The 532,082-nt window shown below is 43.1% G+C and overlaps 3 protein-coding genes and 1 long non-coding RNA gene across 7 annotated transcripts; 2 read left to right on the top strand and 2 right to left on the bottom strand.

The window, feature by feature from the left end:
• Positions 1 to 97,880: 97,880 nt before the first annotated feature.
• STAT4 (signal transducer and activator of transcription 4) lies at positions 97,881 to 244,758 on the top strand. 2 transcript variants are annotated; one of them, XM_062189370.1, is made up of 24 exons: positions 97,881 to 97,974; positions 119,527 to 119,655; positions 121,163 to 121,307; positions 197,235 to 197,333; positions 198,322 to 198,414; positions 202,003 to 202,081; positions 205,880 to 205,965; positions 208,256 to 208,407; positions 211,048 to 211,206; positions 211,940 to 212,032; positions 215,113 to 215,172; positions 215,465 to 215,482; positions 215,572 to 215,665; positions 218,750 to 218,794; positions 231,324 to 231,407; positions 232,805 to 232,903; positions 237,211 to 237,346; positions 238,888 to 238,937; positions 239,157 to 239,251; positions 239,872 to 240,008; positions 240,325 to 240,516; positions 242,544 to 242,610; positions 243,360 to 243,468; positions 244,479 to 244,758. In XM_062189370.1, the coding sequence occupies exons 2-24, from the start codon at positions 119,528 to 119,530 to the stop codon at positions 244,503 to 244,505; spliced, it is 2,247 nt and encodes a 748-aa protein (XP_062045354.1). In that variant the 5' UTR covers positions 97,881 to 97,974; position 119,527; the 3' UTR covers positions 244,506 to 244,758. The 2 variants fall into 2 exon arrangements, with proteins under 2 accessions (XP_062045354.1, XP_062045359.1); XM_062189375.1 differs by lacking the exon at positions 97,881 to 97,974 and adding an exon at positions 117,108 to 117,178.
• Positions 241,262 to 259,719, bottom strand: LOC133758163 (uncharacterized). 2 transcript variants are annotated; one of them, XR_009865774.1, is made up of 5 exons: positions 259,601 to 259,719; positions 259,200 to 259,270; positions 257,795 to 257,870; positions 243,341 to 243,555; positions 241,262 to 241,402 (listed from the first exon to the last, which is right to left on the bottom strand). It is a non-coding gene; the product is annotated as an uncharacterized LOC133758163 (long non-coding RNA). The 2 variants fall into 2 exon arrangements; XR_009865773.1 differs by lacking the exon at positions 257,795 to 257,870 and adding an exon at positions 246,626 to 246,727.
• Positions 259,720 to 261,132: 1,413 nt separating this feature from the next.
• On the top strand, positions 261,133 to 309,085 carry STAT1 (signal transducer and activator of transcription 1). Its single transcript, XM_062189361.1, has 25 exons — positions 261,133 to 261,266; positions 261,506 to 261,685; positions 270,893 to 271,021; positions 272,591 to 272,735; positions 276,545 to 276,643; positions 279,821 to 279,910; positions 282,857 to 282,935; positions 283,915 to 284,006; positions 284,420 to 284,571; positions 288,730 to 288,888; positions 290,152 to 290,244; positions 291,930 to 291,989; positions 292,439 to 292,468; positions 292,563 to 292,656; positions 293,415 to 293,456; positions 294,908 to 294,991; positions 295,590 to 295,688; positions 296,669 to 296,804; positions 298,629 to 298,678; positions 299,329 to 299,423; positions 300,634 to 300,779; positions 302,237 to 302,422; positions 303,423 to 303,498; positions 304,377 to 304,479; positions 307,720 to 309,085. The coding sequence occupies exons 3-25, from the start codon at positions 270,894 to 270,896 to the stop codon at positions 307,732 to 307,734; spliced, it is 2,253 nt and encodes a 750-aa protein (XP_062045345.1). The 5' UTR covers positions 261,133 to 261,266; positions 261,506 to 261,685; position 270,893; the 3' UTR covers positions 307,735 to 309,085.
• A 3,697-nt stretch (positions 309,086 to 312,782) lies between these two features.
• GLS (glutaminase) lies at positions 312,783 to 408,146 on the bottom strand. Of its 2 annotated transcripts, XM_062189339.1 has the most exons (18): positions 407,543 to 408,146; positions 391,352 to 391,448; positions 390,874 to 390,995; positions 384,650 to 384,779; positions 382,815 to 382,894; positions 378,610 to 378,773; positions 372,715 to 372,773; positions 365,136 to 365,168; positions 364,989 to 365,047; positions 356,555 to 356,621; positions 355,922 to 355,972; positions 349,557 to 349,733; positions 348,639 to 348,770; positions 346,517 to 346,609; positions 319,434 to 319,495; positions 318,167 to 318,243; positions 318,006 to 318,069; positions 312,783 to 315,466 (listed from the first exon to the last, which is right to left on the bottom strand). In XM_062189339.1, the coding sequence occupies exons 1-18, from the start codon at positions 407,914 to 407,916 to the stop codon at positions 315,310 to 315,312; spliced, it is 1,998 nt and encodes a 665-aa protein (XP_062045323.1). In that variant the 5' UTR covers positions 407,917 to 408,146; the 3' UTR covers positions 312,783 to 315,309. The 2 variants fall into 2 exon arrangements, with proteins under 2 accessions (XP_062045323.1, XP_062045332.1); XM_062189348.1 differs by lacking the exons at positions 312,783 to 315,466; positions 318,006 to 318,069; positions 318,167 to 318,243; positions 319,434 to 319,495 and adding an exon at positions 345,182 to 345,541 and having other exon boundaries at positions 407,543 to 408,144.
• Between the last annotated feature and the right edge of the window lie 123,936 nt (positions 408,147 to 532,082).

Genomic DNA, 532,082 nt, shown 5'->3' with positions numbered 1-532,082 from the left:
GAGATGCATCTACTGCACACTAGCCATTCGCAGGCTAGTTGGGGAAAGAAAATACTTTAAAGCAGTATAATGCATACAACAGGTGCTCAGGTAGGGCATCTAATTCTGTAAGGAACACAGAGGATAACACTGACATGTGGAGGTGGAGCTATTATCCCAGCCCTGGTGGACCAGAGAAGGATGGCCAAGGAGGTGAAAGCTGACCCTGACCTTGAAAGATGATTAGGTTGTGACTAAGTAGAAAAGGACTTTAAAGCAAGAGGTACAAAATATATTCAGAAGTCAGTGGTGGTAGGGTGGCAAGCAGAGGACCTGGGATCCGGCCCCAGCAGGCCACGAGCTGTAAGCTGAAGCCAGAGTGGGAGAGGGATCTAGGGAGCTCACCAAGAATCCGTGGGAGAGGAGTAGGCATGATTACCCAGCCCAACTCCCAGGTCCATGACTGACAGGCAGGATTACTCAGCCCATCTCCCAGGTCCATGACTGACGCCAGGGCATCAAGACAGCAAACAAGCGAGCCAGTCCCCGGCCAGAGTCTCATGCAACATAAAATTGAAGACAGCAGATGGACAGATGACAGGGAGTCACCAAAAATGTTTGGGCAGGGACAGAAACTAGGAAACCAATAAAGGAGGCTTAAAATGGGAGACACAGTGTGACTTCTCTGGGAGAGTAGCTGACTGCAAACAGAAGGGCTGCTCTGTGCAATTGCTCAATCTGTGCACTGCACACAAGTGGCCAAAGGGGAAAACAGGGACTGAATCCAGTTGAGCTCTTGTGGGATTGCGTTTGCCCCAGAAGGTACCTTTTCTTAATTAAACAAAGGCAGCATACAAGGTAGCAGCAAAGGATTCAGCTGGAGCAAAAATCTAATAGTTCAGGAATATGAATTAAGGTAGAGCTGATGGAAATGAAACCAAAGGAGAAATGCAAGAGAAATCAGACGAATCTATTATAAAAAGGTGGGAAACTAATTTGATGGCAGGTGTAAGAATGATAGGACGATTTAAGACTAAAACAGAGGCCCTCTCACCCAAATGCAGAAGGACTGACGGTTGATTTTTTTTATTTTATTTCAGTTAAATCTGTAAGTCATTAATACCTAAATTTTAAATTATGCCCATAAGCATATTTACTTGCCAACTTTTTTGCTGTGATGCCAAAGCTTTTTCTCAGTATAATTCACTGACTGCAGTACTCCGTGGTCTTTCATTTAAAAGCATCCCCAAGCCATCATCCCCCAGGTCCAATCGCTCTAAAGAAAGCTGAGGCTACTCAGGCACTGTTAGTAGGACTGCACTCCTCTTCACCAACGCCTAATACTCTCTCTGCAGTCCGACGGCACACCCCCTCCGTGCCGAGTTCAGACAGGCAGCAGATAAGTCCGTTGCAGCCGGCTTTCCCTCTGCCATGGGGAATATCCATGTCCTAGAAAGCACTGCGCCATCAGTGTCCTGGAGTAAGGATAAGGACAACGGGGGACACAGCTACCGCCTGACCCCCGATGGACAAAGTGTGCGCGTGGCTGACTGCTGTGAGCCACTCAGGCTTCCCATCATCACGAGGTAACCCACCAACCCTGAACGAGGGCCGGTAGCAGCCAGAACACTTCTGTGCTACGATGTCCGAGAGTTTCACCGTTATCTACAGCCACGCCTAAGTCGGCTGCAATCATTTTTAGAAACTCGCTCTTATTAGGCGGTTTCCAAAGCATTCAAATGAAACTTCACAGCCACAATAATCCATTTCCCCACACACATTAAAAATCTATTAAACTACAGTAAGAAGCATAGCTGGCACTTACAGATTGAATATAATCACAGCGGAGTCTAGATGAACATCTGTCTCAACTGGTAGGAACAGAAGCTCGAGAGCACACTCCAGGGTAGCTTTGAGCATCTGTGTGGTTCGGGCATCAGCAGATAGATTTTATGGAGGAAAACAGGACACCAACTATTCCAGCAAGTCTTGGGGTTCAATAAGAGTTTTTGGTGTTTTCTAAAGCCGTGAGTCTCGATCATTCTAAGAATGAATAGTGGAATCCCATTACCAAGTTTAAGATCTGACTGGCTTTTGAAAACTATATCCAATTGCCGTATTTGCTCTGTCCCACATGTACAGTCTGAAGTGCTAAAGTGATTTCATAAAGCACAAAAAATAACACTTCAAACCCACAGCCAGACATGGAGTCAAGAGTACAAGGTCACATGTCATTCTATAACCTGGCTCTCAAGGAGAGGAAGAACAAACATGTAGGTTTCTATTGAAAACTAAATTGGAGTTTCATACTCTAAAACTGGTTTTCTTTAAAAACTGTTGAAGGTAAGTGTTCCTCTCAAAGGGAACTTCACACTCATTAAAAGAGCAAAAGTTCCCAGAAAAATCTGGGTACTCTGATTCTAAGCAAATAGTAAATCCATTCACAATGCATGTACTTTTCAAAGTCTGACAGTCTTTTCAGTAAAAAAATGATCCTTTATGCAGAAATGATATTGACCAATTTCAATATACTATTGAGAGACACCCCATGCAAGCATATTGCTAAGGTTTGAACATGGCTTCTCTTCATTCCAACTCAGAGAGAGGACTTCTCCGACAGTCAAGGGTTGAGAAGTGCTGGACCTCTGCAGGGTGAGGAGGACCCTAGCAGCGGCTGGGTCAGTCCTCCGGGAATGGATCCGCTCTCCTGAGAGTGCACCGCTATGAACCAGTAGCTCCTCTGCCCCCTCTTGCTGTGCATGCACTCACCTGCCACCCACTTCCTGCCAGGTGGCCCTTACCAGAAGCTGAGCAGACGTCAGCACCACACTCTTGAACTTTCAGAACCAGGAGCCAAAATAAGCCTTTTTTTTGGTATCGTGTTATACTGACAAGAAACAGACTAAGACACATCTATATGCCAGAAACCAATCGATATTATACAAACATATTCACTCAAATCCAACATGATAAAATATTTTAAATAGCACATACACACGAGTCAACTCCTTCACCAACACCAGGCACATAAGCATTCCTTGCTGAGCATCCAATAAGATCTTAACCTCTATACACCTTAAACTGCAAAAAAAAAAAAAAAAAAAAAAAAAAAAAGCACATATTGAGAAAAAACACAATGATATCATATCTGCCCCCAGCATCTACTGGGATAGCTGCCCACTCAGTCTAATTTTAACCAAAGCAGGGTCTTAAAAGGAAAGGAAGTCAAAACCAAACTGAGGAGAAAAAACTTTTAAACATTTTTTTACTGAACCTTGTCCTAAACCAATGTTCCCACTATGTTTATTTTTGTTTTTTTCAACTGTCAACTGATGGACACAACGAGCACAACCATGGGGACAGGAAGACACAATGGTTTGTCTCATCCTCAAATAAAATTACTAGAGATCACCCAACGCAAATGCCCCTGGCAGGGCCAACACTTCGCTCTAGGAGATTTGAGTTCTGGTTGAGAAGAAGTTGAACATGGACAGATAACCTTTTACTCCCAAGAGACAAGAGGCCCATTTTTTGCCTGTCTACTTACCCTCCCTGGCCACTCCTAATTCTCTCTAGAGGCTTCCTCCTCTACTCATCCTAAAATATGTTCCCCAGAGTTCAATCATCCAGCTTCCCCTTCTCTCGTGCCACGTTCTAAGTGATCCTACAATATTCAGTTTCAACCACACCTAAAGTATCCAGGATACCTCCACCTGAACCCCCAGTCCTGGCCTTTCCCCGGGTTCCACACCTTGAATTTCAGCCAGCTCCCTCCCCTTAACTTCCTGGGTGCCATCCCACACTGAACCCCTCACTTGTAGCCCTGTCTATGCCAACCATCCCCGACATCACACAAGCCAGAAACGTGGGTGCTATCCCAGACTCCAATGTTCCCAGACCCTTTAATCCAGTCAAAACACACAGCTCATGGTTACATAGGGATCTATCAAAGTAATCACAACCGCTGACCCAAACAACTCGTTCTCTATATCTACTGTCAGAAAATCACCTAAAATATGGAAAAGGTTCTGTGTACAAAAATCTCCATCACAGTATCATTTTCACAGCAAATTAGTAGACACAGCCCAAATGCCCCCAGAATAAAGGGATGTTGCAGAAAATAACAGTTCTCAATGAAGTTATATACAACCATCAGATGTATTTCAGAAACTATGCAGCAATACAGAAAATATATGTCCTCTAGGATTACAATCTTTTAAAACATACTGATAATTGGCCGGCACCGTGGCTCAACAAGCTAATCCTCCACCTAGCGGTGCCGGCACACCGGGTTCTAGTCCCAGATGCCCCTCTTCCAGGCCAGCTCTCTGCTATGGCCCAGGAGTGCAGTGGAGGATGGCCCAAGTGCTTGGGCCCCTGCACCCGCATGGGAGACCAGGAGGAGGCACCTGGCTCCTGGCTTCGGATCAGCGCGGTGCGCCAGCCGCGGCAGCCATTGGAGGGTGAACCAACGGCAAAGGAAGACCTTTCTCTCTCTTTCTCACTGTCCACTCTGTCAAAAATAGAAAAAAATAAAAAAAAATTTAAAAAAACATACTGATAAAAAGCTTGGAAAGAAATATTCAGAAATGACTACAGGTGATGTTAGGGTAGTAGGCTCATAAGGGTAGTAGGCTCATAAGTGTATTTTTTATCACCGTTTTTCAAACTTTGTGTAATAATCTTAGAGTGATTCTCTAAATTATCTAAGAGTTCCAGTAATCTTGAACTTCCCGAATAGCTTCCCTCTGGGACAAGGGGGAAGCCTGCTACAGAACTCCTGTGTTCCCTTAGCCGTCATTCCCCCTCCCGGCTACATCTGTTGCAACACCAGTGCAACTCCCGTATAATAAAGTTTCTCCCTAAATCCTATTATACACTTGTAGCCCTCAGCATGAGGTCCTCAAAATTGATTAATTCTTTCAAGAAATCCAATTGGACATATTCACAGCTGCAGAACTGGGCTCTCGACCTCTGCCGTGGTTATTAACTGTCCTAGTGAGAAAAGATCACAACTCGCAAGGAGGCCAAATCCGAAGGTGAAGTAGACTACATAGAGGCCGGCCAGCTCCGGGACTGCAGGTGAGGAAGGGCGTTCTCTCCACCCAGACAACGGCGAAGCAGCTGGGAGTTACAGCCTGGGGCCCACATCAGGCAAAACAGTCATCTCTAAGGGGAGTAGAGAGTAGAAGTTTCTTTGAGCATTTTACCTAAACTTTTGCGTGTGTGTGTGTGTGTGTGTTTAAACAGCAACAAATGCCAAGTGTTAAGGCTGAGCTGACAAGTGTTATGCCATTATTTGCTCAACACTCAATGCCTATCTTTTATGCGTGAGCTAAACCAACTCTGTCATCCCCCTCGTGGCACTAGTGTGTATAAAATGAGAATATTGGGGGCTGGTGCTGTGGCACAGTGGGTTAAAGCCCCGCCTGGGGCCCACACTGTGGTGAAGTGGGTAAGGCCACCGCCTGCAGTGCCAGCATCCCATATGGGCGCTGGTTCAAGTCCCGGTAGCTCCATTTCCGACCCAGCTCTCTGCTATGACCTGGGGAAGCAGTAGACGATGGTCCAAGTCTTTGGGCCCTTGCACCCAGCATGGGAAACTGGGAAGAAGCTCCTGGTTCCTGGCTTTGGATCGGAGCAGCTCCAGCCGTTGCGGCCAATTGGGGAGTGAACCAGTGGATGATGGAAGACCTCACTCCCTCTCTCTGCCTTTCCTTCTCTCTGTAACTCTTTCAAATAAATAAATAAATCTTAAAAAAAAAAAAAAAAAAAAAAAAGCCCAGCCTGCATTGCTGGGTGCCGGTTCAAGTCAGGGCTGCTCCACTTCCAATCCAGCTCTCTGCTATGGCCTGGGAAAGCAGAAGACGGCCCAAGTCTTTGGGCCCTTGCACTCACATGGGAGATCCGGAAGAAGCTCCTGGCTTTGAATCAGCCCAGCTCTGGCAATTCACTCTCCCATTTGAGGAGTGAATCAGCGGATGGAAGATCTCAATTTCTCTCCTGTTTGTAACTTTGTCTTTCAAATAAATTAAAAAAAAAAAAAAACTTTAAAAAAAAGAGAATATTGGTACAAGGCCACGCCAGTTGTCTGCACAGCTCTGGAATAAAACCTAATGAGAAGCACTGATAGTCTTTCTTCCCAAAATGGCTTCCCTACTCAAAGAGAGGTATCTATGGCTTCTAGCTTAAAGAATTCCTATGATGAATTCTTTCAAAAAATACTAAATCCTACTTATACTCATTTTATCAATCCAGATTTTACTGCACTTCTACCAGACTTCCTTAAAGCAGAGAACAAATTATAAATATTTGTTACATTCAAACTAGGCATTTGTAACTGGAAATTTTAAAAAATTCACAAATTGTGGTATAAGACACCAACTTACCTCCATTAATGTAAATACGTTCAAGTGGATTTTACATTCAACTGTGTGATCTCATTAAAATCAGCAGTATTCCCCCAAGTAAACAGCTCGTCTTGCAGTAACCCACCTCTTCGTGGAAATCTGTGCCCAGAGCATTTTGAGCTATTCACAGGAAGCCACTGCTTCAAAATAAGTTACTAGAGATAAATTTTGCAGGAAAGCCCATTTTTCCACTCCTAATTCCACAAGAAGAGCATGGGAGGCAGGCTGGAAAGCTCATTGAACTTTTCACAAAACTGATTAAAATCAATGGGCTCTTGAGGAAATTGTCAGAGTTGGCATGGTTTCTCTGTACAAAAAAAAAAAAAATCCCTTTTGGTAATTTTCCAGAATTCTGTTCTTCCAGTTTGGAAAAGTTTAAAAATTCTGACACATACCAAAATGGTAGCAACACAGAAACTCTAAGGCAAAATAGGCAAAGAGGGAAAAGTTAACGGCAGCATTACCCCCAGCCTCCCTTCCTCCCAGCTTCTCAGCCTCCCAAGCTCCCAGGCGCTTTGGAGAGCCAGACACTCAGAGGTACTCAATTTATTCTCAGGTTAACCAATCAATGATTTCCAGGTGTGCGTAAAAGGTAACATTTTAATTTCTGAAGGTGCAAACTTACATTTATCGATTTGTCCATTAAAAATGAATAAAATTTACTCTTTCTTTTGAGCTGAGGAAATGTGTGCATCATTCCTGCAGGATGGCAAGAAAATAGATAGATTGGGGGGGGGGGGGGTCAAAGGAGCAATTTCCAAGGAAGTATTGTAGTAAGAGAGGTAATCAAAAGAGAGAAATATGGCCAGAGGCCCACTGAGAAGGCCCTGGGAGAGAGAAAAAAGAAACACTCAAAGAAAGAGGGGTTTCACAAGGAACAACATCCCCACGTCTAACTCCTGGGGTACAGTTCTCACTGCATTTCTACAAGGACAACATAAACAACAAACACACTCCACCTGTGAGTGCCAATGAGCAGGCCACCCCAGCTTTCCCACCTGCCGCTGCACTCCTCAGCGAACCACCTGGGCAACACCCAGCCGGCCCTTTCTTTTCTCACATGATTTTAATATATTATATTATTAGTTCAGGGGTAACATCCCTAATTACAGATCTTTTAGAAAAACAAGAGACATAAAAGCAAAAGTCATCTCCATCTGCTACCCTAACACAACCACTGTAATATGTTCAGTTTTTCTTTGCCATCTTCCTCTATAGTTTGCAAAAGAAATGGCTGAAGTCCCATATCAAATCATAATTCGGATGCCCTGCTTAGTTTCAAACAGATCTGAGTATGGCATAGAGAGTGGAGCACGGAGAAGCCCAGGAACCCACTTCAGGAAAGACGGAGCAGCAACAGCCAACATCCTGCGCCACGTAGGGACCACCGGACCCTAAACTCATGGAATCCTTACTGCAACCCAAACAAAGGGGCTCCAACACTGCCCACATTTTGCAGATGAGAAGACCAAAGCAGGCACAGATTAAGTGAGAAACCTGGGGGCCCGGGCTACTAATGCTAAGCAGAAGAGTGAAACTTAAAAACCAACACCTTCTCCAGAACCATCCACAAACCACTGCACCACACTGAAGAGAGGGCTCCCTTCCACAGTTTGACACCCTTGACCCAGGTGCAAAGCCTTGATGGACCCAAAGGGTAGATTCCAGGACTAAGATGCATTATTACCCAGGCTGGACCCCAGCAGGTCCTCCCTCTCCCCACAGTCAAGCCCTAGCCTTAGGTTGCATTTGGAGAGAGCGGGGAGGGCTGAGCTCCTGGGAGCGCCACAGGTGCACCCACTCAAGATCTTCCCAGGAAGAACGCAGCAGTCCCCACACTCCTTGACCTAAGTCAAGGCACCCAACCGGGCAAACATCCTAACTTAGCCACACAGCACACTGGAGATTAGGGACTGCATCCCCTGGTGATCCTGTGGCCCACGGGAGCTGGCACACTCACTGCCACAGCCCAGCCTCAGGACTGTACCATGGATCACCAAGGAAAGATGAAAACTCAAGGACAGTTTCTACTGAGTGGGCATCACTTTCACACCATCGTGAAGTGGAAAAGTTGTCCAACTATGGGGGGGGGGGGGTTCTTTACGCAAAATGGTAGAGGAGGGGTGGGCACTGACCCCATCTGCACCTCATCAGGGAGGCAGCTCTGAGGCAGTTTCATGTGGGGTGGGGGGAGGGTAGGAGGACACAGCGGCCCAAACCAGCTTCACGCTGTCCTGATTCACACACCACCAAATACCACTGTGGTGATGAGGACAAGGCACACCTGGACGCAATTCCGCCCTCTACCACGCAGAGCAGAGTCCCATCCCAGGTTGCCTGGGCCTTTCCCTTTCTAGAAAGTTCTTCCACCCTCTTGTCCCTAGAACACCAATTCATCTTCGCTCCAGGGGGCTGTAGGAGGCTCCCCTCCGCACGCCCCTCCCTCCCGTCTCCTCCCCTCTCCCCACCTGTCTTTCCTCACAGCCCCCAGTGCTTTCCCCTCCCTGCATCTGTCCACTCAGAAATGCTTATCTGCCTTCCTCTGCAGCGTGTCTGGCCCCTCTGCCTCCCTGAGAGCAGGATCCGCGTCCGCTCTGTTCACCATCAACGAAGGCACAGAAATAACCAAAAGTCAGCCCTTCCTTCTAAAAGTATGTACTACACACAAGACTTTAAACTTTAAAGCGAATTGTCAAGTTATTTTGTGCTCTATTAGCAACGACATCTGACATCTCCCCAGCACACACAGATTTAGACTTGATCAAGAAAAACCATTTAAGGGGCTGGTGCTGTGGCGTAGCGGGTAAAGCCACACTGTCTGCAGTGCCAGCATCCTATGTGGGCGCCGATTGCTCCACTTCCAATCCAGCTCTCTGCTATGGCCTGGAAAAGCAGAAGAAGATGGCCCAAGTCCTTGGGCCCCTGCACCTGCATGGGAAGACCCAGGGAAAGCTCCTGACTCCTGGCTTTGGAACGGCGCAGCTGATTGTGGCCATTGCGGCCAATTGGGGAGTGAACCAGAGGATGGAAGACTCTCTCTCTCTCTCTCTCTCTCTGCCTCTCTGCCTCTCCTTCTCTCTCTGTGTAACTCGGACTTTCAAGTATACATAAATTTTTTTTTTTTAAAAAAAGAACCATTTACAAATATAAAAACAATCTCTTTCTGGTTCATGAGCAACTTCGATAAGAAACATCCTAAACGGGGCCGGCGCCGCGGCTCACTAGGCTGATCCTCCGCCTTGCGGCGCCAGCACACCGGGTTCTAGTCCCAGTCGGGGCACCGATCCTGTCCTGGTTGCCCCTCTTCCAGGCCAGCTCTCTGCTGTGGCCAGGGAGTGCAGTGGAGGATGGCCCAAGTGCTTGGGCCCTGCACCCAATGGGAGACCAGGAGAAGCACCTGGCTCCTGCCATCAGATCAGCGCGGTGCGCTGACCACAGCGCGCCGTCTGCAGCGGCCATTGGAGGGTGAACCAACGGCAAAAAGGAAGACCTTTCTCTCTATCTCTCTCTCTCACTGTCCACTCTGCCTGTCAAAAATAAAGAAAGAAAGAAACATCCTAAACGATCCCAAGCATGATGACCACAAAAACTGTAAAGCACCTTGCCACAAATCTAACAAAACACGTGAGAGTTCTATACATAAAATTACATATACAACTTCCTTGAAGGACATAAAAAACCTAAATAAATGGAGAAGTTTACCAGGCTTGTGGATGGGAAGCCATGAAGCCATAAAGATGCCACTGCTCCCTGCATTTCCATTTCAATGTAACACAATCCCAACAACACAAAGTGAAAAACCAATGCACGGGCGATAAGCTTGGAAAAATCTATACAAGCTGAGCAGGATGGAGGGAGGAAGAGTGGGATGTGCGTGCACTGCATCACTCAACGCAACTATGGAGCAGGGCACAATAGTCCGACTAAGGGGTACACAATGTTGTTTTCAGTATTTTATAAATCCCAGGTATTTTCCCCTTTCTTCAGTTGTGAAACGGTAAGAACAAGAACATCATGAATCAGGGAAGTTACGGAGAAGATGGGAACAGAGCTGTGCATAGAGAGATGTGTCCATGTGAGAGGTGGAAGGAGCTCCGGGGGAAAAGGGAAGATCCCGTAGAACAGCCCAGTAAAGCACAAGACATGGCTGAGAGTGGACAGAGTGTGGCCCTCATGGACAGCCGCATAGCAATGGATCTAAAAATGGTACAACAAAGTGATGACAACAGCACTATCACAAAATGATCCCCCAGGGGCTGATGCTGTGGCAAAACAGGCTAAGCCTCTACCTGCAGTACCAGCATCCCATATGGGTGCTGGTTCACGTCCTGGCTGCTCCTCTTCCAATCTAGCTCTCTGCTGATGGCCTAGGAAAGTGGAAGATGGCCCAAGTGCTTGGGCTCCTGCATCCATGTGAGAGACACAGAAGAAGCTCCTGGCTCTTGACTTTGGACTGGCTAAGCCCTGGCTGTTGCAGCTACTTGGGAAGTGAACCAGCAGATGGGAGACCCCTCTCTCTCTGTAACTCTGCCTCAAAAAAATGCATGTATCTTTAAAAAAAAATAAGATTCCCCACAGAGCAGTAGAAAGCTAGTACTTTGGAACACGTGAACTCTCTATCTCCCTGTTGGAAATTCACATCCTACAATTCCAAATAAAGGCCACAAGAAGTCCTTCTGCAAAGCAATTTACTTAAAATGCTTTAACCCAGCAATTCTAACATGTATTGGCCAGGGAACCCTTTTTTTTCCACAAACATCTAGTAATCCCATGGAGCTTTTTCTTTCCCAATCTACTAACTTTTTCAGGGAACAACCTACTTTGGGTATGACCGCACTCTGGTCACCAGGCTTTGAAAGGTCTGAATCAGAATGGAGGCCTAAGGACTTGCAGAGAAAAGGCCAACATAACAGAAAACAATGACCCACACGTAGCAACTGACCGAATGGGTGTAAAGGTCCCAGAAAAGGGAGGGGGTGGGCAACGATCCTGAAATCTACAGTCAAAATAATGATGAGAGGCTGTTGGCAAAAGCAGTGAAGTCACAAGGCGGTCACTTATTAGGTTATGAGCCGGAATTTAGACCTGTCTGGGGAGACAGTGGATATTTCCCTAGAAAGAAAACTGAGTGAGGAGTTTAAGAGACTTGGGATCGACTGCCCAGGTCTATCTCCTGTTAACTTCATGAACCCGAGCAGGTCTCAAGTACAATGAAGGGTTAAAGGGGTGACCTTTAAGGCCCCTTTCAACCTTTCTACCCCTCCAAAAGTTGGGGATTTGAAACCAAACCACTAATGATCAAATTCTGTCTTCAGAGAAGGTGTGAAGTGTGTAGAACATAATGCAAAAATAAATAATTCAAGAAGAACTTAAATATCTGGATGAGGTTTTTTTCAGAGATAATACAAGTATGTGTGTCCAAGAGATACGCCTAGAAAGCTGACTCAAGAGTGTAACTCCACTCCCCTCCCCCAGTGTCATAGACACTTAAAGAATACTAAAAGAAGCCCTGGTTCTGACCCAGTGTGACAGGTCACATATTTCTATGAAGACCTTTCAATGCAAGGGAGGACTTTGTCCTAGAGACCTCACTCGATTGGGGGTAGATCAAAACTACGGTCTACCTATTACAACTGGGAAGCAGATTGCATGAGGCCCGCAAACATAACTAGCCAAGCAGATTGGCATAAACCCAATGTTTATGAAAATTAAGCTTTTCTCAAAAGCACTTAGGCTGTGGCTCTACAATGAATGAAACAGTGGCAAGGGAAGAACTGATCAGCTTAGGAACCATGTCTATTTGCAATCTAAACACTGCAAATGGCACTTCGGGGCCCAGTAATATGGAATTTAAAAGCAAGCAGCACTGAGAGAGGAAAGAAAAGGTGCACACTGGAGAATGGAACTGGGACCAGCAGGAATCTTGCAATCATGGTTCTCGGGGGGGTGTGTGCGCGCGCGCATGTGTGTGTGTGTGTGCAGTGTATGAAAATGCTTTCATAAAACCGGTGAAAATGAACAAGCAGAAGATGTATAGGTACACCATAGCAAAACCAACAACTAACTACCTTTCCCAAGGTCTCTTATTTTGGTTTTCTAAAAATTATTTCAGGATGTTGATTTTTCTCTCCTTAATAAGTTTAGAACCTGTAATGTACAATTCTGAACTGTATTTTCATTCTAACACAGCACAACGAAGCCACCTGTGCAATCTCAGAGCCCCTCAGTACGCGCACAGCGATGCACCACAAGTCCCCAGGAGGCAGATTGGTTTCCTCTTAGGCCTCTCTGGGCTATCAAGGGAAGACAGGCCACCTGGTATTTTCAGATGCTCAGTGTTGTTGCTTGTCTAACAAGAAAAGAAAAATGTCAACGTTCATTTCCCTGCAGACCTCGATGTTTGAAACTGCCTGTCTTGGAAGACTATAAATGCCACACCGACTCCCCTCCACCCCTCGCTCAAAGCCTCGTCCCCCAAGCCCCAGTTCTGCAATGGCCCGGGGAACCATTTCATTCATTCGTCAGACCCTGAGCTGCGACTCACAGACAGACTCAAGATCAGAGATCAAAAGAAATCCCTGAAGACTCCCAGATGGCAGAGAAGGACAAGTGGGGGCAGAGGCGAGAGCCGGCTGAGCTCTGGCTCCTCAGTCTCTCCCTGGCAGGCTGCACCATGGTTCACAGAGTTTTCCTCATTTGGGGGAACAGAATGATGCAGAACTGGGGGCTGAGAACAAGACCCAAAACAGAAGGAGAAAGGGAGAAGGAGCTCTCCCGCTCTGAAGCAGCCCAGGACACCTGCAGGAGCCCAGACTCCAGGTGACCAAAGACAGAGGACAGCTGGCAGGTGGCCGGTCCCTCTAATTCCTTAAAACGAACTCGTTAAACTGGAGTGAGTACACTCCACTTGGGGTGTAGAAAGCACATGGTGTTCAAGGCTTGCTTCCTGGGCGAGTGACTTAATTCCCCCATCTACAGATCCTCCTAAGAAAACAGAGCAATGAGGGTTAAACAGGACAACGTAGAGTTGGCATCCACCATGAGGACAGCCAGCCCCTAGGACTTCCATCAGCAGCAGCATTCTTTGGGTATGGGCACTGCTTGTCCAGGAGAGCCTTGGGAAGTGTACATAGGCCTGAGGTCCACTGACAGCCTGAGCGGGGGTGAACTGACAGCCACATGGCCCACCACATGAGAAAGGGACACTGTGGGTGCTGAAGGAAGAGTGGCAGGGGACCAGGACCTGCCAGGCACCGGGGCCGACCCTGCCGTCCAAACCTGCGCCTACAGAATGGCTCCTCAGGGTCCCAGGCCTTTTCGCATCATAGATTACAGAAAAAGAAACTTGGGGCAGGGAAGAGGCTGGCCTCTATGTGCAGCTGCCTCCCACTCTCTAGCCTTGTCACTTACAGCTATTATGGTGGCAGCATGTGTTACCCTGGCACTGGCTGCACAGCTGTCACAGTCAGTTTCCTCCTTTCTCCAGCATCTACTCTCTGGGCACACACAGCAGGTGCCCTGCTGTGCCACCCTTGGAGGCACAGTGGATCTCCTGCATTGTTTTCTAAAGGTGTCTAATGCGGCATGTGTCTTGGATCTACTGCGTGTCTAATTTAACAGGAAATGAAAGAGAAGGTGCTGCGAGCTGAGGAGACCTATCCAGGTGTAGGGGTGTGCTGCTGCCGACCAAACCCTTCTTCCCCCGTTAGAACCATGGGTCTGCTTCCCCCCAGGCAACCCACCTCCCAGGTGGCGCAGCAGGTTAAGCCACCGCCATCTGTGATGCCAGCTTCAAGTCCCAGCCGTTCTGCTTCCAGCCCAGCTCCCTGGGAAAGCAGAGGAAGATGGCCCAAATGCCTGGCCCCCTGTCACCCACACGGCACACCTGATGGCTGTCACCGCAGCCATTTGGGGAGTGAACCAGTGCATGGAAGATCCTCTCTGTAACGCTGCCTTTCAAATAAATGAGTCTTTATTTTAAAAAAAGAAATGAACCTCCCAAATAGCCACGGGAGGAGACTATAAAGGCAGCGACAAAAGATCCTGGCACTCTTGCCTTAGACCTTGAACCACTCAAATAGTGTCCTAGCTTGAAAGAATTAAACAAGTAAAGGCAGGACGTGCAGTCTTTGAATTCTTATCTTAGAAAAAAAAAAAAAAAGACAAAATAAACAAAAACCCAATATTGACTTTTCCATTTGCCCAGGAGCATTCTGAGAAATCCATAAACAATTCACGATGCCAAGTGTTAAACTCCACTCTGCTCCTGCACAAGGCCGTCACCCCCAGGCCAAGGGCTGGCGCCTCTGCCCACACCACTCTGCATATGGATCCCACTTCTCTTGATTCCTAAACCAATCCGCTTGCCCTGTGGGGAAGGGATGCGCACAGAAGGCCGTGGCATGTGCGTTCCCACAGAGCTCAGGAATCGGATGACCTCAGAGGAGACTGTAAAGAGGGAGACCCTTGACACTTCCCTAAGGAAGAATGTCTTCTGTGCAGGGCCACTGCCAGCACAGAGAGCATGTGCTGGGAACATCTCGCCTGCTGCTGCGTGTGTTTCCGATTCTGATGTCCACTTCCTCTTCATAACCACATTCCTCCCCGCCCCAGCTCTCCTCTGTCTAAAGACACTGTGGCACTGGGCCTCCGCGGAGAATCAAAGTAGGGTGTTCGATGAGAGGGTGCAAGATCAAAAGGGCTGAAATGGATTTTAAGAAATATAAAATGCTTGAATATTAGCATCTACTCCATTCGACCACTCTTAGATGTTTGGAGGAGGGGTCGGAGCTGTGGCATAGCAGTGCTGGCATCCCATATGGGCGCAGGATGGAGATACAGCTGCTCCACTTCCGATCCAGCTCTCTGCTATGGCCTGGGAAAACAGCAGAAGATGGCCCCAAGTCCTTGGGCCCCTGCACCTGCCTGGGAGACCCAGAAGAAGCTCCTGGGATCTTTGGATCAACACAGCTCCAGCCATTGTGACCATCTGGGGAGTGAACCAGCAGATGGAAAATACTCTCTCTTTCTCTCTCTCTCTCTCTGCCTCTGCTTCTCTGTAACTCTGCCTTTCAAATAATAAATAAATAAATCTTTAAAAAAAAATCTTAGGGGGAAAAGAACTTCACTTTTAAATGTTGGAAGTCTAACTTTTGAAAAAGAAGTTCCATTTACTTAAAGTGTACTCATACAGGCCATAACATACAGCTTTTATATAGTTTTAAGAGTTGTGGGGCTGGCGCTGTGGCACAGCGGGTTAATACCCTGGCCTGAAGTGCCAGCATCCCACATGGACGCCGGTTCGAGACCCAGCTGCTCCACTTCTGATCCAGCTCTCTACTATGGCCTGGGAAAGCAGCAGATGATGGCCCAAGTCTTTGGGCCCCTGCACCTGCATGGGAGACTGGAGGAAGCTCCTGGTTTCAGATCAGCACAGCTCTGGCCATTGCAGCCAACTGGGGAGTGAACCAGTGGATGAAAGACCTCTTTCTCTCTCTCTCTCTCTCTCTCTCTCTCTCTCTCTCTCTCTCTCCTTCTCCTTCTCCTTCTCCTTCTCCTTCTCCTTCTCTCTGTGTAACTCTGACTTTCAAATAAATAAATCTTAAAAAAAAAAGAGTTGTTATGTCACACATCTGGCCTTGCAAACCTATCTCACATCGGCTTTTAAGAAGATGAATCACAGTAATACACATGACTTGAAATCTGCAAAGAGCTAATCGACCAGATAATCCAGCTGCTGTGAATCCCATTACTAAAAGATATCATACCACAGAGTGTATACTTCAAGACAGGGACTTTGAAATCCAGAGTTCAAATCTCACTTCCACCACTTCCTAGTTACCAAGCACAAGTACAGTTTAAGAGACAAATTACTAGGGCAGGCACTGTGGCGTGGCCGGTAGAGCCCCCACCTGCCACCGGTTTGAATCCCAGCTGCTCCACTTCCATTCCAGCTTCCAATCCCTGCTAATGGGGATCCCTGTACCCATATGGGAGACCTGGAAGAAGCTCTTGGTTCCTGGCTCCTGGCTTTGGCCTGGCCTAGCCCCGGCTGTTGTGGCCATGAACAAAGAAATAAATGTTCAAAAATAAGAAGCAAATTACTTAATTCCTTCATGCCTCAGTTTCAACTACAAAACGGAGCTAATACTTGAAGATTAATATAATAACGTGTATATGTAAAACTCGATGTGTGTAATGAATACTTTCTAAATGATAGGTTTTCATGATTGGCCTGCTAGTCAATTAAAATCCCAACATCCAGCTACTGAAAACAGCTAAAGGGACCGACAGGGACTGGGTTACAGCCAGACAGAAGAAAGAGTCCTGAGGTTCCACTGCACAGAAGGGAGATAGACAATGCTCATGGACTGCCCATTTCTCATTAAAAAATAGGGTTTTGGATGCTTCACTACAAAGAAATGTTAAATGCTTGAAAATACAAGCATAGTTACCTTCACTGGATGTTACATAATGTATACATGTAATGAAATGTCTCGTAGCACCCCAAAAATGCACAATTTTTATGTTTACTGGGCATTTACAAAATAATCTTTTACATTTCTGAAATTGCAAAAATAAAAAGGAAAATCCTTAAATGGGTACACTGATAAAAGAAGATAAGTTGCCCAGATAACAAAGTGCTTTGAAAATCCATTGGCCATAGTACTGTATTCCATGAATATGCAAAGTGTGTCGATTGTTTAAAATGTAATCTACCAAAGAAGGAAAGAAAACAGCAGAATGTAAGTGGAAGAGGAGACTCACCCAAAAATTCTAGAAACACAGATTGTACACATTGAAGGTCCCTTCCTAACAGACTCTGGCCTCACCTCCTACACCTAGACCCTCCTCACCGCTTCCCATAGCCGTGCAGCCATCAGGGAAAATCAGTCCTTAACTGCAAGCTTAACTAAGGGATGACTCATCCCAAGTGGGGGGTGCAGCCTGTGGCCAGCCTTATCACACAGTCTGGTGTCCCGGGAATGGCCAGAGGCCAGAGGCCAGCTACTTAAAGGCTCCCCATCTGTGCCTCCGGTAGCAGCAATGGCTTCGGGTTTTCCACTTTGTTGGCACACAAACCAACAAACAATACAAAGAAGAGTCCCACTTCGCTGTCCAAATGGCAAGACAACAATCACAAAAAGTCTCCCTCTTCAAGCCGCCAGGGGCACAATGTTCGGCCAGGCAGTGCCTTGGGACATCCCACAGCCTGGCAGTCAGGCAACGTCCCGCCTGAACTGCACATCGCAATGGCTCCTGAGGACAAGTCCCACTGCCTTCCAGCCTGGCCTCAAGCTCTGACCACATCCCCGGGGAAAAGGCCAAACCGTCAGCAGTAGCTTGTGCAGCTTCTTTCCATGGCCACTTAGTGGGATGGCAACATTGTTCTCCCCCAGAGTAGGCTCCCAACTCGCCTTCCAGGGCTAAGCGGCTCTCACCCTCGCTTCATCTGAAAGGGAACGGCTGGAAAGGGTGGGCAGTTCAATGGTGGAGCCTCGGGCTTCTGCGAGAGGCAGCACTGGAGCCCGTCCCAGCCCCATCTGCAGCCCAGCTACTGTAACGCAATGTCTCTGTCTCCTACATTATCACCGCCGTCATTCTAACCTCCACTCAGGGCTTGGGACCCTTCCACCCGTGTCCCATAGGCCCAGCCCATGAATGCCTGGAAATGTCAGCCACCTCCTCCAACAGTGTTGCCTGGAATCCGCCATTCAAAAGCACACACATCATTCAATCCCCGGGGTGGCTCCCTCCCAAGGTCAGCCAGTCCTTTTGGGATTCTTGATTCCAATCTAGGAAAGGGTCACTTAACAAATGCCTGCCATATTACACAGAATTCTACCCTCTCCCTTTAAAAGCAAACCCCATTCACCACAGTGGGAAGTGTTCTCTTTGGCTCCGAAGATGATGCACAGGGAGGGAGAAAGCACGGGACACTTGAAAGCCAGGGCCCTCAGCTCAACACCGCACAGCCCGTTTTCTGGGACAGGCTGTCAAGGGGTTTGTCAGTGCAGTGTTACATAATCCCATCCATTTATTTAGCAACGGCTAACTTTCTGGTGGTTCCCTCCCCCACCAACAGTCTTCAAAAATTATTATCCTACAACGTACTCTATTACAGTAGAGATTATGTCAAAATTGATTCCATAAAATGTATCTCCCACCCATTCAGACCAATATCCACCAATCACAGACCTCTACAGGTAGACATATACCACTGCAACATTATTAAATTAAAACACACACACACACACACACAAAGCTTTCTTCCATTGTAATGAACAAGAGCTGCTTCCAGCCAACTAACATTGGGAGCGCCCGAAACTCCAGCAGGCACACACAACTTGTTGCAGCACCATCGGCCGCAGCCTGAACAAAGCAGCACAAGTATCAGCTCCAGAAACCCACAGGGCCCGGGGACAAGATGCTGTGTGTTTGTAATTAACTCCCCAGCGCACTCGCATCACCCCCGCCCCAACCCTCTTCCCGGCCCCAGCACCCTCCGGGGCTGCCGTTCCCAATCTGGTTTCCATTCCAGCCCCGCCCCCTTCCCTTTCCCCTTCCCTCTCTGGGACCGTGAATCAATCCCATCCCGGGCAGGAAACCAGACCCGGGGCAGCCCCCTCCGCTGCGGCGGAACAAAGGAGGAGAGCGCAGCTGCGGGCGCGGGGAACCCCGTGGGGTTCTGGGCCCCCTCTCCCCGGCCGCCGCTGGGGCACCCCGCACCTGAACCCCACTCCCCGGGGCGCCCATTGTTCTCCCTCTGCTTCCTTCCCGGGGGAAGCCACGCCGTGTCCACGCACAGCCGTGGGCCACAGGGGGTGTGGGCGTACACGAGGAACACCGGGAGTCCACTTTACCCAGCGGTGCGAGGGGGACTGGGCAAAGAGCGAGCAACTTAAGTTTCCAAGCCCTGCGTCTCTCCCGCCACCCCCGAAGCCACTGCGGAGCCGCGATCACCCCCCTCCCCGCGACCTCCCGAGCGCGCGGGGCTCTCGCCGCAGCGCCGGCTCTCCGAGGGGAGACGGCCGCGGACCCCGAGGACCCCGCGGCCCCGCGCTGGAGGGCTGCGGCGGGCACAAAGGAGCGGGGGCCGGACGCAGCAGGAAGGGCAGGGCAGAGAGGGGCAGAGCCGCGCTACCTCGCCGGTCGTCCTCGCTCTCCGGCGGCGCTCGGGGACGCTGCGGGGCTCCCGCCGCGGCTGCTGGCCGTGTGCGCACCGTGCGCTCCGGCACCGCCTCCACGCGCCGCGGCCGGGGCTCCCGTGCGCGCTCGGCTGCAGAGTGCTCGGCGGCGGCGGGAGGCGGCGGGCCACTCCCCTCGCCCGCAGGCGGAGGGGCCGGCCGAGGGGCGGGGGCGGCGACCTCGAAGCCTGGGATTCGCCCCTCGGAGCGCCTGCAGCACCGGGAGCCGCCGCCCCCCGAGCCGGCTCACCTCGGGCCGCCCGGGGCCGGCTGCACAGCGCCCCCCGGTGAGCTCGAGCCGCAGTCTCGGCGCCTCGGGCCCCCGCGTCGAGACTCCCCGCACCCCGGGGCGAGCCTAGCTGGGACAAGTAGAAAGAACCGCGAGGGAAGGCCGGGCGTGCGGCCCAGCCCGCGCGAGGGGCGCGGTCCTCTCCCCCTTTGCTGCACGCACGCACGCACCTTCCAGGAGAAATAAAAGTTTGACAACTGGAAGCCAGCCTGGGGCCCCGGCCGGCGGGAGACTGAGTTCTCCTGCTTCGTCCTCCACTAGCGAAAATAGCGTGGATGCCTGAGCATATTGGAGCTTAGTAATCGGGCCGCAAGGGAAGAAAGCGGACTGCGTGGCGCACAGCGGCTTCACTTAGAGCCTTCCAGTAGGTTCCCCTGGCTGATTCCCGGCTGCAGATCAGTGACAGGTAGCTCTCAAGAAATGTCTGACCCTCATCCACTCTTGGATAAAAGGCTGGGTCCTGAGGAATGATGGGCTCTCTTAGCAAGGCACCTCCCGCCCGCCGCTCACCCCAGCGGCCCGGCTGCCACACTTAGAATTCAGAACCAGCCCCTGGAGCCAGGTCCTGCTTGCCTCATCACACGGGAGGGGAGGGTGCTCCTCCAAACTTACTCACTGGGTGAGGTGAGGATTGCTTGGCTGAGGCGTTCAAAGCGCCATAGACACAGTAATTATTACTCATGAGTCTAAGTACTTTATCCTGTAATGAAATAAATTGCCATAAATGGGGCCAGGTTTAAATGGACTGACCTATATCTGGAAACTGCCACTAAAATGAGGTGAACCAAGGAATTCAGACCATATATAGTCACTGTTGCCACAGGCCTGAGAAGCCAGGCACTGGGATATGTCAAATGCCGCCAGAGGTGTGGAAACGTGGGACCACTGTGCACTGGACCTGCCTGGAGCTGGCCCGTCACTGGTGTCCCCATCAGGTAGGCAGGAGCCACGATGAGGATGATGGTCTAATCTGGCGTATTTTGAATGCCAGGTGCAGTACTTTGCTCAGTCCTCTGAAGCCCTCGCAGCAGTTTTGTTTTACAAACCAGGAAGGAGTCAAGGACCGGGAGGTCTTCAGCTATGAAGCCACTGCGGTGATTTACAGACATGTCCACGAATTCTTGGACACTCCCATGAAGGTGTGGCGTCTCCTCGCCCTCCTCCCGAATAGGAGCCAGACTTCAGGACCTCACTGGAACCAACAGAAGCCAGCTTATGAGGACAATTGCCCTTGAAGCCCAGCTACCATGCTGGGAGGAAGCTCAGGCCACCCAGAAGGCCATGCGGAGGTGTTAGGACGGAAGTGGCAGCTGAGGACGCAGGGTAAACCAGTGTCAGCTGCCACCATGAGTGCATGAGTCTGTGAGCTGTGCTCAAGCCCAGGTCACTGACCACCTCGCTGAGCCAAGTCACTCCCAGCAACAGGAGAGAGAACAAGCATCATAAAAGAGGAAGAGCGGACATTCGGAACAGCAGCGAAGCTAGGATTCAAATCTAAGCCACCTGGCGCGACAGTCACCCACCACCACGCAAGCTGGCACCATGATAACCTTCACAGCCAACAACCCGAGGCCCTGCTGCCTGGCAACACGTTTTAGACTGACCTCTCCTGGTGCCCATCGGATTGTGCTATCCACAGTGGCTGCTTCTAGCTCTGCTGTCCAGTTCAACTTTTCAAAAACAGCAGAAATGCAGCTGGCAGGTGCACAAATACAAAATGTAAGTGCATAATTTAAAAGAGAGGGGGAAACCTGTATCCTCTGGATCTGGGAAGGCGGTGAGGCTTTGCAGAAAAGATTTCGTGCTGCCCAGGACTGTCGATGGAGCTGCGAAGAGAAGGGTTTGGAACTCCTGGCCTCAGGAAAGGGGTGTAAATGAAGTTACTAGAAGACTTGTGCCTGTAGATGGGCCTAGCAGAGTAGGGACAACTGAGAATTCCTCCCTGAGTTTCAGAGAGATCAAAAGAAACATACGATAAAGTGTTGAATGTACACTAATAAACACCAAGATACTGAACAGAGAAGCTATTAGAAAGTGTTTCTAGAGCAAAGCCTTGCTTCTTTTTTTAAAAATACCATCAACCTAGTTTTCACCCATCTCAAAATCTAAACTTCTGAAGTCATGAGGCTTTTTTTTTTTTTTAATGTGAAAGTCAGTTGCAGAGAGAAGGCGACAGATCTTACAATTTCTGGTTCACTTCCCAAATGGTCACAACGGCCAGGGCTGAACCAGGCCAGAGCCAGGAGCTTCTTCTTGGTCTCCCACTTGGGTGGCAGGGTCCCAAGCACTTGGGCCATCTTCCTCAGCTTCTCCCAGGTGCATTAGCAGGAGCTGGATCGGAAGTGGAGCAGCTGAGACTTGGACTGGCACCCATATGGGATGCTGGCTCGCTTTGGCCATGACACCAGCCCCCATGCCACCAGGTTTCAAAAAAACCTTTCTTGGCTATTGTTTTCAAAAATCAATCAACACAATCAGCATCATTTGTATGTAAGTAAAGCACGTTAAAGTGATCCTAATGATTGTCAAGAACAGAGAAATCGCAACTGCAGAGGCAGCGTTTACCTTCTCTTCAGTCTGCAAAAAATAGGCTGTGTGATTATGCAGAAAGGCTACTATGAAGACTCCAGGGTGAAAAACATAAATTGTCAAATTACAGCAATAAAAGAACATAAAAAGCGTTCTCCATCTCCATGCAAACATGCAAGGATTTATAGGAAAGCGAATGAAATCTTACAATCCTTCGGGGAAGTGCAACAGTAAAAGTGTCATAGCAAGAGAAGCACCACCAAGCGTGCAGGATTTCTGTTTCCTTTGTTGTTCTTACTTGAGCCCTTTGGAAAACATAGAGTTCAACACTGGGGAAAATCACTGACAAAGGGACCACGTGACCTCTCTCTGCCTCATTGAGATGTCGTGAGTGCAATAGTGAGCCAGCAGTCATAACTTGGGATTTTCTCGGGGCTCCTATCTGCAGCCAGCTTTGCAAGTCTAGCCAGGAGGCTCCCGCTCTCTCCTTAGCTGGTTGACCTCATGTTGAATGTGTCAAAGGCCCTCTAGTTCTGAAATTCTTAAAGTTGGTTTTTGCCAAATTTCCTTTCCTGCTGCATACACTTTGGCCATCTGAGAGCAAACCTGCGGCTCCCCTCTGCCTGCCCCCCATCTCCCACTGCAGCCTGCTTGCCTTACCATGGTAACTTCTTGATGCCCCAGCTTCTCAGGACCTGCTGGCTGGCTCCAGGTTATGAAATCTTTCCACTTATTCTCTTGCAAATATTGGGCCTCCCCCACTAGAAAGTAGTAGGCCTCTCAGTGAAACCAGGCAGCCAGTTCTAGATAACACCTAGCCCAGGGCAATAAGAACAAGCTGAGAGCGCTCATTCTGCTCCTAAAAAGTATTCTAAATGGCTGTGAGTGTGTGTGTGTTAACTTGTTTAACTCTTGCAACAGCCCAGGAGGTAGAGTATCATTATTATCCTGAAACCATAAAATGCAGACAGAATAGTGAAGTTCCTTGCCTGAAGTTGCAGAGTGAGAAATACCAGCCGACCTAATCCAGCCTCAAGGCTACCCGGTATCTTTCCTCTCTATCAGGGAGCATTTCTACTTCTGTCTCCTAAAACAAGAATGTCTTGGAGTGGCTGTAGTGCTGATAAAGACCACAGTCTTAGGCATCCACATTCAATATGGGGCGTGGTTAGAGTCCCAGCTGTTCCGCTTCCAATCCAGCTCCCTGCTCATGGCCTGAGAAAAGCAGCTGAATATGGCTCAAGGATTTGGGCCCCTGTACTCCTGTGGGAGACCTAAGATACTCCTGGCTCCTGGCTTTGGCCTGGCCCAGCCTGGTTGTTGCAGCCATCTGGGGAGTGAAACAACAGGTGGAAGATCTCTCTCCTGCTCCCTCCCTCCTTCCTTCTCTGTAACTCTGCCTTTCAAATAAATAAAAATAAACCTTAAAAAAAAAAGTTTGAAGAATGTCTTATTTGTTGAGTACCTACCTTAAAGTAGTGCTCCAAATGTAATAAGCATTGAATTTATATTTTTGAATACAGTTTCACAGAGAAGACAGTCCTTTTATATATGTAAAGAGTGCTTTGAGGGCCGGCTCCGTGGTGCACTAGGCTAACCCTCCGCCTATGGTGTGTGTGGTGGAATGAGGCGAAAAGTTCATGCCAAGATGGTCGCTGACGACAGAAACTGCCTGGCAACAGGCTGTGATTGGATGGCTTCAGAAACCACATGACAACAGAGGAAACCACATGACAACAGAGCCTGACTGACGGCAGGCCGTGATTGGATGGTTTCAGGAACTGCCTGGCAACAAGAGCCTGACTGGCAACAGGCTGTGATTGGATGGCTTTGGAAACTGCCTGGCAACAGGCTGTGATTGGTTGGGGCATAGACCACCCCTTGACCGGACTGGCTGGTCTTGACTATATAAGCTGTTGTACTAACTCAAATAAACGAGTCTGCGGGCTGCTCGCCTCAGGCCTGCTTTCACCTGACTCCCGACTCCCAGGGTCTGTGTGGTGACTCCGTGCCTCTTGCCCCCACCATGCTCCTCCTCTCAGAAACGAATCCACTGCAACATCGTTGAGAAATCAACTGCAACATGCCAGCATCCCATATGGGTGCCAGGTTCTAGTCCCCATTGCTCCTCTTCCAATCCAGCTCTCTACTGTGGCCCAGGAAGGCAGTGGAGGATGGCCCAAGTGCTTGGGCCCCTGCACCTGCATGGGAGACCAGGAGGAAGCACCTGGCTCCTGGCTTCGGATTGGCGGCCATTTGGGGGTGTGAACCAATGGAAGGAAGACCTTTCTCTCTGTCTCTCTCTCTCTCTCACTAACTCTATCTGTCAAATAAAAAATTATTTAAAAAAAGAGTGCTTTGAAAATAAGTATTTAATGTTTAAAGAAGTATTCCCATTTGTTCTTTGAAATTCATAATGGGTATTACATATCATTGTCAGTCTCCAGGACTGAGCAGTAAAAGAACAACTCTTAGTCTAATTATTTTTCTTAAATATTTATTTAGTTGAAAGGCAGAGATAGAGAAGGAGAGATGTAGGGGAGGGATATCTTCCATCCTGTGGTTCACTCCCAAATGGCCACAATGCCTGGGGCTAAACCAGGCCAAAACCAGGAGCTTGGAATTCCATCCAGGTCCTCCAACTGGGTGGCAGAGGCCCAAGCACTTGGGCCATCTTTGGCTATTTTCCCAGGCATATTAGCAAGGAGCTGGATCAGAAGTGGGGCAGCTGGGACACAAACAAGTGCTCATGTGGGATGTTGGTATTGCAGGCCTTGACTTAACCTGCTGTGATACAATGCCAGCCCCTCTTAATCTAGGTACTTTAAAGGTTGTGGATAAGGGTGGGCATTTGGTGCATCGGTTAAGTCTACTTGGAATGCATGCATCTTGTATCCGTGTGCCTAACTCAAGTCCCGGTTATTCTCCTTCCAATCCAGCTTTCTATTGATGTACACTCTGGGATGCAGCAATGATGACTCAAGTACCGGCGTCCTTGTCCCCCACGTGAGAGACCCAGATGGAGATCCTGGCTCCTGGCTTCAGCCAGGCCAGCCCTGGCTGTTGAGAAATCAAAGGATGGAAGATATCTCCCTCTCTCTATCTCATTCTCTATCTATATCTCTCTCCCCCTTTCAAATAAAATGAAAATGTGTAAATAAAAAATTAAAAAACAAAAATAGAAATCCAAAAAGCTGCAAATAAATTAACATCAGGATTCTTGGAGGGAAAAAGACTGATGAAATTTTTCCCAGGCAGAAAAATTCCCTAAAGCACTTTGAAGGTAAAAAGAGATGGATTTCCGAGCTCCCAAATAAGCTTCCTAGCAAGCACTAGATGGTCTGAGACGCAATAACAACTGTTCTTGGGTCAGGCATTTGGCCCAGGCGTTAAGACAGCACTTGGGATGCCCACAGCCCTGTAGAGTACCTGGGTTTGGGTCCTGGCCCTGCTGACTCCAGCTTCCTGCTAAGGTGCGCCCTGGGAGGCAGCAGGTGATCGCTCATACCACTCACGGAGAAGACCTGGACTGAGTTCCCAATTCCTGGTTGTGGCCTGGCCCAGCCCTGGCCGCTGCTGGCATTTGAGGAGTAGACCAGTGGATGGGAGTTCTCGCTTTCTCTCTCTCTCTCTCTCTCTCTCTCTCTTGCTCACTTCTTCTGGTCTCAAATAAATAAATACAAATTTTAAAACAACTATTGTTTCTAAAAGGACAACGACATAATTGAGCAGTAACATTGGGCCAGCGAGACTCAAAATGTGATTTCTCTGCAAAATGTGTTTTTTAATCGCAGGGTACTCTGAGCCACAAAAATTATAGACCCAAGGCCAGGAAATTTAAAGTGCCTGAATGTTTTCCCCTAACATGTTATAATTTGGTGTGGTATCATTTCAACTAATAAAAAGAGGTGCTTTTTTATTTCCGCTACGGCGGTAGGAAGTCAGTACTGTCAGAGTAAAACCTTGCTGAGAAACAGCAAATCAAGCGCAGAAATGGCTGGACTTCTTTCCAATCACCTGAAAACTCATTTATATTTGTCTACTGATAAAACAAAAATGCTTATTGTCTTGCTGCTGAAGAGACCCAAAGAAGACTGTAAGGAAAAGTAAATATTATGGCAAAGGGAAAAAACATTGGCTGCCTATACCAAATAAAGACCAACTCAACCAATGTGTGAAGTAATATTCTCTTTCTGCTTCAGTGGCTAAAGCCAAATGTCCACACGGAGTCCAGTGTGGGCCATACACTCATCACAGGTGTTAGCTCACAATCGTGTAACTCAAAATTACCTTAATTAATAACAGCTCAGATGGCATTGTTCCATCTGAATCAAAATAAACCAACATTTACCTTGGAACTCTAAGACAAGAGTTAGTACCAAGTTTGCTCATGGTGCCAGCTGCCTTCTTGGGCTTGACACCCGTCCAAGATGAGGCGCTCTATGAGGACAGGTTACTCACCTATGTAATTCATCTGTGTCCCCAGAGCGCAAGAACATGCAAACTGCTCAACAAATATTCTTGAATCCATGGACTGACTTCATAAATGATTATTATTTTAGGTACATTTATTGCCTGTCATGTTGGTCTAGATTTGTAGATGGATCTCAGAGAAATTTTAAAAACTTTCTAGAAAATAAGGTAGAGCAAAAGCAGATCTGACATATCCACGGTAGTGTTCTTTTTTTTTTTTAAATTTTTTGACAGGCAGAGTGGACAGTGAGAGAGAGAGACAGAGAGAAAGGTCTTCCTTTGCTGTTGGTTCACCCTCCAATGGCCGCCGCAGCTGGCACGCTGCGGCCGGCACACCGCGCTGATCCGATGGCAGGAGCCAGGTGCTTCTCCTGGTCTCCCATGGGGTGCAGGGCCCAAGCACTTGGGCCATCCTCCACTGCACTCCCTGGCCACAGCAGAGAGCAGGCCTGGAAGACGGGCAACCTGGACAGAATCCGGCGCCCCAACCGGGACTAGAACCCGGTGTGCCGGCACCGCAAGGCGGAGGATTAGCCCAGTGAGCAGCGGCGCCGGTCCACGGTAGTGTTCTTAAACTTTGAATAAAACTGGAAGAAAAAAAAAAACTTTAAAGAGAATAACAGAAAAACACAGCCCCCTCATGGCAGGAGGGATTGGACCACACAACCCAGGGCTCTGATGAGAAAAAGATGGTGAGAGATCTTCCATCTGCTAGCTTTTTCCCTAAATGCCACAGAAGTTGGCACTGCTCTAGGCAGAATTTAGGAGCCCAGAACTCAGTGTGGGTCTCCCATATGTTTAGCAGGAATTCAACACCTTGAGCCATCACCTGTTACCTTCCACAGTGGGCATTCGCAGGAAGATGGAATTGGAAGTGGAGCTGGGACTCAAACCCAAGCACTCCACATGAGACTCAGGTGTCCTGAGCCGCGCCGTAACTGTTGCCTCAAACGGCTGTCCTGGTTGCCATACCATGAAGGCCGTTCTAGGGCCTCGCGGTCATTGGGGTCCTCTGATGCGCGACAGCGTACCAACTTCTCACATCTCTGCCTTGTTGGCTTCTGCTTGCCACCCCCTTATTTTCCTCTTACCATGCTCACTGAGTTTTCGCAGTATTATCTACCATATCTTTGTGTCTTCTCTCGCAGGTCCTGTTCTCCACCCTCCCTTCTCTCTACTTCAGCCAAATCCAAAGCTTTAATTACTGGTGACTCCAAACTTGTATCTCTTAGGTTCAAGTTCCCAGTAGTCAGGTGTCTCCTGAATATTTGCCTCAAACTCAAGCTGTTTAGAACAGAAACTCTCAGTGCCTTAGACACAACACGAAAAGAGAACTCATCGTCTCCGTGCAATCACAACCTCTATTCCTAATGACCGCAAATGGCACCACTGTCGGCCGAGTCCTTCATGCTGGAAACAGATGTCCTTCTAGCTCCATCTGTCACCTTCAGAATCCATGTCTATGGGAGTTCTGTCATCCTACCCCCTAGTTGTCTCAAAGATCCATGCTCTTTCCTCTATGCCCACTGTGCCTACCCTCTTATCCCAAAGCACTGGATCCCAGGATCATTCACATCAAGCCTGGTGTGTGTGTGTGTAACCTTTGTTCCCTCTCCAGCTCATTTCCCCTCTACTGCCGTATCATGGCTTCAGCGCCAAGTCAGTGCCGCTCCCTGACCTCTCAGGACCCTCTCCCTTTGCCTCTGCAAATGCTACCTCTGCTGCCTGGATTGCCCCTGCCTTCCTTTTCCCTGGCTAACACTTTTTCCTTCTGGAAAATATTACCTCCCAGAAAAGTTCTTCTGCTACCTCCAAATGAACAACAAATAAACCAACCCAGCGCTTCTGCGGTGCTCCAGTAATTCTGCCCATCATAGAGTATACCACACCGTGATCAAATGACCTGTTCAAGTATTGGTCTCTTTCACAATACTAAGATGATCCTGAGTATGAAAATCATGTCTATCCATTTCTTAGTTCTCGTGTGTAATGTGCTTCCTGTTCTAAATCAGTTGCAATTACTCAAACATTGATTGAATGAATGTTAATTGTCTCCAGGTTCTTTTTTTCACCGCTCCTACACATCTCAATTGAAAGATTACCCCCATTTCCTACACCAAGCTCCAAGCATGTTTGTGTGATATCCTCTACTAAAAGGCTGAAATACTGCAAATAGCTACAATGTGTAAAATAAGGCCAGCGCTTCATTTCTAGACAACGTTTGAGTTGACATCTCCTATAATTCTGCCGTGCACTCCCATGCTTTGATGTAAAAGAATTCCCATTCCATAGACACCGCTGCACTTGGCTCACCCCGCTCAGCTGATCACTAATGTTCCGTAATGCCTGTTCTCTCTCTACTTCAGAGACAATACACGTTTTCCCTTGTCTTCTTGGCCAATTCAATGCATGAATATTTTTAATCTATGAACTTCTAAGCTCCAAAAGAAGATTGATTGGGCCACTTTAAATACATTTTTCTTGCTTACTACATGAGATTGGAAAACCACAATGGCTCAGGAACAATGGCATTTCATCTTATGAGTGCTTATTTCACAACCCAACTGAGCACTTCACAGAACTGCATGCGAGTTCAGTCTTTGACAAGCCACAGCACAGGCCAAAAGAATGAGCAAAATTATCCACCCTAAAATTCACATGGACTCACAGGGGCTGAGCAGGCAGCGTCTGCCATGACTCATTATGGCATGGATGTCGCAGGCAGCCCTAAATCAATCCCGAAACGGAAGTCCTGGGTCACGGGTCTGTCCCCACAGGAAAGCAACGTACACGTACCTTTGACAATAATGCCCCATAAATCTCTGTCCCAGCCTCAGAACTTTATCTCATGTGCTAACAAGAAAGGGAGTATCTCAAAGGAAATTACTGTTTCGTGTGCAGAAACTTTTAACATTGCGATAGAGAAAAATCTTTCCATACAAGTAAACATGGGAATATCTGCCTTAGCATGAGCCCAAAGTGACGATGATTGTCAGATGGATTTTATATCTTGAGTTAAACTCATTGCTTAATGCGGGGCCAGTGCTGTGGCATAGTAGGTTAAGTCTCTGTCTGTGGCACCAGCGTCCCGTATGGGTGCCAGTTCAAGCCCCAGTTGCTCCTCTTCTGATCCAGCTCTCTGCTAATGTGCCTGGGAAAGCAGTGGAAGATGGCCCAAGTGCTTGGGCCACTGCACCCACGTGGGAGACTAGAAGAAGCTCCTGGCTCCTGGCTTCGGATCAGCTCAGCTTCTCAAATAAATAAAATCTTTCTTTCTTTTTTTTTTTTTAAAGGAGGTGAATGAGAAGAACATAAATTATGTGTAAAAATACTGTTACATATAGAGTTACCACTTGGGTCAGCCTGGACATGGATGCTAGAAATTGCATGTGACCAAGGAGCATATATGGTGAGTGTGGAGTTCCTTTTTAAAAAAATTTTTTTAAAGATTTATTTAGGGGCCAGCACTGTGGCATATCAGGTAAAGCTGCCGCCTGCAGTGTCAGCATCCTGTGTGGGTGCCGGTTTGTATCTCGACTGCTCCACTTCCGATCCAGCTCTCTGCTATGGCCTGGGAAAGCCGTGGAGGATGACTCAAGTGCTTAGGCTCCTGCACCCGCATGGGAGACCCAGAAGAAGCTCCTGGCTCCTGGCTTTGGATCGGCACAGCTCCAGCCATTGCAGGCAATTGGGAAGTGAACCAGCATATGGAAGACCTCTCTCTTTCTCTGTGCCTCTCTTCTCTCTGTGTGTAACTCTGACTCTCAAATAAACAAATAAATTTTTTTTTTAAAGAGAGACAGAGAGGGGGACACAGAGAGAGGTCTTCCATCGCGGGTTCACTCCCCAAATGGCTGCAATGGCCAGAGCCGAGCTGATCCGAAGCCAGGAGCCAGGAGTTTCTTCTGTGTCTCCTTGTGGGTAAAGGGGTCCAAGTACTCAGACCATCCTCCACTGCCTTCCCAGGCCACAAGCAGGGGGCTGGATCAGAATAGGAGCAGCCAGGACTTGAACTAGTGTCCATATGGGATGCTGGCTCCAAAGGCAGATGCTTAACCTACTATGCCACAGCGCTGACTCCTTTTATATTATTTTATTTTATTTAAAAGGCACAGAAACAGAAGGACAGAGACTTCCCATCTGCTGTTTCACTCCTCAAATGCCTGCAACAGCCAGCACTGGACCAAGCTGAAACCAGGATCCTGGAACTCCCACTTGGGTGGCAGGGACCCAAGTACTTGAACCATCGTGTGCGGCCTCCCAGGGGTGCACATTAGCAGGTTGCTGGGCCGGAAGCACAGTAGCCAAGGCATGAACCAAGCACTCTGAGATGGAATGTAGGTGTCCCAAGAGATGACTTCACCTACTGTGCCACGGTGCCTGCCTCTCTGGGTGGGGTTCCTAACCTGCGATTGACAGATCTGAGATTTATGTCAAAGGGTGTGCATGTACGCAGTCCACTCACAGTTAGGGCACATAGGCCTATTTCTCCAAGGAGAAGAGTCCGCCCAGTCCCCAGTTTGTCAGGTAGATAATTAGACATGAGTGGGGAGGGGCCACGAGACCCTCCTGCAGGGGTGTAACCCTTCTCTCTGCAGGGACCCACCCAAGACTGCCCACCTTGCAGTTTCACCGTGGTTAAAGTATCCTGATAAAACGGGATCTCCACCAAGCCAGGGAAGTCTACTTTACTGCCGTCTTCTCTGCCACAGGTGCACGCGATTCCCAGCTATCCATCACAGATGCCAATCACAAGCACCAGGGGCACGTCCTCAGTCAGTGCCCTGAGACTCTGGGTATATAGGCCCCACACTGGGAAGAAAGGGTGCCACATGCTCTCTCCACTGCCCGTTCATCCTGGGCAACGTACTGCATAGACTTCGCTTTATGATCTCTACTTTGAGCTCTCTCAAAAAAAGAATCGAGGCAAGACGGCCACCACCAGTGACACTTCCGGAAGCCCTTTGACCCACAATACCTTACAATCACTGCCCCACCCAGCTTTTTAATAACGATGTGCTGGCTGGCACCGCAGCTCACCAGGCTAATCCTCCGCCTGGGGTGCCGGATTCTGTCCCAGTTGCTACTCTTCCAGTCCAGCTCTCTGCTGTGGCCTGGGAGGGTAGTGGAGGATGGCCCAAGTCCTTGGGCCCCTACACCCACATGGGAGACCAGGAGGAAGCACCTGGCTCCTGGCTTCGGATCGGCACAGCACACCAGCCACAGCGCACCGGCCACAACACGCTGGCAGTAGCAGCCACTTGGGGGGTGAACCAACAGAAAAAGGAAGACATTTCTCTCTGTCTCTCTCTCTAACTCTGCCTGTCAAAACAAAAACAAAAAACAAACAAACAAAAAAACTATTGTGGGCTATGTGATGATCAGGACCACGTCACCGGAGCATGGAGGCTGTGGTGCAGAGCAGAGGGACTGAACAGGAATGGACAGACGGGAGCAGGGAGCAGACAGGAATGACAGGCAAGTCACAGATCTCACATGCAAAACCCACATCCGTGAGGCCGGGGCAGAAAGTCCCTCTGCCCGTGTTGGGAGGAGGGCAAGAACCATGGCGACCCAAGTGCATGGAAGAACAGAGGCGTCCTCTGTTTCCTGGGCTCTGCCTCCTCACACCACCCCAAGCTTACCATGGACATGGTTTCAGTGAGGTTCACCACGTGTGGAAAACCCAGGAGAGCAGAAGTGAAGGCATGGCAGCTTCCCACTGTCGGAGACCTACCTGTCCTCTGTCGTAATCTTGAGCGCCCTACGTCAGATAGGGCCCAGTGAGGACAACAGAAATCACTGTGGGTGTCTCACTTGGAGGGAACTTACTACAGGAAGTCATGACATGTGTGGTGGGAGAACCGGAAGCAAGGAGTGGGGCGGGAATGGTGGGAGTAACCCAACGCTTAACAGCAGTCAGTGTTGCCAGCTCGCCCAGGACTGCAGGGGCTCAGAGAGAAGGCGAACTCACCAGAGCCTGGGTTATGGGATGCTGCAGGGATTCCTGGCAGCTATTGACTCTACCAAGGGCGGGCTGTGGGCAGCAGCTTCAATCCTAGGGAGTCGGCAGCCTCTGGCCGAGAAACCGCTCAGATCAGAAAGAGAAGCCGTAAAACCCCCTGCCTTCTCCCTTCCTCCCAGCCTCCACTCGTCTGGGTCTGCCTCCCATGGGCGCAGCCTGTGGGGAAGCCAGAGGGCAGGGAAGCTGGAAGATGCCATCCCCTGGGACAGACACCAGGGCAGGGGAAAGGCCAGAGCAGCCAGGCGAATAGCAGCACATTCCCTTTTACCAAGAGGATGTTGAGATGCGTTGGAAGAAGAAAACCAAATGGCTCTGGAATCCTTTGTTGATCTGGGGTGGGAAATGAAAATAGGCAGAGAAGGAAGTGGGGTCTCGAAGATCGGAAGTCAAGGAGAAAAAGAAGAGGAGGCGGAGGCGGGGGTGGGTGTCTCCCCAAGTCTGCTGGAACAGCTGCTCACATTACGGGCCCCATGGATGCTCGCCGTCCAGTGGCCAAGGAAAATCACAGAGCTTACAGTGGCCTCAGAATCCAGGCGAGCCCTGCAATCTGCACTTTGATGTTTGTTTAGGTTTAATACATAATTGAATGGAATTAATGGGAATTTAATTCTCTCTTGTCAAAACGGAATTTAAATATCTTTCAAGAAAGATTTCAGAAAGCCAAACCGCCGCGTGCAGGCTCTGGTGTGGCGCACAAAGGGAAAAACAAAGCCGCAGAAAAAATGCATGCGGGGGCGGGGGGGGGGGTGGGGTGTGGGAGAAGATTACCCAAGGGACTGCTTTAGTCATGTTTGTTTATGGCTGTTTCAAATTAAGGAACTAATTTTGGAATGGGGAATAAATAAAGAAGTTCCTTAAGAAGCAGAAGACCATTGCGGAGAACACAACGCCGCCTAGAGTTAAGGGGAGAAAAAAAGTCACGCGCCTAGCTGGCTCCTGCACTCTGTGGCATGAATGTGTTTGGGAAGAGAATCCAGCTCTTGCTGTTCTTCTTCATGCTTGCTCGCTGAGTGCTCAGCCAGATAAATAAGCAGCACCTCTGGCGACTTCCCTGATCAAGCCCTCAATGAGACCGTCTTTTCAGAAGAGGCGAGGCAGCACCCCCCGCAACATGCAGTAGCTCGCTCTGCACCAGTCAGTAGGAATTCAGAGCCTGGTGCTACACTCCTGGATTCTGCAGGCTCTACTGCGTGGGCAAGCATGCATGATTCTGTCCGATGAGCAAAGGTGTCTTGGCTCAACGACTTGAAGCTTAGTGAAGAGCTTAGGGGAAGAAGGTCTCCGTGGAAACAGTTGACAGGCTTGTGCAGGCCAGGTGTTTGGAGTAAACTGGAACTTCCATAGTCAGGCACCTGGGGCACCAGCCAGGACACACCTGAGCTCTGGCCCAGAGGTTTGCATCCACTCCACTGAGTCGTTCTTGGCGACACAGGCCATGCACAGCGGCAGGAGAGAGGAAGCAGAAAACCTGCTGTCTCGAGCTCTAAGGGTTCTGTAAAATCCTTTTGCCAGTATGAACTATCCAGGAATAATTCTAGCTTGTATTTTTTTGAGCCACCCAAGAATATTGCTATGGGAAAGTTCCCACTTAATATTCAGTCTCATCAACAGAGTTATTAATAGAGAGTAGTTCATGGCAACCATTGCCAAGGTGCTGCTAAATGCCTAGTGTTAGAACAGCTAATGAAACACTGATCTTCTTATATGAACTTTCTTAAAACAGTAGCTTTGGTCTTACCTTTTCAAATGCAGAAAACATGCTGTTTCTGAAACACATCTTAGCCATTTTTGTTGTGGTCCACCCATGAACATAAAAGTCTGTGGTAGGGAAAAGAGATGCTGATACCGAAGGAGCACGAGGTGCTATTCCCACTTAAGGTGTGCATGATCACCAGCTAAACAACCCATCTGAGGTATCAGCTCAGCCTTTCTTTCCCTCATCCCTAAAGCACCTTAAAAAGATAATGATTAGAGTGTCTTTAAGTTCTAGAGCGCTTGCAAACAGGCATAGTACTGACTTCACTTAATGCTCCCAAAAAGTTTAAGTGACAAGTAAATGAATCAGACCAATTTGAGAGAAATGGAAGTTGAGGACCAGAGAACTTACATAGTTTTCCCAAGAGATACACAAGTTAATTATAAACACTAGGGCTGGCAGCAAACTCTTGATATCAAAACCCTTGCTCTTAACCACTATACCTAGGACTGGCTTCGTGTGTGTGGGACCTGGGTAGGAGCATGGGGCTCCCTGCCTTAAAGGGACCACGCTTTGCTGCTACAGTCCTAGAAAGTCTTAATAACTTTTATTTATTTATTTATTTTGACAGGCAGAGTTAGATAGTGAGAGAGAGAAACAGAAAGAAAGGTCTTCCTTCTGTTGGTTCAGCCCCTAAATGGCTGCCACTGCTGGTGTGCTGCGCCGATCCGAAGCCAGGAGCCACACACTTCCTCCTAGTCTCCCATGCAGGTGCAGGGCCCAAGGACCTGGGCCATCCTCCACTGCCTTCCTGGGCCACTGAAGAGAGCTGGACTGGAAGAGGAGCAACCAGGACAGAATCCAGAGTGCCAGTGCCGCAGGCGGAGAATTAGCCTAGTGAGCCGTGGCACCGGCCTCTTAATAGCTTTTTAAACAGGAGTACTGCATTTTTTATTTTGTACTGAGTCCCACAAATCTTGTGACTAGTCCAGAATATACCACATTTCCTGACATCTTAGGTGAACACCACATGTGGGGGTTTTAGCCTATTCCACAAATTCTCCAACAGTTCATCCAAAAGACAGCACTTCCTCACCTGAATCTAGAATAGACTCACTGACGGATAGACTAGGGCGGGAGCAGTGTGTGTGTCTCCATGAGGTCCCCTAGGAGAGGCCAGAGGCCGGGCTGAGAGAACACTCAAGCAGCCCTTGGAGAAGGCCACGCAGTGAGGAGCAGGGGCCTCCTGCCAGCAGCCATGGAAGCATCTGAAGCTCAGATGCCTGCAACCCTGAGAGACCCTGAAGCAGAACCATCCAGGTAAGCCACTCCTCAACTCCTCTTCCTCCAAATTTGTGTGAGGCAAGCTTGTTTCAAGCTGAGATAATTTTTACACACACACACACACACACATAGGTACATGCACACATACATATACACATACGCACACCCATATATACACATGTACATGCATATATACATATGTACATGTACACACAGAGACACACATGTATATATGGAATTTAAGAAATGAAACATTGGGTTAAAAGGTGAATACATTCACCACTATTTGGCACGATATTAAGGTTAATTTTGTGCGGTCTCTTCAGAGCACATAGGTATTTTACTCACTCCTCAGTGAGTGTCAAAGGGCTCCCTCCACACGTCCATCACATGAAGGCCTCCATTTAATTTGGGCCCCAGCTTTTGATGGTAACAGCTGATGCTGCCTGATCATGAATTCATATTCCACCACACAATTCATCCACAAGAGCCACCTCCCTCTAATGAAGAAGTCTGCTGCGCTTGGTGTCCCGAGCCGTGCCACACCTATGCACATGGACCGGAGCTGTACTCCAAGGTGGTCCAACAACATTTCTTCCACCTGCCTGCCAGGGAACTGGGTCACTTGGGATCACTCCCCTGTAGCTGCCTAGTTTTCTTGCTGTCATTCAACTCCACAAAGACCTGCCCAGAAGAGTCGCAAGAGTGAGTGCTTCCCTAATTGCTGTCAAGTTGGCTTCATCCCATGTCCTCCTTCTTCACGTTCTGCCCATGCCCATGGATAAGAAAGGCAAGACTGGTTCATAACCATCAACAATGCATCTGCATCTAACACCTGATCACTAAGAACATCCAAGCATGAGAGTCATCCGTGTGGATTCTAATTCAGCAGCCCAAACTTTTAAAATCTGGTAACTTGAAGTTCAACAATTGCTTGGTCAGACACTTGCCTGCATGTGTAGGTGCTCAAAGGGCAGGCCTGAACTAGAGCCAGAGGCAAGAAATGAAACCAATCCTCAGCTTCTTCCCTTTGCATTGCAGATAAATCACATTCATCAAAAGCAAATTATTATGACTCGAACAGAAAGTTAAGAGAATATAGCCTTATTTTTATGAGCCCCATCAAAGTAGAAATTACTTTGAATCAGAGGTTATGGTGGCCCAACCTTATTGAAAATGTAGACTCCCAGGGCTGGTGTTGTGGCACAGTGGGTTAAGCCACCACCTGCAAGGTTGGCATCCCATATGGGTACCAGTCCAAGCCCTGGCTGTTTCACTTCCAATCTAGCTCCCTGCTAATGCACCTGGGAAAGCAGAGGAAGTCGGTCCAAGTCCTTGGGCCCCTACTACCTATTTGGGAGATCCGAAAGGAGTTCCAGGCTCCTAGATTCAGTCTCCCAGCCCTGGTCATTGTGGCCATTTGGGGAGTGAACTAGTGAATGGAAGGGCTCTCTTTCTCTCTCTGTAGTTCTGCCTTCAAGGACATGTAGACTCCAAACCCTGGTTTTTTTTACTCAATTATAGTTAAACCAAGAGGAGAGGGTATTGATGAATCAGGTGGTAGGGAGGGTGGGGAGGATAGTGAGGAAATACAGAAGAGCCATATCACCACTGCAGTTCTACATTGCCAATCAGAAGGCCATTGTTCTCAAGGAAATCTGTTCACTTCAGATGGTCTGATTATTTTGAGAGCGGCCACAGGCAAGTCCAACTAAAGTCTAATACGCCTAAGTGAGCAATTTTCAACAGAAGGGATCAGAATTCGTTCAGTATCCTAACAGGGTTTTTCCCAGTGCAGTAGCCCCTCTTCTGATTCCTGTACTGTCACTGAGAGCTGAGGAGGGTAAGCCAGGCAGCACCCAGAGATGGGGGATGGGACAGAGCTCCCAAGAAAACCTCTTCGTTGCCTCTCACACCAGGCATGGCCCACCCTAGAGCAGACAGGACTGGAGCCAGGATGACTTGAGCCACCTGGTGTTAGCAACTGCTCTGTGCTTGGTTTGGTTTTGCTTCACTTCTCTCCATCTTTTGAATATCAGCTCCATAAGTTCCAATGTCCATGATGTTCACAGGTGCATCCCCAGACACAAGGACAGATCCTGACGCACAGTAAGCATCAATACATGGTTACTGAATCGATGAAAAAAGAAGAAACAAATTCACACCCAATGAAAACAAATGAGACTTTCTGCTTCTGCAGTGACACAAATGGCTCCAGACACACCCTAGTGCTCCCAAACAGCTAGTAGCATTCTCCAACATTTATTCATCCAGCACTTAATGAGTCCCTACTGTGTACCTGCCACTCTGAGAACACCTTGTGTATCATTTCATCCATTCAGAACACCATCTCATCCTCAAGTCCAGCACAGAGTTCCGCAGTGTTAGTATTGTCCAAGTATTTTCCCAGGAGAGAATGCCTGTTTTACTCTAGAATGTACTCCTGGGCAGGCACCAACTACCCTTACGATGAAAGTGGTTTAGAATTCCACTCTGTGGGTGACATGTGAATTCGTATTCGTACATCCAAAGAGCATTTCACCAGATGGACGCTTCAGTTCCTTGTTATTACGAGAATGTTAGCGACAAGAAGGCAAATGCCATCTTTCAAGGGCCTGCCCCCTCCCTACTGCCTGGCTTATGCATCTCAGGTTAATGTAGGGGATTCTGCGCTTGGTGCGCCTCCTTCCAGAAGCAACCTCAAGAAAATGCTTGTTAAGGACTAAGTATGCTAGGTCCCATGGAGATGTTCTCTTAAAGGTGACTTTCTTCCGTGTCTTCTGTGATGCAATGAAGAAAAATAATGTAAAGTCCCCTGGACCCGTGTTTCATGGAGCACACACCAGTGCTGGCTACGGGTGAAAGAAATATGCAGACTGTGGAGAAACTTCTCCCGAGCCCTCCCCTTGGTGTTCCTGAGCTGGCCCCCTCAGCACACACAGTTCAGCTCACAGAGTGTTCCTGTGGGACTCGGAAAATGTTTCCCATCCTAATCCAGGTCTTTGCAGGACATCGAAAAAAGGAGGAAGGCAATAAAAATATTTTCCCAAGTCAGAAGACTTCTGGTCAATCAGAGCAAATGTGGGATCTGGAAGGATTCCAATCAGCTTACTCAGAGTAAAGTAACTCCAAGATTTTTTCTTATTTTTAAAACACATCTTCCACTCGCGTGGGCAACATGAACACATGATGGATGGATGTCATTAACGCAGCTGGATGGATCACGTGGGGTGAAATACTCTCTTTGAGAGAAAGTTGGGGTCTTTTCGATTCTTACTGCCCTCCACTTAAAATTTTACTTTGCATACTGATAGTTGTATGGCTTCACAGGTGAGTTAATTATTTTTATGCTCATAGATGGGATTTGAATTATTTGCTTTAAAAAAATGCATTGAAAGTCTATTTCAATGCATCTCAATGCAAATAATTTCTGCTTGGAGTGGTTGCACTCTAGCTGGATGGAAGAGTAACGTTCCTCCTTTGCTTCCTACCTCTGCAGGGGAGCCATCCTACCCTGGACCTCACTGGGAATCCTCAGCAGTGATAAAATCATGCGGGAAGCTAGCCTTGTCTTCCCCCATTTTTTATTTTCAAGCATTTCTTTTGTTCATTTTTCCAGAATAGAAAAGAGAGATGGCTTTTTTTTTTTTTAATGTTCTACTAGAGACAGAGAAAAATGTGCAGTTGCTTCTCTTTCTCACCTCTCGTCTCAGTGCTGAATTGGAAACACAGAGCCAGGATTTGAGTCAGGGACCCTACCATCTCAGGAGCCATGGAGTTCACAACACCCTCTCTAGATCTCACTTTGCTGTTAAGGAACATAGCATATCAACTTCACAAAGTAGCTTAAATAAAATATAAAGTATTAGAACAAAACCCAGCGCATAGTAAGTGCTCATTAAGTGTTAGCTTGGGTTCAAACTGGAAATGACCCTATATAATATTGATTGTAAGAGTTATTGATTGGGGCCAGTGCTGTAGCACAGTGGGTTAAAGCCCTGGCCTGTGGCATCGGCATCCCATATGGGCGCCGGTTTGAGTCCCATCTGCTCCACTTCTGATCCAGCTCTCTGCTATGGCCTGGGAAAGCAGTGGAAGATGGCCTAAGTCATTGGACCCCTTCAACCACATGGGAGACCCAGAAGAAGCTCCTGGCTCCTGGCTCCTGGCTTCAGATCAGTTCAGCTCTGGCTGTTGCAGCCATTTGGGGAGTGAACCAGCAGATGGAAGACTTTTCTCTCTCTCTGTCTCTCCCTCTCTCTGTGTAACTCTGTTTTCAAAATAATAATAATAAAAAAAGTTATTGATTTGTAGTTAGAGTTCATTTTAGATACCTCAGTAATTATATGGGACTTTTGCAGGAAAAGCATTTGGTCTGGCACTTTCCATAGCTATTGAATCTTTCAGCAAATACATCTTGGTGGATTGCTTACTGTTTTTAAGCTCGCTGTTAGAAAGGAGAAAGTTCAGGGCTGGTACTGTGGCATACTTAGTTAAGCCTCCAACTCTGGTGCCAGCATCCCACATGGGTACCAGTTCAAGACCCAGCTACTCCATTTCCCATCCAGCTCTCTGCTAATGGCCTGGGAAAAAAGTAGAAGATGGCCCAAGTGCTTGGGCCCCTGCACCCGCATGGGAGACCTGGAAGAAGCTTCTGGCTCCTTACTTTGGATTGGCATAGCTCTGGCCATTGTGGCCATTTGGGGAGTGAACCAGAGGATGGAAGACCTCTCTGTCTTTCCTTCTTTCTGTAGTTCTGCCTCTCAAATAAGTAAATCCTAAAAGAAAAAATAAAAGAAAGGAGAGAGGTACCACAGAGGTCATGACCCAAGACCTGGTGCCTGTCTAGGTGTTCATAGTCTGAAAAGGAAGGTGTTCCTCTATCAGCAATTGCAATGTAGTAGGGCAAATTTTGTAACAATAATAATGATACCTATTATTTATTGACTCTGCGTCTTGGGATGAGTCAGCACTTTGCCAATACTGTCCTACTGGCTCTTACAGCAATTCTGTGAAATAGATGATAATATTGCCTTTTTACAAATGAGGACACAGCTTCAGAGAGGCTAAATAACTTATGCAAGGTCACAAAGCTAGCAAATGGTAGGGCTGGAATTTCAGCTTGGGTGTGGGTTAAAATGCTTAAATCCAGAGTCTATGTTCTTAGCCAAATGCTATACTGTCTCCTTAAAATATAATTTATATTATTTGTATTAAAATGTTTGTTAAAATAATGAATATATGAATTTTGTTAAAATAATGAATACATTATTGCATATAGATAGTAAAAATATTTGTCTATGATACAATTATTTTCACAAATATGTCATGGATTAAATTCATTGTATCTGTGAACTATATTGAATCTGTTCTCTTTGTATTAGTAACACGTTAATATAAAGTATCTGATGGTAAAAATAAATGAGCATATATTTATTAGTATTTTTTTTTATTTGAAAGGCAGAGAGACAGCACATATACCTTTAGAGGAATTCTTCATTTGCTGGTTCACTTCCCAAGTGCCCACAACAGCCAGGGCTAGCTCAAGCTCTACTCAGCTACCAAGAACTGGAATTTAATTTTTTTTCTAATCTGCAACACATTTTCAAATTTATTGCACCAGTTACTACATTTAGCTACTCAATACATTTGGTCCCTGAAACTCACAAATAATACCAACTCCTCCTTTTAAAGTAAAAGCAAAAATCACACACACACACATACACACACCTGAGGTATATCAGGGATTCCCTTAAGTGACAAATTCTAATAGATTATGATACACTTTTGCAAGGTATAAATGTATTATACACCAAAATATTAACACTGGCTACTAATCATACAGGGAGAACCTATAAAAGGTAAGAAGGGCTTATGGGTACAATTTGTTGTCCTCCATGCTTTGTAAGTTTTCTCATCTAAACATTTGTCACTTTTGTAATCATATGATACAACTATTTAAAATAAGAGGCAACAGGGACCGGCGCTGTGGTACACTAGGTTAATCCTCCGCCTACGGTGCCAGCATTCCATATGGGTGCTGGTTCTAGTCCCGGCTGCTCCTCTTCCAGTCCAGCTCTCTGCTGTGGCCCAGGAGGGCAGTGGAGGATGGCCCAAGTGCTTGGGCCCCTGCACCCGCATGGGAGACCTGAAAGAAGCTCCTGGCTCCTGGCTTCAGATTGGCCCAGCTCCAGCCATTGCAGCCATTTGGAGAGTGAACCAACCGAAGGAAGACCTTTCTCTCTGTCTCTCTCTCTCACTGTCTGTAACTCTGTCAAGTGAATAAATAAAATCTTTTAAAAATAAAAAAATGTAAAATAAAATAAGAGGCAACAAACCCTTAAAGGAGTTGAGCCAAAGTCAATGCATGCTCAGCCCCTCAGGCATGACTGTCTACATCTCCAATAGCAAGCTCCTGGGGGACATGGACCACAGCTTCAGGAAGACCTGAAGTAAGGCCTTGCACAAGGAAGGTGTTGGAGAGATACTTGCTGTCACAACATGGAGAATGAATAGCTTGGGTTTCAACTACAGTGTCACCATGGAGACCAGACATTGATGCAGGAAAAGATTACCATTAAGACATGTGTTGAGTATGAATCTCTGTGTGGACATTCCCATGTGGAAAAATGGTCAGTGTTTATCATAAAATGGCACATTTCTGTAATAGAGAAGCCAGTGAACATCCACAATTAATACCAGGTTTAGAGTCTCCTGAGTGGCAACAACGTAATCCTAGGCAATCCAAAGACTCCCTCTCTCCATTTTTCAGCTCTAAGTTTGAAGGGAAAAAGGTGACAGAGGGGACCCAGAGGGGAATAGTGGGGTGCCCAAGTGGGCATCTACTGAGATTTGTTGTTTCCTGTGCCCCAAACATCCAGTGACTCTCCTCGCTATCAAAGCTTCTCCTGAGGCCCCTTATGTCACTGAGCCTGGGGCGGGCACGGGGCGCGGACCCAAGACCTTCTGCAATTCTGTGCTCTTCATGAGTGTAGAGGAATCACTGCCCAGAGCTGTGCCAGATTGGGCTGGGGGCACCGTGTGAGGCAGCCTCAGGCCCGTGCATCTACACAAACTCCACGGCCCTTTCTCTTCTGACATCTGAAGCCTGCTCGGGGCAGCTCCTCCCTCTGACCTAGCATGTCTGTCATCTCCCACCCAAAAGCAACCAGAAGCTCTGTACTTTATTTCCCATCTGATACTCAAGGAAACATACCACACTCGACCCATCAAATGATCCTTTGTGGTAGAAAATCTCATTCGCACGTCACTGTGTATTCTCTCAAAACCGTTAACTTTGCCTGAGAACATCTTATTCCCTGTAGATTTCTACATTTGAACTCAAGTCAAAGAAACTGCATTTTCTCTGAGTCAGTGCATGGCCTTTGGTCCAGCTGTTAAATGGAAGACACACATCCGGTTATAAGAAAATACACAAAGTCCCCAGGTGCTAGGTGAGGCATCTTGCAACCCATTGTTTAGGTGCCTGTTCATGATACTCATGGAAAGGGCTGGCATTGTGACACAGCAGGTTAAGTCACCGCTTGCAACACTGGCATCCTATGTCCGAGTGCCGTTCACATCCTATCTGCTCCGCTTCTGATCCAACTTCCTGTTAGGGTGTTTGGGAAGGCAGAAGAGGATGACAGTGCAAGTGCTTGGGGCCCTGCCATTCATGTGGGAGAGCAGGATAGAGCTCCTGACTCCTGGCTTTGGTCTAGTCCAGCCCTGGCTGTTGCAGTCAGTTTGAGAATGAACTAGCAACTGTAAGATCTCTCTCTCCTCTCTCTCTCTCTGCATTTCAAATAAATACATAAAAATTTATAAAAGATTTATTTATTTGAAAGTCTTGAAAGTCAGAGTTAAAGAGAGAGAGAGGGGGAGAGAGAAAGAGAGAGAGAGAGAGAGAATCTTCCATTCGCTGCTTCACTCCCCAGTTGGCCACAACTGAGCAGGGCCCTGGAGGCCTGATTAAGGATTTTTTAAAAATATTTTTTCCTGAACCGGCGCCGTGGCTCAGTAGGTTAATTCTCCACCTGCGGTGCCGGCAGCCCATATGGGTGCTGGTTCTAGTCCCGGCTGCTCCTCTTCCCATCCGGCTCTCTGCTGTGGCCCGGGAAGGCAGTGGAGGATGGCCCAAGTGCTTGGGCCAAAGAATGTGTGTTTTTTTTGTTTGTTTGTTTTTGAAGATTTATTTATTTGAAAGGCAGAGTTACAGGGAGAAAGAGAGGTGCAGAGAGAGAGAGAGAGAGAGAGGTCTTTCATCTGTTGGTTCACTCCCCAAATGGCTGCAACTGCCAGAGCTGCACTGATCTGAAGCCAGGAGCCAGGAGCTTCTTCTGGGTCTCCCATGCGGGTACAGGGTCCCAAGGACTATGGACCATCCTCCACTGCTTTCCCAGGCCACAGCAGAGAGCTGGACTGGAAGTGGAGCAGCTGTGACTAGAACCAGTGCCCATATTGGATGCTTAACCTGCTATGCCACAGCACCAGCCCTAGTACTCTCTTAACAGTTTCTGTTGCATAATTTCTTTGATCTTAAACTCATCTTGAAACAAACACCTGAACTTATCTCCATAACTGCTACTTCTCCAGTGTTTTCTGTTTTGGGAAAGAGCACGGCTATCATCAATCCTCTTGTTTAAGTCAGAAACCTGAGTCCTCCCTCACATATCTGATCCATACATCCTGTCAGGTCCACAGACCCAAGTGTCTCAGAGTCACTCACGTCCACCACACTGGTTCAGGCTGCCATCATCACCTGGCTAAAATCACACAAAATCTCTGCACTGGTCTCTCCCAATCTGGTCTCTCTCTCTCTCTTTTTTTTTTTAGGATTTATTTTATTTCAGCCCGGTGCTGTGGCGAAGCGGGTAAAGCCACAGCCTGCACTGCCGGCATCCCATGTGGGCACCAGTTCGAGTCCCGGCTGCTCCACCTCCATTTCAGCTCTCTGCTATGGCCTGGGAAAGCAGTGGAAGATGGCCCAAGTCCTTGGGCCCCTGTGCCCACGTGGGAAGACCCGGAGGAAGCTCCTGGCGCCTGGCTTCAGATCGGTACAGCTCCAGCCGTTATTGCCAATTGGGGAGTAAACCAGCAGATGGAAGACCTCTCTCTCTCTGCCTCTACTTCTCTCTTTGTATAACTCTGACTTTCAAATAAATAAAAATAAACCTTAAAAAGATTTATTTATATTTATTTGAAAGGCAGAGTTACAGAGAGAGAGAGGGAGAGACAGAGAGAGATCTTCTATCTGCTAGTTCACTCCCCAAATGGCCTCAACAGCTGGGGTTGGGCCAGGCTGGAGCCAGGAGGCAGGAGAGCTCCATCCAGGTCTCCCACGTGGGTGTCAGGGGCCCACGCACTTGGGCCATCTTTCACTGCCTTCCCAGGCACATTAACAGGGAGCTGGATCAGAAGTAGAACAGTCGGACACCAGCTGGCTCCCATATGGGATGCCAGCATTGCAGGCGGTGGTTTTACTTATTACACTACAACACCAACCCCTCAATCCAGTCTTATTCTTTCCATCTTGCCTTTTCGTCTCAGACATAATGGCTTTGAAGAATGCAGTTCGTAGAGCCCCATCATCTGATGGTAGTGCCTTTGTGAAAACCCCTTCACAGGTGTTACCGTTCGCTAAGAATATCTCCAGCTTCCAGCTTCTTGGTCCAACTCTTTCTGTGCCTTGGCTGCACTGAACTTCTCAGCTGTTTGAATTAGCAGGCTCCTTCCCTGTGCAAATGCCTGGCACACTCACCCACCTTCTACTTGCCTGACTTCCTCTTGGAAGTCTTCCCTGAACTTCAGACAAGGTTAGATGGACCTGTTCTACATTCCTCTGCATATTTGTCATTGTTTATTTTTTTGTCATCATGTCTTTAACATTTATTTCCCTGCTAGATTATAAGCTTCATGAAGGTGGGGCCTTGCTCATCTTTGCGGCAGCAGCTCCGGGAGAAGTGGCTGACTAGCTCACTGCAGATGCTAACCCCCGATTTCTCCTTCTTACATCAGGAAATAGTCATGGCTTTACATCGCCATTTAAAAGTGGAGCTCAAGTTCATGTCTTTGATGGGATAGTTTAAGTCACATAAAGCCCTGATCACCCCACTACTGATGAGCCGCCTGATGAATTCCATCTCCTAGAATATGTATTGGGGCCCTCTGTGATCAGTGCACTATCACAACAGGTGACACAGAATGAAACAAGTGCGATGCATGTCCTTGTTTCATGGGCGAGAACCCTGGACCACTGACAGGTTGAGTGACCTGTCCAAGGTCATACAACCAGTAACCAGTAGGATTGGAACTTAAAGAAACATGCGTTTGAATTTGGATTTGAAACACAGTCCTGCACCCATGTACTGTACCATACTGACTGTGCCTGGGAACTCTCTTCCCCCAAATAGCAAAATAGAGTGCACTCATGGGTGTCTGGCAGCCCCTCAGCTCACCCTGGGCAAAAGGCTGTGGGCCTAGGAAACCAATGATGAGGTCAGCACAATACTTGAACCTTGTTGCTAAACAACAGTTGGGAGTGCTCCCACCCATGCCCCTCACTGAGAGCAGTGAGTGCCATCTGGTGGACATACTTGCCCTGTGGTCTTGAATCTCCATTCCACAATGTTTATATCCAACAGCCCAGGTCCATGCAGATATTAGGACTTGATTAGATTGTTATACAGGTAGGTACTTAGGACTGTGCTATACTCCTGAGGGATGGGTGCCTCTTTTTCTTTTTCTTTTTGTGTTTACTTTTGAGTGGATAATAGTTTGATTAGAAACAAATAAACTGTAAATTTCTTGTTAGAGATGCCCCCTGCCTTTACCTGGCCAGCTCTCCTCCCAGGCCAGCCAAGTAATGAAAGTCAACAGAGTGCCTTCCCCTAGGAGGTTCACACCTCCCTTAGGATGTACCCCATGTGAAGAGATAGATAGGTCTGGGCCTCTTAACTTACAAGGCCTAAAGCCCAACAGATTATTATCAAGCCCCTTCTATCAGGTTCTATTTGCCTCTCAGTCAGAAAACTTAATTGTAGCTTAGACAGCACCTTTCTTAGCTCCTCTAATAATGGCTCTGTCCTTTGTTCTAGACCCTGTCTAGCGCACTTTTTTGGGCCTCATTCCTTTGTAATCATAACCTCTACCACCAATGGCTCTACTCCCAACCTGTGTCTACTGATGGTCCTCTTCCCCACTTAATGCTGTATAATTGTTCAAACCTGGTAAATGCCACTCTTAGGATCATTGGTTACTATCCTCACTCTGTCTTTTATGACCTTGTCTAAATATGATCAGAGTCGGCAAACTTGGAAGGCTTCCATAGCCTTGGCAACTCATGACGACAGCCTAGGGTGGTTACTGGCGCCATAAACTAGAGTGTCAATTTGTTGGGTCAACAACAGGAGCCACTGTGCAGTTGCTCCTCATGTGGGATCTCTGTCCTTAATGTGCTGTACATTGTGATTTAATGCTATAACTAGTACTCAAACAGTATGTTTCACTTTGTGTTTCTATGTGGGGCAAACTGTTGAAATCTTTATACTAAATTGATCTTCTGTATATAAAGAGAATTGAAAATGAATCTTGATGCCAATGGAAGGGGAGAGGGAGCGGGAGAGGGGAGGGTTGAGGGTGGGAGGGAAGTTATGGGAGAGGGAAGCCATTGTAATCTATAAGCTGTACACTGGAAATTTATATTCATTAAATAAAATTTTAAAAAAAAAACCTTTTTTATCATTGTCATTTAGCACATTTCTCCATTTTAATAGTAAGAAGGGGAAATTTTATATTTTAAAGGTTTATTTATTTATTTCAAATGCTGAACGACAGAGAGAAAGGGAGAGGTAAGGGGGAGGGAGAGGGAGACGGAGATCCTGCATAGGCCGGTTCACTCCCCAAATGGCCTACAGCCAGGGCTAGACCATGGGAAAAAGAGCCAAGACCTCCAGCCTGGTCCCCCACATGGTGGCAGGGGCCCAAGTACTTGGGCCACCATCCCCTTCCTTTCCAGCTACATTAGCAGGCAGATGAGTCCCTGGCACTCTGGTATGGGATGCCAGTGTCACAAGAGGCAGCTTTACCTGCTGCACCTCAACACTGACCTCAACAAAGGGAAATTTTACAAGCAGACTTGAATTCCATGGTTTGGTTTCCTTATCTGTTAAATAATAATAATAACACTAATGATAGCAGCATTTTTCTCACAGGGTTAGAGTGAGAATTAAATTAGTTTGTAAGAAGAGATAGCGTATTGCAAACATTAATATGTTATCCACCTGCTATTATTATTTCACAGAGGAACTGGATACCTGTCTTTTTTAGAGCCTTTAGACAAAGATAAATATCTCAATTTCTAGAATACTCTGGAGTCATTCCTTTTGAAAAGAAAGATGACACAACTAAGTGGCTTAGATATTGCAAATAGAAATAAACTGAGGATTAGAATTTTCATTCATTCTATAAATATTCCCAATTCTCAACCATATGTTAAGATGGCCTGGAAAGCGATGGGGAGGGACAAGAGCTCATGTCCCCAAAGAACTCTGAGTGTAGAAGGACATGATTTATTAGTAGACCTGCTTCCTGCAGCGTCATGGGGGAATGCTGGTGAGTGATGAGGTCAGCTGGAGTCAAAAGATGAATTTGGTCTCTAGTAGCCCCAGTTGATGCTGCTGCTCCAACTAGAAGCATCCTTCTCTCCCAGGCAGCTTCCTTTACCACCTTGAACTCCTCTCCTTTTCATATAATTGCCAACTAATCCACCCCAAGATACTGACCATTGTGTTTTCAGCTGTTACCTAGTAACAACACTTCCAAAGAGTACTTGGATTTTAAAGGAGGATTCTAGAAGCCTTCCTACAAATCAAGTCCCAAGCCACATCACCAAATGTGTTTTTTGACCTAAAGAGTCTTGTTTTCAAATTTTATTTTATTTAAATTTTACTTGAAAGGTAGAGAGAAATAGAGGGAGAGAGAGATCTTCCATCCCCTGGCTCTGTCCCCAAATGCCTACAATAGGCAGGGCTGAATCAGGAGCTTGGAGCTGAATCCAAGTCTCCCATGTGAGTGGCAGGAACCCAAGTACTGGAGTCATCATCTGTTGCCTCTCAGGGGGTGCGCTGGCAGGAAGACTTGGACTGGAAGGGGAATGGCAGGGACCTGAGGCAGTCTGACATGGGATGCAGGTGTCCCAAGTAGCGACTTAATTGCTGCACCAAACGCCCACCCTCTAAAGATTCTTAGCTGGAAATTTAGTTCAACAACCTAGCCTATGGATTAGTGGCCAAATGATAATTAGAAAAACAATGAACAAAGCATTTTAGTAAGTGGCACAATGTTAGGCTTTGGAAAAGGGGGAGAGTGATATAACACACCATCCCGCCACTCTGTGTACTCACGTTTCCAATGTCCAATCAGGGACGGTTTCTGGCTCCCTGGGCCCCTGTCATACAAATGAACTCCATAAATCAGGGTTGCTTTCATGAGACAAATACTAGCTGGGTTTCTCAAAAGATCTCTCTGAACAAAGCATGTGGTTAAAAGATTTTAATTAGACCTGTGTGATTCCCCAGTACCAAGCAACAGATCATATTTTAAATTGGCTTTCTGTTTTGATTTAAACATTAAAATGGATTTGTCATCTTCCTGTCATGTCCTTCCCCTCTCCCCACCCTCAATCCTCAAGAGGTTAAAAAAATTTTTTAAATGCAAATAAAAATAGATTTCTCCTACTTCAGAGAGGAAAACTCCAGAGAACAAGTAGTATAAGTGTATATTCAAATAAGTCTAAAGGCAAGCAGAAGAAATGAGTGCCAATCCATCTAAATAGCCACTGAATCGTGAATGCATCATGTCCTGTTAGAATGAAAAACACAGACCCAGCTGGTGCCACGGCTCAATAGGCTAATCCTCCACCTGTGGCACTGGCACACCGGGTTCTAGTCCCGGTCGGGGCACCGGATTCTATCCTGGTTACCCCTCTTCCAGGCCAGCTCTCTGCTGTGGCCCCGGAGCGCAGTGGAGGATGGCCCAAGTCCTTGGGCCCTGCACCCCATGGGAGACCAGGAGAAGCACCTGGCTCCTGGCTTCGGATCAGTGTGGTGCGCCGGCCGCAGTGGCCATTGGAGGGTGAACCAACGGCAAAGAAAGACCTTTCTCTCTGTCTCTCTCTCTCACTGTCCACTCAGCCTGTCAAAAAAAAAAAAAAAGCAGAGCACAGACCCTCAGCTGGCATCAAACAGTAGATTCTGCATCCTCACCTCCTAAAATCTCCAAACCAGCAAATCGTTCTCGGCACTAGACCCCTTGCCCCAGCTTTGTGGAAATTTCCACTGGGGAGGATGAGAGCCACTACAACCCTCGAATTCCTCCTTTCCGGTGACCCACCCCCTTCCTCCTTTCCCCAGTCAGCTCAACTTTTTAGGAGACAGTGTCTTCTCCTCACAATGAGCTAGAGGATTTTGGTATAAAATGCGATCTTTCCTAGCTACTCAGTCCCTTGGGAACATATTCTGGCATTAGCAGGGTGTCCAGCACAGGACTTGTACATATTAAGCACCAAATCAATGTTGTTGAATTAAATTGTCCAAAAGGCTCACAGCCAAGCAGTGGCAGGCAGAACACTGGGGCCAGTTGGAATCTACCACTAATGCTAATGTACCTGAGGCATTTTACTGCCCAATGGCTGGGCTTTCTAGCTTGTCAGACCCATGGTAGAACAACCAGCCTGGTTCAAACTAAGGAAATCGCACAATTAAAGGACTATCTACGGAGGTGGGAAGGATGTGGACTCTCAAAAGACGATTTAGGTTAACCTGGCAATTACTGTATTCCACCTGCACTTTCACAAGCGATCCGTTTCTATTTTTTACACACCTACTTTGTGGCTGCTTTCTGATCCAACGGGTTGAACCAGTTTCCAGGTCTAATTAGTGTAGCATGAGTGGTCCCCTGGTTGGAGAGGCTTCTTCCAAGTCCTTCTGCTTTGCCCAAGCCAGGTTGGTGTCAGGACTTGGGGAGCACCCAGACCCCCTTCCAGGGAGTGACTTTTTGGAGCCAACCACAAATTACAAGTTAATTGGCCTAGGCTCGGTAACACTGATGAAATCAAACTCTTATTTTGAAGTGAAAAGTCTCCCTTAATGTAGAAAGCCTTAAATTAACTACCATGTGCGGATATTGTCCAAATTGTTGGGGCTTTCCAACATTACCCTGAAAACAACAGTGATATTGTTGAGACTAATTACAGAAAGATGGTGAGATTTATTTAAAAACAAAAACAGGCAAAGGCTGGGTGTGGTGAATGTTTAAAAAGCAAAGCACTTTACAGATGCTTATTTGAAACTGGATGGACTTCCGCAGGAAAAAAAAAGGATTCTAATTGAACCCCGAAATCATGACAGATTGGGAATTAGGTGTGACCATGTCTTCTCAAAGTGAATTTTAAGGTTTTCTCAACAAAATTTGTTTTTCCCCTTCAGGCTAATGCATGTGTTGGAAAATTTAGACAAGTGGATTGGCTATATAGCATAGCAATGGCGTTTAGAAATGCATTTATCTGCATCGGTATCCCTCCCAGCTGATAAAATCTCAGAAAATGTTAATGAATTAAAATTGCATTTGGGACAGGCATTATGGCCCAGCAGGTTAATTCACCAATATTGGTGCCAGTTTGTGTCCCAGCTGCTCCATTTCTAATTCAGCTCCTTGCTAATGGCCTAAGAAAAGCAGTGGAAGATGGCCCAAGTGTTTGGTACCCTGTCACCTACATAGGAGACCCAGAAGAAGCTACTGGCTCCTGGCTTTGGCCTGGCCCCTTACAGGTTGTTATGGCCATCTGGGGAGTGAACCAGTAGATCAAAGATTTTCTCTCTCTCTCTCTCTCTCTCTCTCTCCTTTCCTCTACTCTCTCCTCTGTGTAACTCCAACTTTCAAATGAATACATAAATTAAAAAATAAAAAGGCTTAGTCCTTGCTGTAATGATCTCATATACTACTCTGGGGAAATTTTGATATGTATACAAATAACTAAAAAGCAAATGAGAATGTGATAAATCTTCTATGTGAAGTATAAACAAAAAATGTGGAAATACAGAGGAGATAAGGCTAAGTCATTTTTTTAAAAGATTTATTTATTTATTTGAAAGGGAGAGCGAGAGAGAGTGAGAGAGGGATCTTCCATTTGTTGGTTCACTCCCCAAATGGTGACAACAGGAGCTTCGAACTCCATCCAGGTCTCCCACATGGGTGTCAGAGGCCCAAATACCTAGGCCACTACCTTTCCAGGTGGAATAGCAGGGCGCTAGATCAGAACTGGAGCAACCAGAACTCAAAATGGCTCTAATATGGGATGCCAGCATGGAAGGTGGCAGCTTAACCCTTTCACCACAATGCTGGCCCAGCTAGATCTTGTTTTAAATACATTGACAGGAAAGAACCGATGAAGGAGGTAATAGTCCTCTGAATACTGAAGATCTCATGGACTTATGGAAGGCAGGGAGAGGGATGAGATGTGCATGGAGGAGGAGTAATGTGAGCACTGAGTAAATGCTGAGTACCTGGTACACAGCCACTCTTTTCACTCGGAGAGAATTAGTCCAAAAATATATAAGCTTGTCCCAAATAACAAATACTTCTGTGTGTACAATACCTCATTTAAAAAGTTTATTTATTTGAGAAGTAGAGCTACAAACAGAGAGATCTTCCATCTGCTGGTTCACTCCCCAAATGGCTGCAGCAGCCGGAGCTGGGCCAATCAGAAGCCAGGATCCAGGAGCTTCCTCTGGGTCTCCCACATGGGTCCAGGGGCCCAAGCACTTGGGCCATTCTCCACTGCCCTCCCAGGCCACATCAGAAAGTTGGATCAGAAGTGGAGCAGCCAGGATTGGAACTGTCATCCACTCTACCTGGCGTGGCAGGCAGAGGCCCAGCCTATCACACCACAGTGCCCCCATAATACCTCTTTAAAATGCATATGGGTAGGGCTTGATCTAAGATAGCTGATCAGTAAGAAGCTGCATTGACCTCAGCCATAGAAAGATATCAGAAGGAAGGACTACATCCCCGGGGGACTGACTTAGAGACTAGGACATGGAGAACAGTCAGAACAGAGCAGAGTTCTGTAGAGCAGAAAAGAGAGAGGGTAGACATGCCGCCACCTGTTAATCCCGCAGCTACACTGCCAGCTCCCAGCTGGGAAGGCCATCTGCCCAGGGCAGGTACCCTGTGACCATGGGAGATCTGGGTATAGGCCACAGAACCGAGAGGGTCATGGGTTATGTTGGTTCTTGAGCACCAGCCCAGTCTGACTGGAGAGACTCAGAACTTCCTGTATGTTGGGGATGGTTCTCATGAGAGGCAGGGGGACACACAGTGAAATGGGTCAGCACTCTGAATAGTGTGTGTGCCTGGGTGGGCAGGGTGCACTGGCACTGTGAACTCAATCTAAGCAGTGAATGAGCTGGTTCACCCTGGGACAGTGAAGAGCTGGGACTGTGAACACACTAGCCAGCTCCAACATCCCCTTACTCCTCTGACTACGCCCAGAGGTGTTCTGCCTGCCCAACTCGGGTATCTCTCTGGACTCTGACCCCACACACAAATAGTGGCCAGAGCTTCCCGGCTCCACCCAGCACACATCCCTGGAACTCAAGTGGAAGCCTTAGGCACTCCACCAAACTGAAGAGGCACATTTGCAGGGAAAATAACCTTCAATTAAAAAAATTTTTTTAAATCTTCTGGAGTTGATAATAATAAGAGTTACCCCAGATGCACAAAGTCAATGTGGAGACATAAAAACATAACAAACCAGGCCTTATGCCCTCTCAAAAGGACATAATAATTCAATGGACTGTGATGAAGGGAATGTTGACAAAATGCCCAAAAAAAGAATTAAAAAAAAGGTTGTAATGTTACTCAAAAGCACAGAGAAACAGTTTAATGAAATAAGGAAACCAGTATATGGCATGGGTGAGAAGAGATATTTTTTAAAAAACAGAAGTATTAGAAATTAAGTATTCAATAAGTAAAATAAACAATACAGTAGAAAGCCTTAACAGCAGATTAGGCGAGGCAGAAGAAAGAATATCTGATCTAGAAGACAGGTCTTTGGAAATACCTGTCAGACCAAAAAAATTTAAAAAAGAAAAAGTTAGGAGAAGAAATTAGAAAGACTGAAAACAGTGTTCAAGGTCTATGGTATACCATCAAAGGACAAAATATACAAATCTTGGGATTCCTGAAGGTGTATGGGGGGGGGGGTGAGAAGAATGTATCAGAAAACATATTCAGTTGAATAATGTCAGAAAATTTCCCCAATTTGGAGAAAGATATGGACATCCAAATACAGGAAGCACATAAAACCCCAAATAGGCATGATCAGAAAAGATCCTTACCATGAAACCTTATAGTGAAGCTTTCAAAAGTAAAATATAAAGAGAATAGCCTAAAATTTTGACAAGACAAATGCCAGACCACCTTTAAAGGCTCTACCATCAGATTATAGTAGATTTCTCAACAGAAACCCTTTAGGCCAGGAGAGAATGCAAAGCTTTAGTCTAAGTCCTAAAAGAAAAAAACTGCCAATCCAGAATACATTACTCAGTGAAGCTTTTATTCATTATTGAAGGTAAAATAAAGACCTTCCAAGATAAGCATAAATTAAAAGAATTTGTCACCATCCAGCCAGCCTTACAAACGATACTGAAGGATGTGCTTCACACGGAAGCAAAAAGATAATCAGCATTATGCAAGAATATGAAGGCAGAAAATCTCCTAGTAAAAGACCAAAGGAGATTCAAAACAGACAATAGGAATATTTAGGGGAAAATGGCAGTGCCAAGTCATTGTTGATCAGCAATAACCCTGAATATAAATGGATTAAATTCTCCAGTTAAAAGATACAGACTAATTGAAAGGATAAACAAGACCCATATATATGCTGTTTACCAGAAATATACATCACCAATAATGATACATACAGAATGAAAGTGAAAGGGTGGAAAAAGACAGTCTATGCATAGAGAAATTTAAAAAAAAAATGAGACACTGGGTGGGTAAAGTCTCTGGCTGCATATGTACTGGGTGCCGGTTCAAGACCCTGCTGCTCCACTTCTGATCTAGCTCTCTGCCATGGCCTGGGAGAGTAGCAGAAGATGGCACAAGTGCTTGGGCCCTTCACCCACATGGGAGACCTAGAAGAAGCTCCTGGCTCCTGGTTCCCAATCAGCCCAGCTCCAGCTGTTGCGGCCATCTGGAGAGTGAACCAGTGGATGGAAGATCTCTCTCTCTCTTTCTGTCTCTGCCTCTCTGTCACTCTGCCTTTCAAATAAATAAATAAATCTTTAAAAAAATTTAAAAAGAAATAAAAAAATGGGTGGGAGTAACTATCCTCATATCAGAGAATACACACTTCAAGACAAAAACTGCTAGACAAAGAAGGTCATTATGTAATTAAAAGATCAAATCAACAAGATGTGACTATAGTAAGTACATATGCACCCAATTTATAAAATAAATGTTAATGGATCCAAAGGGAAATATAAGCTCCAAATACAATAGTAATGGGAGACTTCAACACCTCACTTCCATCAATGGACAGATCAACCAGGAAAAAAAAAATCAATATAGAAATAACAAGTAATCTACGGTTTAGAACAAATGGACCTAATAGTTATCTGCAGAACATTTCATACCACAGCTATAGAATACAAATTTTTTTCATCAGTGCATGGAACTTCCTCTAGATTAAACCATATAATAGGCCATAAAACAATTATTTTTTTTTTACAGGCAGAGTGGACAGTGAGAGAGAGAGACAGGGAGAAAGGTCTTCCTTTACCATTGGTTCACCCTCCAATGGCTGTGGCTGGCGCACCACGCTGATCTGAAGCCAGGAGCCAGGTGCTTCTCCTGGTCTCCCATATGGGTGGGTGCAGGGCCCAAGGACCTGGGCCATCCTCCACTGCCCTCCCTGGCCACAGCAGAGAGCTGGCCTGGAAGAGGGGCAACCGGGACAGAATCCGTCACCCCGACCGGAACTAGAACCCGGTGTGCCAGCGCCGCAGGCGGAGGATTAGCCTATTGAGCCACGGCACCGGCCTGCCATGAAACAATTATCAACAGATCTTTTTAAAACATTGAAATTATATCATGTATCTTTTCTGACCACACTAGAATGAAGCTAGAATTTAACAACAAAAGAAACTCTAAAAAGTATAAAAATACATGAACACTAAACAACATACTCCTTAATGAACAGTGGATCATACAAAAAACCAAAAGGGGAATAAAAAATTCCTTGAAATGAATGAAAATGAAAACAAAACACATCAAAACATATGGGATACAACAAAAGCAGTGTTAAGAAAAAAGTTTATAGCATTAAGTGTCTAAATAAAATTGGAAATATACAAAATAAATGATTTAACAGTGCATTTCAAGGACCTAAAAAACCAACAGCAAATCAAACTCAAAATTAGTAGGAGGGAGGAAATTTTTAAAAATAGAGAAGAAATAAAATCTACACAAAAGATCAGTGAAATGAAGAGCTGTGTTGTGGAAAAAATAAACAAAATTGATAAACCATTGATTGGCCCAACTAACCAGAAAAAAAGGGAGAAGATCCAAATTAATAAAATTAGAGATGAGAGATGTTTTCAACTAGCACCACAGAAATACAAAAAATAATTGGGATTTAATACAAACAGCTATATTCCAACAATTTGGAAAATCTAGAATAAATGGTTATATTTCTGGATACAAGTAATTTACAAAAATTGAGGCATGAAGACAGAGAAAATCTGAATAGACCAATAATCAAGGCTGAGATTGAATCGATAATAAGGAGCCTCTCAGGAAAGAAAAGCCCAAGATCGGATGGCTTCATTGCTGAATTCTGTTAAGCTTGTAAAGAATAATCCTAATGCTTCCTAAAGTATTCAGAACAATTAACAGGGAGGGAACTCTTCCAAACCTATCCTATGAAGCTAAAATTCCAAACCAGAGAAAGATGCAACAAAGAAAGAGAACTATAGACCAATTCTCTGATGAATATAGATGCAAAAATAGTTGAAAACAGCAGCAAATCAAATCCAATTACGCATCAAAAATGTCATCCACCCAGACCATGTGGGATTTAGCCTAAGGATGCAGGAATAGTTCAACATTCACAAAAAAACGTGATACATCACATCAACAAAATAAAGGATAAAAACCATATGGTTATCTCAATAAGCACAGAGAAAGCATTTGATAAAATACAACATCCTTTGATAATAAAAACTTTTTAAAAATTGGATATAGAAGGAACACACCTCAACACAATCAAGGCAATATATGACAAACTGACAGCCAGCATCATGCTGACTGGAGAAAAATTAAAGCCATTTCCACTAAAATCCCAAACCAGACAAGATGGGCACTCTCACCAGAATTATTTAGTAGAGTTCTAGAAGTTTTAGCTAGAATTATTAGGCAAGAAGAAGACATCAAAGGCATACAAATCAGAAAGGAGGAGGTCAGATTAGCCTTGTTTGCAGATGGCACGATCTCACTGATATTAGAGAATTTGGCAAAGTTGCAGGATATAAAATCAGCAGACAAAAATCAACGGCATTCTTATATACCAACTCCAAAAACAGAAAACAAATTTGAATGTTATTTAAAGGCTAAGATTTTTATTTATTTATTTGAAAGGCAGAGTTTCAGGGAAAGAGGGGGAAACAGAGAAAGAACGATCTTCTGTGGAGTTCAGTTATAATTCATTCATTCAAACCCTAAATTAGCTTAGATTAAGTACATTTGAAATTAAGACTTAATAATGTATAGTATATTAAGATTAAGTGATATGAAGTATGGGGCAACATATTAAAGTCAAGCTAAATTTTGGTCTTAGGAGCTTTTAGGACCTGTTGTGAGAACCGCCGTTCCTCCTTGACAGGCCTTATTTTAAGCCAGAAAAAACAGGCCTAAGGGTACAGGAGTGAAACTATTTCTGGAATTTAGATTGTTCCGCCTACCTGTGTGACACCTAGCCCCTAGGCTGAAATGCACCAACAAAGTGCATAAATTTAGGTAATTGCCATATAAGGAATAAGGAACTCGCCTATGTGTGTAATGACCTATGTACTTGTCTACTCTAGTGCATAAAAATGCTGGGAGGAGAGGGATGGGGCTTCTTGCCTCACCACTGTGTTACATCATATGTGCCGGTTAGAGCCCCAGCTAGCTGGTAATAAAATCCTCTTGCTGTTGCATCCAGCCTGCCTTTTGTGAGTTGTTTTGGGGAGGGTCTCATACACTTCTACCTACTGGTTCACTCCCCAAATGCCCACAACAGCCGGGGCTGGACAGGCTGAAGCCAGGAGCCTGGAACTCCTTCCAGGTCTCCCATGTGGGTGGCAGAATCTCAAGTACCTGGGCCATCATCTGCTGTCCTGCCAGACGTATTAGCAGGAAGCTGAATCAGAAGCAGAGTAGCCGGGATTCCCAGTGGCATGCCAACATGGGATAGCAATGTGATAAGCAGAAGTTTAACTCACTGTGCCATAATGACTGCCCCATTTTGCTTTTATTATTTGCCTTTCAGTTTGATAGTATTTTTTAAAATAATGTAACTAAATTTCTGCTTCTGGCAAAAGTGACTTGGTAATTGGCACAGGCCCTATGCCTTGAGTGTCAGCAATCAAAAAACTAATTAGAGTTAGAAAACCAACAGTTTTCAGATATCAAATAAGCAGAGCCAGTCAGTGATTCTTGTGGAAAAAGAATCAAATAAAATGGAAATGGCCCTACAATCACTCCGGTTTCAACCTAGAGATACTTTCAGGATCAACCTGCAGGCAGCAGAATCCAGATAGAGTACACACGTTTCACCAACTTGAGGAGACAGAAATCAGAAAGACAACAAAACCCAGACACACAACAACACATATAAAATGTCCAGCATCAATTAAGAATAGAATAGCAATAGAAGAAGCAGGAAAGCGTGACCTTTGCCCAGGGAGAAAAATTAGTCACTGGAAACAGAAATAACAGGTCGTCACTCAACAAAAACATAAGGCAGAAGATACCATCTCTGGCATGCTGCAAACCAAACCATGATCTAACACGCTGAAAGCAAAATTCTGTCAACTCAGAGGTCCACGTTCCACACAAATGGTTTTCTAAATGAACGTCACGGCCATGGTCATGCCACAGGGATTGATTGGGTTTACCCTTCTGCATTAAACAAGCCAATGGATTTTAGACAGTGGCCAACAGTTAAGGCAGAACAATGGCGTTGATGAAGACTAAACAAACTAGGTAAGCCCCGCAGTGTCTCCAGAGTGAGACTCCACGCCACAGCACAGGAAGAAACCCGAAGAGAGACGCAGTTTGAACATTAAAATGATGAGGAAAGAGTTGGATATTTTACAGACCAAAATTACACTTCCAAGGGTTAAAAAACTATATAATATGTGCAATGAAAACTCCTGGTTATTAGCAAATCAGATACTTTAGGAGAAAAAGTTTGAAGAAATAGAACTACCTATAATGAACCATAAGGAGAAAGAAGGAAGAAAAAACAGAGCACTAAGGATCTGTGGCACAATACTAAGTCATCGCAAATAGGTACAAATTGTACAATTGGAATTCCAGAAGATGAGACAAGGTGGGGGGGGGCAGAAAAAAGTTTTGAAGAAACATTTTAAAGGATGCTGAAAACCATAAACACCTATACGCAAGAATTGCAGCAAATGCAGGGTAAACTTTTTACAAACTACACAAAAGTACATCATAAACAAAATTCTGAAAATCACCAAAAAATCTTAAAGGTAATTGTGGTAGGAAAAAAGACACAGAATAACTGGGAAAAAAGACAGCCAATTGATTGTCAAAAACCATATAAGGGGAGGCCGGCGCAGTGGCAAAGCTGCTGCTTGCAGTGCTGGCATCCCATATGGGCGCCGGTTCAAGTCTCAGCTGCCCCACTTCTGATCCAGCTCTCTGCTATGGCCTGGGAAAGCAGTAGAGGATGGCCCAAGTCCTTGGGTCCCTGCACTCACATGGGAGACCTGGAGGAAGCTCCTGGCTCTTGGCTTCGGATCAGTACAGCTCTGCCGTTGCAGCCAATTGGAGAGTGAACCAGTGGATGTAAAACCTCTCTCTCTCTCTCTCTCGCTCTGCCTTTCAAATAAATAAATAAATCTTTAAAAAAAAAAAGAACACACACACACACACAAAAAAAAATATAAGACCAAAGCAATTATTCAACATCACTGGTGGAGAACTCTACATTCAGACAAACAAAACCAACAGAGTTCATCACCAGCAGATGTTCCCTATCAGAACCAGGATTTTTTTAGGTACAAAGAGAAAGGAAACTAAAAACAGATGTGACAAACAAAACACAAAGAGAAATAAATGAAGATTGTTTTTAAATGTTATTATCAAAACAAATTAAATCGCATTTCAACTATATTTTATGAGGACAATATACAATAAAAAGTGGAGTTTATATCAGGAATGTATGGTGTAATATTCAGAAGTCAACAAATGCACTTCATCGTGTAAACATATTAAAAATCATAAGCCATATGATCATTTCCACAGGTACAAAAAAATTGAAAAAATCCATTCCCCACCACCATGATAAATATAATCAGAAAACTAGGAATAGATGGGAACTTTTTCAAACTGATAAGTGTCATCTGCATAAAACCTAAAGATAACATCATACATCATACTTGCTTCATGGCAAAAAAAAAAAAAAACCAACCAACCACACCTGAGTTCTTTCCCCTTAAGACTAGGAACAAGGCAAGACCGTCCATCCTTCTCGTTTTTAGTTACTATCATATTGGCAAGCCTCACCTATGTAATAAGGGAAGAAAAGGGAACTAAAAGGCTACAGAATTAAAAAGGAAGATGATAAACACACAAGCAGTGATTGCCTATGTAGAAAATCTTAAGGTGTTTAAAAAATAGTACAAGAACTAATAAGTATGTTCAGCAAGGTTACAGGTAAAAAGTCAATACTAAAGCATCAATTTCATTTCTGTATACTATCACAATTGGAAATTGAAATAACAACATCTTTATAATAGTATCACAGAAAGCAAACACTTCTACAGATAAATCTAGCCAAAGCTATGCAAGTCCTGCCCACTGAAAACTAAAAAACTATAAAATGTTGCTGCAAGAAATTACAGATAGGTGAAGTGGTTCTGATTAGCCCGATGTCATTCTCATCATAAAGTTATAATCTTAAGATCATTGTGTATTTGTGGCAAATTCATCAGCAGAATAAATAGCCCGGAAATGTCTGTCCACGTGAATGACATGTGGTCACCACAGAAGCTGCTTTCGAGTCAGCAGGGAAAGAAAGAGGAAAGTGATATTGGATTTTTTTTTTTTTTTTTTTTTTTTTTACAGGCAGAGTTAGACAGTGAGAGAGAGACAGAGAAAGGTCTTCCTTTTTGTTGGTTCACCCCCACAAATGGCTGCTGTGGCCAGCGCGCTGTGTCGATCTGATGCCAGGAGCCAGGTGCTTCCTCCTGGTCTCTCATGCGGGTGCAGGGCCCGAGCACTTGGGCCACAGCAGAGAGCTGGACTGGAAGAGGAGCAACTGGGACAGAATCCGGCGCCCCAACCAGGACTAGAACCCAGGGTTCTGGTGCCACAGGTGGAGGATTAGCCTAGTGAGCCACGGTGCCGGCCAGTGATTTTGGATCTTTACCTTTTCCAAAAATCAACCCAAGATAGATTAAGAATTTAAATATGTACAAAGCTTTAAAACCCATAACAGAAAATTGATTTAGAACTTTAGATGGGGAGAGGTATCCTAGATAAGATAAAAAAAAAAAAAGTATCTGCAATAAATGATGAATTATTTTAAAATGGTGTATTTTATGCTGAAAGAAAATGAAAAGAAAAGTCAAATTGGCTGGCACCGTGGCTCAATAGGCTAATCCTCCACCTGCAGCGCTGGCACACTGGGTTCTAGTCCCAGTCGGGGCACCGGATTCTGTCCCGGTTGCCCTCTTCCAGGCCAGCTCTCTGCTGTGGCCCGGGAAGGCAGTGGAGGATGGCCCAAGTGCTTGGGCCCTGCACCCCATGGGAGACCAGGAGAAGCACCTGGCTCCTGCCATCAGATCAGCGCGGTGCGCCGGCCGCAGCACGCCAACCGCGGCGGCCATTGGAGGGTGAACCAACGGCAAAGGAAGACCTTTCTCTCTGTCTCTCTCTCACTGTCCACTCTGCCTGTCAAAAAAATAAATAAATAAAAAGAAAAGTCAAATTGACAGATGATATTTGGAAAACACACATGGATAGTATCAAGGTAATTAGTATTGAGAAAACATGGTGTCTACCAATAAGTATGAAAAACTGCTTAAAAGCAGAAAAAGAAATTAAAAGGCATTTCTCAAAGAGAAAACAAATATAGCTAATAAACATATGAAGAAATATTTAGTACCGGGAACAATCAGAGAAATAACAGGGGTCTTCAAAAAGTTCAGGATGAATGGATATCATGAAAAAAACTAGCCATGAATTGCAAATATTTTTGCCCCAAAATAAACTTATCTTTTAATTCCCTTTTTCCAGAAACTTTCTAAATGTGACTCAAGACCCCAATATATTTTCCACCTATTTGACAAAAACACGAAAGGCATGTAAGTTTTCAAGCAGTAAAAGTCAGTTCGGCTGTGCATGTGAGATGACAATCATAAAGCCTGGAGGCTGACCTGTGGAAGGCATTCACGTCTAGTCTCGGTAGCTTACTTCCATGAACCGGAGGTTGTAAGTGAACCTCTGGCTGCTCAGATTGTGCAGTTGCAAGGAGAAAGCTCTTTCCCCAGGGTCCTGAGCTACAACTCAGCTTTTCCACACAGTTTTCTCTGCCCTCTTCATAAACATTGGCCACATGTTTTATGTGACAGAATATAAACCATAAAAGAACATTTCCTATTCTTGTACAATTTTATATTTTGGCATGCAGTTTTCAATATTTTCACCCAAAGCAATCAAATAGATGGGGATTTTGGTAAGTGGGAGAAATTCACAATTTTTGTTTCAATAAAACAGACAGCTTTGTTGATTGAGTGAAATTTTTGACTGCTCTTTCAAATGCCTGGGAAGCCCCAAAGGAAATAATGGATTAGATTTCATCATTCAGATTAAAAAATGTGTTTAAGAACTGAAATTACAGAAAAAATAGCTGTGATTAAACAACATCCCATATGAATAACAATGGCATCTTACATTGCAAATACATATACTTTCTCAAAAGGTGTCATACAGCTTTTCATATTCAAACAATCTGCAAGGTGGGGTAAATATTATTATACTCAGGTAGATGAATGAGAAGTTGAGAGACAAAGATTCAATAAATTGGCCTACACTGCGTGGTTTCTAAGTGATTAAGCTGAGACTGGGAGTCAGCTGTCCTCACTCAGAGCTGTGCCCCCTTTTCCCTGTTCTTTCTCCTTCCCTCCTTTCTTAATATTAATTTTAATAGATTTTCAAATACATATTGATTGTTGAGAATTTAAAGTTTTTTTTTTTTTTTAAATATTTGAAAGGCAGAGTTACAAAGAGAGGGAGAGACAGAGAGGGATCTTCCAACCTCTGGTTCACTCCCTAAATGGCCGCAACGGCTGGGACTGGGCCAGGCAGAAGCCAGGAGCCAGGAGCTTCTTGTAGGTCTCCCACATGAGTGCAGGGGTCCAAGTATTTGGGCTATCCTTGGCTGTCTTCCCAGAAACATTAACAGGGAACTGTGTTGGAAGTAGAGCAGCCATAACTCAAACTGGCGCCCATATGGGATGCTGGTGTTGCAGGTGGTGGCTTAACATGCTACACTCAACACCAGCCCTGGTTGTTGAGAATTTAGAAAAGCATAAAAATGAAATTAAAATCATTCACAGTCTTATCACTAAGATGACTACTCTTAGAAATGTTCACGTATAGGTTTTAGTCTTTTTCATTGTGTATGCATATTTTTAAAATAGAGACCAAACTTAGATACAAATCCTATTACCTGCTGTAATGATATAATGTATCTATTTTCCAAGATTATTAAATCTTCTTCAATATTAATTTCATTGGTTGTAGAGCATTGCAGTATATGGATATATACCAAATATACCTAAGCAACAACCTGCTCTCCTTTTGTAAATTGTTTTCAACACTTTACCATTAAGAACAACCCTGTGTGTACACATACATGTATATATATGTAAATGTATATATATGTAAATGTATACATTTGTAAATCTCTGATTCTTTTGTAATGATAAATTCTTAGAAGTAGAATTTCTACAGACTTTTTTTGTACTCTAAAACATATTGCCACGTTGCCATTCAGGAATACTTTATCATCAGCTACATGTGTGGGGAGTGGCCATTTCTGTCAATCTGTGCCAATGCTGTTCTGTCATAAAAAAATGCTGGCTACATTGGTGGAAGTAACATTGATTTACTGATTCTTCAAACATACTTAGCGAGACAGTACTATGTGCCAGGCTCAGGGTTAGGTTCTAGTGACAGTTAAAGTCAAGTAAATTAGGTGCCACTCCTCCACACTCACACCATATGGTAGGAACACAAAGTTAAAATGCTCACATAGAAATATGCCTCAGTTGAGACTTTGTGGGTGAGGAGGCAGGAGAGGAGAAAATATGGGGGAAGGATTCTGGGGTGGAGCAACAGCACCGACAGATGCAGGAGTGAACATGGCACGTGAGCTCAGACACCTTCAATTATAGCAGACCCAGCTCGCTGGTCCCTTCCCTTACCGCACAAGAAGATCTACAGCATCCGGGTCTCAGGCTCGGTGCCCATTCGCCGTGTTCTCCCCTCTGTGTTCCGCCCGGTCCTTGGCCTCACTGTCTTCTCCATGTGACTCCTCCGGAGTAGAGAATCTCTCTGCCAACACTGAGCCGATGGCTTCCCCTCCTGTCCTACTCATCAGGATCCGGTCGTGTTCCCTTTCCCAATCACATTGCCCATCAGGGGAGTGAGGTGGCCATGTTTGTTTCAGATCAGTGACTTGGGGAGTTGGAAATCAATATCACACCCCCCATAGAAGACTACAGTGTTAAAAAAAAAAAAAGTGGCCTCGCGCTGGCACCATGGCTCACTTGGTTAATCCTCCACCTGCAGCGCCGGCATCCCATATGGGCACTGGGTTCTAGTCCCGGTTGCTCCTCTTCCAGTTCAGCTCTCTGCTGTGGCCCGGGAAGGCAGTGGAGGATGGCCCAAGTGCTTGGGCTCTGCACCCGCATGGGAGACCAGAAGGAAGCACCTGGCTCCTGGCATCGGGTTGGCAAAGCACTGGCCGTAGTGGCCATTGGGGGGTGAACCAACGGAAGGAAGACCTTTCTCTCTCTCTCACCGTCTATATCTCTACCTGTCAAAAATAAAATGGCCTTGGCGCCAACAGAATGAGAAGAGGAAAGAGAATTTCATGAAGAGGGTGGTAAAAACTGTCAAATGCTACAGAGAGGTCAAGCGAAAAGAAGCTGGCAAAGTGCCCATTGTAATTATTGTCAGGAGATCACCAGGGGCCAGAGAGCAGTTCTCGGACACAATCATTGGAGTCAGATTTTAGGGGTTTGGAGACTAAATCAGAAGTGAGAATGGAAAAACAGCAGGTGTAGATCTTCCCACAAGAAGTCAGGCAGTCAACAGGCAGAGAGGCAAGAGGGAACAACAAAGGGCAGAGTGGGCTCAGGTGAGTCGTTTTAGTTGAGACAGGCTGGAATCTGCTTACACGCCAAGGAAAAAGAGACCCAAGAGAGGAGCGTGGAGGACGAAGAGAGAAAAGCAGTGTTTTCATTTCCCAGAGGAAGGTGGAAGGGCTGGCCTGAGCTCGAGTGGGCAGTCTTGAAAGAGCTTCCCGGGCAGGGACGCTACCTTCGTGAAGCAGCAGGCAAAGCTGCTGCCTGCAACTCTCACATCCCATGTGGGCACTGGCTTGAGTTCCGGTTGTTCCACTTCCAGTCCAGCTCCCTGTTAATGAGCCAGGGAAAGCGGCAGAGGGTGGCCTAAGTGCTTGGGCCCCTGCACCCATGTGGGAGACCCTGAAGAAGCTCCTGGCTCATAGCTTCTGGCTTCAGCCTGGCCCAGTCCCCAGCCGTTGTAGGGGAGTGAAACAGCGGATGAAAGATCTCGTTCTGTGTCAGTCTTTCCCTCTCTCGTTAACTCTGACTTCCAAATAAATAAATCCTAAGAAGAAGAAAAAAGAAAACAAAAAGAAGAAGACCTTCTGGGCAGGGAGCGCTGAGATTGGGGGTGGGGCAGCATGGGCGTCCAGCTGAAAGGATTCTTCTCTAAGAGCTCGGAGAAGCCAGGTGTTCCTTGGCTTAGGCGTGGCAGGTGGTTGGGCTGAGCCAGGGTGAGGGGAGGGTTTTACCATCACCACAAAAAACAGACTGAAGGCAACCCATAGAGCTAGTCAGACAGGAAGGAGAGGCAGGGCCAAGTGCTGGGGAAAAGTGTCAGAAGTAATGGCAGTGGCTGGATGAAAGTCATGGACAGGGGCCAGCGCTGTGGTGTATTTGGTAATGTTGCTGCCTTCAGTGCCGGCATCCCATATGGGCACTGGTTCTAGTCCCAGCTGCTCCTCTTCCGATCCAGCTCTCTGCTGTGGCCTGAGATACCAGTGGAAGATGGCCAAGTCCTTGGGCCCCTGCATTCATGTGGGAGACCCAGAAGAAGCTGCTGGCTCCTGGCTTCAACCTGGTCCAGTCCTGGCTGTTGCAGCCATTTGGGGAGTGAACCAGTGGATGGAACATCTTTGTGTGTGTGTGTCTGTGTGTGTGTCTCGCCCTCTCTCTCTGTAACTGCCTTTCAGATAAATAAACACATTTTTTAAAAAAACAAAGACAGGGCAGCTCCATATGTACTGATGTAGGCAATATTCCAAATACAACCTAAGTTTAAAAAAGGCAAGATATAATAAAATGCATTGTAAAATTCTGTTGCTTGTGTGAAAAGAAGATGGGAGAGAGAATGTTACAAATGGATTCATGTGTGCTATACCTACAATAACTCTGTAGGTTTACATAAGTTGTTTATAGTAACTGCCTGCAGAGAGTGACCTGGAAGACCAACTTCTCACTGTCTATCCCCTCCTGTTGTTGAAGGGTTTGATTTTGCCTTTAACCACATATGAGAAGCTCCCTTGTGGGTCTCTCAGGTCTCCCCACTTTGCCTGCAGGATGGGCCCTGGATTTGGGGAAGACAAGTTCCAAGAGGGAGAAATGCTGAAATAGCGCTCCTCATGCTGGCCTCTCTGCTGGCAATAGGCGTGGGAAGAGCACTGTTCTTGCCATCTCAGGGCTGGTCTGAGGAGCCAGGGAAGCTGAGGAATGCTTTGTGATTGTCATCGTAAAACGTGAGCTGTTTATTCAGCAAACTCTCACTGGGTTTACGTGGTAATTGTTTTTAGTATCTTATTAATAATTCCTTTTTTTCCGGTTAGGAATGTGTGTTGATCATGGTTGATTGCTGTGGTTTCTTGCTAAGGATCAGTTTACTCACCTGTCTGTGTCCCTTGCCCACCCTGAGACCCCCACCCCTACCTGTCTTGCTTACATTCCAGTCACTGGATCAGAGGTCGTCAGAGACCTGATTCAGTCTCTAGATTGTTTTAATTGCCCAGAGAGTGTTTGGATATTTTTGAGACAGTGGACAACACTTTAAAAAGTCAGGAGCTTTCAGAGTCCAGATTTTGGATTTTTCTAGAAAACTCGGAAGAGCTGGCAACAATGTTCCTCAGGGCCGCAGACAGCCGGAGCCAGGCAGGCCGTGGGGCTGTGTGCATTCTCTCTTTTGACTGTCCTGTCTTTCCCCATTTACCTTCCCACCTGGCCCTGTGGCCAGCAGGCTTTTCCACACCTTCTGGAACCATGCCTGGGAGGTGCTTGGTGATGACTGTTCACGTCGTTCTTGGCTCACGAGTGTGGAAACGGAGGGGGCTTTCCTTCCTGTCAGCACAGGCAGGTCCTAACTCATGGACCAGGTCCAGGGCTGAGAGCCACAGCTGAAGGAGAAGCAGGGAACTTGGCCAGGGCACACAAAGGAGACACTGATTAAAGGCTTGGACAACCGAACATGTGAGGCAAGCTCTAAGGAACTGGATTTTTTCCTGGAAAAAAAAGAGGATAGGGGATGACTCAGTTGTCATCTTCCAGTGTGCAAGGGGTAATTATGGAGGGAGTGCTACCCAGCCACTCTCCGTTCCCAAACCCACCAAGGAAAAGTGCTTATCCTGTGGTAGGAGGAGCCCCACTGGGCAGTGAAGCTCTTTATTAAGGACATGGGTCCAGAGAACTTTCGTTTGCCTCAGGCCATCAGGAGGGGAAGGCCCGATTTTCTGTCTGAAGCTCCTTGGATTTGTCCCTCAACTTTAATTCTTAATGTCTTTCTCCACCATATGCTCTTTTATTTCTGCAGGTTTATCAGGGGGAAAAAAAAAGCTGTAAAAGTTTTTCCTGCATAAGAAAACATGGCAGGAATCACTTAAAATTCTCTTTAGCAGCATCTGTCCTTGATGTTACAACAGTAAAGATGCATGCACGGGGTACCCTGGCGAAATATATTATTGGAGCACAACGGGGCAAGTATTGAAGACTCACAAGTTAATTCTGTACTGGTCAGATGGCGATGGCTATAGGCTATGTGTTCTTTGTTGTTGTAACTTGGTTTTCAAGATCGTGGTAAGTTGTCATGTCTCTGCCCGATGCAAATCCTGTGTGTCAAAGCAGAGGAGCTGGAGGACTTTCTTAGCACATCAAAACCCCTGGATGGCGTCCAGCAAACATGGACGTGATCTTCAAAAAGCTCTTGGGAAAATGTGTCTTATGAAAATTATGCATGAATTTCCAAAAAAAAATCGCACCAAAATAAACTTACATTTTAATTCCATTTTCCATGAACTTTTTGAAGTGCCCTCAGAGTAGAACACAGGGTCAGGTTGATACATAGCTGGAGGACATGTAACTCTTCAACCTAACATCAGCCACACTTGGCTGTGAGTCACGTGAGTGCCAAGTGCCGTCCATGCTCATTTCCATAACGACCCTGTGAGGTGAGTATCAATACCTTATTGCCAGATGGGAATACAGACAGATGAGTAACTCACCCAAGTGAGCTCATCAGCAAGTGGTGATGTCTAGATTCAAACCCAAGTCTGCCTGACTACAAAAATCTGTGTTGTTGATATGCTACAGGCCTGCTCCTGGTGTGTAAATTCACTTCATTAGGATGTATTCACCCAGGACAGGACCATAAAATTAGAGGGATTATTTGGGTCAGTCTCCTGTATCATTTTTTAATTCACTTAAGAGATCTGATCACCTCCCACAATAAATAAAATAAGGAGTGATGGGGACACCAGAACGAAACAGCCTCACTGTCTTTCTGCACCTGCCGTCCTGTTTCCCAATATCCTGCTTCTCCATGCGATCATCTCTCAAACTCCTTTGACCTGCAACTTGAATCTGCAGAACCACGGCTTCTCAGTTCCCAACAGGAAGCACACACCTTCTTCAAGATCCTTATTTTTGTGTGCAAATCAATTATTTAATTGAGGGGAGAGAGAGAAAAAGAGTGCTCGATCTGCTGGTTCACTCCCTGAATACTTACCATGGCTGGGAGCGCAATCCAGGTTTCCCATGTGAGTGGCAGGAACCTAATTACTTGAGCCATCATTACTACCTCCCAGGGTCAGCACTGGCAGGAAACTGGAGTAAGGAGTGAAAGCTGGGACTGAAACCCAGGTTCTGCAACGTGGGAGACGGGCATCCTAACCAGCACCTTAACTGCTAGGCCAAATCCCTGACCTTCCTCAGAATTCATTAAGAAATCCTGGGGCTGGCACTGTGGCGTAGTGGGTGAAGTGCTGTCTGCAGTGCCAGCATCCCATGTGGGCATTGGTTTGAATCTCAGCTGCTCTACTTCCAATCCAGCTCCCTGCTGATGTGCCTCGGACAGCAGCAAAGGATGGCCCAAATCCCTGGGCCCCTGCACCCATGGGGGAGACCTGGATGGAGCTTCTGGCTCCTGGTTTTGACCTGGCCTCAGCCCCGACCATTGTGGCCATTTGGGGAGTCAAACAGCAGATGCAGGATGATCTTAGCAGCTTCTTTCATGGAACCTGGACTTAGCAAACATTTCAACAAAGGCCCCGAGGTCAAAATCCATTCCACTGTTTTGCCTTGACCACATCTACTTCCGCTTCCAGCTGCAGGTTCTAGATGAGCCACTAGGGGAGGGGGTGAGAACAAGAAATTCCCACAGGATCTGTTCACACGCATGAAGAGAGACATGAGAGATGGAGTTGGGGGAGATGTCGCTGGGAACAGCCATGAGGGTCTTTGGGAGGGAGGCAGTTGAGAAAGCCTTGGGCATCGGGGCCAGAATCTGCAGCCGGGAGCCTCAGGACCTTCTTTGAGGCAGAGAGGAAGGTTAGATCTTGCTCCTCAGTCCTTGTTCCTTGCTCCTTGTTCCTGCCCTCTCTACCTGCACACAGTCCTCCATTCCTTCTGCTGCCTTCTGCCCACCCTCTAGAGCAACCGTGGACTACCTGTGGTCTGGAGAAATTCCAATTTTAGTTATTGCTACCTGAGTTCAGAGGTCTGTCCTGTTTTGGCTCTGGAAATGAAGTCATTCTTAAATGAGCTCTGGGGACCAACAGGGCATCTCCACTCCAACTCTTCCTTCAGGCGGCTGTTCCTTCTGGATCCAGCATGACTGTCATTCATCCCTGCCAATGGAAGCAGCTCGAGCCAAGGAGACAGAGAAGCCATGCCAGTGGGAATAACGGAAGCCAGCTCACTGGATTTTATGAAAGCCTTCAAGACCGTGAGAATAAAGTGCGAGAGACCCACTGCTCCTTCCAGGATATAGTTTGTGTGATCCAAAATTCATAGGTAATTAAGGGTAAATGCAGTCATAAGGATGGCAATGCTGATCTGCTAGGATTACTGTCCCCAAAGGAGAGACATCCGCAGGGTCTCTTCCTCTGAAAGCATAGTGATGGCAGATACTTGCAGAAGGTGTGGAAGGCTAAGGGCCAGGCCATTCTTGCTATTTCACCTTTTCCTTTTATTTTTTTAAAGAATCTTTACTTATTTATTTGAAAGGGAGAGAGAGAGAGAGAGAGAGAGAAACAGCAAGTGAGAGAGTTCTTCTATCCACTGTTCCACTTCACAAATGGTTGCAACAGCCAGGGCTAGGCCAGGCTGAATCCAGGAGCAAGTAACTCCATTCAGGTCTCCCACTTGGGTGGCAGGGGTCCAAGTACTTGGGCTTTCTTCTGATGCCTTCCCAGGTGCACCAATAGGAAACTGAGGCAGAAGCACAGAACCAGTCTAGGAAAGAAAAGTTGGGGCAGGGCAGCCACAGAGGCCAGAACCTGAAACATGGGACCTGGTACACTCCAGTGCCTGGGGTCAGGTCCCTTCCTCCAAAGAGTTTGCAGGGACCCAGCTGGGTTCATTCGGCCCAAAGCCTGGAAGGGGTAGAGGCAGCAGCCCCAGCTCATCAATGGCACCTGCTCATCAGGGGCAGAGGAGAGGGGCAGGTCCAAGGGCAGGGGCAGCTTTGCGCCTGTGGGTAGGAGACGAAGCAGAAAGGCTACAAGCGTGGCCCAGGGAGCCCTCTGTTCACCACCACACTTAGCTGCTGAATCTCCCCACTTTGTAAACTTCCTGCAGCCCTCACTGTCCTGGCCATAGCACAGTGCCTCTAGCACATGGCAGGTGGCTGGTCCATCCTGACAGGGCAGTCAGACCAGGCCACTCATTAGCTGGGCAAGTCACTAAGCTCGCAGTCTCAGCGGCTTCGTCTGTTGGATGCGGGTGGAAAGATCTGAGTGCTGTCCCCACTTCCTCTGCTGGGGAACAGCTTGAGAGGTGGCTCTGGCCTGGAGACTTTCTCCTCAGGAGGCTGGAAACCTTGCATTGGTGAGTCCCTGACATCTGACTAGGACGATCTTATGATCCATCCAGTCCCTTACAAGGAGATACTCGAACTATCCAGCGCCGGGCAGGGCAGTTGTACACAGCCAGTGCAGCTGATTCGCACGCGAGCACAGCAGCTGCTCACCAGCTCTGGAGTGGGCTACACGTCGCTTCTACTTTCCCCACTGGCTTCACTGACAAAAGCCTCATTTACGGGCACAGCTAGATCAGGGCAGTTAAAATCCAGCCTGTGCGGTTCATCAGACTATGTGTGCAGCCAGAGGAGTTACCCAGAGAATTAAGTCACTCGAGGGGCTGCAGGCACCAGTCCCAGCTCTCAATCAGAAGGGGCTCATCTACTGCCAATGTCGCCTTTTATTTTAAACCAAATACCAGGTTCCTGAGGAAATAATGCCCAGAGTGATCCTCGCTGTGTGCAAAGGTAGGAAGCAAACACACAAACTGGCATCTTATTTTCCTGTGTACCTTCTTCATTCCAAGCCTTCAAACATGGCAAGGAGTAGATTTAGAGATATTTAGGGAACACTGCAACTAGAGGATTGTGTTTATACTATGGGAACTATGTAATGTAAAGTGACAAAAGTATTTCTGGAAGGCCTGGCACCGATTCGCTATGCTGAGATACAGTGATAAAGGGAGCGTATTTAACTGAATGGAAGGCTCCAATCCAGATTGTCCAGGCTGTGTATAATTCTTGCACATGCTTGAAGTACATACTTTGAGGGGAAACTCATGCAACTGGAATGCATCTATCTGATATAGCAAACTAGAATTTCTTGAACTCTGTCTACCAAAGGATTTTGCACGTAAGTATCCACTTCAGCCACAATAACACCTCAGTTATTCAAATGCCATTTAGTAGCAAATTTATTCAGAGCCCAGAGGATAATTTGGAAAAATTTTTCAAAGGACTTGTACTGAATAAAATATGAATAATTTAAGTCCACGCCTTAAATGCCATTCATTTTACTTCCTGGAAGAAATGCACATTACTCTAAATCTCCCCACGATTTTTTTTTCAAGGATTTATTTTATTTATTTGAAAGGCAGAGTTACAGAGAGGCAGGGTGGGGGGAGAGAGAGAGAGAGAGGGAGGAAAGGTCTTGTAACTACTGGTTCACTCCCCAAATGGCCTCCATGGCCGGAACTGGGCCAATCTGAAGCCAGGAGCCCATGCAGGTGCAGAGCCTCAAGGATTTGGGCCATCTTCTGCTTTCCCAGGCCATAGCAGAGAGCTGGATTGGAAGTGGAGCAGCTGTCACTCAAACCGGTGCCTATTTGGGATCCTGGCACTGCAGGTGGCGGCTTTACCTGCTACAACAGCACCAGCTCCCCCACGGTTTTTTAATAGGTATGATTATTTGGTGTTGGAAGACAGCAGAGGTTGCTTGTGGCTCATCCCAGCATCTCTTCTTCCAGTTCTACCTAGTAACAGAGACTTGATTTTCCTCAAGGCGATTATCCACACGGATTAAAAATTGCCTATCCCGGTCGTGTTGCAACTTAAAGTGTGACAAGCTTTTGATCAATGAGGTAAATGAGACAGGTTGCACAGGAGGTGTAGGAAGCGCCCAGTCCGTCTGCATGCCTGCCTTCTAACCCACTGCGGAGCTCTAGTATGCTGGCTCTGGGGTCTTGGTCTGTGACCCTAGAGTTACGCCCTATGGAGACTGCAGCAAAAGCCAGAGGGAGCCTGAGTGCCTGTGGAATTGAAGATGTGACCCACTAGTCACAGCCTGCCTGTCTCCGAAATCACTTTGCACAAGACAGGAATAGCTTCTATCTTGTTTTAGTCACTGCTAGTTTTGTTCTGAATGTTTATCTGTGAGTCCAAGTGTACTCTAAAAAGTTTATCTTTATGCTTGACATAAACCTGAACTAGTAAATTGTTAGCTTTGTGGTTACAAGAAAATAGATGGACGATGACCGGGAGAGAGGACACCTGATGTCCTTAACAATGAGGGGGTCACACACACATACACACAGTGAAAATGAAAGCAATCAAATATATAAATATACTTTATGGAAATATTTGAAAAACATAGCATTCTAGTTACTCCTATTAAGGTAAATCGTCCCGTATGCCATCAGCAGGTGCCAAGGGCGTCAATATTGAACAGAACATTAGATCACCTGAATTAGTAACCGCAGCTTGGCACCATCAAAAAAAAAAAAAACAGCAAATTATATTTGACTTAAGAAATACCATAGGAATATTTTAATTGAAAAATATTGTTCTTTTGAAAAATTTCTTCCCAAAAGAGCAAGTGAAAGGAGTAACTTTTCAGGAAATTCTGTAATATGAAATAGCACTCTTTTTCTAGGTTGCAAAATAAATGATTTTTTGCTTTATATGATTTTCTTGGCTTGAAAACTGTGCTGATTTTGTGTAAGAATTATTTTCTTAAAATACTTTTACACTGAAGTATTATAATAATTTTATTTTAGTGTGCATTCCAACTAGATACACATTGTTCCCATAAAGGAAAAAATTAAAATCACAAAATGAGAAACAAAATAAAGATCTCAAATAGTAGGCTTGAGCCTTGGAAATCACATCGTAAAGAAAAAAGCTATGCCTTTCCTACTCCCTTTATTTCCTGGAAAGCCTCAGTTCTTTCATTCACACCATGTGAAATTCTCACCTGAGCAAGGCTTTTCACAGACCGGTGGAGAGTGAGCCAGCTCTTTCTGGTAAGAATCAGAAGTAGGCCCAAAGGCAATTTGATCTTGAAGCTACCCAGGTAAATGGGAAATCTTGCAAATACGAAATCTACTATGAGAGCTGGCGGGCTGTGGCATAGCAGGTAAAGCCATCGCCTGCAGTGCCAGCATCCCATATGGGCGCCAGTTTGAGTCCCGGCTGCTCCACTTCTGATCCAGCTCTCTGCTGTAGCCTGGGAAAGCAGTAGAAGATGGCCCAAGTCCTTGGGCTCCTGCGCCTGCTTGAGACACCGGGGAAGAAGCTCCTGGCTCCCCGCTCCTGGCTTCATATTGGCGCAACTCCGGCCATTGCGGCCAACTGAGGAGTGGACCAGCAGATGGAAGACCTCTCTCTTTCTCTGCTTCTCCTTTTCTCTCTGTGTAACTCTGACTTTCAAATAAATAGACAGATCTTAAAAAAAGAGAGAGAGAGAGAGATCTACTAAGAACTTGCCATTTGCCACTATCCAAACAGAGGTAAGATGGCAACAGCAAAAGCAAGGGAAGCAAAATGTTAATGAAAACATGCGAAGCAAACCCCTCCTTCCTGCTAAGTAATCCCTCTGCCCTCTAAAGCTTTATCTTCCAGGAAGTAGATGCTCCAGCCAGGTGCTACCCCGCAATCTTCCAAATTCCGGTTTTCTCCAGGTCTCTTACCACTTACCATCATTTTATTCCCTACAAAAGGGGTCAGCCCCATGAGGATGAGAACTGTGTCTCTATTCAGTTATGTCTCCCTTTCCTGCCTAGCACAGGGCTCGGCAAATAGTATGCACTCAGAAGATCCTGGACAGATGAATGGATGAATGAAAGAATGAATGGATGGATGGATGGATGGATGAGAGAATAACATTTAGGGGAAGGTATAATTGGGCACATAACAAGCAAGGGAAATTTAATCAAACATATCCTTAATTCCTACTCCCTCCAGTCTAACTTCTACTCCCTTAAAAAAAAAATGATGATCCATGGAGGGGGGAGGGGAACGAAAATAGAGAGAAATGAAGGAAAAGAAACAGTAATGAGAAATAAGTGAAACTATTTAGCAGGTTGACCAAATTGGCTTTCTGCCTGTTATACTCATCCTCACACACACACATACAGACATAGACACACACACACACGCATGCACTCACACTTCTAAGATATATTGCCTGGGGGTCAGCACTGTGGTGTAGGGGGTCAAGCCACCACCTGCAATGCCAGCATCCCATATGGGCACTGGTTTGAGTCCCAGCTGCTCCACTTCCAACCCAGCTCTCTGCTATGGCCTGAGAAGGCAGCAGAAGATGACCCAAGTGCTTGGGACCCTGCACCTGCTTGGGAGACCAGGAAGAAGCTCCTGGCTCTTGGCTCCTGGCTTCAGATTGGCTCAGCTCTGGTCACTGCGGCCAGCTGGGGAGTGAACCAGCAGATGGAAGACCTCTCTCTCTCTCTGCTTCTCCTTCTCTATGTGACTCTTTCAGATAAATAAATAAATCTTTTTAAAAAATAAAATATATTGCCTTCTGACATGGGCCCAACATTGTCTCCTAAGAATGGTTATTCTGAATAAATTATGTAAATTAGATAATAATAATATGCAAATGTATGAAATTCCAAGCCTGACTATGGGTCCTCACAAATGACTTTGTTCTGTGGTGGGGTAAGGCTCAGGGACCACATTTGAGGTGAATGAACTTGCATTTTGTACTTCACTTCTCCTCTAGCTCTTTTTGTTTGTTTTGTTTTTTAAAGATTGATTTATTTATTTGAAAGAGTTACACACAGAGAGAAGGAAAGGCAGAAAGAGAGAGAGAGGTCCTCCATCAGCTGGTTCACTCCCCAGTTGGCTGCAGCAGCCGGAGCTGCGCAGATCTGAAGCCAGGAGCCAGGGGCCTCCTCTGGGCCTTCCCATACGGGGCCCCAAAGACTTGGGCCATCTTCCACCGCTTTCCCAGGCCACAGCAGAGAGCTGGTTTGGAAGTGGAGCAGCTGGGACTCGAACCGGCGCCCACATGGGATGCTGGCACTGCAGGCGGCGGCCCTACGCACTACACCTCAGCGTCGGCCGCCCCTCCAGCTCTTAGAGTTCTGGCTGATGAGTAATAATAAGCCTATAGCCTAGACAAGAAAAGCAGGAAAAGAGGCCCAATTTATTCAGAAACTGAGTAACACACACAGTAATAAGAACATGAAGTAAACCACAGCGTTGTAACTCATTTTCCTAACGAGAAACACAAAACTCAGCAAAAACATAGCTACAATAGGAGATGTGCAAAAGAAGGTTGCAACACGGGGCAGACACTGCTGCTACGTCTCAGGGCTTCTTGTTCTCTTCTTCTTGGCTCACAGGACTGCTTCTCCACCTCCACCCCTGGAAGGTAAATGCAGCCATTTGATTGTCTATGTTAATAACATGGAGTGGCTGTGACATGGATGAAATTGAAAGCAACATGAGATATCGCGGTTCAGAATGACTGGATGAAAAAGAGTGACCACACACAATGCTGGGGAGAATATGGAGAAGGTGGATCACTCTGTCCTCTTGGGAATGTACAATGCTGCAGCCACTTTGGAACACACTCTGGCAGTCCTTAGGGCACTAGATATGCCACTAGCATATGACCCAGCAGCAGTTGTACTACTTGGGTGATTATCCCAGGAAGATGAAAATGAGTGGTCATGTAAAGACCTAAACACAATGTTCATAGCTGTCTTACTTATACCATCCCAACACAGGAATGAGCCAAGGCATCCTTCAACAAGAGAATGGTTACCCTGTTGAAGCTGAGCCCCTTACCCTCAATGCCTTTTTTTTTTTTTTTACTTTGTCTAGCCCAGTGTTTTTTCCTTAGCTTGCCTTAATTCATAAGGTTAAGAAAGTAACACAAGGGAAGGAGAACCCAAATTATAAAGACTCCAATTGCCCCTATAGTTAACACGGTGAACGTCTCAGTGCCAGCCTCTATTCTGAGAGCTTTGCAGGAATGCCAGCACTGATCAAACAAAGTAACACCACATCCACCCTTAGACCCACACAGACTGTAACCCACTTTTGTCATTCCAAAGGAAACACTGGCCCCATCACTGACCAATCAAAGGAAGAACAACCACGCTGCAGACCAGCCAGAGGTCCACACATGAACTGATCATGCACAGAACCGTCGGACTGACTACCGTTACTCCCTCAAAGAGTCTAGGGATTCAGCGTTAGCTGCCTGACTCCTTGCTCCGTGCTTTCCGGTAAACACCTGCTTTTTCTACCACTCTGGAGATTGGCTTGCTGTGCATCAGACTAGTGGACCCAGTTTTGGGGTTCTGGACTTTCCAGCAACCCTGCCAATCAATTTTCTTGAGGGCCTTCAACAACACAGTGATGCATATGTAACACAGAATGCAACCCAGCAACACAAAGGAGTCAACCATTACAATATCCACAACAACTCGGTTATGATGGTATTCTATTGTTCAGAGGAAACAAGGTGAAGCGTACAAATGCTATGGTGTAACCCAGCAGTAGCTAAAGTGTAGCTGAGCCAGAAATTCTTGTATCCCTGCAGAGTAAAGCTATCTCTTTAACTGTTGGTTGGATACACCCACCTTCCCAGGATGCAACTGTCACATCCGGGCCCGGGGCACATGCTCAGATCTTACCCCGGATGTATATCTGATTGGGATACCACCCCCTTCCTTATAAAAAGTGGTGGTAGGTGGGAGAGATCTATTTCCACCGCAGGCCCTAGGTAGAGGTACTGCTCTCGTTTTTTCTGTGCACCATGGATGGATCTAGAACCAACCTCTCTGGCTCTCACTTAGTGTATCATTTTGGGTTTTTTTTCTTCTCATTTATGGGCGACCCTTTGGCCCACTCATGATGGGTATTTTCCTGTGTAGGGCAGCTCACCCTCATGCATGGATGTGTGTACATTCTCTCACTGCTAACTAAATTCTGTTCCTATTTCCACACAATACTGATCTCTGCTTAGTGTTTTCACCTCTGTAGGAGATAAGAACCTGCACTGGAAATTAATATAGTCACTGGCCACATCACAAGGGATCTCTCTGCCTTGCTTCTTATGACTACATTTGTAGCTCTATCTCAACTTAAGAGAGATCTTTATCTATACCCTATCTATTTAGATATATGTATGGCTTGATGAGTTACAGCTTGATGGAGTAACAAGCAAACCAATAACACACGGCAGCAAACTAACCCAACCCCTTTTAAAGGTAACTCTGATCATTCAAGACATTTATGTTTCTTCTTAGTCTCTGTGTCCATGGTATACCCAAAGGAATCTTTCCTTTTTAAAAAATATTTATATTTTTACCATAAGGATAATATTGAATTGGAGAAGAACTGAAAAATATAGAGATTAAAAATAAGGAACATAAAATAAAAATGGCTTCTAATCCTGTTGCGGGCCTAGGTGTCTTAATCTTTATTCCAGGTTCTTGCTCCCACCCCCAGAGATGAGAATCCGAAGCAGAGGCCTGCGTGCAGTGCACACGTGAGCAGAGCTTATTTTAAAATGAGTGAAGACTTTCACATGTGAGTGTGAGCAACCCCACACGGAGAGACACCCGTCGTGACTGGGCCAAAGGGCTCCCCATAAGGAGAGAGAGAGGAAGTAGGAGGCCTGAGAAGGATCCCCAAGCCTGGTCAAGGGCAAAAAAAAAAAAAAGTTCCTTCCTACATTATCAGCCTCTTTTATGAGGTATTGGATGGTGCCTTAATCAAATATACAAGCAGGGCAGAGTTTAGCAAGCATAAGGCTTTTTAGGATTTTCCTGGTGCTTCCATGTGGAGTTGAACTTCGACGTGGCTATCATGGCATCTCCTCCTTCCTGGTCCTGGATGAGAAACAGTTGCATCACGGGAAGGTGGATATATCAAACAGGTAAGAGGATAAAGTTATAATTCAGGGCTGGAAGAAATTTCTGCTCATCTTCACTTATCTATTTCTCTGGTTTCACATTTCAGTCTCTCACTCAATAATAATTTGAATAGTACACTTTTAAGAGATGTATTATTGGCTGGCGCCGTGGCTCACTAGGCTAATCCTCCGCCTGCGGCGCCGGCACACCAGGTTCTAGTCCTGGTCGGGGCGCCGGATTCTGTCCAGGTCGCTCCTCTTCCTGTCCAGCTCTCTGCTGTGGCCCGGGAGTGCGGTGGAGGATGGCCCAAGTCCTTGGGCCCTGCACCCCATGGGAGACCAGGAGAAGCACCTGGTTCCTGGCTTCAGATCGGCGCGGTGCGCCAGCCGTAGCAGCCATTGGAGGGGTGAACCAACAGAAAAGGAAGACCTTTCTCTCTGTCTCTCTCTCTCTCTCACTGTCCACTCTGCCTGTCAAAAAAAATTTTTTTTTAAAAAAGAGATGTACTATAGGGGCCGGCCCTGTGGCGTAGTGGGCTAAGCCTGCGGCACAGGCATCCCAAATGGGCCATGGTTTGTGTCCTGGCTGCTCCTCTTCCAATCAGCTCCCTGCTGATACACCTGGGCCTCTCTCTGCATGTGCATAGGAGACCTGGGGGAAGCTCCTGGCTCCTGGCCTTGGATCTGCCCTGCTCTGGCCATTGCAGCCATTTGGGCAGTGAACCAGCGGAGGGAAGACATCTGTAACTCTGCCTCTCAAATAAACAAAGTCTTAAAAAAAGAAAGAAAGCAGAGACCTGAGGGGCTGAGACTCTTTAAAAAAAAGGAGAGAACTGCTATAATTTATTTTATTTTTGCCAGTCTTGTATTATAATTAAGGCACTCATGTATGTACTTTCATACACATTTGAGATTCTGTTTCTTAGAATTTGTTATTTTTAAGCATTCTATATTTTATTAATGACACCACTCTGATCCATGTAAGTAAGATCAGTACACTGTGTCAATTTCAATATCCTGGTTATGACATAACACTAAGTTTTGCATTTATGCAGATGTGCACATAACATGGTACCTCCACTACAATATGTCATGCTAAAAGATATCCCAGGTCCAATTTTGGTGATAATTTTGCCCCCATATTCATGTAGGGGGTCAGGACCTTCATTGTGCATTGAGAGATGATATCTGTTATAATCTCAGACACACCAGAATATTGCCTTGTGTTGTTATTCAAATTATTCTGCTAAGGGTGTTTATTGAAGGAGAGGTAGAAAGCCCTTCTTTCCTATTCAAGACTCAGTGATCTTCCCACACCAAAATTCTGTGGGCCTTCTTGTCTGAGAAGCGTGTGCATTCAGCAGTCTTCATCAATAAATTAAGAAGGGAGTATACGCCAAGGAAACACTCCTGGAGGGCACAGTTCGGAGGTTCTTGTTCAGCCTCCAATAGCGGCTAATGCCTTATTGTCTGGCTCCGCTTGTGCAGACCTGTAATGGATTTTCCTGGGCAGCAGGTAATAGACCCTGACATTTCTGAAAGCCTCCAAAGTAGAATTCACTGGAAAGACCACTCTGCATAATTCAGGAAGCAGTAAAAGGAGAGCATGATTATATATCCGTCTTCAGCCTTGTAGCTTTTCCCCATCTAAAAGTGGCACTAAGTACCTGGACATGCACAAAAGTGAGCGCACTATTCCTCCATTCCAGGAGAGAGTGTTTTTAGCTCCTGGCGGCCCTGGAAGCGAGCGTATTTCCCACAGTGGAAATCCTAGTTCAAAACGCTTTTCTTGCACTGCTGATGCGACAGTCTTGCCTGGAAACCACCTCGGGATTTTCTCACACTTCATTGTGTCGCTTTTCGTCTGTATTTTTCCTGCTACATATCAATGGCTCCTTCTGTGATGGAGAGGGATATAAGAGCTGACAGATTGAAGAGATGCTGTTTCCCCTGCTGTCTATAGCTGTCTTTTCATTCGGGGCTTGATTCACCATGAAGTCAGAAGAGAGACTCTGCCATTGGCAGAAGGCATCCACATCCCAAGCCAGTGCCAGGGCACACGGTGGTTGGCATCCCTTGGTGGAAATTCCAAGCCAGCTCATCAGTTTCCTCCCACAGAGCTGTGGACAGATACTCAAACAAATAGGTGCCAGGCTAATTTAAGACATGACATGAAACAGATTTTAGTGAGCCAGAATTATTGTTTTTTAATTTTCTGAAACAGGAAATAAAAACAAGAAGTTTCCTAGGATATTATTTGGCATGTAAGAGGGAAGAAGATGGGTGCATCCTAGGGCAGCTTGGGCAGCTCCAGAAATCAAAGGTGTCAGAGGCAGAGTTCACATCTCCATATGCACATGTCAGGGGAACAAGAATCTCCAGATGCCACTGCAATGGATGTGCCCACCACGAGTAAAGCGACCAGACATGCTAGAAATGAGGCTATTTTCAAGGCATGGGGGGTCTTCACTCCAGCTGCACGCTGATCCCGACAACAGCTACACGCTGAGGGCTGTGCTAACAACGGCAGAGGGTACTTTTCACTGAGGTGGGAATGCAATGATCCTGGGGAGATCTCTGAGCCAATCCCTGAGAGTTGTGGCCCACAATAGATTTCGAGTCAAAGGGCAGCGGGAGCTACCTCTGAGACGCTCGTCTTTGTTTATCCCCGTTTTATACTCTGTTTCTAAAAATGAGGTTCTGCTGCTGGTAATGTCCATTCCTCTCACACTTTGGTTCATCAACAAGGCAGGCTGGTATTGGTTAAAGAATTTTCTTCCAAACACCACAATCGCATTTCACAATTATGAAACATCTTTCCTTCAACGTCCTTACAGCGGCTTTTAGACGTGACCTCACTAAACAAACATCTTCAAAGATTTTGATAAAGGCAGGAGTGGAAAGCCAACTGGCCCTCCCCCTTCACCTGAGTGGAAGAAGAAGGACCTTCTCCTGGCTTCACTTCCTGTTTCTCTGGAGAGTTGTCACTCAAACTTTCTAGACCTCGTCCTTGTCTGTAAATATGGAGACTGCACCAAATGACCTGCACAGAACTGGGAATCTATGACATTCTGAAAGGAGCAAAGAGTCTTATCAATTTTCTACCCCTCTTAAGAAGTGGGTTTGGCTTGAACATCAAAGCTTTAGCTCCTTAAGGGAAATAGAGTATAGGAGGCCCAGTGTATGTGCCACTCAGAGCAGCTCTTCGTCCTCTCCTGCCCCCAGATCTTGACTTCGGTTCTTGGCCTCGGTCCCTAACCAGCAAACTCCATTGCTGCCATCATAGAGTCCTGGATGCTGCTCTTCAGGTCATCACCACCAATGGACAAGCTTCACCAGATACCTGTAACCAAGGTAAAGAGGCCCCTGAAGCCTCCCATCGCCTGGGCTGGGTCTTTGGAAGCTCCCCTGGCTGCTTGAGGTGGTGTTGATGCAGCTCAGATGTAGGGGAGAGTTGACATGATGAGTGTGCTCTGAGTAAGAGAACTCAAGGAGTAAGAAAACTGCTTGCCCAACAGACTGTGCCCGGATGCCGATTTATTTTTTTTTTTTTGACAGGCAGAGTTAGACAATGAGACAGAGAAAGGTCTTCCTTCCGTTGGTTCACCCCCCAAATGGCCGCTATGGCTGGCGCACTGCACCGATCGAAAGCCAGGAGCCAGGTGCTTCTTTCTGGTATCCCATGCGGATGCAGGGCCCAAGCACTTGGGCCATCCTCCACTGCTTTCCCGGGCCACAGCAGAGAGCTGGACTGGAAGAGGAGCAGCTGGGGGACTAGAACCCCGGGGTGCTGACGCTGCAGGTGGAGGATTAGCCTATTGAACCGTGGCGCCGGCCAGGATGCCGATGTTTTCATATGGTCTCTCTAGGGATGTCTTCTCAAATTGGAGCAACCAATGTGTTTGCTGTGAAGCTCTGACTAGCTTGGCGGTTCACCTCCTTCAATTAGCTCTGCCTTGTTTCTTTTTTTCCCAGGGGTTCTGCTCTCCAATAAAGGGCTGGCACATAAAATTGTGTGTCTAAGGAACCCATATGGTACTGGGAGTGTCTCCAGGATAGAATCTTGACTCCCCGTGGATGGTGGTAAAGTGGGTGGCCCACATCCCTGGTGTGCAATATATTTTATGAGTACCATTGCTAAAAACATTCACCTGATCTTAATTGCTATGTGGTATAGGCAGAAGGCAAGCTATTGGCATATCAAGTGGCTGCTATACTTGATCAGTGCAGGGAAATGAGAATTATAAGGATTGTGTTATGTGTTGGCTGATTTTGAAGGCATTGGAAGGTTTGCAAGAGGAACCTTAGGCTCAGAGAAGCTAATTGCCCACTTCAAGTACACTGTGAAAGACAGGCAGCCTCTATGGCAGCCTTTACAATCCTCTTACCTCCTGCAGCTGCAAGGCGGCTGAGGAAAAACAGTCACAGGACTGCATGTTATAGGGAAGCAGGCCTGGAAAGAGAAGAAAGGCACAGCCTCAAAATGACTCCTGTGTCAATGCAAAGGCCCCACAGCTCGTGAGCAGGCAGTCCCCGGCACAGGGACATTTGACTGGCTAAGTCTGATAATCTAGAATATCCAAATTTTCCTCACCCTCCCTGGAATCTGCTCATTTGGAGACTATGCAATGACATCACCTGAAGTCCTGTAGCACAATATTTGCTTTTCTCAAGATCTTCCTGCCACCACAGCTCACTGCCCTCTGGCCAGCAATAACGCTGGTAGCATCTCAGAAGGACCTCATGGGTGTCTTTAATGTACAGGGATTGCAGGAATGGATAATGGCTCATGACATTCCTAGCAGTGAGATGGATGGATGAATAGATGGCCATTTAGAATGTTGGGTTTCTCTCTCTCTTTTCTCTCTCTCACACACACATACACACCACACACACACCAACCAGTCTCAAATGTGGCCCAATGGAAAAGATCTATAGCAAATGTAGGCTGCAGTGGAAGTTGCCCTGACTCGAGCCATCTGACTGGTGTGTAGGTTTTAAAGGTATCTTTCAGTGGGTAAGAATACTGTGTAGAATATCTGAAGGGTATCATTAGAAAAATGTTAGCACAATAGCACAGGTCCTTAGGAGTCTAACAAAGCCATATTTTTTAAGGCAGAAAACAACTGCACATTTGAAGAACCGCATTACACTGGCCACAGAACTCCAAGTGACCATGAAGCCAGACTGCTTACCATGGGCTAAGTGTTATCAGCTCTATCAGATCATACAGCCAAGTGAGTACAGTGACAATTACATGATGGATATGGTACATTCAGGACTGGGCTGATGTCAGTCTAGAGCTCAGGAAGGTGTTACATAAACAGGTGGCCTAGGTGCATTCCACCTACCTCTGTTGTTCCACCATCTCTCCTTCAATCCACACGTATGGCATTATCAGAGATTCCCTGTGACAACTGATAGAGGGACAGAGGACTTGGACCTGGTCCACATGGGAGTTGGTGTAGTATGTCAGTGCTGGCCAGCTGTGCTAAATGAAAGCCTCACTCAGTATTAACCCTGAAGGAAAGTAGTAAGAGGCATTCCCCATTGGGCAGAGCTAATCCGTTTGGCTATTCATCTCATCTTGAAGTACAGGTGGGCTGAGGAAGGATATATAGTGACTCCTCCTGAAGAGGGATGATTGTTTAATTAACTGGTCAACACTTAGAAGGAGCAAGACTTGAGGGTCTGGGACAAGGATGTCTGGCAGAAATGTATGTATACAGAGTTACGGGCATAGACACAGCGCAGTCAGACTTTTACTTCATATTACTATCCAACAGAGAACAGCCACCTCATACAAAGCTCTCAAGGGAAGCAGCAATCTGGTACAAGGCAGCTGGTGGCTGATCCTTTCCCCCTTAGAGAGGACCGTGAGTCCCTCTTACCAGAACAGGTGCTCTGGGGAAAGATGTGCCTCCCCTGACCACAGTGCCCGTGTCGACACCACCACCTGAGGACCCGCAGAATGCCTGATTGGCCGACATTTTGTATATGACAGCTCCTCAAAGCAAAACACCCATTTGATAGTACAGGAAGTGCAATAGGTTTGTGGCTATAGAGTTCACTAGTTTTTTTTTTTATTTTTTATTTTTATTTTTTATTTTTTTGACAGGCAGAGTGGACAGTGAGAGAGAGAGACAGAGAGAAAGTTCTTCCTTTTTGCCGTTGGTTCACCCTCCAATGGCCGCTGCGGCTGGCACGCTACGCTGATCCGAAGCCAGGAGCCAGGTGCTTCTCCTGGTCTCCCATGGGGTGCAGGGCCCAAGCACTTGGGCCATCCTCCACTGCACTCCTGGGCCACAGCAGAGAGCTGACCTGGAAGAGGGGCAACCGGGACAGAATCCGGTGCCCCGACTGGGACTAGAACCCGGTGTGCTGGCGCCGCAAGGCGGAGGATTAGCTTAGTGAGCCGTGGCGCTGGCGAGTTCACTAGTTTTAAAATGTATTCTACCACTCAGGGACAAATAGCTTTGGACGATAGCATAATGACCTGTGGAAGTCAGCTGAGGTGCTAGCAAAAAGACAAGACCATGGGGTTGGGGTGCTGTTCTTCATAGTGTGTTTGATTAGACAGAAGATAGACGATGTAATAAATACATAATATCTAGTATATGTCATATATTAGATTACATTTGTCAAAAATATATACCTAATATCTATTATATCTACTATGTCTTATCAATAGCACAGAGATGTTGCCTAGGTAATAGATAGTATATAATGTGATTACAATATTAGATTATATGTGTAAGATATGGAATACACATTAGCTAGCTAGCTAGCTAGGTATATGATGGAAGGAGATAGAGGATGGGCCCTGTTCCACTGCAACTCCAATGCCCCAGTCTCAAAATTTGAACTTCTCACCCTGCAAACTTAATCTCTGTTAGATTAGAGGGCCTAAACACCTCTGCAATGGATTCCACTGAACTGGAGCTTACAGCTCCCACTTGGCCACACTGGACTCTGTATAAGACAGCGAAACATCAGGCTGCAAAAAAAAAAAAAAAAAGTTCCTATACTTTATGATGTCGTTGATGATGTCTTCCTGGAGGAATGAGGTTATTGCTACAGGAAGAAGTATGTCCAATACTCAGGATTCCCTGGGGCCTCTCGGTTCTGTGTCCAGTAATATGTGTCAAAGGGCAATCGCATCAGTAATGATTCAATAAGAGAAAGGCAGCTAAGGGCTGAAACCCCTCAGGGATGAAGGCCTGTGTCACCACGCCAGGCAAGCAACTAACCAGATAAAAATTTCAGCCAAGAGTGAGGGAAATCTAGAATGGTGGTGAGGAAATGATATCGGTGCTGCCCTGAATGCAACAGCAGCAACTGCGGCTTGGTCTGAGACCCTTCCTGAAACCTCAGAGCTCACAAGTGGCCATCACCTCCAAGGGCTGGACTCACGCTTCCATTACGGGGGAAGTAAGAACTTATTTTCATGTGAGACCTGGATGTCGGTCTCAGTGGCACAAGGGAAGGCTAAGGACAGGCCTTTTCTCCTCTCTTCTTCAGGTGTATGACATGCCAGCTGTCATGTCCGCCCTCAGGCTGTGTTTATTGTCACCAAGGGGAGAACCAAGATGTCCAAAACAGTATGTCATGATTCAGTGTGACCGGAAAAGCTGTGAGGTCAGGACCAGGCACTGGTCCAAGAGCCACATCCTGAACCCAGTGCTAGTTCTAGGAACAGGAGCCTGCACGCGCAGCCCCAGGGTGGAACTTGGCTAAGAATCTGAAGTGTTCAGAGGCTCAGCAAGACGTGCTCTCCGGAGGCTGCTCATCGAGTCTCCTCCAAGAGATGCAGTCATGGAGGGAAGAGCAGAGCTTCTGTCAACGAGACCACCTGCCTCAGACCCAAGGAGAAAATCTTGGCACATTGTGTTTGTTAAAAACCCAAATGCTGTGTGTGTGTGTGTGTGTGTCCCTATACAGCAGTGGTACAAGGTAAAGTGAAGAAAACTTTAATTTCACCTATTGGAAGAACCGGAAAAGCAAACTGGGGAGATTCCAGGAAAAGTATAAACACTTATCAATCTGTTTAAATATTAACTGAAGAAGGGGAGGAATGGAGGGCTAGAAGTCTGTTTATCACCGGGGCCTCCAAGCTGATAAAACTACTAGACTGAGATTCGGGTGGCCATGGAAGGGCTGTACTTGGGGCTAAGAAAGTAAAAACAATAAATCCAAGGAGGCAGGAAGAATCCATGCTGCGACAAATCAAGATCCAATGAACTAGGCTGGGTATCTAGAAAGGAAGTCTCTGTGTATGTACCACAAAGTTTCTTCTCATGTAGTAAATGAGTTATGTATTCATAGTGTCCACTTAGGTGTTGAGCTATAGGTAGCCTCTGTAAATAGTTATGAAATAAAAAGTAGTTATTCAAAATTATGGGGCCCTGTAAGAAGTCCCTCTAAGCTTCTAAAGGCCCAAATAACTATCAGTGTATTAGTTTCCGGTAATATTTGTAATAATTCTACCTATACATACATGCATGGATTGCATGGATAGTTAGCAAGATGATAGATAGATAGATAGATAGATAGACAGACAGTTTATTTAAGCAATTCGCTCCATGATTGTAGAAGTATAAATCCAAAATCTGCAGGGTAAGCCAATAGGAGATCCAGTGAAGGCAGTTGGCCAACAGAAATCTCCTTTTCACTGGGGAGGTCAATGTTCTTTTCTGCTAAGGTCCTTAACTGATTGGATGAGGTCTGCTTACATTATGGATAGTAACCTGCTGTACTAAAAGTTTATTGACTTAAATGTTCATCTCATCGAAAAAATATCTTCAAAGAAACATCTAGAATAATGTTTAACCAAATATATGGGTACCATGCCTAGCCAAGTTAGCACATATTAACCATCACAAGCAGAAAATGAATATTCAAGTATGCTTAACTGGATTATAAACTTGTGCTTTTGTGTGGTGAGACAATGAGTGTATTTGTTGAGTTTGTAACAGGAAAAACATAAATTCTTCGACTTGGTTATTACAGAGCACAGTTAAAATATATGATAGTGACTTGCTCTCTGCGAACTATCCCAAAACAGCATCTAACCCTAAGTGTTATAGGTTAGTTACCACCCTCAAGTTTGGTGGTGTGTTGGATTGTATCACAGTGACAATTTGTTCTGGTTTTCCTGGGAGTTTCTTGGTGTTAGTACTGAACATTCAGTGACCCCAGCGACGCATAGGCCTGAACACCCCAACACAGGTATCAGTGCGGTGTGCTAGGCTAAAACCCTCCCAATTTCCCTAAAGGTGCAAAGATTCCAGAGTAGCCAGCCCTGGTAATAAAACAACATATGTTTGAACAGGTGTGAATTGCTTTATGATGCCTCTCCTCTCCCTCAGGAAGAACCCTAAAAGCAGCTGGTGTCCAACACAGCACACATCCCCAGGGGACTTTGCTGTAGCCAACCATGGACTTCACCAAGAACAGGCTTAGTAATCTCCCACCCAAAATAAGGCCTCACCTCACTCTCTGTGTCTGTGGTTTCTGAGGACAAAAGTCAGAGCCTCTCTGAGGAGGGGCTGCCCTTGCAGCACGTGTTACATCAGGACTGTGATTGGCTCTACCCTCCCCTAGGTCATAGGAGCACCTGTGACAACACAGGAGTGGGTCCACCAAGAGGCCCGAGCCCTCCTGCCCAGCCACAATATTCCATCTGGGCAAAGATACATCTCTGTCACCCCTGTATGGCATCCATCTGCTTCCTGGGACCATCCACTTAAGTGGTATGTAGAAAAATATAGAGAGTTCTAAAATGTATTTTGGGTCATACATGAGATCCACAAGTTCCCAAGATTTGGAAAAATGTGTTAGAGGAGAAAAGGGATAACACTGATGCCTTATGTGTTTACTACCTCCTACTGACCTGAGCAGCTCCCCTTTCATTTTAACAATTACTTATATATTTATATTATATAATGTTTTAGGCATACAAATGGTTACTATAATTAGGCAGATTAGCATAGTTCCCCTTCATTCATTTTACATATTGGCATTCGCATCAGGTTTGTCTAAAGAAAGTATTCTTCCTATTGCTAAAATATTGGAAATAAGCTAAAGTATACTACACAGAATTATTTGGAATATTTACCTATATAGACACAATTATGTGGATTTTAAGACACTTGCATGCTGGAATTCTTTTTTGAAGATTTATTTATTTATTTGAAAGGCAGAGCTACAGAGAGGCAGAGGCAGAGAGAGAAAAAGAGAGAGAGAGAGAGAGAGAGAGAGAGAGAGAGAGAGAGAAAGGTCTTCCATTTGCTGCTTCACTCCCCAAATGGCCACCACAGCTAGAGCTGGGCCGATCCGAAGCCAGGAGCCAGGATTTTCTTCCTGGTCTCCTACTTGGGTGCAGGAGCCCAAGGACTTGGGCCATTTTCTACTGCTTTCCCAGGCCATAGCAGAGAGCTAGATTGGAAGTGGAGCAGCCGGGACTTGAACCAGTGCCCATAATGAGATGTGGTCACTGCAGGTGGTGGCTTTACCTGTTACACCACAGCACAGGCCCAACATGCTAGAATTGACCCTACTATTTAATATCTTCAACCACATATGTATTGCCACATTTTTGTTTCATTTCCAGAGAGAATTTCCCTTCTTCTCTTTTACATTTAAAGTATGAGAAATTTAATGGTTAAGTTCAAATTCTAGTTCTATTGTTTTCTGGCTTTGTGATTGTGAAGTGTTTTGAGTCTCTGGTTGCTTATGTGTTGCATAAGTATTGTAATAATGACCTTCTGGGTTCTGTGAGGGTTCAATGACATAAAGCACATGAAGTGCCTGCTATGTAGATGATTAATAAACATTCTACCCTAGAATTCATCATAAGGCACCATAAACGTATGCTAGAACATTTCTCCCCTTACAAGACTATTGCCTAATACATATTTAGTGGTGCCTATATGGCCACAGCCAGCTCTCAGAAGATTTCTGTACTTGGAGACTGTGGACAGCTGTGTTTTGTACAATGTGACCATACTGTCCACCCCACCTTCCCCTACTCTGTTAGAAACCGGAATAATTATGCACACCTAATGCAAGGTCTTCTCTGTAAACTACTACCCATGACTGATGACTTGTAGCAATGATTTCTGTCTTATTTGTGCATCAGTATCCCACTGGAACTGTAAAACAATATAGATCTCACAGATTCTGATTAAGTAGATCTAGGATGGGCGGTATTAAAAAAAAAAAAAGATCTTTAGACCTTTAGGTTATTCTGTTAAGCAGCCAAAATGAATGACTTTCTGAGCCAACATAGAAAGAAGAGTTGGTCTTTTTAGATTCTTTATCAGGAATTTTAACTAGAAAAAACATTAAACAAGTTTTAGAATGAACAGTGGAATGGAAAGTGGGAGAATTTCATGAGGTCAAACAAGGGCTATGGGAAGTCAAAGGCATGTGTCATCCGGAGTTACCAGGAAGCAGAGGAATGTGGATGGTGAGGGAGTTGTCATGAGAGAGAGAAGGACAGAACTGGTGTGTAGAGAGAACCTGACACCAGGAGAGGGTGAGAAAGACAGGTGGAATGTTACAGAGGAAAGCAGAGTTAGACAGGGAGAGAGAGAGAGAGAGAGAGAGAGAGAGAGAGGGAAAATCAGGCAGACAGAGAGAAAGAGATAAGGATAGAGACAGAGATGGATATGGATTAGGATAGAGACAGAAATTGGGGGCCGGCGCCATGGCTCAACAGGCTAATCCTCCGCCTTGTGGCGCCGGCACACCGGGTTCTAGTCCCGGTCGGGGCACCAATCCTGTCCCGGTTGCCCCTCTTCCAGGCCAGCTCTCTGCTGTGGCCAGGGAGTGCAGTGGAGGATGGCCCAAGTGCTTGGGCCCTGCACCCCATGGGAGACCAGGAGAAGCACCTGGCTCCTGCCATCGGAACAGCGTGGTGCGCTGGCCGCAGCGCGCTACCGCGGCGGCCATTGGAGGGTGAACCAACGGCAAAAGGAAGACCTTCCTCTCTGTCTCTCTCTCACTGTCCACTCTGCCTGTCAAAAAAAAAAAAAAAAAAAAAAGAAATTGGGATCAGATTAGGAAGAGAGAGATGGAAATAGAGGAAGATATTTGGATAAGACTAGAAATAAAAGTAGAGATAGGGCAAGGGCTAAAGGTAGAGGTAGGGTTAGGATTAGGGGTAGGCACAGGGAGAGACAGAGATGGAGGTGAAATAGAGATTGGGATAGGAACAGTAGAACACAAGTCTAGAGATCAGTATAGGAACAATAGACAAAAGTCTCTTTCAGAGTTGCCAGCATCAGCTTCATTCCCTAAACTAGAAATCTCCAGTCTTGTCAGTTCCACCCCCCTACTCCAGCATGTCTTTGATTTGTGACACTATCACTACCTTAGCTCATGCCTTTATCAAACTTTGTGGGGACTATGGCAAAATCTCACCAGGGCTCTCTCTCCCTCTAAAACTCTAAAACTCATTCATAGGTGTATTTTCTTTTTCTTTTTTCTTTTTTTCTTTTTTTTTTTTTGACAGGCAGAGTGGACAGTGAGAGAGAGAGATAGAGAGAAAGGTCTTCCAATTTTGCCGTTGGTTCACCCTCCAATGGCCGCCGCGGTAGGCACGCTGCTGCCGGCGCACTGCGCTGATCCAATGGCAGGAGCCAGGTGCTTCTCCTGGTCTCCCATGGGGTGCAGGGCCCAAGCACTTGGGCCATCCTCCACTGCAGAGAGCTGGCCTGGAAGAGGGGCAACCGGGACAGGATCAGTGCCCCGACCGGGACTAGAACCCGGTGTGCCGGCACCGCAAGGTGGAGGATTAGCCTATTGAGCCGCGGCGCCGGCTCATAGGTGTATTTTCAACAGTATTGTTGATCATGCCACTCTGTGCTCTGGTGTACAAAATGACAGACTTCCCTATCCATCCCGCCGGACCCGCCTCACTTTATCTCCTGCACGTTTAGCCTCCTGAAGACCTCATTCTCCTGCCCTGGCCCTGTTTTCTCTTCTATGTTTGTCTATGGCTTCCCAGCCTTCAAAACCTAGCTTAAAAATGATCTCGGGGGCCAGCACTGTGGTGCAGAGGACACCACTTCCCAGATGGGAGTCCTGGCTGCTCTGCTTCTGATCCCACTTCCTGCTAACAACCAGAATACTGGGCTCCTGCCACCATGTTGGGGACCCAAATGGAGTACCAGGCTCGTGGATTCAACCTGGCTCAGCCTTAGCTGATGCAAGCATTTGGAGAGTGAACCAGTGGATGGAAGCTCTTTCTCTCTCTCTCTCTCTCTCTCTGTTTCTCTCCGTCTCTCTCCATAGCTGGGGGATTGCTGGAAATGGGGGCACTACTTTGAGGTCTAGGATCTCGCTTGCGAGTAGGTGGGCCGTGTTTACCATTCCACCTGCAGATCCAGCTGTCCTCATCTATCTTCACCCTCACAGAGCCCCTGGAGGGACCCAAAACAATCCATTCCCAGAGTTGCATGAAAAACTCCACAGAGCTTTCTGGGGCTTTGCCCATTCTGGGCTGCTAGGGAGGGCCGCAGGGGGCAGGAGTAGAGGGCTAGACTGTCCTGCTGAACACAACAATTCCCTTTCTTTTAACTTTGAATCCTGAGAAAAGGCCTCAATAAAAAACAATCAACCTTGGAAAAGAGAAAAGCAGAAATAGGATTTAAGTCATTTTCCATGACCACTTGGAGACTCCCACAAAGCTTTGGCGGCGGCGGGGGGGGGGGGGGGGGGGGGGATTTGTGTTCAATTGATGCTGAAGCAATCACTGTGATGCACGCGCGCACACACACACACACACAGAGCAGTTTCTGACCCTCTTTTAGTTTGCATATTTCATTCCCTTTGACAGTGGTGACAGATGTAATAGGAGTCTTGTTCACTCGATGAAGCTCAGGAGCAAGTATCAGGGCAATTAACTTGGAAATCTCTAGTGGATAAGGGTGTCTCAGGGGCCAAGCGAACGTCAGTTGAAGGACTTTCATGAATCTTGCTTGTTTTGTACTGTAGAATCTTGAATTATGGGGTTAGCGATTTCATTTTGGTTGTGACTCCCACTTGAATCACTTGGTATCAGATAGAAAATGAGTAGGAAGGGGTGGAAGGCTGCCAGCTGAGGGGAGAGAGGCTAGTCTGGGCAGGGCACTTTGTCAGACGCAGGTCTGACTGCAGGCCAACAATGTTTTAAAATCCTCTTTCTTGTAAGCTAGTCCGTGCCCTCTGTCCTCAGGGAAAGGAGACCCTGGAAGTGCACACAGGATTGCCTTCTGGAGTGGGCTGTGCAGTCCATCTAGAAACCTGTGTCGCTGTGCACTTGGAATTAATCATTGTGATGAACAAGGGGAACATGCTGGGGCAGGAAGGTCAGTTTCACTCAATAAGAATAGAATGCGCATTCTAGTCTCCCTGGGAATGTGCTGACTTTCCTTACAGTTCCAGAAAATTCTGCACAAAGCCTCTCCCTCTGGAGAGCATTCCTAGGAAAGAAAAGGGCTCCCTGTGTGGCCATAAAAATGAGAACCCCCTGGCAGCCCTGGCTTTTGATGGTCTGGAATCCTAAGGCCTTCCTGGAAGGAAAACATCTGCCCATCCACGCCTGTAGGGTTCCCGTGTGCATCCAAATCATGTTAGGCACAGTTAGCATCAGTTGGAACCATTTCCTACCAAACCTAGGGTGATAATTTCAAAGCTCTCCTCTCCGTTGGTTCTTAAGCACCATAAAGGTCTAACTAGCGAACTGCTTTTGCCACTTTTGTCCGGGACACCAAGCACAGATCTGGCTGAAGCTTCAAAGAGGCTAGGGAAAATGTTGTTGGGATTTTTTTTTTCTGCTGCTGTTACTTAGTTTTGAAAGAGGCACGGACAAAGAGTAGCAGCAGGAATGGCATTCAAAGTCCACTTTTATTGTTTTTGGAAAAATAGGAACCTAAAACCCTGAAGGCATATGGGAAAAACAGCCTCACTCTTTCAACTTACTCTTGAAACCTGAAATGTTTAGAAAGCAGCAGAAATCTGCTGAGGGATCATAGACACAAAGAAATGAGAACACATTTGAAAAGCCATCAATCAATCTTAACTCCTCAATTTAGTAGACCATAGTCCATAGTTCCCTGCTGAAGTGGTGCAGCTTGGAAACAAATACTGTAGATGAGTTTAGGTCATTGTACTTCTTTGCATCTGTGTCTTAGAAATTTCATTCACAAATGCTACTTTTTTTAACATTTATTTTATTTATTTGAAAGGCAGAGTGACAGAGGAAGAGAGATCTTCCATCCATTGGTTCACTCCCCAGATGGCTGCAACAGCTAGGGCTGGCCCAGGCCAAAGCCAAGAACCTGGAACTCTGTTTAGGTCTCCCATTGTGGGTGGCAGGGGCCTAAGCACCAGGCCATCTTCCTCTGCTTTCCCAGGCACATTAGGCGCTGAAACTCAAATTGGTGCTCCAAATGGGTATACCAGCATTGCCATTGCAATGGCTTAACCTGCTCCCAACAACACCAGCCCTACAAATTCTACTTTTGTGTCCCTGGAAAGGTGTCTTTAGAATCATCATGTATGGAAGAAATGGCATCAAATAGCAATAGGCTCAAACCTTAAATCTGCCACTTACTTGTTGTTTGACTTTGCCTGTGTCACCTGAACCCTCTGCCCCTCTATCTCTTCTTCTACAATGTCAGGGTAATAACAACAATCTTGGGAGGATGATTTTAGGACTAAATGAGATAATACATACACACCCACAAACAGCTTAACTTTCACCATACACAACACAAATTTTTAAAGTTATATTAAAGTGAAAATATAATCTATAGAATTCCTGTTAAGAGTACAAATTTAACATAATAGATGCTGTTCTGCTGAAATTAAATGCATTTACAATGTGAATTTGACAGTTATGAGAAGGTTTGAGTTCAGTGAGACTGTAACAGCAAATTGCACTGTGAAAGCCTCCCTGGAATCCAGCTGGTCCCCAAAGAGGTCTCAGCCCCTTTGCCATGGCATAATGGGTGGCCAGATATGATTTTTCCTCCTCTGTCTGAGACTGTTGCTTGTGTCAAAGAAGAATCTGTTTACCCATCTCCCTACAAGGTCAAGCAAGGCTACTGGTCCCCAGTGGGTCAATCTTAGCCAGAGGGAACCTGCATCACCATACTCAGTTGTGACTAGCCTCATAGACACCCATATTTGAAGGGGCTTAGGGACCCATATCCCTCTAGAATTCACGGAGAATTCTTCATCATGGGAGTTGCATGTTAACTTTATCTTTCAGCAGGATCACTTTTGTGGCAATTTGAGGATGGGTTGAAGTAACTGAGAATGAAGGCAGGGGTGGGAAGCCACTGAGCCACAGAAACACTCCACACTCATGAACTTGATGTTCAAAACATGCTGGCACTTCACTGCTCACCAGCTTTCTCCCCATCTCCACCTTTTTGCCAATATGAGCGTCTGCTCCTGCCCTCTGCCCAGCTTGACTGTCCTTGAATATATTGTGCATTTTCCTGCCTGTTCAGCCTTTACACGCACCTTTCCCTTCACTGAAAACGTATTCTCCCAGTCCTTATCAAAAATCCTGACCAGTCTTTAGTGTCCTATTCTTCTTCCTTCTTTCCTTCTTCTGTTCTCCCCTTTTTATTAACAGTATTACTCCTATAGAGTTGATCTTCTATATATAAAGATAATTAAAAATGAATCTTAATGAAGAATGAGATGGGAGAGGGAGTGGGAGATGGGATGGTCTGTGGGTGGGAGGGTGGTTTTGAGGAGAAGAACCACTATAATCCAAAAAGTTGTACTTTCGAAATTTATATTTATCAAGTAAAAGTTTTCCATTAATAAATAAATATATAAATAAAAATAAATAGTATTAGTCCTAGAGCCCTATTATTCTTCCACCTAGTCTTCCTTAGTTTGACAAAATGCCCACTATGAATCATAAGTTACCTTGTATTGAGGTTTTTATTTTCAATGCTACAATTTGTCTCTTCCAGTAATTGGGATCATATTTGATGGCAGGAGTATGTCTTGCACAAGTTGGTATCTTACCTCATTTTCACCTATGAGGCTCATTGCTCAGTGTTGGACTCTTGTAATTAACTAGATGAATAGATAAATAAACACCCACTGACTCATCTTGTAGGTACCTGTATATAGCTGTAAGGAAATTATTTAGTGTCTGCTTAAATTGGATCCAAATTGAATGTTTTACATTCAAGTTAATAAGTGAGAAGCAAGAGTCCATTTAAGATATAGAACCTTGTCAGAGATCTTCAAATGAGCTTTTCTCCTGGATTATTTTGCCAGAGAAAAAAAGAGAGCCACAGAAAATAGAGAAGATGTAGAAACATGTTCTCAAGTACAACACTTTACTGATTTATAAGAAAATTAAAAATAAAAGTGAGCAGTGAAAGACTGAAATAATCTTTCTCCATATGTTTTGTTTTATGTTTGTTTTGCTCCTGGCCATGACAGAAGCCAAATTGCAGATACAAGTAAAAGATAGTACTTTCAGTGGGGAAGAACATAGTACTGCTTGGTAGCAACATATTGAAACTGTATGATGCAGTAAGTAAAAACTTATTCTAGGTAATCTGGAATCTTCAATCAAGGCTGGAATATTACAGCAAGCCACAAACTAAAAAATAGTCCAAAGGAAACCAAATCATGATTTAACAGACTGCTTAAATATATTAGATTTTCTCTGAATTTTTGTTGCAGCGTATAGCAAACCTTCAAAGTAAAGACAAAAGGTGGTCAGAACTTAGCTTCATCTTAGTTGCTACTCTTTGATAATTTTTCAGATAGAAAAGACTGTGCTGAATTAGATCAAGATCAAAATACCACCGTCATCACTGGGAAGATAGCACCATTTTTATTTTCTTTACTCCTAGTAAGTTGACTTGTGAAAATACAGGATTTAATAAGTATTTGATGAATAAGTGAAGAATGAAGAAATGATACTGTCCAAAATAGTCATAGAGTGATAGCTCTTTGAGTGGTGGGCATAGTGTCTCAAAGGGGCTAAACATTAAAAAAAAACTAAACAAACTAAAAAAATTTAAGTGATAGAAAATGGCATAACATTTTAGATTATCTCAATTCCCTTGTTTTCAGACACTCGGTTCTAGTTATGGTCCCAGCTCCCATCTCTCTCTGCCTTAACTCCCGCCTGGACTCCAGTCTTGCCATGGTTTCTTGGGCTTGTCTCTCTACCTTGTTCTCCCAGGTACCTATGGTCCCAACTCTGAATCACAGATATAATTTATGATCCTTTTTGTCAATAGGTTAAAGTATCAGATTGGTCTGGCAGAAAATGTATTTAATATAAATTCAATATCCTATTCTATTCATATTATTTATTCACTGTGGCAATTTTTTTCTCTGACTATAAAAGTTGAGCCTATAGGTCTTTAATTTTCAGAGCTAAACCTTTTTCCATTTTATTACACAACCATTTTATGTTGGCTCTTTTCCCAGTGTGCTGGCACTTCCTCAGTCCTCCATGAAATGCTAAAGAATAACAGATGTAACTCTGCAAAAACCTCAACCAGTTCAACAAGGACTCCGGAAAGTAAGTCATACTTCTTACAAGTTTAAATGCAGTTTTTATATAAGCAATCTGCTCTCAGTCTCTTGCTGTCTTCCCAGGGCTCTCTACCCTTATCTCCAGTCCATTTTTCCTCCTCTGTCTGAGACTGTTGCTTGTGTCAAAGAAGAATCTTGTTTTCCCATCTCCCTACAAGGCCAAGCAAGGCTACTGGTCCCCAGTGAGCCAATCTTAGCCAGAGGGAACCTGCATCACCATACTCAGTTGTGACTAGCCTCATAGTCACCCATATTTGAAGGGGCTTAGGGACCCATATCCCTCTAGAATTCACGGAGAATTCTTCATCATGGGAGTTGCATGTTAACTTTATCTTTCAGCAGGATTACTTTTGTGGCAATGGATCAAGCTATAACTGGCAGCTTACAATAGAAATTCAACTTCAAGTTCCTTAAGTGAAAAAAAAAAAGAAAGGAATTCATTTGTTGACTTGGAAGTCAAAGAGTATAAAGATGTGACTATATCCAGGGACATGCACTGGCTTTGCTCCATAACATCTTCCACAGACTGGGGAGAGGCCATTGAAAGCTCTAGGTACATGGTCATTGCCACTCACAGTTCTAACATAGAAAGAGACAGAGAGATCAAGTGCCCTGATTGGCCATTTAAGGTTTGGCCATGAGTCCAAAATGATGTCACTATAAGAAACAAAATAGTGCCTGAATTCGTGACAATAAAGTTCTTGACATATGTTTTTCTTTTGTTGACATATTGGGGGGGGGGGGTATGTTCAAAATGTTCATAGAAAATTAATATTATGAAAAAATGCAGAATCTCAAAAATATTTTGCACCAAAATGAACTGCGATTTTTAAAAAATTGTTTATGTATTTGAAAGTCAGAGCTACAGAGAGAGAAAGAGATTTTCCATCCGCTGGTTCACTCCCCCAGATGGCTACAATGGCCACAGCTGGGCCAGGCCAAAGCCAGGAGCCAGGAGCTTCCTCCATGTCTACCATGTGGGTGCAGGGGCCCTTGCACTTGGGGCCATCCTCTGTTGCTTTTCCCAGACCATTAGCAGGGAGTGGATTGGAAGTAGAGCAGCCAGGACTCAAACCGGTGCCCAATGTGATGCCAGCATCACAGTTGGTGGCTTTACCCTCTAGACAATGCAGGCTCCCCGAACTTATTTTTATTTATTTATTTATTTTTGGCAGGCAGAGTTAGACAGTGAGAGAGAGAGACAGAGAGAAAGGTCTTCCTTCCATTGGTTTACCCCCCAAATGGCTGCTATGGCCGGTGCACTGTGCCGATCCAAAGCCAGGAGCCAGGTGCTTCCTCCTGGTCTCCCATGCGGGTGCAGGGCCTAACACTTGGGCCATCCTCCACTGCCTTCCTGGGCCACAGCAGAGAGCTGGAGTGGAAGAGGAGCCACTGGGACTAGAACCCAGGATGCCAGCGCCGCAGGTGGAGGATTAGCCAAGTGAGCCGCGGCACAGGGCCCTGAACTTATTTTTAAATACCACCTCCCATGAACTTTCTGACGTCCTCTCATCCATTGGGCCCTTCAATTATTACAAAAACCAAGGCCAACAGGTAAGAAATCAAGTGTCTTCAGCTGTGTTAGTAAACAAACACAGCTGGGTGAGTAAATCACCCTGAAACAACAGCCCTTTCTGAGCTAGAGTGTACACAGTGCAGTTCACAGCGAAGGGGAACTCTCTCCAAACAGGAGACTCTAAGACTTTGTCTCTGGGTCAGCCTTGTCTCACAAAGGTGTTCCAGGGGGGAACCTGACCTTGAGTTTCGTGCGGAGGCGTCATTTACAAGAGGTAGTTGTCCTCTAGCAGATAGCATCTACTCCATTGGTTATCTCCAAAGAGAAGAGCAGCACTGTGCTGGAAGCTCCAGTTTAAGGCATTGAGTGGGGCAAGTGTACGGCCAACTCAAACAGAGCTGGTGCTCCGTCCGTATTTCTAGAGAAGACAACGGCGTCAGTCTTACTCCTTGGCCCTTTGCCCTCACTGAAGTGTGAGATTCCCTACGTGGAGATCCTGCGCTTTGCTGGGAAGGTGGTTGGACTGGATGATCTAATCGTTGTTCCGCCTTTGCCAACCTCTGTGTGCAATCCATTGTTAGAATTGTTAAGCAACATCCAGTGGAATTCTCTGGGAATGACATAGAACGTCAGAAATACAAACAGAAGGAAGACAGCCTTTCCCTATGATGTCAGCCTCTGCTTTAGTTTAAATATTTTTAGAGTATATCCCAGTTAAGCCAGATATCTTGTTCACAATGGGGCAGTACTGCAGTGTGGGCAAGAAGACAATACACTTACAGTAGAAGTTCCCACTGTGCAGTCAGTTCTGTTAAAGTTTCGTGTTACAGCTGATTAGCTGGCTGCTTCTGACAGGGCCAGACATGACGAGCTGCTCCACCCCCAGAGAATCTGCAGCCTGAGCACCACCAAAAAGGGAGCCTGGGTATACCGCTCTTCGGCACATTACCACGGATCTGAGTGTCTTGGGGGTTATACATTGACCTCTTAAATACATAGCAGGACTTGATTAAGATAACTACTGCCCTTGTGATGTCCTTGTCGGTTTCTCTGTTCCTGGGAGTAATGAGGAAGTGAATGCAGAGGCCGTGTCTTGATATTAGGAGTGAAGTACATTATTGGAGAAAGTTTTCTGAAAAAGCCAAGCAGCCAACAAACAAGCAGTGGTAGCTACAGAATTTCCATACAGGAAAGCACTTAAGGTGGTGACTTCTTTGGATTTGTTCCGCAGCTGACTTTGCTATGCACATGTGTACCATCTTAGCTTTGACGGTGTGTGGGATTTTGAGAGGGGGAAAAGGGAAAATGCGGAGTGGTATGGGAGGTATTACGGAGAGTGAGGAGACCCCTGAGACTTTTCTTAGCATCACCACCCTGTGTAACCTTGACACAGCTACCTAAGGCACAAAGATGTTATCTAAACTAGCTAAATACCTAGCTCAGGTGTGAATCAGACCAATGTCACCCTTCTGGTATTTAGCTAAACAAAACCAAGAATAAATCGTCACAAACCTTTGACAGCAGTGCCAATGGTTCACGCCCCACCCTTACCCCCCACATCTGTTCTGGTCTAAAGTATGACTAATTTACATAGTTGTGATAGCCTGATAGCCATAGAGTAAGTTGTTAGGGTGTAGGTTTTTTTTTTTTTTTTAAATTCTGTACACCGTCAGGTCTCAGGGACAAGCCATTACACAATCACAGATGACAAACGGCTGGAGAACAATGCTGGTGTTGTTTAACTGTGAAAGAAACTCAGAAATCAACTCCACAGGAGCTTCCATTTTCAGTGGCTGTCAGTTGGTTTTCATGTGAGAACAGTGCCCTCTGGTGCTTATTTAATATTCTGGCCTTCAGAACTGGCTAAGGAAAAAACTTTTTTTTTTTTTTTTTTTTTTTTGTTAAGATTTATTTTATCTATTTGAAAGAGAGTTACAGAGAGAGAGAGAGAGACAGAGAGAGGTCTTCCATCTGCTGGTTTACTCCCCAGATGGCTGCAACAGCCGGAGCTGCGCCGATCGGAAGCCAGGAGCCAGGAGTTTCTTCCGGGTCTCCCACATGGGGGTAAGGGCCCAAGCACTTGGGCCATCTCCTGCTGCTTTCGCAGGCCATAGCAGAGAGCTGGATCGGAAGAGGGGTAGCCGGTACTAGAACCGGCATTTGCCGGTGCTTCAGGCCAGGGCTTTAACCCGCTGCACCACAGCACCGGCCCAAGAAAAAAACCTTTATAACTTGAACAACATTGATGATAGATGTGATAGAACTGGCTATGCTGAAAATAATACTTCCCCATTTAAAACTGTATTCATTAAGGGTGTGTACCACTAATCCTCATTACTCTCAAGTAGCATAAAACTAAAAACACGGTAGTCCAAGGAAACATCAATAGGAGCTGCAGCTGGACAGAAAAGACATCTGTCTATTCCAGCTCATCAGGGAAAACGGCTCTGTGATGGCAAACAATTTTCAGGAGGAAGAAGAGATCAACCTATCCTTTCTTCCAGTGAGTTCATCATTTTTGCACCACGCAGAGCCACAGATGCGGCTCCACCTTCTGTTGGGTTAGTTTGATTTTGTTTGTTTTCAGCCTCCACAGTCATTAGTTATTTCCACATAGGGAAGAAAGCACGCTGTACCCTTCTGATGATGAATTTTCCACAATTTGGATATTAATTCTGGGTAGCTGTTTCCAAGCTGATAATGATCAGATACAGATTTTTCCCTGAAGGTTTGTTAGCCTTCACTGTCTTCAGAAAAAGATCCTGGGGGCCGTCGCAGTGGCGCAGTGAGTTAACACCCTGGCCTGAAGCGCTGGCATCCCATATGGGCACTGGTTAGAGACTCAGTTGCTCCATTTCCTGTCCAGATCTCTACTATGGCCTGGGAAAGCAGTGGAAGATGACCCAAGTCCTTGGGCCCCTGCACCCACATGGGAGACCCGGAGGAAGCTCCTGGCTCCTGGCTTTGGATCAGCGCACCTCTGGCCATTGCGGCCAATTGGGGAGTGAACCATCTGATGGAAGACCTCTCTCTCTCTCTCTCTCTCTCTCTCTCTCTGCCTCTCCTCTCACTCTGTAACTCTGACTTTCAAATAAATAAATAAATCTTTAAAAAAAGAAAAAGAAAAAGATCCTGGTCTGAAGCTTTGGTTACCAAACTAAACATGAGACCACTGCTCCAACAAGTTAGGTTTGGGTGCAATTACCTCAATCCTTTTAGAAAATGAATGATAAGAGAGGAGAAAAATGATTGTTTCAACTCATGTCCTCCAAGAGGCTCACGTTCAGCCATCTTGTCATAAAGGCCAATGGTGTATTTGGCTTGGTTCTCCTCTTCCTCCCTCTTCCCTTTCTCTCTTTCTTTGGAGGATCCCCAGTACCTAATCAGTGTGAAGAATGATTAGGGTAAGAATTATTTCTTTAGAACAGAGAAAGAAAACTGGCAGCATCCACATCTATAGATGGATATTAGAACAGTGTTAGAACAGTGTGGGTCTTTGCTAGATTTGTGTCTGTGTATGTGTGTGTGTGTGTGTGTGTGGTTATACTTTTTGGTTATGTCAACAATCGAAATGCAAGTGATTTTTCTTAAAAATCCATATTAGGATGGCCCCATCATCATCTACTCCATGAGGCCTTCGAGTTCATGGCATTGTATTTAGGGGTTTCCCTTCATGGGGTACCTGTTAATAGACCACTGGGTATTGCCAGTGCTGAACTTTCAGCTACCTTGCTCTCCCCAAACATAAAACAAACTTCACCCTGTCCCCTCCTGCTCTCTTTTCCACAACAGCCCAGTGCCGAGGTGATGCACTTTCTAACATCCTCACTCACCTTTTCCAGCGGTGGCTCTAGCAATGACGAAGCTGGGTCAGAGAGAGGTCATTATTCTGCAACCACTCAGGTGGGAGACATCCAAGGTCCCATCTAGGGCCTCACATTCCCACCCAGGCACCAGCGTTAGGAAAACCATTCCTTCCCCACTTGCACACAGCCCTGCACCAGGGCTCCTCTCTCAGGAACTGGAGCACGGTTTAGATTTCAGTCCTCACCCTCCAACAGGCACCTTTGTGCAGTGAACAAACTGAACAGCTGTTCTCTGAGATCCTGGTCCCCTCTCGCCTTGTTTGTAAGAAAGCTCCCACAGCACCTGTTGCCCCGGCTTTGTTTCTCACTGCCCAAAAGGATGCGAATCCTAGTGCTGCAGCCATGCCTTCCCTTCTTCGGGCAGGTTCAGCATCCTTGTTCTTCCCCATCTGAATACAGTTCTTTCATTCTTCACTTGTTTTTTGTTAACCTCGTCTGTTAGCTTTTTCTGACGACTTCAGCTCATTTTGGTCATTATTCTGCATTTGTGGGACATTTGTGCTTAGCACTGTCATTCAACTAAGCACTTGTGAGTTCCATATGCTTATTTTGTCTCCTCTGCCAACCCAAGCCTAAATCATTCTCATTGTGAAGGGCATAAGGCAGGAGCCCAGTAAATCTTTCACATGGAAATGAATGGATTTCCAAACAGTGTACAGCTCCGGCACACAGAGGAGTCAGTGGGGACTTCTGCTTTGGGCTGAAGGATTAACAAGGGTTAGGGTCGCTCGATAAAATCCACTTAAATTAGAATCTTACACATATACACACTATAAATATGGCTCATGTATATATCAAAAAATTATCTCTTGTTGGACTAACATTCAAATTTAACTGGAAGTCTTCTTTTGCAAAATTTGAAAATGTTTCTATGCGTAGATTTACCCACCCAGAGCAAAAAAATGGTCAGTGTTTTGTTGTTGTTGTTATGTTGTTTTTTTTTGTGTAGCTATTGTGAGTGGAATTGCTTTCATGATTTCTTTCTCAAGAAGTTCATTGTTGGTACTTAAAAATCTTAGTGATTTTTGTATATGGATTTTGTATCCTGCAACTTTACTGAGTTTATCAGTTATGATGTATTTTGTTGAGGTCTTTAGGTTTATCAATAAACAGAATCATATTATCTACAAACAGGGGTAACTTTACTTCCTTCTTTCCTATTTATAAACCTTTTATTTCTTTCTCTTACCTACTTGCTCTGGCTAAGACCTCCAGTATTATATTGAATAAGAGTGGTGAGAGAGGAAATCCTTGCTTTGTGCCAGATCTAGGGGAATCCTTTCGGCTTTTCCACATTTAGTATAATGGTAGTTGTGAGGTTGTTTTATACATCCTTTACTATGCTGAAATATAGTCCTTCTATGCATAATTTATTGAGACTTTTTATCATGAGGAGATGTTAAACATTACATAATACTTTTTCTGCATCTATTGAGATATCACATGATTTTTGTCCTTTATTCTGTTGATGTGATGTTTTACATTAACTGATTTTCATATACTAAAAAATCCCTGCATCCCATTATTTTTTTGAACATAGTGAATGGTCATTTGATGTGCTGTTGGATCAGAGTTGGTAGTATTTTATTAGGAATTTGAGCATATATGTTCATCAGGGAGATTAGTCCATAATTTCTTTGCTGTTGTGTCCTTGTCTGGTTTTGTTAGCACGATAATGCTGGCCTCATAGATGAGTTTAAAAGAATTCTCTCCTTTTCAATTTCTTGGACTAGTTTGAGAAAAATTGGTGTTAGTTCTTTCTTTAAAGTTTGGTAGAATTCATCAGTGACTCCATCTGGTCCTAGGCTTTTCTTTGTTGGGAGATTTTTAATTACTGATTCAATCTCCTTAAAAGTTTGGTAGAATTCAGCAGTGCAGCCATCTGGCCCTGGGTCTTTCTTTTTGGGGAGATTTTTTATATTATCATTACTGATTCAATCTCACTACTTTTATTGGCCTGTTCAGGTATTCAGTGTCTTCATGGTTCAATTTTGGTCAATTATATGTGTCCAGAAATTTTTCCTTTTCTTCTAGGTTTTCCAATTTGTTAGTATACAGTTGCTCATAATAGTTCCTAATCATTCCTTCAATTTCTGTGATATCAGTTGTAGAGTCTCCCTTCTCACCTCTGATTTTATTTATTTGGACTTTTTTTCTTAATCTAGCTAGAGATTCATTGATTTTTAAAGTTTTTATTTATTTGAAATACAGAAGCAAACAGATATTTTTCATCTGCTGTTTACTCCCAAATGCCCACAACAGCTGGGGCTGAGCCAGGTGGAAGCCAAGAGCCTGGAACCCAATCCAGACCTCCCACATAAGTGGCATATAACTGGATCATCCCCTGCTGCCTCCTAGGGTGCACATTAGCAACAAACTGGAATCAGAAGTTGAGCCTGAACACAGGTACTCTGATAGAAGATGCAGGCATCGCAAGTGGCATCCCAACCATTGTGCCAAACACCCACCCCTAACTTTGTTTATTTTTTCAGGAAATCAACTGCTTTGTCCACTGATCTTTTGTGTCTTTTTAGTCTCTAATCTATTTCAGCTCTGATCTTTATTATTTCTTTCCTTCTTTTGGAGGTTTGGTTTGTTCTCGGTTTCCTAGGTCCTTGAGTTGCATTTTTAGGTCATTTACTTGAAATTTTAGGTTTTTGTTGGAGGTATTTTGGAATGTAGGTGCTTATTCTGTAAAACTTCCCTCTTTTAGAACAACTTTTGCTATCTTCCATATGTTTTGGTATTTTATGTTTCCGTCTTCATTTGTTCCAAGGAACTTTGAAATTTCTCTTTTGATTTCTTCAATGGCCCATTGTTCATTCAATAGCATGTTGTTTAGTTTCCAGTATTTGTACAATTTCTAAAGTTTCTTTTTTTATAGTTTTATTCCATTGTAGTCAGAAAAAAGATACATGGTCTGTGTTCATTTTTTTTTAAATTTATTGAGACTTGCTTTGTAGCCTAATACATGGTCTATCCTAGAGAATATTCCATGTGCTACTAAAAAGAGTATGCAAGACACTTCTATTGAATGGAATGATCTGTGTGTATCTGTTAGGTACGCTGACTCCATAGTGTAGTGTAGCTCTAATGTTTCTTTGTTGATTTTTTGTCTGGGTGATATGTTCTTTGGAAGTGGGGTGATGAAGTCCCTCACTATTATTGTTTCAAAGACTATCTCTTCCTTTAGATTTAATGATGTTTGCTTCGTAAAATTGAGAGCTCTAGTACTAGGTGAATATACATTTAAAATTGTAACTTTTTTTGAATAAATTCCTTTATCATTGACTTTCTTTGCTTTTACAGTTTTTGTCATTTTTTAAAGGATGTATTTATTTATCTGAAAACAGAGTTACACAGAGAGAATGAGACAGAATCTACCAAAATGGCTGCAATGGCTGAGCTAGGTCAGGCCAAAGCCAGGTCTCCCCCATGGGTGGCTGGGGCCCAGGGACTTGGGCCATCCTTCACTGCTTTTCCAGGTGCATTAGCAGGGAGCTGGGTAGGAAGTAGAGCAGCCAGGGCTTGAACTGGTTCCCATATGGGATGCTGGCACTGCAGGCCACAGCTTAACCTGCTGTGCCACAGCACAGGCCCTATGAATAATAATTTTTAAAGAAAATGGCAGGGACCAGTGCTGTGGCACAGCAGGTTAAACCATAGCTTGCAGCACCAGCAACCCATATGAGCGCCAGTTTGGGTCCTGGCTGCTCCACTTCTGATCCAGCTCCCTGCTAATGTGTCTGGGAAAGCAGCAGAGGATGGCCAAAGTTTCTGGATCCCTGCCAATCCATGTTGGAGACCCAGAAGAAGCTCCTGGCTCCTGGCTTTGGCCTGGCCCAGCCTCTGCCATTGTGGCCATTTGGGGAGTGAGCCAGTGGATGGAAGATCTCTCTCTCTCTCTTTCTCTCTCTCTCTCTCTCTAACTATGCCTTTCAAATAAATAAATAAATAATGAAATTCTTTAAAAAAATGATTAATTAGTTAAATAATTATTTGAAAGGTCGAGTGACAGAGAAAGGGGAAGAAACAGATCTTTCATCTAGTTTCAAACCCAAAAAACTCAGGCTGGACCAGGCCAAAGCTAGGAGCCAGAAACTCCATCTGGGCCTCCCACATGGTTGTTAGGAACCCAAGTACTCTGGCCATTATCTGCTATTTCCCAGTGCATTAGCAGGAGGCTGGACCAGAATTGGAGATAAACTTGATCCCAGGCATTCCAACGTGCAATGTGGGCATCACAAGAAGCAGCTTAATCTGCTGCACACAATGCCTGCTCCACAGGCTTTGTCTTCAGGTCTCTTTTTGTCTGATAAAAGTCTAACTAATCCTGCATGCCTTTTGGTTTCTGTTTGTGTGGAACATCTTTCTTCCTCCCTTCAATTTTCAGTCAGTGTGTCTTGACCAGTGAAGGAAGTTTCTTGGAGGCGGTGTATTATAGGGTCATTTTTTTTTTTTTAATCCATTGAGCCAATCTTGATATGTAGAAACTTACTTCCCTCATTTCAAGCATTTTCTTCCAGTTGAATTTGAATCTCTCCCATTCTTCCTTTCTTCTGTATCTTAGGCATTTGGTAGTTTTCTGTGATGATAAGGTTTGATTATTTCCTCTTTCTCTTTATGTGTCTGCTGATAGGTTTTATACTTCCATGTGTTTTCATAAGGGTAGTTATCTTTCTTTTACTTCTATATGTAGGACTCATTTAAGCATTTTTATAAGACTGGTCTGGTAGTAATAAGTTCCTCAGTTTTTGTTTATTTTAAAAAGTTATTATTTTGACAGTTTCTGAAGGTTAGCTTTGCTGGATATCATCTTGCTTGGCAGGTTTTTTCTTTTTTTCTGTAATTGTTTTTAGAATTCTCTCTTTGATGGGCCATCAAAGAAGGATGTACCTTTCTCTGAAGGGAGGAGAGAACTTCCACTTTGACTATGGCCTTGTCTAAATAAGGTCAGAGTTTGTGAACTCAAGAGGCTTCCATAGCCTTGGCAGCTCATGACAAGAGCCTCAGGTGATTACTGACATCATAAATAAGAGTGTCCATTGTTAAATCAATAATGGGAGTCACTGTGCATTTACTCCCCATGTAGGACCTCTGTCCTTAATGTGTTGTACTATGCTAATTAACAGTAAAACTAGTACTCAAACAGTACTTTATACTTTGTGTGTCTGTGTGGGTGCAAACTGTTGAAATCTTTATTTCCTATATAGCAAGTTGACCTTCTGTATATAAAGATAATTGAAAATGAATCTTGGGCCAGCGCTGTGGCTCACTTGGCTAATCCTCCGCCTATGGCGCCGGAATCCCATATGGGCTCTGGGTTCTAGTCCCAGTTGCTCCTCTTTCAGTCCAGCTCTCTGCTGTGGCCTGGGAAGGCAGTGGAGGATGGCCCAAGTGCTTGGGCTCTGCACCCACATGGGAGACCAGGAGGAAGCACCTGGTTCCTGGCTTCAGATCCGTGTAGCTCCGGCCGTAGCAGCCATTTGGGGGGTGAACCAACGGAAGGAAGATCTTTCTCTCTGTCTCTTCCTCTTAATGTCTATAACTTTACCTGTCAAATAAATAAATCTTAAAAAAAAAAAAGAACAATAGCAAAAGAAAAAAATCACTTATGTGGTGAAGAAAATAAAGTTTCACATTAAAAAAAAAAAAGAAAATGAATCGATGAAGAATGGGATGGGAGAGGGAGTGGGAGATGGGATGGTTGTGGGTGGGAGGGAGGTTATGGGGGGAAACCCGCTATAATCCAAAAGTTGTACTTTCAAAATTTATATTTATTAAACAAAAGTTTAAAAAATTAAAATTTTTAAAAAATAAAAAAGAGAATTCTTTCTTTGGCTTGTATTTTAACCATTTCACTGTAATATTCTACACTAAGGACCTTTCTCTGGTCAGACTTATTGGGGGCCCTTTGGGCCTCCTACTTGGATGTCATATATTTACCAAGATCAGGGAATTTTTCAGCTCTTATATCATTGAACACGATTTTTATAACTTTTTACTTCTCTTCATCTCCTGGGACCCTCAAAGTTGGAATATTTGTTCTCTTATTGGTATCCTACAAGTTTTAGAAGCTGTCTTTATTTTTTTTTTTTCCTGACTGGGATATTCCAAAGCAATCTGTCTTCAAGTTTCTAAATTCTTTCTTCTGCTTGAACTAGTCTGTTGTTCAGACTCTCAATTATATTTTTATCTGATGTTTTGAGTTATTAATTTGCAAGATTTCAGCTTGGTTCTTTTTCATAATCCTATCTCTTTGCTGGATTTTTCATTAATATCATGAGTGGTTTTTTAAATTTCTCTTGTATCTCATTGAGTTTCCTTACAATCATTCTTTTGAATTCTTTATCAGATATTCCATCCATATTTTTTAATTTGAGGTCTGTTTCTAGAGAGCTATTGTGTTTTTTATAAGCATCATGTTATCTTGCTTCTTCATTCTTCTTGTCCCTATGTTGATATTGACACAACTGGTAAACCTATTGTCTCTACCAACTCTATAAGGTGGTTTTCTGTAGTGGAAGACTTTCTCCTGAAGATATGTCTTAGAATGTTGTTTTGGTTGGCTGCATTGCCTTTGGTTCCATCTGGGCAGTATAGTACAGCATTCCTATACCTCCTTCTGAAATGATGCCTTGGGGTAAGGTGCATGGAGCAGAGTTTGGAATCCTGTCCATCCTGGAGAGCTGTATGGGTGTGGGCAGTCTAGCAGCCCAGCCAGGTGAGGTGCATACAACAGCGGGGTAAGGCTCCCACTGTGTGGCCACTTCAGCCATGGGAGAGATGACATTGGAGTTGTAGAGTGTTGTAGATGTTTTCTCAAGCACTACTGGGGCAGCCTGACTGTCAGAAGGGACTTCTGCACTGACTGCCAAGAGCATGAAGCATGAGGGAAGAATTCCCAGGACCTGCAAGGACAAGTATTAATGGCACCAGAGACCTCTGGTGGCTGTAAAGGGGACATCAGGGTGTGGACCACTGTGGCCTTTCCCTCAGGACCTGCACAGATGAGCACCATTGACAGTGGGACTGGTAGAAGACTGGTCCCCAGGCTCCTCCATGGTGCATGCTGGTGGCAGGTGGCCAATTGGGCAGTGGTGGCTAACGGGGGTTGTGTAGCCCAAGAGGCTCATCCCCAGGCTAGCTCAGCCTTCAATGGAATTAAATTAAAAATAGATACAAGAGGCTGGCACCGTGGCTTAACAGGCTAATCCTCCGCCTTGCGGCGCTGGCACACCGGGTTCTAGTCCCGGTTGGGGCACTGGATTCTATCCCGGTTGCCCCTCTTCCAGGCCAGCTCTCTGCTATGGCCCGGGAAGGCAGTGGAGGATGGCCCAAGTCCTTGGGCCCTGCACCCGCATGGGAGACCAGGAGAAGCACCTGGCTCCTGGCTTCAGATCGGCGTGATGCGCCGGCTGCAGCGGCCATTGGAGGGTGAACCAACGGCAAAAGGAAGACCTTTCTCTCTGTCTCTCTCTCTCTTACTATCCACTCTGCCTGTCAAAAAAAAAAAATGATACAAGAAAAATATCTGGGTAATCTCCAAAGATTTGGAAACTAAATGATACAATCAGCATCCAATCTTGTTAGTCAAAGAAAAAAAATCACAAAGGAAATTAGAAAGCATTTTAAACAGTATGAATGAAAATTAAAACACAATATATCCCAAATTGTGGAGTACAGCTTAAATAGTAGAAAGGGGGAAATAGGTATATGATTTTATTAGGAAAGAAGAAAGTTTCAATCAATGACTACAGCTTTCTCTGGACACATGAGAAAGAAATGCAAACTGAAATGAAGGGAAACAAAGACAGGAGCAAAAATCAATAAATTAGAAGGCAAAAAATCAGTGAAACCAAAAGCTTGTTCTTTGAGAAGATCAATAAAATTGATAAACTTCTAGTCACACTCTCCCAGAAAAAAAGGGGGGAAGATAGAAATTACCAATATTAGGTTATTGTAGATTTTACAGATATCAAATGAATAAAAATATTATATACAACTTTATGCCTATAATAACAGTTTGGACAAAATAGATTTCTTGGAAAGGCATAAACTATCAAAGCTCACTCAAAAATAAATAGGTGGGGCTGGTGCTGTGTTGTAGGTGGTAAAGACGCCACCTGCAGTACCAACATCCCATATAGGCTCCAGTTTGGGTCCCAGCTGCTCCACTTCTGATCCAGCGCTCTGCTGTGGCCTGGGAAAGCAGTAGAAGATAACCCAAGTCCTTGGGCTCTTGCACCCATGTGGGAAACCTGGAAGAAGCTCCTGGCTCCTGGCTTCTGATCAGCAGAGCTCCAGCCATTGAGGCCATCTGGGGAGTGAAACAGTGGGTGAAAGACCTCTTCCTTTCTCTGTCTCTCCTTCTCTCTCTGTGTAACTCTCTGCCTCTCTGTAACTCTATCTTTGAAATAAATTAATAAATCTTTAAAAAAAAAAAAAGAAAAGGTAATCTAAATAATCTGATACCTAGTAAAGAAATTGAGTGTATAGTTTAAAAATTTCCCACTAAGATGGGATTGGTATTTGTGCAGTGGCTAAGATGGCATTTGGGGGCCTGCATCCCATATCAGAGTTCATAGGTTTGAGTTCCAGCTCGACATTTGATTCCAGTTTTCTGCTAATACAAACACTGGGAGGCAGCAGATGATGGTTCATTGGTTCCAGGGCCAGTGTTGTGGCACAGTAGGCTAAGCCTCTGCCTGTGGTGCTGGCATCCCATATGGACACTGGTTGGAGTCCTGTCCGCTCCTCTCCCAATCCTGTTCTCTGCTTATGGCCTGGGAAAGCAGTAGAAGATGGCACAAGTGCTTGGGCCCCTGCACCCATGTGGGAGACACAGAGGAAGCTCCTGGCTCCTGACTTTCTCTTGGCCTACCTCCGGCCATTGTGGCCATTTGGGGAGTGAACCAGCAGATAGAAGACCTTTCTCTCTGTCTCTCCCTCTCTCTCTCTGTAACTCTACCTCTCAAATAAATAAATAAAATCTTAAAAAAGAGAAAAGTTTGGTTCCTGTCACCCATGTGGGAGACTTGGATAGAATTTCAGAACCAGTAGATGCAAGATTTCCCTCTCTCTCTCCCTCTCTCTCTCTCTCTCTCTCTCTCTCTCTCTTATTTTCCCTCTCCTTCTCTCTCTCTCTGTCTGTTCTTCAAATAAATAATTTTTTTAAATGCCCACTGAGAAACTCTGTGCAGAGATGGCTTCACTGGTGAATTCTTCCCAACATTTAAGGAAGAAATAATATCAATTCCACACAATTTCTTATAGGAAATTGAAGCAGACAGAGGAAAGACTTTACAACTCATTCCAAGACCAGCATTACCTTAACAATAAAATCAATCACAGACATTACAAAAACAGAAAACTACACATCAATATGTCTCATGAGACTAGACACCAAAATCCCTTCTAAGTAATAGCAATTTAAATCTGTCAATAAATCACAACTAGCTGGTGGGGAGTCCAGGAATCCAAGTCTAGTTTAACATTTGAAAGCCATGCAATTCATCACATTAACAAACTAAATAAGAAAAACCATATGACCATGTCAACATGGTCAAAAATGCAAAAGACATGTTTGACAGAATTCAACATTTATTCATAATGTTAAAACTGTGGGAAAAATAAAACAAAGAAGTGAACTTTCTTAACCTACGAAGGCTATATATAAAGCTTATACATAACATTGTACTTACTTCTTTGTGAAAGATTGGATGTCTTCCTCAGTAGACCAGGAACAAAGCAAGGTTATCATCTTTCATCACCCCTATTCAACATTGCACAAGACGTCCTGGCTGTTGTAATTAGCAGCTAGAACTTAAATTTTTAATAAAAATGCTATTTACAATCACACAAGTAATTTGGCACAAAGCCCACAAAATAAGTATAGGATTTGTATGCAAAACCATGATGAAAGAAATTGAAGACCTAAATAAATGAAAAAGCTATGCTCCATTTCTTTTGAATGTTCATTCTTTTCATTTCCTTCAATACTACCGTAACAAAAATAGTAGCAGGCATTCAAGAAGCCCAAGGAAATGGAGGAGGTATGCAGTGGAGACAAAGGTAACTTGGTGTGGATCACCAGACACGGTCATCACACCTCAGCACTAGGTGTATTTCACTGAATATTTCTCTGTAAGTTTTGTGTCACATTTTCCCCCTCTTCAACTCCTTTTGTGTTTTCCTCTTTCCCTTTCTTTCTCTTGTTCTTCCTGTTTGCTCCACTCCTCAAATTTCTATTTACATCTTTCCTCTTTCTCCTATCATCTCAAGTGGCTTAACCCATGTCTTTGATTGACCTCACCAAACCTCTATTTCCTGAACCATCAATTGGAGAAAAAAACGATACCTTGGGCCAGCGCTGTGGTCTAGAAGGTTAACCCTCCACCTGCAGTGCCGGCATCCCATATGGACGCTGATTTGAGACCCCGTTGCTCCACTTCTGAGCCAGCTCCCTGAGAAGAGCTTGGGAAAAGCAGCAGATGATGGCCCTAAGTACTTCAGCCCTTGAACCCACGTGGGAGACTTGGAGGAAGCTTCTGGCTCCTGGCTTTGGCCTGGCCCAATTCTGGCCATTGCAACCATTTTTGGGGAGTGAACCAGTGGAATGAAGATATCTCTCTCCTTTCTCTCTCCTCCTCTCTCTGTATCTCTGCCTTTTAAATAAATAAATAAATCTTTTTTTTAAAAAAATGGGTGTTGTGAGGATTAGGTAAAACAATACATGTGAAGTTCTCAGTACCATGTTTGGCAGAGAGTTGGAGCGGAATAGGGCTGTAATTATTTTAAAGTACATTATGATTTGTAAGCTGCAAGGCTTCTGAGGCGGCAGTAGAGGGAGCACAGTCATTGGGAAGTTGACTCTAGAGAACAGGGAGAATATTAAATTCTTTGTACAACACTGTATGCCTGATCTGATGGCGCTTGAACAACCTGCAAGAGGGTCTAGGAAGACCCACGCCAGCCTGTCCTGTCCCATAATCCTTCTGGAGCACTCGTGCGGTACTAGCAGATGCTACCATGAATTGTTCAATGTATCTTTCGGTATGTACACGTTCTGTCTGTCCAGCATCCAACCCCAGATCACCCCAGTTTCCTCAAGACATGCAAGAGAAGAAGCTAAGAGGGGAGAAGAAAGCGCCCCACCTTACCGATGGAAACCAACAAATGTTTCCATTCGTCGTACAAGGATTGGGAGAAGGTTTAGCTGGCTGGTTCTTTCTTCTTCTGTGCACCTCTAACACAAGCAGCTCTACTTGTCAGAGTGGAGAAAAAACACAACAGAAACACCGACTTTGAATCCACTCTGCCTTTTTTACGGTGTGAACCTGGCCACCTCACCTGACCTCTCTGAGTGGGGGGTTAACCTAGTGATCGCTAATGCTCCTCGAAACTTGACGGTCACTCCATTACTAACAGTGACGACTGACTGGGCATCTCCCCTTTTCTCCTCTCTTCTATTAGATGTTTTACTCCTCCCAGAAATTTCATGTAGAATATAATATCCTCACTTTTTAAAAGATTTATTTATTTGAAAGGTGGAGTCTCAGAGACAGAACACACACACACACACACACAGAGGGAAAGGGGGGGCAGAGAGAAAGCTTCCATCTGCTGGTTAACCCCCTAAATGGCTGCAATGGCCAGGACTAAGCTAGAAGGAAGCCAGTAGCCAGGAGCTTCATCCGGGTCTCCCATGTGGGTGTGGGGGCCCAAATACTTCTGCTGCTTTCCTGGGTATATTAGCAGGGAACTGGATCAGAAATAGAGCAGCTGGGATATACACTGTTGCCTATATGGGATACCAGTGTCACAGGCAGTGGCCTAACCAGTTATGCCACAATGACAGCCCCAATATACTCATTTTTACAGACAAGGTATTTGGGGCCCAGAGAGGCTAGGTGACTTTTCCAACTTTGTACCACTAGAAGTTGGCACTCCAGAACTAGAATCTACTTTTCTGAAAGTCTGTAAATGGAGACTTCTCTTTTAGGATGAGGCAACAAAATAGTAGATGTAGGGCTTCTTTTTTTTTGCATCAAAATAAACCTATCTTTTAACATCATTTTCCATGAACTTTTTGAAGTAGCCTGTATCTCATTAAAACTTTTTTGTATTTGCGATATGCTGAAATGTTATTTCTGTGTGTGTTGGGCAACTGACAGTATTAATTTTACTTTTTCTTTTTTCCTCTTTTAATATCACTATTAGACAATTTAAAATTAGATATATGACTTATGTTTTATTTCCATTGGGCAGTGCTGGTGTGGACAGGAAGTGTATCAAGAATTCAGAACAGGGAAAGTTGCTATGGGTTCTGGTCTTACAGTAACTTCTCCATGGAGAAGGAAGAGAAGTGAACAACTTAGGGGGAGAATTTCCAGTACTAAAATGTTCATGTGTATTTAGGCAGCAGAGGAGACTTGTATGAATCGACTCTTGCAGGGAACAAAATCTCCTGGAAACGTTGGGCCAAAGGGTCCAGAACTTGGAGTGCCAAAATTGGGACTTTTTCTTACAGTGACCATTTCCCCAGGGGAAAGCCAGACGCTTTCCAGTAGCTTACAGAATCGCCCGAGTCAGGGACTTTGTACACGCAGAAGCTCCTGGAAACCGCAGCGTGGCCACACAAGCCAGGACCAGTAAATATAGAGGGATATAGAAAACGAGACTCTGGGATTGACCGAGTTATTGGGGGCTGGGGAGGATAAGGGAGAGGGGTACATTTCAGCACATGAAAATCATGTCACCTGGGGAGGACAAGAATCCAAGAGGGGTCCCTGTGTGATGGCTGGGGCGGTGGGAAGTAGGCCTTTTCCCCGGGCATATGGCTCTAGGCATGCGTGATCAGGTTGGGTCACAACTTCCACCTTGCTTTTCATCTGCCTTCCTTTATTTCTGTCTTTATTCTACAGGACCTTGGTCGCACTTTGACTAGGTAGCAAGGAGTTAGTTACCAGCTCCAAGGAAATGAACTAACAGCATGGATAGGGAAAAGCCAACGTGGTGGCTTAACTCCTTGTCACTGAGTCACCTCCCTGCCATGCCGAGGCATTGAGAACCAGGCGGGAGCAAGGCTCCTTCCAGCTCTGCAGTTCTAGAACAGGCCTATGTCACAAAGGCGGGAGGGGGAGGGACACACCAAAGCCACCATAGCTACCAGGTGCTGGGCCAGTAGGGGTAGGCACTGGCGGCCTACACAAGGGTGGCCCGAGCCTCCGGTGAGCGAGCCCCAAGGAGCGAGCAGTGAGCGGATCCTGCTGGCGTGCGCAGCACAGGGAGGTCTGTGAATCTGGTGTTTGGCCCCTGCTGTCTACTCTTTGACCTCAAGGGCGGGCTCCCCGGGGTAAGTGGGTCTGATGGTGAGTTTACCACGGGTAAAGAAGTTGGCAGGGGGTTCGCATCCTCTGGGGAACTCACTGGAGATAATGAAGAGAGTGTCACAAGCCTCCCCCTTGTTCCGCCCGCTGGGGCCACCCGCGGTTGGGACTTGGCTGGAGGGAAGAGGGCGCCCTCCGGGGGTGGGTGGGCTTCAGCCTGACGCCTACCACTCCCCTTCTCACCTTCTCCACCCCCCACCCCCACCCCAAGATACCTAGAATAGAGAGTGGGTGGGAACCTACCCAAGTAAAGTCCCAGGGCCTCAAACCCTGACGCACAGGAAAGCCTCAAGTGGGAGGAGAAATGCAAATGTCCCGCTGACGACGGTGGCAGCGGCTGCTGGCCGGGGACCGTGAGGGGGCGACTCTGGCTGTGGCCGGGAGCGCGGCCCGGGAGCGGGGACGAGGCAGCGCCGTGTAAGTAGGGCAGCCCGCGCCCGCCGTGGTGTTGCCGCTCCCGACGGGGACACACGTCTCCCTGCGCGGCGCGCCCACGGCTTTGCTTTCCCCGGGCGCTTCGGCCGCGGCTTCCCTTGAACCTGTCTGAGGAGGGGTCGTCGTGCAAAGAAGGGTCCCACGCTGAGGTTCCCGAGCGCGGCCCCGAGGGCGGGGAACCTGGGCGCGGGCGCTGCGGGTCGGGGGCGGCTGTGCGGAGGCGGGTCCGCACTCAGGGCCCGCACGGAGCCCTGTCCTGGCCCGCTGGGCCACGGAGTGCCCGCAGGACAACCAGCGAGTGCGCCCGGGCAGGTGGGAGCCCCTGCAGGCCGTGGCTCACGGAGCCCAGGGCGCCGCTCGCTGCCAGGGTCTCGGGCTGTGGGGACTGGAGCATCAGCCCTTAGAGCGGGGTCCCTGCCGGGTGGCGAGCACGTCCTAGCGCCAGGCGCGGGCACCGCGAGAAGTTCATGGACAACGGAATGAAAATGCTGCTTTCGGTGCAAAAAAAAGGTTGAAATCCGTGTATACGAGAGATCCTCAGAGTTCGTGGAAAATCTACAGATTTTAAAATTTTTTTTTGCACCAAAGATAAACATTTAATTTTGTTTTTTTTTTTCATGTATATTTTAGCTTTGTATATATAATAATCTTTTCAACCTCCACTCCCCCTTTGTCCAGCCCTGAGATTAGCTTTTTGGAAGGAAGCCCCTGTTTTAGGACTGAACTACCTGTAATAGAAGAATTTCTTAGAAAAAATATGTTTTTATCTGTATCATAGGAAGGCTTTAACAATAATAGTAATTAAAATGGTAATGCTGTTTTTAGCTGGTGTTGTCTGTTGTAGAGAAAATGGATAGAGCTCTGGCAGGACAGTGTCGATAGCAGCATGGGAACGAATGTTCCAGTTTGTGTGAAGAGATACACATCCAATATCAGCAAGACAACTGGGTTGGCGTTAGGAAAGCTAAGGTCCATCGCTAAGAGTCGCAGCGTCCCAGGCAGGCGTCATTTCACCAATTTGGTCTTCATGGTTTTTTTTTTCCTGGAGTAATGCTGACTATCTCTCTGCACTATTCATAGCAATATCAAGGAGTGCCATTCACTGCTGATTTAATGAGCATTTATTAAGCACTTACAACATACCTAGAATTGCAATGTGTAAAGGTCTTCAAAAATATAATCTGAAAAGTCGACCTTACTTCTTTTTTCACTTGCTTTCACTTTAAAGACATTGGCAATGACTTTCTTTCTATATGTTTTGGATCATTTACTGGAGTTTATGAAAATGGTGCTGTTCGAAACCTGGAGAATGCATAGATAAAATGTACCATCGTGATGTTCTAAAGGCAAAAGCAAATCTTAACATACCTGTGAGACATATGGAAATACCACAATCGTGATTAATTATGTAAAAGAGATTTTTTTCCCTTGACCTAGTATGGCTGAAAAACAATAAAAAATTTAACTTTAAAAAAAAAAAGACTGAAATTTCAAGATGTCATATTAATTTTCCTGAAAATAAGAAATAGATCTATTTTTATCAAAATGACAATTTGTATCCAGTGTGGTTTCTTCCTCAAGTAACTTGAGGGTTTAACTACTGTCAGATGCACATCAGAGACAAAATAAAGGTAGACTTTAAAATTTTGCCTAGCCAGAGTGAATCATCACAGAGACGAATAAAAGTATCCATTGATTGAGAAATCTCTTGAGCTGAAAGAACTAGAACTCACAAAAATGCATCCATGAAATTCTTCAGGAAGCTAAGATAGAATTTGATCAGAAGTCAGAAACATAAAACTCCTTCTAGAAGCCAGCAACTCTGAAGTTTTTAAAGTCAGTTTCATATAAAAGAAGGTGTTATTGGGTATTCCTCACATAAAAAGCGTAAGACCATCTTAGGAGATATAGCAAATTTACCTTCAAGTTCCTCCATGTGTACTAGTGCGGAAAGACCAAAGGATAGGGAAGGAGTTTGCTGAGAGTGTGAACCCATGTAGACAGCTGGAGGTGTGCTGTGCAAGAGGGACACAGTCTTCCTGAAGAAGGTGGAACAGAGATGAGATTAGAACAAGGGAGGATGTAGTTTGGGGGCAGAAGAAGAAAGTTATCCCATCATTAGGGAGAAGGAAAAATGGAAAGGAGTTGCTGTATCTGGATTGAAATCACTTTTTCCTTTCTGACTATAGTTGGGTGACCCTAAAACAAGAGAATGCTTTTTTTCCCCAGTTAACTAATGGACAGCGTCGTCTGAAATCTAAGGAACACATGTACCACAGCTATCAATCAACAGTACTTTCAAACTCTTAGCGTTTCCCCTTCTTTTACAGCATGTCTCAGTGGAATCAGGTCCAACAGTTAGAAATCAAGTTTTTGGAACAAGTAGATCAATTCTACGATGACAACTTTCCTATGGAAATTCGACATCTGCTGGCCCAGTGGATTGAAAACCAAGACTGGTAGGATCAAACATACTTTCCCTAGATGCTGATGTACATAAGCCCTATGCTCTCTCTATGTGGATTTATTCTGTGGGCCACCCTGGACTCAGTCAATAAATGCAAAAGAACTGCTTCAAGGTTTGAAAAACCTTCTCAAAGGAGGGAAATGATTGTCCTTTCTGGTTCCATCCATTGTAGATGAAAGTTTAAAGGTTTTGGTGCTATGCCTTTTGGTAGGCCAAAGCCCCAGCAATTTTTTATATATGAAAAAAAATGAATCTATTGGTTATATCAATTCTCTATCACACACTCAATGTAAATATTTTTCCTTAGGAACTCCCATCCCATCATTTCCAGGAAGCTCTCATTCCCTGGCCCCAAAACCACTCCACACTGCCCCCAACTGTTTACACAACAAACTTCTTCCCTATTTCTTGCTCCCTTCCTGTATACTCTTAGAGTTTTAGGGGCAACTTGAAGGCAAATAATAAAGTCAATATTTACTATGCCTCCTAAGATCCTTTTAAGGCTTTCTGCATGAGGAGTACCTCCCCAAAGCTTCTTTTGTCTCAGAGTGCCCAATTCACAGTTTTCAAAACTCTGCCTACTGTGCACAATTTAAACTTTTTTTTTTTCTCTAGTCATCCTTCTTTTATTGTGACAAAATATATATAATAGAGTCTGCCATTTTTAGGTGTTCCATTCAGTGGCATTAAGTATATCCATACTGTTCAGCAACTATCACCACTATTCATCCACACATTTTCTTCTTCCCAAACCGAATCTCTATACTCACTAAACAATAACTCCCAGTTCTTTCCAACTTCAACCCCTGGCAACCACCATTTTATTTGCTGCCTCTATGAATTTGACTACTCCAGGTACTTTAAAATAAGTGGATTCATACAATATTTGTCCTTTGTTGCTGACATTTTACTTGGTATAATGTTTTCAAGGTTCATTCATGTTGTTACATAGATCAGAATTTTCTTCCTTTTTCAAGTTTCCATTGGATGTAAACACAGCCCTTTGATCCAGTCAATTCTGTCATCTGTCAATGTCTCCATTTGGCTATTGCTAATACACTTACTATGAATGTTGGTATGTGAATATCTATCTGTTCAAGTTCCTGATTCCAGTTCTTTTGGTTATATCCAGATGTGAAGTTTCTGGTTTATATGTTAATTTTATGATTAATATTTTGAGTAACTGCCATCATATTTTCCACAGTGGCTGCTCCCACCAGTAAAACACAAGAACTCCAATTTTTCTATATCCTTGACATGAATTATTCTTAATAATAGCCATCTTAATAAGTGTAAAGCAGTATCTTATTGCAGTTTTGATTTGCAATTCTCTAATTGTTAGTGATATTGAGCAAGTTTTCAAGTGTCCAATTTAATTTTTGAAAACCTTTAAATGCTTATCACTGTGGAATAGATTTGCCACTTTTAAATGAGCATGGCAAAAACCTAGACACTTTACAAGGTTTTTTCCTGTTGTGTAATAGCACTTTATTTTTTAGGGAGGCGGCATCTAACAATGAAACCATGGCAACAATTCTTCTCCAAAACTTGCTAATACAATTGGATGAACAGTTAGGCCGTGTTTCCAAAGAGAAAAACCTACTCTTGATACACAATCTGAAAAGAATTAGGAAAGTCCTTCAGGTGAGAATGCATTCTACTTTTTCAGAATATGTGCATGTATATATCTTAAATTCAGTCTAAGAAAAAGAAAAGCACCAGAAAACACAAACATCTACCCTTACATAAGTGTACTCTTAAAAAAGTTCCTGGAAAGTGGAATTAAAAACTAAATTAATTTGTGCACAAATATTTTTGAAATCCATAGTTTTTTCATGATACATATTTTCCATGAACTTTTGAAAGACCCTTTGCATTATTTTCCAACAAAATTTAAGGGACAAAAATTTGTGTTTTCTTACTATTTAAAAATGTTGTGCTTTTATTGCCCAATATTTGCTTCTCATGAGGGTTTTTTGGTAATTTTCAAAAATAAGGGGTTTTTTAATTGACACCTAATAATTGTACATGTTTATGAACTATGGTGTGATATTTCTGTTCATGTATACATTGTGTAATGAGCAGATCAAGACAAATAGCATATTCATCACCTTCAATATTTCTCATCACTTTGTAGTGAGAACGTTCAAAATCCTCGCTTACAACTTGTGAAATATACAAAAATACACCATTGTTAGCTGTAGTCACTCTACTGTTACACTGTAAGTGAAAAGGGTGTGTGTTTGTGTGTAGCTATGGTCAAGTTCAACACTACTAGGACAGAAGCTCAAAAGACAAAAATGTCATAGCTGTCCTCCCTCGCTTTTGTCTTTCTTTTTTTTTTTGACAGGCAGAGTGGATAGTGAGAGAGAGACAGAGAGAAAGGTCTTCCTTTTTGCCGTTGGTTCACCCTCCAATGGCCGCTGCGGCCGGCGCTTCTCGCTGATCCGAGACGAGGGACGGCCGTTCATGGCGAACGCTGCCGAGCCTCTCGTTCTGGCCTGCGGGCCCCTCATTCTGCCTTCCCCACCCGTGGGTGGTGTGTGGGTAGCAGGGGTGCGGAAACCGGCCCGACCTCTGCTGTCCCCGTGCTTTTGCGCGCGGGGGGTGCTGGGGTCCTGTGACGTGGCAGGCATCCCTCGCTGATCCGAAGCCAGGAGCCAGGTGCTTCTCCTGGTCTCCCATGCGGGTGCAGGGCCCAAGGACTTGGGCCATCCTCCACTGCACTCCCTGGCCACAGCAGAGCTGGCCTGGAAGAGGGGCAACCGGGACAGAATCCGGCGCCCCGACTGGGACTAGAACCTGGTGTGCCTGCGCCGCAAGGCGGAGGATTAGCCTATTAAGCCACTGCGCTGGCCGCTTTTGTCTTTCATGTGACATTCCAGGGTGAGGATTGTTCCCATTCACATGAGGAAACATCACGAGCATAAGCATCCTTCCCTATTTGATTCAAATCCCACATCCTTGAAAAGCGTTCATTGGTATGGTCTGCCCCCATAGCAAAGGTTCTCTCTAGCAGAGCCCATCTCTGTGTTTCCATGGCACCCAGAACACATCTGCAAATTTGACAGTCAGTATAATCTATATTAGTACTATTTCTGCATGTTTGTCTTTTCCCAAAACTGTGGGTTCCTTGAGGAAAGGATTTTGTAATCACCTTTGAATTTGCAGCACCCAGCATGAACCAGGACCTAGAGTTGATGTGCAATGTTTATTGATTAAATAATGAATGGAGTGAGTTGGGGATGGAAAGAATGAAAGGCAGTTAATACAGAGCTAAACCCAGAGGTGCTATTTTATAAACTTCGAACATGGGTTGCTGTGATATTTACTGAGAGCCTATACAACACATGTAACATAAAAATACCTTGTGCCATTTCTCTGCGAGGCATTCTTAGGGTTACAAACTTATGAGATGTACATCTTTTAGAAAATTTAACCTAGGTTGTAGTACAAACGTGCTTGGCCTTACTAACATTTAGAGAGGTGTATATATATATATATATATAGAGAGAGAGAGAGAGAGAGAGAGAGAGAGAGAGAGAAAGTTTTTTCTGTTATTTGGATTGCACTAGTCAGTTTTGCCCTTTTAATCCCTTACAAATCTGCATGACACTCTGCCAGGGGTAGGGATATCACATATTGTTAACAAAACAGGATGTTTGTAGTGCACATCAAACTGTCTTGTACGTTATTGTTGGCCTCATTAGCTTCGTGTTCTAATCAATAAACCTGGATCAGGGCTGGCCTACTTTGACTCACAAATCAAATGATCACTGCCTGTGTCTTGTGTGGCCTCTGACCAAGAATGGGTTTTACATGTTCAGCAGTTGTAAAAATAAAGATTTTTAAATCATGAAATAAAATTTAAGAAGAATATTTGTGATACAGGAAAATATGAAATTCAAATTTCAAAGTTTTATATTTTATCTGAAGATGGGCATGTTCGTTGGTTTCTGTATTTTCTGTGGCTGCTTTTGCACCATAATGGCTGAGTTGAGAAGTTGGTACACAGACCCTATGGCCCACATAGCCTAAAATAAGATGTATGTCTGCATTATATGTGTGTGTGTATATAATGTTTGTCCCTTTTTAGAAAACTTCACTGTCACCTACCCTAAAAGCAAAGATCCTGTAAGTCACTTTACTAGAGGTGCACAGAGGTATCAAATGGATAATGCATGGTCTTTGGAATTAAGAGGATCTGAGTTAAAATTCTGGCTTCAAATGTGGCTTTCACCAACTCGCTTCATCTTCCTGAGTCTCTGTATCTGCTAACATAAATGAGGATGATCGTTCTTTGCTTTGGGGAATTGTGAGGAAGACTGCGGCATTATTCTGACAAAAAGCAGGCTTTCAACAAATGGTTCTTATTCTCATTCGTAGGGAAAAAGAGCAGAATCTTCTTAGTGTAAATCAGGCTCTTTTGTTCTTGACGGGGATATGAGACTGGTTGCCTGTCCTGTCAAATGAATCTGGCTAGAACCTCCCTTCTACCTCCTTCCTTCACGGCTCAAGAATCTGCCGGGAATCCCAATCACATTCCCCTCAAGCACAAACTCTACTGCTTTCGTCATTGGCTCACCAGCATCGTTCCTCTTTAGAGCTTTCCCAACAAATTCCCAAAGCTCCCTCACCATCCCTGCCCAGGGAAAGGTAGATCCACTGCTTGTTCCCAAATGCAGCACATTCACTGTGAAATGACTCTGAGCCCCAGGATGGTCCCGCCGCCAGGATTCCTCTACTGTCCCCCTTCTCCCAACCCAGTCCGCATCCACCCCTAGAGAACCTGCCCAGGGAGCTGGCACAGCAAGAAACCTTCCACAGGCTTTAGCCCTTGTTCACACCTCCCACTGAGATGTGAACTTATGGCTGCAAGATAACAGCCATCACCTGTTGTCCCTTTCACCTGAGCTGGTTGTGTCTAACCAGGTCACAAGGTGTTCCAGGGTAGGTTGACTTCCTTTTGTAACCTTCCACCCCCTCCCGCCATGATCTCCTACAAACAAGGAATTCAAACAACAATTTGGTTAAGATAGATAGTTTTTAAATCTTATTTTTAACAGAGTCATAACATTGTATGTATTTATGGCATGCCATATGATGTTTTTATACATGCATATACTGCGTAATGTTCAATCAGATAAACATATCTCCTTAAATATTTAACATTTCCTTACAATGAAAACTTTCAAAATCCATCTTCTAGGACTTTTTAAGAGAAATAGGCAGTTCATTATCATTATAGTCACCCTACTTTTAGTAGACAACAAAGGTTTTCATTCCTATCTAACTGTAACCTAGTACCAGGTAATCAACTTTTCCATAACCCTTCCTGCCCCTACTCTCTCCAGCTTATTAAGACATTGTGAGCTAGGTAAAAAACTTGCTTTTTTTGTGCTTCTATAATTTTTATTTTATAAACTACACTTGTTGGGAAATTTTATTAATTTAGAAAATAATAGCAAATAATAATAAAGATCATTGTCAGCTACAGTTTTACACCTAAACAGACCCACATTTTGTGCTTTTTTATCTAACTTGTCCTATTCCCTCTAAGTTTTTCTTTATAGGACAATTTTTTTTTTATAAGACAAGATTTCCTCCTGTTCTACAAAATGAAGTGAAAGGCTCCTATCAAAAAGCCAGTGACACTGCGCTTCTCTGGCTTGAACATTTTCATCTTCTGGGGTTTTAAACAAGGAGCAAACACTTGATCTTAGCCAAAAGGCTTTGTTCTAGACCCTGTCTAGCGCACTTGGGCCTCATTCCTTTGTAATCATAACCTCTACTCTACCACCAATGGCTCTACTCCCAACCTGTGTGTACTGATGGTCCTCTTCCCCACTTAATGCTGTATAATTGTTCAAACCTGGTAAATGCCAGTCTTAGGATCATTGGTTACTCCTCTCACCCTGTCTTTTATGACCTTGTCTAATTATGATCAGAGTCAGTGAACTTGGAAGGCTTCCATAGCCTTGGCAACTCATGACGAGAGCCTAGGGTGGTTACTGGCACCATAAACTAGAATGTCAATTTGTTGGGTCAACAACAGGAGTCACTGTGCACTTGTTCCTCATGTGGGATCTCTGTCCTTAATGTGCTGTACATTTTGATTTAATGCTATAACTAGTACTCAAACAGTATGCTTCACTTTGTGTTTCTATGTGGGTGCAAACTGTTGAAATCTTTATACTAAATTGATCTTCTGTATATAAAGAGAATTGAAAATGAATCTTGATGTGAGTGGAAGGGGAGAGGGAGTGGGAGAAGGGAGGGTTGTGGGTGGGAGGGAAGTTATGGGAGGGGGGGAGCCATTGTAATCCATAAGCTGTACACTGGAAATTTATATTCATTAAATAAAAGTTTAAAAAAAAAAAGGAGCAAACAATATGGTACCTGGGCAACTAATAGGTATAAGGCAAATTTATTTTGGTGCTTTATTGAACAGCTAAGGTCTCTGGTTATGATACTTTAATCAACTGTGTGTGATATGGTTAAAATTGGCCCAGGCTGCTTGGCACTGGACTGCCAATTCACCCAAGACCAGAGTTGATGCAAGTGTATTCAAGAGCCCACTTGTGGGAAGAGCAAACCTCTTTAGTCCCAAAAGTGCCTTTCCCAATTTGCAAGCTAGCAAGATGACTTTTAAAGGAGGAAGAAGAGGTAAAGCGGGAGTCGGGAGCCTGGGGAGCGAAGGATAGCACCAGCTGAGTGTTGGTCTCCAGCCAAGGCAGATGCTGTGAACACCATTGTCTGGCTCATCTTGGCCCCTCTGCTGGGAGCTGCCTCGTGTCAAGGCCTGGAGAAAAGATTGCAGATTGAGTTAAATGCTGGCTCTGTCACTTATTTACAGTCTCTGGCCTCAGCTTCCTTAGCGGCTTAGAGGAGTAACATTGGTGCCCACTCCAGAGAGATGAACATTAAACACATGGTTTGCAAAGCATACAGTAAGGTCTGTGTAAGAATTTTCTAGAAATAGGTATCTGCCCTAGATATTTCAAGAATGCTGTGCCTTTTTCTTGGACTTTAAAAAATAGTACAGGCTTTATTTTTTAGAGAAGTTTTAGGTTTACAGAAAAAAATGAGTTTTCCGAAAGTACAGAAAGTCAGTCCCCAAAAGACAGATGTCATTCATTTTCCCTGATTTGTGGTAACTAATATACAGAGTACAAAAAATTCATTGTATATGAGCGAAATTGATACTTTGAGATTTGATTATTGTTTATAGCCATTGTCTTTAAAGGAACAGTGTTTTTTCCACTTACTACTACTTGCTGAATTCTGTATTTAGTGTAGGGTTAAGCTTGTAATTGTAAGCTAAACTCAAAGTATGTCCTTGTGAAAATTAAAAGAAAAATAAGTAAAAGAGGGAGAGGGAGGGTAGGGTGAGAAGTATCATTATGCTCTTAAAACTATATATCTGAAATACTGGAAAAAATAAAAACTTTTAAGTTACCAAATACTCCTTCTCCATCCACCCACTGCTCCATTTTCCTGTATTAGCTAGTTGCTTTTGCATAGTACATTAGTTCCAGTTGATGAACTAATAATGACAAGCTCTTATTAATCCAAAGTCCAAAGTTACATTAGAGTTCACTAATAATTCTACGGGTTTTGGCAAGTGTGTAATGTCAAGTGTCCACCAATACAGGATCATACTGAAAGATTTCATTGCCTTTAAAACCCTGTCCTCCAACTAGTCCTCCCTCGCTTCCAACCAAAACTCCAGAAACCACTCATCATTTCTTCTCCGTAGTTCTGCCTTTTCCAGAATGTCATACAGTTGGAATCACACAGCAGGTAGTCTTTTAGAATGGCTGTTTCTCCTAGCAGTATGCATTTAAAAGTTTTTCTATGTCTTTTTGTGGTCTGATAGCTCATTTCTTTCTGTTATGATTATGTTCCCTTGTGTGGATGTACTACAGTTTGTTTAGTCATTTTTGGCAACTATGAATAAAGCTGCTATTAGCATTCGTGTGTGGGTTTTCGTGTGGGCAGTTTTCGGCTCATTTGGGTAAATCCCTAACAGTGTGACTTATCTTGTACTTTCTGTTGCAAACTTCCTTTTCTTATTTCACCTTCTTCTCTCTGTGTTTCTTTTACTGCTGTATCTCTAGTGCCTAGACACATGGTAGGTGATCCATAAACAGTTTCTGAATAAATGAATGGCTATGCAGATTACTTAAATAAAAATGAAATCATGTTGCATGTACTTTTTAAAATATTTATTTTTTATTTAAAGATGATAAAATTTAAGAGCTGTTTAAAATATCAAATAAGTGTTTGTTCACCTCAAGGAATATTTTTTCCCATTCAAATGAATGAAAAAACTATGGAAAGCATTAAGAGGTGAGATATAAAGGCATAATGCATAGACTATGTAAAATTTCTTAAGAAATGTTTGTCCTCAGTAATGTAGGATGAATGGCATGTTCCACTATTTCTTCCCTTTAAGAGTAGTTGTAAACTATACAACACACTCCTCCACAAATCTAAATAATAAACTGGCTTCTAGTGTGCTCTGGTTCCCTGGGTTGCCAGAAGTCAGTTGTGAGAAGCATGCATTTGAATGTCAAAGCTGATTCCTACTGCCAAACTTCTCATTCAAGGACTCCATGGCACTGGAATCTTGCACCCATCAATGCACCCATCAACCCCTCCTAATACAAATCATCAAATAACTCTGGCTTTCAAAAGCTGTCATTGACATGTTTATACCCAGGTGGTATCCTGAAGCTTCCCATGTTTCTTCTCTAACTCTACTATTCTCTCTCCCCACCCAGAGAAACCATTGATCAAAATTTGCTTTTATCAATCTCTTTCTGTTATGGTTTTACCCATATGTCTGTATCCCTAATCAATAGAATATCTAGGTTTGCAAGCTGCTGAGTTTCACATAAATGAGATTACCCTGTATGTACACTCCAGCAACTTTCTTCACTTAACAGAGTTCCCGAGATTCATCCTCATAAATGTGGGTAGCGGTATCTATTTTCATTGCTGTGTAATTTTCCAATTTCACAATTTATCCATTTTATTGTTGATGGGCACTTGAGTTATTTCCAGTATTTCTTTGCTACTTAGAACAATGGTGGACATTCTTGTGTGTGTCCCTGGGTGCCCATGTGCAAGATGTTGTCTGGGAAAAGCACTTGGGATGCAGCTGCTGAGTCCTGGGTTGAGTACATGTTTAACTGATCGACATCATGCCAAAAGCATCTTCCAAATATCGTTATACAAATTTATATCACAAGGGCATGTGCACTGGCTCCGTGGCCTTATGCATGCTTCTTGTGGTTGGAGTGAATCCATCTTAATTCTTCAGGACACTTTTTGCTCTTTTCTTACTTTATTAAAATATGTACTTACTTGCAAGTATTTCTTGCTCATGTAAGCATCTAACCTTGTATATTTTTATGTGGTACTTTTTGTATACTAAGATACTCCAAAAAAGTTCATAGGCAAATGGAATTAAAACATAAGTTTATCTTGGTACGAAAACTTTTGAAATCCATGCACAATTTTTTTTTCAAAATATGCATTTTACTTGAACTTTTTGGAGTGCCTGTGTACGTTGGTATATAGTGCTCATGGTTTGTGCCTAAAGAGTCCACAATTCCACTTTTGACTTCTATTTATGTCTAGATAAATTTAAAGACCATTCCACTCCAAGATACACAGAAATGCTAGACAATTATACTTTTAAGTGCATAAGTAAGCTTAACACAAATTAAGGGAAATCGCAGAAGCAAAAATTAAGAAAAAAACTGTAAAACTGAATTGTAAGTAGGAACTATCATGTGGTTTCCATACATGCTTAAAATATAGAAATATGGATCCCAAGCATGATAAATAAAAAACACTACAGGATGCCAGAGAGAAGGAAAATATCCTAAAAGTGGTGAGAGAACAAATGAGTACATTACCTACCAAGAGATGAGAGAGAAACTGAAAGCCAGCTTGAAAACAGTAACAAGTAAGAAGAGGGTAGAAACATTTCTTCACAGAGCTGGCATATGACTTCTATCATTTTAGAATTCTACACCCAGCTGAGTTGTTATACAAGATTGAAAACTTATCACAAAGATATACTCATGGAAGAAACTATTGAAGAAAATTAAACACAGAAGTCAAGCATGCATGATAAAATGTCAAAAATACTACTAGAAACAAATGAAAACAGAGTAAATAAGAAATTGAAAACAGAGAGGTGGCCTAGTGGGTAAGACTTCAGTTGAAATGTCCACATCCCCTTTTAGAATGCCTGGGTTTCATACCTGGCTCCTGTGCTATCTCCATCTTGCTGCTGATGCAGTCCTAAGAGGCAGCAGTGAGTGGGTTCCTGCCACCACTGTGAGAGACATGGACTGAGCTTAACTTTGGCCCAGCAGCCACTGCAGACATTTGAGGGGTAATCCAGAATGGACTGGAAACCTCTCTCTCTCTCTCTCTCTCTCTCTCTCTCTCTCAACAAGTAAATAAATATTTTTTAAAAGAGAAATTGAAAGAATAAAATGTCTACAAAAATCCAAGTAATGTATGGACAAAATTCCACAGTTACAAGATGAATTGTCATTCTTTACAAAGATTCACCTGCAACATGAAGTGATAGAAATAAAGGTGATCAAAGAGGTAAACTGAGGTTGACGTATAAAATAGTTGTGGACCTTGGTAAAGAATCTGCATCTTTACTCTGCGTGTGATGCAGACATGAGAGATTTGAGCAGAGGTGTGACATAAACTGATTTCTGTTTGTAGAAGTTACTCTGGTTGTTTAAACAAACTGTTAGGAATGAAGTATGAAGCAGGGAGACCTGCTAGACAATTCTGTTGATTTTTGAGTGATATGTTACAGTCTTCTAGTAATGTGGTTTGCTTCTCCTGAACTAGAAGGTTTTGCTTAAATATTTTGAAACTATGTTGTAAGGCGCATAGGAAGTCAAACTTTTTCAAAGTCAATACAAAATCTTCTTGATCTACTTACCATTTTGCATCTTAAAATTTCATTGTATGTTTTCTTTATCAATTGTTAACGAGTTAATGAATCCATCTTCTGTGTCATTTTGTACTCAGTGTGTCTTCTGTGAGTATCGTATAGGAAATTTATTATTTAACCAAGGAGATAATGAATTCTTGCTATGTTATCACATTTTAAGCACTAGGAAATAATGAAACGTACATACATTTCCTGTGTTTTGGTTTTTAAATTATACCAACTTCTGTGACTATTCCTCAAAAGTTAGTGTTAGGAAAGTAGGGGAAAATACACATCAAGACACTTGTGTTATAGAAAACAATCTCTATCAATTAGAAAGCTCTATTCAGGATTTTGGTGTTAACTCTGTGGTTAGTAATCCCACCATCTACACAGTATTTTCACAGAGCAGGTTAATGACTCTATTAGTGAGAGTTTTGGATCGGGTGGGTGAGAGAACACGTGTGAATGTCACCCACACCTCACACGTCCTACCCTGTGCACCACTGTGGTCTCTGACTTGGCGGTCATTGGGGTGTGCTTGAACATAAATATGTTGTAGAGCTGAGAACTCCCTGAAAATTGGGTCATTGGTAGATCCCTTCTTGTCCAGTCTGTAAAAATTCTGTTTTTGATTCTGAATATCTGGTGATATGAGATTGTTCATATGATAAGGTGGAGGATTAGAAGAGCATTTTGCAATACCTTAGGAGGAAAAAAAAAAGCCCTGCCAGATCTTATCCTCCAACTCATGCTGCTTTCACAGCCCACTCCTCTTCCTTCCTCTCTGCACACCACACACACACACACACACACGGAGGTAAAAAGATGACCTCAACCCAGACCTGACAAAAATATGTAGCCACTTTGTGTTAATGCTGGAGGAGCTCTGAGTCGAGGGTTCAGTTCTTCGTGTCATGCTACAGGAGTGGCAGCCAATTTGTCAGTCACTCCATAGCTCTTCCCTGAAATCGCTAACACACACACACACACACACTCACTCAGTTTGCCTCCCTCTGAGCTAATCACCCCATGCCAATATAACAGCATTCACATTTCAAAGACTGACAGATCTGTGTGTTATGCTATTTAAGGTGAATTGGTTGTCAAGATTTTGCTTCCTGCATAGTTTGGGCTGATCAACAAAAGGTGGAAAGTATGCATGACAATTCCCTAAATTGGAATCCAGAATGATCAGCTTAGGATCCCAAGAACCTAAAATTTCATTCATGAATCATTTTGTACATATTTACCCCAAGCATTTATCCTGCCAAGAACTGCTTAGATTATGCTTCCTCTTTTGTTAACTCTTCTGTCACAATTTAGAGCTTGAGTTCATAGTCATTTGCCCTTTCCTTGAATTCCGATTTTCCAAATTTATGCAGGAGTCTGAGGCTTCTTTATGCAATAACTACTTTATGTATAGTGGAACATTTTTTTTATCCCAAATGACAGTTTTGGTTTCTTAAAGTAGGGCTCATGTAGTTTGCCTTGCGGTACAAAGCTAGTTTTCTCTCCAGGGAGACCCACACATTGGCTACTGTGGGCCACAAATTATTGGAGAATTCTGAAGCTGTTGTTTCTCTCCTCTTTCCTTTCAGAGTTTGGGTAGATTTTATTTTCCCTAACACAAAAACTAGCTGTAATATACCAGAGGGAAAAAAGAACTTATTTAGGTGATGAAAAGTTTACTCCAAAGTCTTAGTTTTGACAAACATGTCCTCCTAGGCTACTGGCAGAGAAGGCCACTCCGTCTGTCCAGGAGCTGACAGGGAAGCTCTGGGCATACCAATGGAGCCTGCAGCAGAAACTTCCAGAGGAGTTGTCAGTCCCAGAGGACTGTCCATGGTCAGGTAGAAAACTAGATTTCTACAGCCCACTAATGTGATGACTAATCATATCGCTGAGAAAGTGATGGAGAGATGCAAATACCAGCTGAGAATAAGATGTTTGGAGTCATGTGTTTTTACTGTTCGTTGGCTTCATTTGCTGATAACCCTCATGGGGGTCGTGAAAAAAAGTTGGGCGGATAATCACCTTAAAAGTAAGATAATTGTGCAATTCTTCTAACAATTTTTTCAAAGTTTCCTATTTTAGTTGTCCCCGTTATGTATAGATGAAAACTTATAAGAAAGTTGTCCATTATATAACTCATTGTGACCTAAAAGTTTTCCAAAGACATACATTTAATCCAAAGTTCTTTTGTAAATCTTTGAAATATTTTTATATAATTTTGTAAAAGTAGATTTAATAGGCAAAAGTACAAAAATGGGAAATAAATAAATTTACCTGTAAACATTAGCTAATATAGTAAAAACTCAGTTTGAAATTCATTTGTATTAATCCTTAAAGTTGTAATTTACGTCAATGATCAAGTAGATGTCTAAACTTAGTAGATATCTAAATTTAGTTCATAGCATTGAGCAAATGCCTTTAACCAGTCCAAAGAAGTCATTAGAAAAATATCTGTTTTAATTCATCAGCCAAAGTTCAGGATTTGAGGAAGAGGTTAAATAAATCCTCCAGGCCTTCATTGCTACCTTTTCCAGTGGTGACCTGGGGACGAAATATTTGTTTGCCTGACACCCATTTCTTCCCACTACTCCCTTCCAATAATGAGGGCGCAGGGCCAAGGACTTGATAGATGGTTGATTTTTAGTAGTTTATTACCATGATCCTCTGATCGATTACTTTGGTTGAGAGCATAACCATCTTACCCCCAGCTGCTCATGGGGCTTCTAAGTGTGAATTGGTATAAGTAGCCAAGAGCTACACTGGGGCCTAAAACATGAAAGCCCCATGTTTATCGATGATGTCCAGAACTGCTTGTCTACTGTCACTTTACTTGTGACCTCTGCCTCCTTAGAGATGTAGGAATGAGAAAACAAGCAGTACCCCATTAGATTTTTTAAAAAACTAATTTTATAATGTTCCCCATATTTGTGAGAATTTACATTGGAAAAAATTAATACTTCATTGGTCATCAACTCGTAATATCTGCTCCTTTAGATTCTTGTATTCCACTCCCTGAACAATAAAAAAAAATCTTGCCACAGATACAGATAAAGACATAGACATAAAAAATCTCCATGGTAGACCCAACAGGCCAGTCTACTGCAGTGGCTTTCAATGTGGTTAAGCCTGGGCTTCAGCAGAAGTCAGCTTGTGAAGAGCCCTGGCAGCTCTGCCAAGAGTTGGATCACTGGAAATGGACCTGCCCTGGAGTCGAAGGATGCCCAGGTCAGAGCCACAGATCTTATTGGCTCTAAACTGAAAAGCCCTTCACTCAGCCCAACTTCCAAAGTGACCACTGCAGCTGAGGGGACGGCCAAGTAGGGTCAGCAACATTGCAGGCAGAACTGTAAATTTCTTGTTAGAGATGCCACCTGCCTTTACCTGGCAGCTCTCCTCCCAGGCCTGCTAAGTAATGAAAGTCAACAGAGTGCCTTCCCCTAGGAGGTTCACACCTCCCTTAGGATGTACCCCATGTGAAGAGATAGATAGGTCTGGGCCTCTTAACTTACAAGGCCTAAAGCCCACCAGATTATTATCAAGCCCCTTCTGTCAGGTTCTATTTGCCTCTCAATCAGAAAACTTAATTGTAGCTTAGACAGCACCTTTCTTAGCTCCTCTAATAATGACTCTGTCCTTTGTTCTAGACCCTGTCTAGCGCACTTGGGCCTCATTCCTTTGTAATCATAACCTCTACTCTACCACCAATGGCTCTACTCCCAACCTGTGTGTACTGATGGTCCTCTTCCCCACTTAATGCTGTATAATTGTTCAGACCTGGTTAATGCCACTCTTAGGATCATTGGTTACTATTCTCACTCTGTCTTTTATGACCTTGTCTAAATATGATCAGAGTCGGTGAACTTGGAAGGCTTCCATAGTCTTGGCAACTCATGACGAGAGCCTAGGGTGGTTACTGGCACCATAAACTAGAGTATCAATTTGTTGGGTCAACAACAGGAGTCACTGTGCACTTGCTCCTCATGTGGGATCTCTGTCCTTAATGTGCTGTCCATTTTGATTTAATGCTATAACTAGTACTCAAACAGTATGTTTCACTTTGTGTTGCTATGTGGGTGCAAACTGTTGAAATCTTTATACTAAATTGATCTTCTGTATATAAAGATAATTGAAAATGAATCTTGATGTGAGTGGAAGGGGAGAGGGAGCGGGAGAGGGGAGGGTTGCGGGTGGGAGGGAAGTTATGGGAGGGGGGGAAGCCATTGTAATCCATAAGCTGTACACTGGAAATTTATATTCATTAAATAAAAGTTTAAAAAAATCTCCATGGTAACAATGTGGAGTAGAGAATAGCAGTGGTGAAGTTGAAGGCCAGGATGGAGACCATTAGGACATCATTGCAATAGTTCAAGAAAAAAGAAATAAGATGTCAAGCTAGACAGTGGCAATGGGATGAAAAATCGGTATTGGCATTGGAAGATAGTTTGGTGAAGTTATTGACCTGTAATGAGTGAGTAGATTTGAAATTTGTGAGGAAGTGAAACAATAAGTGATAACTGAGAGCTTTAGCTTGAGTAATTACATGGACGTTGATGCATAATGAAGATTAGGTTTGGGGGAGAGGTCAGATAAGAAGATGACTTTGATAAATTCTAAAGTGATGTGTCACAGGAAGCCCATCAGCAGCAACTGTAACTTATGTGTCCATATTTGCCTGTCTCCTCCATGACTGTGAGCTCCTTGAGTGTTGTCATCTTGGCGTTCTCAGTGCTTAAACCAGAGCCAGGTACATAGTAGGGGCTCAGTATCTTGTTTAGTAAAAGAAGAGTTGAGCTGACATTGAAAGGATGAATCTTGCCTTATTGAATGGATGTGTCTAACTAAATGGAGTAAATGTCACATCATCATGTTAAATGCAGTTTTGCTAGAGTCTCTAGGACCAATACAGGTTTTTCTTGCCGCAGTCAGCAATTTCTAAGAATGGAAAGGATTGGCATCGCCAGGAAGTGTACTTAGAACACATGGCTCACATGAGAAAAGGTCAGGACCAGAAGCAAGCACAGCTGAGGAAACCATTCAAAGGAAGGAGGGAAACACCAGACATTTGAAAACAGAGAAGCTGTGCTAACTCTGGAGAGGTGTAAGGACAGAGCGAAAGGGAGGCAAAGCAAATGTCCTGGAGCTAGCCTTCAGCTGTGGTTGGGGGCGAGGGGTGCAGGGAGAGTGGTTCTTCTGAACCAGTACCAATCCCCCAGTCAAGTGTGCTATGAGCTCTAGGAATCCAGAAGGTTTTGAGGTTCCTCACACAACAAAACACACACGGTACAATGACAAAGTGATTGTTAGAGGGCCTCTGCCATTTCTTTTCACTACCTACTCAAAGTTCATGAGCAAGTTATACAGTCAGACTGAAAAAGATGTAGATTGAAGTCAAATAGTGTATCATATGTTTATACAATATACTTAGGGCAAAGAACATCATTTTAATTTTTTTTATTTGTAGTACGGAGAGAGAGCAAGAGAGAGCGAGAGAAAGATTGTTTCCATCAGTGATTCACTCACCATATACCCAAAAGAACTAGGGCTGGGTCAGGCTAAAACTGGGAGCTAGGAACTCAGTCTGGGTGTCCTACAGGAGTATCTTGAACCAGCACTGGATCCTCCTGGGGTCCACATTAACAGGGAGCTAGACTCAGGAGCTTGAGTAGGCTATTGAACCCAGGTACTGGTATGTACTGGGAAAGGGCATCATAACCAGCATCCTAACTGTTAGGCTAAACACCCACTCCAAGTGTATCACTTTTTAAATGTTTGTATCACTGCATAATAAACATAAAGTACATCAATCTTAATTGTGCAGCCTAATGAAACTTTTTATGTACACCTATATGACTACCACAAGGTCAAGATACAGAATATTTCTAAAATCTCTTTCAGGTATCTCCAAGTCAACATTACTCATAAAACAAACAAACCCCAATTACTATGACTTAATTAATAGTAATAACAGTAGATATTTTTGGCTATGTGTGTGTGTGTGTCTAAGATTTATTTATTTTACTTGATAGGCAGAGTTTTAGAGAATCTGCTGTTTCACTCTTCAAATGCCCACAATAATAGCCGGGGCTAGCCCAGGCTGAAGTCAGGAGCCAGAAACTCCATCCATGTCTGCTACATGGATGGTAGGAACTCAAGTACCTGGTCATCATGTGCTGCCTCCCAAACACATTAGCGGGAAGCTGGATTTGAAACGTGGAGTAGCCAAAAATTGAAATAGGCACTCAGGTATGGAGTGCAGTTATCCCAATCAGTGACTTAACCACCTATTCCACAGTGCCCCATATTTTGGCTGTCTTGAACTTGATGTGAGTGCATGGCTTTCTTGGGTTATGTGTTTTTCACTCTACACTGAGAATTATCCATGTTGTGTGTATCTGTCTAGTCTTCCTTTATTAAAAATCACAACTTAGCATTCCATTAAATACCCAACACCTTGTCCATTCTGTGCAGAGAGGCAGACTATTTCCAGTTTTTGCATATTCTGAGTAACATTTTATGAGCATTGTTGTTTGCATCTTTTAGTAGACATAAGCACTCATTTCTTTTGAATATATTCCCAGGGATGAAATTATTGGTTAACAGGGCATTCCAGATATTTGGATTTAGGAACTGCTGCCACCAATTTTCCATGGTGATTGTATCAATATATGGGAGGTATATGGGGGTTCAGCTGCTCCACTTTCTTGCCAACACAACTAAGTTATTGTCAGACTTTTTTCATTTTAGTATGTGTATTGTGGTGTCTAGGTGTTAATTTTAATTTTCAGTCTCCTAATGATTAATACTGTTGAGAATCTTATCCTAAGTGGCCATTTTGAAATCCTTTTTAAAGTGTCTGTTGAATTCTTTTGCCTATGTAAAACTTGTTTCTGTTTTATTTACTTTTAGTTCTTTATGTACTCTGAATAAATCCTTTGTCAGATTTAAGTATTTCAGATGTCGTCTTCTGCACTGTGCCTTGCCTTTCCAAGTCTTGTCTAAAGGATAATCAATGATTTCTAAGTTTTTTTAGAAAAATGTAATTGACACATTTTGATTGTACAGTTGTGTAGAGCTCAGTGTGATAACTCAATACATGAGTGAAGTATACAATGTGTAATGATCAAATCTGGGTATTCTGTATTTTCATCTCCTTAATCATTTATTTCTTTGGGTTGGGAGCCTCCTCCCTTCCAAGTTCTTTATAAAATATGTAATAAATTGTAGTTAACTATAGTCACCCTGCTGTCCTGAAGACAACAGACTTACTCCTCCAATGCTGCTGTATTTTGGCACCTGTCATCCAACCGCCCTTCCTGCGACCCTAATTATCCTCAAGGAACCACTATTATTCTCTTTTCTTCTATGAAATCAGTTTTTTAAAGATTATTTATTTGAAAGGCAGAGTTAACAGAGAGAGAAGGAGAGGCAGAGAGAGAGAATCTTCCACCCACTGCTTCGTTTCCTAAATGGCCACAGCAGCCAGGGCGGACCAAGCCAAAGCCGGGAGTCAGGAGCTTCATCTGGGTCTTCCGTGGGTGCAGGGACCCAAGAACTTGAGCCATCCTCTGCTGCTTTCCCAGGAGAATTAGCAGGGAGCTGAATTGGAAGTGGAGCAGCTGGGACTCAAACTTGCGCCCCTCTGGGATGCTGGCATCACAGGTAGCGACCTTATGCACTACACCACAAAGCCGGCCCCAAGATCAATGTTTTCTGATCCTACATGTGAAGAAGAACTGCAGTGTTTGTTCTTCTGTGCCTGCCTTATTCACATAACGTAACGTTCTCAAGTTCTTAACATGTTGCCACAAATGACAAAATTTCATTCATTTTTATGGCTAAAATTCCTTTGTGTATATGTCCCATCCTTTCTTTATCCATTCATCTGTCAGTGAGCACATCAGCTGATTCCATATCTTGGCTTTATTGTGAACAGTGCAGCAGTGAACATTGGAGTGCTGCGTATCTTCTATTTACTGATTTAGTTCTTTTAGATATATGAGGGTACTTGAAAAGCTTTCTAGAAATGGAATAAAATGACGTCTTTCTGCTGCAAAAATTTTGAAATCCATACACACAGGAGTCTTTAAAAAGCTCATGGAGGGCTGGCACTGTGCACAGTGGCTTAACACCCTGGCCTGAAGCGCTGGCATCCCATATGGGCGTCGGTTCTAGTCCCGGCTGTTCCACTTCCAATCCAGCTCTCTGCTGTGGCCTGGGAAAGCAGTAGAAGATGGCCCAAGTCCTTGGGCCCCTGCATCCACGTGGGAGACCCGGAAGAAGCTCCTGGCTCCTGGCTTCCGATCGGCACAGCTTCGGCCGTTGCGGCCATCTAGGGAGTAAACCATTGGATGGAAGACCTCTCTCTCTGTCTCTACCTCTCTTTGTAACTCTGTCTTTCAATGTGGCATAGTGGGTGAAGCCACCGCCGGTATTGGCAGCATCCCATATGGGCACAAGTTCAAGTCCCAGCTGCTCCTCTTCTGGTCCAGCTCTCTGCTATGGCCTGGGAAAGCAGTGGAAGATGGCTCAAGTCCTTAGGCCCCTGCGCCCACATGGGAGACCTGGAAGAGAGAGAGAGGTCTTCCATCCTCTGGTTTACTCCCAAATTGACCGCAACGGCTGGAAGTGCACCAATCCAAATCCAGGAGCCAGGAGCTTCTTCCGAGTCTCCCATGGTGGGTACAGGGGCCTAAGGACTTGGGCCATCTTCTACTGCTTTCTCAGGCCATAGCAGAGAGCTGGATTGGAAGTGGAGCAGCTGATTCTTGAACTGGCACCCACATGGGATGCTGGCACTGCAGGTGGCAGCTTTAACTGCTAGTCCACAGCACCAGCCCCAAGTTCTGTTTTTAATTTGAGAAACCTCCATACTATTTTTCCTTTAGTGGCTGTATTAATTTACATTTCCACCAGTAATGAATAAGAATTTCCTTTTCTCTTTGTCCTTATCAGTGTTTGCCATTTTTTCTCTTTTTGATAATAGCCATTCTAACTAGGGGAAGACTGTATCTGATTGTGGTTTTTAGTTGCATTTCCCTGATAATGAGTAGTGTTGAGCATTTTTGCATCTACTTCTTGACTATTTTTATATTTTCTTTTGAAAATTGTCTATTCGGATAATTTGCCTATTCTTTGTAAAAGATTTATTTGTTTGTTTGAAAGGCAGAGTTGCAGAGAGAGGGAGAGACAGAAACAAAGACAGAGAGAGATATATCTTCCATCTGATAGTTCACTTGCCAGATGACCGCAATGGCTGGGATTGGGCCAGGCTGATGCTAGGAGTTTCTTACAGGTCTTCCATATGGGTAGCAGGGGCCCAAGCACTTGGGCCGTCTTCCACTGCTTTTCCCAGTCCATTAGCAAGGAGCTGGATCAGAAGTGGAGCTGCTGGGACACAAACCAGTGCCCACAGAGTATGCCAGCATCACAGGCGGCAGCTAACTTTACCTGAAACACCATAACATTGGCCCATAATTTGCCTCTTTTTAAAATGGTTCATTTATTTTGTTGTTGTTGTTGAGTTTTTTGAGTAAAAAATTCTCAGTTTTTGTAAGATCTAGTTTTTCAATATTTTAAAAATAGCTACTGTTCTTTTTTCAACTGTTTAAAAAAATTTTACCTCAGTTCAAAACATACTTCTAGATTTTTCTTCTGGGACCTTAATTTTTTAATCTTTCACATTTAGGACTATGGTCCATTGGAGTTGACTTTTGTGTCTGGTGTGAGGTAGGGATCAAGGCAAACTTTTTCCATTTGGCTATCCAGTTGATCCAGAACACTTATGCAAATGATCATTCCCCCCTTGTTGCACTGCAATGGTGGTTTTGACATAAACCAGGTGAACCTCTAATATATTGATCTCTCTCTCATTGTACCATTACCACCTTATAATTAATTATCATGTATTCATAATATGTCTTCAAATATGGAAATAAAAGTCCAGAAACTTTATTCTTCTTCATAATTCTCTTGAGTTTTCTTTATTCTTGGAACTTTCATGTAAATTTTTATATTAGTTTCTCAAATTCCACAAATAACCCTACTTGAATTTTCACTGCTATTACATTGAATCTGTAGATCATTTTGGGAAAAATTGATGTGTTAGGATTAAACCTTCCAACCAATAAATATGAAGTTTATCTCCATTTATTCAGATCTTTAATTTCTCCCAGCAATGTTTTATAATGTTCTTGTGTCTTTCACAGCTTATAGATGTACCATCATTTCATCAGTCCTCTAGAAATGCACATTCCATTTCTAATTTTTATTTTATCTTAAAAGTACAGTGAAACTAAAAATCTACATGTATCTAAATTATCAGTTTAAAATGATCTAATTGGCATCTATCACCAGTTCTTGCCTCCTACATTCTCATTTTTACAAGAAGCCAAAGAGAAACAAAGGACCCTCCTACTTCCCAAGTGTTTTCTCATTTTCAAAACCATAGCTAAGCATCTTCAGTCTATTTCCTGTTATTAAACTCTCTAAGGAATGGCATTGCAAGAACAAACTTCATAGCCTTTCTAAACTCCTACTGATACAATCATTAGGAAATTTTTCATTTTGTCATTTTTGCTATAAATTAAATTCATTTCTGCATGGTTCACTTAGTGAACAAAAAAACTCAGTAAATGGAAGAATATCATCTCATTTTTTAAAAAAAAATATTTCTCCATGCATTTTCCAATAGGAAGAAGATTTTTTTGGACTGTTAATTTTCCAAGTGTTTAATTCTTTTTAGCTCTACTAAAAAATTAAATAGATATAGATACTAATCTCCAGCCTTGCTAATTAATAACATATACTTGTTGGTAAAATTCTCTCTACAAGGCCATTTGACAAGCATGTGAATGAATAGTTTCAGGACTCCTTTTAAAGTTAGCCAATTAAGTCATTGAACAGGAAACCATATGAATCGTGAGCATTGTGGAGAGTTAATTTCTGAATTCCTGTAAGTTAGGTTATGTATTTTTGTTAGTGCACCTTAGTATCATACTTGCTGATTTTTAAGCAACTTCTTATTACAAAGGTGATACATATTTAATATAGTTTTTAAATAGATAAATCATCTGTAATCCTCTTTTGCTGATAACCACTATGAGCATTATAGTATGTTTCCTTCTATTATCTTGTTTTAAAAATTAATACTTTTATAAATTCCTTCCTGACTGAGCTTAATATATTCACTTGAACATTCAACATCTTTTCTTGCTGCTATATTATTTTTCAGCATCATTTTATTCACCTATTATTCATTGTTTTCCAGTTTTTCACCAATATTAACAGATAAAGTACACATACCTATTATTAAAATTCCATTCCTAGTTGTGATGATATCATTAGTATGGTTGGTCTTAAATACATGCATCAAAAATGCTTGTGGAGTTTTTTTTAGAAAGCTTTTATTTAATAAATATATGTTTCATAGGTACAGCTTTTGGATTATAATGGTTCTTCCCCTCATACCCACCCTCTCACTCCCTCCCCGTCCTACTTCCTACTGCCTCTCCCATCCTATTCTTCATTAAGATTCATTTTTAATTATCTTTATATACAGAAGATCAACTCTATACTAAGTAAAGATTTCAACAATTTGCACCCACAGACACACAAAGGATAAAGTACTGTTTGAAGATTAGTTTTACCATTAATTCCCATAGTACAACACATTAAGAACAGAGGTCCTACGTGGAGAGCAAGTGCACAGTGACTCCTATTGTTGATTTAACAGTTGACACTCTTATTTATGACGTCAGTGATCACCTGAGGCTCTTGTCATGAGCTGCCAAGGCTATGGAAGCCTTTTCAGTCCACAAATGTGTGGAGTTGTTTTTACTACATATACCCACTGTTGACTTGAGTTTAAACTGATCTATCAGTAGAATAACACTAGTAACTATATGAAACAATCAGAAAATAGGGATTAATTTATCATTCACATAAGAGTCTAATGTTATTCTGGTGGATTAGTGGGTGGATTTCCTTCTCATGGCTCTTCAGGGATCTGAGCTCCTTCTGTCAGCTTGGCCGTTCACAGGGGACCTGGGAGCCTCTACGCACACATAGGAGGCAGGGGAAGAGAAAGAGCACAGAGTCACAGCCACATCTGCAACTCCTTGGCCTAGACATGGCCCACTGAGCCTGCATCGCTTTACCTGAACTTTTAAATACTAAAACCAAATAACATTGGTGTTTTTAAAAACCAGACTCACAGACCTCACTCCCAGAAATCCGTAGTTCATAAAAGCTTCACCAGTGATTCTGATAAACTGTCGACATTGAGACCACAGCCTTAGGATAAATTTCTAAAAGTGGAATTACTGTGTCAAAGGTTGTGAAAAATGTTAAGCCTTCTGATAAGAATTGCCAAGTTGTCCTCTAGTGATGTACCAATTCACATTCCCACCAGCAGTGTGTAAAAGCTCACTCCATCATCGGCATGAGTGCTATAGTGTTTTAATCTTTGCCAGCTTGATAAATGAAATATGGTATTCTCTGATTTATTTCAACAGAAGGGCTAGTTTGTTGGATTTGGTTCTCTTTGGGGATGCATTCTGCCCCATTTGTCTTCCTCTTAAGCTGTACATTACAGAGTCACCCTCCTGATTTGGTTTTCAATTGCAAAGATCATATGGAGAACTTGTGAAAAATCTGTATTTCCGGTCCCCACTCCCAATTCTGATTCAGCAGCCGGAAGGTAGGGTTTGGGATGTGGATCGGCGAGGTAGAATTCTGAGAGCTTGCGAAGCAGAGATGCATCCAAGGCAAGAGCATTAGAAGAAAATGAGCACTGCTGGGGCTAGGGTGTGGGTATTTGGTATTCCTAGGAGAGACTCCCCGCTCAGTTCTTGCCATGCTGTCTGCCCAGGATGCAGTTCCCCTCTCCTCCCCCATCCATCAAGTTCTAGCCCACATCCTGCTCTGCGTGTCATTAAAATCCACATCGATTTCTCCTTCCTCTGCACTCCCACAGCCCTCAGTGTCCAAACAACTCACCCTGACACTTAATCACATGCTCCAATTACTTTAGATAGATGGGAATTGACTTACAGTAATAAGGATATAGTCTAATGAAAGTGTAGAAGTATTATTTCAGGACAAGAAGAAATATCTGAAGATAGACTGGAAAATGCTCCTGCAATAAATTACATTTGTGTTGGCATTAAATTAAAAATGATGGCAACTTTTAGAACAGCCTTAAAGAATTGGAAAGGAGCATTTCTCTGCTGATACAAGAGACCACTTGTTATCTTCCTAACTGGAAGAGCTTAAACACCCTTAATAACCATCTTTGATATCAAGAGCATGGACTCAGAAGCTCAGGTGATTCTTATAATCAGATAAGTACGGGAAAGAGGGCTCCTCAATCAGTGTTCTCAAAATTGCTCTTTAGAATCCCTGGAGACACAATTAAGCCTTCACCAGGCTCAGCCCTACTTCAGAGTCTGTTTCAACTGGGGTTGGGTTTTTTGTTTTGTTGTGTTTTTCTTTTTCTTTTAAACTTCCTCAGGTGTAACCAAGGTTGAGTCATTGCTTAAAGAAACGCAAAGCAATCACCTGTAGATTCCTTATTTGTTTCATTATTTTTTAAGGTGGAATGTTTTGATTGTTTTTCTAGTGGAAGTGATAGATTCTCAAAGATTTATTTGCTATCTACCACCAGTCTCTGTCATTTCTGAGAAGTTTGAGTAAATTAATTTTTTAAAAGATATATTTATTTTATTTGAAAGGCAGAGTTACAGAGAAGCAGAGAGAGAGGGAGAGAGAGAGAGAGGTCTTCCATTCACTGGTTCACTCCCCAGGTGACTACAATGGCCAGAGCTGTGCTGATCCGAAGCCAAGATCCAGGAGCATCCTCCGGGTCTTCCCATGTGGATGCAGGCGTCCATGGACTTGGGCCATCTTCTACTGCTTTCCCAGGCCAAAGCAGAGAGCTGGAGCAGAGAGAAGTGGAGCAGCCAGCCAAATCCCATTAAGATGGCATGTACCAATGCCATCTTACTAGTTAAAGTGATCAGTTTAAGTTCATAATTGATCATAAAAATAGGACTGAATGTCAAAGGGAACACATAAATAAGACCAGTGGCTGCTAATAATAGATAGAACTAAAAAGGAGAGAAAGACCCAACATGGGAAACAGGATACACAGCAGAATCATAGAATGGCGGATGTCCTAAACAACACTCTGGCCTCAGAATCAGCCCTTAAGGTATTCGGATCCGGCTGAAAAGCCCATGAGAGTATTTCAGGCATGGAAAGCCAAGACACTCGGCAAAAGAAAAAAAAAATTACCTAAATGAAAGATCTCTGCGAGTGGGATCCCAGTGGAAAGAACAGGTCATCAAAGAAGGAGGTACCTTTCTCTGATGGGAGGAGAGAACTTCCACTTTGACTATGACCTTGTCTAAATATGATCAGAGTCGGCGAACTCAAAAGGCCTCCATAGCCTTGGCAACTCATGACAAGAGCCTAGGGAGATTACTGTCGCCATAAACAAGAGTGTCAATTTGTTAAGTCAACAACAGGAGTCACTGTGCACTTACTCCTCATGTAGGATCTTTGTCCTTAATGTGCTGTACATTGTGATTTAATGCTATAACTAGTACTCAAACAGTATTTTTCACTTTGTGTTTCTATGTGGGTGCATACTGTTGAAAGCTTTACTTAATATGTGCTAAATTGATCTTCTGTATATAAAGAGAATTGAAAATTAATCTTGATGTGAAGGGAAGGGGAGAGGGAGTGGGAGAGGGGAGGGTTGCGGGTGAGAGGGAAGTTATGGGGGTAAAAGCCATTGTAATCCATAAGCTGTACTTTGGAAATTTATATTCATTAAATAAAAGTTAAAATATTTCATTGAGAAAATAAAACATAAAACATCTGAGGATCCAATAGAAGATACCAGAACAAAAACAAAATTAGAAGGTTATATTCTAGGCTACTCAACTGTATTTCTAACCTGAAATAACATTTCTTTACTTTTCTGAGGCTATTTTTTTATTAGAACTAAGCTTGTTCTTCTTTATCTAAACTTCAGTTTGCACAGTAATTGAGCAGCCATAAGACAAGCTAATGAGGACATGTGTCCATGCATGGGTGGGAATGCAGTAAGCAAAATGATCCTGTAGACGTGGTGGTAGCAGATCATAGGTCTAAAGGTATTGCGTTATCAAGCCATTTTCCTCTTGTCAGCACCAGTGGACAAAGCATATTTATACTGCTTACTTCAGACTGGAAATGGAAACAATGGATGGGTCTACCACTCATGGCCCTACTGACACATTTCATATCACAAGTAGAGTACTTTCCAAGAAAATGCAGTTGTTTTTTCTGAAAACCCAACAGTATTTTCAATTTTTTTCCACAATTATGAAGTTCATTTCAACCAAATGCTTCATTTGACTCATCCCTTATTTCTGATTGAAGTAAGCAGGCTATATAATAGGTAAAATCTTATCTGACATTTTAGAATAGCCCTGCTTGATAGTCAAGAAGGGACCAAATTAATGTATCAGAGTACATTTAAAATTGATGTGTTGATGAATGTAATCCTGGCATAGCTTTTATAAGAAGAGACACATTTTCTCAGGGACTTCTTCATTTGTCTCTGCATCGGTAGGCAGTCAGTATTTCTGTGGACTGTGATCCTCAGTAGCCTGGACTCCCAATACCTTAAATTCAACTTAACATTCTCATTGCAAATGTGGAACTGTGAGCTATTGCAGTATTGCTCCAATGGGAGCATCATTCTGTCCAACTGTGCCCGGGGTCAATAGGGACCTAAATGAAACACAATAGAATGGCCTGGAAGCCTTTGGAGGACTAAATAAGATAACCTCAAGATCAAAGCAAAGGCAGATGTTTGGAGTGCTGTTAAGACATAGCTTGGGATGCCTGCATATCATGAGTGCCTGGGTTCAAGTCCTGGCTCTGCTTTCAGTTCCACCTTCCTGCTGATGTACACCTTGGGAAGCAACAGATGATGACTCAGTTAATTGAGTCCTTGACACTCATGCGGTAGACCTGGTTTGAATTCCTGGCTTCTTGGCCTGACCCATACCCAAATTAAATTTGTAGAGTGAACCAGAAGATCTCTCTCTCTCTCTCTCTCTGGCCTTTTACATAAATAACATAAATAAATAGTTTTTAAAAACCAAGACAGATGTTCAAAACAGTAGAGCTGTGCAAGGCATTGAAACATAATTGACAGGTTTTGTCTTGCACAAATGAACAAGGATGAGGAGCAGGTGGCTGATGAAGTCCAGCCTACACCCCTCTTGGAAAGGTGTGTGTCCCAGTACAAGACTGACTAGATTTTTTAAAGGAATTTATTAATACATTAGATTCTCAGGATCACAGCAATTACCACAACATAATCCTTGCATTAATGTGATATTAATACAAAAGAGAACAGATTTGCTGTCGTTCATGGATACAGTTCTCAGATACTTCCCTTTCTCCCTCCCCCCGTCTCCTTCCCTCTCTCCCTCTTTCTTTCTTTTTGAAATTACAAATTTTTAATTTAGAGTCAAAGGCTTAATGCTCCACTACAAAGAGACTGAACAAATAAAAAAGACCATAGTTCAGTAGAAATGTAAGAAAAGGCTATAAACTATAATCAAATGAAAAGATGTCTATTTCACCCATATACAGTAAATTAAAAAATAATCAGATCATTAAAACTATAGTTATATATTAAACTACCAAAAATAAGAGAAAACATTTTATTTTTACATCTGGCTTATTTCACTTAGCATAATGATCTCCAGTTACATATATTTTGTTGCAGGTGCCAGGATTTCATTCTTCCTTGTGGCTTAGTAATAGTGATGGATATCTAGGTCAGTCTATATCTTAGCTATTATGAATTGAGGGACTATAAATATGGGAGTTCAGGTAACCCTATCACATGCTGCTTTCCTTTTCTTTGTGTGTATTCCCAGGAATGGGATAGCTGGGTCATATGGTAGATCTACTTTTAGTTTTCTGAGGAATCTCTGTACCATCTTCCATAATGGTAGCATAAGTTGATAATCCCACCAACAGTGTATTAGGGTAACTTTTCCGCCCATATCCTTACCAGCATTTTTTATTTTGGGATTTTTGGATGATAGTCATTCTAACTGGGATGACGTGAAACTTCATGGTGGTTTTTATTTGCATTCCATGAAGGCTTGGTGATCCTGAGCAGCTTTTCATGCATCTGTTGGCCATTTATATAACATCCTTTGAAAAAGGCCTGTTCATGTCCTTTGCCCATTTCTTAACTGGATTATTTGTTTTGTTGTTGTTGAGTTTCTTGAGTTCCTTATATGTTCTGGAATTAATCCTTTATACTTTCTCAGATGCATAATTCACAAGTATTTTCTCCCATTCTGTCAGTTGCTGATTCACTTTGTTGATTGTTTCCTTGGGTATACAGAAGCTTCTTAGCTTGATACAATCCCATTTGTCTGTTTTCCCCTTTGTTGCCTGTGCTTCTGGGGTCTTATCCAAGAAGTCTTTGTCTATTCCAATGTCTTGTCAGCATTTCCCCTATGTTACCCTCTAGTAATTTGATGGCTTTAGGTCTTAGATTAAGATCTTTGATCCATTGTGAGTTGATTTTTGTAGAGGGTATAAAGTAGGGGTCTTGTTTCATACTTTTGCATGCAGAGATCCAATTTTCCCAGCACCAGTTGAAGAAACTGGCCTTTCTCCATAAAGTGAATTTAGCTCATTTATCAAAGATTAGCTGCTTGTAGATGTGTAGATTAATTTCTGGGGATTCTATTCTGTTCCATTGGTCTATGTTCATGCCAGTACCAGGATGTTTTGATTATAACAGGCCTTTTAGTATGTCTTGAAATCTGGTATTGTGATGCCTCTGGCTTTGTTTTTATTGTTTAATACTGTTTTGGCTATTTAGGGTATTTTGTGTTTCCAAATGAATTTTAGGATTGTTTTCTTTTTCTAGATCTGTAAAGCTTAGGTTGCTTTGTTTAATCTGACTGAGACATCACACGGGCTAGCAGCTCCCTCAGTTCCCTTTTATCTCCTCTCTCTCTATGAGCACTGGATTTTTTCAGCTGACACACATTGAGTTGGACACACATTGAGTTTCTTGGGACACATGGTTTGGCATTGTCTGTGAACCTGATGGCAGAGGCAAGGCATGACCATCAGCTGGGAAGATGCTGCTTAGAAGAAAAGAGATCCCAGTGGAGAAAACAGGCAGCTCCAGAGGCTGCTGCAGGGCATTCATGAGGTGAGAACTTGTCATCCCACCCAGCTGCAAGATTTTATACGCATAGGCGGGCAATGCCTTTTCTGACAGGCCAGAAGCTGTATGAATGGAATTGTTTTTGCTTCATGGAGTCCTGGATGGGTGAAAAGGCTGTTATGTAAGAATTTAAGAGTTCCTATAAGCAAGGGATGAAGGCATATCAGTAAAGGGAAGATCTTCCTATTCTTATTTTGGAATGAAGTCTGGAGTTCAAACGGGCCTAAAAAAAAAAAAACAACCAATCAAACAAAAAAACCTTTCTGTCACCTGGCCCAAAATCATGAAGAAAAACTAAAGGACACAGCACAGATTTAATCCAACTGCTTTTCAGGTCCTATATCAAATCACACTTTCTTATTTAATTCATTCCTACCTCCAAGAGAGAATTATTTTCTTCTTGGAGCTGTGAACAATAGTTTGTTCATACCATGAATAAAACAGATGTCTCATGGCTGCTTCCCTGCTATGTTTTCTATGGCTTGTGAGTTTTGGAGAACAAACAGCCAGGAATCATTTTGATTAATGGGCTCTCGGTGAACTGATTTTCAGTGAAGTGACCTGGAAATGGAATTATATATCCTTCGAATTTGGATCCCCAATCCCTAGTCTAGCATGTAGCAAATACTCCTTAAACGTTGGTGAAACTAAAAGACAGTTGATATTTTTCCATTGACAAAAATAATACATTTCCAGGCTTGTAAAAAAATTAACAAAAACAGGGGGAAAATGAAGTTACCATTTTTAGTCACACAAATCAATATATGAAGTTACTTCAAAAGGTTTGTGGCAATAGAACTAAAAGTACCGTGCATGTCCCATGAGCTTTTCAAAGGGCCTCTGAGTATCAGTGCATCAATTCAGGAAACAAAAATAATAATGATGGCAATGATAGCACGTGAACAAAAGTGTGTGAAGTTGTGCCAGTGGTGGTGGGGATGTACCTTCTCACGGCCCCCACGAACTGCTAGCTGGCTGCTCAGCTGAATTGGGAGTAGAACGCCATCCTCTTCCCTTTTCATATTTGCTGTTTCCCCACTCCAAAGGAAACATCTGACCTCTGTCACAAGTAAGGAGCACAATGCACACAACAGGGACAGTATGACAAGTGAAATATTTGGTGGGAGAAACCAGTGTTTTGATTACAGATGAAAATGACATCACTTTGATAAGATGTGCTGTGGTGGTGCTTGAACTAGGACTGACTTCTTATTTCTACTCAATGCTCAGCTGAAAAATATGCAGAGAATGGAAAACACGAGTTATGCAACTGAAAGTTGTGACTTCCTGTTATACTTATGGAGGAGGTGAGAATGAAACAGTAAGAGAGAAACTGTACTCAATGCTGCTTTTTTGATATAGCATTTCTCTTTTTGCTTTCACCATGATTCTATACTTTACACAGAATGTACCGCATTATCTGTTTATTATACTCTAAACATAAGTATCTTAGAAAAACAGCAGTTCTGATAATGGAAGGAGCCTTAGAAACAATCAGTATGATTGCAATAATGAGTGAGCAAATCTTGTTTATCAGGAAAGGAATATTTTGTTGACATATGGTCTCATTATTATGACTTTGGTAAGACTTCAGTCTGTACATTTTATGTCTAAAACAACTTTAAAGATGATGTTAGCATTTTTTGCATTGACTACAACAATGTTTAAAGCTTGTGTTTTTTCTTGACTTCTGTTGATAGTTACTCCAGTCTCCATCACAACTCGCTGAAATAAACAAAGCCTAAAATGCTACCTAGGTTGTAAAACAGCGGTGGCCCAGACTAAATTATAACAGCAGCTTCCTGTGTATCACCCTTTTGCACAGACCACAGCTTTCTTCAGAAAGAAAGTATTTTACACATCAGATGTGATCAGCTATCAACTCTAAATGAACCTCCTGTCTGTGATGGCTGAGCATAAGGGAGAGGCAAATCAAAAACGATTTGTTTGAAAACATTTTCTCCACACAAATCACTTTCTCTATTTTAAAAGCCCATAGCATTGATATAATTTTCTCTGCTGTTCTTGAGAGAACTTCCTCTATTGAACAGGTTCTTTTAAAATAAGTTTCCAGATACTTCAATTATAGTGCTTCCTATGATTTTCCTTCCTCTACACTATTTCCCTGACCCTTGTCCTGGAACTCCAATTTGGAGCACTCTGAATGCCCTTTAACCTCCTTAATCCCTCTTCCACATGGCAATGAGAACAACAAAATCCGGACCTAATGATGTCTGTTGTCTTCTTAAATCTCATTGTCAGGCCAGAAGTCTCCAGAACCAATTCAATCTTTCTTAAGTTTGACTACTTCATGTAACTTTCTGAGCATTATTTATTTATTTATTTATTTTAAAGATTTATTTATTTATTTGAAAGTCAGAGTTACACAGAGAGAGAGGAGAGGGAGAGAGAGAGAGAGAGAGAGAGAGAGAGAGGTCTTCCATCTGCTGGTTCACTCTCCAATTGGCCACAATGGTCAGAGCTGTGCCGATCTGAAACCAGGAGCCAGGAGCTTCTTCCAGGTCTCCCATGCAGGTGCAAGGGCCCAAGGACTTGGGGCCATCTTCTGCTGCTTTCCCAGGCCATAGCAGAGAGCTGAATTGGAAGTGGAGCAGCTGAGTCTCGAACCAGTGCCCATATGGGATGCCAGCGCTTCAGGACAGGGCTTTAACTCGCTGTGCCACAGCTTTGGCCCCAAGCATTATTTATATCAAATACTTTTTTATACTATCATATGTAGCAGTTTTCCTTCTCTTTGATTCAATACATTATTTTTTAAGATTTGTTGTATTTATTTGAAAGACAGAGTTACAGAGAGAGGTAGAAACAGAGAGAGAGGTCTTCCATCCACTGGTTCACTCCCCAGATGGCTGCAATGGCTAGAGGTGCACTGATCTAAAGCCAGGAACCAGGAGCTTCTTCTGGGTCTCCCATGTGGGTGCATGGGCCTAAGGACTTGGGCACCCTTGTCTTGACTGTTGAAGATCAGTATTTTTTTTCTCATACTATTTATTAAACTCTTTACTTAACATAGAGTTAACTATATGTGTATAAAGTCAATTGAAAATAGATTTTAATGGGAATAAGAGAGGAAGACGGAAGGGGTTGAAGTATGGGTAGGAGGGTAGGCTCAGTGGGAAGAATCACCATATTCTTGAAGTTATAATTATGAAATGTATGAAGTGTGTAACTGTAAAGCTGTATAGTTCTGTATACATTCCTACAGACTTCTAAGGGTAGAGTTTAAAAACTTGCCATTGGTATATAAAGAGAATTGAAAATGAATCTTGATGTGAATAGAAGGGGAGAGGGAGCGGGAAAGGGGAGGGTTGCGGGTGGGAGGAAAGTTATGGGAGGGGGGAAGCCATTGTAACCCATAAGCTGTACTTTGGAAATTTATATTCATTAAATAAAAGTTAAAAAAAAACTTGCCATTGGACCCCAAAACCCCTTAAGCTGGGTGGTAAAAATACCATCTTCAGTGTTAAAGTGATAATATGGATAGGATTAAGTGTTGAAATGATTATATAGATAGGACTAAGTGTTAAAGTGATCATATAAATAGAACTAAGTGTCTGGTAATAATTATTGATAGAATTAAAAAGGAGTGAATGTTCCAACATGGGAACCAGTCCAAACAGCAGACTCAGAATGACAATGGTATTAAGTAGCACTCTGACCTCAGAACAACCCTTAAGGCATTTTGGTCTGGCTGAAAAGCCCACGAGAGCATTTCAGGCATAGAAAGCCAAGACAGTGTGGCAAAAATGTACTATATGAAGGACTTCAGTGGGTGAGACCCCAGTGGAAAGAAATGGTCATCAAAGAAGAAGGTACTTTTCTCTGAAGGGAGGAGAGAACTTCCACTTTGTATATGGCCTTGTCTAAATACTGATGGAGTTTGTGGACTCAAAAGGCTTCCATAGCCTAGGCAGCTCATTCCAAGAGCCTTGGGTGATCACTGATGTCATACATAAGAGTCTTAATTATTAAATTAACAATGGAGTCACTGTGCACTATCTCCCCATGCAGGACCTTTCTCCTCAAGAGAGTTGTATTATGAGATTTAGCAACAAAACTTCTCAAAGATTTATTTCATTTTAGTGTATTCAATGGAGGATATTCTTATATCTCATAAGTTATAGTTATGTCTAAGTATTTGCAAAAAAAAAGTATCATTCTTGGGTGCTTCTTTAAGTTTCTTTTTTTAAAAAAAGTGAAATTAACTTCAAGATGCAATGACTTTGAACAGTCCTTGACTGTTGAGGAACAGTTTTGTTTTTGTTTTTCGTGCAAATTTTTTAACTCTTTACTTAGTATAGAGTTGGTCTTCTGTCTATAAAGTTAATTGAAAATTCACCTTAGTGGAGAATGGGACTGGGAATGGGAAAGGGGAGTGGAGGAAGAGTGGGAGTGTGGGTGGGAGGGTGGATGTGGTAGGAAGAATCACTATATTCCTAAAGTTCTACTTATGAAATGCATGAAGTTTGTATTCCTTAAATAAAAGGTTTCATTGGGGAAAAAAAGAGAAAGAAAAACTCAGATTCAAAGAAGGGAAAGATAGAGGAACTATGCTTGTGTAGTGTGAGTTTTCTCAGCACCCAGATCAGTGCCTGGCAATAATTGTTAGTCAGTACAAGCTTGTAGAAATAATGGTGGATGATTGAATGAATGAATGGCATTGGTAATGTCTGCCAGCCCTAGCTGTAAGTGTATATGCATAAGTATACATGCATAAGTGGATATGGATATGGATTGTCCCACAAAGTGTGACTAGGTGTTACAGGTGGACAATGTCATGTATGCAGAGAGGCAGAGGCAAGAAAGCAATGGGAGATTCAGGGAGCTTGGATCAGGCAGTTTTGAGGTGCACTTAGCCCACACATGTGAGTAATGAAAGATGGACAAGAGTACACAAGAGTGATAGGAATGCCTTTGTGCAGGAGGGTGCATAGTAAACCAGCAGTGGCATGCAGGCTGGAAGAGTCTTTTTTTTAAAGATTTATTTTATTTATTTGGAAGAGTTACAGACAGAGAGGGAGAGAAGGAGAGAGGGAGAGAGAGAGGGAGAGAAAGGGAGAGAGGGAGAGAGAGCGAGAGAGAATCTTCTAATCTACTGGTTCATTCCCCCAAATGGCTGCAACAGCCAGGGCTGGGCCAGGCTGAAGCCAGGAGCCAGGAGCTTTATCTGGGTCTCCTGTGTGGGTGCAAGGGCTCAAGGTCTTGGGCCATCTCCCACTGCTTTCCCAGATGCATTAGCAGGGAGCTGAATTGGAAGTGGAGCAGCTGAGACTCAAATTTGTGCCCATATGGCATGCCAGCATCATAGACAGTGGCTGCACCACAAGCTACACCTCAACGCTGGCCCTGAAAGATTCTTTTTAAAAATATTTGCTGTATAATAGGATTAGGCACTGTGTCTTTAATTCTTAGTCATAGAATAATCATTACTTTTGAGAAATTACCTTGAATTTTCTTCCTATGTTTTGTCCAAAGAGCCCCAGCTGTCTTCCAGATCTGCCACTCACAGCTGGCTGACCTTGTCCTCCCAAGGCTTCTGTTTTATTAGCTGCAGAATGGGAATAATAACGATACCTCACATAGTTGTCCAAAATCAGATGATTCTTAGGAGAGTGAGAAGCATAAGCACAAAAGCTTCATGTTTTAATAGACTGACTCATGGCTGCTGTGTTTCACCGTTATCCTATACTATACAGGTTATGCCACTTTACCTGTTTAAGTGAAAAATACATGTGCACACATATATACATATAGCTGTTTGTATTCATACATATACATGCACACATCTTACATTACTATGGTCTAGATATATTGTGCTAACTACTTTCATTACCTCTTGTAATCCTCACAACAACCCTGGCAGGAACCTGCTATTATTTCCCTCATTGTAGGGAATTGGGCTTGGCATTGTGGGTAGCAGGTTAAGCTGCCGCCTAAGATGCTAGCATCCCATATGGGCACCAGTTTGAGTCCCAGATGCTCCACTTCCAACCCAGCTCCCTACTAATGTGTCTGGGAAAGCAATGGAAGATGGCTCAAGTGATTGGGCTCCTGCACCCATGTGAGAGACCCAGAGGGAGCTCCTGACTGCTGGCTTCAGCCTGGGCCAGTCCTAGTTATTGTGCCCATTTGGGGAGTGAACCAGGGGATGGAAGAACTCTCTGTTTCTCTGACCCTCTCCCCATAAACTCTGTCTTTCAAATAAATAAATAAATATTTTTAAAAAATAAAGATGAGGGAACTGAGGCTTGGAAAGGTCACACAGCTGCCTAAGGTCACATAGGCAGGAGGTGATAGAATTAGGATATAGTTTCTTTTTATGAATCCGGAACCATGCTTGAGATGTTATACACATGTAGGTAGTTTCCCCAAATTTTATCTTGATATTTCTCTAAAGAAAGATAGTTTGTGATACTTTTTACAATTTTATTGAGGCATAATAATTAGTGTACTGAAAGTATACAATTTGATGAGTTTTTGTCCTAAGTATATGCCCATGAAACTATTAACACAGTCAAGATCATGAATATACCCTTCACCCTTAAAAGTTTCCCTCCGTCCCTTGGTAATCTCTCTCTCCTACATCTCCTTGCCTTATCCATCTACAGGTAACCATTGATCTACTTTTGATCACTGGAGATTAGTTTGCATTTTCTAGAGTATAATCTAAACAGAGCCACACAGCATTCATTCCTTTTCAACTGGTATCTTTCACTCAGCAGACTCGTTCTGAGATTCGTCCATTTGTCTGTATGTGTTAGCAGTTCATTTCTTTGTATTGCTCGGTGGTGTTCTGAAAATTCCAGAAGGAAAAAAAGGAATGAGATTCTTAAACTTGGTAGTATTCTGAACCTTAATTTACATTTATTTTAATACATGCCATACAGCTCTCTCTCTGAATAAATGTTTGTATTGAAAAATAATGGGATAGGGAATTAAGATAAGAGAAAGGAGAGGAATGATAAGAAATTGTCCGCAGGAGCAGGTGTTAGCCTAGTGGTTAAGTCACCCACGTCCCACAACAGAATGTCTAGATTTGATTCCTGATTCCTGCTCCTGACTCCAGCTTCGTGCCAATGCAAACCCTTGGAGGCAGGATGGCAGCATGTGGGAGACCTGGATTGCATTCCTAGCTCCTGCCTTTGGCCCAGCCCTGTCCTAGCCATCGTAGGGATCTGGAGAGTGAGCCAGAGGATGGGAGCTCTCTGTATCCATTTGTCTGTCTGTCTGTCTCAGTCTCTTTGCCTTTCAAGTAAACATTTTTTAATTTTTTTCTTTAAAAAGTGTCCCCCAGATAAAATATTCCTGTCTCTCAAGATCATAAACTAACTTTGAAATCTGACTCTTGTGGGCATGCATATAAAATCTGCATTTTTGTATTCTATATATAATACTGTGCATTTGAAGTTCTGAATTTAATATAAAATTAATTTAGTGTAGTGCTATAACTAAAGAAATGCAGCAATACAGAGCCTCAGTTATATAGTCAAATTCATCATCTTTTCTTGACAATATAATTTTAAGTAGCAAAAAATAAATCCTCCCACCTTTCATATATTTGTATCATGAAAGAACGCTTTAAAGAAAGACTTATGTACTTCTGTAGGTGAGACCCCAGTGGAAAGCAGCAGCCACCAAAGAAGGATGTACTTTTCTCTGAAGGGAGGAGAGAACTTCCACTTTGCTTATGGCCTTGTCGAGCTAGTGAATCCAAAAAGGCTTCCATAGCTGAGGCAGCTCACATCAGGAGCCTTGGGTGATCACTGATGTCATACATTAGAGTGTTAATCGCTAAATAAACAAGAGTCACTGTGCACTAGCTTCCCATGTAGGACCTCTGACCCCAGAGAGTTGTATCATGAAACATAATAGTAAAACTTGCTCTCAGAAGTCACTTCCTTTTAGTGTATTAAGTGGAGGGTATTATTATGTCTCATAGTTATGTCTAAGAGCTTGCAAAAAGTGTATCATTCTTGGGTTCTTTAAAGATAATTAAGTTTCCAAAAGAAGAGAAAGGTGAGGAAGGAAGGGGAAGGAAGAAGATAAAAAAAGGAAATCACCTTTGAGAAGCAATAACTTTGAACAGCCCTTGTCTGGACAGTTTTCTTAGCTTTTTCATCTTTATTTTTCTTTTGTCTATTTTTTTCTTCTTTCTTTTTCTTTTTCGGACTAAACAGGAGAGGGAATAGGAAGAAGGGTGGTAGAGTTGATAGGAGGGCAGGTACGGTGGGAAGAATTACTATGATCCAAATGTTGTATTTACGAACTACATATAAATAATTAATAAATAAAAGACTTATGGATTAAAAGACTTATGGATTATGGGCATGCATATAAAATCTGCATTTTTGCATTCTATATATAATACTGTGCATTTGAAGTTCTGAATTTAATATAAAATTAATTTAGTGTAGTGCTATAACTAAAGAAATGCAGCAACACAGAGCCTCAGTTATACAGTCTATGCTCCAGATGGTATGCTAGAGAGACTTGTGGATATAAGATAGGCTGGAGTCTGACTTCCTTGAGCCCCAATTTCCCTGCCTGTAAAATAGGAATAATGATGATCGTGAAGGGTTGCATTGGCATGAAGTTGGCATTTGTGAATCCAATTTTTATAAATGTTGTTCCCTAGTCACCACCCATCCCAGTCCCCTTTTCTTAAAGACCTTTGCCTTGTTGGAAACTTGAGTTTATTAAAAAACAAGATTTATTTATTTACTTGAAAGGCAGAGTTAGAGGCGGGGGTGGGGGCGTGTCTTCCATCTGCTGGTTCACTCTCCAATGGAGCTGCACCGATCCAAAGCCAGAGCTTCAGGTCTCCCACATGGGTGCAGGGGCCCAAGGACTTGGGCCATATTCCACTGCTTTCCCAGGCCACAGCAGGGAGCTGGATGGGAAGGATTGAGACTTTTGTGTGGCCCTCATCTGCCACAGCACCAGGTGGAAGGTGCAGTGGTTGGATACTAGGTGGGAGGTGACAGTGCATATTGAAAACCAGGAAATTTGCATATTGTGGCCTTTCTCTATGAATGGGCCCCAACCTGGGGAAATGTAACAGCTATTAAGTATCAATTGGGCTAGCTCTAGCCTGTTGGCACATCCTTAAAGGGGGTATTTAGTAAATCATCTACTCCACAATTCTGATAAGCCCAGAGAAATTGCCAAGGAATTCCAACAAGTCTCCTGTGTGACTTTAAAAGCTTTGAAATTTGACACCGTTGTTGTGTTAAAAAATGACCTCAAACCGGTGTTTTTGAGGGCTAGGCATGGAAAATAATAAGGTGAAAGCACTGTAAGTGCCACTGGAATAAGAGGAAGTCAGTGCACGTAAACCTCCCAAAAGAATGGTTAGCATGCTCACACTGCTCCCTACGCTATTACAGAAAGACTTCTCGAGGAGCAGTGGCCCTGGTCTGAGGTCCGGGTCAGCCTCTAACAAGGTACAAGGCCCCAGGGAAGTGACTTCATTTCGTGACTCCTCAGTTAACCCATCTGTGGACTGGTGATTCAGAGTGTATGTGTCACTGAATCGTTCGAAAGAGAACTATATGGAATAAGAGTGGGAACAGACAAAACACAGAACCTGGCGCATTGTAGATATTTGACAGATATTTGTTGAATGCATGCCCAAAGGAGACCGCCCTTCTGTTTTCCCTCCTTATCTTTAAGAAGAAGGTTTAATCACTATTGTTCATTATTTGAGAGGCAGAGAAAGAAAGGGGGCTTCCCTCTGGTTCACTCCTCAAATGCTTACAATTGCCCATGTCTGGGTCAGGGCCAAAGCCAGGAGCCAGGAACTCAATCTGAGCCTCCCACATGGATGGCAAGGAACCCAACAACTTGTCATTGTTCTTCCAGGGTGTGCATTACCAGGAAGCTGGAATTGGTGCCAGAGCTGGGTATTGAACTCAGGTACTCTGATATGCCACATAGACATCTTGACTGACATCTTTTTTTTATTTTTTATTTTTTGACAGGTAGAGTTAGACAGTGAGAGAGAGAGACAGGGAGAAAGGTCTTCCTTTCGTTGTTTCACTCCCTTAATGGCCGCCACGGCTGGCGCGCTACACCGATCCGAAGCCAGGAGCCAGGTGCTTCCTCCTGGTCTCCCATGCGGGTGCAGGGCCCAAGCACTTGGGCCATCCTCCACTGCACTCCCTGGCTACAGCAGAGAGCTGGACTGCAAGAGGAGCAACCGGGACTTAGAACCCAGCGCCCATATGGGATGCCAGTGCCACAGGCGGAGGATTAACCAAGTGACCCACGGCGCCGGCCCCTTGACTGACAACTACCCAGCTAAACACCAGACCTTAATAATATTTTTCAAGTTTATTTTAAAAGGTAAAGAATTTTCATCAGCAGAATTTCATTTTGCCTTCTTTTTCATCTGTAAGATGGGGGATAATCCCACCTGCCTCCCAAGTGGTACTTTGAGAACCAGAGAGCAGCAAAAGCATCTATAACAATTCTTAGTAGCAGAAACAGGCTAGTCCATCACTAACACTCATCTAACACATCACTGACACAACTAAGATCATCAGCAAGTGCATTTGATGAACACAAAAGTAAATAAAGCTAAGAATTTGTAATTTTCCAGTAGAAACCAAGAGCCGTCCATTTTTGCCAAGCGGGGAAGGATAGTCACACGAAGTTTTATTTTTCAGGCAGTTAAGCAGATGTGGAAAATTCAATTAAGAAAGGCTTGTTTTGTTCGTGAATCTCTATAAAGCTTTCAAGGGCATGCACCCTGTGTTATAGAAATTGAGGGGGCTTTCCATTAGTGAATAGCGCTTGCTTAGGCCGTGACCTTTCGGCTGGTTTGAATCTGTTAGGCCCGACCACAGACTCAAGGTCCCAGGGTTGGTTACTTGTTTTCTCCTTTTAACCTATTCATCACCCGTTTTGCTGATGCTGACCAAGGGGTTTCCTTTTCTAACTAAGAACAGATCATCTTTCATGTTTGTGTGGCTTGCGTGCACAAACTGTGGAAGTGACATGAGCACTGTGTCACCCGGCCCTACCTTATCTTCCGCCCCAGCTGCCTCCGCCTCTTCACTTCATACTTGACTGATTTATCCTGAACTCGGCTTCTGAATCTGCTTCTTAAAGCCTCATTGTGTGTAAGAATATCTGTTTTCCAAAAGGTACTCAATTATAAAGGACAATACTGCCACTCATTAAATTTATAGTTATAGAGTTCCTCTCTTTTCTTAAAAAGTTTTTTTTTTCTGTTACTTATTCATAAGTTAAACAATGAATGTTTTCCTTTCATTCTTAGTGTGCTTCATGGAGTACAGTAGTTTTCAGAAATTCTGGAACTTACTCCTTTAGTAAAATGTAGGCATTAATAAAAGAGAGAAAGAAATCTTCCATGGAAACTTCAGGTCCTGCATCCTATAGAAATTGAGGGGCTTACCTGCATAATAAATAACAGGGCTACTTCAAAAAGTTCATGGAAATGGGATTTTAAAAAAGATTATTTTTTGTGTCAAAAATGTTGATGTCCATGCATAGTTTTGTCACAATAGAGCATTTTTATCAACTTTTAGAACACTCACTGAGAAACATGGATTGCAATCTGAAGGGCATCTTCCAGTTCCATTTTCTGTGAGCTTTTTGAAGTACCTTTGTACTTGCTGAAGAACTGGAGCTATCATTGAGATTCCCTACCTAAATCATATAATTCAGCATCAGGAAGGTATGATAATAATCTGGGCATGAGAAACCAAAGAAATCTGAATACTTTCAAAGAACGTGTTGAAAGAAATCCAGAATACTTTCAATTGGCCTGAGAAAATCAAAGCCACACTTGCTGAACCTAGAAACAAAACCCCCCATCCAAACCAAAAGATGGAAACAGAATTGAAAAGTACCAGCAGAATGTTTAAGTGCATGCATGTTCAAAAATCAGACCCCATGCATTAGAATCCTGGCTCTAATTTATGAGCTACGTGACCCCTGGCAAGTTCCTGCACCTCGCTGTTCTTATCCTCACTGGAGCCCATCATGCAGGGCTAGTGTGGATGCACAGTGATATCTTTCATATAACAAGCTTGGCATGGGGTCTGGCACCCAGGAAGCCCTCAAGAAAGTGTTATACTGTAAATAATATACCTAGAACTGAGTGTGGAGGACATGCTTCTTTAAATTTTTCAAAAAGCAGGAAAATTATTAAGAATGAGGATGGGCTGGTGGATTTCAATCAAGATACATGCTTTGAGTTATGTATATTGAGGTCAATACACTAGGTCTGACAGTAGGGATAAAATGACAACCATCACACCAAAGGCCATTTTCATCCTGCTGACCTCACTGGACACTGTGTAAGAAACACCTATACTTCATGTCACACGACTGTGAGTTTCTATTGGTGACACTGAATGTGTAACACACTTGAATTCAATAGCACACCTATGAAATCCAGGTGTCACTTGACTGATGATCTGATCACCAAGAACAGAACATCTCACCTTCATAGCCACGTCCTAAGAGCCACGTCCCTGCTCAGTTTGATTTGCAGTGTCTTTCTCACCTAAAAGATTCTGGGAATACTCTCCCATAAAATTGGGGTTTCTCCACATGTTGTGATATTCCTACAGTAGCATCTGGCCTAGTTCTAAAGCTAGGCACGAGCACACTATCACACTTTGCACTGTCTCTGGAGGGAATATGTTTGCTTTTCCTAAGATGATTTGTTGATTCACATTTTTTCCCTGAAAGCTACTCAAATTGGACACATTTTATTATTATTTTTTTTCTAAGCAGCCACTACACATGAATCTTCAGCAGAACTGGGCATGTGTTTTGATTTGTCGTCTGCTCTGCCAAGTTGGAAAAGTTCCCAGTAGCAACTGATTTATGTGCCAGAAAAGGCACAACAGCACAAACGAGACCCCAAGGGCTACGGGTTCTTTTGTAACGTCTGTGTTTTAATGGATGGCTAATTATTTTTGGCTTGAGACAAATTGGAAGTAAAACAGAAAAATTAAGAGTTGGAATTCTAATGTCATTTACTCCAACTTCTAGTATCACTGGTGATTTATTTGAGACCTTCCTGTGTACCAGAAAAAACAATGAAAAGTCTTGCCTCAGCCCCCATGCTTTGCCCTGTAGTCTTCACAGCAAATCTCAATGATACATCTGCAATCTTAGACTGTCCACAAGGCCCCCTGGCAGGTGCCAACACTCCTCACTCCAGAAGTGAGTGGTTGTTTATTTTCTGTTCATATCTACTAGCAAGGATACTTAAATACTATGTACAGAAATCTGGAGCAACCTGAATGTTCATGACAGGGTCAGGATTCCTCAGATACTGGACCAGCACGATAGTTCAGTAGCAGACATTTATTTACCATCATGTTTTTGAAGATTATTGAGTGACACGGACAAATATTAAGTGAAAACTATGGAATACAAATCTGTACCCTAGGTTAATAATGGTATATATATGCATACATTAGGAAGAAAAATTTAAGTGGCAAAAGGAAATACATAAAATATTACTAATACTCATAATTTTTTTGAATTATCAGCCCATTCTGCTTTATTGCTAAGAAGTATACACACACACAAATGCACACACACACACCATCTTAATTGGTAAAATTAAGGATAGTTTTTATTTACTTATTTCTGGTGTATTATATATTTTAAATCAGGGGGTCTTCAAAAAGTTCATAAAGGAGTGGACATTTATTCTAACAGTTAAGATGCCTGCATCCCATATCAGAATGCCTGTGCTCATTCCTGCTTCTGATTCTGATTCTGATTCTGATGCCAGTTTCCTGCCAGTGCAGACCCTTGGAGGCAATAGGTGATGGCTCAAGTGGTTGCCATCCACACGGGAGACTAGGATTTTGTTTCCAGTTCCTGACTTTGGTCCAGTTCAGTCCTGTCCATTGCAGGCATTTAAGAAGAAAACTAGCAGCTAGATGCTCTTTCTCTATCTCTGTCTCTGTCTCTCTACGTCTTGAATAATTTTTAATAGCAAAATATTTATTATTTTAAAATTTATGAAAAATGCAGTTAAGAAAAAATTGCATGGATTTCAAAAAACTTTTCACCAAAATAAGCATTTTTAATTCAATTTTCCACTAAATTTTTGAAGGTTCCCTTTTATAGTGGATAAGGATTTTATTTATAAGCTGAAAGGCAAATATCATTGTTTAAAACACTCCATTGTACTCAGGATTGACCAGAAGAGAGGAGTTGGCAGGTGTAAAGATCATTCCCTGTAAAAGTGAACAGATAAGCATATAGATGGTGCATATTGGATTTATCATCCACGCATGACCTTAGGTTGGATAGGACAGTATGAAGACTTGCTTTGGTTGTGAAATGAAAAGCCATTGGAAGGTTTTGGGTGCAGAAATGGCATGATCCAACTTAGAAAAAGAATCACTCTGGCTGCCATGCTGAGAGTCAACTTTTAGTGAGGCAAAGACAAAGGCAGGGACCTGAGTTTGAAGACAGGAGGACTAGGCCAAGCTGAACATGAATGGTTGGATTCCAGAGAGTTGTTAATAACAATGTCAGACTTTGAGAACTATTTCTTACAATGTATTCTTTATTATATAGGAATTTAAACATGACTTCGATTTTATATGTTGAGTCAATAAAACCTGTGATTTATCTTAAAAATATTGGATATAGCTGGCCTTCTCTCTGATAACAATACCAAGGCTCATTTTACCTTTCCCTCAAACACCTGCCCTGTTCCAATAGTTACCCCATCTCTGTGGAGCCAGATAAGGTAGGCCACTGGGACTTCTGTCTACTCAAGCACCAGAGAAGCAAGTCTTAGTCAGTGGGGTCTCAAACACCAGCCAGGGTGCATCCTTAATAAAGTTTTCACCTGCTAGCTGCAAAATAAAAGAAAAACAGCTTTAACAAAGTCAAAATTATTCTTTTATAAAAATGTAGTTAGTTGATTGGTTGAGAGAGAGAAAAAACATTCCCTCTGTTGGTTAACTCCAAAGTGCCAGGAATTCAGTTTGGGTGTCCCACTGGGTGACAGGGACCCAGACCACTTGTGCTATGCCTCTCAGGGTCCACATTAGCAGGAAGCTGGAGTCAAGAGCTAAAGGGGTAAACCAAGCCCAGGTACTCATATATGGAATGTGGGCATCTCAATCAAGTCTTAATGGCTAGACCATATACCTCCCTACCAATGTTATTCCTTTTAAAGGATAGTCTGTGACAGTATATATCTTATCCAGGTATTCGATGAGGAATGTTTTATGTTTTATGAAATGATGATGATATATATGGTGGTGGTAGAACTATACAAAATTGACAACTTTGAATCATTCTCAAAGTTTTCTACTATAGTTTTATGGTACCTTAAATCTCTAAGTTGGTAAAACACGGTATGAAACTGCATGGCAAAATTATATTCACATATGCCTACTAAGAATTTAAATTTGTTTTTTGGAAATGACATAAGAAATGGCTACTAATTCCAAAAATTTGCACATTCTCATTCTCTTCCAGAAAGCAAATGTTAGAACTGAACATGGAAAAATAATAATTTAGTGGTTTAGTTACTTTTGGTCAAAGCTTTGTTCAGTTACAAATGAGTAGGCTTTTCCCCTTTAATTATACAAGTAATGCATACTAATTATAGCAAATTTGCAAAGTACCCAGAGAAGAAAATAATAATTATCCACAATTCCATTATCCAAATTTTTTATCACTATTGATACTTTTGTTTATATCTTTTTGTCTATTTAAATACATTATAGATGGGTAGATGCATTTTTTTCCACAAAATGGAAATTACGTATTTATTTCTTAAGTGTTTTTTAAGATTTATTTATTTGAAGGGCAGAGTGACAGAGAGAGAGAGAGAGAGAGAGAGATTTTCCATCTGCTAGTCTCTCCCTAGATGGCTGCAATAGCAAGGACTAGGCCAGGCTGAAGCCAGGAGCCAGGAGCTTCTTCCAGGTCTCCACGTGGGTGGATGGGCCGAAGTATTTAAGCCATCTTCAGCTGCTTTCCCAGGAGCATTATTAGGGAGCTAGAATGGAAGTGGAGCAGCTGGGACTCTAATCAGCACCCATATAGGATGCCAACACTGCAGGCAGCGGCTTTACCAGCTAAGTCACAGTGCTGGCCCCATCTTGAGTGTTTTATGTTAAAAAGGCTTTCACAAAAGTAGCAACCTATTACTCATTGTCTCAAACCATGGTTAATCATCAAAAATGTGCAAATGAAGCTACAAATGGTAAAAAGACTGAGGTGATGAGGAATATAAACAAGCTAGCTAAAAATTTTGATGTCCCATTGTCTGAACAATTTCCTTCAAGTTAAAATAGAGAATAACAGGCATTAAAGACATAGAATATCAATAAGATTTTTCTTAAAGTCAAAAGAATTAAAATAATATGAAAAGGGAGATATGAGAAAGAAAGCAATAAACAGTGTTTTCAAAAAGAAAAATACTTATGGTTTGTTTTATTTTGTTCTTATGGGATTGGAAGAGCATAATATCTTTAATATTTAATGTATTATTCCTTCTGGGGAACAAAATGGTGAGCACCACTTTTTAAAAGTCATGCTATGCTTCAGCTTCAAATGGAAACAACCATAGGAATAAGACAGCTGGGTCCTTCGAGTTTGCTTTAGGAACTCTGATAAGAGGGTTAGGAACCCTGATAAGAGGTTTACTTCCATAAAGACATCTTTTTTTTCCATCAGCCACAGTGCCTATAATTCATGATCTTAACATTATTAACAAAGATTTCAGGTTTATAATTAGATATGAAAATCTGTCCCAGGGTTTGACACTGTAGGGTAGCAGGTAAAGCCACCACCTGTGACACTGGCATCCCATATGGGCACCAGTTCGAGTCCCTGCTCCTCCACTTCTGATCCAGCTCTCTGCTATGGCCTGGGAAAGCAGTAGAAGATGGCCCAAGTCCTTATGCCCTTGCACCCGAGTGGGAGACCTTAAAGTAGCTCCTGACTCCTGGCTTCAGACTGGCCAAGTTCTGGCCATTGCGGCTGTTTAGGAAATGAACCTGTGGACAGAAGATCTCTCTCTCTCTCTCTCTCTCTCTCTCTCTCTCTCTCTCTCCCTCTCTCTGTAACTCTGCCATTCAAATAAATAAACCTGTAAAAAAAAATCTGTACCAACTATTGGATAAAATAAAAATACACAAGAGGATATAAAAAACACAATTAGATAAAATACACAAGCATACACATTAAAACCTAAGTAAAAAAAGAAATCTAAGATATCTATATAGTTAAGTGACAGAATATGTGTGAAATCTGTGCCAATATCAAGTCAATAAAACTAAATCAAGAAAATCAATCCCACTTTCCCTCTACAAAACATTGCCCAAGGATACATCGTAGGGAGAAAAATGCTACATAATGAGTCTGGCAAGCAACGTTTAAGTATTAGAACAGCAACCTTCTGAAAATGAACTAGTCCATAACATAAAAACTATTTCAGGTCTATAACACAGGAGTAGAAATCTCAAAGGAGCGAGTGGATTGAAACAAAAATCCAGAAGAATAATAGAAAAAACGGGAGATGGGTATTAAAATAGGAAAGGATTCTATGGTAGGAAAAGAGAAACAGAAGTAGAACTAAATCCATGTTGGCATGGGAGTCACACTTGAAGCATACAATGTGGTGAGATGAAAGAAACTGGTTTATGGAAGTCAGGTACAGTAGAGCCAACTCAGATAATTGACAAAGGCAAACTAAATGGAATATAAATGACAACTGAGAATATATTCTAGAACGCTTTCCTGTGTTGACAAAGAAAGAGTGGAGATGCAGATTTGGAAAATCTAATGAAAAAGTACTCAATTTCCTATCTTGACTTGGCAATTTTCAAAGCTTAGCTTTCGGCCGGTGCCATGGCTTAACAGGCTAATCCTCTGCCTTGCGGCACCGGCACACCGGGTTCTAGTCCCAGTCGGGGCGCCGGATTCTATCCCGGTTGCCCCCCTTCCAGGCCAGCTCTCTGCTATGGCCCGGGAAGGCAGTGGAGGATGGCCCAAGTCCTTGGGCCCTGCACCCGCATGGGAGACCAGGAGAAGCACCTGGCTCCTGGCTTCGGATCAGCGAGATGCGCCGGCCGCAGTGGCCATTGGAGGGTGAACCAATGGCAAAAAGGAAGACCTTTCTCTCTGTCTCTCTCTCTCTCTCACTATCCACTCTGCCTGGCAAAAAAAAAAAGCTTAGCTTTTACTCATGACAAAAAGTAGCTGTTGATGACAGTGTCACTCATCTGTGGTGGACAGTGACTGCTGCATGTCGAAGTGGTGAACTTGGAGGTGGTGCAAGTGGGAATTGTTCATAACCCAGGCCGTTCTACCAGCACAGCAGTCCGTGGTAAAGGATTTTGTGGAAAATGGGAGGCTGTCCACCTGGTGATTTTGGTAAAAACTAAGCCATGAACCACTGGGTGCCAAAATCCTCTTAATAAACTCAATAGAGATTGCTATAGCTGCATGTATCCCTTCCAGAACAGTGATAAAAGCAAAAGTATAACTGTATGGTAAAAAAACAAAGAAAATGGAAAAGTGACAAAGTAAAGCCAAATATACTATATCTGAATATTGAATGTAAATGGGTTCTCTTGTTAACAATAAGATTCTTGGGGTGGGCATCTGATCTAAGGGTTAAGATGCCAGTCAGAACGCCCTTGTCAAACATTGCAGTCCTTGGGTTTAATCCCCAGCTTTGACTCCTACTTCCAGCTTTCTGCTAATTGGTACAGATGGTGGGAGGCACCAGTGATGGCTGAAATGTTTGGGCTCCTGCCACCCACGTGGATTGAGTTCCAGGGTCCTGGTGCCCCTCAGTTGTTGCAGACCACTGGGGAGTAAACCAGTGAATGGGAGCTCTTTGCTTCCCAAATAAGTGAGTAAAGTAATAACCTTTAAAAATACAACTCTCACCTAGAATCAAAGCACAACAGTTTCTAAGCAGCAACCTCAAATTAGTTTATTAGAAAAATTCAAAAGATTGAGCAAAGATGTATCAGGCTCATGCAGACTGTGTTTTATTTTATAATAACAATAAAATAGAAATGAGATATAGCTGACATCTATTTATTACTAAGGACATGTAATAGTTAATGCCCATGATAGCTATAAGGTTGTTAGATGATGTCAAATTCCAGTCTAAATGCAGGAATGAGGACAAACAATTGTAATGCATAAGGGACTATTTCAAATGAATATTCGTGTACCTGTATGTATCCAGAAATACTGAGTCAACATGTAAAGCTAAAATTTTAAATTAAAAAGCAGTAGTAGTGGAACACTTTAACACAACTTTCTCAGTTTTCTGACATGTGAAATAGGCAAAAACTTAAAAGAACAAGATCTAAATGCTACAATTTAATGAGATTGATTTAACCAAGTATATATAACCTAGCATTTTAATGGCAAAAAAAATGTAAATAATCTGAATGCCAATTGTGGAGAATTTGTTAAGTCAGACCAAGGCCAAAGTAACCAATCAAAATTAATAATGTTATTGAGGAATTTTCAGTAATTATGAAATACTATCAAGTAAATGAAAAAGCGGACAGATAATGTTATATACAGCATGCTCTGAGTTTTATTTTTAAAGTGTGCATATATATTTAGAATTATACCCATGGAGAAAATTAACTAACTGGGCATGTTTCGAAATTTAGCCAGTTTTCTCCAGATTTTGTGATTGCAGTTGATTTTCTTAGTGACTGTTAGGAATCTGAGTGGTTTTGCACTTAACATCGTTTTCTACAAAGGACCTCATAACTTCTGCAATCGGAGAAACAGATAATTGGTCTTTGTTTAATAACTCACTTTGAACTTGAAGACATCTCACTTGATTCTCACCACTGAGGAGAGTCGGGCTGGGTAGAGATTTTACAGAGGAGGAAATCAAGGGTGAGAGAGGTGAAGTGGCTTTCTTAAAATGTCCTAGTTAGTAATGAGAGCACTGGGTTTAAAACACTTGACTTCTGACCTGAAAGCCCAAAGACCTTCCAGTGCGTTAATTGGAGGTAAATCATGATATACCACAAAGGCCTTGTTCAAATGCTGTTGGTTCAGGGAGTCAAGTCCATTACCAAGACCAGGGCTGAGAAAATATGTGAATCCACAGCTTCATAGAAGTGTCTGTCCAAGGTGCTGGGTGGGAGGGGTGAACATACCTGGTTAACTAGCTGTCAATGAGCAAGGTAACCAAGAGGATGAGACAGACACATTGTAATGGATGTTGGAAGCAGAGGTAGTCATGGAAGCCAGAGTGAGCTTAAAAAGCTCTGACATTTGAGGAACAAATTTTACCTAGTCAGCATCTCCTCTGAAGTGGCCCCGCAAGAAAAAGTCACTTCAGATATGAACATGTCACTGTGATTTGCATTTTAGACCAGTCCTAAGACCACTGTGACGTTTGCTCTGGGTATCTGTAACCTCAGAATTCACAGTTCCACAAGTGGTTCTGGGACCTTTGTGCCCACAGTTGACCTATGCCTTGTTAAAGCACTAACTTTCCATTATTTATGAGCTATTAGCAATCCTTTCGGTTTTTCCATTTCTCTCAGTAATTGGATGGCATTAATACTTCCGCCACAGTTCAAATAGATTTCGGATTTTTGTTCATTGGAAAATGTACAGGGGCGCTTTCAGGGTTGCTTCATAAATGTCAGCGATCTTCAGAGTAGGGTCTTTTTTCTTCAGATTGGAATGATTTTTCCACTCCTTGCTTTAGGAGTTCTAATTTGCTAATTTTTGCATATGATGTCAGTTAATTAAAATATTTTTACCAATGGAATTTTTATGATAAAAATACCTTTGTAATTTTTTCCAATGCTTAAATAACACAAATCTTTGGAAAAATTCAAATGATAATGAAGAAGATGTCTAAGAAGAAAGAAAAAAATCCCCCGAAATTCCACTAAAATAAGATAACCATCATCAACATTTTGCCTACCCATATTTTTGTACTTTTACAGTGCAAAAGTATATGAGTGCATGAACATTCATATAATTTTCCATAAAGTAGGTCATATAGTAAAGTCTGCTTTTTCTTTTCTTTTCTTTCTTTCTTTCTTTTTCTTTTTTTTTTTTTTTTTGACAGGCAGAGTTAGACAGTGAGAGAGAGACAGAGAGAAAGGTCTTCCTTTTCCATTGGTTCACCCCTCAAATGGCTGCTATGGCCAGCGCGGTGCGCAGATCCGAAGCCAGGAGCCAGCTGCTTCCTCCTGGTCTCCCACGCAGGCGCAGGGCCCAAGCACCTGGGCCATCCTCCACTGCCTTCCTGAGCCATAGCAGAGAGCTGGACTGGAAGAGGAGCAACTGGGACAGAACCGGCACCCCAACCAGGACTAGAACCTGGGGTGCTGGCGCTGCAGGCGGAGGATTAGCCTGTGAGCCGTGGCGCCGGCCAAAGTCTGCTTTTTTCTTAGAGACTTGTTCTCTTCCCACTTCTTTTTGCCTGACCTTCATCCACATCATTACTGTCAAAAAAATCAGTGTTAACAACCAGTGTTCACTATTATCAATATTTGCAGTTACATAATTAAATTAAAATGGAAAAATTTGTGATGTATGCTCTCATAGCTCCTGGCTTCGGATCTGCGCAGCATGCCAGCCGTAGCGGCCATTTGGGGGGTGAACCAACGGAAGGAAGACCTTTCTCTCTGTCTCTCTCTCTCTCTCACTGTCTAACTCTGCCTGTCAAACACACACACACACACAATATATATATATATGTGTGTATTTATAGAATTTTATAAATGATGAAGTCAGGATTTTGTCTTCTATAAAAATGAAATTACTAATCTCTGCTTTCCAAATTTTCCAAAAAAAATATATTTCATTATTTGTTCCAGAGGCAGAGAGATAAAGAGCTCCCCTCTCCTAGTTCATTCCTTTTATGCCCATACCAGCTGGGCTGGGCCAGCTGGGAGCCCAGAACTCAAACTGGATCTCCCATGTGAGTGACAGGGACCCAGTCACTTAAGCCATCAGTCTGCTGCCTCCCAGAGTATGCATTAGCAAGAAGCTAGAATGAAACCAGGGCTGGGAGCCAGAAGCAAGGAGTTGAGGTCCAATAGTGGAACCCAGGACCCCAGTGTGGGTCATGGATGTCTTCACCAGAGTCTTAAACACTAGGTCAAATGCCTGCCCCTGCTTTCCGAACTTTACTTCACAAAAACTCCTTCATCTCAATAGTAGCAAATGGTGTGCAATGTGGATGTTCCAGTTTATAGAGCTGTTCCTCTATCACTTTGCTTCCACCATAAACTGTGTTGCAGCAAACAGCCTTGCACAAATATTATTATGGGATAGTGCTTTTATTTTTATGGTATAGATTCCTTGAAAATGGTTTCACATCAAAAGTATAAACATTTTAAATTTTAATCGATACTGTGAGATTGCTCTTTGAAGAAGTTGTAAAATTCACATTCCCATCAGCAAAGTGTATGAGGACTCTCTCTCCCTTATCTTCATTAACGGTAGATTTCATCACTCTTTTTCATGTTTGCCTAACTCACTTTTGGAAAATTTCTCGCTTTTTACTTGAATAAAATTTTTATATCTGAGGCTAGACATCCTTTCCCACATTTCAGTGTACTCTGGAGAATTTCCCATTTACTTCATTCTGTTGGGCTCTCTCGTCAACTTCATGTATATTAATGATAGTACTTTAAAGATCTTCCATATATTAATAATTCTTTCCTATGAATTACTGACTCTTTCCTCGGTCTATCTTATATCTTTTGGCTTTATGATATCATTTCCACATACTGAAAAAAAAACATTTAGATGTAGCAAAAAGTCAATCTTTTTTGGATTTTTTTCTGGAGAGGGGACTTATCTTGGTTTAAAACTTCTCCCCAACTGTGTGATTACATATGTTTTCCTAAATTTTATTTAATGGTCTTTAAAAGGTAAGCCTTTAATCTGCATAGGATTCTTTATATGGAGGTCCAACTTTTTCTTCTAGATTGATAGACAAATTATATAAGCAAGATTTTTAAGTTAGCATTTAAATACTTACATACCATTTTTGTTGTTAATTTTTCTTATGTAGTATTTTCCCGCAACTCTCCATTAGCCTCTACTAATGTAGTTATATGTGTGTGTGTATTGTATATTTGTGTGTTTGTTTATATGTATGTATATATATATATATATATATATAAATGTTATTGGTTATAGTGCCTTTATAATATATATTATATCTTGTAAAACAAGTTCAACCCCCAGCTTGGAGACAGTGACTAGTGGTTAATTGGTTAAAGGCAATCCAACACTCTGTTGTGAAACTGAATTCTGGTTTAAAGTTACTTAACATCTCTCCCTCAATTTATCTATAAAATTGGGAAGAAAGCATTTATCACAAAACGGTTGTGAAGATTAAATGAAGCAAGGCAAGCACTGTGGCATAGCAGGTGCCACGTCCCATATGGGTGCTGGTTCAAGTCTCACTGCTCCACTTCCAATTTAGTTCTCTGCTATGGCCTGGGAAAGCAGTGAAGGATGGCCCAAGTCCTTGAGCCCTTTTACCCGTGTGGGAGACCCAGAAGAAGCTCCAGGCACCTGGCTTTGGATCGGCCCAGCTCCAGCTGCTGCAGCCATCTGGGGAGTGAACCAGCGGATGTAGGACCTCTGTCTCTTGTTTCTCTCTCTGCCTCTGCCTTTGTCTCTCTGAAGCTTTGCCTTTCGAATAAATAAATAAATCTTTTTTAAAAAAGATTAAATGAAGCAAAACAGCACACTTAGAAATTTCCCTGATATATTTCAAGTACTGAAAAATTACCTGTTGTAATTTTCTTAGCTACATCAGACATTGTTTTTCTGTATAAACTTTCAGATCACTTCACCGAATCTATTCTTCAATCCAGAACCCTCTAAAGGCAACCCTAGGGAGGCAAACTTCAATTGCATTAAATGCATTTCGAGACAATTAACATATTTTGTGATACTCAGTCCCACATTCTAGAATTTGTTGTTTTTAATTCATGCCTTCTCGGACCTTGTATAAAGTTAGCAGTATGACCCTAGTTTAATTCAAATAAGACCTGTATCTTACTTGTTAAATTGATCCATAAGTTTTAAAAAGTATTTTCCTTATTATTTTGGATGCAACATTTTGCCTGTTTCCAGCTCTAGATGCTTATTGCCAGTGTAGAGAAAATTCGTGTGTCCTCTTTGGATATTCATTCTAGACTTTTTTTTGAGTCTTTTTACCTACGTACTCAAACACAATTATACTATCAATAAGAGGTATTTGCATACCTTCTTTACTGACTTTTAGTTTAATAGTACATTTTCTGTTGTTGTTATCTACAATTCTAATAATGCCAGTGGCATATTCATTGTTATTAGTAGAGGAAGAATGAATGGCTCACTGAAATGACCCTACAAGACTTAAGGGAAGGACACAGATTCCTTTACCGTCAGTGAGCAGGTGACTCCAAGCACCATCCCCACTGGAAGGACCACTGTTCTCCCCAAGGCAGCCTCACTGCCAGTGGTGCTGGACAACCAAGATGAAGACCCCTCTGTCCTCTGACCAGTGAAATTGCCATCCTCAGGGGGATATCACAAATGCTGTTTTCTTCTTCCTCTCAGGATTCCAGTTTCCTCTCTTTGTGGCTACTAGGGACAAATAACTAACAGAAACTTGAAAAATAATTTAGAGACAAAGATCCTTACCAACAGAGATGAAATATGCTTTTGACCCTTTTTCTCTTGGTTCAGAAGGAATTATAATTTCCTTATCCTTTCATATGATCATTTGGCAAGCATTTGTGTGAGATTCCTTTAAGATGGCAGCTGTTTCAAGATGGTTTTTGAAGACAACCAGTCACTGCTTTTTGGAAGATTCAATGCAGAAACAGACTCAGATATAAAGCAGGGAAATGCTATGTGATAAGTTTTACATCACAAGTGGATATCAAGAACTGTGCAGGACCTGGGATTTTATTTTTCTTGTAAGCCAACAATTTTGTTTTTTACCTTTTCATGGGTGCTAGGAAAAGACGTGAGACTTCCGGAGCAGAGACAAAGGCTTTCTTAACTTGAAGCAAAAGCACCTAATGAGTGCTTTGTGTTCGTTTGCCTCGGTTCTCTTGTGCCCCAAGTTCCGTTGGGGTGACAGTGGGTCTATCATGGGTGTCCGATTCAGTTGGTTGCATTATAAGTGAGGAACAGTGAATTTTCACTGCCTTTATGTCTCGGGAAGTAAGACTGCTCTTTGGCTGGGTGGAGACAGTACCTCTCTTCAAGGTTGCTTGTTACAAATACAACTCTGAGAAATGCCAGGAGTAAAGAACGGTCAGCGTCTTGCCTTCTTGGCACCCCGAGCAAGAGCGTGCAGGGATACTACAGGACGGGCAGGTAGAACCACCAGGGATGGTAAGACAGAAATTGTCTTGGGAAAAGTGCCGTCATGACTTTATAATTAAAGACGGGTTATTTCCTACTGGTTTGTCTGTTTCGTCACTGTGCCTGTCTTGAGATTCCATACATAATGAGTACTCCTGAACAGTTTTATAATAATATATTTATGTATAATTTCCAGGCAAAATAAAATTAAATGAAGCAGTGGCTCATGAAATCTGGTTGAATGTAAAAAAAAAAAAAAAGGAATAAGTTTTATAAAAAAAAAAAAGATAATTTGAAAATTCATAGGTTGTGGAATGAGATACACCTAGATTTGAGGATTTTGTTTTCTTTGGATTCTTAGTTCTATGATTTTTTCACAAATAACCGCTGGGCTTCCTAATATGTATGATGATACATTAAACAGCTCATGGAAAATGAAATTAAAAGATTTATCTTGGTACCAAAAATTTTGAAATCCATGCAGATGGGGACCTTCAAATAATCATGGAAAAGGTGTATCATGAAAAAACTATGCATGAACTTCAAAATTATTTTGCATCAGCAAATACTTAGCTTTTAATTCATTTTCCACAAACTTTTGAAGGTGTCCTCACACCTTGGAAGCACTGTTGTCAGTATACAAACCAAGCTCATAAAGCAATCTGTGTATAATATGTGGTCAGTAAATGACAGGCTATGTTATATTAGTGTGTTCAAAAATAAATGATATGTAGAGTCTGTTAGCATCTACCTTGTTCTCTTCTGCTTTTGAATTAGGCAGTTTGTTTTTCTCTTAATTACTAGATTTATTTATTTACTTATTTATTTGAAAGACAGAGAGAGAGACACACACACACACACACACAGAGAGAGAGAGAGAGAGAGAGAGAGGTGTTCCATCTGCTGGTTAACTCTCCAACTAGCTGCAATGGCCAGAGCTGTGCCAATCCAAAGCCAGGAGCCAGGAGCTTCTTCCAGGTTTCCCACATGGGTACAGGGGTCCAAGCACTTGGGCCATCTTCCACAGCTTTCCCAGGTACATTAACAGGGAGCTGGATGGGAAATGGAGCAGCCAGGAACCAAACTGGCACCCATATGGGATACTGGCACTGCAAGTGGTGACTTTATCCACTATGCCATAATGCCAGCCCTGAGTGCTGAATTTTGTTCACCATAATGGCCTGATTGGGCTCATCCTCTCTTTCCACCTCAGTGACAAATTTTCAAAGCCAGTAGTATAAAAACCTCTGCCTCAGGGCCGGCGCCATGGCTCACTTGGTAAATCCTCTGCCTGTGGCGCCAACATCCCATATGGGTGCTGGGTTCTAGTCCTGGTTGCCCCTCTTCCAGTCCAGCTCTCTGCTGAGGCCCAGGAGGGCAGTGGAGGATGGCCCAAGTGCTTGGGCCCTGCACCCCATGGGAGACCAGGAAGAAGCTCCTGGCTCCTGGCTTCAGATCGGCATAGCGCTGGCCATAGCAGCCATTTGAGGGGTGACCCTACAGAAGGAAGACTTTTCTCTCTGACTCTCTCTCTCACTGTCTAAAACTCTGTCAAATTAAAAAAAAAAAAAAAACTCTGACTCAAAAAGAAAAATCTGAGGCTTAACCTACTATGCCACAGCATTGATCCCAGGGGTTGATTTTTATGCAAGGCAGTTTTCGGTGTACACAAGTACACCGAAGAAATACCAGAAAAGTCCCCACCATCTAGTGTTTTGATAACCCCCAAGTACACAGTCTCCATTTTTTTGGAGTTGCTTTTAAATCCATTTTGTAAATATGTTTCCTGGAACACAACTCAGTCTTACTTCAGTGGCTTTATTATAACCAACTGTGGTCATTTCTGTGAAATCAATAGGAAGATTTTTATGTTCTGTTTTTATTGATTTACCATTTATGAGCTTTAAACTTTCCTAACACCCCTCTGAGGCAAGGCAGAAAACTATGCTTATGGAGAACTTTGCAAGTTACAAAGCTCCCTCTCAGTTGTCTGTCACCCTTCTCACAATGACTCTGTGATGAACGACAAGAATCACTGTCCCAACCAATAGTGTAATTAAAGCAGTGAAGATGAAGATGTGACTTAGCCAAGTCACACAGCCAATAACTAAGCCACAAACCCAAGCCCTCTGACTTTGTGCATAGAGGGGGCAATCCAGCTGTTTTTCAGGCCAGTCTAGGATGGGTTAAGTCTGAAGACAAGAACATTGTGCAGGGAGCATACTCAGAATTCACAGAAGACATATTTGATGCCTTTAAGAAATGTTCTCTAGGGTCTGGTCCTGTGGCCAGTATACCATATGGGTGTCCATTTGAGTCCTGGCTGCCTCACTTCCAATTCATCCCCCTGCTGATGCACCTAGGAATGCAGCAGAAGATGGCCCATGTGGTTGGGCCCCTAAACGCGCATGGGAGACCTAGAAGAAGCTCCTGGTTCCTAGCTTTGGCCAGGTTGTGGCCATTTGGGGAGTGAACCAGACAATGAAGATCTCTCTTTCTCTGCCTTTCTGCCTATCTCTGTAATTCTGTCTTTCAAATAAATAAACAAATCTTTTAAAAAGAAGTTATTTTAAAAAAAAAATAAGCTGAAGATTTATAGAATAACAATTGCTTTAAGTAACACTCTGACCTCAGAATAAGCCCTTAAGGCATTTGGATGTAGCTGAAAAGTCCATGAGAGCAATGCAGGCCTGGAAAGCCAAGACACTGTGGCAAAAATATCCTACATGAAGGATCTATGTGAATGAGACCCCAGTGGAAAGAAGGGGCCATCAAAGAAGGATGTATTTTTCTCTGAAGGGAGGAGAGGACTTCCACTTTGCTTATGGCCTTGTCTGAATACTGACGGAATTTGTGGTCACAAAAGGCTTCCATAGCCTTGGCATTTCATGGCAAGAGCCTTCTGTGATCACTGATGTCATAAATAAGAGTGTTAATTGTTAAATTAACAACAGAAGTCACTGTTCACTTACTCCCCATGTAGGACCTCTGTCCTTAATGAGATGTACTATGAGAGTTAACTGCAAAACTTGTTCTCAAACAGTACTTTTTACATTATGTGTGTGTGTATGTGTGCAAACTTTTGAAATCTTTACTTAGTATAGAGTTGGTATTCTGTATATAAAGTTAATTAAAAACAAATCTTAATGAAAAATGGAATGGGAGAGGGAGTAGGAAGTGGGATGGGAGTGGGGGTGAGAGGGCGGGAATGGAGGGAAGAAACACTATATTCCTAAACGCTTACATATGAAATTTGTATTCATTAAATAAAAGCTTTAAAAATAAATAAATAAATAAAAATAGCTATATTTTAAAAAAAACCTGACAACTTTATATTGCAGCCAATTTCTAGCTAGTTGAGCATAGATGTATTATTATTAGCATGCATATTAATAGGGCATTAATACTATATGTCATTTGAGAATCTACACTTCTTTTTAATCAAGAAAACTTTTATGTGGTGAGAGAATTTAAAGCCAACTTTTGAGTGCAGGAGGCAAGCAACTACATTCATTTGAATTCATTTATTCCTGGTACAGAGAATCACATAAGGAGGTTTGTTGAGAACCGTAGCTTCAGTGAGACAATTTTTAAAAATGATTTATTTTTAAGGCAGTTTTAATTTACGAAAAAATGAAAGTACAGAGTTCTCATATACTCTTTCAGCCTTCCCACCACCCCTACCCCAGCACCCCACACCATTTTCCCCTGTGACTTGCATTGGTGTAGTTTGTTACAGTTGATGCTTCATTATTAAATCTTATTAACCAAAGTCCATAATTTACACTGGGGCTAACTCTGTGTGTTACACAGCTCTACAAGCTTCAATAGATGCATTAAGTCATGTTTCCACCCTCATAGCATCACGCAGAACAGTTGCCCTGAAAATCACCTGTTCTCAATCTATTCATTCCCCCATTCCCTCTCTCCCTTTCCTTGAACCTCTGGCACCTATCGATCTTTTTACTGCACCCATAGCTTTAACTTTTCCTAAATGTCATATTGTTAGAATCATACCATGTACAGCCTTTTCAAATTGGCTTCTTTCACATAGTAATATGCATGTAAGTTTCCTCTGTATCTTCATGGTTTGATACCTCATTTATTTTTAGAATTGAATATTCTGTCATCTGGATGTAACACGTTTTATTTATCTCTTCATCTATTAAAGGACATCTTGGCTGCTTCCAAATTTCAGCAGTTAGAATAAAGCTGCTATAAAGACACCTGTAAGGTTTTTATGTAGAGATGGGTTTTCCACTCCTTTGGGTAAATACCAAGGATTGTGGCTGGTGGATCAAATGGTAAGAGTATCTTTACTCTTAGAAGACACTGCCACACTGATTTCAAAAATGGCTGTATTAGTTATTATTCCCACCAGCCATGAATGAGAGTTTCTGTTGCCCCACATACTCATTAGCATTTTTCTAAAAAGATAAATTTATTTATTTGAAAGGCAGAGTGACATAGTGTAAGAGAGAGAGAGAGAGAAAGAGAGAGAGAGTCTTCCATCTTCTGATTCACTCCACAAATGGTCACAACAGGCAGGTCTGGGCCAGGCCAAAACCAGGAGCCTGGAACTCCATCTAGGTCTCCCACCTGGGTAGCAGGTGCCTAAATACTTGGGCAATCTGCTGCTGCCTTCCCAGGCACATTGTCAGGGAGCTGGATTGGAAGTGGAACAGTCAGGACTTGAATCAGCACTTTGTAATGGGATACCAGCACTGCAAGCTGTGTCAGCCCACTGTACCATGATGCCAGCCCCACTCACTAGCATTTTATGTTGTCAGTGTTCTGGATTTCGGGTATTCTAGATGTAAATGGTGTCTCACTGTCACGTTTTTCCAATAATGTATTCTGTGGAACACCTTTTCATATGCTTATTTACCATATGTAAATCTTTGGTGAGACATCTGTTTAAGTGCTTTGCCCATTTTAAAACTGGGTTTGTTTGTTTGTTTTTAACTTTTATTTAATGAATATAAATTTCCAATGTACAGCTTATGGATTACAATGGCTTCCCCCTCCCATAACTTCCCTCCCACCCGCAACTCTCCCCTCTCCCGCTCCCTCTCCCCTTCCATTCACATCAAGATTCATTTTCAATTCTCTTTATATACAGAAGATCAATTTAGTATAAAGATTTCAACAGTTTGCACCCACATAGCAACACAAAGTGAAACACACTGTTTGAGTACTAGTTATAGCATTAAATGAAAATGTACAGCACATTAAGGACAGAGATCCCACATGAGGAGCAAGTGCACAGTGACTCCTGTTGTTGACCCAACAAATTGACACTCTAGTTTATGGTGCCAGTAACCACCCTAGGCTCTCGTCATGAGTTGCCAAGGCTATGGAAGCCTTCCAAGTTTGCCGACTCTGATCATATTTAGACAAGGTCATAAAAGACAGGGTGAGGATAGTAACCAATGATCCTAAGAGTGGCATTTACCAGGTTTGAACAATTATACAGCATTAAGTGGGGAAGAGGACCATCAGTACACACAGGTTGGGAGTAGAGCCATTGGTGGTAGAGTAGAGGTTATGATTACAAAGGAATGAGGCCCAAGTACACTAGACAGGGCCTAGAACAAAGGACAGAGTCATTATTAGAGGAGCTAAGAAAGGTGCTAAGCTACAATTAAGTTTTCTGATTGAGAGGCAAATAGAACCTGACAGAAGGGGCTTGATAATAATCTGTTGGGCTTTAGGCCTTGTAAGTTAAGAGGCCCAGACCTATCTATCTCTTCACGTGGGGTACATCCTAAGGGAGGTGTGAACCTCCTAGGGGAAGGCACTCTGTTGACTTTCATTACTTGGCTGGCCTAGGAGGAAAGCTGGCCAGGTAAAGGCAGGAGGCATCTCTAACAAGAAATTTACAGTTCTGCCTGCAATGTTGCTGACCCTACTTGGCTGTCCCCTCAGCTGCAGTGGTCACTTTGGAAGTTGGGCTGAGTGAAGGGCTTTTCAGCTTAGAGCCAATAAGATTTGTGGCTCTGACCTGGGCATCCTTCGACTCCAGGGCAGGTCCATTTCCAGTGATCCAACTCTTGGCAGAGCTGCCAGGGCTCTTCACAAGCTGACTTCTGCTGAAGCCCAGGCTTACCACTTTGAAAGCCACTGCAGTAGACTGGCCTGTGGGGTCTCCTTGAGGGCAGATCACTGTACAGATCAGCCATTAATAGGCCTGCCACCCATTGCTTCTGCTGCCTAGCTTTCTTTTCCTCCTGGTTTGTGTTCAAGCAGACCAGAGGATGCAAGTCAAGGGAGTGCCCAAGTCCCATCTCTAATCTTCGGTGGCCTGAACTACAAGTCTATAGTCACAGGCATGTTCTGTAGTAGTTTTTCTAAGGTAGACAATGCCCATGAGGAAAATTATATTCTCACTTTAAAACTTTCTTTCCCTTTGGTCTGAAAGGGAGGTTTTTTCTACTTACTGTATACTTCGCTGATGGCGAAGTGAATCTAGCTATGAGATTATTATTTAAGTTCTTATTTTGGCTATGCTATTACAGAAAAATGTTAGCCATCTCTTTTATAAGGTCTAAAGATTAAATTGTGTGTCCTACAGATTCCTTCATAATAGAATTAGTTTCCTACCTTGAAGAGAATAGAGAAATGAAAGAACAAGTTGGGCTTAGAGTAGAGAAATGAGGGAGCAAGTCCTAGATCGCTTGCTGACAATAGCAATATCACATGAATACTTAGCAAACAGTTTCAACCATTAGATAACAACTTAAGAAAACATTTACCAGAAGGTCCAATGCCTTCTATAAATTTTAAGAATCATGTATTTGAAAACACCTCTTAAATATCTAACATGGTGTACTTTGTTTAACCAGTAAACTTAAGCACAACCATATAAAATGTTTTTAGTTTCTTTCTACCAACAAGTATAAAATATATGATGCAGAGATTCAGGTCCCACAAATTAAAATGTATCTTTGATTGATTTTAGCAGCTTAGATATGGACAACCTTATCTATAAGCCATTTAAAATAAAACTCTTAATAAAATTTCCCCATGTGGACATACAATATGTACACACATATAACATAGCATAGTAGACCAATATAGCAATTTTAATAATAGCTTTTAAAATCTTTAACTCTTTTTGTAGATTGCCAATTGATTTGAATTGCTTTTTGTTTTTAGTAACCTCAGTTAACCATACTTTCTCTCAGTTAGTACTGTTAATACATTATTGGCTTCATCTGTTTACAGAGCCATCCCAAGGTACTGAATACAATAGAAGTGGCTGGAAGAAGTCCATAGGAACCTATAGGAGGACAGCTAAACACAGAACCAACAACGCTTTAGTTTTAGGAGCAGCACATCATATATAACTGTGGATGACAAAAGACTTTAAGTCGCCATGTTTAAAATTATAAACTCATCAACCACCAAGAGGCACTTGCTTACTTCATAGTATTTTTGAAAGGATTTTACAATTATTTAACCCTTTATGCCTCTGGGACTTTCTCATTAATATAACTATCATGTCTAGTAACACAAGATCATTAGACTTTTTAATTCTCAAACATTTGTATTAATAGCATTTTCCATTATAGAAACTTAAAGTTTGGTACCACATCACATCTTGACAGTACTTCTAATATAATCCAAATAGCCTGATTAGTTGGTGTCTCTATAAGATGAGAGACATAGGTCTTTCGATTTTTTTCAGTTGGGCCCAAACTGGAAAAACCAAAGTCCAGGATTTACTGGAAATTTTAGAGACCAGATTGTTTGAAACTTTGATTTTTTGAAGGCCTGTCAAAATGCCAAGAAGGCTCAAAATCCAGAATATCTGGTTGAAATAAGATTCCTTAAAATCATGACATAACATAGACCAAATTTGATCATTGTTACAAGGTGATTATTCAAATCTTTGAAAATAAGCACATATTTAAATAACCCATAGCTCTTAATAAAAATTCAGCTGTTTTTGAACAATTAGAATTTAACAGACATCAAGAGAACATAATAGATTACTTTAACACATTGCTTTAACAGAGCATCAGAGTTTAATTCTATGTCAAAGAGAAATTGAGCTTCCTGTGATCTTTTGCTGTGAGGTTTCCTTCCTTTACCTTCTTTCATATTGGTGACCATGTTTCTGTGTTTCTGTGTGTAACACATCTTTAAGCATCTTTTGCAGGGCAGGATGAGTGGCAACAAATTCTTTCAGTTTCTGTTTGCTATGAAAAGTCTTAATTTCACCTTCATTCACAAATGAGAGCTTGGCAGGATATAATATTCTGGGCTGGCAGTTTTTCTCTCTTAGTACCTGTGCTATGTCTCGCCATTCCCTTCTAGCTTGTAGGGTTTCTGATGAGAAGTCTGCTGTGAGTCTAATTGGAGATCCTCTAAGAGTAATCTGACATTTCTCTCTTGCACATTTTAGGATCTTTTCTTTATGTTTCACTGTGGTGAGTTTGATTACAACATGTCGTGGTGAGGATCTCTTTTGGTCATGTTTATTAGGGGTTCTATAAGCTTCCTGTATTAGGATGTCTCTGTCCTTCTCCAAACCTGGGAAATTTTCTGCTAGTATCTCACTGAAAATGCCTTCTAATCCTTTCTCCCTCTGCATGCCTTCAGGAACTCCTAGAACCCGAATGTTGGGTTTTTTAATAGTATCCTGTAGATTCCCGACAATATTTTTTAGATTTCTAATTTCTTCTTCTTTTCTTTGGTTTGCCTGTTTCCTTTCCTGTTCTCTGCCTTCTAAGTCTGATATTCTCTCTTCTGCTTCGCCCATTCTGTTTTTAAGGCTCCCTAATGTGTTTGTCATTTGATCTATTGAATTCTTCATTTCATTATGATTTCTCATCACTATCACAGTTTCTTGTTCTACTAGTTGTTTCATTTCATTTTGATTCCTCCTTAATATTTCATTTTCACGAGAGAGATTTTCTATCTTGTCCATTAAGGATTTCTGTAGTTCAAGAATTTATTTTTGAGAACTTTTTCATGTTCTTATCAATTTTTTGAGATCTGCTTCTTGCATTTCTTCTATCTCATCATCTTCATAATCTTGAATTGTGGTGTCTTTTTCATTTGGGGGTGTCATAGTATCTTCCTTGTTCTTGTTACCTCGGTTTTTGCGTTTGTTGTTTGGCATGTTGGAGATATTTGGTTTCTTCACTGTGGTGTTTTTTCTTGCTACACTATGGCTCTATATTAAGTGGACTGTCTGCTTTCAGTGGAGCCTTAGAGGCTTGAGATGAGTGTGGACTGAGAGCTGTGTTTGGTTCCTCAGGGTTGAGGGTGTGTCAAAGATGACACTCCCAGGTTAGGTGTGGTAAATCTCTCTTTCTTTCTTTCTTTTTTTGATTCAAAGGGGAAGTAATTCCGCACAGCTGAACGTAATTGGAGGTAGTTAGGCAAATGATATACCCACACGAGCCAGAGATTAGAAGCTCTTTCCCAAGGACCACACAGGGAATCTCTGCTGCCCTCAGTGTGGGCTCTAATTCTCCTGCAGTCTCCCACTGGGTTGTCAAGTTAGATGCTAATCTCCTGTTATTTCACCCCTCCCCCCAGAGTCAGGTTTTTCTGCTAGGCTCAGGGCCGGTGCAGACCTGAGGTCACCTTGCTTATGACATATGACCAAAATGGCGCCTGCTCTTTGTCTTGCTTGCCTTTGAGGGGTGAGCGGAGAGAGAGAAACTCGTGTCCTTATTGGTCACTTTTTTTTTTTCCTCTCTCTCTTCTAGTTAGCCTGGTGAACTTTTCCCCACGGAGTTTCAAGCCTCATTCCCTCTAGTCTCCTCTTTCCGCTTGCCCTCTGGTGTTTCGGGCTATTGAGGTTCGGCTCACCTCGCATTCCAGCGCTGGTGTATTGAGTCTGCCGCTGGTGTCCCGAACTTGGGCTCCCACGCTCTCCACACAGGTCCACAGTGAATCACTAGTTCCAGAAGAGTTTCCTCTGCTGTTTTTTCCCCTACTCTTCCTTGACCCTGCAGTATCTCCACTTTTATTAACCTGTCTCTCGCCCGGACTAATAGTGTGCTCCCTTCCTATTCCACCATCTTGCTGCTCAATCTGGGTTTGTTTTCTTATGGTTGAATTTTAAAGGTCTTCTCATATTATAGATAACAACCTCTTTCCAGACATGTTGTTTGCAAATAATTTCACCAAGTCTATGACTTGCCTTTTCATTCCTTTTTTTTTTTTTTTTTTGACATGCAGAGTTAGACAGTGAGAGACAGAGACAGAGAGAAAGGTCTTCCTTCCGTTGGTTTCCTCTGCAAATGACCGTTAGGGCTGGCACACTCTGCCGATCTGAAGCCAGGAGCCAGGTGCTTCCTCCTGGTCTCCCATGCGGGTGCAGGGCCCAAGCACTTGGACCATCCTCCACTACCTTCCCAGCCCACAGCAGAGAGCTGGACTGGAAGAAGAGCAACTGGGATAGAACCGGTGCCCCAACTGGGACTAGAACCCTGGGGTGGCGGTGCCGCAGGCAGAGGATTAGCCAAGTGAGCTGTGGCGCTGGCCTACTTTTCATTCCTTAAACAGTGTCTTTTGCAGAGCAGAGAATTTTAATGTTAAAAAAATCAAGCTAATCAATTATTCATTCACGGAATATGCCTTTTAGTTTTATCTAAAAAGTCACCATCAAACCCAAAGTCATCTAGATTGATTTTCTTCTGTGTTGTATTCTAAGGTGTCTTAGAGTTTTGCATTATAGATTTAGGTCTGTGGTCCCCCTTTAAGTTAATTTTCATGAAGGACCTAAGATCTGTGTCTATATTTTTTTCATTTAGATGTCTGGCTGTACCAGAGTCATTTAAAAAAAAAAAACTTTTTTGGGGACCAGCATGTGGTGCAGCATGTTAAGCTGCTTCCTGCGATGCTGGCATCCCATATAACACCAGTTCATGTCCTGGATGCTCTACTTGTTATCCAGCTCCCCACTAATGGCCTGGAAAAAGCAGCAGAAGATGGTCCAAGTGTTTGGGCCCCTGCCACCCTTGTGGGAGACCCAGATGAAGATCCTGGCTCCTGGTTTCAGCCTGGCTCTGCACTGGTGGTTGGGACCATGTGAGGAGTAAACCAGAAGTTGGAAGATCTCTCTTTCTCTGTCTCTCCCTCTCTCTGTGTAACTGTAACTTTCAAAATAAATAAATAAATCTTGAAAAAAGACCTTTATCAAAGAACTAGTGAGTATATTTATATGATCCTATTTTGGGATGTCCATTCTGATTCATTGATCTATTTGTTTATTCATTTGCTGATATCACAGTCTGGATTACTGTAGTTTTGCAGTCATTTCTGAAGTTGACTAATATCAGCCCTCTGATTTTCTCCTTCAATATTGTGGCATCCTGCAGCTTTTGCCTCTACAAATAAACTTAGAACCAGTAATCTACAAAATAACCTGAAAGAATTTTGGTTGGGATTTCTTTGAATCAATGGATAACTTGAGAATAATTGATATTTTGTTAATATTATTGAATCTTCTTATCTACGAATGTGTAGTATCTCTCCATTTATTTAATTCTTCATTGATTTTTTAAAGTTTTTGTAATTTTCATCAAATAGCCTTGTATGGAACTAATACATTTATATGTAAGTATTTTTGTTCTATTATAAATGGTATTGTATTTTTAATTTCAAATTCCAATTTTCTATTCCTAGAATGGAGGAAAGCAGTTGACTTTAGTAAATCAGTTTTGCATTTTGTAGCCTTGCTATTATGGTTTACTAATTCTGGGAGTTTTTGGTTGTGGTGGTGGTTTATTCTTTGGGATTTCTGCATAGACAATCATTCTATTAATAACCAAAGATAATTTTATCCCTTCTCTCCCAACTTGTATACTTTTAGTTTCATTTTCTTGCCTTATTGCATTTGTTACTACTTCCTTTATACTGCTGAATAGAAGTGGTGAGATGAGGCATCATTGCTTTTTTTCTTAGTCTTAGAAAAAGCATTAGTTTCTCATCTTTGAGTATATTGCTTGTAGATTCTTTTTTGGTACTTTTTTTTTAATCAAGTTGAAGTCATTCCTTTCCTTTCCTAGCAAGCTGATCTTTTTTTAATAATAAAAGACAACTGCTTTTTAAATTGATTAGACTAACCATTTAATCACCCTAATGACAATTAAGTCAGCTCTTTTTCAGTTTGGTGGAGTTTTCTGTTTTTTTTTTTTTTTTTTTTTTGCTTTGTTTTTTGCTGTGTAATTATCCTTAGGATTCTGGTAAGGTTTAGGTAGAAGCCATTGAGAAAAACTGCATGCTCACAACAGAGAGAAAGGAACAGTAAGAAGCTGAACCTGAGTTCACGCTGTGATGTAGAAACTGGCCAGTGTTGCTGATGTTGATAAGGAACAAGAGTGAAAATGACTTAACAGCAGTAGTTGTGATGATAAAGGGAGAGGTACCTAGTTGGCAACCAGAAGTATCCTGTAGATTGCCTCATATCCCACAGGTACTCCAAAGAAAGGAAAATTTGGATTGCAATATGGCAGCAAGTAGTTTGAAAATGAGACATCAAGGCCGGTGCCGCGGCTCACTAGGCTAATCCTCCGCCTTGCGGCGCCGGCACACCGGGTTCTAGTCCCTGCCGGGGCACCGATCCTGTCCCGGTTGCCCCTCTTCCAGGCCAGCTCTCTGCTGTGGCCAGGGAGTGCAGTGGAGGATGGCCCAAGTGCTTGGGCCCTGCACCCCATGGGAGACCAGGAGAAGCACCTGGCTCCTGCCATCGGATCAGCGCTGTGCGCTGGCCGCAGCGCGCCTACCGCGGCGGCCATTGGAGGGTGAACCAACGGCAAAAGGAAGACCTTTCTCTCTGTCTCTCTCTCACTGTCCACACTGCCTGTCAAAAATTAAAAAAAAAAAAAAAAAAAAGAAACCATAAAAAAAAAAAAGGAAAATGAGACATCAAAAAATGTGTAAGTGTGTTTAGCAGAAGATCTGGTATAGCAGAAGCAGTGTATCCCATCTCCTGGGCCTTATCATTTTAGTTTAATCAAGAATCCCAGCTTGTATCATCTGTATTACTTTTCTTCAACAGATTATAAAAGTAGATGTAAAAACACAGCAGTTACCAAAGTCCTTGTGTAGATCCCAGTGAGTTCCACGTTTCCCAGCTCGCCTTAGAAAAAATGGTTCACAGTATATTATTTTTGCCTGGCTTATCTTCCATGTTTCACTTTCTCACTCACCTGTGTTTTCTGGGATCCGCTCCTACTTAAACTACCGCACTGGAATCCTTGCCCCAGGCTTTATTGTTGGAGGAACCCAAGCTCAGACTGTTGTTCATTTTGTGTTTCTTCAGAATTCCATGTACCCTGTTGTCGTTATTACGTTCCTTGTACAGGAATCTCCTGAAACTTTTCCCTTTGTTTGACCTGGGACCCATTATACTCACCCTGCAGCTCTAGAATCACTGTCAGCAGAAAATGATGTATGAGAAGTCATTCACCACATGGAGGAAATTACTTAAATGTGATGTTAACTCTCCCAGGTGTGTTTACATTTTAAAGAGAATCATTGGGAATAGAAATTCAAAAGAAGGAGTATCTAATTGTGACCTCTCAAGCTCTGTGCCACATGATTGAAGGAGTTTACTTTGGTTAAACCCGCTCACATCCATTACTTCTTCTCTCGTGCTTCTTGAGCCATTTAGAAGAAAAAGAGCACATGAACTAGTCACATTTTAATGGCAGCTCAAATTTAGAAACTAGGTACAAGGACACTAGGAGAATTTGAAGGGAAGCCAATGAATTCAGAGAAAATAGCAAAACAAAATAAAAAGTGTATCCATTGAGTCTATGACACCTTTTCCCCGCATTTTAACATCTCTGAAACCAGAATGCATCTTATAATAAGTAACACCTTTTGCTATGTGGCACTCACAATGTTGTCATCATTGCCTGTGATGTGAACCTGAGTCATAGCTATTCATGTTGTTGTCACCTCAGCTGAATTATGTGCACTGCTGGTACAACATATGTTGAGTTTAATTGCTGTTTTAAAATTTAATCAAAATAGAACACTATGATTTAAGATTGAAAAACCAATTGTCATGTATATGGAATGGGATGGAAACAAACCAGCAGGATACAAATTTGACATTTGTGAAGCAAATATTTGTTACTGGATGAATGACCTTAAATTTCTTATTTTCTTGGAAAGCAACACTAACCTGCTTTTTAGAAAGAGAGGAAGATGAAATTGATGAAGTAGATGAAGTTGTATTATAATTTATAACTGAAATCCATGTAAAAAAAGATTGCCTTTCATGCAAAAAGAAACAGTGAGAAGAGAAATGGTCAAATATCTCATAAAAAATGAAAGAAATCTCTGTACAATAAGAGCCTGGAGGGAAAAAAATCATGCATTTCACAGTATTATCATTAAGATGCACAGCATCAATTTATCAGAAACATCCTGCTGACTGAACAGAGTGCACTTGCAATGTGAAGCCATTGAGGAGAAATGAATATATGTGCTTCATCAAACAGGCAGTGCAAGGGGGATTGGTTTTCCTTGGCAAGACTTCAAATTACACTATCAACGCAAAAGGACCTCTAAGGGGATCAAGAGCATGGATTTTAGCTGTGAAAAGGCAGAATATCACTGTGATCTCATGTCTAGCTGATAATTGCAGCAATTGACACCATATTTAGCTTTAAACTGCAATATGATGTCCAAGAATATGAACTTCTTCAAAGGTGTTATTGGGAGTGAAGCACAACAGTAAATCTGAGCACAATTAAAGGGAAATTTGAAGTCTTCTGAAAACAGACATCTGGAGAACTACCATATATTTTAATTCTTTTTTTAAAAAGATTTATTTATTTATTTGAAATTCAGAGTTACACAGAGAGAGGAGAGGCAGAGAAAGAGAGAGATAGAGAGAGAGGAGATCTTCCATCCGCTGGTTCACTCCCTAGATGGCCACAACAGCTGGAGCTGCGCTGATCTGAAGCCAGGATCCAGGAGCTTCCTCCAGGACTCCCACGTGGGTGCAGTGGAGATAGTCAGAGCCTTCTACTGCTTTCCCAGGCCATAGCAGAGAGCTGGATCGGAAGTGGAGCAGCCGGGTCTAGAACTGGCACCCATTAACCTGGTGCGCCACCGCGCTGGCCCCCATATATTTTAATTCTTGATAATTTCATGGACATCTGTCTGATTAAATAGTTAAATAATAGTGTCATCTGAAAATATAGTGATGTAGCTGTTAATCTTGAATTTATGACCAGACCGAACTTTCAGTCAACAAACCACGTAGGGACCATTTAGAGAAGGAATGTGAGGCAGGCGCCGCGGCTCAATAGGCTAATCCTCCACCTTGCGGCGCCGGCACACCGGGTTCTAGTCCCGGCCGGGGCGCCGGATTCTGTCACGGTTGCTCCTCTTCCAGGCCAGCTCTCTGCTGTGGCCCAGGAGTGCAGTGGAGGATGGCCCAAGTGCTTGGGCCCTGCACCCCATGGGAGACCAGGAGAAGCACCTGGCTCCTGCCTTCGCATCAGCTTGGTGCGCCAGCTGCAGCGAGCCAGCCGCAGCAGCCATTGGAGGGTTAACCAATGACAAAGGAAGACCTTTGTCTCTGTCTCTCTCTCATTGTCCACTCTGCCTGTCAAAAAAAAAAAAAAAAAAAAAAAGAAGGAATGTGAGTCCTGCTTCTTGTTGGAAAACCTTTTACTGAGAACTTCTGAGAAGATCAGAAAAGTGCCAGCATCAAAATACAATGGAGGAGATTGTTGTGCATATTCTAAAGAAAGGATGCATCACTGACATCCTTGATGACCCAAAGGACAATATTAGTGTAAGAGATATTCAAGAGGCCAGCGTTGTAGCATAGCGGATAAAGCCGCCACCTGCAGTGCCAGCATCCCATATGGGTGCCGGATGGAGTCCCGGAAGCTCTACTTCCTATCCAGCTTTCTGCTATGGCCTGGTAAAGCAGTAGAAGACGGCCCAAGTCCTCGGGCCCCTGTACCTGCATGGGAGACCTGGAAGAAGCTCCTGGCTCCTGGCTTCGGATTGACACAGCTCGGCCATTGTGGCTAGTTGGGGAGTGAACCATCAGATGGAAGATCTCTCTCTCTCTCTCTCTCTCTCTCTCTCTCTCTCTGCCACTCCTCTCTCTGTGTAACTCTGACTTTCAAATAAATAAATTTAACAAAAAAAGAAAGTAGGAAGGAGCAAAGGAAGGAAGATGAAGGGAGAAAAAGGGAGTGGAGGGATCAAGGGAAATATTATATTCTTAGAACTGTATCTATGAGCTACTTTGAATCTGTTCTCTTTGTATTAATATCACATTAATGTGAGAATTGTGTTGTAGTAATTATCATGCATTTGCGGTGACCCTGGGACTTGAATGTATTAATAAATCCCCTTAAAATAAGAAAAGCATTATGTCATACTTTATGTATTTGCTTCTAAGCAAAAAGTGTTAATAAAGATCAGTTCATAGTAATGAAAGATTTTACTCATTAGTAATATGATTCCTATACAACTAGTCTGAATATGTATGACAAGAACCACAGGTGAAAAATTCACCAAGTGGATTTTAACATACCTCTTTCAATCGCTGATAACAATGTTGAGGCAAGAAAAACCAGCAAGATTGTAGAAAGTTGAACAAAACACTTAACAACCTTCGTTTAATGAAACTGTATGAAACATTTGCCACCAACTGCTGCTGAATCCACATTCTTTACAAACTCACGTGAAGCATTTACAGAGTATCCGTAATGTGGGCTGCAAAGCAGCTCTCAATATGTTTAAAGTAGTTGAAGTCTTTCAAAGCATGTTTTCTGATCAAAATTAAGTTATGCTAAAAAGGATAAAGTATTACGTTGTACATCTAGAGTCAGGACAAGAGCTGATCAGGTCATTGTTTCTTATAGTGTCCATTTCACTTCAACAGGTTTCCCCTTTGGTGTTCAGTTGTCACCGATCAGGGAAAACAAATGATATTTGTCCCTTTGGGACTGGCTTAATTCACTCAGCATGATGTTTTCCAGATTCCTCCATCTTGTTGCAAATGACTGGGTTTCATTGTTCCTTACTGCTGTATAATATTCTATGGAGTACATGTCCCATAATTTCTTTATCCAGTCTACTGTTGATGGGCATTTGGGTTGGTTCCAGGTCTTAGCTATTGTGAATTGAGCTGCAATAAACATTAAGGTGCAGGCAGCTTTTTTGTTTGCCAATTTAATTTCCTTTGGGTAAATTCCAAGGAGTGGGATGGCTGGGTTGTATGGTAGGGTTATGTTCAGGTTTCTGAGGAATCTCCAGACTGACTTCCATAGTGGCTTAACCAGTTTACATTCCCACCAACAGTGGGTTAGTGTCCCTTTTTCCCCACATCCTCTCCAGCATCTATTATTGGTAGATTTCTGAATGTGAGCCATTCTCACCGGGGTGAGGTGAAACCTCATTGTGGTTTTGATTTGCATTTCTCTGATTGCTAGTGATCTTGAACATTTTTTCATGTGTCTGTTGGCCATTTGGATTTCCTCTTTTGAAAAATGTCTATTGAGGTCCTTGGCCCATCTCTTAAGTGGGTTGTTTGTTTTGTTGTTGTGGAGTTTCTTGATTTCTGACCTGATCAGCTCTTGTCCTGACTCTAGATGTACAATGTAATACTTTATCCTTTTTAGTATTTTTTTTGTTCTAGTACTATTGGTTGAACTCTGTAATTAACACACAATTATCCTTAGGTGTTTAAATTTTAACTGAAAAGTGATCCCTGTTAAATCTAAGAGTGGGAATAAGAGAGGGAGGAGATGTACAATTTGGGACATGCTCAATCGGACTTGCCCCAAATGGTGGGGTTAGAAATGTGCCAGGGGATTCCAATACAATCCCACCAAGGTGGCATGTACCAATGCCATCTCACTAGTTCAAGTGATCAATTTCAGTTCACAATTGATCACACTGATAGGTCTAAGAGTCAAAGGGATCACACAAATAAGGCAAGTGTCTGCTAATACTAACTGATAGAATCAAAAAGGGAGAGAAAGATCCAACATGGGAAGTGGGATGCACAGCAGACTCATAGAATGGCAGTCGTCCTAAACAACACTCTGGCCTCAGAATCAGCCCTTAAGGCATTCGGATCTGGCTGAAGAGCCCATGAGAGTGTTGTAGGCATGGAAAGCCAAGATACCATGGAAAAGAAAAAAAAAAAAAAAAAAGAAGACCTAAATGAAAGATCTCTGTGAGTGAGATCCCAGTGGAAAGAACGGGGCCATCAAAGAAGGAGGTACCTTTCTCTGAAGGGAGGAGAGAACTTCCACTTTGACTATGACCCTATCAGAATAAGATCAAAGTCAGCGAACCCTAAAGGCTTCCATAGCCCTGGCAGCTCATGACTAGAGCCTAGGGAGATTACTGACGCCATGAACAGGAGTGTCAAATTGTTAAGTCAGCAACAGGAGTCACTGTGTACTTACATCCCATGTGGGATCTGTCCTTAATGTGTTGTCTAATGTGCAGTGATGCTATAACTAGTACTGAAACAGTATTTTTACACTTTGTGTTTCTGTGTGGGTACAAACTGATGAGATCTTTACTAATTATATACTGAATCGATCTTCTGTATTAAAGATAATTGGAAATGAAAAAAAAAAACAAAAACAAAAACCTGGTGTGAAATTGGAAATGGCATAGAAAATTAATTATTTTTTTAAAAAAATATTATGTAGGATCTCTGTCTTTAATGTGCTGTACACTCTTATTTAATGCTATAACTAGTACTCAAACAGTATTTTTTTCACTTTGTGTTGCTATATGGGGGCAAACTGTTGAAATCGTTACCTAATATATACTAAACTGATCTTCTGTATATAAAGAGAATTGAAAATGAATCTTGATGTGAATGGAAGGGGAGAGGGAGCGGGAAAGGGGAGGGTTGTGGGTGGGAGGGAAGTTATGGGAGGGGGGAAGCCATTGTAACCCATAGGCTGTACTTTGGAAATTTATATTCATTAAATAAAAGTGTAATAAAAAAATTAAGTTATGCAAGAAATCAACTTTTAAAAGATAAGCAAAAAGTCCTTATGTTAAAAATGAACCAATATATGTATAAATAATTCTTTATAGAGAAATCCTGATGGAAATTAGATGATTGAAATGGAGAGAAATTCTATCAATATTTCCAGAAGAATTCTACAGATAAAATTACAGAATTACTAAGAGATATTACAAAGATATTATTATATTCCATAAGAGTTTAGCAAGGTTGCAGGCCTCAAAATCAATATACAGGAGGCAGCATTGTGGCATAGCAGGTAAAGCCTCCTGCGATGCCAGCATCCCATATCAATGCCAGTTTGAGACCCAGCTGCTCCACTTCCAGTCTAGCTCCCTGCTAGTAATATGCCTGGGAAAGCAGCGGAGGATGGCCCAAGTGCTTGGGACCCTGCACCCATGTGGGAGAACTGGATAAGGTTCCTGGCTCCTGGCTCCTGGCTCTGGCCTGGCCCAGTTCTGGCCATTGTGGCCATTTAGGGAGTGAACTAGCTGATGGAAGATTCTCTCTCTCTCTCTCTGTTTCTGTCTCTTCTTCTCTCTATGTGACTCTGAATATCAAATAAATAAATAAATCTTAAAAAAATCAATACACAAAAGTCAATTATATTCCATGCCAGTATCAAAAATAATACCAACTATATAGAAATAAACCTAACACAAAGTGTTTGAGTTCTTTGTGTGGATATTTGTTTAGAAAAACATTAAAGAAAACCCAAATAAATGGGTTAGAGTATGATGATAAAGATGCTAGGCCTCTGTGAATTTATCTAAAGATTTAATGCCATTCAAATTCTCAACATGAGTTTGTGTGTAACCTGACAAGTTGATTATATACTTTATATGGGAAATGCAAAGGAAACCTCTTCTACTTCACATCATGATTATTATAAAGCTCTGGGAATGAAGAGAATCTGTTGAGGAAGGAGAGAGAGAACCCTAAGAAGGAATGGAATACAGAACAAGCCCACTCACGCAGGGACCTGTGACAGAGCTGGCCCAGCAGAGTGGCAGTGGGATAATGGCGTGCTCAATAAATATTCTTAAAACTGCATATCCATAAGGAAAAAAGTGAAAGGAACCTGTTATCCCAAAAGCTGAAAGTAAATTATCGTTAACTACAAAACTAAAGATGCTTAAAAAGACAGTGTGGGGCAGGCGTTTTATGCAGCAGTTAAGATACTGCTGCAATGCCTGTTTCCCGTATCAAGCCGCGTGCTGGCTGTCCATTCCAGCTTCGTTTCAGTGAGCACCAAGGAGGCAGTAGGTGATGGCTCAAGCGCTTGGGTCCCTGCCACCTACTTGAGAGACTCAGAGTGCTTAGTGCCTGGCTTTGGCCTGGTCTAGGCCTAGCTGTCGCAGGCATTTGGGGAGTGAACCAGTGGATGGAAGATCTATCTCTATCTCCATCTCTAATCTGTCATCTCTATCTGTAGCTAAATCTCTCTCCCTGTCTTTCAAACAAAATGAAAAAAATGTTTTAAATATTTTTAAAAGACAAGTAGGAAGAAATCTCCATGACTGCAGCTTAGATTTGTTAACTAAGTGATGGAGAGCACTAAGCAGAAAGGAAAATATTTGGAAGTTTGACTTCATTAAAATTACAAACTTGTTTATGGACACTAGGAGACAGTGAAAGGACAAGAAAGAGTAGAAGATATTGCAGCACACATGCATCGGAGAGACTGATACACCATAGGAAATGGGCAGTTTCTCTCTCCTCGGCTTTCTCTTTCTTCCTTCCACCAACATGCACTTACTAGGTTGTTTTGTCATCATCATTTTGAGGATTCTATACTTGGTATCTACTGATATGTCTTTGGTACTTAGGAAAATAAAAGTGCTAACCTGGTATTGAATCTATAGTGATCAGTTTTCCATAAGATGTTTTCGTTTCAAATATTTACTGAGGTACTAAGTTAGGAGAAATGCAAAAGAAAATGCAAAGATATCCTGAATGAAAACAGTGTTGATTCTTGACTCTTAAAAATGAGAAAAAATGAAGGGGCCAGCTGCAGTGCCAGCGTCCATACAGGCGCCCATTCAACTCCCGGCTGCTCCACTCACAAGTGGAGCTCTGTGCTTTGGCCTGGGAAAGCAGTAGAAGATGGCCCAAGTCCTTGGGCCTTTCCACCCGCTTGGGAGACCCGGAAGAAGCTCCTGGCTCCTGGCTTCAGATCAGTGCAACTCTGGCTGTTGCGGCCAATTGGGTAGTGCACCAAAAGATGGAAGACCTCTCTCTTTCTCTCTCTCTGTCTCTCCTTCTCTCTCTGTGTAACTCTAACTTTCAAATAAATAAATAAATCTTTAAAAAATTAGAAAAAATGAATCTTGTAACCTCACAAAATAGGGGAGAAAGTGAATCTGAAAAGAAGTTCAAGAAAGGGAAATGAAAAAGTGTTCTACAGAATTGAGAAATATTGAAAGATAATATCTGAATGACCAAGGAAATGTCCCATAATAGTCAGAAAAATGAAAACAAATATTGGTAATTATTGGAGTCTTAGAAGGAATCCAGCTCTTAAATGGGGAGAGTTGTCAAGTTTACATTAATAATAGAGCTTCCAAATCCACCCTAGAAGAAATCTCTTTGTTTTAACAATGGAATAGTTTTTAATAAATGCAAGGCAAAGTGAGAAAACAAAACTTTTCTTGCAGAAGTGAATGTAAATTATCTGAAAAAAATCACTGGTTGGAAAAATTAACAGGAGTTCTAATGAGAGAGTCTGAAACTGTCCATGTACAGAAATCAGAAATTTTTATGTCTTTACCTTCTGAGTTTCGGTCAATTCATTATTTTTTTTTCTTCTTTTTTGAAATTTCCAATTTAATGGGAGAAAGGGGTTTTAGAAGACTTTGGAATCTGAAAGAGTGTCAAATCCACATGGTTGGTGCTTCTTCTAAGTTTTACAAATAGAAGTGTTAACTAAAGGTGCTTCATCTAATAAAATTGTGGCAATAGACAAAGCCATGAAAATGTTTACAAGCAATAACCTCATTTTTCAGTTACCAGTCTGTGAATCTACTTTTGATTAATTGTTGATTTTCATGTTGTGGATTATTATTTTTTTCTACTACTCTCCTTCAGTGAGGAGAGTAGAGGGAGACCAAACAACTCCATTTGTCTGCTGTGCTGCTTTCTGTAAATCCTGCCTTTGGAAACGTCTACTAATCGAGCTGAACCAATGGTGATGTTCAAATTGGTCCTGTAAGTTAAGGTTAGAAAACTCAGACACTTACAGAGGTCTTGCACGTAAGATGAATGAGTGCTTGGCACTGAGAGTGGGTGTTACGTGACTCTCCTAAGGGATTCCAGTATATTAATTTACACAGTATACCTGTTGGCTGGATTAGACCCCCAGGCCGTCAGTTTATTCTATCTGTACCATTCGCCTTGGTACAAAAATATGTATATGCTTTGATATCATGAAACGCTGTTGCTGGAATGTGAAGTATAGTTTCACATGAGTGTACTAATGTAGTCAATATTGACAATACCAAATATGGGCCAAAGAAAAAATTTAAAATCATGAAGTACAAAACTAAAAAAAAAAAAAAACAACAACAGCTGGAACCACCCTGGTCCATGATAATTTATGGAGGAGCAACTCTTTTATCGAAAACCTGACGTAAGTCTAAAGTAAACTGCCCCCTTTGAGTATATGTTCAAGTTATTGCCTCAAAAGCTGCCCAGAAGCAATTTTTAGCTGTTAAAAGTGACTTTTGAAGATAAAGAGAACAATATGAATTCTTTGGGAGGTCTGTGTTCACAGCATGAGTTTCTGTAGCTTTATAATAGAATAGATTATTAGCACAAATCTCAAATAATTTTCATGTTTTAAAGAAGATTATTGTTGGTTTCCAAGCACTGATGTTTCTTTATGATGCATATAGTTAAACTTTTATGTTGTTTTTTGTCACTTTTTTTCCCCAGGGAAAATTTCATGGCAATCCAATGCATGTAGCTGTAGTTATTTCAAATTGTCTAAGGGAAGAAAGGAGAATATTGGCTGCAGCCAACATGCCGGTCCAGGTAATATTTTCTGAATTCATGATTTTGTTATTACTTTGAGCTTAAATTTTTCTGAAACAGAAATTATTTTCTTCTGACTCAGTTTCTTTTGCCAGCCTTAGTGTAACTACCACCCTTTCAGTCCCTTGCAGTCAAGGTTAACTTGACAAATATATATACACACATCTACATGCATGTAAAAGCAATAAAAATCTTATACATATGAAAGAGCCTCAAAAACTTCACAGAAAATGGAATTACAAGATAATGTAATCTGTCTATGAACTTTTTGAGGCTCCTTCATATGTGGTATTTTTATAACTTTCTCTGATCCTTAACACTATTTACACCATTAAATATTTTTCTATGGCATTATTTTTATTTATTTTTTGATAATGAATTCTTTTTTGAAAACTTTTATTTAATAAATATAAATTGTGAAAGTACAACTTTTTGATTATAGCAGTTTTTCCCCCCATGACCACCCTCCCACTCACAAACCATCCCATCTCCTATTCTCTCTCCCATCCCATTCTTCATAAAGATTCATTTTTAATTATCTTTATTATACAGAAGATCAACTTAGTATATAGTAAGTAAAGAAGTAAGGATTTCAACAGATTGCACCCACACAGACACACAAAGAATAAAGTACTGTTTGAATACTAGTTTTACCATTAATTCACATAGTACAACACATTAAGGACAGAGATCCTACATGGGGAGTAAGTGCACAGTGACTCCTGTTGTTGATTTAGCAATTGACACTCTTATTTATGACGTCAGTAATCACTCGAGGCTCTTGTCATAAGCTGCCAAGGCTATGGAAGCCTGTTGAGTTCACAGACTCTGACCTTATTTATTATTGCATTATTTGTAATGATTGTGAAGTATGTTATATCACATCGACTCAAACTTCAGTTTGAAGTATGCACTATGTAGATTGTGTTCATCTTAAGCCTACTTTATCAACATCAGTGAAACTTCAAGCCTTTTTTTTTTTAAACAGGGACCTCTGGAGAAATCTTTGCAAAGTTCTTCAGTTTCAGAAAGACAGAGAAATGTGGAGCACAAAGTGGCTGCCATTAAAAACAGTGTGCAGGTGAGTGATGCTCTAAACATACCAGATAACCAGCCAGCTACTCTCCCCGTAAGGTTAGCTTTTCTCCTGTGGGCCCAAAAATAATGTATGCAGAAATCACTGGGAAATTTGTTAATAATCTGTCACACACTATTCTGTATAGAGAAGCTTTCTTTGGCAGTTTTGTACTCCAATTTGAACTTATTTGACATAGGACTTTTTCTTCTTGAGTGTGCCTTTATTATTATAAAGTTGTTCATTACATTCCTTTACTGTCTTTTGAACATCTGTAGAATCTGTAGTGATGTCACACGTCTCATTTGACTTAGGTTAATTTTTTGTTGCTGTTCCTAATCAGCCTGGCTAGAGATTTATTGATTTTATGGATCTAGAGAAGATTTCTTAAACATAACTAGCTTTCCATCATGTTATAAGGTAGAATGATAATTTTCCTTCCCAAAGCCTACATAGCATTCATTTCTTTGTTCTTTATATAAAAATAATAGCAATTCCATAGAATTAAATAAAGTGTGAAAACTTAGAGGTAAACTGCCCCATATATTGTCTGAATAGTGGACCAATGGTCTAAATAATATTTCTAAGTATTTACCTTCAGCTTCTGATTTAGCAGTCCACTATAGCAAGGAGACACAGAAAAGTCCCTCCTTGTGTTACTGGAAAGGCTAGTGACTATCCCCAAACAACTCACCATACACCTTTCTCCTACAGGCCCAAAGTTAATATATAGAGAATTCATAGGGCTATTTGTTAATAAGATAAACATCTTTTTCACCCACTATGTTTATATAGGAAAGAAAGAATCGGGCTCTCAGATGAACCTAAACAAAACATTTTGGCACATTGTAATGTTAAAAACAAGGGCTGTACTGACTACAAGTGTATAATGGCGGAAGACATTATTTTATTACAGTAAGAATATTTAAGCACATTAATCAACTACACAGATGGGTTTCTGCACCCCGCTCAAGTTCCTTTTTAATTCCCAAGAAGAGTGGCGCAGCAGACACAAACCTTTTGGAGCGCCAACCAGATCCCTTCAGCGGGCCTGCACATCCCCAGCTGCTGCTACTGACTTCTCTGGAGCATGCCTCTGCAGAAGTCCCGGGCTGTCTTCAGAAAATAGCGGAGTGACCCAGGACGGAAGAAGAGGCTTTTTCAAGTGGGGTTAGCTCTGATGCATACCATGCTCCTGAGTTTCTTAGGGCATCAAATCATAGTTAGACCCCAGCAAAGACCACGTGCTTGCTTAGCTCTTTCCTCTTTCTTATCCCTCTCTTTGTATCCTTCCTCAGTAATTCCCATGTGCCAGATCCCTGTCCCAGGCCCTGACTCCGGCAAGCCTAGCCACGCCTAGGAAAGCAGTGCTTTTTGATCAACTTCTTTCCCCCTCTTATGCCGTAGCCTCAATCCCGCTGTGGAACGTTTTGGAATGTGGCATTCTCTCAGACTGTCAAGAAAGCTTTTGACAGTTATTTCTGGGTGTTTCCACATTTTGCAGTTACTGACAACAACATGTGAAATGTTTTCAATTGCTTACCCTAGCATTGACTTTGAGTTAAGATGTTGCTTTTATACACTTTTCTTTTTCTAGTTTCTAATTTCAAAATCAAAAGATGGAACCCTATTATATCTCTGCTTTGAAACTGTCATATTTTGCCACATTTTCTCAATTATGAATTTTAGTAACCCCTGGCCTTTCATAGGTCTCTGTCTTCAGAAATTATCATTAAAGTTAAATGCAGATGGTAACAGGGTGTAGTGAAAAGAGAATAAACACTCTGAAGCTAAACTAGACTGCATTTGAATTCCATGTTGAGTGTCTATCACTGTATGATTTGAGACTCAATTTTCTTGTGTGAAAAATGGAAATAATTTACTTTGCAGATTGCTGAGATGATAATATATATTAGGTTTAGGACCCCATTTGCTCAAAAATGTTCACAATTATTATGGATGGGTAGACACTATACTTTGTGTTAGTACTTTGTTTCTTTTCTAAGGTTCATAAATATTGAGAAATCATTTCAGAGAATGACATAGAAAACCGAGAGAAGCACAGTAATCATAGCTAGTGTTTAAGAAACAGGTGCTGCCAGCACCACAGCTCAATAAGCTAATCCTCCGCCTGCGGTGACGGCACACCGGTTCTAGTCCCGGTCGGGGTGCCGGATTCTGTCCTGGTCGCTCCTCTTCCAGGCCAGCTCTCTGCTGTGGCCCGGGAGCGCAGTGGAGGATGGCCCAAGTGCTTGGGCCCTGCACCCGCATGGGAGACCAGGAGAAGCACCTGGCTCCTGGCTTCAGATCAGCACGGTGTGCTGGCCGCAGCGCGCCAGCCGCAGCGGCCATTGGGGAGTGAACCAACGGCAAAGGAAGACCTTTCTCTCTGTCTCTCTCTCACTGTCCACTCTGCCTATCAAAAAAAAAAAAAAAGAAAGAAAGAAAGAAAAGAAAAGAAAAGAAAAGAAAAGAAAAGAAAAGAAAAGAAAAGAAAAGAAACATGTGCTGACACCAGGCATCTTTTAGGCAATTTTGACTCTCGTGATCTTGGAAAAGCTCTGTGAGGTAGATACTGTTACTACCTTTCCTCCCTCCCTACCTTCTGCCCCACCACATCTTATAGATGGGGAAGCTGAAATGCAAAGATATGTGATCAGGTTCATACACTAAGTAAGTCACCAAGTTGGGACTGATTCAGAGCCTCTTACCCAAAAGTTGATATTTTTAATAAGCAATAATTTAGCTGATGGAAATTGTGGAGAAAGGGCTGTTGGGAGTAGATGTATGTTCCTAAGAGAAGACTTGTTGGAGTTAGCGAGCAGTGGAACATTTGACTTCCTAAGAAGAAAGGGAAGTGGTGGGAAGTCTAGGAAGCAGCAGATCTATCTTGGTTAAGGGTGTGGGGGCCAGGCTCGCCCACCAAAGTCCTCATGGAGAAGGTGTGTGACCTTGGGCACATTACTTCCCATCCTCATACCTATGCTTCTTCATCTGTATTGAGAATGACCTACTTTTTGGGTGATAATATGTGAAAAACCTTTAGCTCAGATATCTTAACTCTTCGTTCTGGTCAGGGACACATACCTAGGCTTGGAGACAAGAAAACAGACAGAAATAAACAGAAGACATAGAGGAAGCATCAACATGTTTTAATAACTAGAAAGAAAAAAACATGTAGGCTGAATTGTCATAAACTGCAGCTTATTTGAATAGAGAATCAATCAGTGATAATTAGTACATTAATATAGAATTATCCAAGAGTTTTAAAAGTGCAAAGTACCCATCTTCTCCAGTAAAAGCAAAACCAGATTAGCATTATTGGTAACTACTTAAGAAATGAGGGAGAAGATGCTAAGAGATCTCCAAACAAGCAGAAAGAAACAAAATATAGAAGAAAAAAAAAGTGGAACAGCAAGTTCAACCTAGTTCTTCCAGCATCATTCCACTTTCATACAAATTAGTTATTCAGAAACAGAGATTCATTAGTGTCTTTGAGTGCACCAAGCGGCGGTATTCTAAAATACTTATGATGCTGTTTCCTTGGCAAGCTTCACTGTAGCAGCAGAGTGACTGTGTTTTCTTTGTTCAAAGATGACAGAACAAGACACCAAATACTTAGAAGATCTGCAAGATGAATTTGACTACAGGTACAAAACGATTCAGACAATGGGTAAGTTTTTTGTCTATAATCCTACATGGGGACATAAAGACAGCATGGCTAGGATTTCTTCTTTACTGACAAAGTTGAGAAGTACATTTATCTACTACACTTAGTGAGCATTTTTTTTTAATTGGAGAGAAGTTGTAGGTAAGGAGTATTTTTTATTTTTTTTTTTTGCTTTTTCTCTTCTCTCCCCATGTAAATACATACGTATACATTTTTTAAACCAACTGATTCAAAGCTGATTACAAATTACATGAGAAACTACCCCTACTTTAACATACATCTCAAAAAATAAAGGAGCAGGTGTTTGGTGCGGTAGTTATGCCTTTTGGGGCACCCACATCTCATATCAGGGGGCCTAGATTTGAGTCCCACCTCTGTTTCTGATCCAGCTTTCTGCTTAGGCATACCCTGGGAAGTGTATTTGGGTTCTTGCCACTCACATGGGCAACTCAAATTGAGTTTCTGGCTCCTGGCTTCTACCTGGCCCAACCCTGCCTGTTGTCGGTTTTTCCAGAGTGAATCAGTGGGTGGAAGATCACTGTCTGGCTTTCTCTGTGTCTGTCTCTCTCTACTTTTCAAATAAAAAATTTTGAAAAGAAATATTTTCTTGTAGACTCAAAATATCACTGTCACAACTAACAGAAGTAGTAGTAATTGCCTAATATGATCAAGGAGTTACTAAAAGCATCCCTGAGTTTTTTGTTGTTGTTGTTGTTTTGTTTGTTTGTTTTTTAATTTTTATTTAGTAAATATAAATTTCAAAAGTATAGTTTATGGATTACAATGGCTTTCCCCCCCATAATTTCCCTCCCACTCTCACCCCTCCCATCTCCCACTCGCTCTCCCATTCCATTCACATCAAGATTCATTTTCAATTCTCTGTATATACAGAAGATCAATTTAGTATATATTAAGTAAAGATTGCATCAGTTTGCACCCACACAGAAACACAAAGTGAAACATACTGTTTCAGTACTAGTTATAGCATTACTTCACATTGGACAACACATTAAGGACAGATCCCACATGAGAAGTAAGTACACAACATTTGGGATTGCATCAAATTGAGAAGTTTCTGTACTTCAAAAGAAACAGTCAGGAAAGTGAAGAGGCAACCGACAGAATGGGAAAAAATATTTGCAAACTATACTACAGATAAAGGGTTGATAACCAGAATCTACAAAGAAATCAAGAAACTCCACAACATCAAAACAAACAGCCCACTTAAGAGATGGGCCAAGGACCTCAATAGACATTTTTCAAAAGAGGAAATCCAAATGGCCAACAGACACATGAAAAAATGTTCAAGATCACTAGCAATCAGGGAAATGCAAATCAAAAAACCACAATGAGGTTTCACCTCACCCCGGTGAGAATGGTTCACATTCAGAAATCTACCAACAGTAGATGCTGGAGAGGATGTGGGGAAAAAGGGATACTAACCCACTGTTGGTGGGAATGTAAACTGGTTAAGCCACTATGGAAGTCAGTCTGGAGATTCCTCAGAAACCAGAATATAACCCTACCATTCAACCCAGCCATCCCACTCCTTGGAATTTACCCAAAGGAAATTAAATTGGCAAACAAAAAAGCTGCCTGCACCTTAATGTTTATTGCAGCTCAATTCACAATAGCTAAGACCTGGAACCAACCCAAATGCCCATCAACAGTAGACTGGATAAAGAAATTATGGGACATGTACTCTATAGAATACTATACAGCAGTCAAAAACAATGAAATCCGGTCACTTGCAACAAGATGGAGGAATCTGGAAAACATTATGCTGAGTGAATTAAGCCAGTCCCAAAGGGACAAATATCATATGTTCTCCCTGATCGGTGACAACTAACTGAACACGAAAGGGGAAACCTGTTGAAGTAAAATGGACACTATGAGAAACAGTGACTTGATCAGCTCTTGTCCTGACTGTTGATGTACAATGTAATACTTTATCCATTTTAGTATTTTTTTTGTTCTAGTACTATTGGTTGAACTCTGTAATTAACACACAATTATCCTTAGGTGTTTAAATTTTAACTGAAAAGTGATCCCTGTTAAATCTAAGAGTGGGAATAAGAGAGGGAGGAGATGTACAATTTGGGACATGCTCAATCGGACTTGCCCCAAATGGTGGAGTTAGAAATGTGCCAGGGGATTCCAATACAATCCCACCAAGGTGGCATGTACCAATGCCATCTCACTAGTCCAAGTGATCAATTTAAGTTCACAATTGATCACACTGATATGTCTAAGAGTCAAATGGATCACACAAACAAGACTAGTGTCTGCTAATACTAACTGATAGAATCAAAAAGGGAGAGAATGATCCAACATGGGAAGCGGGATACACAGCAGACTCATAGAATGACAGATGTCCTAAATAGCACTCTGGCCTCAGAATCAGCCCTTAAGGCATTCGGATCTGGCTGAAGAGTCCATGAGAGTATTTTAGTCATGGAAAGCCAAGACACTCTGGGGGGAAAAAAACAAAGAAGACCTAAATGAAAGATCTCTGCAAGTGAGATCCCAGTGGAAAGAACAGGGCCATCAAAGAAGGAAGTACCTTTCTCTGAAGGGAGGAGAGAACTTCCACTTTGACTATGACCCTGTCAGAATAAGACCGAAGTCGGCGAACTCAAAAGACTTCCATAGCCTTGGCAACTCATGACTAGAGCCTAGGGAGATTACTGATTCCATAAACAAGAGTGTCAAATTGTTAAGTCAGCATCCCTGAGTTTTTAAAAATATATAATTTTCTGAAAATTATAAAATAGAAATATACTTGATAGAAGAAAATTTGGAAAACAGGCCTCAAATTAATGACATGTAACCTCACTATCTATAGAAAAACACTGTGGAAAAGCATTTCCTTCCGGCCATTTCTCCACATGTTCACATTCATACAACATAGCTGTTTAGTTATTTTCAAAAAATGAGATCATCTTGTGTATAGTTTTTTTTACTATTTGACAGATAGATTTAGACAGTGAGAGACAGAGACAGAGAGAAAGGTCTTCCTTCCGTTGGTTCACCCCCTAAATGGCCGCTACAGCCAGAGCTACGCCAATCCAAAGCCAGGAGCCAAGTTCTTCCTCCTGGTCTCCCAAGTGGGTGCAGCGGCCCAAGCACTTACGCCATCCTCCACTGCCTTCCCAGGCCACAGCAGAGAGCTGGAATGGAAGAGGAGCAACCGGGACTAGAACCTGGTGCCCATATGGGATGCTGCGCTGCAGGCGGAGGATTAACCAAGTGAGCCACGGCGCTGGCCCTTGTGTATAGTTTTGTATGTTGCATTTTAAAGTTCTATTTTAAACATTTTTCCATATTAAAATCTTCACAAGTATAATTGTATAAATACCAATTTAAGGACATTGCAACTTATTCATCTCTCTGTGGTTAAACACTGCAAGGTTTTGTGTTTGTTTGTTTTTTACAAGACCCAGGATTTATCATAGCTTAAAGCATGTTGTGATTAGTGGGACAACTGGTACAATTCAAATTAGGCCTAGATTATTGGATAAGATTAAGCTGGTCTTAACTTACTGGATTTTTGTAATTATGGCATGCTGATTTAAGGAAATAGAGGAAGCAGGGTGAAGGTTGTATGGAATTCTTCCTGGCCAAATGAGCAAACAGGGACTTAATGTGGAGGTCTAAGTCTAGGGCTCTGTTTAGTTCCTTAGTGCCTCGGCCACTCCCCCTGCCTAGGGCTGCTTTAGGATGGCTGGCTGAGGCTGACTTGACTCTCAGGAATAGAGAACTTGGATGGAGTGAGCTCTAAGTCTGACCTTTCCTTTGCAGATCAGGGTGACAAGAACAGTGCCCTGATGAATCAGGAAGTTTTGACACTGCAAGAAATGCTTAACAGCCTTGACTTCAAGAGAAAGGTTAGTAAAGGATTTTAATTTGACCTTTTGTCTATTTTTCTCCTTTTCCTAACTGCAGTCTTACCAAAAAGGATCAAGCTCTCAGATTTTATCAGTTTTGTCTGTTTTTCTCCTTTTCCTAAATCAAGCTCTCAGATTTTATCAATTCCATGGACACTGAACAACCCCACACTCTTGGCTTCTCTTCTAAGTTACAGAGAAAGACCTCTCCAGAGCAGGACCTCTGTATCTTGCTGATGAACCTCAAAATGAACATTTTGCACAATTTTTATTCGTCACTGTGTCAGACATGACTGTTTCCGTTGCTGTACTCAATGTTCTGCTGTGGCGCCCATGACACACACATATTTTGAATTCTGCTTGAGTTTCGTGGCAGTCCTCAGTCCCCTGACCTCACTTCTTCTGAGCTACAGCTGCCAAACGAGCAACAGCCCAAGGGACACTGACCCAGCAGCCAGCCTCACTGTGGCTGGGGCCGCCGTGGTTGGAGCGCTGGCTCTTGGGACCGGGTGTAGGAGCATCATCATTGGTTCTGCCAGGACCCCTCCTCTGCAGCAGCAGCTCTCCGACACGTTTCTGGGCTCGCCCTCCTGGAGGCCACAGGGCTCTTTGCCTTCCCCTGGCCTTTCTCATCCTCTCTGAGCCCACAGTTCTTCTTCCGGTGCCAGGTCTGCCCTTGCACGCTCCTTTTCCTATACCTTCCCGGGGTCTTGGGGAAAGTGGTTGGCTCAGGGTTTAACACAGAGAAGACAAACACTGTATTGTAAGAAAAAATAATAAAAAATAAAATCTTACTTAATGACTACTAAAATTGGGGAAATATGTGGTCCCATTTCTACTCTGAGAAATGACACAGCGTTAAGCAATTTCCTAGACTTCAGAGTAGTTCATTAGCATCTGATCATATTTAATCTCAACTCCTCCAAAGGAGAGGAAGAACATTTTTCTCACTCAATGGAACATTTTCAAAGAACGGAAACATTTCTATTTCAATTTTCTACCTCTCCTTGAAAATAAATGCAACTGAAATTTATCCAGTCATTGATAAAATATCATTCCTAAAAGTTCAGCTCCATTTTTTTATGTAGGAATTGGTGTGAGCACAAGAAATGTGAAATTTATTTTCACCGTAATTATGAAGCTGTGCAGTTATCAGATTTTAAGCATGCAACTAGTTAATCCAAGACAAAAATGTAAAATCTATGCTCTGCATTTTATACGTGCCATCAGATTATACTTTCCAGATAAAGTCTGAGGGAGAGAAGGAACCTTGGAAAGAATCCAGTCCATTCACCTGTTTGTATAGGTAAAAAGACCAGGTTCCAGCAAGGGCAGATGTTTTGTCCAAATTCATAGAGCTTGTGGCAAAGCTAGGTCAGAAATTCATACCTCTATCTCCTGGACCCTAGCAAGTTATACCGTGCCATCCAAAACCAGACAAAGTCCTAATAAGAAAGTAACAGGAAAAAACTCAGTTTTTTTTTAAAGATTTATTTTATTTATTTGAAAGAGAGAGTTACAGAGAGAGATAGAGACAGAGAAAGAGGTCTTCCATCTGCTGGTTCACTCCGCGGATGGCCGCACCAATCCAAAGCCAGGAGCCAGGAGCTTCTTCCAGGTCTCCCACACAGGTGCAGGGGCCCAAGGAGTTGGGCCATCTTCTACTGCTATCCTAGGCCATAGCAAAGAGCTGGATCAGAAGAGGAGCAGCCAAGATTAGACCCAGCGCCCACATGGGATGCCAGCGCTTCAGGCCAGGGCTTTAACCCACTGTGCCATAGCGATGACCCCAAAAAACTCAGTTTTTGTTAGTACGTTTTGAAATTAATATACAGTCATTTATAAATGATAAATTTATATACATCCTTTAAGAAGCAAACATAGGATTTTATGATTACAAGATTCAATGTTGCACAAGAGTGTATTTATATTAAATCACATAAGGGATCTTCAAAAAGTTCATGAGAAATTTATATTATGAAAATGCTATGCTTGGATTTTAAAACATATTAAATTTATCTTTTAATTCTATTTTTCCACATCCTTTTTGACATCTCTGTGTTGTAGGACTATTCGTGATCATTCTTCTTTCTTCATGACATTATTTAATTGTAATAAATAATTTGTTTGAAAAGGCATTGCTGGGGCAAGCAGAAGCTAGTATGTGGTGAGACGGTCAAATTTTAACCAAGCTTCTGTCTCCGTGGTCCAGTTGTTTTATAAGTTGAGGTCCGAGTGAGTGTGCCTGGCTCTTCTGCAAGTCTCCTCAAGTGGTCGCCTGTGTTTTTAGGAAGCCCTCAGTAAGATGACACAAATCGTGAATGAAACAGACTTGCTGATGAACAGCATGCTCATCGAGGAGCTGCAGGACTGGAAGCGGAGGCAGCAGATCGCCTGCATCGGAGGGCCACTCCACAACGGGCTCGACCAGCTTCAAAACTGGTAAGATGAACTGCCGAGCTTCTGGTGAAAACCACAGGAAGTACAGAAGCGAAGTGTCACTCTGCCAGAGAAGGCAGCCTTAGACCAGAATGCCAGTTACTCAGCTCACTGATGGCTGATTAGCGGCCAGAAACTCTGCAGTGGAAAACAGATACAGTGGTATAAGTGTTCTTAATCTGTATTTTCCTGGGGTGGGAGGAATGAAGCATCTATGGAATGCATAAGAATTGCTTGCTTTTCATTAGAATATACCAATTTTTTTTCATTTATTAAACTTTTATTTAATGAATATAAATTTCCAAAGTACAGCTTATGGGTTACAATGACTTCCCCCCTCCCATAACTTCCCTAGAATATACCAATTTTAAGACTCAAGAGCAGTTTTGAAATTAGTCAAATACTTTCATTAGAGACACAGTAAAGAATCACTAGCTTCAGAAAGCTTTTAAATAGATATCTTAATTTTAAAAATGTATGTCTCAAGAGTTCAGAGTTAAACATAAGTTTATATCTTCACAGCAATTTATTTTTTTTAAGAATGTTGGTCAAGGGTACACAATTTCAGTAAGACAGGAGTGAGTTCAAGAGATCTGTTGTGCAAGGTGATAACTGTGGTTAGTAACAACTCAATCATACTTGAAAATTACTAAGAAATCAGATTTCAAGTATTCTCATCACACCCAAAAAATAAGTAGATTAGGTAATACATGTTATTTGGATTCACTTAGCCATTTCACAGTTGATGGATGTATTGAAGCATCACATTATATACCATAAATATAAAAAAATTTTACTTGTCAATTAAAAAATAAATTTAAAAATCTGTAATGCAACACAGCCTCCCCTGTCCACGCACATTCAATTAAATGTGGATGCTATCTTTTGCATTAGAAGATGGAGCTTCTACCTCATGAATGCAAAATAAAACTTTATTGAAATAGTAATTAGATGATACATCTAGAAAGAAGGAAAATGTTTGGTTAAAATACAAAATTGCTTTTTTTTTTAAGATTTATTTATTTATTTGAAAGCCAGAGTTACACAGAGAGAGGAGAGGCAGAGAGAGAGAGAGGTCATCCATCTGATGGTTCACTCCCCAGTTGGTTGCAACGGCCGGAACTGCGCCGATCGAAAGCCAGGAGCCGGGAGCTTCCTCCCGGTCTCCCACATGAGTGCAGGGGCCCAAGGGCTTAGGCCATCTTCTACTGCTATCCCAGGCCATAGCAAAGAGCTGGATCGGAAGTGGAGCAGCCGGGACTCGAACCAGCGCCCGTATGGGATGCTGGCGCTTCAGGCCAGGGCATTAACTCACTACACCACAGCATCGGCCCCCAAAAATGCTTTCTAAGAGCACAACTCAATCCAAAGGAAATATGTAGAAATGGGGACCTCTCAATAAAAGCTCTGCCCCTCCCAGCCCATTTCTCAAGAAAAGTAAGGAGTTGAGCTCATTTTAAAACATATTGATTCTCTAATCACATTGTACTCTGATATCGCAACAGCAGGATAATCCAAAAAAGGAACAAAAACTACACAGACAAAAACTCAGGAGGATTAGACAGCTCTTCGGACTTTTGTAAATGCAGAATACTCTAAGTAGAAAGAGCCACTGTAAGCTCAGATGGACCGCTCAAGTCTGATGGGACTTTCTGCCTTCTCTGTTGTTGGAGCCCTCCACTTTTAGATTTATTTATTTATTTATTTGAAAGAATTACAAAGAGAGAAGGAGACACACACAGAGACACACACAGATCTTCCATTCGCTGGTTCACTTCCCAAATGACCACAACAGCTGAAGCTGGGCTAATCCTAAGCCAAGAGTCAGGAATTTGTTCCAGGTCCCTGATGTGGGTTCAGGGGTCCAAACACTTGGTTCATCTGCTGCTGCTTTCCCAGGCCATTAGTAGGGAGTTGGATCAGAAGTGGAGCAGCCAGGACTTGAACCTGTGTCCAGATGGGATGCTGGCGCCATAGGTGGTGGCTTTACCCAGTATGCCACAGAGCCAGCCCTGGAGGCCTCCTCTGTGTCCATTTGAATCTTCCTTTCTTGAGACTGCTGGCCCTGTAGCTCCCACCTCCACATCTGACATGAGGTCACCAGGTAGTGAGTAAAACTCCAAGCAGGTAGCAAGAGCAAACAATTCTAAATATAGCTTCCTCCAGAGAGGCACACTGACCATTAGTAGCCAATTCTTAGGACTTTTTATAAATATATTTAGGGGAAAGTCAGTTTCATGTTTTTCTTTAATATTCTTACACAAAGCATTCTTCATATCATGTATGTTACAGTCTTAAATCTGTTCTTTCTTTGTCCTTTAGTGAGTATCACATTCTTAGGATATATATACTTAAACGGCTTAAGTACAGAGAGATTTGGTTCCAGATGTTAACAAAGTTTTGTAAATGATGTCTGTAATGGAAGATATAAATTAAAAAGCATTTAACACATTTATGTGATGTGTATTTGATAAAAACGGATTAGAAAAATAAAAATATAGAACTATCACTAATCCTAAGTGGAACTGATTAAATTAATCTTATAAGTGTTCAGGGACAATATTTGTTAAATATGATCAGTTGTTAAAATGCTGGACTGTTAAGTGAAAAAAACTATCTCCAAATTTCACTTGCTTTCAATAGCTTTACACTATTGGCAGAAAGTCTTTTCCAACTCAGAAGGCAATTGGAGAAATTAGAAGAGCAATCTACCAAAATGACGTATGAAGGTGATCCCGTCCCGATACAAAGGACACACCTGCAAGAACGAGTCACCTTCTTGATCTACAACCTTTTTAAGAAGTAAGTAACATGATAACCATTTAAACACTCATGGCATCACCAGTTCTGCAGACCTCTAACTACAGTTGGCCCAGAGTGGCAGGGAAGTATCAGACGGTGAGTCTCAGGAAGACGTAACAGGGCCTCAGGAAGTTCCAGAAACATTTCTGCCATTCACTATTCGTTCATCAACACTTCTACCAGCAGACTCATTTTTCATGAGTGACGCTATGTCACCCAGCTACAAGCCATTTTTCACAATTGAGTAAAGATTTCAGGGGTTCCTTCTTAAGGGCATATCAGAAATGAAGGAAGGAGAACTTTGTGTTGTGGTAATTTACACCAAAAATCCAAATATGTAGTCCAGAATTGCCATGAAATTTCTCTCTATGTTTAATGTGATATGTGATTCAAGTATAACAATTGTATAATGTGACATGTGATTCAAGTATAACAATTGTATAATGTGATATGTGATTCAAGTATAACATTGTATAATGTGATATGTGATTCAAGTATAACAATTCAGAATCATTTGCTGCTGTCACCTAGGGACAATCTTTAGGCATTTACCTACCTCATGGTAATTATTTAAGAGAAGTCGTTAGCAATATGTGAACTTAATGGAGGTTTGAAAATCTTCCAAGTGTAGAAAACGTGCACTTTCTGAGAGGACAGCATCCTGCTCCTCTGTGGTTTTCAATCTGTGAATCCTCAGTGCTTTCAAATGACACCTTATTTCCTTTTCACCTAGCTCATTTGTGGTTGAGAGACAGCCCTGTATGCCGACCCACCCTCAGAGGCCGATGGTGCTGAAAACTCTCATTCAGTTCACTGTGAAACTAAGGTAGGCAGAACACACTCTATGGTCTCACGGGTTTGCAGGGCCACAGCTGCCGGGTAATCAAGGCTCCTGTCTCTCATTGTGCTTTACATTCAGCTACTCATTTTTGAGCACCTGCTGTGTGCCTAGCACTAAGCTTTATTAGACACCCACAAAAAGTGTTAAGATAAGAGCCATACTTGTCAAGAGCATGAGAGATTATGGGATATGCAGAGGACATGAGGACTATCCGCATGAGGGTATGGAATCATGGTATCAGCTACAATGGTAAAATTAATGAAGTTTTTAAAATTAATTGTGGTAAAGGCTGACTAGAGAAAAGCCTGGAGAGATTAGGGAAGGAGAAGAGTGTTGTAGAACAGTGAGACAACAGAAATAATGGCCTCCTGGATCTGTTTTGTGATAGTGTGGAGTAGAATGGAGAACACAGACTGGGACAGATTATGGAAGGCTTTGAATATCATCTCCAGAAAATAGTTACTAATTAACTGCCTTGTGTTGGATTTTCCACAAAAACTCTCAAGGGTGCAATTTTCAATAGATCCTCACCATGTACCTGATCTAAAGATATGTGACTTTTGTGTTATTGTTGCTTTGTTTTGTCTTTGTGTTTGATTTTTTCCAATAGCATGAGCAATCAAAACTTACAGCTTTCCCTAGTGACACTTAAAACATCAAGTTTAAATTCTTACTCTGAACGATGTCCATTATGCCTGAAACTCCCAGGCTTAGAGCTTTAAATTGCTGATCACTAGCTCACCTCTGGAAAGCTGCAACCACAGGCTAATATGCATCAAGAGGTGGTAATGTTGTGCTAGAGTCACCATAAGTATTCTAGACCGTGAAACCAACCTAGTGCTTTACACAGGGCATTAAAAAAAACAAAACAAAACAAAACAAAACCAAAAAAAAAACAACGTTGGCTACATTCTACTCTCTTTATTGTTTGGGAAGTCTATGATTTTATTTCTTTTTTGTATGTGCTTTAAGTAACTTTTATTTGTTTTTCTTTATATTATTTTTCTCCTGTAGAGGAATAGCATTAAAATCTGACAGTCAGTGAGGGACAGTTTATCATTGTTACTTTTTACTGTGTATATCCTTTTTGTTTGGTTTGTTTTGTTTTTTTTTTTCTCTGTTTTCTTTCTTTTCTCTTCTTCATACTATATGCTGAACTCTCTATGTAACAGAGTTAATCATATGTATTTTAAGAGAATTGGAAAAAGATCCCAGTTAAAAATAAGAGGGGGAATATGAGATGGAGGAGGTAGTCTAAAACTGTAAAACAGTCTAGTTCTACATATATATAGGGCCCCAAACCCATAAAAATCAGTGGTATAAATGCCATCTTCACTGTTAAAATGATCATTTTTTTAACTTTTATTTAATAAATATAAATTTCCAAAGTACAGCTTATGGATTACAATGGCTTTTTCTCCCCCATAACTTCCCTCCCATCCACAAACCTCCCATCTCCTGCTCCCTCTCCCATTCCATTCACATTAAGATTCATTTTCAATTATCTTTATATACAGAAGATCAATTTAGTTAAAATGATCATTTTTAACATTAAAGTCAACATATAGATTGGTCTAGATTTAAAAGTGATCGTATAAATAACATCAAGTACCCAGTAAAAATAATAGAATTAAAAAGGAAGGAAGGACCAACATGGAAAGCAGTCCACACAGCAGACGCCTAGAATGACATTCACTGTGGATAACACTCTGACCTCAGAATCAACCCGAGGCTTCCTGGTCGGGCTGAAAGGCCTGCAAGAGCATCTCAGGCATGGAAAGACAAAGCTCTGTGACAAAAAAAATATCCTACACAGATGATCTCTGTGAGACCTCAGTGGAAAGAAAAGGACATCAAAGAAAGATGTACTCTTCTCTGAAGGGAGGAGAGAACATCCACTTTGCTTATGGCCGTGTCCAAATACCGATGGAGTCTGTAGTCACAAAAGGCTTCCATAGCCTTGGCAGCCCATGGCAAGAGCCTAGGATGATCACTGACATCATCAATGGGAGTGTTGATTGTTAAAGGAACAACAGTAGTCACTGTGCACTTGCTCCCCAGGTAGGACCTCTGTCCCTAATGAATTATAATATGAGAATTGACTGCAAATTTTCTCCCCAAACTGTATTCTGTATGTTGTGTGTGTGCATGAGTGCAAATTGTTGAAGTCTGTGCTTAGCATGAAGTTGGTCCTCAGTTTATAAAGTCATACTAAAAATGAACCATAATGAAGAAGGAGATAGGAGAGGGAGGGGGAGGTGGGATGGGAGCTGGGCAGGGGTGGGATGGGGAAAGAACCACTATATTCCTAAAGTTGTATCTATGAAAAAATGCATTCATTAAATAAAAACTTTAAAAAAATATATGATAGTCAGAATGCTATTACACGCATACACAGGCATGCCACATGACCAGGTCGAGATGGTTGTGTCCTTGAGTTTGTCAACATATCACAACATGGTCAACCCAAGTCTTCTCTTTTCAGCCAATCTCAATACAAAACTCCCAACATGGATGCATTCAACTTGGTTCCATTTGGAAGAAGGTGGCAGGGCAAGAGGGAAAGTATGAGAAATGGGCTGTGGTGTGTCTGCATTCAGTCTCCTCTTGTAAAGCCCACAAGGAGCTGGAGAAGCGTCCAAGAGCTCTGGTGGGGCTGGCGTTGTGGCATAGAGGGCTAAGTTGCCACCTGCCATGCCAGCGTCCCATATGGGTTCTGATTCAAGTCCTGGATGCTCCACTTCCAACCCAACTTCCTGTTAATGCTCCTGGGAAATCAACATGAGATGGCCAGTTGCTTGGGCCACTGCACTCACGTGGGAGACCCAGAAGAAGCTCCTGGCTCCTGGCTCCTGGCTTCAGCCTGGCCCAGCTCTGGCCATTACAGCCATTGGAGGAAATGACTCTGTGAATAGAAGACCTCTGCCTCTCTGTGTCTCTCCCTCTCTCTCTGTAACTCCGCCTTTCAAATAAATAAAATAATTCTTTCAAAATAAATAAATAAAATACTAAAACTCTAATATTTTAATATTTATGTTTTATTCTTTATTGATGTCTTTTTACAGACTACTAATAAAATTGCCAGAACTAAACTATCAGGTAAAGGTGAAAGCATCAATTGACAAGTAAGTTTTCTAATTTTGTTTTGAAATGTGAAAATGTAAGAGGTTTTTTAATGAAGTGTCCTTATTTTACAGAATGATTTCAAACGTTTAAATTTACTTCTGGAATGTTACATACCAATGTGCTTCAAATCTTTGGCTTTGAAGTTCATTTAATAGAACCTAATGAAGACATGACTTTGAAAATTTACTATAAAGACTTGAAAATTTTATAGGCTATCCTTTAAAATATCATAGAATGCTTTTACTAGATCTATTAAACAGCTGATTTTAAAGAGTCTTCTTGGTTTTACAGGAATGTTTCAACTCTAAGGTAAGGCACATTTACTCTATAGAATTTTTTTGCTGTCCTTGTCAATCCTTTACCTGAGATCATGTCAGCAGCCAAAATTTCCTCTTCAGCAATCGAAGATTTGTCCTCTGTGGAACTCACGTCAAAGCCATGTCCATTGAAGAATCTTCCAATGGGAGTCTCTCTGTAGAATTTCGACATTTGGTAAGTTGGACAGGAAAATTACACTGGCTTCTCCCCACCCCACCCAGGTCAGATACATCTTCACAAATAAGCCTTATAATTCAGTGTATTTTATTCTTCGGGGTTTCTTACATACGCTTAAGAAACATTTGAGCAATAAAACATGTCGTTGTTGAGAAGTAAAAATAGTAGAAATAATACTGAACCAGGACTCGGAAGGTCTGACGGCGTAACAATGATAATGATGACATGGTACCTATGGCATAGTAGTTGGTCAGTATATTTTTATGATAATGGCAAAGTTAATCCATCTCAAATCAGGTAGGCAATCCTGGTTTCATTTGTAAAATCTCCCCAAAGAGTGGACAGCCAGTAGCAACATGTCTGACTTACAGCACTTTTTTTTTTTTTAAGATTATTTATTTATTTATTTATTTGAGAGGCAGAGTTACAGACAGAGAGGGAGAGACAGAGAGAAAGGTCCTCCATCCTCTGGTTCACTCCCCAAATGGCAGCAACGGCCAGAGCCGGGCCAATGCTTTCATTTTAAGAGGTCGGCTTGGGGAAGCAGGCTGTTCCAGCATCGCCGGCTGAGCATTCGGCCTTGGCGTGTCTAGAAAGCTCTGACCCAGCCTCCTGTTGCCTCTTGGTTTTACCACTTCCTTTTGACCTAGAGTTCTCTTCCTGCCTTTTTTTTTTTCTATTTCTTTGCATGGTTCTTAGATTCTCAAAGACCCTGGTGCTTTTCTTGCCAGAAACATATTACTCCTGTGGTTTATTTATTTAGCAAGCACTTTACCTGAATCTTGGGGCACCACTGAATCAGCCTCAAAAGATCTACTATGATAAAATTTCAGTTAACCAAAAGATATCTGCATACATAAATTTATGCTAGTTTTTGGTTTTGGTTTTGTGTGAGTCTCAGTACTGAAGAGTACATTTTTTTAATTGAATTCCTCTTTTTGAGGCTGCTAGATAAATACAATGTAATGAAGAGTCATGAATTATAGACATCCTTGGAACTAGCACTCTGGTCTAACTCATTTCCCATCTTCAACCAACTTTTTCAATAATGAGAAAAGTTTGACAGTAAGTAAAACATTAAGAGCTCTTACTTAGCAGTATCTGTGTCTTCCCAAAAAAATCACATGGATAAGGAAGAAAAAAGAAAAAAAAAAGAACAGGGAACGTACCAAAAAGGTCTTTATTTTTTATAATATATAAAATAATAAAACCTTAGTTTTTATACTGCTCATCTATTGCAAAGCATCTTCACTATTATTATTTTATGCATAATAACTTTAATTGCTTTTTTTTTTTTTTTTGGACAGGCAGAGTGGACAGTAGAGGGAGACAGAGAGAAAGGTCTTCCTTTTTGCCGTTGGTTCACCCTCCAATGGCCGCCACGGTAGGCGCGCTGCAGCCGGCGCTGCGCACCGCGCTGTTCCGATGGCAGGAGCCAGGTACTTATCCTGGTCTCCCACGGGGTGCAGGGCCCAAGCACTTGGGCCATCCTCCACTGCACTCCCTGGCCACAGCAGAGAGCTGGCCTGGAAGAGGGGCAACTGGGACAGGATCGGTGCCCCGACCGGGACTAAAACCCGGTGTGCCGGCACCGCAAGGTGGAGGATTAGCCTACTGAGCCGCGGCGCCGGCAACTTTAATTGCTTTTAAATGCAGATATATAGAAAATAGAAGCAAATTTTTAACAATTTAAAATCACCAATAATCCTACCACCTTAAAATAATGCTATAAACAACCTTATTTTTGTTTTTTAAAATGCATAGATAGGGGTTGGCACTGTGGCGCAGTGGGTTAAAGCCCTGGCCTGAAGCGCCGGCATCCTATATGGGCACCGATTCAAGTCCCGGCTGCTCTACTTCCAATCCAGCTCTCTGCTATGGCCCGGGATAGCAGTAGAAGATGGCCCAAGTCCTTGGGCCCCTGCACCCACATGGAAGACTGGGAAGAAGCTCCTGGCTCCTGGCTTCGGATTGGCACAGCTCCAGCCATTGCAGCCAATTGGGGAGTGAACCATCTGATGGAAGACCTTTGTCTCTCTGTCTCTTCTTCTTTTTTTTTTTTTATTTATTTTTTTTTTATTTTTGACAGGCAGAGTGGACAGTGAGAGAGAGAGACAGAGAGAAAGGTCTTCCTTTTGCCGTTGGTTCACCCTCCAATAGCCACCGTGGTTGGCGCGCTGCGGCCGGCGCACCGCGCCGATCCGATGGCAGGAGCCAGGTGCTTCTCATGGTCTCCCACGGGGTGCAGGGCCCAAGCACTTGGGCCATCCTCCACTGCACTCCCTGGCCACAGCAGAGAGCTGGCCTGGAAGAGGGGCAACTGGGACAGGATCGGTGCCCCGACCGGGACTAAAACCCGGTGTGCCGGCGCCGCAAGGCGGAGGATTAGCCTAGTGAGCCGCGGCACCGGCCTCTCTGTCTCTTCTGACTCTCTCTCTCTCTGTCTCTCTGTCTCTCTCTCTCTCTGTAACTCTTTTAAATAAATAAATAAATCTTTAAAAAAATGCATAGATAAAAATATGTTCCTATAATGTGATCAAATGGTACACAGTATATAATTTATTATTTTCTCTTTTTTCCACTCACTAATCTGTATCATGAACATTTTTGTGGCACTAAGTCTTCTTGTGCTATAATGCCACTCAGTAACTTTACTGTGCCAAAGGACACTTTCCAAGTCTATTTCCCCAGTCCTCTGTGTTAGACTTGGTTTCATAGAGATTGGAAATCATTGACCACAGGCTAGCTTCCCAGGCCCAAAAGAGTGCTGAATAGTTTCCAGAAGATCCCAGCGTGATTTTCTTTTTCCAAAATGTTGGCTGAAAAATACAGTCATAATGGTATGCCAACCTGCTCACTTACCTCAATGGAAGTTTCTACAGTGCCATCCCACGAGGTAAAAGCAGGAAACCCTTTTCTGCTGAATGTAGACAGCTATGTCGGGCTTCAATGAGTTACAGGCTATCAGAGTTGCTGTTCTAGAAATAACTGCAGCCAACAGAATGATGGCAATAGGTGTGCCCAATTTGATAAAGTAACTGACACTTCTCTGTCTAAACCCTGTTGTTTTCTTTTTCAAAGCAACCAAAGGAAATGAAGTCCAGTGCTGGAAGTAAAGGAAATGAGGTAGGAAATATTTTCTCTTAGAAAATTTTTCTAGAAAATATCTTATTTTACTTTTACAAAGCTCTTAAACTGCTTGATTTTATGTAAAAATCAACAATGCTTCTCTGATTAGAAACAGAATTTAGTAACTACAGACAATATGGAAGAAATTGAAAGGTTGAAGCATAACAAGCAATAACACTTCCCAAAGAAAACAACTATCAGCTGTCTGGTATACATTATTCCTCTCTTTGTGTATGTACATGTTACTTTTAAAAATATGACACATTATTTCGTAAACTACTTTTTTTTAAAGTGATGCATGTCTGTAAAACTCTCCATAAATTTAAATACTCTGGAAGAACATGATTTAAGTTGACCACATTAAACTGCATTTTATAGGTATCCTGTAATTTTTTAATCAGTCCTCTATTATTATAAAATATCTTGAAATCACTCATTTTCCACCGACACATTATGTGAAAATCATAGGTGAAAAAAAGCTATTCCTTTGTAGTATCAGTTACCTTGTCTCTAAGATTCGCCTGTCACCTGATGAATGCAATAAATGGATAAACTGATGCAGTCCATGTACTCACATTAGAGTCAGTGTGTGATGGAGTGGTCCAGTCCTGAGTTGACAGTGACCTTGGAGATCATATGTTGAGTCACCCTAGAAACCAAGGCATATGCCTGTGTTTATGATCTGTGTGTTTGGAATTAGAGAATCTGAATTTGATTCCTTGCACCGGCTGAAAATGTTCTTATGAAGACACTGTGGTTTTGTATCCTCGGGCTAGCAACAACCCTACACATTCTGCTCAGAGCTGTTGCATGTATATGTGACCTCCTACATATAGTGTATGAGGCTTATTTCTGGAGTGTTTCATACCGATTCAGTCTCCTGGGCTTTTTTTTAGAGAATTTTTATTTAATAAATATAAATTTTGAAAGTATAATTTTTGGATTGTAGCGGTTTTTCCTCCCATAACCACCCTCCCACCCACAAACCATCCCATCTCCTACTCCCTCTCCCATCCTATCCTTCATTAAGATTCATTTTTAATTATCTTTATATACAGAAGGTCAAGTTAATATATACTAAGTAAAGATTTCAACAGATTGCACCCACACAGACACACAAAGTATAAAGTACTGTTTGATGACTAGTTTTACCATTAATTCTCATAGTACAACACATTAAGGACAGAGATCCTACATGGGGAGTAAGTGCACAGTGACTCCTGTTGTTGATTTAACAATTGCCACTCTTATTTATGATGTCAGTAATCACCCGAGGCTCTTGTCATGAGCTGCCAAGAATATGGAAGCCTCTTGAGTTCATAAACTCCAACCTTATTTAGACAAAGCCATAATCAAAGTGGAAGTTCCCTCCACCCTCCAGAGAAAGGTACCTCCTTCTTTGATGGCCCGTTCTTTCCACTGGGATCTCAGTCACAGAGATCTTTCATTTAGGTCATTTTTTGCCACACTGTCTTGGCTTTCCATGCCTGAGAAACTCTTATAGGCTTTTTAGCCAAATCTGAATGCCTTAAGGGCTGATTCTGAGGCCAGAGTGCTGTTTAGGGCATTTGCCATTCTATGAGTCTGCTGTGTATCCTGCTTCCCATGTTGGATCTTTCTCTCCTTTTAGTTCTATCAATTATTATTAGCAGCCACTGGTCTTATTTATGTGTTCCCTTTGACACTCAGTCCTATTTTTATGATCAGTTATGAACCTAAACTGATCACTTTGACTAGTAAGATGGCATTGGGGGCCGACGCCGCGGCTCAATAGGCTAATCCTCCGCCTTGCGGCGCCAGCACACCAGTTCTAGTCCTGGTCGAGGTGCCAGATTCTGTCCCTGTTGCCCCTCTTCCAGGCAAGCTTTCTGCTGTGGCCCGGGAATGCAGGGGAGGATGGCCCAAGTGCTTGGGCCCTGCACCCCATGGGAGACCAGGAGAAGCACCTGGCTCCTGGCTTCGGATCAGCGCGGTGCACCGGCCGCAGTGTGCCTGGCCGCGGCGGCCATTGGAGGGTGAACCAACGGCAAAAGGAAGACCTTTCTCTCTCTGTCTCTCTCTCACTGTCCATTCTGCCTGTCAAAAAAAAAAAAAGAAAAAGATGGCATTGGTACATGCCAACTTAATCGGTCTCCTGGCTTTTACAGTCACAGCTCCTATGAGGAAGATATTTGAAGTATTTGGGGGGGAAACATTTTATAAATCCAGCTTCCAGTGACACCCATTCTACCACAATCCACAAAACCACAAAAAGCCATCACAAAAAGCTTAATGCCCTAACCATTTTTCCCTCTACAAATTCTTTATGTCCTTAATTGTATCTTAAAGATCATTTGCCAGATACCACAGCCCCATCAGTGATGAGCTAAGTCCACCTCCCAGGGTAGAATCACGGCTCAGGGCTTTGCTCTAAGCGGATCGCTGCAGCAGGGTTCTCAGTTTAAGGACGGCCTAATTAAACAGATCAGTGGGAGAGATTCTTCCCACCATGCAGAACCCACAAAGGTTTTCTAAACTTCCTAGTTTAGTGCATTATAAATAAAAGCCTGTTTCACTTATCTCACGATGGAATTTTGGCCAGCTATTTCCTAAAGCTTGCCATCCCTGAATATTACTTCTGAATCTGAACAAAGCACAATTATTCTGAGTCTCCCTTAAGCAAAACCAATTGAATGGGAATAAATCTTGAAAGCTCAATTCTATCAGAACATTGTCGTCTTTATGAATGTAAAATCCAAGTCTTCACTTGGATTTCCCCAGAGACAGACATCTAAGTAAATCATCTTCTACTGTAGAGGAACCAACCACTGTCTCATTAGCACTGTCTGCTTATGCTACTTTAAATTTATTTCCTCTTATTTTCCAATTAATAACAAGATCGTACAGTCATATCAGAATGATTTTATTCCTTTTTATTTTTTTTCAGTTTTGCTATATTGGGCCAATCTTATTTTCAGACATTCTTTGAGCTCCCCCTGTTGATGGAATTGTAGTATGACTTCCTAAGCACAGCCCAGGCTTGAATCTTGAGTACCCTGCAGAGCAACTGACTTAGTCTTTAAGTTTGTTCAGGAAGGTGACTCAGAAGTCAGGGCGGTGGCTGGTCAGCTGAGATGACCGAGGACAGCCAGCAACGGAGGGTGGAACAGCTGGCGACAAAGCTGAATTTGTAAAATCCTGCAGCCAGTGATTGCAGGAACAAATGTCAGAACGGGAAGCTAGAATATCTTAACATCCTTTCCAGAAATTTGCTATTACTTATCTATGATCATCTGTGGCAGGAGTTCACAGCCTGCAAAGAATTTATTTAACAAATTCTCATGTGGTATTTACTGTGTCCCTGGCCCTAACGCTGATTTGTGTAACTGCTGGGACAGCCTTATGAAGTAGGTAGTATCAGTCACATATTTCAATTTAGGAAACTGAGGCACTGGGCAGTCACTCAGCTTATTCCAGATTTCACCGGCAGCTGATGGCAGGGACAAGATCCAAGCTGAGGCAGTCTGGATCCCCTGTGCCTGCTCCTGCTACTCTGCTGTGCTGCCTCTGGAGCCACAACACTTCCCTGGGGAGGGGCAAGGAGGTTGGTGCTCCTCTTTGACCAACCCTCACCTTTTTATCCCACCCCATCTATCTCACAAAATGTCCACACTTTGCCTGTAGCTCAGAAATCACAGGCCACTTCATGCCAGAATCCTCACACACTTCAGAAGGAATTTTAAATCATGCTTCCTTAGAAGCACGCTGCCACTCCCTTGCCTGCTCTGTCTTCCTTTGCATTTCTCTTGTGCCTCAGTGGGGTCACTGAGTTACGTTCGTGCCTCTTATAAGCAGATTGACTTTGCCTACGCTCACTTAACCGCTCAAATTCCCGATTCCCTTCGCCATAGAATGGGGCTAATGTTATCTTACACTTTCTAGAGTGGTTGTGGAAAGCAAATGAGATGGCCAGTGCAGGCGTTTGCAGTGGCTCTTACCGATCAGCCTTCCCTACCATACCCTCTGTAGAGAGCAGGTGTTACACTTCTGGGAAACTGGCTTTAGAGGGTGGTACCTCATCCTTCTCTGCCCACATGCTCAGTGCTTGGCTGAAGACATGGCCCTTTTTGACAGACTTTGGACACCTCCCTCTTCTGGTTCTAGGTCTTGGAAACCTCAGACCATCATTTGTGGATACACTTTTATGGAATGTCTAGAATCCCAGCTGTCACCTCAAGGTCCCTGAACCTCACCATACTCCCTCTCTCCCCCCAACACACACACACAACTTTGAGTTGCTCGGTTCTGCTGTTGTTGTAAGAGCTTGGGTCAGTTAGTCACCAAATGATTGAGAACACATCATTAAGTCACAAATGATAGTTTCCCTACGATTGCACTCACAAACTGCCTTAGAATTTCAGCATCCTGACTTTGAGATTATCTGAAACCAGCAGCCAGGTGCTTCTTCCTGGTCTCCCACGCGAGTGCAGGGGCCCAAACACTTGGGCCATCCTCCACTGCCTTCCAGGGCCACAGCAGAGAGCTGGACTAGAAGAGCAGCAACCAGGACTGGCACCCAGCGCCCATATGGGATGCCAGCGCCGCAGGCGGAGGATTAACCAAGTGAGCCACGGCACTGGCCCCTTGAGATGGTTTTAAAATGAGTTTTGAAGAACTTGCTTTGAAATTTCCCAATACCCCTTGAGGAACCTGTAAACATACTGCCACAAAATCAAGATTAGCAGTCACTGAGTCCTTCTCCCACTGTTGTCCTTCCTTCAGAAGAATCACAGTGAAGAAACCAGCGGTCATCTACAAGTGGCCAGACTTTGGAGCTACCAATCTCTCCCTTTAAAGTAAACATTCCCAGGAAGCTACCTTTCCCTGGAGGGCCTTATCTGGCAGGGAGCAGGCTAGAGAGTGATTATTTAAATGGGAAAACTGTTTGAATAGGGAAGCTGAAACTGCAGTCTCTCAGGTTTGCTCTTTGTCGGTAGGCTTTAACTGATAAATGACAGTTTTAGCCACTGACTGAGCGGTTAGGTAATTCTGTTTATGTGGTGGAAAGTCAGGAAGCACAAAGAAGCTATTAGTAAAGCCTGGGTGACTTGATTTTCATTTAACAAAATAGCCAAACAGATGTTCTTTCAAGGTTCAGTGTTCCCAAACACAGACACACTACTCACCCTCCAACTAGCCCAAGAATTTTCACAGCAAGTTGATTTCCTGCTGAACTCATTGTAGGAGTTGCAACACCTTTTTAAAGGGAGAAATCAGTGTACAAACATCACTATAAACAGGCTTTTTAGAACGCCACACCATCCGCACAATAGTTTTATTTTACATGCTGAGCACGGTTGTCATTTTGCAATCATTTTTTTGATTCTGTGATTAAGGACTCTCTCTCTCATGTGACTGTACCATTTCCCTCTTCTCATTGTTTCTCTACTTCTAGCCCAGTGACTGGTGCAGAATAGATCCTAAATAGATATTCACTAAATAAATGGATTATTTTCATTGTTTTCTATACCACTTATTTTTCCATGTGCAACATTATCATAAATTGTGGCTTGTTATGAAATAAGAAATTTGGATGAAAATCTTCCGTTATCCTGGTCGTGTTTTTTCTTAGTAGAGGTTTTCTTTCAAGTTAAGAGCCAGAACCAATTGTTCCTATATTCTAGGTTTCCAGAGTGTCCTATTAAGCAGTGAGCAGAGGGAGAAAAAAGGATATGGAGAATCTAAACCTTTCATTAGTATGTATACATTTTTTCCCAGGTGAAGCCCTGATCAAGTTGCTTGGCTCGTTTTTCTAATTCTTATCTTAGTGGATATTTTTCTTTAGAAGTATAAAACAGTCAATCCAGTTACAATATTCAGTGCCATAAATATTTATAAGTATGTGTGTTTTAAATCCTTAATCATCTTAAATGATTAGAACGGCTCTTACGACTGACATTTAAATATCAATGATATTTTCCCCTGTATCTAAGAAATAGACTCTGGGAATGTAAAACTGAATAATTCTAGTTTGAACTGCACCAATAACATACAAGTTACATATCTCTTACCCAGAATGCTTGGGACCGGAAGTGCTTCAGTTTTCACATATTTTCCAATTTTGGAATATTTCCATAGACTCGATAAGTTGCACATCCCTAGTCCAAATTTCAGAAACCAGAAATGCTCCTACGTCTGAAACTTTTTGAACATCATGTCGATGCCCAGAAAATTTCATATTTTGGAGCATTTTGGATTTCATATTTCCAGACTAGAGATAATCAACTTTTAATGAAGACTCTGATGGCCATGCAAGCTTTAAAAAATGATGATGCTTCCTTTTATTGGTGCTTTTTTTTAGATATTTGTGTCATATGTCAACTTTCTTGCTAGATTTTGCTCCAAATAGGCCTCATAGTTGCATCAGAGGATTTAAGTAAACATCAGAAATTAGTTTGAATTGCTGAGAAAACTTCTTACCATCCACATTCCAGTTCAGTTAAAAAAATCACGAAGTGTGAAGTTTTTCCTGGAGTCAATAAACAGCCCTGAGTGACACTGCTGTGCCAGTGTAACCCTGGTTTCACACACTCAGGATTCCTGTGGACGGGGAGCACACGGGTGCCACAACTCAGAGAGCTGAGGAAGTTACCCATAATGAAGGATCCTGTTTATAATAATGCAATGTAAACCTAGTGCTAGAAATGGGGAATGCTGGGGCCTGCAAGAGATGGGAAGAACTCAGCGTCTTCCACTTGTCACCCTCAGTACATTAGTCACCAACACGTATGAGGCTTTCTGCCCACTAACAACCAATTCTCCAGGGCACACCTGCTGGGTGTCTATACTGACACTGTCTCTGAGTGCCAGATTTCACAGGCTGAGGGCTCAACCCCACAAGAATGTCCCCAGTTCAGATGTCAGTGGCAAGTCCAAGCTCATGCACTTCTGACCAACTAGCAATAAACCGAGTGTTCCCACAATCCCTTCTTCAGTTTCAATTAATTTGCTAGAGCAGCTCACACACCTGAGAGAAACCCTTTACTTACATTTACTGGCATATTATAAAGGATTTTACCAAGGGAACAACAGCCAGATGGAAGAGATGTATAGTGCAAGGCAAGTGGGAAGGGAAGCAGAACTTCTGTGCCCTCGCTGGGCGTGCCACCCTTCAGACACCTCCTAGTGTTCAGGAAACCCCGGAAGCTCTCCAAACCTTGTCCTTAAAGGTTTTTATGGAGACTTCATTAGATAGATATGATTGATTAAATCATATCTATTGGGAGCTTGGTCTTCAGTCTGTCCACCCCTTCTCTTTGGAGATCAAGGAGTAGGGTTCAAAGTTCCAACACTCTAATCACATGGTTGGTTCCCCTGGCAACCAGCCACCATCCTGGAGCTATCCAAGAGTTATCTTATTAGAATAAAAGATGCTTCTATCTCTCAAAAAATTCCAAGGAATTTAGGAATTCTGTGTGAAAAACCAAGACCAAAGACCAAATATTAGAACAGAAGAATAATATCTTAAGTCAACAACAGGAGTCACTGTGTACTTACTTCTCATGTAGGAGCTCTGTCCTTAATGTGTTGTCCAATGTGAAGTGATGCTATAACTAGTACTGAAACAGTATTTTACACTTTGTGTTTCTGTGTGGGTGCAAACTGATGCAATCTTTACTTAATATATACTAAGTCGATCTTCTGTATATAAAGATAATTGGAAATTAATCTTGATGTGAATGGAATGGGAGAGGGAGATGGGAGGGGTGCGAGTGGGAAGGAAGTTATGGGGGGGGAAGCCATTGTAATCCATAAACTGTACTTTGGAAATTTATATTTACTAAATAAAAAAAAAAAGAAGAAGAAGAATATCATGGTACCCTTATCTACAAAGATCTTAAATGATCTGCCTCTTGAATCAAGCACAGGTCCGGGTCTTCCTGGGCCACCCTGTACTGCTTTCCCAGGCCACAGCAGAGAGCTTGATTGGAAGTGGAGCAGCCAGGTCTTGAACCAGTGCCTATATTGGGTGCTGGCACCACAGGCAGCAGCTTCACCCATTATGCCAAAGCGCCAGCCCCTGTAATTTTCATTGTAGAGAGCTTTCACATCCTTGGTTATATTTATCCCAAGATATTAAATTTTTTTGTAGCTATTGTGAATGGGACTGATCTTACAAGTTCTTTCTCAACAATGGCATTGTTTGTGTATACAAAGGCTGTTGATTTTTGTGTGTTGATTTTATATACATTTTTATTATATATTGTGTTTCAGTAATCTCTCAGTGGAGTCTTTTGGTTCCCGTATGTAGAGGATCATATCACAGGATGGCTATTCCCTACTCATACCAAAAAAAACGCGTTCCAGTGGGGCATTGAACAGCTAAAACCTGATCAGTTAGGTTATGTGAAAGTTATGTGTAATGGGGGTAGGCTAAGCCATCTTTTAACAGTTTATTAGCCTGATTTATAATTGTTAAATGTTTAGACATATGGTACTGAGTCTCCATCTGTGCACTTGCCTGTGCCCCTCAGATGTTCTGCACGGGTCTGTTTCATCCTGAATGCCACTCAACCCAGTGGCAGGTGAAAGGCACACATCGCTGAACATAAATGGAAGTTGTGAACTCTGGTTGTCTCGGCGTAAGCACTGTCTCCCTCTCCATAGGGCAGTGTGATGTTCTTTGTTTAAAAATCCTTTTTGTTATTGTTTTGTTCAACTTGCTGCCTAAACTCAAGCCGATCACTTAATCTTATTCCCAACCAAAGAAACAATAATGCATTTCATAACTGGGGGAGTCGGAGGAGGTAAACTGGCTGTTGGGTGTGTTGATGTACTGGGGACACTGTCAGAGGCAGTCTGTGGATGTCCAAGTGGAAGTTTCGTTATACACATATTTCTACAAACCAGGAAGGTGTGATTCCACCATGGTCAGTCTGACTACCTGTGGACAATGGAAGATGTCCCAGTGATCTTGCCCAAGGAAGGAGAGTTTTTCATTCTCCACTTCTTTCTAGATAACAACTCCCAAGTTTAACATCTCCATTACATCTTCTCATGTAACTGTTATTCTTACCAGCATGTTAGACTGATATTTATTATTTACATTTTAATGCAAACAGATTCAAACTTGTTGTTAATGCATACTCAATATTAGAGCTCCCTATCTTCCCAGGTGACCCTGCTGACTCAAACCGCATCCTGACTTCTAGTTTAAATAATTCCACTTCTGAGGCCAGCACTGTGGTGTAGCAGGTAAAGCTGCCACCTGCACCTATGTGGGTGCTGGTTTGAGTCCCGGCTGTTCTACTTACAATCCAGCTCCCTGCTAATGCACCAGATAGAGCAACAGAGGATGGCCCTACTTCCTGGGCCCCTGCACTCACATGAGAAGCTTGGATGAAAGTTCTGGGCTTCAGCCTGGCCTAGCCCTGGCAGTTGCAGCTATTTGGGGGAGTGAATCAGTGGATGGAAGATTCATTCTCTCTCTCTCTCTCTCTCTCTCTCTCTCTCTCTCTCCTCTCAGCATCTGCCTCTCTATAACACTATCTTTCAAATAAATAAATCAATCTTTAAAAACATTTCCACTCTGTTCACATGTTCCCAGAGGTCATTTTGAAAATTGTTTTTATCTTTGCCTCTCCAAACTTTCCAAATCCCTTGGAGACTAAATGCCATGTGAATCCACCACATTGAGAACAATTGCTTCCCAAATTCCACCCAGGGTCCTAGTTAAAATGTAGAATCTGATTCAGTAAGGCTGGAATGAAGCCAGAGATCATGTTTCTTTGTTTTTAAAGCTTTATTTATTCATTTGAAAGTCAGAATTACACACAGAGAGAAAGAGAGGCAGAGAGAGAGAGAGAGGTCTTCCATCCGCTGGTCCACTCCCCAATTGGCCCCAATGGTTGGAGCTCTGCATATCAGAAGCCAGAAGCCAGGATCTTCCTCCAGGTCTCCCACACAGGTGCAGGGTCCTAAGGACTTGGGCCATCTTTTGCTTTCCCAGGCCATAGCAGATAACTGCATCGGAAGTGGAGCAGCTAGGACTCCAACTGGAGCCCAAATGGGATGCTGACACTGCAGGCGGTGGCTTTACCCACTACGCCACAGCGCTGGCCTCAAAACCACTATTCTATTATCTTTACTGATTTTATGTTCTTATTCTTAGCCTTTGTAAATTACATTTTATTCCTGCACTCCTGCAACTTTTAGAATTTCCTTCTTTCCTGGGTTCTCTAAAATTTTACAGCAGTAAGCTTTTGTGTGGCTCTATGCATTCCTTGTGCCGCACATTCTGTGTGCTATTTCAGTTTTGTTTTTTTTATTTATTTTTTGTTTGTTTTGACAGGCAGAGTGGATAGTGAGAGAGAGAGACAGAGAGAAAGGTCTTCCTTTTTGCCGTTGGTTCACCCTACAATGGCCGGCGTGCTGCGGCTGGCCCACCACGCTGATCCAAAGGCAGGAGCCAGGTGCTTCTCCTGGTCTCCCATGGGGTGCAGGGCCCAAGGACTTAGGCCACCCTCCACTGCACTCCCGGGCCACAGCAGAGAGCTGGCCTGGAAGAGGGGCAACCGGGACAGAATCTAGCGCCCGGACCAGGACTAGAACCCGGTGTGCCAGCACCACAGGCAGAGGATTAGCCTAGTGAGCCGTGGCGCCAGCAGCTATTTCATTTTGAACACTGTTGTCATTTAGTGTGAGAATTGTTACTGTCTTGTTATTTTTAATAAACTATTGAAAACATATATGGGGCCAGCGCCATGGCTCACTTGCTTAATCCTCCACCTGCAGCGCCAGCAGCCCATATGGGCACCAGGCTCTAGTCCCAGTTGCTCCTCTTCCAGTCCAGCTCTCTGCTGTGGACCGGGTGTGCAGTGGAGGATGGCCCACGTGCTTGGGTCCTGCACCTGCATGGGAGACCAGGAGAGGCACCTGGCTCCTGCCTTTGGATCGGCGCAACACCGAACGTAGTGGCCATTTAGGGAGTGAACCAACGGAAGGAAGACCTTTCTCTCTGTCTCTCTCACTGCCTAACTCTACCTGTCAAAAAAAAAAAAAAAAAAAGAAAGAAAGAAAGAAAGAAAACATATAAAGAATAATAAAATAGATATCCACCAGCCAAATTAAAAATTCAAATTTTCAAGGAGAGTTGAGGAACCAGTTTCCCCACTTTAACTCCTTTCCTCTTGGTATCCACCCACCTCCCAGTGCAGAGGTCGTTGTTGTCTTGAATTGTGGTTTTTTATTATTCCCAAAAGTGCATTTATATTTGCTACAAATGTGTATGTTCCTAAAACTTTGTATTATTCCTTATTATAATTTAAAATTTTATATACATGACATCTTAATGTGCATATCTAATTGCAACTTAGTTTTCTTGTTCTTAAAAATATTTTCCAAACTCATCCCCATGTTTATTCATTGCCCTATATAATTTCAATTGCTGCAAAGTCTTTTAGTCTATAAATATACAAATATACTTAGTTATTTCCCTATTGTTATATACATTCTGCCGTTATGAACAGTTGTGCTATAATCCTTCTCCAATAAACACTCTTCTGTGTCTTTTTTTTCACATGAATACAAGAAATTCTTTGACCTATACAAGTGTATATGACAAGAATCGATAAAGTATGGTTGACATGCATCTTATATTTTCCTAGATATTGACAAATTTTCCTCCAAAGTGATTGTACCTATTCCCATAAACAGTATATAACTATTATAATTTGGTTGTGTCTTTGATGTTTCCTTTATTTCCTTTACTTTGTTCTCTTTGTGGAACTTCTGTTAGTTTATTGTTAAAGTTCATGTATTAATTATTTCTTATCTTTTCTATTACTTTTCTATAATTTCTATGCCTTTTCCATAATCTATGGGTAAATTTCCCTACTCCTAAACCCTCTACTGATTTGCCTGTTTATCTTATTATATTTTAAATTGTACATTATTATTTTCTGAATACTCCTTTTAATATTCTTGAATATAATTGATACAATGTTGTTATCTATAGTTTTAAAAACATTTAAAAGAACTTTTTAATGAACACTTTCATATTCATACAAAACAAGAGACAAAATTGAATGAACTCTCCAGTTATACATCACCTAACTTCAATAATAACTAATATTTTTCCTATCTTATATCACCTGTTTTTCTCCTATATGCATACTTTTTTTCCCAAGGTCCTTAAATTCCAGATAACATAGCTTCTTACTCATTAATACTTTAGTAAATTTCTCAAGAATATGAAAAGTTTTAAGTATAATCACAATGTCCTTAACACAAAAAACAGAAATGATTTCTTAAAATATTTTCTTAATAAAACCCTATTTTCTTCTAAAATTTTAATTGCACATTTTGTGGGTACAATGTAATAATTTCATGATTTCTCAAACTTTGTATATAATTGTTAAAACAATTAAGGAGGGAATGTTCAATAATTGGAAGTATTTGGAAACATCTGCTTTAAGAGTTCATTGTTACAGAAACAGGTTTAGTACTAGATAAGGATGTGTAAGACAATAATTTCTTTCTCCCTTAGGGCTGTCACATGGTGACTGAAGAGCTTCATTCCATAACATTTGAGACACAGATTTGCCTCTATGGCCTGACCATAGATTTGGAGGTAAGTGTTTCAGTGAAAATCTTCTAGATTTACTAATAACATTTACAGGAATTGGTCAACATTTGTAATGAAAGTTCAGTCTTTTCTAGTTTTAAGTACATTCCCTATAAATTTTGTTTTAATTTATAAAAGCAATATGTCGAATATTCACTGAATAGTTAACATGCTATTCTGATTAATTATAAATGATAAAATCTCATTGGTGTTATGAATTTGATATATGTTGAATAATTAGTTGCCCAATTTATGTTTTTCTTTTGTTTATTCTCTGGGATTTCCTGAGTCATGAATAATCAGTAGAAAACCTAAAGAGAAATGAGTGTCCTTGAACCATCTCATATAATATGTGCTATATTTTAAAAAATTCAACTTGCACACAAAACTGTCTCAGTAGGAAAGTTTCTCTAGCACAGTGAGCAAAGACAAATGATAGAACACTAACAGTACATTACTTTGATGCTCTTGAACAAAAGAAGGAACAAATTTTTCATATTAAATTAAGCGGGATTGCCCTGAAGGCAGGATACCATGCCTTGTTTGTCACTCTTGCCAGCACCTAGTGCGTGCCTCCCGTACAGCAGATGTTCAGTATTTGTTGAGTAAATGAACAAATGAGTTTATGAAGGAATAAACACAATTCCATACACCCTGAATATCATCCTGTGGGGAGTGGCTTCTTTTAGAATTTGCTTTTTATAGCTTAATAAATATAAAGATTTTTTTGTGGATTTCTTCTTACTCTCTTTTCCCTAAACCTCTGTTTCCGTGAGCTGTTACATTCCTTACCTGGGTATTTTTCCCAATTTCTGTTCTTGGGAAGAGACTGCTGTAGGTGATTCGCTTCCCAGGCTGGCCTGTGAGAGCCCGTTGATTCCACTATGTAGTAAACTACAGTACCCAGGGTCCTCAGTCGTATTCTATTACAACAGACCAGGCAGCTCTGCCTCCCACCTTGCTAGTTCTCACAATAAAACTCCCATTTCCAGAACTGATGTTATTTGAGTTCTGAGTCATCACTTGGATACACTGATTCCTTCTAGAGGTAAATTTAAAATTAGATTGTTTAACTTAAAAAGAGGATAATTGCTTAATCAATAAACTCTCTAATTGCATCTGAGGTCGTATGTGACTAAGAAAGGATAAATATGGTGATGTCGGGAAGATAGTGGAGGCCGCCTCTGGAGCCCTCTGAAAGGGTTCCAGTTCTGTCCTCCCTGTACCCTGACTCACAGGGGCCCAGAAAGTTTCACTGCCTTCACAAGTCATTTTTGTGATCAGGGCACTGGACTGGAAGAGTGAGGCTGGTTTGAGATGGCCCTTTAGAGGAAAGGGAAAAGCATAGGATCGGTTTAAGGTGGGACTATCTTAACAGCTTTGTTACTTGTTTTTTTAACCAGACCAGCTCATTACCTGTGGTGATGATTTCCAATGTCAGTCAGCTACCTAATGCTTGGGCATCCATCATTTGGTACAATGTGTCAACTAACGATTCCCAGGTAGAGTATCCTTGCCTCTTCTCCTTTAATTCTATTTAATTTGTTTCATTATCAGCAAAAACCATCTGTATGTGTGCATGTGTTGAGATGTTGTTTGGAGTTTTTTATTTCTAGTTTTTGATTCTTGTTTGGGTCATATTTAAATTCATATGTCTTCTTTAAAAAATATTTATTTATTTGAAAGGTAGAGAGAGGCAGAGATGGACAGGGAGAGAGTTTCCATCCACTGGTTCACTACCCAATTACCTGAAACAGCTAGGGCTGGGATGGGCTGAAGCCAGGAACCCAGAACTCCACCCAGGCCTCCCATGTGGGTAGCAGGGACCCAACCACTTGAGCCATCACCTGCTGCCTCCCAGGGAGCACATTAGCAGGAAGCTGGTTGGAAGCAGAGCCAGGATTCAAATCCAGGCGTCCCCAGTGGCATCTTTACCACTGTGCTGAATGTTCGCCTGTAAGGTAATCTATTCTGATGTACTTGGAACCTGTAAGAGTTCTGGCTAGCAAACGTGACAGACAGGTGTTTGTTGTTCCCAAGGAGGGTCTGGTCTGCTCCCAGCTACTTGTATCACAGAACGGCCTAGGGCCATGTAGGCTGTGGGGGAAACTCAGAATGTGATATGCGACTGCTGTTAGAATTTGGGGGCAGCATGTGGCACAGCTGCTTAAGTTGAGACTGACTTGGGATGCCTATATCTCATATTGGAGTGCCAGCTTTGAGTTTCGGCTTCTCTGCTTCCAATCTAGCTTCCTGCTAACACATATCCTGGGGCGGCGGGCTGGGGGGGTGGTGTTAACAGAAGATGGCTCAAATACTTTGGTCCCCTACACCCGCGTGGCAGACCTTGATGGATGGCCTGGCTCCTGGCTTTGGCCTGGCCAAGCCCTTACTGTTGCAGGCATTTGGGGAGTGAACAGTAGCTAGAAGATTTTTTTTTTTCTCTCTCTGTCTCACTTTCAAAAGAATAAAAATAACTAATTTTTTTAAAAACTTGATCTTATCTTACCTACTTCGGGCCCCACCTTCTCCACATAGTCTCTTTTACAAAGGTAGAGAATTGATTTCCAAATAAGTCACCAGAATATTCATCAATCTTGCCAAACTACACTTTGACAGCATACATTTTTAGTTGATTATATGTTTTTGTTCCATCCTAGACCCAAGCTGGGTTTTAATGCCATCTGGTGGTTACTTGAGATACTGACCAAAAATTGGCCGTAAGTCACAAAGCAAGCAGGGAACAGATGCTCCTCTAAGTCAGCAAAGCAAGGGAGCGGCAAAACACTTGAGTCAGCACTTCCCCTGGCTCCCCTCTTACAAAACCTCAGTGCGTTGTCCTGGAAACCACCAAGGTCTAGAGGAAATAGCTCAAATGTAAACATTTGTTCTTAATTCAAAAACAAAGGATTCTTTTACCCTTGGGTTTCAGCAATGAGAACAATGCCTTAAGGAGCTCTCTTTAAATATTCTTCCCTTTAATTCAATGCTTCTAGTGAGATTTTAAAAACTGGAATGAGACTCAGCCTACTCCTTCTCATCCTCAGGTGTCCTGGCATCTGAGACAGATTAACTGCAGGGAGGAAGGCTGCGTGGAGTGCCCTGTGCCTGGCTTCCTCTCAGCCTGAAGATAAAAGAGCAGAAGTCAATAGAGAAGGTGCCTGGTCTTTAAGGCCAAGAATGGCCAATGCCCCTGAGATTAAATGCCATTCTCCTTTGGAAGCTTCATATGTGCAGCCTTTGTTCCAACCCCAGGGAGAGGAGAAGAGATGGGACACTTCTCTGTCCTCCAGCCTTAAAGCACAGCCCCGCATCTAGCTTTTCTCAGCAGCCTTCCATAAGGAAGTCATCATAGTCACACTAACCTTCCTCGACTTGGCTCCAGATTGAGAATACTTGAAGGCAGAGATCACATGCAGCTTCCAAAGGAAGCACAGCCTAGTTACAGAGCCAATCTGAACAACAAACTCTGGTTTCTCTTCTTAATTCCACCCTACCTTGAAAACTCAGCTCCTAGACCTTGAGAATATTCTCTGTTGATCATGTATTCAGACACAATTCTCAGGTACAAGAAAAACTATCTCACTAGAAATTCTTCCTCTAGATTCCTTTTCCTATTGCCCATTCTTGCTGGATGCTGTGTCCTCTTTCACTCCTGGTTCCGAAATCTCTGGCTGTCCAACATAGCTCATGCTCACCAATGCCTCCTCCAGGTAACGCTCTCAGCTCTTAGCTCCTCTTACAATACCTTTCTTGGCTTTCACACTACCTGCTTTCTCATAATCTGGTGTGAATTCTTCTGTTCCACAGACCCAGTTTCTGGCACAAACAATCTTGTTTGTAGTTGACCATGCAGAAAGATTCTTATCTAGAATAAAATAAGAAAAGATTACTGAAGTGTACATCAAAACAGAAGAGTGGAGTTATATACAACAGATATCATAGAATCACTTCCTTTAGCCCAGGACCTAACAGTTTCTTACACTTCAGGACAATCTATCTGGTCAAGGTATAACTTGGGTCAATCCATGGTAAATCCATTATATAACATGATTAATATTTAATATTAATATTTTAGAAATGAGTATCTAATTATTTGTTAGTGTTACATTTGTGTGAGTTGATTTTGATAGTCCAGGAAAAGTTAAGAGATGCCAAATGATCTTTAAAGGAAGATGGAGCCCTTCATTATATTAGACTCAAGGAACAAGGTGCCCTTTAGGAAGAGAATCGATCTTTTTTTTTTTTTTTTTTTTTTGACAGGCAGAGTGGACAGTGAGAGAGAGAGACAGAGATAAAGGTCTTCCTTTTGCCGTTGGTTCACCCTCCAATGGCCGCTGCGGCCGAGACGCTGCAGCCGGTGCACTGCGCTGATCCGAAGCCAGGAGCCAGGTGCTTCTCCTGGTCTCCCATGCGGGTGCAGGGCCCAAGGACTTGGGCTATCCTCCACTGCACTCCCAGGCCACAGCAGAGAGCTGGACTGGAAGAGGAACAACCGGGACAGAATCCAGCACCCTGGCTGGGACTAGAACCCAGTGTGCTGGCGCCGCAAGGCAGAGGATTAGCCTAGTGAGCCGCGGCACTGGCCAAGAATCAATCTTAAAAAGAATATTGCGGCCGGCGCCGCGGCTCACTAGGCTAATCCTCCGCCTTGCGGCGCCGGCACACCGGGTTCTAGTCCCGGTCGGGGCACTGATCCTGTCCCGGTTGCCCCTCTTCCAGGCCAGCTCTCTGCTGTGGCCAGGGAGTGCAGTGGAGGATGGCCCAAGTGCTTGGGCCCTGCACCCCATGGGAGACCAGGATAAGCACCTGGCTCCTGGCTTCGGATCAGCGCAGTGCACCGGCTGCAGCGCGTCGGCCGCAGCGGCCATTGGAGGGTGAACCAACGGCAAAAGGAAGACCTTTCTCTCTGTCTCTCTCTCTCACTGTCCACTCTGCTTGTCAAAAAAAAAAAAAAAAAAAAAAGAATATTGCCAGTGCCATGGCTCACTAGGCTAATTTTCCGTCTGCAGCGCCGGCACCCGGGGTTCTAGTCCTGGTCGGGGCACCGGATTCTGTCCTGGTTGCTCCTCTTCCAGTCCAGCTCTCTGCTGTGGCCCGGGAAGGCAGTGGAGGATGGCCCAAGTCCTTGGGCCCTGCACCCACATGGGAGACCAGGAGGAAGCACCTGGCTCCTGGCTTCATATCAGCGCCGTGTGCCGGCCGTAGCGGCCATTTTGGGGGTGAACCAACGGAAAGAAGGCCTTTCTCTCTGTCTCTCATTGTCTATAACTCTCTCTCTGTCTCCTTCTCTCACTGTCTAACTCTGCATGGCAAAAAAGAATAACAGGGGCCTGTTTTTGGCTTAGCAGCTAAGATACCCACATCCTTTATCAGAGTACCTGGGTTAGATTTCCAGCTCTGGATCCCAGTGCCAGCTTCCTGTCAATAAGGACCCTGGTGAACAGTAGGTGGTGGCTCAAGTAGTTGGGTCTCAGCCATCCATGTGGGAGACCTGGATTGAGTTCCCAGCTCCTAACTTCAGACTGACCCAGCCCTTGCCATTACAGGCATTTGAGGCGTGAACCAATAGATGGGAGATCTCTGTCTGTGTTTCCGTCTCTGTCTCTCTCCCTCTCTCTCTGTCTCTATCTCTGCCTCGAATAAATAAGAAAAATTTTAGGAAAACAAGAACAAATGGAGATGAGAGGGTACTCTGTATTGTCAACTTAGGCTGGCCTAAAGACTTTAAATCAGGACTGCTACATACTGAGTTACACTGTTTTCCGTGTAATTAACAAATATAATCATCATCATGTTTCTATTTCAGAACTTGGTTTTCTTTAATAATCCTCCATCTGCCACTCTGAGTCAACTCCTGGAAGTGATGAGCTGGCAGTTTTCATCCTATGTTGGCCGTGGCCTTAACTCAGATCAACTCAATATGCTGGCCGAGAAACTCACAGGTGAGAGCTGCTAGACGTGCTGACTTGCCTCAGTTTTTGTCACTCAAGCGTTTTACAGAAGCAAGATTGTGTCAGTATTAATAATGAACATTAGAGTTTATTGAGTGCCTATTATGTCCCCAGGCACAGTGTTAAGTTCTGTATTACCTTGAGTTGTCACAAAATTTCTTCAGGCTGATGTCATTCCACCCATGTTAGAGATGAGGATACTGAAGTGCAGACGCTAAATGCAGACCCCTGGCTGCATGGCTGGTACACAGCAGAGCCAAGCCACGGGCCAGACCTGCCCAGTTCTAAAGCCCCTTTCTTTCCATTCCACTCTCCAGTCCCTTGGGTTTTCTTAGGCCACCCCACTGAATAAGATATGAAGCCTCCATGGTGCCTTGATCTTTCTTATTAATACCTCAGTTGAGATTAAAGAACTGGAGAATGACAGAGTCCTTTACCAGGTCCAGGGAATTCAATATAAATTTAAAACATGCAGGTAATATTTAATTTGGCATAGCAGGAAAGTTTCAACTTTGATTGAGATTCCTAAAGTTGGCAAAGTCAAGTCATTGGCAAGACATATGCCAACTATAGTCTAAGCTTTGTCTAAAAGAGTATAAAAAGATATCTATATTTTGACAAGTCTGAGGTGAAAAATACTTTTAGCACCAAAAGAGCTCAAATTGGGTCTACATGTGTTTCTACTTTATGGTAGAGCCAAAGAGGCATTTGAGTGGCAGCTCTAGAATCACACATGACTTAAGTTACACTTATATATGACACTGGTTGCTTGCCACTTGCGCCTATTACATGATGAATAGGTACCAAAATAAATCAGGACCCTGGGATACATAAAAATATACTTAACATAAATATCTTGTGGGTCTTATTTAAAACATAAGCAGCAATAGTAGGCATTCAATAAATCCTCGTTGATGAGTGAATAAAGCTTTTTCAATTGTAGTATAAATAGCAGGCGTATCTTTTCAGGCCTGTATCAAACCATCCTAATAATTTCCTTAAAATTTCACATAGCAACTCCTGCATGCTTTAACTGCTCTGGATCAGAACAACCAGTGATGACCAATTGCTCATGGATTTCTAGTCCACTCTTTTTCTCTTAATAGGCAAGACTATCAGGAAGGTGGTTGCACCTGACTTACACAAATTCACCTTAAAATGTTTATTCACAAGCCCTCAACTGCTCTTGCTGTGTCCTCTCCGAGTCGTGCTTGTGTCTACAACTTGTCCCATATTCTTAATTCCTAGAGTGTCCTCCCTTCTCCCCCGCCAACGGTTATCTCCTACCTGTCCATGGAGCTCGCCGAAGCCATTGCCAGCTCCTCCATCAAAAAGCATCGTTCCCAGACAGCAACGTTCTTGGGAGCAAGGCTGACAGCTTTCATTTGTACTGCACCTAGCACTACAGACACTGTGAACCCATAGCACATGCTTAAGAAATGTTTAAGGGGTGGAGCAGGATCTAAATTGAGCAAATAATTGAAAATCCTCATTGTTGGAATAAAATGTGCCATCTTTTGTTCTCTTTTTAGTTCAGTCCAGCTACAGTGATGGTCACCTCACCTGGGCAAAGTTCTGCAAGGTACAAATGGGAAGGGAAACATCCTTTAGATACTTTTAAAAAACTAATACTCCTTTCTATGCCTCCCTATTATCACCTGGGGGGCTAAGGATTTCCTGGAGAAGGATGTATCTGGAAGAAACTAAAGAAAGAAAACAGTTCATTGAAAAATGGAACTTCATTATTGTATCAACATTACTAAGATAATGGTTGTCTTAATGTGCTTGTTTATTCCGATAGGAACACTTACCTGGCAAATCATTTACCTTCTGGACATGGCTTGAGGCAATCCTAGATCTAATTAAGAAGCACATTCTTCCCCTGTGGATTGATGGGTGAGTTACAGACTATGTTTTCCACATTGATCAATTAGGTCTTTTTTTCTCTTGTTATTTTTTTCCCTTTTGCTTTTTAAATCTAAGCATTTTTAGTGCCCTGGGAAACAAAATAGCTTCCGTTTCTTACATTCTTCTTTTTATTTTATTTATTTATTTATTATTTGGCAGATAGACAGTGAGAGAGAGAGACAAAGATCCTCCTTCTGTTGGTTCACCCCCCACCCCCACCCCACTACGGCCAGCGCCGATCCGAAGCCAGGAGCCAGGTGCTTCCTCTTGATCTCCCATGCAAGTGCAGGGCCCAAGGACTTGGGCCATCCTCTACTGTACTCCCAGGCCACAGCAGAGAGCTGGACTGGAAGAGGAGCAACTGGGACTAGAACCCGGTGCCCATATGGGATGCTGGCGCCACAGGCAGAGGATTAACCAAGTGAGCCACGGCGCCGGCCCCCTTACATTCTTCTTAGAGTATCAACATTTATATTTATAGATGAGTAGTCCAGGTACCAGTGACTTGATTATACCCAAAGCAAACATTGGGTCTGTTCTTTGTAAATGTAATAAATGCAAATACTGCAATAATGATCAACGTGAACTGTGCACTGTTCTGTTTTTAGGTACATCATGGGCTTTGTTAGTAAAGAGAAGGAACGGCTCTTGCTGAAGGATAAAATGCCTGGAACCTTCTTATTAAGATTCAGTGAAAGCCATCTTGGAGGAATAACTTTCACCTGGGTGGACCATTCTGAAAATGGTACATGCTCACTACCGTTTATCCGTGTGAATTTGGTGTTCTTGAGTTTTCGGTTTTCAGATGCGTGTGGTGTGTTGACTTGCTTCCCATGCGTTCAGTGGATTTGAATATTAGTTGTTGCATTGTCCCAGAACAGGGTACCATGAGTTGTAAAAGCCTGTGAATCAGCCTCTCTCACGTGCTTGATCTGTACTGTCCGTCTGCAGAAGGTCTGGCATTGCTTTGTAACCGTGACTGAAGACCGTGTGGGCAGAAAGAACGGCCACAGAGAATGTCAGCAGAAACCTGGATATCCCTCCAATTACTGTTTTTTCAGGAGAAGTGAGATTCCACTCTGTAGAACCTTACAATAAAGGCCGGTTGTCTGCTCTGCCATTTGCTGACATCCTTCGAGACTACAAGGTTATTATGGCTGAAAACATTCCTGAAAACCCTCTGAAGTACCTGTATCCGGATATTCCCAAAGATAAAGCCTTCGGTAAACACTACAGCTCCCAGCCTTGCGAAGGTTAGGATGTGTTTTTTGTTTTGTTTTGTTTTTTTGTTTTTCACCCTTTTCCTTAAGATAGTGGAAAATAACTTCATTTTGAAGCAAAGTACATGAAGTTCCTCTTTTTGTTTGCTTTGGTCTTTGTAAGATCAAAGGGGCACGAGGTGGTCAAAGCTTGAGAAATGAAGTGGTTTCTCAGCAGTTCCTGAAAAGGAGCCGCTGGGCTGTCCGGCACTGGCAGACCGAAACTCTGTAGCTCGAATCTCATTCACCAAGGCCCTGGAGGCCTCTCAGTCGCGTGGAGAGCTTCAAGTTTCTCCTTCGTAAAACAGAAGTGGTTTTGACTTCACTTTTGTGATTTGGGGAAAGGCAAAGAAGTAATGATTCAAAATGTTAAAGGCATTTGTATTTTGTCCAGGAACTCCAGGATTTATAAGATTCACACCTTTCATCTCTCTGTATTCTTACCATGCAGAGTCTGTTAATTCATTTGCCAGGGACGGCACACGGGGGTCTATATTTTATCGGCCTTCTTCCTAGCCTTCCTAGCCCAGCGAGCCTAAATAGCTATTGAATCTGTGAAAGAAAGTTCATGAAATTAGCTGTGTATTTTAAGTTCATCATTCTATTTATTTAATGAAAGTACAGTCAGTTCTGTATGTGTATAGGTTCTGCCTGGGCAGATTCAACCACCCATGAATTTAAAATAGTTGTTTTTTGAAGATTTATTTATTTATTTGAAAGAGGGGGACAGACAGAGAAAGAGACAGATCTTCCATCTGCGGGTTCACTTCTCCAATGGCCGCAACAACCAGAGCTGGGCCAGGCTGAATCCAGGAGGCAGGAACTCTTCCTCGGTCTCCCGTATGGGTGGCAGGGACTCAAGTACTTGAGCCATCATTTGCTGCTTCCCAGATACATTAGCAGAGAGTTAAATTGGAAGAAAAGTAGCCAAGACTTAAACTGGCATAACAATAAAGGGTGTTGCAGTCCCAAGTGGCAGTTTAAGCTGCTGTTCCAAAGCACCTGCCGTTGAAATATTTTTTTAAATTACATCTGTACTGAACTTGTACAGACTCCTTTTTTCTTACCATTGTTCCCTAAACAATACAATATGACAACTATTTACATGGAATTTACATTATGTTACGCATTACAAGTAATCTAGAGATGATTTAAAGTAGACAGGAAATGCAGTTAGGATATAGCAAACATTATTCCATTTTATATAAGGGACTTGTGATTTTGGTATCCAAGGGAGTCCCATAACCAATCCGCCACAGTTATCAAGGACCAACTATATATTCAGTTCATTAACATCTTCCTCTATAGCAGCTAAATCTTTTGAGTACCTTCTTGTGGAATACTCCACATTTGTTACTCAGATGGTGATTTGATGCCACCCAATTTCTCTCCCTCTTGAAATAAATACATAAATGTTTTAACAAAACAAAAACCTGTAGCTTTATTAAGTGATTCTATATATTTGATCAAACGAAATAACAAACATGTCAATGCAACAAATTATAGTTGGAAAATTGGACCAAGCACTAGTTCGACACAACACACCTGAGAAGGTTGAGGCATGTTTCCAAGGTTAAGTTCACATATCACTGTTACTACCATATAGTCTGGGACTTTAAGGAACACTGATGTCTCTGTTTCAAAGCTTTGTTATCATCAGGTTATGGTTTGTGTCCATAACTAGATTACTACAAACTCCCACCCTAAAATGAATAAGGCAGTCACTATCGTCGAACTTAAATGCAGCATAGAAGACAGCCAATCTAGTTGATTCTCAATTTTTCTTACCCCTTTTGAGACATTAATATGCAAAGTTGGAATAGGCTGCCAAGAGATTTGTTTTTCTCTTCTTGCACATTTTATGTTTATCTAAAAGACTGTTTCTTATACTTAACTAAAAATATCTGTGAATCACTTAACAATTGTATTCTTGCTTCCTTTCAGTATTGCTGGTGTTTTTCCTAAGTTTATCAATATTACTGATCTCTGTTTTTCCCCAACATTGTGCCTTTCTTTTCCAGTTTCAAGGCCAACTGAGAGGGGAGACAAAGGATATGTTCCTTCAGTTTTTATTCCCATTTCAACAATGTGAGTAGTCTGAGTCACTTGTAAAATATTTATTATTGAATTTGGTCTTTAAAAAGATTTATTTATTTATTTGAAAGGCAGAATTAGAGAGTGAGGGAAAGAGACAGAGATATCCTCCATCCACTGGTTCACTCTGTAGATAGCCACAATGGCTGGGTTTGGGCTAGGCCAAAGCCGGGAGCCAGGAGCTTCCTCCAGGTCTCCCAGTGGGTGCAGAGGCCCAAGCATTTTGGCCATCCTCTGCTCTTTTCTCAGGTGCATTATCAGGGAGCTGGATCAGAGGAGGAGCAGCCAGGACATGAACCAGCGCCCATGTGGGATGCTGGTATCACAGGCTGTGGTTTAACCTGCTACGCTGCAATGCCAGCCCGTACTGACTTGACTTTTGGGAAAAAAAAAATAAAAAATAAAAAAACCTTTCCTCTAAGAGATTTAAGGGTACAGCAGAGTACATATAACTGAGAACAAGACCTTCTTTTATGCAATAAAGCATTTTCTGTCCCATTTCTTTCAATACATAAAGCTAGTCTTCAGGGCACACTTACTACAGTGTATTACTGCTGCAGTTACCAAGTTGCCCTTTTATATGCCATATATTCCAGAGTAGGCTGAATGTTCTGATATGAAATGATGAATTAAGCAGCTCGGTGGCACAAATAGATGAAGAAATGAGTTCCTGATCCAGTCAGTGACCATGAGCTCTTATTTTCTAATCCTTTTCAATACTCACCTTGTGTTGTCTCTTGAAGCCGAAGTGATTCGACTGAGCCACAGTCCCCATCGGACCTTCTCCCCATGTCTCCAAGTGTATATGCAGTGCTGAGGGAAAACCTGAGTCCCACAACAATTGAAACTGCAGTATGTACCCTTTCTTTTCCATTGCTGGTCGGGGGCGTTTCCAATGAAGCCAAGGTGGTGCGTGACTCAAGGCAGCTGAAGTACTACCTGGGCAGAGAGAAACATGTTAATTGGCACAAAGTTGTGAGCATAACACAAGGGGTTTCTGTGTGGTCCTGCATGTTGCTTATGTTACAGGCATGGAAAGCAAACACCTTGAATGATGTGACCTGATTTAGGTTCTTTTCTTCAAAACCACAAAAAGCCATACTATTCCTACATGCCGCTTAAGCACACTGGCCCTACTGCAAATCCTTGGCTCCATCAGTCCCACTACTCGGCTCTATAAACAACATGTATTAGTCAGTGTTTATCAGCCTGGTGTGATACCTATTTGAACAGCTCAAGCACCACAAATTCCAATTCTTCTTGATCATTATTTGAATTACTAGTCCCTGCAGCCATTCCAAGTAGTACAGGAATAGCAACCAAAAGCAGCATAGTAATACTCTCTTTTTTGAGAAGTAGTCGTACTCCGGTATGTAGTAATGTTATTTGTTGCATTTTTTTCATTCTTATCCCCAAATACTGGCAAGAGGGTTCAAATCCCCCAATTTATGTGAAAGTGAACATATATCAGAATAATAGAACACTGGAGGGACTCCAAGCCCCACGAGATTTATATCTATCTATAAATCAAGTACATTTTAGGCTCTTCTTGAAGATTTCTAGGGATGGAAAATCCACTTCCCTATGTTACTTTATTCCAGTGTTAGTAGCCCTTAAATCAAGTTATTTTTGTCTCACTGAACTTTTGCAACATTTTGTACCCGTTTCCTTGTGATATTTTTGGTGAAAGGACCCTTTTATTTTAGACTAATCAACCCCAGTTAATTTTTTAAAATACTTGATAGTTAATTGGTGGGGAGATTGTTCAGTATTTGTCAGACAAGAGGATGTCTACCCCCTAACTAATGATTTATTTGCAAAACAGGAATTTCTTCAAAGATCATTTTCATTTTCAATTTTAGATGAAGTCTCCATATTCTGCTGAATGATAGAATAAACTGACACCCCAACAAAGGAAGCAACTGAAAAAAAGTTTAAAGACTGTTCTTTGCCAACAAAAACATCATGTTTCTTCAGCTTAAATACTGGTTTCCAGGAAATGGTTGAAGTCTGAAGCTCTCCTCTCACTGGCTTGACACCCTTTAGGGAGTGTTGTGATTGAAATGTTAAAAAACAAAACTTCAGATAAATTTTCAAGATAAGACAATTTAAGGAACCAGTGTTATTAACAATATAATATTAATGAAAGACTTGTTTGTATGTGTTTATTTCTGATTTTGTTTCTCGGGTGTTAACGTATAATCTTGGCTATGGAAGGTATAAGTTAACACTGCAGGTCAAGAATAACAAAGTACACCCACATTACTCCAAAAGCAGCAGGAAGGCCTGAGGGAGAAGCCAAGGCAGCAGATCAGTGTCCTGAGTTCAGTTTCACAGCAGAACCGAGGTGGAAGTAATTGGCGAGGCATTAATAGCAGTAGCTCATGGAGCATGCGGGGATAAATTGTGAAGCCCCTGAATTTCCATGTCAGCACTGTCCCTTATTTGGAAGGATCCAGAGTCATTCCTGGGGATATTCTAGGCAAACTGCACTGATAACATGGTCACTGAAGGCAGACACAGAGGTTAAAGTCTCATGAAATAAGGACTGGGAGGTGAACAACAGTTTTAGCCTTGGGAGACTGCTTTCCTCTGTTATCTATAGAAGAGGTTGGACTAGGTGGGCTCTGTGATCTTTTCCAGCTCAAATCTTCTCTGGTCCCATAAATACTACCTGACACTGGGGAAGTGGTATAAGATAAGAAGTTCCAGGGGCCGGCGCTGTGGCATAGTGGGTAAAGCAGCTACCTGCAATGCTGGCATCCCATGTAGTCCGGTTCTAGTCCGCTCCACTTCCAATCCAGCTCTCTGCTATGGCCTTGGAAATCAGTAGAAGATGGACCAAATTCCCCTGCCCCCGTGTGGGAGACCTGGAAGAAGCTCCTGGCTCCTGGCTTCAGATTGGCACAGCTCCGGCTGTTGTGGCCAACTGGAAGTGAACCAGCAGAAGGAAGACCTCTCTCTCTCTTTCTCTCCTCTCTCCTCTCTCTGTCTTTCCTTCTCTCTGTGTGTAACTATGACTTTTAAATAAAATAAATAAATCTTTTAAAAAAAAAGAAGAAGAAGTGCCATCCCTGCAGTTTGCTCTGGTGAAGAGGAAGGGCAGGTGCAGGACTAGGTGCCAGTGCATGAATGTGTACTTGAGTTATGTCTGTTTGGGCCTTGCTGTATCCCAGCTGGATGGTTAGTGGTGCTATTGCCGAGCTGCTGCCCTTAGTAGTAGTGTGGGATCCCCAGTGCCCAAGACTGGGCATCTTGATGTCTGCCAAGCACAAGGGATGCTGTTGAGCCCATGGAGGAAGTCATGCTACCAAGGCACCTGCTATGATCAACTCCAGAAAATCCCAAAACCGATTTCCAGTGTGAGCCCTGGGCAGAGAATCAGTGGTGACAGTAGCTTCTGAAGGGCTCTCTAATTCCTTCCACCCATCTCCGATCATCTAGGCAAACCAAACAGTCAGAAACCTCATGGCAAACCAAACAGTCAGAAACCTCATGTCTAATGCAAAAGAACTCAAGGGAAATAAGCTCTTAGTATAACCTGTGTTCTCCCTTTGAGGGATTCAAGGCATTCAGTCTCATTCTTTATGCCTACCCACATATGCCAAATAGATCTTAGACTGTTTCTATATGGCTATTAACTCTCCACCTGCCCAAGGCTGACTCCCTTGTTAACTTGTAGGTTCCTGACAGTACCTTTAGGGTGAAAGGGGTCTCTGAGAGAGGGTAATTCTACATTCAACTTAAGTCACATCCTCCCTGCCTCTATATTCCTCCACAAATCCAGTGTTCTGAAATTTGCCTGAGACATATATACCACCTAGCAGCAGAACTGGGGAACATAATTTAAACTTAGGCATGATTACTACAGTTTTGTCTTTTAAAGAGGTGATTTTTCTACCAGGAAGTGCTCTTAAAACGATCGGCCTGAGAGAGAGAGAGAGTGAGACAGAGAGAGAGAGAGGACTTACATTCCCCAGAATTTGACGAAAGTACAATAGACTCTTACCCCTTAGGCTGAAGATTTAAAAACTTTTCAACATAGAAACTGGTAGCAGCATACCAAGGATTCATATGTCACCACAGCCAAGGAAGTTTTGTAATCTGCTTCCTGTAATGGATGCAGAGAGTATGTTACAAGAAATAGGTGGCTGTTTTTATTTCATTTAAAAATCAAAATCAAACCCTTGACCCAATTTAAATAGTTATTTTCCTAGAATATGAGTGTTGCTCTCCAAAAATCATCTTTGTGGGGGTAATGAGTCAGGAGGATTTCAGGGATACCTGTTCTGTCCACGATATCATGTGCCACATGAAGTGGAAATGCAATCCAAAAGGGGCTTAGTCCACGTTTCCACCAAATCCTATCCCAGTATATTTTTTTCTGCCAACTGTGATTTGGTTCAAGCTGTGTCTCAACAGAAGTGTATTTATTAAAGTTCTGGAGGCTGAAAGGCTAAGATCTTGGTATCAGCATGGTTTGGTTCTGGGCAGGGCCCTCTTCCAGGTGGCCAATTTTTGTTAGAGCTAGAGCTCTCTGTAAGGAAACTAATTCTATTCATGAGAGTTCACTACCATAATCTAATTACCTCCCAAAGTCCAAATACCAACCTATGGGAAGTAAGCATCTCTACATATGAATGTGGGGGGAATACAAAGTCAGTCCACTACAAACAGCCAGCAAATAAACACCACTTAATGAAGTCAAATATAGATCTAGTTCCAAAATAATAAACCCACTTTCAGTTCTCACTCAGCCCAGATTAATTATAGACGTTCTGCTAATCACTATCCAAATTCATTTTAACGTGAAGAATCACTGGAATCAATTGTACTGAGTGTCAATAGCTTAATTTATCAGAAAGTGATGGTGAAAGAAGGCAGCTGGCCAGCAGATTTCCTCCAAGGCTATGGTAGCAAGGAACGCTCTCCCAAAGAACCAGAAAGAACAAGTATCCCCTCTGGCAGCTCAGGAGACTTTTCTTTACCACACCTGGTGTCGGGAAACCCAAGCACTCCCTGTGGTAGAGAGAACATAATTAAGAGTCAAACCACATATGGACTCTGCTCTTGGCAGTGGATAAGTACATGGGCCAGACCTAGCTGAATTCTCTGCATATACACTCTGATTTCTGACACAGGCTGGAAACTTCTTTGAAATTGACCATGAACATGTACTGATTTGATTTATTCTTGTTAAAGTTTGGCACGTGAACTCTTACCAACCTGGTAACTGTATAAGCACCCCTGTAAGACAGGGAATATTTCTACCAGAATACTCATGAAGAAGATGCTATAAAACCAGGCTCCTGGTTGTGGCATGGCTCAGCTATAGCTGTTGCAGGTACGTGAGGAGTGAGTCAGCATATGGAAGAGCTCTCTGTCAGTCTGCCTTTAAATTAGAATGAAAATAAATGAACTTTTCAAAATAACTAAGTTGAATCATGTCACTCTGTGCTTAAAATCTATAAATAACTTATGATACTGCATTAGTGATCTTACAGACAAAATTTAGTAAGGATTTATGATTTGGATGGTAGAAGTTACTTTATTTCCAAGAACTTCTGGCTAAAGTTTAAAATTTCCTTTGATTATGAATAAGGGCAGAAAACCATAATCCATACTACATATCTATTACAGTTGTTACAGTTATCTCAAAATATTATTTATACTAAGTAAAAGTTTGAAATTGCATTAATCAGATCCGCTGGAGATCTTGTTGCTTAATGCTATTAATAAACATTACTGTATCACAAAGTTGGCCTTAATATATCAACATTGATTCGATAATTTTATTTCAAAATAATTGGTTTCCTTTTTAATGTTATGCATTTTGGTCAGCTAAAAACATGATTCATCAAAGGAGCTCGTAGATGTTGTCAGACTGCCAAAGGGGTCCACAGTACAAGCAGAATCCCAACTCTGGATGAAGACCATAATTTTCAACAGCTCTTTCCAAAGTCATACATTATATGACTTTATATATATATACACATATATATAGCCTTCAACTCTCCCCTCGTACCACTTTTCCTCAAAGGCTTCTTATCTTCCAACACACACACACACACACACACGTGTGCACGCGCACACAGGACACACTAAACTACTTCCAGTTTCATTGACGTTCCATGCCCGCCTTCCTCTGCGTCACCCTCACAGCTCTCCAGCCCCCCTCTGCTAGTGGTCACCTGGGTAACGTGCACACTTTCTTCTGGCTCCGGAAAGCTCTCCTGCCACACACACACACATGCACACTGGTGGACACACGTGTCACACTGTGCCTCCTCCCAAGCAGCAGCACAGGACATCGCCTTTGTTGGAAGTGCACATCATCTGTCTTCTTTATCAGTGTGAGGGAGCGCTGGGTGGACAGGACCAGCACAGCCTTGTTCACAGTTGTATCTGTAGCACAATCTGCCCCGTAAGTATTCACTAATGGGTTAGAGCTTGAACACATACAGGACAACAATCAGTTCCTTCCTTTCCTTTGTTCCTTGCTGTGCCTGCAAGATTAAGCTAGAATTCTTTCTTTAATATCTCCAGACTCTAAAATCGTGAAACTGTCCCCAATATTATACCTCATCCTGATGAACCAAAACAGGCTTGCTTTGATCGCACAATACAGAGAGGATTTTCTCTCTAGTTCACCTCACTCTTAACTCCAATTTCTGTGGAAATACTCGAGTTATCATTGACCCAGTTGAAATCCCCTCTGATTTAGGTATTATCTCGGACATGCCTAACGTCCCAAGCATCTTCCCAACACCCAGAGGAATCAAGTGTTCTTGAAATTCCCCCTTAACATCCCCTTCATTTAACACACCGTCATGACTACCCCTGCCTCTTGCATACATCCTACACAGAACTCTCTCACGTTAGGCTTGCCAGTCATCCCCTGAGATGTCTCGCAGACTGCTATAGGTGGAAAGAAATCTGGAGGTCATTCAGACAGGGCAAAGATGGGAGAGGTTGGACAGGGTGTGGAGGACTGTCATTACAATCTCTCAGGGAAGTTTTTCAGAATACACGTGCTCATCATTCTCTTCCACTTCAACTGCAGCTCCATAGGTCTTTTTTTTTTTTTTTAAGATTTATTTTATTTATTTGAAAGGGTTACGGAGAGAGGTAGAGACACAGAGAGAAGTCCTCCATCCACTGGTTCACTCCCCAGATGGCCGCAACAGCTGGAGCTGAACCGATCCTAAGCCAGGAGTCAGGAGCTTCTTCCGGGTCTCCCACATGGGTGCAGGGGCCCAAGGACTTGGGCCATCTTCCACTGCTTTCCCAGGCCACAGCATAGAGCTGGATCAGAAGTGGAGCAGCCAGGACCAGAACCAGTGCCCATATGGGACGCCGGTGCTTCAGATCATGGCTTTAACCTGCTGCGCCACAGCGCCGGCCCCTCCATAGGTCTTTCTGCCAGTGCTGAGGTCTAGATGGCCAAGTTAACCTGTGAGTCTTGATCCCAGTGTTGGTCAGCCGTATTCATTTATTCAGAAACCATTTTTGATACTCTGTATCAGGCATTGCAATCTCAACCAGGGTTTCCCATCTGAACCACATCACACAGAAAGTGATTTGCTTGATTTTCTCAATTTTCCCAAGGATCATATATTGCGCCGGACCAGATAGGAGTATAGGAGAGAAGGTAATTCAGTACACAGATGCTTTGTGATTATATTAATAAATATACTAAAGAAGGAATCAGCAGTGCTGTGGTGCAGTCAATAAAGATGCCAGCTGCAGCACTGGCATCCCATGTGAGTGCTGGCTCCATTTTTGATCCAGCTCCCTGCTGATGTGCCTGGGAAAGTAGGGGAGGATGGCCCAAGTGCTTGGGCCCCTGCACCCAAGTAAGAGACCCAGAGAAGCTCCTGGCTAATGGCTTCAGCCTGGCCCAGCCCTGGCTGTTGTGGCCATCTAGGGGAGTGAACCAGCAGATGGAAGATTTCTTTCTCTCTCTCTATCTCTATCTCTCTCTCTCCCCCCTCTCTGTAACTCTGCCTTTCAAATAAATAAATAAAACTTTTAAAGAAACATACAAAAGAATAAGGGAGAAATACAGAGAAGAATCCCCAAGAAAAGGGTATATTGGGGAATAATACATAAAGATTAGAATTTCAATTCAAGACATGCACACAGGTCAGAATGGCCTCTGCAAAGTCCAAAGCAAAAAGGAAGGGGCCAGCACTGTGGTGCAACAGGTTAAAGCCCTAGCCTGCAGTGCCAGCATCCCATCTGGGTGCTTGTTCGAGTCCCAGCTGCTCCACTTCCAATCCAGCTCCCTCCTAATGCACCTGGGAAAGCAGTAGAGGATGGCCCAAGTGCTTGGGCCCCTGTACCCATGTGGGAGATCCAGAAGTTCCTGGATCCTGGTTTCAGATCAACTCAGCTCCAGCACTGAGGTCATTTGGGGAGTGAATCAGCAGATGGAAGACCTCTCTCTCTCTCTCTCTCTCTCTCTCTCTCTCTCTCATCTCCACTTCTCTCTGTAATTCTTTTTGAAAAAAGAATAAAGGAAAAGTTAGAGTATTACTAGGAAAGAGAAAAGTTACATGAGTGGATTTGAAAGGAAGTTCCCTGGTGCTTTGGGGAGCTGGCAAATTCTGATTAGTGAGAGATAGCAGTTTCTAGGCTAAACATGTAATCTGAAGGTTCCAGTAGGCTGTCTTGTTGAACCAGCCTTGGGAGACAGTGTGTCCGGCAAGTGCTCTTATGTAAGAGGCCAGCTGCCCTTGTGCCACACGCTGTCCTCGTGTGGCTCATGAAGTAAGCTGTGGTTGGAGAAACTTCTAGTTAACAGTTCTGGTTACTGGCAGTTTGAGCATGACCTCCCCCATGCCCCCTTCATGGCCTCCTCTGCCTTCCTTTTCCCAGGGTTCCTACGCAGTGATTCCGCCCTTACTCAGAGTATGGGGCCTCTGAATGAGAAGAGCTGTAATACAACGCAGGGTCCCTCCTGACGCTTACACGCTGGCCAAGAGGTGAAAACAGACATGCTAATAATAGCAGCAAGAGATGTCCTGGCGCTGTGAGGACTGGGAATGCGAGAGAGAGGCCCTGGAGAGATGCTGACAGAGCTGAGACCTAGAACCAAAAGGAACCAGTCCACGAACACAGCCAGGACAGCAGCACTCCAAAAGAACAGTGTAGGTTGCACTGGACGCTGTCATGTAAAAACCTGAAGCTTTGGCCGGCGCCGCGGCTCACTAGGCTAATCCTCCGCCTTGCGGCGCCGGCACACAGGGTTCTAGTCCCGGTCAGGGCGCCGGATTCTATCCCGGTTGCCCCTCTTCCAGGCCAGCTCTCTGCTGTGGCCAGGGAGTGCAGTGGAGGATGGCCCAAGTGCTTGGGCCCTGCACCCCATGGGAGACCAGGAGAAGCACCTGGCTCCTGCTTTCGGATCAGCACGGTGTGCCGGCCGCAGCGCGCCTACCGCGGCGGCCATTGGAGGGTGAACCAACGGCAAAAAGGAAGACCTTTCTATCTGTCTCTCTCTCACTGTCCACTCTGCCTGTCAAAAAAAAAAAAAAAAAAAAAACAGAAACAAAAACAAAAAAAACCCTGAAGCTTTTTAGGTGAAGAGAGAGGCCACAGGGATGGAGGCAAGCCTGGAGAGGTAGGGCGAGTGGGAAGCGCTGGACAAGAGGGGCGGGGCCAAGTTATGGAGGGCCCTGCAGGGAAAACCAGGGGTTCTGGATTTCATCGCAGCTGCTACAGGAAGCCAGCAGATGCTTTCTAACAGGAGTGTGAGCGCGCTGGTAGGGAATCTGCTCCGAGAGGGGGTGTCTGGCCTAACGGCTGGAACAGCGCATCCCATGCCACAGCACCGTGGTTCAATGCCCGGCTCTGGCTCCTGACTCCAGCTTCCTGCTCTTGCAGGCTCTGGGAGGCAAGAGGTAGGAGACGGGATTGAGTTCCCAGCTCAGGGCTGTCGCTCCAGCCAAGCCCAGCCAAGCCCAGCCAAGCCCAGCCGTTGTGGCCTTCGCGGAGTGAAGCAGCAGATTGGGAGAGCACGTTCATTTCCTCTCTCCCTCTACATTTTTTGTGGAACTCTCGGTGTTTTAACAAACACCTGACAAGGTTTCATCAGGGAAGTGCCCCCCCACTTCTCCCCCCAGGGCTGTCACAGGACAGGGCACTCAGAAGGGCGTCATACTTGGCTTAACGCTCCGACGGCACTGTGCTCCAACAGGGGAAACTAGACGTTCATTTGCACTGGGGGCTTCATTTAAACCTCGAATTCTGTGTGCAGCCGTGGAGGGGGGCTGGCCCCCACTCTGACAAGAAGCCCAGAGGTCTTGGGCATTGGCGGCCCTGGGTTGGCACCTACGCAGGCAGAGGCCCCTCAAAACAGCTGCACAAAGCCCAAAGAGCCCAGTCATGGTGCCTTCCAGAGACATTAGGTAAATGACAAAAATAGCACACAGAGCTCAAACTGCTCATCCTGCAGCCAAATTTTGGAAACCACGGCCCAGTGCCTCAGCTTACTCTTCCACCACCCTTCTCCCACACTCCGGCTCACCTAGCGTGATCGTGAACGCTAAGACCCCAGGACAAAGAGGAAAGACCCTCACAGATCAGGCAAGGCAACAGCTGAAAAAACAGGTGTGGACCAGAGAGGTGCGCAGTCCGTGCAGACGGCGCCGCGACCCGGGAGAAGGAAAAGTGCAGCTTCCAGGGCCTTCCAGCTAGAACACGACCCCCGCCCGTGCCGCGGCCCTCCCTCTCCAGTTAGCAAGCCCCAGGCCCGCGGCGCCCCGGGGTCTCCCCGGGTGCCGCCCCCGTCGCGTGCTCAGCCGTCCACGCCCCCTGGGAAAGCCCCGAGCGCGCGCCTGCGCACTGCTCCCTCGGGCTGCGACTTTCGCTTTTCGGTTTCCTCTCAATCCCAGCCCTTCTCGCTCCCGGCCCATTTCCCCGAAAGCACGTGGGGCGGCTGTTCTGAGCTGTCGCGACCCGCCCGCCGCGCCGGGAAGCGTCTGGAGCCGGCACGCGCCTCCGCGGGAGCGCGCCCCCGGCCCGGCCGCCTCGCGCCCGCCTCCCCGCCTGCCCACGCGGCGGGACGGCCAGTGGCGCGTCCTCCCTCCCACTTTTCCTCCCTGTCCATTTATTTAAATTCCTTCCAAAAATACTGTAAACACTTCTAAGAATGATAGCATTCCCTACCGTGAAAGAAAAGGGGACATGAAGGCGACAGCCATGCTCCTCAGAGGGAACTGGGGGCCATATGGAAGCAGGACACAAGCCCCCTTCCGGCTGCTTTTGGTCCCCTCCGCCCTCCGCCCACAGGACCCGACCTGGCCTGGCCGGTCTGTGACTTTGTGCCCAGAGGCGTATCCAGGGGGTGTTATACTCTCCTTTTATGGACATTTCTGTTTTGTTCTGCTTATGCATATTTTTCATCTTCCATCCATCACATAGCCCTGGATCTTCTCAACACAGGAGACCCCACTTGGCTTGCTTTCCCCCAACACTGATTCTGAACCTGTGTGTCCCCAACTGAATTCCTAAGGCTTCCTTAACTTCTGAGTCCGAATTGGTCAACAACACACTATCCTCTTCAGTAGAATTCTGGGTGAGGTTCTACTTTTAGTGAATGAAAACATTGCTTGCTTGCACATTGTCATTTTCCTAAAAGTATGCATACCTCTTCTCCACATTAGGATGAAGTACGTCATGGATGGATGGCAGTTTTGTTCGAATCCTAATGTATGTTGACTTATGTACGTTAGAACTTGCTGGGCCGTTGGGACACAAACAGCTAACTCCACCCCTGGCCAACTGAGCCACAATCAAGAGGGATCCTGAGGATGTCATGGCCTAAGATTCTGCTGGCTCTGGCTCTTACAGCCACTGGCTCACCTGGGACCTCCCAAGCGGATAAGAGCATAATTGGGCCGGCGCCACGGCTCACTAGGCTAATCCTCCGCCTTGCAGCGCCGGCTCACCAGGTTCTAGTCCCGGTCAGGGTGCCAGATTCTGTCCCGGTTGCTCCTCTTCCAGGCCAGCTCTCTGCTGTGGCCCGGGAAGGCAGTGGAGGATGGCCCAAGTGCTCGGGCCCTGCACCCACATAGGAGACCAGGAGAAGCACCTGGCTCCTGCCTTCGGATCAGCACGGTGTGCCGGCCGCAGCGGCCACTGGAGGGTGAACCAACGGCAAAGGAAGACCTTTCTCTCTGTTTCTCTCACTATCCACTCTGCCTCTCAAAAAAAAAAAAAAAAAAAAAAAGCAGAATTGTAGATGATTGACTTCAATAAATGCCTGTTGGAGGGATGTCTTACGCCATTCAAACTGACCCTGTCACAATGGACGTGAGTCTTTGCATGTCCATAAGGCCCCCTCCCCACCAATAGCTTAAATAGACTACTACTGACCATTGCCTGATGGGCTGAATCTTTTATCAGGGCCCCTTTCACTGTCCAGGTGGGCTGCAGCCTTACCTTCCCCCATCATGCTGTCCTGTCTTCAGTAAATCTTTAATTGACTTCCTCCTCGCCTTTTTCTTCAAACACTAAAATCCTAAAAATAACAATGCACCCTTGCATTTTAACCAGCTAATATGTAGAAGGTCTCCTGTGGATTCCTTACTTATTAAACCAAGAAAGGGACTGTATAAAACCTAAATCCAGACAATTACAAGGAGTTTGAAAACTCCTTTACCTCAATTCCAGTATCTTAAACTGAACACTGGTGTACGCTGATTAGATAACATCGTCAAGGTCATCTAATAGTAGCGTAGTAGCAGGGTCTGCAGTTGGTAAGGAGGAGGGGTGAGGAGACATTGGCATTTTTAGAAATTTCCGTTATTAGATATTTTGGTTATACCATTGCTCCATCATTAGCAAAATATAGCTAAAATGCAATATAGTAGCTGGGAGGAGAACAAATCTTAAATTTGTTCATCAGATTTGTTCATAGCTTTGAGGCCACCACTTTGAAACAGATGAAAACGGTAAAGCGAAAGCACAAAGCCAGTAACACTTGCTGTGGGAATGTAGTAAGGACACACAGGGTACAGTACTCACTGAGAATGAAAGACCATAGGGAAAATACTCATGGTGAGGGGAGGGTGATGGGCCTGCTCCACTTGAGAAATTTGGTTATAGAATGCTCTGCTACCCACCCCCACCCCAGCCAAGAGGTCTACGGTCATCTATGACTACATGACAAAATTTCACCCAAAACTCAGTGGGGCAGAACAACCACCGTTTATCATTGCTTGTGAGTCTAGGATAGGCTGAGCAGGCCCATCTGATCTGGGTTAGGCCCATATGATCTTGCCTACTCTCTCTCCACCATCTAAGTTGGGCCAAGCACACTGCCCAACTGTGGCCTTTGTGGTCTCTCAACATGCCCGGGGTAGCCTGACTTGTCACCAAGGCTGGGTGGTTCGAGAGTGGAATGTGTAAGCCTTCTTGAGGCCTCAGCTCCAAATGATACAATATTCTACCTGCTGGCAGTGTGCGTCAAAACAAGTCACAGACCTACCTAGATTTAAAGACTTATTTATTTATTTGAAAGGCAGAGTGAAAGGGAGAGGGAGACACCGCCCCCCCCCCCAAAGTATCTTTCATCTGCTGGCTCACTCCACAAATAGCTGCAACGGCCAGGGCTGGGCCAGGCTAAAGCCAGGAGCCAGGAACTCCCCCTGGGTCTCCCACATGGATGGCAGGCACCCAAGTACTTGGGCCATCTTCTGCTGCTTTCCCAGGTGTATTATAGGAAGCGGAGCAACTGGGACTTGAACTGGTATTCGTATGGGATGCTGGCACCCCAGGCAGTAGGTTAATCTGCTACACCACAATGCTGGTCCCTCAACCTAGTTTTAAGGACTGGGGAAATAACCCTACCTCTGGCTGAATGAAGTTACAGAGTCACATTGCAAAGGGGTAGATAACAAAGGAGGGAATAACATGACCATTACTGAAAATAATCTACCAGGAGATCCTTGCTAATTTCATATAATGGGAAGGATGTACGTGACAGTATCTATCTTTTTGTCTCAGCTTGTTGGACCCATTGGATTCTTTGCACAAAGGGGCTTCCAAAGAGTCATGGAAAAGCAGAATTAAATGATAATGCACATTTTTTTCTTGAGCTTTTTGAAGACTTCTTGTATTTGTATGTCCAGTCCTGGGAAACATTTTTTTAAATAAGCTGTTTTAATGCTTTGCACAAGAAGACAGGTATTACTAAATAAATACAGCTGGGGGGATCAGGGAATGAAAGGAGAAGAATAGGAATTGTACTGTCTTCTTTTCTCCAGGCAGAAATAAATTTCTCCCATAGGAAGTCTGAAATGGTTTCCTCTGTAACATTACGTCAATCTGTGAGTGACACCAGTGCCTTCAGTGACTCATCACATGGTGTGGTTTCCAGACTCCTTACCACCCTGGAGTCTAGTTGGACTAGACTCCATTCAGGGGTGGAGTGTAGCAACTACCATCTTATTTGCTGTTTCTGATCAATGGCTAGTAACATTGAGAACTCTAACATTTGTTGCTCTTTTCAATTCTGTACAAGTCTTTGCGTTTATTGTTTTAAATTTCACCCAGCTGGTGTCAGCCCAGCTGCATTTTTGCCTGTTAAGATAAGTTAGAACTGGGATTCTGTCACCTGTGAATTAGCTATTTCTGTGGCAGAGGGCAGATTCTGCTGACATACAGCAAACACACGTGCTTTGTACTCAAGGGTCTGTGGGTTGGGGGGCTACAGCGATTCTGCTGCAGGTGGTAAGTTCAAGGGGACTTCACACATTTCTTCAGGACTAGGTCTGGAGGTGTATCATCCAGTGGCACAAGGAACCAGCCCACGAGCAAGGTTAATCACAAAGCACATGCAACAGAGGCATGGATATCACATTCCTTTAGCCAGAGCAAGTCAGCTACCAGGGCCAGAGTCATCCCATGGAGAATAAAGGGAAAGAAAAAGACTTGAAAAAAATAGTGAATCAGAAACAGCATTCACTCCTTTTTCTAGGTCTGGGTCTTCTGGAAATCTGACATTGTTCATATGGAGATCCAGTTTCCCAAGCTGACTATTCTAAGATAGCAGTCCCATATTTGGATCTAGTGCTTTCTGCACCTCTAGGTTTCTGTTTTGTTTTGGGTTTGGTTGTTTTTACAACTAGTCAATACATGAAATAGTCACAGTTATAAAACACACATAGTTTACCTTCCAGGAACTTAGAAACTTGGAGAAATGAGGCTTGACTACTCCAAAAACCATCATGTAAGAGAGTGGGTGGTTACTGTAGAATCAAGAGACATTTATATATATTATTTCAGACACCAGATTGATGGCCATAGGTTGTGATGATCTTAGGACAATTCAATTTGGATTGTGTTTCATAAAATTAGTTAAGCAAAGCGATTAGGGGGCAGAGAAAATTACAAAGGGTGAGACACTGGAAAATTAAAAGCATGGTGTGGAGGTGGGGAAAGAGCATTTGGCCTTGAACTTGAAATGTCGGTTAGGATGTGCGTTTCATACTGGAGTATCTGAGTTCCAGTCCCAGTTGCATTCCCAATCCTAGCTTTCTGCTGAGGCAGACCCTGGGAGGGAGCCGTGATGGCTCAAGCACTTGGGTCCCTGCCACCCACATGGGAGACTTGCATTAGGTCTCTGGTTCCTGGTTTTGGCCTGGTCCAGCTCCAGCAGGCATCTGGGGAGCAGACCAGCAGATGGAAGCTGTCTGTCTCTGTCTCTCTCAATGTCCATCTGCCTCTCAAATAAATGCAAAAGTAAAACATTTTACAAAGCATGAAGGAGAGCTTAGTTGGCCAATGGGACTATACGAGACAAGCCTGGGAAGTGAAGGGCACTGTGTGGAGGAGCCAGGCCCACAGACAACATCCGTGTTCACCATTAACACAGTGAGGGCTGTTACGGTGCTTTAGTAGGGAATGCCTATATCAACAGGTGTCTTAGGGGATTTAGTTTGCAAATGTCTTGGAGGGGAAAGAGAGAGGACAATGGTAGTCTACCCAGAGTCTCCCAGCGCATTCCAGTTCTAAAGGGAGGCAGGGCTACGGCAGGGTATTGCCAGCAATGGAAAACCAAAGGAGGAGAAAACATGGGGAAGGAAGCATCTATAGAAACTGACAATAATTGGGGTTTGGGACCCCCAAGAAAAAGGTCCTATTTGCAGGTATTAAGGTTATTTAATTCCTCCATCAACAGTGAAGCTATTCTTTGTGTAAATATTACAGTACTGGGGGAAAATGTTAATGTATTATCTACCCTTCCTAGAGTCAGCTCTTTTCAGAGAACAACAAAACACTGTCTGGCTGCTTGGCTCAGATGGGGAAGAGCAGAAAGAGCCCCTCTGGACGGCCTGGCCTCTCGGGGCGTACAGAAGGTTAGTTTTACTGCTCCTTCGGTCCCCGGGTCACTGTTGTCAGCAGGTCAGCACCGGCTTTGTGAGGGTGTACGTGTGACAAGAAGATAAAGTAGACGGGGAAAGAGGAAAAGACTGTAGTGCACATACTCACAAGTGCACATCCCTGGGAAATTACTCAGATTCTTCCGCTAGCCGGAGTTGCCTTACCGTTCAAGGCTTGATTCAAATTCAACTTACCATGGAAGAAATCAACTGGTTTCATGGGTATATCTTCCAAGAAGATCTAGCCTGGCCTGAGCGGTGCCTACCTGCAGAAGTGACATTTAAACTGGGATTTAAAGCTGAGACTTCAAAGACGAAGCAGCCGGTGAAGAAGCTGGGGAAGGAAGGGAAATGTTGGCTCTAGGGGATTTCCAAAGACAGAACTGCTGGTGAGAAGGCCTGGAGTTTGGGGAAAGTTTGGCCAGTTTGAAGGACAAAACTGATGAACTAAGCAAAGGCAAAAGCAGCACATGAGGTTAGAGAAAGTGATAGTGAAGGAGGGCTTTACCAGCTGTTTTAAGAAGCTTGAGTTGCTCTCTGCTGTGGCCTGGGAAAGCAGAAGAAGATGGCCCAGGTCCATGAGCCCCTGCACTCACGTGAGAGACCCGAAAGAAGCTCCTGGCTCCTGGCTTCGGATCAGCGCAGCTCCGGACATCTGGGGAGTGAACCAGTGGATGGAAGACCTCTCTCTCCGTCTCTACTTCTCTCTGTAACTCCGTCTTTCAAATAAATAAAATAAATCTTTTAAAAAAAAATGTTTAAGTTGAGTGGGCACTGGGGTGTAATGGGCTAAGCCTCCACCTGCCTGGGCGCCAGATGGTGTCCCAGCTGCTCCACTTCCAATCCAGCTCGCTGCTGTGGCCTGGGAAAGCAGTAGAAGATGGCCCAAGTCCTTGGGTCCCTGCATCCACATGGGAGACCTGGAACAAGCTCCTGGCTCCTGGCTTTGGATCCACCCAGCTCCAGCCAGTGTGACCATTTGGGGAGTGAACCAGCAGATGGAAGACCTTTTTCTTTGTCTCTCCCTCTCTCTGTAATTCTACCTCTCAAATAAATAAAAGGTTTAAAAAAATAAGAAAATTTGAGTTTTCTAAGACCAAAGAAGAGCCATGGTATTTTTTTCCCATGTTGGCAAATGACATGATCTGCCTGACCATTAAAAAAAAAAAAAAAAACTCTCAAACTGCTGTATAGAGAATAGAATGAAAGGGACTAAGAGCGGAAGCAGGCAGCCATTTGGGAGATTACTGCAATAACCCAGCGGGAGGGTGCAGGAAGGTGGAGAAAAGCGACACTTGGGACACTTTAGGAGGAAGAACCAGCAAGGCTGAGGACCGAGTGTGGGGGCGAGGGAGAAGGCCACGTTGGAGGTGACTTCCTCAGCACGCGGCACCATTTCTAGCAAAAGCGGCTTGGAGAGAAAGAGGACTTTGTTCTGAGCAGAGTTTGCAGGGCTCCGCGGTGGAGCGCCTTGTGCGGGTGGAGCCCTCCAGCTAAAGGAAACTGAGCCCGTGGGTGGTGTGGGTGACGTAAGGGTGGGCGAAGGAGCAGACCCAGAGCTGGGGCCTGACCATGACGAACCTTTAATGGACTGAGAGTGGAGGCGCAGCAATAGAGAAAGGATGCCGGCGTGGTAAGAAGCCGCACTGAGAAGCGGTGTCTTTGAGGCCAAGGGCGAGAGTCTGTGCGTCACCCCTGCCCTACGTTTCCGGTAGGTAAACCAATCCCAGGATGTGGCAACACAGCTGGGCAGGGGTTCAACTCCGCTCATGGAGTGACAACGCCCCCGCCCGGCCCTCCGCTTAGGCGCTCGGGGAGAGGGCGAAGGCAAGGCGCCCCCACGTCGGGCCCCTCGGCGAACCCAGCTTCCATCTGGTTGTTCTCTCGAAGTCCGTCAGCACCGCCTCAGCCGGAAGCGAGCATCGCCTCGGGCCTCCCACGCGCCGGCCCCGCCCCCCAGCCCGCGGAAACCCTGGCCTGCGGCGGGAGGCGGCGCCGCGCGCGGAACAGCCGCGTGCGATTGGCGGAGCGCAGCGGTCGCGCGCTGATTGGCGCGGGCGGAAGGAGGCCGGCGCCCGGCGCGGCCTTTTCTCGCACAGGATACTTTCGTTTTCCCGGGTAGGGTCTGTAGAGCGCCCTGGGCGCAGGCGGAAGTGCTCGCGGCACACACCCCACTTGGAGCGCAGGCTAACCGGCGCGCCCGGCGCGGGGCCGCTTCGCCTTGCCTCCGCTCACCCCGGCCGGATCCTGCGCGTGGAGTGGGTGAGTGGGCGTGAGGTGCCGGGGAAAGGACACGCCGGGACTGGGACCCTCGGGGCGAGGATGGGCTGTTTGGCTCATCTGTGGCCGAGTCCCCAGTGCCCTCCTCATGCGAGCAGAGCCACCTGTTGCCCGTGTTGACGCTGCCCGGCTCGGCGCCCCCTGCCAGGCGTTGCGCGGGCAGTGCAGGTGCGCCCGGAGACCCTGCACCTTCCCGGTCACCTTCGATTTCCTCCTTGCAGCTCCTTTCCTCGCAGACACTGCCGTCGACTCTGTGCAGGAAGTTGGGCTTCCCGCGAGCCGTGTGGCATCGACGCTGCCGGCCGGGGCACGCGAGACCGCACAATCTTGGCACCTCGCGGGTGTGTGTCGCTGCGGCTTTGGCTGAGTCTTCGTCCCCTGGCTGGAACACGGAGTGACAGGTCGGTTCACAGCAGCTAATGTTGAGTCCGCGGCTCTGGGCTCTCTGTATGAGTGTTGCAGCCCGGAGGAGCTTAGTATCTTCCCCGTATTAAAGCGGTACTTAGACCCCGCAACCCTCGGGTGGGTATGTAGAAGTTTCATTGCCAGTGCTGTAGACATGTTTGTGTAGATGAGAGAGGGCATTGCTTTTCATGGGGCACAAGTAAGCCTCCAGGGCACCCTAGTGTGCAGCGAACCGCTATTTAAAGAGGATGCTGCATGCAAACTTGTGGGATCAGGAAAAAGTTTGCCTTTACCTTTCTAATGCCATCCGCAATACACAGGATCGCAATTCAGCAGACTGTTAATTGAGCGCATCCTCTATGGGGGTCCCTGTCCGAGGTCCAGAGAATGTTAAAAGACAAATGGCCCCGCACCCCTTCGCAGAGCGCTGGAGCTTACCTCATGGTCTCCTAGAGCTCTCCTGGAGCTGCAGAAGGCAACGTGGCTGAGGTCAAAGGAGGCTCACTTGTTGCTGGGTGAGTCTCAGTATTTGGACCCAGCCTTGAGACCTGGTACAATGGAGAGAGAGAAATTTGTGGGAAGGCTCCTTGCAAGCGGGAGTGGCAGTGGACTGAAGCAGGAAATAATTTGCATTGCTTTGTTGATGGATGGTTTGGGCTTGGGTGGAAGTCAGCCTAGGAATGGCCAAATGTAGTGGATTTTGGCGGGATTTTAAAATTGATTTCTATGGGGCCAGCGCTGTGGCGCAGCGGGGTAACGCCCTGGCCTGAAGCGCTGGCATCCCATATGGGCGCTGGTTCGAGACCCGGCTGCTCCACTTCCGATCCAGCTCTCTGCTAGGGCCTGGGAAAGCAGTAGAAGATGGCCCAAGTCCTTGGGCCCCTGCACCGGCGTGGGAGACCCAGAGGAAGCTCCTGGCTTCGGATCGGTGCAGCTCTGGCCGTCACAGCCAACTGGGGAGTGAACCAGAGGATGGAAACCTCTCTCTCTCTCTCTCTTTCTCTCCCTCCCTTTCTCCCTCCCTCTCTCCCTCTCCCTCTCCCTCTCCCTCTCTGTGTAACTCCTTCAAATAAAGAAAAGATTGATTTCTTTATTTGAAAGGCAGAGTTACAGAGGGAGAGAGGCAGAGACATCTTCCATCACGGATTCATTCCCTAATGGTTGAAATGGCCCTGGCCAAGGCTGGAGCCTAGACCTCCATCTGGGTCTCTTGTGTGGATGGCAGACACTTGGGCCTCCTCTGCTGATTTCCCAGGTGCATTAGCCGGGGCTCAAACCAGAATCCTTATGGGATGCCAGTGTCGCAGGCAGCAGCTCAACCTGCTGCATCCCAGATCTATCATTTTTTTTTTAACTTTTATTTAATGAATATAAATTTCCAGTGTACAGCTTATGGATTACAATGGCTTCCCCCTCCCATAACTTCCCTCCCACCCGCAACCCTCCCCTCTCCCGCTCCCTCTCCCCTTCCATTTGCATCAAGATTCATTTTCAATTCTCTTTATATACAGAAGATCAATTTAGTATAAAGATTTCAACAGTTTGCACCCACATAGAAACACAAAGTGAAACATACTGTTTGAGTACTAGTTATAGCATCAAATCACAATGTACAGCACATTAAGGACAGAGATCCCACATGAGGAGCAAGTGCACAGTGGCTCCTGTTGTTGACCCAACAAATTGACACTCTAGTTTATGGCGCCAGTAACCATCCTAGGCTGTTGTCATGAGTTGCCAAGGCTATGGAAGCCTTCCAAGTTTGCCGACTCTGATCATATTTAGACAAGGTCATAAAAGACAGAGTGAGGATAGTAACCAATGATCCTAAAAGTGGCATTTACCAGGTTTGAACAATTATACAGCATTAAGTGGGGAAGAGGACCATCAGTACACACAGGTTGGGAGTAGAGCCATTGGTGGTAGAGTAGAGGTTATGATTACAAAGGAATGAGGCCCAAGTGCACTAGACAGGGCCTAGAACAAAGGACAGAGTCATTATTAGAGGAGCTAAGAAAGGTGCTGTCTGAGCTACAAGTAATTTTTCTGATTGAGAGGCAAATAGAACCTGATAGAAGGGGCTTGATAATAATCTGGTGGGCTTTAGGCCTTGTAAATTCAGAGGCCCAGACCTATCTATCTCTTCTCGTGGGGTATATCCTAAGGGAGGTGTGAACCTCCTAGGGGAAGGCACTCTGTTGACTTTCATTACTTGGCTGGCCTGGGAGGAGAGCTGGCCAGGTAAAGGCAGGGGGCATCTCTAACAAGAAATTTACAGTTCTGCCTGCAATGTTGCTGACCCTACTTGACCATACCCTCAGCTGCAGTGGTCACTTTGGAAGTTGGGCTGAATGAAGGGCTTTTCAGCTTAGAGCCAATAAGATCTGTGGCTCTGACCTGGGCATCCTTCGACTCCAGGCCAGGTCCATTTCCAGTGATTCAACTCTTGGCAGAGCTGCCAGGGCTCTTCACAAGCTGACTTCTGCTGAAGCCCAGGCTTACCACATTGAAAGCCACTGCAGTGGACTGGCCTGTTGGGTCTCCTTGAGGGCAGATCACTGTACAGATCAGCCATTAATAGGCCTGCCACCCATTGCTTCTGCTGCCTAGCTTTCTTTTCCTCCTGGTTTGTGTTAAAGCAGACCAGAGGATGCAAGTCAAGGGAGTGCCCGTGTCCCATCTCTAATCTTCGGTGGCCTGAACTACAAGTCTATAGTCACAGGCATGTTCTGTAGTAGTTTTTCTAAGGTAGACAATGCCCATGAGGAAAATTATATTCTCACTTTAAAACTTTCTTTCCCTTTGGTCTGAAAGGGAGGTTTTTTCTACTTACTGTATACTTCGCTGATGGCGAAGTGAATCTAGCTATGAGATTATTATTTAAGTTCTTATTTTGGCTATGCTATTGCAGAAACGTGTTAGCCATCTCTTTTATAAGGTCTAAAGATTAAATTGTGCATCCTACAGATTCCTTCATAATAGAATTAGTTCCCTACCTTGAAGAGAATAGAGAAATGAAAGAACAAGTTGGGCTTAGAATAGAGAAATGAGGGAGCAAGTCCTAGATCGCTTGCTGACAATAGCAATATCACATGAATACTTAGCAAACCGTTCCAACCATTAGATAACAACTTAAGAAAACATTTACCAGAGGGTCCAATGCCTTCTATAAATTTTAAGAATCATGTATTTGAAAACACCTCTTTAATATCTAACATGGTGTAGTTTGTTTAACTAGTAAACTTAAGCACAACCATCTAAAATGTTTTTATTTTCTTTCTACCAACAAGTCTAAAACATATGATACACAGATTCAGGTCCCACAAATTAAAATGTATCTTTGATTGATTTTAGCAGCTTAAATTTATGGACAATCTTATCTATAAGCCATTTAAAATAAAACTCTTAATAAAATTTCCCCATGTGGACATACAATATGTACACACATATAATATAGCATAATAGACCAATATAGCAATTTTAATAATAGCTTTTAAAATCTTTAACTCTTTTTGTAGATTGCCAATTGATTTGAATTGCTTTTTGTTTTTAGTAACCTCAGTTAACCATACTTTCTCTCAGTTGGTACTGTTAATACATTATTGGCTTCATCTGTTTACAGAGCCATCCCAAAGTACTGAATACAATAAAAGTGGCTGGAAAAAGTCCATAGGAACCTATAGGAGGACAGCTAAACACAGAACCAACAACGCTTTAGTTTTATGAGCAGCACATCATATATAACTGTGGATGACAAAAGACTTTAAGTCGCCATGTTTAAAATTATAAACTCATCAACCAACAAGAGGCACTTGCTTACTTCACAGTATTTTTGAAAGCACCTGTAGGATTTTACAAGTATTTAACCCTTTAGGCCTCTGGGGCTTTCTCATTAAGATAACTACCATGTCTAGTAACACAAGATCATTAGACTTTTTAATTCTCAAACATTTGTATTAATAGCATTTTCCATTATAGAAACTTAAAGTCTGGTACCACATCACATCTTGACAGTCCTTCTAATATACTCCAAATAGACTGATTAGTTGGTGTCTCTATAAGATGAGAGACATAGGTCCTTCCATTTTTTCAGTTGGGCCCAAACTGGAAAAACCAAAGTCCAGGATTTACTGGAAATTTTAGAGACCAGATTGTTTGAAACTTTGATTTTTTGAATGCCTGTCAAGAATGCCAAGAAGGCTCAAAATCCAAAATATCTGGTTGAAATAAGATTCCTTAAAATCATGACATAACATAGACCAAATTTGATCATTGTTACAAGGTGATTATTCAAATTTTTGAAAAAAGCACATATTTAAATAACCCATAGCTCTTAATAAAAATTCAGCTGTTTTTGAACAATTAGAATTTAACAGACATCAAGAGAACATAATAGATTACTTTAACACATTGCTTTAACAGAGCATCAGAGTTTAATTCTATGTCAAAGAGAAATTGAGCTTCCTGTGATCTTTTGCTGTGAGGTTTCCTTCCTTTACCTTCTTTCATATTGGTGACCATGTTTCTGTGTTTCTGTGTGTAACACATCTGTAAGCATCTTTTGCAGGGCAGGATGAGTGGCAACAAATTCTTTCCGTTTCTGTTTGCTATGAAAAGTCTTAATTTCACCTTCATTCACAAATGAGAGCTTGGCAGGATATAATATTCTGGGCTGGCAGTTTTTCTCTCTTAGTACCTGGGCTATGTCTCGCCATTCCCTTCTAGCTTGTAGGGTTTCTGATGAGAAGTCTGCTGTGAGTCTAATTGGAGATCCTCTAAGAGTAATCTGACGTTTCTCTCTTGCACCTTTTAGGATCTTTTCTTTATGTTTCACTGTGGTGAGTTTGATTACAACATGTCGTGGTGAGGATCTCTTTTGGTCATGTTTATTAGGGGTTCTATAAGCTTCCTGTACTAAGATGCCTCTGTCCTTCTCCAAACCTGGGAAATTTTCTGCTAGTATCTCACTGAAAATGCCTTCTAATCCTTTCTCCCTCTTCATGCCTTCAGGAACTCCTAGAACCCGAATGTTGGGTTTTTTAATAGTATCCTGTAGATTCCCGACAATATTTTTTAGATTTCTAATTTCTTCAACTTTTCTTTGGTTTGCCTGTTTCCTTTCCTGTTCTCTGTCTTCTAAGTCTGATATTCTCTCTTCTGCTTCGCCCATTCTGTTTTTAAGGCTCTCTAATGTGTTTGTCATTTGATCTATTGAATTCTTCATTTCATTATGATTTCTCGTCACTATCAGAGTTTCCTGTTCTACTAGTTGTTTCATTTCATTTTGATTCCTCCTTAATATTTCACTTTCACGAGAGAGATTTTCTATCTTGTCCATGAAGGATTTCTGTAGTTCAAGAATTTGTTTTTGAGAACTTCTTAATGTTCTTATCAATTTTTTGAGATCCACTTCTTGCATTTCTTCTATCTCATCATCTTCATAATCTTGAATTGGGGTGTCTTTTTCATTTCGGGGCGTCATAGTGTCTTCCTTGTTCTTGTTAGCTTGGTTTTTGCGTTTGTTGTTTGGCATGTTGGAGATATTTGGTTTCTTCACTGTGGTGTTTTTTCTTGTTACACTATGGCTCTATATTAAGTGGACTGTCTGCTTTCAGTGGAGCCTTAGAGGCTTGAGATGAGTGTGGACTGAGAGCTGTGTTTGGTTCCTCAGGGTTGAGGGTGTGTCAAAGATGACACTCCCAGGTTAGGTGTGGTAAATCTCTCTTTCTTTTTTTGATTTAAAAGGGAAGTAATTGCGCACAGCTGAACGTAATTGGAGGTAGTTAGCAGGCAAATGATATACCCACAGGAGCCAGAGATCAGAAGCTCTTTCCCAAGGACCACACAGGGAATCTCTGCTGCCCTCAGTGTGGGCTCCAATTCTCCTGCAGTCTCCCACTGGGTTGCCAAGTTAGATGCTAATCTCCTGTTATTTCACCCCTCCCCCCAGAGTCAGGTTTTTCTGCTAGGCTCAGGGCTGGTGCAGACCTGAGGTCGCCCTGCTTATGACGTATGTCCAAAATGGCGCCTGCTCTGTCTTGCTTGCCTTGAGAGGTGAGCAGAGAGAGAGAAACTTGTGTCCGTATCGGTCACTTTTTTTATTTTTTCCCTCTCTCTCTTCTAGTTAGCCTGGTGAACTTTTCCCCACGGAGTTTCAAGCCTCATTCCCTCTAGCCTCCTCTTTCCGCTTGCCCGCTGGTATCTCGGGCTATTGAGGTTCGGCTCACCTCGCGTTCCAGCGCTGGTGTGTTGAGTCTGCCGCTGGTGTCCCGGACTTGGGCTCCCACGCTCTCCACGCAGGTCCACTGTGAATCACTAGTTCCGGAAGAGTTTCCTCTGCTGTTTCATCCCCTACTCTTCCTTGACCCTGCAGTATCTCCACTTATATTAAACTTTCTCTCCCCCTGGACTAATAGTGTGCTCCCTGCCTATTCCGCCATCTTGCCGCTCTCCGGCATATTCCCCAGATCTATCATTTTTGCACAGGAGACAGATGTGGTCCAAATCCATGTGCAGCATAGGCTTGGATTGGGAACATGGTGGCAGCAGATCTTGGGACTAGAGAAGAAAGTGTCAGCCCTAAATTTGGGGTTGGGCCGGGTCATTGGAGGATGGTTATGCCACTCTGCTTTGGTAACAGGTTTTGAGGGCACGAGAAGATCGAGCCTGGGTTTGTTCATGTGAATTTATTGCTGTCCCTGCTCTGTGCCAGGTGTGGTGGGTGTACAAGCTCATCCAGCCTCAAGAACCAGCATGTTGATAGGGAATAAGCTGCCTGGGTTCACTTGGCTAGTAAGAGGTTGCAGCCTCTACCGAGGGCCAGGCCCACATATTTGCTTTAGGGATATCCTTGGTAGACACCTAGCAGGCAGGGAGTAAGCCTCAGGTGTGGAGACTTCTGCTCAGGTAAAATACATCTGGAGCAAAAAATCAAATTGCCACAGCAGGTGTGCAAATGGGGTGGGCCCGGGTCCCTTTCTGCTGGTATTTGTGAGGTGAGTAGCTCTGTCGTCAGACACTTGTGGGGTAGACAAGGCCTGGCGTTAGCACACTCAGTGACATGGGTGCATCCACACTGATCCATGCCTTTCTTGAAACTGTGCACTCCTTCCCCCAGGGGCTGGCAGGACAAGGTTCACTGCAGGGGCTGGCAGGACAAGGTTCACTGGTGTCCACTCTGAATGTTGCTAGCCAAAGGCTGCTATAAATCCTAAATTATATAATGGTCGTGTGAGGCTGTTCATTGTCCTAATGGATTTAGGACTTCCTTAATCAAGCTTTTGTTGAAATTTTTCTTTTTTAAGATTGAAGTGTAAAATTGACATAACAGTTATCCAGAGAAATAAGTGTGACTTTGTCCCTTCAAATTGCATTTGATAATGTTTCAGCCTTCAGAAATTATTAGGTTTAGAATTTCTTTGTGCCAGCTTTATTGTTTGCTGTAGGCAGAGAACGTATATTACTTCTTTTTTTTTTTGACAGGCAGAGTGGATAGAGAGAGAGACAGAGAGAAAGGTCTTCCTTTGCCGTTGGTTCACCCTCTGCGGCCGGCGCACCGCGCTGATCCGAAGCCAGGAGCCAGGTGCTTCTCCTGGTCTCCCATGGGGTGCAGGGCCTAAGCACTTGGGCCATCCTCCACTGCATTCCCGGGCCACAGCAGAGAGCTGGCCTGGAAGAGGGGCAACCGGGACAGAATCCGGCGCCCCGACCGGGACTAGAACCCTGTGTGCCGGCGCCGCAAGGCGGAGGATTAGCCTAGTGAGCCGCAGCACCGGCCTGAACATATATTACTTCTAAGATGTTGTAATGAAAATAATTTTACCATATGTGTTGGTTAGTTTTCTATTGCCATAATAAAATAATCAAGGCTCTGTCACTTAGAAAGAAAGGAGGTTTATTTAACTCATGGTTTTGAAGGCTGGTAAGTCGAAACAATGTGGTGCCAGCTCCAGTGAGGGCCCCCTGGCTTGGCGCATTGTGGTGGGAGTGCATGCAGCTGGGTGCAATCACATGGCAAGACAAAAAACCAGAGACACTGAAGAGGGAAAAGCTCTGCTGTTTTGTTGTTTTGTTTTGTTTTTTTTTTTTATTTAATTTAATTTTTATATCCTCTTGGGGGAACTAGCCAGAGTCTCATGAGGATTGCATCAGTTCCTTCTCAGGGAAGCACCCCTGACCAATCACCTTACACTAGGCCCCACTTCTTTTAAGTTCTGTATGGTCCCCCAACATCGTCATGCTCAGCACCAAGCTGCCAACACGCGGGAAACCCCAGGGGACACACTGGAACCATGGAGCATAAAATGAGAGTGCAAAGTTCTTGGAGTAAATCACACATGTACTGTAATTTGTTGGGGAACGATTTTTGGAGAGCTTTTGTAGTGATCATAAAACAAAACTAAATAAAGTGTTGCATTTTTTGTTTGCTAAAAAGGCAGATTCATTTTAAATGTTTATTTTACTTACAAGCTATTGACTTATTTATATTGTTTACAATTTGCTTATCTGAAACTCAGACATAGAAAAAGATCCCCTATCCACTGATTCACTCCCCATTGCCTGCAGCCGTCAGTGCTGGGCCTGGCTGAAACCAGGAGCCAGAAACACAGTGCAGGTCTCCCGCACGAGGGGCAGGGTCACCATCTGCTGCCTTCCAGGGCGCGCATTTGTAGGAAGCTGGGGCTCCAATCCAGACGCTCCGGTGTGGGATGTGGGTGTCCCAAGGACTGTCTTAACTGTTGTACCAAATGCCTGCACCGGTTCATTTTAAAGGTGTATTTATGAGTACTTCGTATGTGTGTTCTGGAGATAAAACAGGGGACAAAGTCTTCTCCCTCTAAAATCTTTTTCTTCATGTGGTAAAATCAGACCATAATCAAAATAATAAAGTATCTGGTGGGTCAGTATATGCTGTGGAGAGTGGCTTCTTAGGCAGGAGGTGGTCGTGATTTAAATACGGTGGAGAGAACAAGCTGCATGTTGACATTTGAGTAAAGATCAGCAGATGTGTTTCCTGGAGAAGAAGAAAATGTTGATCCTCAAACTCAATTAAAAAAAAAACGTGGTTTAGAATATAGGCATTTAAATAATATATTTCAGAGACAAATTGTGTCTGGGGGTTAAGATGTTTACGAGAGCGTGAAGAAAGAAGGCTTTCTCTGGAGCTGCAGTCTTCCGTCTGACACGTTGCTCTCTTCCTGCAGGATGTCTCAGTGGTATGAGCTTCAGCAGCTCGACTCTAAATTCCTGGAGCAGGTTCACCAGCTCTATGATGACAGTTTTCCCATGGAAATTCGACAATACCTGGCCCAGTGGCTAGAAAATCAGGACTGGTAAGGAGAACTCACTAGACAGGAACACGTCTGTCTACACTCCAGAAGTACTTGGTGCAAGACGTTCCTAATCATCAGGGAAATGCAGATCCAAGCCACAGTGGGATACTGCCTCCCTCCAGTTACCATAGCTATGATCAAAAAGACAAAGATAGCAAATGCTCATGGGGATGTGGAGAAAGGGAATCCTTGCAACATTCATGGGAATGTAAATTCGCATAGCCATTATGGAAAACAGTATGGAGATTCCTCAAAAATCAAAAACAGAACCATAATATGATTCCACTACTAGGAATATATATCTAATTGAAAATGAAGTTAGTCTGCTGAAGAGATACCTGCAGTCTCCTGTTTTATTGCAGCATAACTCACCATAGTGGAAACTTCTCAGCTGAAGGATGGATAAAGAAAATGTGTCTAAACACAATGGAATACTGTTCGGCCGTAGAAAGGAATGAAGTCTGTCATTTACAATAACCCGGATGGAACTAGGGGACAGTGATATTAAATGAAAGAATCCAGACACAAATACCATGATCTTGCTCATATGTATAATCTAAAACTGATCTCATGGAAGTTGAGAATAGGATGGTGGTTACCAGAGACTGGCCAACAGATACTAAGTGTCAGATAGATAGGAGTCATAAATCCTGGTGTTCTGTTGCATAATGGGATGATTATAGGTGATAATGTACTGTGTGCTCTAATAACAAAAAACCTAGAAGAAAAGATTTTCAATGTTTTGCCATGGAGAGGTGATAAATGTGTGAGGAGATGGATATGCTTGATTGTGAGCGTTACACAATGAATGCACACACTGAAATATTACTTGGTACGCCATAACTACAAGTATATACAATTTTATTTATCACTTATATATATATATATATATAAATTTTAAAATTGTGTTTGTTTATTAAATGAGTTGGAGCTAAATTTACACAAACATAAATCTCATCAATGACCAGAGATTCCATCTGTCACATGAAAGTTTAAAAACTGGGGTTTGTCTCTACAAAACTAAATACGCTATCCATTAAGCACTTTTGTCAAATTTAATTGTGATAGGTACTCCTAACTGCTTTGGGCAATTTAGAAAACTCTGACATCAGTTATTTTCCAACTCAGGATCCAGGCTATGGAAAGTAATTTAAAGAAATGATTAAGTCTGAATTCTGGTAAATATTAATTAGAAATACCAAGAAGGCTAGTGAAAAAGGAGATATGTTTTAAGAGAGGTAGGTATTCTACTTTAAAATGTACTATTTGCTGACTGCAAAAGTTTTAAACATGCTCAAAGTATTTGACATAGACAATGAAGATTCTGTTTTGTTTTGTTTTTTTCCCCTTTGGAGCTGTTCACCATGAACAGTTTCCTGCCCAGTCTCTTCAAGTTCTAGAATTTTTCATACTAATTGCATATGTAGGAATACTGTATGAGGTGCTGCTACAAGGAAGAAAGTGCAATCTAAAAAATCATTTTCCGGTCATTGCCATAAGGAAAGCAGTGTTTGTGTTGTCTGCCTTAAGTAGTATCTGGAATGAAACACGGACATTTTAAATCCCCAGGGAGCACGCCGCCAATGATGTTTCGTTTGCCACCATCCTCTTCCATGACCTCCTCTCGCAGCTGGACGATCAGTACAGTCGCTTCTCCCTGGAGAACAATTTTCTGTTGCAGCATAACATAAGGAAAAGCAAGCGGAACCTTCAGGTACGCCCCCGTTTTTCTTGAGCTGCAGTCTCCCATGTTTTCCCCATTCAGCAAGTACCTATGAGCACACACTCAGAGGTGTGTAGAGCAGTCAGTAAACGCCCCAGTTTTCATAGCATTGAGCAAACTACCAGTTTGTTTTATAAACATAAAGGATTTTCAGGCTTAAAATAGTTCATCTGTTAGGTGTCAGTCCTGAGAGAAACGTGATGCTACCCCTGCTTTACTGGAGCGTTAAGGCAACAGAAAGGGGCGGTGTGCTCAGAGCAGTGAGCTGTAATAACACGTGCAAGCTCCCAGGAGCAGTAGTGCTCAGGCTAAGTCCTTGGTGTACAGATGAGGACTTAGTTCACAAAGGTGTGACTTCTGGGAACTGGACTCCACTTTGCCTTGCTTCTGGTGGAGTAGCCCTGTTCTGGAAGAGAGAACCAAAAGCAGATCCAGACGTGAGAGGACACGCTGTGAAGTTTTAGGGGTTCTTGAAACAAACTCCCCACATGCCCCTTGCCTACCTACCATATTTATTTGTGCATCATCTGTCTTATTTTCTTTTTAAAGAAAATAAAGCGCTGGCATCCCATATGGGCGCTGGTTCGAGACCTGGCTGTTTCACTTCCAATCCAGCTCTCTGCTATGGCCTGAGAAAGCAGTAGAAGATGGCCCATGTCCTTGGGCCCCTGCACCCACAGAAGAGACCAAAAAGAAGCCCCTGGCTACCAGCTTCAGATCGGCACAGCTCCAGCCATTGAGGCAAATTGGGGAGTGAGTCAGCAGGTGGAAGACCTCTCTCTCTCTCTCTCTCTCTCTCTCTCTCTCTGCCTCTCTTCTCTCTGTGTAACTCTTTCAAATAAATAAATGAATCTTTTTTTTTTTTTTTTTTAGAGAGTTACAGAGAGAGAAGATGAGACAGAGAGAGAGAGAGAGAGAGAGATCCTCTATCAGAATGGTCATAACGGCCAGGGCTGAGAGAGAGAGAGAGAGAGAGAGAGAGAGAGAGAGAGATCCTCTGTCCGAATGGTCATAACGGCCAGGGCTGAGCCTGGCTGAAGCCAGAAGCCAAGAACTTCTTCCAGGTCTCCCATGTGAGTGCAGGGGCCCAAGAACTTGGGCCACCTTCTGCTTCTTTCACAGGCACATTAGCAAGGAGCTGGATCAGAAGTGGACAGCCAGAATGCAAACAGGTGCCCAAATGGGATGCTGGAATGTAGGCAGCAGCTTAACCCGCTGTGCCACAATACCGGCCCCATTTCTTTTCTTTTTTTAAAAAAAGATTTGTTTTTTATTTATTTGAAAGTCAGAGTTACAGATAGAGGGGAAAAGATCAGGAGATCTTTCATCTTCTGGATCACTCCCCAAATGGCCACAACATCCAGGGTTGGGCCAGGCCAAAGTCAAGAGCCAAGAACTTTATCTAGGTCTCACGTGGGTGCAAGGGTCAAGGACCTAAGCCATCTTCCACATCTTCCACTGCTTTCCAGGTGCATTAGCAGGGAGCTGGATCAGAAGTGGAGCAGTTGGGACTCACTGGCACCCTTATGGGATGCCGGTGTTGCAGGCAGTGGCTTAGCTCCTTACACCAGAAGGCCGGCATTTCTTTTCTTTTAATGAGAGGAAAGCTATCATTTTCTTGTTTCAGACAGAACAGCCAGATTTTTCATATTAGATAGCTGGAAGCTTTTCCCCTTTGTGAATGTAGCTGTGATTTGATGAGTGGGAAAATCAGATTAACTTTACAGAAATTGCTCCCGTTCAGTTTTTTTTTTTTTTTTTAAGATTTATTTATTTATTTGAAAAGCAGAGTTACATAGTGGCAAAGAGAGAGAGAGAGAGAGGTCTTCCATCCATTGGTTCACTCCCAGAGCTGGGCTGATCGAAGCCAGGACCCAGGAGCTTCCTCTGGGTCTCCCACGTGGGTGCAGGGACCCAAGGACTTGGTCCATCTTCTATTGCTTCCTAGGCCGTAACAGGGAGCTGGATTGGAAGTGGAGCAAAAGAGACTCAAACTGGTGCTCATATGCAATGCTGGCACTGCAGACTGGGGCTTTATCTGCTAAGCCACAGTGCTGGCCCTCCCATTCAGTTTTTGCTTGAGTGTACCTGTTAGAAAGAGCCATGGGGGCCAGCACTGTGGCGCAGCGGGTTAAAGCTCTGGCCTGAAGTGCCGGCATCCCATATGGGCGCAGGTTCTAGTCCCAGCTGCTCCTCTTCCGATCCAGCTCTCTGCAATGGCCTAGGAAAGCAATAGAAGATGGCTCAGGTCCTTGGGTCCCTGCACCCACATGAGAGACCTGGAAGAAGCTCCTGGCTCCTGGCTTCGAATCAGCGCAGCTCCGGCCATTGCAGCCATCTGGGGAGTGAACCAGCAGATGGAAGACCTCTTCCCTGTCTCTTACCTCTCTCTGTAACTCTGTCTTTCAAATAAATAAAATAAATCTTTAAAAAAAACCACCACCAACAAAAAACAAAGAGCCGTGATCACCAGTATTTTGCAGATTAGGTTTGGCAATAAAAACAATAACTGAGACAAATATTTTTTACCTAATTCAAAACATATTCCAATGGATAACATTAACTGAGAAATCTAACAGATAATTTCTGTATCATTTATGTTGTTTCCTCACAGAATAAATATGGAAAGATATGAAAACAACATGTATTTGTTTATTTATTTGAAAGAGTTACAGAGAGGGAGAGTCAGACAAAGAGATCTTCCATCCACTGGTTCACTCCCCAAGTGGCTGCAACAGCCAGGGCTGGGCCAGGCCAAAGCCAGGAACCTAGAGCTACTTCCAGGTCATGCACATGGGTGTAATGGCCCTATGACTTGGGCCATCTTCTCCTGTATTCTCAGGCATGTTAGCAGGGAGCTGGATTGGAAGTGGGGCTGCCAGGACAGGAACCAGTATCCATATGGGATGCTGGCTTTGCAGGTGGTGGCTTTACCTGCTATGCCACAGCCCTGGCCCCAAGATATGTCAATAAAAATATATGAACCTTTGTGAATATACTTTATTTTAAATTAAGACATACTTTACTGTGCTTAATTGGAAAGTTAAAATAATTTCTGTCATAATTTGTCAAAGGAATATTTTGTTCTTAACCAAATTGCTTATATATAATTTTTTAAAATTATTCATTTGAAAGGTAGAGAGAGACAGAAATCTTTCATCTGCTGCTTCCCTGTCTGAATGTCTGTTATAGCCAGGTCCAGGCAGGCCAAAACTAGGCGCCTAGAACTCAATCCAGGTTCTCCCATATGGGTAACAGGGACCAAACTACTTAAACATCACTTGCTGCTTCCCCGGGTGTGTGTTAGCAGGAAGCTGGAACTGGAAGCGGAGCCAGGACTTGAACAAGGAACGTTGGTATGGGGCGTGGGTGTCCCAAGTGGTATCTTTACTGCTGTGCCAAACACTCGCCTCAGCTTACATAGAATTTTAAAAAGTGAATTGTTTTCATTTTACTTGGAAAGCAGAGAGAGAGAAACAGATGGAAAGAGATCTTATTCCACTGGTTCACTCCCCAGATGCCCTCAATAGCGAGTGCTGGGCCAGGCTGAAACCAGGAGCTGAGTACTCAGTCTGGGTCTCTAGTCTGGGTCTCTCTTCCTGGTCTCTCCAGGAAGTTGGATCAGAAGTAGAGGAGCTGGGACTTGAACCAGGCCATCTGGTACTGGGGACTTAACTAGAATTTAATAAACGAGAGATGAAGTTTCTCAAGAAATATAAATAAGTTCACATCAGTTTATACTATGCGATGGTTGAAACATTCCAGATTTTAATTTGTTTTTATTCTAACCACTGATCTAGGACAATTTTCAAGAAGACCCCATACAAATGTCTATGATCATCTGTAATTGTCTGAAGGAGGAGCGGAAGATTCTGGAAAATGCGCAGAGATTCAATCAGGTCCTTTCATTAATCGAACACTACAGTTATGAATAAGCACTCATCCCTTCTGCAGACTGCACTGAGGCCCAGGTCAAGGCAGTGGGGAATGCCTCTCTGCTTTCATAGCCCCAGGAAATGGGAAAATCAGATTGAGAGAATCTCTAGAAGCAGGTGGTAACAGGACCCTGATCTAATGGAAGTTAAGTCCTAGTGAGCAGGGAGACAACACATTGAGCAAGACACCCGGGTAGCGTGAAGTGCGATGGAGATGCTGTGCGGGCTTGGTGGACTGAGGGAGGTTATGGGGCTGTTTCTTCAGGACTGTCTCTGAGGTGCTAGAGCAGGCATGGAAACTGGCAGGCCAGCGGTGGGAAGAAGTAGAACCAGGTCGTGTCTGGGGCATGATGCCAAGAGGGCCTGCCTTGGAAGGATCAGATGTGGGCAGGAGAGGGAGTGGAAAATCAAGTGTGGCTCTACAGTTGTGGCTTGGGTCACCTAGAGTGGCAGTGCCGCTCACTGAGCTGGGGAGAGAACGAATGGGGCAGGAGCAGAGTTTCTGCAGGGCACAGTAGGTTTGGGGGAGCAGAAGAGGCTGGTGGGAAAATCCAGCTTTGTTGCCAACATGACTAAAATACTTTTTAAATACTCAAGATACCCGAAACATGAATGAGTCAGTGTTTTACTAGTACCAATATTTTTTTAAAAAGAATTATTTATTATTTGAAAGATCCAATGATGGAGAAACAAACAAACAAAAAAAACAGGGAGATCTTCCATCCTCTGGTTCATTCCCCAAATGCCTGTGACAGCCAGGGCTGGGCCAGATTGAAGCCAGAAGCCAGGAAGTCCATCTGGGTCTCTTACATGGGCGGGAGGAACCCGAATACCTGGGCCATCTTCCACTGCCTCCCACATGCATTAGCAGAGAGTTATATCAAGAACATGGAGTAGCTGGGACTTGAACCAGGTACTCAGATACAGGATGCAGGCACCCCAAGTGATGGCTTAACCTGCTGTGCCACGGCTCCTCTACCAAGTACCAAGATTTTTTGATGATAGTTTTAATAATCCTTGCACCAACCTTCTTCTTTAAAAAAATTATTTATTTAAAAGGCAGAGTTACAGAGAGACAGAGGCAGAGAGAGGGAGGGGTCTTCCATCTGCTGCTTCACTCCCCAGATGGCTGCAAGGGCCGGAGCTGGGCTGATCCGAAGCCAGGAGCTTCTTCCTGGTCTCCCACGTGGGTGCAGGGGCCCAAGCATCTGGGCCATCCTCCACTGCTTTCCCAGGCCATAGCAGAGAGCCAGATCAGAAGAGGAGCAGCCAGAACTTGAACCGGTGCCCATATGGGATGCTGGCATTGCAAGTGGCAGCAGTACAAATTAATTCTGAAATCCCTTTGGGGAAAAAGAAAAAAACTTGCAAGAATAGCAACGAAGTTCTTGAAAAACGTAGAGCAAAGAAATGGCACTAGTCCTATCCCCTATAATAATAAACATGGCCCAGAGGTTCATGCTAACTGAACAGACACCAAAAGGAAAGAAGAGAAAAATCTGGTGGAAGTGATTTTAGATTCCTGTGGAATTTATATGATAAAGGCAGTAGCTTAGAGCTCAAATAAGTACTGTCTGCTAAATGTGGATAAGAAAAATGAATAACAATAACTGAAAGTTAAACTAGACCCATACGTCACCCCAAACACAAGAATAAACTTCTGATGTATTAGAGATCTAAATAAAAGTGAGAACCTGAAACCATGCATGTGCCAGGAGAAAACATGGGTGACCTCCTTTGTAGTCTGTCAGGAGGGAAAGAGGGAAAATCCAGGTATCACAAAAAGGGAAAAGATCGATAAGTTTTGGTTCTATGAGTATACTTTAGAAAGCTTATGAAGAAATGGAATTAAAAGTTGTTTATCTTGGCCGGCGCCGTGGCTCACTAGGCTAATCCTCCGCCTTGCGGCGCCGGCACACCGGGTTCTAGTCCCGGTTGCCTCTCTTCCAGGCCAGCTCTCTGCTGTGGCCAGGGAGTGCAGTGGAGGATGGCCCAAGTGCTTGGGCCTTGCACCCCATGGGAGACCAGGAGAAGCACCTGGCTCCTGCCATCAGATCAGCGCGGTGCACCGGCCACAGCGCGCCTACCGCGGCGGCCATTGGAGGGTGAACCAACGGCAAAAAGGAAGACCTTTCTCTCTATCGCTCTCTCTGTCCACTCTGCCTGTCAAAAAAAAAAAAAAAAAAAAAAAGTTGTTTATCTTGGTGCAAGAAATTTTGGCATCCATGCATACATAGTTTTCTTCACAATTTTCCATGAACTTTTTGAGTACCTCTCATAAAGACACCCACCCGGAGCTTGTGCTCTGTCGGGCTTTGTGTAAGCAAGGATGGCAGGCACAATTTCTACTGTCCAGGGGATTTATCCTGAAACAAAAAGCCTCCCTCTGGAATGGGGTCCGTGTGTGAACAGCGACTGTCATTTACCACTCTAAAACTCGTGGCCCTAGAACGCTGCCTGACACTCACTTAGTGCCCAGTAAGTGTGTAGTGAATGGATCAATCAGAGTCCGCCTCAGTGACGAGCAGACACTGCCCCATCTGAGTTGTGACCGTCAGAACTAAGGGCCGAGTACTCCTGGGAAAGACTTGATTTGCATTCATTGCTGACTTCTTTGTGTCCAGTATTCTGCAAAGCCCTTGATGGGGTGCTTTTCGGGTTCAATGTGAACCACTTGAGAGCATGTTGGGATGGGGTTTCTGATTGTGTAATTAGGTTATGACCTATGAGTCCACATGTCCAACAAGCTCTGAAGGTGGTTAAGATGGGGCTAGCATGAAGACTGCATTTTTAATTGCAAGCCTTGTAGACAGAACTTCAGAACTGTGTACAGAACTTCAGAAACCCTGAAATAAGTTTTCTGTGTAGTACCATGCAACTGTATGACTTCATGGAAGCTTCTAGAAAAACTTTGTGTGTTAGGCATGAACCGACCCTAGTCTCTCTGGTGGCCTCGTGCAGTTTTCCAGCCTTGTTCAGGGTCTCAGGAGCTGAGCTGCTTCCTGTTGACATGCGTGTGGGCAACGGTAATGTTTTGGAAGGTCTGGGTGGTAGGTGGGGCACAAGGTCTGGATTGGACTTTGGGGTGCAACAGTGCATCCGAGTCCATGCTGGCTGTTAACCATGTACTTCCTGTTACAGGCTCAGTCGGGGAATATTCAGAGCACCGTGATGTTAGACAAGCAGAAGGAGCTTGACAACAAAGTCAGAAACGTGAAGGAGCAAGTGATGGTGAGTACTCAGTAGACAACACCATGCTGTGACTTTTTCAACTCGAAACTGAGTTGTCCAATGAGGGGTAGAGAGGAAGGATTTCGCTGAAGTTCCAAACAATACACAAACAAATTGGTGAAATCAGTGGCCCGAGAGACATTTTATGGTCCCTGTTATGACATTCAGACACTGAGCTTCTCGGTTTTCTTCCTTGCAAGGCCCTGCAGTGGCTGTTAACTTTGCGCCATTCCCCAGTACACGAGGCGCTGCTACTCTAAGGGACCCTTTATAGCCCTGCCTCTCAGATGGGGATTCCTGAGATCACACGGAGCCTTGGGATAAACACGGCCTGTCTTCCTCAAGCACCTGTTGTGCTCTGAGACAAGAATTCTGATACGTTTCTGATTAGAATAAGAAAATCCTCAGCAATTTTAAGACAAAACTTAATGGCCAACGTTGTGGCACAGTGGGTAAAGCCGCTGCCTGCGATGCTGGCATCCCCTGTGGGTGCCAGTTAGAGTCCCGGCTGCCCCACTTCCGATCCAGCTCCCTGCTAACGCACATGGGAAAGCAATGGAGGATGACCCAAGTTCTCGTGTCCCTGCACCCTTGTGGGAGACCCAGAAGCTGCTGGTTCCTAGCTTCGGCCTGGCCCAGCCTTAGCCGCTGCGGCCATTTGTGGAGTGAACCAGTGGATGAAAGATTTTCTCTGTGTGTCTCCCCTCCCCCACTCTACCTTTCAAATAAATAAAATAAATCTTTTAAACCAACAACAACTTCCCAGACAGTTTATGGAAGCAGAAGTCTGCTTCGGTGCCCTTGGTGGCCTGAGTTCCTCTCCACGGCTGGGCTGTTTGGGGAAGACTGGGGAGCTCTGCTCCACAGGAGGCCTGCATTCTGAAGAGGCTTCCTCGCGGCAGGTGCAGCCCTGTCCTGGGCTCTGGGCAGCGGCACCTGGACTCGTGCACCTAGGGTAGCGTCCTTCCAAACTCTGGATTCTTTGGAGCAGCTTTGTCCTGCAGTCTTCCAGGGAAACACTCCAGTAAAGCAGAAACCAAGTGAGGAACAACTTGGGATGCCCGCATCCCTCGTTGAAGTGCCTGTTTAAGTCCCGGCCCCTCTGCTTCTGATCCAGCCACCTGCTCATGTGCTCCCTGAGAGGCAGCAGATGATGGCTCAAGTGGTTGGATCCCTGCTACCCACAAGGGAGGCCTGGGTGGAGTTCTGGGTTCCTGGCTTTAGCCTGTCCAGACCTAGCTGTTTGGGCATATGGGGAATGAACCTGCAGATAGATGATCTCTTAATGCTTGCTCTCTGCCCTTCCAGTATAATTATGTAAAGAAATAAAAAGAAAAAAATAAAATATATTTATAGTATTATGTAAATAAAATGTATTTCTTATGTAAATAAATAAAAAAGAAAGAAAGCCTAGTGAGCCCAGTCTGTAAATCAAGAGATGAGTATGTAGAAAGGGGACATAATCTGGGGGAAAAATTAGACTTATTTGTAGGGTGAGCTATAGACAGTTGATTGCCTGGATCAAGAGATGTTGGAGCAAATAAGAGGGCAGTGTTAGAGACTGTGCCTGGACAGCGGCATTAAGGCAGAACTGACCCGACTGCCCGGGGAGGTGTGGTCCCCGCTATTGTCTCTGAGGAAGCAGATGTTTGGTGAGCTTCTCTCTTCCTGTGTTAAATCATAGCTCAGAGGCAGTCTCCAAAATGATGAGGAAGAATTAGACTGTAGGCCATGGGACCAGGTGATGATACACAAAACTGTGTGTGTGTTTCTTAGGAATTTATTAATACATTAGATTCTCAGTCACAGCACATGCATGAGAATTACTATAACACAGTTATGTTAATTTGATATTAATGCATGTTAATATGATATTAATACGAAGAGAATAGAGTAAATGTGTTCATAAATAGATTCAATGTAGTTCTAAGAATATGATATTTTCCTTCCTCCTTCTACCTGCCTGCCTTTCTTCTGTTCCTTTTTAAATTTTTGAGATGACTTTTTTTAAAGATTTATCCATTTATTTGAAAGGCAATGTTATAGAGAGAAAGGGAGAGACAAAAAGAGATCTTCCATCCTCTGGTTCACTTCCCAAATGGCTGCAGTGGCTGGGGCTGAGCCAGGCTGAAGCCAGGAGCTTCCTCTGGGTCTCCCACGTGGGTGCAGGTGCCCAGGCACTTGGGCCATCCTCCACTGCTTTCCCAGGCACATTAGCAGGGAGCTGGATCAGAAGTGGAGCAGCCAGGACTCAAACTGGCACTCATGGATTCAGGCACTGCAGGGCATGGCTTTAACTTGCCAAGCCACAGCGCCAGTCCCTGAGGTGACATATTTTTAATTTACATTATAGTCAAAGGCTTAATACTCCAGTAAACAAAGAATTCAGTAGCTAAAAAGCAAAAAGATCATAATTCATTAGGAATATAAGCAAGGGTTCTAAACCGTAATCAAATGAAAAGATGTCCATTTCATTCAAATACAGTAAATTTTAAAATAATCACAGATCATTAAAGCTATAATATATCTATATGTATATATTAACTATCACAAATAGAGAAAGCATTTTTTTGGGCTCTGGCTTATGTCCCTTAGCATAATGATCTTCAGCGGCATCTATTTTTGTTGAAAATGTCGGTAAGATATGTAACCAACCTGCATGTCCGTCGACTGAGGACTAGGAAAAGAAAATGTGAAGTACAGACATGATGGGGTGTTATTACCCAGCCATAAGAAGTTGTTTTTGTTAACTTGAAAGGCAGAGTGACAGGCAGTGTAGTTACTGCACACTTATTAATAAAGTAAAAATTTGGAATCTTACAAGTCCAGTCTATCTTTGAGGGGGCTGGGATGGTTTCCATGTTTCCCTGGTTCTGTAGAAGGAATGATCTGTTTCTGAAAGTCTTCGAAGCTGATGATCAGTGACACACGTTTACATCTTTATAGAATATAGAGCACGAAATCAAGACCCTGGAAGATTTACAAGATGAGTATGACTTCAAGTGCAAAACCTTGCAGAACCGAGGTAAGAGTTCTCAATGAGAGCAGTGCCCGCCAGCTGTGATTTGTTGTCTCTGTACTCTAGATAACAAAGGTGATCACTGCTTCACATAATTGCTTGTGTTGGCTCCTTGATGGCCTAGGCCAGGGTTTCTGACCCTCAGTTCTCTTGCCATTTAGGGCCAGATAGATTCTCTGCAGTGGGGGCTGTCCTGTGCCTTGTAGAGTGCTTGTCAGCATCCCCAACTTCACCCACCAAATGCCTGTAGCACTGCCCGCTCAGCCCCAGTGGTGACAACCACAGCTGCAGATGTTGTCACATGTGTCTGGCATGTGTGTGGGGGAAGGGAATCACCTCCGCTTGTCACCTTGCTTATTGTACTTGGCTTATGGTCATAGACTGGTGGGTATGTGGAAGCCCCTGCCCTAGGTGCCTAGAGTCCCTGCAGAAATTCCAAGTGTGTGTATGTGCTACAGGGAAATTGCGTAGTTTTCTCAGGTTTGAAAGCAGTTTCACTCTACTTTGGCTGCTTGTCCTGAGTGATAGGAGCAACTGAAAGTAGCTCCTGTAAACATGTGCACTGTGTAGAACAAGTAGGGCACTGCTCTTTCCCTCAAGATCTTTGGTGGATACAGGCTAATGGGGAGAGAGTATCTGTAGTAGGAGCTGGGAGAAAGGAGTCCCAGCTGCTACTTCCTAATTTGCAGTTCTTTTCCATTTTTTTTTCTGAGACTTTGAATTTTGTCATTTGTGTTCATTTAGATAGTCTCCTGAGAGTAACTATCGAGTAGACAGTATTATTTCCAGTTTACCTGGGTCACTGACAGCAGGCACTTTGTTCCAGTGTGTCTAGTTTCTGTGCTCAGGACATTTTAAATTTGGTTCAGTAGAGATGGAGGAAGCCAGCCTTTGTGTATCAGGTGGCTCCAAAGCGGACGTGACTCTTGGCTTCCGTTGCTTTTCCTCTGCCCTTGTACTTAGTGCTGTCTCTTGTGATCAACAGAACATGAAGCCAACGGTGTGGCAAAGAGCGACCAGAAGCAAGAGCAGCTGCTGCTTCAGAAGATGTATTTGATGCTGGACAACAAGAGGAAGGTAGGGGTTCATGCTCCAACAAGGGCATTGGCTTTGCCCTGGACTGTAAACCACACATGGGAAATGTGAGGCCCGCGAGCCATGTATGACCCTCAGAATCCTCTGGTCTGGCTTTGCCAAGGCAGCCGCAGGCAGGACTTGAAACCACATCAGTCTGTGGCAGGCTGATTTTTAAGTTGCTAAGTTTGTGTGGCCTGTGAATGATGTTAAGCTAGCCATAAAACAGGTTGTGCGCCCTGCTTTAAATAATGGACTTGAGGTTTAGAACAGAGGGAAAACAATTTTTATATGCACTTTGGTGTGGAACACAGTTGGAGAAGGAAGATAGTTGCTTTGCTTTTAGAACAAGTATCTTTTAAAATTGTACAATTAAAAATGAATTTGTTGATTGGTTTTTTGCCCTCTGCCTTTAGGAAATCATTCACAAGATGAGGGAGCTGTTGAATGCCACTGAGCTCACCCAGAATGCCCTGATTAACGATGAGCTCGTGGAGTGGAAGCGGAGGCAGCAGAGCGCCTGCATCGGGGGCCCGCCCAACGCGTGCCTGGACCAGCTGCAGAACTGGTAAGGTCGTCCGGCGCGGCTGCCCACGCTGGTTGTGAAGGGTGCCTCCGAGCTGCGCCGGTGGACTGGGCCCAGAGTCTGCTATAGCCCAGCCCTGCTTCCCCTGGCAACTGTCACTGGGAAAGCACAGCAGTGTTTGTGACGGCACAGCCGTGTCTGCTGGCGTCGGTGCACTCCTGGCCCCTGGGACCCACGCTCGACTGTGCTGAAATACCAGTGATGTGGCCGTTACAGAACTGAGGGGACACGCGTCCTAGTGTGCTGTTCCAACCAGGGTAGCTGGAGGCGGTTTGCTCGGCTCTGTGAAGCAATGGTTTACTGTGGGCCCTTGCTGCAGTCCCCGCTCCAGCAGCTGCGTAGGAAGTGCTTGCTGGTGGCCCGTTCTGTGTGTTCCCGAGGAGGAGGGACCCTGGGTCCTTGCCAGTTGGCAGTTCTCAGAGCAGCATGTGGAGGAAGACAGGGCAAGAGGTGTGTGCACGAGAAAGGCCCAGGTGCTCTGCAGAAGCCCGTCAGAGTTCTGCGGGGACACGGGAGAGAGCTGAGGAAAGCCTGCTTGTGGCTGCAGGGCCCCACGACACAGAAGAGAAGCCCGCGCACCGGTCCTGCTGGCGGAGAGAAGAGCACGTGTAAAGGCACAGCGCGGAGGCCCTGCGGGGTCTGTGCTGGCCGGGCCAGAGAGGGGGCACCACAGGGAGACAGGCAGGGCAGTGGGGTGGGCTAGGGCCCAGGCGCCCGAGTGTGGGCTTCTCAGCCCCGGCCAGTGCTGGTGAGCAGGGACAAGTGTTTCTTAAGCAGGGGGTGCGTTTCTCTGGCTTTTTATTAGAAAGACAGCAAAGGCAGCTGGGGTCCTGTGAACAAGTTGGTGTGGTCTAGGTGAGGGACAGCGAGTGCTGAGCCTGGGATGGAGCAGAGTGGGTGGAGGAGGTGGGACTGTGACTGTCAGGGTCTGGAGGCTTGCAGCAGGGGCCTGGGACCAGAGGACTCATGAGGCTGTTTTCTCAGTATTGCACTGTGCGTTTCAAAATATCCTGTTACTGTTTGCTTGTTTATTTTACTTATTTGAAAGGGAGAGGGGGCTCCAGTCCACCGGTTCATTTCTCAGATGGCTGTAACAGCTGGGGCTAGGCCAGGCTGAGGCCAGGAACCAGGAACTCCATCCAGGTCTCCCACATGGCTGATGGGAACCCAAGGACTGAGCCATCACCGGCTGCCTCCCTGGGTGCACATTAGCAGGGAGTTAGAATTGGTAATAGAGGGGCTGGTGCAGTGGGTTAAAGCCCTGGCCTGAAGTGCCGGCATCCCATATAGGCACCGGTTCTAGTCCTGGCTGCTCCTCTTCTTATCAAACTTTCTGCTATGGCCTGGGAAAGCAGTGGAAGATGGTCCAAGTCCTTGGGCCCCTGCACCCCCGTGGGAGGCCAGGAAGAAGCTCCTGGTTCCTGGCTTCAGATCGGCAAGCTTCAGCTGTCGTGGGCATCAGGGGAGTGAACCAGCGGGTGGAAGACCTCTCTCTCTGTCTCTACCTCTCTCTGTAACTCTTTCAAATAAATAAAATAAATCTTTTTTTAAAAAAAAATGGAAGTTTTTATTGAAAAAAAAAAAAAAGAATTTGTAGTGGATCAGGACTCGGCCCATCCCAACTTGCATCTTAACCACTGTGCCAAACACCCCTCCCCCAGCCATTTATTTTTATTCTGTGAGTTGCCTGTGTGTGCCCCAACTTCCCTGTGTGTTAGTTTCCCAGCCCAGTGTGCCGCTGTGCCTTGAGAGGCAGTGACCCCTTCGCCTTCCAGCTGGCCAGGGAAGCCCTGGGGTGTCTGGGGCCCCCTGGAGGCCGCAGACACCTCTTCCAATGACAGAGCCGCCTTCACCTTCCCTGTGTGCAGGGTGGGGAAGGGCCAGGTAAAACCTCTGGAGCTCACCTGTCCTTTGTCCTGCCTCCTCTTTCCGTGGTGTAAGCCTCTGTGAGGCCACGAAGTAGACGCTTTTCACTAAGAACGCTTTCTTTTTTTTTTTTTCTTTCAGTTTTCATTTGAGAGACAGAGAGGCAAACACAAAGAGCTCCCGTCCACTGGTTCACTCCCCAAATGCCCGCAGCAGCCAGGGCCAGAGCCAACTCAATCCAGGTCTCCCCCAAGGACAGCAGGAACCCAGTTATTTGAGTCATGACTGCTGCCGCACAGTGTCCGCACTGGCAGGAAGCTGGCGTCAGCAGCGGAGCCAGGAGTCAGAGCCAAGCTCTGTGATGTGGGACAGAGACTTCTTTTTGTGTATCTGTTCTGTTTTGTTAATAGTGATTTTTTTAAAATGATCTATTCATTTGAAAGGCAGAGTTACAGAGAGGGGAAGGGAGGAGAGAAGGAGAGAGAGAGAGAGAGAGGGAGGGAGGGAGGGACAGGGAGAGAGAGAGAGAGAATGAATCTTCCATCTGCTTGTTCACGCCCCAAATAGCCACAAAGGCTGGGGCTGGGCCGTGCCAACACCAGGAGCTTCTTCTGGGTCTCCTACATGGGTGCAGGGGCCCAAGCACTTGGGCCATTTTCCAGGGCTGTTCTCCGGCCATTAGCAGGGACCTGGATGGGAAGTGGAGCAGCCAGGACACAAGCTGGGATACTGGTGTCACAGGCAGCTTTACGCACTACGCCAAGACACCAGCCCCGGGACATAGACTTCTTAAGCTGTATCTTAGCCCGTAGGCCAAACGCCCACCTGTGGAAGACATTTCTAAAAGATCTTCTACTGTCATTTCTCCAGGCAAATAGAACAGCACTTCCACACATTCCTTGGTGCAGAGGCTGTGTTACCGTTTGCAGCTGACTCTAAGGAATCTGAAAACAAGCGCTAGGTTCATGCAGTGGCCTTGTGGTTTTAGAGTCTAGACAGAGCACATGGCTTTTGCCTTTCAGCTGAGCGAAGCAGTCATCTTTGTTTGCTCTCCACCCTGCCCTAGGCCTTGTCTGCGCTGTCCATGTTGCTTCACAGCTTCAGGTTTGCTCCCCAACCTGCTCTGTACAGCATCTTGCTGAGATAGCACTTGACCACATCACCGTCTGCGGGTAAAACTCTCAGTGGCTCCTCACTGCCTTTTGCATCCCCTGAGGCATCTGCCTGAGATTTTATTTATTTTCATTTTATTTGAAAGGCAGAGCCAGACAAGTAGAGATCTTGTGTCTGCTGATTCACTCCGTAGATGCCAGCAGCCAGGGCTGAGCCAGACTGAAGCCAGGAGCTAGGAACTCAGTCCAGGTCTTTCACTTGAACTACAGGGACTCAACTACTTGAGCCATCGCTTGTTGCCTTCTGTGACTCGCACAGCAGAACGCTTAGTTGGAAGCGGAGCAGCTGCCACTGAACCAGACACTCCAGTGTAGAATGCAGGTGTCCCAGAGAGTGACTTAATCACTATGCTGAATGCCCACCCCAGTCTTGCCCCCTTTAAATTTTATTTGTTTATTTTCATTTTATTTAAAAGGCAGAGAGATCTTCCATCTACTTGTTTATTTCCCTAAGTGCCTACAATAGCTGGGTATTGGCCAACCCAAAGCCACCATCCCAGAACTCCAATCTGTATCTCCCACATGTGGGGGAGGGGCCCAAATACTTGAGCCGTCATCGGCTGCCTCCCAGGGTGACCATTAGTTGGAAGCTGGATGGGAAGCAGGGATGGGACTGGAACTCGGCACTCTGATACGGGATGTACGGATCCTAGTAGTGTCTTAACCATTGTGCAAACATCGACCCTGTGCCCATATTAAATCACAGGTGTCTTAAATCTCGACTGAAGTCAAAAGGGACTGGAAGGAGTCCATGGGAAATGCTGACTATGCAGAGATTTCAATTTTTTTTTTGCACCGAAATAGATTTACTTTTTAATTTCATTTTCCTGTGAACCTGTTGAACTTAGAAGTCCTGCCCCATCCATCCTCCTTGTGTAGATCTCAGTGGTGTGCGGAGGATTTTGCTCCGGGTCCTAGTCACCCTATGCCTGTTAGTTTTTTCTGCCTGAATGCTGGCAGCAGCTGGTTCTTGCCATTTGTTCTGTAGTGCGAGCTGGGTACCATCCTGTGTGCCTCTAGCCCCTGGTTTCTGTGATGCTCTCTAAACCAGGCCGCTCTGGGACTACTTCTAATTCAGACACCTGTGTCTTGGCCTTTCCAGGTTCACCATAGTGGCAGAGAGTCTGCAGCAGGTTCGTCAGCAGCTTAAAAAGCTGGAGGAATTGGAACAGAAATTCACCTATGAACATGACCCTATCACCAAGAACAAACAGGTGCTGTGGGATCGCACCTTCAGTCTCTTCCAGCAGCTCATTCAGAGGTAACTTGGGGACACTTGTTTGCACCTCCTGTGATTCTCCAGAGGGACGTGTAAGGCAGTTCAGGTCATTGAGAAGGTGACAGTCGGCTTCCTGAACTCCTGTTCATGCCAGTTGCTATTCATTGTTGTGGTCGCCTGGGCTGGGAAGCGTGGGACCAACTGAGTCCAACCTCATATTGGTCCTCTTCTGCCCATACCACGACGTCATCACAGTTGAGGCGGTCAGATCCCCTTTTCTGAACTCTCACTGGATAGCTGCCAGGCCAGGCTCCCTTCTCTGCCCCCCGCCCCCTCCTGAGACGCTGTGCTGTCCCAGGGCAGGTCCTGATCCAAAGGGAGCCCCTGCGTGGGACACTCACAGCCCCTCTTCCACAGCTGGGACCTGGCTGGCCACTGCACACCTGCCTTCCACGCGGTCCCCGTGTCCCGGAGACTTGACTCTTGCTGTTTCCTAGGCTCAAGTGTATACTTGATTTTCCATGCCTCCCCGATGGTATTTCCTGTACCTCACAGAGCTCTTGTGCTGCCTGTGAAGCTGTATCATCCTGAAGCTTTCACCTTGAGTCTCATCCTTACATCTTTCAGGAGTTCCCAGACCCATTCTTCCCTTCCAGACTCTCAGAGCTCATTCTCTGTTCCTCCCCTCTTCGGCCTTTTACTGTATGAAGATCTGTGTATTTGTTATCTTTGTTGAAACTTGGAAGGTTCTAGAAAACAGGCATGAATCCATCACCCTTCTCCCCCAGCGGGGCCTAGCACAGTGCCTACCTTGTAAACAGTGGGTGTTCCAGACGTGCTTCCAGGTAGTAAGTAAATGTCTCTGAGAGGAAGAAGAGGGTTCGTAGTGCAGGAGTGTTGATTTTTGTGCCAAGTTGACACCTCACTGTGCTTCCCTGTGGCTGATGTCCAAACAGGAATGCTTGTGGGCTGAATTCTGGAAAACTTAAGGACGTTGACTTGGATTTTTGAGTGCATCTTTGATTTCTAATGTATGTTTGTAAATGAGAATAAGGAAGTTTAGTTTTCAGTGTTGAATAGGATCACAAATCATGGCAACTATTCTGTGTTTGCTGAGTATAGATTAGATTTTGGGGTTTCTTTAAATTAGCAAGCATCACTTTGTTCAACCCATTTGTCAGAATGTCTCACAGTATCTTCTAGGTTGTACTCTCCAGTTCCCTTTCCTGTCTAGGAGAAATCATTGTTTCCTGACTCACCCTCCATGAAAGCTCTAATTTATCTCCCTTTGCTGGGCCTTCACAGCTCGTTCGTGGTGGAGAGACAGCCTTGCATGCCCACTCATCCTCAGAGACCGCTGGTCTTGAAGACTGGGGTGCAGTTCACTGTGAAGCTGAGGTGAGGAAGAAAGGACGGAGTTCCGTATGCTGCCGAGCACGTGGTCTGCAGCAGTCATTTCCTTTGACAGAGCTGTCATACAAGCTTAGGGTGCTTCGGAGGAAAACAATTTTACTAGACGTTTTAATATGAATTCCTACAAAGACTATCCAAGGGTCTGTTTTCCACACAAAATAACTGGTATTTATAGAAAAATAACCTATATATGTATACACACACACACATACACACGTACATATATGGGTTTTATATATATATATATATGTATACACACACACACACACACACATGCACCCATGATTATTTTCCAGGTGTAAATATAAAGCATGTTCACAATAGAAAAGAATTTGAAATTGCAGGACCATGTGTGGTAGAGAGTAGAAGTTCCCAGCACCTTACCCCGAGCTCTGGGAACCCCCAAGACCACATGTCGCATGTGTGAATGTGGGTTTGTGACATGCACCTGTCTCTGGGTGGTGGGTTTATAGCTTTCATCACGTTTGCAGAGCTGTGAGCTGACTCCTGTGGGCCACCACCACAAGCAGCCTAGCATCTGTCCTCCCAGAATTTGGTCCATGTCTACACAAATATGTAAATATACATGTGTGTATTCTACACAGAGACACAGACCCAAAAAAATGATGTATTTAAAGTGAGGAGTGTGCTATGTAAATTGTTTTTCTCCTTGACAGTAATTACAGAGACATTTCCACGTGAGAACACGGGCCTTTATTCTGTTGAATGGCCGCATTCACTTAATCATCCCTCTGGTGATGAGCAGCCAGACTCTGCAGAGCTGGGCTGGCTCTCCAAGAACACCCTTGTCCTTTTTTCTGGGGGCGCTGCTGATGTAGGCCCCAGCACTGCTTCCCTAGTAGGCAGTGGTACAGCACCACATTCAAGCATCTGTGGAATCCTAGGATTCCCAGCGGGAAGGGATGGTAACAATCTGATCCCATCCACCTGCTCCACCGAGTGGAGCATCCAGAGACCTGAGGGCTTCCTGCCCCAGGTCTGCAGCCAGTGAAGCAGAGGCATGTGGGAGGCCCAGCCCCCATGTCCCCACTTCCTGTCTCTGCACTGACCTGGAGTCATCTCAGAGGGGACTCTTTTTTTTTTCCTGATAGCTGTTATTTTCTCCCAGTAGGACAAACACTAGGTACCAGTTTTAGTAAAAAAATAATGTTCACTATTTTTCACCCATATAGATTGGCCCAAAGTAGAAATTTTGATAAAACCCAGTGTTGGTGAGGTTATAAGTGGGGTCTTCAAAAAGGTCCTGGAAAATGTATATTAAGAAAAAATATGCATAGATTTAAAGATTTTTTTGCATCAAAATAAGCTCAGTGTTTTAGTTCCATTTTCCGTGAACTTTGTGGAGTAACCCCCGTACGGAGGCAGGCACCCTCACTCACTCTACTCAGCAGGGTGAAGTCAGGGCTGTGTTCTGGCAGAATTCAGTGTGGAAATTTTGCCATAGCAGCCTCACACTCGAAATTTATCCTGCAAAAACTTGTACACTTGGGAAAAAAAAAGCTAAGTGTATGAGTGGGAATATGAGTTTCACTGTAATAACTAAAAACTGGAGGGAGGGATGCCATTTCTAAGCATTCATAGGACATTGGCTGGTAAATAAATTACAGTAGGTCATTTCGTAAAGTAAGCACCTTTCTCGTTCTTCCCAGGCTGTTGGTGAAACTGCAAGAGCTGAATTATAACCTGAAAGTCAAAGTGCTGTTTGACAAGTAAGAGACCCCTCGTACTAGCTCGGGTGCACGTGCTGTTGAAATGCTGGTGCTGCGCGTCAGACACTCACCGCGGTTCCGCAGTGTCGACAGCGGGAGGGAGTGTGAGCCCAGCGCGCTCCTGCCTGGATCCCCCAGGGCCGGCCATGTAGCTGCAGCAGACTGAAGCCGAGGGCTTCCCCAGGAACAGTGGGTCTGTGCCTCGCTCCACGATAAGTGGCTGAAAGAACACATATGAGATTGTACTCATGAAGGCTTGAAACCCCTGGACGTGGCACACTAACTCCTCCCAGGCCAGCCCTGGGGGAGAGCCCTTGGTAAAACACAGGCCAGTGGGCCCAGCTGCCACGGGTCAGGGAGGGGCTTGGTTTTGGGGTGAGGTCGCTGGTGTTTGGGGGCACCGTGTCTGAGGACTGCTGTGTTCACATGTTTTTGTTTGTTCTTCGCAGAGACGTGAATGAGAGAAACACAGTGAAAGGGTATGTGGCGCAGTCTGCTCTACGCTTTGCCGGCTTTGCGCTGTTAGCCTCTCAGGTGCCAGCCTCTCAAGCTTCTCTGCTCTGTGTTGTGTAGATTCAGGAAGTTCAACATCCTGGGCACACACACCAAGGTGATGAACATGGAGGAGTCCACCAACGGCAGTCTGGCGGCGGAATTCCGGCACCTGGTAGGGACACCAGTCTCCCCTTCTCGGGTGGTCCCTGCTGCCTTAGGACTTCCGACACCAGCGTGGCCCTTCATGGCACTCTGCCACGTGGAGGGCATCGCCTACACTTTCCAGACTCTGGGGCCTGCAGGGGTGTTGCTGGTGGCCTCGCCTTCTCCCTGCTGCGTGAGAAGAGGGGCTGCCGGGTGCTCTCAGGCTCTACCGGCACGAAACCGGGGTCTGCTCTAAGCCCAGAAGCCACAGGGAAGATAACCCTTTTCCGTCAGTGACCATCTGGTCAACCAGCGGACCACTCAGCTGGGAAGCTAGGGACTGAGTGGGAGGCTTGGTCCACCTGGGAAGCCCGAGGGTGTTCAGTGCCGCTCTCAGGGCCCCAGGTTGCTTCTTGCAGCCCACTTGGAGGCAGGCTCAGCTGGGCAGGAATGAGTAGCTACGCCTAGGCTGGAAGACTGCCGAAGGAAGGAGGAGGAGCCTAAGCCTGGGGTGGTGCCACAGCTCATGCAGATGTGTGGGGTGTCACTCGGAGTTTGCACAGCGGGAGGGAGCAGGATGGGAGTCACTGGCTCCCTTCTGGCCCGGTGGCATCTGTACTCCCACAGACTGCTGGGAGAGCTGCTCCTCTCTGTCCCTTGTTCTGCCTTCTATGGGCGGTGACTCTCCTCCTTTCCTGTAGTCCTGACTTTGCTCTGACTGACAAATGCACGCGTCAACTCTAATGATTGTCTTGAGGCTTACAAGGCGTCTTCTTGTGTTTATAGCAACTGAAAGAACAGAAGAATGCTGGCAACAGAACCAACGAGGTGAGGGTCTCTCTGGGTTGTGAATGGGCCCTGGTCAGGCAGGTCTGTCCAGGAGTGGCAGGCCAGTGGCCCTGGGTGCTGGGGACACTTCACAGAAGGGCTCAGATGCAATGGGAACGGGCAGAGAACAGGCTTTGGATCTGGTGCCTCTCTGAAAACAATGGAAACAGCTGTGCCCTGTGGTTGTCAGATGGTTTTGCACACAAATACATCACATGCTTGCAGCCCCCTCGGGAACAGTGTAGCGGAACAGGGGTGTCATTTGTCTTTTTCACATCTTCTTGGGGGAAGAAATTGAGTCACAGTGGGTTTTCAGGATTTAGCTAAGTGTGCATCAAGAAATCTGTCCCAACTGGAGTGAGAGGCCAGTTTTACAACCGCTGAGCTGAAGTGTCACAGTGGGTTTGCCTACCATTCCATCCTATCCCTGGCACCGTTTTTTTGTTCATCAGTTGCCTTTTTATAACTGACCCTTGAGCAGTTAATGTTTGTGGTGCATTCCAAGGTGAACCACGATCAAGGATCAAGCTTGGAATATGCATCCTCTGAGTGTGCACGGCTTGCTGTGCTTCCACTCACAGCCAGTAGAGGTCACCGGAGCAACGAGGCAAACCCCGGTCTGTGCAGAGCAGACTCCTGCTCGCCCTGGGCTGCACCTCCTCTCCGTGACCTCCCTGGGTCTTGCAGCCGCCTGCACCTGCCTGGTTCTGAGTTGTTGCCCTACTCATGTTAATGTGTCCGAGGAACTTTTAAAACTATACATTTTTTAAAGATTTATTTATTAATTTGAAAGGCAGGGTTACAGGGAAGAAGAGAGAGTGAAAGGGAGATCTTCCATCCATTTGTTGACTCCCCAAATGGCGACAGCAGCCTATGTGGGTAGGGTCCCAAGCATTTGGGCCAGATTCCCCTGCTTTCCCAGGAAAATTAGCAGGGAACTGGATCGGAAGTGGAGCAGCAAGAACTCAAACCAGTGCTCAGAGGGGATGCCAGTGCTGCAGAAGGTGGCTTAACATACTACGTATTTATACCCACTCCCAGGCACGCTTAAGCAGAGCGCTCCTTCCAGTAGAGAATCACTGCTGAAGCCCCTGTGCACCTGCCGCCTGCTAGTCTCCTGGGTGTGCACCTGCCACTGTGGTTGGGGCCGTGGGTGGGTGGACAGGGCCAAGTGGCCAGTCAGCCTTAGCCAAGTCACAGATGAACCCATTAGTAGTTGGTGTTGCCTTGTCTAATTCCTCTCGCCATAAATTCAGACCTTTTTTTTTGCAAGAACACTGAGAAAGCTGAAACAGTGAAATCTGGGAGCAAGGACAGAATCCTGGAGCTGCCTTCTCAGTTGCTGTTGATTGGGTCCAGGGTCTCTACCACTGTTGCCGTGCTTATTTATTAGGCTCCTGTAAGTTGCAGGATCAGTGAATTGCCTTTTCCTTTGTTCTCTCTGTTGTAAGGGTCCTCTAATTGTAACCGAAGAGCTTCACTCCCTAAGTTTTGAAACCCAGCTGTGCCAGCCTGGCCTGGTCATTGACCTCGAGGTAAGACCTAGAGGGTCCCAAATGGAAAACTTTTGTTTTTACTCCCAACTGCTACCTATATTTGTTTTTTCCAATTTTTATTTCTAAAGGTACAAAGCTACATCAAAAAGTTCATGGAAAATGGAATTAAAAGATGTTTAGATTGGTGCAAATATTTTTGAAATCCGTGCCTAGTTTCTTCATAATACTCGTTTTCTGTGAACTTTTTGAAGACCCTTTGTGTTTACCCAGTTATTAAGAAAAAAAAGGTGATCTTCAGCTAATACTGTCTCGTTATTGATATAAATTGATACATTGATAGCCCAGAAAGCTAGAAAATGGAATTAGTCTTCAAATTCTGCCTACTAAATGTCCAAATTGAAATAGCCTGTGTTAATATTTTTGCACAAAGCATGGAGACCTAACTTTATAACTGAAATATATATTAAAGAAAAATGCAAACAAAAGGCCTATAACTCTGCCTTTGTACTTTTCAAACGTAAAGTCTACGCAGAATCTCACGTGGCGCCTGCTGCTCTCTGGGGAGACCCGGTGGGGTGGGGGGGTGGGGGGGTGTGTCTGTGGTTCAGCTAACGCCAGGATCTTTGTCCGCTTGCAGACGGCTTCCCTGCCCCTCGTGGTGATCTCCAACGTCAGCCAGCTCCCGAGCGGTTGGGCGTCCATCCTGTGGTACAACATGCTGGTGGCGGAGCCCAGGGTACGGCACACACATCTGCCCTCCTGCTGGTGGCTAGCCAGGGCTCCCGTCTGACCCGGCCCCTGATGTCCAGATGTGGAGGGAGAAGAGACGCACTCGTGGCATTGCCAAGGATCTTGAGGGATTCTGGGGCGGTGAAGCCTGTGGGTGTAGGAGATGCGCAGACTCGGGCCACTGGCAGGTTCATCCAGCTTCTGTGCTGCAGGGGCCCTTTCTCACTGTTCTTTTCCAGCAAGTGTAGCAGTCCGAACAAACGTGCTTGCGCTCTCAGCGTGCACTCTCACCGTTGTTCCCTGTGGTTCAGGCTCGTTATTTGGAGCGCTGTGTTCTTTAAAGCCACCAGGAAGACTTAACTAGCAGGTCCTGAATCCTTGCTTCTGGGGCCCAAGAGAGCCACTTTTGCCAACCCATCAACTCATGACCTTGTTTTTGTGTGTGTCTGTCGAAAGACATTTTAGTGTTGGCTGATTGGTTCTCATTGGCCATACAGCTGGCAGCAGTGTAAGTCGTGCCTGCGCGAAGCTCCTCCAACACGTGTGTTCTCCCATGAGCCACATCACAGCCTCCGTGCCCTTCGAGACGTGAGGCACGACTACATTTGGGTGTCACTTTAAACACAGAGATCACCCGGGAGAACACCGAGGACGCTGGCTTGCAGAATGAGAGCTGGAATAAGAGTCGGCTCGTGTCCAGCCTCAGCTGGGAACGGGAGCGCTCAGCAGCTCAGGCGCTTTGCTGCTCTCTGCACAGCCTTGTGTTCACGTGGCCCCGGAAGTGCCACGAGTGTGCATTCCACAGTCACGAGTAAAGTGAATTCACAAACGGGTGTCTGCGAAGTGTGACAGTCGCCTCCCCGCGCTGTGGAAGTGACTGTGTGTCCTATCAACAAGAGCCGTGCTCCGGGTGGGCCCGTGTTTCTACCCAGCCGGGGACTGGCGGCCATGCTGTGACCCTTGCTTTTTGGGTGTCTCCTTCTCCAGAATCTGTCCTTCTTCCTGAACCCACCGTGTGCGCGATGGTCTCAGCTCTCGGAGGTACTGAGTTGGCAGTTTTCCTCTGTCACCAAACGTGGCCTCAACGGGGACCAGCTGAGCATGCTGGGAGAGAAGCTGCTTGGTAGGAGCACGTTCCCTCTTCGTTACGACAAAACTCGGGACACATCGTGGCGTTTGTGCTGCCCCCACCCCCCAACACTCCTGCGTTCTGTGAAAGGGACAGGAGTGTTCAGATCGGCTGGCCCTGGAAGCTGCATCCTGCTGTAGCTGTCTCGTACCTAGGTTGCCACAGATGCAGGCAGGATAAAAGATTGAATGAGTCCTTCGCTCATCCCATGCTAATGTTGCTGAGCAGGGCTCCTAAGGGAAAGCCTGTGAGTTAGGTGAAACGTATCATTTGTAGCTAAAGTCAGTTGCTTGATGGAAAAGGTGAAGTCTTCCTAAGCTTGGGAAGAGAAGTGGAAGTCCCTGGTGTAGGCAGAACAAGGTCTCAGGCCCTGCCCCCTGCAGGGCATCAGCCCAAGGCACTGGTGCCAAGTGGGCGGCACAGCAGGACGTGCGGTGGGACAGAGCTCAGGCCGTGGTAGACAGTTCTTCTCAGGTCTCTCGGCGAGCGCAGTATCCGAACTAACTTCAATTCTGTGGGTAGCTCTTATCCATGTTTGCTTTCTGTGCAGCAGAGCCGCATCTGCTGCCAGTCCCAGCAGGCTCTTCCGGAGCGGCGGCTCCCAGCAGGGCTGCTCACAGCTCGGCAGCTGTCTCAGTGGAAGTCTGGGGAAGCTAGTAGAAAGTATACAGTCACCCTATTCCATCTCCTTACCCAGTGAGAGTTTGAGGAAATGGGCTGAGCCCTGCCTACAGCCTGGGCTGCTGCAGTGTGTGGAGATCATGACCCCTCAGCCCCCTCTCATTCCTGCGCCATGAGTGTTCGGAGAACGACTGAGGGAAGTGCATACATAATGCCTAAAAGAAGGCTCAGGTTGGTCACCTAGGCGTGATCCCAGTCTTGGTGTGAACTTGGAAAGGATTCCATAGGGTCTTTGGAAGTGGGTGGAGGCAGTTGGGAAACAGATTAAGCAGAGAGACCAGGTTGGGGCTCCTCTAGGAAGCGTGGCTCGGAGGCTCTGGTTCAGTGCCAAAGGCAAAGGCCATTGATGGTCTTGGGAGGCCATGTGAAGTGAAGACGGATTGGAGGGTTGTCCTCTCCTCACAGGCGCTGGAGGGATGAGGGCACACAGTGAGGTGTTGGGATGTTTCTGCCTTCCCTAAAATCTTTCATATTGTGGTGCCCAGTGATCTGCTGTCCGTTCTTCATGCTGTTAAAATCAAACGAGGGTCGAACGTCCCATGTAGCACTCAGGATGCGGTCTGGGACACGGCATCTGTGTCGGAGCACCTGGCTTCACTTCCAGCTGTGCTCCCAATTCCAGCTGCCGGCTAGCGTGCTCGAGGCAGCGGTGATGGCGCAGGGAGCTGCATTTCTGCCATTCGTGTGGGAGCCCAGATTGAGTTCCCAGCTCTGATTGGCCTGCCCAGCTTTGCCTGTTGTAGGCATTTGGAGAATGAACCAGTGGATGGCTGCGGGTGGGAGTGAGGCGGAGCTTGCCTCAGTGGCTCGCCATCTCGCTCTCTTCTTTCCCTCTCCCTCCCCAACCCCCTCTCTCCTTCCCCCTCCTCTCCGCCTTTCAAAGTAATTAATTAATTAAAAATTGAAACCAAGCCCGAGTGGATATTTTAGGGCATTTTCTTTATGTCCTTTGCGCACGTGGGATCACTGCCCAGCTGATTGAGCGCTAACGTGTCTGAGAATGTCAACCATTGACGTGCACCATTCCTTCGGTGGGTGGTAGCTTTCTTCTTGGAGACCGAGTCCAAGAGCCCTCAGTCCCGGGCAGCTGCACACTCGATTGCTTTGTGCTGACGAAGCTTGCTTTCGTTTGCTCAGGTCCTAATGCTGGCCTCGATGGTCTTATTCCGTGGACGAGGTTCTGCAAGGTGCGTAGCAGGCGAGTGTTGCGCTCTGTGGGGGCGGTTACTTCACTGTTTGCTTTTCTTGGCATCTCAGCTAGCCCGCCAAGCCCCCAGGGCACGTTGTGCAGGAGGCTGGTCTCCAAGCCAGAGCCTCACAGGAAGCACCTGCTGGGTGATAACATTTTTTCACACCCGAAATGAGCCTTCTGTTGGCTCACTTCAGCCCCTTGCCTGGCAGTGTTTTGGGCCCCTTGATGTGAACTGTGTGCTTGGGGCTGTGTGAGTTTCCCCGGGCCTTGCGGGAACAGAGGAGCCAGTCAGACTCTGCTGGGGTCACCCAGACTGTGGCCTGCCAGCTGTCCTGGCCCTTCCTGGTGTGAGGGCAGCTGCTGCTTCTGTTCCCTCCCTGGGGAGGTTATTCCTGACTGTTTTGCTACTGGGTGTGGAGGAAAGCGGATCCCAGCCCAGGGAAATGGAAGAGAGAAGAGCTCCAGGTCCGAAGGCTGATAAGGGAGAGGGCCCCTGCAGCCACTCCCTCCGCTAGGGTTCTTGGGGCTTGATGGGGACACTTGGGTCTTTGGCAGCTGGCCCGGGTGGGGGGACAGTGGGAGGGGCATGACAAGTTACTACCTTGGATTTCTTTGTTCCTAATGTGTACCTTTGTATACTTTCAGGAAAATATAAGTGACAAAAATTTCTCCTTCTGGCTGTGGATTGAAAACATCCTAGAACTGATTAAAAAGCACCTGCTGTGTCTATGGAATGATGGGTAAGAGCCCTGGATGGGTGTGCTCTTGACACCTGTTCACTGCATGGCCTAACCTGCCCCGAGCTGGTCTCCGTTACTTGACGAGACCTATCCCATCCAGGCTTCATGGGTGGACCCTCACGAGGTTAAACTGATACTTTTCTTTGTGTTTATTTAATGGGAGGGACTCGAAAAAGTTCATGGGAAAGCGGAATTAAAAGTTTGACTTGATTTTGATGCAGAAGAAAAACTTCAGTGCAAAGGAAATGTTTTTTATACTATGTGGAAAATATAAAGTATGAAAAAGCTATGCATAGATTTTGAAATTATTTTTGCACCAACAGAAATGCATACTTTAAATTCTTCCTTTGTCCACAAACATTTTGAAGTACATGCAACAAAAGTTTCTTGAGTGCCTACTATGTTGTCCCTGGAAAAGAAGGAAAATCGCTTTTTTTAAATTTTTGACAGGCAGAGTGGACAGTGAGAGAGAGAGAGAGAGACAAAGGTCTTCCTTTGCCGTTGGTTCACCCTCCAGTGGCCGCCATGGCTGGCGCGCTGTGGCTGGCGCACCGTGCTGATCCGAAGCCAGGAGCTTCTCCTGGTCTCCCATGGGGTGCAGAGCCCAAGGACTTGGGCCATCCTCCACTGCACTGCCAGGCCACAGCAGAGAGCTGGCCTGGAAGAGGGGCAACTAGGACAGAATCCGGCGCCCCGACCGGGACTAGAACCCAGAGTGCCGGCGCCACTAGGCAGAGGATTAGCCTGTTGAGCCACAGCGCCAGCCCAGAAAATCCCTTTTTAACTTAGCAAATTGTTTCTATCTGACTTATTCTAAAGATCAGCCATATTTCAGCAAAAGCTGTAAGTTGATCAAAAGTACCAGAATATGCAAATTTACTTAAGTCTTCCTGTCCAGAATAAAAGTTGCGTAAATTGAGAGCTTTTCATGGCTTTTAGGATCACCAAGCAGCAATAAAGGGCTCGTGAGTCCAGCCTGTGTTCCATCCCACTTACACCGTGCTCATGGGTGCGTTTCCTTTTTTACTTAAGCGTGTGCAAGCATAAGTGCAACGCGCCCTTAAACGTGAAAGACATGCAAAAACCGTCCATCCATTTCTGTCCTCTGGTCTCTGGTCAAGTCCCCATCACTTTCTTGGTTTGTAAGGTGAACATGAACGTTAAAGCTGCGATTGAACCGGAGCCCCTCCCTCCACCTCTGCTTGTCCAGGTGCATCATGGGCTTCATCAGCAAGGAGCGAGAGCGCGCCCTGCTGAAAGACCAGCAGCCCGGCACATTCCTGCTGCGGTTCAGCGAGAGCAGCCGCGAAGGCGCCATCACATTCACGTGGGTGGAGCGGTCCCAGAACGGAGGCGGTGAGTGCAGGGCCCTGGAGCTCACGGTGCAGCTTCCTTCACAGCTCAGGCGCACAGTGGGATTGCAGAGCCTCCGCTCCCCTGGCCGAGCCCCTGGGTACGGTTTAAAAAACCACTGTGGACAGTGGGGGTGTGCGGCCTGGAACAGATCGGGAAGTGATAGGTTTTTTAAAGACAAGGCCAAGTTTGGTCCTGTGTGTTATCTGTGGATCAAGGATGTGACTCAGCATCATCTGCAGCCAGGACTTGGGAGGAGTTGCGTTCCCCACGCGCGTGATGTCGGCTTCCACCTCGCCTAGCGTAACCCCAGAGTGGAGCGCGGCGGAGGACGGGCCTTGGGAGAAGGGCCGCGGGTGATTTACACGCCCTGAGCGTGCGCGTGTGCTCGGGCTCTCGGGATGAGCCGCAGCTGTAAATTTGTCTTTCTCCTACATTGGATGAAGGAGTCCTTGGCTAAACGACTCCAAAAACCTTGGCATTAGAAAGCGGATTTGTGAGGAGGAGGCTGGACAGCACAGATGAAAAATGTTAGCAGCACAGCGGCCCCTGTTCTGCTGATTGGAGTCCGCTGGGTTTGAAGACTAGCGGAGCTGGCGGTGCCAGCAACTCCTGTGCTCTCCGCGGGTAGAAGTGAAAGGACACGATCCTTTTCTGGTTCTGCTTATATTTTTCCCCCTCTCCATGATGAAAAAGCCGGGGCTGGGATCAGAGCATGGTCTAGGCAGGCGCAGGCTCCTGCCTTCTCTTTTCCCTGATAGTTCATTTTCTGAACCAGCCGAGAGATGGAGCCGGCAAAGCACTCAAAGAGGTAGAAAACCCTTGGTGCAGGCTGTACAAGATACTCAATAAACCGCTGTGTCCAGATTCATAAATCCAAGCAGATAGTGAGACGTGCTGTGTTCTTGAAAGTAGTGATTGCAGCCGGCGCCGTGGCTCAACAGGCTAATCCTCCGCCTTACGGCGCCAGCACACCGGGTTCTAGTCCCGGTCGAGGCGCCGGATTATGTCCTGGTTGCCCCTCTTCCAGGCCAGCTCTCTGCTATGGCCTGGGAGTGCAGTGGAGGATGGCCCAAGTGCTTGGGCCCTGCACCCCATGGGAGACCAGGAGAAGCACCTGGCTCCCGGCTTCGGATCAGCACGATGCACCGACTGCAGTGGCCATTGGAGGGTGAACCAACGGCAAAAAGGAAGACCTTTGTCTCTGTCTCTCTCTCTCACTATCCACTATGCCTGTCAAAAATTAAAAAAAAAAAAAAAAGAAAGTAGTGATTGCCTTTATTTTTCCTATTTGAAAGAATTAGAATTTACGTAGGAATAAAACTGTCCCCCATCAGTGTTATAACTGCTAGAGTGTGATTAGCTCGTACCGGGTTCAGTCACATCCACAAGCTGTGCAGTGTTTTATGCTCTCTGGTTTGGCATGTTTCCCAGGACTCACTTGTTCTTCTCCTTTCTAGAACCTTATTTCCATGCGGTTGAGCCCTACACGAAGAAAGAACTTTCTGCTGTGACTTTCCCTGATATCATCCGCAATTACAAAGTCATGGCTGCCGAGAATATTCCAGAGAACCCCCTGAAGTATCTGTATCCAAACATTGACAAGGACCATGCCTTCGGGAAGTATTACTCCAGGCCAAAGGAAGGTGAGTGGGGTTGCAAGGAGAGCAGGGCCGCCCTGCTGAGAAGCAGCACGCGCGGTTCCCCGGTCCCCTGGTGCTGAAGAGCTGGCTCGCCGGCAGGCGTCAGCAGCCACACTGCCTTTGTCTTCCCGTCAAGGGGAAGGAGCCAGCACAGGCTCCACCCAGCCTGTGACATGAACCCCCACTCCCTTTGAACTGCTACAGGCTGCATGCATGCACAGGGTGGTATGAGCTCAGTGTAGCTGACGTACAGTCATTATTTGGTCTGATACAGTCAGTGAGAAACGAATGGTTAATCTCCCATTTTAGGGGTGTTGGAAATGTCCATTTGTGGTTTGTGTATCTGTTACACATCACTTTTTCCACGTGGAAAGAAAGTGTAGGGGACGTGGCCAACTTGCTCGTGTTAAACTTGAGGAAGTGGAGGCCCGGGAGGTATGGAGTGGTTGATTCAGGCTGACCCAGTTGGTTACTAGATCCTGTCGTCATTGCTGCTTACCATCGAGAGGAGACCTGTCTTAAAACGCAGATCTGCTGCTTCCACGGTCAGCCCTGAATTGTGCTCGGGAACGTTCCCAGTTAGACCCATCTGGCTTGGAACACACCAGCAAGGCTAATTAGTTTTGAGTCAGAAATCTCAATATCAGGACAGTAACTTCGGAGTGAAGATGCTGTTGTGATAACTGTGCAGTGCATCCGCCAGGCTAGCACCACCCATCAGAGACCTTTGTGTGTTTTAGGGCTCCAGCTTCATGTAGGACTTCAAAACTTGGCAAGAGAGGGCTGCCAGTTATACGGCTGCTGAGATCTCCCCCCATTTTCTTCTAGTTGCTTATGGGTTCCGCTGGAATTCCAGGTGACCCGGGCAGCGAGGTCATCGCACTTAAAAGCTACAGGCCTCTAAGCTGTCCAGGAAAACAGTGGCGTTTTGATCCATAAACAGTTGATCCTTCACCGTGTAACTTCTTCTAACGCAAAGTGTGCACAATGTGTTTGCTTCTAGGGCAAGAACCCATGGAACTTGACGGCCCCAAAGGAACTGGATACATCAAGACTGAGTTGATTTCTGTGTCTGAAGTGTAAGTGCACACGGAAGAGTGGCATGTTTAGAACCCAAGCCAGCCTTGCTCTTGGCTGGGGCCTGCTGAAGATGCTTGTGCTTCGCTTTTCCATTAAAATTGCTATCGCCTTCACAGGTGGACTTGTTGGAAAGATCCTAACTAGAGATCCCAGTGTCACTGACTCCCAGCATTTTACTGCCTTTAAACAAAAAACAAAAACAAAAACAAAGTTGTCTTTAAGGTATATAAATTATCCCAAAACGAATCCTTTGAAACAGCATAAATAAAATGAACAAAAATTGATCAGAGTGAGAAAGTAGTTCTTTTCAATCTAGAAAAGGCCAAAGTAATGATTGAGGTACATTTTCTCCGCTTGCTTTTATTTTGTTGTTTCATTTTGTAAAAGGTAGAAAAAATTTTGGAAAAGTCATTGTCAGTTATTTGGCCTGCAGCACTGTCTTGGGGTGAATGGATGTATAGCCATCATGTAAAACCACTCTGTGGAGCAGCTTTATCTGCATACAAACATCAAGGTAGGGATGAGGGACTCCCCAGAAACTTCTCTGGTGCTTTTCTGTCCAGGGCAAGCCCCGAGGCACGGTCACCTGAGGTGACACACTGGCAGCTGACACCAAGGCTAGCCAGAGCAGAGGCCGCAAGCTTCCGGCTGGCTGCTGCTCACTCACATCTCAAGAGGCCAATACATTTCTCCAGGGGCCGGGCTGGGCACATTCACCTCCCGCGATATGATCTATGCTTTTCAAGTGTAGAAACGTCCCCAAAATAAAGATGTAGAGTGGTAATGCAATCACAGACCAAAGCTAGGAACATCCCTTCGCACCACCGCTTTCCTAATGGTCGACCGTAACATCTCCCTTTCCTTTCTCCCCTTGTAGTCACCCTTCTAGACTCCAGAGCACAGAAAACCTGCTGCCCATGTCTCCTGAGGAGTTTGATGAGGTGTCTCGGATAGTGGGCCCTGTAGAATTCGACAGTATGGTGAGTACCGTGCCAGGTGGGCCCCCGGCCTTGGTGAGTGTGTGCCTGCTGAGGGGTGGTGTTCCTGGCATTCAGCACCTTCCAGAACGTCAGTGCCATTTCAGAGTTTCCCCCTCGGCCTGTGGTGCTGTCCCTGTAGAAATGTCACCGCGATTTCTCTGCTGGGAAAACCCCGTCCCTCTGCCCGAGCGCGTCCCGGGGTCCCCGAGGAGGGGAAAGGGACCGAGGCATGTGGTGAGGTGCTCCCAGGGTTACACCTCGCCAGCAGTAGAGACAGAGCGTGGCTGCCCGGCATCCAGGACCCAGGAGGGGCCTGTGCAGAGCAAGCAGCTCAAGGACTGAAACAGTTAATGAGCTCTGTGATGGGGAAGCGAGAGCAGGACTGGCCACACAAAAGAGAATCTTCCCTGGGGGCATGGTTTTCAGCTAGCCCATGGAAGCGCATTGTGCGCCCTGCAGCCTGAAATCCTGCCTCCCAAGGTTTCCTTTGGTTGGCTGAGTTTTTGCTGATGCTGTTTTGATTTTAAGCTCCTTTCTGCATGGAGCTATGCCAGTTCATTTTTAAACCTTTGGTCCCTGCTTTTTTTAAAAAAAAATATCCTGTGTGAGTCATTCCTGGTCTGTCTTCCTCACTGTGTACTTGGTCCCCAGCAAAGAATGTGTGCGCTCAGTAACGGAGAGGAAGGCAGGGAGGGGAAGGAGGAGAGAGTGGGCGAGGGCCGGCCATGCCCACTGCCCCAGGGCGGCCTCGGCAGTAGCTGTGGACGCTCTTGGTGGGCTGAAGCCTGGAGGTCGCGCGTCTGAGCCTTTCCTGCATCTTGAAGATGAATGAGGTCATTAGGTAAGCGCTTGGCTAGCGTGGGAGCAGCTTGTCCTGTTCCCGTTGGCCAATGACCCTTTTCTCCAGGGACCCCAGCGTCCTCTGTGGGGCACTGTTAAGCCTGGACAAAAAAACACAGCCAGCTTAAAGCCCTCCTCAGGAAATCTGAGAACTGGCAAAGAACGAAACAGCAGCCTCCTGTGGGGTGACTCCGTCCCCCCCAGCGCCGCCCCTGATGAGACACTTCCTACCTAAGCTGTGTGCAGGGCACTTCCGGGACAGGGACTCAGCTGGTGCTCGCCACAGCCTGGGGACTCAGGTGCGGCTGCTGTTCCCATGCTCACAGCCGTGGCTCAGAGCCCCTCCTCCTGCTGCGTCACTTGACAGGAGGGCTCTGTGTCCACCCAGGGAGAGCGTGCGTGAGCCGCGTCGACCGCCCTGGGCAGCCTCCTGCAAGAAGCCGGGTCTTTGCTTTGTTCAAAACGTACGCCCCTCGCGAAGCGTTTCCCTCTGTGTACTAAGAGGAGGCAGCGTGGCCTGTGGATGTGGGGCCTGTGTTGGGGATTGGCAGTGAGAGTCCAGCTCCGTCATCGCCGTTATGCCTGGTGACCCTGAGGAAATAAGATGGATTAATTCTCTCCGTCCGTGCAGCAGCGGGACTGCTTCCCCTCACAGTGATGCCCCGAGTCCTCGTCTTCTCAGGAAATGGTGTGCTCTTTGGCAACACCCCTGCAGCCATTCCAGTCCATAGGATGGCATTCCTTTCCTCTGTAGAATAAAACCAGGCTCTTACACGTGCGTACACACACACACACACACACCTGAGGAGTCTCTGGAGAAACCCACAGAAGACCACAAAAGCTGAAGGAGATAACATAGACATGGCTCTGTTAGATAAAATACGAGGTGGATTAATCTCTAAATTGGGTTGATGCCACCGTGGTTTGCTCTGTCCTCAGCCGTAGCCTTGACTTCCATTCAGCATCCACTCTTGGGATTAGGGCGTGTGCTCTGAAAGAGACCAGCTGTCCCGGAGCTGGCCAGTTCCCCCCAAGTCTGCAGGTTGCAGCTCTGGGCTAGAGTGGGCTCAGGGGCCAACTCTGGCAGCAAGCATAGGAGCAGGGGGACCAGACTCCTAAGGAAAATACCCAAGAGCATCAGAGCACTCATATTTTCTGCAAACCTCTGATTCTTGTACAATAAACTTCTCCCTCTGAACCAGGTTTCTGCCCTAGAATCTTGGGCCAGAGCCCCTAACAATAACAAAAAGATGATTTATTACTTACCTGCTACTTTGAACAGTGTGTATATGCGACCTAATGTAATAGGTACAACAGACTTATCTGCTAGGTACTGTTGGCCTCCTTTGACAAACGAGGGCCTTGTGATTTTAGAGGTGAAGTAACGTGCCCTGGTCACACAGTGACGAGCTCTGAGGCCAGGCGTGCCCCCGAGTCTGCCGTCTCGGCTGCATATTTGCACCACCAGATCCAGACGGGGACATGGAGGTGAACGCTTCATCATGCTTTTCAATCCAAAATAATTCTCCTAAAATCCTCCCATGTAGCCTGCACTGTTGAGTGCTTGGGATTAAACAAAGCTCGCAAGAGGCTTTACAGTCTGCTGCCGTGTGTCTCGGGCCTGGGAGGGCCATTCTTTTGGGCTGGAGAAGTCTCCATGGTGGGGGCTGTCCTGTGCATCGCAGGGTGTTGGGCAGCATCCCTGGCCCGCGCCCAGCAGCTGTCAGCACATCCGCCTCCATCCCCAGTCGTGACAGTCACAAACGGCTTCAGACGTTGCCAGGCACAGACAGAATCGTTCTCCACCGTGAACGTGGGATCTGAGGGGGAAAGCCAGTGTGGGATTCAGGCCGGAAGTCGGTGACAGGCTGGTGCTCTTTGATGAGCAACGCACTGATCACAGGTTGCCCTATTTTGGACAGCTGGCCAGAAGGCAGTGGTGGGAGAGGTGCAGGGGTCCTTACTATAATCCTGCTTCTGGAGCCTGTAACGTTACATGTTCGTTTATCTGACCTCCTGAGTGACCTCTAAGGGAAATTGATCATTTCCCTCCCCTGTCTCTCCCGCTGGCCTAGAGCTGAGCACAGCCGCAGCCTCGTTTTGCATGAGCGGATTTGCTGTCGCTCGGTCCCTAGACTTGCATAACAGCAAAAAGCTTTATGCTGCCTGGATGAATTCATGAAATTAAGCCGGGCAGGTTGTAGAGTAGTAATCCATCAGCTTAGGTGACATAAAAGGTCTTGATTAGTCCAGGAAAACGTGGCGTGCGTGCTGAAGGCCCTCTAATACCATGGTCCATGGTGGTTTGTTGCTGTTGGAAGTGTCTAGTGCTGTTAAATACGTGAGTGTGCATTTCACAAGCCCATGCAGTACATGTAACCGTGTTTTATCTTTTTACAGATGAATGCAGTATAGAGCATGAATTTGTCTCATCTTTGACAACAGTTTCACTTCCCATGGGAAATTCCCTCCTGCTGCTGTGTTTCTTCACATCCTGTGTTTCTAGGAGAATGAGCAAAGGTCCAGCAAGCTGGCTGCAACGTGTTGATAGCAAATGGACAGTTCTCTAATTCAGAAACGTGTTACTCTGAAGGGCTTCATGCGTCTTACTAAAGGTAAAAATTGAAAACTACTCTCTGGGTTTTGCAAATAAAAAGTCATTTTGATCCACCCAAAGCATCAGGACCAGAATGAGAGTCCTTTGGGAAAGATGAAAGGTTTAGCAGCACCCAGCAAAGCTTATGCATAAGGTCAGTACCAAATGCCACCAGTTGTTGGGTAAATCAGCCATTACTTGGAGAACTTCTTGATAAAGGAATGATGGATTCTGTCCTGGAGAATTCTTACATGTTTGCTCTGCTTTAAATATGTCTGGAAGTTTTCCACTGGTTTGCTTAGGAAATAGTTCAAAGCCAAATGTATATCCATGCTCTATCAAAGCTGGCCATCCTGCCGCTGGGTAGGGGAAAATGTTCTTTATTTCTTTACGTCTCTCACACTTGCCATTTACAACCAGAGGCCAGTCTTGTCACTCCTGAGAGAATCGGCTGTTCTGTTTGTTATGGCTGAAAGATACTGGCTAATAGCAATAGGCGAAGTATAACGTCACAGGTAGTGTTTCCATATCCAAACCTGAATGTATTCTGCTTTCATCATGGTCACCAGTCAATGAAATTATCTTTGCCACTCTCTCAATGCAAATCACCATTTTAAAAAATCCAAAATTAATCAAAACAGATTTTCAAGTGATATTTCTTAAATGGGTTAATGTGTCTTCATTGTTATAAGCTGGTATTTATTCCATTACCCATAACATTTGGAAAGAAGGAGTAGTAACTGACGTCTGGAACCACTGACTAGAAGAATTTCAAACCTCACACCTGATGTAACTGCACTGAGAACTGCCAGTTTTTCAGTGATAAATGTGTTTTCTGACAATCACATTTGCCAATGGTTCCATGATCTCTCCTGTGCTATTTCCAGAAACTTTTCTGAATGAATGTTCATGTGTTGTGGTTTTGACCTTCTGCCTTCGTTAACACTGACACAAGAAAGAGGCTCGGGGTGGGGGTAGGACAGGGGTCGTCCACAGAACCCACAGCCTGCTGTCTGTGTGGCTGCGTCTTGTTCCGTCACCTTTGCCGCCACATCCACCTTGCTTTGTAAGTGCTGTGCATCTCTTGGGTGGAGAGAAAAGATTTCTTGAAATTGATTTTAATATTAAAGCTAAATTATATGTATTGCATTAAAAAGTAATATGAGCACAGTGCTTTTTCTTGGTGCTGCATGCATATGGAGGCCACCTCTCCTTACATAAGGTAGTGAGAGCCTAACTGGGTTTTGGTTGACTCTTTAAATGGAAATGATCAAGAAGCAGGACAGCATTGAAAATATTGTTTGTGGTTGCTGGGGTTTAAATATTGTACTTTTGCCCTTTGAGAATGAGTTGGCATGATTTCATTTTATTGTACTAGCCAAAAGACTTTTTTCTTAAAGATTTATTTGAAAGTGTTATACAAAGAGGTAGAGACAGAGAGAGAGAGAGAGAGAGAGAGAGAGAGAGAGAGAGAGAAAGGGAGGGAGGGAGGGAGGGAGGGAGGAAGGGGCAGAGGCCTTCCATCTGCTGGTTCACTCCCCAAATGGCCGCAATGGCCAGAGCTGAACCCATCTGGATCCAGGAGCCAGGAGCTTCCTCTGGGTCCCCCACATGAGTACAGGGACCCAAGGACTTGGGCCATCCTCCGCTGCTTTCCCAGGCACATTAGCAGGAAGCTGGATCAGAAGTAGAGCAGCTGGGACTTGAACTGGTGCCCATATGGGATGCCGGTGCTGCAGGCCGGGGCTTTAACCCGCTGTACCACAGCGCTGGCCCCAAAACTTTACTTTTAAGAAGTATTAAAATTCTAGTACTAGTCTCATCATAGTGTAAAGATTTTAGAAGTTACTGGCATCATGAATTGGTTTAATATTTATCTCATTTACATAGGTGTCCTTATTGTGAAGTAAGATTAATACCACTGTTTTCCCAAACGTTGCCCTCATGTCCCCTACTTAGAATTGCTGTGCAGATTAAGATAGGTCAGAGGACAAACAACGAAAAAGCTCTAGTAGGTGCCGTTAAACAGCAGACCAGAAAACCACAGCTGCCTCCAAGGGCACAGTTTGGCCCTTGTTTTAAAATGGTCTTGGGTAATGCTAATACCCAAATTAAGAGTTTTCGTTTTTAAAATACATGTGAAACGGGACTGTCTGTTTCCAACCCACGTGGCCAGCGGTGGGTGAGTCACTGCTGGGAGGTTACTGCTGAGGACCATTATTTTCTCAGTGTGTCATTCAAGGCTAGAAAGCCACGCCCTTCTCAGAGGGAACTGCACTCCGGGCTGAGGAACTTTAGTCTACAATGAGATGTGATCAGCGTCAGACGTAACCTGGCAAGTTCAGTCCAATTCCTAGTGACACAGGCTGCCTGCTGGCCCCAGAACAAATGCAGGCCTCCTCATCTGCACACCGGCAGCATCTGTGTCTGAGAAATGGGAGTTTCTTCCTAACAACACTGAGAGCCATGTCTCTCCAGGGAGTACAGTGGAGGTGCACTGGCTGGTGGAGGTTTGCGTTCTCACAAAATTGACCATGATATGAAGTCACCGAGTAGACCATGGTTAAGGGATGCTTTTGCCTGTTTGAGTATATTTCTGGGTGGTGTTGGTAGGCTTGAAGTGTGTCAGATAAGCACAGAGCTTAAATACATACCACTTGGAACAACTGTCTCATTCCTAAGGACAGTTTTCTGAGACAGCATTAAATGAGTAAAACCCATTGATTGCCTGAGAGCCACAGAACATGAGGACAAGTCCTGATGAACAAAGTGGTCCCCTGTCCCACTGACTGTCCCAGGAAAGGACAGGACAAACCAGAAAGCAGTCTGAGAACTGGTCCATCTGTCTTCTGGACTGGGGTGCTGTTCCCAGAGTAAGGGGTATTTACTTGAGTGGATTCATGGATTCTTTAGGGTAAGATTCACTCATTTCTTAATTTGTCAGGTGTATATTGGTGCCCCAGCCATGAGCCAGGCTGTGTTCTAGAGGTTTGGGAAACACTGGCAAACAAGAACAAAGAGGCCTGCTCTCATGGAACTTAAGGTGCTCTGAGATATGAGACCATATTTTAAATACAGTCACTGAACTCATTAACACGAAAGATTTTGTCACACATGTAGTCAAGAGCTACCAATAATGTAAGTGTTGAAGCAAACAAATGACACTAAAGCCAGTTTTAGGAAAGATAATCTGTTGTTTTTAGGGTTTTCTGTGTCTGTGCCGCTTTTAAAGGATACTGACTCAGTAATACTCAGCTTCCAAGTTGCGGTGAACCAACTTCAGGTTTTTGTGTTTGCTAGACTTGCTGAGAAATTAACACTATACTTGATTTGTTGTAGAAAAAAAACATATTCAAACAGTTGTAAACTTATTTATTAAAGTTCAGCTGGGCATACAAAGAGCATCAGGTTACCTAGAAGGCAGAAAGCTACAAAGCACTCCTCAGACTGTGCAAGTTCTGTCATATTTCATGTCAACCTAACACTTCAGTGCCTGCTGGCATCTCCTGGCAGCCTCTCTCCATCTCTTATACGTGAATGAAACAGTCTTGATCACCTTTGCTGTTCCGGCAGCTAGTCAAGACTCCACGGCAGTGAAGGCAGGCTGGGCAGACAGAGGCTAGGAGTTAGGTTCAGAATCCAGAACAGAAATAAAACCCTCAGCCTCTGCTTAGTCTTCCAGTCTTTCCCATCCCCAAACACATGCACCTTCTACAACCTAGAAACACACATCCTGTCCGCACTTCGATTCCCCAAAACCTCTTCTGCAAGTGCCGCCTTAACACATCCAAAGGCTGCCTCCCCAAGCCGTCTGGCCTGCGGCTTCGGATTCGCTCCTTTTAGCTGTGAGGAGCAGCAGCAAAAGTGGGCAGATTACCTTAAAAGAAAAAGTTCCACAACAGTGAAATGATCTTGTATCAACAACAAGTGTAACTTTTCATTCTTTGGGATTCTCCACACATTTGTTGCCCTTGCACTAACTTCTCTCTGTGGATACACATATCCATAGCTGCAGGAGGCAACATGTGACATTTGTGTCTGTCCTTAAAGCTCAGTGGGAGAAAGGCCCTTACTAATATGAGTGAGTTAATATGAGTAAGCTAATACCCACATTCTATCCACTGTGGGCAGAATCAGTGTTGTAAGATGTGTGGGGAAGCAGCGTGAGGCTAAGAGTTAAGTATCATAGCCCACTCGTGGGCGTGGACTTGATGTGTTTTTTAATAGGTTACGTTAACAAACTGTTGATATCCCTCCCAGCTCTAAAATATCAGTAATGCAGGTGACAGGACACTGTGACTCCTGTAGCAGAAACTTAGTTTTAGATAAAGCACTTCAATAGATGAAAATGTGACAGCCATGGTGTTCAACCTTCTCCTGTGGCTCGACACCAAACGCTGACCCTAACCCTGGAAGGAAGGAGCGCTCTGACCGGGGCGGGGTTCCTGGGTTGGAACTAATGCCATTCCTACATGGAATGAATTAAACTGGGAGCTGAGGGTTGCTGGTTGGTCCACCTTAGAGCCTAGGAAGGCAGGGCTGTGTTCATCTCTCCCAATAGATGTCAAGGCTTTGTGAAGATAAACTTCCCTGTCTTTGAAGGCTGTTTTAATAGTTCATCAATAAATACTGAGCCCTTCGTAACTGTGAAAGGACAGTGTTAGCTTCTAGAGTGCCAGAAACATGCCTGCCCACCCCCACCCTCACGGGTGAGCCCCTTACAGGCCTCTCCTGCTGATCCTGACACCCTACACAGAGCCTGGCTCACCCTGGGCATTCCCAGTGGATCTGAACCAACTAAACAAGTCAGGGTGGCCAGCCCCGGGGGTGAGGAGAAGACCTTAGTTGTTTTAAGAAAATTCATTTTTCACACAGTTTTGTTTATACATGTATTTATTATGCTGTAAAAAGCGACACTACCTGATTTCATTTAAAATAAATGTTTCCCAGTTTCAGAATACTTACAACTTACGGATTTTAAGATTAGATTCACTTTGGGAGATATCGGAAGCAAATACATTCATAGTTGTGTAATCCCCAGGAAGAATCTAAATCCAACATCAGGTCATTCAGTCCCTGCCAGGCAGAAAACAGCATCAAGTGGTCCCTAGCGAATCCAGCAATGCAGCTAACTGGCTGTGTGGCCACAGCAGGGTTCAGCCATTACCGAAGATGAGACCAGCGAGAAAAACAGTGTACATTAATCTTTAAATATGAACATGACCAAATAGTGCTCTCGTGATACAGAAAAGCAGATGTGATCCTAAAGCCAGAACCAAAAGATCTTTGGAGTTTACTGATAGTAGCAAGTTTGCAGCACAGTCAACAAGCTTTTAAACCACGTGTACTCATTATTACCGGCCAGAGCAAACAGCAGAGAGGAGCCGGTGCATAGTCATAACATCAGGCGCAACTCAGGGCACAGTTGACTAAACCACAGACTTGACAAAACAGCCTGGAGCTGAGAAAAGATGCAAACTCCCTCTCTTCCCAAGTAATAGAAGCTCTGTTTATTAGAGAAAAGCCTTCCAGCCACATACCTGAGCTGTCCTTGTGTTGCATGTTATCACACAGTGCAGCAAAGCTAGCTCAGCTCATGGCAATTAAAGCACGTCCCTCCTCCCACAGCATCTTTGGGGGTGATGCTCTCCTGGGCAGCACCTGTCTGGGTGGCTTGGTAGACCTCAGACCTAAGGGGCAGGAGCGTGGCAGCCGGACTGGTTGCCCAGCCCCATCCTCCACAGAAGCCAGAGCGAGCGGGCAAACCGCTGCGTGCCTGGGGGTAGCTATGGAACAGAAGCCATGGCTGTCCAGGTCATGGGGAGCAGTGGCTGACTGACAGCCAAAACCAAACCCCCAGAGGCTGTGCGAGGAAGGTGCCAACAGGCAAAATAAAGCTTGGAAGCTGCAGTGTGTGCTGAGAGGGGAAAAAGGAAAGAAGAACTGCCCTATCCAGGAATGACTCGCATTCCTGAAGTCTGACCTGCGCATTCACTGGACACAGCGTCACAGAAGTCCATGTGTGGGTGTGAGCGAGTGCGCATGTGCACGCACGTGTGCTTAGTATCAGAAATCCTCCCTCACATACCCGCCATCCCTTTGAAGTGAGATGGGACACAATGTATGTGCGACTCCTGGAAAATTCTGCTCATTCGATTTGGAAGCCCCTTTTACCTACCTTCCAAATCAATTGTGAGTTCCCTCCCCGAGACAAAGAAATGATGGGTCTCAATTCAAAGTGGCCTTTCTTTTTAAAACTGGATAGAGAGGCCACCAAAAAAATGTAGCACAGAGAATCAGAAGAAATCGGGAGTGACCCAGCGGTCCCCCCGAGAGGACCAGTATCTCAACGCAGAGTTTGAAGGACAGCTTTAAAAACTGGTGTTACTTTAGCAGTTCTCACACCATCAGAATAGCTTTGGTAGCTTAGACCATTTCTAAATGTGTCTTTTTCCTAGACGCTGAAGAATACATGAAAGAGTGACAGTAGCACATCCCTTCATTTTCTAAACTGATGAATTGGACTAATTTATACTTAGTAATCTTGTCTCTGGTTCATCCTCTGTAGACAAATGGCAACATTCTAGCTCTGATGCCAGAAATATGAAGCATGTTCTGACTCACCGTGGAAAACATGAAAACTGCATAGTATGCCAGCACTCACTCTCCCAGCCAAAGGGAAGAGGCAGATACTAATGTCTGAGAAGAGAGGCTGGACTGAGGGGATATAGAAAAAGGAAATGTTTTTTCAAAAGTATCATCACTGCTACATTCACACATAGGTTTTGGTCACCAAACATATCTTATACAGATTCCCTGATAATGTCTAAACAGATTCAGTCTATCCTACTAACAGTTGTTAACTATTAAAATTTTTAAAGAGTCACACCATAAAGCTTGGGTGATGGGAGACACTTTAAACATACAACCCTAAGTGCATCTTAGTTGTTCAAACACTCGAACAAAATCTAAAGTCTTGAAAATCACATAGTTTGCTTCTAAGAACAGCCTTGACCCGTTTGGACAGACTGTACAACAGAGCTTAATTTCTAGATGCATTTCAGCACATCTTCACCAGGAGTCGAAAAGTCACAAAACACACAAATCATGAAGACCACAAAGTTAAGCTAGCATTGGTAACTATTTCTTTTACATCAAATTTTACAATGCACGAGGTAAATATTGCTCACATTATGGAGGGAGATTGTTTTATTTCTATTTTTTCCCAAAGAGATCAGATTTGTCCTGTGCGCACAATGAAGAAAACTCCAATAACACTGAAATGACAAAGGTTGTAAAATATGCATCACTACCAGATAGAAATACACACGTTCTTCATAATTATTTTCCACAATTAAATAGGTAAGTGATTTCAATCTTGGGATGTAAGACCATTATAACAAGCCATCAAGGTTCTTATGGACGGTTTGATTTTCCTTTCCATTGTCGGAATCTCCTTGAGGTGTGTACTGGACTTGGTATTCCTGGAGGATTTTAAACACATCGTGGTGTCCAAAGTGCAGCGCTTCGTCCATGGGAGTGTTGTTCCACCTGAACAGCACGGACAGAATCGTTAGGTAAATCTCTGTACGAAAACAATTTTCCACCATTTCTAGGTCTTCAAAGCAGTTCACATGTCCATTCGAATGTAGCCACCTCAGCAGTTACTACAAGTAAAAATTAATAGTCCAAATGCAGGAAGGAATCTGTGAGTCAACAAGCGGCTTGGAGACACGCTGAAATGTGAGAAGAGGAGGAAAGGAGCTTGCTAGTGCGGCCCAGTGTCAGGGAGGGCCTGGTCCTGGCACATCTGGGAGACGCCTAGTGTTCCCAAATGTAACTTCATGAAGAGCTCAAAGCAGCAACCGAAATCCAGGTGTATAATATCCACCATCCTAGCCTTAGACACACAATTTGTGTTCTGTCAACTCCAAACCACAGGGCATGTGAGATGCTGACAGAATCACAACCTCTTCAGGGCTCAAACACGCATCTGAGAAGCAAGATTGGCTCCACAAGGGACCCTTTCCTTTCTCTGGTAAGGACGGGGAACAGTGGGCTCATGCGACCACTATGTGGCCAGGGGGAGAACTCCCTGTGCTTTCCCGTCCTAAGTGTGCTGCTGGGGCCGTGCTGTGTAGAGAGCTGGAGATGAAGACTTGAACTGAAGAACTGCCAGCAGCGATTAGTCAGCAAAGCCCTTAGCAACAGCAGCCATCCCTATAAAACTCAGAGCCCAGCAGATGACGGATCCCACGAGGCCAGTCTTCGCCCCACATCCCTCCTCTCCCGCCCTCCACGTGCCACTCTGCCTCATGCCCACTCTCTCTGCCTCCCGCCCACTCTCTGCCTCCCTGCTGCTCTCCCTCCGTTTCCTGCTTAGCATCTCCTGAACCTTCTGCCCTCTTAAGGGGGTCATCGAATGGAACGAATCAGTTTTAAAAAGTCGTCTTTAGCATTTTTGGATACAGTTTGGTAACCTGTTCTGAATTTTTTAAATCAGGTAAGTAACACTTTACACATATCTGTGTGTTTCTCCAAAAACAAAAAACACCCCAGCTAATTAAGTGGCCTTTTGGGCATTCATTAGTTTGGGGACATGGGGGCTGAAGGAATCCACAGTTTCTCCACAGCATGTGATCATCTGTCTTTGGGGAAAAACTGAATGCTGAGTGCAAGTTTCAAAAGTCTTCCATGAAATAATGAAAATGCCAACTTGAAGAATACACTAAATGTGCTCTACTATGTTATACTTCTAGGTGACTATGATTCTATGAAATAAGACCTCTCCAAAAAATTACCTTAGGTCTTTAGCTTCCGTGCTGGACTAGCTGACTACCTAGTTACCAAATTAGTTCCTTAACCAACTTTGCCTGTCAGCTGCATCTACTTCCACATTCCTAGAGGCTAATTTACGGCCAAAAAAAAAAAAAATCAGAAACACAAAGCACAGTAAACATTTCCAGCATGTGTCCCACAGTGTTTTAGCTGGGATTATAAACAGGGTTGGGGCAGGGCAGTGGGAGGGGCTCTGCAGTTTCTTGCTGTAGAGAGAGCTGGGCTGGGCATTGCATTTGGGGATAAGAGGCCGGACTGTCACTCTGACATGAGGTTTTTTAGAATACTGCCCATAAATGCCACTTGAATCACAGGGTTTTAAAACAACTTCAGGAATAGCTACATAACCAACAAGTTACCACTTAAAAAATTGCCAGCAACTCTCAGACACACAAGTTTCCTGCTGAATCACAAAACGCAAGCCCTGACTCAAAAATAGTTCAAGCTATTTAGCACTCAGAAGAACCAACTTGCTCCAAACTTCATACAGCTCCCAGGTCTCAGATACAAAATGCAAACTTTTTTCCTTCTAAGCTTTTAGTTTCATTCAGTGACTCATCAACTCCAGTTTACACTATCCAGATACGTGAGTAAAGAGTTTGTTGTACACCTCTACACTTCAGATACAGTCTGCCCTGTGCTTTGGCCCCCTGAAGACCTCATTTGTCAGAGGGTGAGTGAGTATCAGAGTATCACCAGGAGGGAAAGGAACAGACAACACTCCTTCACATCCCCCCCAGAGAGCATTTCTCCTTTTGTGCCTTCCAATCTCCTCTCTTTCCCAAAGCACCAATTACAATTCAGTTTCCACAAAGCCTTTAAAAACTGATTCTACTCAAATACAGGAATTTCAACAAACACCAATATATTCATTTTAGCATTCTCTAACAGCAGTTCCCTTACATATTTTGTATATGCTCTTCTAAATATTTACCTCGTCTACCTTGTATATCTAAGAGCCCTGTGTGGACAAAATTCCCATTTTACTTTTTCAAACACAAAGAACCCTTTTCTTTTACAAAATATGAAGGCCAGTCAAACCAACCTGAAAATTTCCAAATAAGATAACATTCTTACTAAGAAATAGGATATGGGAGACAGAATCCATGCAGCAGAACAAAGTTTTGTTTGTTGACTTCATAACAGGTTCAAGAATGTCTTAGTGTATTTAAATATGCCATAACAATATCACAGCTCTATAGAATGACATACTGACTGGCCAATGATTTAAGAAGATAATGTGAGTGCTTACCTGTCCTTGGGGAAAGGGTTTACTTTGCAGGCTTCCAGCAAAAATTTAACAACTTCAACGTGACCTATATCCCACCCCACCCCGAAGAAAAGGGCAGATTTTAGTATTGAGTAGAAATTAAACCTGAAAAAAAGAAATAGGATGAGTGGTTCACATATTACCCTCTGCAGCAGCTACGTGGAGTGCTGTTCTAGAATCGTAGTCCCGCTGTTCCATGTCCATGGCTGACAAAGCAAATCTGAAAATTTGTAAGCATGGCTATTCGTCAGTACATAACATTTAATTCACACTTGCCACATTTACCCCATAGGTTAAAGCTAAGAGTCTCTCAGATGTCATTCTTCACCAGGCTCATTAGTGGTAATGAGAGAACTGTTCAACCACTACACAGGTGTCCTGGGTAAATACCATTTCACAACTTGTCCTTACCCAAGCACTCTGGGGGAAAGATGAAATGTTAGCCATCTTTCACCGAACTACACTTCGTATTATTATTCAAAACTCAAGAATAATGGCACAACTATACCAAAATTTATGTTTCAGAAGGGCAAGAAATTAATACCTGTAGTATACTTCTGTGTGTTCACTAGGGCTCCCATTCTTTAACATTTGATAGGCTATGGTTTACACGTAATATTCAGGCTTTTTATGAAGGGTAGAAATTAACCATAGAAATTTTTTCACTTGAAAGTTTGATCAGCTATAGGGCAGGCATTTGGTGCAATGGTTAAGATCCCACTTGAGGTGTCCACATCCAAAATTAGGGTGCTAGAGTTAGTCCCAGCTCTGCTCTCAATGCCAGCTTCTGGCTCATGTGCACCCTGAGGGGCAGAAAATGAGACTCGGGTACTTGGGACCCTGCCACCCTTGTGGGAGACAGTTGAGTTCCTAGCTCCCAGCTTTGGCTGACCCAGCTCAACTGCTGCAGGCATGTAGGGGGTGAAGCAGCAGATGGAAAAGGTAGTACACATGCACACTCTTGCTCGCTCTCTGAAAAATAAGCCAGCTGCACTTGCTGTACAAGAGACCTTATACTGGAATACAGCTTACTGTGGTACACCTTACTATGGTATACAGCCTTTCTGATCCTGGTGATCCAGAGGACATTGAACACTCCTATTTACCTCTCTTCCCTACCAAAGATGGAGGCAAACAGCAGGTAGATGGAGAGTGACAAGGCACTGTCCAATCACACTAAACCACTGATCACTAACTAGACTGGTCAGTTACCACTTGGGAAAAAAGCATCATGGGCTTTAGCGGGAGGTAGAAAAGGACAGGACAGGGGAGCAGGCTAAGGCTCTGGACTTGCAGATTTACTACAAATGTTATTGGGGTCATTTTTATGAGTGGGAAACGGAAGTGCTCACCCAGCAGCAACATCAAACCCAGCTGTAAACCACATGCTAACCCGCCCTGTTCACATACCTTCGAAGTGCAGACACATCTCCAGTATAGGCAGCAAACAAAAGGTTGATCACTGACTTTACCTGTGAAGAAAAGAAAGTTCAGATATCCACAGGGGAAAACAAACACGGAGCCTGTATGTACAGCCATCACCAGCGGTTCTCATGTGCTCTGAACACTAAAGCTAGATCACACACAGGAGGTCAGCTCATGTACACTTCTTCAACCAAAAGACCACACGGGTGGTGGTATTCTTTTCACAGAGAATTGTAAGGGAGAATTCAACAATAAAGGAAAGGTACAGGAGGGAAGGAATGAAATACCAATTGTCACAAAAGAATGGAAGCTTGCAACCTGTGAAATTCGCACCACTGGGGCAACCAGAAGTTGTTTAGAACCCTTCCCTCTGGGCCATGTCTCAACACGGTGAGCAAGTCAGCAGTTACAGAATTCACACATCATTTTATTAAAACAGAATTGTGCCTTACACTCACAAATGCCTCAGCCCTGCCAGCAATCACTGTCCTTGCCAAGCCACTGGCATCTTTGCAAATCTTGCAATAGCACTATTAGTCATCATCTTAAACCTGAGAACGGGGCTGTACTTCTCTGGAAAGTCTTCCATTCAGTGCCCGGGCTAGGTACAAACTGCAGCAGTCTTAAGAACTTGTGACACCATCTCTCCTTAAAAGGTGGGTCAACTCCCAAAATGTTAAAGTCACTATGGAGTGTTCCAAGACTTCAAAGGCATCACTGAGTGCCATGCGTCCACTTTCTTGTTACTCCAGTCAAAAGAAAAGGCTACTTATCCTAGAGGCCAGTGGATTTTGGTCTGCTTTCATAAGACTTCATGCAACTTTCAATGTTTGAAAGTACTTCATAAACTCCCAATTTTGTCTTATGCTTTGCAACTTCAGCATTTATGTTGATGACTCAGCCGATCCTGGACTCAACGGTAGAAAGCAGTTTAATTGGAAGAATGGAAAAGTGACCCAGCGTCCCACAAAGCTCTGGAGCTACACTTCCAGATCTTAAACTAGATCTTCTCCCTTCCCTCTCTGGCTTCCCTTTCCCACAACCTGTGAACTCTGAAAACTGCCTGGAAGGGACCATTGCTGGATATACTGAATGCAACATTTTCAAAGTGTGCCGTGCAGAAAACTAGTCCGCAAGATGCTATATTAAATTACTGGCCCTGCCTGCGTTCAGATATGTTCTTCCAATAAATCCCCCTTCTTGGATATTCATGAGCACAGGAAGGGCTCTGCAAAGCTCTGCAGTGCAGGAACCGGGTCTACCTGGCTGAGCACACCCCCACAACTTACTGCTTACCAGTGGTGCTGCTCTCAGTCGCGTCCAAAGACCTTCCTCTCCACCTCCAATCCACCAGCTGCCCTTTCCGACTCCTGCTCAGCCTGCACCATGCATAACCCTACAGCCCAGCACAGTTTTCTCAAAGGGGTGGGACAAAGAGCTTCCCCAGAATGTTCTAAAAACATAAGCCTCCCACTTCTAGTTGTCCTACACCTAAGCCTCAAATGGGGAGGTTTTAGGGAAAGGAAATAGACACTTCTTTTTTTAAGTCTCCAGTGACTTCGATATGCACTCTTCTGGTTTATGACCCACCCCTGCAGGTGCCTTAACTGCTTTCTCTTTCAGTGGGGTCAAGTCCCTCTGTGCTTCTGGGCCACAGAAATCACAGGCTACTGACCGGCTACTGCAGACGATTCTCCCTATTTCCAACTGGTCTACGATTACTGCTTCACAACTGTTTTTTGTTTGGTTGTTTTTTTTTTATTTTATTTTATTTTTCCCTTTTACTGGCTCCCTTTGTATCTTCTTCAGGCCTTTAATACTAGTGGTGATCCCTAACACAGATAGGTGATCCTGACTACAACTGTACTGAAAAGATAAAGTCTCATCTCTCTCTTCCCAACTCTTATGGAGAATGTCTGCTTCTAATCTTGTCCCCTTACCCCTTTGTTTTTTAGCATCTACAACTTCTCCCTCCTTTACTGTCTTCTTTATGTCTGCCTTCATACAGACACTTCATGCTACTTTGAAAAGCTGCAACGGGTGCCCTCTTTTCAACGACTATTTTCTGAAAGTCTCTTACGCCTTGCCAATCACCTTCACATTGTTAGATCGAAGCAGTGTTCTCAAAAGCTCCTGCAGCCCTCCGGAGCTGCTTCCCTCTCACCCCTCCACTCCCCGCCACTCGCCCACGACTTGTCTTCCGTGATGCTGTGTCACCCTGATCGCCCTCCTGTTAGCTGCTTTGCAGATTCATTGCCCACTTCCCACTAATAATGCTCCAAAGGCAGTCTCCATCGTTCTTGTTTCCCAATGTCCCCCCGTGCATTCCTCTGAGTAGAACAACTTCTACTTAGATCTTTAAATCATTGTTCCCAAGCCCTAGCCCTGCAGCTCCACTTGATTTTCATGCTGTCATTTCCAACTCAAAATCAGCAGCCTCCACCTACAGCCCCTCGTCTTAGCTGTGGAAGTTCCCATCCGCCTGCCGATTTGGCATTGCCTTGAGATGTCTAAAGGCATCTCAGTCTCATCGCGTCCAAAGTCAAACTTGATTTGCTCTGCCTTCTCCCACCCACAGTCAGTTCCTCTTCTGGCCCCTCCCATTTGGGGATGGCACCACCCTTCACCCAGCTGCTCAGGACAAAAACTTAGGCGTCACCTAGGGCTGCTGCATTTGTTTGTACAGGTTGAGTCCTCCATAAGGATGCCTGGCCACAGGGCCAAGTAAGGGCACACAGCCCACCAGTGTCCTAGCACCCAGGTGCATCTGAGAAGGGAGCCTTCTTCACCCAAAGGCGCTGAGATGTGCTTCCGCCAGAGGAAGAACTGGCTTTTCTAATTCACACAAATCCACAGGCAGGCCCTGGAAGCATTCTTCATTCCATCCTTTCTCTCACGATCTACATCTAGTTTATCAACAAATCTTTGCCCTACTTCCCAAAGGCGAGGGATCCGACTTCTCACCACCTCCATCACCACTGCCAGAGCCTCAAGTGAGCCATCAGCCTCTGACATGAAGACTGCGACAGCCTCCTGTGCCTCTCCCTCCACTCTGCTGACCTTTTCAGAACACGAAGGCACTGCCCTATGACTTTGATCATAGCTAGAGTCAGGCCTTCGGGTCCTTACAAGATGCTCCCTGGTACACAGCATCTCTCTCCCTTCCGTTTCTCCCCGTGCTGCTGCAGCCAGCCTTCTGGCCTGTGGGCAGGCACTCGGGCCTCCACTGTGGTAGGGATGCGTTTTCCCCAGGCACAGCACAGGCTCCCCCCCTCCATTCAGGTCTGTTCTCAAATGTTACCTCGAGAAAACTAAAGCATCCTCCTTTTCATCACTCCTTATCCCCTACCTGTTTTTTTCCATTCAGGGAAATGATTACCTGACCTGCATGCATTGTGTGTGCGTGTGTCTGTCTGTCTCTCTACCTCCTTTAAATTTTGTATCTTCAAGGCCGGCGCCGTGGCTCACTAGGCTAATCCTCCGCCTTGCGGCGCCGGCACACCAGGTTCTAGTCCCAGTCGGGGCACCGATCCTGTCCCGGTTGCCCCTCTTCCAGGCCAGCTCTCTGCTGTGGCCAGGGAGTGCAGTGCAGGATGGCCCAAGTCCTTAGGCCCTGCACCCCATGGGAGACCAGGAGAAGCACCTGGCTCCTGGCTTCGGATCAGCACGGTGCGCCGGCCGCAGCGCGCTACCGCGGCGGCCATTGGAGGGTGAACCAACGGCAAAAGGAAGACCTTTCTCTCTGTCTCTCTCTCACTGTCCAGTCTGCCTGTCAAAAAAAAAAGAAAAAGAAAAAAAATTTTGTATCTTCAAATATTTTGACCAGTTTTAGTCGGTCCTTCTAACTGGTGCCTCTGTTTCCAGTCCTTCTCCCCTCCAAAACCTGTGCACTCACTCCTGATCATCATCTCAAAACGTTGCTCTGATGGCTAAAGGTTTCTAAGCAGGGGAGTCTCATGAAATCCCCAAATCATTCCTGATCAAATTTAGATCATCTTATGTCAGGATAAATTGTGTTTCATAAAGTGTTTCCATGTCCTGTAGATATTCAGGATAATTATCATAAAGTTGTGTATGAATTCAACCCAAATAAAGAAATTATTTCGCTTGCACCTGGCCTTTCTCTCAGCCCTGGTGGGAAAGCAGTCTTCCCGACTGGTGTCCATGGCCTTGTCTCCCTTTGAGAGTATCAGGGCCTCAACCAAACCCTTCCTTTCTCCCAAGGGCTGGCTGGGAAGTCTTCCTTGCTGCCTCACTTCCTCAGGTCACCAGGGAGCTTGCTGCCAGCACCCACGTGCACTCTGCGACAGCATGTGCCAGGGACAGAGTCACCAGTCAGGTAGCTCTCCAATAAGCCCCCGAGTGTACCTGCCGCTCCTTCCGAACCAGTGCCTTCTACTCCCTGAATGCAAAGTGTCTCTACCCCCTCCTCCTCCACCTGCCTCGCTGTGGCATCATCACACATGACACGTGGAATATTTACTTGTGTATCTTATCCCCTCCATCACTGAAGGAAAATTCAGATTCTAATATACACACCACTAATGTATTAACTATCCACACTTATTCTTTAAAAATAGACTAGTCTTTCTAAGCAACAAATTCTCATCTGTTTGGGTAACTAAAGCGACAAATTCTCATCTGTTTGGGTAACTAAATATAAGAACTGTTTCTTTTCTTGAAAAAAAAAAAAAAATTTGAACTTGGACCAAGCAGGTTTAATCCACTTAAATTAATGATTACTTCAAGGGTTCTAAAATGAAATTTCTTATTAATAAGGCTCGAGAAAGGCTGATTTTAGAATATAAGAAGTTTATTTGGAGTCATTCACAAGGATGTTTCAGCTCAGAGATAAATATAAAAAAGATTAAATCGGAAAACAAAGGCTTTGTGACTGATTGTGGGTTGAGGGTAGGCGTGTATGTGTGTGTGGGGGTGGATATTAGCTTGCCTTAACAAAAACTGTTAAAGAACATGGAATTTTGGTGTTCTTCCCCTGAAAACAAAAAGGTAGGTGCAGGGCTAGACCAAACCAAAAGATAGGTGTTTATTTGGTGCCCAAATGAGGGTCATTCTTTCCAAGATTTAAAAAAAAAAAAAAAAAAGGCAGTAAGAGGCAGCACACGCCCAGGATCATTTAAAAGTAAAACCACAAAGTGCCTCTTCATTCCAGCAAACTGCCACTTATATTTTTAATGCCTGCAAATATCAGGAAATGAGCCCAGAAAGAAAATGAAACTGGTTTAAGGATGTTGAGACAACAAATGGAATGTTGTTGCACTTAGGGACAAGTCTGCTCCCTGGTCTGTTCCACAAGTGTGTGTTCTCAATTAAACTGACACGCCCTCTGCAGTGCCTACCAGGGCAGAGGGAAAAAGAGGCACACCCTGGAAGACAGCTCATCTGCCTCCAAGACAACTCTGGCAAAGGACATGTGGAGCTAACTCGTACCCAAGGCTCATTCTCCTAACTCCCCACTGGATACTTGAGTTACCTTCATGGTAAAATACCTGTCAAAGTGAAGATCCAGACAAGACTGGGTTAACAGCAACTGCCACAGGCATGGAACCTGTGTTTCGATGACTCACTCTGAATCACTCCTCAGTACAGACATAGACTATACACAGCAGCAACAGCAGCCTCTATAAATTACTGGCTCTGGTGTTCTCTCCAGAGGAAGGAAAACTTCACTTGGGCAAGTAGCCATTAAAAATTTATAAATTAAATGCTAACAGTTTTCCCTTTGTCCTGCAGATTTTCCAGTACTACCACATTTTCCTTATCAAATCTCTCAGTCAGAACCAGACAACCTTATCTTAGTTTATTTGTACAAAGTCACAACAGTGGGACAGAAACACGAGTCCACTTGACACTGGCAGGCTTTTTCCAAAACATCTAGAAGCAGGCAGGGAGTCTATTAATTTTACAAAATAAAACACGACATTCTTAAGTTCCTCAGTTCTATCATTCTCCTACTCATTGTGAGCTTTTTACAAAGTGCAACTGTGATGTGACTTTTGTTTCTTCCTAAATGCCCTGATAATTCTGACGTACAAATAAGAAGCTATGATTAGAATTACATAATCACACTACTTTTTATTTATATTGTGGATAACCTTAAATATGACACTTTAAACAGTTAAATTTTAAAATTCCTGACAGGTTGGTTATAAAACATATCAGTAGATATATTTTATTTAGTACCATTACTGAGATTAAGGTTAAGAACCTCAGCTTAAAGTCACATATGAATTAGTGATGTGGCTAGGTCAGAACTCAGGGATCTGGGTTCCCGATCCTGTACCATCCCATGGTAATGCAAATCTTTAATTCATCTCAGGGTGTTATCAAAGGGTAGAAGAAAACCAAAGAATTAAATAGCTCTGTGGCTCTTATCACAAAGGTCTCTTGCTAAATATTGGAAGGAAGGGGAGCCAGGGCACTACAAGGAGAGGAACACAGCAGGGAGGCGGAGGGGCAGGAAAGACTGACTGGTTGGTTGGCTTTTCACTGCACTGCAATGATTTTATTTCCAACTCCTTTACCAACTGCAAAACTAAGGCTTCCCTTGTTTGCCACCTTTAGTTTCTGTCTTCATACAAAGACTAATTCAGTTATTTTGGAATGACTTTCATGAAAAAAACAAAAAGGCCATAACTGAAAAACCATCTTTCTGTTTCTGCCACCTCTAGGCTGAGACAAGCGGCTCTCTCGTTTCCAGCTCACTACGGTATCTGTTGCCGTGGAATGGGTACTCTCTCCACCTGTTAAATAAACCATCAGGACTCCAGATCCAATTTTGTTTTAAAACTTCATTCGGACTTGGCCGTTTAGAACCTTTAAATGAAAATATACTTTAAATCTGCCTTTTATGAATATATCTTTAAGGTCAGGTTAAAACATATGACCCTATTTTAGTGCAGCTAAAGAAAAATTTCAAGTTGCCAGCATATGTACATAAATTAACCACCTTGCTGACAAGAAAAACAAACCTGTGTATGTGTTTGTTATTAAAGGTATTTTCTCTGTCCTTAACCGTTGAGCTTATGTAATACTGGTAAAGATATGTAAAACAGAATCACAGTGCTTTCACGATTAGGCAGTCTAGGATGAGTGTGAGACCACACGTTCCTAAGCTTTCCAATGATTTATGCAGACAGTTATTAATGGACTATAGATAGACTGTACTAATCCAAACTGACATGACCAGAGGATTAGAAATAAGCCTTTATGGGAAGAGCAATTCAGCAATCTCATAACCATACTTCCAACATTTTACACAAATGTAGGTTATCACATGGTAATTTCTATATATAAGAAATAAAAAAATTTACTTTTTATAGACATTTCACTTTAAAAATACAGCCTCAAAATAGCACCCCAAACACTGCATTCTGCTTATCAAATAAATTCACTTAAGCATACAGCATTTTCAAAGCTTCACACTGAGTAATATGAAGTAATTTTACTCATTTGCAAACTTAGAAGTCATAATCACAGCAGAGAAACCCAACAACCCATGAAGACAAGAAATCAGATCATTTACAACACAACAGTTCACATGAAGCGCTAAGTGCTTTAGGCAGTAGCATTCCCGTTACTACTCAAAGGAAAGGGAGCGAAGGCTGAAGGCTAGAACGTTTACCTAACTTCAGCAAGCTTAGTCACACCTGCTGAGTGGCAAATGGCGAGCTCCATCCCGCCTGCCAGACACCAGCATCAGTGCCCACAACTAGGACCCATCTGCTGGGCCAAGACACTTCCTATCCAAACCTGAGACGTACTCAACACTACGATACACCTGATACACCGAGACAAAAAACATGTTGTGAACTCAGGAACTCAGGAATTACCAACAAAGAAACAGTTTATAGGGAAATCAGAGATACTAACTTTATATTGAGGTGTTAAACAAAGGTGCTCTGGATTTTAAATGAAGAGAAAATAAAACAGGATAATTCAATTTGACATATCAGTACTACAAGCAACAACTGGAAAAATGGTGAAGTTTTTCTTTTTGCTTTGCATTTAAATCTCTCAGAAATAGAAAATGAGCTTTGACTTATGTGAATAAAAACACACTATGCTACAGCATTGGCAGCAAATAAATAACTTTTTATCTCAAGGGCTCATATTATTCCAGTCAATGCCAATCAATGGTCTACAAAGATGCCAATGGGCTCATACGCAGCCTTCCTTTTAGATCCGATAACAAAAACAGCTAACAACGTATCTGTGTGGTTTTCCAGAACAGTGCTGCTGATATATAAGCATCAAGTGGAAGAAAAACAGAGATGTGCAAAGGCACAGGCAGCCACTCCTCCAGGACACAGCTGCAGCTTCCATGTGGCTGACCTGAGTGTCTGTATTGCTAACAACTGCTAGAGCTCCTCACTCAGGCAGGCGTTTGGTCTAGCAGTTAGGATGCCTGCATCCCGAATCAGAGAGCCCGTGTAGGAGCCCAGGCTCCCTCTCCATCCCAGCCTCCTCTGCGCACCCTCGGAGGCAGCGGGTGATAGCTCAGGCGGTTGGGGTCCTGCAGTCCACACTGAAGACCTGGATTGAGTACCTAGCTCCCAGCTTTGGTCTGGCACAGTCCCACCCACGGGGGACATTTGGGAAGTGAACCAGTGGATGGCAGTTCCCCATGTGTCTCCCCAATAATTTTTTAAAACGTTTCTCATTCACTACCTTCCTGGTGTTCCTCTCTCATATAATCAAATAGCTGTCAAACTTTATGAAGATTAGGCAACATCACATTAGTATGTCCAGATAAAGGGTAAGAAATCATAGTGTTATGCTTGCTTAAAAATTGTTAACTACAAAACAAGTACATAAAACCCAAAAGTCAAAGAAATAATAAACAAAAATAGGAAGAGATTAGTTTGCCAAAAACTAATACGCATATATTATTACTTCAAAGAAAAAAATCAGGGCCATTGGAATTGCAAAATTCTTCCAAAGACAATGTCTTGAATAATTTATAAATAAATGCAAATAAAGTCCTTGAAGAGATGGGGTTCTGGGCCAGCACTGTGGCATAGCGGGTAAAGCCACTGCCTGCAGTGCCAGTTCAAGTTTTGGCTGCTCCACTTGCAATCCAGCTCCCTTTTCCTGGACCTGGGAAAGCAGTGGAAGATGGCCCAAGCCCTTGGGCCTTTGCTCCCACTTGGGAGACCCAGAAGAAGCTCCTGGCCCAGCCCTAGCTGTTGTGGCCATTTGGGGAGTGAACCAGTGGATAGAAAACTTCTATCTCTGCCTCTACCTTGCCCTCTCTGTAACTCTATCAAGTAAATGAATATTTTTTGAAAAGATAGATATGGGGTTCTTTTTGCTGAGAAACAAAGCAAAGTTTTGGCCATGACATACACAGAATTATGGTTTCAATTTGGAGTTAATGGATTCACTTCTTTTAGTGTACTGTGAGTTCTACTACGTAAGAAAACAAGGTCTGTAGACATGAATAAAGTTTCTCTGGTGTCATGTGCTTTTCCAACCACTTTATTACTAACCACTCTGATTACCAGTCAGATTATGATAGCGATCTCCTCCAACATAAGATACAGGCAGCTGCTAGAGAAAAGGGTATTTTTTAAACCTTCAAAAATAAAGGAGCAGGGTGGAATTTGGGACAGTGCTCAGACTGGCATGCCCTTATCCCATATAGAGCCTGGGTTGGAGTCTTGCCTCTGCTTCTGATTCCAGCTTCCTACTAACTGCACACCCTGGGAAGCAGGTAAAGGCTCAAGTACTTGGGTCCCTGCCACCCATAGGGGAGACTTGTATTGAGTTCTTGTGTGCTGGCCAGCCACGGCTTTTGTAGACATTTGGGGAGTGAACCAGCAAATACAAAAATCTCTCTCTACTTCTCTGCTTTTCAAATGAACTTTTAAAAAACAAATAATGTCATTTTATATATGTACATGTGTGTGTATACGTATCTTAAGTTTTACAATCCAGCTCCATTCTCAGGGTCACATCATGAGACTTCTTAGCATCAACTTTACTTATAATTTATTTTAAATTATTATACATAATTTAAAAATCAGTAATATTTTATTCTTGAGTCAAGGATATTGAGTATGGCACAATTATACACAGAACTCACTTAGGGTAATCTGTATTACTGAAAGCCCTTTAAATAGAACCAAATTCTGTTTTTTCCTCCAAAAGCATGTCTTTTATGAAGGGAGGTTCTGAAGTAGATTTCCAAAGCCTGTGGTTAAAATCCATGCTGTCTGGTGAGTGCCCAACCTCCTGATCTTCTGCACCTGCTGTCTTCCTTGTAAACCCAAGATTATCATTCTCTAAAGTGTGCTGAGAATACCGCCATCTTGCCCTTGGGACTCTCTCCCGCTTCGCAAGAATGAGCATTTCTTATCTGTGCCCTGAAACCTCAGTCTCCCTTCGACCCCACAACTCATTCTTGGCAGAAAGTAACACTTCTGTACTCTTCAGGGTAACGGAAGCCAACACACTCCCTCCACCTCCCCGCACTATGTCTGCACTCCTACCTACCTGCCCTCTGGGTCCTGTTTTACTGCAAGAGAGGCTCTCCCTCCCACCAAAGCCAATCTCCACTGGGGCTGAGAGCCGTCTCGTTCCAGGGTCCTCACTTGGCCGCCGCCTCTCTCGCCTATCTACTTCAAGCCCTCATTCTTTTCTATTAGCAGCCAAACACACTTTAATCTAATAGTTCCCTGACCTTTAGATCTCAAATCAACAAACTTTTTTACCGGGGGCAGGTAAGGTTACCAACACAAGCTGCCTCTGTTTTATTTTCTAAGTACAAACAAAAATTACCCTACCATCTATTATTACCATTATTTTTCCAAATAAACATATTTTTTATTTATTAAACTTTTATTTAATGAATGTAAATTTCCAAAGTACAGCTTATGGGTTACAATGGTTACAAATAAACATATTTTAACACAAAATAAAAAAATTAAGGATAACATGTAAGTGGGAAGCCCCCATCTCACTTCTCTATGCTTTAGCACAATTCAATGCTCCAAACTCCTTGAATTTCTGATACTACAGAATACTGAGGTTTGTTCTGTATGACTGCTCTCCCTAGCGGAAATCCCTTCTACTGTATCCCGCTTTTAAAATGAGAGTTCCTGGGAGCCAGTGCTGTGGCCTAGCAGGTAAAACCGCCGCCGCCTGTAGTGCTGGCATCCCATGTGGGCACCAGTTAAGAGTCCCGGCTGCCCCACTTCTCATCCAGATTTCTGCTGTGGCCTGGAAAAGCAGTAGAGGATGGCCCAAGTCCTTGGGCCCTGCACCTGTGTGGGAGACCAGGAAGAAGAGGAAGAAGCTCCTGGCTCCTAGCTCCAGATTGGCACAGCTCTGGCCGTTGCAGCCATCTGAGTAAACTAGCAGACGGAAGACCTCTTTCTCTAACTCTGCCTCTCAAATAAATCTTTAAAAAAAAAAAAAAAGAGAGCGAGTTCCTTAGGTTTCCACCTTTGGTGCCTTCCCTTCTCACTTGACACTGCCTCCATCAGAAATCGCACACACCACGGCAGCCTCAGATCCTCTCTCCATGCTGGCCACTCAGAATTCTATCTCCAGCTTCCCCTACTCTGCGAGGTTTGGGCCTCTCCTACTGCTTTCTCAACACCACAGCTTGGAGACCTCATAAAGACATTTTATCTGCTACACCACAATGCCAGCCACTAAACAGACATTTTAAGCATAAGTTAGCTTTTGCACACTGCTAACTGTTTGCCTGTTACCCACTCTCCCTTCCCAACTACAGGATCTCTATGTGTTAGGGACAGCTAGGTACCCAACAAAAAACCCTTCCCTTGCAGCTAGTCTGACCAGTGAGCCTGAGTCAGATGAGTTTCTGGGAAAGCCTTTTCTTGCTTAGGTGCCATTCTGTTCACTGCTTCTCCTGCCTTCTCACATACAGCGGAAGAGCTACTCTGACTGTAAGGTGATGGCCACGACGTCTAAGCCCAAGGCACTAAAATTAGTGAAGCTGAAGTATACCTTCCTGATGGCACTTGTCCTGGATTTCTACTCATCTGTTTTGTTATATTAGAAAAAAGTTATTTCCTACGTGTACTTTTATCCAATCTCCTGCTATCTGTAATCAAACAGAACCTTAACTGCTACACCAACCAAAATTAAATAATCTTCCCACATACTTCCAATGTCTGCTTCTCCAGTATTCTCCATCTGAGATGTGGCAGCTCTGGCCCTGCCGCTCATACTAAATACGTGGTAGTTGGGGCCAGTGCTGTGGCGTAGTAGGCTAAGCCTCCACCTGTGGCACGGGCATACCATATGGGTGCCAGTTTGTGTCCCAGCTGCTCCTCTTATCCAGCTCTCGGCTATAGCCTGGGAAAGCAGTGGAAGATAGCCCAAGTGCTTGGGCCCCTGCACCCACGTGGGAGACCCGGAAGAAACTCCTGGCTCCTGATAGCCCCGCTCCGGCCGTTGCGGCCCTTTAGGGAGTGAACCAGAGAATGGAAGACCTTTCTGTCTCTTCCAGTCTCTAATTCAACCTTTCAAATAAATAAATAAAAATAAAAATCTGGTAGCAGACCTAGCAACTCATTTTTTTCACCCATCCTCAATCACCAAATGCTGCCAATCCCATCTCTTACACATCTTTCTCATTTCTAGTCCAAGCCACAGAATCTCAACTTCTTTCCCATCCACTCTCCACAAAGCAATGTATTAAAGTCGTATCATGCCATTTCCCTGCTTTCAGATTTCATGCTGCACTTCTTAAAAACTCCCAACTCTTAATATGGTCTCTCATCTCTAAGACTCACCTAGGACCAAACTGCATCCCGCTCACCTTACTCATCTTTCATCATCACATTTGCTTTCTTTCACCTCAAATATGCTAACTTCCTTCCCATTCAGAAACCTTCAAGCCACACCATCCAGCCAGTCCTCCTCCATTCTTCCCGACTCCGTCAGGGAAAACCAACCACACCTGACCACTAAAATAAGGCCTTCTTGTCATACCCTTTCCTAGCATGCTTTACTTTTCTATCACTTGTTTTATTTGCTTAAATATTTTCAAGAGAAATAAACTAAAAATACAGCTAACTGTTCTTCCCGCTATCCTCCCAGAGGTCAGCTTTACCTGAAGACTGGTGATAATGTTCTTACTTTTTAAACTACATTATATAGTTGTGACTTATAGTCTGTACAAAAATGCCATCATATGGCATATATCATATTGCAACTCATTTCCTTTTTAATAGTTAAAATGAACTAGGTCTATGTGTACCAGTATTCACAAGTCACTTATCCCAATCATTTTAGTGTCTGCATCTCCTAGACTGCAAACACCATGAGCTGGACTGTATTTATCATTGCATCTCCTAGGCACCTTGTAGTTCCTGGCACACAATAGGCAATAAGTGAATGAAGATCTAATCACTGAATGAATAATGCACATAACACCAAGGTTAATTTATATAGTATAGATCTGAACTATTTCATTACATTAAATTGGCTGAATATCTTGAGTTATTTGTTTCTGTGTTTTTAAACAAAAACTAGTGAAATGTCAAGAGAAGGGTAATAACTTCCTTTGTTTCTTGCTTGATTGAAAAGGGATTAAAGAAAAAGAAACCATTGGCCGGCGCCATGGCTTAACAGGCTAATCCTCCGCCTTGCAGCGCCGGCACACCGGGTTCTAGTCCCGGTTGGGGTGCCAGATTCTATCCCGGTTGCCCCTCTTCCAGGCCAGCTCTCTGCTATGACCCGGGAAGGCAGTGGAGGATGGCCCAAGTGCTTGGGCCCTGCACCCGCATGGGAAACCAGGAGAAGCACCTGGCTCCTGGCTTCGGATCAGCGAGATACGCTGGCCACAGCAGCCATTGGAGGGTGAACCAACGGCAAAAAGGAAGACCTTTCTCTCTGTCTCTCTCTCTCTCACTATCCACTCTGCCTGTCAAGAAAAAAAAAGAAAAAGAAACCACATAATTTTTAAGGCCATGTTTCATTTATATAGAGGATCTAATTTTGGACATTGTTGGGGGAGCTATACATAGTACCAGAAATCAACAGGAAGCAGGAGAAAAACAAAATTCCTGCTGTACAGGAGGGATAAAAAATTGGTGGGAATGCAAACTATTACAGCCACTAGGAGGTATCTCAAAACACTAGGATGACCATAATGATACAGCAATCCCACCACTGGATATATATCCAAAGGAACTGAAGTCAGTATGGCAGAGACATCTGTATTTTGTAGCACAATTCACAATAGCCAACACAGGGAGTCTTCCTAGGTGTCATCGATGGATGAATGGATACAGAAAGTCTGTTACATATTCACAGTGGAATACTTTAAGGCAAAAAGATTGAAATGCTGTCATTTGCAGCAATATGGGTGGAATTAGAGAATGGTACATCAAGTGAAACAAGTCAGCCACAAAAAGACATGTTTCCACTTGCATGTGGCACCTAAAAAGTTTATCTCAAAGTAGTAGAAAACAGTGGCTACTAAAGCCCGAGAACTGTACGGGTAAAGGGTAGAGAGGCTAATCAGTGGGTTCAGGGCTGCAGCTGAAGGGAAGGAGTAACTTCTAATGTAGGATAACCAAGCTTGACAATAGTTGAGTTTTTCAAAACAGCCAGTAGAGAGGATTTTGACAAAGAAATGACTAATGTCTGAGGGGATATTCATTGTATATTATGTATTGAAATGTTGCACTGTACCCCATAAATATGTCATACAATATACATGCATATGTATACACACTTAAATATATATACACATATTTAACATATGCATACACACATATTCATAAGCATACAATGGAAGAAAAAATGGTAACTAAGTAAAACGATTGGGAATATTGAAATGAAAACCTGGAAATGAGGAAATCAGACAAGTCCTAGCCTTCAGCTACTTCCTGACAGTCATACAAGTGGGAAAGCAATCTCATAAGAGGAATAAGCTATTTGAGCTCTCTTTACTTTACTTCATTTATTATAAAAGCAATACAAGAACAATTTAAGTGTATAATGAGTACACTTATAATAAAACTGCCAACTTGCCATAGTAAAGGTGCTAGAATAGGTACAATCATTTTTTGGGCATTTTTTAATAACAGAATTGGTTTCTTTATAGCAAACATATTTACAAAGATTAATGTGAAAGGTTCTAGGTGAACAGAGAAAATGTCATCTTCATCACCGAATCACTCTAATTTTGTTGGTTTCCCAAAAAATTAGATTCTAAAAAAAAATGACTGAGGTGAACAAAACAGGCATTCTTGGATAAGAAAGATCCAAGTCATAACTGAGCACTGTCATATATAAATATGGCATATGAGCATTCTACTCTGAGCTCTCTGAAAAGGTCTAAGAGTCTGGGTTGATAAATACTGCAATAAAGTTTAGCTGAAATTCAGATGGAGTAAACAAGGATTTTAAGATACATTTTTAAAGTAAGTTGTCCAAGTTACATCAGCTTCTGATGTAAAATACTCATTTATCTCTAATGCTGTGAGAATCCACATGGAAATTTTTCAAGTAATGAAAAGCATTTACATCCAAACTAAAACAAAGCAATGTTAATGCTAGGATTTAGGGTTGACTTTTTACCTTCCACAATCATCAATACTGGAGTTATTTTTTCCACCTATGTGTATAGCTCAGAACATAAATCTGATCGTGTCAGAACAAGTCAGCTGAAAATCCTCCAGTGATTTCGATCACAATTTTCATTAAAGGGGTCTCTGGAGACAGATTTGTTTTCTAAGAGGAAATATACACCTGCATATATTAAAATCACAGGACACTAATAATATGGGATGTAGACACTCATTATTCATTATAGGTTCTACATTGTATGGTACACATTCTAGGTTGTAGTAAACACTTGTCACAGACAATTGTTTAATATGAAGTTTCCCTGCATTCTTGTTTTACTGCGGCATTTTAAAATTGTTACCTTGAATTTTCATGGGATATACCAATTTTATTAACAAGGTGACACAAATTGCTCATTATATTTTACAATGGGAAACTATATGGTCTGTGGTCAGGAGGATGGACTCTAATCAAAATTGCTGGCATGCAAATCTGACTCTACATGCCTAAAAGCTCTATGACCTTAGGGAAATCAAATGAGCTATTGGAGCCGGTGCCGCGGCTCACTAGGCTAATCCTCCGCCTTGTCCCTAGTCCCGGTCGGGGCGCTGGTTCTGTCCCGGCTGCCCGTCTTCCAGGCCAGCTCTCTGCTGTGGCCAGGGAGTGCAGTGGAGGATGGCCCAAGTCCTTGGGCCCTGCACCCCATGGGAGACCGGGAGAAACACCTGGCTCCTGCCATCAGATCAGCGCGGTGCGCCGGCCGCAGCACGCCTACCGCGATGTCCATTGGAGGGTGAACCAACGGCAAAAAGGAAGACCTTTCTCTCTGTCTCTCTCTCTCTCACTATCCACTCTGCCTGTCAAAAAATAAAAAAATAAATTAAAAAAAAAATGACCTATTGGATCTATAGGGCTAAGAACAGTGCCTACTTTATACTTTTTATGAGGATTAAAGAATTCCCAAAACATATTTCACACTAATGGTTAACCTAAATCACAATAAATGTTACTTTTATTTAATCCCCAAAGCTATGCTATTCAAATTTTTATGACGTATGATGATGGTATATCATGCATTCCTTTGTGCTACAGCAGACTAAAATTGTTAATATTAGGAGTCTACAGCCATAACACCCTGAAGATGCTAGATCTCTGCTCTTGGAAGCGAAGCAGGGCCTGGTCAGTTCTTAGAAAGACAAGGGAAATTTACAGGAAACAATGAGATATTAAATGTTTGCAAAATGAATTGCCTGAGTAAACCCAGGTTACCTGGGTTTAGACCCATATATTTGCTTACTTAGTTCTAGTTTACACAATGCACACAATCCCTGTGATAAGACACTGATAAAGGAAACCAGGACTTCCAAAGTCCTGGACATAGTAGACATGAATAGGAAACTCTGCCATTTTAAATAGCTGCCAGGTAGGTATGGTCATTTCAAACTTGTGAATGCTTACAGAATAACTATTGGTAAGCTTCTTTTCCTAAGTCTGAACGACAAGTATCCTGATTAACTCAGGACCCCTTCTTGATATATACAGTACTCCTTCTTGAAGTCAATTATACTCAGACATTAGAGAAGAAATTTCTTAGTAATGTAACTGGCAAATACTGTATTTTGAAAATATATCAAAGCAGGTAAAATGAAATAGAACAATATTTACACAAATTTTAAGACACAGAAGTCCATGCCTATGACACTGCTTACTGGGCTACCGACTCAGCACTCATCCATGCTATTTAAGTTACACAAAGTAAAAAGTAAAACTAAAAGCTTCAATCTACTCAGAACTTTTGCAGAAGATCCTAAATTCTTAAAAACAACAACAACAAAAATCCTGTACCTCAAAACAACGAGTAAGACTTTTCAAAAAGCAAGCAATACAGAACTCAATAAGGCAAACAAAACAGCAGCTCTCTATCTTCAGCTACACATTATACATTATATAATATACATAATACCCCTGAAGTACAAAATAATTGTACTAATACATGAGTAGAGACAATTATGAAACAAAGTCCAATATGTAAGGAATTCCAAACAAGATACATGTCTGTTGATTCTGTGTCAAACATACAGTAGATACAAAATAAAACTGCACAACAGAGATTGAGTAAATATGAAAGCTCCTCATATTTTTATTAATTAGATAAAAATACAGCAAACTAGTTCTCTTTCACCTTCACTCTCCTTCAGGCTAAAAAGGAAAAAGGCCACACATTCTCTAAGTTCTGGCACAACTGCATGTTTCAGTTGAAACAGGTCACAAATAGGGAAATAAAAAGTTAAGATCTACTCCCTCTCCTTCTGAGGATCATCATCCCTTGAAGTTTCTCTTCCAGGTAAAAAGACATTAAAGCAAGAGTATTTTATTGATAGAGGGTTACTAGTATTGGTCACCACACAACTTCAACAAAATCAAATCTTATAATTCCATCAGAATCACAATGGAAACTTCATTGTACAGAAAATGTAGCATTTACTCATTTCCATTCTAATAATCATCTCAAACAGTACTACTTAGATCATTTAAGTTATAAATTTTGTGCATACACCTGCATCCAATTAGCATGTACTCAAGGTTCTATATAAAATGATAAAGAATAAGCCACATTATGCTAAAGAGAAATTGGGACCTTCATGTGTTTCTTTTTCTGTTTTTGTTTGTTCTTAAAGAAAATAAAATTAGAGTGGTGTCAATAACATTAAATGATTTGGAAGTGAACATACCAGCAACATGAACAATTGGAAATAACCCATTTCATAAGTAACTCTGATATAATTTCTATTATTATTTCATTTTCAGATGATATTGATTATGATATAAAAGGATGAAAATAAATTATTAGAGTTCCTAAAAGTAAGATAACACATTTTGACTTCAACTACGATCTTAAATGCTGAGTGACTATGAGAAAAAACAAACAGTAGTCGTTGGTTGGAGTTCAAATAATCATTTATACCAAGGATTTATACATAAATTCTCATTTAATGGAAACTCAAGACTAAAAAAGTTTAAATGCTGTCCACTCAAAAGACATTTTGTAAATTGCCTCTTAGTGATTTGTGAAAGGCACAAACCAAAAAATGAAAACTGGTAATGCTAATCCAGGACACAAGAGAAGTTTAATAAGAGACTGAAGATCAGATTTCTTTAAATTTCACAACAGAATGGTTCAAACATGAGCTGTCATTTCTATACAACTGATGTTAACAGTTCAGAACCATTCCTACTTTAGTGAAATAAGAAAAAGGAAGCAGAGCTCACAGTGAAGAAATCGGCCTCATGAAAGTCGAGGTTCTCACTTTCATAAACTTGCGAAGAGCTACCCAGGCAAGTTTACAGTTTGAGAATTAAGAAATCATTAATTTTTTAAGAGTAACAATATTTAAGTCTTAATATTTCAAGTCAACAAGAGCTTTAGAAAGGTAATGAATTTTAAGAATACAACATTTTCTTTCATAAATCAAAAATAAAAACCCAGAACTATGAAACAGAAATTGAAACTGAAGATAATATGCATTACAAATAAACAGACAAATCAGAAACCTTGCTTTGAGGCTACTCACAGATCCAAATATCTAAAATAAAAACAAGTAACTAGGTATTTTGCATGTGTCTGCTAAAAAGACAATATGTAAAGAAAAAAATTTCTTTACAACTTGAATAACTTTCTACTTATTTAAAAATGTTACTCATATGTTTAATATAACCCCAGAGGAATTTACTTCTAAAAGACAATGTACAATGTTTATTTTAAAATAACATTTCTGTTACACTTTTTTTCAAAGATTCTAGAGTAATATTTTATTTTTAGAACTACAGTATAATGACAACACAACAGTTTTTAAAAACTGTAGCATGACTGCTATAATTAATTACAAGCAGTTTTTAACTGTAAGTAGTTTCAATAAATGTTGATGGTAGGCTACCAAGTAACTGATCATCATACTAATTACTGCCTATTATACTTATTAAAAATAACCAAGAAATGCAAACTCTGTCCAAAAACTTACAAACCAACCCCAACAAAAAAGGAAAAATATTGTAAATATGTCCATAGGGTAAGCAAGGTGTAAGAGACCTGGAATAGAAAAATAGGTAGGGTGGGAATTTATAGCAGATATTCTCCAAGATTACTTTCAACCTCAATCTTATGATTAAAAAAAGAAAAAAGAAACAAATTACAGTAAACAAAAGTACATCAAAGATCTACAAAGGTTGAAATACTTTTAAAAAATAAAAGAAACTCTTTAGCTGTAGACTATGAATTTAATCATAGCTCAGGGTTCCAAGTATAACTGATAGTCAGAAGAGACTTGCATTGTACAAACAAAAATCACCAGAAATGTTATATGAAAACAGAAATTTAAAAGCTATTTCAGGTAAGAATCTTTCCTTTCAAAAGCTAAGCTTTCCAAATAGACAATTTTAATCATCTAGGGTATTAGGATTAAAAATATCCTAGCAAGGTAAACACCTAGTAAAAAGAAGACCATTATTTTTAATATTACTGTGTCCAGAAAAATCATGACCTCAGATATTAAATTCGGCTTACAAAATAAGTAAGTATGCCATGTTGTTCTTTACCCCTAAGATCTGGTCTATAAAAATCTAACAAAAATATTTCAGAATTAGTGAGACTGAGTCAAAAGTCCTACAGTGTTATGAGATCCATGTAAGCAGCAGCAGCGGGGAGCTGGCAATAGGCTAGTGCGTAAAGCAGCTGCCTCGGACACCAACATCCCATATGGGCACTGGTTCATGTCCTGCTGCTCCACTTCCAATCCAGCTCCCTGCTGATGGCCTGGGAAAGCAGTAGAAGATGGGCCATGTGTGGGTCCCTGCTAACCATGTGAGACCTAGATGAAGCTCCAAGCTCCTGGCTTCAGCCTGGCTCAACCCTGTCTTTTGCGGCCATGTGGGAATGAACAGATGGAAAATCTTTTCCTCTCTCTCTATGTAACTCTTTCAAATAAACAGTCTTTAAGAAAAAAGAGGCAGCAGCAACTCATCCATTCTACTATGAGCTTTTTGAGGGCAAAAATCAAGCTTTTTCTTTCAATATAAGAAATAAATAACAGTTCTAAACACTAAGTACTTTATAATTTAAAAATGTAATTTATACAAAAACCATAGTGAACCAAAAAAACAAGAGCACCCATGTCCTAATTAGTATTCCAAACATTCTAAAGGTAATGAACTTTAAAGGTAAAAGCAATGATAAAAGTTCTCATAAAAATTAGTCTTATACATGGCATATTTTTAAGATCTCTATAAGTTACACACAAAAATTAATAAATTAGATCTACAAACCACAAAACCAAAATGGCAAAGTCAATTCCAAATGTCCTTCCCTTCCTGGTCACAAATAGTTTGAAAACCATATCAACAAACTCAAATTATAAAAGATTTATGATCCATCTGTTTAACATCATTTTAAAAATAAATACCTTTTCTATTACTATTTAAGAAGTTGAGAACTTTAAGAGACACGAGGTTTGAATAATGCCCTTACAGTTTCCCAAATTTCTTCAAGGCACATACATTCTGTAGCTTTATATTATTAATCTACTGGGAGACATGAGGGGAGATCTGCCCCAGCTTGATTAAATTTCTTCCATTTCTATACAATTTTAACTGTGTAATAATCTGACATGTAAGAAAAAATGGCTGAACTTGGATATAATCACACTTGAATCTATGTTCATGTAAAATTTTGCCCTGAACTCCATGACAGATTGTCTAAATGAAAATCTGAATGCAGGGCCATCATGCATGGTAAGAAACTTTGATTTATATTGCTCCTTCAATATCTCATCTTGGCTTTTATTACATTTAGTGTAAAATGGTAGACAGGGACTTCAAAAGATATCACATTAAGTAGACTGATCATAAATCTTTAAAAATGCATTCTAGTATTTTCAGGGTCATTCATGAGAAAAACCAGAAACTTTACAAATAAACAGTAAAGCAAATCCTCAAAAGTGAAAACTATGCAAGGTAAGACTATCCCATAAACTCAACCTCAAAAGTGTACCACCTATTTTAAGCTGAATACAATCCTTCCTTATATTTTGGAAGGTGGTTTAAAGTCAAAGACCACATGAAATGTGATGCTTGTGGAGCTCCCCAATACTCTCTCTCTCTTACCCTGACAATGCTGGCAGCGAATGGGGGCAGCAACAGAAACCACAGACCTGCACAGTCAACTTGAATATTTTATAAATTCTGGGGCAACAAAAATAGTTCTTTTATGGCAAATCTTGGAATATGAACATAATAAATCAATGAATCATTTATATATAACCTACTACAGGGAAAGAACTTAGTCATTTTTAGAATATGAACAAATATATAGATAAGATACGTATACATGAAAACACAAACATTTACAACACACATTCATTATATACACATGATCAAGACACAGAATGACACAGCTGTGTATGTCAGTTCTTTCCACATACACACACATGCCCATGAAACGTTACACTGTCAGATCTACATCAAACATGTTGAATCACCTCTCCTTTTGCTTCACATGGGTTTTTTTTTAATGTATGTTAAAAACAAGTGAGCATATGCTAAATCCATCATATATTGATTACATCATCATAGTGGAACTTTTTATTAATTAGTCCTAAAAGAACTTTATGAAAAAAATTCCAGATTAAGACAAATATATGTAAGCAATCCTATTTCCCTTTTCAAACAGTTTTTAAACTTCTACAGCACATTTTAGAAATCTCTGGAATGTGAATGGCAGATTTAATCAAACTGAGAAATACAAAGTAATGTGTTTGGCCTAAAATGCATAGTCTCTATAACTTGGACTATGCTGTGGAAATATACAGAAGTTCCTTCTGAAAATTAAATCCCTTAAAAAAGCAGTTAGGGTGAATTTCTGTATAATAGTCATTCCACTCAATATAAATTCTACTGACATTCACAGTTTTGTAGAGGTGGGAAACTGTTCCTGCCAAGGACCATTTGGGTATTTATAATATCATTTGTGGGCCATACAAAATCATCAACTGAAAAATTAGCCTGCTGTAGATTTACTAAATAATTTCGAGTCCCACCTGCAATAGCTTAGGTGGGGGCAGACCACATGATTGCGCGTGTCTCATATGGCTGGCAGACCGGATGTTCCCCACTATCTATATACATCGATTGGGTTAGAAATGTTTTCCCTATTCTTTAGGCAACAACAGACAAAATGAGAATTACACATGAATAACATCAATGATATTCTTCCTTAGAAGGCAGAAAAAAACCTACAAATAGGGTTGTATATTTTTAAGTTATCAAATGGAAAAACCACCAAAAAATTTGGGAGAAAACTCTTTATTCAAATTCTTCTACTACAACCAATAGGAAACATCTCTGCCCCCAAACTCCCACCAATACTACTACAAATGAAACCCTCTTAAATATCTGTAGTTTCAGTTTGGGGCAGCCCCCAAATAATAAACACTGTAATAATATCTTCATAATGGATCATTTTTTTTCTAAGTTGAAATCTCAACTGTTTGTTGTATTTAAAATGTTGAAGTTGCTTTTAGAAAAATAAAAACAATAAAATCAGCTTAAAATAAATTTATTTTACAATACAAAAAGTAGGCATACTGGAAAATAAAGGTACATTATTAAATATACAAAGCAAATAAAAGAAAGCTGAACAACACAAATGTTTTAATCCAAACACTAAGATAAAATGTACAACATTTATGCTAAAAACAAAGTATTTCAGGAAGAATATGCATTTCAAATGAAATGTTAATGATGCCAAAAAAGAGAAAGGAAACAAAAACAAAAATGCTATCTTGTAAAATGCTTGAATATCAAGAATCAGTAATGGCATGAAACATTAACCCAACAATACTGGGTACTTTTCAAGGACTTTATTTGTAAAGGCGTTAAGAATACTGAAGGAATCAAAATGTGCTCTTAAAACTGACAAAGCTTTCCTTTTTGTTTGAGGACCTATTCACAATATCTTACTTCTTCTTCCACTTACACCTTCCTATAAAAATCTCTAGACATGGAGCTGGCATTGTGATGTAGCGGGTAAAGCTGCCACCTGCTAAGCTGGTAACCCATATGGGCACCAGTTCGAGTTCTGGCTTCTCCACTTCCGATCCAGCTCCCTGCTATTTCACCTAGGAAAAGCAGCAGAAGATGGCCCATGTGAGAGATCAGGAAGAAGCTCCTGACTCCTAGCTTTGGCCTGGCCCAACCCTGGCCATTGTGGCCATTTGGGAAGTGAGCTAACAGATGGAAGAACTAACTCTCTCTCTCTCTCTCTCTCTCTCTCTCTCTGTGTGTGTGTTCCTCTATATAACTCTGAATTTCAAATATAGAAATAAATCTTAAAAAAAACCTCTAGACATTTATTCTAAACAACAGTCTTTAAAAACACTAGCTTAGATAACCCTGCTTCTTTCTATGTGTGTATTTAAGCCTTACCAATATTGTAGTGAATGCCACAAATTAGCAACCTAACTTTGAAGTATATGAACACACACAAAAAACTAAATCTTAATTTTTTTAAGAAAAACCCATCTCTGAGTAGAATGTAACAATTTAGAGCATCAGGGGGAATAAAGCCTTTTTTTCCCATTAAGGCTTTCTGTTGCCCCAGTTACAAATGGCCCTGATGGAACCAGCACAGCAGCAGTACAGCCTTGAGAAGCATCTACCGAGGATGTGCATCTCAACCACAGAGCGGCCTTAAGGTAATCACAAAATCTTTGGCAAAATCCTTTTAAAACTTAATACGATTATTTGAATATATAAATTTGATACTTAAGTTACCCCAAAAGGCTTTTGACAAGACCTCTGGGAGGGAACTTCCTTTGCTAATATCAAGACATCATTTGATCAAGATTTTCTATGTTTGCACTAATCTTTAAATTAAATGAAAACTTTTTTGCTAATATATTTTCTTTTATAGACTTTGCCCTATCACATTTATTGCCATCATGCTAAGAAGCCACGGAGATTTCTTTCTAAACCCTCTGCACCACTAAATTTACATGTTTAAAAATAAACTTAAAAAAAACACAAAACAAAAACAACAACAACAACAAAAAACTGCTTAAAACTGTGGGGAAAACCAGAGATGTATATGGAAGAAGGAAGAAATGTGAATAGGTCCTATAGAATTGTACAATCATTTTGCCCAGACTTTTTAAATACTGTGAATAATTATCTGAAATCAGATTATGTAGAGCCTACAGCTCTCTTCAGAAAACAAGTTTTGATTCTCAATATTGCATTTTTATAATCAAACAGAAGGATTCAGATCTAACACATTTTTAGTAGTATTCTTACTACCTTCAGACTAAATTCATTTCCTAAATACTATAAAAGAGTTCAAACAGAACAAACTTCATAATTTATCACAAAAGCATTTATGAAATTACTAGAATAAAATTATTAAGCTAAAAACCAAGATTTGCCATTCATACTTAAATATAACATAGAAAAATTATGTGGATAGTATGAAAATAAAACTGTTTGGGCAAACCTTTCATGTGAAGACATGCACTGTCTCCTTCTGAGTAACCATTATAGCTTTTTAACCATGAAACACGCCATTATCTCACGTGTGAAATTCTTTGGCTGGAATGTTTCAGTCCTAAGATACTCCTACAGACAATTCTGACAGGACATAGGAGTTGTGAAGTTAAAAAGTAAGGAGACATATTTAAAAGCACTATTTAAAACTTTAAATAAATTTTTTAAATTTAAAATCAATCTATCACTAAAAATGGCATACATGCAAACTTAAGCTAATGTTATTATCTTATTGCTATTTTAAATAATTTGGAGTTCATTATTTTGCCTTTTTAGTTTTGTATTTAGCATAGAAGTACTTTCTATTGCCACTACAGACATCATGTCAGTTTTAAGCTGGAAAAAAAAATAAAATGAAACAAAAACTTATATAACTTCAATTTGTAGGTTTTAGAACTGAGAAATTACAATTTTCTGTTACTATTTTAAAACAGAATTATCCGACTATATATATATATATATATATATATATATATATATATATATTTAAAATTTTAATTACATCAAGCAAATTGTTTTAAATTTTCCTTTGAAAACCAAAGTAAATTTTTAAAACCAAAGTAAATTTGCCTTATTTACTTGTAAATAATCTTTTAAAAATTAACAAATTCACTTTTTCATCTATTATCCTTTACAAAGATTTAAGGGAAAAAAGCTTTATGGCTCCAACACTCAAAATTGAGAACACAAAAAAACCTCAAATAAATATTTGTAGTTTGCAAAGTAGCTAAAGATGTTGAAATGCTAAATGAAGAAACATTCTGAAGCTAGACCCCATTTCTTTAGCTTTTCTCTCCCAGACTTTCCATTCTATACACTACAGTTGTGGAGATGTCCTCATTTGACTCAGGTGACACTTTTTTCCATACTGTTTCTTTTAAAGCAAGTTCTTGTTGGAGACTTTCATAGTCCAATGGTCCAAAGGAATGCTAGTTGTTCAAGCAACATACATAATTTATTAGTGCACTTGAGTGAAGAAAGGTCCAAGCTACAAAATGGTATTTTTCAATGAACGTTATTAAAATCTGTTAACATTTTCACCCACCATCATCTGACATTTTGCTCCATGATACTCACAATGACTCCCACAAAAGTTTCTATTCTGTTAACTTTGAATAATTCTCACATATTATCAGAGGTTATTTTGATCCAAGCTAACAGACATTTAATTTGGCACTAATTAGCAAACTTTACTTAATACAAACTGAAAATATTGTCTACTTACAAGTGCTTCATGTTAGCTTCAAGTCTAAATAATTCTACTATAAACATTTTTCATATGGAATACAAGGGAGCTAAATTAAAATTCCCAATACAAGTCCCTTGGTTCAGTGAAAAACCATATAGACCAAAAAATTTGAGTTTTGATTCTTTAAACTCTTAAAAAGAAGTATATATGTGTAATAATATAAAGCCAAATACACTGATAATAAATGGACAGGACTTTAAGGATGAGGAATATTGTATTAAATACTTTGAGAAAAAAATTTCATCTCTTGTAGCCTGTAAGAACATGATGAAGCTTTATAAGGTCTCTCACTACTATTATAATCCTTTTCCATTTAAAGATTCATCCACACAACAGGCAGGACCATAACTGACAAATATTAAGAGTAAGAACAATACTTTCTTTCTTTAGATTAACAGTATATGGCACTTTAAAATGTCTTATTTTAACATACTTCATTCTAAACATCTTGCTTAAAATAGAAAATGGAGCAGACACTGGTTGGTGGGAAACTGGTTGATGACAGTGATTCAAGATGAAAATAATTAGCTTATACTCATTTGGGATTGGCAAAGACATAGAACCACTAACAAACTTATTTTACTCAAACAAGCAAAACTCATAATTCCTTTCTCTTAAAAAATTACAAAATAATCTAAATAAGAATTTTGCTTACCCTTTGATCACCACCTTCTCTTCGAGGATCAAGTTTTTTTGCGAAGTGTCTCAAATTATCATAGTTATGGAAATTACAAAGAGAAACAAGATCCTGGAAAGTCATATAAAACAGATGTAAGAATAGGCTATTAATCTTATTCACATTTTAGCAAACTGTATTTACACTGTATGCTAATAAAGCAGCATAGATGTATCAGGAGAAGGACAGAAATTAGAGTAAGATACAGACACAAGTTTTGAGAACACTGCTTACGTGTATGACCCTACAGGTCACTCTAATATTTCCCTTCTATAAAATACAATTTATAATACCAGGCTACAAAAAAGAATTCTTCTATCAAATAACTGCTAAGCATCATGAAGACATAAATAAGTATTATGGTTATAATCAATTATAATTTCCTCAACACTGTAGCTCAACATATTTTCTAGTTTTTATGAAAAATTGAAAACTCAAGAGTTCTAATTGAGAAGGTCTGCAGAAAAAGGAATCATGGTACTTAACATGGACTTAAGGAAGTAATAAATGTAAATATGCTCAGAAGCTGAAATACTCTCCAGAACTGGGTAATAACATAACATGGAACTAATTCAGTGTACTAGTAACTTCTTTCACTTTTTATTTTTAGTTGCAGTCCTTATTTCTTAAAAAAAAAAAAAAAAGGTAGTAAATAAATAAATATATTCAACTCTGAAGATTAAGGGTGATATAATAGGGGCCTGCACTGTGGTGCACGGGGTAAAGCCGCCACCTGCAGTGCTGGCATCGCATATGGGCACCAGTTCAAGTCCTGGCTGCTCCACTTCCGATCCAGCTCTCTGCTATGGCCTGGGAAAGCAGTAGAAGATGGCCCAAGTCCTTGGGCCGGGGCCCCTGCACCCGCGCGGGAGACCTAGGAGCCAGAGAAGAAGCTCCTGGCTCCTGGCTTCAGATCAGCACAGCTCCGGCCACTGTGGCCAATCAGGGAGCAAACCAGGGATAGAAGACTTTGTCTGTCTTTCTGCCTCTCCTCTCTCTCTGTAAACTCAGACTTTCAAATGAATAAATAAATCTCTTTTTTTAAAGGGTTTATAATAACCATAACTGTTGAGATTTAATAATATCCAAGTTTAACATCTTTTGTTGAACTTTTGAAAATTAAAAGCTGGCCGGTGCCATAGCTTAACAGGCTAATCCTCCGCCTTGCGGCGCCGGCACACCGGGTTCTAGTCCCAGTTGGGGCGCCGGATTCTATCCCGGTTGCCCCTCTTCCAGGCCAGCTCTCTGCTTTGGCCCGGGAAGGCAGTGGAGGATGGCCCAAGTGCTTGGGCCCCTGCACGCACAAGGGAGACCAGGAGAAGCACCTGGCTCCTGGCTTTGGATCAGCGCAGTGAGCTGGCTGTAGTGGCCACTTGGAGGTGAACCAATGGAAGGAAGACCTTTCTCTCTGTCTCTCTCTCTCTCACTATCCACTCTGTCAAAAAAATAAATAAATGAAAATTAAAAGCTAATTATAACCATCAAAAGTAAAACATAAGCAGCATCAAACCAATGTAATTTTCAGTGAGAATATTTCAATGACAGCTAAATGGCAGAGGCAACTTTAAGTTTCCTTATAAATATTTCCATGGCTACCCAGTAACTGGCACACCAGCAAGCAGCGTGTCCAGAGTCAATAAACTACAGAAAACAAAGTGAGAAAGGAATTACTCCATTTCTATGATCACTGTTTTCATTAAGAAGATACGCTGGAGCTGTGCTGTGGCAGTGGACAAAGCTGCCACCTGCAGTGACATCATCCTGTATGGGCGCCAATTCCCATCAAGCTCTCTGCTAAATAGCCTGGGAAAGCAGCAGAAGATGGCCCAAGTGTTTGGGCCCCTGCACGCACTTGGGAGACCCAGAAGAAGCTCCTAGCTTTGGGTTGGCCCAGCTCTTGCCCCTGCAGCCATCTGGGGAGTGAACCAGCAGATGGAAGATCTCTCTTTGCCTTGCCTTCTTTCTGTAACTCTGCCCTTCAAATAAGTAAACACATCTTTAAAATCTATATATTTTAAACCAGGAGATGGAAGCTCACTCTCTCTCTCTCTAACACTGACTTTCAAACAAATAAACAAATCATGAAAAAAAATATGCTTACATGACAGAAGTGAATTCCTTTAACACTGTTGCCCATCTTGTCCAGAGGGGGAGACCAGCACATCATGCCCATGACATTGGGGACAACTAAAAGAATGCCCCCAGCAACTCCAGATTTTGCAGGAAGACCAACCTGAAATTAATTCAATAAAAATGGGCATTCATGTAAACATTTTAAAAATAAAAAATGTTATGTCCAAGAATAGGGAATTAATGGTATATATCCATTCAATAGAATTTTAGTATTAAAAATGTTGATAAATGTTTGATCAACATGCTTAAACTATTATAAATGAAAAGGATAGTAACAAAGCAGCTTGATACATGAGAAAAATTTTTCAAAGACACATTCCAAGGAGATAAAAGTAGTTATGTCTAAAAGTAGTTATGTCTAATTGTTCTAAAACAAGTATGCATTGCTTATAACTTTAAGAAGTTATTTTGAAAAACATTTTATAACTAGAAAACAGTGAGAAATTGTATCTTCTTAAAAGATGCTCTATGTATATACTCTCAGAGAAATGTCTGAGGAGAGAGATAATTAGTAATACAAATTAATACTCTTCAAAAAAATTTATTTGCAGCACTCAAAACCTGACAACAATTAATGCCATCAGGGCATTGTTCATTAATGGCTTACTAACATTTAGACTTTAAGTACCTCTTGACAGAAATACATTAATGAGGAATTTTGCATAAAACTAGACAAATATAAATTAAATGTTCAAGTTCTTAAAGAACATCTGATAGACTATTTAACACTATTCCTTACCAATTCTGTAACAAATTAACCTTGAAAACAAGTCCTTCTATCAAAACTTAATGCACAACTTTTGAAGCAAAGTTCAAGCTTATTTTTAAAAGCATCAGTCCAGTCTACTTTCTTGCAAGAGAAAATTAAGATTAAATAATTACTTACATGGAAGGCAAACTGCCCTGAGAAATCATACATGCCACAAGAATGCATCAAACTCAGTGTATTTCGAACTGCTTCAGGGCTTAATACTCTTTCACCAGTGATTGGGCAGAAACCGCCATTAGCCAGAGTGGCAGCCATCACACTGGCTGACTCACAAGTCACTTCAATGGAACACAGCTAAAATGAAGAACAAATTGAATTCTGAAAATTTAGGCTTATATTTCTTTAGTATTGCAGCTGGCTTCTAAAATAACCTTTTAATTTGGTTTTTCATCCACCAGATCTGAAACATTTCTTTCAAAGGGATGGTTTTAACAGAACCTGACAACATTCCAAAGATTTTAATTGACCTGTTTTTACTGGCCCAAAGCTATTGCTTTTTTAAAAAATGATTTATTTTATTTATTTATAAGTCAGAATTAGAAAGAGAAAGAATCTTCCACCTGCTGGTTCGCTCCCCAAATAGCCACCAACGGCTGATACTGGGCTGGGCTGAAGCCAGGAGTTTCTTCCAGGTCTCCCATGTGGGTGCAGGGGCTCATGGGCTTGGGCCACCCTCTGCTGCTTTCCCAGGCACATTAATAGGGAGCTGGATCGGAAATGAACAGCTGGAACTTGAATGGGCACCCATATGGGATGCCAGCACTGCAGATGGTGGCTTAACCTGCTGTGCCATATCATCAGTCCCAAGTTATTGCTTTTTAATGTCAGAAATAGGCTAGAAAGAATCAGCCCCTAGGCATTAAGATTTGGTATTGGTTCATGGTATATTTCAATTGCTTAAATAATAATACTTCTGGTGAATATACAAGCATAATTATTTTGAACTCAATAGAAAAAAAAGAAGCCATAACATACATTTCTTAAGGTAAAGCAGTATAATTCAGCATTTATGACACTATCACTATGAGAAATTACCACTTCAGAAATAACAGTGTTAAAAGCCTGACATTTTACCTGTAGCCAAAGCTCAGCATCCCCACATATACAGAAACATGCAAAGAACAAAATGGAAGAAGAAAACTGACAGCTCACTAAGCTTGGAAGCTCTCTGGGCCTAAACTATAATTTATCTTTTAGAGCATTTATTAATATTTGTTTGACATTCACTATATGCAGTGAATATTCCACAATGTATGTAAAGACAAAAGCCCAGTTACTCAAAGCTGAAATTGTTTGCATTTGAATATAATCAAAATAATGGAAATAGTTTGCCATACCAAAACCAATTTACCCACAAAACTAAAATAATAAATTCTTCCACATTTATTTTTAATTAACAGCAACCAAAACTTCAGGGAGAGGGAAAATAAAGAGAAAGTAGGAGGAGGAGACTTGTAAACAATCCGCACTCACACCCAAAGACCTACAAGAGGGACAGAGGAGTTTGCAAATGCAAGAAGAAAAACTGAGCACAATGAACTAGAATCCTATGGGCTATGACTGGAAGTCATCTCTTGATCAACTTTCACAGATGCCCACTCATATTAAAATATCTTCTCTATTTCCACAAAACTACAGAATATACCTACTATACTACCTCAGGTAAAAATAATCATGAAAATGCTTTTTAATCATGAAAAGCTTTAAATTCCAATGATTATTTCCTAATTTATATTTCATGTTATCCAGAATTTTGTTTATTGTCATAAAGTAACATACTAGTTTTAGGAAAGCCAACTTTTTAGAAATTATTTATTTTTCAACTACTTGACAGGCACAGTGATGGAGAGATAGGGAGACAGAGACAAAGAGAAAAGAGAGAGATCGATCTTACATCTCCTGGCTCACTCTTGTTGTTGTTGTTGTTGTTGTTGTTTTTTAAAGATTTATTTATTTGAAAGTCAGAGTTACACAGAGAGAAGAGAGGCAGAGAGAGAGAGAGAGAGAGAGAGAGAGAGAGAGAGAGAGAGGTCTTTCATCCGCTGGTTCACTCTCCAATTGGCTGCAACGGCGGGAGCTGTGCTGATCCGAAGCCAGGAGCCAGGAGCTTCTTCCGGGTCTCCCAAGTGGGTGCAGAGCCCAAGGACTTGGGCCATCTTCCACTGCTTTCCCAGGTCATAGCAGAGAGCTGGATAGGAAGTGGAGCAGCTGGGCCTCGAACCGGTGACCACAAGGAATGAACCGGCACCCACATGGGATGCCGGCACTTCAGGCCAGGGAGTTAACCCACTGCGCCACAGCACCGGCCCCCTGGTTCACCACTTTTTAAATGTCCACAACTGCCAGGACTGGGACAGGCTGAGAGGCCAGCAGATAGGAACTCCACCCCAGTCTCCCACATGGGTGGCAGAGACCCAATCAACTAATCTATCATCTGCTGCCTCCCAGAATGTATCACTAAGAAAATGGATCAGAAGCTTCCGTACCAAAACTCAGACCGACATTCTAATGTGGGATGTGAGTATCCCACCCAAGTGGCACTTTAACCTGCTGTGCCACAACATCCATCCCCAAATGACAAATTAAGATACAGACAATCTAAACAGACCCATAACAAGCAATGAGACTGAAGCAGTAATCAAAATCATCTAGCAAGCAAAAGTCCAGGATCTGATGGCTTTACTATGGAATTCTACAAAACATTCAAAGAGGAAGTAACTCTAATACTCTGCAAACTATCCCAAAATACTGAATAGGATGGAACTCTGCCAATTTCTTTTTATGAGACCATCATCACTCTGATACAAAAACCAAAGACATGATACAAAAAGAAAACTATAAACTTGTATCCTTAATGAGTATAGAGGCAAAGATTCTCAATAAAACACTAGCAAACTGTATCCAAAACCACAAGAAAAAGATCATACCTCATGATTAAGTGGGATTTATCCAAGAAACGCAAGGATGGTTCAACATTAGCAAATCAATAAATGTCATAAATCACATCAATGGAATAAAAAAACATATGGTCATCTTAATAGATACAAAGAAAGTATTTAATGATTCAATACTCCTTTCATGATAAAAAAGAAAATCTTCACAAAATAGGTATAGAAGCAACATACCACAAAATTATAATTATACCCAGTGCTGTGGCATAGCCAGTAAAGCTGCAGACTGCAGTACTGGCATCCCATATGGACACCAGTTCAAGTCCCAGCTACTAGCTCCCTGCTAATGTGCCTGGGAAAGCAGTGTGGTCCAAGCCCTGGGGCCCCTGTGCCTACATGGGAGACCAGGAAGAAGCTCCTGGCTCCTGGCTTCAGCCTGGCCCAGCTCTGGCTATTGCAGTCACTTGGGGAGTGAACCAGCAGATGGAAGATTGATCTCTCTCTCTCTCTCTTTCTCTGTGTGTGTGTGTGTCTCTGTCTCTCTTTGCCTCTCTCTAACTTTGCCTTTCAAACAACTAAATCATTTTAAAAATTATAAAGGCTATACAGGACAAAGCAACAGCCAACATTATACTGCATGGGAAAAAGCTGAAAGCATTTTCTCTCACAACTGGAATAAGAGGAGAATATGCAGTTTCACCACTCTTACTCAATTTAGTATTCCAAGTTTTAGCAAGAGCAATTAGGGAGAAGAAAGAAAGAAAGGACATCAAAATGGGAAAAGAGGAAGTTAAATTACCCATGATTGCAGATGACATGATGATATAAATAGGAAAACCTAAGCACTACACCAAAAAGCTGTCAGAGTTGGTAAGCAGGTTATTAAATAAACATAGAAAAAATATTTTCTTTGCATGCTAATAATGAATTCACTGAAAGAGAAATCAAGAAAATCTCATTCACAATAGTCACACACAAAAAATCAAATATAGGAATATATTTAACCAAAGAGAAAGATATCTACAATGAAAATTGCCAAATGCCAATTTAAGAGGACTATCTCGATAAACTGATACATGGTCAATAAGATGCAGCTCTTCTCCAAAAAAGTAAAGACTCTATGTGTAGCTCTTGCTTTTTCCACTGAAGATTATAAATTTCAGGAGATTAACATAACCTAGGCCCCAATACACTAAGTTAAATCTGTATTCTAAAGGAAAAGAAAAATTTAACTTGGAGCTGGTGCTGTGGCGTAGCGGGTTAACATTCTGGACTAAAGCGCTGGCATCCCATATGGGTACTGGTTCTAGTCATGGCTGCTCTACTTCCCATCCAGCTCTCTGCTATGGCCTGGGAGGGCAATGAAAGATGGCCCAAGTCCTTGGGCCCCTGCACCGACATGGGAGACCCAGAAGAAGCTGCTGGCTCCTGCCTCCGGATTGGTGCAGCTCCAGCCGTTGCAGCCATAGGGGGAGTGAACTATCGGATGGAAGACCTCTTTCTCTCTCTCTCTGCCTCTCCTCTCTCTGTGTAACTCTGACTTTCAAATAAATAAATAAATCTTTAAAAAAAAAAAGAAAAAGAAAATCTAACTCATGGAAAAAATTAATATAAGCTAAGGAAACAAAGATTGTTGGATAAAAAAGTAAAAATTATACTATATTTCATTTATGTTCAAAAAGATTTTTACACAAACATCTAATGTTATTTACAATGTAATAAATCAAGCCAATCAGGTAATGCTATAATGAAACTTGGGCTCAGTAGCTCAAATTAGGTCACATGGTTAGTTCAGTGGCCAGGCTAAACCTTGAATTTTATATTGATAGAATTCAATTCACATGGTTTTGTTTTTAAGGATTTTATTTATTTGATTGTCACAGTTACACACAAATGGTTATAAGAGTTGGGGCTAGGCCAGGCCAAAGCCAGGAGCCAGGAGCTTCTTCCAGATCTCCTATATGGGTGGCAGGGGCCCAAGCAATTAGGCCAACTTCTGCTGCCTTCTCAGGCACATTAGCAGGGAGCTGGATCAGAAGTGGAGCAGCCGGGACATGAACCAGCATCTATATAGGATGCTGGCAGTGCAGGCAGCAGATTTACCTGCTGTGTCACAATGCTGGCCCCCTAAATCTTGGTTTTGCACACTGGGCAGATGACATACTAAAACATGGACTTCCATCAAAATTACCCCATTATCTACTTCCCTTATACATTCTATGTGATTCATGCAAAGTTACAAATTGAAGCACTTTCAAAAGTAAAGAAAGGGCAGGCATTTGGCATACAGGTTAAGACTCCACTTGGGATACCAGCATCACCTGTAGAGTGTGCCTGGGTTCTAGTCCCACTGCATTCCAGATTCCAGCTTCTTGCTAATTCACATGCTGGGAGGCAGCATGTGACAGCTCAAGCAGTTGAGTCCTTGCCACAAATGTGGAAAACCTGAATTGACTTCCAGGCCCCTGCCTTCAAGCCAGGGCCAGCCCTAGCTGTTGAGGGCATCTGGAGAGTAAAACAGCAGACAGGAGATTTCTGTCTGTTCCTCTGCCTTTCAAATAAATAAAACAAACAAATAAAAATTCTTTAAAAAGTACAGGCAGGCAGCTACAAAGATAAATTATAGATCAATCATGTAGCCAAATATGTAGCTTCACATTACCACCCCAGTGGAACCAAAATAGAATGAACTGAAAATATGGGTGGGGTCAGTGCTGTGTCACAGTAGGTAAGCCTCCACCTATAGTGCTGGCATCCTATATGGGTGCCAGTTCAAGTCCCGGCTGCTCCACTTCCAATCCAGCTCTCTGTTATGGCTTGGGAGAACAGTGGAATATGGCCTAACTGCTTGGGATCCTGCACCCCATGTGGGAGACCCAAAGAAGGTCCTGGCTCCTGGCTTCACATCAGCCCAGTTCTGCCTGTTGAGAACATTTGGGGAATGAACTGGCGGATGGAAGACCTCTCTGTCTCCCTTCTCTCTGTAACTCTGCCTCTCAAATAAATAAATACAATCTTTAAAAAAATATATGGGTAAAGGAGTAGGACCTTTAGGAAGGCTACACCTTCTGTTGAGATCCATACCAAAACAGATTGTGCATAGTACCCCCAACTCTGCCAAATATGGACAACTTCTCTAACTTAGAAGAAAATTCAACATGTGACACTACAGAAATGAACTAAACAATTATTCTCCTGGCACCAATTAAGCCAGGATAGAATGGTAACAAAGATTACAAAAAGAACAAGACAGCTGAGAAACTGATACTTTAAAGTCAAAATAGGAATCCTCTGATACAAGAAACAAATAGCTTTTCCCAAACAAAATTTGAGAGCTAAGAAAACAGTTCAGTTTACGGTCAGGAGAATTTCTGGAATGGCATGTCACTTATTTAATGTAATAATGTTTGCAGAAAAAAATTTTTTCACCTGTTACATTCTGAGGCATGAGTTGTTAGGAGATACAGACATGTCTTTCATTAAGACATTTTTTTTAAAGCAAAAGGAAAAGGTATTTCTTCATGGTCTACAGTCAAGATTTTAGAGACATCTATACTTGGCAAAAAAAAAAAGACAATTAAAGTAAATTACCTGGAAATAGAAGTCTAATATACCAACCATGTCTGTGCCTTCTGGAAAACACTGAAAAAAAAAAAAAAAAAAAAACAGAAAGGCAATTAAAAATATAGGCACAGAGAGGGGGGGAAAAAAGCACATTAGTAAAAAAATATGAGAAGACTAATTTAAAAATGTGCAAAATGTTTCATTTCAATTAACAAAACAGCATGTAACCAGTAAAACAGTGTATACATGAAATAAAGAACAATAAAGCTAAATTGTATCACATCATATGAATTTCTAGATACACTGTTTAACTGACAATGACAAACTGAATCAAAATTTATAAATCAAATTATTAGATCTGCCACTTAAAAAAATCAAGGCTTATCAACACTAATCAAGCATTGTATTTTTTAAAAAGTATACTAAGCCTCAGGCAGAATTTGCATTAATGTAACTAGTAGATATTTAAATAATGTCAGGCACAAATCAACTTAACAATAACATTAACAATTTTACAACACTGGTTCAAGAGTTATTTTGCAGACACTCCTGCACCTTAAACAGTAATAGGCAGTTGCTTAAAGGCTATTAACTTCAACATACATCTTTATTTACTTCATTAAAAAAGGATAATTTGAAATAGAAATGAAAATTAAAAACCTTCTTTTCTTTTAAGTAGTATCCTATGGCGAAATTTCGATCACCACTTTCTCTTTCAGACTGAAACCTAGAAATGAGAAAAAAAAAACACCACCATTTACTCTATTAATTTACATTCTGTAAAAGCGTGATTATTCTTTAGTCTAATTTGTTCTTTATACTAAAAACATTTAACTAAGAGTCAAAGACTGCTGAGTTCTGTTCTCAATTTGATCAACTGGCTAGTTAAATGGCCTTGGGTCATACGATAGATCTGTTCAAAGGAAGTTAAGTCAGCATATGAAACAGGTACCTGCACTCCCATATATACAGCAGCTCAATTCACAATAGCTAAGACATAGAATCAACCTAGAAATCTACCAACTGATGACTGGATAAAGAAAATGTGGCATATATACATAATGGAGTATTACTCAGCCATAAAAAAATTAATGAAATTCTAACATCTGCAACAAAATGGCTAAACTCGAAGATCATTATGCTAACTGAACTAAGAACCAGAAAGGCAAGTATCACATTTTCTTTAATTTGAGGAAGTTAATATATACAGTGAGCATAAAAATTATGTGGCTGTCACATCATCCAGTATCCCTGAATCATTCTATATAAATAATATACTCTTTTTTTCCCCACAATATGATCATTGTCATGAATCCCTTATCTATTATAATTATCTGTATCCAAGAAATGTCTACATTTTAAGTGAATACGGCAAAATGTTTCAAAAAAAAGTGTAGAATAATTAAAAAAGAAAAAAGTACAAAAAACTTAGGGTTAGAGTTAAGCAAATATTCTGTTCTGAAGTAGCTGTGAACAGGGTACAGGGAAAAGAGTAGAGAAATACCAAACTAGTCTCTAAGGCTCCATCGAAAGCAGACAGTCACAGAGTCTAGAGCCGCAGTATAAAAAGAAAAAACACCACAGTGAAGAAACCAAAGAATATCTCCAATATGTCAAACAACAAACGCAAAAACCAAGGTAACAAGAACAAGGAAGACACTATGATGCCCCCAAATGAAAAAGACACCCCAATTCAAGATTATGAAGATGATGAGATAGAAGAAATGCAAGAAGCGGATCTCAAAACATTGATAAGAACATGAAAAAGTTCTCAAAAACAAATTCTTGAACTACAGAAATCCTTAATGGAAAAGATAGAAAATCTCTCTCGTGAAAATAAAGTATTAAGGAGGACTCAAAATGAAATGAAACAACTAGTAGAACAAGAAACTGTGATAGTGACAAGAAATCATAATGAAATGAAGAATTCAATAGATCAAATGACAAACACATTAGAGAGCCTTAAAAACAGAATGGGTGAAGCAGAAGAGAGAATATCAGACTTAGAAGACAGAGAACAGGAAAGTATACAGTCAAACCAAAGAAAAGACGGGGAAATTAGAAATCTAAAAAATATTGTTGGGAATCTACAGGATACTATTAAAGACCCAACATTCGGGTTCTAGGAGTTCCTGAAGGCATGGAGAGAGAGAAAGGATTAGAAGGCCTTTTTAGCCGGCGCCGTGGCTCAACAGGCTAATCCTCCGCCTTGCGGCGCCGGCACACCGGGTTCTAGTCCCGGCCGGGGCACTGATCCTGTCCCGGTTGCCCCTCTTCCAGGCCAGCTCTCTGCTGTGGCCAGGGAGTGCAGTGGAGGATGGCCCAAGTGTTTGGGCTCTGCACCCCATGGGAGACCAGGATAAGCACCTGGCTCCTGCCATCGGAACAGCGCGGTGCGCCGGCCGTAGTGCGCTACCGCGGCGGCCATTGGAGGGTGAACCAATGGCAAAGGAAGACCTTTCTCTCTGTCTCTCTCTCTCTCTCACTGTCCACTCTGCCTGTAAAAAAAAAAAAAAAAAAAAAAAAGAAGGCCTGTTTAGTGAGATACTTCCCGGGTCTGGAGAAGGACAGAGACATCCTAGTACAGGAAGCTCATAGAACCCCTAATAAACATGACCAAAAGAGATCCTCACCACAACATGTTGTAATCAAACTCACCACAGTGAAACATAAAGAAAAGATTCTAAAAGGTGCAAGAGAGAAATGTCAGATTACTCTTAGAGGATCTCCAATTAGACTCACAGCAGACTTCTCATCAGAAACCCTACAAGCTAGAAGGGAATGGCGAGACATAGCCCAGGTACTAAGAGAGAAAAACTGCCAGCCCAGAATATTATATCCTGCAAAGCTCTCATTTGTGAATGAGGGTGAAATAAAGACTTTTCATAGCAAACAGAAATTGAAAGAATTTGTTGCCATTCGTCCTGCCCTGCAAAAGATACTTAAAGATGTGTTACACACAGAAACACAGAAACATGGTCATCAATATGAAAGAAGGTAAAGGAAGGAAACCTCACAGCAAAAGATCACAGGAAGCTCAATTTCTTTTGACATAGAATTAAACTCTGATGCTCTGTTAAAGCAATGTGTTAAAGTAATCTATTATGTTCTCTTGATGTCTGTTAAATTCTAATTGTTCAAAAACAGCTGAATTTTTATTAAGAGCTATGGGTTATTTAAATATGTGCTTATTTTCAAAGATTTGAATAATCACCTTGTAACAATGATCAAATTTGGTCTATAATATGTCATGATTTTAAGGAATCTTATTTCAACCAGATATTCTGGATTTTGAGCCTTCTTGGCATTCTTGACAGGCATTGAAAAAATCAAAGTTTCAAACAATCTGGACTCTAAAATTTCCAGTAAATCTTGCACTTTGGTTTTTCCAGTTTGGGCCCAACTGAAAAAAAATCGAAGGACCTACGTCTCTCATCTTATAGAGACACCAACTAATCAGGCTATTTGGATTATATTAGAAGTACTGTCAAGATGTGACATGGTACTAAATTGTAAGTTTCTATAATGGAAAATGCTATTAATACAAATGTTTGAGAATTAAAAAGTCTAATGATCTTGTGTTACTAGACATGGTAGTTATCTTAATGAGAAAGCCCCACAGGCCTAAAGGGTTAAATACTTATAAAATCCTACAGGTGCTTTCAAAAATACTGTGAAGTAAGCAAGTGTCTCTTGTTGGTTGATGAGTTTATAATTTTAAACATGGCGACTTAAAGTCTTTTGTCATCCACAGTTATATATGATTTGCTGATCACAAAACTAAAGCGTTGTTGGTTCTGTGTTTAGCTGTCCTCCTATAGGTTCCTATGGACTTTTTCCAGCCACTTCTATTGTATTCAGTACTTTGGGATGGCTCTGTAAACAGATGAAGCCAATAATGTATTAACAGTACCAACTGAGATAAAGTATGGTTAACTGAGGTTACTAAAAACAAAAAGCAATTCAAATCAATTGGCAATTTACAAAAAGAGTTAAAGATTTTAAAAGCTATTATTAAAATTGCTATATTGGTCTATTATGTTATGTTATATATGTGTACATATTGCATGTCCACATGGGAAGATTTTATTAAGAATTTTATTTTAATTGGCTTATAGATAAGATCGTCCATAAATTTAAGCTGCTAAAACTAAGCAAAGATACATTTTAATTCGTGTGATCTGAATCTCTGTATCATATGTTTTATACTTGTTGGTAGAAAGAAACTAAAAACATTTTATATGGTTGTGCTTAAGTTTACTGGTTAAACAAACTACATCATGTTAGATATTTAAGTATTTAAGAGGTGTTTCCAAATACATGATTCTTTTTTTTTTTTTTTTTTTTGAAAGGCAGAGTGGACAGTGAGAGAGAGACAGAGAGAAAGGTCTTCCTTTTTGCTGCTGGTTCACCCTCCAATGGCCGCTGCGGACAGCGCATCTCGCTGATCCGAAGCCAGGAGCCAGGTGCTTCTCCTGGTCTCCCATGCGGGTGCAGGGCCCAAGCACTTGGGCCATCCTCCACTGCCTTCCCGGGCCATAGCAGAGAGCTGGCCTGGAAGAGGGGCAACCGGGATAGAATCCGGCGCCCCAACCGGGATTAGAACCCAGTGTGCTGGCGCCGCAAGGCGGAGGATTAGCCTGTTAAGCCACGGCGCCGGCCCAAATACATGATTCTTAAAATTTATAGAAGGCATTGGACCTTCTGGTAAATGTTTTCTTAAGTTGTTATCTAATGGTTGAAACTGTTTGCTAAGTATTCATGTAATATTGCTATTGTCAGCAAGCAATCTAGGACTTGCTCCCTCATTTCTCTATTCTAAGCCCAACTTATTCTTTCATTTCTCTATTCTTTTCAAGGTAGGAAACTAATTCTATTATGAAGGAATCTGTAGGATGCACAATTTAATCTTTAGACCTTATAAAAGAGATGGCTAACATTTTTCTGTAATACCATAGCCAAAATAAGAACTTAAATTATAATCTCATAGCTAGAATTACTTCGCCATCAGCGAAGTAAACAGTAAGTAGAAAAAACCTCCCTTTCAGACCAAAGGGACAGAAAGTTTTAAAGTGAGAATATAATTTTCCTCATGGGCATTGTCTACCTTAGAAAAACTACTACAGAACATGCCTGTGACTATAGACTTGTAGTTCAGGCCACCGAAGATTAGAGATGGGACATGGGCACTCCCTTGACTTGCATCCTCTGGTCTGCTTTAATACAAACCAGGAGGAAAAGAAAGCTAGGCATCAGAAGCAATGGGTGGCAGGCCTATTACTGGCTGATCTGTACAGTGATCTGCCCTCAAGGAGACCCAACAGGCCAGTCCACTGCAGTGGTTTTCAATGTGGTAAGCCTGGGCTTCAGCAGAAGTCAGCTTGTGAAGAGCCCTGGCAGCTCTGCCAAGAGTTGGATCACTGGAAATGGACCTGCCCTGGAGTCAAAGGATGCCCAGGTCAGAGCCACAGATCTTATTGGCTCTAAGCTAAAAAGCCCTTCACTCAGCCCAATTTCCAAAGTGACCACTGCAGCTGAGGGGACGGCCAAGCAGGGTCAGCAACATTGCAGGCAGAACTGTAAATTTCTTGTTAGAGATGCCACCTGCCTTTACCTGGCCAGCTCTCCTCCCAGGCTAGCTAAGTAATGAAAGTCAACAGGGTGCCTTCCCTCAGGTGGTTCACACCTCCCTTAGGATGTACCCCATGTGAAGAGATAGATAGGTCTGGGCCTCTTAACTTACAAGGCCTAAAGCCCACCAGATTATTACCAGGCCCCTTCTGTCAGGTTCTATTTGCCTCTCAATCAGAAAACTTAATTGTAGCTTAGACAGCACCTTTCTTAGCTCCTCTAATAATGACTCTGTCCTTTGTTCTAGACCCTGTCTAGTGCACTTGGGCCTCATTCCTTTGTAATCATAACCTCTACTCTACCACCAATGGCTCTACTCCCAACCTGTGTGTACTGATGGTCCTCTTCCACATTTAATGCTGTATAATTGTTCAGACCTGGTTAAGGCCACTCTTAGGAACATTGGTTACTATCCTCACCCTGTCTTTTATGACCTTGTCTAAATATGATCAGAGTCGGCGAACTTGGAAGTCTTCCATAACCTTGGCAACTCATGATGAGAGCCTAGGGTGGTTACTGGTGCCATAAACTAGAGTGTCAATTTGTTGGGTCAACAACAGGAGCCACTGTGCACTTGCTCCTCATGTGGGATCTCTGTCCTTAATGTGCTGTACATTGTGATTTAATGCTATAACTAGTACTCAAACAGTATGTTTCACTTTGTGTTTCTATGTGGGTGCAAACTGTTGAAATCTTTACTTAATATATACTAAACTGATCTTCTGTATATAAAGAGAATTGAAAATGAATCTTGATGTGAATGGAAGGGGAGAGGGAGCAGGAGAGGGGAGGGTTGCGGGTGGGAGGGAAGTTATGGGAGGGGGAAGCCACTGTAATCCATAAGCTGTACATTGGAAATTTATATTCATTTAATAAAAGTTAAAAAAAAAAAAAAAGAAATACCAAACTATCAAAGGAGACCAAATTATCAAGACCAGTAAACATCAAAGAACATAATGACTTCCAACTGTTTACAAAGCAAAAGCCTAAGACTTTCAAACAAGTTGCCATGTCAGATCAACAGTTTAGAAGGGTAACTCTGATATCAGTTTGGGAAAGAGAAAGAAAAAGGATGAGTGAGTGATGTAGTAGGAAACTACTATAATGAGAGCTGCAGAAAGCCTGAATTTAGGCAGTGGAGAGGAAGAATATGATCCAATATGAGAGTGACTGGATAAATTGCTCATCTGATAAGAGGAAAGGGAGACTGAAGTCTGATACTGAGCCTGGAATTCAACATTGCCTACTAAGAGGATAACATTTACTGATACAGGGTAGAGCAAGGAGCTGTTTGAGAAGAAAGACTGCGTTTTGATTTAAGTATGTTTGAGAAATCAGCCTATAAGAGAGGGTCCAAAAGGTTGTTGACAGCAAAGGAACTGAGGATGACACTCTCCATATTGCTGAAAGGGATAGCAGATTCTAGCTGTACATCATAACATTTCAATGGTCAGAATACTGAATAAAGAAAAATCCTGATTAACTTGCCATACATTCTTTAAAAAAAAAAAAAACTTAAACACAAAGGATTAACTTTACTCAGAAATAACCATAGTGCATGGCACATAGCTAAATTCAAACTCTACTTCCTATTATTTATCCAAGAGGGATATAGAAATGAACTGGAAGACAAAACACTCTATGCCAGTCTTTAGGTCAGAGTTCAATAGTGGTGACAGGACAGAGAAAAAACATTGAGAGCACAGAAAACATTTTCAATGTGGTCAAAATATGGAGTTTAATTTCTTGGAGCATAAAGATGAAATTCACAGAATCCTGGTAAAGATACTTTAACACTGATGAATTAATGTTGGTAAGGCATACAACCTAAAAGTGTCTGCCCCTGAGATGTGAATCAGTAAGTACAAAATAGAAATAAAAAGATTAATATTTATGCTAAAACTGTTTAACATTTTTCTAATTACAAGGTAACAAGGAAACAATCAAATAAACTAAAAATGCCGAATATCCATAAAGCCTATGTACAGATCCAGTCTGCTTCCCATTTTAACTAATAAATAAATAGTTTCTGAAACACAGCCTTAGATTGTCTATGGTTCATTTCCTGCTAAATAGGAGAAATGAACAATTGCAAAGAGACTATATAGCCCAAAAGCTCAAATAGTTATTGTGTGGTTCGTCAAAGAAAGATTCAGTGAATCCCTGCTCTACAAAACAAGAGGTTGGCAGCCTTCAAAGAAAACAAACGAACAAAACTTTAACAGACATTTTAAAAATCAAGACTCTAAAACATAGAAAATATTCTGCCTTAAAGAGACAAAACAGTCACAATTACAATGAAAAACATACAAACTCCAATTAGCTCAATTTAAAAAATAATAAAAGCAATATAAAAAGAAAGACATATAGGGGACAATTGGGAACATTCACAAATTGGTTAATGTCATATTTTAAAATTAATGTTTTTTCCTAAGTGTGCTAAGTATTGTGTCACCTAGGAGAATGTTGCAGAATGATTTAAGGGTAGATGTAATGATGTCTACTACTCAATTTCAAAGAGTTCAGCAAAAATAAAATCTATGGGGGCTGGCGCTGTGGCACAGTAGGTTGATCCTCTGCCTGTGGTGTGGACATCCCATATGGGTGCCGGTTGTAGTCCTGGCTGCTCCTCTTCCAATCCAGCTCTCAGCTATGGCCCAGGAAAACAGTGGAAGATGGCCCAAGTCCTTGGGGACCTGCACCTGCATGGGAGACCTGGAAGAAGCACCTGGCTCCTGACTTTGGATCAGCACAGATCCAGCCATTGCAGCCATTTGGGGAGCTGTCTCTCCCTCTCACTGTCTGTAACTCTACCTCTCAAAAAAATAAATAAATAAAATCTTTAAAAAAAAAGAATACTATTGAAAAACAAAATCTACATATGTATATATTTACATGTATGTGTATTCAGAGATACACACATCTGTTTTTATCCAAAGGCACAGGCTGACAAAAAGAAAATGAGGTAAAATATTAATCACAGAATATAAGTACAAGACACTGGATATACATTGTTTATTCTCTCAACTATTCTGTAGACTGGTAAATTTCAAACAAAAAATTGGGGTAAAAATCATGTTATCTAAAAACAGAGATATAAGAGAGGTAAAACAGGTGTTACAGGCAAAGAGAAAACTGAATAAGTGCCAGTAATTTGAGGCAAACTTCGAAGTCCTTCTGCTTCTATGACTATTTAGACCATTTTATTAAATCCAGATAATATGTTAAGTACTCTGTCCAGTAATTTAGAAATCATCCATTTCCCATTAATTATTCACTAAAGTCCTGGTACCTATAAAAATGAGCAAATAAATTCAAAATATAGTATAAAAACAGACACGTGTATGCACATATACTTGTACATATGAAGTAGCAAAACAGTATTTAAAATAAAATTCTCTAGACATTTTTTATGAAAGAGGCCTGACCAACTATAAAAACATAAGTCATAAATCAGACTCACGTTGCATTACTGAATCCAACATATTCGTTACCAGCCATCTTATTCAAAAACTGCATCACCTATAACCAAAATTAAGAAGCATTAGTAAATGAAAAAACAAACATATAAGGAATGTAGCATGATAACTGAATGCTCTGTTGCACTTACATAGTCAAATTTTTCAGCATTATTTACTCCTTGCTGCAGAGAAATAAGAAATAGAAATATGTTAATATAGGTACCACCACAGTTAAGTATTAAACTAAGTAATATTAAAATTTCAAATAGCTACCATTATAATTAAAATATTGCACTGGACTATCAAATCTACGAAATACTTCTAAAATAATTTTATATTTAAATTTTGCATGTTCTTTAATACCTATATGTTGAGAATGGATCAGAACTACAGAGAATGCTTTATTCTAAGCGTATCTTTACACCCAACCCAAAACTACAGAATTTTAAATACAAGTTACCCTTAAAACCCCTTATCTTCCATGAGTGTACTTAGTCTGCTATAATATATATTTATTTAATTTCGTATATAAAAAAATTGTTTCATTCTTAGAAAAAAATTAAGTATATATAAATCATGATTTTTAATCATAAAAACCTTAAACCAGTATTAGAAAAATGAGTTATGTTGCAAAAACTAATCTTTCATAATTCTAGGATACACAAACATTCTGGATACATTTTACTAATGTGGAGAAAGCTTTACCCTACATATCTCTCATTGATTGTAACAATACTTCAACTGAAAAAATTATATTTCATACAGTATTTAGCATTATGCCAATTCAGAATATGGAAGATGTATTGTTTCATCACTTCTAGTTCTGGCATGTTATCTATTGCAAATGTCAATAGGAAAAACCTATGTAACATAGATCAGTTCAAGTAGCCAAATGGCTTCATTTTACCTCGGCGAAGTTTACAAAGCAGTAAGTGGTAGATCTGAAATCAAACGTATTAATTGGTGATATGCACCCAACAGAAACAATACATCTCTAATTTCTAAAACAGGCTTAAAATAATTTGACAACTAATGTTTTAAAAACATATTTTTTAACTTTACCCTCAAAAAATATCTGATACAAATTTTAAAATGTTATTATGGGGTGGAGGAAGGGGGAATCTCTACCAGAGTATTATTTAACTGAATAAAAGCCAGATTCAGTCTCCACTCTACAAAATAAGCATATGGTTGATAGTTATCAAACTCTACAAAGATATACAGTCATACATATATAATCAGTTGCTGGAAGGAACACCACATTATTTAATCAAATTTAGGCATTAACGAAACTTAAACAAAATAAGCATAATTTTAACTACAGCCAGATTATAATCCTTATTTATGTCTTTTCTCTAAAGTATCCTTTGACACGTTTTTTCTTTTCTTATATATACCAGAAATCAAAATGTAGAAATGAAACTCCAAAGCTGTTCAATGAAAAATAATTAAAAGAAGAAATTACCAACTTCATTGAACTGTTGCAGTTGTCAAAATATTCCATAGATCCTAATGCTGTAAAATATGTAACAACATTTAAGCCACAAAAACCTTTTTAACCTTAGGAAAAAAAGCACAAAAATCCCGACTCTTTGGAAAAGGATTGTCAGCATTTGCATTGGGATGTCACATGGAAATACTGATTAAACAATTAATGTCAAACAAATTATGTTGAACTTTCATTCTTTGACCTAAACAGTATACTATAAAACTAACACAAGTTTCTATATTGAGCTGTCATGTTTAATATAAAACAATAAAAACAATTTTAACTCTAGACTGTGGTCACATACTTGATATATTTTGTGGCTTAGTAAATCAAAGCACAATTAAGTTTTGTTTTTATGTTATTTTTAAGAAACACTGATATCTACTAATGTCTATTACTATATATTTTCTGTAAGCTAGTTGAAACACCCTGGGAAAATTATGTGAATAGGGTAAAATAAAATACTGAATGACTACATTGACTCAAGAATGTCTCTACCCAAAACTTCATCATTTAAATGTAAAGGCATTTGCTTAATGTGTGTTGTTATTATCTACCCTGGAAATGGCATTTAACCTAACTCAATAAAATATATTTGCACTTTTATCTCTTAGAAAGAAATATTTCATGTTCCCCAGGGACACATAGAGTCTAATAATCATTAAGATATCATGTTATTTTAATTGTAAAAATGATTTTTAAAAGATCTTAGGAAAACACACACATTTATACTAGAAAACCAATCATAAGCACTGAAGAGGAGGAACAGATGTTACAAAAATTAAAGCTGAAAACAGGGATATGGGGGCTGGCTGGTGAATCCATTCTTTTGTATATTTTTGAATTCTTATTGTAAAAAGTTTAAGGAAAATGTTATTTGCTAATAATCTCCCATAGTACAAGATTATTCTGCTTTGAATATTTTCTTTCCTCCTTCAAACAGTAATTGATCTTTAGTTAATGTATTAGTGGATATTTTTCCATTGGTAGAATGAGATAGGGATATATTCCCTTCCTATTTTTAATTTTTTAAGTTTTACAGATAATCTGACTTAAGAAATCTTGCTTTCAACAGGTAAGAAGTCAAAAAAGTTTGGTTACAGCAATGCCATTTAGTTTTTTACATGCCTTTATCTCATTACATGCCAAAAGTCATATAGTCATCTTTCCTCACAAATTACACTAATCCTCTTATTGACTGACAATTGCCTTAATCCTCTTGCAGTTGTGTTGAAACCAAAGAACTAAAACAACTGAGGAGCCAACAGGACTTATTATCAATCATTACAATGATTCACATCTTATATACTACTGACTTCAGTATTTCAAATTGTTCTCTTCTGCTGGTGCCCAACAGGTTTTAACAAGTCTAAGAAGTGCACCCTAGGGCCAGTGCTATGATGTAGTGGGTAAAGCCATCACCTGCAGTGCCAGCATCCCATATGGGATTCGTGTGCTGGCTGCTCCACTTCCAATCCAGCTTCTCTGCTACGGCCTGGGAAAGCAGAAGAAGACGGCCCAATTGCTTGGGGCTCTGCACCCACATGGGAGACACAGAAGAAGCTTCTGGCTCCTGGCTTAGGATCAGCCCAGCTCCAACCATTGCAGCCATTTGGAGAGTGAACCAGAGGATGGAAAACCTCTCTCTTCCTGCCTCTGCCTTTGCCTCTTGGTAACTCTGCCTTTTAATAATAATAATAATAATAATAAGGCAGTGCATTGTAACAAAAAACTGGGACACAAAAAAAGCATGCCTTTCTTTTGGGAAACAGAAGGACACTCAGTCAAAGGGAGATTAATTTTAAGAAAGGTATTTATGGAAATCATCTGGAATTGGTTGTCTTCAAACTATCAATGCCCCTTTATCCCTAGGAAAGAACTCATATATGCAGGGGTACAATTACCTCTGTTTGAAGAGGACAAGCATTATTAGATATCATTTTAATTTTTAAAAAGTTACAATAATTTATAGCAAACACCAAACACTTTTTAAAGAAACGAAATTGAACAAAATATATTTGCTAAAATTTCTAATCAATTCACCAAACAACTTTTAAGAGTAACCATGTTGTTCATTTTGATAGTGCAGCCAGATCCTGACACCAGGAAATGATACTTTTATTTTTCAATAAACATATCTATCAGTTATAGAATTCATATACTTTTAAGAAAATTTTATGAATGAAAATTCGATAAAGAGGCACTAAGTTTGTAAGAGTCTAGTAAAAGAATTAATCTAACTAATTTGGAGTGTTTGACCCTGTTTGATAACATATTCATGAACTGTTCATGTTTTATATATTATAAAAGATGAAAACATCACTGTTAACATATCTTTCAATAACTTTAATTTAAAGGCAATGCATTAATGTTATTTCATAACTCATTTGATTTCATGAAGTGAGTACAAGCCAATTAAAATTAAAAATAGACATTCCAGGTAAAAAAAATTTTTTCTGAACCTAGTATTCCCATAAATTAATCTTATAAATAAAGTACCATAATTCTGAATTCAGCTGTCAATAAATAATCTACCTTTCATTTTTAAAAATATCTCAAATGCACCAACTGATACAAACATGAAGTAAATAGACCACCCATGTCTTCGGAACATTACCAGATCCAAGATATCATTCGTTACTCCCCAGAGTCACAAACCACCTTAAAAATGTGGCTTAAAAATAAATCTAACAGGTTATTGCTAACATGATAAAATGGAGCATTACATAAACACTAACTAAACTTGTCTTGATTTTCATGGACCATGATTACATTGTTTAACAAAAAACCTCATTTCTTAAAATAAAAAGCACTTCTGATATTTTTTAAAAATTCAACTTCTTCAAATGACCAAAAACTGGAAAGTCTAACTAAAGACATACAAATACAGAATATAGTCTAGCTTTCTATTTCTAAAATAAAAAAGCAAGATGTGCAGTATGTTCTCAATTTCCCACCCTAAACCTCAAGTTACACCAGTTCTCAACTTTTAAACTAAAGCTAGGTGAAATTCTTACCATTGAAAAGACAAAAAAAATTATACAAGGATACTGCTATTTCACCTAGATGTAACTGTGCTCCTTTCAAATTTATTCTTTCCTCTAAATCAGGCAATCACACATTATCATCATCAAATAAAACAGACTGCAACAAAAAGTATTCCTTTAAAATTAGTAGCTCCCATAAAGAAAAGAGAGGAAGTATAGTAAGTATAGTGTTTTTTAATTATGTGCATTTTAAGTATAAAATGACATTTTGTTTTAAAAAGGTATTTACCTATATAGCTTTGATTAAAATTTTAAATATTGGAGTTTTCCTATAAGCTTAGTAGTTAAGAATTTATGCAACACGTTCCTTCTGTCCAAATCCTCCTTTTTTTCCACAATCTGCTAATCCTTTTGAACATTTGCTCTGCCTCTTCCCCCATTTCCTGAGGATCACCATCAATCCTACAAGGAAAAAATATCAATACTACAAAATTATGAAGTAAAGAGTCTCACTAAAGACTCTATTTAATTTTTTTTAGGGGGGGAATAACATACAGAAAATTGTTTTTATGGTACCATAATAAAATCCTGATTTTTGAATTAAAAAAAAAAATCACAAATACCCTTTACCCTTATAGTCATCAACTGAAAGAGCTGAAAACAGAATTTACATCTAGCACTCACAGTAAAGTATCTATGCAGGCTCTTTGGTAAGGGACTTGTTATCTTACAGATAGCAGACATTGACTAATGTCCAAAGAATGACTACACACATTCACCAAAATACAAGCCTCATGAATTGGTATCTTTTACATAAGCTAAAAGCATTTCTACTTTTTATGTATAATGATGCTACTTAAAATTTTTTTTAAAAAGTCATCAAGAGAAAACAGCAAATGCCTACATTAAATATGGCAGAGTCAATTCTAATGAACAGCAAAGTCTACTAGATTTAGTTCAAGCCCATTTCTGTTGCTGTTACAACCTACCCAGTCTCAGGTTCCTTAGATCTACAAGTAAGTGGGCTGGGCTTGACAATTTTTTCAATTTCAAATCATTATCAATTTATAAATATTATGTAATTACACAATTTGCAGAGATTAATCACATACAGGTATTTATTTGTATGTTTTGAATTCATTCTTAAAAAGATCTTCAGAGAAGTTGCATATTCTAGAGCAGTCAATCTTACATAGGGTAATTTTAGGCTTCTCCATCTAAGATCTATATAAATTTCATTTAAAAAACAAATAGTACTAGTGAGACACATTTAAAAAAAAAAAAGAACTTAAATCCATATCACAAAGCCTATGTCCAACTTTGCCAGTAAATTTAAATTTTTATAAATTAAAATCACTAATCAAATTTGTAAATACAAGATGACTCAGTTAAATTTTTTCACTATTGGACACTGAACCACATTTACACTGAATGTGTTTTAACTGTTTCCAATTGCTCACTCTAATGTGGCTCCATGTACAGTTAATGACTTTTAACTGAAAATGATAAGTGAAACTAATGAAATGACTGTGTGATACAAGCAGACATGCAATTTCCACATGCACTATTTCAGCACAGTCTTTAAACCTATGCATCATTACACAAGGTCTTTTAACTGTATGCTGTTAAGGAAATCCCCTATTAATAATTTACATATGCTTTTTTTTTAATACTATCGGTGTGCCTTGTTAATCCTTCTCCAGTGTAAGAATTCTTAAACTGGGATCCACCTATCAGCTTCAAAGGGTCTGTGAACCCCTTAAAAGTTTTGTGTAAAATCATGATACGTGGACATTCTTCTGGGAGGATCCAAAAAGATTCAGAACCATCCCAGGGTTTGTCTCAACAAGCATTAATACACACATTGTATAGAATAATTTTCCTTAATTCTAATTTAAGTTGCTTATGTAAAACTTCGTTACTAATGAAATTTTCTCTCATCAGAGCACTTACTGAATTTCATGGTAAGGGTGCATTACTTGAACATGTCCCATACTATAATGTAAAGCTGCCCACAGGCAGGACTATGTAATCACAGTCACTTTCTGTAATCATTTCTTTCATTTCAGATTGACCTCTTTCTCTTATGTAAAAGTCATGAACAACTAGATGTTATAATGGTAAAAACAAAAATTTTCACAGTCTATTAAAATTAGTCATATTTCAAAACACCTGGCTATACTTCTTCATTGATGCTAGTTACAAGAATTAGGTGGGCCAATGCTTACAGAGTTAACAACAAAATTTAGACATTCTTAAGACAACAGTCTTCTATAAGAGTTTTTTCTCTTGGCGATATAAAAGTTATGAAAGGGAATTTTCTAATATACAACTTGGGTGAATTGTGAACTGGGCCAAGGGTACAATTTATACTTGAACATTCTTTGTGGTAACCAGGTTATCCTGCTTAATGCATCAACAAAGCCATATAGTCATGTTCTGTTCCAACACAGAATAGGTAGGCACAAATTAAATGAAGAATGTATATAAATGTCCCAAACACAAATAAAATTTATTTTAGTATAAAAATGTGTAATTAGAAGTCAAAAATCTAAAACATCTAAAATTGTGTGATAGATTTTTACAACACACAATGTAACTCTTTTCAAATGCTTATTTCAAAACAATATTAGAGTTTCCAATTATTAAGGCAAACCAAACAATAAAAGAAAAACAACAACAATGCAAAAAAATAACAACTTAATAATTGGAATAAGTTCTATTTTAATTATGGCATGATTTAATCTAAACAAATGAAACAAGTTCAACAAACACAGCTCATGAGTATAAAAGACTTGAGACTATTCAAGCGTAAACATACTTTTTTCTTAACACAAAGTACTAAAACTTTTGTTCCTACATATGATGCTGGCATCATATAGTACAATGCTTTTAATGTATTTACATCTATTCATTCTGAAAGAGCCAAAAAGAAAGAAAGTAAAAATTTTAGAACCTTGAAGAAGCAAAAGCTCTATGTCTATTGTTCAGATTGGTTTTTAAATATTTGCCAGTTCTTCAGGTCAACAGTCAGTTAACCACTGGAATTTACAATGAGTCATCTATGTTTAATTCTGACCCTAAAATTACTGCATCATTTATTCTGCAATATAAACCCTAGCACTATACAAGATTAATTTCTTAACATCAAGAGAAAATTTTTCACAGTTCTTACAAACAATCCGAGATTCATCTTTATTCCTTGATTATTACAAAAGTTTACTAAGTTAAAAGGAAATGTCAACATTTTACCTTTATTAATGAGGTCACAACAATTGCTCCAGCATTTACCATAGGATTGTGTGGCTTATCTGTAAAATTCAAAAGCAATGGCATTATTTCAAATGCCCAGTACCATTTTCTTCAGTGTATAGATACTTCTCATCAACATGAAGTTGGCTTTGTTTAAAATTTGAGTCACAGTTACAGTAGCTATTTTTTTGAAGGGATTTTTCCCCCCAAATCAGCTACATACTAAACTGGTTATTCACTTCTAGGAAACTGCTCTAATAACCATATAGTCAAACAAGGACTCATGTACAAAGAATATAGAGTCATAAGCACATCCAAATTCCTTAACTGTCACTTATTCGCAGCATGACCCTACACAAGTAATTCAACCTCACCGTGTCTCAATTCTCTGTGTACAGGATAACAGCACCTACATTTCAGCAAATGATAACTGCTTTCAAACACATGAAATGCTTAGAAAGTGCCTGACATACTTAAGCAGCTGAATATTACATTTTTTAAAAAGATTTATTTATTTACTTTAAAGGCAGTTACAGAGAGGGAGAGACAGAGAGATATTCCGTTTATTGTTTCACTCTGCACATGGCCACAACAGCCAAAGATGGGCTGGTCTGAAGCCAAGAACCAGGAATTTCTTCTGGGTCTCCCACTTGGATATAGGGGCCCAACCACCCACTCTGCTACTTTCCCAGGCACATTAGCAGGGAGCTGGATGGGAAGTGGAGCAGCCAGGACTCAAACAGGCGCCCATTCGGGATGCCGGTGCCATACATGGTGGCTTTACCTACTACACCAGAGTGCCGGCCCCTTGAACAATATTATTATATTAAAAATAACCTTGAAAGAAGCACATCTGGTGTTATCCCAATTTTACTTTTTAAAAAAGTGTTTTTATTTCTAGGCTTATGTATAAATACATACACAGGTGATTCTTAAAAACAGTAAACTAGGGGCTGGTGTTTTGGGTAGAAGGGTAAACTGCCAACATCCCATATGGATGCCGTGGCCGCTCCACTTCCAATCTAGCTCCCTGCTAATGGCCTGCGAAAGGCAGCAGAAGATGGTCCAAGTGCTTAAGCCTCTGCCACCCATGTGGGAGACCCAAATGTAGTTCTTAGCTCCTAGCTCCTGGCTCCTGGCTCTGCCCTGGCCCGGTGGTGGCTGTTGCAGCCATCTGAGGAGTGAACCAGCAGATGAAAAATCTCTCTCTCTCTCTTTCTCTAACTCTGACTTTCACGTACATAAATAATTAAAAAAAAAAAAATTTAAGCTAAAATAGGGGAATCCTAAAGAATATTTATATAATTCCATTAATATAAAATTATTGTGTTAAAGAGGTATCAACACTCCCATGATGACTGCAGCACTATTCACAACAGGCAAGCTATGGAATCAACGTTAAGTGCCCAGCAATGGATGAGTAAAGAAAATATTTATAAACAATTCTATACTATTTAGCCTTTAAAAAGAAGGAAATATTTGCAACAACATGAATGAACCTGGAGAATGTTATATTAGGACTAGCATTGTGGCATAGCAGGTTGTCTGTTGCCTGCAACATGGGCATCCCATATGGCTGCTCACTCAAGTCCCGTCTTCTCCACTCCTAACCCAGCTCCCTGCTGATGCGCCTGGAAAAGCAACAGAAGATGGCCTAGGCCGGCGCCGTGGCTTAACAGGCTAATCCTCCGCCTTGCGGCGCCAGCACACCGGGTTCTAGTCCCGGTTGGGACGCTGGATTCTATCCTGGTTGCCCCTCTTCCAGGCCAGCTCTCTGCTATGACCCGGGAAGGCAGTGGAGGATGGCCCAAGTCCTTGGTCCCTGCACCTGCGTGGGAGACCAGGAGAAGCACCTGGCTCCTGGCTTCAGATCAGCGAGATGCGCCGTCCGCAGCAGCCATTGGAGGGTGAACCAACAGCAAAAAGGAAGACCTTTCTCTCTGTCTCTCTCTCTCTCTCACTATCCACTCTGCCTGTCAAAAAAAAAAAAAAAAAAAAAAAAAAAAGATGGCCTAAATGGTCGGGCCCCTCGCCCAACGTGGGAAACCTGGAGGAAGCTCCTGGCTCCTGGCTTTGGCCACTGGGGCAATTTTGGAAGGAAGCTTGCTTTTGCTCGCTCTGTGTAATTCTGCCTTTCAAATAAATAAACCTTTAGTAAAAAAAAAAAAAAAAAAAAAAAAAAAAAAAAAATTAGACTTAAAATAAATTAACTCCTTTCTCAATTCTCTACACATATAACACACATTCATTTGAGCCTGTCAATTACATTCTTTTAAAACATTAAAACCAATGGTATGCAATGCTGAAGATGGAATTCTCCACCCAGTAACAGAAGTATTGTTTTGTTTTGTTTTTAGAATTTATTTATTTGAAAGGCAGAGTTAGAGAGAGAGAGAGAGAGAGACGCACAGAGAAATTTTCCATCACTGGTTCACTCCCCAATGGCTGCAATAGCTGGGGCTGGGCTAGACTGAAGCCAGAAGCCAGGAGCTTTTTCCCAGTCTCCCACATGGGTGCAGGAGCCCAAACACCTGGGCCATCCTCTGCTGCTTTTCCAGGTAATTCAGCAGGAAGCTGGATCAGAAGTGAAGCACCTGGGACAGGAACCGGCGTCCATATGGGATACCACAGTCACAAGCAGCAGCTCACCTACCACGCCACAACACTGGCCCACAGAAGTATTGTTTTCTGTATCCTGTAGGCCAATGTGCCTTCCGGAGTTGTTAACATATAGATAAGAAGGTTATATAAATATTTGTTGTTTAACCTAATCAGTACAAGGTTAAAGAAAATTTCCCTAGGAGATGGTGGTTTCCAAAATAACTGTTTCCTTATTTTAAATGACAGCAAATATTGCCAACTACTACCACAGGATCAAAACTTCTTACACTCTAAATATTTTAAAACTATTGTTATTAAAACACTACTATTCTTTATGTGGCTTACTCCCCAATTGGCCTCAACAGCCAGAGCTGCGCCCATCCAAAGCCAGGAACCAGGAGCTTCTTCTGGGTCTCCCACTCAAGTGCAGGGGCCAAAGGACTTGGGCCTTCCTCTACTGCTTTCCCAGGCCATAGCAGAGAGCTGGATTGGAAGCAAAGCAGCTGGGACCCGAACTGGCACCCATATGGAATGCCAGCATTGCAGGCAGCAGCTTTACCTGATATGCCACTGTGCCAGCCTCTTCACTTTAATCTTATCATTATAATCTTATAGAACTAGGGTAATACTAACAAACTTATCTTTTTAAATCTGTAATGCTAGACAGAGACACAAATGCACATGCACATACACAAAGTGTATAGTTTTACCATTATCATAAATGTATCCTAAACATTTTAAATAAAAAAGAACTTCAAATTGTTTCTTCCTAGGGGTGGTCTAAACTAGGACTCAAGGGCACAGAATTTACTCAAACCTCAAGAAACAGTAGGATAATGCGGAGAAAAAGTCAACTGGATACCAAGGCAAAATCTACTGCTAAATTTTTTTTATTGAAGTTATTATAAAACCATACTAAATTCCTGAGTTCTTATCAAGATTTTTTCTTACAGACTACACTCTTTGTTTCTTTCTTTCTTTTTGACAAGCAGAGTGGATAGTGAGAGAGAGACAGGGAGAAAGGTCTTCCTTTTTCTGTTGGTTCACCCTCCAATGGCCGCCGTGGCCAGCGTACCACACTGATCCGAAGGCAGGAGCCAGGCGCTTCTCCTGGTCTCCCATGCAGGTGCAGGGCCCAAGGACTTGGGCCATCCTCCACTGCACTCCCGGGCCATAGCAGAGAGCTGGCCTGGAAGAGGGGCAACCGGGATAGAATCCGGTGCCCCAACCGGGACTAGAACCTGGTATGCCGGCGCCGCAAGGTGGAGGATTAGCCTGTTAAGGCACGGCGCCGGCCAACTAACAGTATTTCTAAAACCATAAATATACATGGCAGAAAAATTACTTACAGCAGTAAGTTATTTTACCTCAAGTCCATTTCGTTTATTTTTGTCTGAACTTATTTCTTAATATCAAGTCCTACATTTGTTTTATTTTCTAGTCTTTTTTTTTTTTTGACAGGCAGAGTGGACAGTGAGACAGAGAGACAGAGAGAAAGGTCTTCCTTTGCCGTTGGTTCACCCTTCAATGGCCGATGTGGCCGGCGTGCTGTGGCTGGCGCACCACGCTGATCTGAAGCCAGAAGCCAGGTGCTTCTCTTGGTCTCCCATGTGGGTGCAGGGCCCAAGCACTTGGGCCATCCTCCACTGCCTTCCCGGGCTACAGTAGAGAGCTGGACTGGAAGAGGAGCAACCAGGACAGAATCTGGCGCCCCGACCGGGACTAGAACCTGTGGTGCCGGTGCCGCAGGCGGAAGATTAGCCTATTGAGCAAAGGTGCCGGACGCTATTTTCTAGTCTGTCTTAACACCAAACATTTCACCAGAAAAATCAAAACTATTCTCAATTGCTTTACACAGAAAAATGTTAATTTCTCTTGTAAATTAATCTTATTAGAATTCACAGTATTAATTATCTCAATATTAAATCTGGATGTCAATGAGCTTAATAAAGTGTTCCTGCATTTGATCTCTTACTAAAGTTGCTACATTATGATAATTTCCATGAAACAAAATATAGCATCAGGATAGAAAGATTATGGTAAAATAGGTTAAAAAAAATAAACAACAAAACACACTGCTCTAAAAAACAAAAGCAGTAGGGGCCCACAGTAGAGCACTAGGTTAATCCTCTGCCTGCGGTGCCGGCATCCCATATGGGAACCAGTTCTAGTCCCGGCTGCTCCTCTTCCAATCCAGCTCTCTGCTGTGGCCTGGGAAAGCGGCAGAGGATGGCCCAAGTACTTGGGCCCCTGCACCCGCATGAGAGACCAGAAAGAAGCACCTGGCTCCTGGCTTCTGATCAGCGCAGCTCCAGCCTTTGTGACCACTGGGGAGTGAACCAGCAGACCGAAGACCTTTCTCTCTGTCTCTCCCTCTCACTGTCTGTAACTGTACCTCTCAAATAAATAAATAAATAAATCTAAAAAAAAGGGCAGTAACTCAGCAGAAGAAAAACCAAGTCTTAAGATCTTCATTTAAAAAACTAGTAGGTATAAGGCACATTTCATTTTCCAACTAGCTGAAAGAAAATTATGTTAAGTATATTTTCAATAACCACTATTGCAACCTTCACACTCACCTTCAATTCTGTATCTTAACTCACATAGTCAGGAACCTAGCATATACTTCAAAGATTAAAAAATAGAAACCAATCCATAGAAATTAAAGTTTAACCTACTTTATAGGCTTTAGATTGTGTTTAGAAATAATAATATATGAATATCCAGACAAAATAGTAAAAATATTCATGGAAAAATGAAACTAAAGATACACTTAATTGGGTATCCAAAAAAACCTGATAACCAACAGTGTTTTTTCATATTATGTATTTTCCATGACCTCTTGAACACTCATCATTTTGCTCCAATAATTACCCACATATATTAATATTCACACCCAGCCCCCCCCCCCCCAGCTGTCTCCACTAAATTATCTTCAAGGAAATCTGAGACACTTTGAAGTTTTCCTACAAAACATTCCCTTACTGAAGTTACAAAGTGGAAATCTTACTCCGTTCCCACCTTCTCTAGTCTTACTCCTTAGTGGTATAAGATGCCTAAAATAACCATTTTTAAGAGCAGGTGACTGAATTTTTATGGATTTCACCAAAAGCCCTGACAAATGAAACATACTAATACTTAATTATCTTAGAATTTAGAAAGGTACCTTAGTACCTTTAGTACCTTAAAAAGGTACTAATACTTAATTATCAAAGAATTTTTTTTTAAATTACTTCAATTTACACACAAAAATAAAATATTTCTTTTTCAAGCCAGCATCTATGTAATTCTTACCATCTTCATTTAAAAACAGTTTGTTGAATCGTAATCCACTTGGCTCTTTCCCAACATATCGATGCACATATTCAGTTCCAAGATCATTAACAGCAATGGCGTATTTTAAAGGTTTTACACAAGACTGAAGACAAAAGGGAACTTTGGTATCGCCAATAGAATGCCTATTTAAAAGCAGATTTAAAAAAATAATTAACATCAACAGGAAAAAACATAAGTATATAATTTGAATTATTCTATACATGTTAATTCCAATTCACATTTTTCTGTGATTCAATCCCCAAAGTTTACTTCAAAATTAAAGAATACAAATATGTTTAAGAGAAATACCACAAAAGAAAGTTTTTTTTTTTTTTTTTTTAAGATTTGAAAGACAGAGTTACAGAGAGAGGTAGAGACAGAGAGAGAGGTTTTCCATCTACTGGTTCACTCCCCAGATGGCCATAATGGCAGAAGCTATGGCAATTAGAAGCCAGGAGTCAGGAGCTGCTTCCGGGTCTCCCACATGAGTACAGGGGCCCAAGGACTTGGACCATCTTCTACTGCTATCCCAGGACTAGAACCAGTGCCCATATGGGATGCCGGCGCTTTAGGCCAGGACTTTAACCCGCTGCTCCACAGCATGGGCCCCCAAAAAGACAAAAGTTTAAAAGTACTTAGGTAATAGGGGGCTGGTGCCATGCTGCAGCAGGTTAAGCCAGCAGCTGCCACACCAGCATTCCATGTTGAAGCATGAGTTCAAGTCTTGGCTGTTCCACTTCCAATCCAGCTGCCTGCTAATATGCCTTAGAAAGTAGTGGATGATGCTTAAATACTTAGGGTCCTATCAACCACGTGGGAAACCTAGATGGAGTTCCTGGCTTTAGCTTGGCCCAGCCCTGGTCGTTGCAATTATTTGGGAAGTGAACCAGTGGATGAAAGATCTCTGTCTCTCCCTCAATTTGTTTTATTCTGCCTTTCAAATAAATAAAATAAGTATTTTTTTTAAATGATTAATGTGAGGCCAGTGCTGGGGTACAATGGATTAAAGCCCTGGCCTGCAACACCAGCATCTCACACAGGCAATGGTTCAAGTTCCAGCTGCTCCACTCCTGATCCAGCTCCCTGCTAATGTGCCTGAAGAGCAGTGGAAGATGGCCCAAGTCCTTGGGCCCCTGCACCCGAATGGGAGACCCAGAAGAAGCTCCTGGCTCCTGGCTTCAGATCAGCCCAGCTCTGGCTGTTGTGGCCATTTGTGAAGTGAATCAGTGGACGGAAGACCTTTCTGTCTCTCTCTCTCTACTTCTCTCTGTAAATCTTTCAAATAAATAAAATAAATCTATAATAATAAAAAATAATAATAATAATGTGAAAATTTTCCTCTGAGAGCAAGAGGGTACTTCCCTTTTTGCTTTTACCTGTATTCTGTCATCTAAAACAAACTAGTCTACTTAGAAATTATCCACCTTTTTTTATACCCATAGCCTTAAGCCAGGCTAAACCACAATTAATTTGAGTCTAGATTCTATACTATTATATCACACCTCATCTATAAGTGCCTCATCCTGTGAACCATATCTACGCACATTTCCATCCACATAAAAACAAAAAATCTATCCAGTTTTAAATACAGGACAGAAATGGCACCAAGTCAGGGCAGGCAGTCATCATCATCATTACTGTAGATCCAAGCAGAGTCAATATAGACTTTCTGGGGTCACATGGAAACACCTCCACTACTAAGTATATTATACAATGTACACAGGTACAGTTTTTCTATAAAACTTATATATCTAATTCAGATTTTGACAACCATTCTAAAAAAAAAGGATAAAAGGCTTGTATTACCATGTTTGGATTTAAAAATATGTATGTTCTAGTTTAAAATTCAATTTTCAGCATTCTCTAAGTAATACCATGAAACAAAGACACTGTTAGGGCTAGCTTTGTGGCACAGTGGGTTAAGCCACCACCTGCAATACCAGCATCTCAAATAGGTGACAGTTTGAATCCTAGTTGCTTCTACTTCTGATCCAGCTCCTTGCTAATGTGCCTGGGAAAACAGTGTAAGACGGCCCAAGTATTTTAGCCCCAGCAACCACGTGGGAGACTACATGGAGCTTCGGCTCCTGGCTTTGGTTTGGCCTAGCCTCCAGCCATTCTGTCCATTTTGGGAGGTAAGCCAGAGCATGGAAGCTCTCTCTCGCTCTCTCTCACTGCCTTTCAAATATATATAAATATTAAAAAGAGACTGTTTACAAACAGATAAATCAATGTTCAAGAACTACATGACAATTTCCTCCAAATTCAAAATTTTCTATTACATAATAAACTATTTCCTCAAAATGCAAAACCAGGAATAACACTCCCTATTGTAATTTACTTCTCAGCACTCAACATGTAATTCAACACACATCAAGTGTTAAGCAGACTTTAAAAGACTACAATAGGAAGAAAATGGATTAGTTAGAGACCTCAGTGTTCATTCTACCTTTATCAACATCATGTCAACTCTGATCTCAGATTCCTTATATTCAAAATGAATGAGCCAAACCAAATGTTTTTGTTGTTGAAAATACTTGAGAATAGTAAAAAATAAAGAGTGCTTACAGTAATGGTACAAATAAAATTTCAGAGGAAAAAAGTTTTAATTGGGATATCATTTTAAAAAGTAAAACCAAAATCACAAGATTAAATAAATGACTTAAGTCTTTGAAAAAATTGTATCTTTAATGTAATTAATCAAACTGAATATACATTAGTGGATTGTACATCTTACTTCATTTAAGTTACATTTGAATTTTTAAAAATAACTAATAAAAGCCAAAACAGGTTGTATCTGTGAGCTCAATTTTAAATTAATGGAAAAATATCAATTTTTTTTACAGCATAATTTTTCTTACAAAGCCAAATTACTGATTCCTAGCAAAAGAAAAAGAATGCTGGCCGGTGCCGCTGCACAATAGGCTAATCCTCCGCCTGCAGCGCCGGCACCACAGGTTCTAGTCCCTGTCGGGTCGCCGGATTCTGTCCTGGTTGCCCCTCTTCCAGGCTCCTGGCTTCAGATGGGTTTAACTCTAGCCATTGCAGCCATTTGCAGAGTGAACCAGCAGATGGAAGACCTTTCTTTCTGTCTCTCTCTCTCTCTCTCTCTGTCTGTAACTATACCTCTCAAATAAATAAATAAAATCTTTAGGCCGGCGCTGTGGCTCAACAGGCTAATCCTCCACCTTGCGGTGCCAGCACACCGGGTTCTAGTCCCGGTCGGGGCGCCAGATTCTGTCCTGGTTGCCCCTCTTCCAGGCCAGCTCTCTGCTGTGGCCCGGGAGTGCAGTGGAGGATGGCCCAAGTGCTTGGGCCCTGCACCCGCATGGGAGACCAGGAGAAGCGCCTGGCTCCTGGCTTCAGATCAGCGCAGTGCGCCGGCCGCAGCGGCCATTGGTGGGTAAACCAACAGAAAAGGAAGACCTTTCTCTCTGTCTCACTGTCCACTCTGCCTGTCAAAAAAAAAAAAAAAAAGAAAAAAGAAAAAGGATGCTTCATGAAAAAAAATATTCCATAGCTTCACTATTTTTCAAGGGTCTCTTTCCATTCTTCGATCTTTAAAATTAAATCATTCTCTTTAAAGTACTCTCACATCACAATCCTCTTTATTCTTATAATTTTTGTAAGTTCCTTATTTGTCAGCAGCTGTCTGTACCTGCAAAGTGAGCGTTTCCTAACTATGGCTTTCAGAGACTTCATGTTATTCTGCCTATTTTGCAAATAACATTTCACTTTGTAAACAACTAATAGTTGCATATGCTATGCTTCACTGTCTTAACTCATGCTACTCGTATCAGGACCTAAGGAACAAATATGACAACAAGGTCAGTAACCAATGGTAAGCAATGATATGAAGACTTTATTAGTGGTCAGTTCATTACACAATGTCATTTTTTTTAATGTCATCTTTTGACAAGTCTACTTTTCCTAAAAAATCTGAAGCCAAAGGTAGTTGAATGCTCAGAACTACAATGATATTTATATAGATATAATACATTAAAACTTAGTAAAAAAGTTACCATTTCAGTTCAGCTTTTAAATATTAAATGAAAATCTAAACGTCTTTGCTGCCTTGACATTCTATCTTGTTGGGAATAATTTTTATTATAAACAATGGTCTCCTCCGTCTTAAGCTGTTATACAAAAATGAATTGGTTTTCATGTATTTCAAATAAACTTACCTCTGTCCATCTACTGTACAGACAGACACACCCCACAAATCAGGACTGAACTTGGCCAGTTGAGGAATATAATCTGCAACCTATCCAAAATATTAGAAAGAAATTCTCAAATATAATTCAGGCAAAAACACATTTTCTTCTACCCCAAAATTTCTTATCTAGCATCTAACAGTCACACTTTATAATATGCAGTAGCTTTACAGATTTATCTTTTTAAACAATGTTTGAAAAAATAAGAGCATAACAGACTTAAGGATTTTAAGTGAGATCTGAAGTGACTTCCCAATCTCCACATCCCTTATGTTTTCCAATGCCTCCTTTCTCCCTGTAAGAGGAGAGGCCGAAAAAATAACTTGGAACCAGCGCTGTAGCACAGAAGGTTAAGCAAACTCCTGCAGTGCCCACATTCCATAGGGTTGCCCATTCGAGTCCAGGCTGCTTCACTCTCATCCAGCTCCCTGCTAATGCGCCTGGGAAAGCAAGGTAAGATGGCTCAAGACCTTGGGCCCCTGCACCCACCTGGGAAACTCAGAAGCTCCTGGCTCCTGGCTTCAGCCCAGCCCAGCCCTGGCTTTGGCAGCCATTTCTCCCGTCCCCTATATCTCTGCCTTTTGAATATATAATAAATCTTTAAAAAAGAGGGGGCCAGTGCCATGGCGCAGCAGGTTAAAGCCCCAGCCTGCAGCGCTGGCATCCCATATGGGTGCTGGTTTGAGTCCTGGCTACTCCACTTCCAATCCAGCTCTCTGCTATGGCCTGGGAAAGCAGTAGAAGATGGCGCAAGTCCTTGGGCCCCTGCACCCTCATGAGAGACCCAGAAGCTCCTGGCTCCTGGATTTGGATAGGCTCAGTTCCAGCAGTTGCAGCCATTTGGAGAGTGGACCAGCAGATGGAAGACCTCTCTTTCTTTCTTTCTCTCTCTCTCTCTCTCTGTGTGTCTACCTCTCTCTGTAACTCTGTCAAGTAAATAAAATAAATATTTTTTTAAAAAGAGAGGCTGGCGCTGTGGGGCACTGGGTTAAAGCCCCGGCCAACAGCTCCAGCATCCCATGAGTACCTGCTGGAGTCCCAGTTGCTCCACTTCCAATCCAGTTCCCTGCTAACGTGCCTAGGAAAGCAGTGGAGAATGGCCCAAGTGCTTAGGCCCCTGCACCCACTTGGGTGGCTCGTAAGAAGTTCCTGGCTCCTGGCTTCTGCCTGGCTCAGCCCTGGCCATTGCGGCCATCTGGGGGGTGAACCAGCATATGGAAGATTCTCTCTGTCTCTAGTCTCTATAACTCTTTCAAATAAATAAAATAAATCTTTAAAATATGAGAGAAACTTGGATTTGATTTATTTAAAAAAAAAGTAAAGAACTTCTTTAACCAGGGTCATAAATGCTGGTAGGGTTTCACAAAAAAATTAGGACTAAATGCCTAAAAATATTATTAAGCTCATATCATACTAAAGCTACCTAAACCTATAACAAAGCTTTGCATGTCAATTAAACAAAATAGCCCCTAGTGTTATTTAGAGGATTTTAAAAATTGGAACATTTCATTTAAGATTCAAGGATAAACACATCTGCAGAAATTCCCAATAAAATTTTTTGATTAATTAAAATTTTACAAATCATCTTGATCATTTGAAAATTAAAAAGATGTCTTCAAATTAATTTCCTCTTTGTAACAAAGTTAAATATTTAAAAACTTTTTAAGACACTAAATCTAGTAGCTTCATTTAAGTTACCTAATTAGCAAAACAAGGATACTACACAATTTTACTATCTATGCCTCAAGTTGATCTAAATTTATTAAGTGACTGGGTTAGGAAAACATGAACATCAAAAGCATTACCTTTCCTCCTGACTGTTTTTTAGCACTTTCATATAACTCATCAATATGTGAGGTAAAAGACATAAAGTCAGGAATGACAAACTTTCTTCTAAAAGCTTGTGTCAATAAAACAATGTTGCTTTGAACACATCTGTGAAATGTAAAAAAAAAAATTAATAGACTAGCTATGTTTCAAATATTAGTACTTGGTAATAACAGTACAATTACAATATTAATATTAGCCTCATATTCAGATAAGAAAAAGTCATCAGTTTATACAATTAAATTATATAATTACATTCTTTTTATATTATTTCCTTTCCTTCCAGCAGTCTTTCATGTATTTTTAAGCTGTTGAAGAAGTCAGAATTAGTTGTACCTAAAAACTGCAAAGATTAACAATAACAGAGCATTCCACCAGATTTAAATACTCAGAGCATCTGTAACAAACTTCTTACCCTACAAGAATTGATAAACATTCAGCATCCCTGTCTCATTAACTCTTTTGAATAAATAGATCTTTAAAAATTAAAAAAATGAAATAAAACATTCAGCATGACAACAATCAGTCTTTAATGACATGGTTAAGATAATATTTATTGGGGCTGGCATTGTGGCATAGCAGGTTAAGCCTCTTCCTGTGACATAAGCACTCCATATGGGCACTGGTTCAAGACTTGGGTCCACTTCCAATCCAGCTCCTTGGTAATGTGCCTGGGGAAACTAAGAAAGATTGTTCAAGTCCTTGGGCCCTTGTGCCCCATGGGAGACCCAGAAGAAGCTCTGGGCTCCTGGCTTCAGCCTGGCATAGCCCTGGCCATTGCAGCCATCTGCTGGGTAGTGAACCAACAGATGAAGATCTTTGTCCTCTGTGTCTCTACTCCTTTCTAACTCTGCCTTTCAAATAAATGAAAAATAGTTTTTAAAAAAAAATCTGTTTTCAGTTAAGTAAACTCAGTAATATACCTCCTGGTTCCTTTGAACATTAACCAATATTTCACACACAAAAACATAAACATTGTACATTTAACATCTTTTTCCTGAATTATTTTGCAAAACATCTATTTCTAACTTAAAGAATTGGAGATAAAATAACTTTAGTCAAAATTTCTCTTAAATGAAATAATACCAAAATATATGTGAAAGTAAATGTAATTTTAAATAAAGTTTCAAATAGAGTTGCTTAATAATTAATTTTACATTATTTGAATCACCAAAAATATCAGAATGCCAAACAAAAATGTCTCACTGTTAAAAACCAAAGACATGGGGCTGGTGCTATGGTGTAGTGGGCTAAGACTCCACCTGTAGCACCAGAATCCCACGTCCCAGCTGCTCTTCTTGCAATCCAGCTCTCTGCTATGGTCTGGAAAAGCAGTGGTAGATGGCCCAAGTGCTTGGGTCCCTTAACCTGCACAGCGGGAGGCCAGGAATAGGCTCCTGGCGCCCAGCTCTGGCTATTGTGGCCATCTTGGGGAATGAACCAGCAGATGGAAGACCTTTCTCTCTGTCTTCCCTCTCTCTCTACAACTTTACCTCTCAAATAAATAAATGAAATTTTAAAACAAACAAAAAAAAAAAACACACAAAAAAGATGTGATAAACTATAGGGATAGGAGGGCATGAAATCTAATTTGAATCAATATTCTAGTTTGTTCTGAAAAGAATTTAAGCCAGAAAACCAATATATTAATAGAACCTTAAGGAAGACTTTTGAAAATAGATTACAGCCAACTAAATACACTAAGTTTATTATGAGTCTTCCTAGGTAGTTTCAGTTATTCAATAATAGAATACTTAGCTGATGAAGACTTGCTAGACACAGGTGTTGAGTCGTAACACCAACTACACTGAATCTTAAATGGGAGCCGTTAACAGATAAAAATCTCAAATGTTGACAACTAAAGTATTAAAAGTCATCAACTGTCAGAAATTATTTCTGTAACAAGATTCCACATGAATAAATGATGTAATACTATATTTGCAGCTTTCTTTAAGGAGGAGGGGAAAAAATGGCATTTTGCTTTATTACTAAGTTTCATATACTAGTCATCCTATTTAATCTTCAAAACATCAACAACTTGAGAATTTTTCCATCATACAGATAAAGAAAATAAGACTAACATATTGAGTAACTTCCACTAATCAAAAATCATTTCACGGGGCCCGCACCATGGCTCACTTGGTTAATCCTCCACCCGCGGGGCCAGCATCCCATGTGGACATAGGGTTCTAGTCCTGGCTGCTCTCCTTCCAGTCCAGCTCTCTGCTGTGGCCCTGGAGGGCAGTGGAGGATGGCCCAAGTCTTTGGGCCCTGCACCCGCACGGGAGACTGGGAGGAAGCACCTGGCTCCTGGTTTTGGATCGGCGCAGTTGCAGCCATAGTGGCCATTTGGGGGTGAACCAATGGAAGGAAGACCTTTCTCTCTGTCTCTCTCTGTCTCTCTCACTGTCTATAACTCTACCCGCCAAATAAAAAATAAATAAAGAAAACTAGGCAGAAATAACAGCAACATTTAAAAAAAATCATTTCACTAATCATAAGTGAAGAAGTTAACACTCAATATTTCTTAGTATGTGATAAATGAGAATCTCCGTATTTTATGTTGTACTAGAGAGCAACATGAAAGTAAAATTTAAAATCAGCTTTTATATTTTAACTACTAATAAAAATTCAGAATATATGTTCATTTGGTTACATAAAATTAACACAGGTTTAAAATAAAATCCTAATAAATTGTTAATGCTTCAATGATAACCCTCTCCCCATTACGACATAAAAATATTATAGTCCTAGGACTGGAACTGTGGCATAGTAGGTAAAGCCTCAGCCTGCAGTGCAGGCATCCCAAAAGGGCGCTGGTTCCAGTCTTGGCTGCTCCACTTCCAATCCAGCTCCCTGCTGATAGCCCGGTTATACAGTAGAAGATGGCTCAATGCTTGGGCCCCTGCACCCACATGGGAAACCTGCTCCTGGCTTCGGATTAGCACAGCTCCAGTCTTTGTGGCCATTTGGGAAGTGAACCAGCAAATGGAAGACCTCTCTCTGTCTCCTCTCAGATAAATTCTGTAATTCTGCCTCTCAGGTAAATAAATAAATAAAATAATAGTCCCAACAGACCATCAATGTTAGATGTAATATTGACATCCTAGAGCTAACAAATATCTACTTTAATAAATTTTTTGATAGTTTCAATGTTAATCTAAAAAATACTACCATTTCTTTAACATTTAATGTTTCTAATAGCTTCTAAAATTCAATTTTCAAATATCAAGGCTGCAAGGGATTTATACAATAGAATACTTTTCTCAGAGGGCAAAAATTAGGATAATGTCTGCTCTGAAATTACTACTTTTATCTATATCAAATCAACTCTACCTCCTCATTTTTAAAGAAGTTGTAAATAAGAAAATATGGGATTATGGGGCCAGCGCCGTGGCTCATTTGGTTAATCCTCCGCCTGTGGCACTGGCATCCTATATGATGCCAGGTTCTAGTCCCGGTTGCTCCTCTTCTAGTCCAGCTCTCTGCTGTGGCCCTGGAGGGCAGTGGAGGATGGCCCAAGTGCTTGGGCCCCTCCACCTGCATGGTCTCCCATGAGGAAGCACCTGGCTCCTGGCTTTGGATAGGCATAGTTCCGGCCGTAGCAGCCATTTGGGGGTGAACCAATGGAAGGAGGACCTTTCTCTCTCTCTTTCTCTCTCTCTGTCAAATAAATTTTTTAAAAAAGAAAATATGGGATTAAATTATGTTATTAACCTATCACTATTTAACAATTCAAAATTCATCAGCAGTTTTAAAAGACCCATTTATAATCAACAAAACTGTGTAGTCAGTGAAACTTTAGGGGTTTTCTGCTCTAGGTGATGGCAAAGCTGCAGCAATAGCCTTCAGTGCTAAATTTATTTTAATACAGCTATCATAAGTCTAACTAGAAAACTGAAAATCATAGAAAATGAACTCTGAGGGAGAGGTGCTTATACTGATTTTCAGCAAGTTCCATCTTTCTTTGCTCAGTTTTCTTATCTGTAAACTGGGAATAATCATGTTCTGTCCTTTGTCAAGTGTCTTAACGTTAGCAATGTACATCAATGTTTTACAAAATATCATTGATATGAAATGTTTTAGGAAAATCTAACAAGATATAAATGCAAATGCAAAGATTGTCATTTACTTTCTCCAAAAACAAAATAGAAGGAAAAATTCTGATTACACATAAAAATAGTTCTAATACCTACAATATTAAAAAAACAATACATGAATGAAAGATTGATTTTCAACACAAAATGTTTTACTCCTATTATTTATATGTATTAGCATTAAAACTGATTATCTAGATGGGTACAGGCAGTCTCCAAATTTCTAATACATTACGGAATAAAAAGAATGCTTAGAACTCATTTTCCTATGTTAAAAACAGTTGCTTCTCAGATTACCACAAAACCCAAATAAATTAATCTGCAATATATTTTTGGTAAAATAATACGTTGACATCAACCAAACCTATCCACCTTTATAAATTATTTCTTGAGGAAAATGAATTCCTTGCTTAAATAATTCCTCCCAAACTGTACGGAGGTGAAACAGTTTATTTCTGGCAATACTAGATAATTTATTATATTTGAAAACAGAAAAGGAACTTTTCTGGAGCAATCACCGTTCCAGGAAAGGTTAATGGAGGTTTTCAGTCACCTCATCTTGGGATGCAGAAGTCACTATGCCTTCAACTCACTAATATAGACCAGTAAGCAGTGTCAAGTTGGGAACTGCCTGTATTACAATCAGGGTTTTTTTCCCCCATGAAAATTGGATTAATGCTTAAAATTATGGTAATTATTATCTTAATTATAGATAGAAAAGTTTATGATTGTGGCTTCCTGCCTTCACAATCAAGAGTAAATTGCTTTTAATTTGATATTTAAACATAGCAACATGTTGATAAAGCTCAAGACATTTTTCACAGTATTAAAACTGTGTAAAATACTGCTTCTACTTAAAATTCCAAAACCAGTTCCTCTCACCTACCATCTCTCTGACAACTCCATTCACAGATAAATAAAAATGCCTCCCCAGAAGCCACAATAATCAGGGTACCTGACACAAATAATTCATGAACGCTAAAAATAAAATAATCCTTACTGTAAAGGCACAGGTAAGTCTAGATAAGTGAATTACTTTCCTTCACAAATAAACGGGTTCTAGAGATTCAAAATTCCTAAAAACCAACTGCAACAAGGATCTAAGATCTACACTTGAGTTAACAGAACTGAGAACCTCTTGCTTTAAAGCCAAAACCCCAGAATTCTCAGCAATGCTTCAAGGCATACCAGGAAATTTAGAGAAGCTCTGTTAAATACTTAGACCTTCAGATGATTTAACAATCTAGGACATTCCCTGGAGATGTTTAGAACAAATCATTCAATCCTCAAAATAAAGTAAAACAAAGGTAAATACATACATACATATAAAGTAGATGCTGCAATTTTTTGGATCCATCTCAACCTAGGCTATTCTAGAAAAAGGCAATGTCTTATAATAATAGTGCAGTTTTATACTTGTTCCCACTTAATTATTAGAAATTATTAGTCAAAATACTATTTTTAACCCTAAGACCCATTACAAACATTGTCCATTAAACAGAAACAATTAATGAAGAAAAATGACAAACATATGCAAATACAGGAATCAAAAGATCCTCATTCAAGCACATCAGGGTTTTAATCTCCAAAGCTCTCTTTAGTTCTTAACTGTTTTGAAGGAAATGAAATCATCAAATCCTTTGTATGAATATTTCTGAAGAGAAGAAAGAAAAAGATAGCAAAGATATATAAATCTAAGGGATACAGAGCTGTCTGAAGCCCTCTCACTTTTTGATGTCATCTAAATCACCTCGTGAGAACTAGAAGCCCTGTGGAGAAAGTCATGCAGATGAACTGGAAATCACTATAAGCAAGGACAGGACAAAGGAGGTGCTCAAAGTGAATGCAATCTCCAGATAAGGTAAACTGGAAATATCAATGGCTGAATCTCCTCAGAACAGATTTAAAGACTGCATACTCTTAGCCTAGTGTAGTATAGAAACGTAATGTATACCAACACTGTTTTTCAGACAAATGATGTTTATAAATCCTTTTTTTTCATGTATACAGGAAGCACTGGCCTTCAAAGATGCAATTCTGTTTTAAAAGCAAAATCACCATACAGCATAGCATATCACCATTAAAGGTTTGGCAGAAATTTTTACTTTTTAAAAAGATCTTTGTCTAGCATGACACCATCTGACGTTGTTTGAAGAGTTAATCTTAACATATCCATACACTCTTTCAACCTGGGATCAGACGTTCGCAATCCTGTAGATTTGAGTGCCTGTTTTTAAAAAAATAAGAGTTTGTAAATATATAGTGCAAATAATGTATATGCTTATTCCAACTATAAGTTTTATTCCTGTATACAAAAATATCTACCCAATACTTGAATATGTATATGGCATTTTAGTGTCACTATTACCCACTTTTTGGGCAAGTTTCTCATTGTTTCTTTTTTTCTTTCATAGATTACCTTGAAATAAGTATGATAAAAATTTGGAAATGTAGTTAAGAGAGACAGTGCCAGTCAGACTCTACATGTCAGATGAACTTTAACCCTACAATTCAATAATACTGTATTACTGACTTAGTATTACAGAGTTTTTAAAATATTAAGGTAGAAAGATAAAAACTTACTGTAATGAATTTATGAACAGGTATTTTCTCTTGTCCTTCTGCAATTGTATAGAACAGCAAATCTTCCAAGCTAGGTAACAGACCCTGTTTTACTTTACTAAAGGGGGAGAAAAAAATACAAAATTAATCCTTGTGTAACCATTTTAACAGGTTTTAACTAAATCCATTATTAAATAATCACTGATCCAGTCTAAGCTGATCTATTCATCAAGACTATAATCATAATAAATGCTGATTTAATAAAGTCAAACATATCACCAGGAACCACACTGAAAAACAAGTAACAAAATGATTCATTAATATACGGATATTTTTAATCACAGAGTTTGAAATTCTAATTACCAACTCTAGCTACTCTAATGCCTAGCCATCTGTTGTGATACCTTCCTATACAACCCAACACTAATTACACAGATCAGTAAATGTTCAGGGAAGAGTCAATACTTTGGTTGGTTTTGCTTAACATGATGATCTTATGAGTTACTCAAATAGTTAAACTGATTGTAAAATCTAGGAGCGACCACAATTAACTACTGGGCTATAGTTAAGATCAAATGCACAAGGTATTGAATCCCGGTTATAATACTAACTCGGGTAAATTAACTAAACTTTGTGTAGTTCAGTTTCTTCACCTGAGTAAGAATAATGCCTATCTCATGGGGTTATTTCGAGATTAGCTGATCTAATACATTCACTCCTTTGAACACTCTATTCAAACAAGTTATTATTTCTAGTATGATCCAGGTGTACATACACAAATGAAATTCCACAAATCTTAATTTTAGAAAAAAGTTATTAAAAATTTACTATTAAATATACTATTAGAAACACATCAGGGTTGGCACTGTGACATACCAAGTTAAGCAGTCACCTACAGGGTGGGCATCCCATATCGGCACAAATTCAAGGCCTGGCTGTTCCACTTCCAATCCAGCTCTCTGCTAATGGCCTGGGAAAGCAGCGGAAGATAGTCCAAGTGTCTGGGACCCTGCGCCCACATGGGAGACCTGGAGGAGGATCCTGGCTTCTGGCTTTGGTCTGGCCCAGTTCCAGCCCTTATGGCCATTTGGAGAGTGAATCAATGGATGGAAGATCTGTCTCTCTGTCTTTCCCTCTCTCTATAACTCTGTGTTTCAAATAAATAAATAAATCTTTACAAAAAAGAGTTGGGGGGTTGACACTGTGGCGTAGTGAGTAAAGCCATCGCCTACAGTGCCAGCATCCCACATGGGCGTCAGTTTGATTCCTGGCTGCTCTACTTCCGATCCAGCTCTCTGCTATGGCCTGGAAAAGCAGTAGAGGGTGATCCAAGTCTTTGGGCCCCTGCACCCACATGGGAGACCTGGAAGAAGCTCCTAGCTTCAGACTGGTCCAGTTCTAGCTGTTGTGGCCATTTAGGGAGTGAACCAGCAGAAAGAAGACTTCTCTCTCTCTGCCTCTGTCTCTCTGTAACTGTGCCTTTCAAATAAATAAATAAATTAAAAAAAAAAAAAAAGTTAGACTCTCTCCCATGCTTCAAACCTGAGCAGGTCCCACAATTATTTGCTTTGGCCAATGAAAATTAGCAAATATGATGCATGCAGAGGTATAAAAAGTGCTTAGACATTGTGACTTGTCCTTTTGCTGACCTTGGGAAGTATAACTACCATCAAATAAAGAAATGACCTTTTTATTTATTTATTTGACAGATAAGAGTTAGACAATGAGAGAGAGAAAGGTCTTCCTTCTGTTGGTTCATCCCCCAAATGGCTACTACGGCCAGAACTACGCCGATCCAAAGCCAGGAACCAGGTGCTTCTTCCCAGTCTCCCATGCGGGTGCAGGGGCCCAAGCACTTGGGCCATCCTCCACTGCCCTCCAGGGCCACAGCAGAGAGCTGGACTGGAAGAGGAGCAACTGGGACTAGAACCCGGCACCATATGGGATGCCAGTGCCGCAGGTGGAGGATTAATCAAATGAGCCACGGTGCCGGCCCCAAGAAATGATCTTTAACTAGCCTGTTGGATGGTGGTGGACACTTGATCTAGTTACTTCCATCATCCCAGCCAGCCAATCACCAGACATGTGTGTGGAACTACTGACTTCCAGCTCACCAAAGATGCATGACTGAGTCTTACTGAGAGCAGAACTTCTCGGCTGAGCCCATCTCACTGTGGTAGTTCACAGAATTATAAGCCAATTTTATTTAATTATAAGCCATTTTATTTTAAACCATTAAATCCTAAGGAAGTTTGCTATACAGGAAAAACTCATATATTCTACCATGTTTCAAAGAGGCTTCCCTGCTGAGCATAGCTCTGACCTGCTCTCTCTACCTCTGACCTACTCTGCAAATATTCAGAGAGTCAGTGAGGAGGGAGGATGAAGATGTCTCTCTCTCTCTCTCTCTCTCTTTGTAACTTTGCCTTTCAAATAAGTAAATAATTAAAAAAAATTTATGACATCCTGCACATTCAGTTGACTCTTGAGCAATATGGGCTTGAGCTGTGTGGGCTCACTTACACACAAATTTTCTTCTTTCGGAGATTTACAACAATTTGGAAAATCTCTCAAACAGGGCATTCTAGAAATATATCCAAAAAATTAAATGAAAGGTATAATATGACTACATAAAATAAAGGTAGGTAAGTCTATTTTATCACTTGCTGCAATAAAATCTACACACCACTATTATAAAGTTAAAAATTATCAAAACTTATGCACACAAAAGCAGGTGTACATGGTACCATTTGAATTCAAGAGAAATGTAAACAAGTGTAAGGATGCAGTATTAAGTCATAACTGCATAAAATTTACTATAGTACATATTGTACCACTGTAATAATTTTGTAGTCACCTCTTGCTGCTATTGTGGTGAGCTCAGGTATAGAGTATACACTTAAAATGCCCTATGATACTAATCATCTCTACATGAACAGCTGTCTCTAGTAAATCTCTATGGCAGTAAAAAAATCTCTTGCAGTTCTCACATATTTTTCATTTATAAAACATACATAACATACAAAATATGCATCAATCAATTGTTTACATGGTCAGTGAGGGTTCCAGGCAACTGCAAACTATTATTAAGTTTCATGGGAGTTGTTTATCCTGGATTTTCAACTAACCCCAGTACTGTTCAAGTATCAACTGTGTAAATATTCCCTAAAGCAACTTTTAGACAATTTTCAAATACCCACCTATAGTATTTTAGCAACCTAAAACTTACTCCTCACTTAAGTTCCACAGACTATGCTGTGTTTCACATGCATTCTAATTTTCCAATGCACTTATGAAGTACCATTATTATTCAAAATAGTTTATGGTTCCTGATATACAACAGAGGCTCAACAAACATTATTTGTTGAAGAAAGAATAACTCTATCCATTACACAGATAAGGAAACAGGCTCGGTTAAGAAACATGACAGGCCGGCGCCGTGGCTCAACAGGCTAATCCTCCGCCTAGCAGCACCGGCACACCAGGTTCTAGTCCCGGTCAGGGCGCCGGATTCTGTCCTGGTTGCCCCTCTTTCAGGCCAGCTCTCTGCTATGGCCCGGGAGTGCAGTGGAGGATGACCCAAGTGCTTGGGCCCTGCACCCTATGGGAGACCAGGAGAAGCACCTGGCTCCTGGCTTCAGATCAGCACGGTGCACTGGCAGCAGCGGCCATTGGAGGGTGAACCAACGGCAAAAGGAAGACCTTTCTCTCTGTCTCTCTCTCACTGTCCACTCTGCCTGTCAAAAAAAAAAAAAAAAAGGAAGAAAAAGAAACATGACAAAGTTGCAGGAATGACTTAGAATCCTTGCTTCCCTGAATCCAAAAGTATTTACCACCATATTGTACTGGCTTTCTAACTTACTAGCTAGTTATTATTTTTACAGGGTACAAATAAGTTTTCTAGGTCCTACGCTGGTCTAATGCCATTAAACAGAATTCAACGTTACTGATGACCTAATATTTAAAGAAAAAAACTGAACCAGCTGTTAGATAAGTCAGTGGATAATAGCATACCAATTATTTGCAGAAAATGGTTTGTCAGATAAATTTCAGATAGTGGTAGTTTATCACTTTTAAAAATTGCAGAATAAGCTTTCTATGTATTTATCACACCAGTAAATGGTATTTGCTTTGCCTAAAAGCTCTGTAAATAGCATCATAAAAAATACACTTTGGCTTGTGATACATAGTGCAAAACATTAAGATGGCTATGTTATTGCCATGGCCAGCAAAAAAGATAAATATCTCCTTACTTTAGAATAAGCTAATTTCATCAAAAGGAGAAAGAATTTAAGCTATCTCTAAAAAATACTTTCCAAAATAAGCTGTAAAAATTGATAAGAAATTAGTACCTAGCTTAGCATTTAAAAACTCAAACTGAGTTAAGATTACCAGTCCAGTGAACAAACAAAATAAAAATATTCTTTTCAAACTCACGAAAAGATAGAAACTATTCAAAATAATCATCCTTGGCTTATGGTCTTTATTCTCTCCTAATTTAACGTCTTTATTTACTGACAATGCTTTTCAATGTTATGTTTGGTTAAGAAAATTGAAAAGCTAAAAATTATAGTTTTCAGTAATGAAAATGTTACTAAGAAATCTGAGAGAAGTATTTAAGTTTTACTAACAAAAAAAAGCAAGCTTTCAAATCATATCAATAATTATTGATAAACCCAAGAAAGCCCTACAGACTTTCTGGAGGAAAAACCATAAAATGGTTATGCCACTCAGCAACTAAAACAGGATATACATAGGAGGCAAGTGAATTTAAAGAATCTTTGCTTTCATATCTTTTTATTCTTCCCCTAACTTTTATTCTCTCATTTCCTTTCTAACTTTTGCCTCTAAGATCCTTTTACCATCCTACTGTTCCATCTTTTACCAATTCTCCTGTCAGATTCAGAAAGTAGCTTAAAAAAAAGATTCATAAAAATTAGAAGAAAAACCCCAGGTACGTAAGTACGTAATTATGACATGCACAGCATGTTAGGCACTTTTTACAGTCTAGAAGGGGAAACAGAAAACAGGTATATAAGAAGGAATCTCAAGAAAGGAGCCATACAGTCACTAGAAAACAACTTCACTGCAGGCTAACAATGTGAAGCCTTTTTACAAGAGGTGGAATGTGATCTGAACTTGAAAGATGGGCAGGAGCTGGAAACGTGGCAACAGAATGGGCTTTCTGGCAAGAAAACAGACCAAGGGGATGCAGGTAAGTAGTCACTGCATATATACAAACAACAGCAAACAGCTGCAGTACAGAGCGCACAAATTTTAAAGTGCTTGTTTCTATCTACAGGCTATTTTAATACACAATTTTTAGGGTTGAGAGAAATCCATATAAATCAACTGATAAATCAGGAGACTAACCAAAAAAATACATGGAGTTCAAATTAGGGCAAACTTTTACAACATGAAAACACACACTGTTGTTACTATATTGACCAACCAGCTCCCAATACCAAAGGGAAATTCAGACTTTTCAGTCAAGCATTCAGCTCTTTGTAATTTAGCTCTGCAGTATCCATTCCTAATCTCTCTCTTATAAATTCTCCAGTATGATTGACTAGCCTTGTTGACCTGTAAATAAATCCTGTTTGCTTGTCTTTTTTTTTTTTTTAACCTACCATGCCTTCTGTTTATAATCCTCCTCTCCCTAAACTTTTAACGTATCAATCACCACCCCAGTTGTTTCACAGGACTTTGCCCAGGTAGATTCTTGGCACTCTTTTTAAAGAGATAACCCTACAGAAACACAGCAGGTTATGCAGAAGTGTGAAAAACAGCGTTGGGATGTACAGAAAAAGCAATACATTTGTCTTGATGGATGGGGACATCAGGAAAGTTTGATTTGTAACTAGGAATATTAATACTTCAACTTCCCTCTATCACTTCAAAATCCTATAAATTAAAAAAGACTTAAAAGGAGGAAATGGAAAAACAAATCTTTACTGAGAACTGCAAAGTGAATGGAGGGGAAAAATTACAATCAACTTTTTGCCTTATTTTGTTAAATGTTTCATATCACCTGCCCTCTCCAAAGTATAAATCTTCAAGGCTGGGGTAATCAAATCTTGGGTAATATTCTTAATTTTTTGGCATATTTGCATAACTTTTGTTTTTTAAAGATTTATTTATCTAAAAATCAGAGTTATGGAAAAGAGCCAGAGGTGGAAAGAGATCTTCCATCTGCTGGTTTACACCCCAAACGGACGCCAACGGCCAGGACTGGGCCAGGCTGAAGCCAGGAGTCAGGAGCATCTTCCCTGTCTCCCACGTGGTTGCAGGGCTCCAAGCACTTTGGCCATCTGCTGCTGCTTTCCCACGCACATTAGCAAAGAGCTGGATCAGAAGTGGAGCAGCTGGGACTCGACCCAGCACCCATATGGGATGCTGGCATGGCAGGTGGAGGTTTAGCTTTCTATGCCACAGTGCCAGCCCATCTGCATAACTCTTAAAAGACATAATATAGGGACAGGGATTTGGCCTAATGGTTAGGATGCCCCATGCTGTATCAAGAGTGTCCGGGTTCTAGTACCAATGAACCTAATTCTACATCCTTCTAATGTGGACCCTGGGAGGCAGCAGATGATGGCTCAAAAAATTAAGTCCTTGTCACCTTTGTGGGAGACCTGGATTGAGTTCCTAGCCCCCAACTTTGGCCTGGTCCAGATCCAAGCATTGCAGACATTTGGAGAATGAACCAGCAGATGAGAACTTTCTATCTGCCTCTCAAACTTAAAACACACACACACACACAACCAGATATAATCATGAGAGATTTATCAGACCATCAAAAACTATCTTTTTTTACAACTGGGATCAAAGAAAGAGGCTAACAATACAAAAGAATATGCTGATCTTTTTACTTGTCTTTATTTAAAAATAATGATCCTTAAAAAGATATTTGGGGTTGTTTTTAAAATCAGTTCATCACTTTGAAGTTAGTGTGACTGACAGCATATATCCAGCACAGAATTAGCAGATTAAACCTATTTATTGGTTTGAAAGTTGAGCTGATAGGGGCCGGTGCTGTGGTACAGTGGGCTAAGTCTCCACTCCATATGCCATATACTGGTTCATATACCGGCTGTTCCTCTTCGGATCCAGCTCTCTGCTATGGTCAGGACTCTGGCTGTTAGAGCCATCTGGGGAGTGAACCAGCGGGAAGATCTCTCTCTCCATAACTCTACCTCTCAATAAATAAATAAATCTTAAAAAAAAAAAAAAAAGGTTGAATTGATGGCTGCTGACAATAAAAATACTAGTGTACCAGAATGAATCGAAAGTATGACAAAGTAATAAATTCTTACCATCCAAGCCATCTCACCCCAAGGCCAATTATTGATTAAATTAGTGACAGCTTACATCAATTAAGGCTTTGTTAAAAAGAAAAAAAAAATTTCTGCTTTATATTGTATTACCTTAAAAGTCTTTTGAGGTAAATTAAAGTGGGCCAACTGTGCCCAATTCACAGATTAAGCCAGTCTCAAAGTCAAGCAACATGTCCAATGACCCAACTCTTAAGTGTTTGAACCAGAATTAGTCCCATAAAGCTGGTCCTTTGTTATTACCCACAAATTCATCCTGCTCTGCCACACCAGCCATGCTTGGATGTTAGCACTCCATTTCAGGAGAAATACTTAAGGTGAGGCTTCTAGCCTCCTGAAGACTTTCTAACCAAAATGACAACTGGGGGGAGTTACTTATATCAGATGACTAACGTGTTGCTTTGTCTTGTTAGATACTATCTTCTGTACAAAGCAAGGATGAATCATATTAAATCAAAGCTGCTGTTCTGAGTGGACTTTATTGAAGAAATGTATTCAACAGCAAGTGCCACAGTAAAAAGCACAAAAGCCAGTATCATGTAAGGAAGTGTTTGGGCTGTTCACATAAATTGATGGCCTTGTGTTCATATGTACACAGCTTTAGAAGTTTAACCTGGTCAGCACTCAGTCCCAGGTGGACAGACCAAGACTTGGGCAGATCAAGTTCATAATGCCCAACTGTATCAGTCTTTCCAATAACAAATTCCTTCAGTCAAATCTCCTCTAGAAAGTCATTCTAGCTAGAAAAAGATTTTACATGAATTCTGTCACAGGCATTTTGGTATCATTATAGATGAATAGAAAGACGTTAATGTTAAGGCTGATTTTAGCTACACATCAGAAAAAACAAAGCAGCTAGGAAAATGGATTAGGCTGCCTAAGGGAGTAAACTCTTGTCAAGAAAGTATTCAAGTGGAGATGAGTAACGATCTGTAGGAGTATAACAGAACAGGGGGAAAGGATCTGGAACCTAAAAAGTAATTAATTCAATAAAATGTTTTTTAAATCTGCGATACCACATTTTTAAAAATAAAACAGTCCTATAACACCGTGTGAACTTGATTAGGTCATGTAATATTTCCGGGCAGTTTATATATTATGTAAAATGAGATGGAATTAGATGTTCTTTAAGGAGGCTTGCAACTCTAATTGTCAGTTTCTGAGTTGCTAAAAATAAAGCGATAAAAAAAAATACCCACCCAATATTTCTTTTTACACATAAACTTAATCACATGGGTTTCTAACACAAAAACTAAGGAATGTACTTAATGCTGCTGGACTATGCATTTTTAAAAGTTAAATGGTATGGGCCAGCGCCATGGCTCACTAGGCTAATCCTCCACCTGCGGCGCCGGCACACCAGGTTCTAGTCCCGGTCGGGGCGCCGGATTCTGTCCTGGTTGCCCCTCTTCCAGGCCAGCTCTCTGCTATGGCCTGGGAAGGCGGTGGAGGATAGCCCAAGTTCTTGGACCCTGCACCCGCATGGGACACAAGGAGAAGCACTGGCTGCTGGCTTCAGATCAGTGCAGTGTGCCGGCTGCAGCGCGCCGGCTGCTGCAGCCATTGGGAGGTGAACCAACAGAAAAAAAGAAGACCTTTCTCTCTCTCTCACTGTCCACTCTGCCTGTCAAAAAAAAAAAAAAAAAAAAAAAAGTCTAAAAAAAAGTTAAATGGTATGTTTTATGTTATATTTATTTACCACAAGTAAAAAAAAAAAAAAAAAAACTAAGGATTTGGGTACAGAGGGTGAGAATGAGGTAGAAATGCTGCAGTGAATATAGTAATAACATGGAACAACAGATAAGATACAAAGGTCCACAAGAACAAAGCAGAAATAGGGCAGGTGGTTAGCCTAGTGGTCAAGTTGCCTGCATCCTATTTGGAAGTGCTGGGTTAGCCCTGGCTCCAGATTCCAGTTTCCTGCTAATGAGAACCCTAGGACACACCAATGATGGGTCACATAACTGAGTTCCTACCACCCACATGGGAGACTGGGATTGAGATCCTAGTTCCTAGTTTCAGCCTGGCCTACTCTCTGCCATTGTGAACCAACAGATGGGAGCTCGCTCGCTCTCGCTCTCGCTCGCTCTCTCTCTGTGTTTGTCTGTCTCCCTACAACTAAATACACTCTCAGGTAGCAGCATGCAAACTGCAGAGGGCCATCTTTTTTTTTGCAAATAAAGTTTTACTGGAACACAGCATGCCCATTTGTTTACCTACTGTCTATAGCTGCTTTGCTAGCACAGCTGGCCTGAGTAATGACATGTTCATAGTTATACAGAGAACCTGAAAACTCAAAAATATTTACTATTTGGCCTTTCGGAGAAAAAGTTTACCAGCATTTGTCTTCATAGTAATGCTTCTTAAATACTCCATTATGCTAATAAAATATTAACATAATATTATATTGTTTTACTACATTTCCTATATTGCTTTATTATTATTTTACTGTTTTACTACAGCAGAGAAATATGTAATACTTTCAACAGGGACTTACACCAAAACAGAAGTTTTAAAAGTTTGATATTTGGGAGGGGGCTGGTGCTGTGGCGTAGAGAGTAAAGCTACCGCCTGCAGTGCCGGCATCCCACATGGGCGCCAGTTCAAGACCTGGCTACTCCTCTTCAGATCCAGCTCTCTGCTGTGGCCTATGAAAGCAGTAGAAGATGGCCCAAGTCCTTGGGCCCCTGCACCCGCGTGAGACCCTGGCTTCAGATCGGCACAGCTCCAGCAGTTGCGGCCATCTGAGGAGTGAACCAGCAGATGGAAGACCTCTCTCTCTCTACCTCTCCTTCTCTGTGTAACTCTTTCAAATAAATAAAAAAATAAAAATAAAAAAAAATAAATAAAAAGCTTAATATTTGGGGATAATGGTAAACATAACTGGTTACTGCTGATAAATGGGAGCTATACAAATCCATTCATCATCTTTTTTCCTAACTTTTTTCAGTGCAATAGTGCTCACTATTATACAATCATCAATAGGATTCAGAATAGCAAAATAGGTAGTAGAGATTTACAAATTCAAAATTTTAACAGTTGTACTTCTGATTTTAGAAGTTATGCTTTTCATATATACTAAACTGATCTTCTGTATATAAAGAGAATTGAAAATGAATCATGATGTGATTGGAAGGGGAGTGGGAGCGGGAAAGGGGAGGGTTGTGGGTGGGAGGGAAGTTTTGGGAGGGGGAAGCCATTGTAACCCATAAGCTGTACTTTGGAAATTTATATTCATTAAATAAAGTTTAATAAAAAAAAAGTTATGCTTTTCATGGTTTTAAAAATTTCCCATACATAATGGGAAATCTTAACTATAAGCAGGCAGGAAAAACAATCCCCACTCTCAAACTTCAATTGCTAATGTCATTTAGGCTTACTTCCTTCTATTACTTTATCTGTGAGTTTGTGCTTTTTTATTTTTATTTTTTAAGTTTAATCTCACTTGAGATCATCCAGTACAAAAAATTTTTAAGATTTATTTTGAAAGTTAGGAGAGGGGCCAGCGCTGTGGCATATTGGGTAAAGCCACCACCTGCAGTGCCAGCATCCCATATGGTTACCAGTTCCAGTCCTGGCTGCTCCACTTCCCATCCATCTCTCTGCTATGGCCTGGGAAAGCAACAGAAGATGGCCCGACTCCTTGAGCCCCTGCACCCAGGTGGGAGACGCAGAAGCAGCCCAGCTCCGTCCATTGCAGTCATTTGGAGAATGTACCAGAGGATGGAAGACCTCTTTCTCCCTCTCTCTCTCTGCCTTTGCCTCCTTGCAACTCTGCCTTTCAAATAAATAAAACTTAAAAAAAAAAAAAAAAAAGTAACATAGGGAGAGGGAAGATATTGAATCCCCTCTACTGTTTCACTCCCTAGATGGTCCCAATGGTTGGGACTGGGCCAGGTCTAAGTCAGGCGCTCCATCCAGGTCTCCCACGAGGGTGTCAGGGGCCCAAGTATCTGGGCCATCTTTCTGCAGCTTTTCCCAGGGAAAGCGGCTGGGACTCAAACTGGTGCCCATGGCAGCATTACAGGTGACAGTTTAATCCACTGCACCACAATGCCAGTCCCATTTTTTCATATACCCAAAAAGTATTTGTGCAATTTAATGGCAAAACAAGAAACTCTCAAATGGGTGTACCAATTCACTTAACTATTGCACTATCTCTGAACATGGAGGGTGCCAGCACTGTGGCCAGGTGGGCTAAGTCTCACCCTCAAATTATTTTTAAAAAGAAATAATATAACCTTTTACTGACTTCTTTCAACTTTTTTTTAAACTCAAAGAAACCCGTAAATACCTTCAGCAAACTTCTCATCAAGTTGACATTTACCTTTTTTAGCTAAAACAGTTACCCCACCCCCATCCCCTTCTTTTGTCTGTATTATTGAACTCTTTTTTTTTTTTGGTAGTCATTTCCTGAGTTAGCTGACTGTATGGTAGGCAGACATCTAATTCTTGCTCTTTCAGGGAACTTCATCTAAGTATCAAAATCAGCATGCCAGATCATGTGAAAATTTACCAATGGCTAATGGATGCACGTGGTTTAATGCAGATATTATGCCACCAGAAAATGTTATGACACGCAGTTGTTGGCATTTTTTTCATATGCCATTAAAACAAAACTCACTGATAACCATGACTTAGAAAAACTTATTATTGAAGAAATCACAAATAAAATAAGTTAGGGAATCACTGAGAAGACAAGAAGAAACTAAATATACTTTCAATCTTGATTTAGTAAATATGAATAAAAATATGAAAAAATATTAATAAAAATTATAGATTAAAAGCAAATGCATTATATAAAGATCATAAATGTAGTTGCTACCTATTTCAACCAAGCTTCTTTCAATTCAAAAATATATCTGCCAAATACTTTCTTAACATCACTACAATGTTTGCTAAAATGTGTATCTGATCTTACTTTGAAATTCAATTCCTTGCTCTTCTCTTTCCATTTGTTAACATCAAGTCACACTAGCTGAAGTAACTTTTGCTTGCAAATTCTATTTATAAACTTAAATGTACATTAAATTATGCTTATTTGTGTAATTAAAAAATATTCTTTCTCAAATACTACTACTATGTGTAGATGTGTAAACATGCAATTACTGTATCATGGGAATGCAGTTTTCAACAGATACTATCAATCTGCCCTCCAAACCAGCTGAACTAATTTACACTTCCACTAGCAATGCAAAAGGTCCTAGTTCCCATACCTTTTAGATTGTTTGATTAACATTTGCCAATCTGACAGGGGGAAATGGTCTCATTATTTTAATGCAATACTTTCAATACTGCCTTTATTGTACCCTGTATGAATTATTTATTTTTTAAAGAACATGGATATGTTAAGGTTTTCCAGTCTAATCCCTTTCTTTTATGTATCTCTTTTCTAATTAAAAAAATAAATGCCCAAATAAAAAGTAGCAATCCTTTACAGGGACTGTTCACTAAGGTGAACATATCCTCAAGGTCTTCACAGAAATTAAAGACAAAACGCTCCAGAAAAGTCTAACAAAAAGGTATGTTAAACAAGTACTGACATGCAGGTTAATCAAAGCTCTTGAATGCCATAACAATTTATGACTATGATATGATGCTAATTTTCGCCTCTGTTGTTTTCTGGAAATAGAGATATTTGGAAATTAAAACTCTAAAATCAATCTGGCAACAGCATGCAAAGAAGAATTCAAAATAGACTGAATTAGAGAAAATTATGACTTTGGGAGTATAAATGTAGAGCTAAACGTGAGATGAAAAATTACCTACACAAATATGAAAGTCAAAGCTAAAAGAAGGGATATGCTGTTAAGATGGGAGAAAAGAAGGAAAGGCTTCAGCTGTGGGTTTACCCGGGGAGGAAACCCAGAAACAGCCTGGAAAGTAAGAACAATTTAAAAAATATAGAGTCCGGTAGAATTGGTTTTCAAAATGACAGAATGCAGGACTTCTAACAAAATTAAGTAGACCACAACAAGGAAAACTGGGCAAAGATCTTTATGTTTTCCCATATAGTATTAAGATATCAGTTGTACAACCTTATGGTAAACCAGATTGAAGTTGTGTGAAGGAGGGTACATCATCTAGGGTGACAGTGGCTCAAAAAGTTCATGGAAAACGATGAAGTACAACACTAGCTTATATTCCATCTCCTTCCAGAATATAAGGTAAGGCTGGTAAAATACAAAGATCAGAATGAAGCAAAGGAGGGAAAGCAAATATGCCAGTCACATGATCTGATAAAACTGCTATGGTGAAGCATTAAATTCATTCTGACCTCATTTACTAGCAGGGCAAAAAGATAAACAGTGCAAATCCCATCGATTCAGGTAAGACAGATGGATAATTTCTTAAGAAAAACTGTTCCTGGAAATTTAAAAGAAAAAATTTTTAATTCTCATGTGGTCTTGAAATTAAAGGCCAATGTCCTAGACAGGTTTTACAATAAATGAATTAGAAATTTTATTCTATTTAATAGTTCTGTGGCATTTAACACACTAAGGTTTTAACAAAATGCTAACTCATTTGATTTTCACGTAGCTAATTCCTTTAATATTGTATAAAATGTGGGAAAGTGCTGAATGAGTGCCGGCATTCCAGGTGGATGCTGACTGAGAATGACCTATGCTTTGGAGGCTAAGCATTATAAAGGATAACAGGATCAACTGGAAGCTTACCTCCCAAGATAAGAGAAATGTTTGTCAGGAAAAGACAAAATGGAAGGAGCCAAAGCTGGAGAACTACAATAGGAAACCAGATCATTCAGAATATGGAAACTTTAACCAAATTAAAATGCTCCCTTCACAACCTTGAAGCCAGTGCTCTCACTTTATATGTAAATTGAAGACAGCTGGGTTCACTCTGGACGCCTCCCACCCCACCTCACTCTGCCCCCCAATCCTAGACTGAAAACTCTTCAAGATTATCACACACACATTTAACTTGCTCCTGAACCACTCTAGCCAACCTTTAGCGGCAAAAAATAAGATAAATAAGCCAATTCTTAAACTCCTCCCTCGAACTTAGGTAAACAAGGTTATCTTGGTGGCCAAATTCCCAAAGCACAGGGCAAACTTTCTTGAGATTCTCTCCCTAGACTGGTTTTCTTTGGAGGGCAGCAAAGGAGGGGGAACAAAATGGGACATTAGCTAAAACAGTGCCTCAAAGTTATTGCTAACAGATGATTTTTTATTAAGAAGGCAACGAAACCAGAAACTTCTACAGGACAAGCACATCACAAATGCTGATCAATTTCCTATCTGACAAAAGGAAGAAAGGAAGGATGCAAGTCACTGAAGAGACAGAGGGAAGACCTAATTTGAATGGAAAGCAGTTCCCATCATACAGCCCTTAAGGATAACTTTTAAAAGGCAGTAATTGCATTTTGCAGTTTCCTAGCTCTGGGTACAAGTACTTAAACTCTTATTACATGCCTGATAAAGTAAAAGTGAGTCCCCGGGGAGATGAAACATATACATTCTAGTCTGTAAAACATTAGGGAGAGAAACAAAGAGTGTAGCTTTTTAAAAACCTGATCTGAGCCATGTAACCTAAGATACTAAATGATCTGCTCACTACCTTCTGGTACAAAACCATTATCAGAGAATTCCATACATTTTTGCCCATCACCAAGTGATTTTCTTTCTTTAGAATAATTTTTTCAGTCTGGGAAACAACTTTTAACTCGGAATGTTCTAGGAAGGTCCCAACTTCAATTACAGGAAACATCAAGCAGGCCTGAGATTGAAATTATAACAACCACACTTTCAGTTTGACTTAAAATACTCAGGGGCTAGAAACATTTAACAGAAGATAAGAGACAAAGCAGATGGCATAGTCCCAGCACAAAGTCAGAAAAATAAGGCTATAAAGAAAGCAGGAGCTAGTTTCACCTGTTGGGGAAGAGAAAGTCTGTCCATTTACATTATACAAGACAAAAATATTCGGGAAATTCTCATATTATGAAAAACCAACTTGGTTTTGAGATTCAACTTCTGAGCACACACAGGATGAATCAACATCAAGTCAGTCACAAAAACTACTTAACTCAAATTTTTTCACTGCTAACGTTTTATGGCACATTTCCTCTTGGCCACTTGACTTTCATTTCTGAAAAGCTGTCCACCTCATGGCACACTCTGGACAGCTCAAAGCCGGTCCCCAGTGCAAACAGGTGGTGCGTACCGCTTTGCCCCATCTTCTCGGCCACATGACCCCGATTCCTCCTAATCTCATTTCTGAATCATTACTTCCGGTGCCCCAAGCCGGCTTCTCCCAGTCGCCTGAAGGAGCTAACCCCACGAAATGTTGACAACACTCTGCCACATCTGGCTTCCAGCGGGATGAAGGCAGAGGCCCAGAGAGGGCGGGCGGAGCGAAAACTCGAGCCTGGAACGACGACGAGCTAGCAAGGCACAGGCTCTGCCCAGCGCCCGGCTGCTAAATGTCACTCGGAGGAGATGTTCCTGCGGCATCACCCTCTAGAGGCTGGGCGACCGGCCAGGCGCTGCAGCCGCCGAGCCAGGGCGCGGAGCACGCGGCGCACGCCGCGCAGCGGCCTCTCCCCGCCGGGGGCCGGGGGCCGGGGGCCGGGGGCCGGGCCCGGGCAGCCCCCTCGGGCTCCCCCGCAGCCCCGCCCGGGAGACCCGCGCCGGGGGCGGGGAAGGGAAGTGGGGGCCCGGCGGAGGGGCGCGGGCGGGGAGGGCGCGGGCGGGGCCGGGCCTAATCACATGGCGCAGACGACGCAGGCCGCCCGGCATCTCTTTCTTTCTCTTTCGCCAACCTGGGCTTCCATCCCGCCCCACGCAGGCGCCCCCGGCCCGCGTCCCGAGAGAGAGAGAGAGAGACGAGGCCTCCTCTGCCTCGCCGAGACACTCACTTTTCGCCTGCGGCCACCAGCTCTTTGCCCTCGCTGTTGCTGAACGCGTCAGTCTCCCCGGGGCCGTCCTTGGGGCCGGGCGCCGGCGGGGCCGCGGGCGGCGACGCCCCGGACTGCGGCGGAGCGGCCCCCTTGCCCAGCTCCTGCAAGATCTCCGAGGGGGAGCTGGACAGCCCCCGCGCCAGGGGCCCTGCTGGCCGGCCGCCCCCGCCCCACCACGGGTGGAGCCGCGCGGCGGCGGCCGGCCAGCCCCCGCCCCGTGGGCGCCGGCACAAGGTGACGAGGGGCTGCGCCCGCCTCAGAGCCGCACTGCCAGCGGCGGGCGGCCGCAAGAGCAGGTCCCGCAGCATCGTGGAGCCTCGCAGCCGCATCATGCCTCCGGGTCCGTCAGCGCCCGCTCGCCAGGGGGAAGATGCTCCGGGTGTGGGCGGCCGCCCGGCTGGGGAAACGCGGTCTCCGGCGGAGAGGCGGAAAGGGCAGGAGAAAAACGAGCAGCGACGAGGGAGCGGCTCCGGCTCCAGCCACGGGGGCTACTGCTTCTGCTGCTCTGGCTGCTCCCGACGCCGCCCGAAGCCGCTGCTCGCACCGCCGAAGGCTCCGCACTGAGGCTGACGCGCAAGGGAGGGCTGGAGACATTCCGCGCTCACCCGCCCGGGGGCGGGAGGACGCCGGCGGCCTGCCCCCTCCGCCTGCTCTGATTGGCTCAGGCTCCCGACCTCTCTTCTGATTGGTAACTGGAGCAGTCAAATTTCTCTCGGCGCCGGGTACGCGGAGAGTCGGGAGGGGGACTTGCGGGGGGAGGGGGAGGGGCGCAAGGCTAGGAACCAGACTGACGTGTGAGGCGGCGGGGGAGTCTGGGCGGGCTCCAGAGTAGCCCCTTCCCTCGTGCCGCCACGGACAACCTTAGATGGCTGCCGAGAGCTCTGGGGTCTCGTCGTGTATGACACGAGGGGGCTCCTTCCGGACTCCGGGGCCTCGAGCTGTTGGGGAGACCCGAGGGCGAGAGCTCCGGTAGCCAAGGGCCGGACGGTCAGCGGCTTGGCCAGGGCTGGAGTCTGGCCTGGCGGTCCGGGCTCGGCTGGTCCAAGCTTGCCGCTGCCCCGCAGCTATGTGGTCAGGGCGTGTGGCGACTCCTCCGAGGGCCGCGGTCCCGCCGAGGCTGCCCGGGACGAGCTGCATCCCTCTCCCAAACGTAATATTTGCTTGAAACTTTCCATGGTTGGCTACTACCCAGATGTGAAGTGTTTAGGAAAAAATGAGCAAAATCCTTTCAGCTATGCGACTTAAGCCATTTAGAAGGTTGGGGGTGTGGGGAGGGCGAAAAGGGGAGAATCCACTTTCCTTTATAAATTTTTTTAAAAGTACACATTGATACTTCAAGAATATGATTTCATTAATGCTAGTTTTGTGCTCGAAAGCCAAATTGTAACTACTTTTCTGTTTTTTAAAGGCTACTTCATTGTTTTACCACGGAAGCATCTGAATACTGATTCTCAATATTCAGCCAAGCATCACTTTATCCATTTTTTTCTTTTAGACTTATGGGAAAACAGCCATAGATCTGATGAGCTCCGAATCACTGCCTGAGCTCACATATAGAGTCCACTCTCGACAAAGATGTTATTAGACGATTTTCTGAAACAATTAGGTTTAAAGGCATAGACCCAAAGGTTCATAGGATGATTTTTATGAGACATAAGGGTGTGTGACAGGTGCGTCATGAGCTGATCACCAGATTTAGTAACCTCATGAATCTTAAAACATCTCACTAGATTAATAATTAGGAAATCTGACTACCTATATGACCTTTGGCATGTCACCCGGTCTTTCCATGTTTAAGTTTCTATCTGCTCTTTAACCGGAAGAACTTGGAAAGTGCTATCATGTGTAAAGCAGCTAGTCACCTTTTTTTTTTTTAATAAAAGCCGTTAAGATAATTGCAAATTATTTAACAGCTTTTATTACTGTTTAATGTTAATTGCCACAAATATGAATCAAAGTAATGTCATAGTCACAAAATTGAACACCAAGTTTTGGAGGAAAGGTAACAAATATGGCCCCTGCCTAATCTTTGTAGTGACTTATCAATGATTTGCAAACCTTAATATTGTCCTATCTTTCGTACTAAGCAAGAAGTTTTGACTTTTTTCTCAGCCACATCGAAAGCTACTAACAAATCCTGTTACTGTTTTCCTCCCAATTTTTCTCTTAGCTTCTCTATTTTTCCTAAGAAATTCGTTCTGATGCTCAAAGGTTTTAGTGGCTCATAGTGAGGACAGTGCTGTGGTGTCGATACATCACCCAATGGTGGAGGTGCTGCTTGCGGTGCTGGTATCCCATGTGGGGGCCCATTTTGGGTCCGGCTGCTCCGTTTCTAATCCAGCTCTCTGCTATGGCCTGGGAAAGCAGTGGAAGATGGCCCAAGTGCTTGGGCCCCTTCATCCATGTGGGAGACCAGGAAGAAGCTCCTGGCTCCTGGCTTGGGATCAGCCCAGCTCCAGCAGATGCAGCCATTTGGAGGGTGAACCAGGGGATGGAAGATCTCTCTCTCTCTCTCTCTCTCTCTCTCTCTCTGCATCTGCCTCTCTGTGACTCTGCCTTTCAAATAAATAAATAAATCTTTAAAAGACACAAGCAGATATGTTCTGCTTCTAAAAAACCAAAAATGCCCCACAGTATACTTAATAAACAAGAAAGCTAACCTAGTAATAGATTATTCTCTAGAGTTTATACTTAGAAGGGTGAGCTGGTGGGGATGGCAAGATGTTATTCCTAACATTTAGAAGAACTGAAAGTCAGAAGTTTAACTCCTTCTTTGAGAAATCCAGTGAAAAGATTATAGATAATAATTTGAAGCTGTTACAAAGAGAACAAAAATGTGACTCAATCCTATCATTTGATTTCTTGACCAAACATATTTTTTTCAGTCTTTAGGGATGCTTTACTCACACAACTTCAGAACTATGCACTGGAGCCTCAGTTACATGGAATGTAATCACATCATCATAGAAAAGAAACATCTCTGTAAAAACATACAGTAATCCACCACAGTGTCTACAGCAGAAAAAGGCTCTCCGGATTAACACGTGGCTGGCGTCAGAGCTGCTCTTCCACTTCCTCTTCGTGATCAGCTACGTGCAGCTATCCCACAGAGGGCGGAGGTCTCATGGCCGGCCCCAAGTAATCCACCATCCGAGGGAAATATTGGGATTTGTGCAGTTCATTTCTATTCTAACTTAAAGAATTGGACTTTTGAGCCTCTTCACTTCTGAGCTTCTATGCTCTTTTAAAGATTAGAAAAGGTGAATGTTTTAAGATTATCATGTAACCCATATGTAAATTCCAGATCTTGCCCTTCACAAAAGCTGAAGTATTATTTGTTGACTTAGAGCTAAGCGGACAGTAATTCTCCTGTGAGTAACAACTTAAAAGAATTGCCTGAGGATTCTTAACATTCGGAGGCTAGGGTAAGGTTTGGGAAACCTCTAAACAAGCCTGTGCTACTACTTCCCTTTCTTCTGTTGGTTTCCTGCTTTAACTGGCCAGCTTCCTAGCCTCACTGATAAGCCTTGCCAAACATGACTTATTTTTCCAATGCTAAACGTAGACCTATGTCAAAGCAAGTATTATACATCCCTCATCTATAAAATGAGTATACTATTAATATTTGTCTTATAGAGCTATGGTGAGGGTTGAGTGACCAATACGTGTAGTGGTAGGAGTAATGCCACTATTCTGTGTCCTGTTGTAACCATGGGTGAACAGATTCTGTTGTGCAGTGTGGTCATTTGTCACGTTCAACATAGAAAAGCCAAACTGGGAATTGTTTCAAACCATCTAATCATAAAATCCTTAAGGAAATGCTGGTGTCCCCAAATGAGTTCAGTTATTTCACTTTTAGAAAACAAACCAGTAATTTCCAAAGTATCTTAAGATAGAAAGGGACTGTTGCACAGACAGGTTAAGGAAAGTTAGGCTCAATGCCCAAGGTACCTGCTATACACAAATAACATTTAAAAGTAGTGAAGAAGGAAAAATTGCTGGGGAACAAACAGCAAGCTTTGGGTGTACATGTTATATCCAAATACCCTAACATATGGGCAGTAAATCTAAAAATCTATCTCAATCTATTTAATCTAAAAAACCTATCATTTGCTATCTATGTCAGTGAGATTGAACATCTGTTCATTGTGACATCACACAAAAATGACAAGATTTTCATCAGACTTAAGCAGCATATTTAAATGGTCTGGCTTGAGGGACAGCCACTGTGACAAAGCAGATAAAGCAGCTGCTTGGGACACCCACATTCCATATCAGAGACCTTGGTTTCCAATCCCACCTCTGCTTCCAATCCATCTTCCTGCTATTGCACCTGGGAGACAGCAGATGATTGCCCAAGTGCCTGGGTCCATGCCATCCACATAGGAGACACAGATGGAGTTTCTGGCTCCTGGCCTTGTCCTGATCTATCACTGGCTGTTGTGGGCACTGGAAGAGTAAACCAACAGATCTATCTCTCTTCTCTTCTCTCTCTCCTTTCTATCCTCCCTCACCCCATCACTTTCAAATACATAAGCAAATCAATCTTTTTAAAAAATTAAATGCTCTGGGAGCTGGCATTGTTGCACACTGGATTAACTTAATTAATCTGGCACCTGTAATGTTGGCATCCCATATGAGTTTCAGTTTGAGTCTCAGCTGCTTGACTTCTGATCCAGCTCCCTGATAATGTGCCTGGGAAGCAGCAAAAGGTGGCCCCTATGTGGGAGACTCAGATGGAGCTTTGGGTTCTTGGCTTTTGCCTGGTTCAGCCCCAGCCGTTGTGGGCACCTTTCAAATAAATAAATCTTTTTTTTTTTTTTAATACTTTGGCTTGAAATACTAACTATAGGGTCTGGCGCTCTGGCGTAGCTGGTAAAGCCACCACCTGCAGTGCTAGCATCCCATATGGGCACTCATTCGAGTCCTGGCTGCTCCACTTCTGATCCAGCTCTCTGCTAATGTGCCTGGGAAAGCAGTGGATCCACGTGGGAGACCTGAAAGAAGATCCTGGCTCCTGGCTTTAGATTAGCCCAGCTCCGGCAGTTGAGGCCATTTGGAGAGTAAACCAGCAGATGGAAGATTGATATATATATCTCTCTCTCTCTTTCTCTCTCTGCCTCTGCCTCTCTGTAACTCTGCCTTTCAAATAAATAAAATAAATCTTTAAAAAAAAAACTAACCGCATGATTTTTTTGAGGGTTCCTTGATAGCTGCAATGGGGGAAGGCTGGCTATCAATTGTTTTCCTTCATTCAGAGTAAATGGTAGCGATTTCAATAGTTAAGTTTGTAAATTAATAGCATTTATATTCTGTAATTATATTCAGGAGGCCTCCAAATATTCATTAACTTTGCAAAGTGATTTTAATTCTTATCATTCTGTGGATTCATAGAAATTAATAATCCTCAACCCAGAGATAAGTTTTATGTGTATATTAGCAAAACCTTAAAAAATTGTAAATAGTTGGAAAGTTAGTTAGTCAAAAAGTTCACCTGCTTGAGAATGAAAGCACGCACTGTGGTAGATTGTATTACTGTTTCCAGATATTTTTGTTCCTCCCACTGGGAGGTAGGCTGTTGGATGGCAGACTTGGCCTTGATTTGTTCAATGAAATGTGAGAGGAAGTGATATGTCACTGCGGAGTGGAAACTCTAAGTCGTCATTGGGTTCTGTCATGCCCTTTTCTTTTTGGGAGAATAACACCTTGTCCCAAAGAGGGGCTGTATCCTTACTAGGTTCCCAGATGGAACAAAGCTGAGGATGACTGTGACAGAAATACCATGCAGAGAAATAAACCTGATTGTACATCATTTAAATTGAGGAGTTATTACCATAAAAATGACATTGTTTAAGCTGCGTGATAGATTGTCCAACTTAGAGTAAGAAGTCTTGGAAGCCATGAGGCCAATCTGGATTGTGAAGGGCATTTGAGATCTCTAAAAGTCAGGCAGTCTACTTCAGAGCAGCTGCAACTGAGTGCCTGGGAGAAGACACTGGGACTGCTGGTCAGAATAAACACCCACTTCCAGAGACAAAACTAAAGCCCAGGGGCCGGTGCTGTGGAGTAGCAGGTAAGGCTGCCACTTGCGGCGCCAGCATCAAACATGGGCGATGGCTTGAGACCCAGCTGCTCCATTTCTGATCCAGCTCCCTGCTTATGCACCTGGGAAAGTACTGGAAGATGGTCGAAGTCCTTGGGCACTGCACTCATGTGGGAAACCCAGAAGAAGCTCCAGGCTTCTGGCTTCCGATTGGCCCAGCTCCAACCATTGCAGCCATTTAGGGAGTGAACCAGTGAATGGAAGATACCTCTCTCTCTCTCTCTCTGCCTTTCAAATAAATAAATAAATCTTTAAGAAAAACTCCTAAAGTTGTACTTATGAAATTTGTATTTCTTAAAAAATAAATTTAAAAAAATTTTAAAAAAGCAAAGTTCAGGTAAGAAACATTTGATTGATATTTCAATATGCAATATGTATTCAGACACGCTAAGTGGGGCTAATTACTACTGGTTTGAAGTATGAGTCCTGTATTAACTATAGTGTAGTTGTTGTTATATTTTTTTCCAAAGTCAGGAGCCAGGAGCTTCCTCAGGGTCTCCCATGCAGGGGCAATTGGGCCATCTTCCACTGCTTTCCCAGGCCATTAGCAGGGAGCTGTATTGGAAGAAGAGCAGCCAGGACTCGAGCCCATACCCATATGGAATGCTGGCACTGCAGGCAGCGGCCTTACCTGCTACTCCACAGCGCCGGCCCCTGGGCTTTAGTTTTGTCTCTGGAAGTGGGTGTTTATTCTGACCAGCAGTCCCAGTGTCTTCTCCCAGGCACTCCGTTGCAGCTGCTCTGAAGTAGCCTGCCTGTCTTTTAGAGATCTCAAACGCCCTTCACAATCCATATTGGCCTCATGGCTGCCAAGACTTCTTACTCTAAGTTGAATAATCTATCACTAACTACCCGCTAAACCACAGCACTGACCTTGTAGTAGGTTTTATACTGTAAAATCTAACCTTGGGTCACATTTTCCAAACCAGACAAAGAAAAATGAGCCAGGACATTCACCTCTCTATGCTCATCCAATTGTATGATCATATTACCATTTAAGAAAGCAATTATTGAACTCCACTGAAACCATGACTTATGGAGCTAAACTCAAAATTCAGAGTCTGCAATAATGCATTTTAATGCACCAGGTTAAAATTCATCCTGTAGAAACCCCTGTTTCATTCAAACTATAGCTTTGCTTTTCAGGCATCTGACATTTACAGTAAGCATCTGGTTCTCCCAGTCTTATTATTAGACACAACAAACAACTCTACAAACTGTAAGGGATGATTTGTGGTTGAACTGCCTCTAATATGAACAACAGCCTGCTGTGTTCTGGGGCAGAGCTTCATTCATAAGCACCCTGGAGAGCACAACAAACAACATGATGTATTTAAAAATCTCAGCAGAAACAACCCCAACGTTTTTCAGTAGGAGAATGGATTAAACTATTTCCACAGAATAAAGTCACACACATTGTTTAAAAGTAATGATCCCCGGTATTGTGTATTGAAGTGAATAAGTCTCAAAAACAATGCTGAGGGACAAAACAAAGTTACAGGTGGATATATCTAATATATGTGCATATATACAAAATATCAAGATTACACAATTTTAAAGCATGCAAAGCAATATATTTTTATAGATTTCTACATAAGTAATTTAAAAAGCTTAAAACATGCCTATGAGAGATAAAATCAAATTCAATATAGTGATTTTTACCTCTGGTTGTATATATACATATATATACACATACATACATATATAACATGTGGAATGGGATTGAAGAGTTCTACACAGGGGCTGGCACTGTGGCATAGTGGTTTATGATGCTGCTTGCAATGCCAGCATCCCATATGGGTGCCAGTTCGAGATCCGGCTGCTCCATTTCCAATCCAGCTCTCTGCTATGGCCTGGGAAAGCAGTAGAAGATGGCCCAGTGCTTGGGCCCCTGCACCCATGTGGGAGACCCTGAGGAAGCTCCTGGCTCCTGGCTTCAGATCGGTGCAGCTCTGGCAATTGCAGCCAATTGGGGAGTGAACCATCAGATGGAAGACCTCTCGCTCTCGCTCTCTCTCTCTCTCTCTCTCCTCTCTCTGTGTAACTCTGACTTTCAAATAAATAATTAAATCTTAAAAAAAGAGAAAGTCATTACAGCCCACCAACAGTTATTATATGTTTAGAAAATGTTACAAACCCAGCATTTAGTTTTATTCGATCTTTTTTTATAAAGATTTTATTTATTTTTTATTTTTATTTTTTGATAGGCAGAGTGGACAGTGAGAGAGATAGAGAGAAAGGTCTTCCTTTGCCGTTGGTTCTCCCTCCAATGGCCGCCGCGGCCTGCGCACCGCACTGATCCGAAGGCAGGAGCCAGGTGCTTATCCTGGTCTCCCATGGGGTGCAGGGCCCAAGAACTTGGGCCATCCTCCACTGCACTCCCGGGCCACAGCAGAGAGCTGGCCTGGAAAAGGAGCAACCGGGACAGAATCCGGTGCCCCGACCAGGACTAGAACCCAGTGTGCTGGCGCCACTAGGCAGAGGATTAGCCTGTTGAGCCACGGCACCGGCCTAAAGATTTTATTTATTTATTTGAGAGGTATAGTTACAGAGAGAGAGAGAGAGAGAAAGGTTGAGAGAGAGAGAGAGAGAGAGAGAGAGAGAGAGAAAGGTCTTCCATCTGCTGGTTCACTCTCCAAATGGCTGCAATGGCTAGAGTTAGACCCATCTGAAGCCAGGAGCCAGGAGCTTCTTCTGAGTCTCCCATTCGCGTGCAGGGGCCCCGGCCCAAGGACTTGGGCCATCTTCTACTGCTTTCCCAGGCCATGGCAGAGAGCTGGACTGGAAGAAAAGCAGCAGGGACTTTCAACCACTATGGGATGCCAGCGCTGCAGGTGGAGTTTTAGTCTACTATGCCAGAGTGCCAGCCCCTACTGGCTCTTTTTAATCTTCAGTTTTGTCTAGCCAATACTAGGTGATATAACTATCACGTAATACAGCTACCATTTAAATCTTTTTGAAGAGGACAATCTACAGACAGTGTCCTTGAATATAAGGTTTTACAAAAAATAGGAATGGATTATGTTTAACTGAAAAAATCATAGCAAAAATTATTCAGTTCTTGGCTACCCCAAACATAAATACAGAAACAATTCCTTCACTAATAAAATATGAATGCAACCTTCCTTCCCTTGAGAGTAAACAGCTATTTATCTTTGTAACATTCCTGTTGGGGACAGGTATCAGTACATTTATGGCTAAAGAAATATAAGTTAATAAGGTCACAAGACTACTTACTAATGGCATTGAAAACACATGGCTCTTATCAAAGAGGGAGGTACCTTTCTCTGAAGGGAGGAGAGAACTTCCGCTTTGACTATGGCCTTATCTAAATAAGGTCAGAGTCTGTGAACTCAAGAGGCTTCCATAGCCTTGGCAGCTCATGACAAGAGCCTCGGGTGATTACTGACTTCATAAATAAGAGTGGCAATTGTTAAATCAACAACGGGAGTCACTGTGCACTTACTCCCCATGTAGGATCTCTGTCCTTAATGTGTTGTACTATGAGAATTAACGGTAAAACTAGTCTTCAAACAGTACTTTATACTTTGAGTGTCTGTGTGGGTGCAAACTGTTGAAATCTTTACTTAGTATAGAGTTGATCTTCTGTATATAAAGGTAATTAAAAGTGAATCTTAATGAAAAATGGGATGGGAGAGGGAATAGGAGGTGGGATGGTTTGAGGGTGGGAGGGTGGCTATGAGGGGAAGAACCCCTATAATCCAAAAGTTGTACTTTTGAAAATTATATTTATTAAATAAAAGTTTTCTATTAAAAAAAAAAAAGAAAGAAAACACACATGGCTCATTCACTTCCCAGATGGCAGCAATGGGCAAAGATAGGCCAGGCTGAAATCAGGAGCCACATACTTCATCCAGGCCTCTCAGGCAGTTGGCAGGGGCCCAAACACTTTGGGCCATCTTCTGCTGCTTTCGTAGGCACATTAGCAGGGAGCTGGATTGGAAGTGGAGCAGTCAGAACTCGAACTGGCCCTCATAGGGGATGCTGGCATTGCAGGCACTGGCTTTACCCACTACACCACAACACTGCTTCCAGAGACTCTTAAAAATTATTTGTTGGGAGTAATTTCCCAAAATGTGAGACTAAGTAGCTAACCTGAGTAAAGCAGACCAGGCATAATCCTAATGATGACAACATAGTAAATGAATGCTCTGCCTGAAGGAGCTGTAACTAATCTACTCCAGCCAATCTTAGCTAAGTGAAAATGCAGACACAGCTAGGCCTTTGAATTCTTATAGAAAAAGAAATCCAGTTATCTGATTTAAAAAAAAAAAAAGTAAAATTCTCTGACTTTAAAATGTTAGGCAGCTCATTTAATTTTTAAGCACTATACCATTCAAAACATCTGCAAGAATAATTTGGTTGGTAGACTGCCACATTTCCAACTCTGTCCTGAATGATCAGAGGATGATGGCACTGTAACATTCTTTGAGGTTATTCTACTCCAAATCATTGGTCCCAGGCAGCCGTGAAAATCCCATTCTTCTTCCAGATGCTGCAGCCAACCTGCTACCCAGGGAGGAGTCACTCTTAAGGTGAAACCAACACCCCAAAGCCAATAGAGTGGAGAGACAATTAAAAAACTGGAAACTTCATGACATTTTTGAGCTACTGAGTGAGCCTGAATTTTGATGCCTGCTGTCTTCTGGGATTTCTTGTGACACACAACATTTCTCATTATTTAAATCAATTCGAGTCTGGGTTTCCATGAAGACATCCTAATTGATTCAAAGCCATAACAAAAAATTTCTTCTTGTGTCTATATCTTTTTCTTTGCTCCCAATACAGTTTATAACATCCTCTTTTGTATATATCTACCTTTTAACTTATTTATATATTACATGACCCCCTGATACTTTGAAGGGCCATGTGTGTCAAAGCTTTGCATCACCTAAAAATAAAGATTGGGGCTGGTGTTGTGGCTTAATGGGTTAGGCCACATCCTGCAACACGGGCATCCCATGTGGGCACTGATCTGAGTCCTGGTTGCTCTGCTTCTGATTCAGCTCCCTGATAATGGGCTGGGAAGGCAGCGGAGGATGGACCAAGTGCTTAGGCCCCTGCACCCACATGGGTGACCAAGTTGAAGCTCTTGGCTCCTGGCTTTGGCCTCACCCAGCCCTGACAATTGCGACCATTTGGGGAGTGAAGCAGTGGATGGAAGACTTCTCCCTCTCCCTCTTTCTCAACGTCACTCTGCCCTTCAAATAAGTAAAATAAATCTTTAAAATAAATAAATTTTACAAATTAAAAATAGGGGCCAGAGATGTGGCCTAGTGGGCTAAGCCTCTGCCTGTGGTGCCAGAATCTCATATGGGCGCTGGTTCGTATCCTGGCGTCCCCCCTCCCCCCCCCCCCTTTTTTTTTTGGACAAGCAGAGTTAGACAGTGAGAGAGAGAGAGACAGAGAGAAAGGTCTTCCTTCCATTGGTTCACCCCCAAAATGGCCACTATGGCCAGGGCACTGCGCCGATCCGAAGCCAGGAGCCAGGTGCTTCTTTCTGGTATCCCATGCGGGTGCAGGGCCCAAGCACTTGGGCCATCCTCCACTGCCCTCCTGGGTCACAGCAGAGAGCTGGACTGGAAGAGGAGCAACTGGGACAGAACCGGGGCCTCAGCTGGGACTAGAACCCTAGAACCTGGGGTGCCGGCGCCGCAGGCAGAAGATTAGCCTAGTGAGCCGTGGCGCCAGCCCTCCTTTTTTTTTTTTTTTTTTAAGGCTTTTTTTTTTTTTTTTTTTTTTTTGACAGGCAGAGTGGATAGTGAGAGAGAGAGACAGAGAGAAAGGTCTTCCTTTTTGCCATTGGTTCACCCTCCAATGGCCGCTGTGGCCAGCGCATCTCGCTGATCCGAAGCCAGGAGCCAGGTGCTTCTCCTGGTCTCCCATGCGGGTGCAGGGCCCAAGCACTTGGGCCATCCTCCACTGCCTTCCTGGGCCATAGCAGAGAGCTGGCCTGGAAGAGGGGCAACCGGGATAGAATCCGGCGCCCCAACCGGGACTAGAACCCGGTGTGCTGGCGCCGCAAGGCGGAGGATTAGCCTGTTAAGCCACGGCGCTGGCCTTTTTTTTTTTTTTTTTTTTTTAAGATTTATTTATTTATTTGAAAGTCAGAGTGATACGGCCTTGACTAAACAAGTTCAGAGTCGGTGAACTCAAGGGGCTTCCATAGCCTAGACAGCTCATAGCAAGAGTCTCGGGTGATATTCGATGGCTCGGATAGGTCTAAGAATCAAAGGGATCACACAAACAAGACTAGTGTCTGCTAATACTAACTGATAGAATCAAAAAGGGAGAGAAAGATCCAACATGGGAAGTGGGATACACAGCAGACTCATAGAATGGCAGATGTCCTAAACAACACTCTGGCCTCAGAATCAGCCCTTAAGGCATTCGGATCTGGCTGAAGAGCCCATGAGAGTATTGTAGGCATGGAAAGCCAAGATACCATGGAAAAGAAAAAAAGAAGAAGACCTAAATGGAAGATCTCTGTGAGTGAGATCCCAGTGGAAAGAACGGGGCCATCAAAGAAGAAGGTACCTTTCTCTGAAGGGAGGAGAGAACTTCCACTTTGACTATGACCCTATCGGAATAAGATCAAAGTCAGCGAACTCTAAAGGCTTCCATAGCCCTGGCAACTCATGACTAGAGCCTAGGGAGATTACTGACGCCATGAACAGGAGTGTCAAATTGTTAAGTCAGCAACAGAAGTCACTGTGTACTTACATCCCATGTGGGATCTGTCCTTAATGTGTTGTCTAATGTGCAGTGATGCTATAACTAGTACTGAAACAGTATTTTTACACTTTGTGTTTCTGCGTGGGTACAAACTAATTATATACTGAATCGATCTTCTGTATATAAAGATAATTGGAAATGAAAAAAAAAAACCTGGTGTTAAATTGGAAATGGCATAGAAAATTAATTAATTTTTAAAAAAATATTATGTAGGATCTCTGTCTTTAATGTGCTGTACACTGTTATTTAATGCTATAACTAGTACTCCAACAGTATTTTTTTTTTCACTTTGTGTTGCTATATGGGGGCAAACTGTTGAAATCGTTACCTAATATATACTAAACTGATCTTTTGTATATAAAGAGAATTGAAAATGAATCATGATGTGATTGGAAAGGGAGAGGGAGCGGGAAAGGGGAGGGTTGTGGGTGGGAGGGAAGTTTTGGGAGGGGGAAGCCATTGTAACCCATAAGCTGTACTTTGGAAATTTATATTCATTAAATAAAAGTTTAATTAAAAAAATTAAAAAAAAAAAAGAGTCTCGGGTGATTGCTGATGTCATAAATAAGAGTGCCAATTGTTCAATCAACAACGGGAGTCACTGGGTACATGCTCCCACATAGGATCTCTGTCCTTAATGTGTTTTACTATGAAACTTAAAAACACTACTAGTCGAACAATACCCTATACCTTGTGTGGTTGTGTGAGTGCAGCCTGTTGAAATCCTTGCTTAGTATATACTAAGTTGATCTTCAGTATATGAAGGTAATTGAAAATGAAACTCGATGAAGGGCGGGATGGGAGAGGGAGTGGAAGAGGGGAGGGCCACGGGAGGGAGGGAGGTTGGGGGGGGGGGAAGCCACAACAATACAAAAGTTGCACTTTGTAAATTCACATTTATTAAATAAAAAAACTATATAAAAAAGATTTATTTATTTATTTGAAAGTCAGAGTTACACAGAGAGAGAAGGAGAGGCAGAGAGAAAGAGGTCTTCCATCCGATGGTTCACTCCCCAGTAGGTCACAATGGCTGGAGCTAGCTGTGCCGATCCAAAGCCAGGAGCCAGGGGCTTCTTCCAGTCTCCCACGTGGGTGCAGGGGCCCAAGGACTTGGGCCATCTTCCACTGCTATTCTAGGACATAGCAAAGAGCTGGATAGGAAGTGGAGCAGCCAGGCCACGAACCAGTGCCCATATGGGATGCTGGCGCTTCAGGCCAGGGCATTAACTCACTGTGCCACAGTGCCAGCCCCTGGCATCTCCTCTTCTGATCCAGCTCTCTGCTATGGCCTGGGAAAGCAGTAGAAGATGGCCCAAGTCCTTGGGCCCCTGCAGCCACGTGGGAGACCCGGAGGAAGCTCCTGGCTCAACTCCAGCTGTTGCGGCCATCTGGGGAGTGAACCAGAAAGTGGAAGACCTTTCTTTCTGTCCCTCCCTCTCTCTGTCTGTAACTCTGCCTCTGAAATCAATTTTTAAAAAGTTAAAAATAAAGAGATAAAGTTAGAGACAATAAACATTAAGAAACCTACCCCAAACCTCTTCTTCCCTGCTGTCACAGCAAGAAACACTAAGCTAGTCTGAGACTGCCAGCTTTATCTTTCTATCAAAGCAGACTTCTATGCTTATACCTGATTAGTGAGTATTTGAACCTTAACTTGTTTCTCTTTGTTCTTGCCAGAAGGATTGATGTTCCTTGACCTAGCCTACTTTCTTCCTTAGAATCTTGGCTTCCATCCCTCCTATCACCTTACATGGCCTAAGCCCCTTTCTCCACCATCGGAATTCCACTGGCCCTTCTCCTCGGTCCCCGTTTATGCCTTTAGAGTGCTCTCTGATTTCACATCACCTCTTACAATCGTTTAAGATGGGCAGGTAACGTCTCCTTTTGAAGAAAGAGCACAGGGCAAGGCCAGCAGCGGGTAGTGTGGAAGGCAATCAGGCTGGAGAGACCGGCAGAGCATGGCTCACGCAGAGCCTTGTAGACCAGAGTACGGAGTCTGGGTTTCAAGTGCTGTGATAAGCCTGTGGGGTTCTGTTTTGTCTTATTTTTTAATCAGGGGTACACAACTTGATCTGATCTACATTTTGACCATGCAAATGATTAAGTACTGCAAACGCAGAGTGTTCAAAGTTTCAAAATGTTTCCAAAGCTTGCATATTTAATTATAGGCTATGTTAGCTTTTGAGCTATCCACTCATTTTGAATATGAAAATTAACAGTTGAGGCTCTTTAATATAACAGAGGTGTGTACTAACTGGAAAATAGAAGAAATGTGTTAGGATAAATGAAACTTTCACAATGTTGTTTGAATCTAGTATAAATTCCTTCCTAATTTCATTTCGCAAAGAGGAAAAAGTTTATTAAAATTCCAGCTGCAGGTCTTCAGGCTGTCTTCTCTGCAGTGTGTGCTTGTGCCAGCCACAAGGATCTAAAACTATAGAAATGAACTAAGGAGGCTTTAGGCTTCAGGAGGTAGACGCGTCATAGCTATGTGGACTTCTAACTCAAGTGCAGCATTCTCTTCTGAAAAAGTCTGAAATCCTGTCATTTGCAGCAACAGGGATGGAACCAGAGAACAGCATGTTAAGTGAAATAAGCCAGGCCCAGAAGGACAGACACCATCAGTTCTCACTGACGTGCGCTGCTCACTCGTCCGAGAAGTGAAGAGTAAAACAGTGGTCATCAGAGACTGAAGGAGAGAAGCGAGTGGGGCAAGAGGCACGCTAGACAGCAGACAGCAAAATACAGTTAGTGGGAGAGTTAAGCTCTAGAGCTCCACAGCACAGAGGTAAATGCTGGTTTTCTATATAAAACTTAGACATAAAATAGTTTATGAACAACTAGAACTCAGGGGGTCATGGGCTCCAAATGCAAAGAAATGGTAAATGTTTAAGGAGATGAAATGCTCATTACCCTAATTTGGTCATTACACATTGTATATTTCTATCTAATTATCATACTGCATGCCATAAATCTGTATAGTTATGTGTCAATTAAAAATGAATTTTAAAAATTCAGAAAATACAGCATTTGGATACTACAAACATTACATATAAGTGTATGTTCACTCAAAGGATAAAATGATAGACAAATGAATTCGATCAGCAAGATTAGGGAGTATTCTAAAAAGAATGACACTTGGTAGGTAGACATCCAGTGTATAAAGATGACAAGGGCACTCTTTCAACCACTTAGAAGGAAGTTAGATGGATTCAGGAAATTGTACGTAATTTGGTGTGGTGTTACTGCCACTATTCACTAAATATTTCCAGTCTTCTGTGCAACATTGCACGTCCCTGCTTCCTTGACATTAATGGACTCATGAGCCTTCCTTTGGCCAGAGAAATGTTGTTATAAGCTTTAAAAAAAAAAAACAGTGCACAATTTTCTTCTCTCTTTTCCCCTCTGCTACTATAACTGTTAATGCCTAAATCTACTGGCTGCTCTGTCTGCCTGGGTGCTGAGTGCAGAGAAAGAAACTTTGTGATTTTAAGATGCTGTGACTTTGTGGTTGGTAGTTACCATAGCAAAATGTATCTTATCCTGACTGATCCATTTAATCTGAGAGGAACTTGCCTGTAACTCTGCCTTTCAAATAAATAAATAATTCTTTAAAGAGAGAGGGGGAGAGAGAGAGAGAAAGCAAGCAGTGGATTAGAGGGAAGCCAGTCTTGCTGGCAGCGGCATATAAAAAGGTCATCCCACAAAATGACCATTTACCTAAAAGTGTACACCCAAAATATCTGAATTGGTGAATTCCAGTAAACAGAGTTTGTACTTTATTGAATACCATTTCTGACAAGCTGTGCTTATTTCCTCAACTAGCTTGAAATTTGACCAATGCAATGTGAGCCAAGAAAAAGACGTCTTCACAACCTATTCATTATTTAATCCGAGACTGACCTGTATGTAGCAGATGGAGAGAAAACTGTCTAGAGGCATCTGTATGCACGTAGATATTGGCTAGACTTGGTACCAAGCACCAGCTGCTGTTACATTTCAATCGTAAGATGCACAAAACAAAGGAAATGATCTGAAGTGGGGCAGGCTTAGAGCTGAATTCCAGCAGGGAGAACTGCCTTCATAGATTGTGCCTCCCGGCTATAAGAACGTTGATTGTATTTTAACAGGGGAGGAGGAAATGAGGTAGGGAAAGGTCTGGACATGAAGAATTTACCCTGTGTCCTAAATAGTAAGTATGTAAGGAAGGCCAAGGGTCCCTGAACAGACTGGGATGCATATCTTAAAGTACCAAAGATGCTGAGATCAGTGAAGGAAAACGAGAGGATGGGACAAAAGATGGAGATCCTGGAGATAAATCTGGTCTCTCATTTTTTTTTTTAAGATTTTTAATTTATTTATGTGAGTGGTAGAGTTACAGACAGAGAGAGGGAGAGACAGGTCTTACATCCACTGGCTCACTCCCCAAATGACTGCAACGGCCGGAGCTGGGCTGTTCTGAAGTCAGGAGCCAGAAGCTTCTTCCAGGTCTCCCACACAGGGGCCCAACCACTTGGGTCATCTTCCACTGCTTTCCCAGGCCATTAGCAAGGAGCTGTATTGGAAGAGGAGCCGCCAAGACTCGGACCATTGCCCATACGGGATGTAGGCAGAAGCTTAACCTACTAAGCCAAGATGCCGGCCCCCTGGTCTCCTTTTCTTTATTTTTTTTTAATATTTATTTATTTATTTATTTGAAAGAGTTACACAGAGAGAAGGAGAGGCAGAGAGAGAGAGAGAGACAGGTCTTCCATCCACTGGTTTATTCCCCAATTGGCCACAATGTCCAGAGCTGTGCTGAGCAGAAGCCAGGAGCCAGGAGCCTCTTCTGGGTCTCCCAAGCAAGGGCAGGGGCACAAGGACTTCGGTCATCTTCTGCTTTCCCAGGCCATAGCAGAGAGCTGGGTCGGAAGTGGAGCAGCTGGGACTCGAACCAGCACTCATGCCGGTGCTGCAGGTGGCAGCTTTACCCACTATGCCACAGTGCCAGCCCCTGGTCTCCTTCTTAATTGTAGTTTCTCCTCAATAATTTGTCTTGTGAGCCAAGGGAAGTGCCTTAAGTGTGTACACTTGCTAGGCAGGTCCTTATACAGTGAGAAATCTAAGACAATTCCTAAGAGCAAATCTATGCCTTTATTTTGAAAGTTCAATAATACATAGAATTCTCTAAAGTTTTCTGAACTAGGAGTCAAAAGACTGAAGTTATAACTCTAGTCTAGCCATTACCCAACTGTTGTCCCGGACAAATCTCTTGACCTGTGTGTCAATGCCTCAGTTCCCATATCTATAAAATGGCCTAAGTGACTTAAAAGATGCCATCTGGGTCTTTACTGTGATTCTGAATAGTGGTTACCTGCGTTGTGACTTTTTATCTAGAGATTATTAGACAGTCGCTGATAAAATCTCGTACCTATTTTTTTTCTCCAATAGATATCAGAAGAGAATCGAAGGTGACACACTGGAAAGACCAAACAAGGTCATAGAATGTTTTAGACACAGTGACTAGACAAAAGCTATAAACAGCCTAGCATGCGACAGTTTTGCAAGAGCAATAAAAGATACACACTTTTAGCCTAAGAAGCAAAGATAATGTTAAGAGTTGTCATGAGAATTGGCAAAGGATTCTTGGGGCCTAACACCAAGAATCTCAGGGCCTGGGCACCGGTGGTGGGGCTACTTGACCACTATAAGCCTGGTTGATAAAACTTCAATCTCAGTAGGTTTTTCCCAAGTGGCAGTCTCAGAATATACAGGCAATTCTATCTGAGGGCAGTTCAAGTGCTGTGCAGTCAGCTGGCACTCACGCACACGGCGGGGGACTCTGCAGCCACGGAGTGTTCACGTGCTCACTGTTATTAGAGACAGCTCTTGGCTCTAAAGAGCCCTGGCGGTCAGACTCCTCCAGCAGTCTCCAGGACAGTGCCGTTCTGCAAAGCTTACGGTGTGCTTTCAGAGTCATTAGAGAACAGAGATAACCACAAGTAAACAGAAAGCAGGTGCAGTGGAACAACTGGTGTCATGAAAATAATTTTCAGGTCAATTACTATAAGGTGGAGGGGGTGCTCTTTTTAAGGTGATGGGGTATCTAGGCTCCACTTATCTCTAAATAATAAATCACTTTCCCTCCTAGCAACCACTTCCTGGAAAACAACCTGACAGAAAGATCAAAACAGTGAAAATAGGTCTTTTCGCACATTTAGCAATGATAAGAGAAGTTTTAAGAGCAAAATCCTATAATAGCTTCAATCATACATGACTATATACAGTGTCTGTCAGATGAGCAGCCAGGATTTTGAACTTCCTGGCAGCAAAAACATGCATTAACCCTCCCTAATCACTACATTCTGGATATGACCACTACCTACTTGCAGAATTTTACAATAAATAATCACTGAGATTTTACCAGGTGCATAGTATGTCCTGTATATATTTTTAAACTTTTATTTAATAAATATAAATTTCCAAAGTACAACTTTTGAATTATAGCAGCTTTTTCCCCCATAACTTCCCTCCCACCCACAACTATCCCATCTCCCACTCCCTCTCCCACCCACTCCTCATCATGATTCATTTTCAATTATCTTTATATACATAAGATCTACTTAGTATATACTAAGTAAAGATTTCAACAGACTGCACCCACAAAGACACAAAAAGTATAAAGTACTGTTTGGATAGTACAACACATTAAAACAAAGGACCTACATGGGGAACAGGTGCACAGTGACTCCCATTATTGATTTAACAATTGACACTCTTATTTATGGCGTCAGTAATCAACTGAGGCTCTTGTCATGAGCTGCCAAGGCTATGGAAGCCTCTTGAGTTCACCAATTCCGATCTTGTTTAGACAAGGCCATATTCAAAATGGAAGTTCTCTCCTTCCTTCAGAGAAAGGTACTGTCTTCTTTGATGGCCCATTCTTTCTGATGGGATCTCACTCACAGATATCTTTCATTTAGGTCATTTTTTTGGCCACAGTGTCTTGGCTTTCCATGCCTGCAAATCTCTCATGGCTTTTTAGCCAGATCTGAATTCCTTAAGGGCTGATACTGAGGCCAGAGTGCTGTTTAGGGCATTTGCCATTCTATGAGTCTGCTGTGTATCCTGCTTCCCAAGTAGGATCATTTTCTCCTTTTTATTTCTATCAATTATTATTTGCAGACACTGGTCTTATTTATGTAATCCCTTTGACACTTAATCCTATCTTTTTGATTAATTATGAACCTAAACTGATCATTTTAACTAGTGAGATGGCATTGGTACATGCCACCTTGATGGAACTGAATTGGAATCCCCTGGCACATTTCTAGCTCTACCATTAGGGGTAAGTCTGAGTGAGCATGTGCCGAACTGTACATCTCTTCCCTCTCTTATTCCCACTCTTATATTTAACAGGGATCACTTTTCAGTCCTGTATATTAACTGCACAACAGCAGAAGAAATTGTATGCTTTTCCTTGCTTTGCCTGTGCTACTCTGGGCAGTTTATATAACCTCAAAGGGGCTCAGTGTCCTTGCTTGTCAAGTGGAGATACTAGGACACACTTTTCAGGGCTACTGTGAGGATGAAATGAAGGATTGTATGCACCTTATATTGTTCAGGAACAGGCCCTTACAGAAACCCAACAGATGTTAGCTTCTTGTCCCTTGCAATCCATTTCTATCCAGGAGTGATCTTCTTAAATCGGATCATGTTACTCTGCAGCTTAAACCATTAATGGTTTCCCATTGCACTTAGGATAAAATTAAAATTCGTACCCTTCCCTACACGGCCTCTCTGGCTCTGCCTACACATTGGCTGCATCCTCAGCTCATCTCCCACTGAAGTGCCATGCTCCAGCCACAGCTGTGTTCTTCAGAGCTTCCAGTATGCAAACCTATCTCGTTGCTCCTACATGATAGTGGTGTGATGGGGAGACTTGAGGGGTTCCAACTCTTTTAATATGTGCCGAGCCCATCCATTCTTCAGTATGCACAACTTTGATGTTTTATAAACATTGTATATTTTCCGTGCAAAAGCAGCTTCTGGGGGTGGCATTATGGTGCAGTGAGTTAGGCTGCCATGTGGGATGACAACATCCTGTATTATAGTGCCAGGATGGAGTCCCACCCCCACTTCTGCTCCTGCTTCTTGCTAATGCACCTGAGAGGCAGCAGAAGATGGCTCAAGAACTTGAGTCCCTGCCATCCATGTGGGAGACCTGGATGAAGTTTCTGGCTCCTGGTTTTGGCCTGGCACAGCCCTGGCTGTTGAAGGCATTTGGGGAGTAAATAGGTGTAAGATTTTCTCTCATTCTCTCTCTCTCTCTCTCTCTCTCTCTCTCACACACACACACACACACACACTCACTTTTGTTTTTAAAGATTTATTTATTTGAAAGGCAGAGTTACAGAGAGGCAGAGGCAGAAAGAGAGAGAGGTCTCCCATCTGCGGGTTCATTCCCTAAATGGCCACAATGGCTGGAGCTGGGCTAGTAGCAAGCCAGGAGCCAGGATCTTCTTCCAGGTCTCCCACGTGGGTGCAGTGGCCCAAGTCCTTGGGCCATCTTCTACTGCTTTCCTAGGCCTTTGCAGAGAGCTGGATCAGAAGTGAAGCAGCCGGGACTCGAACCAGTGCCCATGTGGGATGCCAGCACTGCAGGCAGCAATCTTACATGCTATTCCACAGCACCGGCCTTGGAAGATCTCTATGTATCTGTATCTCCCTCTTGCTGTCACTCTGCCTTTTGAATAAATAAATAAATAAATCATCTTTTTTTTTTTTTTTTTTTTTTTTTTGACAGGCAGAGTGGATAGTGAGAGAGAGAGAGAGAAAGGTCTTCCTTTTTGCTGTTGGTTCACCCTCCAATGGCCACTGCGGCCGGCACATCTCACTGATCCAAAGCCAGGAGCCAGGTGCTTCTCCTGGTCTCCCATGCTCCACTGCCTTCCCGGGCCATAGCAGAGAGCTGGCCTGGAAGAGGGGCAACCGGGATAGAATCCGACGCCCCAACCGGGACTAGAACCCGGTGTGCTGGCGCCGCAAGGCAGAGGATTAGCCTGTTAAGTTACGGCGCCGGCCCAAATCATCCTTTTTTGAAAAGCTTCTTACTCACCACTCAATCAACCGCTGCCTCTAAGGCTCTCCTCTGCTGTCATCTGGGAACTTCCGCTGTTTTCCCACAGGCTGCTCATTCTGCCTGGAATCCTCGTCTGTCCTCCGCTTCTGGTGAAACCGTACCCTTCAGGGCTCAGCTTAAATGTCACTTCCTCAGATACGCTCCTTGTTAAGAACTCTCATAGCGCCCTGTCCTTTTCTTTCAAGCACATTAACAATCCTGTGTGACTATTTCTCTCCCACTGGGCCGTGAGGTCCAGAAAGGGCACTCAGCGCGGTATTGTTTCAGTGCCACAGTCTGGTGTGCAAGAGGCAGGCAGGAAATGCTCGTTGCTGGAACTCCAGACCGACTAACCAGTGAATTCCACTGAGCACAAATAGTGAAAGATCACCCCCCCCCACACACACACATATAAACTGGAGGTCATCACCCCAGCTAAGCTGACAACAAATCTGGGGGAGTAAGCAGTGTGTTCTAAGCCACCACACAGGAACAAAGGAAGAAAAATGCCTCCTTCAAAGCCTGTACCCTCCTATCCTGGCCTTATCTTACTTTCTCTTCAACTCACTTCCTTCCTTCCACTTTGTCCCTGGCATTTCAACATAACGCAGATGGTTCTAGAGCAAGACTATGTAGAAATGGGGTTTTGAGAAAGGGGAACTAGGTATGAACACAAAAGATAAAACACACGCACCATCTGGGGACTCCCAACAGAAACATCCCTGCTGGGCCTGTCTGCGCCCAGGGTTGGCCACCTGCTTTCGTTTCCTGTTCCCGGTCGTGCTTCGGCACCGGTCTCTGGAAGGAAGCGCTAATACCCTTCGCTGTTTGTGTTGTAGGTTTGGCCTTGTTTGTCTTCCAGTCACAGAAATGCTCATTCTGTAGCCACTTCTTCCAGCAGTTTAGGAAGCCCTGACTCAGAAGCCCTGTCTGTGTTCCCGTTCTTGCACTCGGAATGTCGCCAAGCACCAGGCACTGTGCTGGGTGTACCTTCTGTACAGATGATCTACTTTGAGAGCATCTCTAGCAGTCTCTTGTCCACTTCCCATCTTCCTTCCTTTCTGGTTGATTTCTGTGATTGTCCGAGAGATTTACTTATTTATTTGAAAGGCAGAGTTAGAGAGAGGCAGAGAGAGAAAGGTCTTCCATCTGCTGGTTCACTCCCCAAATAGCCTCAACAACTGGAGCTGGACCCATCGGAAGCCAGGAGCCAGGAGCTTTTTTCGGGTCTACCATGTGGGTGCAGGGGGCCTAAGGACTTGGGCCATCTTCTTACTGCTTTCCCAGGCCACAGCAGAGAGCTGGATCAGAAGTGGAGCAGCCGGGACTCGAACTAGCGCCCATAGGGGATGCTGACACCACAGCGCGCGGCTTTACCCGCTAGGCCACAGCTCTGATTCCATGGTTGATTTCTCCGAAGGCTTCCTCCCTCCAGCCTGATTTCTTATCCTCCTTCGCATATTCCGTAGTCCCTAATCTCTCTCTGCCCGGGGAAGGTGACTCACTGGCACGCTGTCGCGGAGATCGCCAGGTGCGTTAACAGTCGGACCTGAGGCCCTCCCTGTGAACTGTGATGGTGAAGTGGCACGTGCTCTGTCAGAGGGCCTCTGTGCTTCGGGTTTACGCAGAAATGTCCAGCCTCCCAGTAGCTGCGGTTGCTGATGAACACAGGTTCTTTTCTCCTGAATTCTATTCGCGTCCTGCCTCCCGGAGGACACAAGCAGAGGCAGAGCAGTCACACTGGCAAAGCCCTGTTTTCCCAACGCTCTCTGGCTCTCTTGCATTCTTTTCCCTCTCTCACTCCAGCTTGCCCTGGCAATTTTTTTTCCCCTCTACGTCGAAAACAGCTTTCTGGAAATGTTTACGGAAATCCTTTATAAATATCATTGCACGATCAGAAGAAGGAATTTTTCAGGCACTCATGTTCAATTTTCTCTTAACAGGGTTCAAGTTCAAGGTTCTGGCACCATCCTGCGCACCTTAACTCTTCTGAATGTCTCCGAGAAGTGCGCTTGTCTTCTCCACAAGGGCATCACAAAGAATCTGCCTGCTGTGCCCGCCCACCCGTAAGGGAGCCCCGCCCTGCCGGATGTTCCAAATCCTCCCCTGCAGTTTCTAAGGCTCTCCTCAACTCTCAGGGCACAGGCCTCCTCTTCTGTTTACCGAAATGACTCACTTCCATCCGAATCTCGTGAAAACAAGCAAACCATGCCCAGAGGTGAGTAGGGAGGGACTATAGTTAGCAAAGAATAATCCCAGGAAGGTACCAGAGCTTCTGCACGTGTTTTCTTCACTCCAGCATGATCCCTCTTCTCGCAGCATCTCCAGTAGGGACAGCGGGATGCTGTGAAATCCGGCCCAAATTCCCCAGATTCAGATGTACTGTATATATGCCAAGTACATGCACGTGAAGGTGGAATGACACGGACTTGAGACCGCGCGAATCCACTTCCTCAGGTGATGTTAGTCTCCGGTATAACATTCTTTAGACCTGGCCTTCCAGCCACAGTTGTTTCAAAATAAAAACAATGACCCCAGTACCAAAAGCCTAATCAGTCTTTGTCAAAGAATGCTCTGCAGATGGCCTGCGTCTGAGTCACCTGCATTCTCTCTTAGACGCACAGAACCTGATGGCCTCAGGTGCAGCCCGGGAGGTTCTCACCCACAGTAAAGTCTAGGCTCAGCATCCTGAAGGGATCGGCTAGGGGCTAGGGCACGGGGTGGACAGACCATCTCCCCAGCTTCACCAGGGCTGTAAGAGGAGCAGTCTCTGCTTGCAGGAGTTTGTAGGGGAATGTGGTAAAACAGCTGCTACCAACCTATCCTCAAGGTTGTTTTTTTTTTTTCCCACACTACGCTCTGAGCAGCCAACAGCATGACTGAAGCTGGCAAATGCATGGGTTTCTGCTACTCCTGAAGAGGAGGGAAAGGAGCCCCTCCCAGGATGAGGGAGAGCGAGAACAAGCAGAATATTAATATTGCACTTGGTACTGGTGAAATCATGTTCCAAGCCCTCTGGCACTATCTCCAGGCAACCACACTAAGGAAAAAGGCTCAAACATTAATGAAAATCTGGAGAAAGCGATTTATCAGGAAGCAGAAGTAAATTATTCTAGCCTATGGGGAGCACATAATAGCTTGTTCAAAAATAAAAACATGAAGATGGAAAGATGGACCAGAACACAAGAAGCTGAAAACAGAGAAAGGAATTCAGATACAATCCAAACTGCCCTAAAATGAGCCTTCATAGCCATTTAACTATTGCAACTAAAACAGACAGCGTATTTTTAGAACGAGGAGGGTTGTGTGATATTTAGGCAGCCTTTGCCACTCTCCCTCCGAAAGAGGCTCATGTTGAGCATTCCAGAAAACCACGCAGACGCTCAGCTCAGTGTACAAGAGTCGGCTGTGTTGAAAATGCAAGAGCCAGAAATGACACATAGCTAGAAAATGAGCAAACACTACCAAGGCAGGACAGAGGAGGCCATTCTTTCGCCTCCAGGGGGAAAGCTTCAAACTGTACCTCTCTTGACCTCCTCTCCCCTCCTTCCCTTGAGAAAGAACTTTAGTCTGCAAATCAGAGCAACCTAGATTCTAGCCCTGGCTCTCTGTTACTGTAAGACTGTAAATGCCAAACTTAATATTGTAACTCTCAATTTCTTATACGTAATAGGGTAGCATGGCTGAGACTGAACTTTAAAACGTGTGGGGTTTCTTTTTTTTCTTTCAGCTTTTCATCTCTGTAAGTTAATATTTATTGGTGTTTAATGTAAACTGCTTCTCTGCTTTAGAAAAAAATGGACTGGAATTTTAAAAAGTTTATTTATTTATTTTAGTTACACAAATATGAGGCAAGTACCACTAACCTAAATGGGGTGTCGTTCTGGTAATGGCCCACTGTGTCTTGTGGGGCAAGATTTCTGTATCCAAGTCCCCTACATGAGAGGGTTGCATGTATGTTTACTTGTATTTTAACAGTAGGGACAGAAAACATTTTTCTTGGGTATATGTAAAGAGGAGATGGAACACACTGTTGCTTATTATAATTGGGACAAGTTTTTTGCTTAAGGACGATAAAGAGGAGAGGAAAATCTGGCAAGAGACACAGAGTGGCAGCAGTGGGGCCTCGCAGTCCAGTTGGCTGCAGAGCGGGCTTGCTAGGGGTGATTTGCACAAGAAAGAATTCAGACGAGCCCAATGAAGAGGGTGTACCCAACAGACCAGGCAGGCAGCTCAGGAAAGAACTGAGAGCCCAGTGTGCATCCAGACTGGACTTTCTAATGGATATTGGCTGTGGGCCTTCTGTATTTTCTTTCTTTTTTATTTGTTTGAAAATTAGAGTTACACAGAGAGGGAAGGAGAGGCTGAGGCAAAGAGAGAGAGAGAGAGAGAGAGCGCATTCATCTGCTGGTTCACTCCCCAACCAGCCACAGTGGCTGGAGCTGCGCCAACCCGAAGCCAGGAGCCAGGAGCCTGGTGCAGGGACCCAAGGACCTGGGCCATCCTCCACTGCCTGCCCAGGCCATAGCAGAGAGCCAGATCAGAAGTGGAGCAGCTGGTGCCCAATGGTATGCTGGCACTGCAGGTGGAAGCCCCACCCTAGATGCCACAGGGCCAGGCAGGCCTTCTTTTTTTTTTTTTTTTTATTTTAATTTTTGACAGGCAGAGTGGACAGTGAGAGAGAGACAGAGAGAAAGGTCTTCCTTTTTGCCGTTGGTTCACCCTCCAATGGCTGCCGCAGTAAATGGCCGCCGCAGTAAGCACGCTGCGGCTGGTGCACCATGCCGATCCGATGGCAGGAGCCAGGTGCTTCTCCTGGTCTCCCATGGGGTGCAGGGCCCAAGGACTTGGGCCATCCTCCACTGCACTCCCTGGCCACAGCAGAGAGCTGGCCTGGAAGAGGGGCAACCGGGACAGGATTGGTGCCCCGACCAGGACTAGAACCCGGTGTGCCGGTGCCGCAAGGCGGAGGATTAGCCTAGTGAGCCGCGGCGCCGGCCGCCTTCTTTCTCCTTCCCCTACATCCTTTCTCCTTTCCCTCTGCCCTTTCGGGATTCCTTTGCGGACTCCCTCTCAGAACTTTTAAATAGTCCCTGAGGTGAAAGGCAGATGAGGTTCCCCTCAGCTGCCCCCAGGGCGAGGACTGGGACCTACCCAGCCAGATATTGAATAATTGTAAGATTTTTGATGTATAAATGCTGGCTTGCTTCCAAGGCCTGCTTCCTTGTCCCATCACACTGAAATCCCCACTTTTCTTCAGCTCCTCACACGCGTGGGCTCCTGTCTTCCCAGCTACCATAGCTCCCCCCACCCATCCCTTCCCAAGGCTCTGCTGAGTAAAGGTGGCTTATACAGAAGTGGGGGTGGGCGCCCTTGGCATGGATAACAGACTGCTCAACAGACTTACCCTGCACAGCAGGTGAGAGGGTCTCTACAAGCCTTCAGCTGCCCTTCAAGTTCAAGCCAACATTGGCACAGGGGATTCCAAGTAGGGAAGACTTTCTGTGTCTCGGCATGTGAGGCACCCCATCTGTAATTTCTCAGAAATAAGGGGGAGAAGTTTTCCAAGGCAGCGGGAGTGGTGTGAGAAGCACGTGTGTCATGGAGTGGTACTGGGCCCAGTTAGGACCCGAGCCGCGTGGGCTCCCGCAGCACCGTTCAGTACTGATCAGCGCCCTGGCAGCCCGCTAAGCTGTCCTGAGCCTGCAGAACGGCCTGGAGAGAACAAGGACCTGCGGACGGGGCTGTCTGATGCTCAGATGGGATGGTTTTCTCCCCTAGCGTAACTCACTTACCTCTGGGAATCCAGAGAGACCAATGTATAAATCCTGTTGTTCTCCTATTGTCTAAGAAATAGCGTTATCTCTCCATTGAGCCCCTCTGATTGGAAGATGTGAAATTTGCAATGCTGACATGGTACTCAAAAAGCTTCAGATTTTGGATCATGGCAGATTTCGTATTTTTGAATATGGGATGCTCCAGTGGTAAAGTCTACGAAAATATTCCCAAATCCTAGAAACTCCGAAATTGAAACACTTCCAACGTCAAATATTTCAAATAAGAGCTACTCAACCTGTGACTACTCCTCCTGCCTTAAGTTCCAGGAGTTACTGCCAAATCCCAGGCCATTTAGAAGTGAGTGGAGGACTTGTTAAATGGCCCTCTCCTTCCTCAAAGGGCAGAGGCTCTCTTTTGGAAGTCTGTAACATCGTAGGCACCCTGATCAATAGGGCCACATCTTAGAGACCTCGATTTGCATTCAGTACCACGTTATCTGGAGCAAATTCCTGACCCTCTAAGATAGTTTCTTTATCTGACAATGTTGATAATAGAACATATGCCATGAGGTTGGTTGAAGAATTAGATGAAATAATGTCTAACATTTGCCTGGCATATAATAAACACACAAGGATGAGAGTTGTTGCTGTTAGCAATCAGAGTTGGTTGTATTGAGTGTGGTTCAGAGGAAGAATTACCAAGGGCTGTGGCTGTTCCACTAGAAGAAAGGAGTGAACACTTTTCTTTTAAGATTTTATTTATTTATTTGAGAGGTAGAGGTACAGACAGTGAGAGGGAGAGACGGAGAGAAAGTCTTCCTTCCGTTGGTTCACTCCCCAGATGGCCGCAATGGCTGGAGCTGGGCCGATCTGAAGCCAGGAGACAGGTGCTTCTTCCTGGTCTCCCACATGGGTACAGGGGCCCAAACACTTGGGCCATCCTCCACTGCTATCCCAGGCCATAGCAGAGAGCTGGACTGGAAGAGGAGCAACTGGGACTAGAACCGGTGCCCACATGGGATGCTGGCACCGCAGGCAGAGGATTAACCTACTGCGCCATGACGCCGGCCTCAGGAGTGAACACTTTTCAACGAAGCCACAGCTTCAGGGGCCTTTTAGGTTCCAGGTACTGTGCTTAGCAACAAGGGATAGACAGCAGCATCTATGTGACATTCCAGACCTCACAGTAGAGCGAGTTGATTTTCATAAATTTGCATCTGACCAACACATGGATCATTAAGGAAGACATATAATTGACTCTTGTTTATCAACCTAACAATTTTACCAGCTATAGCATATCAACATTATTATGTACCAGGTGTTCAAATGTTTTAAATGGAAGCCAATCTTACCATTAATGTTGTTATCACTTAGAGACACTCAGAAAAGCCACGTACCTTCCTTCCACTCAAAGCTTCCATAGATATTGTAGCTTTTACTTTTTCAAATTGATTAAAAGCTATTCTCCATATAAATTCTTGTTAAATATGCCAGCTCTCTGCTGTGGCCAGGGAGTGCAGTGGAGGATGGCCCAAGTGCTTGGGCCCTGCACCCCATGGGAGACCAGGAGAAGCACCTGGCTCCTGCCATCGGATCAGCGCGGTGCGCCAGCCACAGTGCGCCAGCCGCGGCGGCCATTGGAGGGTGAACCAACGGCGAAAAGGAAGACCTTTCTCTCTGTCTCTCTCTCTCACTGTCCACTCTGCCTGTCAAAAAAAAAAAAAAGTTCACTGAGCATTATTGAATCAAATAGCACTGTTGACATTCATGAAATTCCTATACATATCTTATCTAAAGGAAAACTTTAGTCTCCAATGAAACGCTTTGTGGGCCCTGAAACTGATTTACTCACGCTAAACTGGCAATGCGTTCTGTGATAATGATACGTAGTGCTTAGTCTCTCCAGTATCTTTAAAGAAGTTAATTCCAGGACTGTGGAAAGTTAATACGAATGTACTCACTGGAAGTGTGTCAAGTAAGATTTTTTTAAAAGATTTATTTATTTATTTGAACGTTAAAGTTAAAGAGAGAAAGAGGGTTCTTCCATCCGCTGGTTCACTCTCCAGAAGGCCACAACCACAGGGGCCACACCAGGCTGAAGCCAGGAGCTTCTTCCATGTTTCCCACGTGGCTGGCAGAGGCCCAACCACTTGGGCCATCTTCCCTTGCTTGCCATTAGCAGGGAGCTAGATTGGAAGTGGAGCAGACAGGGCTTGAACTGGTGACCATATGGGATGATGGCACTGCAGGTGGTGGCTTTACCTGCTAAGCCACAATGCAGGCCCCAAATAAGAATTTTTTAAAAGATTTTATTTATTTTTTTGAGAGGTAGAGTTACAGACAGAGAAGGAGAGACAGAGAGAAAGGTCTTACATCATTGGTTCACTCCCCAGATGGCTGCAACGGCTGGAGCTGGGCCGATCTGAAGCCAGGAGCCAGGAGCTACATCAAGGTCTCCCAATTGGGTGCAGGGACCCAAGCACTTGGGCCATCTTCTACTGCTTTCCTAGGCCATAACCAGAGAGCTGCATCAGAAGAGGAGCAGCCGGGACACAAACCGGCACCCATACGGCATGCTGGTATCACAGTCAGAAGCTTAGCCTTGTATGCTACAGTGCCGGCTCTTTAAGTAAGAACTTTTTTTTTTTTGACAAATTTTTTTTAATTTAATAAATATAAATTTCCAAAGTACAGTTTATGGATTACAATGGCTTTTTCTTCCCCCTAACTTCCCTCCACCCGCAACACTTCCATCTCCTGCTCCCTCTGCCGTTCCATTCACATCAAGATTCATTTTCAATTCTCTTTATATACAGAAGACCAATTTAGTATACATTAAGTAAAGATTTCAACAGTCTGCATGCACACCAAAACACAAAATGTAAAATACTGTTTGAGTACTAGTTATAGCATTAATTCACATTGTACAACACATTAAGGACAGAGGTCTACATGAGGAGTAAGTGCACAGTGACTCCTGTTGTTGACTTAGCAAATTGACACTTTTGTTTATGGTGTCAGTAATCACCCTAGGCTCTTGTCATGAGTTGCCAAGGCTATGGAAGCATTTTGAGTTTGCCAACTCCGATCTTATTTAAACGAGGTCATAGTCAAAGTGGAAGTTCTCTCCTCCCTTCAGAGAAAGGTACCTCCTTCTTTGATGGCCTGTTCTTTCCACTGGGATCTCACTCGCAGAGATCTTCCATTTAGGTGTTTTTTGTTTGTTTGTTTGTTTGTTTTGCCAGAGTGTCTTGGCTTTCCATGCCTAAAATCCTCTCATGAGCTCTTCAGCCAGATCCGAATGCCTTAAGGGCTGATTCTGAGGCCAGGTGCTGTTTAGGACATCTGCCATTCTATGAGTCTGCTGTGTATCCTGCTTCCCATGTTGGATCTTTCTCTCCTTCTTAATTCTATTAGATAGTATTAGCATGCTCAATCTGACTTGCCCCAAACGGTAGAGTTAGAAATGCGCCAGGGGATTCCAATTCAATTCCATCAAGGTGGCATGTAACAATGCCATCTCACTAGTCCAAGTGATCAATTTCAGTTCACAATTGATCATAATGATAGGTCTAAGAGTCAAAGGGATCACATAAACAAGACTAGTGTCTGCTAATAAGTAAGAACTTTTTAAAAAAAAGATTTATTTATTTATTTATTTGAAAGGCCGAGTTATAGAGCAGCAATGACAGAGAGAAAGAAAAAAAGATCTTCCATCTGCTGGTTCATTCCCCAGGTGGCTGCAACAGCCAGAGCTGGGCCAATCCAAAGCCAGGAGTCAGGAGCTTCTTCTGGGTCTCTCACATAGGTGCAGGGGCCATCCTCCACTGCTTTCCCAGGCCATAGCAGAGAGCTGGATAGGAAGTGGAGCAGCCAGGACATGAACTGGCACACATATGGGATGCCAGCACTGCAGACCAGGGCTTTAACCCACTGTGCCATAGCACTGGCCCCTAAGTAAGAACTTTTTAATGCAACTTTGCTGTATTATTATTTTTAAAATAATTTGTTTTTGTTTGAGAGGGATAAGGGGAGAGCTTTTCCTTCTGGTTTATTACGCAACAGCTGTGGCAGGGACAGGCTGAAACCAGGAGCCTGGAACTCAGTCCAGGTCTCCCACAAGGGTTGCCAGGGCCCAAGTACTTCAGCCACCACCTGCTCCTCCCAGGTATGCATTAGCAGGAAGCTGGAATCAGAAGCTGAGCTGGGATGCAAACCCAGAGACTGCAGTATGAAATGTGGAGGTTCCAAGCAGTGGCTTTAACAACTGTGCCAAACACTCAGTCAAGAATTTGTTTAAAATAGTTGTCTTAGAGTGTCACCATGGCATGTGAGGAATAGTCATCCTGTTCCAATTCATCCCTATGTATGATTCTTCAAAAATGATTTTTTGAACACGAGACAGAGTGTGATGAGATTCTGAAGTTGTGCTATCTCCAAAGGGAATAGTTTCTTTGAAGAATGCTGTCATAAGGCCTGGCGCAATGGCATAGTGGGTAAAGCCACCGCCTGTAGTGCTTGCATCCCAAATGGGCACCAGTTCGAGTCCTGGCTGCTCCACTTCCAATCCAACTCTCTGCTATGGCCTGGGAAAATAGTAGAAGATGGCCCAAGTCCTTGGGCTCCTGCATCCAGGTGGGAGACCCGAAAGAAGCTCCTGGCTCCCAGCTTTGGATCGGCGCAACTCCGGCCATTGCGGCCAACTGGGGAGTGAGCCATTGGATGGAAGATCTCTCTCTCTCTGTCTCTGTCTCTGTCTCTGTCTCTCTCTCTCTCTCTGCCTCTGCCTCTCCTTCTCTCTCTGTAACTCTGACTTTCAAATACATAAAAAAAAATGAAAAAAAAAATGCTGTCATAATATTAGAAATACCAATGTCAAAACGCCGAACTACTCTCACTAAGCTGCCATCCCAAGAATGTCTCTACCTTCAGAAAAAGTTCCCATTCTTTTAGTGAGGATTTCTGCCTCGTGTGAGAGTGTAGTCTGGAATTTACTTGAAGATGTTGAAGGGGAAAGCCCACGTCTGCCTTTTCCCACACACACACACATTATTTTCCTGAACAAGATCTGATCACTGGAGGTCCAAGGTCACCAACAACTTTGAAAGTGAGGCTGCTGGGTTGTGCTTCCTGTAGGGATGGTTCTAACGGACTCTAAATGGGTAGGCCAAGAGTTCCTACCAGGGTTGTTTCACACATTTAGAAAAGTGTGAGACTTTTCTGGGCTGGGCGGGGAGGAGATATTACAGGAATTTAGTGGGGTGAGGCCAGGATGCTAAACTTTCCTGCCATGTATGATAGTATTATGAAAAGCAAAAGTATGTGGGCAACGGCCTGGGACTCCCATATCCCACATCAGAATGCCTGGGTGTGAGTCCTGACTCCACCTCAGATTCCAGCTTCCTGCTAATGTGTACCCCAGAAAGTGGTGGATGATGGCCCAAGGGCTGGGGTCCCTGCTGCCCATATGGGAGATCCTGATTGAGTTCCGGGCTCCTGGCTTTAGCCTGGCATAGCCCCAACTGTTGAAGCCAGTGATGGAAGATACATACTCCTCCCTTTCCAGTTGCTGTCTGTGTCACTCTGCTTTTCACGTGGATGAAAACAACTAACTTGAATTTTATTTTTTTTTATTTGACAGGTAGAGTTATATACAGCGAGCGAGCGAGAGAGAGAGACAGAGAAAGGTCTTCCTTCCCTTGGTTCACTCCCCAAATGGCTGCCACTGCCGGCGCTGCACTGTTCCAAAGCCAGGAGCCAGGTGCTTCCTCCTGGTCTCCCATGTGGGTGCAGGGGCCCAAGCACCCAGGCCATCCTCCACTGCCCTTTAAAATATTGTAGTTATTTATTTGAAAGTCAGAAATACAGAGAGAGAAGGAGAGAGAGCTCTTTCATCCACTGGTTCACTCCCCAAATGGCCACAATGGCTGAAGCTGGGCCAGGCTGAAGCCAGGAGCCAGGAGCTTCATTCAGGTGTCCCATGTAGGTGCAGGGACCCAAGCACTTGGGCTATCTTCTGCTGCTTTCCCAGGCTCATTAGCAGGGAGCCGGATTGGAAGTGGAGCATCAGGGGCTTGAACCAGTACTCATATGGGATGCTGGCATTGCAGGCAGAAGTTTAACCTAAGCCACAGCACCAGCCCCAATTTCTATTTTAAAATAAAGAAAAATAAAGACTTGTCTTGCCTCAAATGGGGGCAAATTTTCCCCCCAATGGGAGTTGCAGAAAACTGGGCAGGGTTTGTTGAAACAGAGGTGCTTACAAAGCTGTGGGCCTGCATGCTTCTTGTGGGTTTGGGAAGTGTACTTGCGGGGAGTCCCCCGCCCTCAGGACTGGGAGGTCTTATTGGCAGCCGTTCCAGCGTTGTATTTGTGGAACACCGAAAGACCCATCACGCACAGATTAAATCCCTACCATTGGAGGCACTCCAATGCATTAAGATAGTGTCTCTAAAAAGACAATTTAAATTTCACTCAAAGGAATAAAATCAGGGCATACTTTAGCATGGATCAATCGACCAGATTAGCTAGTTGTCACTTTGGTAGCTGGTCGCCATGAAAACGGATTACTGATACGGGCATAATAAAAGATGAACTGGAATATGGATTGGAAGGCAGAAAGAGATATCAAGACGGGCAGGGGGAACTACTCGATTTTGTCTATGTTCTACCCACGTGGACAGCTATACGCTTTCTGAGACGCAATGCCAGAATCACCTTGTCACTGTGAAGGCACGAATGATCTCTTTCCTCTGCTGAATTCCACAATGCTTTGCACAATGAACACTTAATACGTTTACAGTTAAGGAGTCTCAAAAATGGCGTATCTTAGATGGTCTTGCAGCAAAGCTATCAAATTCCAAGTTCAATAAAATGCACACCCACACACTGGTTTGTGTTTTAAGCTCACAGTACAACTTTTATGAACATGAACATACACTTTTTTTTTTTTTCTGCACAAAGAATGTTTCCAGGTGTTTCAGAGGAAATGGAACCTGGATAACAATGAAGTGAACTTTAAACTCCGCATCAGCACTTTGTATTTGAAAAGATTATGTTGTTTTGTCTTATTTATGTAGAACCACAAATTTTAACACTTGAAACCATGTAAATGAAAATAATCTTTTTTTCTCCCAAAGAAACTTTTTATTTAAGGAATACAAATTTTATGCATTTGAAAAGTACAACTTTAGGAATATAGTGAATCTTCCCTCCATACCCGTCCTCTCACCCACACTCCCGTCCCTTCTCCTCCTCCCTCTCCCATTCCCAGTCCTATTCTCCACTAAGATCCACTGAAAATAATCTTGCTCAAATAACAAATGACCATAGATTATACTGTAACTGGACAATAATAATAGATTATTAAGATGATGATTCTTTTTTCTTTTTTTTTAAAGATTTTTTTAAAAATTTATTTGAAAGTCAGGATTACAGAGAGAGAAGGAGAGACGGAGAGAGAGAGAGAGAGAGAGAGAGAGAGAGAGAGAGAGATCTTCTATCCACTGGTCGACTTTCCAAGTGGCCACAATGGCTGGGGCTGGGACAAGCCAAAGCCAGGAGCCAGGAGTTTCCTCCGGGTCTCCCATGTGGGTGCAGGGGCCCAAGCATTTGCGCTATCCTCTGCTGCCTTCCCAAGCATATTGGCAGGGAGCTGGATCAGTGGAGCAGCCAGGACTTGAACCAACACCCATATGGGATGCTAGTGTCGCAGGCAGAAGCTTAACTTGTGGCATGACAACACCAGCCTCGAGATGATGAATCTTAAGGCACTATATCTAAATTTGTATTTATTAAATGCATGAAGTTTGTATACTTAAATAAAAGGTTTCTGGCGGAAAAGAAAACACTATAATATGAAGGTGAAAATACATGAGTATTTTGTTTTATTTAACACATTACATCTCAAATATTGAGCTCTTAAAGCAGATGAAAGATTTAAGCTTCATATTAAAAATCTGCTGTATCTTATTTTTTTTTTCAAAATGTTCATTCCTACTGGCCTTTTTTTTTTTTTCAAGATTTATTTTATTTATTTGAAAGACAGAGTTACAGAGAGAGGAAGAGATAGAGAGAGAGGTCTTCCATTTGCTGGTTCACTCCCCAGTTGGCTACAACGCCAGAGCTGCGCCGATCTGAAGCCAGGAGCCAGGAGCTTCCTCCAGGACTCCTACGCGGGTGCAGGGATCCAAGGACTTGGGCCATCTTCTACTGCTTTCCCAGGCCATAGCAGAGAGCTGGATTGGAAGAGGAGCAGCTGGGACTTGAACCAGCACCCATATGGGATGCCTGCACTGCAGGCCAGGGCTTTAACCCGCTGTGCCACAGTGCCGGCCCCTGCTGTATCTTACTATAAAACCCTACATATACATCTGAGAGGTGTTGCAAATATACTCTTAATTCTGTACATGTGAGAAATTTGTCAAGAAGCCCTTTGATGGGGCCGGTGTTGTGCTATTTCACTTCCAATCCAGTTCCCTGTTAATTGCCTGGGAGATGCAGCAGAGGATGGTCCAAGTGCTTGGGCCCCTGTAACCCATGTGGGAGACCAGATGATGTTCCTGGCTCTCAGCTTCAGCTTGGCTCAGCCCTTTCTCTCTCTCTGTCTCTCCATCTCTTTCTGTAATTCTGCCTTTCAAATAAAGAAAAAAATCTTAGAAAGAAGAAGGCCGGTGCTGTGGCTCACTTGGCTAATCCTCTGCCTGCGGCGCCGGCACACCGTGTTCTAGTCCCAGTTAGGGCGCTGGATTCCTGTCCCAGTTGCTCCTCTTCCAGTCCATCTCTGTGCTGTGGCCTGGGAATGCAGTGGAGGATGGCCCAAGTGCTTGGGTCCTGTACCTACATGGGAGACCAGGAGGAAGCACCTGGCTCCTCCTGGCTTCGGATCAGTGCAGCGAGCTGGCTGTAGTGGCCACTTGGAGGTGAACCAATGGAAGGAAGACCTTTCTCTCTGTCTCTCTCTCTCTCACTGTCTAACTCTGCCTGTCAAAAAAAGAAGAAGAAGAAGAAGACCCTTTAAAGTATCCAGTGACATCAACTGTCATTGTCATTATTTTTAATTTTGAGGGCGCATCTTTGCATGTCACAGAAGTTAAAAATATAAGGATGGTTACCAGAGGCTGGGGAGGTGGAGTGGGAGGTGGGGGTGGCAGGATGAAGCATGATTAATGGGTGCTAGGTTATGGCTAGATAGGAGTTAAGAGTGCTGAGGTTCTATTACACAGTACAGATCCTACTAATTTACTGTACATTTTTCTATTAAAACATAGAGGATAGGATTTGGGGTTTTTAACCATAATGATGTTTGAAAGATAGATATATTTACACTAATTGTACATAACCCAATGTATACATGGACCAAAAGATCACATGGTTCCCCATATATATATGTATAATTCTTATATGCCTGTTAAGGTTTTTGTAATTAAAATTTAGAATGAAAATGAAGATATACCTTTGGATCCCGGGACACAGGTATCCTATGCAGTGGCTTTCTGCACTTTGGGGGAAAGTGCCTGTTTGTAACGGTGTGGGGTTTGACGAGCAAAATTAGATCTGCCTGCTCCATCCGGTGTCTGTGCCTTGCCCCAGCTAAGAATCTGGAGCAGTCCTGCTCCTATGTCTTCTCACATCCAACCTCTGCTTGCATTTACTTTTAATCCCTGTCTTCACTCTGATTCTTGTTGACGCATTAGCATGCCTTTTCTGGGGTCTTTTCATCACTTCCTATACTGTCTTCTCCACCCCGTCTGCTTTCTTAGGGAGAGACTTCCGAGAGCCAGAGGAGCCTGCTGGGCACTGGATAGCAGAACTATGGTATGTCACTCTGTCATCTGCAGCCCGTACTGCAAGCTGGCATGGAGAGGACCTCCACTTATGATAGATAAATGGATGAACATGTTTTAGAACCAACCGTATCTCACTGGGTAAGCAACACAAGTTTATACCATGCAACTAGTGGCACATACAATAAAAATTATCTTTACACCATTGTTCTTATAAGCTTCTGGTTAAGGAGTTCAAGTTCAAGGTTGGCTCATCTTAATTCCTTTTGCAGACAATCTCCCCCACCAAACCAGTTTCACAATTAACCTGTGTAATACTACAGCTAGTTGTGTAGACTGTGTAAAAATACAGCTAGTTAATTCAAACCTGTTGGTGATGGCAGGGATTGTACTTAAAACTGTAACTAGGGGCCAGTGCTGTGGCATAGCAGGTTGGGCCACCACCTGCAGTGCCCATATCCCATATGGGCTCTGGTTCAAGTCCTGGCTGCTCCATTTCTGATCCAGCTCTATGCTATGGCCTGGGAAAGCAGTAGAAGATGGTCCAAGCCCCTGGGCCCCTGCATCCGTGCAGGAGACTGGAAGAAGCTCCTGGCTCCTGGCTTCAGATCAGCACAGTGCCAGCCGTTGTGGCCAATTGGGGAGTGAACCAGAAGAAAGAAGACCTCTCTCTCTCTGCCTCTGCCTCACTGTAACTCTGCCTTTCAAATAAATAAATGAATCTTGAAAAAAAATAAAAATACATAAGAAAAACTGTGACTAAAGAAATTGTGTGTGATCAGTTGCATATTAGGAATCTCTGCTGCATTCGTGACGGTGATGAATGAGTGCCTCACTGCATAATGGCAATAATGAAATGTTGATTCTGAATTTTCCTCTCCAATTCTCTGGGGCTTTATGAAATATTTTTAAAAATTTTAATTAACTTTTATTTTATGTCAAAATGTTTCTCATCTCTCAAACACATATCAATTTCTTCCTCTTAATGTTTGTACTGTTAACAACAAAACAGTTTAAAATGTCTGTGGACCAGATGGGGTGCTGATAATCACAACAGCAATAATAGAATGATGTTTTTACACTTGTTATACTGAAAGAAGAAAAACGAGGCTTCAGAATTTCACCTTTCTGAGAATGGTAAATTTCACTATTCATGACTTTGAGCTCTGTTCTTTCTCTGTATGGATGGGGTTGGTTCAAATGTACACAAAGGCCAGTGCAAGGTTCTTACTGAATCCACCTCACTGTGGGTACAAGCCTGCCTCCACACCCCTGGCTGTCAAAAAGTCTTTGCTGTAATGTCAGGTAAAAAGAACAGAAGGATGGACAGAAATACAATTTCACTATTTTGGAGTTATCACTGTAATAATTGATTTAGAGAAAGTGCAAACATGGCAAAATTTTAATAATGGTTGAATCTAGTTGAAGAGTATATGGATGCAAAAAAAAAGAGAGAGTATATGGAGGCTTTTTATATTTTTCTAACTTTTTAAAAAAGATTTATTTATTCAGGCTGGTGCTGTGGCATAGTGGGTAAAGCCACCGCCTGCAGTGCTGGTATCCCATATGGGCACCGATTGGAGACCTGGTTGCTTCACTTCTGATCCAGCTTTCTAGTATGGCCTGGGAAAGCAGCAGAAGAAAGGTTCAAGTGCTTGGGCCGCTGCACCCATGTGGGAGACCTGGAAGAAGCTCCTGGCTCCTGGCTTTGGATTGGCGCAGCTCTGGCTGTTGCGGCCATTTGGGGAGTGAACCAGCAGACAGAGGACCTTTCTCTCTCTCTCTCCCTCTCTGTAACTCTGCCTTTCAAATAAATACGTAAATCTTTAAAAAATAAATTAATAAGAATAATAAAATAATTTACGTATTTATTCAAAAGGCAGAGTTACAGAGAGGGAGTGATTGAGACTGAGAGATCTTCTGTCCTCTGATTCACTCCCCAAATGGCCACATTAGTTGGGGGTGGGCCAGGCTGAAGAAGCCAGAAGCTTCTTTCTGGTCTCCCACGTGGGTGGCAGGGGCCCAAGGACTAGGATCATCCTCAGTGCTTTCTCAGGCACATTAGCAGGGAGCTGGATCAAAGGAGCAGCAGGGGCTCGAACTGGCACCCCACTGCAGGCAGTGGTTTAACACTTGCAGCACTGCGGCAGCCCCCAGGTTTTTCTAACTAATACTAACAATTTGGAGAAGAAGGTGGTTGGTTAGAAATTTTCTGAGGCCGGCGCCATGGCCCAATAGGCTAATCCTCCACCTGCGGCGCCGGTCGGGGTGCTGGATTCTGTCCCGGTTGCCCCTTTTCCAGGCCAGCTCTCTGCTATGGCCCAGGAGTGCAGTGGAGGATGGCACAAGTGCTTGGGCCCTGCACCCCATGGGAGACCAGGATAAGTGCCTGGCTCCTGCCTTCAGATCAGCGTGTTGCGCTGGCAGCAGCGCACTGGCCACGGCGGCCATTGGAGGGTGAACCAACGGCAAAAGGAAGATCTTTCTCTCTGTCTCTCTCTCACTGTCCACTCTGCCTGTCAAAAAAAAAAAAAAAAAAGAAAAGAAATTTTCTGCAGAGCCTGGTCCTGTGAACAAGGACCCCAAACAAGATTTGATCTATAAAATGTCTTCTTTTTAAGATTTAAAATTCATTTATTTATTTTCATTTATTTGGGAAGCTGAGAGAAAAGGAGAGAGATGGAGACCGACTCAGAGAGTGGTTTGCTGTTTCACTCCCCAAATGGCTGCAACGGCCAGGGATGGGTCAGGGTCAAGTCAGGAGCCTGGAATTCCACTTGAGTCTCCCACATGGGTTGCAGGGGCTCAAGTACTTGAGCCCTCATTCACAGCCTCCCAGGGGCACATTAGAAAAGGGTGGGATAGCGGGCAGAGTAGCTGTGACGTGAATCCTGGCACACCAACGAGGGATGGTTGGCATCCCGAGAGGTGACTTAAACTCTGCCCCAGATGCTTTTTTTAATCCCCTAAATTTAGGAAGAAAAACAAGACAAGTCAGAATCCTTGGGTCTTAGCTTAGTGTTTTGGATGAAATTGAGAGGCATTCCATCTTGAAAACACAAGCAAATTTGGTTTCCTTTTATTCATACAGAAAATCACTGTTGAATCTGTACCATGGGTCGGCATGTTGTATGTGCTGTAGAAACAGCTGTGAACACTACAGATAGACCTGTCCAGTATGGATGCAGAAACACTGACAAACAAGCTAACAAAGTAATGTCATGAAGAAATGATAGCTGGTCCCCAGGGCAGGCAAGCCTCACTTCAGATTGAACAGCGAGAGAAGTGTTCAGGTAGACAACATTCAACTGAGGCCTGGGATGACCTGAGACGTGTACCACACAAAGAACACCCGAGCCAGGGGATCAGCAAGTGGAAGAGAGGCCCTGTGGCTAGAGCCAGGAAGAGAGAGGAAGAGATCCTGGTAGAGTTTGCTATGGGAAGGCCCAGGAGGACTTTCAGTAGGCCAAATGTGGACCCAAGCACACTGCAGCAGTGCCAAGTGAAAGATGGTGGTGGCTTGCACTGGGGTGGCAGGAGTGGAAATGGAGAAGGGGACGCATGTGGAAACATTCTGGAGCATGGGTCGCAAAGACTCCCTGATGGAGTGGATATGAGGAGTGAGGGGAAAAGAAGAATCAATGATTAATATAAATGAAACATCCAAGCCAATTTCAAGACTGGATGAACCAACAGTACAGCAACAGTTTCTGTTGTACTGAAAAAAAAAAAAAATAAGATATGAAATGCTGATTTTTTTTAGCTTTATCACTCCTTTGGGGATGATCCCTTGGGAAGTAATTCCAAGTAAGACAGAAAAGGCTGACCTAAGGCAGGCACCTGGCAGAGAGGCCGAGGAGCAAGGCTGGCTTCTCCCTTCTCCAGACCTGATGGTGTCTAGGAGGAGACAGAGGACTCAGGGAGACAGGGCCAAACCCCTGTCACAGGGGCTCTGCTGTCTCACTCTCCTGCCTCACTGATGTGAAAGAGCTTTGTAGTGTTTTGAATTTCCTTAGAGATTTAGATTCCATAAAGAATGGAATGGCGTTCATTTAAATTTATGCATTTTCCAAGAATGTCGCAGGCTTTCCGGATTCTGAAAGTCAGGATTTTAAATATCTTAGCAATAACTTTTGGATGTAGCTTTTGTTTCACTCTACTATGAAAAGGCCATGGCAGTTTCCTTGCGTATTTAGAGTGCAGGAGTGTAGAAGGGGTAATTAGTGTTTCTCGCTGTGCAATCAAATGTCTTGCCATGAGTTTATTTTGTAATCCCTAAATTTATTACTACATATTAAATACAATGCAAGAGAAGTTATATTCATTTAGCCAAAATTCTTACTAAGAAACATTTGGGATCTGAAATAAAGACTATTGTCCTCTTTTTAAATCCTGAACCATTCCATGTCACTTTAAAATACTCAAGTTTTAAGTCTTGTTACGGTTGAACTGATATTTTGTTTAAATGGCTAGATTTCTAAGGTTCACTTTGCCTATTCAATTATTGATCAATGAAAGACTCCATGTGACAAGTGAGTCTTGTGGTCTGTGTCCTTCTATAAAATTAAGAATAGGCAATGGGCAGAATTTGGAGGACTGAAGATGAGAATCTCATTCATCTGAATCCTCATTACTAAAACCTCAGGACCGGAAAAGTGGCCATCTTGGCTCAGCTTGCCTCCGGGGCATTTTCCAAATTGTGAGACTTTTTGTGCTATACAATGTTATACATTTCATTTTCATCATATATTAATTTATTTATAATAACATAAGTCTTCACACGGGGAAGTAGCAAGGGTAAACAGGATTGTCCCCATTTTTTATAGTGGAAAAATTGAGCCTCGGTGTGCAAGTAATTGTGCATTATTTGCCCTGGGATACTCTGTAAACAATAGAGTAGTAACTCAAACCAAACATTTCTGATTCAAAGCTAGAGCTGGCTCCCAGCACAAACTACCTCTATAAAGCAATAGTAGCTTCTCTATGATCCAGGAAGTTATTTGACCCTAAGCTGAGGACAGTCTAGGAGTCTGGCAAGAGAAATGTCCCTACTGCCACGGCCATCCCTGACCTTGAAGACCATCTCTTGCTCTCTCTGCCCGCTTCTGATTGTGAGTGAACTCACAGGAGAACAAGGAGAAGGCAAATAGGAAGGATAGAATCTCTTTCCCATCCCCTCCAAGTCTCTTCCACCTGCTGGACAAAGAATGAATTAGGCAAGATGCTGAGAAAACTACCTCCAGGCAAGCGCATCAGGGCAGCTGAACAATTCTTACTTTTACCTGCAACAATGATGAGATGCCAAATTGGTTTAAGGTAACAAAATATAGTAACTCTAGTAGGAGTATCTTGACTTCTCCAAGATATGAATTCAGGACGAAAATATAAATTTTCTTTCTTTTTTTTTTTTGACAGGCAGAGTGGACAGTGAGAGAGAGAGACAGAGAGAAAGGTCTTCCTTTTGCTGTTGGTTCACCCTCCAATGGCTGCCGCGGCTGGCACGCTGCGGCCGGCACACCGCGCTGATCCGAAGCCAGGAGCCAGGTGCTTCTCCTGGTCTCCATGCGGGTGCAGGGCCCAAGGATTTGGGCCATCCTCCACTGCCTTCCCAGGCCACAGCAGAGAGCTGGCCTGGAAGAGGGGCAACCAGGACAGAATCCGGTGCCCCGACCGGGACTAGAACCCGGTGTGCTGGTGCTGCAAGGCGGAGGATTAGCCTATTGAGCCACGGCCCTGGCGAAAATATAAATTTTCATTTCAGTCAAAGGAGGAAGAACAGAGTTAGAATAAGTTGATTTAAAGTAATTAAGGATTAATGAAAAATACATCAGAATATATATAAAAATACTTTGATCTCTGTATTAATGTTATTATTTTATTTACTTTTAAAATTTTTAAAAGATTTATTTATCTATTTGAAAGGCAGATTTACAGAGAGGGAAAGGCAGAAGCAGAAGCAGAGAGAGAGAGAGAGAGAGAGGCCTTCCATCCACTGGTTCACTCCCCAAATGGCTGCAAATGCCAAGTCCGGGTCAGGCCATAGCCAGGAGCCAGGAGCTTCTTGTAGGTTTCCCACAGGGGTGTAGGGGTCCCAGCACAAGGACTGCTACTTTCCCAGTAGCAGAACCATGACTCACTCAGGCAGTTGTCCAATTCCCCAACTGATGCTAAAAAAAGACCTAAAATGTAGTTTTCTTATCTGCAAAACATGGGGATAATTGTACCACCTGCCTAATAGGGCCATAAGAACTCACTGCCCTCAATATCCCTTAGGGGGCAAATTCCTCTGCATACAAGTATATGCAATGAACCCAAACTACTGCCTTAGCCTTGGTCATCAAGACAGGCAGGTGGGACTAGCTTATCTTCTATGTATGCAGGTAGCTGGATAAGAAGTGGAGCAGCTGGGAAATGAACCCACACCCATATGGGATGCCGGCTTTGCAGGGGGCAACTCTACCTGCTATGCCACAGTGTGGGCCCCTGTATTAATGTTTAATCATTGTATTCCTGATGATGCAATGTAATTTTTTTTTGAGAGAGAGCGAGAGAAGGAAGTAAATAGGGAGACGGATGGGGGAGGCAGAGGGATATAGGGAGAGAAGAAACAGAGCTCCCATCCATTGGTTTACTCTTCAAATGCCTGCAACAGTGGGACTGGGACAGGCTGAAGCCAAGAGCTGGAACTTCATCCAGGTCTCCCAGGTGGATGGCAGGGACCAAAGTACTTGAACCATTACCTGCTGCCTTCCAGGGTGCACATTAGCAGGATGTTGGGATGGAGAGCACAGCCTGGAATCAATGTTTGAACAGTATCAATCAGTATCTTTTTTAAAGATTTAAAAATTTATTTTGCAAGTCAGAGTTACAGTGAGGGAGGGAGAGACAGAGAGAGAGAGAGGTCTTTCATCTGCTGTTCATCCCCCAAGACCAATCAGTATGTAAGCCACAGTCCAAACCCCTGTCCTGCAATGTCATTTTCAAACAACAAAGGACATTTTTGTTTAAAAGAGTCTAGTAGGTTGGTGCATGTAGTCTTTCCTGGACTCACATTTGCTGCCATGGCCTGTCTGCTCAGATGAGTTCACAAGCTCAAAAAGCCACAGAAACCAGGCAGGGTCCTGAAGTAGGCGGAGGGCTGGAGAGGGCCCGGCTGTCCAAACACCTGGATTCAGCTCCAGCCAATTGTTACCTTGAGGAGATGCAAAACCAGTAATCACTAGACCTTCTGATTTTTCAAGAAAAACTGAAAATCCTTATTTTTATGTACATGCTGCTAATTATTGAATGTTGGCTCAAATTTAAAATGAACAAGCCAACAACAATCTGAAACAAACAAAACATGGCTGCTGGACACCAGTTTGTTATTTCGAGTTCTGACCATGTGATAGGATATATATTGCCCCCTGGTGGTAGATTCCCTCCATTGTAGCCACGCTTCTAAAGGATGAGTGGGCTGCAAATTTCCGTGTCTGGCTAGTTTGTGTGAGGAGTGTGGCCCTGCTGGGTGGGCGAATTACCACTTCCAATGTCCATGCCAATGCATTCTTAGAGTAGCACAAAAGGCCAAGGTGAAATCCGTCACTGAAATGAGAGTTGATGATTCAAATACTGAAAAGGAACATTCATTAGCACAGGCGCTTGTTGTATCAGTACAATGTGGGTTATTATTTAAGCATCTATTCTCAAATATGCAGGGTATCCGCTGGGCATAGTTAAAGCAACAAGTGCCGAAAGCATTGAGTGTTTATCTTGAGTCCTGGTGGCTGCAGAATGGAGCATCTAGAGACCATGACTCACTCAGGCAGTTGTCCAATTCCCCATCTGGTGCTAAAAAAGACCTAAAATGTAGTTTTCTTATCTGCAAAACATGGGGATAATTGTACCACCTGCCTAATAGGGCCATAAGAACTCACTGCCCTCAATATCCCTTAGGGGGCAAATTCCTCTGCATACAAGTATATGCAATGAACCCAAACTACTGCCTTAGCCTTGGTCATCAAGACAGGCAGGTGCGACTAGCTTATCTTCTATGCACACCTTGGCCCATACTGGGCGTGGTTTTTCTGGGACTTCCTCATTCTCTCCTTTAAAGCTGATTTTTTTTTTTTAACCTGATGGTCCGATATAAAAATGCTTGGTGCCAAAAACAGGAGAGTATGGTGTGATTTGGGCTAGGTTCCACTCCCACTTCAAGGTCAACTCAGTCTTTAGGGCACATGAAAAATGTGTCTTCTTGAAAGAAGCTTGCATACAAGCTTGTAATGGAAATTTACAGGAGAAAAGTAATGTGTTAAAGTTACAGTCCTTCACATAGGAGTTGAAATGCCTTCATATGAACCTCATTTGCATTTTTAATTGGGAGACTGAAGCAGCAAAGTCTCTGAAGTTCCAAAAAATTAATTTAAAACCAGGAATTACTGTGTCTGGTAGTTAAAAAAATCTCCTAATCAAAAAATTATAGATATTCCTTTTCATGTATTTCATATCTAAATATTGAAAATGTAATAAAGAAAAACAAAGCATTGCTAAAAATTAAATTCTACCCATTTTTGTTATGAGAGCTATTTATATAAATATTAAAATGTGAATGTTTTATTTCAAAGGGAAGACAGTGTAGGATGTTAATACCAAATATGAATTCAGTTTATAAACAGTATGAACAGCATTGTAAGTAAACATTATAGCACTTACACATACAAAGGATTTGACAGAAAAAGTTATTGTTCCAAAGCCACGGCCGTTGTTTTGGAGTTCTTGAACTATTGTCAGATCCTGTTCACTTTGCAAATTACTCATGTTGGTTTATAGTCCTGCTTCGTATAGAGATCACAGGTGATGGTGAGGCTTGGCATCTGATCATTACGGGAAGGTGACCTTCACGGGCAGGCCAGGGAGCAGTATTAAATAGGATTTAATGTAGGGACTGAAGAAGGTTTATCAGGAAAGCAGAGAAATCAGATGGAGAATGTGACAACCCAAAATCAATCAATTGTGGTTTTAGAATGATACGTAAATATTTAAATAGCCATAAAGATGTCATAAAATCTTTGTTACAACATATTTTCTCGATCCTACAATAGTACTGCAGGCAATACAGCAAAACATGCACATTTCAAAGCAATGTGGTGTTTCAATAAAAGGGGATGGAGAAAAATATTTGGTTTCCTGCAGAAACTTCAAAGGCCTGCTTAAGAACTGCAGAACAAAGTAGAGCAAGACCAACCATTAGAGGGAACAGATGGAAGCTTCCCCCTGAGCTAATCACGAGCAGAGTTCCAGCACCTACCTGGAAAATTTTGAATTCATCTGTCTGTACAGCTTTTTTTTTTTTTCTGAAGGGAGAAATATTATGAAATGACTTGTACAAGACTGGCTGTAGCCCAGCTTGTACAGAAACCAGCTGCTTATCTCCTTCCTGTCTAGAGGGCATTGATTTTATTAGTGGAAATTGTACCAACTATCCAATGGTGCCTGTTCTTAAAGAGAAAAAAAAAAAAAGATCTCAAGAAAATGTCCTGAAGACATTTAATTACACTCAAGTCATTACATATTTGTCTTATCAACTTACACATACGCACGCACAGTGGAGAGAGATACACATGCACATTTTCACAGACACAAAAAGGAAACTATATTAGCACATTTATGAAAAAGACCATCTAAGAAGTTCTACGTAAAGAATAATAAATTTAGGCTCAAAACCCTTATCTCAGTTACAAATATGCCTGGAAATACTGCCTCAAGATAAATTTCTGCTAAAAAACACATTCCTGAGATTTGGATTCAAAATTCAGGCACTCTGTCTTTCAGAGAAGAACTTGGTTCAAATATGCAAAAGACTGGGGCCGGCGCTGTGGCATAGCAGGTAAAGCCGCTGCCTGCAGTGCCAACATCCCATATGGGTGCCAGTTCAAGTCCTGGCTGCTCCAATTCCGATCTAGCTCTCTGCCATGGCCGGAGAAAGCAGTGGAGGATGGCCTAAGAGCTGGGGCCCCTGCACCCGCATGGGAGACCCATAGAAAACTCCTGGCTCCTGACTTCAGATCAACGCAGTTCTAGCCATGGTGGCTAAGTGGGGAGTGAACAAGAGCATGGAAGACCTCTCTCTCTCTCTCTCTCTCTCTCTCTGTCTGCCTCTCCTTCTCTCTCTGTGTAACTCTGACTTTCAAATAAACAAATAAGTCTTTTAAAAATGTGCAAAAGATTGCAATAACCTATGGACAGTGAACAGGAGCCTCATTTCGTGAGTAGGTTTGGACTTTTCTGAAGCCCATCTTTCCAGAGGACCGTGGCTGTCCCCGGGAGACTGTTTCCCTGAGAGTGGTGTTTGGCTCATTTGTCCTGAAGCGTCTGCTCTCTAGTCCTGCAGGTGCAGCTGCCACTGCCCTGCCCACTCGTTCAGCCTGGTGCGCCCTTCCTGCAGCTCTTCATTGACTTGGCATTTGACCAACTGGGAGTTTCGTGTCATGTGCCACTTTGGAGAGTTGATGCATAGGCTCACCTCTGAGTCATTTATCAAACCGTTTCGCAAGAATGCTGTAGGGCCGACCCCTGGTGTACTCCGTGGCTTAAATCTGTGCACTCAGGCGAAATGGAACATTGATATGAAAGTTTTGCCTGAGATACTAATGTGAAAGATTTTAGGTATCTAAAGTGATTTGTGTATTTATAAATTTTTGAGGTGATATGAATAAGATAGTTACAATACTCTTGAAGTCTTTACTCCTAACAAGGACAGAGAAGGGTGATCTTTTTTTCATAATAGAATATTTTATTTTAAAAAATAAATCTTCTAGCAACCAAACACTATGTATACAGAAAGCTGGTGAGACATCATTACACTTATATAGCACCTTGAATACTTCAAAAGCAGCCAATTGATAACATCAGAAGTACTCAATTGGCTTATTTTTTAATATTTTATTTTATTATTTTTAGAAAACTTTTATTTAATAAATATAAATTTCAGAAGTACAATTTTTGGATTATAGTGGTTTCCACCCATAACCATCCTCCCACCTGCAAACCATCCCATCTCCTACTCCCTCTCCCATCCCATTCTTCATTAAGATTCTTTTTTTTTTTTTTTTTTTGACAGGCAGAGTGGACAGTGAGAGAGAGACAGAGAGAAAGGTCTTCCTTTTTGCCGTTGGTTCACCCTCCAATGGCCGCCGCGGCCGGTGTGCTGCGGCCGGCACACCGTGCTGATCTGAAGCCAGGAGCCAGGTGCTTATCCTGGTCTACCATGGGTGCAGGGCCCAAGCACTTGTGCCATCCTCCACTGCACTCCCTGGCCACAGCAGAGAGCTGGCCTGGAAGAGGGGCAACCGGGACAGAATCCGGTGCCCCGACCAGGACTAGAACCCAGTGTGCCGGCACCGCAAGGGGAGGATTAGCCTATTGAGCCATGGCGCCGGCCCAAGATTCATTTTTAATTATCTTTATATACAGAAGATCAACTTAGTAGATACTAAGTAAAGATTTCAACAGATTGCACCCACACAGACACACAAAGTATAAAGTACTGTTTGATGACTAGTTTTACTGTTAATTCCCATTGTACAACACATTAAGGACAGAGATCCTACATGGGGAGCAAGTGCACAGTGACTCCCGTTGTTGATTTAACAATTGACGCTCTTATTCATGACATCAGTAATCACAACCTTTCAATGATCTTATGCTCAGTGGTAGATTCTGAATCATTAAGACTCAGAAAGAGGTGAGATTGCTGCTCCCTCATCCTTTCTTTAAATCAATTTTTTTTCAAACAGCAGAAGGATACACTGAGAAAGTCAGAAAGGTAGAAGTCCCAGAGAATGCGGTGGAGAAAATTTAAAGCAAGAAGGTCAGTAGAGATGAGTGATGCAGAGATGTCAAAACATCCTTGTGATTTAGGAAGTTACAAGTGCTCTTTCTGAGCGTCCTTGAATGGAGAGGGGAGATGAGATTCGACAGTGCCGAGAGCTGAGGAGCGAATGAGAGGTGAAGAAATGAGGACAACGATGCATGGTGCGTTTTCCAGAAGTTTGGCATTGAAGCACGGAGTGAGGGGAACGTCTTTTATGTAAGGAAACTTGAGCCTCCTTTGGAGGCTGTGGAAAACAAATCATAGAAAGCAAAGGATCCAAGACATTCGCATGTAAATGAGGTTGACTAGACCCTGCAAATGGAGAGAAGGAAGAAGGATCCTAGGAGGATGGGGTCAGTGTGGAAAGAGTATGCAGGACAGGTGCAAAGGTAGAAGCTACCTGGGGTGGAGAAGAGGGAAACTAGTCTTCACAACTCTTGGTCTCTACTTTCTTCCTGCAGTAGCTGGTATGATGATCTGTGGAGTGATGTATAGGTATAGTAAGGTGTGCCCTTCCCAAAAGGAAGTGGAAGTTGAAATTCCCAGGAGGATGCCTTTCTCTAATTCTAACAGAGGCACCTTAAGGACTAGCCATAGTCTTTGATAAGAATCTTGTTATGGGGGCCCAGTGCAGGGCCCGTCTCCTGAGCCAGCTTCCCATATGAGTTCCAGTTTGAGTCCCAGCTGCTCCACTTCTAAACCAGCTCCCTGCTATTATACCTGGGAAAGCAGCAGAGGATGTTCCAAGTGCTTGGGCCCCTGTACCCATGTGGGAGACCTGGAAAAAGCTCCTGGCTCCTGGTTTCCATCTGGCCCAGCCCTGGCTGTTGCAGTCATTTGGGGAGTGAACCAGCGGGTGGAAGATCCACCCCCCTTCTCTCTCTCTCTCTCTCTCAAACAAATAAGTACATCTTTTTTCTTTAAAGATTCTTGTTGTGAGTAGTGAAATGTTAGGAAAACACATGTTTCCTAAGGAGTTATCCTGCAAGTGGCAGGCTAAGTTGCTGTAGATCTAAGCATTACCACAGTTTGCTCTAATTGCTCTAACTTGGACGTTTGACCTTGAGATGCCCCCTGATTATCCTAAAGCAAGACATTGATTAGATTCATGCTTAGTACTTTCAATGGAATGTGCCAGTTAGTAATTTCTTTAAAAAGATTTATTTATTTTATTTATTCGAGAAGCAGAATTGCAGACACAGAGAGGGAGAGATAGGGAAAGAAGTCTTCCATCCCCTGGTTCACTCCCAAATGGCTGCAATGGTCAGAGCCAGGCTGATCCGAAACCAGGAGCCAGGAGCTTCTTCTGGGTCTCCCATGTGGGTGCAGGGATCCAAGGACTTGGGCTATCCTTTGCTGCTTTCCCAGACCACAAGCAGAAAGCAGCATCAGAAGTTGAGCATCCAGGACTTGAACTGGTGTCCATATGGGCCAAGAAAGCAGGTGGAAGCTTAACCAACTATGCCACAGCACCAGCCCCTGCCATTTAGTAATTTTAAGGAATCTCTTAGTATTGATCTTTGAGTCTCTCAAGAAACTTGAAGGGATGGCGCTGTGGGGCAGTGGGTTAAAGCCATAGCCTGAAGTACCGTCATCCCATATGAGAGCCAGTTCTAGCTCTGGCTGCTCCATTTCTGATCCAGCTCCCTGATAATGCACCTGGGAAAGCAGCAGAGGATAGCCCAAGTATTTGGGTTCCTGCACCACCTGGAAGACCTGGAAGAAGCTTTGGGCTCCTGGCTTCAGACTGGCCCAGCCATGGCCATTGTGGCCATCTGGGGAGTCAATTAGCGGATGGAAGACCTTTCTCTCTATCTCTATCTCTACCTCTCTCTGTAACTCTGTCTTTCAAATAAATAAACTAAATCTTGAAAAAAAAAAAAGAAAAAAAGAAAAACAAGAAATTTGAGTGTACTTCTTTAATCTTTCTGGTATGTATAAACTGTAGTTGACACTGAACACACATGCTACTGTGATGTCTCTGAGCGAAATCTCATTTTCATTTTTGAATTTTGAATTTTTGAATGCTACCTCTTCTCCTATAGCATCCTTTTTGTATCACCAATTGGTTATTCAGTTTATTTTTTGGGAGTCAAAGAAACTCCTGAAGAACCTGACCTGATCTTTCTATATTGGTTTATTTTTTTTCTCCTGCTTTAGGGTTCTTTTAATGATCTATTGTGTTAATTTTTTCACTTTTTAAATAAACAATGCCCAAATTTTATGAATAATCCTATGTGGAAAATTTTCCTTTTCCCATCAAAGTGTTGACTCATTTAAGACTTACATGGTGACTTGAGACACACAGTAGAGGAGTCACAAAAGGCGTGACAGACAAAAGGTGTGACAGACAGAAGGCATGACAGACAGAAGGCGTGACAGATACTGCATACAAGGCAAGGCTCAGTGTCTTGCTTGGGGCTTCACGTTGGTCTCTTACTGGCAGGCTGGGTATTTAGAAATGGTGGCGGCTATATCTGCCTCAACAGTGGTTGGCCGTGCCATCGGGCCCATACCTATCCCCCATATTCACGCACCTGCTGTGACAGTTCTGAGATGACTAAAACCAACTAGCTGAGTTGGTGTGTCAGCACCTAGCCAAATCATCTTGTCTACTTAGTTATCAAGTATTTCTTTCATACTAGATGCTGTTTTCTGGGTATTAATGTTTGATAGAAAAATTCTTAACACTTCGTGCTTCCTCCTGTGCTTGTCTCATACTCCCTTGTTAGTAATCTTCCAGTGCTTTTCTTACCAGACCCCTTGAACAGATGGTCAAAGCATTGGCCACGACGAATGAATTTATATATATTCTCATCTTGGATATTTCTCATTCCACATAAAGTAGATTTTACATGCACTGCTCACAGCTCGGCCCACTGGGAAGAAACTCCCTGTCCACTGTCTTTCAGGACAACCCCAAATGTGCCTGAAAAGCAGTCATCGCCCGTCTTCAGCTTGCTCTCGTGAATCAAGCCAACTCAACCTTAACCAAGCTCAGATTTTTTCCGTCTCTTTCTAGTGGTCAAACAGAACCTTCCACGGAGGCACAGATGTGACGGCGATAGGCATCAAAGGTTCTGGGCTACATAATCACAGCCTTGTTCCATATCCAAGGGTTCCACATTGTGATTGCCACATTGGGGCTTATCATCAATGCCATTCTGCACTTTTTCCCCACCTCTGTCACTTCCAACATCACAGAGTTTTGCAAGATCCTCTGGCCTGCATGCATCAGAGTCTGGACCTGAATCAGAGTCCTCTTCTTTCTGCTCACGGCCCCACCTGAAGCTGACAACCTTTCATGTCACCAAAGCAATACTCCTAGGTGTTGAGTGTGTAGCCTCCAGGACGTAAAGAGGCCCATGAGAGACGGCTCTTCTTTCTGGGTGGTAGAGTGTGCAAGATTCACAGTTTGTCTTTCACTTTGGAAGGAATATCCCAGGGTGTCCCTGACCATTGAACCTCTATTTCGCAGAAATGGCAAGTCTTGAGATTGTGCAGGGTTTACCCTCCACCCTCTGGGCACATACGTCTTATCTAGGCCTCCAACACACTAGTTATCTCCTTCCCTCTTGTCCGGTCACTATGATGTCATTGATGTAATGATTCACTGTGGGATGTGCAGGTGATTCAGGTCGTAAACAAAATTACAGCAAAAGATAAGAGTGTTACGATAGCCCATCTTACATAGTCCATTTCACAAACTTTTTTGATTTTCCTTTAGGACTATAATGAGAATACATTTCTAATTCAATGATTCTATAATTGTACCTGAAGCTTTATTAATCTGCTTAGTAAATATCTGGTTTGGGGGACTGGCACTGTGGTGCAGTAGGTTAATCCTCCGCCTGCAGTGCTGGCATCCGTATGGGCACTGGTTCTAGTCCCTGTTGCTCCTCTTTTGATCCAGCTCTCTGCTGTGGTCTGGGAAGGCAGTGGAAGATGACCCAAGTACTTGGGCCCCTGCAACCATGTGGGAGACCCGGAGGAAGCTCCTGGCTCCTGGCTTTGGATTGGTCCAGCTCCAGCCATTGTGGCCGTTCAGGGACTAAACCAGCAAATGGAAGACCTTTCTGTTCCTCCCTCTCACTGTCTGTAACTCTACCTCTCAAAAAAGTAAATAAAATCTTAAAAAAAAATTCAGTTTGGCACAATAATTGCTATCACTAGGCTTAATACTTGATTAAGGCTGTGATAGTCCAGTTATTCTCCAGGGTCCGTCTGGTTTCTGCAGGGGCCACACTAGTGAGTTAAACAGAAATAGAGTGATTGCCACTCTTGCATCACTTAGGTCTTTAATGGCAACAAAAATTTTTACCATTCAAGTGGGAGATGACTTTATTTTTTATTTTATATCTTGGTTCAGATCTAGGGACAATTTCAGAGGTTCCCAGTTAGCGTTTTGCAGTAGGATCATGTTTATCCACAGCCCAAGGACCCAACGTGTGGGTTAGTCCAGCTGCCAAATCAAAGGCAGTAATACTCTCAGAAGCTGATTCTGAGCCAAGCTTTGGCCGGCTCATTTGTTACCTGACCTGTAGAATCCTGCAGCTTGGAGGAGGGACTATGATGATGATGGCTTATGTCTCTGAATATCAGTGTCAATTGGGTTTTTTTCTATTAGTCCTGAAAATGATTTGAAGGTATCACCCCCCCACACACACACATACAAGACACACACACATGCACACCCTGCATTTTAAATACTTGTATCACTACCCTTGCTACAACATTACCCCTTATCAGGATATTTTCCAAGGTCACTATAGTGACATCTTTAACAATTGGGGCACTCCCAGCTTGTGCCAGGTACTACTCGTGCTCTATCTGCCAGCCAGGATGATATCGCCTTCATCTGCCAGGTGCAGGAGTCAATCCCAAACTCCCATTTGATCTCAGCCTATTCTCATTATCACTTGTGTTTATCTGAGTCCTCCAAGAGTCATACTTGAAGATGGGCATGGAGGAGCAAGAGATTATTAGGGACAATATCTGCAAGGGAAAAACAGGGTACAGTTGGGAATGAAGACCAAGAGGGCCATGGGACTGCAACTCAGATTTGACCTTGGGTGAATGAGAGGGAAAGAAGGAACAATTGAGAAGTGCCTTAGATTTTGGTTTAGTTTATTTTTTTTTTAAGATTTCTTCTTTCTTTCTTTCTTTCTTTCTTTCTTTCTTTCTTTCTTTCTTTCTTTCTTTCTTTCTTTCTTCCTTCCTTTCTTCCTTTCTTCCTTTCTTCCTTTCTTCCTTTCTTCCTTTCTTTCTTTGAAAGACAGGGTTGCAGAAAGAGGTAGAGACAGGAGAACCAGCGCCCATAAGGGATGCTGGCACTGCAGGCCAGCGCTTTAACCCACTATGCCACAGGGCCAGCCCCTTGGTTTAGTTCTCATTAGTCTTGATAGGGACATTGGGAAATCCTGGAATGAAAGTTACCAGTTAGAGGAGTTCTGTGCCTGTTCAGAGCAGAGCTGCCCTAATATTCCTGGCTTGCTAAATTATTGACTAGAAGCAACAGGAAATAGGACTTTGGCTCAAATCCAGTGACGGATTTCCGAGAACAGCAGACAAGGGCACCCACAGGCAGAGATCTGAAAGGCACAGTTTTGTGGCACCCACAGGGCAGAACAGTTGGGGAATAGGAAGCGTGATAGTTCTCTGTGCGGGATGAAGATAACAGACTTAATGGATACTGAAGAAGAGACGACAATGATATTTAGTGAAACAAATTACATTATCTTCTCCTTTGGTTGGCCTGTCCCAGGGTCACTCATGTGGAGCTATCGGTTGAAACCTTGCAAAGCAGTAAAGGTCTGTCAGGCCACAGGGACACCTGAAGGGCAGCAGATGGAGCTCACTGCACCGCCCTGAGTGACAAGTGGGTGGAGGCTGACTCAGAGCACAGGGGATTTTCCACCCGGCATCAAGGTTTGGCTTCTGTTTGAAAATTTAGATAGTGAGTAAGCAGGACACGCTAGAAAACTGGTGCTTTTATGAAATTAGACTCCAAGATAAGTTTGATGTCCATGAAGAAGAAAAACTGCTGATTTGAAGACAGAACAGTATTTCTGTGTCTCTAAATGTAGAGTTTATGATTTCAATTTAGGGAAAATCGCTGTTTATTTTGAGAAATAATCACTGTAGTAGACAACTCGTGGCAAATGAAGCAAGACCCAGTTTGGAACGAAGACACTTAAGCCTTTGAGGAGATTTACGATGAACGTGATGAGCTGAGCTGATCTCCATTGAGAGTGCAGATGCATTTCTAAATATTTGTCCTTTCGGAAAATGTTTCTTGTCCAAACATGGAGCTAAATTTCCCTGGGCCTGAAAACTATTTTTGAGTCGTACTTTTATGTTATCCTGGGTGAGCATTCACAGAAGTGAGGCATGAAGATCAAGCTGTGCAGAGAGAGATTAGGGGTGTACATTTATTATAGACTGGAAAAGAAAGCATCAATGGGAGTGATCTGTGTCTGTCTGGGTTTATGATTTCCCACGTTGTACCAACTTCTCTGTTTCTGCTTCTTTTTATATATTTTTGTTTATGAGAGAGAGAGAGAGAGAGAGAGAGAGAGAGAGAGAGATATTCCCATATTCCTATCCATATCCTATCTGGTTCTTTCCCCAGATTCCTGCAATGGTCGGGGTTTGGGGCTAGACCAAACCTGGGAACCAAGACTTCTTTTTTCTTTGTTTAAGATTTATTTTATTTATTTGAAAAGCAGAGTTACAGAGAGAGAGAAAGAGAGAGACAGAGAGAGGACAGAGAGAGGTTTTCCATCTCCAGGTTCACTACCCAACTGGCTGCAACAGCGGGGGCTGGGCCAGGCTGAAGCTGGGAGACAAGAGCTTCTTTTGGGTCTTCCATGTGGGTGCAAGGGATCAAGCACTTGGGCTAGCTTCCACTGCTTTTGCAGGTATATTAGCCGAGAGCTGGATCAGAAGTGGAGCAGCAAGCACTCCAACCCATGTTCTAATGGGATGTCGGCACTGCAGGCAGTGGCTCAACCCGCTTTGCCAAAGCACAGGCCCAGGGCACCGAGTATTCAATCCAGGTCTCCCATGTGGGTGGCAGGGACCCAGTAACTTATGCTAACACTACTGCCTGGCAGGGTCCACATTAGTGGGAAGCTGGAATCAAGAGGTAGATGCTCACAGCAAACTCAGGGATTCTGATGTGAGATGTAATCATCTTACCCCGAGTTCTTAACTGCTAGGCCAAACGCCTGCCCATCTGGTATTATTCCGAGATAAATAACTCCATCTTGATTGAAACTTGAGTAGTGTTCTTTTAGAATAGTAAAATCATTTATTCATATCTTCAGTTATTGTTGAAGCCCTTCCATGCCAGACACTATTTCAGTCCCTTGCAATGCAACAGTAAAAAAACAGAGAAGTCCCTGTCCTGATCTCTTGTGTGCTCTCCCACTGAGAAAGGAGGCAGGAATAGGACAAGGAGGAAGAGTTTGCTGTTTGGCCTCAGGCATTAGGGTCTCAATCTGGGGAAGGAGAAGTGCTCCAGAAATCTCCCAACGGCTGAAGTGAGCCCGCTGCCATTGGCAGGCCAGGAGCCCAGGTGGGAGGGTGTCCGACGGAGGACTCCATGGCTGGTGGACTCTGAGAGCTCCTACGTCTGGCGGGTCCTGAGCTGACTCTGCTGATGTGCTGAGGTGTTAGGCAGGGTGCATTTGTACAACAGGGAAGCTCTGCCCGAGAATTCTCAGGGATGCTTGGGAAGTAGAGCCTGGTCAGTACTGGTCTCTCTGTGGTCAAGCAAGATAAATCCTCAAGATTGTTTGTGATGCCCCAAGGACAACAGTGCCTTCCGGGTTGGAAAGGGCTGGGACTTCTGGATTGGTCAGCCACTGAGGGCTTCAAGGGGCATAAAGATTGCTCATATGCAAGTTCTACAGAAGGTTGGAGCCAGAAGCACAGAGTAGGATCAAGTCCACATTTTCCATAGACAGATGGAAAGCAGGGCTTCACAACCGTAGTAACTCAAGAATTCTGTATCCAGATACGTCTACATGTATTTTTATTAACCATTGATGTGGTTATTGCCCAGTATTTCTATCATCTTTCTTCTGAAACTTCATTGTAAAGAACCCAACATTTCTGACCACTGTAAGCATGGGAGGAGATGAGGCACAGCCCCCAGAAACAGTCTGTGAGACTAACTACCCTGAGGAGGTGCATTGTCCTTAAGAGACAGTCACAGGTATGGAAAAGGTTAGGAATGTTAAATTGCACAGTCTCCAGTCCTCATCCATTCTTCCCCCACTCCCAATCAGCTTTGTGAGAATACTGACACATCCCCACATGTATCATCACAGAAACAAACACGCCAGACGCATGTAGTCTAATATAGTAGGGAGAGTGTGTCACCTAGGTGACAGGAATGGGGAGCACACAGGACATTCACAGATATATTGTTTATTATTTAGCATTTCCTGTTCATCTCGTTAACATTTGGTGCTCATACCATGTGTAGGGGACTATATGAGGGTACTTCAAAAGTTCATGGAAAATGGAAATAAAAGATTAATTTTGAGGGGTCTGACATTGTGGCACAGCCAGTTAAGCCTCTGCTTGTGGCATCCTATGTTGGATTGCTGGTTCAAGTTCCAGATTTGCTCTGCTCTGATGCAACTTCCTGTGCCTAGAAAGGCAGCAGACGATGGACAAAACACTCAGCTCCCTGCCACCCATGTGGAGGACCAGGCTGCAGTTCCTGCTTCCTAGTTTCAGCCTGGCCCAGATCTGGCTGTTGTGTCCACTTAGGGAATGGACCAGCAGACGGAAGATCTCTCAATCAAATGATCCTCCCCTCCTACTTTCCCCCCACTTCTCTCTCTGCCACACTGCCTTTGAAACACATAAATAAATGAATAAATAATTTTTAAGGTAAATTTATTTTGGTGCAAAATTTTTTAAAGATTTATTTACTTATTTGAAAGGCAAAGTTACAGAGAGAGAGAGAGAGAGAGAAAGAAAGAGAGATATCTTCCACCCACAGGCTCTCTTCCCAAATGGCTGCAAGGGTCAGAACTTGACAGATCTGAAGCCAGGAGCCTGGAGCTTCTTCCAGGTCTCCCACACGAGTGCAGGGGCCCAAGGACTTGGGCCATCTTCTCCTGCTTTCCCAGGCCATAGCATAGAGCTGGATCAGAAGTGGAACAGACAGGACTCCAACCCAGCACCCATATGGGATGCTGGCACTGCAGTCAGCGGCTTTACCGCTACACCACAGCGCTGGCCCCTCTGTTGCTCTTACTATCATTTAGATGTACGGTTTCAAAAGTCAGTCTTTCATAAAAGCCACATACATCTCTGAAATTAGATCAGGCCAACTGAGTAGTATTGTGGTGAGCCCTAGAATAGTGAGATTTGACCAATGTTTGGAAAAGAAGAGGGAGAAGTAGAACAATAGCATTACCTCTCTCGTTCTTGCTATCAAAGGTGGCACAAAATGACTAGGATACATTGCAGTGCCACCCATCAGGAAGTGGAGCCCGTTCCTCTAACCCCCAGCATCAGGTTGGCTGCTGCAGTAATGTGCCTTGACCAAGAGTGCAATGTCAGTGACACTTTATTACTTTTGAAGAACATAGGCTCGAGAGACCCTACAACTTCCTCTCCTGCTCTGAGCATCGAGAGATCGTGTAGAGCAGAAAGCTCTTCTAACTGAACTTTTTTAGCCCAAGCAGCCCAGCTGGCAGCCACGCTACCACAGATAGCTGAGCAAGCCTCACCGAAAGGCCACTAGACCCTGGTCAAGGTCAGAACCACCAAGTCCAAATGGCTGAACGGCAGCTTACTTTAGGTCACAAAGCTTCCGGGTAGTTTATGACACAGAAAAAGCTAACTGGACGCTCCGTATAGCTCTATGAGTCAGACAGCCTGGAAATGTCATACTCTGCTCAAAGCAAGTTGGAGTTTCACACAGCCAATTAGGCTACTGCCAATCCGTCAAAAGATAGAGAGCTTGCCTCACAACACGAATCCACGTGGATTCCTTCACCAAAACTCTTGCTGCCTAAAGGATACCAGATGAATTCAATAGTCACGTTGGGACGTAGCTGTTTTATATTCTTTTGCAAGGTGCTCACATTAATGCAAATTGCTAAGAAATAATTCATGGGAGAACTGCTTATGGACCACAATCATTATAGCAGTGACCAATGGCATGGGGGTCAGCCAAAAACTGCTTTTGTAAAGGGCCCGAGAGTAGATTTTAGAGTTTGTGGATGAGATGGTTTCTGCTCACTTTGCTATTGCAGGAGAGAAGCACCCACAGACAATGTGTAACTGAATTGGCATGGTTGTGTTCCTGCAGAACTCTACAAAGAAGGCTGGATTCGGTTTGTGGGCCATATCACACAGGGATCCCCGAATACCAGACCATGCCTGTGGCTCATCATCATCAAAGCTCATGATCAGGTCTGACTTTTTAACCATGTCTAAAGAATGTAGCCAAGAGCAAAAAATAGAATTGGAGTTACCCTTCCTTAGAGAGAGGAAAAACAAAACGTCTGAGTTATTATAGATACCCTAACTCAAAGCCAGAGGGTTAAAACACAGAAATATACACATCATTATTTTAAAAATTATGAGAAATAAAGTAAACAAGCACTTCCAAGCAAGGCCCCTGGCCAAATCTTAAGGAAAAAAGATCAGTATTCCAAGGAGTTTTCACTTCAATACACTGACTTCTTGAAGATACAGACTAATTTAGCAAGAAGGAGCCAGGGCACTCCTGCTCTCATTTTTTCCTCCCTCCCTCCCTCTCTTTCTTTCTCACCCTTTCCTCTTTTTTTCCTTCTTTCAATACAGAAGAAAGAATTCCCAAAGCGCCGTTGAAAGCAACCAGTCGTTTATAAGAACAGCAGTTAATAACTTATGGTTGATTCTCCTTCGGTGTGATCTCGTGACAACACATTTTTGGATCATGACAGAATGAGAAAACAATCTGTTTTTAGATTCAGCCTGAGTATGGGCAGGGTATGGCCCTGCTAGGGAGGGTCAGGGAGAGGTACAAAAGAGATGTCAGCCATTTCTCAAAAAGCCTACTGGGCAGATTTCCAAATTCTGGTTACATTCTGTTTTCTTTTCAATACAAGATGATCAGCTCCTTTGACAAACATACTCCTCTCCAAATAACAACAGCTGCCATGGAAATCATCAAATAAATGAAAATCTCTAGAACTGCACGTCCTGCTTATTTTAATGAAATAGGAAACCTATTTTGCAAGGACATCAAACTTCTCCCATTTTCAATGGATGTCTGCACAATGGATTGGCTTTTCACAAGCTCTCCTGTACTTCGTATTTAATATTGACTCTGCTTTTGATGAAGCTATTGAAAATCCCTTGCAGAATGCATGTGTGGGAAGAGCAACACCCTAGGAATCAAGGCCATTGCCAGGAATAAACAATTTACGTCAAAAGGGTCAAGGCAATTCTCCAGGGAGAAGCAGCATGGTGCTGTGTCACCAGGGAGGACCAGGAGAGAACAAGCCCTGGTGGGGAGGATTCCTGGATATGCCATGGGAGGGCTGCAGTCCCAGAGAGGGGGGCGGTAAACAAATGAAAGGGAGGGGCAACGGGGAGATCAAAGAAATCTGGAGTCGATGGCAGGGGTTATAAAAGAGAGCGAGGAGCAGTGTGACGAGGTGGACGCATGGGAAATTTTGTCAGCTCTGGCTGGCTGGGGGACAGATTCTGTTTATGCCAGGAGCGGCGGGAGGCCTGGCATAGGCAGTGGAGCATCCTCGTGCACACAGGGACAGGCTGCTCTCCACCTGTCTGATCTCCATTGAGCTTCCCAGCAGCGACGCTGTGCCCCTTTGTGCTCTCTGTTTGACCACACGTTGGGAACTCCCAGGGTTCTGTAAGCATGACTCTCTCAACAACAGATCACAGTCACCGTTCAGTGTGTGTGTGTGTGTGTGCAGTCCGAGCTTGCAGCTCATCCACTCTGTCCTGATATGATTTTCCTGTCATATAGTTTTCACTGCTTCTCTCTTCTCCCTTTATTCAAGGGGTATCTTTTAAACTTCCCAGTGTCAATTCTTCCTTATCAATGACTTTTCTTTCCTCCTCCTCCTCCCCCTCCTCTTCTTCTTCCTCCTCCTCCTCCTCCTCCTTCTTCTTCTAAAAGAAAGTGATTTGTTGAAGCATTAGTCATCAGAACCATTGGAGAAGAAAATGCAGGCGCTGGCGCTAAGCCCCTGTCCGCTGCCCTGGCATCCCAGGTGGGCACAGGTTTGTGCCCCTGATTACTCCTTTTCTGATCCAGCTCTCTGCTTGCGGCCTGGGAAAGCAGTGGAAGATGACCAAGTGCTTGGACCCCTGCACCAACGTGGGAGACCTAAAAGAAGCTCCTGGTTCCTGGCTCCAGATTGGCCCAGCTCCGGCCATTGCAGCCATTTAGGGAGACCTCTCTCTCTGCCTCTCAAATAAGTAAAATAAAAATCTTTTGAAAAAATGCAATAGCTTTTCATTCTCTTTACTATTGTGGCATTTTATTTTTTTATTTTTTTCTTTTTAAAATTTCATGTATTTTTAAAACTTATTTGAATGGCAAGGGAGGGAGTGGTTGGAGAGAGAGAGAGAGAGAGAGAGAGAGAGAGAAATTGATTCCATCTACGGTTTGCTCCCCAAATGCCCACAACTGCCACAGCTGAGTCAGGTTGAAGCTGGGTGCCCAGAACTCAGTCTGGGTCTCCCACATGAATGTCAGGGACCCACATGCTCGCACCGTCATCTGTTGCCTCCCAGAGTGTGCATTAGCAGGCATCTGGAATTGGAAGCAGAGCAGATGTTCAAACCCAGGCCCTCTGAGATGGGACACAGGTGTCCCAAGCAGCATCTAACCCACCGCACCAAACAACTGCCACTGATACTTCCTTTTAGTTATCCATAGCAAATTCATTCCCTCCGAGAAGAGATGAGGAACATAAAAACACTAAAGCTGGGGCCAGCATTGCGGCACAGCAGGTTAAGCTGCTGCTTACAACACCAGCATGCCTTTTTGGAGTGTCAGTTTGAGTCCTGGCTGCTCTGCTTCCCATCTAGCTCCCTGCCAGTGGTCCTGGGAAAGCAGTGGTGGAAGATGGCCTCTACCACTCATTGGGAGACCAGGATGGAGTTCCAGGCTCCTGGCTTCCTTATGGCCCAGTCCTGGGTGTTGTGGCCACTTGGGGGGTGAACCAGTGAATGCAAGATTTCTGTCTCTTTCACTCTCTCCTTCTTCTGCTCTCTCTCTCTCTGTTGCTCTGAGTTTCAAATAAATAAATAAATAAATAAATATTTTAAAGATGTTAATGCTAAGATGCACTTCTTTAGATACCAAAATGCCCCTGTTCTCATCCCCAAATGTATTATATGATTATAGAGCTCTTAGTGGAAACATGAAATCCCAAACATTTATTCAGTAATTAATTTCTTCAGCAAATATTTGTTGAGCAACTTCTATAGACAAAGACAAGGCATGATCCCTGTCTTGGAAGTCATCCTCTAGTATGGGAGCCAGATGTGTAATCAATCTGGCAAAACTGCAGTATAGAATGATGACAGGTGCACAATGCAAGTATGTACAATGTGTCGGTTTATTTAGTGGAGGGAGGTAAGGACTGTCAGGCTGGATGAGAATCGGCTTCCCTTAGGAGGAGATTTTGAGCTGAGTGTGGAGAAACAATAGAATTCACAAGATATGGGAGGCAAGAGCAAAGATTCTGGTATAAAATTTGCCTTCAGCATGAGGTTCAAGCACAGAATTTGTAGATTTTAGCTCCAGTGGTAGCACTGCTAAAAATGGGAATGAATACATATGTGAGATATTGTTGGAGGTAGAATGAGAGGTGGAGTTTAATAATATAGAGGTTGGGGCTGGTGCTGTGGTGTAGCAGGTAAAGCCACCACTTGCAGTGCCAGCATCCTATGTGGGCACCGGTTTGAGTCTTAGCTGCTCCACTTCCGTTCCAGCTCTCTCCTATGACCTGGAAAAGCAGCAGAGGATGGCCCAGGTCCTTGGGCCCCTGCACCCATGTAGGAGACCTGGAGGAGGCTCCTGGCTCCTGCCTTCGGATTGGCGCAGCTCCAGCTGTTTGCAGCCATCTGGGCAGTGAATCAGCAGATGGAAGACGTCTCTCTCTCTCTCTCTCTCTCTCTCTCTCTCTCTCTGCCTCTGCCTCTCTGCAGCTCTGCCTTTCAAATAAATAAATAAATCTTAAAAAAAATTAATATGGAGGAAGAAGGTGAAATGACCCCCAGTCTCTAAGTGTGGAAGGCATTCTCTAATCCCTCTTCCGAACCAGTGAAGGAGCCCCGCCCCCAGGATTTCCACATGGTGGTGCACCAAGCCTCCGCTGGGTTCCTTCCAGGGTGAGAGCTGTCTGCCTTGTAGGACAGCAGCCGTCTATTCTGGACGGCATGGCTTTTAGAGAGTTTATTTTGACCTGAAATGTGCCTGCCTTTAAATTCCTTCCATTAGTTTTAATTCTCTATTCAGGAAAAAAAAAAGTCTTTTTTCTTAGGTCTAGGTCTGAGTCATCCAGACTCTTAGGAACAGCTATTTTGCCTCTTCTTAGTCTCCCCAGTCTTCTTCCTGCAGAAGATTCCCAAGGCTTTGGAAAAATCCTGACAAAATTTCTATCATAGTGACTATGTGCATGTATGCATGTGTGCCTTACACACATACCCACACACACAAAACACCTCTAGGAGGGGACTTCAGAAACTTTGCAGAAAATGGAATTAAAATATAACTTTATTCTGGAGCAAAAAATGATACAATCCATGCACAGCTTTTTTTTTTTTTTTTTTTTTTTCATGCATGGCTTTTTACAGCCCTATTTTCCATGAGCTTTCTGAAAACTCCTCATCTAGAACAGGAGTTCACATTTCTCCAGGAAGGTTAAACTTGTCATCAGGAACATTTAGTGCCATGACCTTAAAATATGAAACTCTAGGAGCTGGCGCTGTGGCGTAGCAGGTAAAGCTGCTGCCCGCAGTGCCGGCATCCCATATGGGTGCCAGTTCAAGATCCAGCTGCTCCTCTTCCAATCCAGCTCTCTGCTGTGGCCTGGGAAAGCAGCGGAAATGGCCTAAGTCCTAGGGCCCCTGCACTTGAGTGGGAGACCCGGAAGAAGCTCCTGGCTCCTGGCTTTAGATTGGCACAGCCCTGGCTGTTGCAGCCAACTGGGGAGTGAACCAGTGGATGGAAGACCTCTCTCTCTCTGCCTCTCCTTCTCTGTGTAACTCTGACTTTCAAATAAAAAACAATCTTAAAAAAAAAAGAAAGAAAAAAGAAACTCTATAGCTGAGCCTATAAAGCATCAGCTCTTGATTAGCCAGAATAAAATTATAGCAAGACAAAACAAAAGAAGTAGAAAGAATAGTATATTTCTGAAAAACAGTTCTCACTAAGGGATAGCAGCCTTCTTCCTGGGGCTATATGACCACTCAAATAATTACTTGAAGTAGCAGTGTTGTTTTGTTACTGTAGAAGAAAACAAGGCATATTTCAATTCAAATAAAGTCAAAATCCAGACAAAAAGAATAAAATAAAATTAGAGCTGAAAGTGGAGTTTGAGACAATCTTATCCAGCCCCTTCATTTTAGAGCAGGTTACAGATGGCTACTTGATAACAAGTCATAAAATTACTTGTTTAAAGTCATTAAGATGCTAGTTGATGGATAACTAGACATTATTGTGCAAGATTAACAGCATACAGATTACTTTTTTTAAAAAGATTTATTTATTTACTTATCTGAGAGGTAGAGTTACAGACAGAGAGATATCCCATTGCACCACAACACCTGCCGCACACAGATTACTTTTTAGTTACAAAGGAAAATCTCACTGTATAATCAAGGGAATCCAGTGATCATGACACTGGGTAAATAGTTTATTATTTTTTAAAATATTTATTTATTTGAAAGGCAGAGTTACAGAGAGGGAGAGGCAGAAGCAGAAAAAGAGATCTTCCATTTGCTGGTTCACCCCCCAAATGGCCACAACAGCTGGGGCTGGGCAGGCTGAAGCCAGGAGCCAGGAGCTTCTACTGGGCCTCCCAGTGGGCCCAAGGACATTCTCTGCTTTCTAAGGTGTGCTAGCAGGGAGCCAGATTGGAAGTGGAACAGTTGGGACTTGAACTGGTATCTATATGGGATGCTGGTGTTGCAGGCAGCAGATTCACCCACTACATTACAATATTGGTACCTTTAAATATCAAAATAATAAACATCAAAAGTATGAGCAAGAAAATAAAAACTTTACTTATTTATTTATGAGACAGAGACAGAGCTCCCATGTGCCAGTTTACTCCTTGAATGCCTGCAATAGCTGGGGCTGGGCAGGGCTGGAGCCAGAAGCTGGCTACCCAATATAGGTCTCCCATGTGAGTGGCAGGAACCCAATTGTTTCAGCCATCATTGCTACCTCTCAGTTTCTTTTCTGCATTGGTAGGAAGCTGGAGTCAAGAGCTGGAGCTGAGAATCAAACCTATATACTCTGATTTAAACGCGAGTGTCTTAAGCACTTGGTGAAATATCCACTCTCCTAAAATTAATTAACTAATAAAAAGATTCATTTATTTTGAAAGTCAGAGTTATGGTGGGGGAGACACAGAGAGATCTTCTCTTTGTTGATTCACTCCCCAGATGGCTGCAAAGGCTAGGACTGGGTCAGGCAGAAGCCAGGAGCTTCATTCAGGTTTTCCCTGTGGGTGGCAGAGGCTCAAACACTTGGACCATCTTCCATTGCATTTCCCAGGCCATTAGCAGGGAGTTGGACTAGAAGTGAAGTGGCCCGGGACACAAACTGGCACCCATATGGGATCTTGGCATTATAGGCAATGGCTTTATCTTCTATGCCACAATGCCAGCCCTAAAATTAATTTTTTTAAGAACATGTATTATAGGGGTAGGCATTTGCCCTAGGAAAAATTAATCCATTGGTTAGGTTGCCTGTATCCAGCATCAGAGTGTTTGGATTTGATACTGAGCTTTGGGTCTTAATTCCAACTTCCTGCTAATGTGCACCCTGGAAGGCAGTTGTGATGGCTCAAGTAGCTGGGCTTGCCATTCACATGGGAGGCCTGGAGTGAGTCCCCCGTTTGTGGCTTCAGCACCCTGGCCATTGTAGGCATTTGGAGATTTAACCTGTAGGTGGGAGCTCTGTCCCTCAGATTCCTGAAATGTTTGCCCTGAACTCTTTCCGAGAATCTATAAACATCCTTACATGTGCATCTATAATTTCCTTAGGATAATTCTTAAAAATTGGTGAATTCATGGTGATTCGACATTACAATTTTTTAAAAAGATGTATTTATTAGAAAGTCAGGGTTAAAGAGAGAGAGAAAGAGAGAGAGAGAGAATTTTCCATCTGCTGATTCACTCCCCAAATAGCTGCAACAGCTGGTGGTAGGCCAGGCTGACACCAGGAAGTCAGAACCTTCTTCCAAGTCTTCTACATGGGTAGCAGGAGCCAAGGACTGGGCCATCCTCTGCTACTTTCCCAGGCTTATTAGCTAAGAGCTGAATTGGAAGTAGAACAGCCAGGACTCAAACTGGTGTCCATATGGAATGCTGGCATTGCAGACAGTGGCTTTACACATTACACCTGATGCCAGCCTCTGGAAATTACAATTTTTTTTTTTTTTGAACAGGCAGAGTGGATAGTGAGAGAGACAGAGAGAAAGGTCTTCCTTTTTGCCGTTGGTTCACCCTCCAATGGCCGCTGCGGCCAGCGCATCTCGCTGATCCGAAGCCTGGAGCCAGGTGCTTCTCCTGGTCTCCCATGCGGGTGCAGGGCCCAAGCACTGGGCCATCCTCCACTGCCTTCCCGGGCCATAGCAGAGAGCTGGCCTGGAAGAGGGGCAACCGGGATAGAATCCGGCACCCCAACCGGGACTAGAACACCGTGTGCCGGCGCCGCAGGCGGAGGATTAGCCTGTTAAGCCACGGCACTGGCCCTGGAAATTACAATTTTGACAGATTCAGGAGAGAATGCCATCTTCAGAGCCTGTACCAGTGTGGGCGACGTGTTTTAGGGTTCAAGATCCTCCCATGAGCTGTGAACAAGTTATTTTCTCTCACTTGCACTAGAATAGGCATTATCAATCTTCATTTTTGCCACTCTGAAAGGCTTAAAAATTATATTTCATTCTTGTTTTTTTTTTTTAAGATTTATTTATTTATTTGAAAGGCAGAGTTACACAGAGAAGGAGAGGCAGAGAGAGAGAGAGAGAGAGGTCTTCCATCTGCTGGTTTACTCCCCAGATGGCCATAACAGCCGGAGATGTGTCTATCTGAAGCCAGGGGCCAGGAGCTTCTTCCTGGTCTCCCACTAAGGTGCAGTGGCCCAAAGACTTGGGCCGTCTTCTACTGCTTTCCCAGGCCAAAGCAGAGAGCGGGTTCAGAAGCGGAGCAGCTGAGACTTGAACCGGTGCCCATATGGGATGCCAGCACCGCAGCAGTAGCTTTATCCACTATGCTACAGCCCTGGCCCCCTCATTCTTGTTTCATCTGAATTTTTAAAAATCTTAATGAGCATTCCATATTTGTTAATTGTTCTATAATCTGCCCACTAATATGTTTTGGCTATTTAAATTGGGTTGTTCAATTTTCATTGACTTACAGAGCTATTTTTATAGATTAAATAATAACATATGTTAATGTATAAAAATAAATTCGCTCTTCCTCCCAAATTCCTTTCTGAAAATAAGATGTCTCCAAGAAGCTCCTACTTCCTCCCGAACAGACATTATTCAGACCATCTTCAGTAATAGGAATAGCAATCTATGTCCGATTTCTGCTGGGATCACTACTGGATTGCTAGACGTTTGCTAGAATAAAATGTGTGCAGACTAAAGGAATACTTATTTGAAATGAAAATTATGATGTTAGCATGCTCACTCGGACTTACCTCCAATGGTGGAACTAGAAATGTGCCAGGGGATTTCAAATCAATCTTACCAAGGAGGCAGGTACCCATGCCAGCGCACTTGGTAAATTGATAAGTATGAATACACAACCGATCAAAAAGATAGGGTATGTGTCGAAGAGATTTCACAAATAAGACCAGTGTAAGCAAATAATGAAGGATAGAATTAAAAGGGAGAGAATGATCCTGCGGGGGAAGCAGGACACACAGCAGACTCATAGAATGGCAAATGCCCAAAACAGCACTCCTGCCTCAGAATCAACCCTTGGGACATTCGGATCTGGCTAAAAGGTCCATGAGAGTCTCACAGGCATGGAAAGCCATGACACGATGGCAAAAAACAATCTAAATGAAAGACCCTGGTGAACAAGACCCCAGCAGAAGGAACAGGCCATCAAGGAGAGACGCACCTTTCTCTGAAGGGAGGAAGGAACCTCCACTGTGACACGGCCTTGACTAAACAAGTTCAGAGTCGGTGAACTCAAGGGGCTTCCATAGCCTAGACAGCTCACAGCAAGAGTCTCGGGTGATTGCTGACGTCATAAATAAGAGTGCCAATTGTTAAATCAACAATGGGAGTCACTGGGTACATGCTCCCCATGTAGGATCTCTGTCCTCAATGTGTTTTACTATGAAACTTAAAAACACTACTAGTCGAACAATACCCTATACCTTGTGTGGTTGTGTGAGTGCAGCCTGTTGAAATCCTTGCTTAGTATATACTAAGTTGATCTTCAGTATATGAAGGTAATTGAAAATGAAACTCGATAAAGGGCGGGATGGGAGAGGGAGAAGGGAGGGCCACGGGAGGGAGGGAGGTTGTGGGGGGGGGGGGAAGCCACAACAATACAAAAGTTGCACTTTGTAAATTCACATTTATGAAATAAAAAAAAAAGAAAATTATGATGTTAGAAACTATAGCTTGGGTCAGGCATTGTGGTGCAGCAAATTAAACTATCACTTGTGATGCTGGCATTCCATACTTCTCTGCTTCCAATCCAGCTCCCTGCTAATGTGTCTTGGAAGGCATCAGATAACAGCCCAATTCCCTGTGTCCCTACCCCCTATGTGGGAAATCCAGATGGAGTTGCAAGCTCCTGGCTTCAGCCTGGCCCTTCCTGGCTGTTGCAGCTGGAGCAAACCAGAGGAAGGAAAATCTCACTCTGTCTCTCCTTCTTTGTCACTCTGCCTTTCAAATAAATGAATAAATCTTTTTTTAAAAAATTACTGCTGTGGTCTCAGGGAAAGATATAATGCATTCAAAATAAGTAGTCTCTAAGCTATTAGCACAATCAATTTAGAGGTTGGCACGTGTGTATAGAAATTTATTAATCTAAGGCTGCAAGTTTGGAGAAGAATCATTGGGTGATGTTTTCAAAATAAAAAACAAAAATATACACAATTCTTTCTCCCAGCCTCTCCAACCCTATGTTGATCATAACTGAGGGCCCTCAACAGCCCCTGCAGTAGTGGTTTTTATGTTGACTGTACACTGGAATCATCTGGGAAATTTTCAAAAGCACTAACTCTGGAGCCCCTTCAGGAGGTTCTGAATTAATTAGCTTGTGATTGGGATTTTTTTGTAAAGTTCCCCAGGTGATTCTAACGTGCAGCTAGGGTTGCAAGCTATGGGCATTATTCCCTTTCTAGCTTTGAGAATAACGTAAGCCTAGACTGCAGAGCGACAGCTAGTTCTATACACATTAACCTTGCTTGTTCTCACCTCTGAGCACCAGAATGAGAGGAAAGAGAGAAAGGAATAGATGGACTATGCAAAGAAATAATGGCTGAAAACTTTCAAATTTGGTGAGAAACATTCGTCTGTGCATCCAAGAAGCTTACATAGGATAAACATAAAGAGCACTACAGTCAAAATATTGGAAGCCAAAAATAACAAAATTCTTCATAGCAGTTTGAGAAAACCACTTATCAAATAAAAGAGACTCCTAATAAGATTAGCAGGTGACTTACCAGAAATAGTGGAGACCAGAGGTGAAAGCATGTGCAAAAATATTATCAATCAAAAATTCTATCTTCAGTAACAAAGACAAAATAAAGATATTCCCAGAAAAGCAAGAGCTGAGAGAATTCATTGCTAGTAGACTTACCTGGTGGGAAAGGCAATTAAAATAGCATAATTTCATATTTATTCTTTTTTCTCTTATTTTTAAAAATTGTTCTATTTTATGAATATAACTATACAAGTCCTCAACAAGCTATCACAAACCAAGGCTGGTAATATTAAAAAACGATTATCCCCCTGACCCAGTGAGAGTTCAGGAATGCTTAGTTTAATATCTGAAAACCAATTACTGTAATACATCACATCAACAGGATGAGGGACAAAATTCAAACAGTCATCTCAGTATAGGCAGAAGAATCATGTGGCAAAATCAATATACCTTAATTCTAAAAACGCTGAGTAATCTAGAAATAGAAAAAAATGTCCTCACCCTGATAAAGGGCATCTACAAAAACTCACAGCTAACATCATATAAAGGTCAGGAAAAAAAAAGTCTGCTCGTGCCACTGACAATCAACGTTATCCCAGAGGTTCTAGCCAAAGACTACAGCAAAATTAAAGAATTAGACAAAATAAAACATAAATAAAAGATAGCCAGATTGCAATTAAACAAGTAAAACTACCTTGTTTTAAGATCAAATCATCTTTTTTTAAGATTTACTTATTTATTTGAAAGAGTCACACACACACACACACAAGGGGAGAGAGAGGTCTTCCATCCACTGGTTCACTCTCCAAATGGCCACAACTGCCAGAGATGGTCCAGTCTGAAGTCAGGAGCCAGGAGCTTCTTCTGGGTCTCCCACATGGGTGCAGGGGCTCAAGCACTTGGGCCATCTTCCTCTGCTTTTCCAGGCACATTAGCAGGGAGCTGGATTGGAAGTGGAGCAGCTGGGACTCACCCTGGTGGCCATCTGGGATGCCAGTGCCGCAGGCAGCAGCTTTACCCACTATGCAATGGTATCAGACCCTGATCACACAATCTTAAATGTAAAAAGTCCTACAGAATCCATGAAGAGGAGATGGGGAGCAGCTGTTTAGCCTGCCAGTTACGATGTCTGCATAACACATTGGAATACCCATGTTTGATTCCCAGTTCTGGCTCTTGACTTGTTTCCCACCAACGCAAACCCTGGAAGGCAGTAGTGATGACTTAAGAAGTTGAGTTCTTGCCATCCATACGGGAATCTTGGCTTGCATTCCCAGATCCGGGCCCCACCCCTGGCCCAGCCTCAGCCATTGTGGTTATTTGGGAACTGAATCAGCAGATGAGAGCCACCCTCTGTGGTGTGTGTGTGTGTGTGTGTCTATCTCTTTACTCTTCAACTTAAAAAAAAATAACTGTAGCCTAAGAATTGAATGCATTTAATAGGAACAGCATTCCAACAATTTCATGACATAAATCTTGTGTCTAGAAATTCAATTCTGATACTAACTACTTGGAGTCAGTATAGACCCCACAAGTTAAGAGGTCAGTCCCAAAAAAAGAAAACAAATAAATAAAAAAAATTAGAGGTCAGTCCCATAAAACTGCCTCCATTTCAGATACCAGCTCTAAGTGAGGACCCCATGTTACCCAGCTGACTACACATTTAGAGGCTTGACCGACTTGCTCAAGTTCAGGAATTGGCTAGATCAATTCACAGAACTCATGAAAGTGCTACACTTATACCTACAGTTTGATCATCGATTTTAAATTAGGGATGTATTATGTAGGCACAATTGATTAAGTGACTGATTACATGATTGAACTCAATCTTAGCCTCCCTCTTCGCCTCAGAGGTCTGGGGATAGGGCAGAAAGTCTGAGTCCTCCAATCATTTGTGTGGCCAGCCCCTTCCTTGAAACTCTCTAAGGACCCAACCATAACTCACCTTGTTGGCATAAACTTCATGAATTACAAAAGATACTCCTATCACTCAGGAAATTCCAGGAGCTTTAGAGCTGTGTGCCAGAATCCAAGGGCGAAGGCGAGGAATCCATTACAAGACTCTCAGAATTAATAAATAAACTTGCAAGGTTGTGGGAGACGAGATCAGTACACCAAAATAAGTCGTATTTCTCTATACTAGCTGTAAACAATCTGAAAATGAAATTAAGAAAACAATTCCTTGGCTGGTGCTGTGGCTCACTAGGCTAATCCTCAGCCTGTGGCACCGGCACCCCAGATTCTAATCCTGGTTGGGGCGCTGGTTCTGTCCTGGTTTCTCCTCTTCCAGTCCAGCTGTCTGCTATGGCCCAGGAGTGCAGTGGAGGATGGCCCAAGTCCTTGGGCCCTGCATCCACATGGGAGACCAGAAGAAGCACCTGGCTCCTGGCTTCAGATCAGCGCAGCTCCGGCCATTGCGGGCATTTGGGGAGGGAACCAGTGGAAGGAAGACCTTTCTCTCTGTCTCTCCCACTCACTGTCTGTAACTCTATCTCTCAAATAAATAAATAAAATCTTAAAAAATTTTTCAGAAGAAATGATAGGAGTAAATCTTAGTTACCTTGAATTTGGCAATAGTTTCTTATATGTGACTCCAAAGCATGAGCCACAAAAGATGAATAAGTTGGATTTTATAAAAATTAAAATCTTTTACACATCAAATGATGCTATCAGGAAAGGGAAAGGAAAACCCATAGAATGCAAGAAACTCTTTATAAGTCATATCCTTGGTAAGAGTCTTTAGCCAGAATATATAAAGAACTCTTAAAATTCAACAGTAAGAAGAAAACTCAGTTTTAAAAATTGAACAGAGGTCTTGAATAGACACTTCTCCGGTAAAGATATGAAAATGGCCAATAAGCACATGAAGAGATGCTCAGTATTATTAATCACAGGAAAATACAAACCAAAACCACGTAAAATATCCCTTAAGACCCACCAGTGTAGTGTCATAGGTTGAATTGTGACTTCCCAAAATTCGTATGTTGAAGTCTTAGCCCCAGATACCTCAGAATATGACCTTACTTGGAAATAGGATTGTTGGTGATTTAGTTAATTAAAATGAGGTCATAATAGAACAGGGTGGTTCCCATATTAGTCAGTTCAGGATACTGTAACAAAATATCTTAGATTGGGTAACATGAATAATCAAAATTTATGTCTCACAGTTTTGGAGCCTAGAGCTCCAAGAGCAAGGCAGTAGCAGAACTGGTGTCTGATGAAAGCTGTTCCTCATGGGTGGTCCCTTCTTTGTGTTCTCTCATGGCAGAAGAGGATAAGGGATGGATGCTGAGTCCTCACAGTCCTCACACGGTGGATGGCGATGAAGGACTCCCTCACACTACTTTCATAAGGTTGTGAGGAGCTGGAAGGGTTAATAGGCAGTTAGGAAAGGCACCTGTGGGAATAAGGGACCAGATGTTTGCATGAAACCTGCCATCTGATGATTAGATAAGACATTGTCCCAAGAAAATGAAAAGATTGATACAGAACACAATGTGTTCTATACCCATGGGTAACCATAAGAGAAACTGGGCTCTGGCCACACACCAGAACACACCACAAAGCAGCATGTCTCAGGCGTTTAGCACTTGATCAGGTAGGAATAAAGTGCCTTAATTGGTAGGATCAACAATATTTCTCAACTGTCACATTTCCCAAGTGGTTGGCATGGTAACGTTTGTTAGCTGGTCAGGAACCATGACCGTTATGCAAGAGACAGAAAAGACAAAACAGATCGATGACATACTTAAAGTATGTAGAAGATTTGATCAACTGATATGCCCTCCCTGTATAAGCTCCCAATACCCAGACCTTGATGGAATCCTTCCTTGGGAACCCCTCCTGGCAAGCAGGAATCTGTTTCTCAGTAAAATCCACTTTTATTTGCTTTGCTCACACCCCTTCATTGTCTGCATTATAATTCTTCATTATCATGTGACAATGAACTGACCTAGAACTCCTATAACAAAGTCTCTAATCTCATTTATGATGGTTTCATTCACATGATTTAATCAGTTCTGAGGACCACCCCATCTCCTTTTTTAATTTTTTTCCCAAATAAATCTTTTATTTAATGAGTACAGATTTCAAAAGAACAAATTTAGGAATATAGTGATTCTTTCCACCATACTCGCCCTCCCACCCACATCCCACTCTACCTCTTCTCCTCTCTCCCATTCCCAATCCTATTCTCCACAAAGATGCATTTTCAATTAACTTTATACACGGAAGACCAACTCTATACTAAGTAAAGATTTCACCAATTTGCGTGCACACACACACACACAAAACTGCTTGAGAATAAGTTTTACAGTTAATTCTCATAATATAACTCATTGAGGACAGAAGTCCTGCATGGGAAGTAAGCGTACAGTGACTCCTGTTATTAATTTAACAATTAACACTCTTATGTATGGCATCAGTGACCACCCAAGGCTCTTGAAATGAGCTGCCATGGCTATGGAAGCCTTTTAAGTCCAAGTCCACAATCTTCATCAGTATTTAGACAAGGCTATAAGCAAAGTGGAAGTTCTCTCCTCCCTTCAGAGAAAAGTACCTCCTTCTTTGATGGCCACTCTTCTCTCCACTGGGGTCTCTCTCATAGAGATCCTTCATGTAGGCCTTTTTTTTTTTTTTTTTTTTTTTTTTGCCACAGTGTCTTGGCTTTTCTATGCTTGAAATGCTTTCATGGACTTTTCAGTCAGAGCAGAATACCTTAAGGGCTGATTCTGAGGTCAGAGTGCTACTTAAAGCGATTGTCTCCCCCACTTAATGTTGCATGATCCGAATTTTCTCTACAGACAAACCCCTGTACCTGCAAGAGATGAGCAGTTTTTCTCCTATTCTTGGTTGGGATCAGTTTCACAGCCTCCATCTTTTCAGTAGTGATCTCAGGAACAGCTTTGGGCCAACTGACTCCAAAACAACTCCAATAGTTACAAGAGGAGGTCATTAGGTCCATCGAGCCCGCAGCTGATGCCATTCAAAAAGCCAAATAACCTCACTAACAGGCATGATACTATAGAACAGACTGACCTTAACAGTGTTGTTATTGTGTTAACCAATCAGGCTAGGTAAAACCACATTCATCAAACAGTCTTCACTAGGTCCAGAGACACACACACACCCCCATTTCTTCTCCTCTGTGAAATCCTCTCTTTACTCGGTTAATGCCACTCCTTGGACCATTGGCTGCTATTCTCACCCTGGCTTTTATACTATCTTGCCTGTTTAAGTGTTTACAGGAGGTGATAATGGAACAAACCAAAGCCTTCACCAACCAAGTGGTCAACCAAATGCTGCTACAGGGATATACTCAGCTCCCCACCCAAGAGATCCTGGCTTGAGACTCATCACCTCAGGTCAGTAGGAAGGAGATATAAAAGATAGGCCATTGCCCTTCCACCCTGCCCCCTGGGTCTTTTTGTGATGATGTAATCACATACAACACCTGCTTTTTAAAAAAACACAAAGGGGAGAATGTTAGTAAAATGGAACAGTCTTGTCTGTGGCATAACTTATGTCCCAGACACCATCCTAGGCTCCAGCCCCCACTGCCATTGCTGGAAGCCAGGTGACCAGATGGTCCAACCACAGGTGTAAGCTCCAGCACTACCCTAATGGGATTCGTTGCTCTTCCCTGCCCCTGGCAAAAGTATAACAGGACCTGATTCCTGAACACATGCATTCTTGATCTCTCTCGACTCCCCGCCCTTACTCTCTCACCCTTTCCCTCCAGCCCTCTTCCCCCTGCCTGCCAAGCTTCCCCTATCCAACAATAAACCTTTCCCTTAAAAAAAATAAAGCAATTGTCATTCTGTGAGTCTGCTATGTGGACTTCCTCCCATGTTGGAACATTCTCTCCTTTTAAATTCTACCTATTACCAGATACTTGATCTAATTTACGTGATCCCTTTAACACTTAGTCCTATGTATATGATCACTTTAACACTTAATATGGTCACTTTAACACTTAAGATGGTATTTTTACCACCCAGCTTAATGGAATTTGAGGACCCCTACCTCTTAATATTATCTTGGTGGTTATTTTCAGCACATAGAAGACACACCCTAACCCAGTACTACTAATATCCTTATGAAAAGAGGAAATTTGGGCACACACATAGGGAAACTGTCATGTGAAGATAAGAGTTATGCATAAGCCAAGGACCCACCAGAAGCTGGGAGAAAAACGTGTAACAAATATTCCGTATTCTCTTCAGGGACATCATAGCCCTGCCAATACCTTGGTGTCTGGCTTCTAGGCTTCAGAACAGTGAGACAATAAATTTCTGTTGTGTAAGCCACTCAGTTTGTTATATTGCATTACAGCAGTGCTAGCAAAATAATATACATGGGTATAATGAAAAGATAGATAACAATAAGCACTCACTGGTGAGCATGTGGTACAACCAGTAACTTTTTTAAAAAAAGATTTATTTATTTATTTGAAAGGCAGAGTTACAGAGAGACAGAGGGAGAGAGAGAGAGAGGTCTTTCATCTGATAGTTCACTCCCCAGATGGCCCCAGTGGCCAGAGCTGCATTGATCCAAAGCCAGGAGCTGGGAGCTTCCTCTCCCCAAGGACTTGAACCATCTTCTACTGCTTTCCGTAACTGGTATCTTCTTACATTGCAGATGGAAATGTGCCTTAGAAAATAGCCTGGCAGTTTTTAAAAATATCAAACGTAGAGTCACCATATAACTCATCAGTTCTACTCATACATAGCTTGTGGATACACCAAAAATCACTGAATTGTACACTTTAAATAGGCAGTATTTATGATAAATAATTGTATTTAAATAAATATATATTTTTAAAAATACAGAGATTTATCCTGAACTACCACCAGAGCCCTACTTAACATGTGGATATACAGGACACATGAGAGAGAACATTGTTGAGGGAGGGAGGAAAGAAGAAGGGAAGGGAAGGGAAGGAAGTAAGGGAACTAGAACACTCCCAAGATATACCATTATGGGTGGCCTGAATTATGCAGATATATGTGTAGTAGTGGCAATCTGTTAAAACAGATGATTATGGTCTTGCCTTACTATTTTTAGAAATGCTATGTTCATTAGCAAAACAAATAATTTGCACATTTTGAGGGCGAACCATACCTTAGTTCTTAGAATCTCTGAGAAGTGCTAGCATGATCCAATCTGAGTGACCCTGGGACAATCCTTGATCTTCTCTGGGCCTCCTTATCCTGTGGGTGAAGGGAGAGAGGCACCCTAGTTAACACTTTTTTTTAATTATTATTTCATAAGTACAACTTTAGGAACATAGTGATTCTTCCCTGGTACCTGCTCTCCCAACCACACTTCCATCCCTCTTCCTCCTCTCTCTCCTATTCCAATTCTTATTTTTTACTAAGATCTATTTTCAACTATATACACATATGATTAACTCTATACTGAGTAAAGAGTTCAACAAGTAGTATGAAAAAAAAAAAAAAACTGTTCCTCAAAAGTTGAGACAAGAACTGCTCAAAGTCATTGCTTCTCAAAGTGTCAATTTCACTTCTATAGATTACCTTTTAGGTGCTCTATTAGTTATCACAGATTAGGGAGAACATATGGCATTTGTCCTTTTGGGACTAGCTTATTTCACTAAGTATTATGTTTTCCAGTTTTATCCATTTTATTACAAATGACCAAATTTCACTTTTTTTTTACCACTATGTAGAACTCCATGGTGTACATATCCCATGATTTCTTTATCCAGTCTTCAGTTGATGGGCATTTGGGTTGATCCATGTCTTAGCTATTGTGAACTGAGCTGCAATAAACATGGGGGTATAGATAACTCTTTCATATGCTGATTTCACTTCCCTTGGGTAAATTCCCAGGAGTCAGATGGCTGGGTCAGATGGTAGGTCTATATTCAGATTTCTGAAGTATCTCCAAACTGTCTTCTACAGTGGCTGAACTAGTTTACATTCCTACCAACATTGGATTAACGGCCGGCGCCGCGGCTCACTAGGCTAATCCTCCGCCTTGCGGCGCCAGCACACCGGGTTCTAGTCCCGGTCGGGGCACCGATCCTGTCCCGGTTGCCCCTCTTCCAGGCCAGCTCTCTGCTGTGGCCAGGGAGTGCAGTGGAGGATGGCCCAAGTGCTTGGGCCCTGCACCCCATGGGAGACCAGGATAAGCACCTGGCTCCTGCCATCGGACCAGCGCGGTGCGCAGGCCGCAGCGCGCTACCGCGGCGGCCATTGGAGGGTGAACCAATGGCAAAAGGAAGACCTTTCTCTCTGTCTCTCTCTCACTGTCCACTCTGCCTGTCAAAAATTAAAAAAAAAAAAAAAGAAAAAAAAAAAAGAACATTGGATTAGGGTACCTTTTTCCCCACGTCCTCACCAGCATTTGTTGTTTGTTGATTTCTGTACGAAAGCCATTCTAACTGATGAGATGAAATCTCATTGTGATTTTGATTTGCATTTCCCTGACACCTAGCAATTCTGAGCATTTTTCATGTGTCTGTTGACTGTTTGGATTTCCTCTTTTGAAAAATGCCTCTTTAAGTCCTTTGCCCATTTCTTAACTGGGTTGTTTATTTTGTTGTTGTTGAGTTTCTTGATCTCTTCTGGTTTTTAATCCTTTATCAATTGCATAGTTTTCAAATAATTTCTGCCGTTCTGTTGGTTGCCTCTTCACTTTCCTGAGTGTTTATTTTGCAGTGCATAAGCTTCAGTTTGATGTAGTCCAATGTGTTAATTTTGGCTTTGATTGCCTGTACATCTAGGGTATTTTCCAAGAATTCTTTGCTTATGCCAATGTCTTGCACAGTTACTCCAATGCTCTCTAATAATTCCTTGGTATCAGGTCATAGATTTAGGTCTTTGATCCATTTTGAGAGGATTTTTATGTAATGTGTAAGGTAGGGGTCTTGCTTCATACTTCTGCATGTGAAGATCCAGTTTTCCCAGCACCATTGGCTGAAGAGATTGCCCTTGTTCCAGGGATTTATTTTAGCTCCTTTGTCAAAGATAAGTTGGTTGTAGATGCATGGGTTGATTTCTGGCTTTTCTTTTCTTTTCTTTTTTACGATTTTATTTATTTATTTGACAGGTAGAATTACAGACAGTGAGAGAAAGAGACAGAGAGAAAGGTCTTCCTTCTGTTTGTTCACCCACTAAATGGCCTCAATGGCTGGATCTGTGCCGATCTGAAGCCAGGAGCCAGGTGCTTCTTCCTGGTCTCCCATGCGGGTGCAGGGGCCCTAGCACTTGGGCCATCCTCCACTGCTTTCCCAGGCCACAGCAGAGAGCTGGATTGGAAGAGGAACAGCTGGGACTAGAACTGGAGCCCATATGGGATGCTGGTGCCACAGGTGGAGGATTAACCTAGTGCGCCAAGGCACCGGCCCCAATTTCTGGCTTTTCTATTCTGTTCCATTGGTCTATCCATCTGTTTTTGTAGCAGTACCAGGCTGTTTTGATTGTAACTGCCCTATAATATGTCTTGAAATCTGGTATTGTGATGCCTCTGTCTTTGTTTTTGTTGTATAAGATTACTTTAGCTATTCCATGTCTCCTGTGTTTCCATATGAATCACAGCATCATTTTTTCTATATCTGAGAAGAATGTCCTTGGTATTTTGAATCTGTAAATTGCTTTCAGAAGTATGGACATTTTGATGATATTGATTCTTCTAATCCTAACATGAAAGATTTTTCCTTTTGTGTGTGTGTCTTCTTCTATTTCAATCTCTAATGTTTTGTAATTCTCATCGGAAAGCTCTGGATATAATTGGTTAAATTTATTCCAAGGTATTTGAATTCTTTTGTAGCTATTGTGAATGGGATTGATCTTAGAAATTCTTTCTCAGCTATGGCGTTGTCTTTGTATACAAAGACTATTGATTTTTGTGTGCTGATTTTAGCCACTTTACCAAACCCTTCTATGAGTTCCAACAGTCTCTTAGTGGAGTCTTTTGGATCCCCTTTATATAGAATTATGTCATCTGCAAATATGGATAGATTGACTTCCTCCTTCCCAATTTGTGTCCTTTTGATTACTTCTTCTTGCCTAATGGTTCTGGTTAAAACTTCCAGGACTATTTGACCAGCAACGGTAAGAGTGGGCATCCTTGTCTGGTTCCGGATCTCAGTGGAAACACTTCCGTCTTTTCCCCATTCAATAGGACACTGGCCATGGGTTTGTCAAAAATTGCCTTGATTGTGCTGAGGAATGTTTCTTCTATATCCAATTTGCTTAGTTTCCATCATGAAAGGGTGTTGTATTTTATCAAATGCTTTCTCCGAGTCTATTGAGATAATCATATGGTTTTTGTTCTTCAATTTGTTAATGTGATATATAATATTGATTGATTTGCAAATGTTGAACCATTCCTGCCTACCAGGGATAAATCTCACTTGGTTAGGGTGAATGATATTTCTGATTGCATTTGATTGGCTAGTATGTTGTTGAGGATTTTTGCATCTGTTCATCAGGGAAATTGGTCTACAGTTCTCTTTCTTTCTTGTATGTTTTTCAGGTTTAGGAATTAAGGTGGTGCTGGCTTCATAGAAGGAGTCCGGGAGGATTTAGTTAACTTGTAAGGTCTCCTCTTGATTCACATTTCTTTTTCTTTTTTTATAATTCCAGGCTGAGAATTCCTAATTTATTATTATTATTAAAAAGATTATTTATTTATTTATTTGTGAGGCAGAGCTACAGGAAGAGATAGAAAGGTCTTCCATCGTTGGTTCACTTCCCAAACGGCTGCAACAGCTGGAGCCAGGCTAATCTGAAGCCAGGAACCAGGAACTTAATCTGGGCCTCCCAGTGAGGGGCCCAAGATTTTCCACTGCTTTCCCAAGCTCTTTAACAGAGCACTGGATCAGAAGAGGAGCAGCCGAGACACGAACTGGGGCCCCATATGGGATGCTGGCAGGGCAGGCCAATGCTTAGCCTACTATACCACAGCACCCTACCCCTGAGAATTCATAATTTGGATAGAAGTGCATAGCTAGTGTTGACATGCCTCTTTGGGACAGGCCCAGAGGCAGCCCTCTTGGAAAAGTCCCATTTTCTTTCTTTTTTTTTTTTTTAAGATTTATTTATTTGATTTATTTGAAAGTCAGAGTTACACAGAGAGAAGAGAGGCAGAGAGAGAGAGAGGTCTTCCATCCTCTGGTTCACTACCCAAATGACCACAATGGCCAGAGCTGTGCCTATCCGAAGCCAGGAGCCAGGAGCCAGGAGCTTCTTCTGGGACTCCCACGTGGGTGCAGGGGCCCAAGGACTTGGGCCATCTTCTACTGCTTTCCCAGGCCACAGCAGAGAGCTGGATTGGAAGAGGAGCAGCCAGGACTAGAACCGGCACCCATATGGGATGCTACGCCTCAGGCCAGGGCGTTAACCAGCTGTGCCACAGTGCCGGGCCTGGAAAAGTCCCATTTTCTTGTCCTGTTCATGGCACTGTCCTTCTGTAGCCAAGATTCGACACAGTTGAGGAGAAACTGTGGCCTCTGTGTCATCCATGGCCCAGAGGAGCCATCTCTTGCCATTCACTGGTCTTGTCCTGAGCTGGTCCAAAGGGCAACTTCCAACCTGAGCATGAGCCTTTGTCCTCCAAAGTCCCCCCTGTGCACTGCCTCATTCTGGCTCCTGGGGTGGGGTCCAGGTTATGAGGCTCTACTAAAACACGTGCTGCTGTTGACTACAAGCCAAGTGCTGTGCCACTCAGTTTGGCAAACACAAGCATGAATAAGGTTCCGCCTCCCTCGACGCTCCTGTGGAGGGAGAACAGCAGGCAGCGGGTGAGGCAGAGAGGCAATGGAGAATTCTAGGGTGCACAGGGATGGCCACACAGAAGGATGATGACAGCCTGGGGTGATGCCTTCCAGCCTGTGGGTTCTACCTTGTGTCACCCTTGCCCTCGCCCAGGGGCCTGAGCTGCCTCCGGTTTCTGCAGTGAATATCTTTGTATCCTGTACGTCAGTCTGAAAAATGAGCCAGGAGGAGGAGAACTGGGAGGCATTGGAATCACCTGCATGAAGCATGTTAGAAGTGGAGATGCTGGGTCCCGCACACCAAAACATTAATTGAATGGGTGAAGAAAAGCATGACAAGCAATCAAGAAAGACTGGTAGCCCTGGAAATTAGCTGCTCCAAGAACCCAGGGACTCTTTCTCTCCTACTCCTAATGAGCCAAGATCGATGGCTCTGTGGCCATCTGTTACCTCCATCTCCAACTCTTCTCTTAGGCTAAATCTCCTCTTAATCTCTTTAAAAGTTAAGTAACATCCCCATTAATTTGCTTCTCTTTGTATGTCAAGCACACGGAATGCATGACGAAGTGTTTAAAAATACTGCTATTCCCACTTAGGCCATATGGGTAGTAGGAGTCAAAGAACAGCTGCAATTTCCCTTCTACCTTCGAGTGGGAGTCCCAGGAGATGAGGGAAGTGATGTGTTACATGGTTTGCCGGTCTGTTATGTGCCACTGCACTGCTGTTCCCTCTGGGCAGAAATCTGATCCCGAGGGAGCACAGCACTTTGAACAGAGATGCCCTGGAAAGAGTTAAAAGAAGTAACCGAGAGATTCCCACTGGCTGAAATAGCTTTCAGGTCTCAGGCTAGGCAGCCCTGTTCACAGGTCAGGAAAAGGTTTGACCTTTCCTGTAGCTGCTCATCTGCCTTCAAATGAGATTCTGTTTCACCTGATCACTTCTCACATTGGAAGAGAAGGGATTCAAGCGCTCACTGTCCTACCCCTTGACTCTCAACCGTAACTCACAATGTGTTTCTCTGCTCTAAGAGTTTAGCTCCACAAATACCAAGACACATTGTGTTCACAGACCCATCCTGGGAAGTCACAAACTCCAGTATCTACATCTAACAGGGTTGTCCAAAAGGACAGGAGTATACCACCGCTTCTCACCTCCACAGCCAAAACAAAAACAAACCAAAACCAAAACCAAAACAAGCAGTCTTCTTTGAAAGCTTTGAAGCGAATTAGAAACTCAGATTCATCTTTTCCACTTTAGGATACCACTTTCATCTCTTAAAAATAGGTAAACACTTTCTCTAAAACTGGATGTCAAGGGCCATCATTATTCTAGCTACAGAAAACAGTACTTCTGTGTGTCTGCACCTTGTTGCTTGTTCCTGCCAAATGCTTTTCCTTGGGTGTGTGTGACAAATGTGTACCCAATCTTCCGTGCAGACATTTCTTCACCTCTCTGCAGGCTGAGACAAGATCAGTCATTTGCCTTGCCTCCTCCCTTGGCAAATAGAACCAGAAAAGCATCTTTACACACACCATTCTGGTCTCAGAATTTCCAGTGTCGGCAAAGCAGCAAAGGAGGTCAAAAGTTGACTGTGACTAATATGATAATATCTGTGTGTATGTGTGTGTGTGTGAAGTTTTCGGATGTCTTATCTAGATTAGAGTACCTTTACTCACTGACCTACACCCTGGAGAAAATGAGGAATTTGTTGACATACTAGGACATACGTGGCCGGCGCACCGCGCTGATCCGAAGCCAGGAGCCAGGTGCTTCTCCTGGTCTCCCATGGGGTGCAGGGCCCAAGCACTTGGGCCATCCTCCACTGCACTCCTGGACCACAGCAGAGAGCTGGCCTGGAAGAGGGGCAACCAGGACAGAATCTGGCGCTCCGACCGGACTAGAACCCGGGGTGCCGGCGCCACAGGCGGAGGATTAGCCTAGTGAGCCGTGATGTCAGCCAAATCTCCAATTTTTATAAGACACTAATCATATTGGATTAGGGCTTACCCCCACAGACCTCATTTTAATTCTGAAAATCTCCTCTCTCCAAAGAAAGCTACATTCTGAGGTACTAGTGGTTAGGACTCCAACATATAGAAATGGGTAGGGGTACACAATTCAATTTATACAAGAGGTATGTGCCTGTATGTGTTGGGCAGGGGCCTGAGTGAGAAGTTCATATACAGATATAAGGCAACTGGAACACAGAGCTCACCTAATTTACATTACATTATGCCATGGTCTGGCTCTGCCTATTTGGAGAGTATGTGCAATAAGAGGGCTTGGATGGTTCAGCTGTCTCATGTAGAACCAAGAAAGTTGGCTGAACAGGTGGGTCAGTCAAAAGTCAGAGGAAAGAGGTTCCAGTAATAGTTATGTTCAGAGAGAACATGAGGTCAGGAATCCAAGCAAGTGAAACAAGTGTGGAGAAACAGCTTTAGGAGCCACGACTGGGCAAGAGTTCAGGTATCTAAACACAGGTTTTCTCCATTTTTATTTTAGAAAGTTTCAGACCTACAGAACACCTGAAATACAGGGTACACATTCAGAAGTCTGGAGCAGAGAAGAGTCAACAAGACAGGCTATTTCCAAGAAATCTATGGGAAAACAGGGTAGGAAGGAAGAATAGGCAGCCATAACCTCAAGCAACTGCAATAATAAGAGAAATGAGAAATGGACGAAGCATCAGCCAAACGATTCAGAGAAGAAAAGGGCTCCTCCTCAGATACTATGACCTTGGGAAGACAGAGAGCCCACAGGCAGAGGTGCCACAAGTTGGCTCACCCTTCCTGCTCTGGGGTCAGGGTGGGTGGGGAAGGCCGTTTCTCAGGGGTCACAGCCCAGCATTATTTCCAAACGCCATTTGATTTGTAGAATAAAAGAGAGCTGTGAGTGCAACTTTATTGACTTTTAAAAAAGAAATTACAGTGCAGGGGCAATAGCAGGTGAAATTATTGTTTATTAGGAATATACAGAATGGGACAAGGGTTTGGGACAGCAACTGAGAGGCAGGTGGGGACAAATCTATAAGGTCTTGCTGGACAACCTGGTCTTCTAGTTTGCGCAAAGGAAGCCTGGGGTCTGAGAGAGCATTACTGTGTGACTAGCATTCAGATAATACTTCTATGCTTGGTTCCTTTCCTTAAAAGTTTGAATAGAAAACTCAGCTTATGTAGACAGAATTTTAGTCAGTATCATATTCTGCAGTGTCTTAGGGCTGACTTTGTATATGGAAGTCAGCCAGATCTCATGGGTAGATCATTAAACTAGGATTCTTTTCTTGGCACCCTAGTACCTTAATATGTGACCTTGACCTAAGGCAGGCCATCAATCTGTCAAGAGGAATGACTCCAGGGATAAGGCCTGCTACCTCTACCTAAAGGATGGTTCTTCAGGAAAGAGGCAATATAATCTCTTCTGCTATCTGCATGCTTAGAGAGACTGTTGGGAGAATTATAAAGATCATATCTATGGAGGACTTTGAGCTCCTTCAATAAAAATGTGGTATAAATATAACTTAAGGAATTCTAGTAGACAATATTGTGACATTATGTATCAATATTTGTATCTCTAGTTAGATTTTTTTTTAACTTGGCTTATGTCCAGAGACAGGCACAGGTATAGATGGAAAATTCTCAATACTGAATTCTTAGTTCAATCCCATCCTTCAAAACAAGGGCATAGATTATGTTTTCTTCAGAGCTCAAGGACCTGAACTGTAGGTTTCCCTTATAATGATTAAAGCTAAATGTAGGTGAGACTAATGTGACAACTATTCTATGAAGAGTTTTATATATAATCTGAATGATTCATACGATGCATCTTTCAGTGAGAGAACTGTAAACCAATGTTATTTCAAGTGTTACTTCTGTTACTTCAAGTTCTATGTTTTACATCACTATACAGGATTTCACATTATCATGCAATATTATGAAATATGATTTTGTTTCTAGTAGCTTATTATGGGTTATTTAATTCAGAGAATAGGATCAAAGCACTGAAATGGGGACGTTCATGAACTTTGATGAAGAAATGGTCATTTAGATTGTGTGCGCGTCTGTGGGTTTCCTCTAAGTTTGAAACATGAAGTGGTTATATAAAACAGACTCCTAAATGGAAAAAAGATGAAAATAACTGAATATTTCAAAAACACAGTGTGAAATCAGTAGTATATTCAGTAGAGGTGACAGGGAACAAAGTTGTAGAGAAGAAAAGAGAACAAGAAAATCACGAAGCAGTAAAAATACTGATTGGGGTCAGGCAGTAACAGTAAAATCAAGAAACTTGAATCTGATGGAAAAAAGCCATGAGCAGCTATAAAAGGGGCATTTGAAATAGGAAATGATGTGAGAGGAGAAGATAATTTTAGTATGGTTAAAGGAGGTAGCAGCTGTGGGTGTTGAAGAGAAAGGATTAATTTTAAATGTGTCTCAGAAGTAAGAGAAAAGACATTTTCTTTGAAGAGCAGGGGAAGAATGATGAGGCAAATCTTGTTGAGTGTTGTATGGTTATTTCAAGCAAAAGTCCATTTAGATCATTATGTCCACTTTTGGACACCGTAGTCTCATAGGTGCATTCATGAACCGGCCATTCAAAGCACTAGAGTAGTATAACATGTGTCAACAGTGCCTCCACTCAGAGTTAGGGTGACTGGGCACCTGTCTTCAGGTATCTGTAGGTCTGCCACAGAAAGACCACGCTTGGTTCTCTGTTGGTCAAAAGAAAGAAATGGACCCTGGGAAAGTTTTGAGCATATTTTGCTCAACAGAATATTCTGACAAATTGATGTGCCCTGTACATGTTTTCCCATCTTTGCAAATATTGAAATCAGAGAAAATTCAATAACCCCACAAATGGATAGAAGAGTCTTGCTCATTTTAGAAGGTTCTCCCTGGCTGGAGGAACATGTGGCCTGTAGACAGAGAAGCCGGGTTCTCACACCCATGGCGCTGCATGCTCATCTTTTACTGGGGGCTGCTCTCCCTGCACACCACCTGCCAGGAGGGAAGAACCAGACACGCTTGTCACAGTAAATTGGCAGCTACGTTCAGTGTCATCTCCAGTTCTTTACTTCTCTTCACTCATCCATTAATTTTGGAAACAAAAGCTCAAGTTTTTGAAGGCTCTCTTTCCTCTGATAATTATATCATGGTATCAATCAGGGTCCAAGCAGAAACTGGGTGGGTGTTCAAACTGGGTTCCTTGGTAGGGAAAGTATTTACAGAAGTGTGAGCAGAAAACTAGCAAACGGCAGGGGTTGTGGCATAGTGGGCTAAGCCACCTCTTGGGGCTCCCACATCCCATATTGGAGTGCCTAGTTTGAGACTCGGCTACCCCACACTTTTGATCCAGTTTTCTGCTAATGCATCTGGGAGCCAGCAAATGATGGCTCAAGTTCTGGAGTCCATGCCACCCACATGGAATACCAGAATAGAGTTCCTTTTTCCTGGGTCCAGCCTGACCTAGCCCTGGCTATTACAGGCATTTGGGAAGTGAGTCATCAGATAGAAGCTGTCTTTCTCTCCGTATCTCCTTCTCTCTGTCGCTCAGTCTTTCAGACAAATAACTACATCTTAAAGGAAGCCAACAAAGGATTGCACAGTCTCCCTGGCTGGAGACTGGGGGACCATTACCTTCCCAGGCCTAAAAATCAAGGAGATGGAGCTGTTTCCAGGCCTTGGGGAGGGTGGTTGTAAGGAGAGGATTAAGAGAAGAGGCTGCAGCCAACACAGAGAACAAGGTGTAGAAATATCCCATCTTGCTCTTCTTTGGCTGGTACCTCCCAATGGCCAAACCCATCCACGAGCTGGGCATGATGAGAGCCAACTATCTGTCTGGGTTAGCCTCCTGGGGTGCATACAGCAGGGTGGAGCCGAGGACAATGAGTCTGTAAGGCTTATGGAAGAAACCACAGAAAGCAAATACTTCCTGAAGGTACCACTGGAGCTTAAGGCAGTATCTGTACCAATAGGAGTGGGGCAAAGTATTCTGGAAGAGCTCAGGGACTCAGCCCTCTCTGAGCCACCCCAAGGTCATGACTGCCAGGGTCACCGTCCTCTATGGGATTTTGTTTTTCCTCATAACAGTGTTTGGTCCCCTCTACCTTCAAGGAAGGATGCACCCTGAATTTGCAAACAGGAGGACATGGCCTTTGTTTAAGTGGATATTAGATTTCCCCCACCCTGAAGCATTGAGCGCGGCTGAGAAACACTTAATCAGAGCAGGGTAGATCTACTGTGAAGTAAATGAAACTTAAGTTTCAGTTCCCTTATTTGCATGGGCCTCTGTGGGCATTGCTGGAGGCTGTAGCACAATTGCAGTTGGGGAGGGAAGTCAAGTTGCTGTTTCTATATAAGCATTTCTGGCAAAACACCAGAGATGTCAGAGGAAAGGAATTTGGACTTTCAAGGCTCTGCTAGTTTATTGTGAATCGTTTTCTTTTCTTTCATATTCTTTCTGTAATTCTTTTCTAATTTGTTTGTGTGATTGTTATTCTTTTTCTTAGAAAAGGATCAACAAGGGGTCTGGCTTTGTGGTGTAGTGAGTTAAACTGCCACCTATAGTGCTGGCATCCCATATGAGCACTGGATCAAGTCCTGACTGCTCCACTTCTGATCCAGTTACCTGCTATGGCCTGAGAAAGCAGTAGAAGATGGCCCAAGTCTTTGGGCCTCTGCACCCGCATGGGAGACCCAGAAGAAGCTTCTGGCTCCTGGCTTCAGATCAGCTCAGTTCTGGCTGTTATGGCCATTTGGGGTGTGAACTAGTAGATGGAAGACCTTTATCTCTCTGCCTCTGTCTCTCTGTTAACTCTTTCAAATAAATAAACAAATCTTAAAAAAAAAGCAATCATGGTGATTGGTGACCTCACCTATCTTGATCACCTTCCAATGGGCTCTACCTCTTAAAACTCCACCACCTCTCAACTCTTGCTGTATCCACTCAGCTTCTAGCACAAGAGCCTTTGGGGAATGCACTCCTTTGGGAAATATACTCATAGCCAAACCCCAGCAACATACAAACCATTCAACAGGAATCACATCACTTCCTCATTTAGCATTCATTTGCTCACATTTCCTTTTGCCCTGTGCCATGCCTACCTTTTCTAAGGCTGCGTGTGCATTTATAGGTGTTCTGTGGTGCCACTCCCTATGTGCCAGACTGAATGCTTTGCACTTAGCTTGACCTCACTTAACTTATAGCAACCATATGAAGTGCTTGATGTCCTTACCTCTATCTCATGGGTATAGAAAGTGAGCCCTAAGAAGGGCAAGCAAATTGCCCAAAGTTGGAGCCAGAGCTGTGGCATAGTGGGTAAACCCACCATCTGTGATGCCAGCATCCCATTTGGATACCGGTTTGAGTCCTGGCTGCTCCACTTCTGATCCAGCTCCCTGCTAATGGCCTAGGGAAAGCAGTGGAAGATGGCCCAAGTGCCTGGGGCCCTGCATCCAGGTGGGAGACCCAGAAGAAGCTCCTGGCTCCTGGCTTTGACCTGGCTTAGTCCTGGCTGTTGTAGCCATGCATGGAGTGAATCAGTGGATGGAAGATTTTCTCTCTCCTCTCCCTCTCTCTCTGCACCTCTGATTTTCAAACAAATAAATCGTCTTTTTTTTTTTTTTTTTTTTTAAATAAAAGCTGCCCAGGGTTGAAGATTTGGTGTCAGTCATGAGCCCAGGTGTCTCTGGCCGCAGAGTCCATGCTTTTCATCACTGTGCCATTGTGTCTGATTGGCCATCTGCAGGAGGGTCTCTGGATGTCCATTTAAAGTGAGTATTCCCGGATCCCACCCTCTATCAGTTAAGACTGCTGAAAGAGAGTCAATGATATGACCTGGCGAGGAAATGGTCTAGACATAGAGAACAGCGTCAGATCATGAGGACCTGGAGGCTCTGGGTTTCTCATCGAGGCAGGTGCAAAGCTCCCGGAGAGTTCTAAGCTGAAGCATAGCAAAGCCTGCCCTACATTTTCACAGCTGGCGAGTTCCACTAAAGCCTCCCAGAGCCGTGGGGTCGGTGCAGACAGCTGCTGCCCAGCGAGGGTCTTCCTTTGCTTCTAGAGAGGCCATGGATGAAATCTCACCACAGGAATGTGAGCAGGACTGATTGACAGGTGCCTCTGGGGCAGAGGCATTGAAGGAGCAGGTGCACCTGCTTCACTCTCTCTTCGCCCTTCAGCGGGATGTTGACTCTCTTGGCTCTCTCTTGGTCCTTCTCTCCTGTGCTCTCTTGGCTACTCTTGGCTTCTCTCCTCCTCTCTTCTCTATCTTCTATCCTTGCTAGCTCCTTCCCTCTCTGTTTCTCTCTTATATTCTCTTTCTCCTTTTTTCCTTCACCGCCCCTTCACTCTGGTCTGTAGGGTTTTCCCCAATAAACCCTTCCCCTTTAAAAAAAAAAAGTAAAGATGACTGGGATTTGCCTTGTCCCAGCCTGGCACTGACAAGGGTCCTACATGGGAGTATTAGGTGAATGAAGAATGAAATTGATATTACTCAGACTTGGGGACTTCCTTGTTACAGAAACTCTATTACCTTAGATGACATATTTGCCAACATCATTTTGGCTGCTGGGTGAATAGCCTGGAGGGGGAAGCCGGTGGAGGCAAGGAAGGGAACAGGGAGCGTAGGTAGGAGGCTGTGGCAATGGTTCTAAAGGGACTGGTGAGGCTTAGATCAGCTCAGTGCTACTAGAGGGGTGTGAAGGGGAGGGCTTTGATGTATTTTGGAAGAACTTACCTCCTACACCAGCAAGATGTGCAGTCCAATTGGATGTTGGGCAGAGGAGGAAAGAGAAACCAAGAGTTGAAAAGTTCTTGGCTTGCCGGCGCCGTGGCTTAACAGGCTAATCCTCCACCTTGCAGCGCCGGCACACCGGGTTCTAGTCTCGGTTGGAGCGCCGGATTCTATCCCAGTTGCCCCTCTTCCAGGCCAGCTCTCTGCTATGGCCCGGGAGTGCAGTGGAGGATGGCCCAAGTCCTTGGGCCCTGCACCCGCATGGGAGACCAGGAGAAGCACCTGGCTCCTGGCTTCGGATCAGCGAGATGCGCCGGCCGCAGTGGCCATTGGAGGGTGAACCAACAGCAAAAAGGAAGACCTTTCTCTCTGTCTCTCTCTCTCACTATCCACTCTGCCTGTCAAAAAAAAAAAAATAAAAAAAAGAGAAATTCTAAAAAAAAAAGAAAAGTTCTTGGCTTGAATCCATTGAAAATACAGAGATTGCCCTCTTTGGGGGTGGGACCAGAGAGCACTAGGAACCCTTCTTCGTGTGCGGTTCTCTCAGTCTGCAATTGGCTTGAAATAATCTCCTGGTTGTGGCCTCATCCATGCCCTATAGACATCGCAGGTATTTCATACATTGATGCACAAAGGAAAACTCCTGCTATGCACTCTCTCAGGCTGAACACATGGCATCTTGATAAACTGAAACTTGTCAACCTGAAAAATGGTGATTTTAACCTCCCGGGGATTTAAGTTGCTTCTCTCCTTCCTAGGCCAGAGGGCAGAGCGAGAAGGACTGTGACTTTCATGTCTGCAATTAGGAAGTAAAGGGGATGGTGCTAATGACAGTTTCTGTTAGTTCTAGGCAGGCCTTGATTTGGAGTAGGGTTGCAATACACTTTATGACCCTAACAGCTCTGGTGCAATTTGTGTTTATTGCTTCCTCTTCTCTCTGTAGTCTCTGAATGTGGAGTCCACTCAGAGCCATAGGGTTCTGTCTGTTTACCTCCTTCTGCACTGGCCTTTAGTTCCCACAGTGCTTCTGGCAGAGCTGGGTAACCAGAACTTTGTTGCAAGGTAACACCCCAGGAAAGAGGGACAGGGTTGAGGGAAAAGGAGGCACTCTGAGTGAGAGATCCGAGGGTGCATGTGAGATAAGAGATAGCAGATAACATGAAAATAAGTTTATCGTCAATTTTCAGTCACCCAGACTCAGAATATTTATCAGCGCCTTATTTTGAGGCCCTCAGAGTGTTGCCCAAGGAGCTCTGGAGGGAAACACTGTGTATTAGGCTGTGTGTAATCAGGAGACCTCTGCAAAGGGGATGGGGAATCAGGACGCTATCTAATAGGACATTAGTAAGCGCTGTCAACGTTTGGAGAGGAAACAGCTCTGGGAGACTGCAGGGTCAGTTAATGATGGTTCTCCCAGGCATGCTGGGAAGGGAGACTGTTTCTTTTGGGACATGGGAGGAGCCTTCATGCCTACCTTGAGCCAGTAAAAGGGAACCCCCAGAAAGGTCAGTTACCTGCAACTGGACCCGAGATAGCTTCATCTACGAATATGCACCATAGCCCAAGGGTAGTCGTGCAGTTTTTTTTTTTTTCTTCACTCATGCCCTGTCATTATTAGCCCTTGGGTCCCTTGCAACCATCGCTGCTTTCACTAAGCAAGTACAAGTAGAATTGAGTCACATTCCTAACACCAAGTCAGTGTGTCTCTTCAGGATGAGACACGAGGAGAGATGAAGACTGAGGGTGAAGGGAGAAGGTGCAGAAGTGGGGTGGTGCGCATTCTGTACGCTCAGGGAAGCTCCCCCTGCTGAGCTCGCACTCCGCCACTCCTGCCTTTGCCTGTGCCTTCCTTCCACATCTACGCCACAGCTCTCTGTTCCCAGCCCAGGCGCAGGGAGTTGGATGTAGGTAGTGGTGACTCATTTATTCAAGATGAAGACCACACAATCTTTGTCCACCAGCATTTGTGCGTGTGTGTTGTAGGCAGATGGACAACAACTTAAAGAGGTCGTGGAATTAGAGGACTCTGGAAAGCTGAGCAAAACTTCATCAGAGAAGCAAGAAAGACAGAGAGGAGGAAGGGCAGGAAACAGCTTGGGAATGGCCTTAGATTCCAGTTAAATCCAGGAATTCTATCCTTAGACTGTTCTTGCCTGAATGAGTCAGGTTGTGCCATCATACCATGATAGAATGATTTACCAGTATTGGCAATGGCCTGTATTGTATCCATTGAATCTGTCATTGATGTCATCAGTGATGTGAGCTGGAAACTTGAGTAGATCCTGCCATAAAGTTATTTGCAACCTAAGACATGGTTTGTACTTTGTTTTCTCTTTGTCAGTTTTATTTTCCTCCTATAATATGATATGCACCATTTACTAAGTATAATGTGGTTGATTTGCTACAAATGAGATGTTGGAAAAATTGATGGTAAACAAGCTGCACAAAATCAGATAAAACCATTTAGGTCTTCCACTATATGGCATAGGAGGAATATGGCATGACACCTGATTGTTGCACTAAGCCCCATAAACATTTCTATGATTGCCTCTCTTAGAAGCAGATACTCTGTAATAGTTCTGTAATTACATTTCTTCTTTAATAGCAGTTTCTCTTAAAGTAGAGATTAAATGCATGTGGTCTAAAATTCATAGTAAATAGGAGAATGCGATACAAATTTCTGTTAAGTTTAAAATCATTATTTCTTTTAAAAATCAAACTAATTTTAAAAATTTACTTATAATTGTTTAAAGATTTATTTATTTTATTTGAAAGAGTTACAGAGAGGCAGAGGCAGAGAGGGAGAGAGAGAGAGGTAGAGAGAGAGAGAGAGAGAGAGAAAGAAAGAAAGAAAGGAAGAAAGAAAGAAAAGAGAGAGAGAGATCTCCCATCTGCTGGTTCACTCCCCAAATGGCTACAATGGTCTGAGCTGGGCCTATCTGAAGCCAGGAGCCAGGAACTTCTTTTGGGTCTCCCACACTGGTGCAGGGACCCAAGGACTTGGGCCATCTACTGCTTTCCTAGGCCACAGCAGAGAGCTGGATTGGAAGTGGAGCATCTGGGACTTGAACTGGTGCCCATATGGGATATCAGCACTGCAGTTGGCAGCTTTGCCCACTGCATCACAGCGCCGGCCCCTATTTGTAGTTTTTTAATGGGTAATGTTTTTCCAAATGGGACTGCAAGATACCGAAGTCAAGGTTTATCTGAGTGATAACACTCTCACCAATTCCTGACTTGAGCAAGGACTAGAAATCAATAATTTTGTGTTGTGGTCCTGGAAGACAAGAAAATGTCATCCAGCATCAATAGTTTTTACAGAGCAATCAAAAGTGAAACAATCTGTGTTTATTGATCAGGTGTAGAGGGAACGACCATGCGACCTGTGTAACTCAGTTCACCTTACTTGAAGAACACTGATCAGTATTGCCCAAGTTAGAAAAACAGATCCTACGAATGCCACTCCCTAAGACGTGGTCATTAATAACAGACCGTATCTAATACTCACATGATTATCCAACGCATTAAATCGAATTTCATTCCTTTTCACTGAAGAACGTCCATGGATTTCTGAGCAACTTCCATGAGGAATGGTGGGGAGCCCGAGCTATGTTCTGAAAATACAGCCAGTTTCCTCTGGACACACCAGCACTCAAACTTCCCCAGACCCCCTGAACGACTGCTTGGTCATGAATACAGGGCCAAGCAAATATAACCCCCAGTGAGCTCCCAATCTGTGACTGTGGTTCAACACACATGGATTGCAGGCCTGCTTTGTGCACCTCTGTGCTGGACCCTGGGTTGGTTTGAACAGCTGACTCATTTAACAATGGGACAGCTGGAAGGAGGCAGGAATAGTTTCACCTCCAGTAATGGCCTTTTGCCGCAGTTTGTAGCATTAGAACCCAGAAGGCACATTTAATTTGCACCACAGTGCCCCCTGGCCGTCATCTCTGATACTCAGGGAGGTTCCCAATTAAACACAGCGCTGGATTCTACTCCAGTAACTGCGAAGCCGAAGCAGAGAACACTCCTGTTGGATCTGTCAGTGCATGATGTGTTCTACACAGTGCAACCCTCCGACGCCTTCGTCAGAATCTCTTGGAACACTTGTTTTCATGCAGATTCCTGGGCTCTGCTGTAGATGACCGAACCTCATCTCTGGATTGCTTGAGCGACAAGCAATAACAGGAAACATGAGCGAACCTGTTCCCACGCACAGCGAGACCACCATGGCCTTGTGAAGAATCACAAGGCAGATCTGGCGCCTCAAGCTGGGACTTTCTAGCAGAGCCGGTGTCCAGAGATCTCATAGCGTGGGCTTTGACATTCATGTGGGCCCACTCTCTGCATTCATCTTAGGTAAGGACCAGTTCACAGGTATCCTCTCCCGGCACGGCAAGAAACCAACTGCATGTCAGTGCAGGGTATAGACTTAACATTTTTACTTACTGGAGATTATTCAACCAGGAGTCTCACATCGTCATTAAGTTCTAACACCTGCAAAAACTACGCAACTCTTCCATTGCCTAACCCTTCTTTGTGTGCTAAACTATAGGACTATCTGGAGTCAAGGACAGGGAAGCACTAACCTAGACTCCCTGCAGCTCTGGAAGGTGTTGCTTCAAAGCAGAATGAAGTTTGGGTGACTCATGTGGAAAGGACAGAAAAAGATTTGTTTTTCTGTTTATTTGTTTATATATACATATATATGTACATATACATATATATAACATATATATATATATATACACACACACACACACACACATAAAACATACTTTCTACAATGAGCCCAGTGTTGTGCTAGGGATGTATGGGTTTTACTTCTTATGAGACAATTCTGCCCGATGGTTATTGGGTTATTGCATTATTTAGAGTAGGAAGTTGAAGCTTGAATAACCTGCCCAAGGAAGATCTCAAGGCAAAGAAAAAACTTGAACCATTCAACACTAAGATATTTCCATTAGAGCATTCTTTTTTTTTTTAAGATTCATTTATTTATTATTTGAAAGGCAGAGTTACAGAGAGGTAGAAGCAGAAAGAGAGAGAGAGAAAGATCCTCCATCTGCTGCCGGGCTGATCTGAAGCCAGGAGCCAGGAGCTTCTTTCAAGTCTCCCATGTGGGTGCAGGGGCCCAAGCACTTGGGCCATCTTCTACTGCTACCCCAAGCCATAGCAGAGAGCTGGATCAGAAGTGGAGCAGCCAGGACTTGAACTGGGGCCTATGTGGGGTGCCGGCCCTTCAGGCGTGGCTTCACCCGCTAAGCCACAGTGCTGGCCACATTAGAGCATTCTTGTAAGGGAACATGGAAAGATATTGTTACAACGCAAAGGGAAACAAAAATTAAACTTCTTAGGCGATTTTTTCCTTTGCAATATCAAAAACATCCAGCAGGCTGTGCCCCTGAATCAGTTTTCTAATTGAAGCCCAGGCCATTAAACAATGGTATTAATAGAGCTTAGTCAGTGTTTTGACATATTTTTAAAAATTAAATCTATGACAGCAATTTACAAACTTTGATATGAACATTTTAAAAAAGAATCTTATTTTTAATGAACAGGTTTTAGGTTCTTAACTGGCTTTTTAGATTAAAATTATTTGTGAAAAGTATTGATGCTTCCACAGGGAGGCAGTGAAGGCCAGAGCTGCTGCTGCTTTTTTTTTTTTTTTTTTAGATTTATTTATTTATTTGAAAGAGTTACAGGGAGGCAGAGCTAGAGGCAGAGAGAGAGAGAGAGAAAGAAAGAGAGAGAGAGAGAGGTCTTCCATCTGCTGGTTCACTCCCCAGATGGTCACAATGACCAGAGCTGCACTGATCCAAAGTCAGGAGCCAGGAGCTTCTTCCGGGTCTCCCATGTGGGTGCAGTGGTCCAAGACTTGGGCCATCTTCTACTGCTTTCCCAGGCCATAGCAGAGAGCTGGATGGGAAGTGGAGCAGCCATATGGGATGCGAGCACCACAGATGTCGGCTTTACTTGCTATGCCACAGCACTGGCCCCGATTCTTTTATTTATTTATTTATTTTTAAGGATGCCACACAGACTTATCCTGATTTGCAGAAGTGTGATTAGGTTATTGGTATGTCAGCAAATGTGGTCAAGGCATAATTTCTTTAGAATCACCCCGAATGGATGTTGTCCATGTGTGACCTCTAGCCAGCATCGCAGGGGACCTTGTTAGGCAAGTCCTCAGGGACCTCTCCACACTTACTGAATCAGGAACTCTGGATGGGGACCAGCAGTTACGGAAGTAGATCATGGTGATGGCTGCACAACTTTGCAGATATACGCAATGCCATTGGAGTGTACATTTTAAGATGGTTGAAAGGTACATTTTATATTACGTGTACTTTGCCACAATAAAAATACAACATCTGGCTGGGGTTAAGCTGCATGCAGGTTCAAGTCTCCGCTACTCCACTTCCAATCTAGCTTCCTGCTAACACCCCTGGGACGGCAGAGGATGATGGACCAAGTCCTTGGGCCCCTGCCACCCATATAGGAGACTAGGATGGAGTTCTTGGTATCTGAGTTGGGCCTGGCCCTTCCTGGCTGCTGTGGCCATTTGGGGGGTGGACCAGCAGACGGAAGAAGGACCTCTCTCTCCTTCTTTCAAATCAATCAGCCAATCATACAATAAATAGAATGGAATAGACGGACTCTCCCCTCGAAGGATGAAGATGGATAGTACCCAGGTTATAGACAACAACGTGTCACGGGGGTGAAGGGGTCTCCAGGCCCTCTCCCTAAAGTACTGTAAGCAGTGACACTAAATCCAGGTTCCAGTTCTGAAAGCCAACCCTGACCTTACAGATGTGCTTTGTCTTGCCAAAGAACAAAGCCCCAGCTCATGTCCAACCCTGCAATGCACCCAGTGCTGCACATGTAACTGGTCAGGCAGGGGTCAGCTTAGAGGGTGGGAGTCACAGCTCAGCCCCAGGCCCCCTCTGCCAGAGCAAACAAGGGTGTCCTATGACGTCCTCTGAGGCTGGGGGCTTGTGTCTGCACGGACATTGATTTAATGATCGTCAGTCTTGTGGGACTACACACAGGGCTAGTGTTCTCACTTTACTACCTCAAACTCAGGGGTCTAACTGTGACCTCAATTCTTGCCCTTTTGTATTTTCCTGCCCACCATCTGAAGTCAGATTGTCCTCCAAAAATTTCCTCATATCCCTTCAGGTTTAGAGGGAGGAAAAAACAAAAAACAAAAAAACAACAGCCAACCGTGGCGTCTGAAAGCTTCCCTGAGAAGCTGGGGGAGGCTGTGCACGGCTTTGGAACAAAATGGTGTCTGCTTCGCCCCCTGCAGGAAGGCTCCTGTGTGGGCGCCTTTGTGAAATTCTGTCACCCACGCTCCCCATCACGATGCTCCCAACACTCGCATATCTGATCCCGGGGAAACGTAGCGGGCGCTGTGTTTATTCCTGGAACCTCCAGTCCTGAAGCAAAATGCCAGGGCTTGAGGCAGGCCAGACTGGTAAACATCAGCGGGGGAGAAGCTTTTATTTAGGGAATTGGTAGCAAAATGAATTTCTGAAGGCCAGTGTTAAGGAAGCGGAACCCTGTTTACAGAGTATAGCACTGGCGCAAGTAGATAATTTGAATAATTAATTTCAGAGGCAGCCACGGAGAAAGGTCTCTGCTGTGCTTCCTATGATTTTATATGAGACACAGATTATTCCACTTCATGTGTCTGCCATTTGGGTGTCTTCAAGAAAACAGGTCTTGTGCTGTTATGGTGACACATTATAGGCTGAGGATTTTATATCGTTCTAATAAAACGCTTAAAAAATGTTAAACTGCCAAACGGGTAAGATGTTTGCCCTGTATTAGTGACTATCATTTTGATGTGAAACCTACTTTAATGAATACCTGACAAAGAAACCGTTTATAGGAGTGATTATCTTTGACATGAATATATTCTGCTACTGTTTATACAAGGAGATCTTAACTAGCTGGTAAAAATGGCACAATATTACGACGAGTATAGACAACATCACATAAAGAAAATGCAAAGGCTGCCTGGGGAGTCACCGATTCTGCTCCTGGGCTGGTGCTCCGGTGCCGACTCGCTCCCAGGCGTGCTTGCGTAGACGCTGGTAGCATGGGTGCAATCCCTACAAGTGCATTCTAGCCGCAGCCCTATTAATGCTGTGTGTACAATTACAGAAACTGCCAAGGCAAGAAAGCGTTCTGTTTGCTTGCTGCTTCCAGGAACAAGGCGACGCAATCATCGTTTACGACACAGTGACGACATCTTACGTCTCAGAATTATAAAGTAAGGGAAGGGATGTGCAGTGCTTGTGCGAGGATGGCACGGTGCCTTCCGAACACCGACCTCAGCCACGGCCGACACATTTTTCACCTTTAGAGGGCACGTGACAGCAGAGGCATTTCTCTTGCACGACGCGGTGATCTAACGGGGCTCAGAGACGAGGAATGCAAAGTAAACGTGGCTGTAAAGCATAGGCCATAAGAACCGGGCACACTGAGATGAGCCCAAAGAAGAAAGGCTGAGCTGTGAATTTGTGAGGCTTCACCGCTAAAAAGATAACCAGGCAATTGACTCGTTGTTCTCCATTCCTACGAAGGCAGCAGCTCAAGTTAAATTGGTTGAACCCAGGCCCATTCCTAACAATGTAACTAAGAAAGAGATCTGGGACACAAAGGACAAGCGTCTTGTAGGTAAAGCTCCCTCTGGTGGCTGAGATATGAACTTGCGCTTCCTGCCGATCACGTGATTCTGTGGCTATTTTCTAAAATCGTGCACTACTGTTTTGTTCCCAGCAGGTGGTGATGTCTTTTGTGTTTAATTTAAATGAAAGGTTTTCAGTGCGTTCCCATTGGTCGTTAGTGAAACTCAAATTAAGAACTGCGGCTTCCAGTTAATCATAGAATAATGTGGGGGAGATTTTGGGGGAATGGAGAAAAGGGTTAGAAAATGAATAAAAACCTTGTAAAAAAGTAAAATAATTTTTAGTTTTAAAAATTAATTAATTAGGGCCCAGTGTTATGACACAGCAGGTTAAGCTGTTTTCTGCCGTGCCGGCATCTCAAAGGGGTGTTGGTTCAAGTCCCGGCTGCTCCACTTCCAATCCAGCTCCCCGTTAATGTGCCTGGGAAAACAGAGAAAGATGGCTCAAGTGCTTGGGTCCCTGTACACACATGGGAGACCTAGAAGAAGCTCCTGACCCCTGGCCCAGCTCCAGCCATTGCGGCCATCTGGGGAGTGAACCAGCAGATGGAAGATCTCTCTCCCTTTGTAACTCTGCTTTTCAAATAAATAAATAAATATTTTTAAATTAATTAATTTAAAATTTAAGGGCATTGATTCTGAATCCTGACTGAAATAAAATAATAATTTGGGGAATTTTTTTTCTAGAAAAAATGTATCTATTTATTTGAAAATCAGAGCTACAGAGAAGGAGAGAGAGAGAAAGACCTTCCATCCGCTGGTTCACTTCCCAGATGGCTGTAACAGCCAGGGCTGGGCCAGGCCAAAGCCAGGAGGCAGGAGCTTCTTCCAAGTCTCCCATGTGGGTGCAGAGGCCCAAGAACTTGGACCATGTCCTGCTGCTTTTCCAAGGCCATTGGCAGGGAGCTTAATGAAGTTGAGCCTGATGGGATATGGTGTCGAAGTTGGCCCCTTTACCAGCTATGCCACAACGCCTGCCCCTGGGGAATTTTTTTTTTTAAATGCCAATGCCTAAGCTCCACTGGCCTGGTTTTGGGGACAAGGCCTAGGTATTTTTGCAGCCAGGTTTGAGAACTACTACTCTATAACTTTTAAGGCTTTCAATGCTCATAAAATTAAGTAATCTATGATATGTAAAAAATTCTCTACTCCAACTACAGCTTCAGAGTGTTTTATGAACATAAGATACAAATAAATATTATCAACTCCCCATCTATCCATGGAGCTACGAGCTGTGTGATTCAGAGATGCATAAGATTGGCACCAAGAAGCACGAGTCACAGTGATGCCACCTAGACCTTGTGAGGCGCGTGACACCAGGCAAGCTACGTCGTCACCCTGGGCTCTAGTTTTCTTACAGAAAATCGAGGGAGCTGCCTGACGTTCAAGGTCCCTTCAGGGTTTCCTGATTGACTACGTGTGATGATGGTGCTGATTTTTGCAGGTCTGTGCTTGCAACCTATTTTCTGACCTAGAAACTGCAGCGACCACTTAACGATGAAGAGCAAGGCATCCTACTAGTTCTATTTAAGTATCTTGGAGCCGATTTTAAAGAAGGCTCTCAGGTGAACTCATCAAGTGAAAGATAATATTGTGAAAGGCTTCAATGCACACGTAACTCAGCAAGTGCTTTGTGCTAGAAACAGGGATGAGGAAAGATAAAGAGACACAAGACCTTATTAGCAAGAAGCTCGTGGCTTTTTAGAAAGACAAAGTGAAGGCCAGCGCCACGGCTCACTAGGCTAATCCTCTGCCTGTGGCGCTGGTACTCCGGGTTCTAGTCCCGGTTAGGGCGCCGGTTCAGTCCCGGTTGCTCCTCTTCCAGCCCAGCTCTCTGCTGTGGCCCGGGAAGGCAGTGGAGGATGGCCCAAGTCCTTGGGCCCTGCACCCGCATGGGAAACCAGGAGAAGCACCTGGCTCCTGCCTTCGGATCAGCGCGGTGTGCCGGCCGCAGGTCACCAGCCGTAGCGGCCATTGTGGGGTGAACCAACAGCAAAGGAAGACCTTTCTCTCTGTCTCTCTCTCACACTGTCCACTCTGCCTGTCAAAAAAAAATTTTTTGTTTGAAAGTCAGAGTTACACAGAAAGAGAAAGAGAGGCGCAGAGAGAGAGAGAGAGAGAGAGAGGTCTTCCATCCACTGGTCCACTCCCCAAATGTCTGCAATGGCCAGAGCTGGGCCTATAGAAGCCAGGAGCCAGGAGTTTCCTCCGGGTCTCCCACGCAGGTGCAGGGGCCCAAGCATTTGGGCCTTCTTCCACTGTTTTCCCAGGCCATAGAGCTGGATGGGAAGTGGAGCGGCTGGGTCTCGAACTGGTGACCATATGGGATGCTGGCACTGCAGGAAGCGGCTTTACCCACTACGCCACAGTGCCGGCCCCAGCATTGTCGAGTTCTTACACTTACATCTCCTATGCTTGTAGCTAGGAGAAGGGAAGCCCTGCCTCTTCTTGTTCATTCTGAGGCGTGCCTCATCTTCCATCCGTTTGTGATTGACAGCAGAAACATCCAGTTAGTCATCCTCACCCACCAGGTACTGTTTAATCTCAGGAGCAGGAGCACAGGCAATGGCTACAATTCAGAAGGCGTGCTTCACAGTCAGAGTTATTGGATTTTAAAAAATCCATGGGAGGATTGCCAACAGTCCAGCAGGTATAAAGCTGTTCCAAAACCATTCCAGATTGTTATTCTAGCACAACATTAAGAGAAAGACAGACTGGCTCCGGAGAGGAAGCGTTCTACAAAGCTACCAGAAAATTTCAGAAAAGGGGCTGACACTGTGGCATAGCCGGTAAAAGCCACCACCTGTGGCGCAGCATCCCATATGGCTACTCCACTTCCTGGCTACTCCACTTCCAATCCAGCTCCCTGCTAATGGACCTGGGAAAGCAGTGGAAGATGGCCCCAAGGGCTTGGGCCCCTGCATCTGTGTGGGAGGCCCCAAGGAAGCTCCTGGCTCCTGGCTTCAGATCGGCCCAGCTCCTGCCATTGCAGCCATTTGGGGAGTGAACCAGCAGGTGGAAAATCTCTGTCTCTGTCTCTCCTTCTCTCTGTATCCTGCTCATCAAATAATACAATACATTTTAAAAAAATGAACATAGAGTCATTGTATTTCTTGAGACCCTGTCATGACGCAGTGTCTGAACTCGACACTGCGTATTATAGAATAAGTACTATGTATGCATTTGCTGACTAAATGAGTAAGTGAACAACTAGGGGGAAACTGGGAAGCATTTTATTAATTTATTTTTAAAGATTTATTTTATTTATTTGAGTTAGAGAGAGAGAGAGAGAGAGAGAGAGAGAGAGAGACAGGCCTTCTATCCGTTGGTTCACTCCTCAAATGACTGAAATGGCCAGAGCTGAGCGGATCCTGAGCCAGGAGCCAGGAGCTTCTTCCAGGTCTCCCATGAGAATGCAGGGGCCCAAGGACTTGGGCCATCTTTTATTGCTTCTCCAGGCCATAACAGAGAGCTGGCTCAGAAGTGGAGCAGCCAATACTTGAACTGGTGCTCATATGGGATGCCGGCACTGCAGGCTGGGGCTTTAACCCACTGTGCCACAGCCACCCCCATTTTTAAAAAAGATTTATTTATTTATTTGAAAGACAGTTACAGCGAGAGGTGGAGACAGAGAGAGAGATCTTCCACCCGCTGGTTCACTCCCCAGATGGCCACAATGGCCGGAACTGAGCCAATCCGAAGCCAGGAGCCAGGAGTTTCTTCCAGGTCTCCCACATGGATGCAGGGGCCCAAGGATTTGTGTCATCCTTCCCCGCTCTCCTAGGCACACTAGCAGGCAGCTGGATCGGAAGAAGAGCAGCTGGGACTCGAACCATCACCCATATGTGATACTGGTGCTGCAGGTTGGGGCATCAACCCGCTGCGTCACAGCGCCAGCCCCTGCAAGCATTTTAATAAACTTCCTCCAGTAAGTTTGTCATTTCTAATGCTCCTCACCCCCAAATAAGGGATAATCTCACTTACATGATCTCATTTAATATCATAGCAACTCCAGAAGTATATCATGTAAATTCTGTTTTCTACATGCAGCCACCTAAGCTCAAGGTAAATGAGTCAAGGAGTCACAGATGAGAAGTTTTTAAAAACCCAGCTTTCAGGGATGGGTAGGGCCTCCAGACCCTGGGTGCCCCAGTGGGGGCGCTGTTGGAATTGAAGGTAGAGCAATGGCTTGTGTTTCCTACACATTTGGGACTCTGGATGCCAAATGGCGATAGCGCCCTCCAGCCCCTGCCCCAGCCCCAGAGAAGGCCCCGCAGATTTCCAGGTGCCCACGGGCTGTCCATGTCACCCCATCTGTGGTGCGAAGCTCCGGCTCATCTTTAGAGACTCTGGGAAGGGGCAGCAGCTGGGAGATGAGGCACAGCAGTGAGGCACAGCTGAGGCACAGCAGTGAGGCACAGCAGTGGTCACTTGGGATGCCACATCCCCGTATCCGAGCTCCTGCGTTCAAGCTGTGGCTTCACTTCCAACCCAGCTCCATGCTAACGTGCCTCCTGAGAGTAATGGATTTTGCCCAAGTACTTGGGTCCCTGCTACCCATGTGGGAGACCTGGAAGGAATTCCAAGCTCCTGCCTTTGACCTGGAGCAACCCTGGCTGTTGTGGGTATTGGGGAGTGAATCAGTAAATGGAAGGTATCTCTCTCTCTCTCTCTCTCTCTCTCTCTCTCTCCCTGCCCTTTGCCTTTCACCTATATATAAATAAATTACACCTTTTTTAAAAAAATAAAAACTGAACTTCAAATTCAGATCTATTGCTTCTAGTTCATTCATTCATTCGTTCAACGAACATTCTCCAAAGTACTAGCCCACAGTTTTCTCTTCTTGAAACCAAAATCTATACAAGCTATTGTTGAAGCACTGAGTCACACATAGCTAATCGCTCAGAAAACAGGCCTTGTTAGAGACTAGAAACACTTCATCAAGTGATTAAAATTTTCCAATATTTGTCACAAATGTAGAATTGCTTAGGAACTCTGACCAATCAGTTGAATAGCATATGATCTTCTTCTGTTCTGGGAGATTTTAACTACTGAAAGGGTTATGATACCCTAATCTCTTATATGTATTTCAAATTTTCTAAAAATGTGAACTATAAGTTAAGTGTAAGGCATTGAAGCCTGGTTTCCTTCCTGACAACTACTCAGATGCTGTGTTTGGCTTTTTGTAGTGCCCTAAACACATATTTAGTTTGCTCTTTGCTTAATCCAATCTGGGATACCAGATGTCTATCTGTACATTTTCTTTGCTATGCTGCCCTACTTGTATGCTTGTTGACTAATTTGGAAACAGGCATCAGTTGATAAATTCACCCTCTGGATGAAGGCTGAGCATCTATAATCATGTAGAGAAAGATTATCTCCTCTTGGTCCTCAATGGAAACAACATGAGCTGTGGAAATTTCCCTGCTCCTGCTCCTGCCCCAGGTGGGTGGGATGGTTGGTGTGCTGTGGTGTGTAATTCATGGTCCTCCTACCAGGTACCACAGAACCCTTGTTCGGAAGGTATTGTCTGTACATTGAGTATAGGGAAACATGAGACTTTTTTTTTAAGAGAGTCTAGAAAATTTTAATATGATTGAATATTGAATAGTATTTTTTTCTGTTCTCTTGTAATTAGAGTTTATTTGTTGCTTTTCCTTTTTTTATTTATTTTTAAATTTTATTTAAGGAATACAAACTTCATGCATTTCATAAATACAACTTTAGGAATATAGTGATTCTTCCCACCATACCCGATCTCCCGTCCCTCCTCCTCCTCTGCTATTCCCAGTCCCATTCTCCACTAAGATCCATTTTTGATTAACTTTGTAGACAGAAGACCAACTATATACTAAGGAAAGAGTTCAAAAAATTGTATGGAAAAGTAAAAGAAGTGAAATTAACTTCAAAGTGCAATGACTTGAACAATCCTTTTCTCGAAACTGTTGAGGAAATTTGAGACTATTTTTTAAAAGATTTATTTATTTATTTGAAAGAGTTACACAGAGAGAGAAGGAGAGGCAGAGAGAGAGAGAGAGAGAGAGAGAGAGAGAGGTCTTCCATCCACTGGTTCTCCCCCAATTAGCTGCAATGGCTGGAGCTGCACCAATCCGAAACCAGGAGCCAGGAGCTTCTTCTGGATCTCCCATGTGGGTGCAGGGGCCCAAGGACCTGGGCCATCTTCCACTGCCTTCCCAGGGGATAGAAGAGAGCTGGATCAGAAGTGGAGCAGCCAGGTCTCTAACCGATGCCCATATGGGATGCTGGCACTTCAGGCCAGGGTGTTAACCCACTATGCCACAGCGCCAGCCCCAAAATTTGAGACTTTTAAAAATAAAATATTTGAAGCAGTTCTTGGTGCCCCTGATGAGCTAAAAAGTAACATTTTTGAAGTAATGCTTTTGTTATTTTGAAGCAATCTTCATCAATGATTTTTAAATCAGTAATGGGAACTGGAAAATCTTATAACTGCAACCTACCAGTACAGCACTCTATGTTTTTTTAAAAAAGATTTTATTTATTTATTTGGGGGGGGGGAGAGGGAGGGGGAGAGAGAGAGAGAGAGAGAGAGAGAGAGAGAGAGAGAGAGAGAGAGAAATCTTCCATCCACTGGTTTGCTCCCCAGATGACCGTTATGATGAGGGCTGGTTAGGCTGAGGTAGGAGCCAAGAGCTTCATCTGGGTCTCACAAGTGGGTGGAGGGACCCATTACTTGACCCATTTCCACTGCTTTCCCAGGTGCATTAGGAGGGAGCTGGATCAGAAGTGGAGCAGCCGCTGTGGCATAGGGGGTTAAGCTGCTGCCTATGATGCTTGCAATCCATAGGGGCACCAGCTCCAACACTGTAATCTTTTGAAAGAAAGACATTAAAAGCAATTTGAGATAAATAATTAATTAGCAATTAACAAGAAAAGCTGCTAGACAATTAATTTAATACTCATATAGATAAAGGCAGATAAAGCCTGAGTTACAAATGAACTCTTGCGTTAATTTCCTTGGCCACAATGGCCGGGGCTGGGCCAGGATGAAGCTAGAAACCTGGAACTCCATCCAGGTATCCCATGCGGTTAGCAGGGACCCAAGTATTTGGGTCTTCTTCCATCACTTTCCCAGGCACATAAGCAGGAAGCTGGATTGGAATCAGAACAGTCAGGTCTTGAACCAGGACTCATAAGAGATGCCAGTGTTGCACCTGGTGGCTTAACCTTCTGTACCACCGTGCTGGCTCCCAAGTTTTTACTCTTTCTTGGGCAGTAGGGGAAGATCAGTATCCATAAATATTTTTAAACCTCAGAATCATCTATTAGGAAGACAAGAAATATTGTATTTTCTTTTGTTCTTTAAGATTTATTTATTTATTTGAAAAGCAGAGTTACAGAGAGAGAGGAGAGAGAGTGCCAGAGAGATAGAGAGAGAGAGAGAGAGAGAGAGAGAGAGAGATCTTCCATCTACTGGTTCACTCTCCAAATGGCTGCAACAGCCGGGTTGGGCCAAGCCAAAGCCAGGAGCCAGGAGCTTCATCTGGGTCTCCCCATGAATGCGAGGGCCCAAACACTTGGGCCCTCTTCTGCAGCTTTTCCCAGGCATTAGCAGGGATCGGAAGTGGAGCAGCAGGGACATAAACCAGCATTCACATGGGATGCTGGCATTGCAGGCAGCAGTTTTACTTGCTATGCCACAGTGCTGGCCCTAATAGATATTTTCCCAAAATTGAGTATGGAAAATTTGGTTTGAAATACTTACAACTCTTTGGATACACTCTTTTTATTAATATTCTGCTCCATTTATTTGAAAGCCAGGGGGTCCAAAATAGAGAGCGAGCATCTATCCGTTGGTTCACTTCTCAAATGCCTGCAACAGCCAGGGCTGGGTGAGACTGAAGTCAGGAGCCTAGAGCTAAATCTGTGTCTCCCACACAGATGGGTACCAGGGTCCCAAGTACCTGAGCCATCATTGACTGCCTCCTGGGATACACCCTGGCAAAAAGCTGGAAATGGAAGAGGAGCTGGGACTCAAATCCAGACACTCCAAAATGGGATGCCTATGTTCCAAGTAGCAGATTAACTTCTGTGCCAAACTCCTGGCCCAGATTCATTCATTGCAAATAATGCTTGTGGAATACTACACAGTGATTAAAAAAAAATGAAATCCTGTCATTTGCAACAAAATGGATGAAACCGAAAAACATTGTATTTAGTGAAATAAGTCAGTCCCAAAAGGAGAAATACCATATGTTCTCCCTGACCTATGATAACTAATAGAGCACTTAAAAGGCAATCTGTAGAAGTGAAATTGACACTTTAAGAAGCAATGACTGGCTGGCGCGCTGCGGCTCAATAGGCTGATCCTCCGCCTGTGGCGCCGGCACACTGGGTTCTAGTACCTGTCAGGGCACTGGATTCTGTCCCGGTTGCCCCTCTTCCAGTCCAGCTCTCTGCTGTGGCCTGGGAGTGCAGTGGAGGATGGCCCAAGTGCTTGGGCCCTGCATGGGAGACCAGGAGAAGCACCTGGCTCCTAGCTTCGGTGCGCTGGCCGCCGTGGCCATTGGAGGGTGAACCAACGGTAAAGGAAGACCTTTCTCTCTCTCTCTCTTTCTCTCACTGTCCACTCTGCCTGTCAAGAAGAAAAAAAAAAGAAAAAAAAGAAAATAGATCTTAGTAAGGGAATAAGAGAGGGAGGAGGAGGGGGTGGAAGTGTGGGTGGGTGGGTGGGCATGAGGGAAGAATCACTATGTTATTAAACTTGTAATTATGATATGTATGAAGTTTGTATTCCTTAAGTAAAAAAGTTTCTGGGGAGAAAAAAAAAAGAAAATAATGCTCTATGATTTTGATTGCCGTCTTTAACATCTTTCTTTTATTTATTATTTTTGTCAAAAATTCCAGTGTTATGGGCTGGTGCTGTGGCGCAGTAGGTTAATCCTCTGCCTGCGGCACCAGCATCCCACATGGGCACCATTTGGGTTCTAGTCCTGGCTGCTCCTCTTCCGATCCAGCTCTCTGCTATGGCCTGGGAAAACAGAAGAAGATGGCCCAAGTGCTCAGGCTTCTGCACCTGCATGGGAGACCCGGAAGAAGCTCCTGGCTCCTGGCTTCAGAGCAGCGCAGCTCCAGCCATTGTGACCATTTGGGGAGTGAAGCAGCAGATGGAAGACCTCTCTCTCTGTCTCTCCCTCTCATTGTCTGTAAATCTGCCTCTCAAATAAATAAATGAAATCTTTAAAAAAAATTCCAGTGTTAGGGAAGTGGGCAATTTCCTGGACATTTATTCCCTTGGTTCCTTCAGTTATAAGAGAACTGATACATGCACACATGCAGAGGTAACACACCAGATGCCTGATGGTTAAATCTTGAGCTCTGCAGTCGGGCAGTGGTGTGACACTGTCCTGGCTCTGCCATTTCTAGTTGTGTGACCTTGGGAAAGTCACCTCTCTCAACTTCAGCTTCTTTATCTGTAACACAAGGATAGGAAGAGCACTTCTAGGGCTCTTTGAAGAATGAGATGAATAAAATGACCCATGTACACAAGGGAATAGCACCCAGCCACGAAAGAGTGGAATCTTGTCATCTGTAACAACACAGGTGGGACTGGAGGATGTTAAGTGAAATAGGCTAGGCCCAGAAACACAAGCACCGCGCGATCTCACAGATAGGTGGGATCTTGAAAAGTGCATGTCATAGAAGTTGAAGGTATAATGATTATCAGAGGCTGGGGAAAGTAGTGGAGAGATAGGGATGCAGGTAGGGAGGTCATCTAAGGAGGCAAAAGTTATAGTTACGTAGGAGTTTAAGAAGTTCTGGTGTTCTATAGCACAATAAGGTAGCTTTAGATAAGGATAATATATTGTATATTTTTTTCTAAAAGAAAAAAGGTTATAAGAAAGAATTTGGAATGTTTTCACTTTAAGGAAAAAATAAACATTTGAGGAGATAATTATGTTTACCCTGATTGGATATTATACAATATTACATGTATTGAGATATCATGTAGTGTCCCATAAACACATACAATTTTTATATGTCAGTTAAAACTTTTTGAGTTATTAAAAAAGAGTAAGATGCAATGATGCAGTTAAGTGCGTAGCATCGTGCTAGTACCTTGGTGTTAAGGGTGTGATCAGGATTCAGCTCCACAACGTCACATAGCCCCTCCAGTCCTGAGGACTTATGTTAATGGTCAGTGGACTGATGGATTAAAGGTGGAGACTTGATCTAAGTGTGATGTCTTACAGGTGGGCAGAGTAGGAGGTCTTTGGGTCACTGGGGGCTCACCCTCAGAAGAGAGTGCTTTTTTTCTAAAAAAAAAAAAAATGTATTTGTTTGCGTTACAGAGAGAGAGGGAGAGACAGAGAGACAGAAATTTTCCATCTCTGGTTGACTCCCCATGTGGCTGCAACAGTCAGGGCTGGGCCAGGCTGAAGTCAGGAGCCAGGAGCTTCATCTGGGTTTCCCAAGTGGGTGGCAGGGACCCAGACACTTGGGCCATCCTCTGTCATTTTTCCCAGGCCATTAGCAGGGAGCTGGATCAGAAGTGGAGCAGTGGGGACTTGAACCGGCGCCCATATGGGATGCCACCACTGCAGGAGGCAGCTTTACTTGCTAAGCCTTAGCGCTGGCCCCAGAAGATAGTTCTTGCAAGAGGGCTGGTTATATAAGCAGAGTGTGCTTGCTGTGTCTCTCTGCTCCCTCGCTCACTGTGTGCTTGTCCTCTCACTGACCTCCAGCCTCGGCAGATGCCTGAAACAATGGGACGTCTGATCTTGACCATGCACCTCCAAACTGTAAGGCAACATAAAGCTGCCTCCTTCCTAAGAAGATTATCTGTGTCTCTTTCTCTTTTTAAGATTTATTTATTTTTTATTTGAAAGGCAGAGTTATAGAGGCAGAGAGAGAGAGAGAAAGGTCTTCCATCTGCTGTTTTACTCCCCAGTTGGCCGCAATGGCTGGAGCTGTGTTGATCTGAAGCCAGGAGCCAGGAGCTTCTTCTGAGTATCTTATGTGGGTGCAGGGGGCCCAAAGGCTTGGGCCATCTTCTACTGTTTTCCCATGCCACAGCAGAGAGCTGGATTGGAAGTGGAGCAGCTGGGACTTGAACCAGCGCCCATATGGGATGCTGGCACTGCAGGCGGCAGCTTTACCCATTGTGTTGCAGTACCGCCCTTACCATTTTTTTTTTTTTAGTTAAAATAATGAAAAGCTATTGCACTTGGATATCATATATATTCCTAAATAACAGTATTTATTTTATAGAGGCAAAGTGCCAGTTGTTTCTCAGGGCCATCTGTCAAAATTGAGATTCAGGTGATTCCTGGCGTCTTGCACACGTGGACGGTAAGTAGTCCCACCTCATGTGTTCCACCCAGCACTTGTTCACACTTATAGACCAGCATCTGACTGAAGCAGTCATAATTAACTAAAGACAGAGATGTCTGAGCCTGTCTCTCCCACGGGAGTATAGATTCTGGAGGCCATGGGCCATATATTGTATATAATTGAATAGTTAGCCACCATTTCCTTGTCTGCATATAGTTCCATTATCAGCGAAGACAAAATGCCAGTTCACACTTCCCTGCAATCTAGACATGCTGTTGAGTTGTACAGTAGAGCCGAAAGCCAGTCTCTTCGCTTCTCTAGCCAGGCGTCCAGCCATCCCAGGGTGAACGCCAGTGTGTGTGTGTGTGTGGGGGGGGGGCTACATGCAGCTGCACAGGCTTCAGAATGAGAACCTTTAAGAGTGGGAGGACTTTGGCTTTAGAGCACCCTGGAGGAGAGGAGTAGCTGGAACTGGTGGCTGAGGACCTATGTCCTATTAGAGCTAGACCATCAGACCTACCCCCAGTCCTTGTCTGCTCTCTCCATGGTAGATTTGTGGTGGGATTATAATGCTTGAAATTTAGGTTATGAGATCATTTCTTCTAGAAGTCTTCCCATCTGAGCACAACACACTAACACACACTCACACACACACAGCCACACATCCGTACGTGCAAGCCTCCTCCTTCACAGCTAGTCCCTACCTAACCTATAATTGGGTTCTTTGTAATACCACTTTAATCATGGCAATAAAATGAGAGAAGTCGGCCATGCAGTGCGGTTATTGTCATGCATAGGTATATCCATTCTAGAAGTGGGTGGTATTTTCCATGACTTTTTTGTATTACTTGAGGATAATGATTGCTTCACATTTTCTTTGCTGGTTTCTCAATAGTGCTCTGGGGAGAAATTTTAAACATAGGAATAAATCATTGAAAGATCTGATCACAATTCAATCAACTCAGTTTGCTCAATCTCTTAGGAACTTTTATTCACACAAAGGGAATAAACCAGTAAGAGGGAAGCCTTAGTTTAGCATCAGTATTACTGTTGACGTGTATTTCTTAATGATTCCATCATAGATAGCATTCTTGATGGGGTACAGACCTGGTTAGCAAACATCAAAACCTCCTTAGATTCTTTTTACAAAAAAGAAAGTACATACATAAACAAAACTATGCTAGTTCATAACACTTTCTCTTGACAAGCAACACAAAAACCAGTATGTACAAAATATATTCAATTAAAAAATTACAGTGAAGCCTACTTTATCCAGTATTATCAAAGAATGAAACTACTCATGTGCCTTAATGTTCTTGATAATGGAAATGTATGTTAATTTTAAATTGTCAAAGCATTTTAAATATTTATGCAATTTGAGGCACATATTTCTAAAATGTATAATTGAGTCCTTGTACTTTGAGCCAAATTTAATACTTTCTTCTTTTTTAAAAGATGTCTTGTTTTAATTAGCTGATCTTTATTTGTTTATTTGAAAGACAGAGAGAGAAAGAAAGAAACAGATGAACACAGAGATTCCCCATGCACTAGTCCTCTCCCCAAATGCACAACGGCGGGGCTGCACCCGGCCAAAGCCAGGAGCTGGGGACTCAATCCAGGCCTGCCGCTGGGTGGCAGAGACCCAACCATTTGAACCATGACCAATGCCTCCCAGTTTCCCAGGCTGTGCACCCACAGGAGCCCAGAATCAGGAGCACATCTCAGACTCAACCCAGCGCTCTGACATGGGGCACAGCTTCCCCAGGCTGTGTTCTAACAGCCAAGCCCAACAGCCACCCTAAGATCTTCCTAATGAGACTAGAATGTCATTCTGAGCATCAAATTGTGCTGTATTTTAACTTTGCAAGAACAATATGGAAGTATGCAGGACTATTTTTCCATACTCAACATGAATTCAGACTGTATTTTTGATGTGTCTGTTTATTTATTATAGATACTGTTGCAATCTCAATCTGTTAGTGGTTTAACTGAGTCATTTAACTATTGCTTTGTAAAAAAACATCTTAAACTTATTGGCATTTCATTTTTATAAAAAATATTTATTTGTTTATTTGAGAGACAGAGTTACAGATAGAAAAAGGGAGAGACAAAGAGAAAAGTCTTCCATCAGCTGGTTCACTACCCAAAAGGCTGCAACATCAGAGCTGGGTGGGGCTGAAGCCAGGAACCAGGAGCTTCTTCTGGGTCTCCTACATGGGTGCAGGGGCTCAAGCACTTGGGCCATCTTCCACTGCTTTCCCTGGCCATTAGCAGGGAGCTGGATTGGAAGCAGAACAGCCAGGACTCGAACAAGCGCCCCCATGGAATCCCGGCACTGCAAGCAGAAGCTTAATCTATAATAATCCACAGTGCTGGCCCCGTAGTGGCATTTTAAAAATCACTTTATTATATACTCAGATTTTCTGGACCAGGAAAGGAAAGCTCTTCCCTGCTTCACACACCTGGCACTGCAGATAGGAAGGCTCAAATGGCTAGGAGTGACTTCCATGGCTGGGGTCTGGAAGTTTCAGACGGCATTTCATCCCTTTCTGGTGCCTGGCCTGGAACAGCTAAAGGCTGGGCTCAGCTGGGACTACGGACCAGATCTCCCACCCATGGCCTCCTTCGGTGACTTCAGATTTTCCCAACAGGATGACTGGGGTGCAACACTGCCCCAAAGAGAGATCGGCAGTGGGTGAGTATTCCAAGAGAAATAGGTGGAATCTTTATGGTCTTTTCTCACGGCGTCAGACCACGCCGTTCTAGCCATCACCAGAAAGTCATAAGTCAGCCCCAGATTCTAAGGGACAAGGTTGATGGAAAAGCAACAGCAAAATGACACTGGAGAGAGGATGTAGGACGGAAGTGAGTGTTATGACCGTATTTGGAAAATGTAGTCTGTCAGTAGCTATTTCTTCTTGTTATTGTCCAGGCTTCCTCCTGAAGTCTTCCCACATGCTAAACATACAGTTTCTGTTGTAAAATAGCAATGGAAATAAACTAGCCTGCAAAAACCGAGTGTACAATCCAAATGTGCAGTCATTTGCATAAGGCCTAATGACTGTCTTGTGAATGAAATAACAGAGGTGTAAGATACGGGCCTTGTAAGACATCTGGCTCACTATTTTACCAACAGCATTGGTGGGTGGATGTTATGTCCTCCCAAACTCTTCTGTTAAAGGCTTAACCCCCAAGCTCTTTTTTTCCCCCAAACTCTCTAACCCCAATGTGACTGTAAAGAGGGAGTCTTTAAGGAAGTAATTAAGGTTAAAGGAAATGAGAAGAGGGGGGCTCTAATCCAGTAAGACTGGGGTCCCTATCAGAAGAGGAGGACACACGGGGGACACGCATGCACACAGGCAAGGCCACTTGTGGGCTGAAGGCGGGGATCTACACACCAAGGGGAAGACTCCAAAAAAACCAATCCTCCTGACGCCTTGAGCCTGGCCTTCCATCCAGAGCTGTGAGAACACTGACTTGTGTTGTGTAGGCCGCCCAGCCTCTGTCTCACCAGGGAAGCCCAGGCAAGTGACTGCCTGGCGGGTACAGCTTCAGTCCTCCTCCTCCACTGCCACTCCCATCCACACTCTCTTTGCTAGCCCTCAGTTATTCCTACATTTCTTTCTATTTATTTATTTAAAAGTCAAAGTTACAGAGAGAGGAGAGACAGAGAGCAAGATCTTCCATCCACTGGTCCACTCCCCAGGTGGCCATTGCTGCCAGAGCTAGACTGAAGCCAGGAGCCAGGAGCTTCATCTGGGTCTCCCATGTGGGTGCAGGGGCCTAAGCACTTGGGCCATCTTCCTCTGCTTTCTCCAGCAGGGAGCTGGATCGGAAGTGAAGCAGCCAGGACTCGAACCAGCACCCCTATGAGATGCTGGCCACTGCAGAAGGCAGCTTAACCTGCTGCACCACAGCCTTTTTAAAAAAGAGTTATTTATTTTTTAAAGATTTATTTATTTATTTGAAAGGCAGAGTTACAGCGAGGCAAAGGCAGAGAGAGAGATTGATCTTCCATCCACTGGTTCACTCCCGAAATGGCTTAAATGGCTGGAGCTGGGCAGATCTGAAGCCAGGAGCCTGGAGCTTCTTCTGGGTTTCCCACATGGGTGCAGGGGACCAAGCACTTGGGCCATCTTCCACTACTTTCCCAGGTCATAGCAGAGAGCTGGATCGGAAATGGAGCAGCTGGGACTCGAACTGGCACCCATATGGGATGCCACAACTGCAGGCGGTGGCCTAATCCACCACGCCGCAGCGCTGCCTCCCACACCTACATTTCTAGGCCATTGCTTACGCTGTCTATGGAGTTCTTTTCTCCTTGCATAGGCCAATTAGCTCATACCTCAAGGCTCAGCTCAGATGTCAGCTTCTGTGTGTTTCACTTAACCAACCACCCAGAGAGAATTAATCACTCCACCCCTGCACACATACCTCGGCTGAATCGTTTTTAATATTGAACGATGACTTACCACCTTGGAGCCTCTCTCCTTTGCCATGGAATGAGATGCTTGAGGGAGCCACTACATTTGATTCCTCATTTGATTCCTCATCTGTAGCCCAATGCCTGACACTTAGTAGGAACTTCATAGATGCTTGTACATTAACCTAGAAACCCATAAAACACAAGACCTGGAAGGCACCTGTCTTGGTCTGTTTTCTGTTGTTATGCATGAACATCACAGACTGAGGAATTTATAAGGAAAAGAGGCCTATGGGGCTTGTGGTTCTGAAGGCTGGAAGTTCAAGATCAGGCCGCTGCACCTGGTCGGGGCCTTCTTGCTGAGGGGAATCTGTGGAGTTCTGAAGCCAAACAGGGCATCACATGGCAGGAGGGACCAGATGTCCTAGCTCAGGTCCCTCTTTTTCTTTTTAAAAAATATTTTTTTTGAAAGAGTTACACACACACAGAGGGAGAGAGAGAGAGAGAGAGAGAGAGAGAGAGACTTTGAGAAAGAGATATCCCCTGTTTCCATCTGCTGGTTCATTCCCCAGATGGCTGCAATGGCAGGGGCTGGGCCAGGAGCTTTATCCAGGTGTCCCATGTGGATGGCAGGGGCTCAAACACTTGGGCCTATTTTCACTACTTTCCAGGCCATTAACAGGGAGCTGGATCGCTGGATTGGAAGAGGGACAGCTGGGACACGAGCCACGCCCATGTGGGATGCCAGCATCACAGGCAGTGACTTTACCCACTACATCACAACATCAACCCTGCTCTTCTTGTTCATAGAATGGCCACAGTCTCATTGGGTTGGGGCTCTACCATTACGGCCTCGTTCTGTGTTAATTACTTCTCAAAGACCACATCTTCAACCCCACTGTCAGACTGAGTCTCCGCCCTCTTACTACTGCCAATGGGGATTGAATTTCCACGTGACTGTAGGTGGAGACTTTCCTCCAATTGCAGCACTGAGGTGACCTAAGGCAGGTTCTCCCTTCCCAAGGGAGGAAAATGTGGTCTGAAGAGGTGGTTCCAGACGTGCATTCCAAAGGAAATCATCCCTGCTCTCCTGGTTAGTACAAAAGGGCAGCCTGAAGGTAGCAATGTGGGGGTGATGTAGGGCAGAAAGGGGGGAATGTGCAGACGCTGGGCGAGGCATTCAGAAAGGGTGGCAGGCAGCAGGGGCTGGCTGAGCAAAGCGAGAGCTGAACTGATAGCTGCATATTAGCACCGTGTTACTGTGGTTTGAGAAGGTCTTTTCACAGATCTTCAAAGCAAGTGTACATTTTCTGATCATTAACATGTTTGTTTTTCACAGATTTATTGCATACAGAATTTATATACAATAAAAGTTACTGGCTTTAAATTCAGTGCTTTTTTTTTTTTTTTTTAGTAAATTTGCAGAGGTATATGAACATCATTGTCATCTAATTTTAGAATATTTCCTATCACTCCAGTACAAATAATTATTGTTTTTTTATTTTTGAGATAATATATTCCTTTGACTATAACATAAATTAAAAATACATTTTAATTTTTTAAAAGATTTGTTGATTTATTTGAAAAGCTGAGTTACAAACAGAGGGAGAGATGGGTTGGGGAGAAGAGAGAGAGAGAGAGATCTTCCTTCCACTGGTTCACTCCCCAAATGGTCTCAACATCCAGGGCTGGGCCAGTCTGAAGTCAGGACCCAAGATCTCCACCCAGGTCTCCCACGGTGGCAAGAGCCCAAGTACTTGGGCCATCTTCCACCGCTTTCCCAGGAGCGTTAGCAGAGAGCTGAATTGGAAGCCAAGCAACTGGGTCTCCATCCAGTGCTCATATGGGATGCTGTCTCATAGGAAGGCAGCTTAACAGACTGTGCCACAACACTGGTCCCAGAGACCACTGTCTTTCTCCCCATATCCATGTTCGCTTAGATACATTTTCCAAAAATGCTAAGGGAGCTGTGAGAGTATGATTATTCTCAGCTCATACTACTTTGGACCATTTGGACTCCAGAAAATATATAAAGTATCCACTGGCTTCTGCTTTTCAGATGGCCTTTGCATCTATAGAGCAACAAAACAAAACAAAACAAAACATAACAAAAACAAAAAAACCCCCCAAACAGCAAAAACAAAACAAACAAACAAAAAAAAGCAAAAAAGAAGCCTTCCATGTTTCCATTACAGAGACAATGGTAATGTTATCAACATATAAATAACAACACAAGGGGTTGTCATAAGGCTAGAGTCAGATGACACAGGATGGAGCTTAGTGCAGGGCCTGGTGCTTTTGTGAGTGTTCACGACACTGTAAAATGTTACAGGTCAACACTGGCAGGTAGTTCATTCGGAAGCATCGATTTCCAGCCGGACGAACAATCACTCAACTTTGTGAACCCGTCTCCCTGCCAAATGCAGACAATGATGTCTTTCTGTGGGGCTATTGTAGGATTTGATAAAATGGGGAAAGGGAAAGCAGGCGCTGGGCACTTCCCAAAGCCAGGTTTCCTCTTGCGTGATGGGAATACCTGCGTTCTCCATCCTGACTTTCCCCGATGACTTTGGGCAAGTCACATCAGGCCTTGGGAGTGCCTCTTCTCACATATGGGGGTGGGCCAAGTGTATCTCTTTCAACTATAAACTCGAAACAGAGTCCCCACAGGGTAATTTGAACTTGACTTCCCCTGCTCTTTGGCTTGTTGGAGGGGTGCAGGCAGAAGCTGTGTTAGATTTTGGAGAATGACTTGTCCTGAACCTGCAAGAGATTTGTTTTGGTGCATGGATGTCTCGTAAAATGTTAGGTAACTCTAAGTAAATAATGCACAGGGATGACATTTTAAATAAAGGTATCTTCAGGGCCAGGGCTGGTACTAGCATATTTCTCTTGGTTAGAATGCCTGCAGGTGTCAAATTCTAGCACCTCTAGCTTCCCACTCTTTGTAGGAGCCTTTGGCCAGCATTTATTTCCTCAGGAAAAATAGGGACCCAAGGGTTGGCAGTTTGAAAGGACCGAACAACTGTGTGAGCACAGCATTAAAAAAACAAGAGAGTGGAATGTTGGAAGCAGGAATGTCAAACTAGGAGCAGGTGCTCCCCCTGCCACCCACCCAACCCTGCCTCTGGCCTGGCACTTCCTTTATCTCTGCCATAGCAGAAACTTGCAAAAGTGACTTCATTTTGCCTTCTGTGCATTTGGGTGAGAGTGATACATTTCCTCAGTTTTTTAAGTCCTGATTTTCCCCTAAAGTACACAAGGATTAATAGATGGATAATAAACATAGACTGGCTGGTGTATTAAGCACCAGCTGTCTCTAGTGATGAAAGAACTTGCTGTTAAGAATGGTGGTTTTTCTGGAATTATAAGGGATATAATACAGAGGGAGAAAAATAGCTTTGGGAAAGCAAGTGTCTGAAAGGAAAAAGGAAATGGCAGTGGGAAAGGCTGAGGCCCGGGGGTGGACGTGGCTGAGTCAGCCCGAGTGGGCTGGGGGGAGTGCGGTGGGCAGAGCTGTCTGAGTGTGAAGTGGGCGGTTAGGACTAGCATTCAATGGGAGATAATTAAGAGCAAGCTGGTACCAGTAGCTGCCAGGGAAGGGAAGAGAACACGTCCAGAAAAAAAAAAATATCTTCATTTCAGTGCTGAATTAAAACACCCACCTATTTTGGGCTTAAGAATTTAATTTTGAAATAAAAAAAAATATTTGCTGTAAACAGAATGTAGGTAATTGTGACAATCTACACACTTTATTGTAATGGGGTGGAGGGGGAAGAATCTCCAGCTGTAAACCATGCTGGACGTGTTTCTTGGGAAGAAGTACATATTTTTTGAAAGAATCACTGTTATAATAACTTTATCTCGCATTTTACAGAAATCTATGAACGATTTTAAAAAAGCACTTCCTTACCCCATTATGTTTTTCTGACGTTTGTTAAAGTAGGCAATGAGTACGTCAACAGCTTGAGCATCTTGCAAGATTTTAGATCACCAACCACTCACCAAAGAACTTGGTGACTTTTCTGTCTTGCTTTCTTTTTTTCTCAAATGCATCGGTTTTTTATATTTTTAAAAAATTTATTTAATAAATATAAATTTTGAAAGTACAACTTCTGGATTATAGTGGTTTTCCCCCCCATAACCACCCTACCACCCACAAACCATCCTATCTCCTACTCCCATCTCCCATCCCATTCTCCATTAAGATTCATTTTTAATTATCTTTATATACTGAAGATCAACTTAGTAGATACTAAGTAAAGATTTCAGCAGTTTGCACCCACACAGAAACACAAAGTATAAAGTACTGTTTGAAGACTAGTTTTACCGTCAATTCGCATAGTACAACACATTAAGGACAGAGATCCTACATGAGGAGCAGGTGCACAGTGACTCCTGTTGTTGATTTAGCAATTGACACTCTTATTTATGATGTCAGTAATCACCCGAGGCTCTTGTCATGAGCTGCCAAGGCTATGGAAGCCTCTTGAGTTCTCAAACTCCAACCTTATTTAGACAAAGCCATAATCAAAGTGGAAGTTCTCTCCTCCCTTCAGATAAAGGTACTGCCTTTTTTGATGGCCTGTTCTTTCCACTGGGATCTCACTCACAGAGATATTTCATTTAGGTCATTTTTTTTGCCAAACTGTCTTGGCTTTCCATGCCTGAGAAACTCTCATGGGCTTTTTAGCCAGATCTGAATGCCTTAAGGGCTGACTCTGAGGCCAGAGTGCTGTTTAGGGCATCTGCCATTCTATGAGCTGTCTTACTTTTAATACAATGGCATATCCAGAAGAATATATTTTAAAATATCATTCATTCTATACAGGACAAGGTATTGCTGTTCAAACTCATGCACAAGTTTTCAAGTTTGCATTTGGGATCAGCCACACGTGTACATTTCTTTGAATCGTTTGGGAGAGAAAGGACTGAAAATGCACAATTTCCACCCTCCTTTAAATAGCTTTCTGGATTGAAGAGCATTATAATTAAACTGCATCATGTCACTGCAGAGAAGCTTCTAAATTATGGGTCTGAGTGGGGGCGAGAAATGCTATTTGATTGCTTGACAATCAAAACCAGAAGATGTTCACATATGCATAACCCAGACTCATTGTAATTATATCAGATGCAGAAGTGGGAGGAACAGGATAGCTGTGAATTCAATAATCACTTGTTTATCTCTCTTCAAAAAAAAAATTAACAGTACATAAATATTCCAGGAATGTATAATCATAGAGTGGTTTTGTATAAGAAAAAGACATATTAGCAAGTAACCAGTCCTTTCAATGTGTATCCCAGAAATAGGTTGGGAAAAATGGTCACGGATCCCCTACACGGACTCTCAGAATGTAGAAAGCGGAGCATTAATCCGTCAAGTCCATTACCTCAAGCCCAGTGTCAGAAGCCATGTCTGTAGGGGCTCCAAAGCCATTCCCGTGTTCCGCGCTCTGTGTCACCAGCTCTCTGCTCTCTGGAAGCGCCCCTTACTCTCTCAAGATGGTGACGAGTAGGCAGGAGATGCTATCAGAACACTGCTCAGACAATTCAGAACTTTTCTTGCCTCTTAAGGAGGCCCGAAGGATGCCTCTAGAAGCTGAGAATTTAGCAGTACACCAGCGCCTCTACAAGGTGTGTGCTGTCCTGTGCAGAGGACGTACACTAGAGAAACCAGATGCTGTGGCTGGGAAACACTTGAGCCTGAAAACTGTCGGGCTGCTCATGAAGGCAGCACGTGTCTCATGATCCTTACCCGGGTGAAAAACTAAAAACATCACAGGAGTCTTCCAAAAGTTCATGGAAAATCCAATACGAGGGGCCAGCGCTTGGTACGGTAGGCTAAGCCTCAGCCTGCAGCGCCGGGGTCCCAAACAGGCACAGGCTCGTGTCCTGGCTGCTCTTTCTCTGATCCTAGGTCCTGGGGAAGCAGTAAAAGATGACCCAAGTCCTTGGGCCCCTGCACCCACGTGGGAGACCTGGAAGAAGCTCCTGGCTCACTTCGGATAGGCCCAGCCCCAGTCATTGCAGCCATTTGGAGAGTCAATCAGTGGGTGGAAGACTTTTCTGTCTGTCTCGCCTTCTCTGTAATTCTACCTCTCAAATAAATAAATAAAATTTTAAATAAAAAAAGAAAATATGCTATGAAAAAACTATGCATGGATTTTGAAACTTTGTGGGCCAATAAACTTATCTTTTAATTTTTCCATGTTTGAAGCACCTTCATGATTCATGCAGACAACATGATTCCATGATCCACAACCTCCTGGGCTGACCCTTCCCTTCTCATGTAATTTAAACAGGTCTACTAGTAGCAGTAAATCTACTTACCAGCTTCACTTAGTAGACTGGTCCAACTCATCTAACGAGGAAAGCCCCATATTCTCTTCACCTCCCAGGTTTCTTGAAGTTTTCCTTCTCCCAGGTATTTCCCACTGAAGATTCTCATTCCTGGATTTGGATACCAATTAACAACTCTCTTATAGTCAATGAGTGAAAGGTAGGATATATTTGAGAAGATTTAAATGTCTTAAGTGTGGGTTGAAGGGGCCAGTGTTGTGGCATAAAGGGTAAAGCCACTGGCTATAATGCCAGCATCTTTTTTTTTTTTTAAGATTTATTTATTTATTTGAAAATCAGAGTTACAGAGAGAGAGAGAGAGAGAGGTCTTCCATCCATTGGTTCACTCCCCAATTGGCTGCAAGGGGCCGGAGTTGCACTGATCTGAAGCCAGGAGCCAGGAGCTTCTTCCAGGTCTCCCAAGTGGGTGCAGGGGCCCAAGGATTTGGGCCATCTTCTACTGCTTTCCCAGTGTAATACCAGCATCTTTTATAGGCACTGGTTCAAATTCCAGCTGTTCCACTTCCAATCCAGCTCCCTGCTAATGTACCTGAGAAGGCAGTGGAAGATGGCCCAAGTGTTTGGGCCCCTGCCACCCATGTGGGAGACACAGAAGAAACTGGCTCCTGACTTCTGGCTTTGGCCTGGCCTTGCCCTGGCTGTTGCAACCATCTGGTTAGTGACTCTCTCTCTCTCTCTCTCTCTCTCTCTCTCTCTTGCTCTCTCTCTCTCTCTTCCTCTCTGTAACTCTGACTTTCAAATAAATAAATAAAATTTTTTTTTAAAGAATGGGTTGAATGATTGGTCCTAAAGTGGGCAATTTCTTCTACACTGTAAAAAAAACACTCAGTGAAGTGAACAGGCAACTGACAGAATGGGAGAAATTATTTGCTCACTATGCAACTGATAAAGGATTAATAACTGGAATATATAAAGAGCTCAAGAAATTCAACAACAAGACAAGCAACCCAGTTAAGAAATGGGCAAAGGACTTAAACACACATTTTTCAAAAGAGGAAATCCAATGGCCAACAGGCATCCAAAATGGGGGAATCTAGGAAAAAATGCTCAGGCTTACTAGCCATCAGGGAAATGCAAAACAAAGTCACAATGAGGTTTTACCTCACCCCAGTTAGGATGGCTCTCATACAGAAATCAACAAACATTAAATTTGAGAGGATGTGAGGGAAAAGGTACCCTAATCCACTGTTGGTGGGAATGTAAACTGGTACAGCCACTGTGGAAGACAGCATGGAGATACCTCAGAAATCTGAATATAGACCTACCATATGACCCAGCCATCCCACTCCTGGGAATTTATCCAAAGGAAATGAAATCAGCATATGAAAGAGTTTATTGCCGCTCAATTCAGAATAGCTAAGACATGGAATCATCCTAAATGCCCGTCAACTGAAGACTGGATGAAGAAATTATGGGATATGTACACTATGGAATACTATACAGATGTTAAAAAAATATGAAATCCAGTCATTTGCAAAAAATGGATGAATCTAGAAAACATCAACTTAGTGAAATAAGCCAGTCCCAAAGGGACAAATACTGTATGTTCTCCCTGATCTGTGATAATTATTGGAGCACCTAAAAGGTAATCTATAAAAGTAAAACTGACATTTTGAGATATGATGATTTTGAACAGCTCTTGTCTCGACTATTGAGAAACAATTTTTTCATACTATATTTTGAACTCTTTACTTAGTATAGAGTTAATCTTATGTTTATAAAATTAATTGAAAATAGGAAAAAATAAGAATGGGAATAGGAGAGGGAAGAGGAATAAAGGTGGGAGTGTGGGTACAATGGGAAGAATCACTATGTTCCTAAAGTTGTATTTATGAAATGAATAGAGTTTGTATACCTTAAATAAAAGAATTACAGTAAAGAAAAAAAAATAAAATGGATGATTCTTAGACAAGTTCACACAGAGTGTGTGGTCCCATAGAGAGGATGTCTATGGGCCAGATAAATCTAAAGATAGCATCAAGGGTCTGAAGGTGCTGTGATTCCCTTATCTCTGTGGGTGTCTAAGGGCTCACCAGCTACAAGACTTTGAGATCTCCCAGGAGCAGACCCTTAGGTGAAGATTCTCAGCCAAGTATATCCTCCAGCAGGTGACTTCGGGAAAGACCAGTAGGAAACCGGCCAGAGACAAGGATGCGGGAAGTAGAGGCTATATTGCCCGGCAGTGGCAGCCTGTGTCCACTGCGGTAGCAGGAACTCTAATCCCACTTGAGGATTGTGGGGACAGGTATAAAACATTCACCTCACTTACCCAACCCTGGTGGACTGCAGGTGCTGTTGAAACACAAAATTCCCATTAGTGGAGGGTGAAAACTGCTCTACAAGGACCATTTTTTTTTTTTTAAGTTTTATGGATTTTTTTTTTTTTTTTTGACAGGCAGAGTGGATAGTGAGAGAGAGAGACTGAGAAAAAGGTCTTCCTTTGCCGTTGGTTCACCCTCCAATGGCTGCTGCGGCCAGCGCATCTCGCTGATTCGAAGCCAGGAACCAGGTGCTTCTCCTGGTCTCCCATGCGGGTGCAGGGCCCAAGCACTTGGGCCATCCTCCACTGCACTCCCTGGCCACAGCAGAGAGCTGGCCTGGAAGAGGGGCAACCGGGATAGAATCCGGCGCCCCAACCGGGACTAGAACCCGGTGTGCCGGCGCCGCAAGGTGCAGGATTAGCCTGTTAAGCCACGGCGCCGGCCGAAGTTTTATGGATTTTATTCAGTGAGAGAAAATGCATAGGCGAGTGAAGGCTTTATCTAAGGGAGAAACAAAAATCTACAGTCTATGTTGGGGTCCATTCTGAGCAGAGAGCAGGCCAGGAGCCAGCCATGTGTGGCGAGTATGCAAGCAGGGCAGTAGAGAGCAGGGGGCCCCGGGGTCACACACCTGGAAGGCACAGGCAGCAAGGGCAACAGAGGGCAATGAGGGCGGAAAAAAAGGAA

The sequence above is a fragment of the Lepus europaeus genome, chromosome 1 (genome assembly GCF_033115175.1).
Source record: "Lepus europaeus isolate LE1 chromosome 1, mLepTim1.pri, whole genome shotgun sequence".
Lineage (NCBI taxonomy): Eukaryota > Metazoa > Chordata > Mammalia > Lagomorpha > Leporidae > Lepus > Lepus europaeus.
The sequence above is the reverse complement of the archived record's forward strand: the minus strand, read 5'-3'. Positions and strand labels throughout refer to the sequence as shown.

What these genes read in the sequence shown, in the direction of transcription:
- STAT4 (XM_062189370.1), top strand. Translation starts at nt 119,528, where the DNA reads ATGTCTCAGTGGAATCAGGTCCAACAGTTAGAAATCAAGTTTTTGGAA. An exon ending in GAATTAGGAAAGTCCTTCAG is followed by an intron (nt 121,308 to 197,234) that starts GTGAGAATGCAT and finishes TTTTTTCCCCAG; the next exon opens with GGAAAATTTCATGGCAATCC. An exon ending in CCATTAAAAACAGTGTGCAG is followed by an intron (nt 198,415 to 202,002) that starts GTGAGTGATGCT and finishes CTTTGTTCAAAG; the next exon opens with ATGACAGAACAAGACACCAA.
- STAT1 (XM_062189361.1), top strand. Translation starts at nt 270,894, where the DNA reads ATGTCTCAGTGGTATGAGCTTCAGCAGCTCGACTCTAAATTCCTGGAG. An exon ending in ACGTGAAGGAGCAAGTGATG is followed by an intron (nt 279,911 to 282,856) that starts GTGAGTACTCAG and finishes ACATCTTTATAG; the next exon opens with AATATAGAGCACGAAATCAA. An exon ending in TGCTGGACAACAAGAGGAAG is followed by an intron (nt 284,007 to 284,419) that starts GTAGGGGTTCAT and finishes CTCTGCCTTTAG; the next exon opens with GAAATCATTCACAAGATGAG.
- GLS (XM_062189339.1), bottom strand. Translation starts at nt 407,916, where the DNA reads ATGATGCGGCTGCGAGGCTCCACGATGCTGCGGGACCTGCTCTTGCGG. An exon ending in CTGGTGGCCGCAGGCGAAAA is followed by an intron (nt 391,449 to 407,542) that starts GTGAGTGTCTCG and finishes CTCCCCCTTTAG; the next exon opens with TAAAGTAAAACAGGGTCTGT. An exon ending in AAGGAATTCACTTCTGTCAT is followed by an intron (nt 346,610 to 348,638) that starts GTAAGCATATTT and finishes ATGACTTTCCAG; the next exon opens with GATCTTGTTTCTCTTTGTAA.